This window comes from Gobius niger (genome assembly GCF_951799975.1).
Source record: "Gobius niger genome assembly, chromosome: 1".
NCBI lineage: Eukaryota > Metazoa > Chordata > Actinopteri > Gobiiformes > Gobiidae > Gobius > Gobius niger.
In genome coordinates, this window is record NC_136852.1 from 15095477 (window position 1) to 15672192 (window position 576716).

Sequence of the window (576716 nt, forward strand, 5' to 3'; positions counted from 1 at the left end):
CTAGAGCTGGAAAATGAGTGAGGAAGAGGAGAGTGACAGGAGCTAATAAAAGTGTGGCAGAGATACGGCGTCGGCGCCTGAGCTGTGTTGATTTCTGGTGGCCTAGTTCCACGCGAGAGTTATTGACAGAACCTGTTGGGCACACCGAACACGACTGACGCAGAGGAGATAAGCAGAATCCGTGAAAATAGGCGGCGACGCATCATAAAATTACACCTTTAAAATCAAAGGCCTGGGTTTATTTCACTGTCAATGCAAAAATCCCATTAATTAATAACTTCTCATTTGCAAAAGGCGACACAATTGTAATAAATGGAGATAAATAAACAATTTTAGCAAGTATGTTTGTTTCTATTGAGAATTACTCACTTCTCATGATACGATACAGAGGGTATGCAGGTGATGTCACAGCATAATCAACAGAAGCCAATAGGTTCAGGTTATAGAATGTTATGATCCTATTAACTGCGTTACACGTTCACAAGTCATAGCTAAAAAGAAAATGTATGAATTACAAAAATGAAAACTTAATATCAGTCACTGGGTCCATGGTCTCTCTGTACAAGACCAAAAAATTCCTCAAAAACAAAATAATTCAACCTCTATATAACATTATAGCCCCTTAGGACGCTGTGATGTTACCTGAAACCCAGCAATAGGTTGCGTTCACGTTTTAGAAAGTGATATAATGTCAGGTGGAGGCCAGGGGCCAACACAACTCTATGGGACAGATACAGTTTTTGTAAGAAATCTCCAAAATGAAAATTTACAAATGATTTTCCTGACATATTATTTTTATGGCTGAAAGACCTTCCTATTGGCCAATATCACGCTCATGTTTTTGAATATTGTCTCCACTTTTGGACGCCTTTCTGAGAAAATAATTGTTCCCAGGTAACCGTGGAAACAACAGGACATTAGTTCATATGTGCGGACAGAAAAGATGATGAACTTTGAGACAGTTTTTGTTTCATGTGGACTCTTCCAGTAATGACTGAGATATTAACCAAAAACTAAGACAATCTGCAGTTTGTCAATTACCACAGTTACCATAGTTACCACCATGGCATTTTCAGTCGCTCCACCTCAATTTTAAACTGCAGGCTCTTTATTTTGTTGTGATGTCACGTGAACGCAATCTATTGAGTTATGAAATTAGTTGTTTGTTTGTTTTGACGCTTAGTCCAAAATGTTGAGAGTTCTTTTTAGAATGATATTCATGTGGACTTCCTCTTCTATTTTTACCAGTAACACAAAAATAAAATGACTGCTTTTATTTTATTCACTGGGAGAAATGGCCTTAATTAAAGCAATTCGAAAATAAGAGGCATGGTTTGAACCTTTTGTCTTACGTTATAACTCGAGCATAATATGAAAGAAAATATTAACGGTGAATATGAAAGTGTAAATTGGTGCGTAATGATTATGTTTTATACAAATAAATCCTGATTGCACATTCAAAACAAGGACAAAATGAAACACAACCGTTTAATAATAGGCATTTTGTGTGTTGTTTAAAACCATCAAATTAGTAATTCATCAACCAACCACTGAAACTCACCCGACAACATCGCTGTCTTTCAGAGATCCCACCCATTCGAACATCTGAATAGAATATCACTACTATAAAAGAAGTCTGTTTGTATGAGTCTAAGTTGAGTTGGTGTTGTCTCAAGGCTGTGGCACGACTTCAGCCACAAGACGATACTCGTTGTATTTGGCACTTTCAAAATAAAAAGATTTTAAAGGATAACTCTTCGTTTGTTCATCTTTGCCCCTCCACAGAGCATGTAAATATGTCCACAGAACAAACTGACAAATAAAAAATACACTAACAAAATTCAGTACCAGTATCCCGACAAATAATTTAAAACGGAAAAGAAAGGGCAAAATGATAAATGAGTGAAAATACTGCATAGTACAAATGCCTGGTAGCAGTTTTCGTCCGCCCTCTTTTTCACGGGACAGAGGGCCAACAGGGACAGACCACAAGACTCATCAGTTTTTAGGATGACCAAGGAAATTATTCATCCAAGGAGATTCCAAAAAGTGACTGTTGGCTGTTGCCCCAAGGACATTACACAGTCCACAGCGCAGGGCCGACCTTTAAGATCAAACTCTGAACAGAGGATGACATTAAATCCCATGTGATCTCGTATCCCTGGAAAGTAATGTAGAGCTGGCTTCTGGGAAAGTCACTCTGTTATTCAGGTTCACTGCTATTTGTAGTCTTATCCCACTCTATGCTCTCCTCGCTGTGTGTGGGGGAAGGAAGGGTCCCGGTAGCCCCTCCCGGACGCATCCTCAGCCCCTGGAAGCGCCGGCACTCGGGGCATATGCGGATGTGACTGCAGCCTCTGGCCGCCAGTGCTGCCTCTGCAGCCAGTCTGTGGGACAGGGGCTCTGGCAGACCCGTGCCCGTACACAGTTTGCCGTTACTGAGGCTGACAGCAGCTGCTCTGGCTCGCCGCTCCTCCAGGGCCAGAGGTCGCGGTCTCAACATGGCCGCCGCCCGCCGCCTCCGCACCTGTAGACTGTCCCGGCACAGCACTATCCCCTGGAGCTCCCTCAGCATCTCCTCACACACCGACTGCTGTGGCCACACACGAAAGAGAGAGAGAGAAACATGGGGAGAGGGGGATAAGAGGAAGAGAGGCCCGACAGCTCACTGACTGACTCATACAGCACATTAAAGCAGCCCACAAAGAGGTTACGCAGGTAACCGTGGAAACAACAGGACAATTAAACAATCTTAAGTGCACAGAACAACAAAGGCCATCTCTGGATGAAAAAGAAGTACACAGTGCTACGAATCAAGCACACAAAAGCAAACTGAATCAGAAGTCTGCACATGAGCAGAGCCACAGCTGCACAGGCTACAAGACAGTACACACAAACACACAGGTGAGTTCAAGTAATATTCTTCTACAATGAAAAAATCCATCAGATTTTGAATAAACTGCATTTTTATGTGAATTGCAGGTTTAATAATAATTAATATTCTTCTAATATATGTAAAGACATTCAACTATTTTTTTAAAATACATTTTATATTTGATGAAAAAAATATACCTGTATGTATCTACACTGTATGTGTGACGGTTCATATCTGAAAGAAAGGCACGAGGTTGTCCTTGATGTTGTGCAGATTACAATCTCACGAGTCTAGCAGATGGACGGGGGACACCGTGGCATGTGGGGGAGAGGGACACTAAGCAAATGCATGATATATAGCTCTCGCTCACCTCTGTTCCTGGAGTCTGTCGCAACATCCACACAAACTCCAGCACCGCCATGAAGATTGCCACAAGGAGGCCACACACCAGCACTACAAAGATTCCGCCTATGTTCTCCATTCCTAGTCCTGGGACAGTAGGAAGACAGAATGAGGATACTGTTGAAAAGCAAAGAAGTCTTTATGAGAGTGGGTGTGAAGCCTGACCGACCTTTGGCGCGGTGGTCCTCTTCTTTGGGACACTTCCCACCGTCCCACCACTTCCTCTTGAGTATCTCCAGACGATTGTCTTCCTGCAGTTTGAGGATGGCCAGGTCAAACTCGTCGCGGTACACTGACCCTGCAGGATGGAGAGGAGACGGGCTCGCCTTAGTCAGCTGACTCACATATGGCACAGATTATTTCACAGCCTCATTATTAGTAGCAGAGAAGAGAGATTAAAAAGCTTAAGATGTGTTTACAAGTCACAACACCAGTATGCTCGAAATGTATCTCCGCTTAAGGATCAAAGGAATTCAAATCAGTCTTGTTTTGTCTTTTCTTAAGCCGAGTGCTACAATCACAGTGTAAGTGAAGTCTGAGTTTATCCTCAGTGCTTCAGGACAGTTTTACACATCACAGTTGGTGCATCACTGCCGTTAAGTCTTCCTCCCTTTTCTGACTTTGTGCACCATTTCCTCCCATGATAGCAGCTAATGGTTGGGCTTTACTTTTCAATTTGATTTTTCAATGTGACATTTGAGGTGTTCAGTTAATACCCCTGCTTCCTATTCCCGCGTCTTAACTTCTTTATGAAATATAAAGTGATTTTAGGCTTTTGTCTGCATTCATTTTACTTTTCTGCCAAACTTTTCATTCTCCGTTTTACTGTCTTCACTTTCTTCATGAGCCTGTATTGAACGTTGAGTTTTTACCTCTCTTCAAACTTAACTTTATTTACTCCCAGTGGTACTTACCCAATGGCATGCCAATGCCATATCCCTTGGTATCCAGCAAACCTCCAATCTGTGTGAGGTTGCAGTTTCTCTGACGATAGTATTCATTCATGGTGCTCTCGAGGAGATAGGCGTAGTTAGAGTTGAGCACACGAGCAATGCCCTCCTCTGTGCTCTTCACAAAGACACCGGGCTGTTTGGAGTGCATGAAGTTCCACATGCGCTGGTATGTCTGGTAGCGGGAGTTCTGTGAGGACAAAGACAAATGGATCTCTCATGGAAAAGCAATTACACAAAGGCTAATGCAGTGCTACTTAGATTTTTATTGTTTGACATGTCTATTTCATATTCATTTATTTTGGTATGCCCTGAAGAAAGTCGAACGCGGCCGAAACGCGTCGACATGTCCATTCATTAAAGGACTTTTAACCAAGTATCGGAGTGCCTCGGATTTTTCCCTTTTTTTTGCCTATACTCATTTATTTTTCCTTTTATTGGCTTGCCTGTCTACTTTAGGATCCACTGCATGTAGAGACAGAACAACAGTGTTGGGGGTAACGTATTACAAAGGTAACGAGTTACACTACTTTTTTCAGTGAGGAATACAACATATTAAACAAAATACAGGAATACATTAGTCATTGCATTTCAAGTAACTCAAGTTACAAGAGCATTTAAATGCATTTAAATGCACTTTTGCTCCGTGGCCTTATTACTATATTCCAGGGGTCCCCAACTAAATCAACTCGAGGTCCGCAAACTTTTCTTTCGCAACTTTCGACATATGTCCAGGGTCCGGACATATGCAGTCAATTCAAATTGTTTAGATAATTTTCAATTCTACCTTCAAAATTAAGTATATTGAGAGGATGAAAAGGCTTTGGGGTCCGGACTAAAGCCTCTGGAGGTCCGGATTTGGACCCAGGAACAGTAATATGAAATCAAACATATGACATTTTTAGAGTTGTAATCACTAATATAGAATATATTACATTTTGTAAGTAATTTGCCCAACACTGCAGAACAATGCAAGATCTCTCTTTATCTTCAGCTCACTATTCAATAACTGTTACACACTTATTAAACACTTTCTCTGACTGCTGTTGCAACCTTTGAGCAGTCACATCTCCAGAGACAGACGGAGTGTGTGTCTCTCAGAGGCCTGAAAAGATCACATCCCCCTGAGGAAAGGGATATTGAATGGCCATGGCAAAGATCGGACAGAAAACAGATAAAACTGTGGTTAAAGGAAGACCAGAGGAAGGACAGAGGGGCGATGTGGAGGATAACATCGCTGATGGTCCATTGATCACAGGTCAGTGAGATGAGTGTGTGTGCGTGATTTCACAGCATTTACTATTCCATCTATCATACGCAAAGAGGGCTGTGGCCTCTGACCTGAAAGAAGGTCATGGTGGATCCTCCGTGCATGGTGCCATACTCAATAGCAGTTTGGTCAGCTAAGTCATCCACAGACTCGATGGGCACTTCCATTCTCTGCACCGTCAGGAAGGCCGCCAAGTTGGCCGTGTACGATGAGATTATGATTAATGTGAAAGCCCACCTGTGGAGCAGAGGTACATATGTATTCATTGAGAAAATAACATGCAAATGGGACAGCGGATTAATGAAGAGTAATGCCGAGGCGAAGGGAGGATGATTTAAATGCAAGAGGGCTGTGCACCTGTGAGCCACAGAACCTCAGTCAATGAAGAGATGGATTGGATGAATGGAAGGAGATGATATGACAATGTCTTTGATGAAATAGATGTGGCCAAGGTTAATGCTGTTAAGAAAAAAGGTACACACTTTATTACGTACACATAAAAATAGAAGCCCTAAATGTGCATTAGACTAATAAATATTCAGTCCATATAAGAAAAATACTCAAAGTCTTCAAGCTATCAAACTAATTTCACTTGACAGAATTAAGCATAGAATCACTTCATTAACTTCTATAACCTGAAAGGAAAAAAGCACAACTACAACACCTTGCAACTCCTTCTAGACATAATCAATTCAAGGCACATTTCTGGAGTAAATACTGACCACACTCCACTGACGCAGCGTGTGGATAGAGCTCGGGGGGCGATTGTGGACCCCTGCTGCATGAAGCCTCCGACGGGAAACCAGAAGCTGTTCCCGAGAGAGTACTGGTTTATGAGCAGGCTGCAGCGGCCCTTCAGACACGGGTGCGGGTTGTACCACTCGTAAGGTGTAAGCCTGCAGATAAGCAGATGGACCACAAAGAAAGACTTAAGTGAGGCACGAGGGGGAACGGGAATCGGAGCTGAATGAAGTATTCTGACGGGAGTGAATTGAACAGAACGGTGAAGAAAAATAGGCAGTAAAACAAGTCAAAACACAAGCTTTCTGCAAGAGGGAGCTGGTTTAAACCTTCTCTCTATTCCCCTCACACTGTCTATTACTAAGACTAATTAGGACATTAATATTCACACTTCCGTTTGTTTGACAACTAAAGACATGTTGGACTGGAATCAGCTGTCATTAAAGATGCAGAGTTTCTTTCTAAATACTCATGTAATTAAATAAGGGTGTTTGCTTGTGCACTTGCTGTTCACCATGAAGCCAGCAGGTGGCAATGTGACGCTGAGACACACCTCTGGGAGTAGACTATGAAAGGGAAACATGAATGGGGGGGGTGGAAAGAAGCAACACCTGAATTTGCTTTCATGTGTTTTCACCAAAGAGCTCCACCTTTTTTTGTTTGTCACATTCTTTCCACCTCTTTTTGTTTTCACCCACACACACACACACACACAAAAACGACATACCTGGCCACAAGAAAGAGGACGCAGCTGACAGCCAAGTAGGCCAAAAGCATGAAGAGCCAGACACCGGGGGAAAACGGATCCAAGAAGGAGAAGTATCCCGGCCTTCGCCCCTGGAAAACACACAGAGCCAGAGACATTAGACACCAGAGACGCCCAAATACTTTGATAGTGATGAAACTTGTGGCTCTTTACGGAGACAGAATGTTTGAAACCCATTCATTTCAAAGAGTGGCTTATTATTTTTTTTATAGGAGCCAGCCTGATAAGTCATTCTCCGAGGACTATTAAGGCAGGGGCGTATTTAGACGGTTATCAGACGGGCACAGGCCACAGATGATGATCATAATGCTGAACGGTAAGTGCTCAAATCTTAATCAAACTTTAGATTAACCTGTAAACAAGGGTTTGCCACATTAAATAAACTGGTGATGGGATTTTTTTGAGGGAGTTTTCGGAATCTGTTCCTCTGTTCAAAGGACTGACGCCAGACAAATAACTCTAAATCTGGGACGTGATCGCTCTCAGACACACTGTTTGATTTAAATCACCCAAAATTACAATGGGACTGATTCTTACGCTTTGACAAATGTGTGTGAATAAAAGTGTCACGATTAATAAGAAGAGGCTATCTGACAAATCAGTCTTAGTGCAAAAAGCTTTCACTTGTGCTGCCTGCTCTGTTGCGGGGCTGATTCTTGTGTTTGTTCAGGGGAGTTTGGGGATAAAGTTGGCAGAAAGAAAAAGATTCAGCTCTTTACACAATTGAGAACAGTTCTAAGCTCAAAAGAGCCAGTTCCATAACTTCACTAAAATAATCAGTGAAAATAAGTCTAGGCACACCCCGATCACTGCGAGGCTGAGCTTTGTAATCATTCAAACTTATACCAGGGCAAGTTGTTGAAATAGCACGTAAATTAAACTTTGTGCCATAAATAGAAGTAATTAAAAAGCTTTCACTCATGTTGGCCTGGGTTCACACTGTTGCTCGTTATATTACACTGTACATTTGTTTAATAATTGCTCAAAAACAAAGAAAAAGGTCATTTTCACAAATGAGATTCCACTTTGGTCAAAATCCGCTTTGGTCATTGTGCACCACTTTTTTAATCTCTGGGTCAAAGCAAACAAGCAGTAGCGTAGGAGTCCGTAGGTTAAGTATTTTAATTTGAAAGGTGAAGATGGGCTTATTAGCATTTTTATAACATTTTTTTCAACATCTGCACAATGAAGATTAATTACAGAGAAAATGTTGCTGAATCTTCGACTTGATGCCTTTGCCCACGGAGCTGCATCAAGAAGTGTGTTAAGCAATATTTACTGCTGCTTGTGTAAATTGGGAGGAGATAAAAAGGTGACTGGGACAGCAAATAAAGGATTTTTAATATCATTGGGAACGGCTCTGTCCTAAATGATAACGCATAATTATCGGAATCTCATTTGCATGTAAACAGTGGGATCAACACTGCGCTGCATGAAAACCACTCTCCCGTGAACTGTAAACAGACTGTCTACAATTAGATTGCCCCGTCAATGATAAAGACGATATTTCCAAGTAAGGCATCACAATTAAGTGTCAGTATTAGAAGGACAGTATAAACTCATTTGGAAACAACAGAAAAATGTGTCTCAACAGATAAAATAAATAAATCCAATGTTTCCTGCTACCAATACTGCTGTAACCCATTTTTCTATGGACAGACACAGGCGGTCCTTCTAGATTCAGACTAGTCATACTCACTGTCTGCTCCAATTCCAATTCCACATCCAGAACATAAACCTTGACCCAGTCGATGTTCCCTGCGTCAAGTCCCCGTTGCCAACACAAAACCTAACCTGAATAACTCTGACCCTAAGGAGAAAATGACCATGACACACCGAGCTACATAGCCTCCCCGATGAACAGCGGTACAGGGGAACAGAACCTCTACAATCATGTTCTGAAAAATATGTATTCTTGTATAAGTTTAGCCGTTCGCAACGTTGTTAATGCACCTGGATGTTGTTAAAACAGAGGGCCTGGCCTGGTGACCCCTTTAGCTTTTTAATCTGGCCTAAAAAGGGTGACCAACACCACTGTTCTCTCTGACATAATTAAAAGAAGGCTAATAAAACTGCTTGTATTTCCTTTTTCTTTAAATGCATAATTGTGTATAGGCTTTCAGTCCTCCAGTAATTATCCACTGTTGTAAATATTTTCAAATATCGTCGACAATATCGTCGGGGGGAGTGAGGGGGGGACTGGTGTGGGGGTGGACTGCCGGGGGTGGGGCATGTGCTAGAGGAAGTCCGTATGGTGGGGGCTGGAGACGTGGGTGCAGGGGGGCTGGAGGCACGTGAAGGTGGTCGGGGGAGGGGGGCAGTGTCCACTGGGCTGGAGACATGTGAAGAGGAGGGAGTGGGGGGGGAATCAAACCGGTTGAAATGTTCGTTGAATTCATCCGCCCCGCGCTGGTCTCCATCAGCTGTCCCTCTGGCACTCTGTCCAAAACCGGAGATGTTCTTCAGTCCCCTCCACACGTCCCGTGCGTTGCCCTGCGCCAGCTTCTGCTCCAGCTTCTCGCCATAGTCCTTCTTGGCCTTCCTGATCCTCCACTGGAGTTCATGCTGGACTTTCCTCTGCTCCTCTCGGTCCCCTGAGTTGAAAGCCCTTTTCTTTTGGTTCAGGAGGGCTTTAAGTTCAGGGGTCACCCAGGGGTGGTTGTTGGAGAAACACCGTACCTTCCGGGTTGGTACAGAGTTTTCCACACAGAAATTGATGTAGTCTGTGATGCAGTGGGTCAGGCCGTCGATGTCATCTCCATGAGAGCTGCAGATCATGTTCCAGTCTGTGGTCCGGAAACAGTCCCTAAGTCTCTCTTCAGCCTCTTCACTCCACACCTTCACAGACCTCTTCTGTGCTGGCTCCTTTCGCACCTTGGGTGTGTAATCCGGCCGCAGTAGGACGAGATTGTGGTCTGAGCGTCCGAGCGGGGGGAGGGGGGCAGAGGTGTAAGCGCCCTTCACGTTAGCATACAGAAGGTCCAGGGTCTTATGTTCCTTGTGTGGCACTTAACATACTGCGTGAGTGTGGGGATAGTGGTGGAAAGAGAGGCGTGATTAAAGTCACCGGTGATGAGCAGCAGGGCGCGGGGATGACGCATATGTATATCCATGTTCATCCATGTATATCCACGTATATCCAGTGTCTGCGTACATTGGTGTGTGAATGAGAGATGAGACCAATAGGCCAGGAAAGCGCTTCTCTTTGGTCCTCATGGTGAGGAGCTGACTTTGCTGTAATACCACCCCCTGGTGGCCAGGGGCAACTCCAAAAGACACTTGGTAAACAGCGTTTCTATGAAGACACTGCACTGCTTAAAAGCCCGGCTCCAAAGAGTTTTTCTTTTTCTAAAAATTGCCATGACCCATGTCACAACGCTGAGCTAGGTGTCATATTTTTAACCACACTGTTTTTGTGTATCATAAATAAAAATGTTAAGCCTGAAGCTATGATTCACAGGCTCTGGAGCACCGTAGAGGCTTGTAGCCAGTCCCGTCCTTTTGCCTTTTTAAAGGGACTATACGTAGTTTAAAAATGTTAAAATTATTTAACATGTTCCAGCAATGTCCTAAGATGTATAATGTGCCCAGACCTATTCACCATAAATCCTGAACTGTCACTCATAAAGCTGTTACTTCGGGTCTGAAGTGCCGTCATGCACGAGCTTGATATAGAAGCGGCAGTTACCGATATGGCCAGAGGTGGCAGTAGTGAGTATAAAATGACCAGCTTGCATCCAGTCCCTTTAGGGAACATTTGTAGGAGGAGATTCAACAGCCACATGGGATCATTTCTATGAATTGGGCTAAATGGTTGACCAGCTATCTATATATTATATTTACTGTATATACACTGCTCACAAAAACTTAGGGCACACTCAAAAAACACATCCTAGATGTCAATCAATTCGATTTTTCGGATGAAAATCTTTATTCATAGTGTAGGGCAATGTGTTGAGAACAAAATAACATAAGAATGATACATGGAAATCAAATTCTCAGCCCCTGGAGGTGACAACTCAGATCACTGGTTGATCCAAATTCTGTAGAAATTCCTCCAAACGAGTCTATATCATCCTCAGTAGTGTGTGTGGCCTCCACGTGCCTGAATGCACTCCCTACAACGCCTGGGCATGCTCCTGATGAGACCACGGATGTCCTCCTGAGGGATCTCCTCCCAGACCTGGATTAGAGCATCAGTCAGCTCCTGGACAGTCTGTGGTGCGACGTGGCGTTGATGGATGGACCGAGACATGATGTCCCAGATGTGCTCTATTGGATTTAAGTCTGGGGAACGGGCAGGCCAGTCCATAACATCAACACCTTCATCATGCAGGAACTGCTGACACACTCTTGCCACATGTGGCCTAGCATTATCAGGCATCAGAAGGAACCCAGGGCCCACAGCACCAGCATATGGTCTTACAATAGGTCTGAGGATCTCATCCCGGTCCCCAATGCCCGTCAGGGAACCTCTGGCTCGCACATGGAGGGCTGTGCGGCCCTCCAATGAAATGCCTCCCCAGACCATCACTGACCCACCACCAAACCGGTCATGCTGGATGATGTTGCAGCAGCAGAACGTTCTCCAGGGCGTCTCCAGACTCTGTCACGTCTGTCACAGGTGCTCAGGGTGAACCTGCTCTCATCCGTGAAGAGCACAGGGCACCATTGGCCAATCTGCCAATCGCTGTGTTCTCGGGCAAATGCCAATCGGGCTGCCCGGTGTTGGGCAGTAAGCACCGGCCCAACTTGTGGACGTCGGGCCCTCATAACACCCTCATGGAGTCGGTTTCTGACCGTTTGAGTACCAACATGCACATTTGGGGCCCTCTGGAGGTCATTTTGTAGGGCTCGGGCAGTGCTTCTCCTGTTTCTCCGTGCACAAATGAGCAGATAGCGGTCCTGCTGCTGGGTTGTTGACCTCGGTCGCCCCCCCCCCCAGGTCTCCTGGTGTACTGGCCTGTCTCCTGGTATCTCCTCCATGCTCTGGACACTGCGCTGGGAGACACAGCAAACCTTCTTGCCACAGCACGACTGGATGCGCCATTTTGGATGAGCATCACTCCCTGAGCCACTTCTGTGGGTTGTAGATACCTCCTCATGATACCTCTAGTGGTGAGAACACTGGACAAATGCAAAAGTGTTCCAAAAATACGGTACAAAGGATGAAGACAGGGAAATGGTCTGTGGCCACCACCTGCAAAACCATTCCTCTTTTGGAGTGATCTTGCTAATTGCCTCTCATTTCCACCTGTTGTCTGTTTAATTTCCACAACACCAAGTGAAACTGATTCACAATAAGCGTGGCTTCCTAACTGGACAGTCTGATATCCCAGAAATTTGATTGACTTGGAGTTACATTGTGTTTTTTGAGTGTGCCCTAAGTTTTTGTGAGCAGTGTATATTATATCTATGGTAGATATGATATCTTATATCTTATATATATATATATATAAAAAAAAAAAAAAAAAATTTCCTCACCCTCCGCGGGCGGTCTCTCTTTTTTCCTCCAAGCTCGGGTCCTCTACCAGAGGCCTGGGAGCTTGAGAGTTCTGCACAGTATCTTTGCTGTTCCTAGAACTGCACTTTTCTGGACCGAGATGTCTGATGTATTTCCTGGGATCTGCTGGAGCCACTCCTCCAGTTTGGGGGTCACTGCCCCGAGTGCCCCAACGACCACGGGCACCACTGATGCCTTCACCCTCCAGGTTTTCTCCAGCTCTTCTCTGAGCCCCTGGTATTTCTCTAGTTTCTCGTGTTCCTTTTTCCTGATGTTGAAGTCGCTTGGTATTGCTATGTCGACCCTAATATATATATATATATATATTATATCTATGGTAAGACCATTTAGTAAATTATTATTATTTCTAGACAAGAGCTGGGGCTTTCTTTCAATCAATTCCGATGAATTAATTCCAGAAGGTGTCATGCGAATCAAAATATTAATAAAAGTTAACCGCACTTTTCCAGTTTCCTTGTTCCTTCAGGACGTTGCTTAGGGATGAAAAGCCAAAATGTTTTTGGCTTTTTGTCTGTTTTACTGTTCACACATTCACATAAACTTTCATCATTTTCCAAATTAATTCAAGCTGCTATTGTCTTTGTTTGTCTCTGTTTGAAATGAACACAGAGGCCTCACATCTCCACTTCGAATTTTGTTAAAATGTGGGATAATACAAAGAAGCATCTAAAATATACCTCTCAAAATAAATACAACCTCTACATAAATTATACTTAATTGCATTTAATTCATTACAAAGGCCATAATTAAGTCGATTAAACAAGTATTCGAGTCCCACCACTGTTTTAGACATAATCACAACAATTATTAAAAGAAAAACAAACCATTTCAATATTTTTTCCAGAATCACGCAGTCCCCATTTTCCGGGATAATGGTTTCAAATGAGGTTTGTTATTGTATTACGGCTCTTTGCTGTCGCAGTGGGAGGCCAAAGCAGTCAGTGAGTGCTCTCAATGAACAGCTCGTAACACAAATCAAAAGGTCAAGTAATCAGCTAAACCGCAACAGCAACGATAAAGCTAATTTCATCTCAGTGACCTATACTTGACTTGCTGTTTGACCAGGAGCACATTGTTTCCTCATCCAGAGAGGAGAGAGAACAAAAAAAAAAAAGAGAGAGATTAATAGCTTTGGCTCAGACCAAAAGGCTGGCTGTAGGCTGCTGGTATGTTTGGATCTGTGACCAGTCGTGTGGAAGATAAAGTGGCTGAAATAGAGCTGGCAGCATCAAGACCAACGGGAATATATAGAAGCTAATTCATAGCGTTTCATTATCCGGCCGCAACAGCTATTGTCCTCCAAATGAAACCAATTACTAGTGAAGCCATGCCAACTTAGAACCTTCTGCCTATTTTTTTCTATATGTTGTATTTGTTGTAGAGTGGCTGCAATAGGCAACAGGAGAGCCAAGCTACAGCGTGTGGGCCATCTGCTAATGACCATGAAATAGAAGCAGTTGTCAGGGGCAGAAGGGCACTTAAATTGAAGGGGGATCAAACAACGAACTTTTTGCATGCAGTAATGAGAGAGTGGATTTCAATAGAGTTGAAATTCTTTATCGCCCATTCTGAGCTCACCTGAACGTAGCCAAATCACTTTTATGCAAAACACTCAATTAGAGACTCATAGGGGACTCTGTGCATGCCAAAACACTGTTGTAATACATTTCCGAGGTCCTTGAAATTAAATTTGTTTCGAGAGGGTGAATTTTTTGGGTGGGCATTTGTTATGATAAGGAGGTCCTTTTGCTCTCGGTGCTGGGGAAATTTCATTAACTGAGCAGAAGTCGCCTGCATTTGCTGCAGAGAAGGGGAATAGATGGAGCATAAGGAAAGAGTGGGTCAATGTCAATATGTCAATATCAGTCAATGTCGTTTTTGAGTGTATGAAGCTGGTTAGCTGGAAATGCCAGTGAGCAATCGTGCAGTGAGAACACCGAATGGTCATTACAGCACCACGTCACAGCTAGGTTCATTCTCCCCAGGTTCCTCTAGGTACCACGGTATCCCCAAACTAACACTAAAAACATGTGCAATAGGCCAGAATGAATGAGAGCATATGAGTGAGTGGTTGGTGGTGGATGGAGTGGCTGATGGCGCAGATTGGCAGCCTCGCTTCCGTCAGTCTACCCCAGAGGTGGCTGTGGCTGCAACAGTATCTCACCACCACTGAGTATGAATAACGACTACAGTGTGGCGCTTTGGTAAATGGACTCAACGTATATAGCGCTTATCAGGCCCAAAGCGCTTTACAGTAAGGAACCCATTCACACTCTCATTCATACACCAATGTATGCAGGGGGCAAGGTGGGTGAAGTTTCTAGCCCAGGACACAACGACACTGTGCATTTGCAGGACCTGGGATTCGAACCCCCGACATTCCGATCACGAGGCTCTCTACCAACTGTGCTACCGTCAGGTTAGACAGGCTAGAAAGTGTAAGCCATTGTTATTGTTACTAAAGTGTCCTAGTAATGCTAAATGCTGTTGGCGTTGGGGTTACTGGGGCAATACTGATGTGCTGACATGAGCCTGCCTGTTTGCTGGTCCAGTTTGGTGCATGCTGAACCAGCTATTTGTTAACAACTACCTCAATTGTCCACACTTTCAGTTCCCACCAAGGTGCTATTATAAAGATTAAGAGGGCTGCAGCCTTCTGGGACTCCCATAGCAGATGGCTTAAGGGTGAACACCAATAGAGTGTAAGAATAAAGCCAAAATTAAGTGAAGAAATTTAAAGCATACCCACTGTGAGGTGAGACGCAGTAATATTTAAGCTTTAAGACTAAACTTTGTTTCTAGAGTTGGAGCTGAAATGATCCGTGGTGGGTCTGCAGCGGGGAAACTAATGAGCACATTGAGATTCAGGAAGTCAGACTGGAAACAGTACATACACGTACAAAATGGAGCATAGGACTGTGCATTTTTTTATTCAACAAATAGTTTACATTGGGAAATAGAAGACTGGCTTTAATAATGCACAAAACAAAAAATTACATCTAGGTGTTTTATGACTCTGTTCTTTCAAGATCTGCTTTTTTCATTTCATTTCCAAACAGACTCCGCTGTAGTAAAGAATAGCACAAAGTTCTGGTGCCGAGAGATTACCCCTGCATTGGCAGAGTGACTCCAATTTACCGCAGAGAGCAGAAGTTAAGGAGGACTGAGGTGAGCAGTTACCATGGCGCACTCGGGATTCATCGCTGTAATTAAAAGTTCAGTGTCACGCAGACATTAATAACACCAGCTCAAATATTAACAACATGGCACTTATCGATGACAAATAGATGTCAGAGCGAAACTAATGACACTACAGGTGCTGTCAAGTCAAATGTTGTTTAAGCAGCCAGTTCCAATGGTTCACTTCTCTCCGTATCCTTCCGTGGACGTGTGTTTGCGCGCAGCTGTCAGTGCTGTCAGTCATCTAAATGGGGGCACAAACAGAACGTGCCCGGGCAAACAGGCGTAACCCAGTGCCCCTCAATGGTAAACAGCCAGTGGTTCATTATATAACAGCACAGGCTCACTGCAGGCGTAGCTAATGTGCCAATTTACCACATAGAAGGGGGAGACGCTTCGTGAAGTGAAGACTGCACTAACGATCAAGTCAACAAATGCAAAATAGTCGGTCATTTGAGACTAGTGTTGGGCGAGAGCTGTAGTAGTGAAGGCAGGAGTAGAGACAGGCCTTTTAATTACTTCTCTCATATCTACATTTTCTTCTTCATTTGCTGAAGTTTGTAATGCGCTGCCAGCATTTCAGAAATATTTTTAGCAAATCAACAACATGTAATGATCCAGCCAAAAAAAAACACCTCTTCCTACGTCTCATGTGGGGCGTGAATAGAGCTCGACTGATGTTTGTTTCTTGGCGATACAGACACTAATGTTTGATGCCCAGAGCAGCCAACAAGCGATTGGCTCTGTCAATGTTTTGGGGCAAATTTTAATCATTTTTCACTTGCGTTGCTTGTCATACAGGAGTTTGCCATTGTAGAAAAGGTTTTCATTCTGTCATCTGTACTCTGATGTTTTGTAATTGAAGAGAGAGAATTTGTCAGCAACTAAATATCTGGCAGCAGGCTAGATTCTAGTAGTTGGGGATTTCTGTGAATGAAATTAGACAGGGAGGTTTCTGTTACAGCTAGCCCTCCATGTACAGTATAGTTGTCCGTGAGTCTGAGCTACAGCCCCAGTCAGAACAATTAACAACCCAACAGTCAAGTAGGAACCAAGTCAGTGTAAACAAAAGGCTCAGCGCAAAAGTTCAGGGTTTTGTTTTCTTTTTTAGAGCTAATGACAAAGTAAAGCCCTCCCTAAAAGAAAAGAATAAGAGTCGACCCTGCTGCTAGTAGAAGTACTCGGTTGCTGACGAAGCCTCATGTGGTGAGAAGTGAAAAACAAAAACAACCTTGATTAAAATCACAATTAACTCAGTTGCTGTAAATAAAGAGCACTGTCACACCTCCAACAATATAAGTGAAAATACATCCACAGCAACGAGCCTAACAAAACATTATGTATCTAATAAAAGAATATGTTTGCCATTGGTCTTCAGGTCGCTGAGACAAATGAACATAAACTATTCAGCCACTAGAGTCCTCCATCATAGAACAAATCTGGCTCAGAATAAGAGCGCTGCATGGTCACAGGTTTAATAGAAGATCTTCACACACTTACATTAGCTGCCTTGAATATATTTTATGGCTTATTGTTGTCGTTATTAGGCTGATATGAAAGCATTTGCAAGTGAAAAGACAGCACAGCCCCAGTACATGGCTGAAACACCCATAATGATCTCATTTACAAGGACATTTATGAAAGTACCAGAATAGTGGGCAATTGACGGCCATTACAGCTTGTACTAAGCACATATACATGGCTTCACTCTCGTAACTCGTGCCTTCGCTCCACCTTGTCCTTGTCTTGTCTTGTCTCCTTCGATGGCGGGTCTTGGGGGAGTGCTACTTGGATTCTGCGGCTACGGCTGGGAGAGCTGGTAAGGTTATCCAGTCAAGGATTTTACCTAGTCATGGTGATTCTTTGTATTCATAGCACACCCCTGACCCCCCTCGAGGCTGCCTGTCTGTATACTGAGCTGACTCAAGGAGACTTTCCATTGTCATTTCCACTCTGCTACTTGCACATCGCCTCACGTTTCTCGGCCTTTCCCCGAGTTTTCCTGGGTCCAGCTCATCAATTTTTTGACTCACCTCACCCGATCTTCTCCTAGGTCCTGGCCCTTTTCTCACTCTTTAGTAGTGTGAGTATTTCTAATTGTGTCCGAGTGGATGCTTTCAGGCGCCGCGGTTGTTGCGATAGCTGCAGGGGCAATCTTCAGATGGCATCGGATTTGGCTGAGGTCACGGGGTCATCGGCGGCGGCACTGTTGGCAGTTAAAGTGCGTCCACACACAGGGCGGCGCGTGCATGTGTTCTTTAGACTGGGGTTGCTCGTGTGAGGAGTCAATAAAGATCCGTATGCCGTGCCGTGCCCCGCAGGCAGCTGCTGCATCTGACACGGCTACAACACTAATTAACTCCCATGTCTAATTAAGCACCCCTCCATCCACAATGGTGTAGCGCACACTGCATTGGATTTACATAAGCAATATGTTCAAATTATGGACATGGACAAATATAAATGATCCCACAGCTCGGGGAACTTGGTTTTACTGCGCACCGTGGTATAAATACAGAGGGAGTGGCACTAAAGGCAAGAGCAAATAGAGCTGCTTTGTTGTGCATTGTTTGATTTCAAATCCAATTTATTTATATGACCCTGAACTCCTGCTTGTCCCAGTGGGCTTTACATACCCTTCTCAAAATACTATTTCTACCAAAAATGTGCCTGAAACAAGTTCCTCTACAGAGAAACAGCGAGGCAGGCACACTGCACGACTGACACAGTTAGGGCTGGTCTTTTGCTGACAAGCTGCTACCTCAATGTGATTTGTTCCCATATTTTTTCATTTCAGTCATATGCCCTAGAAAGTCACAGTCGAGAAAGAGTAAACAAGGCAGCACTGATTCCTCCAGAGAATCACAGCGCACTGTTTCTGGAAAAACTGTCACACGTCTCGCAGTATCTATAATGGAGAGCTGAAAATATTCATCTTTACATCATGATTTGCATGTGATAGAGGAAACGTTCATATTTTCCCCTTTTAGATACGTTAAATCATTGGAGAGGGCTTTAGAAAAATGTAAACTTTCTATACAGAGTGTGGTTTTATGGTTGGTTAGTTAAACAACAAACATACAGCAACAGAGAGGATAAATATAGATAAACTTTCAACAGTGTGAACGTAATTAATACCCACCAGGCTCCTTTACTTGATGGCAATCTCCGCTCCTATTGATCAGACTGAAATTTTCATTTAAAGTTTGAAATAAGCTGCAAAGCCCCTTGTAGTCTTGCAATCAATGATCAGTGGATTAGAACTAAGTGCAGTCACACAAATACAAATATTGAATAGTGGTACCACTGAGTCATATCTTTGAAACTGCCAAAAGGCAATCTGAACATACACAAACTAAATGGGACTAAGCGCAGTAAAAAAAAAAAAGAAAAAAAAAAGTGTCCTTCGCTCCTTTCCTATCTTCTGCATCTTATCAAACTCTTCACAGCTTAGCGCGTTATCTTAATAATAAATGCATTTCTGTCAACATGGAGGCCGGAGTTTGACGGTCCGTGTGGCAGCCGTAGAGGACGTGAACCCTGTTACACTTCCCCAAACTGCCAACGTGCTGCCCACAACTTGAGCTGCGACGGGCCACCCAGCATCCCATTTAACATCGCACCTGCTGCACATATCGATCCAATCTCCCCAACTGCTGGTGCTAGATTGAGTACCTTTCTGCCCCCCCCCACCATTAGCACTAGGAACAGCTACTAGCGCTGCACAATACAGTACATTTCCAAAATATTGTAAACAACGGACTCAATATCCATATCTTAAGAAGCTATATATGCATTTCCAATGCATGTATAGCGAATACCGAAGAATTAGAATTATGCAGTACTACAACATGTAACATCATCTCTACTTAGGATGAAAATGAAAGACATCTGATTGACAGTGGAATTTTTATGTACTCGGAATCATAGCTAAAGAAGATAACAGTTAAAACACGGCCCCAGAGAGCGCACGTTTATGTGAAGAAACCAGCAAATGTGGCACAAACGTAGCAGCGCTGTCTGACGAGCTACATTCGGATTTACTTAAGTTCTGGTTCACTCCTCAGACTAAATAAAGACATCAAAGAGGACACAGAAAACCTTTCTCTGTGATTCTCAGTCTGAGTCAGTGTTTAAGCTGCTCAAGATACTAGCATGCTACCGGTTAGCAACTGTCAACAAACTGTCAATGGCTTCAACACGATAAACACATGTGTGGCTCACATCTATAAACACTGAGGAGCACTGATGAGCTCTGACCCCTGCCACATGTTGTATCCAAGGCTAGATGTTTGGAGTGTGGTTCAGGGCTTTCTCTTGGAGAGGCTTATCGTGCTGAAGCTAAATGCTAACCGGTAGAATGCTAACGTCTTGAGTAGCTTAAACACTGACTCACTGGTTTCTTCACATAAACGTGCGTCTCTGGGGCCGCGTTGTTACTGTTATTTTCTTGAGCAATGATTACAAGGACAGTACATAAAAATGCCACTGTCAATCAGTTACCTTTCATTTAAAGTAGTAAAGATATTGTTACATGTTGTAGTGCTGCATAATTCTACTTCAACATTAAAAATGTCACAAAAGTCACATGACTGAAAGGCATGTAATTCCAACTCACTGTGGTCTTAAGTTGTTTTGGTCTTAAGTTGTATTTTCAAGCCTTGTTTTACAATGGGTTGAAAAAATGGAACGTACTGTGCTGAAATGGTTTGGTAAAAAATCGCAACAATGCCGTTATCACATTGTCTGAGAGAGTAATTGTGCAGTCCTAGCAGCTACCATAGAGATATTTGATCGAGGGGAGTTCACGCACTGCAAAATGTAAGTAAACGCAGCGTTGCGAGACAATATTAATGTTGGCTCAGACATAATGCCAAGATACCTGGGATATGGCCAGTGCTATAGTGAACCCAAGTGTCACCTTGGCTTTTGAAAGGGGGGACTTGATGATTAATGGGGTTGCAGCATTCCAAATAGTTGCTCATTTCCCCCCACTGTACTGCACTGCGTTACACAGCGCTGGGGCACAAGAGGAGGGGATAAAGTGACCAAAATAGAGGGCAAAAGAGGAGCGTCTCTGAAAGTGCCACATTCATCAGGGAGTGCACCGAGTAAAACGCCATCTGTCGCTGACCAAGTGGGGGTCCAAAAACGCGGGGAGGAAAGAAGTGAAAAGTGCTGGATGCAATTAAAAAGTTAACACTGCGGGGACAGAGGGAAATAAATAAAGTTGAACAAAATATTGACAAATTATCGAAAGATCAGAAGATGCAATATCCATATCACAAAAAGCCTCCGTCTATTGCAAAATCACATGAGATTTACACATGTTTTTGCTTGACTAACAGCCAAGCAAACAAACTTGGTAAGATGAACTCTAGCCAGTTTTAGCCCTGACACAATATGAATATATGAACAAAGAAATAATGAAAAAAGACCAACTAGTGAGAGAAGATTGAATGGTATATTCTACAAGCATTGAGGGGAAATGAATGTACTCTGCGCTAAAGCAGCGGTAAGGTTCAGGGGACGTGCGGTTTGTGGATGGATTTCGACAGGCTTGACAGAAAGACTGCGTGGGGCCAAATGCGAAAGTGGGCCTTTTCCAGCTATTAGACACGGCAAAACAGCGGGCTCCGAGGTGAGTGCTTGTGCAGAGCGGGAGGGTGGGGGTGGGCACAGTGCGAGGTGGGTAACTCACCAGGTGGACTCGGTACATTATGCTGATGCCCAGGGTCATGAAGGGCTTGGAGAAGTCGATGACCTTCTCGCGCTCGGCTGTGATGGTGAGGCCCGCCAGCGCCAAATCGGCTTTCTGCAACACATCGAAAGCAAACATTGCATCAGCTGTGGAGATACTTAAAATTAATTACTCAAAAGAACCCCAGAAAAAGATAAGGGTGGCAGAGGAAGAGGGCCATTGTCTCGCATGCTTAGGAAATAATCACTGCTATATCCAACAGCGCCTCTTGTCTGCCAATAGCTCCATCTATCAGGGCCGAGGATAATCCAGCACGGACACTTAGAGCAAGTGTGTAGGGCATGAGAGGCTATAGCCACTGTAGGCAGCCAAGGGAACAGTGTCATGACAAATCACTTGACAAAGCAGAGGCGGGAATAACACACACTGGTCACTATGCTGAATATGGGGTGGATTCTCACTAATAACACAGGCCAGTAAAGTGCAACTGCAAGGGATTTTTCCACTCCCCGAGGAGCACGGTGTTAAAGCAGCTATGCATTGGTTTTTGTCCAGTGCGGGAGGAGCTAAGAGGATTGGGAGAAAGTGAGAGGAAAAAGCAGTGTGTGTGTGTGTGCCTTTCAAAATTCACAACCGCCCCAAGGTTTTAATGTCAAGGAAATGGAGAGGGACGTGTGGCATTCATGAAAGCTCATCTGACTTGGTGATACGCGAGTCGCCACTGATCTCTGTTTTTGACAATTATCTCAACCTTCAGAATACATCACGCACTGTCTGTCCCCAAAGCCTCATTACTGACTGGTCCCCTGTTTCAATTAGCAGATACCCATGTGTCTGTAGCCCGCTCTGGTGCGGGGTTCTGTCCTGAGGCCCAGGGCTTTGACTCTTCATCATCTGTCGTCTCCAGCCAATTCTGCATCTTTTATTCCTCTCCGTGTCCTTTGAAAGTCTGATCGCCCGCTCCCGCCGCCCCAAAGCAAACCGCGCATAGGGAGCGACCGTTCAGACGCTTCTCACAGAAAATGTCAGTGAATCATTGAAAAATGAAATTTGAGCTGTAGGAGCCAATAAAATATTTATATGACAAAAGAATATTAATATTGATCACTGGTGTCTCAATGCTATAACGCCTTGAGCAAATTGAGCAAACATGCAGTACAATATCGGCAGGTCAGTGAGGCATTGAGACTGTTTACTCGTGACACAAAACAACACAAAGAAAACAACACAGAATCAACGCTGCAGGATTTTAGCATTTTAGCTCGACAGTAACAGGTTATACAATGACAAACTAAACTGTTGATTTGTCTCTATTCCAAACACCTTTCTGACATCAACATTCATAGTATGTTGGCATAAAGTTATCTTTTATCGAGATAACGAAGTATTGAGATGCGGTACTAATTGGCACATCCAAAAAAGATAGAATAATTGTTGGCTATAAACTTGTAGCAATAAACAGAATAAATAAAGTATGTTATTGAAGAGGGAACACTATTCTAACACGGTTAAAAGTTGTCCCATTTTATAACAGATGATGGAAAAAAAATTATACTGAGTCGATTTTGTTGACACATTAGACCAACCTTTTTTGTCCCACATACCCCTGGAGTTCATTTACACGAGTACCTTTTACCTCGAGGGTCCAGTCAATAGTTTTACAAAGCGATCATCAAAACTCAGATTATTCAGTGTTGTGTTCAAAATGAAGCTAAAATGCTCAGAAATTCAAACATGTTACTCAAAAACATCATTAAAATGAACTTTCCAGTGAAGTGAAAATGTCACCTTCATTTTTTAAGTAGGGGATAAAATATATAGTATGCTGGTCATTATCGGGAAAATAAGTTCCGACAGGGCGAACCAGAGGTCTTGTTTTGCCCTGAAGGAACTTATTTTCCCAATAATGACCAGCCTTCTATATATTATCCCGCTTATTATACGGCTATTTGCCAACTGAACACACACAAAATAAACTTCTTACACTTTTATGAAGGCCGAAAGGTTTATTTAATGATTTCCGCTTGTTGTGATTCTAGACAGTGTGGCTAGGCTAGTAGCAGCAAGGCTAGCTACTTATTGCTAGCCTGGCTACTTAGCTGAAGGTGCAGTTGGAGAGGAGGAATAGGGGTGAATCTCTGGGTAAGCTGAAAGTCAGACTCACGTTAACTTCACGATCGATTCCCCCAAATTCTCTCGCAGGGACGGGGACAGAGATAGTGTCCTCTACTACTACGTGCGGAGTGATACGAAAGACCTGTATTACAAGCATGAACTCCATTGCCATTGGCAGCGGCCATTATTTTGCCGATAGAAGGTTGGTAAATCCCTTTCAAGTCAATGGAGCATTCTACTTGCATTGTGAAGAGCCGTATCATAATTTTGAATCATTCCAAGTGCCCCCTGCTAGGTGCTCAAATACCCCCAGGAGTCCCCGCAGCACTGGTTGGGAAACACTGCATTAGACTGACATGTTACAGATAATTGTAGATGTTTAGTTTAAAATTGGAAAGAGCCTTGAAATGTAGCACTCATTTACAAGGCAGTCAATCTTGAAGGTTTGTCTTCGTATCTAGGAACAGAAAACTACAAAAAAAAACTGTAGATAGTCAATTAGCCCAGAAACAAAACCAACAACAAACAAACAACAAACTCAACAAATCCAGCTTTTGTCAGTCACTAATTGGAAATCGGGCGCATATGCTATTTATAGACCCTTTAATTGCTTTTATTATACGGCTCTTCACAACGTAAGTAGAAGCTCCGTTGATTTGAATGGGATTTCCCAACGTTCTACCGGTCATTATTTTCTGATAAAGGACCTCTGAAAAAAATAATGACCGCTGCCCATGGCAACGGAGTTCGTGCTTTCATATCACTCCGCGCGTACGTAGTAGCGACACTATCTCTGTCCCCGTCACTGAGAGAGAAGTTGGGGGAATTGCTCGTGAAGTTAGCGTGAGTCTGACTTTCAATTTACCCAAAGATTCACCACCATTCCTCCAACTGCGCCTTCAACTAAGCAGGCTAGCTGCTAGCCTTGCTGCTTCTAGCCTAGCCAAACGCTGCAGCGCAACGCGCAAACTTTTGGGAACTAAGATAAGATAAGATAAGATAAGATAAACCTTTATTCATCTCACAAAGGAGAAATTCACTTGTTACAGTCGGCGTTACTTCACAGTCTTATTGTACAGTCTGACAGCAGTGGGGATGAAGGCTTTGCGGTAGCGCTCCGTCCTGCACTGAGGGTGTCTCAGTCTGCCACTGAGAGAGCTGCACAGCTCTTCTACAGTCCCGTGCAGTGGGTGGGAGGTGTTGTCCATGATGGAGGTGAGCTTGGCTAACACCCTCCTGTCCCTCACCTCCTCCACAGAGTCCAGGGGGCAGCCCAGGACGGAGCTGGCCCTCCTGACCAGCTTGTTCAGTCTGTTCTTGTCCCGCTCTGTGCTGCCCGGGGCCCAGCACATTGCAGCGTAGTGGAGAGCAGAGGCCACCACAGAGTCATAAAAAGTCCTGAGCAGAGGCCTGCTCACTCCGAACGACCTCAGTCTCCTCAGAAGGTGAAGGCGACTTTGGCCCTTCTTGTACAGGGCGTTGGTGTTGTGGGACCAGTCCAGTTTATTGTTGAGGTGAACACCCAGGTACTTGAAACTGTCCACCTCCTCAATGTCCTCCCCCTGGATGTTCAGCGGTGTGTACGGCAGTGGCTTCCTCGTGAAGTCGATCACCATCTCCTTCGTCTTACTGATGTTCAAGCACAGGTGGTTGCGCTCACACCAGTCCACAAAGTCTATGATGACTGACCGGTACTCCAGGTCGTTCCCCTTAGACACACAGCCCACGATGGCGGAGTCGTCGGAGAACTTCTGGAGATGACAACTGTCCGTGTTGTATGTGAAGTCCGATGTATAGATGGTGAAGAGAAACGGTGAGAGGACGGTGCCCTGAGGGGCCCCGGTGCTGCAGACGACCACCTCAGACTCACAGCTGCGCAGCCGCACATACTGTGGTCGGTCCGTGAGGTAGTCGATGGTCCAAGCAGTGAGATGTTCATCCACTCCCGCGTCCTCCAGCTTCCCCCGCAGCAGCGCCGGCCTGATGGTGTTGAAGGCACTGGAGAAGTCAAAGAACATGACCCTCACAGCGTTCCCGGTGTGCTCCAGGTGCGTGAGCGCCCGCTCCGACAGGTAGATGACAGCATCCTCCACTCCGATGTTGGGTCTGTAAGCAAACTGCAGCGGGTCAAGGGTGGGGCTTACCACAGAGCGGAGGTGGGTGAGGATGAGCCGCTCCATCGTCTTCATCAGGTGGGAGGTCAGGGCGACTGGTCTGTAGTGGGCCGGTTCCCTGGCGTGCGCTGTTTTAGGAACTGGAATCAGACAGGAGGTCTTCCACAGGACGGGGACCTTCTCCAGGCTGAGGCTCAGGTTGTAGATGTGGCAGAGGACCTCGGAGAGCTGGTCTGCGCAGGTCCTCAGCAGCCTGGGACTGATGCCATCTGGTCCTGCAGCTTTCCCCCGCTTCAGTCGCCTCAGCTCCCTCCTCACCTGGTCCGGTGTGATGGAGAGGGGGGAGTGAGGGGGGGACCGGTGTGGGGGTGGACTGCCGGGGGTGGGGCAGGTGCTAGAGGAAGTCCGTATGATGGGGGCTGGAGACGTGGGTGCAGGGGGGCTGGAGGCAGGTGAAGGTGGTCGGGGGAGGGGGGCAGTGTCCACTGTGCTGGAGACGCGTGAAGAGGAGGGAGTGGGGGGAGAATCAAACCGGTTGAAATGTTGGTTGAATTCATCCGCCCCGCGCTGGTCTCCATCAGCTGTCCCTCTGGCACTCTGTCCAAAACCGGAGATGTTCTTCAGTCCCCTCCACACGTCCCGTGCGTTGCCCTGCGCCAGCTTCTGCTCCAGCTTCTCGCCATAGTCCTTCTTGGCCTTCCTGATCCTCCACTGGAGTTCGTGCTGGACTCTCCTCTGCTCCTCTCTGTCCCCTGAGTTGAAAGCCCTTTTCTTTTGGTTCAGGAGGGCTTTAAGTTCAGGGGTCACCCAGGGGTGGTTGTTGGAGAAACACCGTACCTTCCGGGTTGGTACAGTATTTTCCACACAGAAGTTGATGTAGTCTGTGATGCAGTGGGTCAGGCTGTCGATGTCATCTCCATGAGAGCTGCAGATCATGTTCCAGTCTGTGGTCTGGAAACAGTCCCTAAGTCTGTCTTCAGCCTCTTCACTCCACACTTTCACAGACCTCTTCTGTGCTGGCTCTCTTCGCACCTTGGGTGTGTAATCCGGCCGCAGTAGGACGAGATTGTGGTCTGAGCGTCCGAGCGGGGGGAGGGGGGCAGAGGTGTAAGCGCCCTTCACGTTAGCATACAGCAGGTCCAGGGTCTTATTGTTCCTTGTGTGGCACTTAACATACTGCGTGAGTGTGGGGATAGTGGCAGAAAGAGAGGCGTGATTAAAGTCACCGGTGATGAGCAGCAGGGCGCGGGGGTGACGCATCTGGGTCTGGGTCACGGTACTGTGGATGCGCTCACAGGCTGCGGCGGCGTCGGCCGAGGGGGGGATATACAAGCACAACACCACCATGTGTGAAAACTCCCTCGGTAGATACCTAGGCCTCATGCTGACGACGATCATCTCCAGGTCCCGGGTGCATATCTGTTCTTTCACGTGCACGTGTCCGGGGTGGCACCATCTCTCATTCACAAACACAGCTACTCCCCCGCCTTTCTTCTTCCCGCTCCCCTCCACACACCGGTCTGCGCGCGCCAGTTTAAATCCGTCCAGGGAAACCACAGAGTCCGGTATATTCCCGTTCAGCCACGTCTCCGTAAAGCACATCAGTCCGCACTCCCGATAAGCCCTCTGATGTCGGGTCAGTGCGGCCAGCTCCTCGGTCTTGTTCACGATGGAGCGCACATTACCCAGGATGACGGAGGGTAGCCATCTTCTCCTCTTGCGTCCACCTCTGCAGCCTCTGCGTTTTCTGCGTATCTCGGCGGGGATCACCGGCCTCTCCACATGCATGAGAGGTGAGTCCTTGAGTCCGAGAAGCTGCTCCCGTGAATAAACAAGAGGACTGTGTGTGTCACCGTGGCAACGAGAACAACAAAAAGATGCAGATCCCAAAAATGCTGAAGACATTGCAAATAAAAGGGAAAGTGCGACAAAAAAACAGCTTCCCCTGTGCACAAATGCACAATGTCTAGTCTACTTGATGCAATTTTAAAAAAAAATGTCATTAAATAAACCTTTCGGCCTTCATAAAAGCGTACGAAGTTTATGTTGTGTGTGTTCAGTTGGCAAATGGCCGTATAATAAGCGGGAAAACTTCAGGGCGAAACAAGACCCCTCCGCTTCGCGTCGGGGTCCGGTTCGCCCTGTCGGTACTTATTTTCCCGATAATGACCAGCGTTCTATACATTATCCCTTACGTAAACATTCCAGGCTTAGCTGGAGGTGGGAAGCTAGATTCCTATTTCCATTGTAGCTGTTGTCATAGTAACGATAAACAAATGTCTAACTGCTGTTGGAAATATCAGATAAACCATACTTTATCGTCTCAAATGTCATCCCTCTTGTTCTTGCACCTTAAGCCACAATAGGACCACATTTTTTAGTTGTAGTTTTACACTTATAATCGCTAGTTTTAGTTTAATCATATTTCTCGTCATCACTTCCTGCCTCCAGCAGATGTCACTGATGATGTAAGCAGCAAAAGGGTATGAATGAACAAACAAATAAACAAACAAACAGGAGGCATCCAGGTAGATGAAACTGAAGTCCAGCTGTTTCGATTGATAAGACTTAATAACTGACTCCATTTGAAGATATTTTGAATACATGTAACACTTTTGGAAATGGGAATAGTCCCTAGAAACAAGGTGACGGATCTAAATGTACAGTGTGAAGCTTTGTGTTCAGGGAGTAAACTGGGTCTGGCATTGCCCTGACTCATTGTTAAGAGGAGTTGTCTGACAGGCATCACGCTAATCCGGTCGCACAGTGAGATCGTGTTCCGCCTGAGCGGTCCTGGCAGGGACACAGGTATCTGTTGTGGAGCGAACCTCTCAGTGAATACTTTATGCCGCTTCTATGAGTTCATATTTATGTCTACTTGGCGAGTGCTGGAGGACGCTTTTCCTCTGCTTTCCAAAATTCAGCGAGTAGAAAAAGGACTTTGGTTGTGACAATTTGTGGGCAAAGAGCAGGAGCATCACTGTCTCATGATAATACTTACTTTATGACTGGTCACTCACGATGTGTCTCTCCCACACAACCTTCTTGACAACCCAATTAAACCTCGCAGAAAACTATGGCAGATTTAAAAAGGACAAGTCTGACTTTCTGAATATATTACTATTTAAGCTGGAGGGAATCTTTACTTATGATTGAGTAGGCAATAGCTGAAGAAACATTGGTTATCTATTTATAATTCATTTAAAAGCTAAATTACTTGCACACTTTGGCCATTGCATTCATCGATTTTGTGTAAAATTAGTATGCAATGGTGTGCACTTTGCCTTTCCAGTGCTGCAGCCTTAGAATCATTTGCAAATCAAACTAGGTGTTTTGTTAATACAGTATATTAGATTAGAATTAAAATAGCTGAACTGCCCAATGCCTGATTTGATATAGTGATAGAGAGTTAATTTTGTCCTTCAGTATTTTGTAAAACAGACATTTGTGGAAAAAACACATCGTGTGCAGAACATGTAATTCTAAAGCTTTAAAAAACAAAAAACTAAAATCAACCCTGAACTATCTGTAGCAGCATCGACTTCTTGTTGTTTATATCAGTGTTTTTCAACCTTTTTTGAGCCAAGGCACATTTCTATCATCAAAAAAATCATGAGGCACACCGCCAGCAGAAAATGTTAAAAAATGTAATTCTGTAGCCTGTATTCACAATATAAAATCGTTCTCTTCCAAGTGTCTTGAATAGGAACACTGTAGAGTCTCGCTAACCACACCTGTCGCATCCATGCATCACTTTTCTCTTGTCTCAAAGAAATGAGCTACCTGCGTTCACTTACTGATACGTGATTACTTTGCCCATCAATAGACAGCACAGAGACTCAACAACAGCACATTATTTGCGGATAATAATTAATTTGTTTTCAAAAAATATATTTTAGACCAACTAAGTGAAATTGGATAATTTCCCAAGGCACACCAGACAATATCTCACGTGCCGCGGCACAGTGGTTGAAAAACACTGGTTTATATTACAGTGACAGTAAGCAAGTTGTGTAACATGCTTGAAAATCCATATAGATACAGACGCCACTTGTCATAGAAGAGGGCGTGGTTTCGCCGAGGGGAAAATATAATATTTTGGGAAACACAATTTTTCAATTTTTTTTGCCATTTTCTGCATGGTGGAATATGAACTTATTTACCACACATAAATAAAGTCAAGTGTAAATCGGGTCCATATGGATATTTTCTCACAACAGATTGTTGTTCTGTAGAAGTGAAAAAACGGCAGTCGTAGCAAGTGCTAGCTAGCATTAGCATTAGCACAATGCTAACATGATGCTACATGTTAGCATCATGTTAGCATGTCCGTTTTTTATGTATATTTGGGCAGTTGAACCACTTTGCTCCTCTCCATGTCTTTGTATCTTTATTTAGTAGAAACTATATTCATAATTCAGCGTTTGTTAAAGTAGTTTTTGAATAATTAGATAAAGTTTAGATTTTTCTCCAAATTGTTTTCCCCCTTAACTGTTTTCAAACATAACCATATATGGGCGATTCCAGAGATGCCGTCTGTATAAGAATTGGCACGTCAGAAATGCCTAAGGAAAGTTTGGACTGAGTTTGAACCACACTTAACAATTTCCAATGTTTGGACTCCTTTGATTTGTTTTGATTAGGCTACTTGTAAACAATAAAACCACAATCTACAATCAAAAACAATCAAAAACAGGGATAGGGCCTTTAAAAAATTCATAACGCACTCCAGTGAAATTCTGACAAACGGGGCTTTACATTGACAATCCTTGTTATATCCTGTTCTTCGTGTAATCCTTAACCCAAATAGACTCTAGCCTGTCTATCCATGCTGTACATGCTTCCATAGGCTCTCATCCCATGGCAAATCTCTTTGAAGCATGTCTTGACTCTTGCTCTGCCCCCATCCGCATCCTGCCAGTCCACATCTCAAGTAGCCGTCATGAATATGTGCTCGCTCCAGCCCGGACGCCCTGAAGGTCAGATCGGTAAAGCTACTTACTGTGGATATTCCAGGGACTGCACCTGTTCAGTACTAACACATTGGTTTAGCCCTTTTAAAACCTTTTCTGTCTGTGACTAAAGAAGCCATTTCTAGTCTCCCCTCCTTACAGTGTTGACAGATGCACAACATTGAAAGGATTTCTTAATAAACAAGCAAATCCGCCGTTTCTGAAGTAAAAGCTGTTGAGGTCATTTTTGGAGAACCTGTAAAATGGCTAAGCGTGCTGCTTGACAAATACAAGGCTTAAGCTGAGAAGGCCATCTGCCAAATGAAAACTGTTTGGCATACATAAGAGCCGCCTGCTGTTGAAGTGTGAGGGAAATACCTAATCTATATTTTCAATGACTGGTTAGAAACTGTTAAGTATCACCGTTAATGCTTGTACACACCTCATGCAGCCATTCAGAGCCCTCGAAAAGTTAACAGTTAAGAGTTATTCTGGCACATTCCACTCTATATTTTTGCTTTACCCTCGAGATCAGCTCTCCGACCATGCCAGTCCAGGTGCCGTTGGCCCCGGGGACCCCATACAGCCCGTCTCCCACCAAACGGATACGGTATTTGAACTTGAGGGTGTCTGCCAGCTCCTTCAGCATATCCACACAGAAGCCTTCGTATCGGTCATTCCCCTCCAGCTCCTGGTGATTCGGCCGCAACATCACATACGGATTCTCCTGCAAAACAGGAACAAAACATTAGCAGATTCATTCTCAAAGTGTGGTACGGACATCGCTGGTAACACATGTTTGGGCTATTCGAATTTCAATTATTGTGCTCGTGGTACTAAACCTTTTAAGCCCCGCCTTAAAGCAGAACCAAGTAACTCATGCCCCCTAGAGGCCATTTTATTTATTACTCAATTACACAATGGAAAAAAAAAAATTCACTCAAACTTGGCTGTAAATATTGTTTAAGTGGCGCTAGCCCGCAGTTAGCTTTGCCCGTTAGCCTGTTAGCTTCTTCTTCGTGATTCCATTAGTGTGTATTGCGCCTCAGACCCAGAGGCAGGGAAGTTGCAACTGTGGTTTTCTGGCCAGAGACACAAGATGGAGATGAAAGACCCCACCAATCATCCCATTAACACTTGTATTACCCCCAGAGGGAAAACAAAAAAGATTTACTAAGGTACAAGTTACGTAGCTCTGTTTTAACCAAGTTGTACTTTTCTGTTGCTATTTTGTTGCTTTTCCGTTGTTTTTGTCCCTTTTCTATTGCTCTAGTGTGGCTCTTTTGTCACTTTTTCATAACGTTTTTGGTCATGTTTTTCTTGCATTTTCATCCGTGTTTTCGTCTCATTTTTGTTGCTATTTTGACCCTTTTGTTCAAGAAGCTTTTAGATTTGGGCAAAGGCAAACTGGAGAAAATGCGTTCTGTTCAAGTGGGGGTTAAGAGGTTAAAGGTACATTATGCAACTTTTTATGTGAAAAAAAAAAAAAGTTGATATTTGTGCGTATTTGAACCAGTGGCTGTGTGAGTGGTCAACATGGCGCTTTTACTTTCCATCACAACGGCTCCAGGATCAATTGTTTTGTAGGTTTTCTGATGAGGGTCCATCTGCAGTGCAAACCTTCCAAACAATTGATCCTGGAGCGTCCTAGAGACCACTCTGACGGAAAGTAAAGGTGCCATATTGACCACTCATATAGCCACTGGGTCACTACATGGATACACAAATATCCACTTTTCCTTTGCATAAAAGTTGCATGAAGAACCTTTAAGTCCTAATTTGATTTAAAGCTCATTTCTGTATGTGTACATTCTGGCCTTAGTTGTGGTTTAGTTCTTGTTTTATCCTGGTTTAGATTATGTATGATAATTTTCTCTTCTATTACAGCAATATTTTAGTTAATGTATTTCTTCTTTAGTCATAAATCTGAGCACATTTTAAGGCACTTGAAAAGTCAATCATAAATTCTAAGGAGGTTCTTGCTGTGAAAACATAGACAATCCTTGTTTTTGATGATATTGCCAGAACAGCCAGTACAATCCTTCAAAGTCATAGTTCACCCCAGGTTTATAGCTTTGAGACAGATGGCGATTTGTGGCAGTAAAAACAGAAAAGTGCATCTTGCAAAAACAAACCAGAAAAAAAGAAAAGAAAAAAGTGAGCTGAAATAGAAGCTATTTGGCCTCGCCATTTACGACCAGCATTCCCACAAACCACTTCCCTTTGAATTGTTTTATTTATGCCTTACTGTGTCATTTGGTTGATATTGTGGGAAGATTTAAAGAAGCCTGCTGCGATGTATTTTGGAGACTTCCTTTATTGTGCCATTTTTCAAATAATGCTGCTGTCAAAATAGTCTGTCTGGGCTTCACTACATCATATAAAACAGCATCGTGTGAAGGGTAGCAATGACTCTGTTGTTGAGCTTGTGAAGCACATAAATGATAGGTGAAGCTATTCAAGCCGCCTGACGTGAAGATAGAAGTGGCTCTGCACGGCTGACATTATTACAAACAAAACAAAACGCTCAAAAAGGTACAGATTTGTCTATTAGGCCACAAGAAAGTGCGCCCACATTTGTCAAAGTGCTGGTTGTAAGCTGCAGACACTGAAAAACAGGTGTGCGATTTTACCAGTGAAAGTCAAGAGAGAACACAAAAACATGTGTAAAAGCTGCTATTTTGGGCGGTTTTGTTGCCTAATTCAAGAAGTGAAACGAAACCTGAATTGTTTTACAGGCAGGTTGGCTGGTGATTGATTTGCCTCAGAGTGACGGCAAAAATAGTAGTCACACTAAATCTGGAAACTTTCATAAAGTTAGGGCATGTCAAGCAGCACGGCCGAGGCAAGTTGTTGTCATGGCAACTGTTTAAGACCAACAGGGGTGTTACAAGCGCTGCGCCCGCATACCTAGCAGCGGGTTTTGTGACATATACAATTGTGCTGAGGACTTTATTGATCCAAAGAATGCATGTTTATTGACACCAGCCTGAGGCAACGCACAACAGAGCAATCACTGGAGCGGCAGGAAGCCTCTGCATTACAGTGCAGGTTAATAAGTTCATAATGTTGCTAAATATATAGACCAGGGACCAGGAGCTTTCCAGCCTTTTCCAAGTAGCTTCCCAACAGCCCATACACGGTGGTGTTAGGTCCTGGGTTCAATTCCCACCTGGACTGGGCTTTCTGTGTGGATGTTCTCCCCGTGTCTGCATAGGTTTCCTCCGGGTACTCTGATTATCCCTACCACTAAAAACATGTGCAATAGGCCAGAATTAATGTAGTGTGTGAGTGGTTGGTGGTGGTCGGAGGGGGCGATGGCGCGAACTGGTCGCCTCGCTTCTGTCAGTCTACCCTTACCACCACTGAGAATGGAGTGAATGAATAATGACAACAGTGTAGCACTTTGAGAAACTTGGTAACACAGGCTTGTAAAGCGCAATACATCATCATCATCATCCATAATAATAATCACCATCCATTATCATCATCATCATCCTCCATCATCATCATCATCATCATCATCATCATCCATCATCATCATCATCCATTATTATCTTTAAACAGCCTGTAGGTAAATATAGTCACATTTTAAGCAGAAAACAAAATTCATTTTGCTTTCTGCCATTTTCATTTTATAAAAATAGCTCACAAGGAGAACCCTGATGTAGAAGCTCTTACATCATAATGATTCTAAACAGAAACAACCCTCAACATTCTGGACTCTATCAAAACTAATAATAATACTGTAGAGCTGACACTCATTTGGCTTCTGTTGTTATTGTTATGCTGGGACATCACTGGCATTCCCTCTTTAGTTCATGACGACCTTAAGAAACACTGACCTTCATTGAAATCTAGCTCTAGCTCTCAGCAGATGAATAAGCTTGAATAAGTCTTGGCTGAAGAGAAGGACATTCACATCAATATCATGGATTTCGAGTCAACAACCATCATTTGGGTTTTTGGGTTAAAAAACTAGAAACAGTTGCTGTCTTGTACTGTACAGATCTCAGTTATTGGTAAAAACTAGACCTGTCACATCCAAGTACTTTATAAAATAAACATGGCATTGAGTTCATTGGCTTGTTCTTCATCACCTACAGCTTTACTATGACATCTTCTCTGAGCTTATGTTGCAGTGTGCATAAGCCACAATATAAATGCTAATTTCACAGCTCACAGGTCGCTAGCTCTTCTCTGAACTCACCTCCAGTCAAGCCAGACCGGGCCAGACGTTTACGCTTGTCTATTTCCGCTGCATTATTACAGTGGTTCAGTGGCACAGGGATTCTGTACCAATGGCTGTTGACAGGTTGACAAATCTGCCGGCGTCATGCCTTTCCAATATAACATGGCTCAACGTTTGCCCTCAGACAAGATACAACCAGTTTACACAATTTTGTTTTTCGTAAACATAAATATTTTAAGAGATGAAAAATGTCCTCGCCTTTTAGTCTGCTAGTATATTTGTTTCACCTGGCACACACAGAGTAATACAATCAGACCTGGAAAGCATCCATCTATCAGGATGGTAAAAGCCGACGGCAATCAATAAACCAGCAAAATCACCTTTAATAAAGACAAAATGAGTTCCCTCTCAACCAATGCCGTTTTATTTTGTTTTGTCATTTCACTTTGTTCCATCTTTTCCTTTCCACCTCCCTTCCTAACCCTCCCCCAAACCGCCGCCTTTCTAACTATGTCTGTGCTGCTGAAATGAAAAGGCAATTGCTATGAAGGTGCTATAGCTGTAGTTGCTCATCCGAAATAACCGCACCAAACAGCGAAATAACAGAAAATAACCCACTTGTGCCTTCTGTGGAGCTCACAACAGAATCGTATAAAAATAACTACAGAAAAGTATGGAAAGTGCTGTGTCTCATAAGGGTAAAATTCTCCCACTCTTCTTCTTCTGCACACCACAGCAAAACAGCAATAAAGGTATGAGTTTGAAGGATAAGAGACACTCTCTCTTATTCCCATGCCACAAGGCGCCTGCTCATGGACTGATAAGTTTGACTTATGAAGCTCCTTCTTAAATATGCAGCAGCACGCACCCACACACGCACAGGTTGGAGAAACGCAGTCGCCCGACTCCTTTGGGTGTTTCCATCATCAGAATATAACGTTTTAAAGTAACTTTAGATAGGCATACACGGAGAGAGCTGGTACAAGGAGAATTCTCACATAATGTCCCATGGTGCATTGAGATTTATATGACAAATTCAATATATGACACATTAAAACAAAAGCTAATTGGAGAATAAAATATGACCAATTACTTCAAGCCTAGGTTACAATTTTGCACTGACATTCTTGTACACAAGAATTTCATTGCATTGGTTACAGTTGGTTATATGTCCTACATTTGATGTTTTTTTTTTAACTCAATGTCGCCACATGGTGCTGGACACACCCTTTTCAGATTGCCACCTTTACCTTTTTACCTGATGGCCTTCTAGCGCTGAAACTTTGTTGATACCTAAATACTGTTTTTTCAAGTGTGCTGGTGTGCTTCAATAGCTCTCGCTGACTCCCTCGTCCTGTAAGCACTAAAGGGCCGATATTTATAAATACATAAATAACGGAAAATGCTAACAGGAAGCTTCATGGTAGGATCGTGCTAATGCTAACGGCTAGCTAGTGCTAGCTACAACTGCCGTTTTTTCACTTCTACTGAACAATCTGCTGAGAGAAAATATCCATATGGACCCAATTTAGACTTGACTTTATTTGTATGTGATAAATACGTTTATATTTTGCCAGAAAATTGCTAAAAAGAGTGAAAAATTGTGTTTCCCAAAAGATTGTATTTTCCCCCTTGGTGAGGCCACGCCCCCTTCTATGACAAGATGCCGTCTGTATCTATATGGACATGCTGCACCTAATTTTCAAACCCAGAAACTGGAGAATTCAATCGCTGAGTTCGTCTCAACCTATTCAAATGTATTTTTGATCACCGCGCAAAATGCCACGGCTAGCAACAGAATGCTAATGCTAACAGTAGCATGCTAATGCTAACGGCAACTAATCAAATCTGGGACAGAAACTATGATTGGATCAACTAAAGTTTTTGCTGGAATGGCCAAGTATTTATGTTTTTACAGGATTATGGACCAGACATTTAGAAAAATATGCCAAAAATATCGGCCGAGCATATCCGCATCTGCCAATAAAAATCCCCAAAAATTGGCAGCAGCATAGGCCTGAGCAAAACCCATATCGGTTGACCTCTAAGAATCCAGCCCTAATCAATATCTTTCATCTATTTCCTCAGAATTTGACCCTTCAATGTCACTGCAGTGCTAGCTGGTGGATTAAACTATTGTGCACACTTTTGGTTGAAACCCGAACACCCAAGCAGTTTTGGGAAGAAGCAGCTTTACATTGCCTTTAAGAGCCTTTTCGGAGAGTTCACTCACACTCCACTTCAGTTCACTTTTTGTGCATAGAGCTGCAGTTACATGAATAAATGAAAATCTTCAACATTCAAGTACAGTCTTAAAGCTGTATAAACAGATAGATTTTTAGGTCTTAAAACATGCAGCCAACACTTTTTCTTATTTGGAGAATATTTGAACAAAACATCAGTTGCACAGCTGGAATCCACAAGGTTTTTGCCTGAAGGTTCATCACAGCTTTGCATAGTCCCTTTAAAATTAAACAGGGCCAGTGGAGTTCTGCTTTGCCAAGGCCGTGTGTAGCTTTTAAGATCCTAATTAAATAAATGATATACTATGGCCCAATGCTGTTAAATTATTTGCTTGTGGCGCTAAAACCAACATTAAAACCGAGTTTTCCATTCTGATAATTATTGCGCTGTGATTTCACTTCAATGTTAGTCCCAAATTGTGGTCTATGTTGTGCTAAATATTTCATCAAGAAATATTTAGCAGATTAAAGGCTCAGTAGGAGTTTAGAAGGAGGTCATATCTTCGTTTTAAGTGAGAATACAGATACAAAGCATGGCTCTTTTTACAACAAAGAATGAGGCATCTTCAACCAGGAGGAGCATAAAATAGACCTGGACTTTTCCATTAGTATGAGTAGTGAGGGTGTAATGGTCTTATTTCAGTGGGGCTGGGGCAGAGCCTGTTACAAACTCAATCAATGATTACAAACACATGGCTCGTGGCTCTGCAGTAAAGTCATAATCAATTCTTCTCTTTTTTTTTTTTTTTTTACCCCCTCCCCAGAGCTGTTTGTGAAGCTGGTGCTGCGGGGGACAGGCACATGCACTGTAATGAAACCGCAGTGTGGAGGAGAGGTGAAGAAGTCACACACGCGCACACGAACACGCATGCCTGGAAAGGACTGTCTCTAAACACCAGGGTTATAGAAGTACCCCTCTCCAGCTCCGTGCTACAGGTAAGAATTTCTCCGAGCACTTTTCTGCCACGTCGCCGTCCGCCGCCCCCACAAGTGAGATAACGGCGACACAGCAATCACACCATGATGAATGAGCTGTGATAGGCACCGAAAATTGCTCCTTGGTGGCTTCCGAGGCTGGGCCCTGGGACTCTATATCTCCAAAGTGAAATCAAAGCTCTGTGTTCAGCCAATTCTTTCTTTCACGGCCTCTTCGTGTTGTGAAAACATTGCCTCATTTGTCCCAGCCCCCCCTCCTTCCTCCCTCTGCTCTCCCCTCCTTCTGTGAAATGAAGCGTTGCGTCTGAATCCAAATAAGTTTCAATGAGGCCAGTCAGTAGCCCTCGTGGCAGTGCGCGTTTTCTCCAGCAGCTGATAAGCCAGGCCTTCTCCAAAGTGGCGCACCGGACCAATCGGCTGCGCTCACTGGCCGCTTTATCGGATCCATCGGAGGAAGGGGGGGCGTTGACAGTTTTGTGTGTGTCCGCGTGTTTATCGTGCGGGGGGAGAAAGACATAAAATGCATGTAAGTGCCGTGAAATCAGTTTGTTTCTCAACTGTTGCGACGTGCAGCCATTTATCACCTTTGATGCACATCGGCTTCAAAGCTACAGTAAAAAAAAAAAAGCGCTCGCAGGATCTCGGCGGCGTCGCGGAATAGCTCACGCCAGGTTTACACAAGACCTCTGATCAAACACAGGCCTAATTGATTCAGTTGGAAATGTTAATATACTCCGCGCAGTCAGGGGATGTGTCAAAGTTACCGTTTCTCTCTTTTGTGTTTTTTTGAACTATCTCTGATGTAAAACTGCTATTTAGTCAGCATGCAGTAGTCCGACTGCGGGGGCTCTAATAGTGTGTGCTGCACAATACATCGCCAAATACATCGCAATATCACACTGTCAATATCACAAGATGACACACAATAGCACAAAATCACTACGCAGCATGAAGTCGCATGGTAAATCTAAAATGTGGGAAAAGTTCAGTTTTAGACAGGATTTAATGGTTTAGTTTCTCATATTGCACAGCTTTAGTACATGTTTTTAGTGATGGGTAAACCTGAGCACATGGAGGAAACCTATACAGCTGGGGTAGGCAACGTCAGGCCCTTCAGCACAGAGCCTCTCGCCCCCAAGGTGATCTTGAGAAATATTATTATACAAGAAAGAGATCAAATACCTGTTAAAGTACTCTGAAATGCGTGAAATTCTGTCAGTATTTCTTAAGTTTCCTAGCCGAACATCCCAATATGTCGCATATATAATGTATAACAATAGCATTTGCAGGAAATGGTTCTTTACTTTGAGCTACAATGATGAGGTTCGGCCCTTGGTGTTTTGGCAATGATAAAAATCGGCCCTTCTCGAAGCAAACTTGCCTACCCTGCTATACAGACACAGGGAGAACATCAAACTCTAAACACAGGCCCCTCCCATAACAAGGACCTTCTTACTGTGAGCTCTCATGCCCTCCTTGTTATATTGTGAATTGTGCTTGTTATGGTTTCGTGGAGCTACCGAAGCTGTTCGCATTCAGCCCCATCCTTGGCATCCATGTTCTCTCTCACTGCATCCATAAATCTCTTTGGTCTTTTCTCTGCCTCCTGCTTGGCAGCTTTAACATCACCCACTTTATCCGTATGGTCCCTATCACCTCTCAGTCCAAACCCAGTCCGTCTGGCTCCGAGCCTAGTCTGTCTGGCACAATTCACACACATTGGAAACAGGAATGGATCAAAAGTAGGCTACGCGACTTAACAAGCTGTAAAACATAATCTTCATCAAAACGGTGCCCAATGCAGATGACATACTTTCATTTGTCATATGCGCTGCTAAATAGAACTGTTTTCAGTCTGGAGTTGAACATAATCAAATAAGAGTCTGTCTCTGTCTCCAGGAAGACGTTTTCCGATTTCTGCAGGAGACCATTCCCTGAGGTGGTTCATATGGCTCTAACATGCCAGAGATGTACTTTAGCACTAAACCATGAAGAGACAAGCAAAGCTGCTTTTTCCACGGCTAAACAGAACATCTCCTTTATGCATCATTCCTAATCCTCACACAGAGAACCTCAACATCTTCAGCTCAGACTTTCTCCAGTCTCTTGTCTCAGTGCCGCTGTCTCTAATCATTGTTAATATTACCTCCTGTTTTGTACTTGTACAAAAGACAACAATACAATTAACACTTTTTCCACTGCCAAACACACTATTCTTATGTTGTTTTCTCTTCTTTAGGCATAATAAAAGCCAGTTCTTTTCTATAGACCGTTAAAAAAAACTGTTATTTTGCTTTAACTGAAACAACAAAACAAGCACATTCCAAGGTCATGTTTGTGAGGGGGTGGCATTACATTTTTGATGAGTTTTTAATTTTGTTTCAATAAAAATTGTGTTTGTATTCACGGCAGAATACCAAGCTGTGTCGACTTTACAGGTTGTTTCTTCAAAGTGGAAGGACATCCAAAGACATCCTTAAGTTAATTTAATAAGAAGCTCCGCTATTCAGCCCCAGAAAAGTCGACCTACACGGCCTGTAAGTGACTGCGTATAATTTCCTTTCTGCAATTCAAAATCTTTGTTGTTGGCAAGCCAAGAAGCGAAAACAAGAACAAAGGATAGTGGTGATAGTTTGGTGCGTTTTAAGCAAATTAGGGCACAGTTTGTTCTGAAAACGCTTAAGAGAACAAGAGCGGTGCCAACGTGGGAAAAAAGAAAAAAAAAGCAGGGGTGAAAAGGTGCAGAGATGCTAACAGGTTGTTCGCGGTGACAGTAGTGAGTTGCAGTTGCTCTCCCAGGATCTATATTTACAACGTAGGCAAAGGAAGGCTGACACGCTGAATTATTATGCAGCCTCGTCTGAAGCAAACACTCAAGGCAAAAAAAAAAAAAAACAATCGCACAGCATCACTTCCTCTGATCCCCAAGAGGAAGTCAGTTTGGATCTGAAAATACCAAGTGGGTTTTTGATATGGTAATTGTCTTGTCAAATGGAGGGCGCCCGGCGCATGTGAACGGGTTGAGGAGCGCCTTGCGTCTGCCTATGGTGATGCCCTTACCAATATGGTGGTGATGGTCAGGGTGGTGTTGAAGAGGGTGTCTGTCACGTTGATTGATGGAAGCTTTCTCTCCATGGACAGTCCATCTTCAGAGTGCCACAGGCCAATCTGCAAAGAGCACACACACACAGATACAGCTGGATAACCAACAACTTTTATCACTGGGAAAAGGTCAGTAAAAACAATTAATTCCCTTCATTTCTCTATAAGGAATGTGACCTTGAGAAGAGATGGCCGGATCACAGAAGTTGGGAGGGAAGAGACAAAAAGGCGAGGTCCCCTTCTAAGAGCTGGCCCCAGGCGCGTGTTCAATCAGAGGCAACAGAATGCATTCATTAAACCAATTACCAGTAAATCCCATGGTGCCCCAACCCTTGTTCTCCTCCTCATTAGACCCGGAGAGGGGATTGTCACCTTCACATCACCCCACATCTACAGTACTCCTTCTTCAAGCACCGCAACAAAACCTGCACGCACTCGACTCTGTTCCGACCATACTCAATTGCGAAAATGCAGGTGCAGGGAGAAAATATCTTGACTTATGCAGATTCTAGCTGGCTTACAAACAAAGAACAGGCAAAACCTGGCACAGCGCGGCATTGGAAGTTTTACATGCTTTCCATTATAAACAAAAACAATAGTTTGCGGCTCATTAAAATGCCAAATACTGGAAGATGTCAGCAATACCTGAATATTTGTACTAAAAGCAAGGCTGTGTTTTATATTTCACAAAACACTTTCTTTTCCCTTGAGCCTTGAAGTGTGTTGTACAGCAGTGTTTCTTTCAAAAATCCATATTTATAGTATATTCAGCATTCAGAGAAATAGTGACCACGATTCTTAAAGCATTTTTTGTTGTTGTTTAAAGAAATGTTTTGAATGTGCATGAATGAAACTGCAGCCATGGTATTGGATTCACAAAGATTAAAGCTGTGATTATCAAAACATTTTAGAAAAGTTTTTTGGCATCATAGATTTACATTGTAAACATAAAAAAAACTTCAGTTGTTAATGTGTCTAATAGAGTGTGTTTTTCATCAGCGCAAATGTGGAAGTCAGAGGCTAAATTATTGCAGTGTTAGCTTGGCGGCCCCGTTCATGTCTCAGCTCTGAACTTCAGCTGAGACGTGCTTCTAATTAATGTAAGTGAACAATCATGATGTGTGGCAGGGTCTGTGAGAGACTTTCACTGTCAGATAACTGAGTCATTCAGGTAGTGCAGCTTTAAGACGATCCACATTTGCCGCTTAACTAGCAGCAATGAGAACAAAGCCTATAAGATTCAATGAAAGCAGGTATTAGTCATACAGTGGTAAGAACTGACATTTATACTAATCTGCCAAATGTTGTCAACATGAGCAGAAATATAGTCAATATTACCACATCATTGCCATGTTCAGAGCATAATTTGTGAGAGAAGAGTTATCTAATGTTTTACCGGTGTGATTCACCATATGCCATAACCATGTGCTGTGACTGTTCGCAGAAAACCAATCTGTTAGTGATCAGTGATTGAAGCTGCACACAAACACAAAACACAGCTTCACAAAAGAAACTCAAGTGATGAGGTGCGCTTTTAGTTCATTTCAAGGCTAAATTGTACAAAAATACACTTGAGAATAACTTTCCATTCATGCTGATAAGGACATTTGGAGACCATTTTGCTACACGTCAAACTGATAATGAATTCTGATGCGAGCTGTTAGAAACATGAAGAAAGAGCTCCCGGAATCAAAGATATCCTTTGAGAGTCTGTGATCAAAAAGATCTCGCCTTTCATTTTCTCTGGTGTAAACAGCACCTAGCAAGCACAAATAGGCCAGCTCATACTCAGAGCACGCTACAGCGCAGTGTACAGCCGCTGCCAGTGATGGCCTACAGAAAACAGCAGACAGAATATGCTCATATTATACGAGACCAGGAAAATAGACCGGGTGTTCTGCAATCAGTGTCCACAATCAGCTGTCAGGCTGCAGAGGTGTGGGTGCTGGCTCTTTGACTCAGCACTGAGGGAGACAAAGAGGCTAATAAGATCGGGTGGCATGGAGAACAGTGCAGGGATTAACAAGTGTCTAGGAAGGAAGTCATTCCAAGAAGCAGCCCGGGAGGAAGTGGCCTTTTAGTGGCTTCTGAGCTGAAAAAGCCACTCCCACTCAGAGGAAGAGCCATATATTTACTTAATGTACGCAGTAATTGCTGTGACATTTATCAAACTGACTGAAAGCCCTTAATACTGCAATTACTCACCCTAGCATTTTATAATTCATTTAGGTGCTCACACAGACGGGCTTTCTGTTTTTGCAAGAACACACAACTGCTTTAGTAGATTCATTGATCAAACCTAACAGAGTTAATGTGAACCAGGTAAGAAAGGGACTCATTATGTCATTCTCTCTGCAGTGTCTTTAATATTTGGGCAGACTACAAAAACTCAAGCGGAGAACCTTAACTACATCATTAATCCTGAGCAGCACAGTATTGCATAAGCTCTTATTATACCAGCTGCAAAGCATTGGATCTATTGGGTTTTCATGATGGAGAGAGGAGGCTAAATATTGCTTCTTCCTACACTCGTAGTTGTGTACAGCTAAATAAAAAATGGAGACTGTATGTTGTACATTAATTCTGTCTTCTACCGGAAAAGAGACTTAACTATTATGTTAAAGGGTGCAGAGTCAGACTGCTCCCTAAGAGTGTGCCGTTTGTTTTGGAGAGGAGCATCGTGGCGGGAGATTGAGTGGGCTGCAATAGGAGCGAGGGGAATAGTCAAAAAGCAGATGCAATAAATGGAAAGGGAAGGTAGAAAGAGGAACGCCAATCATTTACAGGGGAGGTGCACTGGGCTACTGGTGAATGGCAAGAAAATCAATGACAAAGAATGAAGAGGAGCCAGCGAGGGGAGCAGAACACAAGACAGGCAGAACAAGAGGAATAGCGGCACGGAAAGACACTTGCAGTTTACGAGAGCGCAAAATAAGAAAAGGGAGAAGAGGTAGAGAGGTATGGGCGGAGGAAGGCGCAGAGTGGAGGGAAATGCCTGCGAAGGATTACCGAGGGCACCGCCTGAACCGCAGATTACAGAAGCAGAAAGGGTTTGGCTGGATGCTCACTGAAGCGACAGGATTGGCTGATATTTCTGTCAGAAAAGTGCCGTGTCCAATAGCGTGTGGCGAGATGGGGGCCACTGACAGATGCATCTATCACATACGAGAGAACCATTATCAGACTAATGTCACACGGCCCGCTTGTAGCCAGGCCAAAGCACTCGGGTGTCGCGCTGCTCTAATGGGCCGCAGTTTACAGGTGTGCTGACATTGTGTGAGTCGCAAAGCAAAAATACCTGAAGGGGTTGAAAGAGATGGAGGTTTATAACTTTTATAGAAACATTTTACCATCTCAGCAGTCAGGGATGAGCCGAGAAACAGACAGTTTGTACCCATCAGTGGACATTACAGCCGGTTGTGTCAGCACTATATAGATGCTCCAAACCACATTTAACAACACTCACACTGAAGCACAAAGCTCACATTATTGGAACGACGCGCACTGCTGATAAAAGCGTCGCCGAAACACTGGGAAGCTAGTACGCCTGTGTCTGCCTGGGACCATCTTCAACACTTTGTCTTTACACATCATCAGGTGAAACGAGGCTAATTCAAAACACGCCGTGGGCAAAGAGCTCCATCGAGACACAAACTGGTAGATGCCACATGGTGAGGCAGAAGTTGGAGAAAGCTCCACATTTTGTCTCCAAAGCTGCACTTACAAGCAGAGCATTGACAGCTCATTGACAGCCTGGGCATGTTTGAAATTCCATTGTTTTGTTCTTAATTCATTTGTGTTACGTAAAAAGTGTATCTGAAATAAATGATTCTATTTTAGCACTTCAGAGGTTCAACATGGACCTACTTGAATGTATAGAAAACTAGATGTAGAGTTGGTTATAAATCATAACTATGCAGTATGGAGATCTACGTAATTAATTTGATTATTAATAATTCAATTACAATTATCGATCAGAATAGGTCACTCATTTCATTTTGATGTTGTTTGCAGTTCCAGTGTGTAATGCAGTATCACAAAGGCTTGCCTTGGGCTTTGGTCTTTGGTGTAACTTCAAAGGCCCTGATGTCCGACTGCGCCCACAGGGCAGAGAAACGATGCCCTCACACGCGCACACGGTCTCTTTAAAACAGCATGAACCAGACTCTCCGTCTGTCCAAATGTCTTTGTCTCGTCTGCTGGAACCAAACTGCCGACTGAGCTCTTCTCTCTCTCTCCTACGTGAGATCCCAGTAGCTCAACAGAAAAAAGGAATTTTTGTTTAATTTGGTTTTGAACTGTGTAGAAACCCTTGGATCAAAAGAGGACGATGTGCCTAATTACAAAATCATTTTGAAATTGAAAGTGTTAAGTGGATTTACCATTTTCTTTTATTTTCTTTATTATTATGATATAATGATTATGGTTATAACTGGTAGAATCATCATATTAATTGCTTCATTATAATTATTAATTAAATAAATGCGCCAACACAGCTGGAGCCTAAAATAAAAGAGCCTGTAGAATTAGTGGTTCTGATGCTTCATTATTGGAGTGAATGGAGGGGGCACTGTACACTGATATAAAGTAAGTTGCTGCCTTACAGGCACAAAGGCACTCTAAATCGCATTCACATAAATTTGCATGTACATGCATATTACACACATCTGCACTGACACACACAGAAGCAGGAAAGCAGCGCACACACAGCCTCAGCCAGCCTTGAAATCCGTTAAGACTGAGGGATCTTGCAAAACAGCTCATCCATTCTGCGTTTGATCTATTCCCCATCTCCAGCCTGTAAAGTGCAAACTGAGAAAAACAAAAGAGGAAGGGGGACTGCTGCACGTCTCTGAGAGACCAAACAAAAGGGATGCTTTCAGGATACTGAGGCTGAGGCCGCTTCCATTTCTATGCAATTTCAAATGGAGCTAAATTTAAAGATGAGATACTCTGAAGAGTTATTCATCATATTCATTTCGGCTTTGAGAGAACAAATATGATCAAACTTCAGCAGGCATTGAAGTAGGTGCCTCTTTATACTTAAAGCTCTGTTTGCTGAAGTCGATATTTTGTTTTCCTCAGTGATAGGTTTTAACTACATTAGAACGATGGTGCCATGTAGAGAACAGTATGTCAACACGTCTAAAATGATCTGCTCAAAATGGAGCTCTGCTTCTCCCCAAGCACTGAATGAGCCATTTCAGTTTTCATAAATGCTAATTTCATGAAAAAAAATGAAAAAAATCTCTGTGACTGTGCGCATGTGGGAGTAAGTGGCAAGAAGACCCAGTAAGATAGAATTACTACGAAATGCTGAATGGAGCCATATGCCAAGCCCTTGCAGTCAGGTAATTATACTTCAAAAGCAATGCGTTCAATCATGTTTAATGCTTAGCACACATGCTTATTACAGGAAACAGGCGGGAAATGAAACAGTCAAAACTAAAAAAAATGAATGAGTGGAGAAACAAGCCAAGTTTCTGAAATCAATATTCACAAACTGCCTGACCTCCAGGACCGTCTGCTGCACACTGGATTTTATTTATAAGACAAAGCTCTGGGTGTCATAAATGGCCAAAGTCAAAGTTGTTTTTCAACATCACTTTCCCAACTGTTAGACATAGCACTCGAGCCGCAGCAAATGTAGCTTTTAGTGAGTTTAAACCTAGCCATAAACAAACTGAAAATACTGGAATGAGGATCAGTGCAGAACAAAGAGCATCCCTAACACCGGAAGATTAAAGCAAAGGGAAGAACATGAGCAGGGCAGAGCCAACATAATGAATGAAGCAAGAAAGCAAAAGACTGTTTGATAGGAAAGCTGATAGAGAATTCACACCATTAATTTGAGCTTCCTGGCTGATTATTTCGCAGATAAATCCCCTGCTGCTGAGGCCCTTTACTGTCAGCCTGCTGTGAAATAAACAAGAGCGGATCAGGTATAGAGAGGCAGGAGAAGAACTCTATACAGAATACATTAAAGGCTGCATCACCTGGCACAGTAACAACAGCGTTCTGCCTAAAACACGTCTGCAACAAAACGAGAGGCCAAATGCAGCGATGGAAAGTGCTCTTGAACACTCTCATTAAGCTCTGACTGTAACTGATGCTGACTGACGCTTCATGTGGCCGACTCTGTTGATTCTTTTAAAACGCAGCTGAAGACTCGGCTGTTCAGGCGAGCTTTTACTTGACAATGGCTTACGACTGTTTCTAATTTAATTTGTGTAATACTTAGTTGCTTTTGATTCACTTGGTCATTGTGAAGCACTTTGTGATTTTATCTGCGAAAGGTGCTATATAAATAAAGATAAAATAAAACAAATCAACTGGACTTTACATTCAGAAAGACACCCATATTTTGCTCAACATTTAGGGAGCTTCCTTGGATAAACATACAGTTGTGCTCAAAGTTTTACATACCCTGGCAGACATTTTCACTATTATTCAATGAATAGGAAAGATTTTCACTCATAGCTGTGTGAAGCCATTTATGGTGAAAAAACTGATTTTGCTATTTTTAAATCAAAATGAAAAAAGAAAGTACCAAAATGACCCTGATCAAAAGTTCATATACTCCAGTTTTTAATACTATGTTTAAAGGAACCGGCCACCGTTTTTACATACTGAAATATGTTCTTGCCTGAGCTTAGACGAGTTGACGCACACAAACCAGACAAGTACGTATCAACTCGTCGAAGCTCAGGTAAGAACTGATCTCAGTATGGAGAAAACCGTTGCCCTGTTCCTTTAACAACAGTGACAGCGTGGAGTCTTTTGTGGTAGATGTGGATGAAGTTCTTTATTTTTTCTGATGGTAAAGCGGCCCATTCTTCTTGGCAAAAAGCCTCCAGTTCCAATAAGTTCCTGGGCTGTCTTGCATGAACTGCACGTTTGAGCTCTCCCCACAGTGGTTGAGAGAGATGGCACTAATGGGACGTTCACTTTATTCTACTGGTATCAGCGAACCGCCTGGCCTATGATGACATTCTGCCAGGGTTAGTTAACCTTTGAGCACAACTGTAGATGTGAGAGTGAAATTCCAGTTATTTCTGACATTATTGGAGGGAGCCTCAGATGCAACCTGGAATCATGGAATCTGCTCACACAAGTGTGGTGCACCCAAACACGTCCACCCACATTTTGTGCTATTTCTGTGTAAAAGACTGTAACCTTACATTATCAGCATTTAGTGATGCAAATATGCTTTGAATAATTATTATTTTACTTTTTTGAGCTGTAGTCCTGTGTATTTATGAGTAAAGGAGTGAAATGATTAGTTAAACCTTTGTCATTGTGGTCGTCGCCACTTGCCACTCTCGAGCTTTCTACCTTTATTTTACAGATATGTGATTTCTTTCTGTTTTTGTGGTTGCTGCACCCGGGACCCATAACATAAGCTCAGTTGTTTTAAATTTTTACAAGATTGTATTTTCCACTCAGTTTCCAAGGGCTCCTCCGCAACTCTACGGAAAAATAATCGTACAACTGCATGGACTGTGGCCAAGTTAATAGTAAATTAGTATTTCCTACACTGAGGGGAAATATTTTTTGTGTTCTGCACCACTAAAAGTCAATATGTATTTACTTTTATTGGTGTTATCCTGAAGAAATTAAAACTCACAGGCAATAAATAAATGTTTCATAGCTATTTGGCCTCAAGCCACTATTGTCTGAGTCGGTTTAGATAAAAAGTAATTTATTGCTAAAATCAATCAGCAATCACATTTGGGGTAAAACATAACAGTAAATCATCAGAGGCACCACTGGGATATGAAAGGCTGTAAAACTTGCATCAGATACTGAAGCTACAGACAGTCGACACCAGTGTTTTGCAGCAAACATGTGAATTCTTTATTGTTCAATGCTATGCTAATTTTAACTGGATGTCACGCATTCCCCGCCTAAAACTTCAATCAGTGAAAATGTGAGATAAAGCTGTGAACAGTTCATACTTTTTAACTGTGCACAACTCAAATGATTATTCCATGCTTTGCGTTTTCTCTCACTAAACCATCAGCTCCCTAAGAAATGTTCATTAACCTACATTTGTTAAAGAGAAACGCAGCCTAATGAGCGCTTCAGCACCAGGAACTGTCCGTGGTGCTGAAGCGCTCAGTAGGAACTGCTGAATTCAACACCACACATACTAATACAGTCAAGACATGGCAACATCTGCTCTTACATCACATTCTGCATATTGACAAACAAGTGATCGACAGTGAAGAGGCGAACATCTGTCAGTTACACGGTTTCTGTCTGATATTGGTAAACCTGGCGGGACGCAAAGATGAGACAAACAAACCAAAACATTGCCACAGAAATGTAAGTTGTTGCGCCAAGGTGTAACATAATCTGACAAAAGTACAAGATCATGGTCAAGTTGTGGGAGCGCTGACGCACCGCACAAAGAGAAAACGTCCTTGAAAGATGGTGGTAGTCCGTCAAGTGGTGCAGCCTATTCTCTTAACTGCATCTACCTGTGCCTCCCTTCATGCAGCAGAGTGGAGAAATTGAATTGGGTGCATCTGCATTCGCGGCGGCGGAAGGGGAGTAATGGGGTTCTCACAGGCAGGAGGGGAGGGGGGGGGAGGAGGCAAAAAACAGATTACTGTAATAAACACACGGGCAGCGCTGATGGGGGAACAAATAAATGTAACCAAAAATGAGAGCAAACGAGTCACCCTTTAACGGTGGGGGGGAATGGTGTGTAAATAACAGCTCAAATCATTTCATGCTAATTCAGAGAAAAGCCTGTGCTGAGGGGCTTATAGCGCGCGCATACAGTGGGTCCCATTCAGACGCAATTACGGGGCAGATGACTATCACTAATATCAATCTAGGCCGTATACCTCTGAGCACTCCGACATGATAACATCTGCTAAACCATATTGTTAACATAAGCCAAGTAGGCGGCTAACGCTGGGATGGAAATTCATAATATCCGGCAGCGGCGCTCAGGCAGGTTTCATATATTGACGCTGAAGACGTGTGAAAGTGGAACAGGGGGTTGTACGTGGGAGGAAGACACCATTAAAAAATCAATACCCAAGGTTAAAGAACGCCTCGTCCTCGCCAGGATCCTGTTTTCTCACCTCACTGAGCGAACGCTTTGACGTATGAGCGAGCAGGAAGATTTAAGATCAGCGACAAAATTAAGAGACGATAAACAACGTCGAGCGTTAATGACAGCGGCTTGGTTTTCTACAGTGTGCATTAAAAGCCCCTCATCTCTAAATTGCTAGTCGGCTTATAAATAAATGGTTAGTATTTGCATTTGACTTAAGTCCACAAAAGTAACTTAATAAGATTCCTGAGAACTTGGTTCTGACTCCGCTGCACCACGGCACCAAATCAGTTCTTTGTATTCAGCCGTCGTCGCCTTAATGCGGCCGCAAATGTAATCTGGGCTGATAAAAAGGAATGCGTCGGGACACTCTCTTTCTATTTCAGTAAATCTGCCCAGGGCGCCTTGTGAATTTGCCTAGGGAGGGATTTCTATTACTCGGAGCAGACAAAAACACACTTTCACTGCGAAGAAGTCGAATCTTGAGATCCTCGGAAGACAAACGGTACCTGGAGGAAAGAAAAAATGTGTTGCACCGCCGCGCACTTTTTCACCCTTTTGCCTCAAAAAACGTAACAACCGTCATGAAGCTGAATGGGCCTCGCGGGCTGGGCTTAGCGCGGCCACATGTGAACTCCATAATGGGAACAATTTGCGGGGAGTCATGCCACGAGGCGCCTTTGGCCTCTTTCGCTCCTCAGCGCCGTGTCTCTCCATAAGATCTACCTAACCTTTCCTGCGCTTTAGCCTCTTCCCGCCTCCTCTAAACCACATCGACAGGCATTTCAATAGATCCTTGTTGGTTTCGCTACACAGGTACAATCCACCTCACCACAATGATTAAGTACCCCCATTAGAGGACTTAATTAGTGATTCTCCTCTCACCAGGAAGTGGCCAGAGCTGTTTACGGCGGCCTGGTCCCCCTGCAAAGCCCTGACATAAGAACGTGCATATGGATCACAACAGCTTGCCTACTCCAAACTGCAATAACTACTCATTTTACAGCTTCCTTCCAATTAACAGGCATGCCGCTGTCAGGGGAGTCTCGGAGCACCAGATATGGCCAAGGGATTGAGAGGGGCGGGGGGGCGGTTGAACGGCTGTCAGCGTGATCGCTTTGGCACTTCTTTTGTATTTACCATGGAAAAAGACTTGTGCTAAACATGCATGGATGGCAGCAGGCAGCAGCATGGTGTGTGACTGTGAGAGGAGCCAAGAAGCAGACAGTGGATTCTGGCATAAGCCCCTCCAGTGGTCAAACACAGCCAGCCAAACACTCACTTGGACAGAGATGTAAAACTGTGAAAGCTGCAGACACACAGGGAGATCTGCTGCTTAACACTTGCAAGACATGTCATAAAGACCTACAAGATGTGGCGCACAAGGAATACGCTTTTGTGTTGTCTTAACGGCAGCCGAGAAATGAGGCTGCATCTGTGCCTTTTTTTTTTTTTATTACAAAGAGGGCAAGCTGACATACACCAGACATTTTTTATGAAATCATAACGACACACTTTTACAGCGTACCCCTGATGTTTAAACCATCTGGAGAATATCCCCTAAAATCCCATCTCCATATGCACACAGAGCTGAAGCTGGTTGATATTAGACTTTATCTCGCTCATTACCCTAACTGGTAAAAGGACATAGCAGGAAGGATAGAGAGAGGATTACAGGCAATTTTCTTCCAATAATTGAATAAGAAACAGGCGTTCATGAATTCATTGTTTCTTTTAGCTCAAGGTGCGATGACGGCTTAAAATAGCGGCAAAGAAAAGAAATGGAGAACTCCTGCTGCCATTTGACACGCTCAAATATTCAGCCTCAGTTTGTAGTTGGGATATGTTTCGACTCGACTTGCTCTGTGTCCTACTTTTTTCTTCATGCACGCCCTTTCTGGCTCATTTAGCGTCTGCCTGTCACACCCCGGTCCCCCCCCCTCTGGTCTCCACCTGCCGCTCTGCTCATCTGTGGCCCGTTGTCAGTTACAGATGCCAGTGGTGAAGTGGCCAGAGCAAAGAGTTAGGGATGCCAGCGTCTTACACCATCATGATTGGCCTACCTGACTGCCAGCTCAGGAGCAGCTGGCGGAAAACACGGTGCCTGCCAAAACTCGGCAAATAAAGATGATTGCGTAATTCAGAGGCATCACACCCTGCGTTATGGTAGGCTAACAAAAGCACCATCTGTAGATATTTATAAGCCTTCAAAAACAGTTGGTTTAGCTAACTTTGTCATCATTACCTAAAGAGCGTTCCAACTCAAAATCTATTAAACAATATTATACAACTTGCAGAACTAATCAAAAAGTAAATTAACACATTTCCAATGGGCCTCTTTCTGACCCCATTGGCCTTATGGGTTAAGAAATATGAAGAGTATCTATAAGGTAATTTGAAGATGGAACATTTGTGGGTTGAGCGTGTTGTAAAAATGCAGTGTTTAGAAAAATAACAAATATGCATGGTAGATAGTCAGATAAGACACAGTTGTAATGTGTGACTATGACTGTCAGAGGAATTCAATTTGTGATGGTGATTGGCCACAGAGTGTTAGTGCCCCAGGGAGCTGATGGTCACACATTTGGGGCAATCTCCAGCTCCACTGCAGGCTGCACCTCAGGAGGCGATGGGTGCTACCAAGACAGAAAAATGAGAGAGCCCGGGAGAGGGGAGGCAATGGGTGGCTGCACACATCATGCCTCATTGCTCGCTGTCTCCACAGTGTTTGGAAATGAGATGATAGAATATGATCTTTTCATTTTGCAGGTTGCATTCTAAAGTACTGGTCACATCAGCGTGGGTGTTGATACTATCCCGCATAAGTCATATGGATATGAATGTACCTCAGCTCGCTTGAGTAGCCTGAGTGACTGTGTGGGCGGAGAGCCACCTTTCCTATCCCTGCCAAGACATTGGCACATTCAATGTCTGCCAGGCTAAAGTTGCCCCACCCGCCAGCGAGTGGGAGGTGTTAGTCAACAAAACAAACAACCGCTCACCCCACACCCCTGTCTCACACCTTGCCTCTCACCATTACCATAACTGGCAGGGCTTCTTTGTAATACTTCTGCTTGAAATCATCACATTAGACCATGATAGCATTATCCTTCTGCTGGACTGGCCCAGTGCCAGGAGAAACGGGGGACATGGACACACACAGACAAGGTTAATAAAGGCAGATGGGCCGCTGTCTGACTCCTGTACGCCTGGCTTCACTAGAGATTTCTCTCTTCACCAACAAGAACGTGTTCACCTCAGCACTGTCACTAACACGGTCAAATGTCTCTGGAACAGGTGTGAAAAGCTCAAACGTCTTGCTCGTGGTGTCACAGAAAAACAGTAAACATTGCAAGCACCTGCCGCTGAATGACTGCAGACTGTGGCGTTTGGACAGGTTAATACAAGCACACAAACAGTAATGCAAGACTGAGCAGCGACGCAGGCCTTAGGTTCTGAACTGTTAAATGGCACAAGCTCTGAGGGAAAAATAACACAAACAACAACCAAGCCAGGATCTTGAATTAAAAATGACTGTGAAAACCTGCTACAATAGGAAAAGCCGCACACGTGTGGGAACCGATTAAGGATTTTGAAAGACGACAATAAAGTCATAATTGAAGATTCAACCAGATGTTTCCCCATACTGAGTTAATGTAGTCACCTGGATTGACTGCAACACCAATCTTACCACCAGGGCTGAGTTAGAAAAGCGAACAGAGGCCATCATTTAAACACACAGGAAACATCTAACACATTATCAACTGCTCATAAGCTATTGTCAGTCAATACAAATTAGTCTTCCCCCCACGGCTCCAAAGCCCTTACGATGAATCACTGACAACTAGTTCCTTCTAATCCACTTAATATACTTAATCTATGAGTAAGTGTGCTGGCCTGCAGAAAACCCTCAAATTTAAATGCTTCTCACTCTCCTCACACGCAGAGGGAGCTTTAGACATGAGCAAAATGGCCGACGGCGCATCCCGGCACAATCCACTGAAGCGCTTCACAATAGTAGCGTGTGCATGAAGCCGAAAACCCCAGCATCAGAAGGTTGAGCCAGCAACACTGGAGTGATTGGTGGCGATCAATACGAGTCGCAAATCCCCCCATGCTTTGAATGCGGCTATATTTCACCATCAGGTACACTCTAACCATCTGTAAAGCACTTAAATGAGAACAAATGTAACATCGTGGTGCACCATAAACTAATGAGAGATAACTGCATGCAGCGTAATCACTAAGGGTCTTATAAAACACTTAGGTGCACGTCCACGCCTTATCTAATATTTAATTTAGCCTGTAGCGCTGAGCCTCTTGTGTAATAGAGATATAATAGGGGACCTACTGAAAGGCAGTCAGCGTGGCTCCCTGCTGCATGATCACCGCTATATAACAGCCATAAAAGCAACTACAACATGGCCATTGCTGACGAGGGTAATGGCCACTTACAACAGTTTGGGAACAGGGAAAACTGAACTGACCAATGTGCCGGCCAGCTCAGGAAAGCCTAAATAGAGACATCTTCTTTAAGCCGAATATTGGAACATTTTTTAACGAAGGAGCATAAATCTGGGAGTTGGAAGTTGGCGCCTTAACTCTCTGGTTATTAAAGATGCATTGATCTAAAAGTGGGGCTTTCCTAAAACTGAAAAGCTGTAATAACTCACAATAGTAAAAAAGTACATCTATTCCGAACTTCACGATTATTGGGCTACGTTCACACTGCATCTTAATGCTCAATTCCAATAAAAAAAAAGAAAAGTGATCCCCTGTCTGAACGGGATGCAGCATGAATGTGTCGCGCAGTAGACGGCACGCCGCGGATCTGGCAAAGTAAAAGTTTTAGGAAGTTAGAAGAGTGAGTACATCAAGAACCAAATCATTTTAAGAAGGAAGAGAGACAGTTTTTTGGACTATGGATTTTTGTGGAGCAGTGGCAGCCATGTCTTTAATGGGAAACAGGGGGAGGTGGGAGAGGTGAGCAGCTTCACTCGCACTAACTTCATTCACAACAAGTCCACGTGTTTTTCTATCCGCTCCCGTTGACTTTACTGCAGAATGAATGGCATCTATACAGTAGTCCATCGATGAGGTGTAGATGGGATAAATGCGACCTGGCCATTCAGATTGAAGTCGCATTGTAAAAGATCAAATACGTATCTGATTAGGGCCACATATCCCAGTGGCCTGGCTGAGTCGCATTTGAAAAGATCGGATCTGTGTCGTTAAGACTGTCATGAAAAGATCAGATACAGGTCTCATAGGGGCAAAAAAGCCTGCAATCTGAACGTTGCCTTAGTTACATTATCCTCCACGACTCTCCATCAATATACAGTCTGGTAGCCCGGGCTTGTGGTGATCACAGTGGCTTCAACAACCAGTAAGAGAAAAAAGGGGCTTTCCTAAAAGTAAAAAAGTACAGTCTTTTCCGTACTATAAGTCGCTCTGGAGTATAAGTCGCACCAGCCTTGGCAACTACCTGGGCATGGAGGCGTAACTGCACCGTTTACTGCACCTCTCCCAGCGAACTCGTTCCTCTAGCTGAGGCCATTAGCTTTTAGCCCGTGATTAGCTTTTTTTGTTTTCTTCATTGCAGTAAGAGTAACCTCCGCTTTCCACCAGTGCCTCACAAGTTTCTCGTTCGATTACCGTTTTTTATCTTCAGTGGTACAGGAGCAGCAGATACTGGCACACTAGCTTAGAGTGGCCCCTAGCGGCTGTAAGTGTGAAAATAACAAACATTGTGGGATTATATATTTTGATATATAAGTCGCACCCCAAGGCAAACTATGAAAAAAAGTGCAACTTATAGTCCTGAAAATACAGTACCTCTATTCCAGACTTTACAATCATTAGCTACATTATCCTCCATGATTCACGACTCTCCATAGTAATAAATCGAGTATTGTTTGTGTCTTGAATATACAGTTTGGTAGCCCGGGCTTCAACAACCAGTAAGACACACATGCTGCACACTGTCCCCCATAATGTGAACGGACTTTACCTGCTTTAGGCCATCCTTGCTGTTCTGCATGATCCTCAGGGCGTAATTGGACCTGTGGCCTTTACTGTTGAATTCAATGTGTCCCGTCAGACCCTCCAGCTCTACCTATTCAACACACACACACACAAAAAGACTCAAAAATGCCATTTTAACATTCAGATATACCGCTGCCGCCTTCATGTGTCATTTTCAGGATTATACTTTTGAAGATCCGTGTGTAACGTCTTTATTTCGTGGCGGAGGTAGCTGGCGCGTTATGTATATGGAACTGTATGACAAAGGGAGACAAACTGGCTTATTTCAAAAGACGTGTCACGTTCAAATACCCGGATACACCAATCACTTACAGCTGCTTCTCGCCTTAATAGGAAAACACTTTACGCACTGACAGCTCATCTTTATCTCCCGCCTCTGCTGTTTTGAAGTAATGAAGAGAATAAGACACGCTGACCGATTGGATAAGGACTGTGCATTTGTCAAAACCTCAGGCATTGTCATCGTAAACTACCTTGGTTATTAGCCCCCTGACGTGTCCAATGTGTTATGATCATAGGCATCGATAATGTTATAAAAACACGATCATTCAACAGACTTGCAGTAATTCTAGGTAGGCGAACGGTCGTATAGATGTATAAATCTTTCGTTGATGTCCCACCGAGATGACCTTACCATCCTCAGGTAATTCATGAGGCTGGTCCCGTGCTCCCAGATCTTGGAGGATTTGCAGGAGAGCTGAGTGGCGCCCACGTTTTGGCTCCGGTTCAACTCCTGGACCGCAGCCACCACCGCGTACACTGCATCAAAGAGCAGCGCCGAGGAGAGCTACGGAAGGGAGGGGAGAGAATACGTTATGCATATGCCCAAATATGAAAGTGTCACATGCCAGTGGTCTGTGGTCGGCAAGGGGTTAACCTGTCTCTGAGGAGGACGGGGATTATTCGATTAGATCATTAGGAAGATTGTGATCTGCTGACGGCATAAAAATCCATCTCTCCTCCTCTTTGGGGCAGTGCTCAGAGTCTTGTCCTTTCCACTCTTATCCCCAATAAAGCTGGCACACCCTGACCATTCCAATTACTGGCTGCCTCCCTTGGCAAGGGCCAGATATCAGCGGGAGAGACAGCTATTCCCTCTCATCTTTCTTGTACAAACAGCTGCAGCGTCCGTACCACTGCATCCTGCTATGTACATTTGATTAAAATGTATGATGCCCACATTAGAACAGTTAGTCGTCTCATCACTGTTCTGTGGTGGTCTAGAAGTACAGAAGAAGCAGCTGATGTTTAGAGGAGGTGCATGCAGGGCTCGGCGTGATGTTGTGAGTCTGTTTTGGAAGGCGGCACAATAGGCCATTACGGTGCATCGCTTTGATGTATTACAGCTTAGCTTTAAACAGATAGAACATTAGGAGTGATGCTTTGTACACAAACAGCCTGTGAAGTAATTTGTGATGGATGAACTTCAGGTGCAGCATAAAGAGATAAGGGATAAAGAGAGAGCTCTGTGTCGTGAAAGAAAAGTCTGATTATTATGCTCCATTAAAAAGTAACGGACAAAATCAGACTAATTATTTCCAATTACCTGTCCTTAAGAGGAGACAAGGGTTTGACACAAGAAGATTAAAAAGTAAACAAGCTAGTAGTCTCCTGCTGAGGTTTTGTTTAGGGGCGGCACAGTGGAGCGGTCATGTCTCACAGCAAGAATGCTGTGGGTTTGATCCTGGACATGTCACATGTGGTGCCTTTTTACTCAAAGCTTTCCTTCATGTGTGGAGTTTGCATGTTCTTCCCGTGTCCAAATCCTTTTCTTCTTCCTCTTCTTCTTCCTCTTCTTCCTTTCCTTCTTTTCCTCTTCTTCCTTTCCTTCTTTTCTTCCTCTTCCTCTTCTTCTTCCAAATCCTTTTCTTCTTTTTCCTCTTCTTCCTTTCCTTCTTTTTCTCTTCTTCCTCTTCTTCCTTTCCTTCTTTTCTTCCTCTTCTTCTTCTTCTTCTTCTTCTTCTTCTTCTTCTTCTTCTTCTTCTTCTTCTTCCAAATCCTTTTCTTCTTCTTCCTCTTCTTCTTCCTTTCTTCTTTTCCTCTTCTCCTTTTCCTTCTTTTCCTTTTCCTTCTTTTCCTTCTTCGTCGTCTTCTTCTTCATGCTGCGGTTTTCTCTGTCACTAAAAATCCTGCATATGAGGATGAATGTGATGACGTGTGTTTGTTGATGCGAGTGCAGTTTGTTGTGTGTCTGCATGCAAGTCTCATGTGTGTTCATTAACATGCACTGCCCCGGCCAAATACAAAATACACAGATCTGTAACAATTCCGCTTTCACAATGTGACTTGCAGAAAAAGACTGATAAAGAAATACAAACAGGGATAAACACTTTAGATGGAAGGGCCACTGGTTTTATCTCTTTGTTCAATATTGATAAAACATGAACAGCTTGAGGAAAACTCAGAGCATAAATAATGCAGAGAACATGACAGATCTGAACCAAGTGTTGTTGCTGTGAGTCTGAAGTAAATGTTTAAATACACGTGCTGTGATGAGGCGACACTGTGAATTAGGCTCCACTTGATGTCCCTATTTCAGGCCTGTTTAAAAATAAGACCAGTATGAGAGCCCTTGAAGGTTTGATCTCTTCCAGACCCGCCTTGAGCACATATCCTATTGATTTTTGAGTTGGGGATATCAATGAGGACTTTCTTTGTCTTTTTACGGCCTGAGCATAATGTGACTGGTCTTGATGACTTGTAGGAAGTTATTTAAAGGTAGCTTTTCAACACCAATCGTGATTAAAACCTTAGACCTTATACGGGACATTTAGTGACGTGGTGCGAGCCCAGAAGAATGTGAGATGGCAGAACATGCAGAAGGTCACTTGTGCATGCAGATCCTGTATACGTTCAAGCCCCGTAGCCACTTCCTCCAGACCTAATTACTGTAGATGAAACGACAGCATATTATCTATGTGCATGTCTAAATGAGTTCATCACATTCTTGCTCTGCCATCATCAGCCTTTATTCTTCCAACGTATTAGCTAATTAGGCAGAAGACTTAATTGCCACAGGCTCAGAAGAAGCAGAGTGACCTGCTGCGTGCACACTTTCCTGTTGTATTCAACTGTTCTCGACCTCTCAGAAGCCTAAATTATTCAAATGTCACACTGTGGTACATAAAACATCGCAAATTATGACTGATCAAGATGTTCTTGGCTGTTGTGAACCCATCTGCCACATTCAGATGAGGTCAAAACCTGGTTAAATATCATTAATGAATGTATAGACCTTTGAAACTCTAATAATTAGTGTGTTAAAGTGGCATCTGAGCTGACAAGTATTCAGGTTTTTGTTGTTGGATAATCTAGTGGACAATAAATCATCCTCTTTTGATATTTTGATGATAGAAAAACTACATATACTACTTGCTTCACTGTTAAGTTAGAATCTAGATCATAGAACATCATATGTAATGACAACTCCTTGAACACAAGTGTCCGCATTTGTTGTAAAAGAGGCATGATCGCTTCTTTCTATTGCTATGGCTGAAACAATAAGCCTAATTTAATGGAATACGCCACTGTTTTTCCATACTGAGATATGTTTGTACCTGAGCTTAGATGAGTTGATGCGTACCTGTCTGGTCTGTGTGCGTGCGCTCAGTCCAAAAGACCAAAGACGTTGTTAGCATTTGGCCTCTCCCAGCATATTCCTACAGCTCCAAACTGGGGTGAAGTTAGAAGCTACCAAGCTCTTCCATGTTTTCTCTATTTAAAGAGACTAGATGCAAGTTGGTCATTTTATGCTCACTACTGCCATCAAAGGGGCACTATTTTTCTAAGGCGTAATAATATTAGGAGCAATTCGACTTTACTGCGCGGATGTCGAAGTGCTCCTAAGATGATGATGATAAGATGATTACGCCTTGGTAGCTTCTAACTTCACCCCAGTTTGGAGGTTCATTGCTGGATCAATTAGGGGATGTTAAAGGGGCTAGATGCAAGTTAGCCATTTCATACTCACTACTGCCACCTCAGGTCATACATGTAACTGCAGCTTCTATATTAAGCTTGTGCATGACGGCACTGTAGGGTGTTTTCAGTGGTCCTCGTATGGTATCCATAATATCCATAAACCAACATATAAAAGACTTGAATCAATACATTTCAGTATTCCAAACCGATATTGATCCATTTTGCTTTACTGAGGAAACATGTAATTTGAATGTAATCGCACAATCCCCACCTTTATGGATACACTCATCCAGTGGCATGGCCAGTGTGTGGATCTACAATTATGCAAGCTTTTACTGACCTGTTTTATGAGTAACATTTCCGGACAGAAGTGTCAGGGTGCTCAACCTTGAGAGCATTTATTGCCCTGTGAAATCAGAGTTATAAATCTTAATTCCTATAAAACAGCAATGGGGCGTAACTCTGTGGCACACACAGTGTTTTCAACAGGACAGTTACAATATCAAACTGAATGTGGTATCTAGCGAGATCAGTCATAATATTATTACAAATCCGAGTCTTTTGATTTCAAATTCTTTCAAAGCGGAAACCTCCCGGATTAGAAGCGGTCTGATGTCAGTCATTCATCTGAACACGCTGAGCAGAGAGCTCCGGCAGTGAGGAACGATACATGATTTAAAGCCAAAGTCGGGAAGGTAACTTGTTTTTTTGCTCAGTGTTTCCCTCTGAAGCTGCTTTAACAAGGAAGGTGGCATTATAAATGTAATAAGGAGGCCGCCAAACACCGCTAATGAGCCATCTTGCCAAACAACAACTGCCTCCAGCAACACCTGCATCTCGCGCTGGATAAATGTCATTGCTGCGTATCTCACAGGCATTGGTGTTTTTCCGACGCCGTTCCACGGTTTTGCCTCAAAAATGCACAAAATAAATGAGCCTGGGTTTATTGTGCCACATGAATAACTCAGCGTCGTGTGACAGTGTGGGGGCGTGCGTGTTGGGAAACTAACTGGTGTGCCGGCGAAGGGAGCATGGTCACAGTTCTCTTGCCAGGAGCGATTCAGGCTTAGCGCGAAATCCTGAAAGAAGGGGTGGGTTTTGTTGAAGACCGAAAAGCCCAGGATGTTGACTCGCTGGTCCGCCACATCATCGAGTCTCAGCAGAGAGAATTCCTGCAAGCACACACAGAAGCCAGAGCAAAGATGGGTCAATTAAACATGGCTGACTTTGATACACCCGCCAATTCGACAAATAGCACAGGGCAACTTATTGAATGATTTGTCAGACCAAAGAAGGTCATGTGTTAATCTCACGCGTTTACATCCGATGTAATCTGCCTCGCTTTGTTTTCATTAGCTTTCATTATTCCACGTGATTGACATGAGAAGCGAGCTGCAGCAATTTGTTCCTTTCCACTATTTAGCTATGCACCAGTGCTCGATATCTTGTATTATGCATCGGCCATATGACTTTCCTGGCAGGAGAGGCGTCGCAGGAATTTGAAGCTTGTAATGTTCATGAGCTAAAATCACCAGGAGACACGCGCTGAAAAAGAAAACAAGGACACCGAGGCAAACAGATAACACGAAGATGAAAAATCCGTGGCATATTGAAATGTTTGGGAGGAAGAAAGTGCTTGTTATTTGGCTGCGCTTACTCTAGGGATAGCTTTGAGTTGCCTCGGGGACAGCAGAGAACGGGATAAGGGGTAAGGGAGGGGGGGTGACGACCGATGGACATATCCTGAAGGTTAATAGAGGTGTCACCAGCCGTTCCCCTCCCTTAGGTGTCCGCAGTGGTGCCATCCAGCTTATGACAGCCAGACCCGGCCCAGTCGCTCCCTGCTATCTGTCTGTCTGTCAGTGCGGCCTGTCGACGGCGTGCAAGATAAGCAGGTGCGCGGGGCAGAGGAGTGGAGAGCGGAGGAGCGAGCCAGGCGGGGCGGGGCAAGACGTGACACAGGGGTTTTCTGAGGCAAAGTGCACCAAAGCAATATTCGCAAATAAGCAATTATTCCTACGGGAAATGTTATATTAGCAGACAAATGATAATGAGCGTGTGTCATACAAACAAATTACCGAAATGCCCTTTAGAAATGCGGATCTTGGCGCTTCTCATCAAAATACGCAAAGGCGAAGGCGGCGGCAGCAGAGACAGAAAAACAACCCTTTCAACTGTGAGGGGAAAATGGATGAGAGAGGCATTAAATAGATCAGATAATGGACACAGAGGCAAAATAGTTCAGAAGAGTGAAGAGGTCAGTGAATGAAAAAGCCGATAAGCAGGTTGGTGGGAAAAGCTCTTTGTAAAGTCACTGCTATGGGAATGCGCTCAACTTGAATAAGGGAGCGACGCAGAATGACCTACAGTGGGAGGACCGTTATCCCCTGTGCACCGGTAAATGAAATCCATTTACGGAAATTCTTTACAACGTCATAAATATGCAAAAGGTTTCGCCCCAGACCAGGACAAACACTGTTCTGATGAGGGAAACTGTAAACAAGTCATTATTAGGTTTGGTTTCATCAGACCTGTTCAGTTTAACCAGTTCAAAATGGCCGTCCAGCCTGTGTTTTTGTTTGATTTTTATACTCCGGGAGCGAGAAGAAGATAGAAGCGAAATGTCCTCAACCGACACAGTTTAGTCGACAACATTTGGAAATCACTTCTTTGGCGCAAAAGGAGAGAAACTGCAAGCACTTTATTTCAGTTTTCAATTTTCAGCTTTTGGACCAGATTGGTCTCCAAACATGAAAGCTTTCACCCGTAAAAAAGAAAAGAAATTGTCCAATCTTCACAATCATTATTTCACTGAATCAACTTTCCCCCGTGGATTTATGACGGGAATTCAAACTGCGTTTCCACCTCACGGTTTAGGACGCTGAAATGTTCTTGTAATTAACAAAACTTTGAAGTTTTTTAAGTGAAGGATTTCTTGCTTTCTATTTCCTTTAGTAAATAACTTTCAAAGTTTCCACTAAAATAAATTGTATATCAATTACAATACTGGTCAAATGTTTGTGGTCACTTAAAGCAGGACTAAGTAACTTGTTTACCTTAATAAATCCTTTTCGGTCAGAAAACCACAATTGCAACTTGACTGCCAGCGGACCGGAGCAACAAATACACACTAATAGAATCACGAAGAAGCTGACAGGCAAACGGGCAAAGCTAACTGCGGGATAGCACCACTTAAAACAGTATTTAAAGCCAAGTTTGAGTGAAAAAAAATATTTCCACTGTGTAATTGGATGTGCAATATGCCTCTCTCCCTTCGCCTTTTCTGTCAGCGAAGTATTTACTCTTACGGACAATTAAGATAAAAAATCGCAACATGCTACGACACCTGTAGTTGTGCTTATGGCCTCTAGGGGCAAGAGTTACTCAGTACTGCTTTAAAATGTCCTTATTTTGAAAGAAAAGCACTGATTTATCAGAAGTACAGACATTGTTAATGTTGTGAATGCCTGTTCTAGCTGGGGACGGGTGATTTTTAATGGAACACCTCCAGTGTTCTAATGGCACAATGTGTTGGCTAATCGTGCTAAAGAGTAATGATGATTGGAAAACCCATGTGCAATTATTTAAACCTGTCCCTGCCCAAATCAAAAATGGTCCCTCATGTATATATTTTTGCATTTTAGGCCTTTTTTTTTTTTTTTCTTTTACATATATCTTGATTTTAAATGAAAATCTAAAATAACGGAAAACCCACGATGCATTTTGTTGGTACATTCTGTAAACTGCAGCAGATATTTAAAATGTATTTTTCTCGTTCACCTGCAGTGTGTCGCCTTGATGATGATGCACATTGTGAAAGAGGCATTTTGCAGGTCTTTGATTGACGACACATTACGACTGATTAGAGGATGCAATCAAGGACGCTTCTGGCTGTTCTTGAACTTTAGGAGACAATTCTGTTAATGACAGACATAATGATATAATGGTGCTGCTGTTGGCGTAGAGAAAGTTTTAGAACTGCTCTGAAGATGACGATGAAAATTACATTTTAGAAAATGCAGATCTTAGCATTCAAGCATTGACATTTAAAATAGTGAATAAACAAAGTATCTTAGGTGTGTAAGCCAGTGGGGTAGAAGATAACATGCTGAGCCGCAGAGATCCAATTAGAGGAGCTTGAGGAACATATGATCCTCTCCACTGCAAAGACAAATGGTCATTTTATTAGAATCATCATAAACTTAGAGAGAAGTTTACTTCGCAGTCGTCATATGAATTGCTTTGGCAGATTTTTAGACCTCAGTATCTTTGGCTATCCCCAGTGGACCTCGTAAGCCTTTCGGGACAGGCCATATAATTACTGGCTAAGTGTACTTTAATAGATCATTAGAGGCAGAGCTGTGCAAACGAGCCTATCATTAAGCAGGGCCCTCAAGGGTGCTTGTATATATGCACATGCACAGGAGCACAGGCGCACCCACGCACAAATCAAACACTTGTAATTGAGCAACATATTCACATGCACCGCGCAGCACAAGGTCACCCAAATATCCTTGGGCCTGGTCTGACCCGGTGTATGTGAGGCCACGCACGCTGACACCAGTGAAACTTCTAACCGCGAGATATTCCCAGGTAAACACACGGAGGCTCAGACGTGAGCACAAAATAAATATCACCATGCAAGCAATAACCACTGCTCGCATATAAAGCAGGCAGCGGCAAAACCAAGAGGACAGCCAATAAATATGAGCAGTCATGTAATTCAAACACATTGTTTTTTTAGTTTGATTTATTCTTTCAACAGTAATACAGAGACTTTCCGCATCCTGAAAGTTAAGTCAACTTGACTTGACATTGTGTTCATAGACACAGTAAAAGTGTTTTCAATTTTAACATGTAAACTTAGACAACTATAGGCAACGACACAGCCCAATCTGCACCAGAAGGTGTTTTAATATTACACATATTCTGTATACTCATAATAATCTAGATTGGAAATAGTAACATCAAAGGCCAATTCTTAAAAATGCATTTTTTCACTCTCTAGCAACATCTCCACTTAAAATTTGTTTGTTTGTCCTCTGCATTTAATCCATCCTTCTACACCGCTGGGGCAACCCATAAGGAGCAGTGGTCGACGGCAGTGCCACGCCCGGGGACCCATCTCCATGATGTGGAGCAAGGCTGATGGTCAGAATCCCCTGGCTGGAGGATTCACCTATTGCACATAATAATGCATCGGTTTTATATAGCGCTTTTCTGGACACTCAAAGACGCTTTACATTGCACTATTCATTCACTCCATACTGGGTTGTGGTAAGCTACTATTGTAGCCACAGCTGCCCTGGGGTAGACTGACAGAAGCTAGGCAACCAGTCTGCACCATCGGCCCTTCCGACGACCACCAACCGCTAACTCACTCACTCCGTTCGCTAGGCTTCCTGGTGTTACCAAACGGTCTCCCATCCAAGTACCGACCAGGCCCTTCCCTGCTTAGCTTCCAAGGTCTGACGGGATTGGGCATAGCAAAGGCGGTATGACCACACCTGGAGGAAACCTATGCAGACACGGGGAGAACATGCAAACTCCACACAGAAAGGCCCCGTCCTGGTGAGAATCGAACCCAGGATCTTTTTTAAAAAGTCTGATTTCTTGTAAAAACTATTTTTCCTAATATCAAAATAAAAAAAATGAGCTCTGAGAAAATATTTGCATCTACTGAAACAATAATTCAGATGCTATTATGCCTTATTTCAATAAAACATATCAAATCTAACGTTCTTCTATTTACCTGGAGTGTCTTGCCTTAAAAGAAAAACAGGAAATCAAAATATGCACACATTTTTTTCCTCCAAACTAACGTTATTCTTTAAAATAAAACTACTTAAGTTTCCCGAACAGGAGCAAGTCCTTCCAATTAACCACAGTTGAAGCTCGTGCACTTGTATGGTGCCAAATGGACAGCACTCTACAAAGCACTTTTGGTCTCACAGAAACACAACACCACAAACACCCAGCTGGCTGCGCAGAAGGGGTGAGGAGGGTGAAGAGGCAGAGTAATGAAAATGAGGATGGAGAGAACAGGACGAGGATGAGGCTGAATGGTATGGGGAGAGAGCGAGAGACAGCGACAGAGAGCGAAAGAGAGCGACAGAGCGGAAATGAGCCGAGGAGCACCCGACTGACAGGGCGGCCAAAAGCCCCCGCCATAAGCCCCTGACACCCGCTGTCACCTGAAGATCAATCAGCGCTATGACCCAAGCCAACCAACCAAAAACAAATGCTTCACCGACTCCTGCTCTTCCTCTTTCAAAAGACAATCTCACATTAGCTTATCGGCCTTTACTTTAACTAATACGTCTTTGTAGGACATTCAGACAACACAAATAACATTACCACATTTGCCTACTTTGCTTACTCACAGCTCGGGCAGAACGCTCACCTGCTGTTGTTATTACATCCCACCCACAAGCTTGTGCCAGCTATAAAGATAAATGCTCAGTTTTACTCACTTCACCTGTCACTGGCCATTACGGTTATGTGTGAGCGGTGCGTGTAGCGGCAACATTATTGCTGTATTTCTCATCGCACACAGACAGCTTGTTGTTACGTATCCACAAACATTAGCAGGATATCCGAAATGGAGCACAAACCCCCTCGATCAACCTCTATTCTCTTTGTCCACTGATCCCATCTCCATAAATAGGATGAGATTATAGTGATTCTCCGGGCTCCAAGGACGGCCATTGAAAGGGGGTGCAGTTCTGCTCGATGCATTATGGACTCTCTGAGCCCAACACAACAACCATCTGACTGCTTACTGAATTTCTGTCTGCAGATAATGCTTTGAAATGTGAGCCTGGCTGTAGACTGAGTTCTGCATAATGCACTGTACTGCCAGGGCTGTTTCAGACGGAAAGTCTAATCCGCGCAGGTTGGATGAATCAACACCATTTGCATGTTTTCTGTTCTGTAAAACTTGATCTGGGCCATTGCAGAAGGAGAGTCAGCTGTTGTCCGATATCAAGTTTTTATTGAGCTTTTGGGCCCCATATAATATTAATATTATGTATTGAAAGGCCAAATCTTTTGCTGTTTCACACTGAATGCAGAGTTAATGGCAGTGCACACTTCTGTTGCCATACTGTTGCATCATTATTTAGATTACCTCTACATTGACCAGAGATTTACACTTTGCAAAAACTGTCCAAGATAAAGATGTTATTGACGATAATCATCCCTGACATTAATCACAAAGGACTCATTTTGCGAAAGCCGAATGAGAGTCTGCAAACTTTGATTGAGTAACATTTCCGCAAATTGCATATTGATTTTTCTCATAATACTGCTAATTAATGACCTCCTGTAATAGCAGGGCGAGCATACACAATGTTAATTTCTGTCGGCCCCATCTTCCCTTCTGGAATGAAATCCATTTTTAGTGGTGAAGTGATTACTCTGGTAAGCACTTGCAATTTTTCTGGTAATAATTCATTACATGCTTGTATCAGCGCCCACATGAATCCAGAGTGAGCCTAAAGCCACCCACCATCTCCATTTGGTAACACTGTGCTCATCTACGCTGAGTATTGCTGAATGTGATGTTACCAATGAATAGAAACGTGAGCTTTGCTTTGCCCACACTGACCCTTGTGACTTTACAGAACAGGGTGATGTATTCTCTTCACAGGTCACTCGTGTCATCTCCATCATTCTTATATGGTGAGCCTCTTTCACGGAGCACAACATGGACATGACATGTTCGCAGCATGCATTTCCGCTGAGTGTGCAGCTTTGATGCATGAGCTCTGCCTTAAGTATTTAATCGCTGCATACATCACTTCGACAGCCTTCCTGACCACTCTTCAAAACCTATTACCAATTTTATTTCATTATTCACAGAATTAGAAGTGACCTGCGACAGTAACCAGCGATTTGTGAGGCGTCGACCTCCTGCCCAGAATAATTCTGTGGCAGAGGAGGCCAAAACATCATGAATATTGCACACACAAGCATATGTTTAGGATCTGAAACTCTTTTCTTCTAAGGCCCCGAAGACTCTTACGATGGAGGACAGCAGCTCAAAGCACAAAAAAGTCAATGAAATTCTGAAGTCAAACGTGACATGGATTTATTTTTTTTAATAGGTTCAAAAGAAGTGTGTCCTGACAAACCTTACAGTGGGCCTTTAAACAACTCAAACACAGCCTGAACTGTCATGCCATTATTAAACACTCTCAATCCGCAAATGAAGTGGCTTGGCAGCACTTTCCTGGAGCTATATACGCGCTCGATAAGTTCATTGTTAGCAAGAGCAATTTCAGCCTGTTTTCCTTGACAAGGCCAAGCAGATCCAAACAACAGCGAAAACCTCCCATCCTTGACAAATATATGAAACTCTATAAGCTTCACGTGCTTCTTTTGATTGCGTTTGGAGTTGCGTAAAGCTCACATCACATGCCTCAAAAATGACAACGCCACTGATTTGTAAAAACATCAAAACACAACAGATCATACAGACAATCTAGGCATTGATCCTGTGTGAGGTGACGTCCCATCCCACAATCTTCAAACTTTTGTGGATCAGTGGTTCAACCTAAACCTATTATCAATAAAAATGCGGTTTAACATAGAGTTATGTATGAGTCTCTGTGATTTCCTGAGGAGCGGTGGACTAAAGCATTCTTCCGGAGCCAGTGTAATTGCATCAGCGGGTTCCTGTGCTGAGTGAAAGCCATAACACCTCCGTGAAATGGCATGAAGTGAGAGTCATATGGCGTTTAATGCAGATGGTAGAGATGATAGAGAATGCAGAAATTGCCCCAAGCTGTAAAACTCAGACACGTGTGAGCTCGACAGAGGTTAATTAGTGCCTTAGTGTCGAGCGTTTTGAAGACAAAAGACCATTTGCTGAAATCATTGCTCTATTATAAGCATCTATACCTGGCCAGATGAACTTGTGAACATTAAAGAGAGTCCCGGGGAGAGACTGTGCCGGTCCTCCAGACTCCTATTGATTCTGAATGCATCCCCGGCTGCAATCAGTTCATCCTGATCGTCTATTGAACGTGTGTCTGCGTTTCTTTGTCTCACTGGGCGATTATCACAATACAATAACCGGCCCCGTTCATCAGAGAGAAAGCTCCATCAGGAAGATTAAAACTGCACAGACACGGACACTGTATTTGCTCCAAAAACCACTAATGACTTTTTGGTTGATGCTAAATGTGTTAAGACAGAGGCAGCGCTAGACTAATGGGGATTTAATGCTCATAAAAGCTATTGCACTCAAATTAAGCCAATTGGAGTGTTACTTACAGGGTTATAGCATCAAAGAGAGATAGGCCAAAGAGGAACAGGCATATACGTGTTTGCAGCAACTAATTGTATTGTTTAACACTTGTTTAATTATACTTAATTAGCATTTTGAAAGAAAATGCTAATTATGTGACCTAAGTTGACTAATACATACACTGCATTAATAAATTACATGAATGTTTCTAAAAGATATAACAGTAACGCTGGTTTAGTAAGTAACACTTTAACCTCTTAACCCCACCTTAACAGAGCACATTTTCTCCAGTTTGGTTTTACCTAAATATAAAAGCTTCTTACAGCCCATTGATTTAATAATTAGAGATAGATGATTACCTATTCAACCCCATTCATAGTAATGGTCCCGAGTCGTCTATGAAACTTACATGGCTGCTCAATCTCCTCCTACGAAGCATGTTCCTTAAAAGGGCAAAAAGGATTCCACTTTTTCGTACTGATATACAAAAACCAGTGGGTTTAAAAATATTTCATAACCTGCCCAGCGTTGTCACATGGGTCATGGCAATGGAAGACCATAGAGAAGCATATTTCTCACCCGTTGTTACAGCCTAATAGGCCAGTGTAACGCCTCATTTGAAAGCCAAGACCTACACAACTTTTTGGTCAAATGGTCTCCGTGTTTGTGTCACATTTTTGAAGCGTTTTTGTTGTGTTTCCATAGTTTTTTGTTGTTGTTGATTGTTGTTTTTTTAAGTTTTTTTGTCACTTTTTTGTCAGGTTTTTGTCACTTTCCTTGTTGCGTTTTCTGCAGGTTTTTTTTGCTCCTTTGTGGCATTTTTGTTACTTTTTCATCACTCTTCAGTCGAATTTTTGTTGCTTTGCCAGCCTGTTTTCGTTGCTATTTTGACGCTTTTTTCAAGAAGCTTTTAGATTTAGGTGATGCCAAACTGGTGAAAATGTGCTTGGTTCAGGTAGTGGAAGCACTCGCTCTTAGAAGCATCTTTGGTCCATTTACGCAAAGACCTTGATATAATTTTTGAAGAATATATACCTTAACCAATTGGCGAAAACATTTGAAAATGACTCTAGCCACTGTGGCCAGTGAGGAAAATGTCTATCCCAAGGGCACAACCACGCTCATTCGACAACGCTATGGTTGGCGCAGGCATTGAACCTCCGACCTTTCAGATCCGTGAAAGAACTTTCTCATCACCGAGCCACTGCCATCATTTTAAGGAAAGACGTGAGCAGCCAGTATGATGGCAGCGGAAAAAAAGACTTGAATTCCCTGTGATAATGGAACCAGGTCTTAGCGCGCGGAGAGGAAGGTACGAAGCTTGCAAGCAATTTAAACTTTCCCGAGCGGCGCCTACAGAAAGCTTTGACTGGAGCCCTGGGATTTGGGAGATAATGGCGTGTAATACAACTGTCAACAGTGAGCCAGGACGCTGAGCCAACAGCAGAAGGTGAGGACGGGGAACGGGGTCCAACGGTCAACACATCACTGCAGCCTTTGTAGTCTACAGAACTCAGAGTGACTCCATACAGAGCAAATCTGATGTGGAACAGTATTAAAATGCTTACCCTCACCTCCACACATACCCCGCCAATGTCGCTCTAATCGGCTCAGATAGAAAGAGGCTGTGAAAGTTGTATAATCCTATGGTAAACAAGCTTCCTCTAATATTATTGGAAATTCATTTTTGAGTAGATAAGACAGTGGGGAATCTGACACATACTAATCAGACAAGAATGGATCAAGTTTTTCTCAGATGTAAAAGTCTTCAGCTGTATATGGCAAGGTATAGAAAAAAATAGCTATTCAATCATTTTCTACACCATGATTTGAGTACGGTCGGTGGGATGCAGGCTGTTGGATTTCACTTTACAGCACACTGTAATAACATGGTTATCAGATGGAAATAGCATAGTAGCAATGATGCGCTCTGTCGCCCCGTTTCCATATAATTTCCAAGTAAATGTTTTCAGGTAATTTCTGGTCTTTACACTGAGTTTGCTGCTGTGCTTTAATGTAAAGTGCTACCAGCTGTGGTTCACATGCAGTTGTGCCCCAAAGTTTACATACCCTGGTAGAATTGTAGATTTTTTGACTATTTTTCAAAGAATGTGAAAGATGACACTCACAGTTAGCGGTTGTGTGAAACCATTTATGGTGAAACAACTGAGTTTGCTATTTTTAAACCATAATGAAAAAAAGAAGTGCCAAAATGACCCTGGATATTGAGGTCAGGAGACTGAGACGGCCACTAACGGGACCTTCACTTTATTCTGCTGGAGCCACTGGTATGACTGATGCACTTTTCATCATAGGCCATCATTGGCCTTGTTGACACCATACCTACTGTGAAATATGGAGCTGTTTCGCTGATACCACTGGCTCCAGCAGAAAAAACTGAAGGTCCTGTCAGTGACCATCTCAGTCTTCTGAATATCACTGAACCGCTGTGGGGAGAGCTCAAACGTGCAGTTCATGCAAGACAATCCAGGAATTTACAGAAACTGGAGGCTTTTTTCCAAGAAAAATGGACCACTTACCATCAGAAAAAAGAAAGAACCTTGTCCACAACTACCACGAAAGACTCCGAGCTGGTAGGGGGAAATACACAGTATTAAGAACTGGGGTATGTAAACTTTTGATCAGGGTCATTTTGGTACTTTCATTTTTCATTATGATTTAATAGCAAACTCAGTTCTTTGACCATAAATGGCTTCACAGAACCACTAACTATGAATGAAAAAATAATAATAATAATTCTGCCAGGGTATGCAAACTTTTGAGCACAACTGTACATCAGGTCTTCAGTCCTGGTTTAGGCCATGTTTTCTATTGGTTAAAGCTTAATTTAGTTTGAGGTCAATGCGTTATTGTCCAAGCACCACGGACAGCTTTCAGTATTTGGTCTTTAACATTCTAATCCATAGTCTTGTCAAATGCTGTTTTAGAAATGACTCACTTCTTATTTCATCACATTTATTTTTTTAACACATGGGTTAATTTGTTGCATTTTCTGCAAGGCTAAATCCCAAAAACGACGGAGGACTCCTCCATTCTATTAATTCAGGCTTTCTTCCTTGTGACAAAAAGTTCTTCATGCAATTTGTCATCTGTAAAACGTACAGTGTTGACCTGTTGAACTCTTAAATTATAGGCATAAATAATGAATGAGGCGCCCTTTATGAAAAATGGCATGTGCGTCATTGGACTTGTCACTCTTCTCTTTGTGTTAGAAAATAGACTGGAGGACGCGGATATACAGGCCTCACGAAATGATCTAGAAATCTTGCATGGTAACGATTAGGTATTAGAAATTACTACCTGAGGTTAATTAGTCTATGGTGATTTATGTTTTCAACCTCACCGTCCCACACCCCATGTCTGATGAGATATTTTATTGCTTTACTGCAATAACATCCCATGAAACATTAATCATTTACATTTGCCCTCAGTTAATGTATCAACTTTATTTTACGCCCATGCACGCTAAATATTCACTGCATTAAAGTCAAGGCGCGTAGGCATTTTGCATGCAGATTAAGCATATTCATTCATTAGGTCAAAAAGTCAAGGTCAAGATCCATTGTATCACCATTTTCCCATATTACTCATGCATCCACATAGGTAATAAAACCAAACGCACACCACAAATCATCCTTTAGCGCGACAGCTACCATACCCACAGTGATCCTGCCCACGTCTTTAAACTGCAGAGCGAATCCTACATATCACACGCTTAATAGAAGCAGGAATAGATCGATGCCAGAAATATGAGACTGAGGCCTTGGTACATTTATTGATGATTTTTATTGGATCATTAATAGAAGTGCGAGACGGGGATGGATGAGACTAAGACCCAAAAGGTGGGCGGTAGTGACTGGACACACAATTAAAAAGTCTTCATCAAACAAGAGCTAAATCACACCCAAGGACAGAAGGATTAGTTTAACAAAGTTGTTCTGGGAAAAATCTACGGGACCTATTCCCACATTGTGATTATACAACAGGCTTATTCATTTGGCGGCCCCCAAAACTATCTGGTCTGGCATGTGGACAGTTTCCCCATATTTTTGCAACGCGATACATGTGCAGTGCAAACAAATAAGTACGTTTGGTGGTACAGAAAACAAAAGTGGTGCCAAATGACCGTCCCGAAGCCAATGCTCATTTTCCACCATTTAATGAATTCTGCTAAAAACAAACCATATTTCCCTGCCTCGCTGACTGCTGAATTATTATTACCTTGTATTTCATATTTAACACATGCACAGTTGTTATGGGAAACCTACTCAAGTGTGTTTAGTTTAAAATTAAATCTTGTTACCATGAGCATCAATCAAGCTGTTATTACTATACTTTTTATGAATAAATATGGATTATGCTATGTATCATTTGAACATTTTTATACAATATAATACTATATGGGTTGTGCTGATGATGATGAATAACAGTAATATGGTACATGGTAATATATTAGGTATAGGATATATATACGCATGTACTATTGCAAGAGCCGAACTTTTTAACCTTGATCCTGTGAAGAGCCACACATGCACCGACTATTCTTGAGATCCAGTGACTGTTTATTGAGATTAAATATAATGTGACCGATATATTTAATCACAATAAACTATAACTTTATGCCTGGCCTTTTTCTTTTCTTTTCAATAATTGTATTAGATGTAATGGTTTTACTCCTCACCAAGATTGAAATAAATGTATATGAAATATTTTGTGCTGTTATGCTATGTATGTATGTTTGTATGTATGTGGCCTGCCCACTGAGCCCCCTCCTCTGATTCGCCCCTGGCCTGTGTGCTTTGTGCCTGCAGCTTGGTCCTGACTGGACTGTGCAGAGAACGCACTCTAGGCTGCACAAAGTTCATAAACTTTAATCAGGAACCTCTGGAGGACGTCTGAGATTCTGTTTTATGTTGCCTTTGTTACAGTTACAGTCACATGTGAAAGAAAAGTCAATGACTTTGCGTATTTCTGTGTTACGATTTTGCGCTTCGCATCAAACGTTACATAAGACCTCCACTTTTTTCCTAATTTTGATCTTTTTCTGTAAATATGAGGCGAATTTTCATCAAATAAAGAGTAGGCTAATCAGAAACCTGAAAAGCACAGAAGCGGACCCCACTTTAACCTACATCCCGCTGTGAGCTCCTTTTACACGCCGCCTCGAAAAGGAGGGAGATACAGACTCTCATTCATGTGTGTAGACATGGGAATCAAGACTATGGTTGAATTATTGGTCAAGATTCTTAAAGACTGTTACAGTTTATGGGAAATATGTACCAATTCTTTTGCAAAGAGCCGCATTGTATTAAACATATCCAATCATGCAAAGAGCCGCACTCTGATTGGCCAAGAGCCCTTGTGTTCACCACCCCTGTACTACTGTAAAGGACTGTGGCCAAATAAATAACAACGGCTTACACTTATTGTGCTTTATCAGCCTGTGTCACATGTTTCTCAAAGTGCTACATAAAGTCATTATTCATTCACTCCACACTTGATGGCGATAAGTTACTATTATAGCCACAGCCACCCTGGGGCAGACTGACCATTTACCACATGGCTCTAATATGCTGTTTATATCCCTATCTCTTATTATGTCAGTGCCCTCTGCTGGACACGTGTGGAATTCTTTACTTTTTTAAATTTAAGCTGCCCCCTAGTGGCTGGAGTGAGCATTCTGGTTATTTCTTTAAAAAAAATCATAACTCAGCACAGGAATGAGCTAGAGACTAAGACAACAAGGACTAAGCTATGTTATTGGAGCAACAACATTATTATTTAAATATATGAATAAGGGTTGGGAGTAAATAAGCATGTCTTATTCCTACTCCTTTTTGAGCTAAAACGTAATTAATTATTATTATTATTATTATTATTTTTTTCAATTACCTGTATAGGGGCAAGGGACATTGATGAAATTTAAAGCTTATTGGCCAAATCCTGCATGTGCCTTGTTTCTGTACTTGTTTTACACTGTCTGTACAATGGCTGTTTCAATAGTAAAAACAGCCATTAATCTCTTGTTCCCTGTCTGCATTTTCTCCAGTTCAGCTTTACCCAAATTAAAAAAAAAAAAACTCTCGATGCCTATAGGCCAGTGTAACGCCTCATTTAAAAGCTAGCACCTGCATAACTGTTTGAAACTTTTTGTCATGCGGTCGCTGCGTTTTTATTGCTTTTTAATGTGTTTTTGTCTTTTTTGTTGTGTTTTCGTAAAGTTTTCCTCACGTTTTTGACATAGTCGCTCTTTTGTGGCTTTTATGTTTCTTTCTCATCACTCTTTAGGCAGAATTATTTTCTGGAGAAAATGCGCTCGGTTCAGGCCATGTTAAATGACGTGTTGGATGAAAGTAGAGCTTAATGCCTCTATAGGTTCTTTCAGCCATTTTCCGCCAGTCAATAAAAACATGAAGTTAGGCCTAGGGGGAACAAATATAAAATGCAGGAAGTGGAGAAAAGGCAACATTCCATTCCACTCGATGCAAATGCTTGAGAAAAGAGAGATGAGGATATCGATTTTTATACTTGACGACCAAACTAGTCCAGACAGGCATGGACTATTACAGTGCATTTTTTTTCCTGTGGTGCAGTATATTTTGTGTATTGACCTATTTACATGTTTTGAGCTGAGGTTTACATCTTCATTTAGTTGTTTTTGTTTGTAAACTGCAGCAAATCATGCAGCTTATTAAGGACTAAGTTTACTGGCTCAGTCATTTCGAACACGTGCTTAAATAGGATTCTGAGTGAGAGCTGGTATTAACAAATGATCCTGAGCCGCCAGTATTTAGAAAACTCACTCTTTGACATATTAATGACATAGTTTATATTCTGGATGGATAGATGCAGCCCTCTGTTGTCAGGGGCCACGCAGCCTATTACCTTTCCCATTACTCAGTTGATTGGTTCTCAAACTCTCTGTCTAAACAAGAAAAAATATGAACTTTACATAAGCCGTGGAGAGGCATTAATTAAATCGCAGCCATTTTCGCAGTCACAGTGGTTGGCCCCTAAAGCAGTTTGACTGAAATGAGTGGGGTAGATAAGTCTCCTGTACCAAGTCACAGGTAAGGGTTGTCGAGCTTTCTGAGCACATAATCTCTCAATCCATTCACAATAACATCAATTCTGCCAGATCAATAAACGTAAATTGCTGTGAGGCACGGTGAATAAGTGGTTAGCCTGTCCTTACTCTCAAAAAAAGATTAATCGTAGTCCTTTGTTTTGAATATTCATCACAGTTATTCGCCTGAGTAAAGATTTTTGAAGAATTACTTGACCACTGTTGTTTTTAATGGATAATATAACATAAAAGCACTCGAGAATGCAGCACAATCTATAGCATGTGGAAGGTTACCAACTAAGCACTTGGTAAATGTGAGACTGGTCAGGGGAATATTAGCAAAAGCAATTTCAGATGGACTGCAGTAATTAGTTTTTCAAACAGAACTGCAGCTGGACTCCACTCAGCATGGAGCTATTGAGAATTTAGAGGCAAATAATGACATAGTGAATTAAAAATCAGGTTGAGTTTCAATACCCCACCTGCATCATAATCAGGCTGAGGTTAGCAAAAGGTTCCACAGTGGAGAGCAAAGTTTAGGGACATAGTAGTGCTAGTCGAGGTAAACGGGTTAAGAAAACCATTGTAAATAAAATACTCTCTATGTTATTATTGGAAATGTGCCAAGGGAGGGCCATCGTAGGGCATTTTCACACCTGAAAGTCTGCAGCAAGGTGTCAGAATCAGAATTGTTTTAATTGGTCATTGCTAGTGAACAGGTTCACAACTATATTTTAAACTATAAAAACTATATGGCTATAAGGGCATGCATAAAGAAGAATAAAATAAAATATGAGAAAGAAGACAACAAGAGACAACAATTTGACATAGAACAACAGAGTGAGTGTATCTCCAGATGTGCCGGTGCATTAAGTGTTAGCAGCAGATATGAGTGTGGACAGACCACATGGTGCAATAGAGCAGTGTTACAAATTATTACATTCATGAGTTACTGGGTCTTGTTATCATTCATGAGTCTGATGGCGGAGGGGATGTCATGGTCTGCTTTCTGTTGCCCTGCCTGCCCCGCCCTAATGTGTCTCACCTGTGCCCCATTTCCTCATGTATTTCTACCCCTGTGTTTCCATTGTTCTTTGTCAGTTCATTGTCTTCATGTCCCTGTCTGGGTTTGGTTTTCAGTTGCTCCTGCTTTATTTTTGTTTTTTGTCAGTTTCCTATTTTCTTGATTTTGCACGCATTAAATCAGTTTCCGTGGCAGTCTGCATTTTGGGTCGTTTCATTTTTACTTTTACTTTAAAACCGTGACAGGGGACTGCTCAAGTGACGGGAGGTATGGGTCCGTGTCCAGGGTGAGAAGGGTCAGCTGTGATATCTGATCCGATCCACACGCCTCCGGGTCCTGCAGGTGAACAAGTCCTGGAGAGGTGGGAGCTTCTCAGCAGCACGCACAATGCGCTGCAGTCGATGCTTGTCCCGGTCTGTAGCGGCAGAGTACCACACAGTGATGGAGGAGGTGAGGATGGAGTCGATGATTGTCGTGTAGAACTGCACCAGCATCTTGGGCGGCAGCTTAAGCTTCCTCAGCTGCCGCAGGAAGAACATCCTCTACTGGGCCTTCTTGATGAGGCAGCTGATGGTTGGCTCCCATTTACAAGTGGTTTTGAACATTTTGGTTTCAAACCATGTCTCTATTGCAGGGGTCTCCAACCTTTTTTACCCGGCGAGCTACTTTTACACAACAAGAATGACGGAGAGCTACTTATGCTTCAAAAACACGTGTGCAAAATGCGACTTAGGTGGACTTCACCCTGGAGAATTAGTATTTCAAAGAAAATGACTCTAGTTTAGTCCTAATACTTTACAAAATTGACCACTGAACTGTTTGCAAATTGTGTTCAGCAAGTTCAGAACAAACAGAAAATGCATCTAAAATTTGAGTTATCACGGGTGTAGAGATGTAGAAAGTCTTTGACGAGCTACCTAGAAAGGCCTGGCGAGCTACCTGTTGGAGATCCCTGCTCTAATGTCTCTAATTTCCCCAGTTGGAAAATGCACATGAACGCTCGCTCAACTGGGCAAAACGAGCTTCTCAACCTCTGCACCTGATACGGAAATCAGCGAAACCAATAAGCTCACATTAAATGATAAATGGAGAAATCTTCATTTATCATCTATTGAGAGCTTTTTAGTTAAACTGCTACTGTCCTTAGTTTACTGTGAGCTCGGAGTAGCATGATTTTCTATTCTACAAAACCAACAAACCAAAGTTACATTTTATGCTAACGGCAAATTTAAATGAATAGATGGACATCAGAGACATTAAAATGATCAATATAATATCACAGCAACATGAACATGCAATATGTCGCTAAGGGCTCATTTTAAATCACTAATGTCACCCACTGAGGTAAGTAGTGACATCGACGGTCATAGAGGTCATGCGGCACAATCCAGGAGTTTTATTAATTCTCTCTTGGCTTGGTCTTTCCACTGGTTTTTATGTTAAAATCGATTTCACTCCCTGGATTTGATTCAAAAGTTTGAACTTCTGTTTTAATATTACACAGACCCAGACCAAAGAGCGCCTTATTTGGTCCAAACCATGGTCCGCAAGAGCGCTCACATCTTGATCTTTAGACAAAACCAAACGGAAAATCTAAAAGTCTGGACCAAACAGTGCAAGTGAAAAACGCTCTAAAAACGAAAGCTTCACATTTTCGTGTCTCCATGTGAGCAAATCCTGGTGAATCCCCTCATGTGGTACGCAGACGCATTTGCACATATTGAGCTCTACATTCCAGTGGCTGCGCGGGACATTATGCATGTCATTTGACTCCTCTAATTCTTGTGTCGGTGCTTATGTGTGTGTGACAGTCAGGGAATGTCGGCAGCGTGTGACAATGCGATGACACGAGGGATCACGGCTGTGTGGAGAGGAAATGGGACATGAAGAAAAACACAAACAGGCGGAGGATAATATGTCAGGCATCACTGTGTGTCGGGACGTGGCTTCTGACTGTTGCGCGGGAAAATATAAGAGCCTTTCATCAAGATCCGAGACAAGGCTGAGGTGTTCCAGCGCTCAGTTACCCTTCAAATGACATTAGGCGTCCCGTCACCGTACTATGGATGAGTCACTGTCGACCGGAGGTGATTTATTCAATCGGACCGAGTAGCTGGGATCGCGGGATACAAATCACTTAGATGGAGCCGTGGAGTGACGACTGGGAGGATGTGAGCGCACTGGTTATTGGGAAAGCTTGCAGGTGTTTTGAGGGCAGGCAAAGAAACGCTTCAAAGAGGGAGACTGATGCGAGGTGGGGATGCTTTTGGACACAATATCGGCATTCATTATTGTGGCCAGCGATATGCAGATCAGTTAAATAGGAAGATTTTGTCACATCTTTGAGTGACAAATCAAAGCAAAGTCTCATCTAGATCAAATAGGGCAGAGTCGAGGCCACACTTAATCGTACAAAGAGAACCGTCTAGTCTCACATTCCGTTAATGGGCAATTAAAAGTCTCCAGTTCACCTTTGGATGGAAGAAGAAAGCCGGACATATACAGGGTGAACACTAAGTAAAGCTAATGAATCCACATAATACTGCATAATACTGGCAAGCCAATATACCGGCTTGTTTGGAGGTCAAGCAGGCACTTAAAGTTTTACATTCAATAATTGACGTCGAGTATATACTTTGGCGGGAGGGAAGAAGAAAACCAAAAGGGTTATATAAAAGGGTGATCGGCTGCTATGTCTTTTTACTCCCAAACCACTACCTCATAATGATCAGCAACATTAACTCAAGTAAATGCTTGTTCTTAGATTAGTTCTTATTATCCGAGTCTACTAGAGCAGAGATAATACAGATGGAGGACTGAACATAGTGTAACCTTCTCTTTGAGTGCACTATAAGCTCTTAATAAAGGGTCACAAAGGCAAAAAGCTAAGCAGCATTCTCAGGCGGGACAGCCATAATGACACTTGATGAATTAGCCCTTTTGCACATGCATCCGTCTTCGGCGCGGCGCCTGCTATTGACTAAAGCGCGGACTTTGCATGCAGATGGTTCACACTTATGAGGCTGTCATCCGAGAACGCGTTTCGTGCCAGGTTGAGAACAGATCATTCAGACGTTAAAAAACAAAGCCGAAACGTATATATCGTCAACATCTCTGTCCATAAGTGGGGATGACAAACTTTGAGGTGTTGCGTTGATGAGCGTCGTGAGATGATTCAGGGGAAACAGATTAGGCAGGGGAGCGGTCTGGCACGTCGTTAGTCAGCGGTGTCAGGAGTGCAGATAAATGGACTGTCAGCAAAGCGCCCGGGCAACGGAGGAGAGAGAAAAAGATGGAAAAAAATAATGATATAAAAAGGGAAAGAAGAGAGGGAGAACTTCGGCGTTTACGTTGAAAACCTGGTAATGATGTTGTGGGAAACGCACAAGTGATGATAATGTTATGAATGTGAAAAGTTCGGTTTAATTTTATTCTTTATGTAAGTTATGAAGTGGTAAAGTTAAGTTGTTAATGAGTTGTTAAAGAGCGTGCGTTCATTTCTACAGTTCAGATAAATCACACATTAACATCCTCATTCATAATTACACCTACCTTCCATATAACACAATCAATTAATCACAGTGTTCAACATGGCTCTTGTGTGCTCAAATTTAACACCTTGCAAAGTTAGTATTTCATCTTGTTTTCTTTACTATGTTATTTTTGTCACGTGAAATAAGCGTGAATGTACTTGATTGCAAAGCCCTACACTAAACACATGTGAACTTCAGTAATTAAGTTGCTTGTACATGATGATCTACAGTATTTTATTGATATGGGGCTTTATATTGCAGATAAACTGTATTAGAGCTTGAATATGTTTAAAAGAAGTTACTCACACCATGACTATATCACCATGTTTTTGAGAGTTACTTCCAATATTGTAGCATGCATCGCCTAATGAGCCGCTTTAACATTTTTGACAGGAATTTTTACAGATCACACTGACGTTTGATCAAAAGGAAGGTTCTAAGGACACTTCCTTTCATATGAGGCCTTCAGAAAATGCCTTAAACTTTGCCTGATTTGAAAAAAAAAGAAAAAGAATTTGCAAACGCATTCAAGAAAGTTAAAAAACCTGCGCCGACAAAGAGAATCAGAAGATCCGTGTGTCACTAATTGTGCCCCACTGGTGTCACAGCACCTGCAGTGATCTTACAGTCAATCCTCTACAACACCACACTAACAAAACGCATCAGGCAATTACTCTAATTATAGCTCTCTTTTCCAGTCCAACATAAGCCGTCTACACTTTGACACTTGTTTGATTTTCTATTTCAAACACTGAAAGCAATGGATTAAATATGTGGGGCAAAAGGAGCATACTACATACATACTGGTAATTAGCCAAATCTGTTAATTAAAAATCCTGAATGAATTACTATCAAAATGCGGCTTGTTTCTTTTGAATTGTTATCAAAGGCCCATTTTTTTTATTACAAACCAAAACATACTTGTCACATAGTCTTCACAGGAATGGGTTTAGAAGCACATTTCACAACTTTCAGGGTCACTTTTAAAGGTACATAATGCAACTTTTTTATGTGAGGGAAAAAAAAGTTGATATTTGTGAGTATTTAATCTTGTAGTGACCCAGCGGCTGTATGAGTGGTCAGCATGGCGCCTTTACTTTCCATCACATGGCCTCCAGGATGCTCCAGGATCAATTGTTTGGAAGGTTTTCACTGCTGTCAGACCCTCTCACCAGAAAACCTACAAAACAATTGGTCCAGGAGCGTTGTAGAGACCACCGTGATAGAAAGTAAAGGCGCCATGTTAACCACTCATACAGCCATTGGGTCACTTCAAGGTCAAAAACACAAGATTAAACTTTTTTCTTTTCACATAAAAGTTGCATAATGCACCTTTAAGGGTCTCTTTCACAGAAATGCTCAAAAAGTGGCCTTCAAGTCCATGAAATTGATACAAATGCTTTATGATTAGATTCATAGGGTTTTCCACCACAAACGTCTGAGTTTTCAATATACTTAAGGAGGTCATCACCATACAAAAAACTAGAAAAATTGCATGTATTTACTCCATTATAGTGATAGACTGAGGTAAAACAGGACCAGGATGACTCTCCACTGCTGCCGCACACAGACACGGCATGAGCTGCAGGAAAGGGAGTCACGGGGGCTGCAGCAGGTGCAGAGTAAGGACCCCGACACACAGCGGTCTGTGCTAGGAGCCGTGAAGCACAACATGAAATCGGCTGCAGCCTGATCTTAATGACTCATAAATCAGATTGATATGAATCCTCCCCACAGCACTATTAGAGCAAAGTGTTTCCAACCTCATTAATTTCCATTAGGGAGCAGCTATCTGCTAACTTTACTATAGTGTCAGATTTTCTCCCAGGCTCCATCTTTACGATCTTATGATAACTCTCACATCTCTGTGGCCTGATGTGCCTAAATCTCATCGCTCATAAAGGTCAGAACTTTTAATCTTCCCCTGGGACACATTCTGAAGGCTTTTTAGGTCGTAAACACTCCAATGAGCTATAAAAAGAACCTCCTCTGCGCACCGCATGACTTAAGACAGAATGCCCCCACACATACAGTAATGCACAGTTTAATGAAGTGTAATTACATATAATGCGAGGTTAGCAAACAATCATTTGGAATTCATCCTGTTTGTGCCCCTGCAAGGGAGCATTAACTAAGCACCAAACCAACAAGTTATTAAAATAGCATAATGTACAAATGAAGGAGCGAAGTCCAGCCGTTATCATCCGCATTGAAATGAGAACTCTTTGGTAATTGTCCACTCTGAGGTGCACTAACACAAACAACCATCTAACTTTGAATTCCTAAAGCAGAGTTTATACTTGGCAAAAGGTACTGTGCATGAAATTTAACGTGGCATAAAACTGCAGACTCAAAAACAGCATGCATTTCCTTACCAGAGAGGTGAAGATGTAAGTGTAGTAGATTGACAGCATCCCCAGCTCAGACGCCTGTAGAGAGAACACAAACTGGGGTCACAATACAATAACGATTTAAGAGAGAAATGAAAATGGAGGGGTGGATTTTGCACCGATTGATGTTCAGTTGGAGGTCAGGGCATGAAAAGAGCTGCATGAAAGCGCCGGATAACAGAAGGTGCGGAGGAAAGGTGGGAGGCCAGTGATTCAAGGGAAGACCATCACCCGTGCGCCGCTGCTGACAGATCAAAATCCACATCTTGATAAAACCAGACACGTTCTTATCTGACGATGCCTCTCAATGGAGCAATTAATTTCTTGAGAGCATTAGTATGCCGCGCGACGCCCCTGTCTCACAATTTGAGTAAATCAAAGTCACAGGGAGAAGCAGTTGTGAAGGACAGGGTGAACTTTCATCGTTCCATTTCATTAATAGCAGCGGAGAAGATGCTGCGGTTTAGACTCAGTGGCCCCGAGCGTGTGTGATGAGAGTGATACCACAACAAAGTAAACATCTGAAACTTTTAAACTTCTTTAAAAGACAACACAAGCTTTCAATTTTGACATAAAACATCAGCTGTTCAAAGGAATGCAAATCCTACAAGATATGGACAAGGTCAACTCCAGTGATCAGCCAATCGTTCTGTTCTGGCACTTTTGAAGTCCGTTTTTGGCTTAGTCCAATATTATAACTACTTTCTTTACCTTAGAATTCCCATCTTATGCTCAAATACTTCAAAGAATGTGTATTTTTTCGCCAGGATTTGAGAGTAACGCTTCATTGATTCTCTGAATGTGCTTTGCATGTAGTAGAAAACAACAAAGCAGGGATCTCCAACCAGCTCAGGAGCTATACCGGTATCTCTCTAGCCCAGGGGTAGGAACCACTATCTCAGGAGCCACAGGCGCCTTAAAGCCTCTTGTGTGGCTCTTGATGGTCACTGTTACTCAGAAGAGCCTTTGAGTGAGTTGTTGTAAATATTAAAAAAAAACAAATTTTAACTATATTTTATGAAATCAGTGCTTTAAATCCGTTTTTTTTAAAAGTAAAATTCTATCGTTTAGGATTTTAGTTTGGTTTGAAACAAGACACAGAGGCTCTTTTGACGTTGAAGGACATACTGTGCCAGCCCTAAGTAGCCCTAATATGTTTTCTACGAAACATATTCTGCAAACATCTGGGTAAATATCGCAAGACATAAAGATGAAAGAAGTCATTTTCTATAATTGTGTAAAAGGGACTAGATACAAGTTGGTCATTTTCTGCTCACTACTGCCACCTGAGGACTTGCGTAATTGCAGTTTCTATTTTAAGCTCGTGCACAATGGTTTGGACCCAGAGCCGGTTCTTCCTATACGCAAACTACGCAAGGTGCATAGGGCCCTTGCGCATCTCAGTCAAACTACGGTGTTGTTTCACTGATTAATCAACGCGTTGTTACGGGGACAGGCTCTTCCAGCGCGCACTCACTCTCCGCCTACTTCGCCACATATAACTCCAAAACGGAGCAGTCTGCAAGTGGATGAGCAGGAGAGACCGACCGTCTTCCCCCTGTCTCTTCCAAAGCGCGAGTGCTTGTCCGCTCGTGTCCCCGCTCGGCCGTCTGTCTCCCGGTGCTCGCTTCGCCTCATGCGCGGCTCCTCCGCGGCTGCATCATGTCACCCGTGTCCCGAGCGCTGCTCTCATGTTTTCTCTGCGCGGACTCGGGGCTGCAACTCTGGGCCTCACTCTCATTTAAACTCTCTTCTTATTGTGTCTGGTGAGTCTAGAGCATCAGGACAGTAGTTTGACGTGTAGACGAGAGTAAAAAGCCGTTCTCCGTGGCCTTTTTGTTGAGTTGAATCCAAATGGTTCTCATGAGCACAGTAACTTACAGTAACTATGGTTCTCTGAATGTGCACAGTCTAAAACGGGTTGGGCTATTCACAGGCAAATTCTCAGTGGTAAGACAGGAACAACCGCCAGGAGCAGGTTTCAGTTAGTTTTAAATCAGCGGTTCCCAATCTGTGGGTCAGGGACCAGAGGTGAGAGAATGGGACCATTTGCCATTTACTATTTTAAAAAGGGAAATAGACTAGTAGTCGTCCTAAATACCAGTCTCACAGTGGCTTAGTGGTTAGTGGTCCTCACACAGGGGGCAGGGCCTGAATTGAGGTCTGTATGTTCTGCTTCTGCCCTGGAACAGTGGAACTGTTTTGACCATAAATGGATTCGCTCTTCGTCAAATAGCCATGGGACACTACTGTAGGGCCCCCGTGTAGATTTTTGCTTAGGGCCCCAGAAGGGCCAGCACTCTGTTTGGACCTGAATTAACACCTTTTTGAGTGACAGTGCAGGATTTTAGAGGCAGTTGGGGTGAAAAGGTCTGAGCTAATTCTACTTATTAGGACGTGGCTGGAACATGTAGGGGGAGGAAAATACATCATTTTAAAATGTTTAAACTCTGTATAGACCCTTAGAACTATCATTTGTGCTACAACTCTCCAGGGTGAACTTCACTTAACCTCTTAACCCCCACCTGAACCGGGCACATTTTCTCCCTTTTGGCTCTACCCAAATCTAAAAGCTTAAAAAAAAAAATAGCGACAAAAACAAGGATGAAAACATGGTGAAAACATGACAAAAAAGTGACAAAAAAGTGACAAAAAAGTGACAAAAACGTGCGAAAACCTGACAAAAATGAAATGTTAAAAGCGACAAAACCTCAACCAAAATGTGACAAAAAGAGGCAATAACGTCACGAAAAACCGAAACAAAAAAGTGATTAAAAACATGACAAAAATGCGATGAAGGTCAAAGTACAGGGCACATGGACTGGAGGGAAGAGTTTAAATTGTCTAAATTTATAGCTGCTAGCGATTAGAAAGAGGATAAGTAGTGAAGCCAATTTGAGCGCTGAAATGATAAGTGAAGATGTCAAGGTCTTTTGAATGTAGGATTACTCAAACATGCATGAATGAAACAAAACAGAATTCCCAAGTATTTTTTTTTTTTCATGATAGAACAACATCACGACATTGCTAAGAAGTAAAAAAGTCACACAATATAAACCCTTTAAAGGCTGTGGTCTTAAGTTTATGAGCGGCTGTGGAAAAGCCTCTTTCAGTTTAAATCAAACCAAAAAAATATTTCCTGCTTCAAATGTGTCTTGCTCCAGTTTCTTCTTTTGGCATTTTGAAGTTATACTTAAAATGAGTTTTGATCCACACGAGCCGTTAAGTTAAAAATTCGATTTTTCCATGGTCTGAGATCTGAGTGGAGCTGTGTATTTGGGAGAAGTAAGAACAAGAAGCAGACTCTGATGTTTCCTTGAGCTTTCAACTATACAGTAACAGACCAGTCTATATTAAATCATTTTCATCTAATACTTTCCTTAAGCCATTGTCCATCAAATTTGCAATATAATTAAAGATAATGCATATGGTTTTGATGAGGAAATAACATTATAGCATATTCTTTATGGTGATCCTGTTGTAATCTTGTACATTTACCCTCTTTGTTCTTTCATTAGACAAAAAGGTATGCTACTGTCTGTTATCTTGAGATTCTTGTTTCATAATTGTAGAGCTCCACATAATAATGATAAACCCAAACTTTAACAACCAGTAGCAGATATACATCACAATTAATCACTGATTTTCTTCGCCTGTCGCTGCGCTGCAATCTACACAGTTTAGGTATTATTAGAGGGCAATAATATGTGTGTTTTCTTTTGCAAAAAAACAATTACCAGTGAGGAAGACAGAATGTCATTGTTGAGCTGTTGAATATTTAATTGGAACAAGCATTAATAATATAACGTAAGTGAAGTAGAAATGCATCAGTTGCTTCAAACAAAAGCAACTTGCATTATTAAACTCGGTATATTTAAAGCCTCTACAGAGACATATGAGGTGGATTCATCCTCCAGGGAAGATGTAGCTGCTTTGTGTCTGCTCAATAGAACAGAACATAAACAAATTAAAAGCGTTTTTCAAGGCAACGTGGCACACATTCATTCATCTTCCTCTACTTAGGGCTATAGGGCTGCATAATGGATAGCAGTCGAGTCTAAATCACGGCACTATTCATGAGGTCTTAGTTATAAAACCTGACAAACCTGTAGTTTTAGACGACAAACGTATTCTGAAATGCATGATTCTTGCATTAGAATTAGCACTTCATTAATTCCTCTCTCAAAGGTTAAAGTAGTGTTAAGTAACTTGTTCACCTTAATAAATCCTTTTCATAGTCCCTCTGTGTGTAATACAAGTGTTGATGGGATGATTGGGGGGTCTTTCATATACCCCGGTGTCTCTGGCCAGAAAACCACAATTGCAACTTTGCCTACACCAGGTCGGAGGTGCAATACACACTATTGGAGTCACAAAGAAGAAGCTAACAGGCTAACGAGTGAAGCCAAGCTTGAGTGAAAAAAAAAATCTCCATTGTGTAATTGGATGTACAATATCCCTCTCTCCCTTTGTCTTTTCTGTCAGCGTGGTATTTACTCTCACAGACAATTAATGAGTAAAAAAAACGCAACATGCTACGACACCTGCAGTGGAGCTTATGGCTTCTAGGGGCATGAGTTACTTAGTTCTGCTTTAATGCTCCTGGACACCTTGAACTCAATCTTTATCTGAAAACTTAAATTGCAAATCTAGTTGCAAATGCAATAGTTGGTAGGAAAAAAAAAATGCAATGAGGAAATAAAATACAGCTTGTAGTAAACTGGTTCCTGTTGCATCATCTAAGGGCTGTAGGTGGGGTAAACCTGGCTCAATAATAGACATACTTGACTGACGGACTACCATCTGTTCAGTCATTCATCAGTGAAAGTTTCCCCATCTTCTAAGAAGTACAAGTCTGTGGATGGTGGAAGAAAACCCATGGAAACACGAATAGACATGCAAAATCCTGGAACTGGAAGTGAGCAACACTGAAGAATAAACTTTTGACCTCTTTACTTGGAGCACTGACTACTGCACCGTTGTACAACCCAAATATGGCATTACAGCAACAATCAAATTGATATATCATGTTGTTTCCCAAAACAATTAACTGAATAAATTCCTTTGATTCGGTTTTCAGCGCAGACCTTTGAGAGTAAACTTTCTCCTCTGAAATGCCAGACTTATTATCACTATTTTGTTTGGTCCAGTCATGCACAACAGTGGTGGTCTGACTGAGTGTGATTACATTCACAATGCTGGGCAGCAGGCTGGAACTCAGAGAGAGACACGAGGGTTTGATGTAACACGAGAGAAGTGGGAAATCCTTTGCAAAACAAAAGACAGACGTTTCCATTTACACAAATTAATCATCATACCAGACTGGATACTGCACTGAGAATGAATGGACAGAACAAAAGAGCGACAGCCCTGCCAACTTCCCGCCGCAAATGCTGAAAACTTCACACAGCGGTACCCAAGGTAGAAGATGAGAAAACCTAAATCAAACCGCATTTGCAAGAAGCGGCAGAGAGGGGACTACAATACATATTCAAACACAAGAAGCAAAGTGAACAAGTGCAACAGAGACATCCCACTGCGGCACCAGACAGGCTCCAGACCCAGGGTGGCCAACGTTGCCATGACGACCCCATGACCGCTGATGGGAGTGTGAACCATAGAAAAAAAACAGAGGAGTCCTAACATACTGTATGCAGTTAGTGAGTCGGCTACTATCGGAAACTTTTCAGAATTCTTTTGCTGGTTCAATGTAAGCTTTAGTCATTAATCAACCCACTATGAAGGATCAACATGGGTTCCTCAATGTTTTCGGAGATATCAAAGCCTGGTTATCTAATAGTATTATCATTACTGAATGGCATCTTTTGGGATTGTTCTTACTAAATAATCATTATCTTTTAAAAGTGGCATCTGAGCTAATCATAAGGTTACCTTTTTTGTGGAGTTCGATTGTGTTATGGAGAAAACTCATAATATATCGGCCTTGAAAAGAACTGATTCTGAAATCCGAGAAGCCAAACATATGCATTTGCAGCAACAGGCGCAGATAATCTATAGACGACCGCTTCTACGATTGGTGGTTTCAGACGCGGGGTGGCCGACGTTGCCATGACGACCTGTCGACCACTAATGAGAGTGTGAAGTATAGAAATAAAAAGGAGAATCGGGGTCTGATCCTATCGAATACAAACAGTTTGGAAGTTGACCGCTCCGGGAAACCTTGCATTACCAGTCAAACGTTGCATTATGCATTAACATGATGTCCAAGCCTGATTAAAAATGTGTGGAATCTGTGGAATGCTTGTGTCACTTGTGTTTACTGTGAAATGCCTTTGCCTGAAATACAAAAAAATTCAATAATGAAAAAATAAATAAACTCTAGCTTGAGTGTGCTTAAAGGGACTATACGGTGTTTAAAAATGTTAAAATTATGTATTTTTCTCCCTATTATTATGCAAATAAGGGATCAATTACCTGTTCAAGTACTCTTAAAATGCGAGAAATAGTGTTTTTTAATGTCCTTGCAGAATATCCCAATTGGTCATATATAATGTAACACAGTGATTCTCAACTGGTGGGTTGGGACTCAAAAGTGGGCCAAAAGCCTGGAGGGAACTTTTTTGGGGGAATATTTTCCATCTGAAACTACACTGAAGCACACTGGAGTCTGTTAAAATTAATATTATTGGGTTGTTTTGATCATAATTTCAGTCTTAAAAGCAAATCTACGACTTGTTCAATAAAAACGTGCGGTAAATACAATATTTTATACGATATATGACAAATTATAGTTTTATTTGGGTCGCAGCTTGTCTTTAAGGTAATGGCGGGTCTCAGAGCCGGACCACCTTAGAACCACTGATGTAAAACATTGGCATTTGAAAATGTTTTTTTAACTTTAGGCTATAATGGTGAAGTTCGGCCCTTGGTGTTTTGGCAATGATGAAAATCTGCCCTCCTTGACGCAAACTTGCCTATCCCTGCCCTACATGTTCCAGCAATGTCCTAATGTGTAGAATGAGCCCAGATTTACTCACCACAACTGCACTGTCACTCAAAGTTTTTACTTTGGGTCCGAATTGCTGTCATGCAATATACACTGCTCACAAAAACTTAGGGCACACTCAAAAAACACATCCTAGATGTCAATCAATTCGATTTTTCAGATGAAAATCTTCATTCATAGTGTAGAGCAATGTGTTGAGAACAAAATAACATAAGAATGATAAATGGAAATCAAATTCTGGAGGTCTGGATCCAAAATTATAGTCAAAATCAAAGTGACAAATCAGGTCACTGGTTGATCCAAATTCTGTAGAAATTCCTCCAAACGAGTCTGTATCATCCTCAGTAGTGTGTGTGGCCTCCACGTGCCTGAATGCACTCCCTACAACGCCTGGGCATGCTCCTGATGAGACCACGGATGTCCTCCTGAGGGATCTCCTCCCAGACCTGGATTAGAGCATCAGTCAGCTCCTGGACAGTCTGTGGTGTGACGTGGCGTTGATGGATGGACCGAGACATGATGTCCCAGATGTGCTCTATTGGATTTAAGTCTGGGGAACGGGCAGGCCAGTCCAGAACATCAATACCTTCATCATGCAGGACCTGCTGACACACTCTTGCCACATGTGGCCTGGCATTATCAGGCATCAGAAGGAACCCAGGGCCCACGGCACCAGCATATGGTCTTACAATAGGTCTGAGGATCTCATCCCGGTCCCCAATGCCAGTCAGGGAACCTCTGGCTAGCACATGGAGGGCTGTGCGGCCCTCCAATGAAATGCCTCCCCAGACCATCACTGACCCACCACCAAACCGGTCATGCTGGATGATGTTGCAGCAGCAGAACCTTCTCCAGAGCGTCTCCAGACTCTGTCACGTCTGTCACATGTGCTCAGGGTGAACCTGCTCTCATCCGTGAAGAGCACAGGGCACCATTGGCCAATCTGCCAATCGCTGTGTTCTCGGGCAAATGCCAATCGGGCTGCACGGTGTTGGGCAGTAAGCACCGGCCCAACTTGTGGACATCGGGCCCTCATATACCACCCTCATGGAGTCGGTTTCTGACCGTTTGAGGACCAACATGCACATTTGTGGCCCTCTGGAGGTCATTTTGTAGGGCTCGGGCAGTGCTTCTCCTGTTTCTCCGCACACAAATGAGCAGATAGCGGTCCTGCTGCTGGGTTGTTGAACTTGGTCGCCCCTCCCAGGTCTCCTGGTGTACTGGCCTGTCTCCTGGTATCTCCTCCATGCTCTGGACACTGCGCTGGGAGACACAGCAAACCTTCTTGCCACAGCACGAATAGACGTGCCATTTTGGATGAGCATCACTCCCTGAGCGACTTCTGTGGGTTGTAGATGCCTCCTCATGATACCTCTAGTGGTGAGAACACTGGACAAATGCAAAAGTGTTCCAAAAATACGGTACAAAGGATGAAGACAGCGAAATGGTCTGTGGTCATCACCTGCAAAACCATTCCTCTTTTGGAGTGATCTTGCTAATTGCCTCTCATTTGCACCTCTTGTCTGTTTAATTTCCACAACACCAAGTGAAATTGATTCACAATAAGCGTGGCTTCCTAACTGGACAGTCTGATATCCCAGAAATTTGACTGACTTGGAGTTACATTGTGTTTTTTGAGTGTGCCCTAAGTTTTTGTGAGCAGTGTATATAGACGGTGCAGTTACATGTATGACCTGAGAGGGCAGTAGTGCGTATATAATGGCCAACTTGCATCTAGCCCCTTTAAACGGTTTAACAAGAGCGAGAAGAAGCTTACGAAAATTGAAGCGAAATGTCCTCAACTAAATCAACCCAGTCCAGTCAACGATGTTAGAAAAATCCCTACTACTATCTAACACACATAAGGTTGTGTTCTGGTTTTGCAGCTCCTTGAAGCCACAAAACGATGGAAACCCACATAATAAATCTCCTAAACCATCGTGCTCTACATTTATACATTGATTGGCGTCATCATTTTCGTTTGCCTGTGGAGGGAATTGTTTGAAAACCAAATAACTGGCAGCTCCGGGAACACTGGTGTAGACGCATTTGTAGCAACAGGCGAAGATAGCCAAGGCTGTTTCTCTGATTTCAATGGTGAGAACAGTTGATTGAGGTGAGAGGTTCCATGAGAGGACAGAATCGTGTTTGAAGAATGAAGGTGACGTTTGAGAGAAACATTTTATCTCTTGGCCCTCAGTTACTGTCAGCTCCACTCGCGCAGCACATCCATCGCCTTCAGCACATAATGAGGGGTGTATTAATTACTCTCCGGCCATATGCTGCGGCTGAACACTCTCCTCGCTTCTCTGTCGTGCACCTTTATAAGCTCGTAGTCGTAGCAAACAACCGGACCCCGGCCAGTAGAGGGCCCAACATGCTCAAGACTATGGGAGGTACATGAGTGCTCTGAGATGTTAATTAATGGCCCAGCTATGAGCCAAGAAAGGAACTGTGGCTATGTTAGTGACAGAATTAAAGCAGATAAACAATTGATTAGACTATGGGAGCTGGCGTGATGAACAGGTGATCAGCAATAAAGCACATTTATTTAAGTACTCTCTCTAGCCTACTAAGAAACAGTTTTTGTGGATCTATGCATTACTTTAGTATTTTTGTTGAGGAAATTATTACTTTATTTCTATATATTTGAAAGATAAATATAGAACTTCCTACGCCGTAGTTTTTTGCATATTTTGTCCGATTCAAAAGCCGTATGCTGCCCATACAAATCTGACTCCCATGTCACAACAAGGAGAAAGGTTTGTCCTCATCATTGGCACAAAGGTGGTGAATTCAGGTGCACTCTTCATGTTTTTGAAGCTTGTTAAGTTATGATTCAGAACACTTGTTCAAGGGCGTTTTCACACATGCTGGCATGCCTTATGGGTCGACCTGAGATTGCAGACGCGCCTGTATAAACGCACCAGACACACTATTAGCCAGGCAACAACGATCAGCTGTTCGTTGAACTTATTCCCATGATAACGGGCATCAACCTGATGTTACGCTGTGATCTCTCTTCTCTCTCGTGGTGAAATACAATGACGCTTACTGTATATGGGAAACGAGGAAAGTTTTACTGCACAGCAGGAAGTGGAAAGGGGTAGAAGAAAGACATTGATGATATAAAGTTGATCCGTTTAGCCTTGTCAGAGTATAATCCAAACGTCCTCATGCGGTGTGTATTCATTCCTTCTTCGCACAAAAAGTAGATTGGCCAGAGGTTGGCCGCCTTCATACCACACCCGCTCCACCCAAGGGTGTGGCACAGGCCCCTCCGAGATCACATGTATCAGCCGGACACAGAGTAGCTGTTTAGTCCGTCCCAAACTGCTGCGGTTGGATTCATATTGACTCAAAAGTGCCGCCCTTGGGTCAATAGCCACTTTAGGTCGACCTAACAAGAGTCTGGGTGAAAACGCTTTTTCGTGATCTACAATACTTTCACGTACAAAAGTATTTTCTACAGCTATTTTCTGTACTTTAACTTGACAAATTACTTGACTGGGTAACTTTTTCTGTACCTGCAGTATCTGTACTTTTTCTTAAAGGGGCTAGATGCAAGCTATTTTATACTCACTACTGCCACCTCAGGTCATACGTGTAACTGCACCTTCTTATGAAGGCACTTTGGACAGAAGTAACAAGTTTTGAGTGACAGTCCAGGATTTTAGAGGCAGTTGTGGTGAACAGGTCTGAGCTTATTCTACACATTAGGACATTGCTGGAACATGTAGGGGAAGGAAAATACATAATTTAAACATTTTTAAACTCCGTATAGTCCCTTTAAGTACCAAAATAAGGTACTTTGACCACCACTGGCTATGAACAAGCGTGGGAGATGCCGAGGAGTAAAAAAGAAGCAAAAAACTCATGTACTATATTTAAAAGTAGCCCAAAAAAAGCTTCTTACATTATGAGCCAGTAATCACAGTAATCCTCTTAACCCTGCTAAACAGTCGCTAAACAAGATGAGTCATGGATTACAACTTGATTTAACGCTTTCACCCATATAATTTGAATGTGTTTGCTTGACAAGATGCCGTCAATGTTTTCCTCTTGGACCACATTACTTACAAGAGGCGAATGCCCACTGCCAAATGTTCATCAATTCATAAACTGCCAAATGGTTTAGGGCTTGTTTTGCTTTGTTTATCGACCATTATCTTTGGATTACAGTGCGAAAAAGCGCATATCTTGCAAAGTGCTTCTGCAAATTGAAATCATTCTCCAAGTACATTTGTGTCTTACCCTTGAACATTTTTGCCATCAGCTCTTCTTAGTGGCATTTCAAGTGGATTATACGAACATATACAATGGCATTGCTCTAAGAATTTCGCACACTGAAAAAGGACCACGTTTTCTTTTTTTCTTTCATCTGTACGAACTGCCCTGACCCGCTCTAATGTAATGTGTGATATGGTGGCATTGGGGTCTGCGATAATGGAGGCTGTCTTGGTGTGCCATGGGGCAAACTGTTATCTGCAGTGTATCAGTCTGTTATGACATTTTTGAGCCTCCAATTTTGTGCATTTGTGGCAGTATCTCTTTGAGACGGCCTTGCAAGATCAGCAGGTGGCGCAAACCCCTTGTAAAAATCATATAAACGCCCTTCTCTTTCCTTCATTCGCCCTCTGTCTTTCTCCATACTTCTGTCTTCTGGTTGGCTGGGCTGCGAGTGCCCAGGACGGACCATGGTAGATATTTGCCAATTCATCAATCATAGCGTTTCGATGGCTGCTAATACAAGCTTCCTTTTAGAGTTGAGGGCTTCACCGTGCACCTTTCCATGGCGCCCAAGGCTCTTTGCTTGTGGGATGGCGGTCTGGGGTTTGCTGGGGTCCTCGTGTGGAGTAGCCGGCACCGGGCCGTGTGACGGTGTGAGCTTGCTCTTGTTACGATCACTTTCCTATCCTTATGTGCATAGGCTAACTTTTCTTTCATTTATAGGTCAAGGGGTTTTGGTCACATCCTGCTTTAACCTGTGTCTCCTGCTGCCTTGTTTTTAACTGTGACCCATTTGGTTTGGAGGATGGATTTTGTTTCATTTGGAACCAAAACAAACTATGAGGCAAATGCTACAATATAATAAATGTACTATATTTTTGGAACATCTTATGTCTTCTTTCAATGAAGGAACCTATGTGCCTTTAGAGGTCCGGAGCCTTCTCTGCAGTGTCGTTGTACTTTTTGTTGATTTATTATATTTCATTTAAATCGTGCTAATTTTAAAAAACTTTAAAAACTAAGCCTGTTAGCTTTTTCTTCATGATTCCATTAGTGTGTATTGGTGGCTCCAACCCAGAGGCAGGGGAGTTGCAAGTGTGGCTTTCTGGCCAGAGACAGCAGGGGGAGATAAAAGACCACCCAATCGTCCCATTAACACTTGTATTACCCCCAGAGGGACTACGAAAATGATTCATTAAGGTAAACACGTTACTTAGTTCTGCTTTAAAGACCATCACTGCTCGCCTTGCCACTCATTATTAACACATTTGAAAATTCCACCAGACAATTTGCTTTGAAAGAGGAAATAATACTGTATAGTATTTGCAAAAGAGAATATCCATAAAAGGGCTCTATCCTGCTGCCATAATCTCAGCACTTTTCCCCAATAAATCCTAATAAGTGCTAGTGCAGGCTTCAGTAGTTAAAGCTCAATGAAACTTGTGCTACTGTTTTTATATGAAGCTTAAGAAGGTCCACGTCTTTTTAGAATCGTGCATCCTACACACATTCCCTTAAAAAAACTCAATAAGTAGAATATGGACTAAGGCTAGGATCTTAAAATATAAACACATTTTCTTTCATATTTTTAGATCCCTTCCTGGGACCCATTATACTGACCCGCTCCAGGATGACATGTGACATAGTGGCATTGGCGTCTACGATGATGGTGGCTGTCTTGTCGTCGCGTATCTCTTTGAGCAGTGGCGTTGGATCTTGACTGTCGTCGAGCATGCGCACCGACAGCGTCTCCTTGGAGATGAGGAACTGCCTGAGGAGCTGCTCCAGGTTCAGTAAGCCTGCAAGAGAAAGAAGCATTAGGAGATTAGCACTAATGAAATAATAATAACTTGCTAAGTAGACCAGAAGGGAATTTCAACTTTTTGACACAGCTTTGCTTTGACAATAACTTTCATAAACATTTCTTGTTTTGCTTCCTGCTACAGTTGACAATAATGAGCTTGAGATACTTTAATGTAGAGTAAGAGGCCAGATAATCCTTAATTACAATTATTGTAAAACCATCAACTACAAAGGGACATTTGAGCAGCTTTGCCTGTAGTCTTTCTTGCGGTAATAGTCTTGCGTGACTCCAGTGAGGTAAGTAGGATCTCCCCTAATTAAAGCATAGTGAGTCTCATCAAATGTGCTCCTGGCAGCAGTTTACCAGACACTCTGCATCCATATTAGCACAGCCTGAGAGGTTAGTGGGGGTAATTTCCCATACCGTAAATGCATTTACTGAAACAATACGGAGGTCAGTCAGACCTAATAGAAAGAAACAATATCTATTTCACTTAAACTGGGGCCACTGTGGTGCTCTGGCAGATCGAACAACCCTCATAAAAGATTTCTTAGTAGGACTACAAGGAGCCACATGAGAAGGACATAACTTTGTTAAAGGATTTACTTCAGCATGGTACCATTATTGAACTCTATTGAAAAAGAAAAAAAAATGTCAAGGGAGCTTTAAGAGAGAGTGTGGTAGCTATCCATCATGACCATTTTGGTGGATAACTCTGTACCTATATTGAGCTGACTGATGCTTGTGGCTCAGAAGCATTACGGATTTTAGTACATCGCCCTTTGGGGCAGCAGGTGCATTCTTATGGCTACAGCTCCCTGTTACAGCTTGTGCACTCGGATGTTATGTGACTTTACATTTTGAAAAGGCCTGCAATATAAAAGTACTGAAATGAAGTACAAGCAACAATAAAATACCTTTTGTCTGTTGGTGTTTACACAAGTTGGAACGGTTTGTGGGACGACCCGTAAGCACATCAGTCTCAGTTGTATTTATTTGTTAGTTCAGTTCAGTTCACATTCACAATCACTGTCTACTTATCGCTCCAAAAGCTGCACCATCAGTCACATGCAAACACACTTTTCGCCAAACTTATTCCCATGACAACAGGCGTGAGGCAAACAGAGCCCGGTCAATGTGGCACTTTCCTGATGTCATATGGTGGTCATTTCTCTCTCTCGTGCATAAATACTGTGAGGTTGATGCGCGTGACCACAGAGAAATGCACATAAAATGGCATAGAGTCAAATGGATCACATTTTCCTCATCAGACGAATATTCTAAACACTCTGTCCTGCCAAGAAATGCATGCTCCAAGTCCTTAAGAAAAAGAGGACTGAAACAGTAACTAGGTCGGCCTGCGATTGGCAGCCTTCACATTACGCATGCTCTGCTCCAAAGTGCGACAGAAGAGACCACCTGTTTCACCTTTCACCTGGGTGCGCCTTAGCCATTTCTATGAGGATTATAAAGCATTTTTCCCTTGATAACCTGACTTAAGACAATTATGCTAGAGACATTTGACCAAATGTATTTTGTAAGACCGAGTGGTCAGCGCTCTCTCTTCACAGCAAGACGGTCCTAAGACAGGTAGGGCCTATCTCATTTCCTCATGTCTGTGGAGCAGTAGCAGCACTGGTGAATTACAAATTTACATGTTAAACTGTAAAAACAATATATGAACATACACAGAATAATGCACAGCTAAATTACACTTGCACTCACTTTATACTGAACTGCCATTGATCTGATGTCTTTGACTTTGGCTCTTACATAGAGGTAGATTGACATTTTCAAACCTTAATTTAACAAGAACACACTGTCACCACGGGGGTCTGTGAGATTAAAGCTACACAACAAGACGGAAAGAGAAGGGCATATACCTATTGTGGAGAGGGAGGAGGTGACTGATAGAGAACAAAGCCACAGTCAAACTGGAGCTTTAAATGTTATGACTGTCTTTTAGCCTGAAAAAGTCAATTTTATGAGTCTGCAATAACAGCCCTCATAGCTTTTAGATGTTGTAATGTCAAAACACTTACACTTTGTCAAAGGGTGGGCTCCTCTATATTAAGCCCAATCACCATAAAAGTGAGTGCCGTCTATAAAATTCAGCCGTCTGACAATGCAATACGCGGCTGTCAATCAACCGTGTCTCTGCTTTACTATTCACTCTTTTACTATATCACCTGTGAATGATTTATCCACCCGGAGGGCTCATTCTCCCACTTCTCCATCTGTGCACGGCATTGCATATGATAAATAAATCAAAAAAAGACAAAAAATGATACAGGAATAATAACTCTGTGGGCCTTGAGAAGTACTTTATAAAGAAAAGAAAAGTAAGGTACAGAGGCTGACAGGGCGCTCCCATTTCTTTGGCTTTTCTGTGTAGCATGTTCTAACACAGAACATAGACTTCACCATCAATTAAAAATAATAGGATAATCCTCCTGTTAGGAATCCAGGACCCTGGTATTTACATACACAAAAAGTTATAATTGACCACCTAAATGCAGTGGGTGTGTGCAACAAATTTACCGTAATTCAGTGAAAGCAGCAAAAAGGAGACTTCCAACTAGAGAGCGAGCTAAATGTTGTCTTTGTGTTTTATGAAAGTAAAAAGTTGCCAGAAACCTCTGAAACTTACTGTGATTTTGTGCAAGAACCAGTTATTATTTTCCCGAAAGATAAATAGGAGTTAAGAGATAGTTCACCATCCATCAAAGCTGCCCTGACAGCCTGTAAGTGAGCAAGCATGAAAGATCCATCCCCAGATCTTAAGCTACGGATGACGAAGACTACTAAGATGGAGGAGTCAGGCCCCAAAATATCTGAGGACGAAGGACTCAACCTTCAAGTTTCCATGTGGATGGTTTAATATATGTGACCAGCAGGCCGCTGCTGCTAATGCTGGAATACTACTGCAGAGGTTTGTTTTACAGCGTGAAACCAGTGAACTTTTCCAGGCTAACTTTTCCAGTGCGACTGAGCCTTCAGAGCGTGTTTTAAGTTGAGTGTTGGGATAATGTTGCTAGTTGACATTGTGTGGCTAGTTGCTGTAGAGGTAGGCTCTATGGGAAGTGAATTTATACAAGATACATTTATTTATATATTTGTATACATGTTTGCAAACCTATTTTCTTTCTTTTCCTTTTCTCCCCCGGCGCTTTACAGCATTACAGGGGGGAGCGGGCATGGCTTATCTAAATGAGATGTAAATGAGCCCTATTGTCAATCTGTGCAGCAGAGAGTTGCTGCTGGGAGCAAAACTTTAGAAGCCGTTTTCTCTGCTTAGAAATATCCTGGGTGCCTAGCTTCAACTGTTCACAGGTTCTCCAAATATGATCAGATTCCATGTGTTGGAAAGCTTGGAAACTACACTTTCATATTCTATGTCCAACTTAAAATGCCCCAAAAACAACTTGTGTCCTCCATTTCTGTGATGGGTCACATATTTGGTTTCACCTGCATATATCGGAACATCGTGGACTGTACAAATGTGTCTACTCAACAGCTGTACAAGTGTCCCATCAATACAGCGGGTCGGTCACAGAGCAGGAGCTGCCACTGATAGTAGGTTAGTGAGATTAATGCATGTCCTGGTGTGCACCATGTCTTTGGGCAGTGCTCCAGCCCCTACGCGCTCTCCGCCTCCCCAGTCATGCCTGCGAAATATTCATGAATTGGTTACGCTCTATTAGGCTGTCACCGGTTCGTGTGATTAATGAGGGCGACACACGTGGACCGGCTAGTTACCCAACCGACTGTCAGGAAGTGCGCAGTGCTGGGTGTGGCCAAAGGGGCGCAGAGTCCAGTGACGGTATTTGCTGAACACAGGCTTTCCCCATGTGAAGATGCACGACGCGGTTCAGGCACGCAGCCATTTGGGTCTGGTCTGTTCAATGAATCAGGCTTGCATGTGGGCGATCAATACATTCATGTCACTTCCTGGACTCTCTCTCTCAAATGCTTCGTCTGAATGTAGTGTTTCCCGTGCATCAGAGTAGTCACTACAGCCCACTATAGAAACAGACAGCAACAGGGGGCGTGGCCTATTGTGGGGCAAAATACCTGTTTTGATCCAATGGAAATCAGTATTTTTTCAACCTTTGTAGATGTTATAGACCAGTGGTACATGTGCAGTAGCATTGGCAGCTTTACAAGAGATCAGAAGAAGCAAGCACTCTCTGGTTACGTAGGTTTGCGGGAGGGTCTTACGGTAAATTGGAGGAGCATTGTATGAGCTGCTGCTGTGGCAGTAAAGATGGTGACCGGGAAAGATAAAAAGATCACTCAAGCATGCACGAGTGGCTCCAAAACAAAACTCCAATACGTTTTTGATGAGGGAACCACACAGCAACCTGTTAAAAATGTGTAAATATCATAATATCCCTCTTTAAAGAAGGAAATAAGGGGCATTATGCTTTCTTTTGCAGGTAATTGGTAATAATATCATAATAACACATCTTTATAACTATCTTATATTTTGCTGGTTTGCTGCTATATTGATCTAAAACAACACAATCTAAGTATCCCCATTATCCTCAGGGCCTGGACAACGTGTTTTCATCAATGGAAAAAATTAATTCTCAAGTTTTACCAAGATATTTTACAAAAAAACTTGAGGCAGTTGAATCTCAAAAGAGGATGGGTGTTACAACAAGACAATGACCCAAAGCACAAAAGCAAATCAACTTCAAAATGGTTTGAGAAGAATAAAATACGCATTCTGGAAAGGCCCGGCCAAAATCCTGACCTAAACCCGATTGAGATGCTGTGGAATGACCTCAAGAAAGACATTTACACCAGACATCCCAGGAATCTCGCTGAACTGCAACAGTTTTGTAAAGTGGAATGGTCAAAGATTCATCCTGCTTGTTGTGCATGTCTAACAACTACAGGAAACGTCTGGATGAAGTTATTGCTGCCAAAGGAGGATCAACCAGCTATTAAATTAGAGGGTGCACTTACTTATTCCTCCCTGTCCTGTGAATGTTTACATGTTATGGCCATTAAAAATATGATAACATGTACTTGTTTGGGTGGTATTAGTTTAAGCAGACACTGTTTACTCATTCATGTGATTTTAATAAAGATCAGACCACATTTTATGACACATGTAAGAAATGCCAAAGGGTGTATTCACTTTTTTCTCTGTATATATATTTTAGCATTAACATATTGGATGTTTAAAAATCTTTGTTACACACTGCACACTGTACAGTGACTTTTCAGGTTTTATCTCAGTATATATATTAACAGTCAGCAATTACTTGATTTTAATGTATGAATTGTTTCCCCCACGGACTCTCCGAACGTGACTTTTTGTAGCCGTACCTAAAGATGCTGTCTACAGTACATTTGCTGCATGGCCCACCCAAAATTTTGCTGTGATTTAGCTTCTATCCATTCACCACATTTAATCCGGACTATCTCACTCGCTCTCAGCATCGCTCCTCATATTCAATTCTTTTCATCTCATGTAATTTCCTTTGCAGTGCGGTCTTAGCCTACTGACACAGATAGGGGGTGAAAAAAAAAAAAAAATTCCAACAACCTGCAGGGGAACAAAAGTCACAGTTAAAATGAGTTTCTTTGCCCAAAACCTGCCGATATTACAGCCCGGAGGCGCCTAAAAAGGTCCACTTCTTATCGGGACTTTTGGCAGCCTAGTGGTAATCAGCTCACTGCAGAATAAGGCGCAGTTTACACGGCGACAAAGCGGCGGTACGTTGGTATTGGACGCACGTATCTTTTACACAACAACGCACATCGCATCGCCTGACACCTGGCTTCACTGAAAACTCTGGAGGAGGTAGTTCCATGTCACAGCCCTATCTGAACACTGATTGGCTAAACTCACGTCAGGGGAACAGGATCTGCGTTTAATAAGAAAGCGCATGTAACGTCACAAGAACAGAAAACACAATGGCTTTTAATTAGGTGAGGATAAAAGAACAATTCACACACACATTTTGTGACATAACAACTTCTAAAGGTTATGAATAAATAGCAGTAGACAGTGTGGAGGCGGATGAAGAAAGATGAAAAAAATCAGGGGGTGGATCGGAGTGACTCATGCTTTCTCTGGCCAGTTTGATGCTGATCAGTGCCCCTCAATCATTTGCAGGTAACATAGACCACTCGGGGTGATGGTCAAGGGAGAAGTGGTTATGGCACTGGGAACTTGAAAACAGTGCAAATGTTATTAGCCCGGATGTCAATCTGTCTCATGCCTTTGGCCTCACTATTTAGAACCTGTCTTAAAAAATTAGTCTGCACATACGTTTTTGCTCATGCTAATCGTTTTGTACATGAGTAAATGCTAGGGAAATTACTCTTTACCCATCTTTCATTCAACCAGTAAAGTCCTAGTCAGATTCAGAATCTCTTCCTGTCCTGGCCCCAGAGGAGACCCTCTTGTCAATCAATCAATCAATGGTTTTGTATAGCCCAATATCACAACAGGAGTTGCCTCACAGGGCTGCACCGAACACTAGGGCAATAAAACAGAGCAACAAATATAAAAATATAAAGTTCAGGCGAAAGAAGTATCCAGGCAAACATAATGTCCTAGGACTCTCCAGCACGGCGAGGAAAAACGGGAAAAACGGAGAAACCTCGGGAAGAACCACAGAAGGAGAGATCCACTCCCATGGACGGACAGGCTATAGACCCAGGGCCGATGGGAGTCCCTGAGCAGACGGGCCAAGATCGTAGACCGTCCAGTCCTCAGTGTCCGATTCCAGTATGCAGGGTTGCTCCGTTCATCTTGCATTAGTAAAAACCAGGGAACATGCAAAATTCACACAGAAAAGCCACACCTTGCCCAATATCAAACCCAGGACCTTCGAGCTGTGAGGCAAGAGCACAGCAACACCAAGCCTTAAGTCCTGTGTCCAACAGAAGTGTTCATGGAGTCTTTCAATTGAGTTTACTTGATTGAATTTAGTGTTAAATATACTCTTTATTGCTGTCGGTGCCAAAGTGTGAGTGTATAAAATAGTGGCAGGTTAGTCGCTGTGAATAATTGCAGAACTGTGGAGACTGCCACCGCTCCGCAGAGCGAGGTGTTGTCAGAAAACAGTTGGTGTGCAGCTTATGTGCGATTTTATGTGTTGACAATAAACAAAAGTGTTTACCCTGTATTGTCAGATGTGCGCAGAGCTTCTGAGTGCAGTGTTGTGTGTGGTGGCGGTGTGATACTCACACTCGGCCTGTGCACAGATGAGGCAGGATGTGGTGCTGTTGAAGAAGGTGAGGAGGTCGGCCACTGCCATGCTGATGTCTGAGTTTGTTGGCCGCAGATCTAACGTTGTGAACCGAGGGAACTGGACTTTCAAAATGTCTTCTGGAGCCACTTTCACATAAGGCACCTGCATAAAATAACAAATAGATATATAAACATTTATCACCCCAATCACGTAAGCTGGAACAAACAACCTTGTGTTTATGCATGACATATCTGCATACACAGAGAACCCTGAAACTGATACACCACTGGAACAGTTGTAGGTAATTGCAGCGTAAAAATAGCAGACAGCCAGCAGACAGCTAGAAGAAGCAAATCGGTTTACTCTGTTTTGATAAATAGCAAGCGATGATAACCCAGGGGTCTGATGTAATGTGCATATTCACTCTACACATTGTTCATTGTTAGCAGGTCGCAGCAGCTCATGCAAAGCACAAGTATGGATCTGAGACTTATTTTTGTTACACCCACACAAACAGGCCTTGTTAGAGAGTTCTTGGTGCGACTCCCCCGCACCTACTGTTGCAAAACAGTTGTTTACATTATTGAAGGAGAACCACAGCATTTGAGGTGAGCATTGGTCATGTCCTACCTAGTTCACAGATGTAACCTTTATCAAGCATTATGTTTTGAATATACATCAATATAACAAAAGACTATGTTCTCTTCCCATTGAGGAACAGCATTATGGCACAATGGTCACAAGCTCAAAAAATCAGTTTCATAGAATATGGCCACTTCAGTCATTGTTGGTCACAGTGACAAAAACACGTTTGGAAAGAAAAGTCAACATACTATATTATTTTATAGCTTAAATGCATTTTGATGGCTTCATTATTTCAAAATGTATATTCATGGATGTTACGTATTTATTACTTTGCAGCATTTGTTTGGTATCTGTTTGTGTCAGCTCTCAGTCATACAGATGTTTTCACCTCTCATCCAAGAAGCTTGGTGTTTATTATTTATGTTGCTAACAATGACTCTAGGATTAGAGGCGAAGCATCCAACCCTTAAAACTACAGTTGAAGACTCAAAAACCCTTGACTATGATTTTACACTTATACATTTACACCTATATTTGGTTGGAAAAAGACTGCTGGCGGAATTATAAAAATATGTTTGTTTTATTGTTGAAATATTGACACTGCGAAGCACTTTGGAAATGCTGTGGTTTTGTGTTTTTTTTTTAAATATTTAATAATCATTTTAGCACTGGAGAGTCTTTATTCAACCTATTCAGATGTAACCTATGCATATTTCCTGTTTAGATGATGGTACGAGCAGCCAGTGCTGTAATAAAGATGACAGAAATTCATATTCATGAACTGGTGGTTTTATGCATAACATCTCCTCAGCGTTCATTCTGTAAATTGCCTTGATAAAGATATGTACAGAAGCATCTGGTTAATTAGTGCATGTGTGAAGTCATCTCTAAACAGGCCTGGGCCCAGACTTCCCTCAAGCGTCACATGAAACGTAACAATGAGGTTAAGAGTGCTATTCCTCCAAGCCACTGCATTAAGAAGATCAAAAGTAATTGGACATTGTTTTTTTTTTCCCATCTAATTTTGTCTTAATAACCACACATTAGCCTTTTCTGCTCTTGCCTAGCAGGCTGGTAATCCACCTCTTCAAGTCTACATTCTCAATGGACTAGATGCAGCAATTAGCATAAATCCACTTTTATTGGTCTTTAACTACGAACACAAGTCAAATACATCTTTATCCTTTCAATCAGGAAGTACTGCAGCCGGCCGGAAAACTTTGATATTGTTGAACAGAAGAAAACTACAACAATCAGGTCTTTGTGATCTAATATATATCCATTCATAAGAGTAAAACACATAGAGGTTCAGTTAGTTTTGTTGGGCAGGCCCTGTCATTACAGAGATATTAAAGCGAAACCAGATCAAAACAACTTGACTGGTAAAGCTTGAATATTAACAATGAGCTCCAGAGAATCCTTTTTATGTCATGTGAATATAATATTTTGAGAACATCTGAACTACATCGCCCCCGCTCCGCAAAGTCTCTGAAATAAGTCAAACGAAAGAGCAGGGCGAGCTAATTTTGTAGTGCCAGTGCCCCTGTGGTGCTGCCTGGTGGGAATATATGGTAGAAGCGGCGGGTTTGGAGGGATATGCGGCAGTGTGGCAGGTGTCTTGCTGGTCAGACAGCCATTGCGACGGAGCGCAGTGGGGCTTGAAGGGGAAACAGGAGCACGTGCTGGGTCCGAGAGCGGCAGCCAAAAGGGAAGCCTCTTCATCATGCCAGATTGCCTGTCTGCGTGCTCTCCACTGCTCATACGTTGCCCGCCCCATCATCCCCACATTCCCTGGATTGGTTTTCCACTACTGCCCATCAGGGTGTAATTGAATCCCAGGTGTGTGTGGATGGATGGAGGCACTGTCGCCGCTGACAGCCCTATACTGCAGGGCCCTAAAACCTGGGAATGAACACATGCTACACTCCGGCGACAAACTGTTGCTTTAACATCTATACCGGCTCCTTGTGCTTTACATCTCCATTTGTTCTTTCCCTATTTGTGTTTTATTACCCCCTGAGCATGGCGGGGTGGTTTGTCCCGGCCCTATTCACTAAACCTAGCATGGTTCAATAAGCTGTACCTGAGACATGAATGGGGGTGTGGAAAGGAGCTCGCAAAAACACGGCGTACTTATGCAGCCGGCACATGCGGTACACTGTGTCCTTTTCCATCATGTTCAACCGCTGGGCCTTAGAGTCGGATTCTCTTCTATCTCTAGGGAAGTGCTGGGCTCACAGTCCTCATTCATCATCAGCAGGACAATGGAAAGCTCAGCTAAAAGTAGATACAAGAACGGTCTTCAAAGTCTCACTATTGGAAACACCACAATTGTCAAGCAAAATCCTATTTGGTCCCCTAAATGACTGAACACAAAGATTATGTGCGACTGAAATAGATCATTTGAGTGCTCATTACTGGGCATAAGAGAATATACCAGTACATTGGCCACGTTTTGTATGCACACCTTTTTCTTCTTGACATTCCTCAAAGACTTTCCATAGTAGCTTCAAGTTCTTACTTTATATCATGCTTTTTGAACCTCTTTGAATTCTATCTACAAAAACTAACTAAAACAAACCGGTGGAAGCTGCCAGACTCTGTATTTACCACCTAGAGCATGCATCATTCAACTCTGACCAAATAATCCCACCAGCTGTAAAGTCTCTGAACCAAACATATTCGTCCTACAACAACTGTGCCATGGGTCTAATACAGACTCTCCAAATATCTCTAAAAATGCTTCCTCTGTGATGTTCAAGGCCTTTTAAAAGATGCCGTCAGAAAGGAAGGCACACTCCTCTAAAAGGAATCAAATGGCATGAATAATGTGGAGTGGATTATAGAGGTTTGAAGAGCTCTTTATTCTAATTGTTGACTGTCGTGGCACTTAACTGTCAGGACCAACCAACAATTTCTAAATCAATTTGAAGCATTCATTTGCATGTGCGAGTGCAAACTGTGAGAAACAACAACAAAAAAAGGCTGGGTTTGCCAAAGTAAGTTTATCGTCATGAACAACGTGGAGAAAGACACATGACAAGGGAAACAAAACTGGGCAAGGACACAGAGAGCAAGGACGTTTAACAACAGAGGTAACAAAGGGAAAATGTGTCGCAAAACTAATGACGCAACGCTCTGACTGTAGAAACGATGTCACAGAGTTTAACAATATCACTGTGTTGTCAAAGTCAATTTGTCTCATGTTCTGTCTTTATTGTTTAATTTCTCAAGACGCCGAGTCAATCCAATAACATAAGTATTCAGCTTTCTCATTGTCTGGCTTCTCTGGGCGCTATAAATGTGTAACCCAATCTCATTCCAACATATCTAAACACATTTCAAATTTACACTGACAATTTGAAGTCACTGGTTAATAAACTCCATGACAGACAATCTGTCTGAAAGCTAGTGCTTCATGGCACTTAGGAAGAAGCCTCTGGAAAGGTGCAGTGTCTGCTTTAAGATTCCTCACCAGTGTTGACACAGCTGCACAGAATGGAATTTTACAGTCTGGCAATTTAATGAGTTTGACAAACAAACATTCAAAGCATATAAGCGGAAATAGAAGAAAGTTGGATTGAAGCACAAAATACATCTGAATTATACTTTGTTTTATCTCTTAAAGGAACAGGTCACCGTTTATACATACTGAGATATGCTCTTACCTGAGCTTAGACGAGTTGATGTGCACCTGTCTGTTGTTTGTGCGTGCCCGTGGTAGAGCTGGGTCGCTTCTAACTTCACCCCGTTTGGAGCCATAGGAATATACTGGAAGAGACCAAATGCTAACAACATCTTTGGTCGTTTTGCGTGACCAGACAGGTATGTATCACCTCGTCTAAGCTCAGGCAAGAACATATCTCAGCATGGAAAAACAGCAGACTGTTCCTTTAACCAAGGACATTTTCTCCAATTTAGCTTTACCCAAATCTAAAAGCTTCTTGAAAGAAGAGTCATTATAGCAACGAAAATGAAAATTGAAACGCAACAAAAATGTGAAGAAAACGCATCAAAAAAAGCCACAAAAGAGCGACCAAAATGCAACAAATAAGTGACAAAAAAAGAAACAATGATACAACAAAAAAATGACTAAAGAGCGACCAAAAGGTGACAAACACGTGATGAAACCATGGCAACAAAGCAAAACGAGGTTAAAACAAGTTAGTTATGGTCAGAACACTTAACGTCCCCAATGCATTTCTGTTTTCCCAGTTCTTCACAGGGATGAGTTCTGCACATTTCATTCTTGCAGAGAACAACCCTGTCACAGGAATGTACACAACAAAAAGTAGCCTGCTTGTTCTATAATGCAAGGCACAGCGCACAAAGGTCTTTTATCCACAAATGCCAGCTTTTACTACGTACAGAAGGACAAACCAATTTTATTCCTATATGGCCTTTAAAACCGCAGTGACTCTCCTTCCTTCTAAAGCATCAGAACTTGCTGTTAGTTTCTAAATCTTGCACATCTTTAATGATCACTCAAGGTCTGATTTACAAAGCGTTTACACACAGTAAATACATAGTGCGCGCTTAAGTGGTGCAAAAAGCTGGTGCTAAAAGGCCACGGCGCAAACTGATTTACATAGTACTTGCAATTGGGACCCACCGGGGGTATTGTAAGAGCTGGAAATGATTTGGGGCAGCAGTTTTATGGTCAATTTCAGACATTCACGGTTTGGAAAGAAGAGGAAATGGATAGTGATGGCGAGGGCCTTCCAGGTATTAGTTTGCTCCTTATCTTATTGAATTTTACATTGACATTTACTTTGATAAATGCTGTTCATTACTTTTCAAATTCCGTCACATGGAAACTAATTAGCCGAGTTTTGTTCTGTTCGGCCAAGGAAGTTTGTCCGTAAGCACAGAGGACTTCCACTCTTACGCCAGCTACAAAGAGCTGCAGTGCATAACAGTGAAAGTGCAGTATGGGGGCTGGCCGAGTGGAAAGTGGTGTTTGTGTGTGTGAGTGTGACAGAGAACCTGGCAGATCTGCAGACAGAGGTTTGACAGGCATTTAATGAGGAAGCTCTCCCAGGACATTGGCCCAATACACGCACTGCAGCACATTCACTCCAATATCCACATGAAACAGCCAATGTATGGCAGGGGAAATACCTCAAACCAATTACAGAGCGCTTACACTCGCCTTCATTACATTAAGATTGCACTGTGATTAACTCAGATTAGAACGGGAAATAAAAGGCACATTTCCCAGACTAATGCTCGCTTTTATGTTTAGCTTAACAATAACTTGCAATTCAAGCTTAGAATTAAGGCAAGACTCATTATTCTCGATCTTGGGGTTTTGGGCTTTAATAAAATAAACTTCTACGTTATAAATTTAAAAGGACATTTTTTTCACACCGGTGAGAGAACATATCTACTTTAAGTTTTCCTAGTCTTGTTTTCAGAGGGATTATATACAGTGCATTGTCTAATGTGTTTTTTTTCAGCTTTGACCTACAAAAACAAAGCAAATGTTTTATTTATACACATGTGTAAAATAAAAAAAACAGTAGTAGTAGTTTACAGTGGAATCTCCACTCCACTGAAAACATCCTGGTACAGTATGTTTAAGCCAACACAATAAAGTCAACATTTTAAACCTGGCTCATCATTCAGATCACAAGTATAGGTCATTTTGGCCTTTACTGAAAATAAAATGCCTTCACATATTAAATGAAAAAGACAAGCTCTTTAATTTGCCTTAAAGGAATATGAACTGTTTTTACATACTGAGATATGTTCTTACTTTAGCTAAGACGAGTTCATTTGTACCTGTCTGGACTCTATAGCTCTTCTACAAGCTCTTCCACGTTTTCCCAATTTAAATATGGTTACATGAAGTGTTGCCCGATCCAAGTATAGCTACATGAAATTAAACTAATGTGGATTTTCTAAGCGGATAAAAAGGGGAACTATTGTAAGGCGTACTTTGACATCCGCGCGTTGATATCTTCACTTTACTGTGTAACTATGTAAAAACGGTGGCCTATTCCTTTAAGGGAGATGAACAGATTCAAATGTGAGCTGGTTTTGTTTTGGGGGAGCATATTTCTGAGTGAAGGTGAAACAAAGTTTCCTCTTCCGTCCGTGCCAACCACCAAGCCACAGTTGCCCTGGCTGTTGAGCTGACAGGTACCCTCACCATGCTGTTACCTGTCTGCTGTGAAGCTAACTGGTGTGCACGGGGAGGGGGTCCAATGACAACAAGGCGACGTGGGTTTGCAGCACTGCCATATGGAGCACAGACACGTAATGAGCAACCGCATCTGTTAGCTTGTACTCAAGGGCCAGCAGAACAAAATGGTTTAACATAGCATCACTGCAATTTTGTGTTGCTAAAAATACACGTCAGGTATACGTGCTAGACTGCTTTTAGCTCTATTCAAGATCCTCTATTATGTCAGTTTGGTTATTATTAATTATACCTTTTGATGTGTAATAGCATAGACTTCATCAGTCATTTTAGCCAGTTAGGATGGACAACATAGTTATTGCAAGAACAGACGTGTCTCGGGGGTGTCCAAGTGAAGCACAGAGGGGCTAAAATAGTATGGGGGGTCAGTGACAAGTTTAATTACACTTACTAATAATCTTCAAACAGTTGCACTAAAAGCACAATATGGAAGAAAAGGCATGGGAATCAGGAACAATGCAAGCAATTTTCTGCTTCATATTAACCATATTTCTAGCATTTTAGTCTTTATACTGGGTTAGGGTTGTGACTATATTACTATACAATTAGTCATGTGTGTGTCCCGTACGTACAATAATAATAAAAAGTATGTACAATATTATTCCCTATGCTCTAATTGTGCTGTGAAGTAAAGCGCTACCAAATTATACCAAATGTGGCGGAAAATAATGTAGAATTTCCAATGTTAAATTTGCTATCAAAATTGCCTCCAAAGATAGGACTCCCACCCCCCAGCGCAACGAAGTGCCACCCCAGCGGAAAAGTCCGGATACGCCCCGGTTGTAAGCCAAATCAGAAGCCCAGGCCTGGAAAATTGAATCTGCGCTCAGAGAAAACAGTGAATCAATTCTGAGCTAATCAAACCAAGTGACAGTAGAACAGAGGGTATAGAGCCTGGCGTCTAATGCGGTCCAGAGAATTATGTTGGCCACTATGCATTAGAGAACAGATGCTGCTGCAGACACTGTCAATCAGTCAGCAGACCCAATGCCAAGGCGTGAATGGCAGAGTGCTCTTCTTGGCAGGGATGCGGTCAGAGATAGAACAGGGCAGGTGCTGGTCTATTATGTACCTGATCCCCCTTCAAACCAAAAGGTTGCAGGGGATTTGGTGAGGCCAGCTGTTGGCATTCGGAAAAGGCACACAACAAAAACTCCAAAAGGCTCAGGGGGGGGAAAAGATGAAACAACAAAGATGGAATGGAATGGGATGGGATCGCTCCATCCCACCTTGGGGCTTGGCTGCGCCCATGTAGCCAGATCTCTATTTGTGCTGGTAATGAGACTGTGGCCGGTCCCCGCGGTCAGCACCGAGGCAGGCCAGTGATAAAGATGAAGTGCCCGGCAGATCCCACGGTGCCTTTTAGGGGAGTGGAACATTGACCACCAGATCTCTACCGCATTGATCAGCCGGAGCACACAGCAGAAAAAGTTCATTTTCTCCAGAGACTCTTCCAGCCTGCACCGGTATTTCGGAGCAAATGTAAAAATGAATAACGGCTTGTGAAGTCTCAACAGTTATTATGCAGGAAAAAAGAAAGGCAGCAAAACTGAACAATATCTCAGGTTGATACATTAAGACAATATGCAGTGTATACCCAGTGTGAGTGCTTGTTTTTAAGATGCATGAAAACACTTGTCTGTAGAGTTAGCTGTGAGAACTCAGGAGGGACAAGACCTGTTTTAATCTAACATTGTTCTTAATCTGGCGCCGGGACGCTTGCCAAATGTTCGAATTACTCCCCACAAACAAAGCATTGCTCAACTTTACACAGTGAAAATGGCAACAGTTGGTCCTCAAATGCTCCAAATCTGGCCTTTGTGTTGCATAAAAGGCTGGAGCTGAAGGAAACCTAATGGCTGCTGATGAGTTTCTGCCCACAGTCAAATGAACCGGAGGCATTAAGTTAATGCGCAGCTGGCTGAGCAACATTAGAGGGAATATGTATGCGGTCTCCCTGGCGACAACATTATCAAATGTCACACACAGATGACTAAGACAGGACAAAAGCATGGCTGTCATACAGAGCGCGGGCATTTTGCATACCCTCGATGACAACAATCAGCTAAATTGAAATCCATTTTGTGCCGCTGCTCACCTGAGTCACTGCAGCGGCGCACTTTCATCTCAGTGATCAAATCAAGAACGTTTCCTGGAGACAAGATTTGGATGTGTACATGGGTGTTGAGCTTCTGCAGCCTGACAAGAGCCATCCATAGTGTAGCGTGCCCAGGGTCAGTGAAGGTGCCACAACAGCTGTGTGCCTCTAATTATGACCAGACATAAACAGTCCGACACCTGGGCTCTGTTTGCTCACAGTCTGAGAAGATTTGTCCACACAACAACAGCCAAACAGCCTTAACAATACTGCTTAAAAAACCTTTAATCAATATGCGTATGTACATTTTGATTTGCATTGAAGGTTTTATGAAGTAAATGAGATGTTAAAGTGTCAGCCACAGCCGCTGTCCTTTATTGTTTTCCATCATGTTTCCTCAGTTGGAATGGCAGTTCAGTGTATTCCTTTCTTTCAGGCTGTCATCAAACAGCCGTGCATATCCCCGCCTACACCGAGGTGCCTGAATAACAATTTATATTCATATTTTTCATTTGTTGACTTTACAATGATTTCTAAAGCTCCAGCATTAGTCAATATCACTATTGAAAAGTCAGACAGTGTCATTTTGCTACAGGGCAAACATTTTACTATTTGTTTCAATATGAGAGTTTATAGCCCACATCTTTATGTGCCTACAACACTGAAGAGCATTATAGGGAATAAAAAGACAAAGTGCAGCAACAGCGTTGTCGACAGAGCATTTGAGATAAGAAACAGAACATTGCAAAGATGTGTTAATCAAAGATAATGAGAGGGAGAAAAGGCATAGGTGCAATTAGGGTTGGGACTTTGGCCAAAGAAGAGAGACGTTCCCGCAAAATCTTGAATAAAGGCTACAAAATAATGGAGCCATTTGGGAAAAAACAAAAACGGATAGAACGACGAAGCAAGATTGTTGTTTGTGCAGCGACAGTAGACGGCTCATTTTTATTTTATGGAAAATATCAAAAATGTAAACTCTTGTCTCTACAGAAAGTAATGCCTCCTATTATGTCTGTAATTATTTTCCTTTTCTGTAGCAAATCTTTACACAAGACATTTATGTAAATCACGATAATTACAACCATTTCTTAAGTGTTTGATTCAAAGTGCGGCAAGACTGAAAATAATCATAACAATAGCTCACACTTGTATTACATTACGCTTCACAAGCCTCTGTTGACAAATTTCTCAAAGCGCAACACTTTGGGCTGTTAAGCTACTATTGGAATCACAGCTGCCCTGGGGTAGACTGACAAAGCGAGGCTGCCAAACTGCGCCATCTACATATACAGAAACTCTTGCATTTATTGTTTAACATGTGCAGAGCATGAGGAAAAGCAGACTACAAAACCCTCAGCCAATGCTTTAAAACAGTACAAATGCATACATGAAATATTTCTTTATTGCTGGTGAAATAAAGTAATAGTATATATTGGAGCATTTTTGAAGATTTTCCAACCAATGCAAACCTATTACATTCCACAAGTCTGGTCCAACAGGCTCCTTATCTGTGACATTTGTAGTGCGCAGTGTATTTGGCTCAGTGTTGACCTACCTGCCGTGTTGGGCAGAACTCTGTCTGAAGTGACTACTGTATTAATACTCTGTGTGGTCAGAGTGGATTTGCAGGGTTAGCTGCCTTATCAAGGCACAAAAAGCAATTCCACTCTGGGTATCGCACTGAGCTGCTGGACAAGCTGCCCATTTAAATCCGTCTCTACATGCAGGATAAAAAAGAAAAAGAAACGTGACCTCACACAGGGATAAGTGGAAATATGAAGCGTGCTGGCCAACTCCGATCAATAGACCCAAAAATCAATGGGTTAATTTCTTATGAATGTGCTGCAATAATGACATAAATGAAGCAATAGAGGCGTGAAATCTGTTTCGGCAAAAGCACAAGGAGAGGTTTTCAGATTTGTTCAGCCTCTTATTCATGAGCAATCAGCTGTGCATGGGCTTTGTCTGATGGCCCTGCTTAACAACCACTGGTGTGTATGTGTGTGGCCCCGGTGCAGAACACTGCTGCACTTCATTTGCCTCCTAATAAACTCATCTCCAAAGACACAATACTCTGCTGGGCTGTCTTGACTTTTTTTTTTTGTGTGTCACATTGTTGTCGCCAGGCACATTGTGAAGAGACCTTTTGTTAGAACTGCAGTCTGCAATGTCTCCGTAAAACTATATAAATGTGCAATTTCTCATTATCGACCATCTCCAGGGCTCGAGCTGCACTGCCGACCCCCACCTATAGATACTATATACCTGCATTTGGCCAGCAGACCTCGAGCTCACCCCATAGTCCCACTTTACACTTTCTGAAACGCGCTGTGTAATCTCTGCACTTCTTAAACCAGATGGCTGTGCAAGCCCAAAGCAAGCCCTGAACATCAGAGCTAGCATTAATATTCATTGGCCTTCATGTTTGAATCATACCGGGGTGTGTTTACCTGCTTTTGCCGACACAAGTAATACCACACATTTTATACTTTATGGTAGTGAAAGAGGAGCTTTGGGGTAATAACTTGAGCGTGTATCTCGCATGTAAATGAAGCTAATGCCAGCTTAATGCGCAAGAATGCAAACGGAATCCCGAATCTCCTATAAAGCTTTAATTGCTGACATTTAATGAAATTAGCTGTGGTCTATTAGCTTGAATTTTTACATTGAACTCAAACAAGCGCTATTAACAACAGTCCGACTGGCCACAAAACGATTTTTATCTGCTTTACTGATGGAGTCCTGAAGATTAGAACAACGTACAACTTCTGACAATATTGAAAACACATTAATTGAACCCAGTCAAGCTAGAAGAAAGACTGTCTGTGATAAAAGGCAACAGAGTGCACCCAAATGTGACCACAACTTGTATCATAACATTTTATACAAAAACAAAAAATCAACATACAAACATTGCACTTTGCTGTCATAGTAGAACATCAAAGTACCCATACTCTAAAGTTCACATATCTCATTACGCGATAAAAAGGATCTTATCTCACCGTAAAATTCTCACAACCCCTCAAACTGCAAATACATGCATACAAAGTATTGGCATGCACGTTGCACTCAAAGCCTTTTCCACTAGTTGCAGCTCAGAGGGGATGTGTTGCCTCCTCTGTCACCCGTGTAAGCAGGCTCAGAGCAGCGCCGGGGCCTGGGGAGTGATTGATTGGGAGGGCTCGATGATGTGCCGATCGCCTAGTGAGCTCCGTCAGCCGCAATATTGCTGCCAGTGTCCCAGGCACTCAGGCACCTGCGGCATCTCCACACTAAAGTAACGGCTCATACTCACACGACAGTCACGTTCCAGTCTACATGCATCAAGAGAGAGAGAGAGAGAGAGAAGAGAGAGAGAGAAAAAGAGAAGGGGAGAGAGAGAGCAAGAGGGAGAGAGAAGGAGAAGAGAGAGGGAAGAAATAGAGAGAAAGAGAGGGGGGAAAGAGAGAAGAGAGAGAAAGAAAAAGAGAGGAGGAGAGAGAGAGTAAGAGGGAGAGAGAAGGAGAAGAGAGAGGGAAGAAAGAGAGAGAAGAGAAAGAGGGGGAAGAGAGAGAGAAGGGGGAGGGAGAGAGAGAGGGAGAGAGAAGAGAGAGAAGAGAGAGAGAAGCAAGAGGGGGAGAAGAGAGAGAGGGAGAGAGAGGGATAAGCGAGAGAGGGGGGAGAAGAGAGAGGGAGCGAGAGAGAGAGAGAGAGAGAGAAGAGAGAAAAAGGGTGAGAGGGAAAGAAAGAAAGAAAGAGAGCGAGTGAGGGGGAGAGAAAAGAGAGAGCGCGAGAGAGAAAGAGCGGGAGTGACTGACTCCTTGTTTCACATGTAGTGTCACACGGTGGATATATAAAAAGTGAAATTCCCTATGAATATAAAGCCAGGCCTCAACATACATTTTCACCTGGTGCTTTATTCACGACACAAGGATGTTCTATTTTCTATCACTGAGTATGATTCTCCTTGAAAACTCTCCGTGGACACATGAAGGATGTCCTAGCCAACAGTTTCAGCCTGCAGTGAACCCAAGGGTAGCAGGTAACAATATGGTTTGAACATACTTATTTATTTACTTAGCTAAGATATAATTAACATGAGTCCTTAAAGTCCACATGTACATATGTCAGAGTTAACCACAATGGGTCATTTTAGGCCATCACTTATAAGGTTAAGTTGTCGTCGTTTTTTTTTTTTACTGCGGCTGTAGATTTTTTTTTCTCTGCATTTGCTTCAATGATCCGTATTGAAAACATGAGCAGAATGTAATGGTTAAGTCTTCCCTTATTGAGAACTTAATCTGTTGACTTTTCATGCGTCATTATAACACTCTCAACAGAGATGTGACAGTATTTCATTACCAGATCTCTATCTTCTCAGACAATAGTGGATTTGATCTAATCTGAGGGGTATAAATGTTAGACGGCCACCTGCTCGCAACCAGCAGCCAGTACTTGTCCTCCTGCTGAGCACTCTCGGAGACACACACTGCTTTTCCTCACACTGAGCAGAAAGTGTGTGATTTACAGGTGCAAAAGGGCTGTTTGTGCTCACATGTTGTATTTGAAATCTCATATGACCTCAACAGTCTAACTCTCTCTGGGACTACTTGACATTGATCATTTCTTTAGAGAATTACAAACAGAGTGACACTAAGGTGAAGTAATTATTGTTTGAGGATAATGCATGTGCCAGCTGGAACTGAAGCAATAAACATGTCGAGCCATTATTAAACAGTTGTCAACGCTGTGTTCTAAGCAACATTTATTTCTGGGAAAGAGAAACTAGTTTTTATAGAGGTTTTGTTTTGACTCTAATCTATTTAAGTAGTTCTCAACTTTTAGTACCACCTCATGAAATATTTGACTTTCCTCCAAGCCTGGATTGATCAAGATAAAATAAGGACTAAACTGGGCCTAAATTGAGACACATTGCATGTAGATTAAAGAGACTAGATGCTCACTACTGCCGCCTCAGGTCTTAAGTGTAACTGCAGGTTATATATTAAGCTCGTGCATGACGGCACTTTGGACACCTTTTTGAGTGACAGTGCAGGATTTTAGAGGCAGTTGTGGTGAATAGGTCTGAGCTCATTCTACACATTAGGACATGGCCGGAACATGTGGTGGGAGGAAAACACTTAATTTTAACATTATTAAACTCCTCATGGTCCCTTTGAGTGTAAACCATAGAACACCTTCATACACACTAAATGGCATTACAATAGCATAAATGAAATTACTTCACAATCACAATGGGATACACCTGCCACATTGTTGGAGAACCAATGATCTCTGAAAAGGCTAGACCAAAACAAATGCTGTAAATTTACACTTAAGATCATTTTACAATCTTCTAACCCAGACTGTTACTTAAACGTGTTTGTAAATCTTGGTGCAATGAGGCAGTACATTTTCTGTGGGGGTTTGTACAGAGCATTGTAAAGCAGAGCCACATAAAAGAAGGGAGTGGGCAACAGACCAGAAACTTGAGTTCAAAACAGGTCAGAAACAGTCTCTTTCTTCATATCTAATGTGGCTGTGCTTCAAAACAGCACCAGACAAAAGAAAATCACACGTGGAAGAGACAAGTCTTATGCTGATACAGGGTTATTTCAGCAAACGTTGGCAGCGTTCACGAATTCATGTACCGATCTTTTCTCGTTATGTGGTCCAATAGACTTTAATGCACTGCTCCTATATTGTTAACGTAAAGCAGTCGGAGCTGATGCTCAGTTTCTTAACAGCCCATGTCCCTAAAGGCGAGCACAGCACCACCTCATTAGAGCAATGGGTTGGGTAAAGCGAGAGACCTGGACTATAAATGGCATGTTTTTTAATGCTGATCAAACCAACGCCACCTTCTGTGGTTGTGTCAAGAACGTTAAGAAATCAATGTATCCAAAAACTGAGGTGTCATTTTTTCCCCCTACATTTTCTGAAAGAACATTGTATTCATTGTCAATCTACACATGGACAGCCTTCCAGCATTATTGTCCATTGACTACGCTCTCAACCTTTGGCTTATTACAACCAAAACAACAGATTCAGTGTGTTCCTGCACTGTCTATATTGTAGACCATGCCTATTTTCTAAAGTTCTTTTGCATTTACAGAAAACTTTGCAGGGTCTCATCTCAGCACCTGTCTGGGTGAATGTGCTCTCCAAGCAGGAATGGGTCATGACGCACAACCCTCAGATGACTATATCTTAAAGAGAACTGAGTTTTAATAGGCAAAACAAACAAACATATTCTCATTGCGTTATTATCTACTGCCATTCTGGTCCCAAAGTAGCTTGCATACTGCACCGGCTAATGAGGGAGAAGTTGAAATTTAAAGTCTAGTAACAGTGTGATTTGAGGGAGTTCAAACAGTTGTGACACGGCCTGGGGTTTTTCATCATCTCTAAAAATGGATTTTAAACCATCTTCTATCAGCAAGAAATGTCACAGAGCTGCTAATGAGCTACATTGTTCCTCGCTTTATTTGAGCAACATTTTTTGCTGGTGAAGGGACGCGCGGAGCCACTCACCTCCTTCTCTCCGCAGATGTTGCTGATGATGGAGTTAGAGGCTGGGCTGGCAGAGGGACCCAGGACCGCCACCACACCTTTGGACATGATCTGGCACACTGCGGAGACACAGGGGGGACACAGAGGTTAAATGAGCTACAGTCATTGTTACATTCACACTTTTCTGACTTAAATACGAGAAAAAATGTATTGCAGGTTTTATGTCATTTTTTGTTTTCATGTAAAAAGGCATTTTGTGCATAAAAACAAAATATAAATAATAGATAGAGCCAGGTTTAATTGTAGGATTTTATTTTCTTCGATTTTCCTGAGGGGATTTTAGTTTTTGATGAGCTATTTATAAGTAAAAAAAAAAAAAAAGAAGAAGAAAAATAAAATCACATTTCACCTTGTTTTTGTGTTTCAAAGCAAGGAATTGATATTAGAATTCCCTTTGACAAAAATATCAAAACATTGTTCAGTACAAGACTGGAAAGTTTTGAGTTTGTAGGATTAAAGTGGCGATATTGTTGCAAGATTGTAAAAAAAAAAAAAAACTTGAGAAATGCCTGTATATTTACGGCCATAGTCGGAAAAGTCCAAATATGGTAATTTCCATCATCTCATTTGCCTTTTGCGCTACATGTGAATACCACATATATTTCTGAAAGAAATGTTGTTTTAGCTCTTTCCAGGAAATCTGCACCTTGCTAGCAGATAAAAGTCATAAAATGAGCATTGCATTACTCTGACATTAAAACGTTGTGAGGCAGAAATCAAAACACTGACTACGTAATATTGTAAAATGAGGAGAAAGACAATGAAGAGCCCTCCCCTCCACTTCTGACAGGCCGGTTCAAAGCTCCTCTCATTGGTCAAAGCGACAGCACGGGGGATTCTGATTAGTTGCTGAGTAAAAAATTATTATCTAATATTGCTTATGTTATGTCAAATTGCAGGCCAATGTAGGCAATTCTAAGCATTCTATTAAATGTGTAGAACGTTAAAACTTATCACTTTAAATCAACATTTTTATTCCTCATCAACTTTGTCTATTTATGCAACAGAAATGGAATCTTTAAACCATTGGCTTGGACACTCTTTCCACCTCTGGCGAGGGTCCGTACATGTCCAAGGGCTTTGGTGAGGCAGAAGGTAATGAATGCTGAGAGCTAAGGACTGATAGCTGCCTGAGCCAGCGAGTCATGCGTCTCCAGGGGAAACTGAACCAGCATTTAGTGGTCAATCACACAAGGCAAAAGGCATGTGTTTCTCTCTAATATGCCTAATATACTGCACATGAAAGTTGTATGGCCCGTAATGATGAGAGATGGAAATAGCTCGAGGGAAGGCACTGATGTTAATACGAGAGACCTGAGCGGGCAGCGACAGGAGCCTCTAACTGAATGACAAACACAGGCAATGGCGCGGAGACCAGAACATCCAGAGACAATATCTTGAGGCCTAAAATATGAAAGACATTCGACCATGTGCACACAGATGCCACAATATACCCAGAAGAGACACACACTTCTACTCTCATTTTTCATACTCTTACAAGGGCAGAATTTAAGCATTTTCCTTGAGAAGTAGAATCCGTTTTAGTCTGAGAAATTCCAGGAAACGTTTTTTTTTCCTATAGCAGCTGTGTACAGGCCATAAACTTTAATCTGGCGTCTAATTAAACTTCTTCACTCGATGACGTGAGGGTTCCTTGTGTATTTGTACAAAGTGTGTGCTCGCGGCGTGCTAATTCACTGTTTGATTATTGGAGCAAATCCAGTGTATTAACCCTCCACTTGTGTGAAAAAAACAGAGGGGATCCATTTTGCAGTCCGTGTGGTGAATCCAGAGGCAGTGAATCGAATGATTAATAAGTAATCCCTGAGTTTCCCATGAGGCCTGTCAGACACAGCCACACCGACATCAAACACAGGCACATTTACAGTACATGTGCTCTCTATTTACTAAATTACAAACTTGAATGGTTTGCTCGCGCCTCCAGATGCACTTTCTTCTCTGTGTGCAGTGCATGACTGCCCCAATCCTTCTCAGCACTGTTTACATGGACCTGTTCAATAAATCATCAGGGAGGGACTGCACCACACGGTCAGTAGGTCAGTCAAGTTTTCTCCATTTTCCTTTCTTACTTACCATGGATTTTTACTCATCAATAACATGTTTTGATGCCTTGGAAATAAGTATGGATGTAATTACTTAGACCTGAGAAAGACCTCGAGTACAGTCTGATGTGTGACGAACACAATGCGATTCCACATGTTAACGTCAATATGAAGCCCCTCTCTGAGTCGAAGCTTTAGTGAATATACGGAACATATTGACATTGTGAATTAACATTAACAATTGGTAAAGACGGTATCTGTTCATATGACACTAAGGGCCAGATCTTGCGCAATTTTTTCCGAGTGACGCTGCTGTTGCGCTATGTGCCTACGCCACTTGCAAGAAAAAAGGACTGAGGCGTGGTTTATTACAAGCAGCACTGAGAGCGGTGCTCGGATGTCAGCCTCACTCATTTCCTTGTTAAAATCGCGCTGCCTTGTGTTCTTCCTTAAAGAAACCAGATGCATGTTGTCATTTTATGCTCACTACTGCCACCTCAGGTCTTACACATAAGTGCAGTCTCTATATTAAGCTTGTGCATGAAGTAACAACCTTTTGAGAGACAGTGCAGGATTTTAGAGGCAGAATAGGTCTTAGCTTAAACATTTTTAAACTCCGTATAGTCCCTTTAAGCATTACAGGCTCTCACAGGTCAAACTAAAAAACTTTATTAACTCCATTGTGAGCTAAACCGTGTCCGTGTCCCGAGAGTGATGGTTCCGCTGTGGTGCAAGTCGGCACTCGCTCGGCCGCAATTGCAGGAACGCGCCCAAAACAAAAGAAAATGTTCACCCCCCCAACCCTCCAGCACCCCTCTCCCTTGGCCCTTCCCGGAAAGGAAAAACGCTGTTCTACATAACCATGGGTGTTTCTCCACCTCACATACTTCCCACTTAAAAGCACTAAGTCTCAGAGCTGCAAGATCTCAAAGTGCGCTCCTACTAAGCACAAAATGTTACGCTCTAGTCTGCGTTTAGAAACACAAGATTAGGCCCGAAATGTCTCACACAAGTCCACAGTAAAATAACAAGCACTAGTTTCTGTATTTAATAAAGAATCTAGCGCTTGCTATTTCACTCACAGACAATGTTATTTTAGCACAACATGCAGAGGTTTATGTAAAACTGTCCTAAGGTCGTGATCTACAATACGCTTAACTTTTGATATGCCTAGCTTCGTCATCTTTACACGCCGACAATAAAACATTGAAAAAAAAAGTGCCACAGACTCACAAAAACAACCCTGCAACACTGAAACGAGTTTTCAATTTCCGTTCAGATCCTGTGGACTATCAGACAGACAGGATATTAAGAAATGGAAATATGCATCACAGATAATAGTGGCAAACACATAACGTCAAATACTGTGTGCAAGTGGGGCCATGAGTGCTTTGAGAGAGCGGACGAGAAGCATCTGAGGCTCAGTCAGGTGTGGATGTTTGCTGAAGAAGCCCACCAACCTTTCTGCAGGTGGCTCAGTGTGATGGTTCCATAACAACGGGCACTGGTCTATGCCTAATCCAATTCCTGGCCCCGTAATTGCACACAACAAACCTTTACATAGCGGCCACTCCCAGCATGCTCCTGGCAGCCAACAAAGAGCCCACGAGTGAACTGCGTTTTGAAATAAATCCAGCAGAGTCAGCCCACTGTTTGTGTTTTTGTAGCAAATCTGTCTTTTCAGTGAGTTCATGAAATTTCAAATCAATTCAGTCCCTGGGTAAATGATATCTACAAGCTGTAGCACAACTTTATTGGAAAATGTGTTTTCTTTCTTTTACATGTGCATGTGTTTACACTACCAGAAAGTCAATATACCGTGTGATGTTCTTGAGCAAAGGTTACAAGCGTGCAATATGTGGAGTGCAGCTAATGGGTTCAGTCATCTTGTCAAAGCGCGGCGAGGAATGCATGCATATTTAAAGATTCATAAGCATTTCCTGTCACTTTTGACAAGTATTCACTCATTTTGAACATGACGCCGTAGATTGCCTTAAACACACAGACTGTTTTACTGCATCCACCTGACACTAAATTGAACAGTGCCAATATCCGAGAACAAAATACTTGACAACACATCCTCCAACTCCTGCAGCTATCAGAATATGACAGCTCAATTTACAAGCCTGCACCAAGCCTTTCTGTCATCCTTTCTAATAATTTCCCAGACAGGCTTTTCTCTTGGAAGGGAATGTGTGAGATATGGCGAGGAAAGGGAGAGAAGATAGTAGCATGCCAAGACTGAATAGACAGACACCTGATTTAAAAAATCAGGCATTTTGCTGTAGCTCTAATCTACACATACCGGATAATTAGAACAGACACTAGTGCTAATAAACCATGTATGTTAGCACAACAAAGAATCCTCTGTGAAATTACAGTAAATTATAAAGAAGCCTTTAATTCTGTTACATGAAACAAACAAACTGCTGGTGACAGCGTTTTCTGTAAAAGGCACAGAGTGTTTGGATGTATGCCCACAGCAAAGTATTTCCTCCATTCAATTTTCCAAGCACAATAACAATTTTTCATTATATGTATTGTGTCGCACTTCTCTCACCTCTGATTAACAAAGTTTGAGTTGGCTGTTGAAGACGCTGTTACAAAGTCCTTTATGCAACTTGTATTATTTCTTTTTTTCACTCGCAAGCAAGGTTTATGATTCAGACTGACTATGTGCATCTCTGATTGGCTAATCTGCCGGTTAATAACAGCCATCTGAACTCGGGTAGATAAGACAAATTCCCATTCTAGTTTTTGTATAGCATTAATCATACTCCATTTTAGCAGCAAGTCAAATGTATACCAGACCAGGAGAATGGATTTGACATGTAATTGGCACCACTCCTTTGGATTTCAACAAGCTACTCTCAACTTGTTCAAAAACTCTTGTTTAGTGAGTGTAAGTGTTGCTGACTCTATTTACCTTATCCTGGAATCTGCTCGTTAATTGTCCATTGATCTGACCAGGGCTGTGTCTGACTCATTAGCATGACAGTGCCCTTGAAATTTCTGCCTACAGTTGGGGCGGAAAAGATTGCTGTACACAGAGGACAATCTGAACCAAAGGCTCAAAGCAGGGTTTTGTTCCTGCGCTCACCATTCACCTCATCTCTCAAACCATCACTTTTAACCTCACTATCTAAACTGTAGACTGAAGGCTGTTAGAGCTTTATCTGCAGTGGTGGTACAACCTCACAATCAGTTGCTGTTTAATTAATCTAATACGATGCTCTTCACCTACTTTCAATGGCTCAAACATGCACGAATGAAACAAAACAATGTAGTCTTTCATGAGGGAGTGATGTCATACCACTTTAGCATGGCCTGTTTTCAATGGCTTTAACTAAACTAGTGAGAATAATAAGCATGTATCTTTGGGTAACTCACTGGTCTCTCCCATCTCGTATTCGCTGTCTCTGAGAAGCTCAAAGATGTCCACTTCCAGTTTGCCAGTAGTGGAGCGGTTGCTGCTCCTGTTGATGCTGTCTTTGGCCAGAGTGATGGCCAGACGTTCGCCCCTGCTGCACTCCATCGGATCGTCTAGGATAGCAGCTGGAATGACACAAGCACACAGGCGGTTATCAACTTCAATCAAAGACCATTAAAACAATGTTCTTTAATTAGTTTGTCAATGCCAGAATGAACGCTTTCCAGGCGGTGCAACAAACTCTGATGTTTATGTGTAGACTATGTCTGATAATAAAGTAATCGTGTCCGTCTCACAAATATGACATGAAGTGCGACACGTTATCAGTCGGACTTGTGGAGACAAGGGCATGATTGTCTTTTAAAGGAATAGGCCACGTTTTTACATACTGAGATATGTTCTTACCTAAGCTTACAGAAGTTCATTTGTACCTGTCTGGTCGTCATGCGTGCCTTCAGTCACGTAAACACAGCACTGACGGCGTTAGCATTTACTCCTCTCCTCTATAGCTCCAAACAAGGTGAAGATAGAAGCTACCAGGAGTAGTTCGACATCCGCACAGTAAAGTGAAGATATTGCTACGCGGATGTCGAAGTACTCCTGGTATTATTACACCTTACAATATAGTCCCCCTTTTTATCCGCTTAGAAAATCCACATTGTTTGATTTTGTGTAACTCTACGTTATCATGTAACACTTCACGTAACCATATTTAAATGGGGAAAACGTGGAAGAGCTTGGTAACTTCTATCTTCACCCTGCTTGGAGCTATAGAGGAGAGGAGGAGAGGCTAAATGCTAACACTGTGTGTGCTGTGTTTACATGACTGAGGGCACGCGTGAAGACCAGACAGGTACAAATGAACTCTTCTAAGCTAAGGTAAGAATATATCTCAGTATGTAAAAACGGTGGCCTATTTCTATAAAAAAAAAAGCCTTTTTAACCTCTTCACCCCACCTGAACCGAGCACATTTTCTCCAGTCTGGGTAAACCCAAATCTATAAGCTTTAAAAAAAAGTGTCAAAACAACGACAAAAAAGCAACAAAAATACAACAAAAACATGGTGAAAACTTGACAAAAAAGCAACAAAGCACTTCAAAAATGTGACAAAAACGCAGCGACAACATTATAAAAAAGTTATGTAGGTCTTTTGTAGGTCTTAGCTTTCAAATGAGGCATTACACTGTTGCTCTCCAGTCGAGGAGGGTGAAGGCGAACTGTAGACAATGCCCTCGGTTCAGGTGGGGGTAAGAGGTTCATTGCTTGTCCAGTCCTTATCTTTAAATGAACGATGAATCCTGAATCAAGTTGAATTTCTTGAGAAAAACAAAATTTAAACAGAAAATCCCAACATATTCACATTTTCTCATAGATGAGTTTACACCTTTAAGGTCGAGCAGCTGGTTATTGTTTTTTTTTTTTTTTTCATCATTACATTATCCACTAAAAGTAGTTGTATGTGCTTGATGCTGCACCACTCTTTCTTTTTCCATAAATGTATGTGAATAGCATATACTGCAAAGGGATCAAATGAATTTCACTACTGCGACTTAGTACTGTACTGTACTGTAAGTACTGCACCTTTAAGAAATAATATTTTATTTCAGTTCCACAAAACCCCAGACACTAAGATGCGCATATTTCCACATAATTACATTGAAGAAATGATGAGACATTATGTTAGACACATGTTTCCAAGCAATATGCAGTTTTGCTGCATCATTGGCAAATGGTAACTGATATGGATTGGCCAAAAACAATTACCATTGACCGGACAAAACAAAGGATGCTTAAATTTAAATGCAGCCATAATATTCCCGCACAGTAAGAATGCTACAGCTATTAGGTTACACAGCGATTTTACACAGTGATAAATTAAAGGGTCTGTGCTGCATAATTTGGCTATTAATAATGTCAAGCAATGGTACAACACATTTATCAATCCCTGATGTTTATTGGCCTTAATACTAGAGAAAATGCAACCTGCTGTTGTGTTTTAAAGGGAACCATTTAATCATTTGAATAACATTATATTTCTGACCTTTTAAACGTACACGATCATATGTTTAGAGTGAACACAATTCCTCAATGTGACTCTGATGTCAAACTGATGATTATGGATTCACATTCATTATATATGCAGCTGGTATTGTGCACAGACAATAAAAAACATGTTGACTGTCCAATAAATAATGTCAGCGGGGGTCAAACGCGGTAACTCACAGTCTAATCATATCAGAGTTTGGGGAGGGGAGTCACGGACAGAAGCGGAGCGTGTTAGAGCTGACCTTTTCCCTGCCGATCACACAGCTGGATAAACACGCGGCACATGCTCAGTCATCGGAAAATCGCAACGCCTTAACGCAGCAGGCTCCGGCCTGCCACAAATTAAACAGGACGCTATTGTCGGAGGCACTGTGTGGAAATGACGGGGGGGGGGCACGTTTAACCCCAGCTCAGTTGAGTGACAGTTGCTGAGGACATGTTACGAGAGGAAGCTGCTGTGGCAAAGAAATACATATCTGAAATATTGTGACATTGTACAATATTGTTAATTTTACTTTCACAGAGAAGAGTCATTAGCGAAAGTGGATCCAGAACCTCAGATCACAAACCTGAAATGACATGAATTGGTAGAAAGCAAGCTTCTAATGTATAAAGCTCATCAGAAAAAACTTGTAAAACAGATTTACAAAGAAAAAAAAAAAATTAAACTAATACAAAAGACAGACTTTAATCAAGGGCGATTGTCGAAGGTCCCGGGTTTGATTCCTACCATTAAAAACGTGTACAACAGAGGACTCCCCTGAAAAATAGATTCTCAATCTCAATAGGACTTTCCTAGTTAAATAAAAGAGTAGCAGATTAACTTTGGTTTAACCCCAGGCTCTCACTCAACCCTGAACGGTTACAGTGCAGCCGCCGCCAGAAATCCAAACTCCATAAAATCAAGGTTGATGGTTCATATTAACCCCGCTATGGAAAGAATCTGAAAAGAGTCTGCTGTATTTTTGTCAGAAGCCGCAGAGGGCCACTGCACTCTCCAATCAAACCCAGAGAATTACACGAATCAAACAGGAAGTCAAGCACCAGGGAAGGAAACTGACTAAAATCAGCTACAAACTCGTGCTAACTCGGCTAATGTAAACAAAATGGAATCGCTGTTTTTGGATCACGTGGATTTCTGAGGGTAACAGCAAAAAGTAGCAGGCATGGAGTGGATTAGCTGGAGTCCTGACAGTGAATTGTAAGTGCAATCTGACTTTTTAACATATTTGTTTAAATAGTATTTGTAACCCAGGTAATTTGGCGCTGGCTCGGCTGGTTCATTATGGCTATCCACAATGTTTGCGTATTTTGTAATGAATTGATATGTGCGTATTAAAGAGTACTCAAGCTTTATTGATGTCTCTATTGTGGTTGTGCTATATAGTTGTTGACATCTACATGAATTTATGACTTTGCTATTTTTACGTAAAGATTGGGTTTGGTTGTTTCTGATTGCGTGGTCCTGTTTTGTACAGGCCAGGTTTCCATGCTGGATGGCGAGCTAAGGCCTCGACCCTGAGGAAAAAGCCCAAAAGACTCAAGTATCTGTCGGTAGGAGGCGGTAGGAGGCGACACACACACAGCTACATTCACTCAATCATGAAACAACTAAGAACTACTGCAATACTGTGTCTTCTGATTAATCTAGCCCATCATCACTACACAACTACCATTATCTAGCTGCAGCATCATACATTTATGCGCATAGTTGTTTTGGCGGGAAACCCTGTGAACTCGTGGTTTTGTGAAGGATCCACACTGTACACAAAACTGTACTTAATGTGAGTCACAGTTTACAAGAAAACCATATGGAATCTGTGCAGAATCCGCTCAGTGCTCAGCATGAGCCTGGTGTTATTATGGTGTATTGATGTCTTGTAATTGATAAGATGGCTGCATTAGACCGCTCAAATGAACTGGAACTGTAAATGATTTTGTTGTTCAGGAAGGTTATTGTTCCTTTCTGCTCTCACTCATTCATATTTGAAATGCTGTAGATGCATTTGCCTTTAAATTGATTAAAAACAACTGTCAAGTCATTGTAAAGAAACATTATCAACTGTCACATTTCCTGATCAAATTAGATTTTCTATGACTGTGAATCATACATGAGAGGAACTGGCACCTTTGTAACAGATGAACTTATTTTTAGTAGCATCTGTTATTTGCAGGTTTAAATATAAGAGACAGGCTGTGCAGGCGTATTAAATGGCTGAGGCCATTTTATTCTGGGCAACAAATTACCTATCCTTGTTGTTTATGACTGTCACTAGATTTAGTGTCTTGGCCGACAAACGAGTCCCAACGTCAGAATGTCAAATGAAACAAAACCTCTACCTCTGTGCCTACTCAAAACCAGGGCTGTGCTATGAATTGAAATTTAAACTAACTATGGGCAATCTAAATGAACATCATGAGGCCTTTTGTTTATCAGGTCTACACCCTCCTGAGGCAGTAACAGCACCCGGAGTTTACAAGAGTATTGTTTTTGTGTGTGTGTCACTTCGTGCAGTCGAACTGGAATGAAAAGCATCCATAGTTTGTATAAGCTGATACTGTATTAAAAAACAAACAAACCCTGACCTAGTTTAAAGGAATAGGCCACCGTTTTTACATACTAAGATAAGTTCTTAGCTCACTTTAGACGTGTTAATATATCCCCGTCTGGTCTTTGTCCGCGCGCTCTGTCACGCAAACGGAGCACATACGCAGCCTCTCCCACATGTCACATAGCTCCAAAAAAGCTCACGATAGAAGCTACCAAGCTCTTCCACGTGTTCCCTATTTAAATAAAGTTACGTGAAGTGTTTTCATGCGAAGTATATTTACCCAGAAATGTAGCATGTCGATTTTATAAGCAAATAAAAAGGGGGACTATATTGTGAGGCGTAATGATACGAGGAGCACAGCGTCCGCGTAGTAACTCCTAAAGACTTCCCCCGCTCACTTCCGTCAATAACCTTTAGGAGTTACTGCGCGGACGTTTTACTCCTCGTATCATTACGCCTCACAATATAGTCCCCCTTTTTATTTGCTTATAAAATCGACATGCTACATTTCTGGGTAAATATACTTCGCATGAAAACACTTCACGTAACTTTATTTAAATAGGGAACACGTGGATGAGCTTGGTAGCTTCTATCGTGAGCTTTTTTGGAGCTATATGACATGTGGGAGAGGCTGCGTATGTGCTCCGTTTGCCTGGCAGAGCGCACGGACAAAGACCAGACGGGGATATATTAACACGTCTAAAGTGAGGTAAGAACATATCTTAGTATGTAAAAACGGTGGCCTATTCCTTTAAGACATGAACTTCCAACTTGAGTAGAACTAGGACTGGGCACCATTAAATTATTATTCCTTTTTTGATACCAGTACTTTAAAGGCATGCTGTGCAACATTTTGCACCATACTGTTACCATCAGTACGAAATATGCTCCCAATGACCAGCACGACACAGAAAATGCTATTACTGCAGTGGGTAATCAAATAATTGAAATCTTAAATTCTTCTGACTTTAGTCACATCTCCATGGAGACGAGCTTGAAATGTACCTACTCCCGGTAAAGCTACAGTCATGTCTCAGGAGAGCTGAGCCGCTCACAGCAAAAGCACAGATATTTATGAATTATGAAAATATCTGTCCTAAAATAAATGTGGTGTGGCTTTAAAGCAGTGCTAAGTAACTTGTTTACCTTAATAAATCCTTTTTGTAGTCCCTCTAGGGGTAATACAACTGGGGGGTCTTTCATCTCCCCTGGTGTCTCTGGCCAGAAAACCACAATTGCAGATTTCCTGCCACGGGTAGGTGTCACCTATACACACTAATAGAATGACGAAGAAGAAGCTAACAGGCTAATGTGTAATTGAATGTACAATATGCCTCTCCCCCTTTGTCTTTTCTGTCAGCGAAGTATTTACTCGCACGGACAATTAATGAGTAAAAAAACGCAACATGCTACAACACCTGCAGTGGTGCTTATGGCCTGTAGGGGCACGAGTTACTTAGTACTGCTTTTACGATACTTGGTTTACGATACATATACGAAAATATTTCTCATATAGAACCATTAAACAGAACAGTAATGTTAATTTTTTCCCATAAAATACTATTTCTTTTAAAGTTGTACCATTTATTTGAGGTGAAACAACATTAACTTTCTTTGATGCTGTCCCTGGACCAACAGGCACCAAAACTTGGTCTCTAAAGATATAATATTTTTTCGGAACCTGCTTTCGATACTTATTCATTACTTATTTTTTTTAAACCAGTAGTACATAAACATTTTTTCCCCCCGATATCTTACTGGCATTGTTAAACAGTACCTCACCCTAAGTATAATCAACCCACTGTTCTCTTATCTTATCTGATCTTATCTTCCTTCTGAGCCATATGTTTGTATAGCAAGGTAAACATAGTCAGCAGTTCATTTGCATCTGAAAAGACCATGTTAGTGTCTCTACCAAAGTGAGCAAATGCAGAATGATGTTTTTTGTAACCCACTCCTAGTGCTGGCTTTTGTTTTGTCTGTCAGCTAAAAGCGTACACTTTTGTTGTTTACTTCACAGCCGAGCACAAAGCGCTTCCACACATCAAAACAAGAGGGGAAAAAATATGTGTGTGAATTTCTAGCAATAAATGCCATAACAGTCGTGCTATTTGTGCTGATGCTATTTCAATAATTGTGATTCTGGCTTGTGTTTCTCTCTCGGGCTTTGACATTTGTGAGTGGTCAGTACACGACAGTTGGCAAAAAGGGACTGGTTGTTTTCACAAAAGGGAAAAACATAAGCTGGCTTTTTGATCCATCAAAGCAATCAATGTAGCCCCGAGGTACGCCGAGGCATGTAAGACGCTGCGGACTGTGAACAGCCGGAGAAGGAGGAGATCGAACAACAAATTCTTTGGAGATTCACAGATGACGATGTGACATTGTGGGATCTGGAGCCTTTCACTTGTGCGATCTTTGAGCAAAATAATTAAAGAATAAATAAACACCTTCCTAAGAGCTGGGATCAATAAAGGCTTGCATATATGTAACCTTTACCTGCAGTTAAAGTCGATGTTGCAAAGATAGGCCCACAAAGTGAAATGAAAGTTTATATTGCAGCCTTATACTTTCTTTACCGTTTCCACCTTTTCATTTCATCTTAAGAGACAGGCCTCAGGAGAATGTGCTGTTCCAGGTGTGATTTGTGAAGACCCAGTGGTTAAAGTGTGTGTCAGAATCAAGGTATTTGGGCCAAATCCCACATCAAGGCTCCCGCTCCTGGAAAAATGGCAAATAGAGCCCTATTGTATTATACCTGAAAACAAAGGCTTGCATTTGCCCAGAGATGTGTTGTCTGTGATGTGAGTGAAATACAAACTTAAAGTTCAAGAGTCTTGAAAGTGACTGTAAAGGTTAAATTTTGTATGTCCTACTTTTGAAGGATCTCTGTAAATGAGAATTAATGGATATGTGATAGGCATGAATCATTTTGGAGAGAGGAAAGCGGACAATTGTAATAGGGTATTGATGACTCATTCATTGATGTACATTTTATTGTTATTCTGTGATGTATAGTTATCCCTGTGTCCTTGCCCATGGGATTAGCTGGAAATTACCCTTTGACCACAAGCCTGCATATATTTACATTGTGTGTTTTATCATGTCTGTTCAATAACATGCACTGTCCCAATCAAAATGCACTCTCATGCGTTTTTCCATTATGGATGAAACACTTTTTCTTGGTTAATTCTGACTTTTAAAAATGCTTGGTTTATTGAAGCACACGTTTTTTACTAAATACAATCTAATAGCAATTGTGCAACCGTCACACCTGGGCAAATACTTACTACATGATTCAGAGCGATTGGTTGAACAAAGAAAAAGGTGAATTTGGAAGAATGTTACACGTCATTTATTCTTTCAACAAGAATTTCGATGTTTCAATACGAATGTGGGTGTTCAGCTGTACTACAAAGCACAATGCATGCGTGAAGAAAACCTTTCCAATTTGAACAGATCGATCTATATTTGAGAAATGTTTAACTTGTTGCTTCTGTATCTGGGCTGGCACCGACTCCCCCTTTAGCGGCTTCATTAGAGGTTTGCTTGTTTTGATGTAGCCAGCTTGTTAGTCCAGCGTGTTCAGGAGGGATTGGATTTGTTTTTGCTGAAAACATGCCAACACACAGCAGCAGCAGTGAGAAAACTGTGCAGCGATGCAGGTAGAAGAAAGCTTAATGAAAGATAGCGACCATGAACTTGGACGGCCTTTAAAAAACACAATATTGTAAAGCCGCTAATCAACAAATTAAATCGACCCATAGCACTTTCCTTTATGCAGCCTCAATATGTGCCTAAAATACTGATCATCTGGAAAAAACGGCGAAGGCGATGTATCAATCCCATTCAGACAAAGACTTAGATTTACGTACATGGAGCATGGCGAGCGCTAAACACAAGAGGTCAAGACCCATACCATTGAAAAAGAACTAAGTGCTGCTTCTCAGAACCTATATTCAGCTGCCTTCTACACTAATGGGTTTGTGCGTTCTGACCTTCTTCTACCCTGTGAGTCTAACAGCATGATTAAACGAGTGTTCTTTATATATTTGATTCCAGCAACGACACACCATAAAGTCAAGGCCACAGTCGAGATTTGAGGCACGTATTTATGACAAATGGCGGTGGCTATAGGTAACGTGGGGTAAGGCTACACCGGAGCGATTAATGGGAGAAAAATGCGGGGGAGCCGGACATAACCATAAAGCACGGGTTCGCCGGACCGAACCCAAGGGGGGGGGGGCTAAAGCGCAGTGGCCTGTGCCTGTCCACTCGGTGTGTGTGTGTCAGTGCGGGGATTACTCAACGTGAGAACCAACAAGCAACACGAGCTGCCAACAAAATTACAACTTGGCGACCACGAAATGACGGCTTGACGACATAAGTTTCAACCTTACACGTGTAATTCCTTACTTTACACAGACAGATAAATATGAAGATGAAACCTGAGACGAGTGAGACGTCACTAGTTACAAAGATGAGGAATGTACTGTATTGGAGAATACAGAATATAGATGTGAAATATGCATGAGTAATTGAGCATCTGATAAAATGGCGCTCTAGCCTATTGTGTAAGATGCGATGTCCATACAGCTGTATTTTCCTTTGTGTCTTATAGCCATTAACCTCAAATGGCTAAATCAAAGTGGAAACTAACAGAGCGTAGACCTCTGCCCTGTTTTGAAAATATTCTTTTTATTCCTGTGGTAAGTTTTAGCATTTCATCATTTATGTCAATAGATATAAAAAAAAAACTAATTTGGAGTTTTCATCCTCTTATAAACAGAAGTCCCGCTTTGACTGACAGTTATTTTGGCTGTAATTAGCACTGATATATTCAGCATTTAATCCTCACATGTTCGGTTGCCAGTAGAAACAGATCTGAACATCAAAACATGGCTGTATTATTCATTTGTGGCAGCGAGGCCACAGAATCATAGTCTGTTTGCTCGACTGAAAAATTGAATCGCGAGTTCCACCTGTTAATCAGTCTCTACCATCAACCCAATGCAAAAGCAGTGGTGAGAGCGAAGTTTAATTGGAAGGAGCGCGGCATGTGAATGAAGGACTGTTGTGCCAAACCTTGTTACTCATTAAACCAGTAAAACCAGGTGGCCGGAATCGACACCACTTGGAAAAAAAACTTTATTTGCACTCAGTGTGTAGAAAAGAAATGGAACAGTGAAGTATAGTGTGGAGAGCGGTACTGTTTTTCTAAGCTCTTGGTCCAACAAACACTATCACTCATATAAAATGCGTCACCTTGTTGTATTTAAAGATGTAATCAGGATAATACTACAGCGACTGGTTGGTTCATGAATTCTCTTCATTCACATTCACTAGTAAAGTATGCAAAACTTTCAGAAAACTAATTAAAATGTACTGCATCATCAAAACGGTCATAGGTGTTGCCCTTGTGTTTCGGTCAGTGCTCTCATTTGCACCACAAAGCATTACAACCTAATAAGGTGCACAGATCTGATGCATACTGATTGACATTTTGTTTTTGTGGCCTGACTAATGGGCATGAAGTTCTGAGCCAGTTTGCAAAGACTCAGGCTGATGGCTTGACAGCAACAGAGCATTTGGAAAATTGCGGGGGTTTTTTGGGCTCTTTCCATTCTGCGGTGTTCAGTCCCAGTGACAGGTACATAGATGACCAGGGCTCACCAAGCCAAGTATGAACTGAGAGATGGCCTGTGCCCAGTCATCCATTAAGAGCGACCGCAACAGTTTAGAAGGTTTTAGCAGCATGTTCCTGTAGTGTTGCTGTTATATCATGGTCAGACAATATAAAGAACAGACAATCAGTGTAAAACTGCATGAATTAAAAAGAGAATTGAAAAGAGTTCTGTTGTTTGACATACAGACTCGAGCCTTCACAGTAAACGAAATGGAAAATGATCTTTTGTTTTTGTTTGTTTGTTTGTTTCAATTCCCAACATAAAAGAGCAGAGGATCCTGGCAGTAAAGACGGTGCTGCAAACAAAGCACTGATTAAAAAATGTTAATAAGAACGCTCTCCTGGTCCAGAACCACCTGCCTCAAGCGGAGGAGTTCAAGTATCCTTGGGTCTTGTTTAGAAGTCTGGGGGCAGATGTACTATGAGATTGACAGGCAGAATCACTGTATCAGACTATTCTGGTGTATAAGGAGCCAAGTTGAAAGTCAAAAAGCTGTTCAGTCCATTGGGAGGAGACTCCGGGAACGAAGACCAATTACGCGCTGGCGGGATTACGTCAGGTGGGCTTGGAACGCCTCAGGAAGCACTGGAAGAAGTGAGTGTAGATCGGAAAGCCCATCCCAGATAGTGGAGGAATGCCAGAAGATGTGAAAGATGGATCTAAAAATAAAAATGTAATCTTCCAGTTTTTAATGACATCTGATATATTCAAAATGAACCTTCTCCTCATGTGTGCAAGAAGGGAAATAACTCCTTGTGTCACTCATACCATTCTTGTTTTTGCACCAAACTAAGAATATTTTGCTTTGAAAAACTAAAGACAAGCCCCGTACTCAGTAATGAAATTGTTAATCTGAAAACTCTGAAGTGCCAACATTAACACTAGCAGAACTGTGAAAACATCAGGCAGAGGTTGAGCTCTTTCTGTTTTTTAGTTCTCTCAATATTTGTCTTCTTTCTTTCAAATATTGGACTGCTTTATACACGTTTTTTTCACTTTGGTTGTATGTTTAGTCAGGAGAAAATGAGTTTGAGCAGATATGTAACTTGTTACTATACTGTTCTCTTAATGCTGATGTGTGCGTCATGCATTCGCACTATAGCGCAGTGTTTAGTATACTGACATAGCACACAGTGTATTTAAGGCAGTGGAAATGACTAGCGGCACATGTGGCTCATGGGAATAATAAACAGAGGTCTGATCCTGCATGTTTGTGACAGTAGACCCCTGGGATGCTGCTGAGTGTATATGTGCTTTTGTTTAAGGAGGGAATGGCTTTGTGTCAGGGGGGAAATTGTTTATATAACAGCACTCCATATTTAATTTCAGCTTCAATAGAACTTTAAGTGGACATATCATGCAAAATTGAGTTTTTCGAGCTTATATCCAAATCCTATAAATAGTGTTCCCTTGTCAAGGACTTGATACATCCATCCGGGCACAGCTGTTAAATTTAGCTGTTTCTTCTTCTATGGTGTCAGCACTTTGTTCTGTACTTCCTGGATACAAGTGTGTCATTGTTAAAACCTAAAACTGTCCTCCACATTAATAAAGCCCATAATCCAACATTATATCGGTCCGCAAGTGTTTTCACCACGCCATGCTGAGGCTGCTCGCTACAACACAAAATCAAAATGTATCCTACAGCTTGTAGAGACGTCATTTAACATTTTTTAGTCACAAGGATTTTAAACAAGCGCCTGTAAGTCTAGCTTTGTGAGTTACACCAGAAAGATTCAGAAACAGCAGAAACGTACAGATTACAAAACAGAAATGTAGAAACTTAAAATATTGTCAAGACGTGTTACAAATGAGCCACTGAAACAAGCAGGCCCCTCTTGGGGCCTGAACAAAGACAGCACCTAATTTGGCTTGTTTTCTTAAACAGAAAATGTTCTCTGATTGTTCTTGTGGTCCTGGACACATGAGAACTCTACCTTCACACAAGAAGCTTTGTCAGTCAGAGCCGCTTCTTCAACTGACAAGATGACAGCCTATCACACACTAGGGACGACTAAAGTAAATTGTGCATTAAGTATAACGCTCACCAGATGGTGAGGTGAGAAGAAAGTCACATTGGGGATACTGAAGACATCAAGAAGCTAATTTGAATGACCATTGGGTTAATGACAAAAGCAAACAGGCAAGGCGTTAACCTCTGCTGCCCCTGGCCTGCAATACCTGTCCAGAATTGACTGAGAGCTGTGGAAGCACAGCCTTCATAAGCTGCTGACAGCTTTGTCACTGCCACTGCCAGAAGCGTGACGCTTCAATTTTATTTAGGAATCAGGATTTAGGAAAAGTGAAAGCGGTGGAATAGAAAAGAAGCCATGAAACAGGAAAAGAGCATTCACAGGTTCACAGAAGGACGAACCTCCCTCAGTCAAACATGACGACACAAATGGAAATATGCAGCTCCTGTCAAAACTGCCCAAGATGAAAAGATCCATCCTTCCACTGTTTGTGAAGGTTTACATGAACTGATGATTCAACCCAACAGAAGCATGTACCACAAAGAAATAGTAACTCAAAGCCAAAACCAAGTGGCACTTTTTTAGCCACTATCAATTAGGTCAATCCTAAACTCAGTTTGAGTTTACATCAAAACATAGAGTACATACTTCTTGAACAGAAGAGCAGGTGTTAACCAGAAGAGCTGTAAAATATTTGACACCTGAACTTGTGTTGCCCCCTCTCGTTGCAGCCATGTGTCTGATGATCCCCTGATGATTGCAGAGAGAAAAACTCCCATGGCTGGAGAATAATGGTAGCACATGGTGCACCGGCTGTGTTTCAACTTTTCATCAATTCACAGAACAACTTCAATGAATTACAGCACCTTTTCTGTCTCTACACACTCACTTATTCACAGACATATACTCCCTCCTTGTTCAGAGACAATGGAAGTCAAAGGAAGTACAACAAAGGCATAGAAAGTCAGAAATCAATGGCTAAAGAAAAGTCGACCTAGACTTTCCATCTAAATCAGCGGAGGAATCTACACTGATAGTTCCAATTGATGAGGAGAGAGTGAGACTGACAGCAGGGGAGACGAGCAAATATCGAGGAAAGTGACTAAAGGAAGACAGGGGAGTGACAGCCAGGGGAGCGCAGAGGAAAACCCTGGGCAACCTGTAGTGACGCACTGCAGACAGTCAGGCTGCCACAGGGAGAGAGGGAGGGGAGAACTACGACAATTACCTCAACAGCACTGATGAAGACGAGTGGGAGGATGATGGTTATTGTGATGAAAACAGCATTACAACGAGGCTTCAGCTGCACCCATGAGATGGGGCACACAGACAGGCGGGCTGGAGCTGGCAACTACTCCTCAGGGAGAAGCACCTCTCCAAGGGTGTCATTACCTGTCACTCACTCACTCTCACTTCCACATACTGCCCAACATTTAGCGCCACTAGCAGGTAACTATCTAAAAGTATAGAGGAAATCAGCTCATACTTCACATCAGAAACTACCAAAAGATACCAAAAAAGGAAAAACAACTCATAGCCCAGAAGTAATCAAATATATGGGAAATTTTCTATATTTCCAAGTGCGACTGATAATTGCTTTCTTACAACAGCAATAATGAAAAAGCTGTTTTATAAATGAAAATCAGGCCGTAGGGCATTACATTACAGATGTTGAGCTCTTCCTGTTTGACACTATGACGTAAAAAACGTCAGAGTGTCACAAGTCAGTCCTTTTCCAGGAGAGGGCGGAGCAGCTGCTCAGAGGGCAGGATTCCGAAGGATTGCTTAGAACTGTGTGAATGAAGCCAAAAAACACTCTGGGGGTGTTTTTGATAAGGAATTAGCATTACAACATGGCTAATAGCTCCAATAAGTCGATTTTGCATGATATAGGCCCTTTTAGGGGACCTTTTGGGACAAGATAAGTTTTATTTGTAGATCAATCAATCAGTCAAAATGTGCGGACCTCTATGGTGAAATCTACCTTCAAAAAATGGCTTACAAGTGATGACCATTGTTTGTGGTGAGCAGGTAATTGCTGCTCTCGTAACACTCTATATACACACTGCATGACATACAGTAGATGCATGATGGCGCTGATGGTGCAGCTGAGCCACACAAGCTTTATATCCCTATTGTTCTGACTGATGTACGTTCACTGGAGAATGAGACAGATTATATTTGTCTACTTCTTCCCGGAAGATAGTGAAAGACTGTTGTGGAGCGGAGAGAGCTGCGCAAGAGGAAGAGGAAGGAGGAGATGGAGGAGTGGGAGACATGCACACTCTGAAACTGGGACAAACCCAGAAGGCGGCACACCGTTTCAGAGAAGCACTGAAGGCACTCAGCCGAGTTTCCTCTGGGTGCTACGATTACCCCTACCTCCAAAAACATGCTGGTGAGGTTGGCCCACTATAGCCGTGCTCAGTCGCAGCCGCTCAGGACTAACCCAACACCTGAACGCAATTTCATTGTGCAACGGTACAATGACAAATAAAGCACTTACTTACTTAAAGCAGTATTAAGTAACTCTTCCCCCTAGAGGCCATAAGCGCAACTGCAGGTGTAGTAGCAAGTTACGATTTTTTAACTTATTAATTGTCTTGGAGAGTACACTGCGTTCCAAATTATTATGCAAATTACATTTTTCTAAGATTTTCTAAATTGTCAACTCAAATGAGAGTCAGCATAATTTTTAAGTCTTTAACTGGTAGAGGATCATTTAAATGTGGTGGAAAAAATTTCCTAGTGATAACAGTATTTTTTTCAAAAATAAATATAGTAAAAACCTCAAAATCCACTGTTCCAAGTTATTATGCAACTCATCGTTTCAATACATTTTAAAGCTTGTAATTGACTGAAAATGATAATTTGTTGTATTTGTAGCATTAGGAGGTCATACTTACTGAAATCAAAAGCTATTTCAATCAAAAAAATATTAACAGGTCAAGTTATATTTTAACATAGGAGCCCTTGTGTGATAGCAGCTTCAAAATTCTTAAATCCATTAAAATTGTAAGTTTTTGGACAGTTTCTGCTTGGATTTCTTTGCAGGATGTCAGAATAGCCTCCCAGAGCTGCTGTTTGGATGAAAACTGCCTCCCACCCTCATAGAAGTTTTTTTTTGTTGAGGCTCCAAAGGTTCTCAATAGGGTTAAAGTCAGGGGAGGAGGGGGTCCACATCATGAGTTTCTCTCCTTTTATGCCCATAGCAGCCAGTGATGCAGAGGTTTTCTTTACAGCAGGACATGGTGCGTTGTCATGATGAAGAGGATCTTGTTATGCACAACTGCAGCCTCTGGAGGGTCCTACACCTTGATGTTTGGGGGACTCCAGAGGCACCAGCAGCTTCAAATACCTGTCTGCTGCTTTGTGGCATCTGTTCTCCTAATCTGATGTGTTTGTCTGGCTGAAACCGTCCATATTGTGCCATTATCTGCACAAAATGGAGTGTGCTCTGAATCATCCACAAATCTCTTATCAGTATGATGATTACACTTAATCTTTCATGAAATATCGAAGGTTTTCATACCTAGACCAAGGCATTCAACTATTTCACGCTTTTCATCAGCAGAAAGTCCCTTTTTCTTTCCCATATTGCTTAAAAATGATGATCTGCATAATAAAGTGGAACACCCTTTTTCAGTAGTTTTTCCCTTAACTGGGCTTTACCCGACAACTACTCATCCCAGGCCTCTGAGATTAATATCAGTGATTCATAGAGCCCCGAGACACGATACCATCCATGAGTTTCATTATTATTGTTTTTTTTTTTACCTTTTTGACACAAAAATCCAATTTGCATAATAATTTGGAACGCAGTGTAAATACTACGCTGACAGGAAAGGCGAAGGGAGAGAGGGTACTGTGCATCCAATTATACAATGGAAATATTTTTTTTCACTCAAACTTGGCTGTAAATACTGTTTAAAGTGACGTTAGCCCGCAGTTAGCTTTGCCCGTTAGCATGTTAGCTTCTTCTTCGTTATTCCATTAGTGTGTATTGCTTTCTCCGCACCGGTGGCAGTCAAGTTGCAAACATGGTTTTCTGGCCAGAGACACCAGGGGGAGATGAAAGACCCTCCAATCATCCCATAAACACTTGTATTACCCCCACAGGGACTACGAAACTGATTTATTAAGGTAAACACGTTACTTAGTACTGCTTTAAGACTGATTGTTTAAGCTAAAATTGTGTCAATTTGGCCTGTAAACTGCAGCGCGTATACCTATTGTACAGGGCGGGCCGTTGATGAGCGGTGGATGGGAGCTTTGTGTCCACATCTGTTTCTGTTGCAAATATGCTGTAGTGGAGGGATCAGAGATCTGTTCCAGATTGGATATCGATTCTATTGTGGGAGTATGTCTTCAGAAAAACAGGGAACGTCTCCAAAAGAAAGAAAGGACCAGCGAGGACTGTGACAACACCGGAAAATGTCGAACAAGTTCATCTGTCTGTGCTGCGCTTGGGAGAGCCCCAAGCGTTGTGCTCGTACACATGCAGTTGCCCTTGGCATGTCGGGGAACTCCATCTTCACCCATACAAAATGATTTCAATGGATTTTTTGAGAGAAGCCTTCCCCAGGAGGTGACGTAAACTGGCCTGCGTGCTTGCCTGATTTAGCGCCCAGTCATTATTTCCTGTGTGGTTATCTCAAACCTGGTTTATAGCAATCATCCACAGAACCTAGAAGAACTACAAAACAACAGCCAAACTGAAATTGCCAAGTCAACATGCGTGAAAGAGTGAACCAAAACTTTCAAAATCGTCTGAATCAGTGACATTGGAGGCTGACAATTAAAAGATACTCTTTTCAAAACTTTATAAAATGAAATTTTCAATGTTGTGTGACAGGCAGAGTTTTGAAATGTGCAGGTTTTTTTTATTTCTTTTCATAAGAGGAAGTTCCCACGCCTCATCTAATCTGCTTCCTCTTTTGCCATCTTAGAAAAAATAAACAACTTGTTAAAAGATAAATTAGGGGTCTGTGATGTATTTGGGTCTGTGATGTATTTGAAGACTATGTGGCTTATCTTTCGAACAAGGACATAGGGAGAGACCGAAGATTTGATTAATCTGAAATCATTAGTAATAAAAGTCAACGCATGTACTCTGAAGATCTTTGAAGCAGTACAAAGGACGCTTTCAACGCTCCAATCCCACTCTTTTTATCAAACAGAGTTAAAATTGAATTATGACACGTCTTAAGATTTCAACTTCAGTTTTATGTGCCAAAGAGAATCATATCCAGGCACTTGAGCTGGTGGAGAGGACTTGAGGGGGGGGGACCACTTTACAGCACTCCAAAGAATCACGGGATATTCTGGCACGTGAAATGGACATTTAGACCCTCAGTCTTGTATTTTATAGCATTCACGCTTTCTTCCTTCTCGCTTCTTTTCACTCCCACACACTGGAAGGTAGTCAAAGCCTCGCAGTGAGTGACGGGTTACACAAGTGTTGACTTTTTATCACAATTTTGAACGGGGCAGACAGGGGCAGAGGGGAAATGGTGTGGATTTTGTAAGCATCCACCGCCTGAGAAGACAAGAAACAAAGCTCTAGAGGTCCTCGTGTTTTCCGGTGTTTTTCCTGATATGTGCTGGAGATCCACTTCCATTGTATTGTTCATAGTACAACAGGCTAAATACAAGGAAATACTCCACTGCAGTTCATTGTTTCTGCCCTTTATCGGCACACTCCATACATGCACTGGATTGGGGGCAAATTGCCACTCTATAGGCTTACTGACTGAATAATTATGAAACACGGTAACAAGCTAGTTCTGTTGCAGATAATGCTAGTTGGATTAGTGAGGAGGAATTGTAATGGAAGATAAGGCAAGATTCCAATAAGAAAAAAATAGGGTAAGCCTTTATCTTCAAGTGGAAAGAGAAATTCAAATTGGCCGTCAAAGCGTTTCAGCACTCCACATGAGTCCGACACGACATCTATGAGGAGATAAGGACTTTCTACAGTTACATGGTGAGGAATAGAGGCAGCCAGATTAAAACATTTGAGACTAGTGTTTGGTTTTTGAGCACGGGTCAGATGTTCCCACTCCAACATCTCATTGTTTAATAAAGATCCAGGGATAGTTCCTGTCTGTGGGTGACTACACGTGTGCGGTGAGCCATTTCCTCACAAGTGCGTCTTCTGGGACCTCTGCCTCGGATCTCACTGCTACTTCCATCGTGTACTTCAACCAGGAGCCGCTTCTGCCTCATTATACCAGCCTATACCTAACGGTGTGGACGCAGATGGCTAGTTGAGGCCCCTGAGGCTCGCTTACGTTACAGCAGAACCTCTGGGCTTTGCGCAAAGACACAGTGCTCCTTAAACATGGCCTGAATGTTGACTAGGTGTGGGATAGCATCATTCAGCCATGAGCCACAATAGAAGGGGAAGGTTAACAATGTAACCGGGGAGTCCTCCAGGGATCTGCCGGGATAAACACTGCGCTGCCTGTGTGCGGGTAAGTGCGAATACTGTGAGCTACAATGCAACAATTGGCTTTTGTGACTGGGATTGTTGTAACCCCAGTGGATACAAAATCCTCGTGGGAGTGCCAATGAGAGTGTGTACATGTCTGATAAGGCGCGAGGACACGGGAGGACACAAGACCGGTGAATGGAGTGGACATTTATAAACGAGTCCCATCTGGACCATCCTTTCAGTGTAATCTGAAGAGGGTACAAAGGGCAAAGACAAGAGAACCCAAGAGGAGCACAAGAAAGGAGACAGAAGTCTGCACATTGATGGACCTGTCAATGGATTCAGTGCACAGAATATTGCATACAAGATACAGTATGTCTAATCTAAATAAAGAGCTGAACATTACTGCAATGTTATTATATTTTAGCAAACAATGATTTAGGCTTATTTTGTTTTAATTCAAACAATTAAATATGGCTTTACAATAGCCCTTTAACCTCTTAAAGCAGTACTAAGTAACTTGTTTACCTTAATAAAGCCTTTTCGTAGTCCCTCTGGAGGTAATACAAGTGTTAATGGGATGATTGGGGGGTCTTTCTTCTCTCCCTGGTGTCTCTGTCCAGAAAACCTCCCTTGCAACTTCCCTGCCTCGGGGTCAGAGGCGCAATACACACTAAAAGAATCACAAAGAAGAAGCTAACAGCCTAACGGGCAAAGCTAACTGCGGACTAGCACCACTTTAGCAGTGTTTACAGCCAAGTTTGAGTGAGTAACTGATCTCGATTGTGCAATTGAGTTGTGGCACAAGGTACAATATCCCTCTCTTCCTTTCTCTTTTCTGTCAGTGTAGTATTTACTCTCACCGACAATTAATGAGTAAAAATAAAGCAGCATGCTGTCACACCTGCAGTGGCGCTTATGGCCTTTAGGGCAGGGGTGTCAAACCTACGGCCCGCGGGCCGGATGATTTAATCCGGCCCCTGCCCTGTAGAGCATAAATTCCAGAGTATGTCAAAAAAAAAAGTAAGTCTCTAAGTAAGCCCATTCCTGTGCGGAGTTATGAATTTTTAAAGAATAACCAGAATGCTCATTCTAGCCACTAGGGGGCATTAAATAAAGAAAAAAGGATAGAGTTCCACACGTGTCCAGCAGAGGGCACTGACATAATAAGAGCTCAGGATATGAACAACACATTATATAGCCATGTGGTAAATGGACAGTCTGCCCCAGGGCGGCTGTGGCTTCAAAAAAAGTTTACCACCACCAAGTGAATGAATAATGATTACTGCACTTTCAGGAACTTGTGACACAGGCTTGTAAAGTGCAATACAAGTGTAAGCCGTTGTCATTGATGAAGCTACAGTCAAGTTGGGGCTTTGATCAAAGAACAGCTTATTATTATTCATTTATTGGAAACATTTTCTCTATTATATGTGGCCCGCGACCCGCCATGGGAGCTGAATTTCGGCCCGCGACCCAAAATGAGTTTGACACCCCTGCTCTAGGGGCATGAGTTAGTTAGTAACTCCTGCCTTAACCGAGTGCATTTTCTCCGGTTCGGCTTTACCCAAATCCAGAAGATTATCGAATGGAGTTTACATATAGGCCAGAGTATATGAAAGCTAAGACCCACAAAACTAACCTAAGCTTCTTGTTCATTATGATTGTCACGTTTTTGTCGCTCTGGTCACATAGTTGTGGTTTGATCACAGTTACATTATACTAAAAACAAAAACCTGACAAAAAAGAATTAAAAACTTGACAAAAATGTGGCAAACAGTGAGTCAAAAAAAAAAGCAACGAAAACATGACAAAAACACAACAAAACGACTAAAACGTGATAACAAAAAACACGAAGAAACTTAGATAAGTTCTGTAGGTCTTAGCTTTCAGATGAGGCTTTACACTGGCTTAAAGGCTGTAACCTCTCCTGTCGAAAAGCTTTTAGACTCGGTTAAGGTGGGGGTAAAGAGCCTAAAATTGTGCCAATCCTTTTTATCATATAAAGCCGGCATTGCTTTTCTCTGATTGTTAATTAGTTGAATCTTACATGGCTGTAGGCACGATTTAGCGCAAGAGTTGAGTCACTTCCACAAAACATTCTTGAAAGGACAATGCAAATATGCACAGATTTCTATTTAGCTATACTTTGTGTCTATGTTTCCTGAAGAGTAAAGTTAATTAATTCAGCACATAATTATTAGAAAGCAGCATGAAGGCACCGTGCTCAGATGGGCGGGGCTGGCGCACAACAGCCATTTGCGCGTCCAGAGGTGGTGCTGGCGACGGGAGCTGCTCAGGCCTGTCTCGTGGACTTTGATGGCAGAGGGCCTGGCAGCATCTGGAGGGCGTGGAGGTGGGGGCGGGAGATGGCCGGGGGGCAGTGAGTGCTTGCCAAACTCCTCACATCGAGCCCCGATCAAAGACTGCAGTAATTGAGGAGGACTGGCACAGAGGTGTGTCAGGGGAGGGACTGTGATCTGCCTTTGGAGAGAGGGGGCTCATCTGAACAAGCGACTGTGAGAGTGTAACTTTATACAAAAAATACAATATAAACAACTGGCAGCACAGTACTATGGGTTGGCAAATCTCTTAAGGATAAAGATGTACAGTGCTGCCCAGACTTTAAGGTATCTGCTTCAGGGCTAAACGCTCCGAGGCACGATGTTATCTCATACATCGAAGATCCTTTGCTGGTATGTTGGGACTGCAGTCTATCTCTGGTTCTTTGGGTTACAATTCCAGCTTTAGATAAGCAAAAAAAAAAGTATTCTTATTTAGTTCATCACTGTTTGAACTCATTCAAACCCTTGTAGATAAAGATACAGATGTCTTTAATGCTTTAAACACAACAAAAACAAATTGAACTTGAACTAACTGAATAAAATCACCGAACACGCTCCACTGGCTCACATAGGCAGCAGCTCGGACAGGTTCTCCTGATGTACCGCACATCACGGCTCTAATCTCAAGACATTACTGGGCTGTTCTAGAGTAATAAGGCAAAACCCGCACAAACTGACTGGGATGGACCAAAAGCGTGGTCATTAGATTCAGTCCAGCAGCTTAAGTGGTACAATGGTGCTTAGTGTTTAAAACGCCAAAGAAAATGGTGCGCTTTTAGCAGTTTTAAAATGCTCACATCTACAATACAGGTCTCAGGCCCCGTGACAGATTCCACTCATTGTCATAATCCAAGGACACTGTGGACATGTGCTGGGAGTCAGTGTGCGCATATCTGTACAGTGTTCTGTGCAGAGACGGCTGCTAATGGCTGCTATTTGTTATTCCAACCCTTTCCAAGAAGTTCACGAAGAAGGAAATTAAATGTTATTGTAATTTGTTTAATCACAGAACGTGTTAAGGTCTGGACAATGTAGGCCTCTGTGTATGGACACTGTACTTCAAGCTAGCTCATTCAAACCTTGGTTTGTTTGTTGACTAAGTTAGACCGCCCACATGTATACCTCGTCACTATAAATCAGTGCTGTGGATGATGAATGAATGCTCGAAAACCAATGAAATGAAATTAACGTATAAAGACACGTACAACAGATCAGTGCGACTTCAACTTTTTATCACTGAAGATAAATAATGGTGCTTTAATCTTATATAACGCTTTTCAAAGTCACTTTACAGTTTTATGTATTATTCATTTACTCCCCATTCTCAAGAAAGATAAGACTGTGCCAAAATGATTGCAATATCTGACTGACACACCTGTCAATGGCTGTCGTCCTGTTAATATTTAAGCATCTACATCGGGGAAATCTTTCACAAGTAACATAAACATTTTATATTACAACTTGTAGGTAGGTAAACAACAGTAAAAGGGGCTAAAACAACAGGGCTAATGCTGATGTAAAACGCATTACAAGAGGAATCATAAAACACAATAAAGTCAATCTGTTGGCATCAATCATGACTAATCAAATCATCTCGTCTGACTCCCACTAAAAGCAGCGCTGCCTCATCCTTTTATAGTAATGGATGAGCAAAGTCAAGATGCTGCACACGCAAACAGAAGCTCCATGTACGTTTAAAGACTTCCTTCCTGTATTCCCACTGAAAAAGGCAACCAACTGGATATCAGCTGCCCAATTTTACTGTAATTTGAACGCTTGCGTGGATTACCCTATCTGTCTGAGCTATTGCAGCCCACACTCTCGGCAGAGCCCTGAGGTCTGCTGGCCAACTGCTGCTCTCGGTTCCGCACTCCGGGCTGTACCAGAGGAGACAGGCCTCTTCTGTGGTTCACACTTTGGAATAAAGCTTTAGAGCTGCACAGACTCTGGAGCATTTTAAAACTATGCTAAAAACTCACAATTTTCACCACTGATTTTCTTTCTTCTTGAACTGTTGTGGTACTTCTTTTCGAAAACATGCTATTCCTTTAGAGCAGTGTTTTTCAACCTTTGTTGAGCCAAGGCACATTTTTTTCATTGAAATAATCACCGGGCACACCACCAGCAGAAAATGTTCTCATCAAAGTGTCTTGACTAGGAACACCGTATAGTCTCGCGAGCCACAATGCCTCAATACATCACTAATTCTCTTGTCTCAAAGAAATTAACTAACTGATATGGAAGAGTATAATATGGTTACTCTGCCGATCACTAGACAGCATAGACACTCGAAAACGGTACATTATTTGTGGATAATAACGCATTTGTTTAAAAAAAAACAACTAGGTGAGATTGGATAATTTCCCAAGGCACACCAGACAATATCTCACGGCACACTAGTGTGCCACGGCACAGTGGTTGAAAAACACTGCTTTAGAGACAATTTTAAATGTGAATGAATTATGACTTGTTCAAATCTTTGGTCTCCTGTATTTGTTAAAATGTGCCATAGAAATGAAAGCCCATGGCAGAAAGAAGGCAATGTTCAGTGCTCTCATAAGTCAAGTGCATTAATAAGTGGTAGGGCTGAACGATATGGACAAAATTTCATATCTCGATATTTATGCTAGGTATCTCGATATTGATACGATATAACTACAGGATCGGTGAAAACCAAGCATTTTCAGAAAAATAAAAACATCATAATACAAAAGAGTGCAGTCTTGAATGTTCATATCGCAAAATCGATATCACAACACAATATATCTTTCAGCCCTAATTTTTTTTATATCAATATCTTGTTCTTCTCGATAGCAATACGATAACTTACATCAATATCTTGAATGCTCATATCTTGATATCGATACTGTAACGATATATCTTTCAGCCCTAAGTGTTATGCGATGGTGGGCAATGAGTGAGTGTGGTCCCATTTGTGTGAACTCGCAGCTAAATGTGACAGCTGCTGTTTGTATTTTAGTCAATGTAATGTTAGGAAATGAGCATGTGCAGTATCTAATCATTATAATCTGCGCTGTATTGGACTATGACTCCACGCCCTCGCTTGTAAACACTACTGTTCAGTCTGATAGACGCATCACTGCTTCTGACCTAAAAGGACTTGTACGTTTTTTTTTCACACAATCAATGGAAGAGGGAACGTTTTAACCGTTGTTGTCCAAACTCATTCCTAACCTGCCTAACGGCTTTCTAACCAGGGATGCAACGATCTGATACTGGTATCGGATATCCGAGCCGATGCTGAAAAAATAAGATATCGGGTATCAGCTACAAATATCCGATACCAAACCGATACCAGTTTTGGCTCTCAACGCCTTAAAAACACAACTTTTACCACCTAAATCTAAGTGAGTCATTGGAAAGAACCAGGAGAATTCAATCACTGAGTTAGTTACGTTAGTTGCAAAATATGTTTGCGAAGGTTAACTACGCAAATATATTTTTGATCACAGTGCAAAATGCCGTGGTTAGCATTAGTATACTAAAGCTAGTGTTAGCATGCTAATGCAAACGGGGAAAAACAATCAAGGCTGGATCAGAAACTACCTAAAAAAATACCTAAAGTAGCCTAATAAAATAAAATTGACCACTGCTGAAGTCAAGTATTAGAAATAACTGATCTAACACATTTGTAAAGATCAGATCACTTCATGTGAGTCGTTTATAATAATGTAACCTATAAAGCCTTTCATACCCGAGAACATGTAGAAAAGTCCAGTGATCCTTGTTATATGTTTAACCAAGGGTTTATCAGTTGATAAAATTGAAAATGTATCCGTAATATCATGACAATGTAATATGACTTTGTTGATCTTAAAATGGGGAAAAGAGTCAATTACATTTTTCACTCAGAGAAAGCCACATTTAAGAAATAGGTATCAGTAAATATTTGGTATTGGTAGCAAAAAAGCATCAGTGCATCTCTATTTCTAGCATCCCAATTCTTCACATAATGAGTTTATAAACACCTTTCACAGCTTTCAGGGAGCTGTGCAGTCATCAAAATGCTAACGACATTTACTCTGCAAGTCCAATATCAAGAAAAGTGCACGATTTAGCACATTCAACAGGTGTTTGCTTTTACAATATACTGATGGGAAACAAAACAAATGTTGTTCCTCTACAAAAATAGGCACAGGACCTTTAATGTAATTGTCCTGATACATTAATGATTAAAATCAAAGACATAATGGCAAAAATACGGGCATTTTCAAATCAATAAAGGCAATTGGATGCTTGGACAGATAAATGGTATGTGAGTGGTATATATGGTTACTCTTGTTGCTAGTCTGTAATGTGTAACTATTGATTTGACATAACGCAGACTATGGCAGGGTCTAATGGTGCTAACTTTGACCTTCTCCATGACCGCTGGATTGCAGAGCTTCTAATAGTGTTTACATCCGCACCGCGTTTTCCCAGCGTGTGGTTCCAACGTGAACAAATATCGCACAGCATCATGCAATTGCTGTTAAATCGTTTATGCCACAGTCAGTGTTTGCATGATTAGGGGGTGACTGTATGGAGAATTTGCACTGGAAAATGCGCAAACAGCTATTAGAATGTGTCCCTTTATCACAGGCGGAACATGCAGAGGAACGGGAGTGTTTCTGTGTGAGAGAGAGAGAGGAACACACTATGTATAGCTGCACATGCCTGTGGACTTTATCAGATCTGGTGAATTATTTATGAGGCAAACTCTGTGGAAAAATGCTGCCTATAATTGTGTAACATCCATCCTACTGCCAATTGCTGCCATTAAGAATCCGATGGTGCTCACCACGTCGCCTTGTAATTAAAACCTCAGATATGAATCACCTCTCCTGTCATCATCAGCCCGCCCACCATAAAAAAAAGTCTCCACTTTAAGATACATCTTCAAATTACCGGTCTTATTTTGAGGACGTAATTAATTACTCGTTTTACTCTTTTTGAGCAATTTGTCATTTTTAGAACATTTTCGGACACACATTTCACCTTCACAACCAATCAAACTGCGGTACTCGACTCTATTTCAGTCTTTCATTAAACAGTTTGTTAAGATACAGTTTTGAAGACGTCAAGGCTTTGGATCTGAACAAGAATTGAAAGCAACTCTATAAGTGGAATTCCATTACATGAAAAAACATCAAGGGCAAAAGAGTGCTTTTTAGTATTACTCATGTTTGACAGTAAAAATGACTTATTTATACTTTACAATATCAGAAGTTCATTGCACACTCTTCATAGCAGGCACAGCTGCTATTGTAGTTTTTCATGGTATTTTTATTATTATCATCAATATCTTGCCTATAAATCTACAGCTTTTCCAAGGTGGTGCGGAAGTTCACTCTCCCTTCACAGCAACAAGGTCAGTTTTGACTCATGCGAGGCCTTTAGAGCTGACGGTCTAAAGGTCTTTGAATGGTATTTGAGAACAAATCCACTGTATTTTTTTTCTTAGAAAACACTGAAGAAGCACCAAGAGCCCACCACACCTGCAGCATAGTGAAGGTGTCATAAGAGGCGCTACAGGAAACCAAAAAGGAGCAAACAAGGAGGTATCCGGGCAAGATTTGCGTGGTGGTGGGAAGACTCCAGTCTTTTAAGCTGGTAGTTTCACCATGAAACATCGAGAAGGATGTCAAGCTGAGATCTGAATGGAACTTGTAGTTTGCATGTTCTCCCCGTGGCTTCCTCCGGATGCTCCGGTTTCCCTGACCTCAAAAAACATGCTGGTCAGGTTGACCCACAGTGGTGGCGCGCGAGTCGCAGCGGACTATCCCCAATTTTGCTCATGACAATAAAGCTCTTCATTCATTCATTCATTCATTCATTGTAACTAGCTTGAGTGCCTCAGATTTGTTTGTATGTTTTAAAAAATACCGGGGATAGTTTAGTGTAGAGGTTAAAAAGTGGCATTTCGCATACTGAACGTCTATCCCACAGGCCGTAACCTTCTGAAAATCTTGTTGATTATTCCTGCTCTAAGACTCTGGCTTGTTATTGTATTCGGTCTGCGAGTACACATGCCGGCTCATTATTACACGTGCCTCACATGGCGCACGGCTAATTAAAGCTCAGAGATTATTCACAAAGTCCCCTAACATGGCACTGTCAGCTGTACCCCAGGAATTACCCAGTGCAGCGGCACCGAGAATAGACGCCACCCTGCAACTTTTCTCTCTCACCGCGCTGCCTGCTTTGCACTTCTAGCAACAGCGAGTTAAATGAGTTCATAGATGCCACCCAAAGTCAAAGAGTGGAAGGACAAAATAAACCTGACTAGAGGCAAGGGCACCGTGACTCACCACAGTGGTTCCAGCAGCAGCAGCCAGTCCTAATAAGTCACTGTGAACGGTCAGGGGCTAAAGCAAAGGGGTATGTGCCAGGCTGGTGGGTATTCGCACAGTTGGACCAATTACGGTATTAGACCAGACCTGGGGCGGCGGAGTTTACATGATCAACATCTTGGAGGCTGATTTTATATAGTCTGGTTTTGTATGGTGACAAACTGTGTGAGGTGGGCCAGTACACTCCACACTAAAGTAATTCTGACTCACTCCAAAGGGCATCCACCTAATCATGAGAGCTGTGAGTATGACGATAAAAATAGTTAGAGGTGCCATAACCAGGACACTTCAATAGATTCATTCATTATAAAGTACCACCTCATACATTACTTCACCTTCCAAGCACCACCAGGCCAGGCCTTGTTCCAGGTCAAAGCAGGGTAAAGTGAGTCAAAAATTGGTTTCAAAATGGACAAAATGGGAGTACATTATCTCTCTAATATCAAAGTCAAAATTAAAAAAAATTAAAAAGTCTCTACAACTACTGCTGTGTTTCATTGTTCAGTATGTTCATTTTACCCCCCACATTTTTCTGACATTTCAAGAGACCAGTGCAGGGAGGTTGAATCCGGAAGGTGCAATCTAAGGCTAAGCCGCTGCTGACAAAGTGGAGCTAATTGAATTTAGCCCACCAAGAATCCTATAACGCATTCCTTCCCCCGACCGTGGAAGAGAACGAACAGGCAGATTTGTCCGACTTTTCCTGTGGAGCCAACATGGCGGCTGATCCTTCACTCTGTAGTGTTTCGAGGTAATCAATTTAACTGAGGTATGGGCTGACTGCAGTGGGCTTTATGAAGAGGCTCCTGAGTCATATTGGGGGAAAACGATAGACGCACTCCCCAGCCAAGGCCTCTGTAGGCTCCATTTTAGGACCACGGAGTAAATGATCACGATTTTTAGAGACAACCTGATGCAACAATATTGAATGTGCGAAAATATGACCAAACTCTGACTGAAGTCTTTCTACTGATGATGTTACAGCTAAATGGCCCCAGTTACATCAGAGATTCATTTATAACAAACTAAAGCGGCCCAGTGGAAGTAAAAGCTTAGTTGATATTCAGAATAACTTATCACATAGGTGTACACTCAGCCCGGTGGTTGAATCAAAGCTCTACACGACGGCTTTTGTTCTTTCCACTGAACTTCGTAATTAACACAATTCTGGGACATGGATTATTCCTCATGTGGTGCTGGAACTAAGCAGGAAACCAAAAGGAAGTATTTTTAGCTGGTGCCCTGAGCTTGAAGTGGAGTCTCTGAACAGATGGGACAGGACCATCTGCAGACAACATGAATCTAAGAGTTTAAATCAAACAGCAGACTGTCAGACACTGTGGCACCCTCGGCTGCTCCCGTTTGAGGAGAGGAGGCGGTTCATGACAGGGCTCCACAACACCACCCTCTGGGGAATATTACGTGACTTTTCCACACCTACTGTACGAGGAAAAGCTAATAAAGTCATTAAATATATATTCATATGTAGCGTACTCTGTGCTACTGGGCAAGACACTTCGCTCATCTTGCCTCAGGTGTGAATGTGATGATGTGGGTGGAGAAGCCCTTGGCACAGACTGGCAGCCACAAGTCTATCAGTCAACATCAGGGCAGCGACAAAAGTGGCTAATCATCACTGTTCATAGAGAGAATGAATGTGCCCCGTCGTGGAATCCAAGGACACAAGTTGGCTGACTGAGTTTCCCACAAATCAAGAAAGTTTTTTTTGTGTGCAATTGTTCAGTTGAGATCACGAAGAAGCCTCACCATGTTTTAGAAAACAGTCAGCTGGAATACCAGCATTCACAGGTTCTCCGCTGGAGTACTGCTGCAGAAGTACATTTTTCAGGGTGAAACCAGTGAACTTTTCCAGGCTAACTTTTCTAGTACGGCTGATGATGCCCTGGCTGTAAGCACGCACAGAGCCCAGTTGACCATTACGCTTATCTAAATGAGATGTAAATGAGCCTTATTGAGGTGAGAACAGCCCAAAAGTTTAGAGGCCGTTTTCTCTGCTTAGAAAAAAAGGTTATATTCAAATGTTCACAGGTTCTCCAAATATTATCAGATTTCCATGTGTTGCACATCTTTGGGAAGCTTGGAGACTGCACTTTCATAATCTGTGATTAGCTCAAAATGCCCCAGAACCGACTTGTGTCCTTACTTTCTTTTCATTAATACTATGACAATGTATAAAGAAATACACCCTTCTTGAAAAAATGTATTTCTATTTATTTGAGCTTGGGACAAACAATAAGATAATTCTTTGAGGTTTAAGCTGGCATTGTATATCTCGGAGAAGGTACATTGATTTAAATTTAATTTAATTTAAAAGTATCTTTACATATTATACTGCGTAATATTATGTTTGATGTAAAACCTTTCATGCCTTTCTAGTTTTTAATTGACTTATTTCATTCACATATTGATGAAAAGCTTACAGAAAAGCAAAGTAATGCGTCTCTTTAAGCTGGTTGCCAACTGCAATAAATACATAGAAAAAGCTCACAGAAAGTGTTTTCTAGGTTTGACTGTTATGATTATAAACTTTGGCTAATATTTAGAATGGTTTAAATGCTCGCATCCATCACGGCTGCTCAGTTTGCCCCAAAGAGATGGCAGGATGTTGCTGCCCTGGCGGCCTGCTCCTGGTGGGAATGTGTTTAGGGCGGGCCGTGTTTTTGGCCGTGTGCTGCTCTCAGAGAAGGCCAGACAGTGACATTATGCCAGCCAGGCAGGACTCCAGGGAGAGCCATGTTAAATACCATCTCCTGGAGCGCAAATGACAGCAACTTTGAGCTGTTGTCGTGTTTGGGGGGAATGCGGCTTTGTGTCTGGTTTATGTGCGTCCTAGCATTCCTGCATAAATTTACCGTTGTATACAGAAGAAAGCAACTTGTGTGGAATCAACAAAACGCATACTATTATTCTGCAGCTAAACTCTTGCAGACCGAATCCTAATGTTAATGCACATATACGATAGTTGTCTTTACACCAATTCGAACAATGGAGGATAATGGAATAACAATACACAAAGAAGGGCATTCATCTATGGCCTATCACTAAATGAATAAACACACACGGTCTAATGCCTAATAATGCCTCAAAAGTATTAATTTGATTCACGTCTCACAGCTTGAAACAAATGTGAAGAATGTGTGGAACTGTCTGCTTCGAAAAACGTCAAGTCTGTGTTTTCCTGTAATTGAAAGTGCACTGCAGCCTGGAGCCTGGAGACATTCACAGTTTGACCGCAATACTTGAATTACTTGATATTTTTATGGCTCAACAATCAATTCAGTGGCACTTATATATAGCTCTTGTGTTAGCGCCTTCTCGCCTCTTTTCCTTGACAAACATTTAACAAGACAACTGCATGAGCAAAGTATTTGTTACATAATTATACGTCTAGGCGTGCGTATATACGGGCACAGTCTGTATGGAGAAAGAGCCTGTCAGTCAAAGCTTTGCGAGACTGGGGCTGGTGACAATGTCAGAAACTTGTGGACTGTAAGAGAATAACAATAAAACAGAACAAGTCCCAGAGTCGGCCTCTGACAGGTTATAGGACTGAGAAGGAAGTCTAGTCAGGTTCAAACCCGGTCCACTGATCTGCCACTTTAACACCACTACAGTGACTGCAGCTCACACAGCGCTCCATGCTGTGAATTACAATCGTAACTCACAGCAAGTCAAAAACACCTAGTCCCCTTCACTTGACGACATTGTGAAGCATGATGTAATCCAATAAAGAAAAATCAGAACCTATTCAAGTTAGACAATCATCTACACAAAAAATATGAGTCACAGCATCCACAGACGTTTTCAGTGTTTATGCTGCACTTACCAATTCTGAAGGAAAGCGGGCCAGCAGCGGTGCTTCTCACCCACATGGCTAAGAAGAGCAGAAGCGCCCAGGCTGTGAGCATCTTCTATGACTCCTCATGGGTCCTGCCCCGGGGATGCCCCTGTCACAGCCACCTGAAACAAACAGAGTCAAGGTTCAACCATCAGCCGCACAACAAGGGGGGAGCAGAGGAGAGGCGCAGCATTCTGAAGAACATGACTTTTATGCAAAATCTACTGTCCCTTGTGGTTTGCTTTTGCTGCGATCCATGAAACAAGGTTGAAGACTTGCCTTTTTATTATAACTGTTTAAGATTTACCCTACATGATATAATACCCTGTCACTTTTCCAAAATAGTGAGCAACATTTGGGGTCAGATTGAATTTTGACAAACAATGGCATTAAAAAGCTTTCTGATACTGAAACTTTGGTTACTTTATTTTTACAGTTACAGTTGAGGTTTGCCTCGAGAAACAAATATGTGCACCACAATCACCGAAAAAATATGCAAACAGCAGCTGTCAAAACTTGCCCCCCACAAGGATTCAAGTAGAGCTTAAAGCATTAAATAAGAGGCCCGTCCAAAACTAATTGAGTGCTGAAAATGCCTTGCAGTCTATGGGAAGATAGACGCTTATTCAAAATAACTGAGCCCTGGTGTACACTGTATCGTGAATTGTGTAACTACTCTTGTTTTCACAGTGCAAAACAGTCACGGTTCTTTCATTCACTGCTGAATCTCTGCCCTTGAATGGCAAGAAAATATGAAAAATCCTTCACAATCCAACAGACACGAATAATCAGTCAGTGCAACATGTGCGAATGATAACTCTTCGATGAGGTCAAGTCCCCTCTGGTTTCCTTACAACGCTCAATATGCAGTACAATCGCGAAATGAAAATTGAGCGCAACGATTCGCCACATTTTACAATTAGCATTGATCTGAGAACATCAACGAACATTGATCAGAAATGCTTCCACACGCACACCCACATCAACCCACGCACACACATTTCTATCTACGCAGCTGACAAATGAGTGTCACGTCTATATTTGTATTACTTGTTTTGACACATTTACAGATGCACTAATCCAGCGTTTTTACTACCGATACCGATACCAGGTTCTGAGTATCGGCCGATATCTGATATTTACCGATAACAAGAGACTTTCTTAAAAGTGTCTTTCTCTGAGTGAAAAATCTTCTTGACTCTTTTCTTCAATTTAAGATCAATAAAGTCATATTTTATTGTCATGATTTTACAGATCAATTATCAATTATATCTATTGATTTAATAATGGATAAACATTTAACAAGAACACAACTTTTCTACTTAAACTAAAATACAAACACTTGGCTTCAGAAGTGGTTATTTTATTGTATTAGGCTTCTTTAGGTATTTCTATCAACGTTTCTGACCCAGCCTTGATTACTTTTCATTAGCATTAGCATGCACCCGCTAGCTTTAGCATACAATTGCTAGTGCGGCATTTTGCGCGGCGAGGTTAAAACTAAATCAGCAGTTGAATTCTCCTGGTTCTTAGTTTTAAAATGATATACAGCGTGTCTATTCACTTAGATTTAGGTGGTAAAAGTTGTGTTTTTAAGGCACTGAGAGCCAAAACTCAGTGCAGTTCAGTGCTGTTCAGTATCGGATATTTGTAGCCAATACCCGATATCGTATTTTTTCCAGTTTTGGCTCGGACACCAGTATTGGATCGTTGCATCCCTGCTCACGTTCCAGTTTAGGGTTCTATGTAGAATGAGAATGGTAATTGGTCTGAACTAAAAAAATATGCAAGTGCATATCCTTTATTGGTAAAATTACACTGAAAACCACGTGCTAGTGTATGGATCACATTTCTGTGATGCTCTTCAATACCAGAGCCAGTGGTATGTTTTCTTTCTTTCTCACGACACGCCCCAATGTTTAATTAATTAATTAATCATTTTCGCCGGATGTTTTGGTGAATGGTGGGCAACAGCTGATGTGTCCAGGCCTCTAACACGGTTTTATAAAATGTTTGATCTGTTACAGCGCAAGAGAAGCAATGCCCTGTTTATGAACATTGCTTTTGCCGATCATAGGATTTTTATCATGTTTAAAACGTAAAATGTCTACCAAGGATTTGACAACATTGCGATCGCTCGTATAAAGACCCCTTCTTTCTAAGCCACGCCACGTTTGTTTGCGCGCAAGATGTCACACAAAGGCTGTTGTCACGGCAGATTGGGCCCTAAAATTACAGACCTATTATTGTTGGACATTCATGAAAATTTGCATCTGTGGTGCATTTGACCTATTGCCCATGACACAGAAAATACAGCCTCAGTATAAGCTTGAGAATGGAAATTTAAAGAATAAAAAAAACAGAATAACAGGACTAAAGGGACAGTTATGAATACATCCTGCGCTGACTGTGACCTATGCACTCCAGATTCCAGGGGAGAGTCCGTTGCACAGTAAAGCTATTGTGACATTTGAAGTATTTTTAAGTGCCTCTCTGACACCTTTTTCACTGCGAGCTGGCATGCCACAATCACTCTATAGACATGTACCAGAGCATTTTTCTGGGGCCACATCTGAAAGCTGAATAGAATGAGGAAGGATAAAATGAAAACAGCCGTGGTCTTTTGTTTCTTTACTCTGCGAAAGGAAGACAAGAGTTGAGATGGAAAGATCCGCTCACAAAAGAGGACTGAAGTCTGTGAGATGGGCGAAGATGGGTTTTGGAAGACATAAAAAACATGTTTGCATTAAATCAGCAAGATTATGTTTTGTAGAAAGGGTAAATAGTGATTATATTTTCAAATTTATTGGATTTGTGTCAACAGTTTGATGCACATGGAGACCGGAGCGTTCCCCACAACCGTTTGTGTCATACCAGTAGTTGCGATGCTGGATAATAGCTTGTGGATGAAAGCCATTATGACCGCCTTTCTGTAATATTCCTCATCATTGTCTGACAACTGCAACTAGCTGCACATTCAAATGGCATCTGAATGAGGACGCTGCTGGTTCTGCTCTTTAAATGTGTGTGTTTACAAGCCTTGATTTCCAAAACACATGCATACAGTCTGTGTTGTACATGTTGCAACTGTAATACATTCATTTTGCGGTAAAATAAACAACTATTCCAAGTCACACCATTACATGACCATACATTTACAGAACAGCCATACAGTTTACAGAACCATAAAACCAAGAACATGCACAATGCACACAGGTTTATCCTCCAGCCAGGCAATTCTCACCATTAGCCTGGCTCTAGATCTGGAGGTAGGTCCCTGTTTACCGCTCTTTAAAGGTTGTGCCAGCGACATCAAAGGATGAGTCAGATACAGAGGACAATTTCCCTACGAGGAAGAGTAAAGTTCACCTAACCTTTTTCTAAGGCCGATGCCGATACCAATCAATCAATGTCTTGTCTATAATCCTGTGTATGATGTCTCTAAAATGTGTCAATGTTGATCTGTGACAGCAGGGGGCGCTTTATTAGAGGTATAGGGCTGATTTATTCATGTTCATGTTTAGCAGGCACTTCAGAGGGAGCTTGTTTAAAAGAACCAGCAGATTCCAAAACAAAAAATGGGAAGTCTCTATCTCTCAATGCATAAATGCCCATATATTGGCACGATATATCGACCATAGGCTCCAATCGCGTGGGTGCTGCAGGGCTGGAGCACCCACTCAAATCGTTGGGCACCCAGACGAATATGGCCTATAACAAAATGATTCACTAAATATAGCCTACTCTGTAAAGCCGCTGCTCCATTTTCTGCGAACAAACGTGCATGGGTCGGTCCATAATGTACGTGACCTCGTCTTGCTTTTTTGATTCGACATATCGACCTCTACTTAGCTTGCATATATGACTGGGATGTGACTGGGTGGTGGAACCATGGAAAACATTTAGTGCCTGATTTACTAAGCGTTTGCATACGTGCAAATATGATAGTGTGTACTTAAAGGGGCTAGATGCAAGTTTGTCATTTTATACTCACTACTGCCATCTCAGGTCATATGCGTAACTGCAGCTTCTATATTAAGCTCGTGCATAACGGCACTTCGGACCCGAATTAACACCTTTTTGAGTGCAGGATTTTAGAGGCAGTTGTGGTGAACAGGTCTGGGCTCATTCTACACATTAGGACATGGCTGGAACATGTTGGGGGAGGAAAATACATTATTTTAACATTTTTAAACTCTGTATAGTCCCTTTAAGGAATCGAAAAAGCCAGCGCATTTGATGCACCACGAGGCTGCTGTGCAAAGTTAGTGCAAGCGGCCACATAAATATGCAAAACAAGGCGATTGTACCACAATGCTCAAAATTTGAGGCGGAGACAATGCAAATGATATTGTTTGTGAGTGCTGTCGTATTTATCACATCTGCGAAGCTGGTGTAAACTTTTGCGCAGGATAGAAAAATGCTGTTATGTTATGTTATGCTGCTATGTGTTGCTTTGATGGTGTAGAGTAAAGAAAGTAGGCTGCACATCTCCCTTCTAGCCTTTTTTTTTATGGTATTAATGACATTGAAGGTGACACAACTCGTGTTCCACTGCTCACCTCTTCTCTAATGCACCAGCGCGAGCCATGCATCCTGTCGTCCCGTTTCCTTTCGCTATCGTCTATGATCAAAACCCCATAATCTTCAGTCACACATTCACATTCAGCAGCAAAGCTCACTGTTTGCTGTAGGTTTTCCCAACACTCCCCTATGGCTGTGGCCCGTGGCCCCTGCGTAGTGAAGCACACAGCACTATGAGATGCCCCTAGGTCCACATTTACAGCTGGATACGCAGAGGGCATATAGGAAGTCTTTTATCCATGAGGACTTTTATACGTGGCTCTTTCCTCAAAGGCGCTCATGCGTGTAAAGAGAAGCAGCAGTTTTGCGATTCCTCTGCGCACAGTGTCTAATGGTAAATCAGGTCCAGCAAAATAGCAATGGCTAATTTGAAAGTTTTTCAGTAGACATTATACAAATAAGTAACAAACGCTGATGATAACCTTGCTTGCTCATATTTTTTAATGGCACCGAAATGACACCAAGACCTCAGGGTGAATGACAGGTCAATGTTGAACCAGAGTGATGAGGGAGATGAGCCACTGACAGACCACGCCTGACAGCTGTTTGGCTTTCCCACCAGCGCTAAAGTTTACAAAATGCAAATATTAAACTGTCAATCATACATCAAAGTCTCTGTAATTCAATTGCCAATGGTCAATTAAATCTGACAGTTGGGATGAGATCAAGTCAGATGCATAATAAGCCTCACACATTTGCATATGCGTACAGCTGCAAGTGCAACCTAAGCTCGATTCGCTATCGGCACAAAACCGACTAGACTGAGGCAAAACTCACAGGTGGCGTCCAATAACAAATGTATGTTTAGTTTGACAAATGTATTCTTTTAAAATGTGTATTGTAACTAATAGCTCTTTGAAGTGCCCACAGATCCCGTGATGTGTTTTCTCTGGACTGAACTGTCAGCCGCAGCATGGCGCTGGCCAACATGTCACAGCTGTAAAAACACATTTTAAAAACACCCCAGTGTCAGCAGCCTCCCTGTCAGAGCCAATACCACGCAGAACAAGAAACGGTGCTGATCTTGCCTCTGCTCACAAAATATAGTCACGATATCCGGGAGCCACAGTGTGCTTCTCTTTATACGTGAATGGGTCTCAAACATAGTCCCCTATTGTTCTGCTGCACACTTGGAGCCCTCTCATTTACAGGAGCTGAATCAGCCTGTCTTTACACAGCCAAGTCAGCACGACCAACGTCCAACAGCGAGCACTGAGCACCAACACTCCTCCTCACACTCCAGGAAGGCCAAAAATATGCTTAGAAAGATCAAAACGAATACAGTTTTGTACAGTAATTACAACATAACCCAACTGAGCGAACAACAAAATCCTCTATGTGTCGCATCACTCCATCTTTAATATGACATGAATCAGTGCAGCAAAGTTTTAACCCAAGAAAATGCTGTAATAAACATTTATCCTTCCAGCCATTTGAATAAGTTATTAACGGACTAAAAAAAAAAGTCAATCAATGAGTAAAGGTTATAGTGCCTAGTAATATTCAGCATTTCATACAATGGCCAGTTTCCGCTGATTATTTTGGAAATTAGGGGGTCAGATCTTGGACGCAGTAATGTAAAGTGGAATTACCCCTGAAGGAATGTCTTTTGAATTTTTAATTAAATGATGATCTTCCAAATTGAGCAGACCCGTCTTCAATAATCGTTTTGCATAAATAAATTCGGCAGCAGTGCCCTCAGGCCACAGCATATAAGCCTTCGCTACAACACCTGCCTGTACCCTGTTTGTTTCTCCTGAAAAGGCAAAGCATTAGTAGCTTTTCAGTCTCTCATAATTATATGTCTAACATGAGGCAAGACAACAGAAATCACTTTGCTTTGCTCCTGTCTGGTCATTATGTGTCAAACCCTCGATCACAGTTTAATACCATCAATTTGACAAAACAACTAAAGAAAAAACAACACTTAATGCATGTCCATCCAATTAATTTGGTCATGTCTTGGTCTAATGCCTTATCTGTTGTCTGTATTTGACAAGTTGAGTTTTTGGAACACTTTTTGCGGGCTAATCGCTTTCTCTTCCATGTCAGAGGTAAACACAGCTCTGGAAGAGTGCTTCATGAGGATTCTTGAACTCAAGCACAGACTCACAACTTCAATTCAGATAATTTGACAAATTGATTGCAACAATCTGTGGAGAAGTAGTTAAAGCATTCAACAACTAGGTTACACTCTGTCAATACTGAGAATAAAATAGCATCTCAAGTAGAATAATATCTGCTCAGTGCATCACAAGAGCTCTATGGGCAATCAGCCACAGCACGCCATGTTCATGCACCCACAATTGAAAGTGATTGGCACTGTGTTTGGAGTCCCTCAAAGGTTCCCTGTGGAATTACACAGGCAGACGAAGCCCAGGAGTGGCCCGCAAAGTCTGCAAAATCAGGGGTATTTCATGAGGCGTGAGAGCAGAGAGAGGAGGAAGAGGAAAAGTGCAGGCCAGAATCAAAGATGAACAAATGCGGAACAAATGCTCATCTGATCGAGCTCATCTCAGGGGCCATCCCTCTTCAACCACTCTCTGTCGTATCACTGTTGGAGTCTCCAGGACACAGGTCAAGACTGTGATACCTTTCGGAGGCTACCTACCACTATCAGGTATGGAAGGAATTCAGTAAACAGTCTTTATATCCCCCACAACAGGTGGACTGACAGAGAAAGGCAGCCAATCTGTGTTATTATTGACCCCTCTGACCACCACCAACCACTCTCAAATCACTACAATATCACACACGCAGGGTCTGCAGCTGCGGGAGCCAGGATTCAAACCTCCGGTTAAGATGACCTGCTGTATCTTCTCAACCACTGTCATGTAAAAAAAATAGCTATAGATTTTCTTTATTAGGTTCCGACAGGACAACAATGACAAATAATAGCTACATATTCAACAGATGCAAGAATGCAACCATAGACGCCGATGCCGTGGGTGTTGCAGGCTCAAGCACAATTCACCCCGAACACAAAATGGTGCAATAGATACAACCTGAAAATCACAAGGGCCGTTTCTCCCTTCTTTTCTCACATCTGAGCACAGGTCTGTCCAAATCAGTGTGGCGGCACTGAACAGGTACCACTTGTTCAGCTCAATAAGGAGCGCACCCGACTTGTGTAGACGAGTCTTTGGGTCTGGGGAGTCAGTCATTTGGGCACCCAACTGAGAAAAACATAAATCGGTGCCTACGAATATACAGCAATATGTGGGAAAACTTTCACACTTTCCCTGGAGTTGGGAATTACATGCCATGTGTTCAAGGACACAAATCATAAAACACAATAGGACAAAAGCTTTTAGAGATAATTGAAGGAGAGCACTCCCAATTCTAAGAAGCCAAACTGTTGTGCTAGCAGTAGGTTTTACTCGTACGGAAAAAAAATAGACATATTATAGAAAGTGTTTTTTACCCATAAGTGCGTCTGACTCCTCAAATTGTGCACAAATTAAAAGTGAAAGTAATGTACAGAGCAGGATAGAGTTTCACAGTGTCTTTTGCCAGTACCATACTTACTGAAAGCCTATTCAATAGAATACTGCTGTTATGCTAATGCAGACATTAAAAATGCCAATGTTGTTTATTAACTCCCAGACAGCCCTTTTTAATCTATTTCATAAATTGCGGCTGTAATCTGGAAACATATCTGCATAGTAATGACGCGATCGTTAAAATGCCCTACAGTTCCTAATCCTTATGTATGTCACAAAAAATCATCACATCGACAAATAAAGACCAGCTATTGTAAACATAAACATTAAAATACATGTAATGAAAGCGATAATCACGCAACAAACCAACAAAACATTATTACCACTGACTGATGAAGTTAATTACATTATATTTCCTCTTTATGGCTGAAACTATAAAACAGCAAACACCAAGGGTTTATTTGTTTGTTAAATACAGCTTTGCTTGGGAAAGAGTATAGGTTAATCTTTTGCTGTTGAGGGGTTTTTATATGTCCTACAGTGTATATTTTATCAAGAGTCATTACAGTAATAACTATGTAATGTCACTCAGAAATGGCTCACGGCAGCAGAGACAGCTCTCAGGAACTGCCATGAGCTCATTTGTGAATCTAGTTCTACTGTTCGTGGCAGCAAACCATTAAATGACAGTTCCGAGATGTAGACACACTTTTGTAACTATATACCTTCAGTTACATGTCGGATGAAATATCCTTCCGTTTAATGCCCAACATAAAATTGAAGTCACTCAGTACACTACCCATCATTGCACTTAATGGAAGATGGAAGCCAGGCAGAGCGATGAGTGCAGTGCACCACACACACATAGCTCTTGGAGGCATCTATGGTGTAGATATCATATTAGGAAACCTTGCTAGTCATCCATCATGGAGGCCTAGCTGGAAAACAATCACAGCGTTAACCTGCCTGCGTGGCAGTGCACAGCGGTCACAGTAATGCTGGTACCTGCTGCGGGTGCAGCAGTATGGATGTGAGCCTGCCGACAGAAAACAATTCTTCAGCAATCTTCAGTATCTGTCCTAAAGCCAACCATGTCTGAAATGATTCATCTTCTCACCACACCTCAATGAGAGCTCATCAAAGACAGTGTTTTCATTCAGTCAAAACAGCTCAACTCTCTCTACGACACCACTGCAACATATAAAGAGTATTGGATCAAGTTTTGGAAGAAGTATCTATTGCACTTATTCATGAAACTTGTCTCTGCCTCTGCCCCTGGAGGGAAATAACTTTGTCAAAGTGAAAGAGCTTCAAAGCGATCTCCCCTGTGACAGGAGTTTACTGCTCATCTGCCAAATAGTAATTCGTTACAAGGAGTTTTATTATACAAACTCTTTGCCTTTGCGCATGCTCACTCTAAGCTCCTCATGGACCTGCAGCCTGGTGGAGAGGACCGGGGCGGACCAAAGTGGAGGTCGTGGGCGTTGATGTTGCTGTCAGTCGGAGGCGGCCTGGAGCGGAGTGGAGCTGAGCGAACAGTAAGAAGCTGTGGAATCTGGGGGTTAAGCTCTGGCATCTAAAGAGGACGGGCCATGGCAGTCCTGATCTTAGTTTATTCGACGATATGAGAAAATCTGTGCAACGAAGGAGAATTCCTGAAAGACTGAGAGCAATCACAAACGTAACAGTGAATATTCAATGGTACTGCAAAAACCGGCTGTTTACATTTGTATTCAGAGGCTTAGACTGTTGTGCCAAGGCATGACAGCAGTTTCTGAATTGTTTCTATATTGTGATTAAATATTACACTACAAGCCATGATACTTTCACTATTGATCATACTTAGAGATCCCCGCCCTTCCTCGTCAGCTAAAGCGTGACCTGATCTTAATACTGATGCTTCCCTGTAGTAAAGCCACTCACTCTTAAAGCACAACATAACTAATAGTTTTCTACTCTTTATCTCACGAGTAAGATTGTAAGATTAATTGTTTGATTAATGAGGGATTTGCTTGATCTGCCTGTTTCGGGGCTGTGTACATAATCTTTGTTTCTACTGCGTCTGCTGCCACTGTGCGCAGCCTTTGGGAATTCAACAATCATTTTACACTCATTCACTTCATGAGGAAATGTGATCCACGCCTGCAGTCGTTTATTGTCACGGCAACAGGATTACTGTGCTTAATTACTGCTCAGTGCGACTGGAAGGAGTGGCGCTCAGGGGGAAGTAACACTGGTGAAGCTCCAAAGAGGAAGAAACAAAATTAAAAAAAAGATTCAAGGTTGTTTCTCTAGTTTAGCTTGACAAAAGTGAGAGATATTTGGGGAACAAATGAAGAGAATGTGTGCAGCGACAAAACACTGCAGCAGAAACAATCAGAGGCACATTCAAGGGCGATTCAATATGCTAATCTGACCTTGGCAGATATGTACACATTGCTGTCTAAGTGAAAAAACACATTACGAATACATGTATGCATTGTGTGCAACGTAAAGGCCTTCAAAACATGGGAAAGCTTTGCAAATAACTTATTACCATGCCTGCTGTGGCAATCAACGCTGAACATTCAAATAAGGCAGTTTTATCAATTAATTATTCTGAAACACTAACAGGAATAGACAGCGTTCTTTAAATTCAGAGTTAGGTTGGACACAGTTGTTGTTTTTTTGGCGCGTAACATGGCAATCTTGAATAAAGGCTAAATCACTTTACTACTATATTTGTGCGTCAATTATGCAAACAGCAAATCCTTGTTTTGTTAAAAAATGTATCCAACCAATACAGTAGCCCCTTGATGATGAAGTCGCTCGCTGATAGTTGAAGCCATCCTGAAGAAGTGAGTAAAGGTTGTAAAGACACGGGACAAAGCAAAGGTGAGGGGCACACAGGTTTGGCAAACGTGAGAGTGGTGTGAAATAAGGCTGCGGAGCCAACAAGACAAAGAATCTATGGCCATGAATCACCAACAGACAGGTAAGAGGAGGAGATAAAGTGGGAAGAGACAAACGGGGGAGAGGAAAAGGGAGGAAAAGTACTGAAGAGTGAGATTATTCCTGAGGCCGCGCTGGCACGGAGGTGACCAGGTGATCAGAAAAAAACTTTTCCAATCTGTTCTCCCACACACAGGCTCACACAGCCTGAATGAGTCGTGCACATCCTGTCCAGACATTGGACTGTAATGAGAATCTCGGAGGTCCATTTCACACTCTTCATCCCTTTATCACCGAAAAGTTCAGCCATGTCTCTGACGTTCAAACAATGAGTCTGTGCTCTATATGATATTATCCACTTCCCATTGGCACACTGCTTACTGCAACCACTATTTCCTCATTTGTTTCAAGAACAAAGGACATTACTGTGACTGTGGATGCTGCAATCACTTACTGTAAAACTGTAAAAGAATCTGCAATGTTGTATGTGGTTCTTTCTTGGTCAATCCCTCGCCTTGTGAATCTCGTCTTGTTTATGTTATGGGTCGTTCGTTCCCTGCCAGGGACTGCAGAGATGAATTAGACTCAGGCTAACTCTGGTACTGTCATGACCGGCCTTCTGTTTCCCTGTTTTGGTTTCTTTCGTATATGTATCTGTTCATGTCCTTGGTGTTTTATTATGACGTGTCTTTTTGGTCTTTGTGATTTTCTGTTTGACTTCCCTCGTGTTATTTGCCTGCCCCGCCCTGTGCCACGTTCCCTCATGTATTTCTACCCCTATGGCAGGGGCAGGCAAGTTTGTGTCATGGAGGGCCGATTTTCTTCATTACCAAGGGCCGAAACACACAATTGCAACCCAAAGTAAAGTACTTTTTTCTACAAATATAATTTTTGCACATAATATATGACCTAGTGGGGTGTATTGCTGGGAAATGTGAATATATTGACAGTGTTTTCCACATTGTAGATCCTATTCACATACTTGGTCTCTAATTTATGAATAAATGTTTCTCCAAAATTCTCTTGGGGGCCAAAGGTTTTATGCTGGAGGGCCAAATTTGGCCCCCGGGCCTGACGTTGCCTACCCATGCCTTATGGTTTCCCTTGTTCTTTGTCAGTTCATTGTCTTCATGTCCGAGCGCTGTCTGTGAGTTTTTGTTATTTCAGTTGCGCCTGCTTTATTTGGGATTTTTTGTCAACCTCTTGTTTGGATTTTTTCACTTCCCTTCATTAAATCAGTTTTGTTGCAGACCACATTTTGGGCCGTTCTTTCCTTGTTTAACATCATATCATGACAGGTACAATGCATTTATGTTATAATTGTACATGCTCCATAAATAAAACAAAATACAACTAAAATAAAATTCATATTTCTTTGACTGTGAGTTTTCCGCTGTAGAAGCCAGTTAGATCGATGACATGAGTGATTTTGCGATACATTGTGGCTTTGGTGCTGTAGATACCACAGACATTAGTAACATACTCCTTTAGATAAGAGGGCAAAGGCTCTACTATTCGAGCTACTTCCACTGTTGCGTGACACTGCTTGATTTCCTTTATGTGGCCTCAAGTATGCTGATTTAAAGTTTAGCAGTCTGCTAGTTCTGAGTGAATGAACCCTCCGTGTGCGACCATGGCAACAGAGGAAAAGTATTCTACATTTCATCAACGACATCTTACAGGAAGCAATATTCAAAGACAACTCGACATGAGCCAATTAGCTGCATGTTAGTAGTATTTGTTATGAAAGAAATATGACATTCTATCAAAGCACACTGAAATGAATGCAGCACTAAGTGTCGAGTGAGTAGCACGGAAAATAGTGTCTGACCGTATATAGAGTATAGATTTATAACTGCGTTTGACGATCATGACAGGTGCTTTAGGGCAATATCTACAGTAACATACATGCATGTGACTGGGGATTCCAGTTCAAACTTTGAGCTCTACTCCTCCTGCGTGTGAAGAGGAGGCGCAGCCCATAGTAATGCTGCATCCAGAACACATTTTTTAAAAGGCATCCATTCCGCGGTGCAGAGCAGATGACAGAATGGCGCAAACTGCTGTGAGGCCGCCAGCGTTTGTTTAGAGATGCGCGGGAAACATCAGCGTGCAGCATAATCGTACAGTATGCTCTCGAGGCGAATGGGATCATTAACATGGAAAGTACAATCCCTCTTTACAACCTAATCCGGGCCCTTTTTGTCCAAATATGATGATGGGGCACTTATATGCACCCTTCGCTCTCTCATACACACACGCTTTCCCAGCACTAACAGCATATTTATGTAAATGGTGTCATGGGTTTCATTAATGCAGCGCCAACAAATTCTCCTCGAGAGCGGCAATAAATCCAGGGACAGTGGTCTCCTCCAAATGTTGGGAAAAGACGGAAGGAAAAGTGCAGTTTGATGATGCTATGTATATCAAAGCCACACTGTTCAATCTTGGAGAGTGCAAAACAATAGCTACTAAAAGAGAAACAAGATGAAATAACTCTTTGATGATAAGGACGCATTTTACAGCTGCTTTCAACGTAATTATTATCATTTTTATTAGGTTATGATAATGGTGTATACTTAAGAATGGCCAGGGAAAGTAGCCAATTAAGTCTAGGGAACCTTAACTGGCATTTATCAGACCGTGAGCCCTGTATCTAGATTTAAGATTGATAATGCAAAGAAGGATTAGGAGGTTTAATCCTGAAAGGCAGGCTGAAGCGCTTTAATCCGGCCCAGATTTATCAGGGCTCGACTGTTTCAGGAGTGTGCGGAATTCCAAAATGCCACACAACTTCCAGGAACACATTTAATTGGATCTTTTCACTAAGCTGAAGCATCATCTCAACCAGGAAGTTGTGAGTTCCTTCCTCTCGTCACCTTCATGCTGCCGTCAGCCAGTCGCAGGATGCGGCCATAGCCTCTTCACTAATCACCTCTGAAGCTATTTACGCACATTTTCCCCTTCATCCGGGAACACTCTTCCGCTTCGAAACACAGGTCACCATATCCTTTCCATGCGCTTCCTTTCACCACCAACAGTGCCAAGGCTGTGGAGAAAGATATTTTTGCCAAACCAAATTATCACATTCACTGTTCCTTCAAACTGCGGATATTTTGTTTGTGTTGCAGGGTTTTTAGGCAATAAAGCTGACAATTTCAGTAAGCTTTCCTACACACAACAGGGGCCAGATCTAGCAAGCAAAAAGGGTAAGACCTGCAAACAAAACAATATATGGGGGGCAAAGCCGCAAATCTTGCTACTGTGACTTAATGAATACAAACTAAAGCTGAGTGATATGATGACATTGTAATGTGTTCACTCCTAAAACCACCCAAAAATCAGCAATCAGCACAAAATTTGGATCAGAGTGAATGCAAATAATGTGCCGTCTTATTTTTCACATAGCTTTAAACTGCATGACGCTTTGAGGAACTGATGAAAATATCCATCAAGACTAGCTTGTGTAAACAGGGCATCGGCATTAACATATAAAAGTTAACATTATATGTATATCAACCTTGTAGATAATGTGACTTGTTGATTTGGAGACAGACTGGCAGGCTAATAAAAGAGCGTAGCCAGTGTTTCTAATTATTTTTTAGTTGTGACCCCCAGTCACCAGAGGAGACCACGATGCGACTGTGTTGTTTCCACCGAGATGACCTGGAGACTCGCCTTATCTGCCTAAGCTGGTGAGATACGCCCTGACCATTTGGCAACCCTCTGAAATTACCTTGCAATCCCCTGGTTGAGAATATAGAATGTACCACTGGTATAGCTCTTCAAAAAGGACAATTGTTCATTCATTCCATACTCAGTGGTGGTAAGCTATGTTTGTAGCCATCTCTGCCCTTGGGCTAACTGACGCGTCTGCACACAATTGCGCCACCGGCCTTTCCAACTAACAACCTCTTGCACACCGCTTATGTTAGGTTGGATAAGAACTGCTTTGAACAAGAACAAGCTGATGTTTTGTGCCAAAACAGCACATTGAATTATTTGCATCGCTTTTATGGCATTTTCATGTAATGTCTGCATTTATGATGCTCTTCAGAAAGTTGTTGAGTGTCATATGAAGCGCTTCTGTCGAAATGAATACACAACCACGAGACATCTTTACAGCAGGCATATCTAGGAAAATGTTCTGCAGTGAGTGAAAAAGTGAGCTGTCCTTGCAAACTAAGATGTTACATCTCAAGGGTTTTTCAATAATTTACACAAAGATGATATGAGGTTGCTGAAAAATGCATGTTGCACTTCGATCTAAAGAGTGGAGTGTAAAACTAGCTCCGCCAAAACACATACTGGTTCAGTATTGGATATTTGGTCATGGTTTGACAAATAAAAAATCTTGAATACCTGATCCAGTATTTTTTTTCCTGGATCAAAATCAAACTGATGGCATGACAAACAGGCAAACAAAGGTAATTGATTTGATGGATGAGACACCTCACTGAGACAAGTGTGTAAAACAGGTAGAAGGGCATGTGTCAAGCGTTCATAATGTCTGATACATAAACCTCTTTGCTGCAGGTGACAATTTCCTCTGTGTTAAATTAAACCTGTCAAATGTCTGACTAACAGTGTTTTTTCACACTGTTCCATAAGGTTGTGAGAAACAGGCCAACACATTTGGAAAGGGGTTGAGATTGTTTTCATTAGTGCGTCTTAACCCTGAAGCTGTAAGGCCTCATCTACTGCGTATTATTATTGCTCAAGTCCCAGATTAAATCATTTTTCAGCAGGTATTAACACACACAGACACGCGGCAACACATACGCAGACGTGCCGGCTTATTATGGGCTTTCACACCTCGTTGTTGCGAATTCAGTGTCCTTTAGCGCAACAGGAGTTTCGTCAGCCAATGTCCAGTCTCATACACAGCAGGGCAGCCACACAAATATGCACCTTTTCAACCGCTTTATTCAATACTTACATTTCCCTCGCACACTGCTTGACCTCTTCTGAATCCTCTGAAAGTGGATTCTCCCTCGGCCACCCTGTTCACACTTTTTACAGGCGTCACTCATATCGCAGCAAGATATGAGATCCAGTGTTACTTTGCAATGACATGTACAACACCTGCTGGGCAGCGGTTCCCAAGTTTGAATCCCCAGCAGGGTGGTCTTTCAGTGTGGAGCTTGTATGTACTACCTATGTCTGTGCTGTTTCGCTCTCAGTAAAAACTCTACAATACTGTCCCACTGGGGCCAGGACCCCCCTGTGAAAGAGATTCAGAAATCTCAGCGGGACTTTCCTGGTCAAATATGGTCGACCAAAAAAACAAACAGTATAACAATCTGCCCTGTCTAAAGTTACTACCCACCACACTGGAAAAGCATCAAATGGAAACGAGGAGGTGTCCTTTTCATAATCAGATGTGGTCTTTCTGGATTCTAGGCCCAAACTGCTTTTGTTATTTTACTACACATCAAGGAATTAAAACATTCAAGCTGCTGTCACTGCCACTTTCAATCACGCAAAGCTAATCCTTGTTTTAACATTTACAAATGTAAATTTGTGACAAAATAGCACCGTGAATTATTTGCATTGCTTTTACAGGCATCTTCATGTAATGTCTGCATTCATTATCTGAAACAGTGCATTAGCGCTTCTGTACAAGTTAATGCAGAACAAGTTTCCACAGCGACTTTTAGAGATACATTGATCCTGCCTTTTTTTTTTTTTTAACCTCCAATGCCAAAAAATTGGGTTGGAGTACCAATAACTGATAACCAACCATGACACTTCTTCAAAAGTAGGCTTGTAAATTATCATTATCGAGGAAACAGTTTTGCAGTGAGTGAAAAAGTGAGCTGTCCTTGCAAATGAGGTGCTATATCTCAAGGGGTTTTCCAATAAACAGAGACGATATGAGGTATATGAAGACGAAGGCAGTTTGCACGCCGATCTAAAGTGTTTTGTGTTAAACTAACTCAAAACAGATGATGGTTCAGCAAGTCTTGACATTAAGCATTTTGAGGTAGTTGCCCACCGGGCGAGTGGCAGGTATTTTTTACTTGCCCGACAACAAAATCTACTTGTCCGGTAAAAAAGTGTTAATTTTGAATTACAATTAAATCAACTTGCTATAATGTTCATATATATGTATTTTTTCATATTGAATGTCTATGTTATTCACATGAGGATTGTTTTTAGCATTGTTCCATTTATAATTTTGTTTATTCAATCACATTTTTATTAATCTTCCTTGATAATTGTTTGTCACTTTATCTGCAAATCTGCAGTGTCTCAGCCACTTGTTGTTTATTCTCTTAAATGTTTTAGTGCCAAGCAAAATCGTATTAATTATACTCATCCACTGACAAGAAACAAACACAAACAAAAGTTGCCAATTTTCTGATATCATTTCTGTCCCCAGTGCACTGTGCATTTTTATATTTTCTCTTTTATATTTTATTCATTTTGTGCTGCACACTTCTGAATGTATATTTGAATTAACCATAACAGTGGCTATATAACAGATTTAGGCTAAAACAGACAGGCCTAAATCAATACAGTAGCTGCTCCTGCGGCTGAGGGCGGGTCTAACTCCAACACTTTACGTTAGCTCTCTGCTACAAACAAACAAGCCATTTTCTGACTGTGAGGAAATCAGCGCGAACTCAGGAAGGTGCCGACCAGTCTCCGCCTCGTGCACACGGCGCTCCCTGACCAGCGCTCGTTGGTGTAGATGAGATGCTGCAGCACTCAAGAGTGGTGCAGCTGCAAAAGGCGAATATAATAGTGAAAAATATAGACTTCTGCGGGGGATAAACTATCGGCAAGCGTATTGGTGGAAAATAATAGCAGATTAATAAATGACGGCACGTGGCTTCTGTATTTTTCCCTTGCCCGATCAGAACACTCAGGAGAACAGGGCACTTGCCCCGGGCAATCAGACAATCGTTAATGTCGAGCCCTGTTCAGTATCAGATATTTGGAATCAATACCTGATCTAGTATTTTTTTGCTGGATAGAAATCTATGTATGATATGTTATAGAAATCTGAACCATTAACTGTTTATTCCTCTCATCAAGTCACATATGGTTTATGGACATTTGACCATTACATACAGTGACCTATATTCAGTGAGCATTACTGAGTCATCTAATCTATAGAGATGCCCTTGTCCATGGCTCCTTATGTATCCGCAGTATCTGTGCATTTCATCTTTGCATCTCAAAAAGTAAAGCCTTGGACATGACTGAAACAGCTGAAAGTAGCAGATAATCAAGATGTTAAAGGAATAGGCCACCGTTTTTCCATACTTAGATATGCTCTTACCTCACTTTAGACGTGTTAATATATCCCCGTCTGGTCTGGTCTTTTTGGAACAAGTGGAAGAGCTTGGTAGCTTCTATCGTGAGCTTTTTTGGAGCTATGTGACATGTGGGAGAGGCTGCGTATGTGCTCCGTTTGCGTGACAGAGCGCACGGACAAAGACCAGACGGGGATATATTAACTCGACTAAAGTGAGGTAAGAGCATATCTCAGTATGTAAAAACGGTGGCCTATTCCTTTAAGGTTCTTTTGGGGGTCTCGTGAGGACAGACCAGAATAGATCATAAAATGAAGATCGCTTGAGATAGAAACTGTTGCTACACCGAAAAGGAACAGCCGAACAATCCTAAAATGTAACAAATATGAATACAAACGTTTATAGAATAAAATATGTTCAGGATTCTAACATAAGAGGTGAATATTTATACCATACAGTACACGTGTATTCAATAAGGACAAAACTGTTTTCCTTTCAAAGCCAATGCCATTTTGACCTTTGTAAATAATCAAATGTATAAACTGTGGAGTGGTTTGCAGACAGCACTAAAAACAACACACACTGAGATGACACGGGACAGTTTTACTGCTGCCCAAATAGACAGTGAGAAAAACGGCTGAATGATGTGAATCACATGATTTGACATGTTTTATGACCACCTGTCACCCTAATGCTCGTCAGCATGTGGAGATGACCACAGGATCGGTCACTGCGGATACAAGCTGTAAGTCATATTTTCCCCTTGTACCACCATACGCATGATCACAATTAAAGCATCACATTAACGGACTGTACATGTCATTGCTGAACATATCTCATGTTCTGGCCCTGCACAAATAGACACACTCCACAGAATATTCAAGTCATGTGCACAGTCTGTATAAATTAATCCCCCTGAGACAAAGACCCATACAAGGAGCATAATAATTCCCCCAGAGCCATTGTTCCCTGTCAATGCTCCATTCTTCTTAACCCTGTGACACAGTTGTCAGGCAGTGACATTTAGAATACAGCCACTAAAAAAGCTGAAATTAAGCATGAAAAGGTCCGTATGTGTTAAAAGATGCTGTCTGCTCACGTAGATAAATGGTTGCTTTCCAAACAATCTGTAACGGCAGTGCTCAGATTCTCCAGAGGTATAGTCTGAGATCGAGAAGGTTAACACTGAGGTTTCATATTTTCATTATTACATTGCTAATTCTTTTACTTTTGTCACAAGAATATCCTCGTGTTTGAAGCTTGGCTGTTGACAGGATAGTTGACTTTTCCAGCTGCTAAATGGGTTGTCGGTAAACACAAGCCTTTGTAGTAGGGAGTGGATAAGAGCGGAGTAGCTATAGAAACAATCAATAGTAACCAGGGTAGCAGCTGCATGTGCCCCTTTGTGCTTCTGAACATGAATGTGCGTGCATGTTGAGTCAGAAGAGTGGAAGCAGTACTGTGGCCCTCTGCCCTGTCTTTGATCTGTCCCTTCCTCAGAGATCTCAGACAAACAGGCCTTAGCCTTGGAGCTAATGCGGGCCAGCTTAGCCAGGCATAGCTCTGTGTGGGAGCCACCTACACACAGCAGCTCTCGCTCTTCAGTTCTTCAGCCGCGCTGCAAATCTCCACAGCCTCCAATAAAAATAAAAAAACCCTCAAATGTGGGACTATCCAGCCTTGCCTTGCATTCTTACAGACATAACTTTACAACTGAGTTTGGGGACAGGAAACTGAAGTATTCACGACAGTCTTCAATGTGTAGTTATTACACGGTTGAACATTCAACAATCATCGACTGAAAATTAACCGAGATTCATAAAACTCTATCAGTCAATGAGCAAAAATGCTACAAAGAGAAACATTCAACAGAACGTTGCGGGTATGCATTTTATATTTTCATATATCTTTAAACACATTTATGGCCATGGCATTATATTGCCCAGTGCTAAATAATGACTTTAAAGTATAAGTGTTTATTATACAGTTAATTCAAGCATAAATTACTTTACAGCGCCAGTGAAAGCTGCAGCGATGCCCTCACTTTTTAACACTGTTGTGAGTGAAAAAGAAGTCGTTACTTTGGGCCAATTGGCTGAGGCCCATGAGCTCAAATGTGATCTAATCCGCTTGATTAAATGCTTGACCGATGCATTCACTATCATGTTACCTTTAATTTGTATTAGATTTTGATCAGATCTGACTAACTGTTGCTTCATGGCCCCACACAAACAACACATGGTGATTTTTACAGACAGTGTTTTCTTTGTTGTCACTAATTTTCCTTGTTTCCACCTCACTCTTATATCATAGCGCGTCCAGATGTCATGCCTCCACAGGGGCAGAGTCCACAGAGATTGCATTAATTGCTTGTGGTTGTTAACCTGCATGCTGCTCTTTAATCTCCTTGTCCCCTGTCTCCGCTAAAAGGAAGCCAAGTGTAAACAGCCTGTACCTCCACCATTACGCAGCAGTACTGTAGATAGTGCTGGCCTGTGCAGGTCCCTCCATCAGTGAACCTGTTTGTTCACTATGTGATTTCACTTCTTAAACTCTCCCGGGGAAAACTCTTTGTCTAGCACAGCTGTCCTATGGAGTCTATACTGCACACTACACTCTGCTGAAAGAGTGCATAGCTGGTCTCTTTTCTAAAAGAACACTCTCACAAAGCTGCTGTCTTCAATATTGTCTGAAAATTGTAAATGACGCAAAGCTGACAAATCAATCAATTTAATTAATGCGGTAATCATTGTAGTTTTTGTTTATTTAGTCATTTCCTGGCCAATCTGGCAAAGTAATGATAGTCATTAAAAAAATGTACTTTTGGCAGCATGGGATGAATAGTTGTTTGTTAAGCAGCATCTTCATTAATTTTGTCAGCTGTAGGAAGTGTATAACTCTAACGTTCCCTTCTAGATTTCCAAATCCAATGCCAAATGTGCCCAATAGCTTGTCCTCACACGGAATATACTACTATGAATGAACAGCACGACTGTGTAACAAAACAAGCTAATTGAATTTCAACACAACTAGACTAATAATTCAATATCAATAGTCAAAATGTAGAATTAATTACATTTGGGTTTTTTCATTACTTGCAATAATCATCGGAAAAAGGTGGTTTCCCCACTCCCGGATGGTGTCCTCGCCTCAAGTGGAGGAGTTCAAGTATCCCGGGGTTCACAAGTGAGGGACAAATGGAGCGTGAGATGGACAGATCGGTGCGGTGTCGGCAGTGATGCGGTCGCTGTATCAGACTGTTGTGGCAAAGAGGGAGCCGAGTCAGGGGCAAAGCTCTGATTTTACCAGTCGATCTACATTCCAACCCTCACCGATGGTTATGAGACCTGAGTAATGACCAAAAGGACAAGATTACAGATACAGGCGGCTGAAATGAGTTTCCTTTGCAGGGTGGTTGGGCACACCCTTAGAGATTTTCTGGCCTGCCAGACTACATGCTTTTTCAAAGATATGTAGTCTGGGACTGTGCATGATCTCAGCGATTTCCAGGTGGGCATGATTGATAGACATGATCAACCGAAACGCAGGATATGACGCAGGAACAAGCATCAGTAAGCCTTTTCAAAAATGTCCTTTTTCACAAGGCTTCCAATGCTGTTTCTCGCTTGTTTTTTAGGGACAGACAAAAGAGCAGAAGAAAACAGTGTATCAGTCCCCGTGCCGCCATCTTTAATGTTTTGGATGAGTGCAGTGAAAATTTCCATCTCTTGGTGCGATGAACCCTCGCCTCTCGGTCTGTGAGTGCTAAAATCGGAAAAGGCCCAGAAAAGAAAGGAGGAGCATCTGGCTGGCCAGGCAACCTTAGAGATTCTGTAGGTTGAGGAGCTCAGTCGCCGGGGAGGAGCATGGAGTAGAGATGGATGCTTGGTGAACCTTCGCAAGATTTTTATAACCAACGCGAGTCCCATAATGAAAACACCTGATGGAGCGGCCAGGACAGAGCGGTGGTGAGTCCATCAAAACGCGTGTTAGCTTGTGTGTTACTATTATAAATAATTCATAATATAATTATAAATCATTCTTATTATATTATTTATGAAGCTGTGTTGCAGATGTCAACTCCTTATAACTGCAAAGCAACTTCACTTATTGCTCTGATATTTACATTTATTTTGCTGCTAATAATGCATTATTAGCTCGGAGAGAGGGGGCGGAGTTAACTGAATCAAAGCGTCGTGTCTTCCAGGTTTGCAAAATGCCTCCATATTTCTCACAAAAATAGTACTCCATAGTGGTAGAGGTACCATATGTCATATAAATACCTATAGTTCACTTTGGGATGGCTAAAATAGCATGATACAGATCCTTTAATAAATCCTTTCCATTGTCCCTCTGCGGGTAATACAAGTGTTAATGGGCTGATTGGGGGTCTTTCATCTCCCCCGGTGTCTCTGGCCAGAAAACCACATTTGCAACTTTCCCTGCACCGGGTCAATACATACGGAAACTCATTGCTGCCAATGTGAGTGAAACATTTTTGACTGCGCTTTCTCGTTCGAACGTAATACCATCTCGTTCGAACGTAATACCATCTCGTTCGAACGTAATACCATCTCGTTCTAACGAGTTGCCAATGTCGTTCTAACGTAATACCATCTCGTTCTAACGAGTTGCCAATGTCGTTCTAACGTAATACCATCTCGTTCTAACGAGTTGCCAATGTCGTTCGAACGAGTTGCCAATGTCGTTCGAACGAGTTGCCAAAAGCCCAACGCGCACCAGAGAGCAGCGGCACATCATCTGACGCGCGTCCATTTCGGCACAGGCGGCGCGTCAGGGCACTTCAGTTCAGAGGCTTTTCCTCAAACCATGTGGTGCTTTAAACGCGTAGTTCATACATTTATCATTAATAAAATAAGACACGTATGTCCGTGTTGCGAGAGAGAGAGAGAAAGAGAAAACGTGTCTCTCTTTTGCAGGTTAATGGGGGCTGGTGAGTTTAACATGCTCCACCTGAGCCCTGATGATGGTTCTGTCTCCGCTGCTTCTATCATCCCCTTAAACAGTGTACGGCGGTCTCCCTGTTTGTCACAGCCGAGACCCGTCTGTGCCTCTGCAGCAGGTCAAAAACGTAGGCCTAGGTGTTTACCCCGCGGCACCGCGTCTGAGGAAAAGCCTCTGAACTGAAGTGCCCTGACGCGCCGCCTGTGCCGAAATGGACGCGCGTCAGATGATGTGCCGCTGCTCTCTGGTGCGCGTTGGGCTTTTGGCAACTCGTTCGAACGACATTGGCAACTCGTTCGAACGACATTGGCAACTCGTTAGAACGACATTGGCAACTCGTTAGAACGAGATGGCATTACGTTAGAACGAGTTGGTATTACGTTCGAACGAGAAAGCGCAGTCAAAAAAGTTTCACTCACTTTGGCAGCAATGAGTTTCCGTAAATACACACTAATGGAATCATGAAGAACAGGCTAACGGGCAAAGCTAACTGTGGGCTCAATATATGATTGACTCATTACATGCAAAGTGAGATATGTATAGCCTTTATTTATTATAATTTTGATAATTATGGCTCAGCTTGCAAAAACTCTGATAAAATTTAAAAAATGTCATAAAATTAGAATGGACTGGAAGCCATAATCATCAAAATTACAACAGAGAAAGACTTGACATATGCCTCTTTGCATGCAATGAGTCGATATCATAAATCAGTTTCACATTTTAAGTTGAATTACAGAAATAAATGAACTTCTGAACGATTTTCCGAATTTCACCTGTATGTCTCTGAGCTGGCCTGATTTTGCCTTGGGATCCCCCCAGAACAGCTGGAGGAGGTGTGCGTGAATAGGGAAGTCTGGACATCTGTGCTCAGACTGCTGCCTCCACTGCGACCCGGCCACGGATAAAGCGGAAGAAAATAAATGGATGGATGAATAATCAAATTCAAAGTCTACTTTATTCCTAGTCCATTTCACCACATGCAGCAGATACATATAGGGAACCTAAATGATGTAATCCTTCAGTGCAAACACTAAAGAGCAGAATCTAAAGTCTAAAAATGTACACAATGTACACACACTCACATAGTACACACACAGTACAGACTCCTTGAGGGGCTGGATTGGACCACAGCTTGTCAATGCACAAAGGGCAAAGGGAGGGAGTGCAGGGAAGGGTGAGAGTTCAGCTACCCAGTGGATCAAGCTGTTGTTCAGTTGCCGAGACCTGGCCCGGAGACTCCGTGGGCTTTTCCCTGAAGGCAACGCGCTGATGAGATAGTGTGATGGGTAAGAGGGGTAGCGTAAACGCCTTAAATGGAGGGGGGGTAGAGGCTTCCATCATTTTCTGCTGTGTGCTTTCATGTGTGTACTGAATATACTAGTTTATTTTTTTCAAATTCAGCTACTGGAAAAAGAAAGTGACAAAGTTTGCGTACTGTCCTTGCAGCCAATTAAGAGCACATTTATGTTAGTATATGGCCAAGATTGGCTATGATAATGAGGTTTCAGAGTCCAAGTCGAGTGGAAATAGCAACTAAAGTTTTAGGTCAATGAAGTGTGTGAGAGAGGAGCCCCACAGCTGAGTCTGAAAGTGAGAAATACAGCTTGTGCCACTGCCTTCTCCAGACTAGGAAAATGATCAATTTAGGATGAGGATTGCACAGAGGGAGAAGCTGCACATATTCTGGGCTCAGTTACAGATTGAGTCAATATGAAAATCAGTGAGCTGCTGGAAACAGGCAATATCTCATAAATAGTTTTTCATCAAACTGGGGGAAAATGGCATCAATTTCAGGCTGTCCGTGGCATTCATTTTAGTGGGACATTATGCTTATAGAACTTTAATCAGGGATGATGTTGGTGATAGCAAATGCCTGACCACTTTTTTTTTTGTGAACAATGAAGTCTGTCAGCAGGGATTCAGAGCATGCCCATCAATCAGCAGCATGGCACTGTTTGAATACCAAGAAGAGCCTCAACTCCAACATTAGGTTCCAACAGAGTACTGAATATCTCACTGGATATCAGCACACAACACAGAGGTGAGAGAAGCTTGAACCTTATTAATCATTCCATCTGCTCACCTTCAGCATCTGGTTTTTATCAGCATCTGCTTTTTTTCCTCTTTGACTCCATGAGGGCAACAGCCTATAGAGGTTTGCATAGTTTCCATTCTAAACACGTCTACTAACATTTGGATTTGTGTGGGAAAATATAACGCCTTTCTCTTCACTCATTTGGCTTCTTTTTTATTCCTTAAAATCCAAACTTCAGACCCAGAAATGAGCTAATTAAAAGCGCTGATTTTGAGATTGATCATAGATTTAATCATGGTTCAAATTTGTTTAATTGCCCAATAAGGAGTTCTATCTGGGTCAATAATGCACAAGAAAAGTATATTGTCTGTGGCGAAATTGATGGTCTCCTGCACTGACATGGACCCAAGTGGAAAAACAAATGTGATAAACAATTGTTTCCTCCCCACTCATTTCTAAAGATCTTTAAATACTATTTATTGATTCACATAAGTAGCACATAGCTAGTTCCTTTGCTTCGATTTATTTCAATCCATATAAACCTTCAATAGACTACCAGCATGTGTGCAATTTTCTCTCCACTGGGAATTTGGGAGCATTGGATTGAATCGCTAGCAAGTAAAACATAAACTGTACATTTTGCCACAGGAGCAAATGCAATATTGTCTGTTTCCAGTGTAATTTTGGGTGTAAAACTCCATGGCTGGCGTGGTTTGATAAATGGGAGCAATAATGTTGTGTAACAATCAGAGGAATGTTGTTTTTACACATTGCGAGCTAAAAATATTTGTAGGTTGCTGAAATATCAAGGGATAAATCATATCTTACCGACATGAAAGCAAGCTAAAGGTTAGCTTAGCCCCTTTCTGCATAGATGCATCATGGAGCTACTGCTCTCCAAACCGAGGCCACAGGGGAGACAGTGAGCTCGGATCTAAGGGAATGGGATGTGTGGGATACAGCGCCAATGCACACTGTTCAGAAGAGTCCAGCTGAAGTCCTGCTCTAAACACCGTGTAACCGCAGTCTGTGGGAGTGATGAAGACTCGGCAGAGAGGAGCCTTCACTCGTCTGTTACCAGAGAAATGCCTTGAAGTAATGAACTGATTAAGCATTCTGTTCAAAACTAGCCTTGAAATGCCATTTAACACTGTGTTTTATAACGTTTTCAAAATATTGTTAAGAAAACACTGATGATTGCAGTAATTAGTCCATTGAGTCCATTAAAGCTGAAGACGGCATGTATCTGGAGCATCGTTTTACCAACATGCTGAAAAGAATCATTTGTGTTCAATTTGACTGTAAAAAGCACAAATTTTCTTTGCATGATTTACAATGTTTACCAGAGAACTATAGCAGTGGTTCTCAGCCATCAGGACCCACCAAAATCCTAGGACATCAAGCTGTAACCTAAAGAAATAATTTAATTTCTTAAGGTTAAACTTAAAGGGACTATACAGAGTTTAAAAATGTTAAAATTGAGTATTTTCCTGCCCCGACATGTTCCAATGTGTAGAATGAGCCCAGACCTATTCACCACAACTGCCAGTAAAATCCTGCACTGTCACACATAAAGGTGTTAATTCGGGTCCGAAGTGCCGTCATACACGAGCTGAGGTTCTTTATTTGTCAAAATTCGTCCGCTGCATTTGACCCATCCTTCGACACCGATGGGGCAGCCCGGGCATGGTTTGAGACAAACATTTCTTACCATCTTAATATCCACTTCACTATGAAAACCACTGCACTATAGCAACTTATGACCATTACAGAAAGAGCTTTAGACTTTTATTTTTAATTTCTGTGTAGAGCCACTGTGAATCCCTCTGTAAACATATTTATTTTGACAGTTAAGCCAACAATTTATGAGATTGCTATTTTAGAGAACTTGCAGCAAAGAAAACATATCAGCATCAACAACATAATTTTCTGTGATTTGCATTAAAATAGCTCTTTGAGGTTCCAATATTTTCACTATGTGATTTAATTGTTGATCTTTGAGAGTGTGGCAGCTCCAGATTTCCAATTAAATCCATCTTAAAGGTCACCAAAGGTGTGCTCTGTAATTGTGCTAACTATAGACAGATCCTGTCTTTGTCTTGGTCTTTAAAGGGAACAGAGTAGTGAATATGGAAATCAAAACTTGAGGCCTTCAGTGGGTCAAAATGCTGTTGGACCAACAACACTAAAGCTTTACTGTTGGGAGAGGCAGTCTGCCAGGTAGGCAGGCCGGCTCATTAAAAGTGTGCGCCTGTTATGATGCACACCAGCGCTTTGTTTCAGTGGGCTCCAGAAATGGGCTCTTTGCTACTGCGCCAAAAGGAAACTTCATTCTTTGACATATGCATTAAAATGCAGTGGTGCGCCACAGCTAATAAAAGGAGACAGAGGACAACAGCATGACCAGCTAACGGCATCATAAAGTTAGTGAGGGGAGCATAAATAATGGAACACTCATTTTCTTCAAGCGCCACAGTCTGGCTGCTTGTGCTTTCTGCGCGCTACAGCCTTCTGTCGGGCAGCATGGAAATCAGCTCAGGTTATTGGTGTAGGCTTGGATAAAATATATGAATGCTGTGTCACTCACTATAAATGAGGTGCATTGGACCTGTAAAATAGTTCTGTCAGGAGAAAGTTCTGGCAAGTACCAAAAAGTAAAGAAATATGAGTATTTTGCCTCCAACATGTACATTTAAGAGCCAGAGACGGCATTAGGTCGACACATTTGCCATGTTTTACAAGTAATAAAAGACCAGGCAGACTGAAATGAGTCTCTAAACATGGCCAAACATGTGTGAAGTCATTTTCTTTCTCTCACGAGACATTAGTCAAATCACTGTTCCAGTAAATGCACTTGCGAGGGCACAGACAACAACTGTGAACAGTCATCATTAGTAAAGACACCAATCTGAGCCTTGCATTAAAATAACATGTTCTTTTAATGACTTACTTCTGTATATGGGCCCAGGGCAAAAGACATGTAGACTTAATGCAAATTCCACCTTAAACGTAGCCTGGGCTTAACCATCCATAAACTCCGGTCAATTATCACTTCCCTACATGTTACGGGGAAGCCGGTGTTGTAGGTGACGTCAAGCATATGCGCCGGATTTACTAGTTGTAGTTTGGCAAATGCGGTGGATACAAAAGTAAAGGAAGCACTTCAGTCCATTCTGGCTCGGCTCCCAAATATTCAGAAATTTAAATTGAAGCTATGATGCCTTGCTTCACTCCCTCGGGCGCATTGCATGCGTCATGACCAAACGGGAGATCCAATCGTTTCAAACTTTAAAAGGAGTTCACCCCTCCCACCTGAAAACGGAGCTCAACTGTGAAGATCCAGACCTTCTGTACTAAATGAGTACGAGGGTGTGTTAAGACCAGGCTACCTTAAAACCCAAAACGCAGCACCAAAATCAATGGGTCTCGGGGCCCTAAGACATTCTACTCATTTGTCTGTGAGAAAAGTACATTTTGCTTTTAGATGTTAAGAGAAAGCAGGAGCCGTGCATTAGACGGTTAAAATGCACGACGCGGAGTGCATTATAACCATTTAATGCACGGCTCCGAGTTGTTAAATCCGCTTATAAAAAGGTCCCACAAACTTAACATTTTATTTAAAAAAAATTCATTTACTAAACTGGCTAAATATGGCAAACTACCGGGACTATTTTATGTGTTTTTTTTAGCTGGTCTTACACTGTCTGAATGCTCATCTCAGAGCGAGCCATTCTCTGCTGCTGTGAGGATCTCCGTCAGGCTCAACAAAACAACATAAGCACACGATGCTTCGTCAGAATCACAACACAACAGGACTAACACCGCACTTTTCCGTGGAAGTAAACACTGCTAGTATGCAGCACTCCTGGGCAGCAGTTATTTCACTTTTACGCTGTTTACCCTGAATCTAGCTAGCTTCCTGAAGCTTAATTGTTTATCAAAGCAGCTGTGGTGGAGTCCGTTTAGACGTTGATCCCACAAACTGAAACTTTTATGTTTGACTTTACTTATCCAGCCAAATAAGTGCAGGGATCATTTAATGTAGATCTGGAAATAATGAATAGTGCCATAACCGTTTTCAATAGAAATGGAAAGCTCATATTTTAGTAGTCTGCAGCCTGTACTATCTCTCCCCTCACTATTCTCCCTTCGCACGCTCTTTTTTTTTTGCTCCTGACACACGTACGCAGCCGCGGCTCCGGCTCTCTCAGCCCTGGGGGAAGTAATGGTGAAGTTTCTACGATGATACCGTTACCTTATGAACCTTCATGGCCCCTTCGCTCCTCCGGCAGGGGTCTCCTAATTATTCATAAAGTCAACAAAAAGACCCACGATGAGGCGTCTTTCCAATATTACCACCCTCGCCTCTGGAACGACCTGAGGAGGAGCTCAGGGCTGCAGAGAACGTTCATGTTTTTAAGAGCAGGCTCAAGACCCACCATTTTAGTTTTGCTTTTAACTGACATCTATTTATTTAGTCCTAATATACAATATATATGGGAGGGTGTGCAGGCGTAGTGATGTCAGTGTTACTTTTGTTTTTTCGGCAATACATATCTAAGCTTAAACCAGTCTCTTTTATGCGATTCAAATAGGATTACAGACAGGAAGTACATCATCTGTGTATTATGTTATTCTTGGGAAACAGTATTTCAAGGAGATAAAACGTCAAAATGCTCTTTCACAACATCTCCCTCTAATCGTGACCAAGCAGAGCAGCAGGGTGTCAACATAGAATTCCTGCAGTGCCTTTAGAGTTGGACTAGTTTACGATTAACTTACACCATCGCAGATATGGAACACCTCTGCTTAGTCTGAAGAACTGCTACAACTTTTTGGAGACACGTACTGCGTATAAATAGCAGCGGGGGTTGGAGAACACTGTGTATGTGTGTGTTTATGTGGGTGATATAAAAAGAAAATATGGCAAAGGGAGTCAGCGAGAGCGCGGAGAGGGGACACAAAGGGTAATGTATCAGAAAGATCTCTCTCCCCTTTCTTCAGCGGAGAAACTTCGGAGCTCAAGGACGCCGTGTTTTGTGTTGTTTGGCAAAGAACGGAGTGAATAGAAGAGATGACACGAATCAGGCAGAAAATATTCACATCACCAGAAAAAAAGAAGCTGCAAAACAGGTTCTCAGACTAATCTCGGTAGTCAGGGCTGAGCAAATTGGCACTACAAATTTGAAAGGTGAAGAAAAGGATTCAGACATATCTTTGTGGAAGTAGTAAATATATACATTTAAGAAAACAGGAGGCATTTAACAGAATTGAGACATGGTTGTTGTTGGTGTTCTTGTTTGTAAAGGTAAAACTAATAAAGGTGAGTAAAACACCAGCCTCAGTCTCATCTCAAAGGACCCCCTTCAGACTGCAACAAAATAGAAATTCAGCCAAATAATAAAAATGGGGAAACTGGAGTAACTAAAGGAAAGAACATGCAAACTCCACAAAGAAAGGTCCCGTCCCATAATCGACCCAGAGACCTAACTGTGAAGCACGAGCACCAACTGCTTCACAGGCGTCCCATGGCACGATGGCGTCGCTTATTCACACATGATCCGCACGGCTCATCATGTCTTTTTCAGAAGCATCATCAAACACCCTTATAGGCCAATAAAAGAGCCTATTTAAATGGTGGCGGACGATTGTAGGGTGCGGGCACATGGGGAGGAAACACTGCTTTGGTGCATGGACAGAAGGGCAGAAGGGAGGATGAGGTGAAGCCAGTGCTCGTTATTTTTAATAATGTTCTGAGTTCTCATTATCAAATGATCTGACACTACATGAAATGTGGATGTGAAACACACTCCAGCCTCTGCCTCCTCTCTCGTGCTAATCACGGGATCAATAGTGAAATTCACTCCCGCCCTGTGGGAATACCATGGGAATCCTGTGACCTGTGGGAATCCTGACAAATTGTCAGCCTCTAATAAGCAACCCTACTAATAAGCAACAATTCCGCTACGACTGTAAGATAAGATGATACTTTATTGATCTCAACATACGACTGAGAGCTTACACACAAGAGCAACCCCATCCTCATACACAACTCAAACAAACGGACAGAGTTTAATAAGCAGTGGCGGTTTTTGATATGGGCGACATGGGCGGTCGCCTAGGGCACCATTGCATTTCTTCCAGCAGAATCACTGTGCATCGCTGCAGCCTCTTTAAACCGCAGCAATTATAAAGCTGCAAAGCGGAGCAGCTGCAGATCCACAACAGCGGATACACGCCCCTCTCATTACAAAGGCTCCATGTTTGCAAAGTTATGGCCCGCACTGCATATGCGGCAAGTTGGCAACACATGCGCCAATACGCCAAATAACCATAAAAACGCTCACGTGCTGCTACGCATGCTTCTGTTCAAGCCCACCATGGATATCAGCACAGAAACTATAGGAGCATAGCTGAGGCGCTCCCTCATAACAGCGGTCCCGCTGTTGACGAAGGAAAGACAGGTAGGAATAACAAAATCACTAACAGTAACAGCACGTCCGTCTGTCGCTGTCCCTCCTTTACGCCTTTTGTCTGGTACAGACTTGGAGAACAGCACTATGAGCACAGCCTACTGCTGTGTTATGATCCAGCCTTTTGAGCCTTTTATTCAATTAAATCTGTATCTCCTGCTTCTCTGAAATAAACACTTGAGCATAAAATCCTATTGATTCACACAGCATTTTTGCAACAGTATTTTTTTTAAAAGTCAAATTTGACCAGAATTTAGTTTACACAATCAAAAGTGCAGTACATGCCTAATATGATGCCAGAGATTTGACCTGATAAAGGCCCTATGCCTGTTTTTTTTTTTTTGTCAAACAATAAAAGAGGAATCTACCTTTCACTGCAATGGTATAAAACTTAAAACACTCACAAATTCTTTATAACTAGGTACACAGTGTTTTTTACCCCCACAAAGTCTGCCACATACTAAAGGAGGACAAGACAAATTTGGGTGCATTACAATAACAATAATATATAGTGCCTTTAAGTAGGCTTCATGTGGACAGGGAAGTAAATATGACAATTGAAAAAGACAGGAGTCAAAATTGTTGTACTTTTGCAGTTTAAGTAGGGGGCGCCGGAAAGATTGTTCGCCCAGGGCACCAAACAGGCCAGAACCGCCACTGTTATTTAGAAAGTCGTCTAAATCAAGAAAGCAGAACATGCCTTGGCTCAAACTGTTTTTTTGCCATATGTGCTGCAGTCTGAACCAAGAATAGTCTATTGGCAGCCCGTCGCATGTGTTAAACCAAACAATTGACAACAAGCGAGAAGAAGCTTCAGAACGTAGAAGCAAAACGTCCTCAACTCATTCAAAAAGTCCAGTTAACAATATTTAAATCTCTACAATAATTTAACCAAATCACTTCTTCAGAGCCAAAGATGAGGACTGAGCTTCCCACAAGATGTCAAAGGAAGACTAATCTTACAGTGAGTATTTCACAGGGAAGCTCAGACAACTTCTTTGGTCCTGATGAAGTTATTGGCTCAGTTTATTGGACTTTGCTAATCATTGTTCCTGAACGTCTGAAAATTCCTCTATGATTGAGCTACAATGTGGTGCAGTTTGTATCCCGACCGTGAGAAATGCTAACTATGAAATCACGCTGATAAAACATAATACTGCAATTCATAACTTTAAACTCAGTGCAGCTTTTCAGCAGGAGAAATGCTTGGTGTGGCGTTTTGGTTTATCTGACTTGCTTATTTAACTCAAACTGAATTACATGTCATCTTTCCCTGACATACGGCAATAGCTACTCAACTGTGAGGTGGACATGGGTGCATTTCTTTCAGAGCTACAAATAGACATGAAGCTACATTTTCGCTTCCGTTTATAGAACAGCTGATGAGCTGAATGACTCCTACCCTTCCGTCGTTCCACTTTGATCACATCTATGTCGTTCTCTTCCCTCCTCCTCATTAGGCAGAGCCGTATATCACTTGTTGATGCAGTAAGGATGACAGTATATAGTCTCTCTTTAGTGGAGCATAGCCAAAGTTCAATCGCTACTTCATTGGACGTCCTTCGCACCTTCATTACAACCGCTCGCCACTCCTCATGGCTCCGGTCCATGCATATTATCTGCCATTTAGATTTCGGGGCTTCGCTAGCCTGGCCTGTCAGACTAGACGGTTTTCAGAGAAGCGCCGCTATTTCCTTGAGTTCTTGACAGGCAAATTAACCAATCAGAGAAACGTATGAGCCGCTCAATACGAAGAAATTAAGAATTGAAATCATGGCATCAGCGCCATCTTGCGTATGACAATATATCGATTTTCGATATATCGCGATATTTTGCAGGACAATACAATACTGATGCTTTTTATTGCGATATCGATACGTTTGACAATGTCATGCATATTAATGAGCGAATACATGCATATTAATGAGGTAGCAGGGCTCTGCTGATTTCACAGTCAATAGAGGACAATAATGATCAAGAATTCAGTCAGAACAGTAGAGGGCAGCACTACAATTTCAAGCACTTTGACCAAACACTGTCACACAAATAGATTATTTTTAATGATTTAATGACAGTTTATATAATTTTAAATAACATTAATTTCAAGTTGATTTATTCCTTTAAAAATAGGACTGTGATTTCTTCGATGTTTAAATGCAAATGAAGTGATGTCACTGACAGATCAATGGACCCAGTAAGTAAGTTAGGGATCAGTTATTTATTTATTCATTTAAAGGAGTACAAAGCACATGGAAACAAATATATGATGTATATGATGAATAATATGTAGTACATTGAAATAAAGGTTAAAAATCGCATGTTTCCAAAAATCGGGATATGGTATATTATTTTTGAGCAATATATTGATTATCGTAAGGTTATCATTATCGTGAGCCATGTATCGCGTATCGAATCATGAGGTACCCAGAGGTTCCCACCCCCATTAAACCTTTTTCCATTACAGGTTGTAAATTTCGATGAAAGATATGGGATATAAGATTTGGCCTCTGCTTTTGAACAGAAGGTTGGAATGGATGGTTTTTCAAATGCCAAAACAGTAAGGATACACATTGACTTGAGTTTTTGAGAAACTATCAATTGACTGCATTACACACTTTGCGTAGTAGTCCCCGAAAAAAAAGCTTCACCATCCCTTTCCTTTCTTCACGGCTTGTTCTCTAAAACCTATTAAAGTGCAAGTGCAGCATTCACCTCCCGGAGCTTCTTCCGCACATCGCTGCTGACCTGGGAAGCAACTGGAGCAGTGATTTATGGCCTCCCAAACCTCCTAGCGGCCAATTGTGCTAAGAAGGCAGGACTGAGAAGTAACAAATGAGATGTTTAGCAGAACTTGAACCGTGCGCTGAACATAAATCACACCAGTTATCGATCAGCATTTGAACATGACCAAATCTATGCAGTATAACACGTGATTATTTGAAATTCGTTGGCGAGAGAAAATAATAGTTAGATCCATATGTTGTCTGTATCCAGGATGGTGTACCACAGGGGAGATTATAGATGACACTCACTTCTAACTCCAGTTACAAGAGGTCAGTAAAGAAGGAGCTGTGACCTGACAAACGGTCCTCTGAACTAAATCTCCAGTGTCCGTCCAGGACTAGGAACTATATTGTTACCGAAGTCAGAAACCCATCGTGCTAACTTCTACAATCGGCCTTCGTGACTATGTAATTGATGACAGTGGTGATAAAAGGTAGTAAGATGGGGGAAACGAAGAAATGATTCGAGAGATACGAGTCCAGTAATTTCATTGACAGATGGGGGAATCCCTTTGAAGTCTAGAAGGAAGTATCATGGGTCATTTGGGCTGAGAGCCAGAGACTTATTTCTGCCTGGGTGAGGAGCGCGGTGTGAGCAGTGGTGCTTCTCGGGGACAGAGGCGGAGATCGGTATCATCAATCTAAAGCCTCTCCTCCCGCGGTGCTCATTTCCACAGAGAAGACTTTGCATCTCATTAGGCTGATTCGCTCTCGGTGTCAGCCGGTCCTACACACCTTTGCTCCACAACGTCGCAACTCCACGAACTGGACCAAAGCCATGTCTATATAGTCATGATTATTTTGTGTGTGTGTGTAGAGACCAGAAGTACAGAAATACCCATGGATACAGGATTTTTAGTGCTCAGTGTTAATTAGTATTGCGCTTTTGTGATTTGTTATTTGCAATTAGAGATGCACCGATCCAGCTTGTTTTTTGCTACCGATACCCATACCGATACCAGGGTTTGCCGATATCCGATATTTACCAATACCAAGAGACTTTCGTCAAAGGCTTTCTCTGAGTGAACATTTTAATTGACTCTTTTCTCCATTTTAAGATCAATAAAGTCATATTTTATTGTCATGATGTTACAGATCAGTTATAAATTATATCTATTGATAAACTAATGGATGAACATCAAACAAAGATCACTGGACTTTTCTACACTAATTATCCTTGGGTATATTACATTAATATAAACAACTCACATGAAGTGATCGGATCAATACAAATATGTTAGATCAGCTATTTATTAAACTAAAATACAAACACTTGGCTTCAGCAGTGGTTATTTTATTGTATTTGGCTACTTCATATATTTCTATCACAGTTTCTGACCCAGCTTTAATTAGTTTTCGTTAGCATTAGCATGCTCCCGCTTGCTTTAGCATACTGATGCTAACCACGATCAAAAAAACATTTCTGGAGGTTAAAACTAAATAAGCAATTGAATTCTCCAGGTTCTAAGCTTTAAAACAATGCATTCCCATTCCCTTAGATTAAAGTGGTTAACGTTGTGTTTTTAAAGGAATAGGCCACCGTTACATACTGAGATATGTTCTTACCTTAGCTTAGAGGAGTAGCTCGACATCCACGCAGTAATATCTTCACTTTACTGTGCAGATGTCGAACTACTCCTGGTATTATTCCGCCTTACAATATAGTTCCCATTTTCATCCGCCTAGAAAATCCACATTGTTTAATTTTGTTATAGTGTAACACTTCACGTAACCATATTTAAATAAGGAAAATGTGGAAGCGCTTGGTAGCTTCTATCTTCACCTTGTTTAGAGCTATAGAAGAGAGGCTAAATGCTAACGCCGTCTGTGTTATGTTTACGTGACTGAAGACACCCGTGAAGACCAGACAGGTACAAATGAACTTGTCTAAGCTAAGGTAAGAACATAGCGGTGGCCTATTCCTTTAAGGCATTGAGAGCCAAAATTCATTCATCATTCATTCATCGATTCATTATCAGATATTTGTAGCCGATATGCGATAGTGCATTTATTCCCATATCGGCTCCAATATTGGATACCAGTATCGGATCGGTGCATCCCTAATTGCAATCATTCCATTTGCAACTAATCTACAAGCAAAAGGTAAATAGTACATTACATCAACGTGCATAGCATATTCATCTCCTGACTAGTTGTGAAAAGCCAGAGCCTTTTCCAGTGACTGCTGATCTTTGGTGGGATAAACCTGAACAAAGAGGCCTATTAAGGGGAACGCAGAGAGATACACCGACAGAACCATCATTCTTACATTTATTTACTTGGGGCAGGTTAAAGTGACCAATTAACCTCAAAGATCCTGTAACCGATATCTCCTATTCTCTAAGGATAGCGGGAGGACGTTGAATTTAAACCGAGTGGCCCTGAACTCTTTTCTACTTTACACAAAACCTCGAGCACATCACGTTTCTTCACGCATAAAAGTTCATAAGCACCTTTTCAAGCTCGAGTTTAATGTCATATAGCAACATTAACAACTCCCGGTGCAGCATTCCTCTGGATTCACAGATGATTAAAATGTTCTAATATACGGTGCTCACAGCATGCACTGCAGCGGTATCTGTTTTTTAGCTTTACAATATACGCTCTGTGAGGAAAGTGTACAGAAGCTTTCACACAGAAATCAGCATAGCAAAATATCCAGGGATACGTCGAAGAATCATATTATTCACAACATCACAGGGAAAATCCTCGAAGTCTGTTCTCATGGCTCAGGTATTTCGGGTTAGACTATACTTTTAGATAGATTCGATCAATCTGAATCAAATCTATCTAAAATCAGCCCACTGTCATGCAGACATTCCTACTCCTTCAGCAGTGGTAAGTGACTGGTCCATTATGGGCGGTAGGGCGCGGCCCCCTGTCTATCTATCCAATTTGTGTGTGAAAAGGAAAAGATATTGATGAGTTAAATCAGTAATATTAATGTGTAATCAATGCATGAATGCTGGTTATAAGTTGTATAAACGTTGGCTATAAGCTGTATAAAATGTGATATAATAGTTTACTTTGTCTGTCTGTGTACAATCTGCGTTTCCTGTGTTGGCGTTTTGCTGGTCCGGGTGGTGGGGAGAAGCGCCCTTCGAAAATGCGCGATATAAAAAATCCACCCAATCAAAACTTGATAAAACATTACAACATCAGCACCTATAATGAATCAGCCAACAAACGGTGTACGTTTGTCCGGCAGTGTTGAGGGTAATGAATTACAAAAGTAATGAGTTACAAAAATATATTATAAATATATAGATACTTTGTTCAGTAACAAAGGAATATAACATATTACTTACACAAAATACGGCAATAAATTAGTAATTACAATTCAACTAACTCGAGTTACAAGAGCAGTTAAATGTCAAACTCCCCCCAAAATAATGTAGCACCAAATCAAGTTGTACACGTTAGTGTATACGATCTGCAGTTAATGTAGTTAATGTCCTCAAAACAAAATACAAGACAATGGGGGAAAGCGAAGAAAAATTAAATCACACTTTTGCTTGGTGGCATTATTACTATATTCCGTTTGTATTTTGCCAAAAGTAACTCAGAAGTAACTCAAAGTAGTGTAACTCAGCTACATTTTTGAAACCGTAGTATGTAAAGAAACATATTACATTTTTATAGCTGCAATCAGTAATATAGAATATATTGGAGCCGATTACACTGGACTCTACTGTGAACGATATACGAGTAGCTTGCTGTGGGGAGCAGCGCTGAGCTCATGTACAATCCCAGAAGAGGAAAAAGTTCTCATTTGAGAGATGCCAGAAGCTTCGTGTTGTTGTCTAAGAGGAGGTGAAAGGATTTTGTCAAACTAATAGACTTTTGACAACGTTCTTCAGTCAGAAGTCATGTCTAAACGGACTTTGCTGGAGGTAACATCACGGTGCTAACTAGCTTGTCTGCTTTAGCTACTGCTTTTTTATTTCATTGTTTGTTTAGTTGTGTCTTTTGATCATTTTCTCCGTAAAATAATGACGTAAAATGCCCCAAAGATAACCCACTTTCTTTTTGAGGTTAAAAATAATATTTATAAGTATCAATCTTTTAATATCTAATTGAAAGTAGGTATAGGCAACAGCCTCCCTGGTTTTCACATCCCCAGCCGCCACGACCCTTCAGTACTGTACGTTGTTTCAGGTTTTCGTTTGAAGATAAGTGACCGCTAACCCACCTCCTCCTATGACAATCCGGATTATTCTCGATACTACAAGGCATGTCTGACTGTTAGCAAATGCGAGGAGACACAGTGTAATAAGTGCCCTTTACTATCAGATCAAGTTCAGCTCACGGGATAACGTACATTTAGCCCTTGCGTCACACGTTGCCTGCTCTCTGCACAACTGCACTCGAGGAGATAACTTAAATAAGGGTTGGCATGTTCCCTGGACGTTTTAATTAGCAAGTCTTTAATTCAGCCTGACCCCCTTTCAACTTGGATCATCCGGCGGGGGCAGTGATAAGGGCCTGTCAGTCACGTGCTAACTGTGGCTTTATTCAACAGCAAATTGTCTCCTCGCTATTTGCAGATGCACTGTGCTGCTGTGGGAGACCTATTCAGTGTGATCAGAGGGCCCCAAAGCAGAGCAGAAATAAAGACGAGCCGGAAGATGGTGCGTGCAAAGGGGTTCATCATTCCCCACTCACTGCTGTTCACACTGTGATGGGAATTAGGATGCACTGGTTTAGTTCAAATTGGGTCAAGAATGTAACACAGACACATTTCAGTATATGAAGAGTTGGATCTATTTTAGATGAGACCAGTGTTAAAAGACAATTTCCTGAATGTTTCTTCCCACTCTTCACCCTGTGCTGTCCTGTCCAATGAAGCCTATGGGTCAAAGAACTTTTAAAAACTCGTATTATCATGAAAATACAGCAGAATAACACTTTTTGGAACCATAGGTCTTAGGTCAGGAACTCTAACAGATCTGTAACTTGGTCAATTATGAACAGAACCAAGTAGAACACATTGGTTTCACCCAGCCGCCTCTGCACTGTCAGTGCCCGCAGACAGTCCTAATCCAAATCTGACCTTTCAGCCCCATTATCATTGCCTCCAACCAGTAAAGTGCTCTCATCCATCAGACAGCTCGCCCTGAGACAGCCGCCAGTTACTGTCCAAGTGTGACTGCAGCTCCTTCCAATTTGTAAATGGGATTAGAGAGCATCTACAAATGATGGAACAATATCACTTCTCGCCACACATCACGAGAGACAGCTGTCGCCACGGGCCGCTCAGGCCACATGCAAACGCACACATACGCACGCCCGGACGCAAAAGCAAATACAGGGCTATGACTTTTCCTTTTATGGGTGATCATTAATAGTGGCTCAAATTAATAAATGGCTCAGAACATATATATTAAATGCTGTGGAATAACATGTTCCTCATGTTAAATCAAACTAAATACCTGTCTTACCACCATTTTACCATTTCCATTTTTTATACCACATTGCAAAATGATTTGAAACGTCCTTAACAAATTAACAAAGTATTGCATCTTTTCTCTACCTTCAGAACATAATTTTGTTTAAACTGCAAGGCTATGTACATGAAAAATGGAGAAAAAAAGATCACTGCACTCTGAAAATGTCAAACTGAAAATGCTTTTTGCGGAGGATGTCTCTTAGTTATACTCCAGCACATGTTTCAAGAACGCGGCAGTATATTGACGTACCTGATGGCATCTTTCACATACTCAGTTGGTGGACCTTGGTCAGCCCTGTCTTCACTGGTACTTGTGCAGCGACCCTCAGTCTACAGTAGCTGCTGCCAGAGCCCATGTACCTGTCTGCCGCAGTAATCTGCGCTGAGCAGACAAACATCACCGCCTTATCTCCTCTGCTCAGGAGCAGCCACGCAAGAAGGAAGAGCAGCCGCGGTGAGCCCAGCAGCAACAGACAGGAGCGCACATAAATTCAGTCAACACTAAAATACCCACAGTTCATTAACCAGAAATACACAACTGCATCCCAGGAGCAGACACACTCCAAAGCACATAAAACTTGCTCTGAAAGAAGGGACCCAGTTTATCTGATAGGCACTATGTTGCGCTAAACAGGGAAGTTCGATGGGAAACGGCAAATGCATAAACAATGCAGTAAACAATGTGGGACCGAGATAAATTTAACATCTGCAACAGAGCAGGTCCAGCTTTACATATCAAGTGGCTCCACACATGAGTTTACCACAGGAAGTAAAGACTGTGAGGCCATAACAGCACATCTACTCTCGATATATTCACAAGTGGATCTTACATGTAGCAACTGATGTCAAGTCACTTTGAGTCAGACGCAGACTTAGTAAAAAGAACAGAAAAAAGAGGTGTAGAGTTGAAGCATGGTTTGTCATTTGTATTCACAGCAGAATGGGCAAGTCCTGTGCCTGGAAGCATGAACAGAACTTAACCTGCATGTAGATGAGAGAAGTACATGAGGTTATTACACTGACATTGAAGAATCATTACACGAACCCCACATTTCTATAATTTATTATACTGCATTAGTGACAAACCAACAAAAACAGCCTGTGCAGCATTTGCAGAGCACAGATTCAGATGCACATTGTTGCTGTGACCTTGATGATACAAATGTGAAAGAGTGCACTGCCACTCAAACGAACAACACTGGAGGCTCTACTTCGATTAGGTCGGTGTGTTCCATTGTCCATCACCTTAAATCAACAATGGATATGATTAAGCTTTGATCAAAAAGAAAATCTAGCAGAATACGTCCAACTGCAGCTAAAGATAAAGGCATCAAACCCCAGTACTTCTTCACCTCATTAATGCAAATGTGTAGAATCACATCTCCTGGTAAAATGATCTCTGCTTTTATGTTAATGACTTAACTTGCCATTGCAGCTGCTATGCCACTCAAATCTTGCACTTGCTAAAATTCAAGTCAACCATCATTAGGTCTGACACGTTTCATCCATAATCACCATTTAAACAATGTGTCAAATCAGCGCAATTTTCCACATCAGAATTAGGTCTCACTTTTTGCTGATTACAAGCCGAGTTTCCAAATGCAATCTATATTCTACAGTGCGTGCAGATACACACACCAACAAACCATTGTCTCATAAGCCTCTTATATTGACTACTGGACAACAGAAAAAGACCTTTCACTTTTTTTCTTAGACTAGGAAAATGATCGCGTTAACGCATGCATTAAAAGCGGTTCACCACAAGTGGCATTACTGGTTATATCCAGCCCACTGGGCAACGCCATACTGGAAGGCAAACACGCCACACTGTGTCAATAATCACATGCCTGCAGAAAACAGATTACAAAATCATCGCATAAAAAAAAAAATTGAAAACAGGAATTTCTCTGCTTCACAACATCTGTTTCTTTAAAATGACAGGGCTGTAGTGACATGGCAAAGTAAACCACGATGTATACACCGGGGTTAATATATGTGTCTTCCACTTATACGTGTAATCAATGTCCGTGTCTTTCCATGTGGTTTACACTAAGATGTGCTTCAATGTCAGTGAGTGCCGAGTGCTGACAGAGGAAGAAAGCGCCACATTCGCCGCTGAAATCCACCACAGTTACAGGGATATGAATGAAAAGCGTCACTCCAAGGCATCGCAGATGGAAATCTCTGTAAACTTCACAGCAGCAGGGCCTGGTCACGGTCAACTAAAGGGAGACTTAGATTCAGGCGAGAACCATTCACATTAAGGAAAAGCTGCATAGACGGTGCTTGTTATATCTGAGATTCTGTCTAAATGACTTCACAATATACAATCCAATAATGTAATAATGTATATGCATTATGTCAATTAAAACAAATAAAGTCCCTAAAAAAAACGTTGTATCTATGTAATTAACAGGAGGTGTAGCCAATGGGCCCAGGGGCCGAAAGGGGCCAAGACATGCATCAAGATGCCACTTCAGTACTTTTCACCATTATTGTGTAAGATAATATCTTTATTAGTTATGGCACATGGCAAACTGAGGCAACACAAAAAAATGCAGGGATAATCAAACAAGTCATGTAATACAAACCTTCATTGATGTTTAATTTGAATTAGACAAGCTTATAATGCATATATGATAATCAGATATAGCACCTGTTTTTTCTTGTTTAGTTGCAATTCGGTCCAAACAACTCAATTCTTTGCGAGAATGTGTTAATAAGCATGTTTCACACCTTTCAGGAAGCAGAGCGGCAGAGTAATGATTAAACTATTCTGTAATTAGGCAAATGTTTCAGCATAAGTGTATCTTACGAGTTTGTGCTAAAACATATTGTGTAACTTACATTCCCACAAACATTACATACACTTTCACTTGATTAAGAAGGAAAATTGGTTTGAAAACCAATAAACTTGGTAACTTTTAAGTCAGATGCACATAAATGCTGTCATGGTTAAGTTTCGTAAAGTATATTTTGTGTGTAGTGTTTATTACCATGTGATCGGCAGCACAAGTCATGGTTTAGGCAACACACAAGCTAGCATAGCTATTCATTTCCCCTCGTCTTCAGAGCATGCTTGGCGGGCTGACCATGTGTTCATTAAACAGGGCACGTGAGTGGCAGCTGATTACCAAACATCTCTACCTACCTTTGATCTCCTGAGGTGTGGGGCTCTAATCCATCTTGCAGCACAGAGGAGCCTGTCTGATGTGGATAGTTGCAGTAGCCACTTAGCCTGTCCTCATCTCACACACACAAGCAGTGGTTTAGGCACAGCTGTCTCTGCCGCAGGAGCCTATGAAGACACATGTGGAGTTTGGGCTTCTACCTCACGACACTGTAAGACAAGAAAAAAAAGATTGTGCGGCGTGTTAAGTTATTCTACTGATGCCACATTTTCTATAGCTTATTCATGAACACAATTTATCGTGGGATATGCCATCGCTGTGGGTCTTTCAAGGGATTTTAAAACAGTTGTGAAGATATAACATTTTATCTCCTTAGCAATTAAAAGCATGCTGCAGTGGGTCATCCTCTGGGCTTAAATACTGAGCATAAGCACTACAGAGAGAATAAAGGAGGACACAGAGAAGTTTGGAGAGTGAAGTTCTCAGTGGCTACAAACTAATACTATTGAAATAAAAGAGAATAAGCTTGAGATCCAATCATCATAGTAAACATATCCTTCTGGCCACAGCAGTAGTAGATTAAAACTTTTCATTTCGAGCTGCGTTTCCCTAAACGTCCATCACCTTGAGATGGTCTGAATGCCTGAAAGAAATGTCAGAGCAATTTTTCTGAAGAGGATGAATGTGTGGTGTTAGTATGTAAAAAGACTATTGGTTGTGTGGAAGCCCTGCTTGGACTCTTATTTGTCTAATAGTTCTTTTCAAGTTGTGTGTGTTGACTATTTGTCGATTTTAAAGATGTGTTATTGTATGTACCACTGTTTTAATTAAAGGGACTATACAGAGTTTAAAAATGTCAAAACTAAGTATTTTCATCCCCCATACATTTTGTGTACATGTGTAGAATGAGCCCAGACCTATTCACCACAACTGCCTCTAAAATCCTGCACTGTAGTTACGCATAAGACCTGAGGTGGCAGAAGTGGGCATAAAATGACCAAATGCATCTAGTCTCATTAATGTAAAAAGTAAACAATGGGACATTCCTTGGACAGTTCAGAGACTTGACTTGGAGACGTATGTGCATCTCTGTTCTCGACTTCAGTTTGCTGTTCCTGCTTATTCTCAGATAATGCTCCAGTGCACTGCATCTCTTTATAGATTAATCGCATTGTTCAATATACGTTTATAGTAACAATAACTCTTTATCTTTATTGTCTATGTTTTGTTGCTTTCAGAAAACCATAATTTCCGCACCTACCGTGTTTTCCCGTGCGTCCCCAGATACCCTTCCTCTCCACTTATTTATTCCACTACTTCTCCTAAACTCATCAGTATTAACGACGAGGACGCGCACAATATTGCCAGCCATTTTCCACAGCAAATGAGAATGTAAATGTCACTTACAGGATGAGCATTAATCTTATGTCATTGCTTTAATGGAACACTTCCTCAAGAGAATTTAATTTCTCACCGGAGATCAACGAAAACACTTTACACTGCAACAACAGCCTGTACTTAACCAAGACAGTCCCTCTAAGATTTCAAAACGTTTTAGAGGAGTCCCGGCCCAAGAGAGGGGCTTTAGTGTTTGTAGTGGTAAGGGAAACCAGAACGCCCAAACACTAACCACTGTGCCACCTTGCAAACAGGAAGTATTTGATTCACTTGTTATTCTGGTGACACATTGACGATTGCGTTGTTTACCATCTGGACCGGCGATGATTGCTTTATTTCTGTGTTTTTTTGATGGATTTGTCAGATGCTTCTATCAACAGATGTTCCGATAGATTAATGCTTCCACTTGGTAATTCATCCACAACTTTCGGGAAACTGCCGTGTGCAGCTCCTAACTTTTGTCCTCAAAGTCCTTCCATACTCACTACGATTAATCAATTTTGTGTTCAAAGCACAGTTTTAGTCAGCCGGGAATCCACTTCCCAGCAATTACTGGGAAGAAAAAAAACTTCTTCTTCTTTTTTTTTTTTTTTTAAAGAATGTATATTTCTTGCTTTGAACAATTTCCAGTGAAGGCCCAGAATGAAAGGTTAGATCAAATGAATTCTTGAAGCACTTGAAGAGGATGTGGGATAAATAATAATGGGGAAACTTGTGAAGTGCTGACATATGTAAAGTTTCAGCAGAAAGGATATTGTTGCTGAATGTTGCTCCATCGCACTCTCTTTCTTTCTCCTTTCTTTTCATTATTCTTGGGGCCTTAAAGCTTCGGGCTGTTGTATACAAGCCAAAGGTACAGATTCTATTTCCTGTCAACATTGCCCCAAGGACCACAGAGCTTATTGTACAGCCTGCTCTCCCCATTAAGATGGCTTGTAAGTCTTAAATCTTTAGAGTTGTGACAGAGTGGAGCCTTGGGTAACCGATCGCGGATCAAATAAAGTGCGTTGCCGAGCGTGTCGTCATGCAGAGCTATGCCACACTATGATATCTCTGATTGACGCTTTTAAGAAGGTAAATAAATCGTGATGGTCTATTTCCCCAGCTTTGCTCGCCTCAAAACAACGCTGCCACGGCTACAGTAAATTTAGCGAACATGTACCAAGTGTGCAACAAAAAAAAAAAAACATGTCCACATCGTGTGCAGGGGACTAGCAATAAGCTTTGAGTTGGAGAGCTTGGAGGCACATTTTAAATTGCACACCACCACTGCAGTATAAGAAAGCCCAGGGTTTTTTATTGTGTACATTTGGTCAAACTGCCTTTAGCCTCGGGGTTCAGACAAGCATCACCATAAATTTGGTTTGCAGATTACAAAACAAGAGGACGGGCCTGAATTTCATGTTTCGCAAATGTAGATATAATACAACACACCGCAATATATTCTGATTACCATTGTCACATTTTTTGATCAACATTATTTTAAGATTTATTCAGCTCCTTGTGTGAGGGAAATTAAAATAAAGTTTGTGCAATGGAAATGCAACACTCGCCGGACTATTGTGTTCATTGCCAGACTATACTTGACATGCAGATTGATATTTCACCATCAAATCGATGCAATACGGAAAGGGCAGGAGAGCTGTATGGATTTTCTCAGCTTTTTTCTTTTGCTTTGGTGCGGTCATCAATTCCTATAGGTAATCTGGGAGAAGGGACCAACAGGAGGATGAGTCCGACAGCCGCAAAGTGCATCTGGAATGCGCTTGATTTATTTCCTCTTTAAACGGCAGCAAAACAAGCGTGCACTAAAACACGCTGCTATGATCGCACCTTCAAGAGACATAGTAAAAAAGGCTTTCATCCTTCAGAAGCTCGAGGTGACCACAGTGGAGGTCGCTCATTTCTTATTGAACACGCGGGATGTGGGTACCGTTTCCTATTTGAATTCATTTAATGTGGCACTGGCCAATTTGAATTTACATTTCCAGAAGCGCTACGAGAAAACTAAAAACGGATTTTCTCCAGCCACATTCCAATTATAAAACAGGAAGAAAATATGATAAATAAATAAATAAAAGAAACGGTTATTTACAAGGCCCTTACAACCCACTAGCGCTATGGCCATACAGTGTAACATTTCACTCAGACATTTACATTATGCTAGGAAAAATGTGAGATTGCAGGATAAATGGATCTAAACTAAACATGAACCGAACAGACATGGAACACGAATTTTACAAGAGAAATGTGTTCAAACTCTTGCGTAAAAGTCTCAGAGGAGGCTCATGTTGCACTTACACATATGTAAACCGGAGCTTATAATTAGCATTTTCCCAGTTTTAACGTAATGTTTAAGAAACTGTGGGTAAACGGGACAATATTTAGCAGTTTGTGCGTCAGCCTTGAGAAGTTGCCCCCCCACTAAATGTAAATTTAAATAAAAAAAATATGTCAATCTTTTGTGCTACATTTGTGCTGTTTTGTGCTGTAAACATTTTAGTTTGTGAGGTGTGCGCTTCAGAAGAGGACGAGGGTGAATGCCTGCAGGCTCGAAAAACTTTGTCATAGTTTAAAAACCGAACCAGCACAAGCAGAAATCTTTACAGCACAAAACAGCACAGAGGAAAAGGAAGCGGTTGACATTCTTACCCGTTTTATAAGGGGCAAGGTGACCTCAGATCTGACCAATAAAACAATCATTAGTATCCCAAAAACTAAGTGTTAATGGCATGATTGGGGGGGATTTCATCTCCCCCTGGTATCTCTGGTCAGAAAACCACAATTGCAACGTCGCTGCACCGAGTCGGCGCCACCAATACACACTAATGGAATCACGAAGAAGAAGCTACGGGCAAAGCTAACTGCGGGTTAGCGCCACTTAAACAGTATTTACAGCCAAGATTGAGTGAAAAACATTATCTCCATTGTGTAATTGGATGTACAAAATCCCTCTTTTCTGTCAGCGTAAGAAAAAGTAAAGTAGTCCGTGTGGTTAATAATGTGATAATAATGCTGGATGGAAAATAGTACAATATTTTGTATCTGTTGATGTATTAACTGAAACATTGCATCAAACACGCAAACAACAATTTGTGTATCATCACATTCATTTTCACCTTACATCTTCTACACTAAGTGATCGCAAAGAAACAACTAATAGGCAGAAAAATTATGAAATATATATATATATATATATATATATAAATATATACATACATATATATATATATATATATATATATGATAATAAACAATAAACAATAATTATTGCATTAAAGACACCTGTTTTGACATTATACAACTATTTATTCAGATTGTTATTTGTTGCTCACAATGGGCATCTGGAAATGAGTTAAGTAGGCACGACATATAACGTGAACAACAAAATGAACCGTCACAATGCTTGGATTTTTCCCTAAAAGCCTAGAAGGCCCATGTTGTGCTGTCTCGTTTAAGACCGGGACGAGGTACGCAACAATTGTGAGCTGCCCTATTGTGACGTTGCTCATCCATCACGATGATCGGAACAACCCTGTGACACTGTAGCATATCCTGTGTCCTGCATGTTCCAAAATGTGGAAAACCTATGAAAATGAAAGGAAAAGGGTAAATTGACTAGGTTCATATACTGACAATGTACCTCCATCAATCGTGATGACTACATTTTCAACTCTAAAGTGGGGATGTAAGTTCAAACATAATCTTATTTAAACTGCAAGGATTGCTACTAATAAATATATATAACTAGAAATCCAGCAGATTAGACCATATGAAGTAAACATTTGACTACTGCAAAGTATCCATGTGATTCTGATATTAGTTTGTCACTTAATATATCAGTCAGCCCCATTTCCAAGTTCTCAAAAGATGATAAGCCTGAATGGTAAATGTAGTAAGTGGCCAACTGTATGAACCACATAGGCCAAACTGAAAATATGACAGGCCCATGAATGTTTTTAAGTCGATCATACGGCTATAACTTTATGCTCTAGTATTCTTTTAATGTTGAACTGTGCATCATTGCCTCTCAATATGAAGGAATATAGCTTCCCTATCAGTCTGTGCCGTGACCCCAATTGGAGAGCCATATTCAGTGCAAAACACTGGAGAGATGAGACGCAACAGTGAGCTGGCCAGGCAGGCTGCGGGGGACCGATAAAGCTTTCAGAATTCAAGCTGTCACCGTCCGGCTGGCCCAGAAACTCACCACTCTCACCAACAGACCACCGTGGGCAAACAGACATCACCTGTAAACTTGTACTGTGGCAACAGTCCTAAAAAGACAAATCACCTCTGTTTTCAGCACAAGTACCGAGATGTTTGGCATTGCACTCAGGCAGGTAAGGAGATTCAATCAAAACAAAGCACTAATCCGTCTATTGTTAATTAATCTTTCCCCACAAAAACCTAAATAGATTTGTGAAAACCAAAACACACAGCTGCTGCACACAGAATATCTCAGACAAGATTTTCCCTGCTAAGTACAAGGAACACCAAAGAGGATCAGAGAAAGGTAGGGAAAGAAAATAATTCAGTAAAATAAGCTGACAGAGGAAATGGACCAGAAATGACAGAGAAAATCTAAAATCTAAATAGGAAACATTTAAATGGGCAGCCTGCTCATCAGCTTATTGAGTTCATTTCAGCTTGGCACACTTAGCTGAGCTGCCTCATTTTGCACGTCATGTGTTGAGGAAACATGACCAGTTAGCTCCAGACATTATGACTGACGTTTTATGACTTTACTGGCGAGCCAAATGACCTGGAGAATATGCAGTGAAGACTCTAATTGGGCAAAATCTCTGCAAGTCCACCAGAGTAGATGGACTTTAGCCTAATGAACACACTAAGACCACCAGAGACTCAGCAATGATCCAACTATGTAACTAAAGAAAGAACTTCCAAGAGTTCGACTGTAATCAACGAGTGACTGGAGGACACAAGGATGGGCGCACAACAAAATTAAAGATGGACATTTTCAAACTGATGGCTATGGAGAGAAAGATGAACTGGAAGAGAATAGAGCACGGGGGAGGGCATATTAGGAGCGAGGGAGAGAGTTAGTGGCAGACTGCCACTCTGGCCACTGCAGGACAGAACCCGCTCATTTAGGCGTGTGCAGTGGTCGCTGTTGAATGGCAGTAGTGCTTCCTCTGCTGCTGGTCTGAGGGACGTGCCTGGAGTGTAGAGCAGCCTCCTTCCTGTGGCCTGGGGCCTTAAATCAGTTCTGCTCTAGACACACAACCAGCAGCTGCACTCACTCCAGCCCACGGAGGCCCTGCTCCTCTCCACAGAGACGCCCCATTTGCTCACTGTGACCTCAGGGTGGACTTCACAGGACATTGTTGACCTTGAACATTCAGGGAAATGAGAAAAGCCAAAAATCTGCTTGTTTTGAACTGCAAGCAAAAGGACACGACAGTGTTTTAATGTTAGACAGTGAAACTTAGGAGATAGGGCTGTGGGCTGTCACAATTTCAAAACTTCAGTCTGACCAACTTGTTAGATAGTGCATGCAGAGACTTTGAACAATGGCTAAAGCCTACTTCAGATGCAGCAGCATTACAAAGCTGCATGACTTTCATTGCCATTGGCAGTAACCTTACCTCGGCACACCAGGAGATCATACATTCTCCTGTTGTTCATGTTCATTTATAACACAAGACCGAGTACCACTGTCCTCCCGAGGGGACACACCATTATGCATAATTTAGCAGCAGTTCTATGAAAGCAAAGGTCACTGGACCCCACTAATGACATGTTTGGGAAAGACATTTGGATAAACTCACAATCGCGCTGTTTAAAAGCTTGAGCTATGGATGTTAACGGTATAAGCTGCAGCTCCACATAAATGGCAATGGTAAATGGTTCCCTCATTTTATACAGTGTATAAACACACAACCACACACTTGGACACACAAAGCGCTTTATATCGAGAAGCCACTCACCCACTCCCACTCTCACACTTATACACCAATGAACACTGGAGGCAAAGTGGCTGGAATGTCTTGGTCAAGGACACCATGACACTGCACACCTGTGTGAGCATAACTCTATATAACAAACCAATCAACCATTATACTGAATGTGTATTTCTCATTTCTGTTATTGTAATGTTATGATATAAAGGTTTCTCAACACTTTTCTTACTTTGGCATCTTTAAACCATTGATGGTCAAGTTATGTTTTATCAATCTTGGTTCAGAACACAGGCTTTTGGTTCTCCATTCAACATATTCGTTCAAAGGGATTTAACATTAGCTGGAGCAGAGAGGAGAGTAATTATCTTTAATAACATACGCGCAGTGTGAAAACAGGTCTAATTTAAGAGTAGCATCACTAGAATTAGCGAGTGGATAATCATTTTTAAGGACAAAGTACATTTAAATGATTTGTACAGTACACTGCGTTCCAAATTATTATGCAAATGACATTTTTCTAAGATTGTCTAAATTGTCAAGTCAAATGAGAGTCAGCATGATTTTCATGTCTTTAACTGGTAGATGATCATTTAAATGTGGTTGAAAAAATGTCCCAATAAATAAATATAGTAAAAACCTTAAAATCTACTGTTCCAAATTATTATGCAACTCATCGGTTCAATACATTTTAAAGCTTGTAATTAACTGAAAATGGCCATTTGTTGAATTTGTTGCATTAGGTCATACTTACTTAATCTTAACAGGTCAAGTTATATTTTACCATAGGAGCCCTTGTGTGATAGCAGCTTAAAAATTGAACGAGACTGTTTGAAAATGAGTCTTCATGTATTTTTGAGCCCGTTGCAGCCGTTTCTGTTCATCAGCTTCAATTAACAGTTTAGGGGAGGCCCGGATAGAAGGTTTATGCACAACTGCAGCCTCTGGAGGGTCCTACACCTTGATGTTCGGGAGACTCCAGAGGCACCAGCAGCTTCAAATACCTGTATGCTGCTTTGTAGCATCTGTTCTCTTAATCTGATGTGTTTGTCTGGCTGAAACCGTCCTTATTGTGCCTTTATCTGCACAAACCCGATTGTGCTCTGAATCATCCACAAATCTCTTATCAGTATGATGACTACGCTTAATCTTTCATGAAACATCGAAGGTGTTCATACCTAGACCAAGGCATTCAACTATTTCATACTTTTATCAGCAGAAAGACCCTTTTTCTTTCCCATATTGCTTGAAAATGATAAATAAAGTGGAACACCCTTTTTCAGCAGTTTTTCCGTTAACTGGGCTTAACCTGACAACTCATCCCAGGTCTCTGAGATTAATGTCAGTGATTCAAAGAGCCCCGAGACACAATACTATCCATGAGCTTCATTTAAAAAAAAAAATGTTTTAACCTTTTTGACACAAAAATACAATTTGCATAATAATTTGGAACGCAGTGTATGCCATTTTGAAATTGAAGTCACTCCCCAGATCTAGATAAATGATACCTCACACACTGGCATGTCCAAGCTACAAGTTTGCAAAAAGCCTAAAAATAAATTCAAAAGGAGGGTCATTTGAGGCAATTACATTTTCACTACATCTTTCCAAATTACTACTGGAAAATAATCAGAACAAAGTAGAATAGCGCGAGCTGAAGGCTGTAATATATCAACAATCTATTTCATCAAACTTTCCGGAGCCTTATCGTCTTTGGTAAAATTGTCTCTTTACGACCAAACCATCATCCTAATTATGAGTTGAACCTGCAGGCCTGGTTTTACAGCCTAATCTTGGCTTAATCAATACTGCACATGAAGTGTTATTGTGCATCTGTTGTTTTGTTCCACTAATGTTCTATATGCATGGCTTTCATCTTTATCATTAGGCTACGTGTTCATAATTATAAGCCTAAATGAGGCTTTAGGCGTTTGAGTCACCTTGAATAGTGAATAGCTGAGAAATAGGTCTCTGCTTGCAATGAATGTACTAGAAAAATAAGCTAAAAAGCGTTCAGAGCCAATAAGGTCTCAATCTGTTTTTCATTAGAAATCCATTTTATTCATGAAAACGCTTCAGCCAGCCTCTTCAAAGAGCATTTAGACGGGGCTTATCCACATTTACAGGTACGTGTTTGACAACCACTGCCACAATGACTAGCCTGACCAGCCAGAAAATTATTCCTTACAAAGACGTGTAAGTCTGAGATCAGGGGTGTTTTCTTTGAATTCCCCATGGGCGTGATCGACAAGCATATTAACCAATCGAAGAAAATCTGGATATGGCACGTATTTTGTTTAAAAAAGAAGTTAGTGGTTTAACGATGGCCAAAAGAGCAGAGACTAATGTTTGAGTTCTATGTCGTTTTTGGCACAAAAACTAAACGATACAAGGAGTCATAAGCAACTCGGTTCAGATCTTTAAGGAACAGGCCACCGTTTTTCCATACTGAGATATGTTCTCACCTGAGCTTAGACGAGTTAATGCGTTCCTGTCTCAGTCACACAAAAATACCTAAGATGTTGTTAGCATTTAGCCTCTCCTCCTTTATGGGGACAAACAGGGGTGAAGTTAGAATCGATAAAGCTCTTCCACCTTTTCCCTATTTAAATACGTTTACGGTGAGTAGTTACACGATCCAAATACAGTTACACAAAATTATGTAACCGTATTTAAATAGGGAAAACGTGCAAGAGCTTGGTCGCTTCTAACTTCATCCCCGTTTGGGTCCATAGAGGAGAGGAGGAGAGGCTAAATGCTAATAAGGTCTTTGGCCTTTGTGCGTGTCTGAGCACACGCACAAAGGCCAGACAGGTACGCATCAGCTCGTCTAAGCTCAGGTAAGAACATATCTCAGTATGGAAAAACGGTGGCGTTGTTCTGTAAATGTAGGAGAATTCAACACAAATGCTGTTTACAATCAATGTACGTTTGGAACAGGAGAAAAAGATTTTAAATAGACGGCAACAAGAAGAAAATCCTCTTAGAAAAGATGAAGCATCAACATTCAGGACGGTACATTCTTGTTCATTTAAGAAAACATTTTACTTGTGATTAATTCGGTCTTCCCATCGTGACAACGCGTGATTGGATCGATATAAAACCTTTCGAGATTTGATTGGCTGTTCCAGATGGTCCTGCTTTAGAACTAGCCTGATAAACCACACTCACCTTCTTTCTGCACGAAAGAAAGTGGGTCTGGCCGCGCACGGTAAACAAGTTGTTGATTGGCGGCTAAGGCCTAGCCGAACCAATCACGACCATCACAGAGAAATGAGAAGGTTACGTCACTCGCTGCACCACTATGTTTTTAGTTCAATTAACGTTAACATTAGCCAAAACTAATCATGGATGAAGTAGTCAAGGATTTTGCCTCGCGTTCTCCGCGTGAGTTTATATTCACTTCATATTTGTTTAATTGGACACAGCTGTCGTCACGTCCGCTAATCGCTAATTGGTTTATTTCACTGACAATCTGTGCGCGTTAGGCCCGCCCGTTCAAACTGCTCCAATTACCCCATGACCAGACTAATTCCCTGTGTGGAATGGACAGGGAAGAGTATGGCAGAGCCAGGCAACTTTAGAACAGATACAAAAAGCAGGAGTGGACGGCTACTGAATTACAAGAACATCTGGTTTTATGCTACTATCATGCTCCATGGAGATGGATATTTAACTATCTGTATTGGTATTGATGGTTTATTAATCCCTTACATTATAGCGGTTCACTATAAGAGAGTCTCCATATGCTCGTGTTTATTCCGTTTTCATTAATCATTCAGCTCTACATGAAGAAAACTGTAAAAGTCAAAGCCATGTTACGTCAATGCAAACATCATAAATGATTATCAGGCAGTCTACAGACTGTACCAGACAACATCGCTTAAGACGCCAAGAAATTACTGTATTGCTGATTTGTATCCATCCATTAATCACTGTGATTCAACTGGCAAGTAAAGCAATGGCAAAAGCTGCAATTTTTCTTTGTACCACATTTGGATCTTTCTTGATGGTCCACTTGAATCCAGGGTTCTTCAGTCTCTAAAACTCAAACAACCCCCTTTGCCTTTGAAGCACTCTCCCAAAATGAGTGCTGATAAAATAAAGACATGAAGCACTTAATGGTTCTTTCATTTTAGGTCAAAAACATCTCTTAAAGCCTGCCCACTACAGATGCAATCAGTGTTTCAGTATTCTGTCAGCCTAGTCAACCGCACAGTCAAAGGCTGACAGTGCGGATCAATAACATGATACCAAGCCGCTGTGATGAATGTATGTGCCATTTTTACATGATGCATATTGAGCCCATGTCACAACCTGTGGATATAGATCTGAACCCAGCAGTGTTGGTGGATTTACACATTTACATAGAGTATGGTCACGTCACAGACCAGACTGATTCTTTTTGAAGCTAGAATATGTCTGATGCCAATGCAGCATTTGTGCTATTTTATATGATACCGAAATGTTAGACGGTCAATGGCCATGTTGCATCATTTATCTAAAATGAAGAAGAGCAAAGGATGAAAAGCCAGAAAAAAAAACTCTTCCATATTATAGTGTCCGATGTCAGCACACAACCATGAGGTTCAAGAAGAAGCACAGTCCTCGTTCATTGTTTATTTATTGACTTTGTGCACGTTTGTGCCCGCAAGGTGTCAGCCAAGGTGTCAGTATTATTTGTTCATTTGGTTGGGGCTGGGGCAGTGCATGTGAAGTAGTGCGTAAGTAAGGTCTGTAAATAGCCTGGACAACTGTCCACAGCTAAACCCCCCTTCACTCTCCCATCACACATGAATCCAAGCACCAGTGAACACAGACACTGCAGGCAAGTGAAATGTCTTGTCCTAAGACACAGCAACATTATGCACTGGTTGGTTGAAGAACCTTTGGATAAACCTGGCATCACTGAGCCACTGCTGCCCCATATCACTCACTGCCACACCTGCGGAAGTCTGACCAGAGCAGCTACATGAGTGATGGAGAAGATTCTCTCCCCAATGCTCAGTTGGCGTCACAGCGAGATTTAGGTAGTGATATTCCATACCCTCATATTTCCAATGCTGTGTAAATGTCTGTCTTTATTCTTTCAAAGGAAACGATGTGAGCAGTCAGCACATTAACGTGCCTGCGGTGTAGCCTGACAGTGACGGCAGCAGTTACAGACTCTGACATGTTCGGTGTGACCTCCGTACAGCAGGCCAGAGCAAACACCTGCTCCCATCCCAACACAGACACTGGGACATATGTCCAGCTCACAGCCTCGGGCCATCACATAGCATGTCTCCTCACACAGATCATTTCCCTGTTGTAAACAGCGTCAAATCCAATCGGCTCAACATGAAGGCATTCGTCCTGGGTCTGAAAGCGCGCACTTGTTTGGTGATTAAAGAGGATCACAATGAGAACGCAGCAGCCGCCATCCTCTGCTACAACACGCCCCTCTCGTCTGCTCTCTCCCTCTGCTGCAGCCGCTGCCACTAGTCAGTGACTGGAATTTAATCAGCTTTCATCCTCACACAGAGGTGGCCTCGAGCAACAGCACTCAACTGGGAATGTGAGGAGGAGCATGCTCTGTTTCCTAATTATGAATATGGGGCCGGATAGACAGTGCTAACATTTTTGTAATAGGCTAATATTTCAGAGTCAAGTAGGGGTGTTTGTGTAAGACATTAGGGGTAAATCTGAGTGCATAACTTAACAGTCGCAATAGATGGTTTGGTAAAAGAAGCCAAATGAATGTCAGTGTTGAGCTATGAAATTGAATTTGTTTTGAATTTTGTTTTTTGCTTTACTACCTATAAACATGTTCTGAAATACATGAAATTCATGAAACTTTAGTCTTTTGTTAACGCCCTTCTCAAATTGTGCAGGCTTAATTAGGGCTATGAGGGGTGGCGTCTAATTCAAAACAGAGGTGAGTGAGTCTTAAACCATGCAACGGGATCACCTCCTCCTATTTAACAGACAATAATCTAGTTACAAGACACACAACAGGCAACTCGGCTTTCACAGACCAATCGATGCAAGACTCCATCATATTCATTACATCAAGCGGCTACAAAAATGTGAAGCGTTTCAGTCGCACAGATACAATTGGCATCGACCTGTTTATAATCTAATTTAGATAAAACCAATAGCACTTAAAGGCTGCTGCTTCTGCAAATAATCTGGAGATATGTATCGTAGAAAAGTTGTACGTGAAATCTGGGGACAATTCCTTCATCAACATAAAGTACATTCCAAATGGACTTCCTTTTCCACTAAATCACTTGGAGAACTTTTTCTAAAGCTGTTTCACCTGTCTCAATCAATTTTTTGAAAACAATGAAACAATAAAATCTCCACATCAAAGTGTTGCCATTTCGCACGCGTCACACAAATGAAATTCATTGGAATCTCCACCTCTACACGTCTTTCACAGGGAGCACATAAACCAATATGTGATAAATGGCCCTGCTCTCCAGAACAAATCATTATTTTCTGTGAAATGTTCAGTAACTCATTTTCTTGCATTTTCATAAGCTCAACTCGACGGATGCCATTATCTAAATGGGTCCATCATGGCCCTGTCTCTTATCAAAGAAGCCCAGGATTGCACTGGAACTGTCGTGTTGCTGCACCATAAGCCACTACAAAGCACGTTATTCTGTAAAGCCACAACAACTGCAGGGTTTGTGTCGGGGATATCAATGCATTTTCAACGCTACTTTTATAACATACTGTATATGTAGAGGAAGATTCACAAAGTGTCAATTATTTGCAATACGGCAACCTTTTAACCTTGCACATGCTTTACGTAAAGTTAATTAACAGTGGGCGCTGGTTTCATGCTAGCAGCCATTAGTGGAAAGTGCATAGAACAAAGTGATTCTGATATAATTACATGTAAAGGCCTCTCTTCTTTACTTACATGATGTGAGAGCATTAATAGCTTCATTCTTCACTGGAGAAAGTACTGCATAGGCCATGCAGTATTACATTTGGAGCAGTCATTTTCCTGTTCCTTCTTGGCTTTTACAGTGTCTGTCCAAAAAGGATTCTGGATAAAGGAAAAACACTCTTGTGATTATTCGCTTCAGTGTCGCAAATGTAATTAGATTTGCAATCAATGTTTAGTTCCCAGTGCACATTTTAAACATCCTCAGGAGAAATAACATGTGAGAAAAAATAATATATATATATATATTTAATATATATGTTAAATATAAACTAGGGCTTTAACAGACTAGTCGTCTACTGTGGCACTAGTCGAAATCATTTTAGCCGAGTCAACTAGTCGTGTGTTAATCTCTCCCTCTCTCTCTCTCTCTATGCCCTTTTGTGTTGATGCTTGAGGCTTGCAAGTTACAGTGAACTTTAATATAAGTTGTTTACTTTTAAATGGCTGTGTGTGTTGAAAAACACGGGATAATTTCCTAGTTTCAACATATGTGAAGGCAGAACCCTTTTTCGGTGCCGATATGAGCGAGCTAAAGCTGGGACTGTCTCCACTGTCACCTCACACTGCGACCTCTCACACTTCTCTCTCACACGGATGGACTCATTTGACTCGACTTTGACTATATTGACTGATAGTAAGCAAGTAAGTGCTTTACTTGTCACTGTACAAGCGTACAACGAAATTGAGTTCAGGTGTTAGTCCTGAGCCGCTACGACTGAGCTGCACCGCCACTGTGGGCCAACTTGACCAGCATGTTTTTGGAGGTCGGAGAAATCGTAGCACCCGGAGGAATCCTGGCTGGCCTTCAGTCTTCTCTGATCCTCTGAAATGGGGCACCGCCTCCTGGGTTTGTCTTTGTTTCAGAACGTGGTGTCCTGCACTGGTCAGCTCCACCTCCTCCTTCTTTCTCTTCCTTCTGTGCAGCTCCCTCCTCTCCACAACGGACTTTCACCCTCTTCTGGGAAGAGCTTAGCAGTTAATTTGTTTTATTCTCCAGTGAACATCCATTAGCCAGAACAATAGAAGGCATGTGTGGCTTAGCTGTGAGTCTCGCCCTGATACCTCCTTGTTTGTTCCTTCCTTATTTCCTGTAGCGCCTCCTGTGACACCTCCTCTGTGCTGCATGTGTAGGGAGCTCTTGGTGCCTCTTCAGTGTCTCAGAAGAAGCTAAGTTGACCTTTAAAAATCTGTAGTTGTCAAGCCCTTATATGAACTTAGAATGTCACAACATTTTTGTTACGGTCTTTAAGCCATACTCTAACAACTCTTAACAGGTTTTTAATACAACAAAATCCTATGAAGACATTTGTGGTAGAAATGTAAACTATATTTTCATACGTACAAGACACTGTTATTGGACGAGCGCCATTACAGGTCACACTTCTTGAAAAGCACATACACAGCTTTAGACTGAACAATGGCTGGACTTAGACTGTGACGATAACGACAATGGCTCAGAGCTAAAGGCCGTCATTACCGTCGAGCACCGGAAACATTGCTTATTGAGAGCAGGATGACCTTGGTGTACAAATTGCCTCTCTATTGAGCTGCGCTTTGACACCGCTCCATTCCAGAGTCGTCCTCTGCAGATGACGCATCCTTGAGCATATCGTGCTTGTCTCGTTATGATTGTCACAAAAGCAAGCATTTGACAAAAGAAGAAGGAGCTTGAGAAGGAGGGACAAAAGTTGGCGGTGCTGAAGACTTCGCAGACACAACTTCAACTTGCCTCATGATGAGATCAGCAAATGGACCACGATTCAATGGTGCCATAGATGAAGTAGGATAAAAGCAGTGCAATGTCCAAGGACCAACGTGATGATATTCAACTCATCGACACAAGTTGTATATCACTTCATTCTGTAGGACATCCAATAGAACCAAAAGAAAGAAATTCAGAAAGAAATTATCAGATCAGTTTGTGGATGCAAAACAACTTTCTCCAGCTAAATGCAGACAAAACTGAGATCATTGTTTATGGCCCACAGGCACAAAGACAAAGTGTTGTCAGTCACCTTGAGTCTCTCTCTCTAAAACCAAAAAATCAGGTTAGAAATCTAGGAGTAATCATGGACTTAGACCTGAACTTAAAGAGCCACATCAAAGCAATAACATCAGCAGCTTTTTACCATCTGAAAAACATTGCTAAAATCAGAGGAATAGTGTCAAAACCAGACTTAGAGAGACTTATCCATGCATTTGTCTCCAGCAGGTTAGACTACTGTAACGGCCTGCTCACTGGCCTCTCTAAACAAGCTATCAGACAGCTACAGTACATCCAGAACGCTGCTGCTCGAGTTCTGACAAGAACCAGGAAATACGACCATATTAGTCCAGTGCTCCGGTCTCTGCACTGGCTTCCCGTCACTCTGAGAATAGACTTTAAAACAGCTCTGCTTGTGTACAAGTCTTTTCATGGTTTAGCTCCAAAGTACATCTCTGACATGTTAGAGCCGTATGAACCATCTCGGGCCCTGAGAACTTCAGGGAGGGGCCTCCTGGTGGTTCCCAGAGTCAATAATAAACACGGTGAGGCTGCGTTTCAGTTTCATGCAGCTAAAATCTGGAACAGTCTTCATGAGGACGTGAGACAGGCCTCAACTCTGACAATGTTCAAATCCAGGCTGAAAACAGTTCTTTTTACCGATGCATATGACTGAAAGTACTTTATCTGCAGTCTCGCCTTTTACTGTAATTGATTAATTTTATGTTGATGTTTTTATTGATTCTATTTGTTTTCTTGTATTTATGCAATTGTGAAGCACTTTGAATTGCCTTGTGTATGAATTGTGCTCTACAAATAAACTTGCCTTGCCTACTTTAAAGGGACTATATGTTTTAAAAATGTTAAAACCAAGTATTTTCATCCCCCTAAATGTTCCAGCAATGTCCTAATGTGTAGAATGAGCCCAGACTTATCCACCACAACTGCCTCTAAAATCCTGCACTGTCATTCAAAAAGGTGTTAATTCGGGTCCGAAGCGCCGTCATGCACGAGCTTAATATAGAAGTTGCAGTTACGCATAAGACCTGAGGTGGCAGTAGTGAGCATAAAATGACTAACTTGTATCTAGCCCCTTTAAGAAACAAGCTCGGTTTTTAGATCAACACAGACACAGGAACAGGGGAAGTGCAACGATGATGGTGCAAAGATGAGAACGTTTTAAGAACAAAGGTAAGAAGATCAAAAAAATAATCGTTTATAGACAATGTTCTTCCTTTCATTATTTCATGAGCAGACAATTATACACAACAACAAAAATTTGCATACGCTTTGTTTGAACAAAAGTGCCACAAAATGTTTCCTGCCAAGCTGTAATTACTCATAATTACATACATTATTGAAATTTAACCAATCTTCTCCAAAAGCTGAACATACTTGGTGTCAAATTCAACCAAGCTACCTAAGAATAAGATATGGTTCAATATCAGAGACAGTGGGCGGCATTTACAGTTTGTGCAGAGCAATTCTAAATCAATAAACAGCACACCCACACTCTCTACAAGCGGGACTATGTTGTAACTAAAAAGTGTGACAAAGGGCAATAAACCCGGGTTGTGCAGGGCCCTGTCCTGCACAAATGAGCTCATGGGTATACGCTCCATACCTGCATGTCCACGTCCCTCCCCGGAGTCTCAATGTGGTAACGCGCCATCTGTCACTGTCATCGTAATTAATCTGCGGCTATTTAGTAGATAATGAGAAGCTGTCATGGGTTTTGTGCCGATTCACTTTCCAGAGGCTTGTGAGTGTCTGTGATCGCATGAGAAGAAAAAACAGAAGCGCAGACATAGAGGGTGTCGCCACGCAAATGCGGAAGTGTTTACCAGCCTCCTCAAGGCCGCTCATCGTTGGAAAAACCAAGCGCATATGACACAACTCGAAGAAGCAATCAACAAAAGTGGCCTTTTGTCTCATGAGAAGCGGAGCAGCTAATCTCCGCCCCCGTCATTTATGTCACGGGCTAAAGAGGAGATTTTAAATTACAACAGAGGAGGCTCAGGCTAGGTATGATTATGTCAAGTGTGCCATATTTACCTTGTTATTTACAGGGAAGGTCCCAGTGCCAATGAAGACGGCTTCAATGTGCAGGGTTGCAGCATCACCCAGGCAGCTCTAGGAAAAAGAGAGAGAAAAAAAATTCCAATCACATGTGAAAATTAAAAGCAGGAGAGAAACCTGTTCCTGCTCACAATGGAAATTGGCTTGTCACATACAATATCTCATACCTCAGCACTAATATTCACACAAGACACTGTTGGAAAAAAAAATTAAATTATGGCTATATAAGACAGAGTCGCATAACCTTTTAATGTAGCGACATGTTAAGTTCATCTTCCTCCACAATGACGTAAACCAACTGCCAACAAGGAATATTTTACAGCAGGCGAGAGGATTGATTGCACAGCGCCAGAAAATATATGGAACAGAGCAGAGCAGCCAAAGTAGCGAGACATATAGCAAGTAATTTTGCACACGCAAAAATGGGTCTATTATCTTACAGATATTTTATAAATATAACATAAAATCGATCAGAGCTGTCAGAGAAATGAAGTGTGGCTGGCAGCTGAGCAGCGAGAGCTCAATAATGAAATGGACTCGTGAAGGCTGACAGTCAGAAGAGTAAGAGAATAGTTTTTAAACCCAATTCACCCCCGACACAGAGAATAATGAACTGCAAACTTGAGCAACTAATCTGCAAAAAGAGGTGACCACTGGGCCTGCCATATTTAATACGATAGCAAATCATCAGTTATGTCAAACGTCCTGTATCTGTATTGTATCTGTATGGAATTTCCCCCAAAAAACAAAACAATGAATCTAGTTCAAATTGTGATCGAAACTTACTTTACTTTCCAAAATGTACTCAATCACCCTGAATCTTCTCAAGGATGGTGCCATGTTTACAACATTCACTTAAACCAGGCTACATTATTTTTATGCTACTGTTTGAACACGTTGAGCAGAGTGAAGAAAATGTTTAAACATTAGCTCCCACATGGCTAATTGTTTTTTTTAGCATTAGTGATACTTTTGGGTTTAAAACAAAAAGAAAAAAGAATGCTTTGCAGATTAATCAAGTCAACATTTAATAGCTTTCTACCACATTGCATCTAAAGGTACGAGGAGAATGCTTAAATGGATACTTTTTAAGGTCTTGACAACTTAAACTCCTCCTAGCTTAAACTCCTGCTAGCTTCCTGGCCCAAGCTAGCACAGCTCACCCCTCTTCAGCAGAGCAGCAAGGGGCGAAAACATCCACCACAACACAAAACCCACTGCAGCTTCTTCTGACATCAGTGCGGGGATTTCACAGCAAACACAGCAAAACTACATTCACGAGCCAGAGGCAGCCTGGGGGAGTTTGTTTTGATAGAGGAAGAGGAGGAGTGTCTTAAAGGGACAGGGGGAATTTGCAACGCAGATCAGACAGATGTGGAGCCAACTTTGAATAAGCCAATTTTAGATCAATTTCTGACAAAAACAAAAAGTGAAATAATTATGTGTTTGAAATGATCACCAAATATAAAAAAGCATAGGGTAGCACCCCCACTGTAACAATTTTGGGTTCAATGACTGTTTGTAGGGGAGACCTGGTATGATTGTAACATGGGGAGAGTTGTAACCAATCAGGGATAAGATAGGAGTCAAATGATCATATCAGTGTTTACCCACTTCCTCCTTGATCCCACATGGTGGTTGTCAAGGCTGGAGACATGCAGATTCTATAGCAAAACAAATGATTTTGAGGTAAGAAAGTACATTGTTTGACCAAGACTATATTTAGTTTAGTGCTTATACTATCACACATAAACCATATGACACATTAGACACTCTTACATTAGATTAAATTGTAGTTTCTCAGGCAAAATGTGATGCACATTTCCTCTGCTAATTTCAAAGCATTATGCTAATACAGCTAGCTAAACAATGGCTGACAGGGGTGGGTTGTATCACATCTTTAAACAGTGTTACATCCCCCTACATACAACCAAGAAAATAACGTTTGTTAAAATATTGGGTGGGTCAAGAGTCAATCCAAAGTCTAACCTTTTAGATTTGGGTAAAGCTAAACTGGAGAAAACACACCTGAAGGCGGGGGTTAAGAGGTTAACAAGCACATTATTGAGGTGTAAGTACTACCAAACTATTTCAAAAAGTATTTATCATCCGTTTATGAACTACTGCATGTGTGTTACATTTAAGATATGACCATTTTAAAAAGCTCTTACTGGGTCAAGTAGCCATGGTAACACTATTAGTATAATGGTCTTCAATATTATCGTTTACATACTGTTATTTTCCGCAGCAACTTTTCACACTTCAGATGTGTTATCCTGACAAGCCTATTGTGACCACATGAATAAGTGGACTGTGGGCAGAATGATGAGGTGATTAAAAAGTACGGGGTCTTTGTGGCCACTCTTCATTTGCACTTGTTTATTGCCACAAGCTTACGCTATCAGCATTTGTTAACAAACTCATTTGGGTGATGGATCTTCACCACACTTTCACAGAGAGGAGTGCAGCGGCTTGGTTTGTGGACTGTGGCTTATGCTGAAAGGCCTCCACAAATTTATCTCGACAGAAGATCAGTGTTTGGTTTATAATTTTGCTTTACTTTAGCATATGCCGATCAATTACTGTGTGGCTCTACTTTTAACACATAATCAGGTTAGAAACAAATAATTTACAAATGTGTGAAATAATCCAAACTACTCTACAATCTACTACAATCTGTCCGAATCTGTCTGAGACTCTGACTTTGAAAGTGCGTAGGAAAGTAACAAAAAAATTCATACGCAAAGTTTATTTCCGATCTATAAAACCCTGCGTATGCGCCGAAACGCACACCTGACCGCAATCTTTCCTTCGCTGATTCCACCTGGAGCAGAAAGCTGCGGACCTCACGCCACGCCCTCTGCCCGCCTCCATTTGACCATAAAAGGCAATGCAAAGTGACTTATGAATGAGATTTCCCTAAACATGAGGCGATAATGAGTGGGTTTTACCGAAGGCGAGGTGCAGAGAAGGAGGGGCTGATGCTGCCGCAGCTCGGGCAGAGACGACACGGGCTCGAGGAGATTTATTGAAGAGTGAACTCTGCTTCTCTGATCACATGTATTGGCATCTTTCTACATATAAATATCAATAAAACTTTTCAAAACACATGTTTACAACGTAAAGAAGAGCCTTAAGTGTCGGCTAGATTTGCCAATAGCAAGATTTGGATATGCCAATAAAACACGATAAACTGTGGAGCATTTCAGTCAAACTCCAAACTCCAAGCAGCACGCGCTGTACATTAGGTCATGTTCTGTGTAGGATGAAGCAGCGGTTCAGTCCGGGTGGTGTGAGTGAGGAGAGGTCAGTGTCCGGGTGGTGTGAGTGAGGAGAGGTCAGTGTCCGGGTGGTGTGAGTGAGGAGAGGTCAGTGTCCGGGTGGAGTGAGTGAGGAGAGGTCAGTGTCCGGTGGTGTCTCAGGACGGCGCGCGCAGTGGAGCCGCGGTGCCGGTGCGCACTGCGTAAAGACGGCCTCGTCTGAAGGTCATGTGACCCGAGCTTTGGACATAAACCCAGTTGGTCAGACTTATGTCCAGAGATGACTCAATGCACAGGACAGCGGGGTCATTCCTGCTTCCCGTTAAAGGCTTTAGCGCCAGTGCGCATACGTGCACGGGTACGAGCGTGCACGTATGTGCGCACCAATATTCACAAACATCCTGATAAGTTGCTTATTTCATTCTAATCTTTGTCATTGCTGAAGAAAGTAAATTCAAACCATTTCAAACCAAACCAAACCAAACCTGACTTCCTCAAACAAGTCATGTCTCTGCTCTCCCGTCTCTCAGCAGTGTTTCTGAAAAGTGCGTACCTCGTACGGCAGCTATTTAGTTTGCATGGAGGAGCGCAATGTTTCACGTTCAGTTTGTTTTCTATAAATACCAACTTTGGCGCAGAGGAGCGGCTACGCAAAGTTTTGGCCTCATTTTGTGCGCAGCAAGCTTGATAAATGAGGCCCCTGATCTGGGGTTGCTGTCCAGGTCCAGGTTCAGCAACACTATGAGCCCAAAGAATGAGATCAGCTGACGATCTGAACATCCTGAATGACCAGGTTATTACATCAATGGATTTCTTCTTCCCTGACGGTATATTCCAAGATGACAATGCCAGGTTCAGGGAGCCTGAGACATCATTTTCACATATGTATTGGCCGCCACAGTGTCCGGATCTTAACCCCATAGAGAATCTTTGGGATGTGCCAGAGAAGGTTTTGCACAGTGGTCACATTCTCCCATCAACAATGCGAGATCTTGGTAGAAAATGAATGCAACACTGGATGGAAATAAATCTTTTGGCTTTGCAGAAGCTTAGTGAAACAATGCCACAATTAAACATTAAAGCATGTAACCTTGCACCCAGTGCACCTTGAAGCCATGATCACAAGTCCAGACATTATAGACCACAGTGCGTTACTAGAGTCGCAGGAGAACAGCGAGTCTTTGAACTGGGTAGAGCAGTGACAGCACATTTGAATGAAACAGGCCCAGATCTATAGGGGTGCAAAAGGGTGCATAGCAACCTCATTTCAAAATGTTTGTTAAAACTCTGATGCCCCGTAAGTCAGCTTGTTCTGGAGCCGGCACTGGAATGAAGCCAGTCTGAGACTAAGATGAATGATAGCTTCCCCTTTGAAGAAAAGAGTTGCAATAACCCAGCCTGCTTATGGAGAGAACTATATTTACAGAGGCAGTTGTTAGTGATTTAGAGGTTATGGTGGACATTCAAAGTTCAGCAAATGACTCTAACAATAACATAGAGCCGGAACATTTCTGTAATAAACAGTTAAAGCTATATGTTCGCACCACGCCACAGATTTATTACTAAGAAATCATATTTTGCTTTCAGTTCAGCCCTACTCTAAACAGCCCAGTGCACTGCTGCAATCATTGAGCAGATTGATGGTTGACACTGGAAGGTAGTCAGTGGGAGCCAGAGTCAAGCATCATTACTGTGGCCAAGCACCCCAGGTATGTGGTTAATGAGAGTAAAAAGAGAAGTGTGCATGTGGGCCCCTCACTCAATGAGTCTGAGTAATGTCAAATAGTGAAAATAACAAGAACTGATTACCGCGCTCAACATCATCAAGGAGTCACACTGTGTCTTTTAAACCATACAAATGTGCTATTGAAGCATTTAAATTAAGCAAGTTGGCTTCAAAAGGGCATGTGCTTGTGTTAAGTTAACAGTGTACAGTGTTCAAAGTACAGAGAAAGTGACTGTGTTTGAAAAATGACTTTAGGAGAGTTTGGAATGATGATTAAGGGCTTGGAAAAACCTCTGAGATCGAGACTCAAAATGTGCACCACAGTTTCAGTGTGCTTTCATTAAACTTGCATGTAGCTTTATGCCTGGAGGAGATGAAACTGAGAACTAACCGCTCCTAATAACTGCAAAGTATTCCTGTGAAACAGGAGTGCAGCTCTGTAAAACTGTAGTTGGTGTAGTGTCTGGTACAGTGGCACAGACAGCTGTGTGACAGGCTGTTTGTTAAATATACTCTTTTCACAGGCCGCTGCTGACACCACTGTACATTAATCTCGCTGTCACAGGGCCCATGAATGAGGCTCATACACTCACAAAGTTGAAGAACAAGAATATTGGACAGGCTACATTTCAAGAGATCTTCAGCTCAAACTTATGACTTTGTTCTTTATTAATTAGAAAAAAAAATAATCTGAGTATAAAACCATGGCCTGTTGCAAATCATTAAGCTCAACTAAAATATTTAATTGGTGTCATTTTGATCTTGGCGGTCGAGAATACATTAACAAAAATATTATTGACTACTATTATTGACCTTTGCTTCTGTTCAAACAGAACTCATGAGGCACATTCTGGGCAGAGTTTTCAGGCCTCTCTGGAGAGGAGTCCAAGTGTCCAGAGCTTAAGATGCAGGGACTGATATGTCAGTGCAACTATCAATAAGAACAGACCGAAATACTTTTGACCGATCGTTATGGAGTCAATACTAATAATATGAACATCATGTCTATAGCTCACCCTGCCCTGTGTGAATGCACTGTCAAACTTTGTACTTTACAACATTTCAATCACCATCTCTTTCCTTTTCATTAATATTATCAACTAAGGACACAGTCACAGCCATTTCTCTGAGAGCACATAGGTCAAAACTAAGATTTATTAAACAGCACTTACACTGATGTCTATAAAAGAAAACCCACCTGTACAGCTCAACAACAAAGGGCAGCTTATGTAACACTGATCAAAGAACACTCTCCTCCACAATTCATTGCAAAAAATAGCTGTTTGGATCAAGTACCATTTCTAAGTTTATTTCCATTCATGGTGTAGCAGAAATAGAGTTTTTGTTTTGAGCACCAGGACCTTGCTTACCAACAGGTGATATTTGAAAAGATTATAAAATAGTCAAGTAGCTTCACTGCACCAAATAATTTTAATTGCAGCTCAGGGGAATTACAGAACAATGTGAGCACCAAAAGGCTTAAACTAATAGGTTGACTGGAGAGCTAAGTGGAAAGATATGTTCTTATTGTGATTTACTTATCTTCTTTTTATTTTATGAAAATCTCTAAATTGTCTCTAAAAGGATGGGGCAGAGAGTTAGCCTTAAGTAAATTATATCTGTTATCTATTTGGTTGCAATGTTTTCTTGAACTGTCTGTCGTTGTGAAAACCTGGATTTAAATCTTGCAACATGGCCGAGATAGAGGTGATTTACGCGCACAGTGGTGAAAGAGGACAATAAGTAAGTTGACGTTTGTGTCTGAAGGGCAGGCTGTGTAAAAACCTGCCAAAACTCGCGGTTACAGGTTTGCCCCGGTGACCCGTAAAGAAATTATATCTTCATAACATTTGCATAAAACCTGTGTCACTTTGCGGTTTTACATATCATAAAACAATATTCTTGTCCTTGGCCAGAGTCCAGAGTCCATACGCGACATAAAAACCAGGGTCAGGCAAAATTATCATTGTTATAAACCGTCTCTGGGAGCGACTGGAATTTTGAAATGGAATTAAGTTTAATAAGGAAAAAGGCTGACAACCATTTTTCTCATGAATACATTTACTTCGCAAGGCATTTTAGCTCTGCTGTTGCATCCTATCACAAAGGCCCAGTGGGATTTTTCTTGTAATTCTTGTAAATATATTTAATGCCAGTGGAATGGGATGAGCACATTGAAAGGGGTGAAAACAGCGCTCGGAACACAGCAAACACACATCAAATGACACTGTGATGGGTTTCCTTATGTAAATCCTCAGCTTTTCATTCAGATCAACATGCCTTTGTCACCATCCTCCAGGTAGCTGCTCCACCGTGCACACGGCAGTCACGGGCCGGAATCCCTTGGTGAAAATAAGTCCATGTTCAGTGCAAAGAGGGATTTAGGAGAAAATGTCAGCTGGACTCATTTCGGTGATAGAGGAACGTTGAAGTGGCTATTAAAAAGTGAAACAGGCTCGTTTATCTTGCGCCTGATAGATAGAGAAGTCGTTTTTTTATTCACAGCAATTCTTGTCAAATCAAACCAATCTCGGCGTATAGCACTTCTTTTCAGCAATTTTATGTCCTTCGTGACGGGTTGTGTTCGTGGCAGGCGTTAATCTGTTGTCATGGCTACATATGAGTTCCCAAACTATCCAAAATGAGCACTCGAATCCCCCATGTGTAAAATGTTGTTGGTGCTTGTGATAGCTTCAAGCAGCGTTGGCGCCAGAGCAAACTGACTGAGGGTATGTCAGAGTTTCAAAGGGTGCAGAATCGAGATCCTCGTCCTCATATACATCGGGATGCAACTAAAACTGAGGGTGCAAACATTTCAGAATGAGGTTGCTATCCACGTCTTGGCGCCCCTGTAAATCCGGGCCTTATTTCATATTTGTTCAAACTTATTTGACTTGTTGAAGTTGATGTGTTACCCAGGAACACGAAAATGTACTGTTGACATTCCATCTTTCAACCTCCATTAGAGAGCCCATGGCCAAAGGGTCACGGTTTTAGAAAGAAATCTACAAATGTTGAACCTTATTGTTGTGAGACAATGGGTCCACGAACCGGCCATTTTGAGGCATATTGCCGATTCAACTGACGGTAGTTAATTTGTGTAGAGTTTTTGCCTGTTGTCTGGTTATATAGTCCCTGTAATTCCAAAGATTTACAGAAGATTTACAGAGAACAACCGAGATATTAGACATAAGCCAAAACAGAATTTTGGCAGTGAAGGAAAGACAAAAAGTACATAGTGCATTATGTACATGGACAAAGACAAAGAACATAACACTGATCTTTAAACTAAGGCAGCACGATGCAAAAAGAAAGTTGAATGTTTGATAAGAATAATATTATTCTACTGTATGTTACTAAACCATTTCGAAACGATTCAGTATGTTCCCTTGAATTCAAGCTAAAACTGTAAAAACAAGGCTAAAATGGAGCTAAATTAGGACCATGACAATTAAAACATTTGCATATTTCAAAGTTGCCATGCCTTTGTTCTGTAGGCTGTTCTTAAACGGTCAGGTGGACGATGTTGGTGGTTTTGCGATGCATTTCCTTGCTAAGTGGATCTAGCATAGCCTAATATTACAATAACGATCATTTGGCGAGCCCTGTAGAACTTCTCTTAATGAGCTTGGAGGGAGAGCCATTGGAGAGGCTAAAGGTGGAAGTGCAGTCAGTGTGGTTTCTGATGGAGACTGTGGGTGCTGCTGGCAGCGTGTCTGCCTCAGTGGTGGGAAGTTTAAATGACTCAATCAGCCGCAGCAAAGAAGGTCAGGCCACTGTGAATGTGGCCGGATCATGTCCCAGTCAAACTAGTGCAATAGTCGCATCCGATGACTCAGCCGCTGTGAGCTGGCAGTCGAGCAACAAATGGGAAGTGGAAGTATTAAAGCAAGCAGTGATTAGCAACAAGTATAAGTATGGATAGATCTAAGTTACATTACATACTGTAGTTAGCCTACATATTTAACCTCTTACCACCCGCCTAAAGTCTCCTCTTTGGCTATAGGCCAGTGTAACACCTCATTAGAAATATAATTGTCGCTGCATTTTTGTTACTTTTTTGTTGAGTTTTTGTCACTTTGTTACTTTTTTACGCTTCTTTGTTGGGTCTACATCATTGTTTTTTTCCGAGAAGCTTTTAGATATGGGTAAAGCCAAACTGGAGAAAATGTGATCGGTTCAGGTGGGGGTTAAGAGGTTAACAACATCGGAGGCCAAAATCGGCTCTCCATCCAATGATGGAGAGCCTCAATCATCTTGAGGGAACCTCTGTACCTCAAGATGATTTTGAGGTATATCCATCCATCCATCCATCCATCCATTTTCTTCCACTTTCCCGCTGTTGGACCTGCCCACATCACATTGCACCAGCCTATATGGCTCCTCCTGCAGGTGGTGGGCCCACGGAAGGACGACCTCACGATTCAAACCGGGTCTGTTGGTCTGTCAGAAGAGGCTTCTGAAGCGCTCTTTGTCTGACCCATCAACTAGGACCTGGGAGACACTTCCAGGGGCACGAAGCCCCCGACAACAGTGCTCACAGGATCATTCGGGCGCTCAAACCCTTCCACCATGTGGCGGTTCCAGGAGGGGGATTTTGAGGAATATTATTACACAGGTCAGAGATCAAATGCCTAAGTACTCTGGAAATGTGAAAAATACTGTCAATTCCTATAAAATTTCTTAGCAGAACACACATTTAAGTGGTGCTTGAGTTTGGAGGGTCCGGCCCCTGGTCTTTTGATTAAGAAAATCAGCCCTCCAGTAAACTTGCCTACCCCTGTTGCATAGTCACAGCTCAACAGGTCATGATGGAAGGATACTGTTTTCTTGGTTCTTAATGCAACTTCTTCTATAAATTACTGACACTGAGGATGGTTTTGCGCGTGCAACATTATTGACCATCGCAGCACGGTAAAACGACCATGTTGCTCCATCAGCCATCTTTTATTTCTGAAGTCAAGTCAAAGAACAACAACTTCTCCATGGGCAATAAGGAACTGCGCCCTCTGTGACTAAATTACGTGTATTCTTATTTCCATTGTAAATAGTCAAATTCCCAAATGTAGTTTTGAATCAAATTATTTCATATGAAGTGAATGTGGTATAAACATGAATTACTATAAGCGTTCAGGTTCAGGTTGCGCTTGACATACAGGTTTGACACATGTCAGAAAATTGTTATATACCATAGAGCCTTTACACAGCAGCGTGACTGAAGGAGATGCATTCATATGGCAGACATCTCACACGTGAATGACCCTATCAATGCAAAGCAGGGCTCAAAGAGCATATGTCCAACAGGAAGGCGCCACATTTGTGACAGAGTGGAGAGGAGATGGATTTGATCATGTGACAGCTCTGAAAACTCAGACGCTCAGAACATGACACTTACCCTTGAGAGCATTCATCTTGATAAGGCTCATGTCATCTGATGTGAGGGCCGCCTTCACATGCTCCAGTCTATATCCACCAATACAATGCAGTGTGGGTCAATAAGAGCTCTGAGAAACGTGTGTAATGGAGTGATGCAATGATGGACAGTGGCGCATTTCCTAATCTGCAATTATGAATTAACGCACCTCTTGCCATTACAATTTCCTACAGTGTCATTATAAACTGCAGCGATTTGTTTTAGCTGTTAGAGAAAGCAAGCCGTAGCATCTGAGAGCTGAATAAATGCAATGGAGTCTTCAAAAAAGTTATGAGATTTATTCAACCTAAGAAAAGACAGTCCGACGCCTCCACACACACTGTAGACATCACCCAGGAGTCTGAACCACTGAGCCACAACTAGAGTTTGTGGCTCTTAATAATTATTTACAATTACAAAAAAAATGTGTACTGTACGAATCTATGTTATCACGATATGATGTGATATCATGATTCACCCTTTAATTAACACTACACACTACGCCGCCATGACAATGCCTCAATCATAGACTGTATATATAAATAGACAGGTCCTCCTCACTCCTCCCCGTTTACCACAATGACCACGTTTGAGGCGGAAATCGCGGCGGATTTACAGACTCCTCCTCTCCAGCTCTGATGAAGCATGTTCCTAAAAGGGCATAAGAGCGGGATCTTCACTGTAGACTCTGCCTTTGTGTGATGTGTAGTTCGCGCAGCTCCAATGCTAACAGTCCTAACCCAGTGTTATCACAGGAGGAATATCTAGCTGTATCAAGTTCCCAAAAATTAGGCACCAGGCTCTAAAGTTGTTTTTAACGTGTCTAAAGATCAATGCTTTCCAATGGGGGACTATGGAGGTACAACAGCAATGGCGGAGCAATGGCGGAGCAATGGCGGCCTCTAGTATCCTCGTCACAAAGCAGAGAGAAAGGAGAAACTGGTCAGTGAGGGATGGTGGACAGCTCCCACATGGTGACACTTACAAAAACACAAGCTCACGAGAAGCACAATTATCAAAGCAATAATTATCAAAGCAACAATTATCAAACCTGCGAGGAAGAAAATGACAAAACCAGCAGTGTTATACTACAACATGGCGCTTTTACTTTCTGTCACGGGGGTCTCTCAGACGCTCCAGGATCAATTGTTTGGAAGGTTCTCACTGCTGACCACCTGAAAACCTACAAAACAATTCATCTGGAGTGTTCTAGAGACCACCGTGATCAAATGTGAGATCAATAAAGTATTATCTTATTTTCTTTCTGTATACAATATCAATAGCAGAGATCTTATAATTGCATTTTCAATTATAGTTGTTGACAAAAGAAAAAATCCTCAATGGTGGGGGATATTACACACCGTTAGAGCGCGGATGTGTTCATAACGTCATGACAGGTCCTAAATGCCAGGTAAATGTGAGTCAGTCAAAGATCATTAAGTTTTATCGATCCCCTTGTTCTAATGTAGCTCGGTGCACGTCTTACTCTCATTGCCACCACTCTCTGGTAAATGACTTCACATGACTCTCCAGATCATCACAAGCGTTTTTTTCTCTAATCATCATGACAGCCAGTGGTTGTGTATGGACAAGAGAGCTCCTTAATGAATCACGTTAGCAGGACACACTGATTCACCGACGGGAGCCATTACACACCGACTGAGCGCCAAAGCTCATCAGGAGCCTGTGCCACTGTCCACACTGCACCATATTGGAAGAACGTTGCAAATATTTTTGATCGCAATTAGATTAGCCACTCCTGTATAAGATGAAGACAGTGCACATTTTGAACAACTTCAGAAGCATAAACATTTGTGAGAAGAATGCAATATGAACCTTCATTTCTTTTCCTGAAACACTGAAGAGGCACCAAGAGCCCCCACATTCTGGCTAATGGACGTTCACTGGAGACTAAAAGAGATGAACTGCTACTTCCCAGAAGATGGCGAAAGACTATTTTGGAGCGGATATATATATATATATATCAAATTAGATCCCTGTGATGATGTCCCAGTTTGGAGAAATTGTCATATTGTGATTTTTTTTACATTTGATGAATGTTTTAAGATTTAAAAAAAAAGAAAGATCATAATTGGTCTCAGCTTTTATAGCGCTTTTCTAGGCCCAAAGCGCTTTACAACAAGGAACCAGTCACCCATTCACTCTCTCATTCATACACCTGAAACTGGAGACAAGGTGGGTGAAGTGTCTTGCCCAAGAACAGTGGGCACCTTCAGGAGCTGGGATTCGTACCCCCAGACCTCCAATCATGAAACGACCCACTCTACCAACTGCACCACCGTCGCCCACAATTCAGTTCACAGTGCATATTTTGGAAATGACCTGAAAACATTAACATTTGAGAGATGCCTGAAAGATGTATAATTATTAAGTCTATTAATTCATATCAGGGAAAGTGCAAATTAATGACTATTTCTGTAAATAATGCATTACTTCATTCAGACCCACAGACACATTTAACCTCGTTCAGACCTTGAACAGAGACAGAGGCACTCACAGGGCAAGAGGCCAGCAGGGGGCAGTCTGAGTGTGCTCAGCACTCACAGCTCTGACTGTTAATGAGCCATTAATGTATTGCAAATGTGTGGTATGAGGTCAGAGCTTTTCCTGAGGGGGATGGCACCGTCCCCTCTGGTCGCCCCTGTGGTTCTGCCATGGGATGGTTGAGGGGATGTTGATGAACCGTTTGAGATGATAGTCCATTGATAACTTTATAGATCCTGCATAGAATATCTAACAGTTTTTTCCCCCCAGCTGAGTAATTTGTGTCTTTTTCTAAAATTTAATTAGAGTTATTGCAGTGGTTTTAATGACGGAGCTGAGGCCAGTGACCACATGGGTTGACGTTATGTGAATCAGAACAGAATACTTGAACATTTTAGCCACTAGAAATGTAAGGATGAACATGTCTGACGTTACTGAGGTTGCATTTTATCCAATTATTGATGTGAAATATGAATGATAGTTTTGAATCAAGGGACACCAAAGTATTTGTATTTGTGAGGGGGGTGTTGGATTCAGTGAAAAAATGGACTACTGTTTTAGAGGTATCTACAGTGGGAGGAAAAAGTGAGTACACCATTTGGAATTCCTCACATTGCTGCCTAAAGGGGTCATAAAGAATGAGTAAACAGTGTCTGCTTAAACTAATACAACTCAAACATCTACATTTCATCATATTTTTATTGGCCATAACATTCACAGGAGAGGGAGGAATAAGTAAGTGAACCCGGGAATCTGGCTGAACTGCAGCAGAGGTATGGTCCAAGATTCATCCTGATCGTTGTGCACGTCCATTCTGCGACTACAGGAAACGTTATTGCTGCCAAAAAACATCTATTTAATACAATGGCTCACTTACTTATTCCACGCTGTTCTGAATGTCTATCATCAACGTAAAAATGAATTCACAAGTTTATCAAGATATTTTGCAGGAAAAACCAGACAGATCAAAAGTGCAGCAGTTCAGCGAGATTCAGGGGGTGTCCTCACTTATTCCACGGTCTCCTGTGAATGTTTACATGTTATGGCCAGTAAAAATATGATTGATAAAATGTAAATGTTTGGGTGGTATTAGTTTAAGCAGACTCATTCTTGTGATTTTTCAATGAAAAGATACATGCAGTTCAGAACATGTTTTACACAAGATAAATCTTTATGGAGGGAGATGTTTACTCTAACTGTCATGTATGATGCTGTATCGGGTTCACGAGGGCTTTAGCGCTGAAGAGAGCATCCTTTCACGCTCCCATGAACATAATGTCATGCTTTGACAGTGAGTGAGCTGTATGTTTCTCGTCACTGTTTCATACGCCGCTTGTGTAACAATGCGCCACAACAGAATGTGTCACCACAGGCTCCCGATCTACATTCTGCTCTATATACGCAAAGACAGCTGGCTCATGCTTAAATACTCTGATGCACGGCGTCACAGTCTTCTTTTCAGTTTGAGCTCGACATGAGAAAAACAAATTAATTGCCTTTCTTTAAAAAAAAAAAAAATCCATCCCTGTGTTTAGCACGAGGCACCCTGCGATCAGACATCAATATCGGAGCAGCGGGGGGTCGGCAGCTAAACTCTCGCCCGCGGCAACACATAGGCTACCCATGAAGCATTGCACATCAAAACAAATATTTGGCTGGAAAATGTGCACTCACGTCAATATGAGAATTAGCCTTTTTAATGCGCCCCCTGGGGATAACTCAGGCGGTGTCACAGAGAAGCAGAAAGGTAGGGAGCGTTCAATCTCCTCCCCCCTCCCTCACTGATAGTTGGCTTCATCATGTGTGGTTACATCTCCCAGGGTTCTGCACTAATTTGCAAATAAATAAAAGATTATTGGCTCGAGTGTGAGGATTAATGAAGGCTGCTGCTGCTGCCTGTCTGTGGGGAGGTGCGGTCACTCCCACCCCATTCTCTAACCAGCAAAAGGAGCTGATGGACAGAATACAGCAGCTGGACTGGAAAACTTCACATCACGCACTACGGACACCAAGCTGTTCTTACCTGTCCACCCCTTCAAGAGAGCGAGACCTTGCTTTGAGTAACAAAAGAATGATCTAATCTCACTTGGCATTTGTATCGATACTTTTTGCCACGACTCAATATCCGCCTGGAAAGTGCAGAATAAAGAGAAGAAGAAGAAAAAAGAAGATCTCAATGATTTTGCGATACACAGTACTATATTGTGTCTTCTTGAGAAAGGAATATTGCTTCATCTAATGCTACAGTAACAATAGTTTGGAGATAACTGTGAAGCACTAGTGCATGGTATAAATAAAGCATTTTTGGCAATCATGCAAACAGACTCCTTCTGTTTCAGATTTGCTTTGTAAATACAGTTGTTCTATCAAAGCTTATTCTATCAAAGCTGCAAAAGGAGACAGATTTTAAATTTACTCCAAACCCCTTGAGCCATCTTGAGCCATAAGCTGTGCTTTAGTTGTGTGTTTGCCAAACGTGATCCAGCAACACTTAAAGATTAAAATTCTTGTGGCGTGGAAAAGCTTGAAGTTGTTCTCAGCCCTTGTTGACGAGAAAAGACACTGACAAGGACATGCCACGCACATCGGGCCGTATTTGATCAGGGAATCAAGGATTTGTGGCAGCTATATGTACATACACATGCCCATGTCACATCAAGAGGACTCATAGGTTAAAGGGGAGCTGTATATCCATTGTATTCAAGGCCTGACTTCTTGTTGTCTAACCTTTTAAATCATTTATTGCACCCGCAACAAAAACAAACATCATGCCTTTACATTCCATTATATTTCTGCGCTTCTGTTTGTACCATTCACTCCCTCGGTGTCCAGACAAACAACAAATGAAAAAGCAAGAAGCTGCGTCGTGGATGAAGTTGACACTAGGAGAATAGTGTTTTATCTTAAAGTGTTGATTAACGCTTTGGTTAATGGTGTGAACGATGTCACAGCAACATCTGCACCAGCGAGGGTTGAATCAAGCTAAAATTGTAGGTAGTGAGTAGCTTAGCCAAACCTTTCCAACCCAGTAATGCATCACGTTGGTCAGAATTGTGCACAGTTATCAAATGTTCCAATTTTCTTGACTTTCCAAGCATAATGCATTGGAAATGTTATACCCCTTTGCGTGCCTACACACAGCATGGATGAACATCGTCTAATGGGATGTCAGTTGAGCACTGCAGTTAACATATCTTTTTAATTAACTATCCCTTTGACGATTGAGAAAATGATTTGAGTCGTGTGTTAAATAGCCCTCAGGCAGTTGAACTGGTATTACTCCTCTCCCACACACGCTGGCATGATTCACTCCTCATAGTAACCATTAACTGACTGTGGTTCACTATCACATTGAGCCGCAGTGGTTCAGCTATTCCACTTTTTTTTATGCCTCATCCCACTGCTTTGAAAATCTCATGTATTGAGCATGATCTGGGTGTATTTAGCTGTATTTAGTGTATGTAGCTTCTCAACCTAAAAAGTCTCTATTTATTTAAAAAAGAATCATCACAAACCATCCTGCATTTCTTTAATAATATACAGTAACTACATTTTCTCAGACGTTAAACCAAGAGTTTCATTTAATTTATTTTATGCAAGCAATAATTTGTGTAAATCTCAATTCTCACTCTACTGTATATACTGTATCAGTCAGATTGTCAAGAAGCACAAATACAACTCCTACTTTGTTTATAAGAAGAGGAAACGTGCTGCTTAAAGGGACTATAAGGAGTTTAAAAGTGTTAAAATTATGTATTTTCCTCCCCCTACATGTTCCAGAAATGTCCTACGGTGTAGAATGAACCCAGACCTGTTCACCACAACTGCCTCTAAAATCCTGCACTGTCATTCAAAAAGGTCCTAATTCGGGTCCGAAGTGCCGTCATGCACGAGCTTAATATAGAAGGTGCAGTTATGCATATGACCTGAGGTGGCAGTAGTGAGTATAAAATGGCCAACTTGCCTCTAGTCCCTTTAACAGTAAAACAGCCTAAATGACAAACACTGTAATGAGTAGGTCATCAGTCACTAATATCCGCCAAACAGATGAGATGTGCCTGCTTTAATTAAAACAATAATCTACAGCAAGGTGCTGCATCGGCCACAGATCAGAGGTGGTCACTGTGCTGCCAGTGACCTGATGAAAACATGAATCTGTCCCTGAGGATCCATGGGCATTTGAGTGGACGACCACCCTATTACAGGTGTGTGATGGGGATAAATGGAGAAAAATGATGTCCAGTCAGGCGGACAGGACCCTGTCCCCAAGCAGTTGTTCAACAGTTTGATCTACAGCACAGGTCACCTTGTCCGCCCACTTACAACAAAAGCCCAGCATACTACGCCCAAATCAAAGAACATCGGCGACGGGAAGATGAATCATTGGGTCAATATGGCCAGGCAGCCTTCTCCCACCTCTGTGTGCCGTCTATACAACACTTAACCTTCATTGCACAAAATGACCAGACGCCTCAAGAAAACCCCAAAACATAAGTACATTATTGTGTTCACCCCTGGAAAGTGTGGCAGCATTTCTAACAATTACCTTTGAATGCAGAGACGCAGAAGTATTTAATAGCACTGTGAAGTACTGTGTTGCATTTAGATGGGTAACCTCCAGAGGTGGAACAAGTCAAGAGCACCTCTGAAACCCCCTATCTAATACACTGTTGGACAGTGATGATGAAACTATGCAACATGAGATGAAGAGGAGCAGCGGCACATTCATTATCAACAGACTCTGTTCTTAGTGCTGTCTTTGCACCATAAGTGAGAGAACACTGAGCAGCTGCTCTGTGCACAAGAGTCAGGCTGCGATTATTAAAACTAGTTCAGAATGAAAGTCTGATTTAGCACAGGGAACTACTTTTAAATAAGTACACCTCATTTAAAGATGATGACAAACAATTGAGAAAACCTTCACCTCACCACAGCAAGCCACATATTTTAGAGACAGTTACCCTGTGATTATTCTTGCGCTCCTCATAATGACAGCCATGCATGTATCCATCATGAAAAGCCATGAAATCCCCAAAGTTAAACTAAAAGCACAGCAAATTGACATGTTTCTAATTAAATTTCAGCAAAAATAGCAAAGCTGATGGACTCCTGACACCAATTTGAGATCCTCCTCAATTTGCATAAAAAAAATCCCACTGATGTGGTGCAGTAAACACATACAGACACAAACTACAAATAATATGCTTTCAATCATTTTTTCCCTAATGAATAAATTAATGTAATATATTAAACTGACTTGATAAAAGAAAACTGGGTGTATTGAGTAGCACCGTCATGCCTTAACCAAGTTTAACCGAACATCAGAAAAGTCAACGATTATTACATATAACACCGCACAGAAATGCAGTGTTTGCTGAAAACGTGGACCATCTACCCTGCAAAGCCTTAAAGGTATGTGTACTTTTGGGAGCAATAGTTCAATGTCCCTGACCTATAATGCAGTGAGTTTGCAATACAGGCACTTTCTGTTTAAGCACTGCTTGGCCCAATGCCCTTTAAACAAGACTTCCCCAAAAGGACCAAAGGCAATCTCAAGTGATTCATTATGGTACCACTAATAAAGTGCTTTACTGAGATGAAAAGCCCAAATAAAAAATAGATGCACGCTCCCCTCAGCACTGTTATTAACAGATCTAATCACAAAAATATGAGGAGGGTGTTTTAAAGTTCCTGCAGCAGAACGAAATAGCAATAAAAAGGTCTGACAAAAACATTACAGTCATCAGTTTGAGAAAATGGAAGTGCAGACTAAACATATAGTCTCACTGTGCAAGTCTTATAGGCTACAATACGGTATTTACTGCAAAGCAAGTCACATTTTAAAGTCCAGCACTCACCCTGCATCCCTATAGTGCACTTTCTGCAATGAGCCCTTGGTTTGCTGCCGAAGATTAAATAAATTCTGATTCTTATTGGAGATTGCTGCCATCATTGCGCGCATGTGGGCGTGTGTTCAAACAATCATACAATCACAGTATTGTAATTAGCTCTGTTGTGCACGAGGCTCCACAGAAAGAACTAATATTCAACTGCTTTACACAGCCAAACATCAGACAGCAAGGAGTCGTCTGCACAATGTGATCCTGGGGGCAAACGCTGTACAATCCACATTCGTTCACAACTCCATGTACGGAAAGTCTCTCAAGATGAAAATATACAGAGAGTGGCTTGTGGTAAACAAAACTTTCATTTAAAAAAAAACGGGGGGAAAAAAACATTGAATGAAGCTAGAATTGCCTGTTTGCTTCCACTGCTGAGTGAATCAATAGCAAAAAGCACAGTGTAGTGAGGCAGGTTGCAGAAGGCACCAGCCCACTGATCCCAATCGCCACCTTTCAGCAGATAACTCCACTACAGAGAGGACAGTGCGGTAATTGGCTGCAACAAACATGTCAGCCTTCAACACTCCCCCCTCGCTCTGGCTCCCTCTCCCCCCTCGAAGCCCGCTCATTAGGCTAATTAAGAAAAGGACACTAGCGGAAACCTGTTGTATGTGCTAACCGAGCCTCGATATATAAGCTTTGCACAAACGCAGTAGATCAACTTTAGCTAGCAGTCCATAAGTCAAATAGCAAAGTGCTCGGGAAGTTTGTTGCTCAATTATACACTGGCTGGGAGACTATAATAGGTCAGAGTGCGAGAAATGGAGATAAATGATTAAGTGTAAACACGTGACTATTTTACAACCAGCTAATTCCTCCACCTGCAGCCTACAATGTCAGGCAAACCTTCTGTGAAATGAGACCAGTTGATGGATTTAAAACATATGACTTTACCACTCAAAAGGGAACGGCACAAACATATTTAAGCCAAGGAAACAATAATGGGTTTAAATTATATCGCATGAACGAACACATACTGCAGTAATTATATTTCAGCTGTGATGTTTATGTAACTTTACAAATTGCTTTCAAAAGACAATGGGGACAATTAACTGTAGAAGTGATAAGCACAGAATTAATTTGACAGCTATTTCGGTGACAACTCATGTGGATTATACATTTATATATAGAAGAAAGCACTTTTACATTTTGGGTTAAGATGTCACATGAGATAAGTTGGTATAATAAGATAAAAGTTGGAATAAAATAAGATTTATTTAATGCATAAGAGCTTTTTACTTAAGATTGCCAAGGCCCGCAATGTATTTTGCTGATGCTTAAAGGTGAGATTTGAAGATGCAGTTCAATTGAATTGACACAAAAAGAGCATCTGTTGAAATCTGATCAATCTCAAGGTGCAGTAGGTTTATGCTTATAACTTAAAGATAAGAAGTCCTAAAACTGCCATATGTTTTTGCTTGGGCTGTTCAATTTTGGGCTGTTCTAAGTATTGCAATTGAGACATGACAATAATATGACCTGCTAAGCAAATACAAATATGTGTGTTTCACTAATTACAGCATTTTTACCAAAGCTTGAAGCAGTACAAAGTAACTCATGCCCCTAGAGGCCATAAGCGGCACTGCAGATGTCACAGCATGTTACGTTTTTTTACTCATTAATTGTCCGTGAGAGTAAATACTACGCTGACACAAAAAACAAAGGGAGAGAAGGATATTGTACATCCAATTACACAATAGAGATCTTTTTTTTTGTCACTCAAACTTGGCTGTAAATGCTGTTTAAGTGGTGCTAGCCCACAGTTAGCTGTGCCCATTAGCCTGTTAGCTTCTTCTTTGTGATTCCATTAGTGTGTATTGGTGACTTCGACCCGGTGGAAGAAAGCTGTAAGTGCGGTTTTCTGGCTGGAGACACCAGGGGGAGATGAAAGACCCCCAATCATCCCATCAATCCTTGTATTACGCCCAGAGGAACTATGAGAAGGATTTATTAAGGTCAATAAGTCACTTAGCTTTAAGTTCACCTTACATCATCTACATTGGTACATTTTTCACATTGTTACATTATGTTGCAAGCAGGATCTTTATAAGTCAACACAACCTATTTATTTTTGTCTTAAAATCACACATAAAAAACAACAGCATATGTATTTTTTTTTATCACTTCTCACAAATGGAAAAAAACATTTTGAACTCGCTTGTGAAGTCTGCGGAGCTTGTCACATCCAAGATGCCATTAACACCGGTGCAGTCATCAGGAAAGAATGAGTTCACAGATTACACTCGATCCTGGACCATTTGATTCAAGTTCCCCGACGGCGGAGGAGGCAGTGTGTCAGAGCCTTACCGAATCTCTCCAGTGGCTCTGTAACTCCGGCCGAGGCGGTCATCTGAATACTGATGTCCCGTTAGAACAGAGAGGAGCCGTAATCCCAGGGCACTGCACAAGGACGTCCTCCTGCACCTATAATCACCCTTACATGTCTTATCGCCAATGGTCCGCAGAACATGATTAAAATATGGCCAGGACATACTGCCGCCTCCGCACCTGGGATATGACCACCACCTTGTGTCGCATGTCAATCAAGCTAAGAGGGCCACACAGTCACTGGTGCACGACCTCCAGCTGCCAATTAGAATGAACCGGAAACCTTATGTGTAGCCTAGGTTGTAACTGTTTATTACACCATAGGTTTCTTTAATCCTGTTTCAGTTTAAAGGGGACATACCATGGATAATTGTTTGGTATGAACTGCTTTTAGGCACCTCAGCACTTATAGAAAATACTCTTGATGAGTAAACCTGCTTCTTTCGTTATCTCGTCTGTTGCTTGGAGCGCCCTCCATTGGCAGCAGGGGGAATTACATATGATAAAAAATGATTTTGTACGGACAACATGCTAACGAATTGATGGTGCGGCGTCTAGCACAGTTTGAGTGCAGAATAGCTCAGAACAGGTCTGGTGATGGTCTATGAGCTTTGAAAATGGAGAGAACCCTTCCATATTTAAATCAGTACTAAGTAACTCGTGCCCCTAGAGGCCATGAGTGCCACTGCAGGTGTCGTATCATGTTGCGATGTTTTACTCATTAATTGTTCGTGAGAGAAAATGCTACGCTGACAGAAAAGACAAAGAAAGAGAGGGATATTGTACATCCAATCACACAATGGAGATCTTTTTTTTTTTTTTTTCTCAAACTTGGCTGTAAATACTGTTTAAGTGGCGCTAGCCCGTAGTTAGCTTTACCCGTTAGCCTGTTACCTACTTCATCCTGATTCTATCAGTGTGTATTAGTGGCTCCGACCCGGAGGCAGAGAAGTTGCAATTGTGGTTTTCTGGCCAGAGACACCAGGGGGAGATGAAAGACCCCCAATCATCCCATTGACACTTGTATTACCCTCAGAGGAACCACACAAAGGATTTGTTAAGGTTAACATGTTACTTAGTACTGCTTTAATCTGTTAAGCATCAAACAATACAATTAACAGGATTACTCAAAACTAAGTGCATAACATTAACCAACTGCATTTTTTCTAGTTTGGCTTTACCCAAATCCAAAAGCTTCTTGACCAGTGTAACGCCTTGTTTTCAAAGCTAAAACCTGCAAAACTGATTTTTTTTTTTTAGGTTTTTTTTGGTCGTGTCTTTTTAAAATCTCTTTCCTTGTTGTGTTTTCGTACTTTTCTTGTCGCGTTATAATCGTGTTTTTGTTGCTTTTTCAACACTTTTTTTTCATTCCTTTCTTTTGTCTTTGGTTCATCAGCTTTTCATTGCATTTCCATTCATTGCTTTTAGACTTGGGTAAAGCCAAACTGGAGAAAATGTGCTTGGTTCAGGCGGGGGTTAAGAGGTTTTTAAAGCAGGTTCGTTTTTAGCGAGGGAGCAACATTGCAACATGGTCCAGAAACAGTCGATTTTGCATGATCTAACCCCCTAAATGAAACAATAATCTTTTATGTTTTTTTGTTTTCTTAAATATTCTATGCAGGACAGATGGGAACTCACAACTTTGAACTGCATGTCTGAGTTTTACGCTAGGATGCCTTATTTCTACATGACAAACAGAGAAGAGAAGACAAAAGGCAGAATGCATCAATTATAGCCATCAGTTTAATCTTAATGTGGAAAATCAAATCAAATACTTGTCCTGAAATTCACATCTTCCCTCTTTATCCTAAAAAAAAAGCCCACCCCATTTCCTTTCTGTAATACTAAATCAGCATGTCTGTAACTACCTGAGTGTTTAATTGGAAGTCTCTTTGACTAACACTTGTCCTTGCATTACCCCTCCACATGAGACTAATGAAAACCCACCAGGCGCCTACCATTCTCATTATAACTTTGCCAGGTCTGGAGATCTTGAATTGAGTGCTTAGAAAAATAGCCAATAGTGATTAATGCTAATAATAATAATAATAATAATAATCATGAGAAAGGATAAGTGTGTTTTTATGTTGAAAGAGCGTGTGAGATGCAATCGATCATCACGCAAGGGCTAAATGCCAAGTCCTCAGAAGGAGTTAATAAATCGAAATGAGTGATTTATTACAGCTCCCTAATTCAGTACTAAAATAAACCAAGTTGCTGGGCTTTTAGGAGGCCGTATTAACGTTACGTCTGCTACAAAGACCGTCGTGCCAAGTGCAAGGGAGCGCTGATCTAATTTTCATAATAAGGAGGAGGGAGCACTGAGAGCGGTCAGGCATCGCTAGTGAAAACAATACAGACTGCAGAACTGCTTTCAGCGTTCAGTACTATGAAATACCCATTTGGATGAGGTTCAAGAGAATATTGATGTTTGATAAAATTCACATTCGCAAATCACTGTGAAATGCCAAGCTGCCAGACAGACATGCCGGCTGACACGCAGGCCAGCCAGAGGGTAAAGGCTAGGTTTTTATCTCAGAAAGCACAAGCAAAGTCCTTTTTCTGTATGCAACCAATGCACTGATGGGGACACTCATTATGGACACTTCATTATAAAAGCCAAATTAGTCACAGTAAGGCGGACACATTATTGCAATATTTTGATACACTATGTTCCATTCAATTCATTCAATTAAAAAAGCGACAGCAATGTATTACCTCATCAAACTGTGTCAAAAAGTACTAAAATAAGGTTTAATTGGGGCTCAATGACTAAAATCCCACAAAAAGTAGACGTACTAAGCATTAGCCACTATTTCCATAACATTAACTTAACAATATATTGTGCTCTCATTACATCAGGTTTAGGCTCACAATCTTCACTAAAACGGCACCTAAGAAGTAGTGGCCGACCGATGTAGGTTTTTCTAAGGCCGATGCCGATATTTTGGGATGTAAATTGACCAATGCCGATATGCTCAGCCGATATTTTTGACTGATATTTTTTGCCGATTTTTTCAAATGTTTGGTCTGTAATCCTGTAAAAACAAATCCTTCGCCTTTCCAGCACAATGTTATTACTTTAGGTCAGGAGTAGGCAACGTCAGGCCTGGGAGCCAAATCCGGTCCTCCAGCACAGAACCTCTGGCCCCCAATATGATTTTGAGAAATACTATTATGCAAATAAGGGATCAAATACCTGTTAAAGTACACAAAAAATGCGAGAAATAGTGTCTTTTTATGGTGTATTTTTTAAATGTCCTTACAGAACATCCCACTTGGTCATATATAATGTAAAACAGTGATTCTCAACTGGTGGGTCGGGACTCAAAAGTGGGTCACGAGCCTATAGGGAACTTTTTTCAGTATTTTCCATCTGAAACTACACGGAAATCTGTTAAAATTTGTATTATTGGGTTGTTTTGATCATAATTTCAGTCTTAAAAGCAAATCTACGGCCTGTTCAATAAAACCGTGTGGTAAATACAATATTTTATATGATATATGACAAATTACAGTTTTATTTGGGTCACAGCATGTCTCCGAGCCAGACCACTTTAGAACCACTGATGTAAAACTTTGGCATTTACAGAAAATGGTTCTTAACTTTAGGCGACAATAGTGAGGCTCGGCTCTCGGTTATTTGGCAATGATGAAAATCGGCCCTCCGTGACGCAAACTTGCCTACCCCTGCTTTAGGTGATCCAATCATAGTTTCTGTCCCAGCCTTGATTAGTTGTCGATAGCATTAGCATTCTGTTGCTAACCACTGCATTTTGCGTGGCGATAAAAAAATACAACAGTGGAGGTTAAAACTAACTCAGCAATTGAATTCTCCAGATTCTGCATTTCAAAATGACATGCAGCATGTCCATATTTTCCAATGCAAGAACGGGAAGTCTCAGTCATTTTCGGGTCCCGGAAATATAGGCTTTTTTCGGTGCTAGATCGGCCGATAGTCGATAAAATCTCCAAATATCGGTCCGATATATCGGTCAGCCTCTGTTAAGCCAACAATTTGACTTTTTAATTACCGATCTCAATATTTGCCCGTGTAATTTAGCCTTATTTCCCTGTATCGCTCTCATCATTCAGGAGATGTAACAGGAAGTGCAGGTGAAAAGAATGGAGTAATAATGGTGAATTTGCCACATCCAGATGTTAGCACATTTTTGGTCATAGCTCAATAATGTGATGACGTGACAGTCCCTTAATTGTTTTGTCTTGTGCCGTTGGCAGCCGTTGACGTACATTAACTTCAACATTAACATCTATGACTCATCTCCAAAACGACACAAAGTATTAGGTGGAGGTTGGCTGCTATGGAAACAAGTATGGCGCAGCTGGGTTAGCGCTATATAATGGGAAGATAAAATTGTGCGATGAAAATTGCAATCGGTGGGATAAAACACTACGAGCGCGCACAGCCATGATTTACCTCCCTCATGTCAACTATGTGTTAGAAAGGACGGTAGTTAGTAAAATAATCTGAACGTTACTGATGTGGTGAATACATAAGGGATTTTTAGGCAACTGTGACATATATATGACATTTGAGTGTGTGGACATTAAAATAGAATAAGAAAACAGGAACTCAAGACCATTCAATTTACTGAGCACCTTCAACTGCAGACGTGTTGCAGACAGAAGAAAGTTGAAGTTAAATTTGACTTTAAGTTAGGTGCATGTGCCAAGAGAGCATGTGGTAGGGCACAGGTAGGTCAGGTCCCTGCAGATACTTTATCGCTGGCAGCCTGCCTCACAAATATTCTCCACGTCATTTATCACTGTCCAAACATTTGACAACTAGTGCAGTGGATATGGATCATTTTAGACAGTTTAGTCAGTTTCACCACTCCCAAAGGCACAATGTGCAGACACACAAGCAAACTGTCATGAAAAATGGAGAAGCAAATAAGCCCAGGAGGATGTGCTCTGTCCACACACTGTAGATCAGTGAATCCAGAAGGTTCTTGGAGCAGCCACAATGGTAGTGTGCAAAATGTGTTAGCTTTCATCCACGTAAAATCTTAACTAGAAGCTCCAACAAACCAAGACAAAACAAAAACATTGACTTGTTTTTGAATCATTTGTTTATCTGCCCGCTGTTGGTGTAGCATTGGAGGCTGAACCTGAAATAAGCAAACTTGTTCTCATTGTTACTCACAGTCACAAGGCAGTCTTTGCCAAAATTTGATTCAACAAATGGTCTCGTACAGAGGGCTGCGTACAGAGGATGCATTGGGGAGACATTACAGATATCTGAGAAGCGCCTCTCCCAACATCGCCATCAAACATCTTCTGGACTCTTCAGTGTATTTGCATATGAATGTGAAGGCCGTGGTTTTCCCGCAGAATTGGGTGTTTTTGTTAAGTCTTTCCGTGGGTGAAAAAGTGTCCACTTGGAGGGGGTTGTTTACAGTTCAAGCAAGAGTTACGTCATATTGAATAAATACAAGGTGAATGGCAGCATTATTCTCGACTGCAGGCATGATATCAGGGCAAATAAAGACATACAGGGTGAATGGAAACAGCCTATTATGTTCTGGGGCTAAAAAACAGGGGTACTGCGCACCACCAGATCTCGTCATATATTCCATGGTTTTTGTCTGTTTTTTGAGATACTCTTGGGTGGGTTTGGCTGCTGTAAACTAGTTAAATGGAAATTAGTGATGATTAGAAAAAGAAAATAATCCACCCACATACAATGTTCAAACTTAAACTCGTCCACAAATCTGGACGGTTGCCTCCATGATTTGGCATAAGAGCCATAGGTGTGGGGCGTAGCCTTCAATAAATTCAGATACAACACAATAGCCTGCCTAACCCTGAATCTTCCACGCAGTCCTCTAAAGCTCAACCTTGAGGGCTGCCTGCTAATGTCTCCCGTGTGTGGAGAGGAAAACCTGCGCACATTAGGATATGTGTTCATCTTGTGGAGGACGTTGTTACCATAACCTTGATCAAAAACAGCAGATGCAGCTGCTCAATGGATGGGCTAACTGTGACCTACAGGAGAGCACGGCTAAAACAGCAAGGTAGTTCAAAGCACTGTCAGACTCAGAACAACCTTGAAAAATAATCTATTTACAGCAATGATACATTTGAATGACTTTTCAGCAGTAATGGTTAATGGCGGTCTTACTGAGCGAGACATCATGACTTGTTGTTGTTCCTTTGCCTCCTCTGCCGCCTGCACACCACGGACAATGACCTCTGCTCGGAAGAGAAATAATCCACATTTTTAAATGCAGTCAGACGAAAAGAAAACACTTCTAAGAAAATAAACTGTTAACCGAAGGCCAATGTTTAAAATTCATAAAAATAGATGATTAAAGATACATTTTACTCAGTCATATTTTGCGTGGGTGCAAGTATTATCTTTTTATTATCTGTTATATCTGTTAGCTGCTTCTGACTTAGGCCTGTACTGGCCTTATCATGAACCCAATTTAACACTTTGATTGAAGTTATTGTAAACCCAGTACTTAGCAAACAGATCTACAGTAGTGCAGTAAGGATCAAGTTAAAAAAAATTATGTGACCAAGTCCACACACCAGTGGTTCCCATCCATAATTGGCCCACATGTACCAAAAAATGTCATATTCAAGCCCAACAAGTAGGCAAGTGAGTTGTATTTGTTTTTTTGTTTTGTTTTTTGCACGTAGACATTTACAATCATATGGAAAGATATTTGATTTGGACAGAGAGACAATCAAATACTTTTGATGTCCTTTGCCCCTTTTCAGCATGTCCAGGGAAGACAGGTGGAAATTAGCAGTGCTACAACCTGATACAACACATCTCTCCGTTCCGAGGTTAACACTGTCCCTGTTCAACTAAATAAATAAATAAAATAAAATAAACTAATAGAAGCTCTTGGGACTCTCTTGCAATCTCTAGCCCACGTATGTTGGCCTAATCTGCACCATGTGCACACCGCCCCGACCACTACAGCAGTAATCTGTCTTATCCTGGGTTAATGCGGTAGGACTACGCTCTTTTGGACACACAGAGGTCTATAAGTTACTTAAAACCTTTATCAAAACGTTTTTGAGGTATATCAATCAATCAATCAATCAATCAATCAATCAATCAATCAATCAATCAATTGTTTTGTATCGCCCAAAATCACAGCAGGAGTTGCCTCACAGGGCCGTTGCATATACTGTATGTACATGAACCTATAGGCACAGAAGGCACGATCTCATAAATATAATGCAGTTATGTTTGCATTGCATGAAGCTAATCAACACTGTCACCAAACCCTGTTGTGCTGTATTTGTGCAACATTTAACACATAGGATGATGTGTAAATCAAACAAAACAATGGTAAAAGTCATGAAGGTACATAGTTTAAGGTCTATCAATGGATCTATCTGTTTGTGAGGGCTGCAGCATGCAGAGCAGAAAGAGGAGGAGCTGTGATTAATGCTGAGATCAAAGTTATATTTAGTCTAATGAACCAGACCTAACGGGTACAATCGATTGCATTTAAATGATAATTATGCGTTACATTCCGGACAGTCAAAGACAATAAAAATAACCACAAGGTGGTGCCAAAGCTGAGTTTCACACCTTCTTAAAACCTCCACGACCACAAGTCTACAGCTGCATTAATAACTATAACTGTGACTCGTAATCTTGAAATGCTCTTTCACTAAAAAAACAACAACAAAAAACACCTTATTACTGCGCACAAGAAGCTTTGTTGCGTTTGGGCATGTTTTTAATTGTGGTGACTGTGGCAAATAAGCGTTCCAACATTAACACAGATGCAGGCTATCCTCTTTATGCAGGGATTGATATTCAGTGTAACACATGAGTCAAATCTAGGCTGTAGCAAACATGCACCATGAGTGTGAGAGAGCTGACATTATAGGCGCAACAGCCGCCACAGCCTGTGCCACAGTAAAACAAACAGGTGGCATTGCCAATGATACACACGTCGATTCGGGGAATGAAGCACCAACCTACGTCAATGAAGCAGTGGCGACTGTGACTAACAGAATCTGCTTTAATATATCTTAATCACTTAATCAGAAACTTCAGAGCTTACCTTGTCGTTTCCCACGGATCCGAGTTTGGATAATTCACTCGGCTTTAGGATACGCTGCCAAACAGATGCCCAAAAAGCTCAATAACTCAATTTCCCGGTTGCGCGTTGTTATCCTTCGGCGTTTACGTATAGCGAACCCTCTACTCTGGTAGATGAGCACGAGGTACCGACCAGGTCAGCATCTATAGTCAACTTGTTGTCTTGCTGACCCAATCACTTCTCCTTTAATGTGGCCAAGACCGACTGTCAACAGAGCAATCCGTATTTAGTTCCAACAAAATCCACCCCAGTCTGTGTTCTGAAAAAGCGATGTTCATTTCCCAGTCATGCAAAAATACTTTCTTTTTGATTACAGCCTCAAGTATTTAAATTCTGAAGATGCGACGCTGCGTATCCTGCATCTCCGAGGCAAGAGCGCACAGAGGGATGGCTTGCCACTAATTTTACTTCGTGCTGAGGTCATCCAAGAAAGGAACTCCTTCGTAAGCTCGTTTAGATCGTGTGTCGAAGTCGATGCGCCCTGCTGTATTGCCTATACACTGCCGTGCCCGCTGCGGACCGGTGTGAAGAGAGAGGAGAGGACAGACACACAGGCGTTCAGAGCGAGCGAAATCCGGTCTCTGAATCTCGTGCGCGCAGAGAGTGGAGCTTCATACACAGAAAGAAAGAGAGAGAGAGGGAGAGAGAGAGAGAGAGAGAGAGAGAGAGAAGGGAGGGAAACATCGAGCCTACGTGACAAGGAATAGTCGCTGATAGTAAAAACTCCGAGGTCTGTCAGAGTAGCGCGCGCTTCTTCGGCCTGCAGGCAATGAGCGGCGTGGCAAAAAAAAAAAAATTGGACACATTGCGGACAGATTGTCTATTTGGAGAATAGCGATGTGTGCTGGAGGGAAGGAGTGTCAAGAAATTAGGGGTGGGACAGGAGTGAGACCCTGCATGAAGCCTAAACAATTAACAACATTCCCGCTCTCAGCCGCGAGCAATGTGAGTGAGTGAGTGAGTGAGTGAGTGAGTGAGTGAGTGAGTGAGTGAGTGAGTGAGTGAGTGAGTGAGTGAGTTGAAGGGGCCGATGGCGCAGATTGGCAGCCTCGCCTCCGTCAGTCTACCCCAGGGCAGCTGTGGCTACAGTGTCAACAGCTTAACACTACTGGTGTGAATGAATAATGCATGAAATTGTAAAGCGACTTTGAGCATTTGAAAAAGGGTGAAGGTTAACTGTAACCGACTGCACTGTGTCACTGAATTCACCACGTATGTGTAGTGTGTAGCTGAGCGTCCTGTGTGGTTTTATTACGTTATTATCTTAAATCCACACGTTAGGGATTCCTGGTTCAATTCCAAAATTCTGTCATCCAAAGGCGCACACACAACTTCCCAGACTTTCCACTGACCTTTTCATCCAATACAGCTGCACTTTAGTATCTGTCAAAGCCTAATGGTGAAACAATAAGGTCGTATCCACTCTCATGCCTTTTTGACTGCTCTTGTTTTCCTCCATTACGCCAAACTTCATGGTGGCCAATGGCACGTGCCAATGTCATGTCAATGGAAACCAAAATAAATAATAATAATAATAATAATAATAATAATAATAATAATAATAATAATAATAATGCATCAGTTTTATATAGCGCTTTTCTGGACACTCAAAGACGCTTTACATTGCATTATTCATTCACTCCATATGGTGGTGGTAAGCTACTATTGTAGCCACAGCTGCCCTGGGGTAGACTGACAGAAGCGAGGCAACCAGTCTGCGCCATCGGCCCTTCCGACCACCACCAACCACTCACTCACTCACTCCATTCGCTAGGCTTCCTGGTGTTCCCAAACGGTCTCCCATCCAAGTACCGACCAGGCCCTTCCCTGCTTAGCTTCCAAGGTCTGACGGGATTGGGCATAGCATAGGCGGTATGACACGTAAATAACACGTTTTCTGCACTGAACCATTCAAGAATCATGTTATTAAAGCAACGCGTTGTACAATTTGATGATGCCATAATTTCAGATGGAGGGCAGGTATGGGAGAAGTGTGAACATTGATGAATGTGGTGATTCACAGACCTGCCACGTTCATCTTATGAAAGTCTGAAAGTCCTCTTTACTGACCAACATCAACATTGGCACCACTTTTGGACGCCTTTATGAGAAAATAATTACACCTACGTTTATATGTGCTGGCAGAGAAGATACTGAACATTGTGACCATTGTTGGTTCATAATGAGGATAAAAATAATAATCCATTTGTCTGATATAGCGCTTTTCCAGAAACTCAAAGTTGCTTTATAATTTCATGCATTATTCATTCAGTCCATACTTGTAGCCACAGCTGCCCTGGGGTAGACTGGCGGAAGTGAGGCTGCTAAAATGCGCCATCGGCCTCTCCAACCACCACCACCCACTCACTCACTCACTCACAACAACATTCACCCACGGTTTGGGAATGGCCCATGTAGGTGGATTGTCCCAGTAATGACGGAGATATTAGCCATCATGGAATTCTTACGTGCACCGCTTCAATGCTGGGCTGTTTAGTATGCTGTGAAGTCATGTAAACAAAACCTATTGGGAAAAGTAAATATTGGGAAACAGTTTCTTAATATATTAGAAAGGGCTGAGATGCCGAGCTGATATATTATTTACGATTGCACACATGATGATACGCTTTCCTGAAACACCATCCATACATCTCAAAAACACCAGCAAAACATAAATAAATAATCCGCAGTGCATGCATAAATTGGTGACTCAAATTACATAGCAAATTCTTGTCGCTGTCCAATTTGCATAGCAGCGGTGTCCGGAGTAATCTGTAACGTATTATTGACAAAAAATGAAATTGGCGCGCTTCAAGTGGGACTCGGTGAATTGGTTGCCTGCTTCTATTATATCAGTGTCAGAATGGAAATGTAATGGGATATTTGTGTGCAGTAATGCAGGCTGAGGGTTGATATCAATGTTTTATAAGCCCCACAGGACCAGCGTCAGGCGGCTCTGAATGTGTTTTGGGTATGATTGGGACTAAATGCATGGAGTAGATGATGATAATGTCGGTGTGAAGTGTTTGGGAACAGGTGTGAAAGCAGGGAGCGGGGTAATTAAATTGTGGAGGATGTAAACAAAGATAAGACGTGTGGGGGTTCTATGTAAGCTCAGTTATTTGTGATTTAATATTCAGGCTTTAACCTCTTAACTCCCACCTGAACGGATCCCATTTTCTCCAGTTTGGCCTTACCCTAATCAAAAAGCTTCTTGGGGAAAAAAGCACCAAAACAGCCACAAAAAATGAGGGAAAAAACAAGGATGTAAACGCAACAAAAAAGTGATCAAAACTCAACAAAAATGTGACAAAAATTAAACAAAAATGTGACAAAAATTCAACAAAGATGTGACAAAAATTCAACAAAAATGTGACAAAAACGCAACCAAAAAGTGACAAAAATTCAACAAAAAGTGACAAAAATTCAACAAAAATGTGACACAAATTCAACAAAAAAATGACAAAAATTCAACAAAAAATGACAAAAATTCAACAAAAATGTGACAAAAATTCAACAAAAATGTGACACAAATTCAACAAAAATGTGACACAAATGCAACAAAAATATGACAAAAATTCAACAAAAAAACGACAAAAATTCAACAAAAAATGACAAAAATTCAACAAAAATGTGACAAAAAATCAACAAAAATGTGACAAAAACTCAACCAAAAAGTGACAAAAATTCAACAAAAATGTGACACAAATTCAACAAAAAAATGACAAAAATTCAACAAAAAATGACAAAAATTCAACAAAAATGTGACAAAAATTCAACAAAAATGTGACAAAAATTCAACAAAAATGTGACACAAATTCAACAAAAATGTGACCACAAAAAAAAAAACATAAAAAAGGTGACACAACACAGCAACAACGCGAGGAAAAAGATCAGTTTTGTGGGTCTTAGCTTTCAAATGAGGTGTTACACAGACCTATATAATGGCCAAAGAGGACAGAATGCATTTGGTTCAGGCGGGTGGTAAGAGGTTAATTTCTAACCGGTCAATGGGTGTTTTCATAACAAAAGTGACAACCTTTTTCCTATAAAGGCTCATTTTGACCGGAGTATGGTTGGAAGGGGAACCATTTCTAAAAGACTGACCAAAACCAGAAATGTTCAACAAAAGCATTTACTGTGGTTCAGGGCGAACCAATAATCGTGGACTTTAACAATGAAATGTCAGTATAACCTTGCAAGTTATTGTAATCAAAACAACTAGACAAAGAGAGAACGTTTATTTTTAGGCAAACACCTGTCGTGGTGGCAACTGTGTGAAGGCTAAGAAGCAAAATGAATGAAAACAGATTAGGCTTCAAAGTAGGAAAGTGACTTGCCACTTTTTATCAAAGTTCATTCGTCAATTTATTATAGAAGTCAATTTGCTTTGTCAAAATTACCGGTACGTTTCGTCTTGTCTATGTTTTATCTAAAGCAGTGGGAGTCAGACGTGGGCTGCAGTAGCCATATCACCTTGAGAATGCTCGACCTGGTCTGATTTCAGAAAGATATGGTGCTGTGAGCTGGGCTTGGGGGGGTTGGCAGTCATCTCAGTGGTGGAGAGTGGCACTTCCCTCCACTGTCTGCATATACACAGGCGAATAAGTGCATGCAGGACAATGGATGCAAATGAATCCATCCGAGGGGTTTGTTTACCGGCATTTCAGAAATTAACAATAGTCGTACTGCTTATCACTTGTGTCCAGTTGTGATTTTATCTATTAATAACAGGACCCTTGCAGTGTGCAGGGTTCAAACGGCTAAAAAAAAAAAGCCTTTTGCCGTCCCAAGCCCTCGCTGAGTCAGAAGCGTAAGTATGTGCACGGTCTGATGTGAAATGGGTCATTATTGGGCTGTAGATGAAAATCATTTCTGTGGATAGAAATATGACTTGCGGAACGGCTCCAGTGAGAGTTTCTGTCAGATGTTGAGAAACAGTACAGTAGGCTACAGCTATATATGCCGAGGGTTGCCTTGTGTGCCATAAGTCAGTGAAGCGCGATCATAAATATAAAGCCCTGTCAAGTACGAGAGCGTCCCGATCTGTCAGCCGTCCTGTCTTTTTTTTTCTTCTTCTCGCGTTTACATAACCTCATCTGACTCCAAATGAACCATATTTGTGCCGAGGGCGTTTGGTAATTAGGCAGAACCCTGACGCTGCATTGGGCATTATTGACAGAGCCTTGGTCCACTGTGAGCTGCAGTGTGTGGGCGGGACGGGCGCGAATGAGGCTGCTCCTGCTGAGGTGGCAGGACAAGGGTACAGTCACCTCCCTGTGATGCATCCTCTGTTTCTGTTGTTCACCCTGAATGACACCCTTATAGAGTCCAGGGGGGGAGGCCCAGGCCCCACTGGGTTATTGATTGAGAACGCTGGCAAAGGTACACTAACAGGGAATAAAATGCTCTGACAAATCGGAGCATGGATAGTCAGCAGTTTGGCTCATTAGCATTCAAAGGTTTGTCGAGCTGACAGTTGTTTTGGCAAGGGCTCTGATAATATTCCTTTGATGAACTGCGCTGACCTCTGGGCTTTAGAAGACTTGGTCTGTGACAGATCAAAGACACTGTGTGAAGGCAGAGCTATTAATGAAGTGGAAGGTGACACAACCAAAAAGACACTCCAAGGCTATTTTTAGCTATTATATTTTTGGGATCACAATTTTATTTTCCTTTTGGCTGTTGCTTTCCCCGAGATTGTTGAAGTGAAGGATCTGCGTTAATTTAGTCAAATCCAGCAGGCTCTGACTCAGTGGTTCTCAATCTGTGGTACTCAGGGTCAACTGCACTTTACCCCCATTTTAATTAGAGATCATTTCATTCATGATTTAATAGTCGATGTTTTATTATTTCAGATCTGGCTGATTTGGAGACTATTACTATTACTATTACTATTGTGACTTGTACACTAAAGAACATTTGGCCATGCGTCATGAATGGATACTGGGATAAGATGACATACATTTTACACCAGTGTCTGCGTACATTGGTGTATGAATGAGAGAATGAATGGGTGAGTGGATCCTTGCTGTAAAGCGCTTTGAGTGCCTAATGTAGGTGGAAAAGCGCTATATAAGCTGAGACCATTTACCATACATGCATAACGCTTTGTGTAATTCTTATATATTTACCAAGGACAGATTCTCTAGTGGTGCCAGAAATACAGACATCACATATTGCATATTCATTGAACACACCATGTATCATAAAATAACAATCTGTGGACTTTGTCAAAGATGAGGACATGGGACATTTCAATGCTTCTTTTCGGAGTGGCCTGTTTGCTTCTGTTTGTTGCTGTTGCCCAATAAATCTGGCTCCAGACCAGTGACTGCTGCCTCTCTTGGTTTGATCTTAAAACTTCAACATGATTCAGCCCTGATTTGGTCTTAACGAACCCCCTGGTGGTGCTCGGAAAGTCAAATCTTTTATGAGGTGGTACTTGACGTGAAAAGTTTGAAAACCGCTGCTCCGACGTTAACCTCATCTTTGACAACATCCATAGCTCTCTCCCCGACCTGACTGCTCTTATAGCTGCTCTTGCTATACTGTTACACCCACGCTCTTTCCTCTGCACATGTCCAAGTCTTCACTATCTGCCCTTTTTGACTCTATCTCAAAAAAACATCTCTAATATGACCTGTCCCTGGGATACTCTTTCCTAATCTCTCTTTCCCCAAGCTACAGCAACAACATAATCTCTGGCTCTGCTACCCACAGCTTCGCCAAACAATCCCATATGTCTGTTCCTGCCAGCGTTTTGTTCTCTTTGATATCTTCCTTTCTTTATTTTTACATTCATTTGATATAGGTCAGGATATTCTGTTTTGTCATTGAAATCAAGTTGCAATTTTAATGGCCACAATACCCAAATGCCAAAGACTGTTTAATCATTCAAAATGTGGATTCTTGTTAAGGAGCGATTTTACATGGGAAACAGCATGGCCCAAACCCGCGGACAGTTTGTTTTACCCAGGGAAAAGCGTAAAAGCTGCACAATTCTCTTTCACTGCTCTGTTCTATCTGTGCCAGTGCAAAGCCTGCATAATTTCAGTGGTTTGTCAGAAATGGAATGTGTAGCAAGAGTTATTTTTAGTTTGTGACAGTTACTGCTGATCAGCCTTAATCTTCAGGGGTGACATTCAATGAAAAATTGCCTCGCTAATCAGATTATTTTGGAAGTTGCTTATCATTTACACACAGGCGTGTCATTATGGATTACAATAAAGCCATTATTAAAATATACATAGATTACCCAATTAAAGGCTCATGTTACAAAACACTTTCATGATATAATTTACCAGAGGAGCAGATAACGCGGAGAGATCTGTTTAATACAAAGTTGATGTGTTTTGATCAATCAACACAGCAAGATCCAGCCGAGCACCCTCATGGAGCACAGATGTCTAAGTTGATTTTGTGGTCCTTTGGGAGAAAGATCTGCTTTCATTAACTGTCAGCGCAGCCTGTGACCCCACTGTATGCCTTAACTATAAAGTCAGCCAAATTTATGGATATACATGTAAAAGCCTTTATCACATCTGCCCTCCTGCCCTTCACCTTGACATCTGTTCGTGTTTCAAGATTGATTTACAACTCCGGTCGCCACTTGGTGCTTCCAACACCTCAGCATCCCCAGCGAGTGCACATGCTCCCCTGTAGGCAGCACTTCCACCCGCACCTGCTAAATATTCATTAGCTGTGAAACGGTCCACTGCATGCTGCCTGCAACCGCTGTGCCCAAGCGACTTTGCTTGTGCCTCAACCTCCACATGCTTGGGACCCCTTCTCTGTAGCGTTGTTGCGTTTCGGGAGTCTGAAGTTGTTCATTTTGCATCAGCTAACAGGATAGATGCCCATCCTCCTTCAAACCGACAGCAGGCTAATAGCTTTGGCTTAAATCCAGTGGCTGGAGAGAGATGGGTAACGTAAAGGGGGACTGGGGGGAAAGCTGTAAAGAAGAGCTGAATTATTTTGTTGCGAACTAAGGGAATTGGCTAACACAAACACTAACTACATGTGACAGTTTGAAAAACAATCATATAATTAAATACTGCCGCAGTTAATTGCATATGCTGGATGAGCTCTTTGCACCAGGCTGCTGATGAGAGCGGGATAAAGGGAAACTCAGAGGGTTTTGGATGGATCTTTCCCACCAAAATGACCCACTAGCTGGTTCACTCACAAGTCAGTGGCAAGGTATACATGGCCAGAAAAATCAGAGACCTCAATAATCACCCAATAATCCAATAATGCATATAGACTTCAGAAATCTGATTACCCAAAATAGAGAAAGAAATATTTTTGTGTGTCTTTTTCCCATTTTCATTTGTCTTCCTTGGATCCCTCTCGTCTTTTGACTGATTTGAACATGCTGACATGGTCATGTTAATGAAATATTTCGCCTCCCAGCATTTCATTTTGCAGAATCTCTCTCTCTGGTCTTGAACCTTTTTCACACTGACCTGTGCCGTCATAAAAGACAAGAAAGTTTTGACAGTGAATGACATTCTGAATAAAAAAGAAAGATTTTCAATATTTTCTCAAAATAGACGCAACAAAATGAAAATGACACAGCATGTTCGTCCTTTGACTTGAATGAAAATCCATTGCCAGTAAGAATGAAGGAGACAATGCTTTTTATGTTTTGTCAGAACGTGCAAAAAGAAGGTTTTGAGAACTACTGAATGGCCTAAATAGTTTGTATAGGTTGTATTTAGGTTATAGATTTACAAGCTGACTCTGGAACATGATGATTTGCTATTCAGTGTGTGGCTGAACATTTCATCACATCTAGATCTGTCCAGTTTATTCTGTTAACTGGGGATTAATACCTTGGTACATCACTGTATGATATTTGAGATACTGTGGGAAAGATCTGACATATTGAAGAAAAGCAACCTTTGTTTTTGTTTTTTAGCACTTTGAGATTTCCTGGAAAAGTAAAGTGCAATAAAAGTGAAATGTTTGCAATTATATTGTGTTATAAACCCTAGGCGTAAATTCAACCTGAGAGACCACATTCAGCATCACCTACCTCCAGCCAATGATGTGTCTGTGAGGATCACACCTCCACCTCAGCCTATCAGACTCCAGCATTCATGGTTCGTTCGCTTCCCAGCTGTGCTGCGACCCACCTCCACCCTGTTTCCGCCTCTTCCGTCTACAGTCTATCCTTCTCAGGCCTCCCACCACCACCACCAGTGTCCAGGCTCCGGGAAGACATCTCCAACTCTAACCTGCCCATCCATACTAGCTTTAATTCATATATCCAATGTCTACTGCCGGTTTCTGATCTAGGGCCACCAGTTTGGCCTCTCAATTTTCTCCTAAACCTCTTACTTCCCACCTTAACAGAGCTTTACTTTACAAAAATGTGACAAATGTGACAAAGTTACATATGAGGATGTTGCTTAGTCGAAAAGCTTATAGGTTTGGGTGAAGCCAAACAGGAGAAAATGCAGAAAGGCGTGTGGTAAGAGGCTAAAACATGTCTTTGTGGAAGTGCGCATTTACGCTAATTTGGGCCGGGCTGGTCAGAGTCCAGGGCCGTTTTTCAGTCCCAGTCCGCCCCTGTGTGCAGCCCTATACTTAACAAATGCTTAGCAGTGTGTGTTGTCACATTATTGTTTCATCCTCAGTAGCTACATCATATAACGTGTGCGCTGCAAGGGCCAAAGGAGGCGTCACATTAAACGATAGCCACTCCGCCACAGACCTGACATTACAGCGCATTGCCCACTCACCACGCACATCCATTCAGTGCCCATTTTGCCCTGACCTAGAAATCCAACTAAATCTTTTTTACCGTGATTTTTTACATGACTCATACAAGCCTTTTATTCTCTTATCAAGCATCGTCCTCGTTGGGTATTTTCATTGTCAATGTAAAAGATGAAAGTCTGGATTTTAAATATAAGTGAAGCCATGTAGGAGGTGAATAAAGCTTTTTCGTAATCAAATTTGCTCTAACCTGTTCTTTATCCGTTTATTAAGGCTGCTTTGTTGTGTAGTAATAATAATAGTAATAATAAGCTACATGAAAGGGATACAGAGGTGTTTTGATTGTAGTTTAAAATCTAGTGAGAAAGAAAGGGGATTAGAGAGGACTGTTTGCGATACCATGACGTTGTTCGTGAGGAGGTCAGCCCACTTTGAAGCACATCGATTATTACGACATTGCCTTTCCACATTTCTCAGACCCTCCAGCGTGTGTATTTTTGACCCTAAATGAAAGCAGTCAGTTCGAATTTGGGAAGATTTTCCTGGAGGCTACACTCCCGTCTCACGCGCGCACTCCCTCACATCTTTAGTATCTCCTCTCCCCAGCGCTGCGCGGTAATGTGCTCCACGCGTCAATCACGGTATACCTGGCATTATTACAGGTTAAAGAGAAACCAGATGAAGACTTCTCCCTTTGTGCTTGATGTTGAGAGGGCGCCTATTTTTACTTCAAAGTCTCATTCGAGCGGGGACTGTCAATGCTGTGACCTCTATAAACATGTGGGGAATGAAGAAAAATGCACACACACACAAGAGATCAGCCATTACTGAAATCTACTGTCTCTCAAAACAGAGCAAAAGAACAATACAATGAAAGCTATTATTTCAGCGGTTGCTTAAGAGGCTGCTTGACGGTAAGCAATTTTCTACCTTGGGAGCCAGTGCTATTGTCAAGTCCAAGGTGATGGTGTTATGTTAAGATAAGTTGAAAATGGCTTCCTTCTCCTCCTGGCTCTTGTGAGAGGTTTAGCGGGATTAGCCGAGCCCTTGACTGGAGTCGCTCTCAGAAAAAATAGCCTTGACTAAAACTGCTCTGTTAGGTCCAGAGTCGTCTCACCTCCAGGCCGCAGTGTTATTAGCTTTCTCCTATTTTGTGCCCTTTTCAAACATACAACAAGAATCTGTCCAAAGAGCTAAGGGCATTTGTCACAGCACTATCTTCCAAACGGCAATTTATCGGCGTTAAACTCCAACCTACAAAGCAAACAAAAATGCAATTCCACTTCACAGTCAGCTTTCGGAGAAACGTGTCTCAGTGCCATAATAAACAACTAATCGGGAAAAATAGGCAATCATTAGTCAAGGTTTATGTGTTAAGAGAACATTTTGATAAACTGTTTTGCCTGCAGTGTCTCTTTCTGAGCCTATGATTTTAAGTTTAGTTGTTCTTGTGACATTGCAACGTATAACCAGGAATGGTTATGATGAATTAATGTAAAATATATTCTTGTCACAGTCTAAGTTCTCATTATTGACAAATGTTACTCATTTGTTAAGCAACATCTGGCGCTAAGTTTGATTCATGTGGTTTGGTTTGTTGAAGAAGCAATGGGCCTATTTTGGACTGTGGCAAGATAAATACTGTGTGTTCAGGAGATATTCACATTCCTGCCGAAGTTTTGGTATGAAGCTTCATGGCAAATTCAACCTGGACGACTTCAGTCATCGCCTCATCACCCACAGCTCGCCACCAATCGACCAATCACAGTCCCATCTCATGCCGCACCTTCGCGACAGCCAATCACTGCAGCTGCTCGTTCCTGCTTGAGCCATTCATTGCCCAGGATCCCCTTCTGAAGCTTCCTCGTCTATCGCTCGGCCGTTTCCCAGTTGTGCAGCGACCCTCCTCTGCCCCTCCTCTGCCTGGCCTCTCCTCGGCTCTGCTCATCGTTGTCAACTGACCCCCCCTAACTCTCATCCTCTACCACCACCAGACTCCGGGGAAGATTCTGTCAATCATTCATCATCCCAATTATGATTTATGTACAATAAAACTTGGATGCCACTCTGTTTCTGTGCGTCTTTCCAGGTTGAATTAGTACTTGCTGTCTTGTTGATAAATTCACATTGGTATGATCATCATCCGCCTGCTCAAGATGAAGTTGGAATCTTGTGTACAAACAGCAGTGCGCACAGTGCTTTTGGCTGTAGCCTGAGAGTGTCGCATAGGGAAAAAAGGGTCGGCTGAGGCCTGCTGCTTCCTCTCTGCTCTCCTCTTCTTTATTTTATTAAAACAGTACTAAGTAACTTGTTTACCTTCATAAATCCTTTTCGTAGTCCCTCTGGTATCTCTGGCCAGAAAACCACAGTTGCAACTTTCCTGCCTCCGGGTCGGAGCCACCAATACACACTAATGGAATCACGAAGAAGAAGCTAACAGACTAACGGGCAATGCTAACTGCGGGCTAGCACCTCTTAAACAGTATTTAGAGCAAAGTTTGGCCAATTGTGTAGTTGAATGTACAATATTTCTCTCTCCCTTTGTCTTTTCTGTCAGTGTAGTATTTACTCTCACGGACAATGAGTAAAAAAAACGCAACATGCTACGACACCTGCAGTAGCGCTTATGATTATTAGGGGAATGAGTTACTTGGTTCTGCTTGAAGCGCTCAAAGGACAAACTACAATACAAACTATTGCTACCAATGTGAGTTACACACTATGCATCTTCTGAATATATCGATAGTATAATATAACTCCGCGCTGCAGAAACGTGATCGAAGTGAGTGGCGAAACATCATCCGCACTAGAAGATAAATCGAGAACATGTCAAATGATTTTCTCGGCGAATCCATGAAAACTCCCCGGTTCACATGAGTTCCCCCGTCCTGCATTGGACGAGAAAAAGTCAATTCCTTATTCCAGTCAGGTTCAGCTTGTTTTGTTGTTTATATATACTTATCCAACAAGTAGAACGGTGCTTTCCTGATGCGGACATTAGCATTGCAGTCTTATCGATCAGTGCTGGAGCATGTCAGGTAGATTAGATCATCTGACCCTAGTTTGTTCTCTCAGAATACATGGAGGGCATGCAAACAACAGCTGTGCATCATCCCATCCTACGTACACAGGCGCACCTGGCACTTGAATGCATCAACACAGTGGAACACGACAGCTGAAAAGGTCCTTAGAAGATGCACCCTGATGTTTTGTATTTTTTATTTTATTTACAAGAATTTAAGAAAAAGAAAGGTTGCAGGTTGCGCCACATAAAGCTGTGAAGTTTAAAGTTTGATCTCTGAACAAGCTGCACCTGCACAAAGAGAGATACAAGTTACAGCTTTATTTCTAATTCTCTGTTTACAAACACTGTCAATGTAAAGCAAACCTGTCCGGCTTCAAAGCTCATGTAACATTCATGCTCATGCCTTAAACATAAAGACAGACAGCGACGGGGCATCAGCATCTCATGAGGGGACAGCGTGTTGTAATTACAGATTCTAGCGGGTGTGATGCTGCAGAGGATGTTTCAAACCATACGTGTTGGCCCACAATGATGGCACAATTAAAGCAGCTATGGGCTGGGAGAGGGAGTCGGCTGTGCAGTGACTCACACTTTGTGATTCACGACTGCACTTGGACAGGCAGGAATTAAAAAGAGCAGAATGCCACACAGAGCTTATAATAGCGCCGCAATTACACAACAAAAACATGCTGGACCTTCACCATGAGATGCATATGTCTGACTATTAAAATGGTATCTATTTGTCCACGGTGATGTAAATGAGTTTCTCTGGAATTAAGGGTTCAAAACAATAGTAATCATAAGAGATGTCATGGGTCAAATAAAGGTAGAGGTCGGCATAGAATTTGGGGATATTAAGCAGTAAAATACTAGAGTTATCGTTCATATAAAAGCATTTACTCTGCAATATGTGAGGCATATTTACCTGTAGACGCGACAGCCTGTTATGTTTGTTTTTAGCTGACACGACAATGTTTGTTTGTACCCTGTAAAATGGCAGGTTTCAATAATTACATTCTGTTACAATAAAGAATGTCATTTGTGTAAGCCAGGGGTTTAGGGGTTTGCAATTCATTTTTAATAAGGGGCCACATGAGAAAAGTTAATAGAGTCAGAGAGCCGTACTCTTCTCAATTTACCCCCAAATTGTGAATTTGCAAATGAGAAACTTGCACTAAAATATAGGTTTTGAAACTCACTAATAAACTGTTTCTTTGTTTAGCTCTTATACAATTTGACTGAACCAGTGTTACTTTTGTCGCCTAAAACATTTCATCATAATTTTAGTCAAAGTAATACTAAAACTATGGTGTTTATGTATCGACTAAAATAAGACAAAAATAAAAAGAAGAGACGGAAATCATCCAGACTTCCAATGACAGTTTGATAGAGACTCATATAATTTAAATTCACTGCCAAAGGAACAGGTCTGTGCTTTGTTCATGTGGAGAACAGGACTCTGATTGAATATGATCATAATAAATATTATGAATGTAAAGTTGTCTAAATTAATCTTAAATTTAGGATTAGGATTAATCTAGATTAAAACTGAATGACATTATCATCTAAGACTAAGGCCTAAAAGTAAATTAAAATAAATTGTCAAAATTAACACTGGACTGAACCATGTTTTCACTTGAGCTCTGGCCGTGACGGTCACAGCAACATGATGTGGAAGGGCACGATTAAATGATTTTTTTATTTGTATTTTTTAATTGGGGCCCACCTCCAGGTTAGGCTCTCGGTCATAAAAGATTTCCATCATAGCAGAGATTTTTTTCAGAGTCAAATGAACTGGGTCGTGATATTTCCCTGCATGACTGTCTGTTGTTAAATTTCTTGATAACCACTTACTTAATGATGTTGTTGGTGTCTAATGCATGTCAATAACTAACAGGTTTACATGATTGGTGGGTGTGGGAGCCTCCAGTGGCCTCCGAGCACCACGTGTCGGATTGACCTCTGGTTTCAGTCAGGAGAGCTTCATCCCAGATCATTTACAAGACTTTGTGCAGATAATGAAGCTTTGAGGAAGGGTGCTGAAACCTCCTCAACTCAAACAACCTCATCCAACTTTGACGACTTTGGGAATTTCACAAATTTATCAACATGCCTTTTATTGAAGGTTTTCAAAGTACAGCACTGACATACAAATATCAATAATAACTAGAAATGCAATGGCTGCGCCATTGCGATTGACTGCGGAAATGCGGGAAGCGAATGCAGAAATTGCATAAACTCTTCAAATTGCATAATCAAATTTGCATAAACTGGTAAAATGCATAAAATGTCATGTTGCATAAACTGTATAAACTGCATAAAGTGGTAAAATGCATGAATGGGTTAATTTGCATAAATCCTAAATGGCATAAACTCTTAAGTTGCATAAACGCTTTAAAATGCATTAACTGGTTAAATCCCATAAAGCGGTTACTTTGCATAAATTATTAATATTGCATAAACTTTTTAAATTCCATAAACTGGTCAAACTGTTGAAACGGCCTCAGTGCTTGATTGGCAGAAGCTGCACAAATGGCTGAAAGGCGTGGAGTCGCCCCATTGGCTGGATTCGCACATACACACCAATGCAAAAATTTCAAACTCCCGTATAAAAAAACTGGAAAACTGCAGAAGGCCAATTTTTTCGCAAAACCCACAAGTTGCATAAGCTGAACATGCACAAAGTGCAGAAATTGCAGAAAATGCAGAAAAAAGTGCAGAAAAGCATGGATTTGCGGCAGCCCCATTATAAGTCAATGGGAAAAATCTCCGACATTTTGGCCGATTGCGGAAAAACCGTAAATTGCAGAAGTCCCAAAAGTAATAGCACCCTTCTCCTCAACATGCGGAACGTTTTGATGCATAACTTGCATAAATTGCACAAAGCATGAAGGTGCTGAAAGCTGGAGAAAATCGGGAAAAAGATGGAAGAGGAATAATAATAAAGAACATGAAAACCAATAATTGACTGCGGAAGAATTCCGCAGTCAATCAATTATAAACCATATATATGAAAGACAATCAAACGAAGAATATTAAACCCTCTTGACATGGACTCATCGAGTGACTTATGGTCAGACTAGCACAATGTCTTAATGTCATTTCATTCATATCATCCATCATTAAAATCAAGTCCATTTACACAAACACTGTGTAAATATATATACAACTTAAGTTCGGATGTGTAGACAAACAGTTGGGTATCACTCGTGCTTTTGAACCCCCTCCAGAGGACCCAGAATCGTTATTGCAGGCAAGTTGCTGTGTACGATGAAGGAGTCTGAAAACCCCATGCTGCACTTTCTTTTGAATCTGGTCAACTCCAAAAAAATAAGCCAAATTAAAATGTCACAAGTCTGAGTTGTAGAGAACAATCTCTTCCTGGCCCAGTGTTCTTTACTGCTAAGCACAACTTCACTTTCATGAAAATATCTGAAGAATGTAGCTTACTTCTAATGAATCCAGCAGCAACAATGGACTAAAGTGCAAATCTTTAAACATTTTCCCGTCAACTAAGGATCAATGCCACGTTATTATCGGGTGCAAACACAGATGTCGTATGGGTCCTCTTTGAAAGCCATGTTTCCTGTACACGCCTTAAAAGAGGCAGCCTTTTATTAGAGGTGATAAATAACTAATCAGTTTTTCTTCGGAAGCAAATCCAGCGAGTGTGGATGGGAGAGAAAGTCACTATTCATCGTCCCTCGGAGGAGCATAAAAGCCATCATATGTGCAAACTGCATAACATTCCGGGCTTTATGTTGCACAAGAGCAACTATAATAATTACATTTATCCTCAGAATGCAAGATATATTATCCGTTTAAGTGGATTTTATTTTTTTATTTTTTTGTTACAATGATGTCTGAAGAGTGTGCATTAACTGTAATTACAGATCCAATTTGGATTTGGTTTACTCAGAAAAGTAGCTCCACCGAAATCAACTTCTCATTAGAAACATGTTGTATTTTAAAGAACCACAACCAAAAACGATGGGAAAATCGACTTTTGCCTTATTGCACACCATAGAAGAGACTATACTCAATTTGGCACTTCTTGACTCGATTGGAATTGACTTTTTTGTCCTTTTTTGTTTTTGCATGGACAGAGCGGTTTGGTGCCCTGGTGGCCCTGGGGCGGTTTGCAGCCGAGTGCGAAGCGGCTGGGATGGGGATCAGCACCTCCAAATTGGAAAAAGGTGCTTCCCCTCTTCAGGTCGATGGAGATTCCTTGCCTCAAGTGGAGGAGTTCAAGTATCCTGGATGAGTGCGGCGTCAGCAGATGTGGTCGCTGTATCGGTCTGTTGTGGTGAAAAGGGAGCTGATTCGGGGGGCAAAGCTCTCAATTTACCGATCGATCTACGTTCCCACCCTCACCTATGGTCATGAGATCTGGGTAATGACTGAAAGGACAAGATGGCGAGTACATAATAAGCGGCCAAAATGAGTTTCCTTCGCGGGGTGGCTGGGCGCACCATTCGATATCAGGTGAGAAGCTCAGTTACCCGGGAGGAGCTCGGAGTAGAGTCGCTGCTTCTTTCACGTCTAAAGTAGCCAGCTGAGGTGGCTCGGGCATCTGTTTCGGACGCCTCCTGGCCGCCTCTCTCGAGAGGTGTTCCAGACATGTCCCATTGGGAGGAGGCCTCGTGGAAGACCCAGGACACGCTTGAGGGACTATGTCTCTGAGCTGGCCTGGTGTCGCCTCGGGGTCCCCCCAGAACAGCTGGAGGAGGTGTGCGTGGATCGGGAAGTCTGGGAATCTCTGCTCAGACTGCTGCCTCTGCGACCCGGCCCCGGATAAAGCAGAAGAAGATGTATGGATGGTTATGTAAGTTCTCTCTACAGACCATTCTAGATTATATGTTGGTATGTCACAAAAGAAACTAAACTGTCATTAAAAAATAACCTCAAATAACATTATCAGCTAGACTTTGACAATGTTATTTTTGGATTCGGAATAGGACATAATCTATTTAAAATCAGCGGGAACATGTCCACCAGCAATGTTGGGAGTCAGGTCTGAGGAGAGGAGAGCGGTATTTTTTTTTTACCAGTAAAATTAAACTTATAATTTATTCTATTTATTGGGTCAAATGTAAACCATTTCTGAGAACAAAGAAATCTATGTATCGAAAGCTTCAGGCTGCATAAGAACAGCAGCAACATACAGTAGACTTCAGCAATTCAAGGGTGGCAATTGCCTCACATGCACCCTCTCGGAACATACAGCGATGTGTTCACCAAAACAGAGAAGCTTGTCTGTTTCGATCAGATCAGCCCGAGTCGTTTGATCTTTGGGCCGTGCATCATCTTTTAGATCTCACTCACCTTAGCTGAGACTAAGAACAGGCCACAGGCTGTATTTTTGGGAATGTTCGGACTCATGGCTGGATCCCATGACTGTGGTTGAGTCCTTGGGCAAGGCACTTTGGCATGTGCAGTGTGCAAATGAGTGATAAGTGGTGGCAGAGAGAGGCAGCAGTAATTTAGCACTCAGCGATTGCACGCTCACATCCAAGCCACGATATAACACACTTCAGTGGAAAAAACATAGTAAAACAGAAAAAAATAAGGAAGGGAAAAAACAATATGTATAAGTTAGAAGAGTAAGGTTTCTCCAATTAACAGTGGGATGAAACTTGAGTAAAATGTAATCATCAGTACAAGGTTTAGGTTGATTTAAAGTCACAATATTAAGCTATTATTCTCATGTATCCTTGCTAGGTTCATGAAAGGTCTCAATCACTCGCTTTGTCGTCAGAGGCCATAACGTGCCCATTGTTACTGCTCCTGAATTAGCACTCATTAGCTGTGTACTATTGATCAACCGTGGAGGCGTGTTTAGCTTATAGGTCATAGCTCCGTGTTTGTGTGTGTCAACTCATACTCTCTCCCCTCACAACACTCTGAACCGGGCAGCCCTGTGCCAGCTGGCCCGCCTCGAGCCGTCTACCCCTATGCTCTGTCAAAGTGCACTGCAGTAATTAGTGAGGGTTAATGCCAAGCCACGCGTGCATAGTATAGGGATTCAGGAGAAGCCTTTTGTTTATTGATACCAGAGGGAAAATAAGTCATCTGCATTTGACCCACCCTCCAAAGCCGCAGGGCGCATGGTCAAGGGCAGCAGCTGACCCATCCCCTGATCTTGAGCTATGGGTTTGGTCCATGGACAATGGAGGTAACAGTTGCAAATTAGCTGTAAGTAATTGAGTGACATCATTCTGAAGCCACAGTTTATGCTTAGATTTTCAGTCCACTTTCCGCCTCTGCACCTTTTCTAATCACATTCTCCAAGGCTTTTGTCCTTTCTGTGTCCTGAGCCAGACTGAATGTTCTTATTGCACATTTCTGCCACACAAAGAGGGAAAGGTCTGCTCATCTTTGGCCGTCAGCCCAGCACTTCCTTTCCTCTCGCTCCTCACACCTGGGCTATTGTGGAGCTTGCAGGGACAGTGATTACTCCAGAGAGGCGATGGATTAATCAGCAGCTGGAGGGTGCATTGATCTTCAGTCCAATCCATCTGATATTGGCTGCGGCTCGATGGGAAGGGGGCGCGCTGCAGCAGGGGAATCAATGGTGTAAGGTCAGGGGTGTTCATTTGGGAAACAGGTTGTAACTGAGGGGCCAGTGTAACGGACAGCGCTCATGTCCTGTCTGTTCACGCGAGTGTGGACAGAAAACATGATTTACACAGGCCTAATGCGTTCAGTTACACAGCGCCAGAGATGGGACAATGACTTAGAACACATTACCTCAAAAAGAGTTAACATTAAGTTCTTTATGTTTTCTTTATTCCTGTAGATATTATATTTTTATATTTTTAAATAAAACAGTCTGTTGTCCACTGTCGATCTGATCATGAAAGAGTTTTACTGATTGTGATCAATAGACAAGCCTTATGAGCTTGTTCAGCTTGTAAAATGCAATATAAAACACAATGGTCAACTGAAGCGCAATGTAAAGCATTGACCAACGTTTATTTGCTGTTCACACATGTCAACACAGCCATGGCTTCTTCTGCTTCTACAGCTACTGTTCTTTTGACCCTTAAAGAAGTTTTTATTCCTAGCCACTTATATTGCCACACTATGTGCATTATGAGAGTATTAACTGAATTGAAAGGTTCTGTTGAGTTAAAAATACTCTACACAACATTTAGCAACATTTATGTCGCAAGACCTAAAGACAACCTAAAACAAAACCGTGAAAATGTGCAACAGCTCAGTTTTAGTCATGATTTTTCTTGTAAGGTTAAGGTTAAGGTATACTTTATCAATCCCCGCCGTAGGGAAATTCATTCTCTGCATTTGACCCATCCTCAATGCCGCTGGGGCGACTGATAGGAGCAGTGAGCTGCAGCGTGGGCCGGCGCTCGGGGACCCATCTCCATGATGTGGAGCCAGGCTGGTAGTCAGAAACACCTGGCTGGAGGATTCACCTATTGTACATGTCTTTAGTGGTAGGGGAAACAGGAGTACCTGGAGGAAACCTATGCAGACACGGGAACATGCAAAGTCCACACAGAAAGGCCCCGTCCCTAGTGGGAATCGTTGTACTACCGTGCCGCCCCTTGACACAATTGGAAGAAAAATGTGTGCGTACATTTCTAATTCCCATGCAATGGAACATAGAGTGTGGAAACGGTTTAGTGCAATATTGCAATGACACTGTTTTTCCAATATGCAAAAGAGTTATGCAACACTTTTTCTCTTGTTCTGCAGCCCTAGTAACAAAACACTCCAGAACCTGTTAATACCTTTTACCGACTTAATGGTTTGTCAACCTCAAATTTAGAGATGGTCTTGTGTTTTATTCATTTTTCTTCCTGCAACAGTTTCACAGAATCGACGATGAGGCACAATATAGATCAGTCTGAAGCAGGAATTAATTTAACATTCTGCCTTCACCACAGCAAAGCCAAATAAATGATATTTTTCACAGCTTCACACCCGTGCTACTATATACAAATAAACTAGCAATAAAAACTTGAAAGAAATGTTTGTACAAACACAGAAATACCCATGAAGGCTGGCTTTGCAAACACTGACGACACGATGTAGCAGTGAGAAGCCTGTCATCCAAAGCATGAGCTAACACTCCTTACAGTGAGCTACTATATGGAATCATAAGTCTGCAAATATGGCCCGGTATCAAAATGGTAATACTATACTTGGAGATGCATTAACATACTGATGAGAAACTTATTGGGAGCAGAATAATGCTGCTGTCACATGAAATGAAAGAAAAATATACCTTTTGAAATTCAACCCGGTTTTACACTCTGTGAGGTGAATTATTTAGTCGTGCCTTGATGATTTAGATATGGTCTTTACAAAGGACAGGCGCACTAAATATTATGCAACGTCTCCAAATGAACAAAATGCAGTGTGGCCCAAGTTGTAATAAGTTACTTGCAGGTTGGATGAAAGTAGTTGTGCAAGGGACATTTTCAGACCACCTAGTATGTTGAAATGTTTAGAAATATTGCAACTGAGATGGGAGGAAGAAGAAACAGGGGCAGCTCATGCTTTTGAAGATAAAGTTAGACAGGGCACACTGGTGTGGAGATACTGTGGGGGGGCTGCTGATGGGTTTGCCAACAGATGCCCCTGAAGATATGCCAACATTACAAAGCATAAGTGTCCAAATAAGCCCTGCAGTCAGTCGTGTCAATTGAGCTTCTACTGGCGCTTTAAATAGGAGTTACTTTTCAGCTAATTGAAAGAAAAATACCATTAGCTTCTGATTTGCTTTCCCGGTGAGCCGCACTCTCAAACTGTTGATTCAGGTGCACCGTCTCAACGACTGCAGGACTTTCCTTTCCCTTTTTTTTTTTTTTTTTTTCATCGCCATTGGATTCCACAAGCCTCATCTCTGACTGACTTTGCTATTTCATGTCAGAGTCTGAAAATGTTGAGAGGAAAAGGGTTGGATGGGAAGAAGCCTGACATGAAGTGACCCCCTGAAAGCCTCTAACGTGACTGGCACCTCTCTCCGCTCCAACTCTCCAATTAGCGCGCGCTGGCGGCCGCGCGCGGAGAGACGCGACAATCAATTACCGTCATGTCCTCTCCTTATCCTCTCCGTGTCTTCATCACGGTGTCCTCTTCCCCACTCACCTCCCTTCCTACTCTTTTCCCTATAATTTAACTTTCCTTTAACTGCTTTCCACGCGCATTATTCCTCAGCCTTTATCTGGAACTCGCCTCGCCCTTCTTCATATAAGGTTTTACGCAGAGAGAGAGAGAGAAAGCAATGACAATAAATGCAAAGTCAATAGACAGTGACTAATAATAAAAGGCAATCCACAAAGTCCAAATCAATTCGGGACATGATCCACCTGACCACATTCGTCTCATTCAAAGGGTAAACATTTCACACTACATTATTTTTGTCCGACTCCGGAGACAGATATGCCCCAAATCAATAGATCCCTCTTCTGTGGGTTTACTTAAAAACACTGATGTCACTGCGGGTTTCAGGGTGTGGATGGGTCTCATCGGCTCGGTCTTGAGAAGTAAAAGTGTGCCTCCTGGTGGTCAAAATGATACACTTTTTTTCAGTGTCCCAGTAAAACCCCTAAGATGCTGGTTATTAAAAAATATACGACTCCCTTGACATTTGGAGAAAGCCTGTCTCCAAAAAAGCAGCTCCTTCTGCTAAGGTCAAAGGCAAAAATTTTGACTAAAGGAGCGTATCATGGCCACATTTTGTAGAGAATTCAGAAAGGCTCCAGGCGAATAAGCCTACATTTTTACGTGTCAGTAACTTTGCAGCAAACACAAGGAGTTTTAAGTGTCCAGGGTGACTGCAGTTCTCAAAAAAAAAAAAACACTGAATAGAATATTGGCAAATCGCTAAGTACCACAACATTGCTGATTTATGATGTACTTCTCTAAAACCTGATGAGGAAACATTTGCAGTTTTATGGCCAAATAAATCACTTGTAGTCACAACTACTGAGTGCAATTAAAACACTGCATTACAAGGAACACTGGGGGATAAATCTCAGATGTCAGCTCACAAGTCAAATGTGGTACAAAGTGGACGGTGGTGGCGCCTCAGTCAGGGGCGTTTCTACAGGGGGTCACCTGGAGATCAAACCCAGGCATCACCCCCCTCCTGAACCGAGCACATTTTCTCCAGTTTGGCTTTACCCAAATCTAAAAGCTTCTGGGAAAAGGTGTCAAATTAGCAACGAAATCACAATGGGGGAAAAAAAGCTATTGAAAAAGCAACGAAAAGTGACAAAAACGTGGTGAAAACATGACAAAAAAAGCGTAAAAAATGACAAAACAGCTTAAAGGAAAAGGCCGTTTTTACTGAGATTACGTTCTTACCTACGCTTAGACGAGTTGATGCATAACTGTCTGGTCTTTGTGCGTGCGCTCAGTCACGCAAATACGTATAGCTCCAAACTGGGGCGAAGTTAACTGTTCCACGTTTTCCCTATTTAAATACAGTTATGTGAGCCTTTACACGATCCAAGTCTAGTTACACAAAATCAAACATGTTGATTTTCTAAGCCGATTAAAAGGGGTACTATATATGTAAGGCGTAGTAATCCGCGCAGATGTCGAAGTGCTCCTATGTTACTATGCCTTACAATAGTACCCGCTTAGAAAATCGACATGTTTGATTTTGTGTACCTTGACTTGGATTGTGTAAAGGCTTAGGCTACATCTGTATTTAAATAGGGAAAATGTGGAACAGCTTGGTACCTTCTAACTTTACCCCAGTTTGGGGCTATGTACGCACAAAGACCAGACAGTTATGCACCAACTCGTCTAAACAAATCTCAGTATGTAAAAACGGTGGCCCATTACTTAAAAAGAAATGTGACAAAAACTCAGTGACAACGAGGCAAAAAAAAAGTTAGAATCAGTGTAGTAGGTCTTAGCTTTCAAATAAAGCGTTACACTGGTGTTCTCCAGTCGAGACGCTTTTAGATTTGGGTAACGGCAAACTGGAAAAAATGTACTCGGTTAAGGCAGGGGGTTAAGACAGTACAAAAACATAACAATTACACCAAGAGTGAAAATTTGGGTTTCACTCACACCTCATCTCAGTGAATAAACCAATGTATGGAGAGAATAAGACCATAAGTCTATCCTACAGTTACATTTACTGATATAATATATACTGATATAATAAAAATGACAGACTTCGTGTGAATTCAAAAAGAGACCATGAGAAATTCTTCATTTGAAAAGCGGAGCATTGGACAGCTCCATCATTGTTCAGGCATTTAGGCACCCTTGAAGATTCTCACACGAAGTTACAATAACTGCCCTTCAATCATTTTTTCATTAACAGCGAGCCATTCAATAAGTGCAGAGCACATCAGTGTTTTAATTGGTCTTCTTCACCACAGACATGGCTATAAATCTTGTGTCATGGTGCTTGTGAAGGAAAAAAAAAGACACGACTTACATTTTCCAACGTGTCATGGCACCATTTATTTATTAAAGTTTATGCATAACCTTCCAACTTGATCATTGTACAGTATATGTTGAACTTCATGACATTATTAGGATATCAGGCTGTCGGATCGACGCCGCAGACAGAAGCAGAAAGCAGCAGCGGTTCTGTCAGGAGCCGATGTGCTTGGTTGTAGCGAGAGGCGGGGGAGAAGACGGGGCACGAGTCTGAGGACGCATGACATACAGAGTGAAGGGAGGGTGGATAAATACGCGTGGAAGCCACTGGGCTGTGCAGGCGAGGAGGGAGGGCGACACCCAGATATGTCCTCACAGGGAAAAGAAAAGGACAATTACATGCAAAGGATGACAGGAGGAGGAGAAGAGGCAGCACGGAAACGAAAACAGGACCAGATCAGAGCCCGCAGACTCTTCATTCTAGTGAACACCACACCTAGAATTTATTACAGATCCAAGACTTTAAAGCACAATTTATGAGTTTCAACACATTAAAGGTATGTCACTAGTGCGTTTCTGGCCTCTATCAGTCTCTATATACTCCTGCTGTTTTTATAAGCAAGGCTAGCGTGCACTGAATTCTCACACTATCCCATGTGACTGTAGCAGGAACGGCAGCCAAAAATGATAACACCATGGCCAAAGCATGCAAGCAATGTGGGGAAACACTTAAAAAAAAAGAAGAAAAAATAAATACATCTTGGGATTAAAAAAAAAAAGTCTTAATACATTATCTTAAAATTTCCTTTTCTTGTCTCGTGTTTCATATATATATATATATATATATATATGTATATATATTCTTAAACACACATATTTGTACATTTTGGTATAAGTTCTCTTTTCTTCAAGGGAGTTCGAAGGGTAAGGTTTGGGACAGTCCCACTTCCCTGATTGCCTTGTGCTAAGGAGCAAGCGACAGCATCAAAAACGACGGTCTTGCTCCTCAATAGTTTCTGCTCACACTTTTGTCTCTCATTCTCTGTGGCGACCGCGGGCGACTGCGATGGAAACAAGGGGCTCAGCAGTGAGAGGACAAGCTCAAATGATGTCCAAAAAGTCTAGGACTCATGAAGCAGGAACAGACTGCAAGTCAGTACATCCTCCTGGGGACCAACTGGAACTTCCACTATCTTTTATCTGAAAGACCAAAGAGCCTCGTCAGCATTGTGTATAAAATATATTTTGTCTAATGGCATTTCTGAGTTACCTTTGTTTCCATCTGTTTCAGCTGTAGACTGTTGCTGTATTAAATTATTATACTTTAATTCAACCTCCTGAAACAGAAAGAGCATATAGATCAGGCTCTTCACACTTCTTTGCTAATGTTGAGTCCAAAGGAGACTGAAAATAAGCCTGGCTGTTACCTTTAGGTAGTTGAGGTTAGTCTGGAGATTTCTGAGGTGAGACAGGACTTGTCTGCTAAAAGAAGACAAGCTGCCAGCCTGGGACGCGGAGGAAAACCTTAAATTGATGCCAGAATCTGCAGTACAGCCCCGTGAAGTGCTGAGCGGCTTCCCTGAACTTGATGCCAAGATGTCATCGTCTGTGCTGCTCTCCCCTGGGCCTCCGTAGCCTTCTAGGACTAAATATCCTGCTATGAGAATCACAAAAGACACTTGGGTGCTAAATCTGCAAGAAGTCGCTCCAGATCAGCAGGAGGCAGCGACAAAGCTCAGTAGGAGATAAAACTTCACTGAGCTGACAGACACTCACCATAATCTTCAGGAGTGTCGAAGAAACCAGTGTCTCCAGAGACCATGTCCTGAGCGGGGTCTTCAGTCGGTGGAGTCTTCCTCTCAGAGCCGTTGTGCACCAGGCCCCGGGCACGGCTGTCCACGGGGGTCCTTAGAGAGGTCGTCCTGAGGATGCGAGCTCCCGACGGGCGCTTTGTTCTCTCACAAGCTTCCTGCGACATTAGCTGAGTCACCAGCACCTGCTTTAGTGACGCCACTGAAACCAACGACATGACAATAGTAATTACAGAGGTCATTATAAACATATTGTTAATAGTCATGTATGAATCTTACGTGTTTTTAGTGCTTCGTCTGCTCTTGAAGGAAAGGGACAAAACGAGTCTGCGTCTCTACTTTCCTCAGGCACTTGGAAAGGAAGGTCAGGATCCATAAAACCTTCTCCCTCTTCTTCCCCAACCTTAACTACTTCAAATGGATTATTCCCTGAAAATGAACTCTGAACGCCGCTCCTAGTCGACGAGCTGCTCTCTTTTTCTGAAGAAGTAATTGCAGAGATGTAGCAAGGAATAATGACCAAAATTGTTGCTAAATGTGCACCCAGAGTCTTTCTAAGCATAATTTAACTTGTAATTATATGTAGTTACCTGTGGATTGAGTGCTTCCTGTAGATGTGCGGTCGGCGTTTCGGCTTAGTCTGGAAACACCTGCTGTAATGACTTCTACGGCGTCTCGCTCCCCACTGACACAAAGCAAAGAGCATGTCAGAATTGCATCGACGTTTCCGTGCACGCTCTATATTAGACATAAAGAAAGCATACTCTGGCTGAGGTAAAGGTATGACATTATGAGGTTTGACTTTCATGGCCTCTGCTCTTTGGCTGATCAACCGTTGCCACCTAGAAAGACAAACAACGAAATAGTAGGTCAATACTGAATTATACGGTGAGATAGAGTATCAAAACATATAATAAAAAAAGTGTCAAATTACGTTCTCTGATCTGAGACTGTGGGTGCCATGAGCTCATAAATCTGCGCTCCATTGTCCGACATTGACAGGACAAAAAAAGACTTGTTGTCTGGAAGAAAGAAGATCTTTTGTTATCCAACATACATCTTTCTTTTTTAATGTTATGTAAAAAAAAAAAGTACTAAAAAGGCTGAGCGGTGATACTTTAAAAGTTGGGAACTGACCTGTCGCCACTGAGCGCACCAGCACCGTGTTGAGCTTGATAATGGGGCTGAAGATATGTTTGGTGTCCGCTGTACCGGCCAGGTTTTTACTGTGACACTTCAGGATGAGACGCTCATCTTGTTTTTGGAGCAAAACAAGGATATCCTCCAGAAGAAGGGTGTACAGCTCTATAAAAGCAACAGAAATGTTACAAGACTGGGAAAGTTTGTTTGTGTCGAATGAAACATTGACAACAAACCTATTGTTTTGTCCTTGTTCACTTTCCAAGACAATGGTCCCTCATGTACCAACATTTTCTTTGTAAGATCCAAGTTCTGAAAGAAAAAGAATGTCTGGTAAACAACAGCCTATACAAATGCTTGCCTTTTGTGTTTTTTGTACATTTACTTCAAAGCGTGGGCGTTCAGTTGCAGCATATTGCAAACACAACATGACTCACCTTTAGCTCCAAGATCATGGGGTTGTCCGTTTGCTTCAGAGAGGATAGATCTAATCTTCTTTGGTAGTCCTCCAATCTCTGTGGGCCAAAAACAGAATAATAGATGAAAAGGTCATTCATAAATTGAATTGTAGTGTTCGTATGAGTAAAATAAAGTTATACCTGCTTGTCCTCTGATTCCTTCACAGCCTGGTTGACGTGATTGAGGATCTTTCGACAGCAATCGGCCGCCTGCTTCACTTTGTCCTTTTCCCCGACATTATCTGTAAGACAATAAGGTATTATTAAACAAGAAGTGCAAGCTACTTGAATCAGTGGGAGACTGTCAGACAAATTCAAGTTTCTCTCCTCTCCATTAGCACACCCTCATTTACAAAAATGATGATAAAGCAAGGGGCATTATGATTCTTATAATAGCTGGTTATTCTTCATCCGTCCTCTCAGTGTGAGGCAAAAGCCCGGCCGAGACCAAAATGACAGATCAAGTAATGGCTGGGACATTTCTCAGACTGTGCATTACCACTCGCGGGTCATTAAAGTGATTACACATCCTCAAATAAGTCAGGAGTGGCTGGAAAACAGCTTTATCCTTCTTGCGAAACAGTTGTTCGGGACTCAAGTTTGAATGATTTTTCTAACACAACTAAAACAAAAACATATGGCAACGCAAAAATGTGCAAAAGTTAATGTTTTAGTTAATCAGTTTTATTTTGATTTGGTCTTGTGTTGATACAATTTGATTGATTTATGTTTGATGTACACATACTATCACGCAGCCTTGAATATTGTGGTGGTATTCTGTGATTAAGATGAATGGATTACTCTGAATGATGCCTACAGGAGTGTGGGCTGGCATTTTGAGTGTGAAAGAGAGAGTAAAGAGACTAAATGTGCAGGATTACTAGAACATAAATGAAACAATATTTTACTCCCAATCTCTGCCCAATCCCGTCAAACCTCGGAAGCTAAGCAGGGAAGGGCCTGGCAGTACTTGGATGGGAGACCGTTTGGGAGCACCCGACGGTCTGGGGTGAATGGAGTGAGTGTGTAAGTGGTTGGTGGTGGTCCAAAGGGCCGATGGGCAGGACAGGTTGCCTCGCTTCCGTCAGTCTACCCTTGGGCAGCTGTGGCTACAGTTGTCCTGACTAGGAGTGCTGTCCTTTCTTTCATTTATACAATAGTATCTTACCACCACCGAATGAATAATGCAATCTAAAGCGTATTTGAGTGTCCAGAAAAGCGCTATATAAAACCGATGCATTATCATTATTAATGTTCCAGGTATGTTTCTGACAAGGATCTACCTGACACGGTTAAAAGTAAAAAAGACAAAAATGCACAAGATTAGCCCTTTAAAGCACCAGCCTGCTGAGAAAGTGCACTTTGAAAAAGCGTAGAAAGAAGCAGGTCATGCACCTGTGTACTTGGCGATGTTGTCCAGCAGCAGGGGGTACTTGGTGAGCCTCAGCATCTCTACAGGAATGATGTCTTTGAGCTGAAGCCTCCGACACTGCCTGTTGCTCTCTGCCTCCTGCAACCAAATGAAGAGCAGACATTAACATTCACTTTACTACAGCTTCAAGGTTTCTATAAGATAAAGATAAGGCATGTCGTACTATTTTGTAACTATAGGATGTAAATCTGATCAAAACTCCTACTCAGTGCTAATGCAGCCTCCAGTAGTTAAAGTTCAATAAGACTTTTTATCTTAGCGTTTAAATCTGGAATGGCATGTTTATATATAGTGAGACTTATCTTGTGTCCTTGTGCGCAGCTTAATGCAACCCAGGTTCAGTTGTAGCTCTAAGGCCTTTTTTTCCCCAACCACTAGAGCGCATCCTCCAAACATTACCTTTAAAATGACCTACAGCTTCATCTCCATAAATCACGGCCGTACCTGGATGAAGGAGGTGAAGCGCGAGTCCTTCTTCTGTCGGGTTTTGATGATTTCTAGAGCAAATGGCTGGTTACTGCAGAAGGTCCCCACGGCCTGCTTGATCTTCTCCTCTTCACCACCGCTGAACTGTACAACCCAAAACCATCTCGATCAACAAGGGATTGTGTTACTGTATCATTTAAGTAGAGCAACTTTGACTCAAACACTAGAGCTATATTTTTTGTAAACAACAGTTAAATTGAAAAGGCCAACATCCAATTATTGATTTAAGTATAGTGCACATAGTGTGACTTTGGGCATATTTGCAGTCAAAGAAAGTAGAAGCAGGGCTGAAAACTATCTGACGTTATTATTTTTCAGCAAGGCGAAGCATATTTGGGTAAAGTTCAATAACTTGGAGCACAATATATTTTTCTGCCCCATCAGTCATCTTGAAATCCATTCAATACAAGAAAATGCATGAGGGAGGAAATACAATTTTGGCCCTGCAAATTGTACTCACCCAAGAGAGCAAGTCATCTCCGATCTGATCAATTACAGAGGACTCATTTCTTTTCCGAACGGCTGTCATTTGCTCCAGAATTGAAACTGAAATGTAAAGATTCAGATTACAGCACAGTAAACAGCTAAACCATGCATAACATTTAGGTAAGTAGATTGTGTTAATTGATTTCTGGTTGTGTCTGTGTTTAAGGTTACCATGCAGCTGTAGGATCTCGTCTAAATTGGTGAAGATGTTCTTGATGTCCGCTGCAGGCAAAATGGCCTCCTTGGTGAGTTTTTGGTAGAAAACATGGTCCAAAACTTTCAGCATCCTCACATGTGCCCGCTCCGTGTGGAACAATTCTAAAGGACAAACACAATACACTTTAGGAAATCCTCCCATAATAAGGAAAATAAGGTTTTTGACATCACGCTCTCAGTTCCCACCATTGATAACCTCTTGTCTCTTGATTTCATGCGGCCGGAGCCCGGCGAGCACCTCCCGTCCCACCAGCTGCTGCCAGTTGAGAGGGTCGTGTTCCGAGTCTGTTCCTTGATCGTCTTCACTCTGGACATCACCCAGACCCTCCAGCCTGAAGCAGAAAACAGCCACGTGGTTTAGCTGTGGCACTTTGCTCCCCTGTCTTTATCTAGTCTCAAACATGAGCTCTTCTTCTTACCTCCTTAGTGCTTTTGGTGTGCCCTCGTGGAATCTATACATGTTTGAAAGAAATGAATGAAACTTTAAAAAACGCAATCACAATTGAGAAGAAAGGCACTTTATGATAAAAGAAAAATCACCTGTCGCTCTCCCTGTCATCTTCCTGCAGTTGATCCAGATTGTAAAGGTCAAATTGCGAGGCAGGATACGTCAGCCCATCCAGTGGATCCGGCTGGAGCCCATCACTCAGCCTGGAGGGGCCTGAGGTCGGAGTGCCGCCTGATAAAGACACTGGTCATTTACAAACCAAAATGAAGCTGTGATGAAGAGACTCGAGGAAGAGTGAATATACCTATGTCAGTGTCTTTGCTCGTGTCAGATGCCGCGCTGCCCGGAGACGAGGTCGTGACGGAGTGAACGAGCTCAGAGCCTTCGCTCGACTGGCTCACTCGAAGACGGCCTCCTTCTGGGTGTTCACTCGCACCCAGAGTCGGCTGAGACAACTGCTTCTGAGGCTTGGGCCGGCCGTCCAGGGCTTTACCCACTGAAATACAGAATTCAATCAACAATAATAATAAAATCACAACAGGACATTACAAAAGCACATCAAAGTGAGTGGCTAAGTTTGAATAAGTGGGTTTTGAGGTGCGATTTGAAAAGGGGCAGCGAGGTAATTTGACGGAGTTCAGTGGCGAGGGAATTCCAGAGGTTTGGAGCTGAATGGCTAAAAGCTCGAGCACCCATGGTGGCGAAGTGGGCAGAAGGTACAGACAGCTGAGGGGCAGAGGAGGACCGGAGGGTGCGGGAGGGAGTAGGCACATGAAGGAGCTCAGTAAAATATGGAGGGGCCAGGTTATTGAGAGCTTTGAAGGTTAGAAGAAGGATCTTGTATTGAATGCGATGTTTGATGGAGAGCCAGTGGAGCTGCTGGAGAACTGGGGTGATGTGATGAATGGATGGAGTTCTGGTGGTTATTCGGGGAGCAGAGTTTTGGATGAGCTGAAGTCTGTGGAGTGATTTTTGGGGGAGACCGAAGAGGAGTGAGTTACAGTAATCTAACTTGGATGTGACAAGACTGCGTACCAGAGTGGCAGCTATATTGGGGGTGAGGGAGGGGCGGAGGCGGGCGATGTTACGGAGATGGAAATATGCAGATCGGGTGATGTTGCTGATGTGGGCATGGAAGGAGAGTGTGCTGTCCAGGATGACACCCAAACTCCCAGAAACAAGCGGTCACTTTTGGTAATAGTGCTGCACAATATCCCCAAATCACTGTTATTGCAGTCTTACTGCCTGAATCGAGCACATTTTCACCAGTTCCACTTTAACCAAATCTAAAAGCTTCTTGGAAAAAAGTGATGAAAAAGTGATAAAAAAATTACGAAAAACTGACAAAACGGGCGAAAAATGTGAGAAAATGTGGAAAAAATGCGGGGGAAAAGGACCCTTCTAGATTAGTTTTGTAGGTCTTAGCTTTCGAATGAGGCGTTACTCTGGCCTATAGGCTGTGAGCTTTAAGATCGGGGAGTGAACTGAAGAAAATGTACTTGGTTAAGAGGTTAATTGATGCAACATCTATACGTCAAGGAGCGAGAAAATACTGCTTAATCATTGAGGTTTTCCCATCTAACTTTTTTTGCAAAGACACTAAAACAAAAACCTAATTTAGTTCCATTTTAGCCTTTTTACTGATGGGAAACACAAATTGCTTATGATTTTAGTAAAGTAAATGATCACTCAAATAATACTCTTGCGTCTCTCTGCACTGACCCGAGGCGGCTTCAATGCGACTCGGCCGACGCTGTGGACCGAGGATACTGGGAAACCTTTTCTTCACCTTCTCCTTCTCCTCTCCTTCTTTTTCAGTCTTAATACTTCTCTATTAAAAACAAACAAAACAAAAAAACAGTGTTAGACGTGGGATGAAAATACAATAGCAATATCTATATTTGTTCAAAATATACCTTTATTTTGGGGAGAAAATTAATCCGGACCCATTTCGACTCCAGACTGCGAGGCTCTTTGACCCTCACTCCAAGGTGCTTCATGTATGTGTAAATAACATACTGCATTGTAGTGCTAAATGCAAACACACACACTTATGTTGGGAGAAAACGGAACAAGTGCCCATATTGAGACGAGTGCCATATGTCATATTAGTTTCCCGACAAACCATCTGCACAGCACTGTGGCTATATGGCATTTCAAACAGCGCCATCTCACTTTTAAATAATTGAGCACAAACACAATGCATAAATTAACACGATTTGTGGGGGCTCTTGTGCGTTCCAAAAGTTAATCAAAAGCCACTGTGGCAATATTTCCTTAATATATTATTATGTAATTGACTGATAAACACACAATATTCTAATGAATCATAGTCTAACTGCAAATATGTGGAGATTACAAAAGGCGGGCAAAGACTCCCCCCGAGAGAAACCCTTGTTTGATTGTCAAAGATTACGTTAAATGCCTACCATTTCTCTTCCTCTGTGTTCTGAGTACTTAAACTGCAATCAAAAAAGAATGAAACATGTGAGCGTTAAAGCATACGTGTAATGCGAGAAGAGTTTATTATGGGAAATTACTTACAGGATATCATCAATCTTGGTGATGATGTTTTCAGCATACGAGCGCTCTCGCTCCAGAGTCACGCGGTCTCTGGTTCGCTCTTGGTCCAATCTCGACAATTCACTTTCAGCCACCGTCAAGCCCATGCTGCGCTTCTGCCTGCAAACGCCAAGGAGATACGCATTAGATTCAGGAAGTATTCATTCCCTCGACTTAGTTATCCCTGTGTTATCATGAAGAAATCTGATACTGATAATGGTTTTTGTAACTTTTTGAATTTACAGACTTAGATTTACATGAATGTTCAAAAACAGCTATGATGTTTCAAAGGGATGGATCTATAGTTGTCTGGGTAGGCCTGTCACAATAACAAAATCTTAAGTTCAATAAGTTAAGTTCTTTTCACTGAGGGCCACATACAGAAAGATATACAACATATAAGATATAACAACTATATCTGCACTCAGTAGAGGTCAGATATACAACTTCACCTCTATTGTAGCAAATTCAATAAAATGTTAACTATGCTTTTCAATTGAATATGCTATAAAAAATAACAGCTTTCTATTCATGGACTTTCATTTATTTTATATATGTTCAATTAAACCAAGTCCAAAGTAGTTTGGACAGCTTTGCAATATCTGCAAATCTTATTAAAGGCCTTATTCCACAGAAACTCAAACGCTTAAAAATGGCTTAAAATATCCCACAATGAACCTGAAGTACAATGAGACACAACTTACTTTGGGGAAAAAATAAAGTGTTATGTTACAAAAATGGGGGAAAAAATGCAAATAAATGTACAGACGATAAATATTGAGCTGAAACATGTATTGTTTATTGGTCATTTATTTATGACTTATTAATATACGAATGTAGGGTAATCCTTGTAGGTTTTTCAAAAGTTAAGAAGGAGTTATAAAACCTTATAAAGACAAGTTGCAATTAGGCAAATACATCTTATCTTGTTTTACATTACCTGAAATCTTCCAGGTTTCTCTGGATGTCCGGAAGTAAGGAGTCCTGCAGTGTTTGAACATGTTGCCTGTTTATTTCCTCGGGGATAAGTTCTGTCCGCCTTCGGTCTACAGGAGCACAAACAGTCACTTACAGATTGCCCAAAGTATTTAAAGGATTATGGAAAGTGCTCGCTAAACGTGCGCCACTTTTCCAAACCGCCAGAGCGTGTGATTTCTAAAACCATACAGTGCACGGCTGATCGAGTTATTGACCTGAGGGGAGTGTGTGTGAAACTGAAGTGAAGGAGATGATAAGAGTAGAACACATAAAAAAAAAAAAACACTCACCAAGATCAGAAGATATAGACTCTGGAACTGCAACTTTAAGATTCTGTAAGAAATGCACGATACACGTTACATTTCTGCAAAACCAAACCGCAAAAACAGAGGCGGGTAGAATCAAATGCAGTAACTTTATACAGTTATTAACACGAGTCTCTTGTGAGTCGGTGGTTACTCTCTCCACCATGAGGACATTACCCAAATCTCAAAGGTTCTCGACTGAGGCTTGCAGATAATGGGCCAGAATGATGCCTCATTTGAAAGACCTACAAAACTTTGTTGCTTTTTTGCTGTGTTTTTTACGGTATTTTTGTTTTTGCCGCTTTTTAAATAGTGTTATTGAAGCTTTTCCGGCACATTTTTGTCGCTCTTTTGTCACTTTCTTGTTGGGTTTTCATTCTAATTTTTGTCGCCATTTTGATGCCCTTTTTTTGCTTTTAACCCCCACCTGAACCTAGCAGATTTTTTTCCAGTTCGGCTTTACCCAAATTTAAAAGCTCCTTGGAAATAGCGACTTTAGAAAGCCACAAAAAGGGAGAAAATTTTGATGAAAAAAAAAACAAAAAAAGACAAGAAAGACAACAAAACGCCTCCAAAATGTAACAAAAACACAGCAAAAAAAGACAAAAACGTGCAGGAAAAGCAACAACAAAGAGCGGCGAAAAGGATGAAAAAAATGCGATGAAAAAGTGACTAAAACACAAAAAAACCCAACAAAAACAGGCCAGAAATGCTTCAAAATGAGACAACACAACAAAAAAAGTTACAATGAGTTTTGTAGGTCGTATCTTTATAATGAGGCGTTACATTGGCCTGTAGGCTTTACACCTTTAGATTTGTGTAAAGCTGAACTGGAGAAAATGCGCTCGGTTAAGTGACAAAAGCTTCAGGTTGACTTACAAAAATTAATCTATTCTACCTCTGATCATTTACTTTACAAAATGTCATCTTTTGTCCTTCTATAGTGTATCAAGAGTAACATATTGCTTGAGAAATTTAGGTCACTACTTTCTACTTCCACTTTAGAATATTTCAAAGTAACATTATATTCTACCAGCCTCTTTTATATGTATAACAATTAAACCAGTCTTACTGCTCCTCGGTCAATGAAAAAGCTGTGGAGGTCCATGAACACTCGTCTGGTCTCTTTGGAGTTGGTTTGCTTGTAAAGGTCAGCGTAGAGGTAGCACAGCTAGAGTATGAGGTTAAAATTATGAGTCATACACGGTTTACTATGTTACTGAACGTGTCATGTGAATTATTAATAAAAGAATAAACTCTTACAACGGGAGCAGGGTCAAACTGAGAAATTACATGGTGCAAAAAAGCTGCGAGGTGAGCAGGGCGAGACTTGAGCTGCTCGATGCTGTTAAAGCTGTTACACTGGCCATTAGTCTGTGAACAAAAAGGTTTATTCATTATTTCAATTGAAAAAAAAAAAACATATACTAATACTGAAAAGAAACATTACCTGCTCTTGGTCTGAATCAAAATAGTCATCCTCGGCTCCGATGATCTGAGAGACAAGTCGAGCGGAGGAGGGACTGCTGACTGCCGTTGGAGACAGACAATCCTGCAAGACAACAGCACAATGCAATTTCCTCTTCAAGTCATAATACAAACAGTGTAAAAAAAAAAAAATTACCAAATCAGTAGCATCTTCTGCCTCGGGGGAGTGGAAGGAGTTGAAGCTGTTGCGTGATGTGCTCTTTGGACTGGGACAAGAGGGCTCTCTGGGACGATGGGCGTCGGGAGATCCAGGCCCACCCGCTCGAGATGTCTGGAGGCCACCAACAAGAGGGCACACGCATTTATAAAACTACATTAGTCGACAGATCACGTAGAGATTATAAATGAGACGATCAAACGTAACAGTCTGAAATGTAAAGCTTACGGGAGTGCTGCTCCAGGACACATCTGTGCTATTGTCTCCTTTAGAGGTGAACGTGGGCTCCGTCTCAAATGTGCTGCCGTCTTCTGCTTCTGCACTCGGAACAGCCTCCTGTAAATCATAAAGATGTGACGCATAAATAAAGTGCTTTCAAATTTACGGAAAAGCTATACACATGAATTGCATCATCCACACATTTATAAGCAGTGTCACAGACACAATGAGAGGTTTCCTACAGCATTAGCCTAATCCTCTGATAAAGATTAATGTTTGTCTGGGTCAATGCCTTTGTTCAGACAGTGCAGATATCAGTGATTGACCAGTGTTTCTCATATAGTCTACTCTACACACTCACAGTCAGGTCAATTACCTGTGTCGAGGCCTTGAAGAGCTGACCCTGCAGCTGAGGAATGTGTTTTTTAGCTTCCTGGATATCTTTCAGTAGTTTAGGGGAGGGGTTCCTGCTGTACTCGTCCTTCATAGCCTGGAGTGCAGAAAAATATTTAAAAAACATATGTTTTAGACAGATTGTTTTTCTCGGTTTAAGATTAAAATACATATATTTGACTGTATTTCATTGGTGATGTGATGCTAACCTGCAGATCCTGCTGTTCTTTTGAGAGCATTCTTGGAAAGATGTCTGACCTTTGGTTCAAAGGGCTGCTACTTTCATCCTGTGGGAAAAACATGAGTGAAATAATTTGGGATAAAATAGAGTAGATAGTAAATCAAAAACTCAGACAAAAGCAGTCAAAGAGATGACTGAGGCGATGTACCCATTGTGGCAGTGGAGAGGAGAAGCGATCCTGAGGACTGTAGGGTCGCTCTGTGGCTGGAGAGTTTGGAGAGGAAATACTAACACCCAACATCTCCGACTCTGTCTCAGACAGAGGGATCTGGGTGAGCCCTGGAGGGCGCCCCAATACTGTGAGGGCCACATATGAGCCCGCTGACCACATAAAGAGAATAGAATTACAGGTCAATTAATTTGTACAATTAATAAACCACCACCATCAGAAATGATTGGACGTTACTTACATTTGATAAGTTTTACAACTTCGATATGATTAGAATGTGTAACAAGGGTCCCATTGACCTAAAAACAAAAAGACAAACGCAGATTTAACGTGTGACAAATTGCAAAAGGGTTCAACCAAGCTCTATGATGCTTTTATCATTTACTGAGAAACCGAGTGTGAGAACGCTGAGTCGCCAGAAGGGGGCAGTCTACAGCCTTTGAAACACCAACAGATACACAGTGATATTAGCAGAACCAGGCATTACCTTGATGATTCTGTCTCCTGTCTGAACACCTGCCCGCATAGCAGCCCCATCTGCCAAAAAACACACAAGCAAAACCCTTAAGTTATGTAACAGGCAAGGGAAATAAAATGAATAAATAGGGCATCATGGTAGTAGCTTATGTTCGTTAAGTGTGATTTTCCACACTAAAATAAAGAACACAGCCAGGCACGTCAGATGTTGCAAAATGACTATTTGAGTACTATTTTGAAAGACCATAACAGTGGTTATATTACGAGAAGGACCTGTTTCACAGCTCCACCCCAAACAAAAGGATTTAGGTCGTAGACAGGTTATTATGGGATCCCAGTCTAGATGATGTCTGCAGTTACAAGCAGAAGAACACGAGGCCTGCTTTACTACACTGTCGGCTTCGCTGTGTGGATGTTCAGCCATATTAACTCTTGACTGATGTATTTGTTTTCATAATTGTTTTCATACTTGTATGTTTATAATAGTGTTCATTATTATAAGTGTTTGAGGCTGTGAACTTGCTAACGAGTCAGAAAGCCACAACTTAAATTATTATAATTAAGTTATTACTGTTTTAAGGCCCATTTTACCTTCTTTAACTAGTTGCACAAACACCGGGTTGTCTCCACTGACAGTGAGCCCGAAGCCATTTTCATCTTTCTGAATGATCACACATCGCTGCACCAAACCTGCGTGAAAGACAAAACAGAGACCGTGTTTTTACAGCATTTAAGACGATGAAACGTGAACTGTGACTGACCAAAAAGGTAAAGTGACTAATGCGCTGCATCTATGGTCTATTACTGTCTCATTGAATCATAAAGCAAAACAGGAAAACTCCTCTACTTGCAGCCTTTTGTTAACATTAAGCTCTACGGAGCGTAACCTGACTGGGTAAGGTGACTAATCTCTGGTTGTTTTTGTTGTCAGTGCAGTGTCAACCGGAGAGGCGAGTGGATCAATCAGCCAGGGCAGGAGGGGGTAGAGGGGTGCAAAGACTGGAAGCCAAAACATTATAGAGAAGGTTAGGGGGGAGGCAGAAGATCCTGGCTGGGGGAGGGAGTTTTTGAGCTGGTGGGACGGGGGAAGGGAGCCGGGGAGAGAATTAGGGGCGTCGGGGTGACAGATGAAGCCACATGGGTTCATAAACTGGTGTGAATTTGCCTCTACGGTGTTGGATGTTGGGCCCGTTTACAATCCTGGAGAGCGCAATCCCCGCAACATGAGGAGGGGCAGGAGCCCAGATTAATCCATCTCTAAGCTAATGCATAATTCATAGGTTTAAAGATCGATTAACAGCTACTTTCGAAAAATATCCGGACCATAATACTGGATAAGGAGTCTTAGTCCAGCAATCAACGTGGCGACTCACGAGGTTACCCAAAGGCCAGATTTATTTCTGCTATTGGTTGCGTTGATGGCTTCTTAATAAAATAACCTACTGTGATGCGATATGGTGCAGCTCCTTTGTCACATGAACCAATATAAACGTTTTTGAATGCCTAATAGCTCAGGAAATAATCTTGATAGACTTTGTCCCAGACTGTGGAGACAAGGTCAGATCTTGCCATCTGTGACGTTAAAGGAAGGATAGATTTGTTTGGTCAATTGTCAGCAGGTGAAACAAACGATCCGTCCCTGTGTCAGACGTCATCTCAGGTTGCGCCGCATTATTTTGGCTCCAGCAGTGGCTTTTGAGCTCAATATAAACAACAATCTATAAGGGGCACACAGTTACGCTGATATTGTGCAATGTGACCCACTGGGAATCAATTTCTGTCTGTGGCGGAATAATATTTGAAAGTAAAATAGCAACGTGACAAAATTATCTTTGATCACGCCCCGTGTAACTTTGAAACCTTGGGAGCACAATTACGCTTTTGAAACTTCGACATCGTGACTGAGAAATACATGGTGGGGCACAGTATGGTTCCTGAACACACCGTATGTTGCGAGTATTTAGCCAAAGGAAAGAGTTGGCCCGCATAGAGACAAGCTCACAGCAGCAGGGTTATGAAGAGCATGTAAAAAGGTGCAGTTGTCACAGCAGCCATCCTTACCACAGGACTCAGGCTTCCCCTCTGCTAGCACACTGCTGCTGCCACTCTTCTGCACCAACAGAGCTTCTGCTCACAGCCCCCAACCACGCAGAACCCGAGCGCAGACAGCACAGAAGCACGCGCACACAACGCAAACCAATGAAGGGAAACACACAGGACAGGAAAGAGAAAATCATAAGGAAAAAAAAAAACAATCATGGGAAAGAAAATTAAATAAACACATAGATTTAAAAACACAATAGTCTGGACAGGCAGGAGTGAAAGCCCTAGGAATCCAGTATAACCTTGAGGCTGAAATACTATCTATACTTTACTTTGGTTAAAATAACTGCATGCCCATCCTAGTACCCTTAACAGTAAATTATGATATGTTAATCAAGAACAATGAATTTAAAAGATTTCATGCAAGAGCAGCACAAACAAAGCATGCAAAAAGTGATGAAATGATGTTGCTCAGTGTGATAACACCAAACTCAAGCTGGGTGAAACTTTAAAATCTAGATACTATACAAAAAGCTTCAAATTCTCTTCAGCAACCAAACATTTTATACATATACGGCCTCATTCAGAACAAAATGTGACACGACTCTCTGCATTGTTTTGAAAACACAAGCTTAGATCTGTCTATGTGCAGTGTTTTCACTTCCCTGACTCTGAATTGCCATGCCAAACTGAAAAGCTGAAAGCTGTTCTTTGAATAATCAACAGAAGCAGTCTGCACATCAAAAGCAGACCATACACTACCTTGTTAACATTAAACAGGCAGCTAAAACATCAGGTTATTTGGGGCTAATAACCATAACCCTAATGAGGGTCAAGTATTTGCAAAGCGAAGGTCAGAAGATAGAAATGTTAAGTGTCCACCCAGTGCGCACAACAGATAAAAGAGAGAATGAGAGGACAAATGAGAGCCAAGTACCTGTAGGATCAAAGTCATTGCAGGACAGAGAGGATTTGTCACTTTTTGGTTTCTTGTCAGGAGGAGGGTCCTTCGAGAGAATACTGCTGGTTCTTGAGGAAAACAGTCACAGCACAAATGAGCATCATGACAAATGTAAAATTAAACACTCTTCTTTCATCACAACAGAAACATTTATTTTTATTTTTGGAAGAATAGGATAAGAAAGCGCCACTGAAAGTATGAATGAAGTGGGATGTGTATGTGTGTCAGTCAAGAGGAAGTGGAGGGGCTTCAGCTGCAGTGTCCCATGAGCAGAGGCAGTGAAAGGACACTCCTCAGAGGAGGCGCTACCAGGCCTCACAGCAGCCTGAACCTCCAGCTCTGCGTGGCTGCTACTGCCTAGACGGGCCCCAAGTGTGTGAGAGAGCTGTTCTGTTCACAGTGAAAGGCTGTGATGGGCTGCCCTCAGAAGAGGGAACCCTTTGTCCTGTGTGTGTTACGTGTGTGTTGTGCATGTGTTGTATTATGTATGTATCTGGTGCGTATACAGGAGCTGGGGGAGTTTGGTTCGAACTCTGAAGACGTCTGTGTGCACACTCACATCTGACTTCATGAGCAGTAAGTCATTACACACAAATACAAGCATAGAAAGAAGGCAGTGTCTTACCTGTTCGCTTTCTTGGGAAACCTGAAAAGAGCACAAAAGTTGGTAATTATACACTTTATGCAAGCAAAACAAACTTGAAATAAAACGGTGTGGTCATGATTTTAACAGTGTTAAATCAAGTTTCCAGCCGACAGTTTTTCCTGAGCCCCACAGAGTGGTAAACATGATAATCCTGATCAAACATCCGAGTACTTCGGCAGCAGATTAAAGCCTTTTGAGGTCAAATGTCCGCTGCCTCGAAGATCTCTGCTGTGTGTGCCTTGATCTGGTCTCTGAGACAGACATTGTGACTGGCCTGTGGAAATCATATCCAAACATAACCCATGCCTTTCAAGGTAATCTTCCTCACTCGGTCTAACAGATGCATTTTTACCTTAATAATCTATTTGTCTACAAAATACTAGCACAATTCTCCTTTTCCACAGCCTGCTCTGTATATACACCACATAAACGTAACTCAACACAAATTGAATCTTCCAGTGGACGGTCAAATAGTGCATATAATGTTTCACACAAATCGACTTAGATTTATTTCAGAGAGTATTTTCACAAGCATTTACTTTAGATGGATCTCTCCCTGACAAATACAGACATAATCCCTGTAGACCGAGTTTCTCACAGATTAGTTGAATAATACCAGTGTCAATGTTTACAGCAGATGATGTGATTAACCACCACCGACAACGCGAGAGGGACCAACCAACAACAGATCATTTCACTCCCTTTTTGGATTTAAACTTTAATAGCACAATACAACCAATTTAACCTACTACAAACTATCATTACTTTCCATTTTCACATTTGTGAACATGTTCCAAGGGCACATCGATGGTGGATCAACCAATCAGAGAAACACGTGACCCCTTGGATGCTTAGTGTATAACAACACTAACGGAGACAGGATATTGTATAGTGCAGATGCCATTATATCCCCTCATTTCTCCCCTTTGCGGTTTGTGAACTGCAACCATTCAAATAAGGACTTTGATTTGATAGAGACTCATCCTCTAATCTCATGTTTAACTGAACTGCACATTGGAGAACTCCACTCTTCTCTAATGGGCCAGTCTCACGACTAACTAGCCCACATCAACTCTCTTTCTCCTGGCGACAGTGTGTCCCATTGAGAGCTGAGCAGGGGCAGCTGAAAGGCCCGTTTATAAAAAACGCTTCTGACTGTAATAAGTTCCAGAGGCAAAAAGAGAGAGGGAGAGAGAGAGAGAGAGGGAAAAAAGTAGCCTCAAGTAGCTCGCTCCTTTGAAACTCCTGAATTGGAAAGAGGAAAAAATCTGCAGCAAACAAACCTCCAACACTAAACTAGAACATGAGCAGTGTTATAATAAGGACGGCAAAAGTGAGTGTGCGCGTGTTCTTGGTGAATGGTTTGGCCAGATGAAAGCATGACTGGCAGAATGACGCAAGAACTTAAAACAACAGGGCAACAGTAAGTCTAAAAACCTGGGGCAATAGCTGAATACTGGTACACTGTCAAAACTGAGGCTCAGGATGAAAATAGTCACCTATTCAGTCTGTTGTCTCAAACAACACGCCCAACAAACCAAAACATATTCTGTAATCACCACAAAGAGGCAGTCAGGTTTCAGAAAACAAATCATTCTGCTTACCCCAGTTCAGACAGTGACAGGACACCTATCTCATGAGAAGAGAAAGTAGTCTAATACGGGTGCAACAGCGCAGTTCAAGTTTCAGAGTGGTTTACAGATGAAATCTTTCTGCTTTTTTGGTGCAGTATTTACTTATGTGTTGTGTGCTCTCTTTATCAAACAGACCCCAGTGTCGTGGGGTGCACAGGCCCGAGAGCTTTGGACCATCCCACACTTATAGAAACACTCAGACCTATATAGCCTATAGCTGTAATTCTCTAATGGTGTAATATCATACACTATTTTCATCCAATGGTAATATATCAACTCCAAAAATATATCAGATGGAGGGAAAGTGATCAATACTGTACTATATTTACAAACTGACAGTGAAGGACATTGCTTCACTACACAGATTTAAAATACTAGTCCTATCATCCATGCTTTTTAGATGTAGTTCTGAAAGGGTGGACTTGAGACCACTTTCTTGGTGAAGTGATTCATTTGGAGGGAGAGAGTAGAGAGAAAAAGGCAGAGTCAGAAGGGTGGGATCGGAGCGGAGGGAAGGGCAGCACTCGAGCGAGCCTGGGCTTGAATGCTCCATTGAGGTTTGGTGTTTTGATGGAAAACTGTGGCAGAGCTGAGCCAACAGCAGCAGTGGCAGTAGGAGAGGCACAGTCTAAACCAGGATGAGGAGGGAAAGGTTTTGAACCAGAGGGGGCAAGTGACCATTAGGGAAAATGGCACAAAGAACAGACATTTTACATCACATGAAGAGAAAGGAGAGCAAAAATGAACGACGGCTTCAGCGCAGGACTCATAAGGAAGCACTTGAGACTGTTTTCAGTTCCTCCCCAAAGTAATTTTAGCCAAAAAGCAGAAGTAAAAGTCAAGTGAGTGAAAACATGACTAACACAACACAAATGGACAAACAGAGGAAAGACTGTATTCCTTGTATCTAATTACATAACAAGGACAGCTAATCTGCCGTGTTGTAGCACAGGCTAACTCTGCTCTGAGAGGCTGTTGATGCGGGCAGAGGTGGGGCCTGTCTGCAAATAAAAGAGGACTCAACTCTACTGAGCTGGGTGTTGCCTTGGGGCAGCAGTGCACACATCTCACTGAGGTGTGTTTCATTGCAGGGGTGAATGACCTTGCACAGGGCAGCAAATTCTCAGATGGAAAGTTGAAAATCACACAAGAAAAAAAAAATAAAGAGAGGGAAAACAGTCTGTCAACAAATAAATCAAAATGAAGAAACAGCAAACCGCGCTCACTGTGTCCTGGGCTCACGCTGAGTCATGACAGCGAGCATTCTCCATAAAATTTAACGCAACAGGCATCATTTTCTTTTCAGAGTCGCACAAACACGGCTGGATCATGTAAACAAATGAACATATCTTTGCTAACCATCAAAATGTTGGAGGGAAATGCATGTGACTGTCATAATTGAGGATGAAGTGTAGGTTGTGTTTGTGCAATAAACTACAAAAGTGCATTTACCACTTACTGAAAGATGACAGTCTTTTTTCTGTCTTTTCCCACTGGTGTTTTTGAGCTTTAATTCCTGCCATTGCCATTTTGATATCATCTTAAAGACTATAATTTATCTCTGTGCACAAAAGGTCATCCATGCAAGCTTTTTGAAAATTGGGTCAGGCGATGTGCATCATCAGTGTTCTACTGGAGGATAGGGTTAGGGTTGAGGGGAAGCAGTAAGAACTGGACCAGACCCAGGTAAACACGGGGGAAAATCAGGCGAGTTAAGGTTAGGTTGTTGGAAACAGAGCCATCAGTGAGTGCGCCAGGGACAACAGCCGCTGGTACCATAGCTCAGTCCAGCAAGAGTATAGTGTCCTCAGGCTGCCTGCAACCAAATGGAGGCAAGATATTTTGTTGTTGGGACGTTATGGCGACTACACATTTGTAGTCTTTGCCATGTATAAATCGTGAGTGACCAGTGAACCATTATTTCAAATGCGTATATCATAGCTTATGCACTGATAAAATGATAAGGAGCATCTTTTTTTACTCATTTATTTAGGCTAACTACACTATATTTTCTTTCAGGGGGTGCAGTCCCTTGATTCCCCTCTCAGCTCTGCCCCTGCAGCTGTTAGGTTCATTCTATGAGCCTCAGTACGACTCCACTGTGCAGAGAGAAAACACTGACCAACATGACCAACTCGACTTTCCACCGCGTGTAGGGCGAGAGAGGGAGAGGAGTGATGAACAAAAGTTTAGTTCAGCGGCGACAGCCGTATTAACGGCGCAGCATCGTTGGAGTTTATGAAAATTAGCTATGTGGACTTCAGTTTCATTTAAGTGAAAGAAAACAAAACTACGCAAAGCTGCATTCATTTAATATTGTTAGAATATGCTAATATTTAAACAGAGACACTGTGCACTGGTACATGACTTCGCTCCTCCTGATCTGTCCAGTTAAACCTCTTGCTGCTGAAGAGCAGCGTGTTGGGTGTTGGCACAAAATAACACTGCGCAAATGAGTGACACGAATCTTTGCCCAATTTGTAGAGGGCATACGGCAATATACCTGCGTTATGTACACTACTCCACTGATAGGGGTTACTTAAGTACAAGTAAAAGAGTCAAGGGATACGCAGGGGCTAGGAACTACTTATATTATCTCGAAACCTAGTCATACAAAAAGACATCACACTTAACATTCCCGTTTACCAGGAAAAGTTTATTCACACACTAGAAACCCACTTGTCATGATTTGAACATCACCATCCATTATAGACGTACTACTGTACTCGTATACTGTAGTAGAGAGGGAGTAATAACATGCGCCAGAGTTCGGGATAAGAGACACTAACTACGGCAATGGCAGCAGCGCTCGAGCTACAGCCCCAGGGGAAAACGGTGCCCTTTCTGCCCCAATAAACCCCATCAGGATTCCTGACAGAGGGCCGGGGGATAGACATTTCTTCACGCTATGCTGCTGTCTGCTGTCTTCCACCGCTGGGAAAGCTAGAGACGAGGTGGTTCAGTCAGTGTGCACCCCAGCCGGCACGGCTCCTGGTCATGAGTCTGCAGGACTGAGACCAACACTAAAGCACATTCAACAAATAATACATATTCAGATATATTCTGTATTTAAATGCGAACAAAATGCATAAATGACCTGACCACAAGCTGAAGTTCAGTGTTTTTTGTAGTACTAGTCTTGTACTTTGTAGTAGCTTTATTAAATAAACCAATTTTCTCAAACTATAACATGGGTACCACAGGTGGGTCGCGAGCTTCAATGTCCTCTGTAGTTCAAGTTTTTTTAATTTCATTTTGAGACAATTTAATTCACATTTTTTGTTCTCCTTTTGGGCTCGTCTAGATTTATATAACAGTAGGTTTTAACCTGGTCCTGTTATAGACCAGCATGTATGATGTAGTCCTACTTCACACCTGATGGTAGTTCGATAGCTTGACACGCCCACTTTTTTCTAAACCTAATCATTTCAGAACCACAAAAGATACCAACTCCAAACTTCACACACACTCACTATTGGGTATATCAACACGCCAGGTTTACCAATAGAAGTAGAGAGCTCAAGTCTATTACATTAAACAATAGAGCATTGAATCACAAAACAAACCCTGTCCAAAAAGCAAATTGGACACAATTCGATTGTATCCTGTCATAAGCTCGCCCCTACACAAGTTCTGTTTGGTGTAGACCTCTTGTAAACTGATGCAATAAGCAAAACATTTGTTTTCCTCATTTTGCCACAGTTTAAGTTGCAGATACATTATCCACAGGGCTGAGCGATACGACAACAAAACTCTGATCGTGAGGCTGGGACATTCTGCTATAGTGGTGATATTTATATTGTGATTCAGTGGTGTTTCAACTCGATATCTTCCTCTAAACACTAATTAAGTTATTTGTTTTTCACAAAAACTGTTTCAAAACAAGACTTTAACAAAGTAAATTATTAAATTAAAATTATACCAATAACTACCGGTACCCCTTAGCCATTAATAAGTTCCATGCGCTTTTATGTTAGGCCGAGTTATCCTCCAAACCTATCACCCCCCCCGAGTTGGAACAGAAGCAGTCCTCCTCCTCACTCCTGCTCCTTGACATCGACCTCTGAATCAGCAGAAACAGACTGTTGGATTAATCAAAGTGTGGCAGCGTCTTTCTCACATGTTTATGTTGCACAAGTGTCTTCCAGCCTTCAGAAAGAGCATCTCCTGTGTACGAGTTACGCAATAATGAGATAAAGCACTGCATACATTTACATAAATAACTAGAGCAGTAAGTCAAGTTGCAATGTGTACATTTCAAATACAGCAGTCAGGCAGAGTCATTGTCTCACCGCAGCAAACGACACAAAAACACAAACAAGCTTGACACTAACTGCAACAATTTTTTATTCTAGGATTATCAAAGAGCTATCAAAGTGGACAGTATGGCTTATAAACCTGCCTTTGGGCACCTCAGCAGTGGTTTGTTTTTAAATAGTGTGAATGTGTGTATGGACAAGACGACTGATAGGTAAGAGCTGGTCTTTTAGGCATATTATTATGTAAGTGAATTTCTCCATTGTGAGATCAATAAAGTCCTATCTTATCTATTATCATAAGCTGCTAAGAGCGCACACCAGCAATAGGGGGAATTAACAAGAGCAAACACAAGATACAAGCCTAATTTTTTGTAGCCAACAACATGCTCAAATCGATGGGGCCATGATAAGACACAGTTTGAGTGCAGGGGGCTAAGAGTAGGTTCAGTGATGGTTTATGAACTTAGAAAGTGAGGAGGACACTTTCGCATTTTATCTATTATGCAAAAAAATCAGGAAATACAAATCTGAGAGCTTCAGCAAAAGAAGACATTTAAACCTATGGATAATCTAAATGCGAATGAGGTGAAATACTGCAGTCATTATGCTTTTGATGAGGGAACTAGGGATGCACCGATCAGAGCTGATACTGGCTACAAATATCCGATACTGAACCGATACTGTTTTGGCTCCCACCGTTTTAAAAACACAACTTCACCAACTAAATGTAAGTGAATATGGGCATACACCTCATTTTAAAGGGAAGAACCTTGAGAATGAAATTAAATTTAATGAGTTAGCAACAGAATGCTAATGCTAGCAACAGAATGCTAATGCTAGAGGCAACTAATCAAGGCTGGAACAAAAACTATGATTGGATCACTTAAAGTAGCTAAGCATAATAAAAAAGACACTGCTAGAGTGGCCAAGTGTTAGTATTTTAGCTTATGAAGCCCTGTTAGAGGATAATATATCATATTTTTAACCTCCAGTATCAGTATCGGAAGCAAGAAAGCTGGAACATTATGATGTCATGGCTAAAAGCTTTGTTATGTAGCTTTTCTTAAGTAGCTGTTATTAAAGAAATAAAATCCTATTTGAAATTAGACAATAAGTGGTGTTTCAACTCAAAAATTCATGGAATTTAAATATTATTCAAAAAGTATGATCTTGTAGATACCTGTGGGAAACACTGAGTCAGAAAAGATGAATACTTGAGTCTTGTATTGACTCCTCCATGGCTACAAAACCTCACTTGGACATGTGAGGACACGACACTTCAGGAGACTGCTCCCTGCGCCTCGTCCTATTTTTTAACCATTGTAGTGTTCATGTCTTTTGTGAAGTGAAAGTAATGTTTGGGCCCTGAAGCTCTCTGTGCACAGGAAAAGATAGTCGAGGTTGTCTTCCAGAATCAGCATCACAGGGAGGAGATGGAGACCACAGATCACCACAGCCTGGGGTCTTGCCACTGCTTTCTCTACTGCCTTCCTACAATTTCATTCCCTGCAGTGTTATCCACTTGAAATGGAAATTCATTTATTGCTACACAAAAACTTCATCAATCTTTAATTTACCCAACACACACACACATCAATAGGCATAATGAGAACAACATGCAGGACTGAGTCCAAGGATTGAGTGGAAATTACAGTGCATGCCCTGGACGTCAGTGTTAGTGGAGCTGACCAGAGCGAGCCTGGTCAGAGTTGGTGTGTGCCTGACAAAGTTACATGTTGGTGTGAGCTTCCCTCAGCTCTTCATTTATAATCCCCAAATAAACAACCAAATATACGGAAAAACTTTACGACCATTCAGACATAGACTGGTGGTGCACTCATTGGTTAAATCTTAAAATGCTGCCTTTATCTACTTGAACACAACTAAATCTATACTGAAAAGAGCAATGTGTGACCTAAAAACTCATCAGACAAAGATGTTAATAGGAGAAGAAAGCCTGTGGGCAACTGAGGAAGTTGTTGGTTAGAAATAATTTAGCATATTTAGTCACTGAGTGACTTCCTGTGCTGCATGTGCCTGTGGGAAATCCTACATGATTTCTATATAAGTAGGATCAGGCAGATTACACAGCATTAAGATCGCCAAGGCGCAGAACATTATATCATCAGAAAGACTGAGTGACACAATGTCTACCCTGGGGTCATCGCTTACTCAGCAAATGGATCTGTCTGTTTTCTACAGCATGAATCCAGCTGCCTAATGTCTCATGCACTCCTAAAATGTGCTCAGATTTGGACAGAGTATTTTACACAAGCCACATAGGAAGGTACGACAAATAACAATTTCTGATGATAACGTGAAACCTAATTGATCGGCATTTATAATAGCTAAATCTAATCTAATAGCAAGATCATCCACAATGAATACATATGTTTACAATGTCATGGTTAAACTTTTGCCATTAGAGAATAGAGGGAATAAGAAGACAACATGGAAAAGCATTTACAATAGACCACCATCAGAGGATGCGAGTTGTACTGCATATCCACTACATCCCAACCACTGAGCCACACAGTAGAGCCATAAACAGTTATCAGTCTACCATCATCATCCTCACAATATTCTCCAAGGCTTCTTTCTGATGTGGCATTATTTTAATCTTTTACAGCTACAAGCGTCAGCAGTATGTTCAGCAGAAATTAAATTTTAGCTTAAAACTTAATTGAGTTTTACCATCAGGACACTAATGACTTCTGGACATATGTTTTAACGGCACATTTGACAGCAGCTGATGCAGCACTCTTCCTATCAATGCTGAGTACATGGTAAGGAGGGGTATAGTCTCAGGATAGGATACAAATTGCCAAAGATGCACAGTGGGCGTGCAAGCTGTCAAAGGCACTCATGGATACATTTATCACCGCAAGAATGAAAACAAAAATCTGCAGGCCAAAACACATGATGGGTCTCAAAATGAGATGAAGATAGATTGAGCTGAATTATATTGTCGATAAAATTACAGTATTTAGGAAGAATCCAAGTTAAAAAATGTAAATGACAACGTTAGGAGGCCGGTTTTAACTTAAAAACAATACAGGGGCAACAAATGGCACACTCACACATGGACATAGCTGCAGTTTTGATGGGATGATACGGGGGAGAGTTTGCTCCCACTGAAAGCTATTGTTTACTATTAGTGATGTCACAAGCCCCACTTCCCGGGAGGCCTCCGGGGGGCTGGGGGTGAGGGCCAGTGGGGTTAAGAGGAAAAAACGTGGAGATCAGCAGAACTCAGTGACAAAGCGATAACAGCACTAAACTGACCCAGCGGCTGGCAACCCAACCCCATGACTGCTGGACGATCACATACTCCTGAAAACAAAACACACCGCAAACTCAGAAAGGAAAAGCAGCTAATGGCACTGGAGCGCACACACGCAGAGCGATGAAAGGCACTACTTCAATCTATTAAGTCATTATGTTGAACCTCACACAGTAGAAATAAAACCCGCTGCAACTTACAGGTCATATGGAAGGTAGATACATGATTGATCTAGCTTATATGATTGATATCCCTGATCGAACCCCATAATACCATTTAATTATATTTTCATCAAGTATGAAACAAAAAGTATGAATGGAAATTAATCAGCTCCTCTACCTAAATGCAAAGTATGAGCCAAGTGCAGTCTCTATTCTCCTCAATGACCAGAGAGGTGGACTATTCAAGGCTGGGGCTTATACATTTGTAGTGCTAATAGCAACCTAAATTAAACATAATATAAAACACCACTATGGCAGCTGGTGCCAGTCACTGCTGCCATGGGGGAGGGGGGCTCAAGCCTCCAGCTTAAATCCTGGCCAAAAGGATAGTTTATATTCCAACTGCCCCATAATGGCTCACACATGATTAGTACTTTTTGTGGATTTGTGAGATCCAGGTGTAAAGGTCTGACTAATGCTGCTGTCACGAGATCACTTTTGACAGCCAGACATCTGAAGCAACCATCACAAACCACACGATTTATGAGCACTGACGCTACAGATCTAAATACTCTTAAATAACTACACAATGACAGCAGTTTGACTGTGCTATAAACATTATGTAGACAAGCTACTCATGAGTGTGATGCCCAGATAAGGTGATTACTTGACTGACTTTGGCTTTAGTCTAAATCCAGCGATTGGTTTAATAGGTGTTGCGGCAGGTTAGAGTTAAAGGATTAGGAGTAATAGTGATGCTGCAGTAATACTCAGAGATGACTGTTGCCTGCCACACACAGAAACAGGCCTCCTCAATCCCTGGACAATTACTAGTTTACTGTCTGCTCTCACTGACATCAGGGCTGTTTCCATGCAGATCTGATGGTCCTACCGGGTAATTACATTGTATAACTGTTATTACCAAGCAGCGCTACATGGCATACGGCTGCCTGCGTAAAATATGCTCTCATTGGACAGTGTTTGACGCTGTCATCATACCCAGATCAAGGCACACGCAAAATGCTGTGTATTCCACAGACATGATCAGGCAAAGTGGGGGAGTATGTTTGTTTTGAGTGTGAAAGAAGGCTGCTGGTTTACATTACCTGTCAGTGAAGCTGGACTGTGTGTCACTCATTGGGCTTCCGGTTCTAGCTTTGCAGCAAATTACATCCGATTAACATTTTCCAAGAGTGCTTAGGCGATTTTTCGGTGCGCCCTTCTGTTGCATCCGTTTGGTGGTGGCGAGGATGTTTGGTAGCTATGTCGAGCATATATTGTCTGCAGAATACTGCTGGGCTGTGACAAGGCACGTCCAAATACCTGAAGTAGAAATACTGACTATATAATCCGTCACACGATGTGTTCAATGAAACCCAAACAAGGAAGGTTCTTACATCAATGTGGGCCCGGGTGGCACTCGCCGTACAGTCACCAAAGATTGCGATTGTCAGGGTTTGAACACAAAAGCCAAACGCATGTGACATAAGTTGTGGAGCATCTATGGACTCCTTGTGTGAATCCGCGGTGTACACGTCCCAGTTCTCGCCGACGTAGTGTAAACAATCAATATTCCCATGTAACACACACCTTTGCCAGACGGCGAACTCCGTCGGCCACTAGCACAGCTCGGCTATGTGGCCTCGAAGCCTAAACGATGTCTCAAGATGCTGAAAATTCCGATTGGTATTCCCTGTTCCCTGTTCCCAGAAATGTGTGTCTGTGGCCGCGGGGACGACTCTCCCGTGACCGCGGGCATACAGCTTCAAATTGTATTCAAGCCGTGTAACAGAACAAATCCATCTACAAAAAAAAAATGGATATGCGGGTGGTGTTAAAATACGAAAAATACCAGTCCAACAAAATGAAACTATGTCTTTTAGCAACTATTTTCGTTACCGCAGGCTGGCCGGCGGAGAATCTCGCCAGCAGCAGCTAACAAAACAGATGAGCTCTTTCAGCAAAAACTTTGCTTCGTGTGCTCTGTTTCGAGTGCAAACTAAGCAAACTCGCATTCACAACAAAGCGCCAGCCAACGACCAAAAATATAAACCACACCACATCGATGTGATTCGGTTGGTGATAAACCTCTGTTATGTCCCTCGTGAAGTCTCCTTGAAGAAGCAGATCCAGCGGAGAGTGTTAGCACAGCGCTGAGCTTCTTGACTCCATGTTTCCATCAGAATTGGTCGTTTCTCGATACAATTCCCGTGGATGGAAAGCAGCTAGCGGTGGCCAGCTAACGGGTCAAAAAGTAGTAAACAGTCTTCCATCAACAAAAAGAAAAACTCAAATGTGATAAAAAGCAAACAGCAAACACTGACTAGCGTTTTGTATGTAAATCGGTACACAATTTGATGAAGTAGAAAACTTGCGGAGACGCATCAAACCCCGCTTTCTACCGCTAGCAACGCCCTAGCCAGAGCTAGCACTGGATCCAACTGCGCTTCCCACTGACTGACCACTTCCGCCGGGAGAGGGGATAAAACTATGTAAAAGTATTAAAAAAAACAAGAAACAAATTCACACACCCTTAACAGCGGAGGCTTTAAACTGAACAGCTCTCGTGTCATCATTTTACAAATATATAGACCTATTTTATAACCGTATTTGATCAGTCTGATTTTTTCTTTGACAAAAGGCAATGACGCTTTAACATTTCAAAGGTAAATTCCATTAATAATTGCCAGTATGAAGAAATTAATAGAATATTTTAGGTGCATTTACATCTGTCACATTATGCAGTAATAGTACAAACGGTACAAATGCAGTTTAATAGGTTGCCTTAATAAAAGTTACACTGACACCATCGTGTGGACGATGAGAGTTACTGCAAGTAAAAAAACAACTTAAAACAACGTTAAATTACACAATTGTTCAGTAGCAGATTTAAACACATTCAAATAATCAAAAGCAAGGAACACATATTAAAATTCATTGTTACAATCGACAACTGTTAGACATTCATATTTTCCAAGCCAAACAATATTCCCTGAATATTCCATCCACATCAAAAAGTTATGGAGAATATGGTTAAACCATGTCAAAATAAGACCCACAAGTACTAAACGTATGAGTTTTTAGTTACATGTATTAGATCTATGAGACGGTGCCAAGTGCACAATAAATAAATAATAAGCTAAATAAAAAGGAAAGCTGCAATATACCCTTCATCGAGCTGTTATAAAAAATATTGAAAAGTTACAAACTGGTGTCAATACAAAGGTTTTTTTTAATCCAATAACAAACATCTTTAGTTTTCAACTAGTCATATTTTTCATTAATGCCATTTACTGCTAATTTCTGTTCTGTTTGCTGTCTCTGCCAGTTCTTGCTCTTTCTTTTGGCAAATCGAACAATGTCCACCATGAATATCCAGGACAGTGCATACATGGCTACGCCCCCACACTTAATAAAGAATCTTGGCCTGGGAGAGATCAGTTCACAGTACAGCATTGTGCCTCCTACAAAGATGCGCATCAACACAAACAGCAGGACAAACAGTAAGTCAACAAAGTCTCCGAGTGTGGTCTCGTACTGTCCAGTTTGTTTCAGGAACCAGCGCATCTGCAGAAGGGGGTTTGTGATTTCGCTGCCAAAGAGTACTGCACAGGATTCAATGCCAGACTCCCCCAACCACAAGGTCAACAGGATTCCCAGGATGCTCATAGTGTGATGGGCGAGCATAACAGGTCCTTCTGTGCGAAAGTAGACACACCAGGCCATGTCAAACATAAAGTAGCCCAGGCTACACACCAAGACGCTTATCTGTAAAGGTGTATTCAGGGTACCTGTAACAGATAAAGGACACACTTTGTAAATGACCCAATTTTATGAAAATGACAGTTGTCTGTTAAAGCAATAAAGAAATACTTTACCAGGATGATCAAAAGGCCACGGTCCATCCACATAGCCTATGTAAGTGGTGAGGCATATTGCTAAGATGCCATGCAATAGGGTTACAAGACGGCAGTTCCATTCATAACTTCGAGACATATTAACCCTACATAGGGCAACATAAAGAGCAGTCCAGCCACACAGGCAGAGAAATGCAGATGCCACAATAACTTCCATTGTCTCTCCTAAAAGCGAAAGCAAACAACTGAGCAAATGCAATCAATTTGTTAAAAACAACATGTGTTGTTTAATATCACTTACATTGGGAAAAACGACGGGAGTGTGGTCCAAAGACATGGGCAGCACAGTCCTTTGCAGGAGAACAATATAGTCTTTGCCTCAGCAATAATAGAACTACAGTTATCCAGCTGAGGAGCTGGTGGGGTGAGGAGGACGTCTCTTCTGCTGACGTACAGAAGCCTACTTCACCAAAACAAACAGTGTATGTATGGAGCCATATTCACCACAGTTACCAACCTGAAAGACAGAACAAAAACAGAAAGAAGCGCACACAACTATAACTGCAAACACAGTCACGGTTCACGATGTTATTGCAGTTTAACACACTTAAAGATTGTTATTAACAATCTTTGAGTGTGGTTTGGGACTCGTTAAAACATGAACAACAGGTCCCCCTTCCCCAGTTGCAATATGTACAGCTAACTAAACAGTTAGCTAGCCTGATCAGATAGCGAGCCAAAAACAAGCGGCAGTCGCTTACAAGCTCTATAAGCCTAAACAGCAACGCCATGACTGCACAATAGTTACCTCAATGGAGAACATTTATAAGGGTGCTTCATTTATGTAAAGAGAAAAGCAATTCTCTACAACAGAGACCTAGCCGACGCACAGGGCATCCTCACCAGCAGCATCCCTGCTCCTTTTCCTGTCACCTTCTTCGGCTTCCTGGGATGGCAATAACAAATAACAGACTTATCCACGCAATCGAACAACCCGGAAATTAAATTAAAAATAAATTAAATAAAAAAGACAGCAACACAACACACGCTATCACCTTAAGCTCAAGCGCACTCTCCCTCTTCACTTCGCCAGTGGCCAATAATGAACCACAGAGGTGCACCCCCGTGTGGTCAAATATATGACAGTTCGGCATGTTTATCAGAGGAAGCTTGACAAATTTATTTTTAGTGGAATGTTACTGAAAACAACAAAATCCAATGTGCAGTGCATTCTAATGAGCCAAACGTTGGACAGCCATAAGTTTAAGCTTGAATAATTAAATTATGGTGAAACAACTTAGTAGGCAATCTGTTGGAACTGTTCACTAAGAGAGAGAGAGGGAGAGAGGGAATGTCTTATAGAATAGAGGGTAGGTTATGCAGATCATGTTATGAGTCATGCTGAGTTATAAAAGGTGTTATGTTTGGTGAAAATTATGCAAGTGCACCTTCTATATGCTTGATGAAATAATGCATTTATATTGTCCTAAGGTCTATTGAGCCTGTTAGAAATAGACAAGCAATGTTTCGTAGTGCAAAGAAAGCCTTTATTGAGGGATTTGCATCAAAAAAGTCAGGTACATTACCTATAGCCTTATTTCCCCTTCATGGCTTTCAAATAGTTATAAAAAATAGCCTATGTTAAAGTATTCTATATTACATAGTACAGACCAAGGATATGAATGGAAATGTTAAGGCACTTGCATTACAAATCAAACGTTTCATTTGGTTTAAGTTAAGAGGACCCATTACAACACAGATCAAAAGTACCATGGAGGTAAGGTAAACTGGCTCTGAACATGGATTGTGGAAATATATTGCAGTAGACAGGTTTGGTCCCACACATTCTAATGACATGCACACTGATAAATAAACAGAATTAGAGCTTGAAATTCAAGCACCACTGACTCATGCACCAGCCACATGATGGCAGCAGAGGTAATTAAAGAGGTGAATTGCTGAGAAAAGCAGATCCATCTTTAAACCCTTTTTTATAAATCATACCTTTGGTTGAGTTGACATTGTTTATGGACTGTAAAGGAAAATAGAACAATGTTCTTGAACTAAAGGTATAGTTAGACCTAGCATCTCTCAAACTGTCCATGCAGGTTTAAAGATTTAGTGTTGCCATTAATTATTTTAACCAATAGGTTGAGTGCTATAAGCACTTTTGTCTAAAGGTCACATGAAAAAGATAGAAATGAAAAAACGCAGCCCCCAATAATTTCATTTTGCAAACAAAATAAATAAAAACAGGAAATGTTTTTTGCATCTGTTAAAAGCCACCCCATAAACATATACATCATCACTAAAACTAATCCACATTTCCTTCATTGGGATAGACAGTGTTTCAGTAAGTCCTTTAACAGAGTTGTGTCCTGTTTCTCACTTGAACTGAATCAATGTTCAGGGTTGTTGTGCATTATGTAATCAGTTTGGACAGTCCATCAGCTGATCACATACACTCTCCCAAGAAAATCCCACCAGTCACAGTGATGTGGCCCTTTTACTAGGTTGCTCCTGAGGCATAGTTTCCAGCACATGTTCATAAACATTTTAATCTGGTTTGGACCACCTCACTTTTACACTAAAGCTAATGAATTTCACCTCATCCAACCAGAGTCAGGGCTGAGTCTATTTTATAGACACATTTCTAGCTGGGAAAACATAATAGTTTGTTTCTGGTTGCAATGTTAGGTCTCCTCATCCCAGAGGCAGAGCTGTTTTTGAGGAACAAAGTAAGTGAAAAGGTAGCCCTTGCTGCAGCTCTTGATGCCACACTTGTAGGAGGAGCCTCTTCCTGCTGAATCCCGACTCCGGCAATACTTCAGTAAACAGGGATACCACTCCAGACTCAGGTTGTACGTGCACAGACACGGCTGCCACAAGTCTTTAGCAGAGTGGCAAGGCTGCAAGCTGGGCAGTCCTGTGGTCTGGGGTAGTCCTTCAAACATTGAGCTATCCATTCCTAAATGCAGGCAGAAAACAAAAAAAGCAAAAAAGCTTTATATAACAACAAATGCAGTATCCTAAGTAATGTAAACACTTTTCACCAACCTTCCAAAAATCTACACAGAACTAGAGTAGTTACACAAAAGCGCTTAAAGGAGGACGATTGTGCAGCAAAGGGGAATCTTTGTTATGCAAAGGAGAGGCTTGTGTGATTCCCTGCACTGATAACGGTCAGGGGGGCTCACTGAACCGTGACCATCAACATTGTTTCCTCTAAAACAGTGCTGTCAATGGACAAAAGTGTTGCTATATAGTTATTCCCAGACTGGATCATTTGGGCATCAATGGTAAGATACTGGGTACAGCACGAATTATCAACACTGAGCCTTTTGCAGACCATTAAAGGTCCTACATCAGACTTTTTTTTCCTCCCAGTGCATTTCTGACATCCCAGTTCTACACAAAGATGAGGCATGTTTCACAACTTTCAGGAAGGTAGATCACGATAAATAAATCAAAAGCTTTATAATACAAGCAGAAAGCCACAACATGCATTTTTACTTTATTTTGGGGGGAAAAGAGTTGGTTTTGAGAAGGGAATGTTAATAAAATGACCCACTAACCTTTTTCCAGCCAGTATTTGACATCTGCCTCCCTTGTATAAATGGCTTCCCGGGCCTCGCTGCACATGTTGTGTATGTGTGAGCTGAGCTGAGAGGCTCGACTCAGATTCACTGCCACGCTCATTGTGAGTTGGTCCATTCCCCTCCGCTCCTCTGCCAAACGGATCGCCTGAGGATTTTTCTATGAGGAAAAAGTATCCCAAATGAGCATACATACAATTATAGATTTTCAGAAATACAGTTGGGTTCAGAAAGTATTCACGAGCCTACATTCATTCTATTTTATGCTGGAACAATAATAGTTCAAAGGGGGTCTGACAGCTTTCCGAACACACTGTGCACTTAGCTATAACTCTGTACCTGTCTGAGGCGGGCCATGGAATCACTGGGGATGATCTCATTGCGGTTGAGGCGGGTAACAAAGCATAGGGCCTGGTACTGATTCTGTCCTCTCTCGAGTTCACCGAGGATCAGCGCTCGGAAAATCTTCACATTCTGCAATACAAAAAAAGGGTAAATTACAGGTCTGAACAGAAGTCAGAGAGGACAGGGGAGTAAACCTGAGTTATACACTGATTTATAGAAGTACTCCTCACTGTGAAGAAATCTGATGCAACCTTCAGCAGACTCATTTAAGTGATTCAGCAAATGTCAAAGATGCCTAAACAGCAGTTTGTTAAAACGCTAAATGGGACTCCTCAGCTGACAGTTTGTTGACATTTCTTCTATTGTCTGCACAGTGTTCTCTTTTAATCTTGGCCAATTAAACCTGTCATTTTTTTCCCCCACACAAAACTCTTAAAGTTCACATGCTGTCAAGATGAAATACAGCTCACCACACTCAGATATGTGGAAATGTGGTTGTTGGAAAGTATGATAGTCATGAATTCATAAAAAAAGACACTTGTTGGATTTGGCACAAGTGTGAGAGAGCGAGCAGCAAAGCCAAAAGCTGTAAACGATGAGGGTGTTATTGTGCACGGAGCAAAGCATGATGGGAAGCTTCAAGCAGCTGTGTGGAGTAAGTGGTCGAGACCTGTCTTTTTATTCATCAAACACCCACCCCCCACTTTTGGATGGAGTTTGAGGACACACAAACACCCCTCCTCCGCTTTTCACAGAGACGTCTGAAGCAAACAGGCGGCGGAGGGGCGCCCACTCTGCAAAGGCCTGCAGCATAAACACTATGGAGATAACCCCACTGAGCCCCCAGTTCCTCCACACAAAAGCGGAAAGAGAGCCATATGACCTGCGTCAGTGTTTACGCCATGCACATCTTTATGGAGTACTTTGAGCGACCACTGCGCCCCATCCTGAATGCCACTTTTGTCTGTGAAAAGGGTTTCTGGCAGGCATACAGTACAAGCACGGCTATTACACAAGACAAACGCACAATAGGGCTTGACCTTTGCAAAGCAATTTACTGAGTAAATATTGATATTACTTGTACAAAATCAGCTGCTCTGATGTTATAGATCTTAACAAAGTCTGCATAAATATGGAAAGTGAAAAGGCAATAAAGTAACAACATTCCTCTAACTGACAAAATTAAAGCCATAAAACAAGATATTAAACACAATTTTGTTCTCAGATGAAAATTCATGTGATTCAAAACGCTTGAGTTACATCATCATTATGAAGCGCAATTACATTATTATTATTATTATTATTATTATTATTATTATTATTATTATTATTATTATTATTATTATTATTATTATGTCAATCCTATTGAAGAACCTTTGTAAACAAATATGTTAGAGTATCAAAACATTTGCAATCCCATTGTACTTGTCAGAGGGGGTGAGTGGACTTATGAGCTGTACACGAGACTCAATGCTGCGACTCCAGGACCTCCCATACTGCAGACACATGCGTCTTTGCTGAGACACTATGTATACTTTAGTGTGTATGCAAAGAAAGAAAAAAGTAAGAAGGCATTTGTGTGGGCCACATGGGTTTGCCCCAAGGCTTTCTGGGTAATTATAGAGACGTTGGACAGCCAGCTCCACCAACTTTCAACCATTTTGGTCCAAAGGTTCTGCTTTTGCAGCAGCGTAGTTATGTTCCCAAATGAATAATAGTCCATTCTGCTCTTTTAACCCCAAAGGGCAAAGGTAGACCCACTGAACTTGCTGTTTCCTGATGATTTCTAATGCAAGATGACAATCTGATATGCAGTGTTACTTTTGCATAAAGCACAGTACAATTATGTTTCTAAATCAGTAACACATGGTGAATGTTTATGTTCAGTGCCTCAGGTGTGAACAAGATAACAATCAGAGCCTTCCTCTAAAAGCAGAGTATGGATTACTTCATCTTGGCATCAAATATAGATGCTGTTAGATTCATCTGTTTCTTAAAAGATTACATTCTCACCTTCCTGCTCTTGAAAAAAAGAGTGAAATATTTTTATTCAATAACCAAATCTGGATTGTGAACTAAAGTGTTTCTTCCCATGTTCTATGAGCAAAAGCTGGATTTACAGTAAAACTTAAAGTAGCCTAAATCAAGCAAAGTCTAAAAGTGCATTACCACAAATATGCATAAGATTAACGGTTTTGAAAACCACAGTCACAGAAAATAACAGGTATGGACATTAAGAATTGAGGGGTGATATTTTCGTGACATGAAAATGGCTTGTAATGCCATAATCAAAGGAGAGCGCAGCCTTGAGTTTTTCCACACCAGTCCAGTGTAAATGTCAGCATGGCTATAAATAATCCTCACAAGTACAGATTCCTCAGCATTGCTCCGCAACACCCGGACCAGGTCCATTTACACACAAACTACACAAACTAGCACTGGTCAAAGGCCAAACAGAGGCCTGCATTCATCCAGGCTAACTAGTAGGTCATACTCAGGCCTGTGTAAAAGCGTAGCGCTCAGGAAGTATTTCACTGGTTACCTTTGGAGGGCACATTATTTAGGAGGTACACAAAAGCTCTTTCAACTGCTCAAAGAGCACCATTTACAGTGAGCGTTCAGGAGATTGCGGTCCAAATCCATTTAATCAGGCTGTCTAATACAGCCACAGCTAAATGTCAAATAGACTAATTCTTATCACACTTGAATACTGTATGTAACGGTGCCTGCTTACACAACCCGGTGTATGGCCGAGTACTCTGCAGAAAGAAGCCACTAGTGGCTAGTGGCTGGGTGCTGGACGCTCTTCCTGTTTCCCAATCCCACCTAAGACCCTGTGTGCTGATAAGGCTAATGACTGCTATTTAAACAGTCAGGACTCTTTCCTGACCATCACTTAGCAGAGTCGCCTACTTGTTGCACAGAGAGAAAATGTGTAAAACATGCACACATAGCATTACAAATTTCTTAAATGCAAAGTTTGTTTCCATGGTCACTTTCTAAACTACACCCAGTGCTTTGGAAATGAGGTTATTTGCTTGGCTGCACGAGTCAAAAGCACAGGTGTAGGCTGGGATTAAAGATCAGGGGAGACAGAGAGAAAGAGGGTTCGACAGCTAAAGAAAAACACACAAAAGGAGTGGAAGCAAAGCCTGTGTGCTGAGAAATGCTTGAGTTGTAGCTAATTACAGGGGCTCCGGAGGCAGGAATGCGGAGTCACATTCGGGGCAATCACACCTGGCTGTCCAAAGAGCATCCAATTAGTAAACAATGACAATGAACGACCACGTAGAGGAATGATGCCCCTGAATACAAAACCCTGTAGGTTAGGCGCTTCACTTTTCCAACTATAGCGAAACTATTTATTATTCAGGTATAGAAATAAACAAGTCTGGCTATTTCTAATGTTTTGAGAGAATACAGCGAGGATATGAGCAGAATGCAGACAGTGCTAACAGGAAAGGAAATGAGGCTGACAGATAACAAGGGGGGGAAGAAAGCAAGTGAGCGACCACCACATCCTTATTTAGCCCCCAACCACCGCGCCACGGTTTTAATATCCGTTTTCCCTGGACAAACAAACTCATGTTGCTGGATTAAACAGACAGAGGTTCCTTTCAACACGTACTTCGAGGGATGCGTGGTGCTATGTGATACACTGACATAGTTCAGATGTGGTCACCTCCTCAAAACTATCTTTAGCCCGTGCACCTTGAACAGGACAGGAGCAGCTAGGAGTCAATCAATTAACCTCTTTAAATACAAGACTTAGTTTGACAGAACCTTACCGCACTACACTAAATTCATATTTCGAGGGGAGGGCATTTTGTTAAGAGTTAACCTGGTGTGAAACGATGAAGACTAGACGACGTAATTATATGGAGAACAAAAGCACCCTCCTATTGTGCAGCCTCAATGCAATCTTCAAATCGCAAAATGATAAGAGCCACATGCAGAAAAGCCACAATAACAGTCCTCCTGTCGCTGATGCTACGTTGGGACGGTTGGGACTGTGGGAAATGGTAGCTTTCCCTCTATCAGGCATGTTAAGAGACGGACATCTGGCCTGCTGGGGAGAGGAGAAGGGCGGATAAAGACATCAACAGGGGCTGGGGGGGGGAATGAAAGGGCAAAGGGGCCCACTACAAGGCCACCGAAGATGACTCTAGAGTCTTTGGAAGCTCTGGGGACAAAGGTGGCTTTAGGAGAGACTTCAAAGTGATCTTAAACAGGTTGCAGAAAAAGTCAAAAACAGAATATTGTTCACTTTAGTATCCAAAAAAAAAAAGCAGAAGCATTTAAACCACTCACTGAGCTGTATTCACCAAAGAAATGGGCACAGATTTGTTCCGTTTTTGACAATTATCTGTTACTCTTTTGTGGCTTTTCTGTTCTGTTGCATTTTCATCCTCATTTTTGTCGCTTTTTTCAAGAAGCGCATAGATTTGTGTAAAGTTGAACTGGAAAAAATGTGCTTGGTTCAGGCGGGGGTTAAGAGGTTAAAAAGCAAAGACTAGCCAGTGTCCAGTAACATTTAAACAAAAATCTAGCCACACAATGGTCACATTTGGACCCAAATCTTTAATACATTTTACATACGTTCAGAGGCACAAAACCCTGACATGTCCCAAAACAGTTCATGTTGTTCATGTTATTCATAATTAGTCCTTGCCATAAGACAAACGCTAATAATAATTCTTATCAAAGAACTCTTCCAAGTCAACAACCTCTTTCTGAATGCGACTTTTGCTTTTATGTGAATATAAATTGTGGGAAAATGTACCGGTAAAACCTTTTCACAAGTTTGTGCTTGTGACCAAAGTAACATGATGGTTTATGGCTCACTGAATGTTAGTCTGGCAACAGTAAGAACATGACAAAACAGTAGTAGTTACTTCTCTTGACACATTGGTTCCCTTATAAAGTAAATTAGGCAGCTTCACCAGCAGTAAAAGCACTTAACGATCACAATACAAAATTTCCTCTTATGGAGAATCTTAAAAAAATCTCCAAAATTCAGAAGACAAGGACAGATAGTGTGCTTTCCAACTTTAACTTTCACATTGCACATGAGGGTGTGTGTGTGTGTGTGTGTTTGTGCAGTCACTCAGTCCCAGAGCAGGTTTACGGTTGGGCGTATCCATAAACCTACTGTGCTTTGAAGACAATTGGGATATACACCAGAGTCAATTATCCTCAAGGCAAAATGGCCTCTGCCTGAAACCCAATCTGCTTTGAAACTAAACAAAATTATGAGAATTTATATAATACTGGAGACATCTATTCATACGGTGTTCACAATTCCCCAGTCACTTAATGCGATAGGGTTGTGCTCTTGACCAATGCAAATTTGATACGGCCCTTTTCTCATTCCCGCTGACATGAAACACACAAAAAAAAGCAATTCTTATAAGGTTGAACCACAAATTTACACAAAGGCTTCATGCTAATCAATGCAACATGGCGTTTGTTTGTTTTTACTCCAAAGTGCATCATCTTTGCGAATGCAGAGATTTAAGATGTGGAAGTTTGATGTGAACAACAAAGGGACAGCGAACATCTGACTTCAACAAGAAGCACATGTCCCCCTTTATCGCACGTGTAATCAGTCAGATTAGACTTATGTGGCAGAACAGCCATTCCCAAAGACATTGTGGCCCCTTTACCAATCCGAAAATCTCTCGGGGGCCCTGAAATCACAATAATTCACTCTCTTTAAATGGATTTGTTATAATTTTACAGCTAAAATGACATAAAAAGCAGAATCTAGCAATGACTGTGGGCTAAATACTGGTTTAAACTGGTAGATTTGTCCAAATAGATGCAATTTTCAATGTACTTGTTTTGTAGACAAGCCTTGGGGGGCCCCTGTGCCTCTGAGACCACAGACCCCACTTTGGGAACCACTGTAGTAGAAAACGGGATCATCAAGGTCAGCAGTAATCGTTTAGTCTCCCTCAATACTGTAAAAATGTTAGCTTAAATTGCGTTCTCTTTCAATATTTATCTAAAATAAAAAATAATAAGAAAGGGATGATGTATAGAACACTGGTCATTATCAGGAAAATAAGTACCGACAGGGTGAAGGGGTCTTGCTTATTTTCCTGATAATGACCAGCCTGCTATACATTATCCCGCTTATTATACGACCATTTGCCAACTGAACACACACAAAATAAACTTCATACACTTTTATGAAGTTTATTTAATGATTTCTGCGGCTAATATTTCCTAAAGGTTTGTGCGTTCCTTGGCAACGTTTGTTGTGATTCTAGGCAGTGTGGCTAGGCTAGTAGCAGCAAGGCTGGTTACTTATTGCTAGCCTGGCTACTTAGTTGAAGGTGCAGTTGGAGAGGAGGAATGGTGGTGAATCTCTGGGTAAGCTGAAAGTCGGACTCACGTTAAAGGGACTATACAGAGTTTAAACATGTTATAATTGTGTATTTTCCTTCCCCTACATGTTCCAGCCATGTCCTAATGTGTAGAATGAACCCAGACCAATTCACCACAACTGCCTCTAAAATCCTGCACTGTCACTCGAAAAGGTGTTACTTCGGGTCCGAATTGCCGCCATGCACAAGCTGACCTGAGGTGGCAGTTGTGAGTACAAACATGGCCAACTTGCATCTAGCCCCTTTAACTTCACGAGTGATTCCCCCAAGTTCTCTCGCAGGGTGCGAGAACTCCTCTACTACTACGTGTGGAGTGATATGAAAGACCTGTATTACAAGCACAAACTCCGTTGCCATTGGCAGCAGTCATTATTATTTTCAGAGGTCCTGTATCAGAAAATAATGATTGGTAGAACGTTGGAAAATCCCATTCAAGTCAATGGAGCATTCTATATGCATAGTGAAGAGCCGTATAACAAAATGAATTAGGTATAAGGATTTCAACCCAGAACTATACAAGGGTTGCACAAGGGCTAAAGATGATTACAGACAAGGCCTCAAAGACTGCACCAAGTCTGAACCAAATATTGACCAGGAATAAAGTAGAACCAAAGGGGAAAAGAGTCATTCCTGTCAGATAGACAATAAGTTATTTTCTCCTTTTGCAATAAATTACAGCTGATTAAACCTCCTGCTCACATCCTGCCATTTGTCACAACAACTCGGAGCCAAAGTCCTGTAAAACACATCATGCGTCTCGTACTGTATCAATCACAGCTGCCTCCAATACCCCCAGACAGTTCAAAAGCAGCCTGCATTGCGCGCCTCATCATCGCCGCGTCTCCAGTGAGTTGCCCTGTTAAAACGTTTTGCCTCTCCTCGCGCAACTCGTCTGGACTGTACATTCGTGGCGGCTGACGCGACAGCTCATCCAACTTTCCAGAAATCCCTGTGATACTGCAACAAGAGCCGAATAAGAACCACATGGAGGAAGAAAGCGGCGAGGGAAGGTGGAGAGGGAGTGCACGGGGTGGGGGTGGGGGGGCGGGGAGGGCAGACCTATGAGTGGAACAGATAAATCAGCCAGCGGAAAACTTAAGTGATCTGAGAGCTTCACTTGCTTGTGTTCACATAAACTTTACCACATGTGCATTTGGCTGTTATTGGTAGAGGAGGTACTGTATACTCCAAAGTGATATGCAGTAATACGCGAGTAGAAATTAAAAAAAAGACAGCCCACCAGAAGTCACTGCACCCCATTTGCACTTGCACTGTGTGTTCCTTTATTATGCGGCGTCATCGGTGATTGGGGGTGACGGTCGACTCTCTTTCAACTCCAAATTAGCTGTTTTGGTTAGTGAAGCAGACGTGTGGATCAAAAAGGTCAGACATGCCCACTTAATCCTGCTAAATCTCCCCCCGCCGCGTCCCGTCAGCCTGTCAGCTTCTGTGTGACAGCAACCATCACAGCCACATGCCTTTGCAGTGTGCACCGCTGGGTCCCACCCCTCGCCTCTCCCTCAGATCTATACAGTTGCGTACAGGCCTCAACGAGCCATGTCATAGCATTTAAAAAGTGTCATATTTCAGATGAAAAGCATTAAAAATAACACAGGTGGCCCTCCGGGGATAGTCCACGTTGAGATAAAAGCTAAAAATGGCAGCCTAAATGAAGTGTCCGGTTGAACCACAAGCAGCAGTGGGTTCTGTGGACTGAGATATGTGCAGCTGTCTTGACCTCTGTGACACTGATACACGCACGCAGTCATAGGTCTACGTGTTGTTACGCTACGTCAACTTCTTGCTGAGAAAGCCTAGTTCCTCAATCTGACTTCCTACAAAATGAAATTAATTAGAATGTATGTGGTCATGAACTGCCTTTTTTTTTCTGCAGAAAGACTTTACTGACAAAATTGAAAGTGTTGTCTGACCCATTTCTTCCCAGCTGTTCCCATGTAAAGAAGCCACAGCGAATTGCAGCTTCCTCCCCTTCATTACCTCATTACCATTTGTATTTTTTGTTTCGTTTACACCAAACCCCTTTTGACAATGGTTTGTACCCCTTTCACAGGGCAGAGGTTTTAACAATGTAAGCCTCCCCAGGTTGTATTTATACAGCAGTTCTATACATGTTCTTCAGATGGCACGTCATGCTCTAATAATTAATTGATAATTAGACATGGTTTACTCCCAGTTTAGGCGCTTATTCAATTTAGGTGTATTATAACCTAATACCATCCGTCTCGTTGCCTATAGGCCAGTGTTACGCTTCATTTGAAAGCTAAGACTCACAAAACAGATCTTTTCCCTTGCGTTGTTGCTATATTGCCGTCACTACATCATTGTTTTTTTCATCGCTTTTTTGTCACTTTTTCGTCCTTTTTGGTGCGTTTTTGTTGAGTTTTTGTCAGTTCTTTGACTTCTTTTTGTCCTGGTTTTCTTCTCATTATTCATCACTGTTTTGACGCTTTCTTCCCAAGAAGCTCTTAGATTTGGGTAAAGCCAAACTGGAGAATATGTGATCTGTTCAGGTGGGAGTTAAAGGTACACTGCGTAGCATTTTGAACTATACCGTTGCAGCAAAACAAAACATTCTCCCAATGACCAGATCAACACAGAAAATACTGTTACTGCAGTGTGTCATTAAAGAATGGATTTGGATGAAAAACTAACCTGTTTAAATCTCAAATTCTACTGCCTTTCGTCACATCTCCATGGAGACGAGCTGGAGACGTACCCACTCCCGGTAAAGTTTACAGTCACACCTCAGGAGGGGTGAGACTCATAAATGTTTATTTGTACATTTATGAGGTATTTTTCAATGATGAAAATATCTGTCATAAAATAAATGCTTGTATTTCAATTTTATTTAGTGGGTAAAATTCTACACGGTGTGGCTTTAAGGTTAAAGCCGTTTAAGTCCTGATGCGATCTTGGAATCAACTTTATGAGGTTGAAGCCTAGAGTTGGTGTAAAAAGGTTTGAGTAGGGCCTATCACTGCACTTGGATAACTTGTGTCACGTGAGCATAACCTACAGCCTTTCAATCAATTGACCATTGTCTCATACCATCAGTGAGCTTACACCTATGGGCCTCACTCTTCTTCAAAGGATATGGTTCTTGCGCAACACCTGCACTTATAATGGCTCGTTACATTTTGTACTTTCCCCGTGCCTCCACATGTGCGTCAGAATAAACTTTCCCCCCGTCCTGGGACCTCACCTGCTTGAAGTCAACCAGGAACGTCACGAGCGTCCCGTCGCCCAGCTTGAACTCCAGCGATATGGAGTCCCTCTCGTTGTCCGCCTCCAGGACCTCCTCGGTGACCACCCCGTCTGCCAGCCGGACGCGGACCCTCAACTCCGAGCCGGGGACCGGGACCACCACCAGCACCGCCGAGGAGAGCAGCAGCAGCACCACGGCAAAGAGTCGCGTCAGTCCCGCAGAGTCTCCTCCGAACATCCCCGATTCCGATTCAACACGGGACACCACAGCGGAAAAACACGAGCCCAAGTGACCAGATGAGCGCTCATATCCCCTAACTGCCCTCCGAGGTAAACCATAAAGTCTTTCCTCTCATAGTTCATACCAAAAAAGTCCCCGGGTCCCCTCCGATTTCAGAGAGCGCTCGCCCGTGCGCCTTTCACTGTCCGCGCTCTGCCTGTGGAGAGCACGCTGCCGCTTCTCATTCTGCTTTTGTGTGTCCCGTGAGTGTCGATATCCCCGTCTTAAACTTTACCACTTCTTTCGGTTCGTGCTGTCCCGTCACTTCCGATCCGTTGGTTGCTATCTCACAGCTCGCCAAGCCTCCAAAAAACTTTCTGCCGTGCGTGTGTGGAGTGAGTGCGCTGATTGTAGTAAACTCTTAAAGCCACAGCAGCCTCTGAAAGCGGTGCCCATCCCCCTAGGCCTCATGTGATCCTCCTCCCACTCCGCTCCGGCTCCCAGGAATGGCTAATAATAAGCCAGCAATCTTTACCAAGGTGTTATTAAGGCTGTGTAAATCACGTTCATTTTGAGATATGATCAACAGGTAGGCTACTGAGTGCTGCTGCCAACATATCATTTTGTTTGTCCCACTTAAGGAGCCCATTGCTCAATTATACTGCCAGGGTGGAAGATTCAAAAGTTTTAAGCCATCTTGTAGTGTAGGTCAAGGTTGGCAATTCTACTCCATTGTATAATTACTAGTATAACGTAGATTGTCATAGGTCTAGTATGATGTAGATTGCCCCCGCCTGGAACCGCCACCTTAACGTGGTGGAGGGATTTGAGTGCCCGAATGATGCTGGGAGCTCTGTTGTCGCATTGTGCCCCTGGTAGGGTCTCCCATGGCAAACAGGTCCTAGTTGATGGATGGATGGATGGATGGATGGATGGATGGATGGATGGATGGATGGATGGCGTAGATTGTAGTAGTTATAGCTTATTATTAATTAGTTGTGCATTACTGAAAAAGTCTATTGCAGTTTCAACTACTGCTTTTTTTACAGGCTCACTAAAGCAGGCCAATAATGCAGCCATAGGCACTTAACTAGAAACAAAATAAGGATCATTTTTTGTTTTGAATGGAAATGAAATTATAACCTGCTCTGTTGCCCTGTAACCAGTTCCTCCTTTGTTTATTAGTTCAGAGATGAATCACTACGAGCTGGAATTCACCCTCTGGTAATAAATCAGGAAATGATTGGCTTTGAGGACAGCCTGGTTGATCCAGAAGTATCAAAAACAGTCACACCTATTTCTGGTGCTGTGTGATTTAATTTTACAATGTGCTTGAGGGAAACATTGACAAATCCCGAGCCTCAAAGTATCACGTGCTTGTGTCTCTCAAAGGGTTTGGCAGGGCCTCATCCCCGCACACCTGAGCTGTTATGTGTTTTCGGGTGCACAGTGGGCGGGCTGCTCAAACCAGAGGCTCACAGCGTGACCCGAAATGTAGCGGCACTTGAGTGGTGCAGGGCCCAAGACCTGCTCTGCTCCAGTGAAGGGGAAAGCAAACAGAGAGCCATAAAGCAGTGCAAACACTGCCAGCCAGGACCAGGAGCAAGATGGGCTTTAAACTTTTGAGTCCGGGCAAACAGCAGGCTACTTTGAGGAGAATAGACTCATAATGTCAAGACACAACTTATTTAGGTACGTGTTACAGAGAAACCTGTAAAACGTTTTTTATCCTGAGCATCTTTTTTGAATAAAATGCAGGAAACCCATTGCCAAACAAACATTAAAAAAATCCCCCAAACATCTTCCACACCCTGTGAAATGTTTTTATTTTCAGGGTGTGCTGGTCTATTATTTCCATCACTAATTATAACCAGCAAAGAACATGTAACTACAAAGTTTGAAAACCATTATTGCATTCATTTTTTTCCTTCTCTGCTGCTCAAACAGTATATTTGAACCTAAAAAGGGATTTGTATACTTTTATGTCATCTTTATTTTCACAGAATTGTTACTTTTCTATGTTGAAACCTTAAACAAACAGCAGAGATCAAAGTACACAGGATCTACATAGAGCATGAAGCAGAAGGCACAAGGCTGCAGTGTACATAGTGTTTAATATTAACCACTGACCATCCGTCATGTGGTAATTATTTCAACGAACTGACCAAAGCACGTCAAAGCCAGACATCTGTTACATCATTTCAAAAAGATGGGATATTTCCATTTATTAATGATATTGAGTTTGAGGGAAGCTTCTTTGCCTACATACTGTAGCGCTTTTCACATAATACATTGTTGGCATGTTGCATTTAATTGACCATTTATTGTCATCTGTATTACAATATCAGGGCCCCAAATCTGATATGTGAATAAAACATTGCTGTGTGAGTAAAAAATGCATTTAAAGGAATAGGCCACAGTTTTTCCATACTGAGATATGTTCTTACCTGAGCTTAGACGAGTTGATGCGTACCTGTCTGGTCTTTGTGCATGTGCTCAGTCACGCAAATGTTGTTAGCATTTAGCCTCTCCCAGCAAAGGTATAGCTCCAAACTGGGGTGAATGTAGAAGCTACCAAGCTGTTCCACATGTTCCCTATTTAAATACAGTTACATGAAAATCTTGTTACATAAAATTAAACATGTTGATTTTCTAAGCTGATTAAAAGGGGTACTATAAGGTGTAATAATATTAGGAGCACTTCAACTTTACTGAGCGGATGTTGTAGGTGTTATTACGCCTCACAATATAGTGCCTCTTTTTATCCGCTTAGAAAATCGACATGTTTAATTTTGTGTAACTAGACTTGGAGGGTGTAAAAGGGAATGTGGAACAGCTTGGTAGCTTCTAATTCACCCCAGTTTGGAGCTATACCAATACTGGGAGAGGCTAAATGCTAACAACATTTGCGTGAAAGACCAGACAGTTACACATCAACTCGTCTAAGCTCAGGTAAGAACAAATCTCAGTATGGAAAAACGGTGGCCTGTTCCTTTAAATGACTCTTTTGCCTGTGCTACTCGCTTTGCATATGAGCAAAAGCTTGGTAAATGACCCCCAAAGTGTTTTTACTCTTGGGGTTGGCAGACAGAAACACATGTCTGTGCCAACAAACCCTCAGACCATCACCACCACTCACCTGGTGTTTCCTCACAATCTCTCCCATCTCCCATCCAGGTAACCAGGCTTCCCAAATCTAGCCAGATCAACATTCACCATAGCATGGCCACATATGGGATTCTAACCACTTCGTGTGAAAATGCAGATGCTAACTTTTTGCTGAATGCACGTCAGATGCAAATACCACATTCATTTGTATTTGTGTGCGGACTCATGCAAAACCACAACAGCTGAATGCAAATCTGATTCATCAAAGTTGTAAATATCCTCTTGAAAATACCGACCTATCCAAAACCCATTCTTCTGATATTTTGCCTCTTCTATCAGGCTTTTGCGGTTGTTCTTTCAGACACATGCCAGAATGCTAGTGGTCAGAATGTGTGTTTATGTTACATGAGAAGATCAAGTCAAGCTGTTCCGCAGCCTCTGGTCAACTTAATTTGACTCCTCTTTTCATTGTTGAGGCTTTTTGCAGTGAGTGTGTTGGGTCCTCACTGTAGGCTGAGTGAGGGGGGGATCCTCTTACACATGTGCACGGGTTGAGGGGCCAGACGAACCCTTCTGGAGCACAGGCTCAAACGGAGGAAATGATATAGCGGTGGAAGTGGGACGCACAAGCGGTACATTGTATGCCAAAAATAATGGAATGTATAAACAAACAGCTAACTATGATTTAATGTGGCATATGGAGTCACATTAAGCAGACATTTTGAGCTTATTGCAATGTTATTATAAGCTCAAAGTAATCTTCATTGTAGTAGTTGAGTTGTGTAGAGTTGTCAACTGGATTACCTTGTTTAACTGAGGACATTTCGCACCTCTTCTCAGAGGCTTCATCAGGCTCAGCACCCGATCTGAGGTACGCGAAGAAGCTTAAGAAGACAGGCAAAACAACCTCAGCACCAACAAAAAAACAGTCCTACTGACAACTTTGAAAAATCTCGACAAACTATTCACAGTGTTCGAAAATTTCCCCACATTTTCTTTCCTTAATATTTGACACTCCGGTTAAGGTTAGGGTTAAGGATTGAGCCCTGTCCTTCTGCTTCTCTGCCATCCTGTAAACAAAGCAATTTGTGCCCAGGCCTGCTGAGAACTGGGTGATTTACATGTACATTACTTCAAGGTTATAAAATGTAAAGTCGTTCAAGTCTTTTCAAAAGCCTGAATGATGTACAAGTGGACCTGACCTTTTCTTTTATTAGTGAGAGCATGACCCAGCAGTCTTATGACCATTTGAAAGTACCAGTCAATAAACATGTCATTGGGAAATATTAACGGTGAAATACTTAACTAGTCATTGCTCGGGAAGTCACAAAAACATGTTTGGACATGTACACAACTTCAGAGGGACAACCAGTTGAACTCACTCAGCTGCCAATGGATTACACAAGTCTTGATGTTCAAACCAGCATTTTGCCCCACATGTCACTCTACTGAAAACGCCACAATCAAGAGTCAATGATTTATGTTGTGAATACTATGTGTACGTCTGTTATAACACATTGTCCACTGTGTAATATGTGTTTGACCCCATGATCCCTGACAGCACTGAATGAATCATGGTCTCTCTGCTTTCCAATGGCAGTGGTTCTCAACTGGTCACCAATTTCAATGGGTTTACTGATTCACACCCATATTTTATTTTATCTGAAGTCGGTTCATTACTCTTCACATGGTGTCCCCTGTCCCACTCCCCGTTGGGAGTGGCCCTGCTTCAGCTAGTGGGTCGTTGGTGTTGCGGTCTTCAGCCCCGTCCACAGAGGAACCCCGCCTACCGGTACTGGACAAGAAGAACTGAAGCTCCAACAAGGGCTGGACATTGTGCGATCTTGGCCCCTCAGCTGAGGGACTCCCACTGGCCCTGGGACTAATAGCCCCAGAGCCTTTGTGATATTGGGCTTTACAAAACCATTGATTGATTGATCCTGTTTAGACATAATTTAGTCGATTTAGATCTATTTTGACCTTCATGACGCAGTTTTGAAGACCCAGTTTAGTTCTGATTTGATCTTGATCTGGGGTCAAAGGCCAAATATTTTATGAGTGCTTGTTTGAGAACCACAGCTTTGAATGTATGCTTAAAACAATTAGCAGACTCTGTTGTGTAAAATACTGTGCTTTTTTAAGTACCTCAAGAGAGTCAGTAAAATAAAGTACTGACAAATAAAATAGATGACTTTCAAATCAATATTTTTATTTGGATTGCAGCCAGTCAAATACATTTAATATGTTTAAAGTGGGTCCCGATGCTGTACATTAACAATTATGAAAGTGAGTTTCACCTTGTTTATTAAATACTGTATTGAAAATACGAGTTGCTGTTACAATTCCTTCAGTCCTAATCACTTATTGTAATCCAGATGTTTTTTATGTCCCTGTTTTCTGAGGAATGGTTGTGCTTTCTAAGTAAAAGCGCCCACAAACCTTTCCCTATCCCACCACAAAATCACCTACATTACGAAAGAATTCCACGGAAATTCCCATAAAGTTAATAACAGACCTGAGCGTGATATGGGGAGAATAGGTGGGGGAAAACCTCTTTTGAATTGTAAAAATAAATAAACATGTTTGGGCCTATAGCTTGCAGCATTAGTGAGAAACTTTTCCTGGCAAAGGCCCAACAGCAGATGAAAGACGATCCTGCTTTAAACACAAGGCGTAGGAACGTATTATTTATGCTATCTCTGTCGGGAGGTCACACTGTTATGATCCAGGAGCTGAGGCGGGGCAAGAGCACTGAAAAGCCATATGCTAAATTGCTAATGCTTTGTGTATGCATCATGGGTAATTACAGGGCTTCCTGGGCACATCTGGTAAATCTCCTCTTTATAATAATGCATTCAGGTCTGTCTTAAAAGCCTTATAGAAACAGACAGTGTGTATGTATGTGTGTGTGCAAACGCTCTGAGTCAAGGGGAAGGACGGACCAGAGCATCAGTCTTTTGAGAAGATTACACAACATCTGTTTAAGATAGACGCAAAATCTCTCCTTTATTTAATTATTCAAATCCTCTTTGAGCTGGAGTTTTTCAGCGTGCTGTGTTATGAAGTCACTCTGAGTCATCCAGAATTTTATAGATGTAACTCTGAAACAATTATTCACTCTCTGTGAGAAGTCCTTAAAAGTCTGGCACATTTGCTGTTACTAACATCCTTTTAATTATAGAATTAGAGCATTCACACTATGAAATCACAACATCATGCTTTAATTTCATCATTTGCTCTGAATATTATGTTAATGTCACAAATGAAAACCACACAAGCAACTCATTGTACCACTCACATGATATGATAAATGTTGAGGTTTGTTTTAAAGCCAAATATGCTTTTGTATAAAATATTTGAGGACTTTCCTTTGATGGTGTTAAGTCTAACCAAGTCAAGCTTATTTATTTAGATTTATAAAGAGAAATAAATGAACACAAAATAATGCTAAAACGCTACAGAGCAACCCTTTATTCTGCACAATAGCAAATGGAATTCAAGAATTAAAGAACTAAAACTTGAGACATTTCAAATGCTTTATTTGAAAACAGTCACGAGGGTTTAACCTCTTTATCCCCACCTGAACCAAGCACGTTTTCTCCAGTTTGGCTTTGTCCTTCTTGAACAAAGCGTCAAAACAAGCGACAAAGACAAGGATGAAAATACAGCAAAGAGTGAAGAAGAAAAAGCAACAAAAGAGCGACAAAAAACTTGCCGGAAAAGCAGCAATAACACAATTCAAAAGTGACTAAAACAACAAAAACGAGTAAAAATAACAATTTTGTAGGTCGTAGCTTTCAAATGAGACATTACTCTGGCCTTAAAGTGATATTTCAGGATTTTTGACATAGGGCCTCATTTCCTAGTTATCCAGTGTTGTTGATTTTGTTTTAAATTCATGCAGTCCTTATATTTGAAGAGTTTAGTGGTGCTAGGCTAGCGGTAGGCTAGTGCATGTCTATGGTATCTAGTAGCCTGCATTAAAAACGGTCTGACCCAAGCACAGTGCACCTGTGGCAAATCACTTAGCACCAGACTGCCGACATATGTATTTACCAGCGGCCGCCATTACTACACGTGGAATTCACAAAGGAGCTTTCTACAAATCAGATAAGGCAATGTTTGGAGGACTACCCCATGATTTTGAAGAGGTTTTTAATGCAGGCTACTAGTTACCATAGACATGAGCTAGCTTAGCACTAGCCTAGCACCACTAAACTCTTCAAATATAAGGACTGCATGAATAAAACATAAAATAAAAAAAAATCAACAACACTCTGGATAACTGGGAAATGAGGCCCTATTTTAAAAAATCCTGAAATATCACTTTAAGGCTGTGAGCTTCAGTTGAGAAGCATTTAGATTTGGGTAAAGCTGAACTGGAGAAAATGCTCTCAGGTGAGGTTGCGAGTTACAGAATTGTAGATGTTCATCATTTATAATATTTTTAAACCCTTCATTTAACGTTATTTATCAGTATTACCCATGAGATTACACGCTGAACCATCCAATCCCGCTGTGTTATGAGTGATTAGCACAAACCAGCAGCTTTAAAAAAAACAACCCATAACCCAGTTTCACCTCTGCAAAGTAGATTAGCGCGAGCTTGTGTATCTGGCGCTGGCCTCTCAGTGACCATACCAACCATACATCCATCTGTCGTTGGGACTCCTGGCTGCTCTAACAGGCCTGCTATTCACACTGATAAGAGACCAATGTAATTGTAGTGTGCCTCACAGTCACGGCACAGCTCCTGGATCCGTGCCAGCGCACAATCAAGATGCCTGCTTCAGATTAACATGCTCTGTAAACAAACTGGTGAGGCTCTCCACCCCGTCAAGGAGAGAAATACTGTGGGGTTTTTGTGCTGTTTTAATTTCAAGCTTGAAGGCTATTAATCTAACTTGTAAATGACTGTTTGGGAGTGTTGTAGATGGAAACAGTAAACTGGGCTTTTATGAGCGGTGATATAACTTTAAATGGCACAGCAGAGAGCACATGCAGTAAACGTTTGTTAAAAATTGGATAAGAAGTGTCAAACATATGTGCAGGATGCTGGGAGTAATCAGTGTTTTCCAGCCATTACATTTCCAAGTAGAAGTCGACTAAAATTGCATGTCAATTTAGTTGACTAAATTTAAGACTAATTTAGTCGACTTTGCATTTATAATATTCATTATAATCATATTTAAGCAAGGTCCTCGACTTCATGGAGCTGCTCCACATGAACAAAGCTCAGAGCTGATCCTTTTGCAGTGAATTTAGATGATTTGAGGCTCTTTCAGACTATAAATAGAAGTTTGGATGATTTTAGTCTCTTTTAGTCTTTAGTATCTGGACATTCTAGTCATAGTTTTAGTCTCATGAGAAACTTTTAGTCGTCAAAAATATCACTTTGACTAAAATTAAGACTGAATATTTTAGTCGACAAAATTAACACTGGTTTAAAGGCACACTGCGTAACATTTTGGACTATACTGTTGTTATCAGTAAAAAATGCTCCTAATGACCAGCTCAGAAAATGCTCTTACTGCAGTGGGAAATCAAAAAATGGATTTGGATGAGAACCTGTTTAAATCTACATCTCCATGGAAACGAGCTGAAGACGTACCCACTCCCGGGAAAGTTACAGTCATTTCTGAGGAGAGCTGAGCCGCTCACAGCAAAAGCAAATGTTTGTTTGTAAATTTAGGAGTTTTTTTTCAATGATGAAAATATCTGTCATAAAATTAAAGCTTGTATTTCAAATTTTTTATTGGGTAAAATTCTACGCGGTGTAGCTTTAAGTGTCATGCCAAGATACTTGATGAAGCTAATCCCTATCGCGCTTTTGCCTCACAGAGAGAGAAATTCCCAGGTCAGATGGGGGGGCCTTGGAGTTTGCATGTTCTCCCCAGGTTTCAGTGGGTTTCCTCTAGGCAATATTTCCCCGACCACTTAAATGCAGAGTCCCTTCCAGAACGAACCCTGAAAATAATCCTGAAATCTCATTGGATTATTAATATTCTTTTACAGCAAATACATGAAAGAATCGAGTTTAGGACAGGTGTGTGTTGATGCCCCAGGGCGACGTGTGTGAGGTCGCTTGTAAACAAGTGTTAACACAAGTCATGACTGCAGGTATTCGATTTTTATTGTACGACTTTCCATCAAAATATTTTGGAAAAGGAGAAGACAGGAAGAGAAATGTATTTGCGTGGTCCGCGTGTCATTAGCTGTGATTTACTGCTCTGCTTTTTGTTTTCTCTGTCGGTGGCTCTTTAGTGTCTGATTCCAAAGCGCAAGGTAAGAATTTAGGGCTGTGAACTTTGACCTTGCGGCTTTCTCTGCGGGGATGGAAGTGTTTTCTGTTGATCCGTTCCGTGTCTACTCGATCCCGTGGTCAAACAAGGAGCTAATGCATTCCTGTGGGCGATAGGGGGTAACAGAGAAACAGGATGTCCCGCGTGGGCTCTCACACAACTATGTCAATGTGTGCGTACGGGAAGGTGACACTCAGGCTGATGTCTGGTCAGTGGTGAGTCACTGTCGGCACCTATACAGCTGTGTCTGACTGAAGACATTAGTCCATGATGAAACATATGTTTAACACTTTATAGGGCACTCATCTCAATACTTTGAAGTAAATCAACTTGTGTTATTGGGGGACATAACACAAGTAGAAAATCAATGTGAGTGAAGTTACCATATTTGGTTCCTTGCCCTAATCTGGTCAAACAATTACTGTAAACAAAGTTACTATGTTTAGTTCATTGTCCTTTAAAGGGACTATAGGGAGTTTAAAAATGTTAAAATTAAAGGAATAGGCCACCGTTTTTACATACTGAGATATGTTCTTACCTTAGCTTTGACGAGTTCTTTAGGACCTGTCTGGTCTTCCCCCGTGCCTTCAATCACGTAAACACAGTGCAGACGGCGTTAGCATTTAGCCTCTCCCCCTCTCCTCTATAGCTCCAAAACAGGTCAAGATAGAAGCTACCAAGGTCTTCCACGTTTTCCCTATTTAAATATGGTTACGTGAATTGTTACACTACAAAGTATAATTACACAAAATTAAACAATGTGTATTTTCTAAGCAGATAAAAGGGGGAACTATATTGTAAGGCGTAATAATACCAGGAGTAATTCGAAATCCGTGCAGTAATCTTCACTTTACTGCGCAGTAATCTTCACTTTACTGTGCGGATGCCAAACTACTCCTGGTATTATTACACCTTACAATATAGTTCCCCCTTTTATCCGCTTAGAAAATCCACATTGTTTAATTTCGTGTAATTATACTTTGTAGTGTAACACTTCACGTAACCATATTTGAATAGGGGAAACGTGGAAGAGCTTGGTAGCTTCTATCTTGACCTGCTTTGGAGCTATAGTGGAGAGGGGGAGAGGCTAAATGCTAACGCCGTCTGCGCTGTGTTTACGTGATTGAAGGCACGGGGGAAGACCAGACAGGTCCTAAAGAACTCGTCAAAGCTAAGGTAAGAACATATCTCAGTATGTAAATACGGTGGCCTATTCCTTTAAGGGGTAAAAAACAACAACAAAGGTTTAAAATATGCAAAAAGTACTTCAGGAGACGTGTCTTGTGATATTGATGTTTGAATGATCACACCATAGACAAGAGCTTTTGTAATGTGATTGTGCTTTACGTGAAGTGGGCGGGGTCAGTCACCTCCATTATTGTTTGTCTAAAAATGTTACTAAAGATAACCTTTGGCAACATAAAAACATAGTCCTAGGATTTATTGGTTCCTTTGTCAAGAACATACTGTAAGTATGAATAATAGGTGCAACGGAAAATAAATAAATAATTAACTTTAGGTTTAAGTGAACCGGGCGTATGATCAAATATGGTGTCTGCCTTTTTCATGCTGTAATTTCACTTATGACACCATGTCCTCCAAAACCAACACATACATCATCACTGTGTGAATTTCATCAATTTACCATGGTTAGTTTTCAAGTTATGTATAGAAATGTAGCATGGATTTAGCCAGACTTGGGTCTTTTTCAGACTTCAGAGAAAACAGGAAGTTTGGAGCACGACCGGTCAAATGTCAAATGTGGGATCTGTGATGTAGGGTGATCTCTTCTGATTGGCTGAGTGAGGACTACATGCTTCTTTACTTTACTGATGTGCAGCAGGGGGGCCATATGTAAAGTGGAAGCGGAAATTACTAAAAATAGTCACTTGCCCTATAAAGGGTTAAATGTATTTGAAGTTTCATATACTGTTTCATTCACTGTGTCAAATTAAAACAAGCCGGACTTGGGAGCCGCATTTTGGCTCTCCCGTTTCTACATACACTGCAGCTCCAGGTCACACACTGAACACTGAATGTAAATTATAAGGGGCAGATTAACGGATAGTGCGGCTTTATAGTACTGAGGTAGTTAAACAGGATGGATTTGTATCATGACACATGTTTTACATTTTCTCCAGGTTCCCATGAAAGTAGGTCATGGATCATCCACGGCCTCCTGCTGGAAGACTTCACACACACGCACACACACTGGCTTTGTACCTTAAGTCCGGGATGAGAGCATGCGGGGAGGAATTCTCCACGGTGCACGCTGAACCCAAGAGGTAGTCGGCGCATGAGAAAAAGAAGGAGTGGTGAAGAGGAGAGACAGGTGTTTGACATTTCTTTGGCCCAACAGTGGCTAACTAACTACATCTGTACATTTCAGCCTTCTAATGAGCACAGATGAGGAGGAGCGGCAGACAAGACTCCAAAGTGTACTTCAAATATCAAGCTGAGCAAGGACTTTGGACGGATTCATCATGTTTATCCTTTATAAGAATATGGGGAGGGTAACATGTGCTTTGCTTCACTGATAAAGATGTCAGCCCAAATATCCACCTTATCTGATGAGCTGGGATTGAGAGCATCTTATTATCTGGCTCCTTAAGACAAGCTAAGGGGAGTTATTTTAAACACTTGAAAATATGTTATGAAACTTTTCTCCCTTGCAAAATATGAGAATTAGGAGGAAAATGTATATATTTCGATCAAGGCTTACTATATCTTAATGGTAAGTCCTGAAGCTAACCAAGTGTTTATGGGTCAACTATGAATGAAAAGTGGAAGAAACAACATCCTCCGTGTTTGTATTGAAAAATAATCTCAACAGCAGCGTTTATATTATTGGTAGCCATGGCCACTATGAATTAAAAAAAAAACGAAAACACTGAGATAACGCATTGCCTTTGAATGAGGTGGGCATCTCCATAACAACAGCACAAAGTCATCTCTGGTGTCCTCACTGGAGTGGATTACAGGCCAAGCCCTCGAATGAATGACACTATTCAGGCGCCACTCCTTCCTTTTACGACCTATTATCATCACGCTCTATTGGAAACAAACATTAAACATTTATTTTTACTATCCCGCTGACACATAAAGTGAGTCAACTCGCCAAATGAAACGGGCAATACTTACCAAAAATGTGTTGCGCCAAATTTTTTTATTTTTTTAATTCAAGATGAGTTCATAGAATACATTATTGCAGTGCAAACAAATACAAACATATTTGTAACATTACTTCTGTGTTACGGTGATCCATCTATCATTTAAAAGTGAGGTTTTCCAAAACAAGGCCCGTCACCCCATAATGCCACTTGTCTGTGAGTCATACGCTGTGTTATTCGATTTAATCTTTGTTGGTGATACAGGTGAGATCTGGCCCACAGGTGAGGCAATAATCACTCTGCAACATGCTGCCAAAAACAGTGATAAAAAACAGTGCAGAATCGCTGTAGGAAAACCACCCAGCGCTTAGATTGCTCCAAGGCTTTCAGTCGTTAGAGGGGCGTGCAGCAAAAACCCAAATAATGGCACCTTTGGGTGGTACACCACTAGATGACTGTGGGTTCATTTATTTCAACACGCTAGAGGTATTTAAGCCCTGGAGAATAAAAAGAGGCAATAAAAAGTATTCCAATCTAGACAAGAGTCGAAAATAACATATTGTTAAGACCACCAACCCGCTGGGGCCGACGGGGATTTCAAAACAACAACATAGAAACAGCATTGCTCGGTTTAGTTGCTTCCTTGCCATTATCTTTTGCACAACTCCGGCAGAAAAGAACTGTTCAGGCTTCGTGCTTGAGAGTAAAAAGCATTGTTTTGTATAAACTTGACCTTGTTTATGCTCTTGTTATCTGTTGGCAATGGACACGTGCCAGTCTGTGTATCAGTACCGTTTACAGCGGCACTTTGGATATTGTGTTTATTGTGCGGAAATCAAACGATGACCGTTTTAAACCTGCATTTACCTTTGGAAGCAACCTCACAGTGACGTATTACTTGTTGCTACAGAGGAGAGAGAGCACCCCCCCCCCCCCCCCCCTCCCCCACTTTGGTCTAACAATTTTGTGTCTAATCGGTTGCTGCATTCATCTACAGTACATGTATGACCGTCCAAGTCAAATGTTTTTTTTTAAGAACCTTTCCAACTTTTTCTGTGCTATACAACAAACAGAGAGAACAACATGAACACCATAAATATACAGAGAGAGGTCAGTAGGTCCCTCTGTGTTACATTCAGTGCAAAAGTCTAAGTCAAAGATCAAGACCTGCCACCTTGACACCTAACTTTAGTTCAGTATGTAGCCAAGCAGTCTCTCGTTGCGCGCCCCGGCTCCGCTAATCACCTTCACCACGCAGAGCACCAAGCCGCTGACACTGACATCTCTCTCACTTCTCCTTCAGGGCTTTGACAAAAGATCCCTGGAACAGAAGAATGTGGGAGACAAGCTGGTTATGTCCTCATGGGTGGGACGGAGGAGCGAGAAATACTTTGGCGAAACTAACACATGTGCGCTGTAGGTTAAAATCGTTTGTAGAGTAAGGAAATAGAGTAAAATACTGTAATTTGTCACTGTGGAGAGAAAAGGGCACGCTAAAAAACAACAACACGTTTCACCACTTTTGGACCGGCAAATTTGGAAGTACAGAGCTGAATATTAAATGAATATGTTTTGGTCGTCATTGAATCCAAAGTGATGAAAGTGGCTTGGGCATAGGAGCATAGGTAGATAGAGAGGCAGAGCAAGCACTCATGACAGTGGCTACGTTTACATGGTCCGAAAAATCAGATCAACTGGAGAAATCAGATAACCCAATGATCAGATCTGATGTGTTTACATTCTCTTCAGGAATCAGAGAATCCAAAGTTCCGGGTTCTACATGTGCCAGTGCAGATTTGGATTTTTAGAGCTATCTCCCCAACCCTTCCTTCAATCCGGCCCAAGTGCAGAACCAGGAGGAGGATCGTTGCGCCTCCATATTTGGATTTGGAGTCAAAGTGCTGTTCATGTGACATTGTGCTTGGTAGCTGAGTGGATACAGCACAGATTTAGTAACCCAAAGGTCTGGGCTTCAAACTCAGTCAGCTATGTCTTATTTTCTGAGGGCAGTGGATGTAGTAATATTCTGTGATCTGAACATCAGCCTAAACCACTCGACTGTTGGAAACACACTGTACTTGCTTTACAAATTACAGGTCTATTTCATGGATAACTTTTGTGTTTTTTATTTCATTGATAAAAATGTGGCCTCTTTGCTGTGAAGATCAGAAAGAAATCAGATTATCAGAATATTATATTATGCATATCAGATTACGCCACGCCAAAAATCGGACAACTCCAGAATCAGATCATGATCAGATTTCTGGTCTCCATGTAAATGTAGCCAGTGAAGCACAACCAAGCATACTGACGCTGTTACTTACACATGTACCACTGCACTCACTCACTGCAGTTACTTCTTCTTTCCGCCTAATGACATATTTTCTGTTTTTTTCTTCTGTGCCTCATTGAACAAAAGACACACCTTTATGTTAGCAAGTGCTCTACTGAACATATTCAGGTTACATCAATAAATGTGTGGGTGTTTTAGAAACAGTGATGCTTTTTGATTTCAATACTTTTCTTTTTAAAATACTGAATATTGATAATTAAGAGCCATTGCATTCATGACAAATAAATACTACAAATATTTATTTTTATGTGATAATTAACTTGATTAACTTATCAGTTCACTGTAACACATTTATAATGCATGTATTCCCACATTCAAATTCATAGATGTGCACCTTTGAATAAGTGTGTACGTGAGAATTGGTTAAAATTAGACACTAAGGATAAGCTGAACAGCACATATTCAGTGGAAAAATCATGTTGCATGTTGTAATACATTTCAATATACTGTATTTTATGTAAACAAAGCTGGGTTGGAGCAGGGCAGCTCCCTCTCCTTAGACCCCTCCTCCACAAGCACAAACTTCATGCACTTTATTAGCCTGGCAAGCAGCCCAACTTACTACATGTATTCTGTACAGAATAAAACGGTCTGGTAAGGCCCAAAATATCTGTGTATCTACAGTAGTGTTCATTTGCACAGAAGAAAACGAAGTTGCACTTTGAAATCCAATCTCCATGGAGCATTACCAGACAGTTTTCTCTGTATTGAATACATGGAGTAAGTCAGGAGGCGAGCCAGGCCATAGCTTAACATGAACTCCAAAGCCTGAGAAATTACAGCATGTCACAGTGGTTTTGTCCATTATCAAATCAACGCCTATTTGCTCCATTAGAACCATCTTTACAATGTGTTCAGAGATGGATTCATGTTTTTCAGTGATTACACTCAATAGTTTTGTTTTGACCTCACAGAAATGTGCAAACAAAGAAATGTAAGAAAGAGAACAGAGGAATATCTGTGTTTATGCTCTACCTCTGTCATGGCATCATCAATTTGCTTCAGCTCTTCATAATGATCACGAGAGTCTCTCAAAGGCTGAACCATGATCTCTTCAATCTGTGGGAAAAGCTAACAGAGAAAAAAATATATATTAAAAAAATGATAATCTGTGCTGCACAGTGTTCTCTGTACAGTCCATGATACCTTCATGACAGTCTCAAACATTGGGATGAGAACAAATTTGATAAATCCGATTTGAGCTGTGGGTTTGGTAACTTTGTCTCTGTCCATAAAAGGCGCCACAGGAAGGCCTTCACACTTCTCCCGGTCACTCTGTAACAAATGAAGAATGCTGCCTTCACTTTTTAGTTCTTTCTGGCAAAAACGACCATTCTGTTTTACCTGCATAAAATACTCCTCCAAAAGGCAATCAACCCAGGGCTCAGCAACTTCTGTGGGCCTCACCTCATTGGAGATATCACAGCACTTGATCAAAACCATCTTCAGCTGAAACAAAAGCAGACACAACCAATGCTGTGCAATTATACAGTATAGTGACTAAATCTATGTCTGATCTGTTTTTGGCTGTAATCGACCGCTCTACAGCTTCCTGTTGCAGTAATAGCTCGTAGTTTGGAGTGGAGTTTGGACTTTGAAGAATAAAATGGAAACTATTTGTGTAGCATGGAACGGAACCCTAAAAGCCATTTTAGTTTTATTTAATTTAAGTCCACATGTACTGTCAGTCTACTGCACTTTTCCAATTACGTTAACCCAGTGCGTATGGCCCTTGTACAGAGTGCTTGTGTGCTGAGTGTGCTGTACAGTCCATAGCACTCACACATGTCACATGCTCTTCATTGGTGAAGTCAAAGTTATCCACTTTCTGCTTGAAGGAGTCTAGTATCTCGCCATGTCGGGCCATATCAGTTGCTAGGATCAGTGTTATAATTGCCTGTGAAAATCCATTACACACATTTTAGTGGAGTTTGCTAAGATTCGAAGCACCACATGCTGCGCTGACTTCACCTGCCGAATCTGTTTGAAGGCCTCAGGATCCACATTTGCAAAAATGTTGCATTCAGGCAGAGAGATAATCTGGAAGGCTACAGCACAGTGATGGTTCTCCAGAGGCGAGATGTCATTGTAGCGCACGGCCAGCTCTGTGCGGGCATTGATCTGGTACCTAACAGACGGAGACATGCTCAAGGGCTAGATTCATGGATAATACAAAGTCATTGAAACACTGCCAATATGAGAAGTCTTAACCTGCCCAAATGTCCATTCACGGCCTCCTGATCTGAATGTTTGCATACCTGAGCTAGTTTTACAGTTCATTGACAACAGTGTTGTGCAGAGGATGTCAAAACACACTGGGTCAGTGGGCATCAGCGTGTGCAAACGCTGAGACAAAGGAGGAAGTCTTACGTGTTGTTGTAGCCGGGGTGGTCCAGGTCGTGACAAACAGCAGCTGTCATGAGAATGCCCATGTCTGTAAGAGTCATTTTCTCCTGCACATTAACATTGCAGAAAGTGGCAAGTCAAGTCAAAAGTAAAGTTCAGTGTCATAGATATGTAGAAATATAGGTTACCTGAAGGTTACAAAGGTGTATCATGCCATACATCATCTGACTGACACAGAAGCAATGACGGAAGTTGTGAAAGGGATTGCTGCGGTAGTTCTCCTGAATAGCCAGCTGCAAACATGTAATAATGAATTAAGTTTTAAGCTCCTAAATAATTTGAACTGCAGGTGTCAGATTTACCAGCCAACGCTTCAGAGTAATGGGATTCATGTTGAACTCCTTCACAAGCCCCAGGTCATGATACATGTACTCCAGACAGCTCAGCATCTGCAGGAAACACAAGCTTTTAGCTTCACAGAAATGTTTGGTAAAGGTAAAAATAAAGATGTGTTTTGTATTAGCAACCTCATTGTGCTCCCAGTGCCACACGTCAAATGTTGGCTTCTTCAGAGCCTCCACTGTTTCTTGAGAGAGAGTGTACTGCAAATACACACAATATAATTTTAGATACTACACAAAAATACACAATCTGAAGACTACTACCTTTGGATAATTAGGGACATCTCGTCGAGGAGTGACCTTTTTACCATCATCAAAGTTGTATTTGCATGGACAGTTCACTCTGAAATTAGAAATATGAATAAAATAAAAATGTTTCATTTTTGTCTGATTTAATTACTTTTCATCTCACCTTCCACCACCTCTGGAAGCCATCTCGTCTCGTAACTTCTTCAAATCATTTTTACACTTCTCAATCTCCACGACTTTAAGGCCTTCCACTGAAACAAAGAGTCAGAATAATTTTATCAATCCTGAAGAGGAAATGCTTTTTGTTGCAAACCTTGCAACACAGACTATCCTGATCCAGAAAGATACTTTGAATCAGAATTTAAAAAATTTAGCAATTTAAGAACAATAAAAATCTAAGCAAAAATGCAATAACTCCAGACTTACTGAACTACAACAATGTACAACAAAAGAGAAAAATATAAACATGCAATTTGAATGTAGGATGAAGAAATACCCTTCTCTCAGATATAATAATAAAAACAGTTATTTAAATCCACACTCCATATAATTTTAGCCAATCAAAACATTGAAATTACAGGCATCTATTTAATCACGGGTGTAATTATTGGCAAAAACTACCACTAAAATCATGTGTCTTTAACTGAGAGGAAACTTCTCCTCAGACTGGGAGCAGGACATCACCAGGTCATCTTCATAGAGCTTTGCTTTGACTACATGTAGCCAAACATTAGATTTGAATATGTTTCTCCAAAACGCTTTGATAACCCACTGCAACAATAACAGTGTGGGTGTCTCAGTGACCATTAGGAGACTGTTTTACACATAGTTTTGGGACAGTTCTTGTTTGGGACAGTGTCTTGTGACACGGCAGCGTATGACCTGGAATGTGCCGCTGTGGCTTTAACAAAGCATGAAGTACATTTAGTATACAAGTCAGCACATACGCTCCACTCTCTTCTCCAGCATGGCCAGCCTGTTGGTGACCTCGGTTTTCAGCTCGTTAATGCGGAAGGCCCTGCGAGAGAAAGGCAGCTGATTGCGTGGAGCGACAAGAGCGTGACACTTGAGGTGAAATAGCGTGTGGGAAACGGAGCTGAATGGATTATAAGTGGATGCTTGGAGAAGTCGGCCGGTGTCAGGTATGTGTGTGTGAGGTATGTGAGTGAGAAGGCGGCAGCAAAGTCAGGCATCAACCATGACACAACAAACAATGGTGAGGTCTTACCTGCTAAACTGATCGGCCACCTGGGACAACACGTTCTGAAACATATCCTCCTTCTCTGTATGAAAACATAAAAATATGCACACACTGTTACACAAAAAACAACTGAGTTAGAAGAAAACATATAACAGATTTGATACCTCCAAGTTGACCCGTGGACAGTGGGACCACTTTGTATAATGAGCTGGGAAACAGGGGAAAGCAAATATATTTAAGTTTGCGTGAGCTCTCGGTCATCCAGTAATTGTGCACTTTATAGAGAGCTTCAAAGTTGTCAGCTGGACAGGGTTGTTTGAGCTGAGGGTTCCAGCTGTCAAATCTGATCGGGCGGCACGGTGGTACAGTGGTTAGCACTGGTGCCTCACAGCTACAAGGTCCTGTGTTCAATCAAAGGGGGCTGCTCTGTGTGAGGTTTTTTCCCGTGTCTGTGTAGGTTTTCTCCAGGTACTCCGGTTTCCCCTACCACTAAAAACATGTACAATAGGCCAGAATGAACGCATTGTGTGAGTGGTTGGTGGTGGTTGGAGCCTTGTTTCTATCAGTCTACCCCAAGGTCAGCTGTGGCTACAATAGTAGCTAACCACCACCGAGTAAGGCGTGAATGAATAATGACAGTGTAGCGCTTTGAGAAACTTGGTAATACAGGCTTGTAAAGCGCAATACAAGTGTAAGCCATTATTATTATAAGATATCCTCAAGTCAAAAAAACTTGTCCGGTTGACAACTTTGGAAATCTCATTTAAACATTTAAATTCAAACGGCAAATGGTAGCTTTTTCACATTACGTTACAATTAAACAGGACCAGGCAGTCATTTGTGCCACAAGCTATTTGACAACTAAACAAACCAACAATACGAAGTAACCAACAGTGATTTTTTTTTTTTTTTTTCATTATTCTGCACAGCTGGTCTGTCAGAGAAGGTTTTTAAGGAGGAATGTAGATAACGATTTTGTATTTGTGTATTTCCACTCACTGCAAATGAATTTCCCCACGGGGACAATAAATTTCTACTACTACTAAACATACTTGAACATGAACCCTTTGTATTGTATTTTGAAAATAAAAGTACTTTACTTTGGCGAGTTGGTGGGCATCATTGGATCTATAGACACCAAGGCTCCCTCATGGTCCACCATCATGATGGCTGTGTTCCTACAATCAGAGAGAAGAGTTAGATATTATGTAATATGATCACATTCACAACCTTTAAGCGACAACTGAAAGAACGGCTTTTTTGCCAACAAAGGTGTAACCATTAGACAGGAACATATTTTTAAATATTTGCAGGTATAGGTGTGAGTGGGAGGGACGAGGGGAGTGGCGTATGAAAGAGATGCACTTTATGTATTGTGTAGTGGTTGTCCTTGCCTGTTTTGTCTGTAATGCACTGCTGTGTGTTTTGGCCTATGTGTTTTATATTTTGTATGTTCTTGTCTTGTTTTTTTTTTATCTCATGGGACTACGGATGGAAATTAGCCTTGTGCTAAATCCGGCATATTCACAGCACTAGTTGTCTGTTCATTAATATGCACTGTCCCATTCAAATAAATTAACAAATGAAATGAAATGAGACCTGGGGATGTTGGACGATGAACACAGCAGCTCTTTGATGTCAAACGGGCCGCAGTGTCGGCTGAACACCACCTGCAAAATGATGACAAGTATCAGAACTCAGGAAAGATGAGAATAAAAATGACTCACAAAATAATAAATGTTTGTCGTCCTTGATTTTCAAACATGATGCACGTCTATGTATAAACCTACTCACACTTTTTATTCCCTGCAGATGAAAATATGAGAAAACATTTAAGTCCCTGTTTGTAAAGAGACAGATCAGGTCCTTTAGGAGGTAAAACCAGTAGCAAAAATATAGATCTTTAAACCCTTACATAAAAACAGTGTAATTTCACCTTGTCTATAGAATATCGACGCCATTGATGGTCATTGTCCAGAAACATATTGCATCTTGAAGGAGGCAGGTGGAGAAGACAAACACACAGCCTCTTGAGTTAGACATGTGTCACGACCAGCTCACACACTCAAAGCACTTTAGATTTGATACAGTACATGCACCCATTGAGAACGTATCCGATATGCATTTGTTTTGTTTTTTTGGATTACGCCTCGTCATTGCTTGTTTATATCCATGTTGAATCCAAGCCTTCACGTTGAGCAGCGGTTGTGAGTGTGTGACACTGCTGTGAAAAGGTGTGAGCCCACTTCATTATCACCCGCAGAACACTGACGCCGCCACATCGTCTTATTTCTAGTCTGGGCCACTAGCTTTGTCTTTTGGGAATTCACGCTTTAATTGATTTAATTGCCACGACCTCCTCCCCGACTCGTCCTAACGCGCTGTCACTGGCATAACCGTGAAACTGTCAAGTTGCAGTGCTGACCTCTCTGCAGATCTTGACCTAGAATCATGCAAACAGTTGTATTAGTGGCTGTTCTTCCCTTGAAACAGCAGCCTTGGGGTAAAGTGACACTCACATATGGACATGGTGGGGAATTGACTGACACAGCAGGATGCACGGCTTTTGTAAGAGTTAGAATTGGTCAGTGTCTCTATGAGCTGCAGGTGCCCAATGTTCAATGAGTGTTTCAATGCAATAAGATATATTTTAAGATATAAAATAAATGACAGACACAGAGTGCCCCCCAACTCTCGCGGTGTTGCTGAGGTTAGTGTGTGGGATTACTCCATGTTTTCAAACTAAGGGGTTACTCACCTTCTGCACTTTCCCATCCACGTCCAGGTAGATCGTCTTAGGGGCATAGGACGACGAGCTGGAGCCCATGTTGACCTCCCACTGCTCTCTGGTACAGGCTCGCCGATGTAGTGCAGCGTACTGTCCAACCCGGAGTGCGCTTTCGTTTTGCTGCTTTCCTGTTATTGGATGTGATTAGAATTTTACAAGTTTGAACACATTTAATCAAACCATTGCAATACAACAGCACATATGTTATTCTGTTTATGCAAAAATACTGTAAAACCTGAATGAACTTACTGTGTCTGTCAGTGATGCGGCTTCCTGTTGGGATTGCAGGTACTGTCCCAGGTGCTGATGATGCAGATGACACTAAACATGCATCTACGGGTGAGACAGGGCAGGAGAGAGAAAGAGAGAGAGAGCGATGGAGGAGGAGATACAGATCAGGATGGCTGGCACTCTAGAGGTTGCCGAGGGACAGTTTCTATGGCGAATGAAAAAGACAAGCTTATTTTAAGTGGGGCAGGGTTTTTTACAATTCGCAGACCCGCAATTTACAGTCTACTTCAGTCTGTTAAAGGACACCAAAGGTTAAATTTGAGTCGAACTAATTAACGTCTAAACCAATGAAAAAATTCGGTCTATTTTTGTTCCTACGCATAACACACTGATTAGGACGTTCAAAAATAATCCCACGGAGGAAGTCCACTCCAGTTAAAAGAAGGGCCGTTGTGATGGATTGGCCTCTGGTTCAGTTGATTATCAGAGTGTCTACTTAAAAATATCTGCAAATGATTGTTACCACTTTATTAGGTGATGCAAAATCGCTGAGGTCTTCCATCTAACTGAGATTTGAACATTTTCTTTCTAACATGGCCTGAAGCAGTAACGCATGGTATCTGTGGGTTGAGCTCCAGTTTTAGTCATTGTCTTTCAAATTTAGCCTTGTTTTGGTTCTGTTTCTAGTTTTTCCCAAGTCTTGCTTAGTGGGATGTACTGTGCAAAAGTTATATCGCAAATATCGCAATTTGTGCTTATATCATGCAGCCCTGGTTGCTTCGTGTGCAAAATATTCCATGTGTTCATGTCACACCTTCATTCATGTTCCCTGTTGTCCGGAGCCGAGCAGATGGTTTGGTCAGATGACTTAAGCAGAACAACTCTGCTGAAGACAATTTCAAGTACAGTGTATTTTTGTCAGCAGGACTCAAAACGCAGAGGCAATGATGAAATAAACATATGTTGTGACACTGATGATTTGCAGAAGGTGCTTGGTGGTTTAGGGCAAATCTATGTGACCCTAAATGGAGATAATTAACTGCTTGTGTCCATCTATTGATATTACGCAGCTTTCTTAAAAGGAAAACGTGTTTCCTTTTTTGTGCATTTGTTTAACCAGTTGCCTTTGAATAAAAACAACCAGCAAAAGAGCTTTAACCTTTCAATCCCTGCCTTAACTGAATACATTTTCTCCATTTCTTTACCCAAATCGAAAATGTTGCAGCCTATAGCTCAGTGTAACGCCTCATTTGAAAACTAAGACCTACAATACTATCTGAATGGATCTTTTCCCCTTTTTGTTGCCGTGTTGGAGTCACATTTTTGTCATTTTTTCATCACTTTATTGTCACTTTTATGTTGCTCTATTTTCTCACTTTTTCGTCACTTTTCAGCACTTTCTTTCCCCATGTTTGTGTCGCTCTTTCATTGCATTTTCATCCTTTCATTCATCTAATTTTTGTTGCTATTTCGCCCCTTTTTAGATTCGGGTTAAGCCAAGAGAAAACGTGCCCGGTTCAGGTGCGGGTTGAGAGGTTAAACAATAAACGATCATTGTCTGTTGGGATCATGACCCACATGGCGGTGTGAACAGGGTATGAGTAAGACATGACAAATAGCAGGATGGGGTTATTAATTAGAAGCCAGGAGCGTCATACATCATGTGGACTCTCACTTTGCACCCACTATCCTCACACAGACGCACACATCGTCCCAGTCCCTTGAGCTTAATTATTGCCAGGTCCAATCAGCTTCTCTCTGCATAGTCAGGTTTATTCTGCTCTACATAGGGCACAAAACAATAGAAAAAAAAGAAAAGAAAAAAAAGCTCTCAAACTTGATGATCCGAAGTTTCCGGAAAGATTTACAGGCTGATTTTCAATTCAAATGTTAGTTGTGGTCCAAACTCATTCATAACTTTCCTAACATATTTGTAGCATCCAAGGGACAAGTTTATAGGTAGGGTAACTTTTCAAGGTCACCGTCACAAAAAATGCAAGAAAACTGGCCTGCAAGTTCATGAAATCGACACAAATGTTTTAGATGCACAGTGTTTGACTCACAAATCTTGGGGTTTACAATGCACTAAAGGAGGACAAAATCAGGTATAGTGGCTTTAAATATGTACTCTTGACGTCACGTATATTCCTACTCATGTATCATTGTATCATCACCCGCGTAGATCAAAACCTCTTTTCATTGGGAGATGTCTGCCACACAGCCGTGTTTGAGGATTAAAGCAATAAATAAAACACGCATATTTTAATGACAAAGGGGGTTCTTCTGCGTGTCTGAAAGGACCCCATTATCCTGGTAATGATGGTGGGACGCGTAAATTACGGTCTGCGAGAGCATCACAGACAGAGAACTCCCCCTTTCATCTCCCTTTCTACTCCACCATCAAACAATGTGATCAAAACGAGTGTGAAAAATAGACGGCATTCAGTGAGCGTTATTACTGTAATGAAATAGTGAGATGTGGTTCCCTCTAGTGGAGAGGTTTGTAACTTTTTTTTTTTTTTTTTTTTTTTTTAAATATCTTTATTTGAATTGAGACAGTGCACATTAATCAACATGTGTTTCTTCAACATGTAAATGTGCCGGAGTTAGCCATGTAGGCTAATTTTCATCCGTAGTCCCATGGCAGGTTGATGTCATGACAGGACAAACACAGGCACAAACATACAGCAAAAACACCATCACAGAGACATAAAAAGACAGTGAACGATGAATGACAACATTAGATATGTAAAAAATAGGTAAATTCACAGATAAAAGATCAGAAAGGGACAAAACACAAAACACCACAATCTTCCACACAGCAAGACATGTATCAGTGGTTGGTGACTCTAGACCATGTTGTGTTCACATGTCTGACTGTCCAAGAGCCACTTCTTCACAGAGTTTTTAAAAGTGTGGAGTGAGGTCAGGTTTCAACTTCAATTAACATAAGAGGAGGTCCCGTTTTGCCAACCTTGTGCTCGGGTAAGGATAGACAACTTATTTATCTGAAATGATCAAATACAGAATAGGGTAGCACTTTATACATTAAAAAAAGAGACCCGTTTCAGTTTATCATACTTTCTCTTCTTCTCTTCCTCGTCTTACTTGTGGCGCTCACTGATATCAATGCAGATGTTCTTGCTATTATGTCTTAAACTGTACACAGCCAAAAGAAAGACTACCATACTTACCTTGCCAAAGGCCTTTACGGGAAGAGGCCTAATGTTTAGCAAAGGATAAAGTTTTTAGCTGCTAACTTTTTAGGAGAGATGTTGACATCTAGTGGACAGTATCAGAAGTGCACCCGTTATTTTTATGCCAATAATCCCGAACTGCCCCATTACTTCCATTCAGTGTAACGATTTATGTTTATACTTCTGCAGAGTAATGTTTATGATGCAAGATTTTGTCAGGAATGTAATTAAAACAATAAATAGTTTTTAAAAAAAGTGTCAGCAAATATATCAAATCAACCACATTATTTTGTACCTCTGCTGTACCTACCCCCATGTGTTGCAGAGCCCTGATGTACACAGTGAAATAGCTTGACAAAAACGGAATATTACAACATTGTAATGTATTTTATTCAAACACTACAAATGTTCGGTGCATAGAGAAAAGATGAAAATAAACAGTACACGTGGATAGAACCAAGGACATTTCTAAATTGTGCATATTTTCTAATAACCTATATAAAACTTTTGTGTACAGTTATGGTCATTGCTGTAGAGGACTGTGAGCCTCACTAGGGTCCGGGCCCTCGGACTCCACAGGAAGGGTGCTGGTGGGGATGCCCACAGGAGGCCGGACTTTCCTGATTGGAGTGAAGCTGCGCTGAGGCGAGCCCGGTGAGTGAGGGCTGGGCAGGGGCAGTGGGAGTGGCTGGGTTAAGGGTGAGGGGCTGCGGGGGTACCGGCGTGGAGGGGTCCAAATGGGCCCACTTCTGTTGGAAGAAGGGAGGACTGGGACATATGTGGGATGTATAACTTCTGATTGGCTCATATTGACAGAACGCTCCTCTAAATGCTCCAGAGGCTCCTGCAACAACAGTTCACAAAGAAAGACTTCAAAACATTCAAAAGGAATCCGTAGCATTGTAAAATTTACAAAAATACTTACATCTTCATTTAAAACACACAAAGGCATTGGACTCCTTCGTCCAAGTGTGCTTGGTTTAGTCACAACTTCCTATAAATGCAATCAATGTTTGAAGGTAAAGCACATTAAATTGGAGAATTACTCAAGGTTTACTAAACTACACACTTACATCTTCATTGAGGACATATAAAGGCATGGGACTTCTTCGACCGAGGGTGCTGGGCTTCGGTACAACATCAACTGCAAACATACACAAGTGCAGCTTTAGTAAACTCGTATTTTCTACTTACAAACAATACATACTTACCATCATGACCATTTTCACTCTGCTCCACGTAGATGGGAGCTCTTTGGGGAACAGGTCGATGCTTCTTTCTGCAAAACAATAAATATCCCTATTTCGTTATGTAATGATAGGGTGGAAAAGTACACAGAACTGAAGTAGTGGAGGGAACTACTTGAGATGCTATTCCTATCGTCAGACTCTACCTCAAACAGAACCAGAAAGAGGGTGAATAAGAAGGGGGAAGGACAGAATAGAGTAGCTCTTACTTGGACGGCTTCCAGCAGGCGCACACAGTCACCAGGGTGATTAGGAGGAATATACCTCCTGTAGACAGGATGATGTACAGCGAGCTCCGTCCTTCACCAGAGGGAGAAGAGTGGAAGAAAGACAAAAAGGAAAGAGACAACCGGAGGGACTGTGTGTTAAAAACAGGTGGGACTTTACTGCAGCTTTTGTGTTCACAAATCACTTTGCTTAACCTCACTTAACTTTCAGAATTCACAATTGAACACCATTTCAACTCTTTACCAAATCTTTGAAGTGTGCCGACTCACACAGAGCTTTGTAAATGGAAATGAAAGTTTGAGTGGCTGTTTCTGTTCTCTGCAGTAAAGCAATAATGAATTCAGGATTACAAAGGTCCACTGAGACAGCTTTTCCATTTCTCCATTTGTGCTCTCATTGATAATTGTCAAGGTGCACATTCAGTCTTCAACAAGTGCCTCTTCTACAGAGCCCAGTAACAAAAGCTTGAAGCGTTCTTTAATACAGCCTCTATTCAATCTTAGTGGACAGACATTTTCCCCAGAGAAATAACACCTCTTTCAGAACTAACATTGGACTGTGTGTCAAATGGTTTTGACCATTGATTTGGCCCACTATTTCGATGGGTTTCCCAAACGTTTCATGCTGGGAGCCCAAAATATTGATGCAAACAACCATGGACCCTGACAGTAAAATGTAATGATCATTTCAGGAGTAAAATATTTAAAACATCTCTTGTTTTGCAACCAGTAAAGAAACACTGGTGTTACAAGTAAAACAGTGTGCATGAGATTTTTTCCTTTTCTAAGAGTAAAATATTTAACATCTGATTTTACACTACATATTTTAGTGTTTACATTGGTTCTTTAACGGCGCATTACTCAATTTACTATATAGTTTTAAATGACAGCATACATTTTCATCTCACCACCCTCCAATACCTACTTTGGGAACCCATGATTTGAAGTTGACGCCGGCCTTTACTTTGTGTGATCCAAAAAATGTAAAGCATCCTTTCAGACTTCTTCATTTGCAGAGCCATTAGCTGTATTAATAACTTAAAACTGGCTTTAAAATATGCTCAGTTCACCCCTTGATGCAATTCTCTCACTGATGTGTGAAATGTTGTGTCTCTGAAATGTGTGAAATGTTGTGTCTCTGAAATCCAGCCTTGAAACCAAAGTTGGATGAATTATTCTGGAAATATTCTGGTTTACATGTGAAAACTCAGTCGTACACCAAGGCTGTCTGTAGTCCTGTGAGAAGAAAGCCTTAGTGTTGCTGATGAAGCCTTTTGGATTAGAGGTGAAACATTACAGAGTACAGACAATGCCTCAAGAACCATCTATTCTGGGTTACTGAACGTGTTGTATGCCACTTACTATAGACAGTGAGCCTGACGGGAGGGCTCTTCATGCTGCTGATGAGGTTCTCCACGGTGCAGATGTAGATGTCGTCATCGGACATGAGGACACGTGAGATGGTCAGCACCTTCTGGTCATGTGACAGTAGCAGTCGCGAGTCGTTAGCCAGCCCTTTGCCTCCTTTGACCCAGCCATAGACGGGCTTTGTGCCGTTATCGTGAGAGCAGCGAAGGTTAAAGTGCTCGCTGTACTCCAGCACAGAGGAAGCGATCATCTGAATGTAAGGCCTTGACATAGGAACTAATGACACAGACAGGGAGGTGAAAAAACATGGTTACATCATTAAGGCCCTGTATCTGATTTTTGTTTTTGTTTTATTAAACATTTTTAGTCCTTCAGTGATTTGTAAAAGCAGACAGTTGTGAAAAAAGGCCCTGTGTGCGCTATGCATCTAATGGGGATGGGATTCTCAATTGCCCATTCATTACAAACAGAAAATAATTGTAATATTCTGTGTGGGGTGGCATTACATTCTCTGTTAAGAACTGGGATGATATGGGGAAATTAGCAAAGACTTTGGATCATAGCTGAGAATTTAAATTTCAACTTTCAAACAAGACTGCAATAATAGGACCTTTAATACAGTGGGAACACACTATATAAAAAGACACATATGCATTTTTCTCCCCTCACTGTCTGACATGAAACCAGAATTAACTTTTACTTTTTTAGGTCAATTAGAATAAAAAAAAAAATCAAAAGTATTTGCTGAAATGCCAGAAGAATGAGAGATAGAATATAGTTGGCAGGAGTTTTGGACCATTCCTCCAAACAGAACTTGTGTAACTGAGTGAAATTTGTAGGCCACCTTGGTGCACATGCCTTTGCAGCTCTACCCACACATTTTCAACTGGATTGTGGATGTTATCCCACTGTAACCAGTTTGGCAGTTTGCTTTGAGAATTGTCCATTTGGAAGACACATTTGCACCCAAGCTTTAACTTCCTGCTGATGTTGCTCCAATATTTCCCCATAGTGCTCTTTCTTCATGATGTCATCTATTTTAAGTTGGGATTGTGTTCTCAGGCTTGCAAGATTCCCCCTTTTTTCTCCAAACGTGACGATGGTCATTTTTTTTTTTTCAGACCACAGGAAATATCTTTAAAAATTAAAATCTTCATGCTGTTTTTATTTGAAAACTCCAATCTGTCTTTTTCATGTTTCTTTTGTAGTAAGAGCTTCTTCCTGGCAGAGTTCCCTCTCAGCTCACTCTGGATAATGACAAACTCTTGCCAGTTTTAGCATCTTCACCAGGTCTTTTGCTTTTGTTCTTGGGTTGATATTCACATTACAGACACAGCACGTTCATCTCTGGGACACAGAACCCGCTTTCTTTCGGATCTGTATGGACATTAGTACTGGACATTTCCATCTTCTTTATACTTGCATATAATTGTTTGAACCAATGTACCTGGCACCTTCAAACCAGACTTGTGTTTCCAAAGACATGACATTGTCTTCTGGGCTTTCTCAAATTGTTTAAAGGCATAGTAATGTTAGTGTATGTAAACTTTTGATATAAAACAAAAAATGTATTAAAAAAAAAATACATATCTCTCATTCTTCTGGCATTTAGCAAATAGAAATAATTTAGAAAATTCTTATTAAATAAAAAAATAAAAGTTAATTCTGGTTTCATGTCAGACACTGATTCCCAGTGTGACTAAATAACTATTGAATTACATTTGTTATCATGTCTAATAAGCCATGAACAAAATATATCTTGATGTGGAGTCAGATCCTATGTACGATTATGTGCATTGTCAGGAGAATTACTATGTGTACAATTTCGACCATCATTGAAAGATAAAAAGGTTTGTCGCAGTTGTGAGCAAATTAAGAGCTTGTCGGTCAATTTGCTAGACGGTTTCTTATATAAGCAAAATAATTATAGATTTTCCTGAAGGTAATGCTAATGACTCACTCTGAATAATTTCCTAAACTAAACGGCTTCACTTGAACCAGAGGACAGTCATTCTGCTGATGGCCCACACTCCCCCTCAGTGTCTGATTAGTCATAGGCTTAGAAATGCTGTACCGTCCACAGTGAGCTCAATGTAGTGCTCCCCAGTGAAGGTGTCGTCTGTGATGGAGATCTCCACTTCGTAGGTGCCTTCGTCAGACAGCTGCAGGTTGTGGAGCAGCAACGATCCATTCTCATACACCAGAATGCGATTTCTGTACTCCGGCCTCAGGTTTCCAATGATATCAGTGCCGATAGACTGCACCACTGTGATGGGCTTCTCCTTGTCCCTTTTAAGCTGCCACTTGATGACGGGTTTGTCCGTGCTGCTGCTGGAGTAGCTGACTGACAGCAGGGCCTCTCTGCCCACTGTGCCCCTCACTACCTGGGACTGGCTGGTCACATTCACACTGGACACCTCGCCTGCAAATTACGTCAAAGCAAGAGAGACATTTTAGAAAAAACTTAAAATTAGATATTGTTTAGCTTATTTGTGCTGACCATTGGAAGACAACTTTATATGCAGTTTAAAATATGTGAGATTTGCACATTTTCCAAACATTTCAGGCCACGACCCCCGATATTTAGTTGTTTTTAATTGTTGTGTTTAATAACTTCAAGGTGGAATTATATTTATTTTCATAATTAAGTTTATTATTTCACCTCAATTAACAAATGATAGTGTCTTGCAGCCCCTAGTGGCTCCTGACTCTCACCTTGGGAACTCTGCACAAAAAACACTGGCTATTAATGCAACCAATGCATTGCACATCTAGACGCCAAATACTCAAACTTGGATTGCAAAACTGTGAGGACTTTCTCTTTGCATAAACATAACTTCATAGCTTTAAACTGTAGTGATAATAACATAATAATTGGGTGCACTAGTAAAAAGTTATTATCGCTTGTCATTCACTTTTATCCTTCCTTTGCGACAGAATGCTTTGAATCCTGGGCCCGGAGTGAACTATTGTTTGCTTTCCCAACTGTGATTTGTAGTTCCTCATCTCCTACTGTTAGCCTATAGCTAAAATGCTGACCTGACCCCATGTCACTCCTTTTACACACCTCCTGTCTTGGAAACCAAACTCAGCAAAGCCATTACATTCACAGTGGCGTTCCTATAACTCAGTGCGGCGGGACACATGGAGGCCTAAGTCTGGGCCTGAGAGGGACATCCTACTGTTAGCAGGAATGCGATAGAAAGAACAACACGGGACGGAGGGAGAGACTCCGCTCACTATTCTCTGCAGAGGGGCAGTTTAGCATGGCATCGCCTCGTCACCACGGCAACCATTCGGTCCGCCTGACCAGCGTTGCCACGGCAATGAGACAAAGGGCACGATTGTTGGAACTACTTTCCACTGCTGAAAAGAGGGAGAGAGCGGGTGAGAGAGAAAAACTCTTTGTCAGTGGTGAAGTTGGGGATAGACACAGAACCCAGTGATTCCACAAAAGCAACCAACTGTTTTCCTACAGATCTCACTGTAACTAAAACATTTGTTTAAATTATGTGGATTTATTTATAGCAACTTCTCCTCACGACTCTTGTCTTTGCCTCTTCGTAATTATCACTCTTGACCCTCAGGTCCTCCTTCTCTTGATCTCCAATGAGCTCTCCAAGCTCAAATTGGCTTGTCGGGGAGTGTCATTGTGAAGCAGTGCCCCTTAAAATAATCCTTTATGTTACTTCTTTTGAAAACACAATGTAGGAAATCATCTTTCAATAGGTAAATTGCAAGGTCTCACTTACATAAATGCCACAAGACAAAACTGTTACGTGAATACACTTGTTTTTGCCCTTGTTTTGAGAAAGCTGAATTCAGATGAGAATAACTGCATTTGTTCTTACCTGACAGTAGAAACAGGAGCAGGCCCAGCAGTGTCAGAAGTGCAGATAAGTCCGTGTAAGTCTTGGTGGCTGTAGAGGTAGAGGTGGTCTTCCTCTCCACCTTCATCTTGTGTCCGGGGCAGATTCTTTTCCCCTCTTAGTGAACATGGTTTATCCACTCCGGGCACGTTCCCCCACACTGACTGCCTGCTCTGGCCTCTGACTAGCCACACTGAGCCCCACTCTTCAGCTCACTCCCCAGCGCAGCACCCCAGTCACCGCAACAACAGTGACTGTGTGTGTCACTGTGTGTGGACTCCTGTCAGGCTGTGAGTGCCGTCTTTGCCCCCAAAAGGCTACTTTTCATGCCTCATCAGTCGTGTAGTAGTGCATGTACAACTTTTCCAAAAGACAAACATTGCTTATCTGTATCAAGTCTTCAGATAAAACAACCATCAATTTCACCAATGACTATAAAAATGTAAAATAATTTTGTAATTGTTTTGACTTTGGTTCTCAAGCTGATAATCCAATCAAGGAGCAAAGTAACTGTCCTATATAATATACAGCTTTAAAAAAAAGTCTCTATTAGGTTCTGAGCTTTCAAATGAGGAATGGCAAGTGCACATATTTGTATTTGTGTAGTAAATACATGTTTAAGCTCGTTATGATAAACTCACATTCATTTGTTGTCCTAAATCAGTTATCTCTCAATTAGTTGGGACCCAAAAGTGGGTCGCGGGACCCTTTTCAGAGAGTCGCAAGTCTTTCCCAGAAAACATGCGTTGAATCACAGCATGAGTCTGTTATTTGATTGCTTTTATTATGATTAAAACAACCTCCAAGAAATAACTCAAAACCCACTTAATTAAAATGGCTTATAATGTCTAATAATGCTTAAAAAGGCTTAAAAAATGTACATTATATAAAACAAAGAACGTTCTGTTTTGGGTTAGGGTTAGTTATTCTATGGTGAACATCAATTGAGGATCACTGTCCTAAATAACATCACAGCTTCATTGTTCACGCTCTAGTAATTGTTATGAAAACAGATTGAGCTTCACATGGAGCTTTGTGTTATTACCTGTGCATCCAGCAGGTGGCATAGAAGTATATGATTACTAGTCTAGTTTCTGTAACCAAAAAAGGGCTGTGAAAGTGCAATTAATAACATTTTAATCTAATCCAAGGTACTGGTAATAAATATGGTGCTTTTTTGGGACAGGTTTACAGCATCCTATGGCATTAAAGTCCGGAGAGGAATTTTAAGGAATAAAAAAAGCAATTCGTCTGTTGTTTAAGTTGAGGTTTGCACTGAGATGTGTATCTCATGATTAGTAAAAGTCATTATGATTCCATAAACTTTACCTAATGTCACCAGATTTTATTAATCCTCCCATTGTCCAAAACCCTTGTCCAAAACCTACATGTATTGGGTTTCCGTGTTGCTGAGTGTTTTTATATATATTTATTTCTGTCATGTCATTGTAAGTGTGCATTTTACCCTTTTTAATTAAGAGTTGTTTGAAATTACTTAGCAATTTCTTGTATTTCTTGCACAAATATCAAAGAATATGCATGATGTGCATGTTAGTAAAATATTTTCTGTTGTGCTTATGTTATAGTCTCTCAAGAAAATAATAATAATAAAAGTAAGTAGTTTTAAATACTTTATAATAACATTGTATATTAATATACATGCAATGCCTCAAGATGTAGATGTGGCTGTCCCTTTCAAAGTAGGCCCACATAGTTTTAGTATCTTGACACATGTTTTGAATATTGACGCTTCTCTGTTTTGACCATTGAGTCTTAATGTGTCATCCCGCCCACTTTGGTAAATCAGTCTTTTGTTTTGACTTTTATTTAGAACACTTTATTCTTCTACATCACAAAGAAAGTGTTTCTCTTGCAGAGGCGTAAAATACAGCGAGCCTTAACAAGGAGAGTAGGAGCAGCTGCTGTCTGTCACGGCTCTCTCCCTGTGGTCGCACATCTGTGGAGCTGCAGCTGACCATCAAAGCCTCGCCCCCTCACCTCTGCCCCGGGTAAAAGCGCTGGCACCCTCTCCCCTTCATCCCCGAGAGAACTCTTTTTTTCAAGGGGGACACTTTTCAGTCAATACAAGTGAGGGCGCAGAGGGGCCTCTTGGGTCTGTGTGAATCATGCAAACATGATGTGGAAAATATACCACATTTAGATGTTAGCAGACGAGAAAATCATTAGATCCCATGCCCTTATATCAAAGAATAACTTGTAAACTATTAATGCTCCTCCTGAGTTGTGCAGAATCAGTGGTAGATAATTGCGCCCCCTGTTGTTTTCTTCAGCAGAAATAAGTCTGATAATTATGACCCAGGAGAGGGCTATCATTCAGTATCTAATGCTGACAAAGAGTCCAGAGAAACCAGTCAAACTGACCAAGCGCACGGCCCTCATCGTGATGTCTCAACTCTAGGGGTGAGATGGATTTAGATGAAGTTTTACGTGCCCATACCGCTCTGAATTGTATTTGCAGCTCCAGGTGGGTGCGTGCTATGTTGGGAGGTGCGCAGGATATTATTGATTGCTCACCCACAGTCATTAAAGAGACAAGCAGTACGTGGCCATGTCTCCTTTGGGATTGAGTAGGAGAAAAGAGAATCTAAAAAACTCACGGGGGATGTTGAGGAGGAGGAATGTCAGCCAGCCCTGAGAAGAAACTACAGGGCGCTGTGGTGTGCAGAAACCACAGTGGCTCATATCTGTGCAGCTGGCAGGAGGCATCTGTAGAGAGGTGGGCGTGCATCTGTGTGTGTGTGCGACAATGAGTGACTTGAGAGGGAGCCGCACACACACACACACACACACACACACACACACACACACACACACACACACACACACACACACACACACACACACACAGGCGCTCAAATTCTTTTTCCTATGAATACATGTGCCCCGTCTGAGAGAGTGCAGTGTGCGCGGTGCACGCCTCAGATGTGTGTGGGTGGGCTGAGTGGGAGCACTGGAAGACTGAAGATGCTCGAGCCATGAAGCGAGCAAGGCTGGCTCACAAATGAAGAGAAAGGCAATTTTGGCAGTCCTATTTTGTAGTACACTAAGTGATGACTTTACAAAACTATATTAATTACAAGTGCTGTCACCATACTAATATTTCAAGCTTGATTTTAAAGCTAAGGACAAAACTTTTTTTTTCTTCTTTTGCACACTTTTAAACTGGACATTTTGTTTCGTCAATGTGGTGGTCGACTCCTGTCTCTGGGAATGTTACCGCAGTCATGGGGTTTTATCCTACTTGAGACAGTACTGATCCCGCTTTTACAATCATTAGTATAAGGTATCTCTATTGACACACTGAAGCCTGGCATATTTCTTGTCAAGTTGATGTGGTTACATTTGACTGAAACTCATGCAATCCTTTTTTGTTTTTAGCTGTTGCAGGTTGTCCTCGGGCACATTCGACAGTGATAGACATACACAAATAAATCATTGCACTTTCATTCAATAGGTAGGTGCAGATTCATTCATTCATGCTGAGAGCTGCGATCACAACATAAAACATGGAATAATACGCGAGGACAGTTAAAGAGGCGCTTCAAGTATATTTGAGGTGCATTTATTATAGTGTAATGCCATGATTCTACAGCCAACTTCAGCAGGGTATAATTCAGTTGAGTTCAGGCTCTGCAAACTCTAGCAATGCAATTAATACACCTGATTTAACATAAATCAAACAAGGCAAACCCATCAACACAGTATTAGCAGGATATAAACTAAGTCTTGAGAATTATATTATTATTGTTATAGGAATTGCTTCTGGGACAGACATTACTGCATGCTTACTGCTCTGGAAGATCCGATTTATAGAAAAATGCTTGAAGGAATTTTATGAAAGTAATCAAGGCATACAAACTATAATATAACTTTCATGAAAAGAACGTAGCTGTTTGTTACATATTGATTGTTGAGTAAGCAAGTCAAATAACAATATGACAGATCTAAATACAAGCAGTGCAGATAAAACAAAGCAAGAGAACGAATTATTAAAGCCACTACTTACACAAGGTTCAGTGTTGAAGCACAATAGGTCTACACACAGATGGTCTAATCCATCCAAAATAAGCCCTGTTTAGCATTTAGAGGACATTCATTTTCACATTCACAGATCAGCTAAAAACTAGCACACTACCAGAAGTTTCACAAGTACATGCAGTGAGTTGCGAATTCTGGGTCAAAGACATCCCTACTAACAAGTGCTGGAGAAGCAGAGGAGTGTTAAAGTTCACAAAATTCACCCTCGAAAACTGTTCATTTCCTACAGCTAATTTGTGTTGAAAACAAATGACTCCTTGGGGTGGGGGGGTATAAAGGGTGTGTCTGAAAGACAGCCCAGCCAGCTCCAGCCATCATTATCCCATCTTTCACTACCTTGCTCTCTTTCTTCTTCATTCAGGTCAGTACAGGAGGGTCACTGCTCTGGCACAGATGTGTCGCCGCCTCCTACTGGCCTCGATCGTCCTGCCTCTGAAAACAGAAAGACAGACAGTTAACCTGTGACATATTCACATCTGTACAAAAACACGCGGGCACATGTGGGTGACGTTTCCATCTTGCTTCTGGTGTAAAACCTGAAGCTAGGGAGAAAATATCTCAGTCTTATTGTTTGAAAAGGGGGTCTACTCCAGTGGGAGGTGCTTGAGATGTTCGGTTCTTTTCCGACAGCTCCATTAATTCTGCCTGGCCTCTTTGAGGCATATACAGTTCCTTTTGCACCTGGAGTTATAAATACCTCTCCTACATAGGAACTGTAACTGGGTTATGTAAAAGTCTATGATTTAGATTTCCTTTGTCACCCATACCCCCTTGTTTTAGAAATGCAAAATGCTTTTAAAGGCATTTGAAACACATGCATTGTTTTCCTTAATGATAGGGTAACATTCATATTTACCAAATGCTAGCTTACAACCAGCGTCAACTGAGTTTCCGTTACAACCAGAGAAATCTGTAATCTCTTAAACACAAGGATTAGAAAAAGATTCAATCATATGCTGCTTGTCTTTGGGGTAATTAAACGAGTCACCCAGTTATGCAATACATTAATTACATATAATAACTTACAAGAGCCTCTAATACATGCAATTAATCATATACAATTAGTACAGTTTGAGCATTTTAATACATTTCTGTCTCTACAAAAGCATACCACAGTCACGCTATACTAATGAAATATGAATGTCAAAAAAGGGCTGAAGCAAAAGCATTTGCCCTGTTTTTGCATCAACTTTTTTGTCATCCTTAAGAAGTTTTGGTGCAAAGTCTTCTTCTAAGGTGGAACATACTTTTCACTATACTTTTCTACACTATTCAGATTAGAGTCCCAATTACTTACCTCATGCCAGTCCGTAGTCACCACCCTGTTACCATCCTTATAGTCTATCCATTATCTTATCCCTTGGCTCTATACCACTGACCTGCGCCCCCCTGGCTGCCGCTGAGCACATCCCCAGTGCTGCTCACCTCCTCCCCCTCTGTTTTGTCCTCAGGCTTCATCTTCTTACGGGTCATGTGGCCACGGAAGCCGGCCTGGATCTTGGCAGCTGCCCTGTTGGCCTCAGGGTCATCTAGCGGGATGTCCATGATGTCCTCTTCCTCCTGGGGCCGGCTGCACTCCTCCTGCTGTGAGACCAAGCAGCAAAACAAGAGCAGATGTCGCCCGTCAAATGTCAATACTCAGCAAAGGTAATAGTTCTGTGGTAGATCACAAATTGGAGGAGTAATCATATCTAAAAATGAGAGAACTCACATGTATAAGTATTTAAAAGAGTGGCACAAATTTGTTAACAACTTTCTTTAATTTGGAGGGATATGTTGTTGCATTACACACAGCTTGTAACTAAAGCAGTCGGTCGAGACAAGAACCGGACAGCAGCCACTGTCCCAACGGTAACAAAGAGTAGGCGGAAAAGAAATGGCTTGCCATAAAGCAGGCAGCAAAATATCAGCGCAGCCATAGATGTGTTTTGAAAACTTTAAAACAGGTACTTATGTTGCAATAATCTGCTGTCCAAGTGTGCTTAAAATATTAAATACAAAAGCCGGATCACAAAAGCGCAGAATCTTAGTGAGGCAGCACAACAGGTCTCCAATGAAGCCCCTCCAGTGCTGGAGTGTGCCCACCCACCTGTTCAGTCTGACTGCTCACACGACCGCCTGCATTTATTAGTTAGCGCAACTTAACAGCACAACATAAATGTCCTTAAATGATCATGAGAGTAAATACAGAAAGCCCAACGTCTAGTGTGTTCTCGAATTAGTAAAAACAGCTGCCTCATTAACTTCGATGCCCCAAACCCACTTAATCTGATTTTGCATAGACGCAAACAAGCAATGACACATTAATATACCCAAACAAACTGCTAGAACACATTCGCTCACACAGTTCATCTGAAGCGGGTACTTACATTGTGACAGTCCATGCCTGACTTGATGGATGACTTCAGACTGCGCTCACCTTAGATGGCTGATCTGAGTTTAAGACTATTCTAGAGCAAATACCTTCTCAGCAGCTTTTTTTTGTATAATGAGGATGCCCGACTGGGTCTTACTAACAATCACTGTATGTTCAGTAACAGCCGCTCACGCACAAAGTGGAAGGGAGAGAGCGAGAGAGAGAAAGAGTGAGAAAGAGAGACATAGAGGAGAGAGAGAGTGGGACCTCCTACAAACATGACAGCATGTGTTCCATCTTTTCAGCCTCATTAAGGTTAGTGGCCTACTGTGATCCCATTACTGAAACAGACCTTTAGCATACCATAATATAAACAGAGTGTACCCAGTGTATAGAACAGGTGCAATGGGGGTACATTTGTGACTAGACAAATCTGAAGGAAGGGAGCAGAGCTAGCAGAACAAATGTAAAAAGTGTAAATGTTGGAATTGCACATGAGTTTTAAATTTCACAGGTTTCAGTAAAAAACATATATACATGGGAATAATACAGTATGTTAAACATATGGTCATTAAACAATCGCAGACTTTCAAATTTCACTACAGCGTGAAGATAAACCTGTGTAAGAGTCCTGGCATGTTTTACACTGAAGGTGTTAAAAATGTATTAGAAGCAGAGTGAGCTATCAGCGCTCTCCATCCCTCAGATCCCAGCTGGTACGGCCGCCCACACGCCTCTGCCAGCTTCACAGACAAGACACAGAGAGAGAGAGAGAGAGCAACAGCAAACATCCATTTATCTGAGTTATATCTCTGACATTAACACCCTCCTAATGGTTTTATCAGTCATGCAAATCATGCATTGAAAAATGGTTAGTGTCTTGGCTAATTTCACTAAGATGCACAGTATATTAAGGAGTTGGTTATTATCACTCGCTCTCTGCGTTCCTAATTTGCAGGGACGAATTTCAGAGTTAACATGAAATTAATCAGTTATCTGCAATTATAGTTGCAGATATACAATAATTGCAATATTAATAGTAATATTGCAGCAATGCTTTTCAACAATAGTATTACTGTTTTGTATTTTTAAGAATTTAATAACGTGTGCATGGAACCAAAAACACTGATGTGTCTGATACGGTGGCTGTAAAAACAGATGGCCTTTACAGTGCGCTTTTGTGGAATCTTTGTTTCCACAGATACCGTACAGGAAAGGCATCTGGGGCGACAGAAAGAACAGGTTTCTCGTGGTTTTGAAGCTTTAAAAACAAGAACATTAAAGACAAAGATGGTGCCTAGCAACTATCAGCATCACCGTCTCCTATTAATTCCATGACGACACAAAAAGAGAGCGGGATGGGGATGGGTTACCATAGTAACATTGTTGGTACTTCTTCCTACACTACCCTCCCTGCATGTTTCGGCTTTTGGTCCAGGCTCCAGACATATTGGGTCTACTAACTTTTGACAGTGAAAATGTTCAGGGTCTGTAAACCTCTTCATACACATCGACAGTAAAACATGGGACTTGATAAAAAGGATGTGCTATTAAGGAATAGAATAGGCACGGTCAACAGAGAATGACCAAGAGTATGCAAACAAATGTAAAACACATGTATGTGCATGTCTCGTGTATTTTACTGTCGTTCACTTTTAAGTGTAAACTCTCTTTGCAAACATGGTCAAATGGACGGCAAACTAGAAAGCTTTTATAGTGACCGAGTGCTTTGAAAAGAATGGAACACGACACATCCGTTTTGTCCTTGAATATATTTATAACATTAACGGGCAGAAATGGGAGCATGACAGCGGCCTAACCTGACACATCTTCCTGAAATACGTATGTGGACCTGGCCAGAACTTGAGGAAATGTAAATATATATTTGACATGACTTAAAACCACTGAAGAATAAAGAATGAGTGGGGAAGCTTTTAATAATTTAGATTTTACCTTGTCATTTATATCTTCTTTAGGATCTGAGGTGCCCTGTTGATCCTCTAGCAGATGAGTGACCTCTTTGTCTGCCCTGGTCTCATTAAGATCTGGATTAATGCTGTCCTCTTCACATAACGGAAAGCCTTCTTTGACTTGATCTGATCTCCCTTCTTCTTCTTCTTCTTCTTCCTCTTCTTCGACTACTTCTTCTTCCTCTTCAAGTTCCTCCTCATCAAAGTGCAGCTCTTTTGGTAAATATTTGTCCAAACTTTGCTCGAGCTGTAACTCTTCTTCATCCTCTTCTGACAAATCATCTCTACTTTTCTCCATGATTTCTACATTAGAATCAACAAGTTGCGTTACGTCACTTTTAACATAATTTTCGACTGATTTTTGGTGCTCTATTTCTGGTTGGCCATCTGTGTCGGTGACGGTGACATTTTTATCCTCTGCGGTTAGGGTAGTCTCATGGGTAAAGTCCAAATTACTTTCAAAACTGTCCTCCTGAGGTGAATTATTGTCTAAATAATCTGTGTCTTTACCTTCCACATGATCCTCTTCTCCCTTAATTGAGAGCAAATCTCCTGTGACAATGCCAATACTTTCCTCCCTATGACAATTATGATTAGAATTAATTTCTTCTCTAGTATCATCTTCTTGCCTTTCACTTTCCAGTTCTATTTCATCTTGGATCAATGTTGTATCATCGGTAGTCATTTCCACTGTTCCCATATTTAGTTCATTGTGATCCTTAGTTTGCTGATTCTCAGGGACATCTTCAAAATTTACCTCCACTAAAGATTTGTTGTCGTCTAAAACAGCATCAACGGGGGCCACAGCATCATTGCCATCATTACTTGCTTCTTCTGGTCTCTGGTCTGTAATTTCTATTTGTGAAACCGGGGACTCTGGCCTGATTTCAGTAGACAGGAGTGCTTCTTCTTGCTCGGCATCTTCCTCCATTATCGAAACGGCGTCACCTCTTTCTTCTTCTAAATCTGCAGCACAAATATTTACACTTTCTGACTGAGCTTCCTCCTGCTTTGTTAGCTGGCAATCACCATCTTCACGTCTACTTCCTGACCTTTGTGCCTCGATTGCGCTCTCTTCCAGTAATTGTAGGTCATGTCTTTCTGAGTAAGAGTTGTTCAGGCTTGATGCTGTGCTGTTATTGATTTCATTAGATAATTCGTCAGATAGACTATGTGTGGAGGCTTTTGGGTCTGCACTTGCAGCTGGAGGCTCATCGGCTGACTCAGCTTGAGTTATAATGGGAGATGATTCCTCTTCTTTACACTCAGTTAAAGGAGTGTCATCAGCATGGCCGGTTTTGTTAGTGGCCATAGACACCTCCTCTTCTGACTGACCGGAATAATCCTCTGCTGTTGAGTTCTTTGAGGTTTTGCTGAAAATGAACACAGACAAAATTGATAAAACACAATTTCGATTTGTATTTTACATCTGAAACTGTGGATTTCCATTGTGCATCTTGAATGACTGGTTTAGCATACAATTATAATAACTAGTTGCCAATATGCTTATAAAAAAGAGCTTTATTTTTCCTGTTCTTTTCTCCTCTCTGTCCCTGCTCTGTGACATGGGCCATGTCGCCTGCACAGTTCAAAACTCACTTGAAAACAGTCAGCTTCGAGGCAAGGTCTGAGGGCTGGTGAGGAAAAACAAAATTAATATTGTTTCACGAAATGAATTCATACAGTGTAAGTTTAAATTGTTAACCTTATACGCCTGATTGCTGTCATATCGGTCTTCAAGTTTGGCAGCCCACTCACTAGGTTCAGTGCCACTTTCTATAAAACAAACCAAGCTCATTTGATTAGCTAATCTTTTTTTGTGTGTGTCAGATCATATGGTTAACCCACCGTCTCTCTTTTTCAGCAAAGTCTTAAAATACTCTGTTGCATATTCAGGGATGTCTTTGGGCTGGTCTCGAAGAATTTCTCTTGTCAGTCCCTCCAGTAGAGCACCAAAACCGCGAGGGACTCTCAGATGAGTGTTGGAAATGGGCATTGCCATTTTCTAACAACTTGAGTAGCTTTTAGTTACGGTGATAATTTTCTGTCAAGAGTCAAACGGTTGTAGTATCTTTCAGTATTCCAGACGCAAAACTTCACTAGTTTTATTGCAACTCGGTAACGCTGTTTTGTTTAGCTAAGTTAAAGTAACGTTAACAGAGACGGTCCGACCGCTGATGTTGTTGATAACCGTTACCAGGCAACAGCTCTCGGTCTACGGCTACTGACGAGGGGAAAATTGGGTAAAATGTAAACAAACATGTTTCATTTTATTAGACAGTAAAATATGAAACACCAACACATTTTATTTAGGCACCGGTAAGTTATATTCTTTAATTCTCTAAAAAAATCATGTTAGCAACATATGTAATGAAAAATTAAAAATCGTACGTCTGCGTGCTGTCTGTGCCTTATGTTACATATTTTAGTTGAGTTAACGACACAATACAGGCTTGACAACAAAATATCTAATAATGCATATATACAATTAAACTTCTGTACAGTACACCAATAAAAGGGAACATTTAACAACGCAACATAACCATGTTTAAGCGTACATTATGACAGCGTATTCGGAGTTGGTGCTCATCTTCCTGCTGACTTCCCTCGGCTGAGGCACGTGCAGCATGTCAGCAGAGCGCGCGGCCTGCAGCTGGTGAGTTCCAGAAGTAGCGCCCCACCACTGCAAACATTTCAAAAAAATACTTACATTTTGATTTTAAACATAGATTATTATATTTATCGTGCTTTCACCTCGTTGCGATCGGCAGAGTTTAAGTAAAGAGCTTGCGAGAGGTCTGGCGTACTGGCTCCTCGAACGCTGATGACGATGTCAGCGTATGGCACTTCAGGGTCACCTTCCATTTCTGGGGAAATGGAAGATATCATATTTGTTCAACTTCACTACAATAGTCTATAGAAACTTACCCGGAGTTGGAATTCTCAGGGTCACTCTTTCACTTTGCTTAGGAGTTGGGCCTGGAAACAAATAAAAATTAAATGATTGTACTGATTGACTGCGACAAATTAGCTTTTGTAATGCTTACCTTTGCTCTTTGGCAGGGGTGCACTAGAAGCCTGAGTTGACCTGTTGATATAATTGTGAAATATTTAATTTGTGGAAAGATTTAAATGATTGATTATATGTGTTATTTCTTTCATATACACTCACTTGAGCATATTCACAGGAGGTTGGTGGTCTACAGTGTTTGAAGGAAAACATAAATACGTAAGTGATTGCTGCAGCTGATAACAAACATTGACAAATATTTAAGCAACATGTAATGTATTGTTAATAGTCACCTTTACCATTACAGCCCTGCCTGCTTCGAGTGAGGCACAAGTAGAGAGCCAACGCTGCAAGGACCAAAGCCACTGTGATGGTCACTGCTGCTAAAACCTTCATTCCATCATTCATCCCATGTTTTCCTTTTTATAGAAACAACAAGAGTAGCATTGTACATTACAAATGGTTTCTGATAGATTTTTGATCATCCTGACTCACCTGTCTCACTCAAATCTTTGGGCTCAGCTGGGAGAGAGACAAATTGAACTAACCATAAATTAATACATACAGCACTCTTTCAAATTCGGATGTGGTCTTTACTTACGATTTGCAGTTTCTGTTTTGGGTGTAACAGCATGGCTTTCACAACAAAACAATGTTGGATCTGTAAATATATATATATATATTTAAATCAGATTGCCTTTATACTTGTTAGTACAATGCGGCAATGAAAAAATACCAACAAATACCTTTGAGTTTTAACAGCACAACACGCTCTGTCTTTGGTGTGGTCTGAATTGTCGTGGCATCACTTTCTTCAGAGCGACAATAGTACTTTTTCAGGTCTTTGTTGGAGATGTTTCGCAGGGAAAGTGAGACGGTGCATAAATTTTCTCTGTTGCGTACGTTTGGCACATGTTCCCCGTCTTGAGTAATCCAAAAACCACGAACAAACCCAGCTGAACAATTGTAGGTGCAATTTAATATTAGTGAATCTCCCAACTCGACCAAAACTGTGTCCATCATCTCTTGGATTTCACACTCTACAAAATCTGCAAAAAGAAGAATTTTGGATCTTTGTTTTACCTGATGAAAACGTTTAAATCTGCTTGTTCAATCGTTAAGATAACAAACATAACTTACCTTGCTGTACACAAACACACACAAACAGTATTAGTGATATGAATTGCATTCTTCTTTCTCTGCAGTCAATCTTCAAGTGATGCACTAAGCTGTGAGGCACATGTGCACACTTTGTGCCCCATACAGGATGTGGTAATGATGTATTTTTGGGGATCTGCTTCTTTCTTTTTCCACGTAGCCTACATTAAATATTGTAGATAAGACAAATCTGTATAAAACACTGTAACCTTAACGCCAATTTGAATTTTTGCTTTACATTTGTGTAAAACTTAAATTTACTTATTTGCTGCATAAGAGACAATGTAGATGATGTAAAAGTATTCTTAGCTTTCAGTATTCTTAGCATAAGAGACAACGTAGATGATGTAAAAGTATTCTTAGCTTTCACATGTTTGCATGCATTATAAATGTGTTGATCAGGGTCAGAATGCAGTTAGGTATCCTGTTGCTTGCTCTTGTTTCACTTGCTGCGACACATTCACTTTCAAGTTTCCAGTCATTGAGCACTACAATAATGTTTCCGAAAAACATTTTTGAGGCATTGTGTTTTCTACTGCTATCACATTTTGGCAACACAGCAGGTAAGAACTATTCAATTCTATTAATACATGCCACTGAAACCAATGCAAACTGGAAAAAAAAAAAAAAAATGCTCTGTTTGTAGAACTAATTGAAGCAAGTGCAGACCGTGCTGTAGATGAAGTGCTGTATCGGTGCCCAGAAGGAACATACTTCTTTCACCACACATGTTTAGAGTGTCCATCTGGTCATTTGTAAGTCTACATTTTCAGGAATAGAAAGTTTCACGGTAGATTTCATAAATGTCCTTTTTTAGTTGTCAGGGGGATGTTACGGCCCCCCAGAAGTGTCCAGTGGGCACATTCAATCTCTACACAAGGAAGAGCCACAGTGATGACTGCAAAGTATAAAACGTCATTATACAGTATACTATTAACCATTTGTTTGTTGATAATCTTGTGTAACATGTGTTGCAGCCTTGCTTCCCAGGTCTGATCAGCTCAGAAGATCGAGTAGATTGTAGACTGTGTCCTTCAGGATTCTCCTGTGATGTTGGCCGTGGGATTTTGTCCCCGTGTCCCCCAGGTCTGCACTCTCCTGAGGGCGTACTTTACTGTCTGTCCTGTCCCGTTGATTCAGTCTGCATTTCTGGATTTCCTTTCAAGGTAACACTTGGACTTCTGCAGTTATATACATCTTTCTGCACAATAATGCGTGCTTGTTGTGTCCCTGTTCTGCGGCACTTGTTTTATTATCTGTAGTGGCCGGTTGGAACAGAATGAGTGTCCAATGTTAAATCTGCCATTTACCCATGTAACAATGTTTAGTTGTGGTAACCATGAAAAAAGTGAAATATAGAATTGGGAAATGCATTTCCCAATCCCATTGTGTTTGAATTGCTGTTTTCCAGTGTGACCCTGGGTCAGAGCCAAACATAAATCATACTGAATGCAATGAGTGTCCACCAGGCTTCTTCTCATCACTGTGCACATTCAAGTGTATTCAGTGTCCAGCAGGTATAACACAGTGAAATGTGATAATAAAAAATAATAATAACTATTATAAAAAACACTTAATGCAACATCCCTTTTTTGTACTTCAGGAAGTTACTGTCCAGAGGGAGGAATGTCTCAGCCTCTCGCCTGTTCCCCGGGATGGTCTTCCACAGCAGGTCAAATAATATGCCAAATGTGTAATGACTCCTCTCCAATCTGTGGGGCAACAGTTGCTTCCCGTTGGAGCCAGTCTGTCCCCAGATCCAGTCAAACCACCACCTGTAGACCAGGAACTTACAAGGATCCACAGGAGGGCTCAGACTGTGTTATGTGTCTAAATGGTACTCATAATTTCAGCCAACTTCTCTTTGCCTATGCCACAGAAGGCCAGTCAAATGTCTAATGCATGACTGTCCTCTCAGGATTTTACTGTGTGGGAGGTGTGGCTCTACCCTGTCCTGCAGGCACATATGGTGCTAAAGAAGGCCTACACAGACTCAAAGACTGTACAATCTGTCCAGCAGGTTCAGTACTACAGTACAGTACACAGTTTAACTCATCATAATATGCCATTTCCTCTCTATCCTTTTGTGACATCTAAATATAAATTTCTCCAGGGTTTTACTGTCTGGAGGGCAGTTCACAGAGACCCACCTCCCAATTTCTGTGTCCACAAGGCTATTATTGTGAAGAGGGCACAGCCACCCCACATGGGTCACCTTGTCCGGCTGGTACAGCAGGAGAACAACTGGGACAAACAAGTAGGGCAGCCTGCAAAAGATGCAAAGAAGGACGCTTCTGTCCTGCAGGTAAGTCTAAGCATAGGTATGTACAGGGAAACTAAAATAGATTTTTATAATTATTATTTCTTTATCATGTCCAGTGTGTTTTAGCATAAATGTATCATTAAAAACACTTTTCAAAGTGAGATTCACTTGATTCTGTATTGTTTTTTGTCACAGGCTCCTCAGGTCCAGGATTGCCGTGTGCACGAGGAAGATACTGTCCGGCCGGCACTCTAGAGGAAGTCATTTGTCCTCATGGAACATTTACCCCTCATCAAGGAGCAATAAGTGAGGCATTTGTTTTCTAAGATAGTAGTTTTAACTAATAAAATAAAAATGCATTTATTTAAACTTTCCTTCTAGGTGTGAAAGACTGTCTCAAATGCCCTGCTGGTTTTTACTGTCCCGCGGGTTCCAGTGACCCTGTTCCATGCCCATCAGGCACTTTTAACCCCCTGGAGGGTCAGGATGAGCTGGCCGACTGCAGGGAGTGTTTTGCTGGGAAAGCATGTACACAAGTAGCTCTAAGAGCTCCTGATGTAGAATGCATGCAAGGGTAAATTATTCATATTCATACAACATATCAACATATTTTATTATACATTTCTGCCCCTCCTTTTTTTTGCAAACTTACAGATATGTCTGCCCTCCTGGTTCCTCTAAACCCAATTCTCAAACAAATGCATGTCCTCCGGGAACACTAAGCAATCGCACTGACATGACTGATCGGTCACAGTGTCAGAAATGTCCTGCCAGATATGCCTGTCTTCGAGGTACAACACTGAAGCCTTGCACAAAAATTAAGCATCATTATTTATATTTACATTTACATGTTTAGAATTATTACGGCCCAATAAAAGAAAAACTTCAAATCAGCAAATCTGATCATCTTTTTTAGAGTTTTACAATGATTCTGTTTCCTGCCAGGCACTGGTGGTATCCAGAGACCTCCTCTCTCATGCTTTGCTGGCCATTACTGCCCCCCAGGCACAATGTTCCCCACACAGTACAAGTGCCCAGTCGGGACATGGAGTGGACAGAGTGGATTAGAGTATGAGAGCGAGTGTCAGCCTTGCCCACAGGGCTGGTACTGTCTGGCTGGATCTGGAGCTCCAACCGGCAGATGTAGCTCTGGACATTACTGCCCTGAGGGTATGCATAAGCAATAAAAACTATTCTTTGTGTTTGATATAGAAAACTCAGACTCTATAATAACTGTTCCTGTCTAAAGTAACTGTTACTTTCTAGCTGAAAGGTTTCTTGTTATTTGGTAATTAATGGTGAACAAAAATCTGGTATACCTCCAGGGACTGCATATGGTACTCAGTTTTCATGCCCAGCTGGAACTTACAGCATTCAAATGGGCAATACACACAGAGACAACTGCCTGTTCTGTCCTGAAGGATTTTTCTGTCCAGAGGGCACCTCCAAGCCTTCTCCCTGCCCTCGGTATGAAACTAAAGACAGTCAAGATAGTGCTTCTTTAGGAAACACCATAAGTGTAATACTAAAAGTAAAAAAAATAAAGACAATATAATTATAATTTGTGTCCCCAGTGCTACCTTTCGTCCTCATAAAGGGGGTCAGAAACTGGACGACTGCTTGATCTGTCCTGCTGGATATTTTTGTCCTCACTCAGCCACTGTCAGCCCCAGAGTGTGTGGAGTTGGCAGTTACTCTGTAAGTGCATAGACCTTCCTCCTCTTACACTAATCCACATTCAAGCTAATAAACAGTTTCTCAGTCGTAATTTCGTATTCTCAGTTGTATCTTCACGTTGTGTTTCATGTCTAATCTGTAATTTAATCCCTGATATCTCCAACTTCAACTCATCAGTCGTGTATGTTTTCTGTTGTGTAGGATGAGGGCTCTGTGGAGTGCTCTGCCTGTCTTCGGGGCCATTACTGCAGTAATGAAACCACAAGTGAGGAAGCCATGTTGAAAGTCATGATTTGCCCCGCAGGCTTCCTCTGCTCTCAAGGTTTGACCAGAGACCCTCAGCGCTCCGCTACTCTATGTCCTCGAGGTTTCTACTGCCCAGGAGGAGGCGTTGTGAGTAACAGTGTAAAAATTATATAGGAAAGATTGTCATTCAACACCAGTCTTTATGTAGTAATCTTTTATTACATTTCAGGACCCCTACCCCATACCTTGTCCAAATGGCACATACAGTCCTTTTCCTGGTTTACGTGATGTCAGGGATTGTCTGCAATGTCCTGAAGGGAAATACTGCTTTTCCTTGCATCCACAAGAACAGCCAATAACTTCGCCAGTAAGTCAGCATATTAATCAGCACATTAATAAACCAGCAACACAACACAGTGTGGTTTGGTTTTATAGCAGTTACTTGTATCATTTCAGATTGGTCCCTGTCCAGATGGGCATTTTTGCCCGCCAGGAACAGGACACCCCTACACCTTCCCCTGTCTATCTGGTCAATACAGAAACAATACACTTGGCCACAGTGGACAGGCATGTATGCTATGCCCCACCAAATATTATTGTGAAAGACAAGGCACTCACACACCCTCAGTTTGTCCTCAGGTAACCATTTTTCATACATGAGCTGTGAAATACAAATTTTACTGTGTTTATTGATAACAAAAAGTGTACTGTACTGTATGTTGAAATAATACTTATTTTTTGATATATTTTAGGGCTTTTACTGCCCTGTGGGCACTTCCTTTCCAGAGACATGTCCTGAGGGAACCTTCAGCTCGCGCTCAGCACTCAGTGATAGGTCTGAGTGCTCCCCCTGTGGTGGAGGAGAGTTTTGCAATGGTGTGGGACTTAAAGAACCCACAGGGCACTGTAAAGAGCGCTACTATTGTCGAGAAGGAGCCAAGTCTGCTGTATGAAAAATGAAAAAGGTTTTGTGAAATATAAGTGATAAAATCACATTTGTATGTATTTTTCATAGACTCCTGTGGACGGGATGACAGGAGGTTTGTGCCCTGCTGGAAGTTACTGCCCTTTTGCCTCCTCTGCTCCCCTGCCCTGCCCCCCTGGCACCTACAGCAACAGCACAGCCCTTAGCAAACTTGAAGAATGTGCTCCCTGTCCACCAGGGTAATATTAAGTTAATGGAATTCACAAAGCATGTGTATTGATATGGACCTGACCGATGTATTTCCTTTGCAGCTTTTATTGTTTGGGCTTTAATAACACCTCCCCATCGGGTATATGTTACCCAGGGTACTACTGCAGTGAGGGATCTACTTCACCTGTGCAGTATGAAGCAGACCAGGGACATTATACATTACAAGGAGCTGTCAGGGCTGAACCATGTCCTATTGGCACTTTTCAGCCTGTATGAATAGAAAAGACACTTGATATATCTCATTGTTTATAATTCACAATACTCTTTTTTTTTTTTTTTAATTCCCTGCAGAATCGAGGTACAGGGTCCTGTGTGCAGTGTCCTGGAGGCAGAGTGTGTAATCAGACAGGTATGTCACAGCCACTACTGTGTCCCACTGGTCACTATTGTCCTAAAGGATCCACTGTTGCCCGCCCCTGTCCTACAGTGAGTCTTTTGTATATACAGTATTTTTTATTAAACTAATATCATGACTTGCTTTATACTATATTTACTGTTACATTATTGCGTAGGGGTTCTTCTCTGACCAGTCTGGGGGTGAGACGTTACAACATTGTAGACCATGTGAGGCAGGCAGGTTCTGTGGTCGAGCTGGTCTTTCCAAACCTCAGGGCCTCTGTGCTTCTGGACACTACTGCACCTCTGGAGCTGCCACTGCTTTTCCTGTAAGACAAATGCAGATTCATGTTCAGGATTGTTTTAGTGCAAGCTAGCACAGTTATACATTAACAAAAAATACATACTTCCCTTAGGTAGCTGCGGCTTCTGGTGGGGTCTGTCCCCCAGGCTACTTCTGCCCCAGAGGTACCCGGTTCCCTCAGCAGCACTCGTGTCCGTCTGGGACCTGGAGTGATACAGTAGGTGCTCTGAATGTGTCATTCTGCCATCTCTGCCCCCCTGGCCTTTACTGTAATGGGACAGGACTTCATCAACCTTCAGGAATGTGCAATGCAGGTACTTCAAAATAGCGTTACATAAAAAGAGACCAAAGAGTTGGTTTATTTTGGTGGTTGTCCAAAGATTATTTTTATTCTAGGGTACTACTGTTTGGGTGGGGCATTAAGTCCTAGGCCCACTGATGGTGTTACTGGAGACGTTTGTCCAGTTGGACACCATTGTCCCCGAGGTTCCTCCTCCCCACTTCTTTGCCCCGATGGCACTTTTTCCAACTCAACAGGTACAGCTATGTTCCTATAAAGTGAAACATTAATAACTGAAAACAGTCTGACGGATGTTTTTTATTTGTTCATTCATGGACTGATTAGGAGCTGCAGAGTGTGACGATTGCCCCATGGGGACCTATTGTCTCTCAGGCGATGGAGTGCAGCCCTGTCCAGCGGGACACTATTGTCTTGGTGGTGGCGTTGCAGGTATCCTGCCATGCCCTCCTGGTACATACAACCCTCAGTTTGGCCTCAGTCAAATGGAGCAGTGCCTCATTTGTCCAGCAGGTGATGGTATTGTTACATGGTTTTGATATTGGCATCTATCCAGATTCTAATAACTATAGCATTTCTTATTAAACAAGAATGTAGGCTGTTAACTATAGTATGAATTCATTTTATTTTATTTTTTCTTATAGGGTATTTTTGCGAAGACTGGGGTTTGTTTGAACCCACTGGACCCTGTCAGGCTGGTTTCTTTTGCACAGCAGGTACAAGTAAACTGACAGCTTTGCCTTTTTTCAAGCTCATTTAGAAAATGGCAAGAATAAAGGGGGGCAATTTTGAAGAATTGGAAATATTAAACATATTTTGAGATTTCACCCTTTTTTTGTTTCCTACCACCAAATGTAAATAGTGATGAAAATAAAGAAAAGCTTATAGCATACATAAAAAATGTTTCCAAACTTTTGACGGGTTCTGTATATCATGTGATATCCAGGTGTCAATTTTCCAAATCCAGATGGGAACTTCAGCACAGGTTTGGGAGGAGCTTGTCCACAGGGGAAATACTGTCCTGAAGGGACCAGTTATCCTCTGCCCTGTCCAGCAGGAACCTTCTCTCAGAGGTACAAGTGTCATAATGACAAGCTTAATATTTGACTTCTAAAATGTTTGTTTGTGTGTGGGTACCTGCAGTGTCCATCTCACAGACGCCTCAGGCTGCAGTCCATGTTCGGCAGGTCACTTCTGTGGTAGTATCGGCCTCACTCATCCATCAGGGCTATGTATTGCGGGATTCTACTGTCCTGGAGGTGACACCACATCCACAGGTCTCTTTGGTTTATTACATTCTTTATTGTCAGTCCTCATGTTGCCAAGAGCCAGGAAATATTGGCCAAAAAAATTGTCAGATAAAGTTTGTAAATAGTGATGATAATAATAAAAACAGATATAATAATAATAATAATTTCACAAAGCGCCACACTGCAGTCACTTTTCATTCATGCCATACTTGGTGGTGGTCAGCTACTAATGTAGCTACAGCCGCCCCTAGGGCAGACTGATGGAAGCAAGGTTGCCAATCAGCACCATCGGCCCCTCCGACCACCAACCACTCACTCACACTGGCAAACTGTACATGTTTTTAGTAGAAGGGAAAACCGGGGTTCTGATGATCAAAGCTGGAACTTTGTCGCTGTGAAGCACAAGCGCTAACCACTGTACCACCGTGCCGCCCAAGTCATTGGTGATCACCAGGAACCTCTCAGCTGCTGATTCATAATTCTAGACAAGTTTATTAAACGCTTTGAATGCTAAAGAACGAAATGGAGATTTGAATAAATAAATAAATTATTGTGGAACAAAGTGAAGATTATCACAAGACTGAGGATTTACTAGACATAATCTCATACATGCGTGTATAATTGTTTTGAAGGTTCTCAAGGAGGGCCTTGTCCCACGGCTCATTTCTGTCCTGAGGGAAGTGCAAGCCCTGAACCCTGCCCCGCTGGAAGCTACAGCAACCTCACAGGCCGGTCTGTGTGTACCCGCTGCCCAGCTGGATACTACTGTCCAGAGAAAACTGCCAACTACACTGAGCTTCCCTGTCTCCCAGGATTTTACTGTCCGGATGGTAAAAATGTGTTAAATAGATTCAGCAAATGGCAAATTACTTGCCATCACTTGCAATCATACGATAGCTGTTAATTTGTATTTAAGCCTTAATCTTGTGTAAAGTCAGACCTCTATGTCTCCAAAGGCACCAAGCATGCGACTCAGTTTCCCTGTCCACGCGGATACTACAACCCTGAGCCGATGACACAGAGTCTAGACAGCTGTTTGCCGTGCCCCCCAGGACACTACTGTGAGAAGGAAAGACTCACCCAAGTGTCTGGAAGATGCAAGGCGGGTCCGTGACATTGCCTTGTTTATTTTATCCAAACAGCCTTACTGACTGAGGCTGGAACACTGCCTTCTGTGCTGGGCAATTTCTCTTGAAAGGACTAACAAGCCGCACACTGTCAAGAACAAAGTGTGCACCTTAAGGGTGAAATGACACAAGCTATTATTTTAAAACTGTTGTAATTTCCAAAAGAAAATTACAAGCTTTTTTCTTTTACACCAGTGGTTTTCAACTGATGTGGCGTCACCTTAACCATCACCTTATGACCGCAATGTGTAGAAAATGTGTAGCCTATTTATGAAATAGATCAGTGGTTCTCAAATTGTGCAACCAAGTATATTGATTTTTAAGGCATCTTTTGTGCAAAAAGTGATACAGAGAGAATGTAAACAGCATTTAACATTGATTTAGTTTAAACGCAACATTAGCATATTAATGGTAGTATATTTAACACTGATGATACTTGGGCTTCTTTGGGTGATACTCAGGGTCATCTGCAAATTTAAACGATACTAATTTCATTTAGATGTAGTGATTGATTTATGCTTAAGTATTGCATTTAAGTGTTTGTTCTGGTATAGACATGGTTTCAATTTAGATCTATTTTAGACCATGTTTAAATCTGATTTGATCTTGGTTGAATATTTTATGAGGTGGTACTTGGTGTGAAAAGTTTGGGAACCACTGAAGTAGACATTGCTTTGCCCATTATCAGTTTCTAAAAACATCATTCATTTTCCTCACATCTTCTCCACAGGATGGTTCTGTGTGTCCGCTGCATGGACCTCACAGCCCTTTGATCTGGACAACTACACAAATGCCAACTGTCTTTGCCCGGCCACTGCAACAGGAGGCCGCTGCCAGCCAGGCTTCTACTGCCCATTGGGAAGCTCTGAGCCCCTGCCTTGTCCGCCTGGAGCTTTCTGTAATATCTCAGGTGTTTCTTACAACCACATTTATCGATACAGTGGGTAGTGTCATATGTGAATGTATCCCAGCCTTGAAATGGTTAAACTGGTGTGTTTATTTATTTGCATACACGTATTTATGTGTGTTTTGCTTGCACTAGGCTTGCCTTTACCCACAGGTCCATGTTCCTCGGGGTATTACTGTGTGGGAGGAGCATCTGAAGCAAAACCATTAGATGGAGAAACAGGCGATATTTGTCCACCTGGGACATACTGTGGTAGGTTCTGCTGCCTTCGGGTTGTGGTAATGCAATAAATGTTATTATTAATACTACTACCATTATTTAATATAGGATAGTGACTTACCTTGGACAGTGAGCCTCTTTATCCTATAGTCTCATACTGTATGTTTATACTTTTAATTATATAATTAGTATTTTTGTTGTTCCACGCTAGTTCTACAGACACTCTCAGCTTGGCATTAAAGTGCTACTCATTCATTACTTACATTTGTATTGTATGTTGACAGTTGAGGGTTCCGGGGAGCCGCAGTTATGCCCAAGTGGGACCTTCTCTCCGGTCTCAGGCATGAATGATATAGACGACTGTCTGCCTTGTTCTTCCGGCTCTTACTGCTCTGGGATGGGGCTAACTGCTCCAACAGGGCCCTGCCCTCAAGGTAAGCAAATAGTTATGCATACTTTGTTATTTATTTGTTATATGAAAGGTACATTAGTTTACATTTACTAACTAATGTGCCTTCATGTATGTACTGTGAGCCACTGCTTTGTCTTTGTCCATCGTTATAGGTTACTGGTGCCCCCCTGGTCAGGTTTTGGGAACTGCTCAGCCATGTCCTCTCGGTCACTTTTGTCCTCTGGGTAGTTCAATGCCTGTCCCCTGCTCTTCAGGGACCTACCAGGACCAAGAGAAACAAGCCGCTTGTGTGGTCTGTAAGCCAGGTATGATCTGTCAGCTCATGTAGCTTGTGTCGTCTGTAACATACAAAATATGGGTTGTGCTTTAAGTTTGGATTGGAAATTGGAAAAATAAAAAAATGAAATCTATGTACTTTGTTCAGGGTACTACTGTGTCCAGAGCCACGATTTTCTAAATATGTCGCTGCTGCACCCTTGTCTAAAAGGGCATTATTGCCCTGAAGGCACTTCCTTGCCCAAGCAGCATCCATGTCCTGTGGGCTCTTTTAACCCAAGAACTCATGCAGACAGTCTGGAGGGCTGTGTGCCATGTCCTCCAGGCAGCTATTGTTCTGCTTTGGGACTCACTGAGCCAGCAGGTTTGAGAGAGAAATTCTAAGAGCAAATTCTTATATTCGGGGATAATAAAATACAAAATGTGTTTCTTATAACAGGACCGTGTGAAGCTGGTTACTGGTGTCGAGGAGGTGCGTCCTCACCAACCCCTCTGGACATTCTCACAGGCTCCTTGTGTCCTCCTGGTCAATTCTGTCCCTCAGGTATTGATTCTACATCTTTTAGTGTTAGTTATGATCTCATTCTTTACTTAAAGGTATACAGGAGGATTATCCCGAATTTTAGGAAAGAACCGCCCTCTCCACTTTAAAAAAAAAATGCGCATGCGCAACGCTCTACCTGCCTCCGAGGAGGAAGAATCTCCCAAAAACACTCTGGTCTTGTTTCTCTCTTCTGAAGCCTTTCTCTTCTTCTCATACACTTCGAAGACACTTTTTCTCTTGCAACCCTCTGCCATTTTCAAACGACTCGGTGCGTTCTGCGAGCAGCACTGAATGGCTAACAGCGTAACTCACATAGGCTTGAAAGTGCACATGCGCAGAAATTAACAAGGGGCGAGCACGCACGATGGCCTTACGTAGGCATATCACCAGAATGATTGACAATTAGGAGGACCAATCGTCTTGATGATCCACCCGGAAATAGAACATCCTCCACTATACCTTTAACCATCACGTGGCTTAAACGCATACATATTATCAAACATCATGATGTCGTAGAGCAAAACTTGATAAACCATTTTGCAGGAACCACAGCCCCCGTCGCGTGCCCGAATGGAACCTTTTCCAACAGTTCTGGTTTGAGGAGCCAGGACGACTGTACACATTGTTTAGGAGGGCATTTCTGTGATGGTACTGCCCTGAATAAACCAACAGGACCATGTCGTGGGGGGTACAGCACTGATGAAAATTAGAGCAAGTATGTGTATAACATCTATGCATTGATATATTGTCTGCTTTGTCCAGTTATTATTGTGTAGAGGGAGCAGTCACGTCCGCCCCTACTGATGGAGTAACAGGGGGGCCATGTCCAGAGAGTTACTACTGTCCAGAAGGAAGCATTCAACCACTGCTCTGTCCTCCAGGAACATATGTATCTGTCACACAGGCCTCTCACTGCGAGCCCTGTCTGCCCGGCTGGTACTGTGTCTCGGGCTCCTTTCACCTTTGCCCTGCAGGTTTGTAGCTTGTAGCATCAGAATATAAATATTATGTGTCAGCGTAACTATGGATATCGAGGAAGGACATCAATTTCTGTTTCTTCACAACTGGCAGGTTTTTACTGTCCAGAGGGAACCGGGTTTGACTTGAAAGGATGTCCAGAGGGGACGTACGGTCCTGACCCGGGCTACTGGTCTGTATCTCAGTGCAAGCAGTGTGACGGCGGCCATTACTGCTCTTCTAGAAATGGCACTGCCGTCACCGGACCATGTGAGGAAGGATATTACTGTTCACACGGAAACACATCTCCAAAACCCCTCTCACACTCTTCCGGTAAATCAGAAGTAAAACAAATCAAAAGTAAAAGTGTTATGATTTATGAGCATCCATTCAGTCAGTTCTCAAAGAGAGATGTGTTCCCTTTGTCTTTCACCAGGAGAGGGCGGTCCTTGCCCTGCTGGACATTATTGTCCTAAATCCACTGTCCATCCTTTTCCCTGCCCACTCGGAACATTCTCAAACCTCACAAAATTACTCTCTCAGGTTGCCTGTTTTTTGATTGTTTAAAGGCCCTAGCTTTTGTCATATGTGTTTTTTAATTATCCAGCATTGTGCGTCATGATGTATAAATAAGATGGTTTTTTTTCTGTTCTCGCACCTAATTTTCACCCAATCTGACAATTAATTTTCATCTTCTCCTCTTCCTCTCTCAGGAGGATTGTCAGCTCTGTCTGCCTGGTCACTTCTGTAATGCTGTGGGGCTCTCTGCGCCTACTGGGAAATGCTTGGAAGGGTTCTTTTGCCTGGAGGGAGCAGATCGCCCTGACCCTATTCAGAGAGACAGTCGTGGAGGTCCCTGCCCAAAAGGTCAGCCCTCAACAAACTACAGTATTTATGCGTAAACGTGCTGGTTTGTTTATACTGACCTTGTAGTCATGTTGGAGCTTGTGGTACATAAGGCTAGTTCAAATACTCTCAAGTTAATTGTGTTCGTCATAAACGGCTGCTGTGTTGACTGTGAAAACCCAACAGTCCCTTGTGAATTCTTTGTGCACTACAAGTGTGTGTTTGTATGCGCATCAATGTCTTGAACCTTGTCTGCACATCACCAGGTTATTACTGTTCAGAGGGCTCAGTGGTTCCACAGCAGTGCCCCATGGGAACTATCAGTGCAGTGGATGGTTTGCCCAGCTGCAGCATCTGCCCCCAGGGGTAAGCCTGTTTACAAGACTTATATTGTGAACTGTCCAATAAGCCAAGGTATGGTCTCTGCTGCTTACTTAACACGTAGAATAAGTCGCCTCAAATTTAATGTTTATCAACCACAAACCTCTCAGTGGACTCACTTATTTATTGTTATTATCTGCAGATTTTATTGTCCTGTCAGCAGTAATGGTACTGCATATGGAAGTTATGAGTGTCCCAAGGGCCATTATTGCCCGTCTGGGACATGGTCCAAGCATCAATATCCATGTCCAGCTGGATCTATCAACCCTCACTTTCGAATGGCATCTGCCCAAGACTGCCTGCCATGCCCTCCAGGTATACAGTTATTTAAACGTCATTTGCTGTACAATTATCTTGTCTTATGTGTTAATTTAACTATGTGTTTCCCTCAATTCTGTCTTTTCTATTACACAAGGGTCATTTTGTGCCTTCCCTGGAGAGAGTAATGCATCAGGTCTGTGCAATGCTGGATACTACTGCCTTTCTGGAGCCTGGTCACCCACACCGACCGATGGAGGAAAGACTGGCGACCGATGTCCTGAGGGACATTACTGTCCCCAAGGCTCTTATGTACCAACCCCTTGTCCTTCTGGATATTATAGCAACACTACTGGAAATGCGGATGTCTCCAACTGCCTGGCTTGTCTTCCAGGCATGTTATTTCATGTTATTTTGAGTCTTGAGTTTATTTTCCAGAATGTTTATGTGCAGTTGGCCAGTTTTGATACTAATCATTCACCTCACACAGTTAATGAAAGCCCTTTTGATTCAAAATAATTTATCTTTAATTAATAAAAAGAAAAGATCTCTCTCACCGTTTCTTTTGTTTTTGTAGGATTTCTTTGTGCCATTAGAGGGCTCTCTTTCCCTACTCAAATCTGTCTGGCTGGGTCCTACTGTCCCGCTGTAGTAAACAGCAGCCTTCATGCTTCACTGCCCTGCTCACCAGGCAACATGTGCCCTCCTGGAACTGATTCACAGCTTCCCTGTTTACCAGGCACCTACCAGAGCTTACCGGGGCAGGTAAATGTATTATATTAAGATTTTGGTTTGAAAGATATATAAAAAGTTGCCTTTTCGTAGGCTGAGTGTGTGGAATGTCCAGCTGGATTTTACTGTGCTGGTTCAATCGACGGTGTCACCGCACATGTGTCTGGAACCCAAACCCCCCTGTTATGTCCAAGAGGATATTATTGTCCAGCAGGTATCAGAGGAATTCAATTGTCCATGCAGAAAAACATACATATATATATAGTCATATAAAATGCGTAAGCATGGTCCATCTGGGCGATGATATGCTTCTTTTTTTAAACACAGGAACAAAGTCTGGTACAGCGTCAGCATGTCCAGCTGGCACATTCAGCAGCCAGATGGGTTTGTCCAATGAGTTGGCTTGTGAGCTCTGCCTTCCAGGGAGATACTGTAGTTCTTCTGGACTGACAGAGCCTACAGGACTTTGCTCTCCTGGGTAAGGCCTGCATAACCTCTGCCCTGCATTCTGTAAATCAAGATGTGACAATTTCAGTTTGTTTTCCTATTTCCAATCAAACTTGCCCATTGTCATTTTCATCAATCACTCCCAGCATCTGTCTTCTCATCCCATGTTTTCATTATCTCTCCATGTAGTTACCTCTGTATACATGGCTCAGTTTCTGCCCAGCCAGAACAAGGTGCAACAGGAGGCCTTTGCTCTGCTGGGTCCTACTGCCCAGAGGGTACCACTTACATGGTTCCTTGTCCCGCTGGAACTTTCAGCTCCATAGAGGGTTAGATCATCACTCACAGTTCATTTAAAAAATGCTCCAAATGTATATTATTCTAATTATTATTACAGTGGAAATAGACATGGAAATAATTTCCTTTGTTTTAAGGAGGAACATCCTTGCATGCGTGCCAGCCATGTGAACCTGGTTATTATTGTGCTGACGTTGGACTGTCTGCTCCATCTGGACCATGCCACCCAGGCTTCTACTGTACAGAGGGATCCAGAACAGCAACACCTCAAGGTAATGCCACATGGACTGATTTTCTTTATATTTAGCAGTTTCTTTTAATGAGTAAACACTTTAATTGAGTTACTCTAAAGCAATTGTAACAGGCAGCGGTTGGTCCCCCCGACAAACGTTACTCATGGAATATGGAATCATTCTTATTGCTCATCTCTGTTTATACTAGTAATGCTATTGAATAAAGGTTTGTTGTGTTGCAGGAAACAGCTCCTCTCTATTATTGCATCCTGATGATCTAACACTAGAGCAGTTTCATGGAGATCTGTGTCCAGCAGGTCATTATTGTCGTGAAGGCAGTGAAAAGCCCACGCCATGCCCACCAGGTACTCCGAAGCATCTAAAGTGTTTTTAAGTTGTAGTTCTGACTGTCTCAATGACTCCCAGAGGTACTGTATAACCTCTTCTAACCAAAAACAACCGGCCATAAAGCTTATCATAGTAAATGCCAGCAAACTGTCTGTAAAAAGAAAAAAAAACACTGTTGTGAATTGGTATAGTACATCTGTATAGTGTATTAGAGAAAAAAATATGATGTTGAAGTGACTTAATTTGTCTTAATTTGTTAATTTGACTTAATTTGTCAATTAATCACATGCAGGTAGTTTCTCTGCGAGGTCTGGAGCAGAGTCTGAGGCAGACTGTGCGACTTGTAATGCGGGTCATTACTGCCCCTCCTGGGCACAGACTCAGACCGACCGTCTCTGTCCTGCAGGGTGGTTCTGTCCCACTGGATCAGTGTCTGGACATCAGCCAGGTACATCATTAGGGGCAGGGTCTGGAGTTTGCCAGGCCCTGCTTCCTTGCAGTTTATCATTTAAATGTTACTTTGTGCTTCACCCAAAGTAACTTATAATTTGAAATAAATACTGCCTGTTCTCTGAGTCTAGACAGGGGTAAATGTGTTTGTATAATTCTGAACACTGTCATATAACTGTGTTGCAGTACGGTGCAGTTTTTTTCAGCACAATATTTAGCATTTTTGTTTTGGGTCATAGATACCATAGGCACATTTAAAGAATCTTTGAAAATACCCTTGTCCCTCTGGTGTCTTTCTAGTGAATAGAGTTTTGCTAATTTGAGCATGAAATGGGCCAGAACCCCAAAATAGGCTTTTGCTCATGGCTGTCAAAGACAGGGCACCAGCTGCTGAGGCTGCCTTCTCTTCCTTTGCCTCATAGAATTTTTTATGACAAATAGTCTTCTTGGTTTGTCTCTTGAGCTTTTTACCTACTGTTACTCTGCTGGCTTTTGTGGGCAGTGTGCAATTAAAGATATTGAGGTCAAAGATTAACTAAAAGCAAAAGCATAAAGTAAGTACATCTTGAAAAATATGTAACTTTGACCTGTGCATGTCTTAGAGTTTCTGTGTCCAGCTGGCCATGCTTGCCCACTCGGTAGTGCCGCCCCCTCCATCTGTAGCCCTGGTCATTTTCAGTCTTCACCAGGACAGCCCATATGTGATACCTGCCCGCCAGGTAATCTCAAATGAGTCACCTTTCTTCAGTGTGTGCTTGCATCCTCAGTTTAGTGAACCGTGATATGATTCTGAACCCCCTGAACACCTTAGGTTCGTACTGCTTGGAAGGGTCAGTGATATCGTCCTCTTGTCCAGTGGGAACCTTCAGCCCATCAGCAGGAAGGAGGTTCCTTAATGAGTGCCTGCCATGTCCCCTGGGCTTCTTCTGTAACACCAGTGGTCTTTCAGAGCCTTCTGGACCCTGTTTCCCAGGTCTGATTAACCTCAACCGAAGACATAGTCACTTTATAGAAAAGTCTTTAATAATGAGGTTCATGCCATATAGATATTATTGTTTATAGTAAGTCAGATGTCTGTCACAGGACATTTCTGTTCCCGGGGATCCACTGAACCAGCTCCTTTCTCTCAACCTTATGGAGATGTGTGTCCCATTGGACATTTTTGTCCTGAAGGCAGTGGGTCACCAAAGCCCTGTCCAAGTGGAAGCTTTCTTTCAGAGCCTGGGGCTTCGTCCTCCTCTCAGTGTCGCCTCTGCCCTCCTGGGAAATACTGTCTCAGTCCTGGAGCCTCACAGCCCACGGGTGAGACACTAGACAATTAATCAGGGCGCTTGTACCTTTTTTCTTTCATTGTTATTTATCCTACCGTGTGTGGTATGTATCCAATGGTATCTAGAGTGGTGAGAAATAAATACTGCTCTGTGTCTTTAGGTCTATGCTCCCGTGGTTTCTTCTGTGTTGGTGGCTCTGATAATCCCTCACCAAGATCCAACACCTCCTTGTTTAACTGTCTTCACAAAATACTAAATCTTTATTCAGATGCAGATGACATCTCTGCCTTGCACAATCCGTCCTGTTACAGTAACACTAGTACTTCAGGTGAGCTACTGTTTATTTTCTTATTTTTCATGCTGTCATTAAAATGTGCTGTGCATTTCTTCACACATTGAATGTATTATGCAAAGCCCAGTGATGACTGACAACGCCAGCTCTAGCCTAAAAATGTGTTGTTCTCTTTCCTATCCTATTAAACTGTTGAATCACTGAAACTATTTAAAGAGTTCCCACTCTCTTTGCGCAATAAATCATTAACATGCTCTATGCGCACTGTTCTATTATAGGGAGAAATGAGAGTTGGGTCGAAGAGGTAACAGAGCCTGAGGCAGTTTCAGATAATATCGTGACTCACACTGGCCCATGTCTCAAGACATCGCATTATGCATGTGCCATCTACAAAGGAGACATATGTCCAGAGGGTAGGTAAATCTCCAACTCTGAACTCGTGCACTCGATGTGATACTTAGTTCATCCCCAAAGCCAAAGTGTTATCTCCTTCTTATTCATGACATGGCAGTCCCACTTACTGTAATTGCTGTGACATATATAACTGCCTTCATTTCATCTACTTCCACTGTCCATCATTAATGCCACTCTGTATTAATGAGTCATAAAAAATGTACTGTGCCACATTAAAGTCAAAAGGCAATGCTCCTTGCCACATGATTCTCATGAAAGTCAAGTATCTCAAGGTCATAATTTAGATGTTGTGACAGTGATATATGGTCACAATCTGCCTGCACGTCTCAGAGCTGTGTCCATTCAACAGGTTCCCTCTGTCCTCTTGGCTCGTCTTATCCTCTTCTGTGTCCGGCTGGATTTTACTGTAATCAAACAGGCCTAGACGCCACAGCTGGACCCTGCACGCCAGGCTTCTTCTGTCCCAGAGGTTCTATCGACCCTTACGCTGCCCTTTGCCCCAAAGGACACTACTGCCCACAAGCCACCCCCATCCCTTTGCCATGTCCAGTCGGAACAATAAAAGGTACATTTCAAGTTGTTTATCATTCATTTCTACATGTATTTATTTATAGAATTTAACAATATTTTAACATTCATATGAACCAGGCAGAAAAAAAAAAACTGCGGGACCTCGGCTGTAAATTTATGATTGTCTTGGCCAGACTTGTGACATTTTCAAATTTTGAAATGATATATAGCAATGATATTTTGTTATTGTTGTACATTGGAGCAAACAATCTGAAGTAAAGATTGTGATGGGAAATTTATTTGACCTTTATTTAACCCGGAACGTTACAGATAAACATATCTGCTGTAGAATGCCCCTGGAGCAATAACAAACAATGTATCACCTGGTATTGCGACAGTGCGTTTCTCTTCCAGACTCCAATGGCGGCGTTACAGTTGAGGCTTGTCAGCCATGTCCACCAGGGCATTACTGTTACACCAGAGGCCTTTCTGAGCCAAGCGGCCAGTGTGCAGAGGGCTTCTATTGTCCTGGAGGGCAAACTTCTCCCAGGCCACCACAGCACGTCTGTTCAGTGGGACATTATTGTACAAAGGTCTGTATTATGATCATTTTTCCCCTATGTCTACATTTTGTTAAACACTGATTTTGCTTAAAAGTACATAACAGGCCCATGTATTTTAAATTTAACTGCAGGGGAGTTTTATTGAGTCGCCATGCCCTCTAGGAAGCTATCAGTTCAGACAAGCACAAGGCGGCTGTGAACCATGCCCTGCCGGTTTCTATTGTCAAGATCAAGGTAACGCTGAAGAATGGATAAAAAGCTGGACAAAAAAACATTTAGTGGCTCAAAGCACAACCTTTGGTGTATTGTCAGCCTCCCTGAATCAATAACTTCCTCCTCTTTCCCTTATTTCAGGGGTGATTGTCCCACGCCAATGTGAAAGAGGTTTTTATTGTCCTAATGGGTCAGTAAATCCAAATCCCTGCCCTTCAGGGACCTATGGAAACAAATCGGGACTCACAGAGGAAATACAGTGCTTACTTTGTGATCCTGGAATGTACTGTAAAGGAACAGGTAAAACGAAATTCATTGGCATTTATAGCATTTTTAGAATATGTTGTGTGTGGTAAATATAAATACAATTTTCTTAAATCATGACCTAATGCATGATGAATGTGATTAAAATTCTCAACATTCTCTTATTGAACAAAACTAGGAAGGACTGATCCCAATGGCCCTTGCGCTGAAGGATTTGTTTGTATTCAGGGAGCCTCTGAGTCGTCACCGACCGATGGCCTGACGGGACATCCATGTCCCCCTGGATTTTACTGCACAGTCAGGACATCAGCCCCCCAACCCTGCCCCAAAGGAACATACAGGTTCACATAAAGTATATTGTCATCTGAAAAAAAAAAAAAAAAACTCCCATGTTAAAGGTTGTTGTTATTGATAGTGACAAAGATGGACTTGTGGAGGTCTCTCAGTGTAAACGCTGCACACCAGGATTTTACTGTTCAGAGTCTGGCCTCTTCGCTGTGTCTGGCCCCTGTTTGCCTGGTAAAGTTTCATTCATTTATTATCAGTTACATGGGATGGAGGTTTGTATTTTACGCTTCATGCCGTTGGTGCCAGGTTTCTACTGTTTAGAAGGATCTCCGACTGCAACACCAAAGACAGGAGTATCTGGGGATGTATGTCCAGAAGGCCATTATTGCCCCGAAGGAAGCAATGTGCCCACTCCATGTCCAGCTGGCTCCTACCTGAATATTACTGCTGGAGTAAGCAAAGATGATTGCAAGCCTTGTCCTTTAGGTAAGTGTAACCTTTTCCTTTCTTACATTTGCATAATTATAGCTTCTCGGTGCTAACTCAGTGTTGTTTTCCCAGGACAGTTTCAAGACCAATCTGGACAAAAAGAGTGTAATCCATGCCCCCCTGGGTTCCACTGTCAAACCATAGGTCTCAGTCCTTCTAGAGGGAGCTCTAATGGAGTCTCTAGCCCTGAGCCTTGCCCTGCTGGATACACCTGTCCGAGAGAAAGTCCTGACAGGCAGCCTGTCCCCTGTCCCAAGGGCACCTACAGCCGAAATATGGGTTTATCCATGACAGGTGATAGGTGCCTTAAATAATTGGACTTTTTAAATAGGGGCTTAGGTTAATGTTGGTTTTTTTATGTCAAAGGTGAATGCTTAGTGTGCCCTGCTGGTCAGTTCTGTGGATCCGATGGTTTGATTGGTCCATCAGGTCCTTGTGATTCAGGTTTTCTTTGTATAATGGGAGCCACAGTTCCAAATCCCATGGACAACAGAACTGGATCGCTGTGTCCTCCCGGATACTATTGCAAACAAGGACTACGAGCAGGTGGGCAGATTGCAAATGAAAACGTTTTTTACATGTGGAACTATAATTGACGTATAATTGTTTTTCAGGCGATTGCTTAGCGGGATATTTTTGTGACTGGGGGTCAGGCAAAGCAGATCCGGTTCTTTGTCCAGCAGGTTTTTTCTGTCCCAGGGGCACACCAGCCCCCCTGCCATGTCCTGCTGGAACTTTCAGCTCAGTTAATGGCAACACACATCAAGAAAACTGCACCACCTGTTTACCTGGATTTTACTGTCAAGGTTAAACAAAGAAAAGATAATGGAATACATTTTTCCATGTGGCAATAAATTCTTCATATTGCAATTCTTTGTATACACGTTATCAAAGAAGTAAGGAAGTAAGTTATTTTAGTCATAAACCTGATTGTGACCAATGTTTTCACAGGCGAAGGCACTGTCCATCCCAGTCCTTGCCCAGCTGGACACTACTGTCCTCCTGGGCTCATTCTGGGTAAAGAGTTCCCATGTCCTCCAGGTACTTTTCAGATAATTTTTGGGGCATCCAATTCTGAGGATTGTGAACCATGTCCTCCCGGTATGAACCAGTAACAGTACAGTACAGTGAACTACCACCATTATACTGTACTAATGTTAACTGTCTGACGCAGGGATGTTTTGCTCCGACTACGGTTTGACAGAGCCGTCAGGACTCTGTGACCCTGGATACTTCTGTCCATCTGGATCAACCAGCTCCAACTCTAGTAATCATCAGGTTAGCCTCACAATAGCTGTAGTATATGTTTGTCTCTGTGGTTTAACATATTCACAGATGAGCAGTTTGTTATCTTTGCAATTTCATGCTTCAGAGTATTTTCCTGTTAACAGAAAGTGTATTTTGATTGGCATTTCTGACAGGCCAATTCTATCGAAAGCCGTATTTGCCCTCCTGGCCATTATTGCCCCATTGGCACTGGCCATCCTCGTCCTTGCCCTGTAGGCTCTCTCTCTGTCTCTGTTGGAGTCAGAGGAGTTGATGGATGTCAGCCTTGCCCCCCTGGGCTGTTCTGTGACAGGCCTGCATTAGCAGACATCCTTGATGCTCTGCCATGTCATGCCGGGTAAGTAAACATGTTTGTTTGTCTGCCACTGTCATTTTAAATCCAGCCTCAAGATAAGACACCAGACGGCTAAAATAGAGAATGTTCTATGCTAAAACAAAGTCATTAGTAACCATAATTTTTCGTCCCTAATGCATGCATTGCACATAGAAACACTGTGTATTATTGCATATAGGTATGTTTGTCTTGGGGGTAGTTACAGCCCAATGCCATCTGATGGCAAACATGGCTACTTATGTCCTACTGGACATAGATGCCCTCTTGGCTCAGCAATTGAACTGCCCTGTGAGCCTGGCACATACAGTTCAGCCCCAGGATCTGCACTGTGTTTAGTATGCCCTAATGGGACAGCATGTTCCCCCTTTGCCACTACAAAACCCACTGTCTGCCCAGCAGGTAATCTTGATTGTTCTTGTAGATTATGCTGCTTTACTTGTCATGAACTAATAAAAGCATCTGGGATCGTAGGGCATTTCTGTCCTGCTGGGACAGCTCTGCCTCAGCCTTGTCCTTCAGGGACCATAAGCAACCAGACAGGAGCACTCTCCCTCTTTATCTGCACTGCATGTCCCTCTGGATTCTACTGCAGCTCTTATGGAGCTTCCACGCCTACAGGTGAGTCAAAAGGAGTCAAATATAGAACTGAATGAGTCTATAAATTAAATGCCCTCTGCATTTCTCTGTCTTACCCTGTGCTTATTGCCAATTAAATGTTTCTTTTTTTCCCTTTTACTCTTTTTTCAGGATTTTGTTTAGAAGGTTACTTTTGTCAAAGTGGGGCCACAGAACCAGCTCCACAAAGCACAGATACTTTAAATGGACCATGCCCTGTTGGCCACTATTGTCCTGCTGGGTGCCCTTCTCCCATCCCCTGCCCCCTTGGCAGCATTCGTAACTCCACTGGTACACACAGTCCTCAAACACTAAATATCTTAATCACAACAAAGGTATGATTTGTATTATTGGTGCTATTACAGAAGGTGTGTCCATGGAGAGCTGCACTGCTTGTCCTGCAGGGTACTATTGTTCCAATGAGGGTTTATCAAACCCCAGTGGCCCCTGTGCTGCAGGCTTTTACTGCCCCTTTGACTTCTCATCAACTACTCCATATGCCTTCCTCTGTCCAAAGGTATGGTTCATTCAAGCCAGATTGATCTTGAGTGCTTCTCTCAGATAATTCGTGGTGGTGTGTAAACTGACATTCATATTTAACATGGACACTAGGGACACTATTGTCCTGAGGGCTCTCCTTTGGCTCTGCCGTGTCCCACAGGAGAGTACCAGCCAAACCCAGGCTCAGACACCTGTATACCCTGTCGCCCCGGCTTCTATTGTGAAGAGGCTGTTGTTGGCGACCCATGGCCCTGTCCACCACACTCATTCTGTCCTGCAGGTACTTTGTTTCTGTAAGAATGTCACAATCAGAACAGTACAAAACTAAAATGTGTCTCATACATGTGTGTCTACTTACAGGCACTATGGTTCCTCAACCCTGCCCTAATGGGACTTATACTTATGTAAACCAAACTGGGCTACATGAAGAGCAGGAGTGTTTACCCTGCCCTCCAGGAAAGTTTTGCAGGCAAGAAATACAATACATGAGCAGAGTGAGGAGACGCATTGGTGTGAACAGGCCCCACCGGCAGATAAAAGCTCTAATTTCTCGTGTATTCTCCTGACAAACGCCCAAATTTCAAAAAATAGATAGGTACAACACGCTCTGAGAGTATGCTTCACTGAACAACTAAATGAGCACATTAAGTCTCTGACATGTGTGAACTGAAATGAAAATGTCATCACAAAGGCATTTTTCTAAGCTACCATCCATGTATTATTTTTGAGGTTCTTGAGTGTGCTTTTGTAGTTTTGCTATAATTGTCTTTCTATTGTTTCTCAGAGCTGGTAGAATCCAAGGTGTGTGCGCGGCTGGCTTTCTTTGTCTTTCTGGAAGTGCAGAATATGCCCCTCAGGAGTCTAACCTAACCCAGTGTCAGTGGGGTATTCAATGTGCAGGGCCCTGTCCACCTGGTATGTACATAAAATACTTTAGGGACTGTTTTCTGTCTTTGCTACATACCTTGCTTTTGTTATGGTGCAAATGTAGCTTTTGTCCATTTCGTCTCAGTGTTATGTCTGTTTTGGCCTTATCTTGTTGCTGATGCGCTGTTCTTTTAGTGATGTTTTCCTTTGTAAATCGACGGTTTAGAAATGATACAAATCAAATGTATTATACTTTTTGCCAGGCTATTACTGTCCTGAAGGCACTGATGAAGCGAAACCCTGTCCTGTGAACACCATCCGGCGCTCTGCAGGGGGTGTCAGTGCACAGGACTGCTCAACATGTCCTCCTCAGTATTGGTGTAAATCTGGTAGGGTCTGATAATGGTGTTTGTGTTAAAACTGTTCTGAAGATAATGTAACTAGGTTTTTACATTTCACAAAACTGCGAGCCCATAGTAAAATGTGCTCATCTCATTTTAGGAGACCCAGTCCTTCACCCCTGTCCCTCCGGTCATTACTGTGATGGTTTACCTGGGAGTGACTATGACGGAGGAACAGGGCCCAGGCCATGCCCTCGCTTCACCTATCGGAGCTCTCCTGGAGCAGGCAGCAAGGGTGACTGCCTCGTCTGCCCTGCAGGTTCCCACTGCAACAGCACAGGTTCACTTCTGTGTTCTGGAAATATGGATATATCCTTGATTATTATTTTGGTTACTTTTTAATAAAAAACAAAAACAAATTGATGAAATTCTGTTTTCCAGGGCTTACTGATTACTCGACAAAGCTCTGCCCGCCTGGTTACTGGTGCAGTGGGCATGGGCCCCCCATATTGTGTCCAGCAGGAACTAAAAGATCCACTCCTGGAGCAGCTGCACTTGGCCAATGCGATCCTTGTGCCGGGGGTACTTTCTGCCCAGATCCTCGCACTACGGGAAGCCCCAATGTGGAAGGCATTCCCTGCAGGGCTGGTTTCCAGTGCCCCTTGGGTAGGAACAGTTCCTGACGTCACAGGATTTTACCTTTGTGTGGCTTTGGAAAATGAGCTGAATGGAGTCTATAAATTTCCCAAATTAATCCAGGTGCTGCAGCAGAAAAGCTGTGCCGAGCCGGATCATACTGTGGACCTCAAACTGCTGAGCCTCAGATCTGCCCCTTTGGTTATTTTTGTCCTGTTGGATCTCATTCGTATAATACCCCCAAACAACTGTGAGTGTAGTGTCCTCTCCAGTTCATCTAAATGTGGATTGTATCTGTAACCATATAAAATAATGTCAGAGTAATTTTAGCAATACTGCTTGGACTTGTCTTATGGGAATTTGTTAAATGTTTTATTAATAACCTTGTCGCCATGCCCCACAGCTGTTTATTTCCTTACTACTGCCCTGCCAACAGCACGGCTCTTACGACATGTGAAGGGGGTTCCATGCCTGTCAACACCACTGGGCTGAGGGGATCTCAAAGCAGCTGCTGTACTTTGTGTGAAGGGGGAACCTACCGTCTGCACCTCTCCACTAAACTGCGGTGCCTGACTTGCCCACCAGGTTACTTCTGCCCGCAAGGTACTTGGCATTCCGCACAAGGACAAAACTAATCACACTTAGCAGTTCGAAAGTCGTGAAGCTCTCGTAAACGTTGATTGATTAATGCCAGGTACAGACAGCTACAAGAATCATCCTTGCCCCCGAGGGTATGTCTGCCCCGTGGGATCATCTGAGCCAAAGGCGTGCCCTCCCGGCTCTTTTGGCAAACTCACGCACGTTGTGAAAGATGGCGAGTGTCATCCATGTCCAGCTGGAACTTTCAACCACCTGCCTGGACAGAAGGCCTGCTTTCCCTGCGGCAGTTCCTCCACCTCATCACCAGGTTAAACACTGCCACACTGAAACTTTTATTTGCACCTATTGATCTTGTTAATTGACCTCCACTGTCTCAGGGTCTTCATCATGTACGTGTATTGGCAAGAACAGGGCCTTCCAGCCTTCTGATGGCTCCTGTCTCTGCAGAACAGGTTTTGTGTACTATGATGAGCAGGATTTTCGGAGCTCGTCATTGGACAGTGTTCATGACTGTCAGCCTGAGGTTTGTATCATTAAACCGTTTCCCCCCCCCCTGCTTCTTCTGTTTTATGTTTAAAGGTCTTGTACCATATTTTCTTTTGTTTCCAACTGATGAAAAAAGGAGTATAGTAGATGTCCTCTGAACTCATTCCGAGCTATTCATATTTATTTTCTAACAAATTCTATTCTGTTACTACAAAACAATAGTACAGAGGCTTTAAAGTGTATTCTTGTTTGAGAGATTTTTTATTTGATATAGATGTATTAGATTATAGATATTTGCGTGATGTCTAGGTTAACAGGCGGTGTGTGAAAGGAGAAGTACGTTTAGCAGCATCAAGAGCGTGCGCATCCGCTGCTCTTCACTCCTGTAATGTCCCCTGTGGACCACACGGAGGGACTCTTGACACTGAGATGGGCATGTAAGTGTTTAACACATTCTTACAATCCTTTGTCACTGCTGTATAGCTAAGCTATCACAACTGTAAGATGTAAGGAAGCAATGGATTGCGATCCTTCAATGACATGCTATCCTTGTGCTTTGTCTGATGGTGGTGCGTCAGCTGTCAGTGTGAGAGATACGTATCTGCTGAAGAGCTGTGCAACACGTCCTGTCTCTCAAGTCTGCCTCATCTTTCCGCTCAGCTCTCATCAGACGGACAGCTCCTGCTCAGCCTCAAAGAGAGAAAAGGCTTGACCTGGGCCAGGGTGAGGGGAAGCCAGCAATTATTAGCATCATCAAAAACTGCATCTGCATCAGTTACTGAAATTCAACACTTAGTTCCTACATTTTTGATGGGTTATAATGTTAAAGTGTAGGGCTTTCCAAACTTTTCAGATTGTGACCCCCAAATATTCAGACAAACGATTAAGGACCCCCACAGTAAAATCTAATTAGCGTTTGTCCTCATTTCAAGGGTCAAAATATTTTAAATCTGGTGATGATGATAGATTTACTCAGATATCTTGTTTTAGATTTCAAAGTGCATTCATACTATTTCAATATACCAAATTTATAGATTCTTGAAATAATCCTGTGGCCCTAAGGTCAGTGCCTCCTGATCCCCACTTTGGGGATAAAGTTTATACCAAACTGCCTCTAACTCCTGAAAGATTAGCAATCACCAGTTATTAATGTGTTTAGCCAAGGGCTTGTGCTGAAGTGTTTTAAATTTGCCTAAAGCTTGCATTTGTTGATCATGATAGTACAGTGCTGGGCTAAGCACATTTCACAGGATTTGTGTTCGCCAGTCTGTTACAGATATTTTAGGACCCGATATCCATGCGAAGAGTATTGGAAAAATTAATTTAGTGGAGTTTGGCTCTGAAGGAGTTTTTGGATGGATTCCCACGCGCAACGAGCTTATTCAGCATTTTCTCACAGGTGATTATCTATTTATCTGATATTACCCGACAGTAGACAAGAAGCCTTTCAAACTTTTTCTTACCAGAACCCGTAGAAGTTTTCCACTCTCACCCAAGAGAAAGAAGAGACACTGGAGGTGAAGGGGTTTTGACTGTACTTCCACGTATCCCTAACCCCATCGCCTGCATTTCCTCTGGTGACATGCTGTTTTTTCAACTCACCATCAACCACACCGGTATTGTATTTATGTTTTAGTACCAAAACGATACTGTAACATTTAACATGGTTTTCTCCTAAAAACATGAACGCTCCTTAGATCGCCATCGCAGCCATTTCCCAGTCTATCAGAAAGACCACCTCTTTAACAGCAACCCCAGCTGGGACTTTGGTGCCTTCAGGCAACTGCAGATACTCATGAAACAGACAAACTTTAACTCCACACGGTTGGGAACAATTACTCCACATACTACACTGGTAAAGAATGTGAAATGACTAGTGTTACTCACATTTTCAGGTTTGTGCATATGTTTTCTGAACCTGGGAAGTACGTGTTTGTGGACAGTGCTGTCCCAGAGTGGACATTGGTCGTGGTGGTCAGTGAGAAAGGAACAGAGTGTAACCCACGAGCTGCAGTTTTTCAACCAATGACTCCAGCTCAGTTGGTCAAATTTGGAATTGTCAAACAACATCAACTTAATCTTTTGCCCGACTGGGGTCTTATCGCTGGTGAGCATCATGAAAACCATTCACCTATATTTAGTTGTTATAAGCTGTGCTATTCGAACTGATTTTAGGTTTCCTGAGTTTGCTCCTGGCACTGGTTGTGGTACTGACCTCTACAGTGCTAATTTTGCGACCAGAGAAGTCAAAGCTCATTGCACATTGGAAGAACAGGCCAAAGTGGAGGAATGTGGGGGAACCATTTTGTCCTGTGGAGTGCACCTGCTCAAAAGACAGGTGAACATGAATGTTTAGTAGTAATGCTACATTGAATATTTGTGACCTGTGTTTTTTTATTTTTGCTTCCAGTGCAGCCCCTCCAAGCCTGGCATTAATTTTAGGGAGTCGTGGAGAGGGAGAGGGGGCTGAGGCTGAGGAGCCTGCTATTTCCAAAGGAGGTATGAAAAACACTTTCCCAGTAAAACCATACAATAAAATTATATTGAGCCTTGTCTATTTATCATTAACACTAGCTGAGACCCGGCCTTCGGCCGGGCCTCGCTAGTTTGCACATTTGATAGTCTGAGATTATGAGTTATTACAAAGAAATGTCCAACCCGTCACACAGTTCAGCTGTAGACCAGTGGTTCCCAACCCATTCCAAAAACTATGGCCAATACAAATGTTTAAAATAATTAATGCTAAAAATAATTTCAAACAAACTGCAATTTGAGTGTTTGATGCACCCGTACTCCTCTCTTATAAAGTACAACGACAATATGTTCGCTAAAAGGGAATAGAATTCAAGAGACAGTGGAATAAGTATGGATAAATATGAGGGGTTCAGCTCTAACGGGTCGGTTGACGGTGCAGGACCCGTGGTTTGGTGCATCACGGTAGTGTACAATGTAAAAAAAAATAAGTAGGTTTGGAACTGAAATAGCCTAATGATCGTTGTTAGACAGTATTTATAACCTGACAATAAAATTGGCAATGCTTTCAAAGCTGCTTTAGAATAAAATGTACCTCTGGGCTCACAATACGTGAAAGCAAATGACACACATCGCCCGGTTTTGATGCGCGCGCGCACACATACGCGCGCGCACACGCACGCACACACCGCCCTGTTTTGATGCACGCGCGCGCACATACACGCACCGACGCACACACAAACGCGCGCACACGCGCACACACACACATCGCCCTGTTTGAATGCGCGCACACGCACGGCAGTCAGATCTCGCGCACTCGCGTTGTTGTGACGGCGGGTTGTCCGAGGACAGCAGCACCGCGGTCCATATGGACCCGTGGTCAATGGCCGCGGGCGGCGGGACCGCAACGTGGGGGCCGGCACCACGCACAAACTCACTACTGTCGCCAGGCTTCCTGATGTTCCCAAACGGTCTCCCATCCCAGTCCTAACCAGGCCCTTCCCTGCTTAGCCTCGGAGGAACGGTCTCCCATCCCAGTTCTAACCAGGCCCGTCCCTGCTTAGCCTCGGAGGAACGGTCTCCCATCCCAGTTCTAACCAGGCCCGTCCCTGCTTAGCTTCAAAGTCGGTATGGGAAATAAACATGGCGGCGCCCAGGCGGCGGCCATTGAGATAGCGTTTTCTATAATAGATGTGTAATATAACTGGGTCACTCATGAACCCTGTAGTCGTTTCACTGTAGGCCATAGTTGTGGTTCATAATCATATACCGTATAACCATGATACCATGATCAGTAAGCAGGCTACTAAAAGGTGAAGTTGTTTTAACTCCTGACCTGCCTTTTGCATTGTTCATGCAGCTTGATAGAGTGTTTAAAACATCTATTGGACTAGTCATTATGATGCCATCACGCATGAGCAGGTATCATTTAACAGCCTATTTCTCAGTTGATTGATGATAGAGAAAATAATGGCTCATACCACACTCTGGTGGCTTGAGCTGCTGCTTTGTGAAGCATTCCAGTAAGCCTCTACATTTTGATTTGTAGCTGCCTATCAGCCCGTTCAACCCAAAAAGGGAAAGAGCAGTGTAGAACTGTGTCACAAAGATGTTTTAAAACTTCTTAATAAAATACAATGTTTTAGTTTAATGTCATAAATAACTCATGTCCGGTCTGCATAGGGAGGGTTTCAAGCTGCTGTGATCTGGAGGAGTTCAATGTAAAAACATTGTACGACAAACTTGAGGACCAGAACCTGCATATCGCCTCACAGCTGGTCCGGCATCGCAAAGACACACAGGAGTTCTACAGGAACATGTGCCAACAAACCGAAATGCTAATTGTACGAGTCTCCATTTCACCTACAACCTTTTACCAGCTTGATGAGTGATGTTAATGTGCCTGTTTCAGAACATTTTTGAGAACATGGACAATAAAAAGCTGCTGCTCCTAAATGATTTGCTAATGCATAGTAACGAAAGAGATAACACACATCATAGCAGAGCGGAGGAAAGATACCCCCAAGGTAAAATATTAAATTGTCAGCAGAATGTGTCCGTGAAAACTCGATTACAGCTTCATTCATTTGTTATCCTCGTTGCCTTACGACAGACGAGGCTTTCGCAGCATTACTGGGAGCTGTTATTCGGTCCGTTGAAGCTCTCCTATGCAGAATGACCGTCGGGGAGACATGGCACCATCAATACTTGGTCCATCATGACGGCAGAGAGAGCGAGCCTCAGCACGGTGACGCCAACTTGTGCTATACCCAGGTTCTGACTGCTTTATAACAAAATATCACTCAACATTATTATGTAATGAACAAATCATTTTGGACTGTGCCTAGTTTTCATCTGCACATCTGTCCAAGGAAGAAGCTATGAGTGAGCCAGGTAACAAGTACACGCTAATAAGCATTCACATATACAAAATTACCTAAAAGCATAAAAAGTTATTACATGAATTGTGTCAAAATTAAGTGTCATTAACCTCTTAACCCCCACCTGAACTGAGCACATTTTCTCCCGTTGGGCAGTAAATCGAAAAGCTTCTTGTATAAAGTGTCAAATGGTGACCAAAATGAGATGTAAACAATGATGAAAAAGCAACACAAACGTGACAAAATAGTCACAAAAATGCAACAAAAATGAAAGAAAAAAAAAATCCAACATATAAAGTCACAAAAATGCACAAAAAAGGGATACAAATACAACAAAAAAGTCACAACAATGCAACAAAGAGTCTCAAATATACAACAAAAAAGTCACAATAACGTTATTTTTTTATTTTTACAAAAAATGCAACAGAAAAGTTGATAAAATACGATGAAACAGTGACGACAACACGAGAGAAAAATCTCAGATCAGTTTTGTAGGTCTTAGCTTTCAAATCGGGCATTACACTGGGGCTGCTATAGGCTGTCAGCTCTCCAGTCAAGAAGCTTTTAGATTAGGTGTGGGTTAAAGAGGTTAGAATTCTTCATAATTTCAAATCATTTATCAGAAAAAAATAATTGTGACTAACAAAATATACACGTGTCCTGTTTCCGTGTACCATAAATACCACTTTCAGGTTATTTTCTTCACATTATCATGCTATTACTGCACGGTAAAGTAAATGCTGAATGTTTTATCAGTGATGAATCAAGGAAATACCTATGCTTTAATAATGTAATGTCATAGTGTGTCACTTGTTATGGTTGCAAAACATGATTGATTGTTGCTCGTCTGAGGTCGTCCATCTCTCCACAGCGCCCTGTTTGAGTGACCATGACCTGTCCAAGCTGGTCAGCATTACTCCGTTATTCAAAACCCTGCAAGACATCCAGCATTCCTTACAGAACCTCGCGGGGGGCGAGCGCAGTCTCCCCGACAGCAGCACAGAGATCGACCAAAGTACTGTGGCTTCAGAACAATTTCAGACCTTGACTTACTGCTTTTATTATCAATTTACTATGTTTCCTTTTTGGATGGTAAAAAATTTAACAATACAACATTTTTTTATTTGAGAAAAGTTATGAAAAAAGTACATTTCAAGTATTCAGAACCTAGACAACTGCAGGCACACTTCATTGCTCTCATGTATAGTTGTTTTTAAACATTGATAAAGCTTCAGGCTGTGGTGAATGGGCTGCATGAACAGAAGTGACATGTGACTTCTGCTCTTCCACTTATTTTCCTCAGAGGGAATAGCACTGTCTCACATAACTAAATACACAACAAGATTACACGTCGTTTTTCTCATGAACCTAGAGGCGAACATTAAACAGAAATCCAATTACCAATTAATGTATGAAACATTATCTTTAGTTTACATTTTATTAAGTCGCTTCGTTTTTAATTCATTTTTCTTTAACACTAGCCATCAGCTCTGAGATTTAAAAACTCCTACCTCAGTGAACACAGACATTTAATCATTTAATTTATTATGGGAAAAAGCTAGTTCTTCATAGGAACAGGAAGACTGATAGGAAGTCACATGTTGCTCATCGCCCAATTCCATTCATTGACCACAATACAATGATCAAATGATCTTCTATTCACAGTGGAAACACATACAGATTCAGAAAACTGTGAGCTCGTCCCCACCGCACTGGACAGCCTCTCCCCTCAGCACTCAGCCATCTACCTGTTTGGATGCCAGGTGATGCAACTGCTCTCCGCCTGCCCCCGCTTCCCGCCTGTGCTTCTTCTGCTGGCCAAGTCGGTCCCCACACCTTTAACTCCGGCCAGTGAGAAATTCCTGACACACTGCTCCGGACATTTTTATTATGATGCGACCAATCAAATCCTTTTTCTGTCAGAGGAAAGGCTCGTTCATGCGGGGCAATTTGTCTCCACTCTTCTCCAGTCCATGGCACACATCGCCGCAGGTAATTGGCGGGCTTGTTAGAGGGGCATTTGCACAGCTGCATAACCCACATTTCATCAAATTAGAAAATGGCCGATAAAGACAATACCACGCAATCAGTGTAGGCTTTTGGTCGATTACATCCATTTATTGCAACACTTGTTAATGAAAAATGAAAAACCTGGTCATCAAAGTGAGCATATAGGCTTTTCATTATCAGCTGAGACCTGATGGGACCGCGAGGCAGATCCACCAGATGAGAGTATAATCAAGAGATCCAGAGATGAACAAAGGATCGGTCGATAAGAAAGTGACCGGTATCCGCAGTTTCGGGTAGCGGCTCCACAGCTGGAGGCTTTCCCACTAACCTAGGCTCAGACTGGATATGTTTGTTGAGGAGAGAGGTGGAAGTAGAAATGAAGAAAACGGTTGCACTAACTGTCAACAAAGTGTAGATCAGCGGTGCCCGCGGGCCAAATTTGGCTCACCGGAACAATTCCGTTGGCCCGCCAGAGAGTGACCTACTTTTGCGCCACATCTGGTTAATTCTCCCATCTTCAATGGTAATTATGGATGCAGTACACTTTTTGGCCACCAGAGTCAAATTATAGGCGCTGGTTCCCGCAAAGTTAAAGGGACTAGATGCAAGTTGGTAATTTTATACTCACTACTGCCACCTCAGGTCTTGCGCGTAACTGCAGCTTCTATGTTAAGCTGTTAACTGTTACATTGGGCACTATAGTGCTAAAACTATTTTGCCATAGTAAACATTTGTTTTAATGTAGCATGTTCTTTGCATAGATAGAATCAAATGCAAATATATACCGAAAAATAAAATAAAGTAACTTATTATTTTCAGTTATATGTGTTTCACCGTTAGCATCGCTGCATTTGGCCCGTGATCCACAGGCACTTTTTCATTTTAGAGAAAAAAAGTTTGGGCACCCCATGTCTAGATTTACGATAATAGCATTTAATGAGAGTGCTCAACTTTTTTCCCTGTTCCCCCAAAACATCACACAAATGCAAACGTTTTCCTGTCACTACTGACTTGCAAATAAAGTATTAGCTCTGTGTATATGTTTGCACAGGGTCCAAACCAGAGATGTTTTTGAAAGCTCTCCACGAGGCCATTTCTGTTCTAGGCCTTCAGCTGTTCAAGCTCTCATTCAAGTGGAACTCAAGGGTTTGCAATTGTGTCTAAGCTTTACATCAGTACTTGTTCCGTTTGCTTAACTACAGCTGACTTTTATGCTTGTTTTTCTTAGTCAAAACCGGAAATGTCAGGGGTGCAACAGGGCTCATTATTTTCGGAGTTCCTCAATATCAGAGTTCCGGCTGAAGCGCACTTCGCTGAACATCTATTAGCAAGCAGGTGGGAGGAAATAAGTAACCTTCATCAAAGGAGCTACTTAAAAGTACTCAGAATAAAGCTGTGGAATAACACCCTCTCTGTACTCCGATTTAGACTTGAAAAATACAAATATCTGAAGGTAGAACAGCTCATCTCAAAGCTCAAACAAAGATCAATAGAAGACGAGGACAGAGGTAATTTCAGTGACTTTTAATATCATCAGTTATCCTTTATGTAGTCATACCGTGTACTATATACTTTCAGTGGGGTTTTTGTCTTATATGTTTGTCTTTGTGTTTTGTTTTAGCAATCAGACTATTCATGCACTTATTCATAAAACTTTTTACTGTTTCCACTTTCATTGATCTAGACTTCATTATAATCAATACGATGTGTCACTTTTTGTCTTTGAGCCAAATCTATGCCAGCACAAGGGAGTCCAGTTCAGGTAAATTACTGCAAACATTGTCTAATTAATGCTAATGAATACAACAGGATATATAGTACTGGTATATATATATATATAGGGAGAGCTATACTATGTATAACTTTATTGATCTCACAATGGAGAAATTCACTTGTTGTATCTTCAGAGCACTCAAGGGGTGCAAATAGACAGGAAAATGTGCAATCAAAGAAGAACATGATCAAGTAATAGTACATAGAGGTCTCTTATGTACAATGAATAATAAAAGCTGTAAAAGGGGTTTAAAAGGGGAAAGTCAACGCAGTGCAAAGTGTACAGTCATAGTACAGGGTTTTGCATAGTTAGTTATTAAGTTACTATACAATAGGGTTGTACAGTGTCAGCAGTGGGGATTGAGGACCTGCAGTCGCGCTCCTTTTTGCACTGAGCCTCCGTCTGCCACTAAAAGAGCTCCTGTGAGAGGTATTGTCCATGATGGATGTGAGCTTGGCAAACATCCTCCTCCACAGAGTTCAGGGGGCACCCCAGGACAGAGCTGGTCCCTCCTGACCAGCTCGTTCACTATTGAGTAACATGTTTCCCTACCTATCATGTTACAATCCAAACTGGTAATAATTTGCTATTTGACTCCACCACTTCATTCTTTCCATTCCTGTTTTTAGATGTCCTGTGTCGAGGAAGAAATTGACCGACTGAACGAGTCCTTTTTGCAACTGAGCACGCAGTTACAAAACAGAGTGCAACTTGCAGGAGACACCGGGGAGATGAGTACTGGAAATCGGCCTGTGGTAATTAGCTCACTAATGTGTAACTGTGTTATCCGTGAGAGCATAGAGCTAGAGCTTTTAAATGATCACGGGACATTGTTCTTTGTCATAAACAGCTCATCTTCACCCTTCATTACTTTTTTTATTCTATGTGTATAATTTCTTTAATTTCTTTAATTTCTTTTCACTAATTTAGCCTTGATTTAAAGGGAATTTGAATGTCATTAAAATACATGAGTGGGATGCATTCGGCATTTGCATTGGAATTTTCCCATGCCTTAATTTATCATGTTTATCCCGGATCATATGCAATCATTAACCTATCACATTGCGTTTCAGAGTGCGTCACCCTCATCCACACCAAGCCTCAGTCGTAATGGAACAATCCTGCTGGAACTAAAGAGACGCTGTGTATCGCAGCGCCTCAATGAGCTCCAAATCACATTAGAGCACATCAGACGTTGCCAGCAGCATGACAGCAATTCACAAGACAGAACGAGAAGCCTTACACAAACAGACAGCAGCAGCACTCAGCCGGGGCCGAGCAAGCACTATCCTGGCACGGGCACTCACAGTGCTCCTGATGACCAGAGGCAGGACAGCTCTAGCTACAGTCACGAGGCAGAGGAGAGGGCTGGTTCTGGTAACTACAAATATGAGGGTCAGATTACTGAGCAGGCACTGGTTAATCAGACCTCATACCCACATACTTTACTGGAGACTCAGCGGTCTCAGAGTCAGCTTCAGGCAACGTAAAACAGCCTGGTCCACTAACCTCAGGGCAGATAATTATGGGGGAAATGGTGTTTTGTGTGGGTCCAAAAAAGCATCATACTGTGCTCTCCAAATAACACAGATTGCAAGTATTTATTTAGTATTTTATGATTTTTTTCATTTATTTTATCTGTTGGCTCCCAGTTCAGTTTTCTCAAGGTCCAAAATGTTCTGTTTCTGCATGAACACAATGTGGAACATATGCCTGGTTGTTATTTTCACAGTCACAACACTGTCTCTGTGACCTGCTTGTCTTCATGAATTATTCAGTTTATTATTTTTGAGTGTATTTTTGTCTCTCCTAGCTGTGTGGTATATGCAAAGTATTACTGCGTGTATCTGCAAACACGAAAACACGTAAAATTAAAGCGTTTTTAAGGCAACCTCGTTAGTGTTTCTTTTGCTCGGATGGTTTATGTGATACACAGGCTTCCGTGTCTTAGAATAGAAAGTGAGTATTCCTACAGGTGGCGTAAAGCCAAATCAGAAGGTCAGATGGAACAAGTCTTCACTTACTATCAGTGTTTGCGCCCAGCTCTGTGCCAAGTCCCTGAGCTGCATCTGCCATGCCCCAGGTCTGTGTGCAGTGTATTTGTGATGAGTGAAGGTGTAGTTCAGTGGCTGTGAAGATTATGAGCCTTATCAATTAGATTAGCTGCTTTCCAACACTGACCTGGCATGTGTCTCATCATGCCTCTGGGTTCGGCAGCTCCACAATATGAATGCAGTCCTGCTGTTTGTAGATCAACAAAAACAGTTGGATTTGCATTTACAAACAAACTTTTTTTTAAATATTCTTTTGGGGCTTGTTTTCTGTCTTCAGTTTGTATCACTCCCACTTTGACATGTAGACTATGTGTGCTGCAGTATTCTACGTGCTTAGTGCGATGTATACAGCTTACATAGTTCCTGATAAGAGGTTTTCAAGCATGCTGCTTGTGAGATAGTGAGTTTATCCATTGCATTCAGTCATCAGTAATCATGTTATAATCTTGAAATCCTTCCAAATCCCTTGATATCTGCCCTACACAATACAGCGCTTGGAGGCATAGTGTAGAAAACACATTTGTTCTCTATACTACAGTATATGTTGACGCTGTTTATAACCTGGTTTTAAAGCTTTTTTTATTGCTTTGTCAAGACATGCTGATCCTTCAAATCCACTCTGCAGCGTACAGTAAACCACATGAACGTTTTCAATCAGTCTTTTGTGAAAGGATTATGAATTCTCCTCCCTGCACAGGTTCATGCTGTGCACCTCAGACAGTAGGGCTTGAAGCGTCCCGGTGTCTTGCAGCCTGTGGACTGTCACTGAGTAGGCCTCCTGTGGTCGCCATGGCAGTGCATCTCTGTTGCTATGGTTTTCTTATCTGCAGGAAGTGGTTGGATCAGGTCTGCCATATTTAGTTTGCTTGTGACGGACGGTTAATGTGGATGCAGAGAGCAAAACAAAGAGTTTTATGTTTTTCCTTCTTAGGCAAATATCGAGATATATCTCTCGCTACGTGTGGTCGACACCGTTGATTCTTTTAAAAAGAAGCTGAAGACATGGCTGTTCAGACGAGCTTTTAGTTGACAAGGCTGTGATTGTTTCTATGTTAATTTTTCTGTAATATTGTTGTTTTTTGGGTCTCTGTGAAACGCTTATGATTTAATCTGTGGAAGTTCCCATACAAATAAAGTTTCTTTTTCTTCTTCTTCTTCTTAAATGTATGCATTAGATGGAAAGCCTCAAAGTGCTCTAGCCTCAAACCCTTTATTCAGTGACGCTCCTGAGATTTTTTTTTTGCCTTATTATTCAGATTCCGTACCGCTGCTCTGGGCATCAAGAACATCTATTGGAAAATAAACATCGGGATGAGGTCACAGCATATGACAGTCTTTGCAGCAACAGTCAAATGAGGGTCAATTCTTCATTATTTTTAGTTTTTCACTCTTGTTTCACTTGTGTTTTGAAGTGACCTCATTAGGGCGTTGCTGCTTGAGGATAATAATATAAATATGATGTGACTGATAACAGTATCTGTCTATCCCCCTTTTACATTCAGCTGCGATTATGAACTGCATGACAGCGCTTTGGGGCTTTGCAGAAGTACTTTTCCAGTGGAGTAGCAGGCGCCACATGGAAAGGAGTGACTCGCGCATGCGTATCAGAGCCTCGTTTATTTTTGCCTGGGCTAAGTGAAAGCTGAAAAACAAAGGCAGTGAAGCGCGGCCGGGAAATGTCATCAGTCATTGTTAATGGAGAGAAACAGACGTCTGACAATCGATAGTCGTATTTTCTAAGGAGGCGGAAGCTGCGCGCTGCTGTGAGTGGACAACACTTGAGATCTGGCAGCAGTTTGAATTGGCGTTTGTGAATCCACAGGTCGCTCATCTTTTTATAGTTTTCATGTATACTTAAAGTGAACGTGTCAGTTTTAACAACGGAGTTTGAAGAGGAGAAGCGCTGCTAAGGAAAGTGCATTAGGCTTCCTCGCGGACTGTAAGCGATTTTCTACTCTTTTGAGCAGATAGTGGGAGAATGGCGACTGGGGGCTTTCCGGAAGTCTGGGAAGCGTAGATGACCTCATACTATTGCTGAAGCTGCATAGGAGGTTTTATTCACAAAGTTTCAGCGCCGAATTTGTCCGCCGAGATTGTTTTCGCGAAGTTAGCTGCGCACGTGTCACCCGAGGAGCGGCGCTGTCCGTGGTCCTGATCTCCGAAATCCTCCATCTGGATTTGCGTTAAAAGAGGCAACTGGAATATTTAGCTTTTAAGCAGCTAAGAAAAACAACGACAGCTCCACACAGAGCTTAATATGGTAACCCATCTGCTCATCATCACACCCTTGCTTTGTATTGGTAAGTACAATAATGAATGAACAGTATGCCTGCCTCGAGTGTCTGACCCACGTTGTTTGTTCAGACTTCTTTACAATTACTCAATGTGTTTATGCAGACAGGTCTAAAAACAACACATAAACACTGGAATCTACAATGTTTGTTTGCACATACTTCTTTGCTCCATGCATGCTCCCTCTGCTCCCTTATGTGTGTCTGTGCATGAGTTGAAATCTGTGTCACTGTCTGCCCTGCAGGGGCCTCTGTGCCGGGGTTATATAAGAGTACTGGACCCAACTATGCAACAGTCACATACAAAATACAAATACATCAACACAGCTTTACATTGCTGCTCTATTTTTACAAACTACTTTCTCGTATCATGTTAAATAGACATCAGTATTTTTATGTGGTCTTCTCAGCTTTGCAAAATGCTTTGCTCTCTGCCTCCCACATCCCACTAATGCTATCCCACACCCATTTAGTCCTCTGCGGTTTAATGGGCTCGTGGGCATCAATAGAGAGCAGGTTGAGGCTTTTAGTGAATCCATTGCTTAATTGTAGGCCATTTGCATCCTTACTAACATACTGTACTGTGCACTAAAACTAACACTAATATAAATCACTCCATTTACTTTTGTAAAGTCCACATTCAAACTACAGGCACCACTTCCGATGGCCTTCCGATGATCAAACAGAGAACCAGTTTGTAAATCAACAATTAGGCATACACATAATACAGTGGCTCTCAACTTGCGGAATGGGACCATAGATTTGAAACCCAAAAGTGGGTCACACAAGTTATTTTTTCACCTTTTGATAATCAGCCTTTTAGCCAATGGTTCGATCAACGGCGCTCAGTGAGACATTTGCAATGTCTAAAAAATGTCAAACGTTGAAGGTGTATTTGGGTTGTGGCTCGTATTGATAGGTTGAGAATCACTGCTCTAATGTTGATGTATTTATAATAGTTTACTATCTCAACCTGTTTTCATCTGCAGTCCATCTGAGCCATCAAGTGTGCGTGGATGTCCCGTCAGAGACAGAGGCGGTCCTGGGCAAGTCCATGAAATTGACCTGCATCGACTGTAGGAAGAGAGAAGAGGTCAAAGCCAAAACCCTCGTTGAATGGTCCTTTATGCCCGATGGATCCCGGAACACAACTCATGTAGGATTACTTTTTATCAAAGCATTACTACTTAAATCATAAAAAATCCAAATAGCACTGTTTTGTTTTTGTTTTTTTGTCTCTCACAGATTTTCAAGTATGAGTATGACACCCCCATTAGGTTGGACAGTGCCTTTGAGAGACGCATATGTTGGAATGGCAGTCAGGACTTGCAGGATCTGTCCATTTGGATCGAAAATGTCACGTACTCTGACAGTGGATTCTACCAGTGCACAGTAAAACGAGATTTTCAGTTTGGCTATTTCAGGCACAACATCACCAATATCAAAAACATCACTCTCACCGTGATAGAGAAAGGTAAATTCTTTTTAATTCATCTGCCCTATTAGTAGTGCTGTGGTATATATGTACACTGTATCTGTATTCCTTCTTTGAGTTTCACCAAATGATGTAATTATACTGGTTTTGTTTATTTTTTTCCCCACAATATTTTCAGTACCAGATGTTGGCCTGGGTACCTTAAAATTTTTAGCGCATGAACTTAAAATTGAGCAAATGTTTTAGTCATGATTTTCTGATTTAGTGGCATTTTATTTTAGATTTGGCCTTGATTTTGAATTTTTCCTGTCTTTATTTTACAAAACTTACTATTCCAGTGGCAGCCTCAGTATCCATCATTAACAGTAGCAGCAGCAGCAGGAGTGCTACACATTCAGGACAGCATAACGTATCACACAGTTTTAGTATGCAGCATAAGCATGTATCATGTACTTGACAGATTGGCCCAGATGTGATGCTAAATATGACCAGATCCAGCTGCTCATAGTGTGTAGACTGAGAGGAGAGGCTTTACTCTGGCATGGTCATTTACAATCTCTACATCTCAAAGCGTGTATACAATGTCCAATGTCCTCCCTATTTCTCTCCTTACTGTCCTATTAAACCGCAATTCCCTGCTATTTTAATGTGTTCCTTACTGGCTGCTTTCACCAAACGAGTGGGCAGGCGCCGTTGCTCTAATAACACGTCTCTCCTTCCCCCCGTATTGTCTGTGCTGAACAAGAATAATGTTGTTTTTGTTTGTGTGCCTCTTATTGTCCAGCTATGCTTCCCTCTGTTGTCAGTGAGGGCTTAATTCAAAAGCTTCCACTTTGCTATCTATTATAATGGGGTAATGTATTCTGCTTCCTGTATGCTTGCCTTGTTGAATGCCTTTAATTCCACTTGGATCGAATATACCGTCAAGTGTATATTTGGAGATAGCGATTCCACGACTAAAGCCTGCGTGCATGTGCTAGAACTCATTATGGGCACTGTGAGGAGTAGGCCTCTTGTATTATAATTGGATTCTGCATTACGCTACAAGGTGTGTCAAGATTTTTATTTCATGAGGAGAAAAAAAACCAAAAGCGTCCCAATGCAACAGCGGTGTCACATTTCAAAAAGCCTTCCGTGCACTGTCGCTTGCAGTTCAGAGTATCATGTAACAATAATGACCTCCATAGAAAGCAAACTGGTTTCTTCGTTGTACATGTACATGCTTTCCCGCTTACACAATTAGATTACACACATGGGTTATTGCAGAGGCTACAGAATCATGTTCGTGGAAGGCTTTCTGGGATTTGGCACCTGCGTAAAGTCACACACAGTGGTTTACAGCGGCTCATAATGTCTGTTCAAATTTATAATACTTCATGATTACATGCAGAGATTTGCTCACATTGATGCTTTTATGCGCCGAATGCCCTGGCAACCACTTTGCATATTCATTTATATATATATATGACCTCAGTCCTTTTTTACTACCACCATTATAGCCGTAATTGCTTAGAATTATCCATCTATTCTGCATTTTCAGCTTCACTCGCTATCATAACATGACCTGGTTGGGTAAATGCCATTGCATACTGAAGTGGGATTTTCAATAGTTGGTAATAGTTCTCCATTTATTATACAGCAGAGACACCTTGGCAAAATCTCATTGTTTATGAAAGTCTTGGCCTGCATGACGACAGATTGTCCTTGAAAGAGAAGGGAAAGTTTTCAAACCGCGTTGTCTTATCTAACAATTTCAAGAAAAGTTGTGAACTCTACGCTGTCTTCAGGATATTCAGAACAAATAAAGTGTGGATTCTCTTTCATGTTTATGATTCTGCAGCTTTTTGCCTCTATAAAGGAGCACATTTCCCAAAAAAACCTTTCTCATAGCAAAAGTCACTGAAGTATTTATGAAGGAGTATAATATTTACTGGGCTCTGGGCTCTGAACAGTGTGTTTATAATACGGTGATGATTTAGTTGTCCGGCTTTAGTGACTAATGAAATGTTGAGAAGAGGAATTATGTGGATTTGAGTTCAAATGCCACAGACCTATAGCAGAAACACAGATGGGTTTTAAGCCTTTAGAAATGGCCAACAAATCGCTAATGGTTGTGAGTGGTGCAATTCCTTGTCAATCTGCCCTACTGTAAACCGCCATTGTAATTTGACACATGTAAAAATAGTCAAACTGCACATATTCTCACTGTAAACACAACACAGTAAAATTGTGTTGCCAAGGTGTATCTCAACTTTTGACGGACACATTGGTTGACGCCAATTTGCCAGAATGACAGCCATGAGTCAGCACATGCCTGGGCTTAGTAAACATCCTAAACTTGTGAATAAGAAATTTCCCTCAGTTTTCTATTCAATAAAAGCCTATAGAGGGGAGGATGTGCAGTAAATAATAAATGTTTCCTGCTGTTGTGTTGTGTTTGCGCCCGGCAGCGAGCGGGGACCCCACGGCCCTGTATTCAGAGATCATGATGTACGTGCTGCTGGTGTTTCTGACCTTCTGGCTGCTGGTGGAGATGGTCTACTGCTACCGGAAGATCTCCAAGTCCGATGAGCAGGCGCAGGACACAGCGTGAGTGTTTGCACCCTGATAAATGCATTGATTCGCCGACAGACGCACTGCTGATAAGCCACAGTCAAAGTTATTGCTTTCCGACTTGTTGCGATACGCATCTTTCATTGGTACCTTTAGCAAGATTTATGACCGGGGTGACCTTTGAGTCAACACAACCCAATTTAATACTGAATATGGATAATAAGACAATATAAATCTACGCATATATATACACATGAATATCCACTGTGTCCTAGTTCAGGGGTAAGTTCTTTATCCTGTCTGAGAGCTACTAAAAACTAATCATTGGTGAAGCTGTTATTATCAACTTCCCTTATCTCCCTTCCCTTATTCTCTCTCTTCCCGTATCTCAAAATGGTTGAACACTTTTTGATGGGGTTAAAGCAGCTCATATGATAAACTGGTTATCTTATAAATGGTTCAATCGCAGCACTGACTCGTGCCTCTGGTTGTGAATGTCTTCGTTCGTACGTGCGTGGGTGCGTGGGTGATTGATGTGGTTCTCAGGAACTGGGGAAACATTATTTCCCCGAGTCGCTTGCACAACTGGCAAAAAGAACTTGCAAACTCTAGTCAAAAACAAACTGCGGAAACCTGCTGATTTCTTCATTTATCATTCAGAAATAGAAATGTTTTCCGGTTAAACCTTGCTGCTTTCATGAGCTTACAGTGAGGCGATGTTCTCCTCTTGGCAATATACAGTAATTGCAAGGGAAACACTTAGCATTGAAAAGCAACAGGCCTATGTTTAGCTTATGAAAAGGCTCAAACTTACTCAGTTGAAAACATACACACGGTACAAAAACAGAATCACATGAACTTAGAGCTGCCAGCACCAAGTGCTGAGGGGTGAATGATTAACGCGATGTAAAGAACTTTTGTGTGCATCTTCAAAGGCACTGTCACGGCGAGTCTCCTTAGCACAAGTAGCTTTCTCACTTTGCAGCATGTTCCCCCAGCTCGCACTGGAGCAGAACTGTGTCATTTTAAAGCAGCAGAGTTAGAAATAAATGCAGCAGTCAGACAGAGAGTGACAGAAATAAAAGAAGTCCAACAGCGAAGTAGACGAGCTGACACGGAGGTAATTGAGTCTACACTTGTGGTTTGGTAACTCTCCTGCAACAGTAATCTGTCTTTTCGCTCAGACGGGGTGACAGCGCTGACTAACTCGGAGCACTGCTGACTGCTGTCGTTTTTAAGACCCTTTGTACATCTGTGCTGGACAGACCGACCCAGTTTATGAGGCCTTGTCTGCTCATGAAAGACCCAAACAGACACAGAGTATATACACTGTATAGTCGGCTCCCACATGATTCACTGTTCTGGTCAATCCAATTTGACACATTGTAGCTCAGCATTATATCTCCAGCAATTACAGAAAATGTGCTACAGCTGTTTTCTGTAAGAGCCATTTTCAATCATTTCTCAGTACAATGAAGCTGCCAATGGTTGTGCCCATTGTGAATGCCTGTCACTCGGGCTTTGTACTGTATATTGCCGTTTTAGAAAATGCAGTGCTGCAAAAGATTGTCATTGAGCCTCGCAAATGAAGCCAGTTAAAAAATGTAGCAGATTCCCTGTTGCTGGAGCATTCCCATTATGCAAAATTAAAGTAACTAGGTGAAAGTTTTAATGTAAATGCACGAACAGCAAGTGATCATTAGTAAGTCACTGGCAATAGCAGAAAATAAACAGCTACATTTGGTGGATAATTAAACCAGTAAATCAAGCTAGCACAAAGACTATTATGTAGCGTATTCTTGACTAGTGCAACCAATTCTATGGACGGTAATGTTTATTGACTGATTCAAGAGTGCACATTACATTAAGCATCAGGTCACCCATTGCGGACCGGAGACAATTCAACTCGTTGTGTTTTTCCCTGAAAGAGGAATTGGCTTGTAGAAACCACAAGGCCCATTATTAACCAAATCCATTATTAAAATGCATTTACATAGGCAGCACTGTGGTAGGATTCCTAATGGATATGGAATTGTAGCTCATCATGTTAGTCGTGTTGTTCAGTTTGCTCAGTTGTTGTTGTATTTTTTTCCCAATCTTTGGCTTGTCCCATTCGTTTAGTGTTTCCAGAGAGACCCAATCACGTAATGATTTTGTCGACGCTCTTTCTGCCGCAATCAGCCACATGCTGCGACTGAAGTGGTCGACGTGGGTGAAAGTTCATGCCTTGGCAACCGACAGTGCTGTGTGTACAGGCTGGGTTTTGTAGGGCTGTGATTGCAATAAGCATTGCTCTTTTAATCACGGTGCAGTCCACTGTGTAGGCTTTCATTCATGCAGACGTTTTCCGAAGGAGAGAAGGTTTTTCAAGTCGTCATCTGTGCTGGGTTTCCAAAGCAGTGAACTCAGGTTGAATTAACTACGGAGGTGAACTTTAAAAACCCTTCACTGTGACATTTTAATCCTGTCCACAGGCATTAGCATTTGAGATTTTATGATGAACTTCTATACTCATTAATTAAGAATCAGATGCATTTCAGAACACATCTGTCGAGATTAGCAGGATTCATGGATAAAGACGGCATCTCTGGATTCGCCCATATATGGTCATGTTTGAAAACAGTTAAGGGGAAAACAATTTGGAGAAAAATCTGAACTTATTATTCAAATTATTCAAAAACTACTTTAACAAATGCTGAATTATGAATATATTTTTCTACTAAATAAAGATACAAAGACATGGGGAGGAGCAAAATGGTTCAACATCCCATAAATAACGGAGAATGCTAACGTGATGCTACATATTAGCAGCGTGCTAATGCTAGCGTGAGCTACGACTGCCGTTTTTTCGCTTCTACTGAACAATCTGCTGTGAATAAACATCCATATGGACCCAATTTAGACTTTACTTTATCTGTATGTGATAAATAAGTTAATATTTCACCAGAAAATGGCTGACGCAATGCCGTCTGTATTTGTCGTGGAATTATACAGTACATTATAAACAAAAAAAAAGAGTTATACATTATAACCATTTCTAAATATACAGTCAATGACTATAGCCTTGATAGTTGCATTCTTCATTATTTTCTGCAACCAATTATTATTATTAATAATTATTTTGCAACCAATAAAATGCTATGATTTCGATTTGATTGCTGTAACTCTGCATTTCCCTCTGTACCCAGTGACAACATGCGCTCGGGCAGAGTTTGTAGAATAAAGTGCTTGTTTCAGATCTGTCAAAGTTACAAAATGAGCTTATTCTTAAATATTGCTGACAGAGACACAATGTCAGGCATATAGAAGATCAATAGGGTTGCGAGATATAATTCAGGTAGGGTGACTTTTAAAAATATGACATTTGCTATTAAACACGGTATAAAGCTGTCAGTTTGATGTGTGGCTTGTCACTCCCCCTCAGTCACATTAGTCTGGCGCTTTTACATCCATCCTCTTTGGAGCTGTACATAGGGACGCCGTAAATCACATAAATCAAATAGTTTCCCGCAAAGGTCACACGCAGCCGTTCATTAAAAAAGTCAACCGCGGTGGGTTAGTGGTAGGGGGCACCTCCCATTGGCTCTTAGCCGTTACTCTGTTTCTTCTCAGGACAAACTACCTTGCCGTCCCGTCTGAGCAGAAAGACACAACAGCCGCTCCTGTGACTGAATAACATGGTATTTGCTTTCGGCCTCTCCCATGACAATCCATGAAGTGAAGTCGAACCACTCCCTGTTTGTCCCTCTGATCGTTGTGTAGATATTTGTGCCAGTGTCGCTACATCCCTCTGCCCACGCCATTCTCCTGCACAAGCTTTTCATGCCTTACATTTCCGGAAAGCACCTCAGGCAAACCTCCATAAACACTCTTCATTCTTTGTAATAGGATGTGCTTTTTGTGGTTGGCGGTGTTGCAGAATTAGAAGACAACAATACATATTCGAGATGAAAGGAGCAGCCAACCTTTCCATAGTTTTTCGGTGGCGTTCTTAGAGGTCAAAACACGAGCGAGCGCCAGGTAAACTTTCATGTGCAAGCGATGAAGGTTAACCGTTCCTGCGCTGTCTGAACAAAAGTCTGGGCTTCTAGAATAATTTAAAATTCTGCAGTTATCGTCTGACGTTTAGTCACTCTAACCTTCTATGTTGAGGGAAAGCACTGAGCCTTGTCAGACAACAGACGTTTACAGTGTGTCACCATGGTTACTGACCTCCAAGCAACGACGCTGAAAACTATCAAAACTATGATTATTATTAACAATAAGAAAAGCAAAAAGGATGAATGATCATTTGTTTTTGGTTTTCTATCATGTACATAAAAATCATAACAACTCATGTCATTTTAGCTTTTCACGCATAGCTAAACAAGGCTTTTATTTTATTCGGCCTATTACAGTATTTCAACTTTTCAGGATAATAGGAGTATCAATAATAATGCCTCAAAACATTGGATTTCTGGATTTTAGATTTGTGAAAATGGGATTTAGGAATCATAAGGTTTGTGAATCTATTAATAGGCTGCGTTCATGATTTAGAATGTGATGATGTCATAATGTCAGGTGGAGGGCATAGGGCCAATACAACTCTATGGGAGAGGTACAGGTTTTGTAAGAAATCTCCAAAACGAAAAAAAAAAAAAAAAAGTTTTTCGTCATCAGTGTGATGGTGATTGGATTCACAAACCTGGCATTTTGTTTTTATGTCTGAAAGCCCTTCCTATTGGCCAGCATCACGCTCATGTTTCCGAGTTTGTCTCCACTTTTGGACGCCATTCAGAGAAAAATAATTGGACATTAGTTCATACGTGCTGATAGAGACACTTTTTGTTTCATGTGGATTCTTCCAGTGATGACTAAGCTATTAACCAAAAACAAAGACGGAAAAATCTGCAGTTCGCCGGTTACCATAGTTACCGCCATGGAATTTTCAGGTGCTCCACCTCTGTGCATGACTTCAAATCATAACAACACCGCCCAAGACGTGACTTCCTGTTTCACCCCAGCACACCAAAATTAAAGCACACAGCTCGTCTCATTGATTAGTTCAGCAGGTACTTGCAACATTACAACAATATAATTAAATACACACATTTTAACTGTTTTGTCTCTTAATAGTTAGGCAAAAAAGAAAGTTGAACCAATCAATGAGACGAGCTGTGTGCTTTTATTTTGGCGTGCTGAAATGAAACAGGAAGTCACTTCTTGGGCGGCGTTGTTATGATAAGTTATGCACAGAGTCAATTTTAAACTTTTATCTTTAGAATGTTGTGATGTCACGTGAACGCAACCTATTAGATTAGAATTATAATCTGAATCAGTTATCATAGTTTTACATTCAATCTAAAGTTTTATGACTACTGTAAATAAAAATGGTTATAATTCATATTTTGATATTTTGTAATTAAATGGATATATATTATGAAGTCTTTAACATGTAAGTCTTTGATATTGACTATACAGAATATATTAATAAGAGTTATAAAGCATTATAGCAGCATTAAAGCAGTGTTTTTTTAATGTAGCGGATGCAGTCAATAAAGATAATTGATTCCTCTAAATTGCCTCATTCAGATACTGCTTTATACATTTGCTTTGAGCTACACAACTAAATCACTTCCAAAATAGTACAAAATATATTGGATGCTCTTGCTCATTTAAAAAAAAAAAAAAAAGCAGCCACTCAGAATTCACCCACCGTGCAGTTTTACTTTGATACCTAAATAAATGCTACTATAATTTTCTTCTTTCCTTCTTGCTCCTTTAGGTACTGATGAATCGGAACGTTCATGTGGCGTAAAAAGTCAAAGCTCACATGGCCTCGTCTTCACCGCGGCGAGGCTTTCACTTCGACGCTGAGTGGTTTGAGCCCTGCCAGCCGCGCTCCCCTGTGTGTGCACCGTCTTGTGAAGCGCCAGTCAGACATGTCCAAGTACTCCATTTCTCTCCTTCTCATCCTTTAACTTTATACCTTCATGCCAGGAATTTGAGATCAAGTGCTTTTTCCAACACAGCCAGCTTAGGATGGAGAACTGTGGATGTAATGCATTTTAATGCGAGAAATAGCCCCAGCCAAGTAACTTTTCCCAGCTCTGCCAGTGCTTAGTATATTTCCTCAGTGTGCCTCAAATAATCTGCTGAATATCATACTGAAAATGATCCCAGTTCAGTCTTGTAATGCAGTCAAGGTTGTTCAGCTTGACTGTTGCTCCTCTTCAGACTAGTGTATTACTATATTTTTTACGTCATTTTTGTACCTTTTTTTCTTTTTATACGTATTTGTAAGAATATCAGATTATATAGCTTTCATGGATGTGCATTTCTCAGCTAATTCAAGTCTTACATTAATGTAAAACTGAAATCCAAGTTGATGACAATCAGTATATGTATCTTATAACTTTCCTAAAGCTTTTGCTAATAATAAATATGTGCCTACAACTTTCAGTGGTGCCACTGTAGAAAAGGATCCAGTATCTCGCTATTGTTTATATTTGTCCCCTGTGCGAGCTGTGAGCTTGTATCGACCTATTAAACAAAGTGCATTCCTCGTTATGTCTCCTGTCTTCTGTGAAAACACGCTCCTCCTCGGATAACGCCAGAGCTCGGCATTACCCCCAGACCACTTTTCGGATGTTTGCCGGGATGTTGTGAGAAAAACACACTATCGATCACCGGCCTGATTGATATCAATACCTTTTCTGTGCAGTGTTATTATCTCCAATACAAGGAATCAGCGGCAGCAGCAAAGTACAAATGGAGGTGCCTGTTCAGTTCAAACCACTTCCTGAAAACTTGTTCTCGGGTTGCACGATTTTGGAATAAAAAGTGATTTCTAACTAATGACTAATCACGTGCATTTCACTTGTAGTGGTCTGAATCTAGTTAAGCCTTTGTTGCAAACATTCATTTTATAGTTCATTATTAGTTTTCGATGATAAACTTGTGTCCGTTAAAGGGATATTGCCGGGTTTCAGGTGACATCACAGCGTTCTAAAGGCCTACAACATTATATAGAGGTAAAATTATTTTGTTTTTGAGGAAATCTTTGGTGTTGTACAAAGAGATTATGGACCCAGTGACTGATATTAGTGATCATTTTTGTAATTCATACATTTTCTTTTTTTCGATACGACTTGTGAAAGTGTAATGCAGTTAATAGGAAAAAATAGCTCCTGCCCCCACTGGGTCCTGTGACATCATCACATTTGAGAACCTGTATATGCCTGCAACCCAGCAATTTCAGGATTTTTCAAGTTCAAGTTTCAAGTTTAATGGTTTTGTATAGCCCAATATCACAACAGAAGTCGCCTCAAAGGGCTGCAACAAACATCAAGGCAATAAAACAGAGCAATAAATATGGCAATTAAAAGTTCAGGTGAATCCAGGCAAATATAAATGTAAATATTTTTGACATAGGGCCTCATTCATCAGTGTTGATGATTTCTGGATTTTTTTTTATTTTATTTTTTTTATATGCAGTCCTTATATTTGAAGAGTTTAGTGGTGCTAGGCTAGTGCTAGGCTAGCGCATGTCTATGGTAACTAGTAGCCTGCATTAAAAACCTCTTCGAAATCATGGGCTAGTCCTCCAAACATTACCATATCTGATTTGTAGAAAGCTCCTTTGTGAATTGCACATGTAGTAATGCCGCCGCAAGTAACCAAACTACTGTAGATCCGGTAACCTAGCAGATCACTCCGCCGCTGCGTGTCTTACAACCAGGAAGCTGATGCTGCTCAAATATAAATTATTTTAAATGCAAAATAGTTATATTAAAAAAATTATTCAGTCAACACAGACATTTATATCAGTAGTCTGGTGTTATAAGTAATTTGCCTCAGGTGCACTGTGCTTGGGTCAGACTGTATTTAATGGAGGCTACTAGTTACCATAGAAATGCGCTAGCACTAGCCTGGCACCACTAAACTCTTCAAATATGAGGACTGCATCAATGATAATAAAGAAACTATCTCCAGAAATCAACAACACTCTGGATAACTAGGAAATGAGGCCATATCTCAAAAATCTTGAACTATCCCTTTAATGTGTTATTTGTATGCCATATTAAAAAGTGTTACCCATTATATTGGAGCATTAAAATGTCACACAGAGGCATTCAATTTGACTTGCTCTTACCGGCACAAACCCTGAATCGTTTTCGCATGAAGACCTCCCCGCATATTTATTGCATATTGCATGTATTTTCTAATGCTGTGCAGTCCTGATCATGAAGTCGGATTGTGGGTGGAGAGATGGAGGCTGATGAGGCTGCAAGATACAGTGGCTGGTGCTGATGGGGTGTGGGGAGAAAAGGGGGGGCAGGGGTGAGGGAGAGGGAGAGGGGGGAGAGTGGCAGTTAGAGGGATGTGATGTACATTGCTCTTTTAGCTAGCCGTGACCCACAGCAGTGACAGATATAGCAGCTGCTGTTGTTATAGCAACTGAGGCATGCCTGTTGTAGCACAGCCTGGCACTATTACAGTCACGTTTAATTTGATCAGACTTAACAACATGAAGGCCTAACAAAACCAAGGTCAGCTTTGGTATGAAAAGGGCACTGGGGGTCATGTAACCACAAACCCTTTTTTTTCCCCCTCCTGCGATCCATCACCTTGTATAAATTGGTTATTGATTCACGACACATCCTATAAACTTCGTGACAATGTGGCATCATGTGTTTTGTGATTCATGGCAAGAGACCCTATCCACACACTTCACTTCTCCTTACCCCCCATATCTCTCTCTTTCTAGTTTTACAACGCGCTTCCCTGCGGAGACAACCTAGTAATTTGTCCCACATTCGGCTAAAATAGATTTCAATAACACCAGCGTGAGGCCCCCACTATAGGTGCTAAGCATTCACATCACAGTCTCCTTTCGCACGGTCTGGGAATTTTAACAAAAGCTGGGGTAATTTGGCCCGCAGTGCAATCTTTATGTATCAGGCTGCATCTGACAGAAGTGGATCTAGGTGCTCAGGACCATATAAAGTAGTCACAGCACCGACAGTATAGTCTCGCTTTTCTGGAGCGTCCATACAGCCACCACTCACACTCCGCGCCGCTATTTTTCATCCTGACAGCCTCTATATGACCTTAAATCATTAATCATGCCCTCCCTCGTAGCTTTCATATTATCCTGCTTACTTATTAAGGGTCTCTGTCTCCCTCTAGTGTAAAGCACCTTATGTCATCACCACTGACAAGCAATCAAAAGTTTAGACTTTCATCTCGCACAACTTTAATACACTTTAGCACAGTGGGTTGCGTTCATGACAATTTGGTGTCAGGATTTCAAATGGAGGGAAGGTGCCTTCAATTCTACGGGCAATTTCATGTTTTTGAAGGAAATAGCCAAACAGAGGATCCACAAATGCTGTATCTTATCATTTTGGTGGGTTGGATCGACAAACTGGATATTTTAATCTTATTTAATCTGGCTTAAAGTCCTTTTAACATTAATGTTTGTAGAATGTGCAATTTTTTTTTTAAAGTCATCTACAACTCTGCCTGCCTTAAGATGTATATTAACCCAATTTAGAGAGTTTACCAAGCTTTATGTTGTTGGCCTGCTCTAGCACTAATAAGGACCTAGTTGGGGACAGATGCTCAAATTGGGGAAGTCATTTCCAAACTGTTTTAGCAATAGGATTTGGCAACCCTAAGTGTGGGACTTATGAAGCCTAGGCGTTAATTCGACCTGGGAGACTACTTTCAGCATCACATACCTCCAGCCAATGATCACTTCCGAGAGGGCCACACCTCCACCTCAGCCATCAGTGTAAGAGCCGCACCTCCGTAGCCGCCAATCATCACCCTCGGTCCCGCTTTTAAGCATGGTTTGTTCGCTTCCCAGCTGCGCTGCGACCCGCCTCCACCCCATCTCCGCCTCTTCCGTCCACGGCTTCTACCTGCTGCATCTTCATGGGTCTTCCATACCACCACCAGTGTCCAGGCTCCGGGGGAAGACATCCCTAACTACAAGCAGTTCATCCATACTGACTTTCATACATCGATGTCTACCGCCGGGTCTGATCGCCAAAACTAATATACATGTCAATAAATCTTCCTAATCGCTGCTTTTGTTTGTTTGAGTCTATCCAGGTTGAAATTCCAGTTTCTGACTGACAATTTCCTTGAGAAACAGAAACAGCCAACATTAACATCAGTCAACCTATACACATACACTACCGTTCCAAAGTTTGGGGTCACCCAGGCCAGTTCTACAGCCTCTCTCAGCAGTGCTAGCATAATTGCACAAGGGTTTTCTAATCATCAATTACCCTCTAACACGATTAGCCAACACAATGTGCCATTAGAACACTGGAGTGATGGTTGCTAGAAATACCTATGTGGGTATTCCATTAAAAATCACTCGTTTCCCGCTAGAATAGGTATTCACAGTATTAACAGCAGTGCTTTTCTTTCAAATATAAATTAAAAAATACATTTTGAGTGACCCCAAACTTTTGAATGGTATATGTATATATATAAAAAAAACTTATTCTACACTTAACAGACAAGAAAAGCACTCGATTAACTTTTGAATGTTTGTGAAGGCTCTCAGTCATCCAGAGATTATCCATTGTATTAGAAATGTTCCAATATCGTCAACTGGACTGGGTTGGTTAAGTCACAGACGTTATGTTTCTATCTTCAGAAGGGGGTCAGCTCTATGTTCCCCGATACCCATGTTCCCCCACATCTATTGATTAAGATTAGGCACCAGCCCACTATCCTTAAAGGAACACTGCGTAACATTTCAGACTATTCTGTTGCCATCAGCACAAAACATGCTCCTAATGACCAGCTCAACACAGAACATGCTATTTCTGCAGTGGGTAATCAAAGAATAGATCTGGATGAGGACCTAACCTTTGGTCAGAGCTGAGCCACTCCCAGCAAAAGCACATGTTTGTTTGTACACTTATGAGCTAGTTTTCCATTATGAAAATATCTGTCATAAAATAAATGCTTGTATTTCAATTGTATTTATTGGGTGAAATTCTACGCGGTGTGGCTTTAAGGTTCGTGGTTTCACTCTCATGACTTGTGATTGGTTGATGTGCCAACTCACCTACGAAAAAAATAATCAGACCCTAGGAACAGAGGTACGCACCCCTTCAGAAGCTCATCAAAATGTTATACTAGTAAAACATGAAATAAGCCTTTAGCATGGCCTTTAACTGAATGATAAGTTCACAGGTAAATGCACATTCGTATCATATTCTGGCCACACAACCTTTTGGAAACAAACAAAATCAGTCTATTCTATGGTGTACCACTGACTTGGCAATTGATATTTTGTGTGTTTTCATGATTAGATGTGATCACACATTTATTCCTATCGTGTTTTTGAGCCAGGGCTGATTATAAACTCAAAGCATGCCGAAAGCTGCCGACCAAAGCATTTACGAAGAAAGATTATTGACCGAAGATCAATACTCACTTTGCCAAATCTGTTTTCGCGTGAAATACTTATGATAGACAGGAACATATTGATATGGCACAAAGTGAATAATTATTATGTTTTTCCATTCCGGCTGATTGGTTTCCTCCCCTTTATTTCGCCCTTCTTATCTCCACCTCTCGGCTCTTCACTGTAGCGCTGTGTTCGAGATGCTTTTACTGACAATACGTCAAGCCAGAGCTGAGAGGGAATTTCTCGCCAGTTCTTCTCCTGATTTCCATTTCAGCGGCCCAAGATGAATGCACCTTTTTCAAGTGGTGCTTTGAGGATCCAGGACGTTTTTTCTTATCCTTCTCTAAAGCCACACTGTTAATGCATCTCCACTCGTTTCAAGGTCTACAGTATGCTTTTCAGACTTAACAAGACTGAAAATGCCACGGAGTGAAAACAGTCCACTACTCCTTTGTAAAAGTAAAGCTGATTCAATATTGAAATAATGGCAGGTCATTGACATTTAAGTGTCAAGTGCTGTTATTTTCAAGGTCTGTCATAAAGATATGGGGACACAATAAAAGAAAGCATATAATTCGGTAAGTGTGTCTCAGACACGGCCGGAGGAATCTGAGTGGCCATCCCACTCAAATTCCCCGGCTCTCATTTTGACAGGTCAAGGCAGCCTCTTGGTTATGAATAACTTTTTAAATCAGTTCCATTTAACTTTAAAGGTGGGGTATGATGTTTTTTCCAGGCACATAGTACCATTCTATAGTTACTCTACCCAAACTTGTTTGCAAAATGCAGCAAATATCAAAAGCAATTTAAAAAGAATATTCCCTCATAGCAACACTGTTCCTGACACTGCGATTTGGCCTCTGTCTCTTTAAGAAACTCTGTGCCTGGCACGACCATGAGCACTCCAATGTCAGTATGTTGTTTTTTAGATTTCTTCTTCTCTTCATGCATATATAAATGCACAGAATGTAATGTACAGAAAACATAAAACAGAGGTTTCTTACAAAGTTTTTAAAATAGGTAAATGAAAAGCTAAGACTGCAGGGGCGGGTGCTGTGGGCTGAATTGGGGAACAGAACCTGGGAGGGGCCCTCATTCCAAGGCGGAGCCTCGTCCCCTCCAGCAAAACAGCAGGAAAATGGCTGCTTGCAAGAGATTCAAAGATTACTCAAAAATACATGAATAAATCTGAGCAACACTGGAGGTATGTTTTTCAGGAGGTCACACTAATATGCTATAAGGCTTTAAAAAAAAGTGATTTTTACATAATAAGTTAAGTTATAAGTTATACTTAATTAATCTCTGTAGAGAAATCTCTGTAGAGAAATTAGTTCTCTGCATTTGACCCCCCTTTAATATACACTGTCTGATAAAAAAATAAAAAATAAATTTTAAATCACCGGCATTGTTTCAAGAAGCTTCTGAAATGTCAAAGGATCCAGTGTTGAATTATTTTTTCACTAAGATCTTGTATTGATGATGAGAGAGTGTGATCACTACTGCGCAAACCATTCTCGAGCACATCCCAAAGATTCCCAATGGAGTTAAGATCTGGACTCTGTGGTAATAACCTGGTCATTCGGCATGTTCGGGTCCAGATTGCCAGACCGCAGTGTATGTAAAAATTAACAAAAGGCAGACATTGTCATAGATCATAACAAATCACCAGAAAGCTTTTGTTCAATTCACAATTTGAATGTTGACCCTGGTGCAACCCTATCCTCAATTTCTTTTTTCCTTACAAACTCTCTTTTCCACTCTCTCCTCCCTCCTCCATGAAGCACTGTGTCAGCAAGCCAGGCGCACGTATGAGACAAGAGTTCATATATATCATCAAACTTTTCCCGGGTCAATATGCGATTAGGGATTTACTCTGGCCCTTTCCCTCCTCCACGGCACCCCCACAAAGTTAAGAGTTATTACCGAAAGCTGCTGGCGCAAACATATCCCTCATTAGAGCGGCTATACTTGTCTGGCAGCACCCCACATTTCAACTTAAGTTTCCAATTGTCTGACTTCTGACAATATATACACAGTCTCCCCATGAATAATTCCACACGGCCAGTATAATTATATCAACCTTGGTGTTATACAGAGCTGTTATAGTCGCCCCTGTGGAGTCATTGGCATAAGGATGAGCAAAAGGGGTGAGTTGTTCTACAAATACAAAGCAGTCGCTGGCGGCTCTGCGAGGACACTATCTTCTCGGGCATATTCATCATTCAATATCATGTCATCCATCAAAGCTAGTTTTAAACTAGAGGTGTCTGTCGGGGAACTTTGTATCCTCATTTGGTCTCTCTGATTTTCTCGTTTGCATATTTTTGACTTGGTTCTGACAACTAGTGTGTGTGATTTGAATTCACATTTACAAAGAGCAGCGCTATGACACATTGAAATGCAGAAAATGTTTTCCTTGCTTGGGGCGAAGAGCAAGAAGAGACACACTGCAAACTTTTGGAGCCGCGACTTGAACCGAGCATTGTATGTGCCACTTGTCACTTTTTTTGTTGCTCTTTTGCTCTTTCTTGTAGCGTTTTCGTCACACATTCTTGTCACTTTATGGCCATTTTTTTGTTGCTCTTTTGTCCCTTTTTGTTGCATTTTCGTCACACATTTTTGTCACTTTTGCCATCACTTTTCTGCTGCTCTTTTGTGGCATTGTTGTCGATCTTTGGATACATTTTCTTATTTTGTTGCTATTTTGACACTTTTTTCCTGTAGCTTTTAGATTTGGGTAAAGCCAAACTGGAGAAAATGTGCTGGGTTCAGGTGAAGGTTAAGAGGTGAGGTAAACGCTTACGTTGATGTCTTAAAGGAACAGGCCACCGTTTTTACCTTTAAGTACTTGCCTGAGTTTAGAGAAGTTGATACGTACCTGTCTGGTCTTTATGTGCGCCCGTGGAAGAGCGTGGTCGCTTCTAACTTCACCCCGTTTGGAGCTATAGGAACATATTGGGAGAGGCCAAATGCTAACAACATCTTTGGTCGTTTTGCGTGACTGAGGGCATGCACAAAGACCAGACAGGTACACATCAACTCGTCTAAGCTCTGGCAAGAACATATCTCAGTCTGGAAAAACGGTGGCCTGTTCCTTTAAGCTGAGGTTTTTATTGTCAACAACAGGACAGTGTTGTTGCTTGAGATGAGAACGCGTTGCCACCAGTCCAGTTGAAAACTTTGAAAACCTCTTATAAGGATGGAAAACTCTGGAAAACCTAGCGCTCACACAGATAACACAGAAGGAAAAATGAGACAGCTAAATAATTGAGCTGACCTGGGATTTTAAACCCTAGTCTGATCTTCTTTCACACCTTTGTTTTTCTCTAAGGTCACTTGTATAAATCTGAGTATTTTATCTGTGTAACTTGTTCCCGAATAAATCACTGTGCACAGCGTCTGCATCGTCTTTGTAACATCGCGCAGCATTAAAGTGGAAAAACATTACCCTATCTTTTGTTTTTCCACGATGTAGCCTCTTCTATCTTTTAAAAACTGCTGATCACAATCTGAATTCATGAATAAACAACAACCCTCTTGTGGACTACCTTTACCTTCTCCCAGCTCGTATCCATCATCCCATCCTCCATTTCCCGAACAAAAGACGCCCGTGATTAGCCTGACAAAGAGGATCCCTTAAATAAAAAGAGTATTTACAAGTCCATGCAGTGTTTTTTTTTGGGGTCTAATTTGTGTTGAGAGCGCGACACTGGCCACTGGAGCCATGACGTAGCTGCTCTATTGTTAGTGAAATGAACACCTGGCTGCCAAAGAAGTGTTAAATCACCGGTGTGTGCTTAGGTGCACCTGAGGCTTGTCAAAGCATTACAACGCACCCAGCGCATCAATTCAGCTGAAACTCTGCTCTATCCATCACCAACAAGCAAGACTGGCACCCACCGCTTTTTAACTGCTCATTACCACAATAATATAAAACTAGACAGGCAAATGAGGATGATTTGCACTTAAATTGTCAAAGTTCTCTCATTATGCTTTGCAGTCCAATGGCAAAGGAATATTATTAGATGCCCTCTGACAAGTGCCTTATTACTTTTAAATGCAGCCACGGCCCGGCTGTGAAGCACTTTTTAGTCTAAACTCTTCCAAAGACGCTCACAAACCATATGCCTCAATCAGCCACCATTTCTCCGGATAATAGGCTGTGCTTCCGAGAATCAAACGAACATTAATGAGGCTCTGGGTGGCTTTGGCTTCGAATCTGTGGAAGATAAATTTAAGAGTGGTCGGTGACAATAACTAGCAGCTACTTTCTGTGTCATGCTGGGTGCAAGGAACTAATCATAAGCCAGCACACCAATTCCAAAGTCTGAACTCCCTTCCACAGTCCCCTGGGATCAATTAACTTGGGAAGTGCTGTGAGAATGCAGAGCTCCATACACATCTTAAATGGTTTCCCAAGCGTTCAGCCCCTCTCTGAGTGTTAACATACCTCTCCCTGCGCTTTGATTTAGCCTGGATACTTCCAGGATACTTCCACAGGCCGTGCCTGATGAACCCATAGAGGCGATAGTAAAGGCACATAGCGAAGTCACTTACTGGAGGAGAGCACTCACATGCGTGCGGTTGCTGAGCCACCGGTGGGAACAACTAACCTTATCTGCCAGGCTCAGGTCAAAGGCCTGGAAGCAGAAGAAACCAAGATACAGGAAGTTATTGCGGAAGAGCCAAGGCAAAATCAAAATAAAACAATGATCTAAAGATATGCATGTGCAGTATGCAATCATCATTTAAGACAATTATTCATGTATATATAGCAATTCAGGATGTTAAAAAACAAAAACAAAGTAGCACATTTCTCCTCCCACACCTAGAATAGTTCCCTTAGCTGCACTTTCGGGCTGCCCCTGCCAAGAGTGTGGCTCAGATTTACTTTCCCTGGTAAATTTGATCTATGCTGTGCACAAATCACTTCACCAGGTGAATTTGATCCGGCTAATTTCGATGAGCTTACATGTGCAACAATGAGTACACAACAAAAGAGAAAAGGCAGTGACAGGAAACCAGAATAGAGCTTGATGGATGCACGGCTTTGGCCATAATAGGCTGGACAAATTGCTTCTTGGCAGGTGTCCTGAACCAATTAACCTTTGGATGCTTTCGAACTACAAAATTGCACTTTAGTTCAAAACAGAGGCGGACGTAAAAGCAACTGTGTAATGACTTACCACAGGATACACATTAGCATACACAATGTAATGTGTCCAGAAGCCATATCTTATTACACAGCTGGGCACATGAAAATACTGACTCCACTGTTTGTGTGTGAGCAGGTGATTTGTAACAAAGAAAGACTTTCACAGTCAGCATCGTCTCAGGCCTCAATCAGTGCGAAAATTAACTGTTTTTGTTTTGAGTTTTGTTTCCTAAAGGGCCCCTAGTGGCACAGTTAAGTCTGTCTGCTTACTGACTGTGACTGATCTACACACGCAGAGATTAGCCACAAATAATAAGGAGCTCTGGTGTGCTTTCAGGTCGACCCTGGTAATTTCGTTTCATTTTCCTCAAAACAGACCCTCTCCATGCTGGTGCCTCCCTTAATTGAGCCTGATGTAAATATGGACACACACATTCTGCATGACACATACTCACTCCCCATTAAATTAATTTCCTGAGGAAAGACGTTGCGTGCGGAAGATTTCCTTGTTTCAATCTGCCTGCTTGGAGACGGCAGACAGAAAATGCCGGTGGCCCAGCCTAATAATGAAGAACACTGTAATAAAAACAAACACGTTTTAGAATATGCTTGTTTGTCAGGAAGCCACTAATAATACTCTTGTAAATTAATTATAGCCCCACGAGTTGAGACGTACAAGATACAAATGACAAATTGTTGCAATTGTTACAAATGGGTAAAATATGCAGGACACCAACCACTCAGCCAATGCTCTACCCAACATGATCAATTTCAAATACATTGTGAACTGCATTTGTAGTTTCTGTGTTTCACATTGTTTTATTGGATATTTTTGTGCATCTTTGCTGTGTTTCTGTCAGGTTCACTGGATTATTTTTACTGCAAAGAGTTCGTACTAGCCATTAATGTTTTTTTTTTTTTTAAGTAAACAAACAGCTAGCCTCTGAACCTATAAAGACATTTAATATCGACAAACTTCAAGAGATTTCTTCATCAAGCTGCAGGCTTCACAAGAGGAGCTACAGAAAACAAAAAAAGGACAAACGAGGAGGTATCCTGCCAAGACTCACAGCTAATCCACACAAATCTTCTTTAGGAAGAGGACGGAGGAGGTGGAGGGGCTGACCACTGCAGGACACCATGCTCTGAAACAGGGACAAACCCAGGAGGCGTGCACCGTTTTAGAGGGGCACTGAAGGTTGGCCCACAATGACGACGTAATTGTACTGAACGCAATTGTACAATGACAAATAAAGCACGTACTTACTTACACTTGACATAATCTATAGCCTACATGTCTTTCATTCATGTGACCTTTGTTGTTATGGCGGCCATTTTGAATACCGAAGTAGCATTATGTAGCAGTACCACATGTAACAATATCTCTACTTAGTATGAAAATGAAAGACAACCGATTGACAGTGGCATTTTTATGTGCTCATAATCATTGCTCAAGATAACAGTAAAAATACGGCCACAGAGACGCACGTTTATGTGAAGAAACCAGTGAGTCAGTGTTTAAGATGTTAGCATCCTACCGGTTAACATTTAGCTTCAAAAGCTCAGCTTCAACCTCTCCAAGAGAAAGCCCTGAACCACACTCCAAAACTTTGCTACAACTTGCGACAGAGGTCAGAGCTGAGCTGTTGCTGTAGTATTTCCTCAGTGTTCATAGTATGAGCCACACACGTGTTTATCATGTTGAAGCCATTGGCTGTTGATTGAATAAACTGTCAATGGTTGACAGTTGCTAACGACTAGCATGCTAAACACTGACTCAGACTGAGACTCTGTTGACATGACAAACTGTAAAAATCACAGAGAAAGGTTTCTGTTTCCTCTTCGATTATTTAGTTTAGCCTGCATAATGCTACTGCTATTCAAAATGGCTGCCAGAACTATGCGTGATGTCATTGGAAACGCAAATGGTTGATCGCCACATATGCTCAAAGGACATATATAGATTGTACTCCTTTGCATTGCTTTTCTGAGTTTGTCATTCCTGTGCCTTCCATCTCTAATTAGGTAGTAAATTGCCCATCCATCTCTCAGCGTTCACGTCCATATGGTTTCAGGCGGGCTATACTCTTGCTTCTTAGTGTAGAATTCTTGCTCTACTGTGACACCCTTGAAAAACTATTACTTTTATGTGCCGTTTTCAGTTCTATCAGTATGCAAAGTGATATCCTCCTCGAGCACTTGTCTTATCACTTCCACTTATGTACGAATAAATAGCACTGTCAACTTGAAAAATGAACGTAAGGATGAAAAGGGGAGGGGAAGCAAGGGCGAAAAACAGCTGGGGCTTTTCCAGCGCTGGTCAATTTGCACTGTACAGGCGCTACAGGAGGGTGGGGTGGGGGCTGATTTCCGCTGTAACCAAGCAACACACATCTAACTGACTCGGGTATCAAAAACATGCAACTTGAGGGGCGTAAATTGGGCCATTGAGTGCCTGTTAAATTGCCGAGCTTCACCAAAACGAGCAGTCAGTTTCGATGGCGTGCCCTTTTCCTTTTCTCAGTGAGTGTTAACATTCCGGTCCAGCTGTCACAGTACGGTCGTGTGTCAGGACGGCACTGTGTCACACCTAATAGAGCAGCTGACAAGGCCCCGCTTTGCACCACCATTTAGCAGCTCGCAAATACAGCAGGGGGGCTTGTTAAATGTAGTTAGAAGTATTTACGGACATTTACAGAACTAAGACTACGTGTGTCAAACAAATCCTGCACTGTAAACTGGAAATCGCTGAATGGAGAATGCACACCGGTTGTACGAAAAGATCAATTAACTGTGATCTTTGGCGACTTGTTTGTCTATTCAATAAAGATAGAAGATAGATGGCCTTGTAACAACCATTTCTAAAGCATTTTCATGAGAGTGGGAGTTTTTGTCTGGTGTGTCAAAGAGCAGTAGTATACATTTTTCTTCTGCTGTTTTTTATTATGACACATTATCAGCAGCAAACAATGTAGAAAATTAAATACATTGTGCAATATAGGGAGAAAATGATTACCATATTACCATTAACAGGTTCCTAAAGCTTCTTCTTAGAATTAATATTTCCCTACGATTGGTTAAATGTACCCGTAACTCATTCAGAGCATGGCAGAGGAGTGTGTAAAGACACATCTGTGTTTAAGCAAAGATATGTATCCCATTATCACTCCAAAATAGGAAAACTGTCACAAGGTCAATTCACAAGTTAATTTCACAAGTCAATCATCACCCTGCCCACAAACACAGAGTTATAAATGATTACAATAAAGTGATAAGTGGTTAAACTGTGAGCCCTCACCAGCTGGATTGGATCTATATTTCAAGAGTGTGAAATTTTCAAACAAAATGTATGAAAAATTCTTGTCACCCCTGACATTGTTCAATATAGATAATAAAAGGCATGTTCAGTCTCAGAGGACAGGCAAAATTTAACGGTCAACAAAGGGCTGCACAATATTAAGACCACCATGTTCTATTTAGTTCATTTTCTTCAAAACATGACTTAAACGTTTAAAGAGGGAGTACTATCAGCATCTAATGGAGGTAGAAAAGCGCCACATAATTTGAGACCAGCTCCCATCTTCATCACCCGCTCCCTTTCGCTGCACAGCTGTTTCAATAAAAAAAAAGAAAAAAGTGTGGTTGTAGTGAAGCTATCTTAAGTGTTTTCAGGATTAAGCTTAACAAGAGATCAAGCGGTGAGGACCTCCTCCACCTCAGGAGGAGCTGTTTCAGAACAGGAGGAGCACTTTGGAGCACCTCCCTAACCCTATTAGCCTGGGAAAGATTCAAAGATTTCTCAAAGATGGGCTAGCGACTCAAAAAACAACTCTAAAAAAGTCGATTCTGCATACCCCCCTCTCCCTAAATGTATGTTATTGTGCCCGTAGGGAAATCTGTCCATGTGTCCCATCCTTCGACCATAAGGAGCAGTGGGCAAAATTTCTGATCTGATAATTTTTGTGTTGAATCAGCAATGCGTAAATCTTACTGTGAGGGAAGTTCTCCGAGATATTCAGATATATACCTTGCAATATGGTATTGCGCCAAATAATTTGCGCTAATATTAAGCTAAATATCATGCAGCCTTAATTGAAATCCATAAAAAGTAGCGAAAATGAAAGAAAAAAACAATGGTATTGCTTATGATAAATTATTATGCAGCGATAATCGGAGCGTCTTCATCTTCAAACTTTTTTGACGTGCTCGCTCTACCATATATGCCTCTACAGCAGTTTATATGCAATTTAATTAAACATGCATCAAATTGTTACAGTCGAGCAGTCTCATTCTGGTCATAATTTCCTAGATGAGGATGCTGCATTATGCTCAAAATGCCAATGTTAATTGTATTTTGTAACGATAAAAGAAATGGCGTTTGTTAGTGTTTTCATCAGGTACCAACATAATTAAAGCACATCTGATAATTGGCTGACAAGTGGCTCTTTTGCAATATTGATAATGTTAATTGTCCTATTTTATTGAAAATGCGCTTCTCTTTAAAATATATATATATATATATATATATATACATTCAGGAAGATGAGTCAACTTTTCTCTCATATTGAATAAACTCTTATTTCAAGACACTTCTTTTTAACCAATGCCATTTTCTTTGACAGGATGTTATAGCCCTAATGTCAAGTACACCTACTCTTCAAACATCAATGAGTCACAAAGTAAAGTTCGCAATCGAGCACCTCCAAGTCCTCCTGCTTTCAAACAGAATTGTAAAGCTCTTTCTGTTTTTTAACTTTGCTACACCTTCACAACATCCGGACCCATTGTGTTCACCGCCAGTAACGGCTGGGGCCTGCGTGTGTTTCAGAAGAGACGAGAATCCTATTAATGAGAAGTAATTATGGGCCGGCAATAGTTCTGCAATGTCTCTCAGCAGAGCTCTTTGTGCTGTCCTATATAGATGCAAGTTGCGCTTTATTTGACTGTTTCCATGGAGTAATTGTCTTCTTTTCAAGCGTTTACAGGAAGTCTTTTGAGCTTGTAACATTGTAAAGTCTATATGGTGTCATTGAACGTATCTGCTCTCCCTTAAGCTTCTTCTTGGCCATATGATGAGACATTAATTGATAGTGATGGCTGTGCAGGTCCCGCAGTGATAGTCAATAATGCGAGGAGTATAGTGTGCTCTCTGCTGCAGCAAAGTTCTCTCATTCTATCAATGGGAGAAAGAGTGAAAAGCCAATACAGCAGCGAGTTCAAGTCCATTTGCGCTCTGCAGACCGTTCGCTTTCTTCAATTGGTTATAGAAAGCATAACACACAATGGGCTGAGAAAGTTTAGGCACAAAGTAAAAAACAAAACAAAACAAAGGGCGTAGTAACTGCATCGTGTCCAAACTTTTGCTGCGGCCTTTTCCCTTTATTTTGAAAACACAAAAGATGAAAATAAGTTATTGGAATGTGTCATCTGTAACCACACGCCTTTTGGAGATCATTTCATCTTCCCCTTGCTTCATTCTTTAGATTAATAGAAACTTTGATTCAAGGTTCCTAAACTTTCCCATCCCACTGTATAAGTATGCAGTATAAAAAATACATACATTACATAACATTTCCCAGTTGCTCAAGTTGAAGTTTCATGATTCCCTCTTTGTACCTTGGTGTTGCCACAGCCGCTGTGGAGTCGACTGACTGAAAAGTGGCTGCCCATGTGCGCCCCCACCCCCCAGCCAATCACTTACACACAACGTTAGAACAAGGTCACTGAGTGGTCTTGCCCAAAGAGATAACAACACTAGGAAAAGGCCGAGAAGCGATCAAAATAGCCATCTGTAGCCTCGCTCTTGAGACGGCTCGATTGCATGACTAAACCAGCTAACTATAAACAAACGCTATGGGGCAGTCAAGCGAAAGCACTCTTCATAATTTCCAAGCTTTTATTTGCATATGTGAGCTTATATATTCCCTGTGTGTGTATGACAGCATTCAAGTCACAGTGCTTGCAAAACATGCCTCAAAAAACATGTTCAAACCATGAATTTTACACCAATTTTCCCTTTAGGGATATAGTCAGCGGGGTACTTTAGATCCTTTTTCTTGTGCGTCAGCTCTAATCATTCTCAATCCTGTGACCATAGTACTTTCTCTTTTGGTCCTCAAGGCACATCAAGGCTTTCTTATCTTTCCATTTCTTCCATCTCTGTCAATGGACTATTTTTTTGCACCAAGCCTCCTTTTGGCATTCACACAGCATCTGCACAGATCCTTTCAATACTAGTGCTTTCTCGTCCCACAAAGCTCGGTAAAGACTCATTAATTCGCAGGCCGTAGGCGCACACGCATATGCAAAAAGAATTTTCTCACACAAGCAAACGGTGCCCGCCGTGCAATACTAGATGGGCCCCTGTACCGATCTGTCTCAATGGAATTCACCTGACCGGAGTGCACAACATTAAACTTCCTTTGCAAAATGCTGATGTGAACATGGCAAAGAATGAAATGCAGCGCTATATAGCGAAAGGTGAAAGCAGGACACGGTTGGATGGTGGCATTGAGTCAATCAGAGCAAAGGGAGAAATGAACAGAAAGACTGAGAAAGAGGCTGAAGGAAGCGCTTTGACAGTTTTGAAGTTGAATGAATACAAGAAGAAGACAGCAACAAACCCGGGGCAAGGAGAGCTCTCGCCCGGACCCAGGCGCCTTATGCTAATGCAGATCAGCCGACGTAAGGTTTTTGTGGCTCATGAAAAACACCAGAAATACAGCTATAGCAGGAGGTAAGCAGGGAGTTAGGAGATTATGAATCTGCAGCGTATTTACTGTAAAACCAAGGTAATCTAAGGCAGAGCCACAGGCAACTCTGGGGAGCAGTAGGCAAGGCAAATAGGAACAAGTAAATTACAGGCCTGAAGATGTCTGTGGTGGAATAATAAAAGTATTTCTTGCCTAACTGAGATGTATGTTTTATTCCACTCTGACGCATCTTTTGCTTCAATAAGTATATTAAAAAAAATAATCCTTAAAAGGATTTTGTATTCTTTTGCTTGTTTTTTTTTACTTCAATTCCTCTGAAAACCTTCAAATCATGACTCTCTTTCTCTTTGAATAGGTCTTAAGCAATTACTGTAGAAGGCTAACAAATTATTGCTTCATAATGTATGCTGCTGTTGAAAGAAATCTGCCTTTTATACATTTCAATTTGCGCATCAACTCATAAATAGGATTTTTCTCTTAATTCTAGCTGTGACTGGTAATCCACAGTAAATTTTCTTGATAGAAGTAATAAAAACGTTTGGTGAATTATGCATCCCAATGTTCACTGCCATCAAAAGGGACTACACAAATACATTCACTTTAAGATACAGATGGCCTCTTGTCATAGAAGGGGGTGTGGCTTCGTCGAGAGGGAAAATAGAATCTTTAGAGAAACACAATTTTCCACTCTTTTTAGCCATTTCCTGGTGGAAAATGAACTTATTTATCACGCATAAATAAAGTCAAGTGTAAATCGGGCCCATATGGATATTTTCTCACTGCAGATTGTTCAGTAGAAGCGAAAAAACATCAGTTGTAGCTAGCACTAGCTAACCGTTAGCATTAGCCCAATGCTAACATGAAGCATCAAGTTAGCATTCTCTGTTATTTATGTATTTATGGGCTGTTGCATCACTTTGCTCCTCTCCATGTCTTTGTACCTATCTTTATTTAGTAGAAAACTATATTCATAATTCAACATTTGCTAAAGTAGGCTAATTAAAGAAAGTTTGGATTTTTCTCCAAATTGTTTTCCCCTTAACTGTTTTCAAACATGCCCATATATGGGCGATTCTAGAGATGCCGTCTGTATACTTGTGTGTCTATAATGTGGCATGATTGACTGATTAAGTGCTACATTATTACACTCACCCTTTGCCGTTAATTAAATGGGGCTGATAATTACAATTTCTTTGGGCCGGGAAATAAATCCTATGATAAACTACATAAAGAGTGATTGATCGTCTCCTCATAGTGAAACACAGCTGAGATCATGGGGAGCGGTCAACGGCCCTTGAAGTAAGTCTAAACCGGCACATATGTAGCCGTTACGCCATTATAAAAATCAATGTGTGGCCCCTGACTCCTCCTGAGCATGCTTCAGTTACACTGTAGCTGGGCTGCGCTGTCTCCATGGGCCCGCGCTTTAGACATGGTCCATTTCTCTGTCTTTCATGCGTTTTGTTGTTTGCTGACATATCCCTCCGAGGTCCATGGCCCTGTCTCCCTCTTCATTATTTTGTCCTGCCGTAATGGCGAATTAGACGCGTTTTCTGGTCACACAAGCCTGCCTCTGATAATTGCGGGCATAAATTAAAACGTTTTCTTAAATAACGTGCCGTGCACCCGGGCCAGGGCTTTGACCTTCAAGTGGGGAATGAAATATTTAAGCGAAGCGGTGGATCTGGTTGTAACTAATTACAGGAGGGCAGAGCGGGCAGGGCAGGGGCATGTGGATAAATAGCACCGAATCAAGCAGAGAAATTGAGACTTTTGGGAATGCTTTGTCTCTGTGTTCAATTTTTACAAAGGACAAAGCACAGTTAAAGCAGTACTAAGTAACCCATGCCCCTAGAGGACGCTGCAGGTGTCATAGTTGCGTTTTGTTTTTTTACTTATTAATTGTCCATGAGAATAAATACTAAGCTCATTGTTTGTTTATTGTTTATTTATTTAGATCCCCATTAGCTACTAAATAAAGCAGCTATTCTTCCTGGGGTCTTAACAATTTTAAACAAATATTAACATTAACATTATTAACATAATTGTACATCCAATTACATAATAGAGATTAGCAGTTAGCTTTGCCCGTTAGCCTGTTAGCTTCTTCTTCGTGAGTTCGGGAAATTAAACAGTTACAATGGAGATCCAACATCTTTTCAGCTGTTAGCATTTCCATTGACTAACATTAGCTAAAATCAGTAGAAAAAGTGTAGAAAAAAAGCTGCTGAGTGACTGCTGGTACATACATTTAACTCACTGCGGTGTCCAAGTGTTTCAATGTGAACAATAACTCCAGTATTTTAACTTTTAAAATCTCCATTAGTTTACAATTGCTGCTAATCCCATAATGCTTAACGATATGACATCACATTCCTGAACTCTATTAGTGTGCATTGGTGGCCCCGACCTGGTGCAAGCAAAGCTGCAAGTGTGGTTTTCTGGCCAGAGACACCATTAACACTTGTATTACCCCCAGAGGGACTACGGTAAGGATTTATTAAGGTAAACAAGTTACTTCTTTAAGTCTGAACAAATAGAGTACACCACACACTTTGTCTTCTCGTTCATTCATCAACTGTTGCAGAGTTCAGGACATAAACGGTAACTAATTGTTGAGTTTCTCTTGCGCTAATTTGTTTCTATATTATCAAAGATTAGTTTATGGTTACGGTCTTTACTGTTGCAGAAGGAGCAGTAGAATATCCATCTTGCATATAGATTCTGATTTGTGGGCAGGTTTTATATTTTATTGATACTTGTAAACAAATCAGCGGCAGCCATTTAACACATTTGCTAATACACATTTGCGAAACACAAAAAGTTGATGGGAGGAACCAGAGCAGAAAGACGAGACCCACCCAGATGCGGAGAAAGAAGTCCAGCTGGGAGCACAGAGGTGAAAATGCTCGAAACAATAGAAAAGCATGTTGAAAGCAAGGCTGTCAGTGACTATAGTTCAAAGTATATCTATTGCACTAACACCATCTCTGCATTAGACCACAGAAAGGAGCAGCACAGGCCCATTCTTCATGTGGAGCTCAGCGGGAGCCATGTGAGCCCCACAGCTCCTCGTGACAGAGATGAATCGTCTGCTCTGCGAACCCATCACCAGCGCTGTGTGGATGAAGATTGGGTGTCCCGGACGGATGGGATTATCTACAATGTCCAACCCATGTCATCTTCAGTCACTTTTCCAATATTTATAACATGTAAGTCAATATGTTCTCAGTATTTGATCCATCCTTAACGTCTCAACCCCCACCTGAACCGAGTACATTTTCTCCAGTTTGTCATTACCCAAATAAAAACGTCTTCAAGATGAAAACAACTATGAAAAAATGCAACAAGAAATCAACAAAAACATGACAACAAAAGCGATGAAAAATTGACGAAAAGGTCACAAAAGAGCAACAAAAAAGCAACAAAAATGAGGATGAAAATGTAACAAAAAGTGATGAAAACAAGGATGAAAATGTACCAAAAAAGTTGCGGAAGTGAGATGAAAAACAAGGATGAAAACATGCAACAAAAAGTGGCAACAACACAAGGAAAAATATCCGTTCAGATACGTTGTAGCTTTCAAATGAGGCACTGGCCTATAGACTGAAAGAAACTTTATGATTCAGGTAAAGCCGAACTGGAGAAAATGTGCTTGGTTAAGGCGGGTGGTTAAGAGGTTAAGAGGTTAGTTGCCTTTGAATCCCCACTGGTCCTATTTCTCATTGTGAGATAAGACCAGTTCCTTGAGGTCCAGTCTGCGTCCTCAATGGTGAGCTGCCAAAGGCAGAAGATAGTTTTTTAAAAGAATGTATTTATTTTCTTAAAATATTCTCTATTCTTTCTTTCTAGGCTCAGCATCTGTACTCCCTGTTCTGACTCCCACGCCTCCCTTGGCTCATTTGACACCCAGGAGGGACCCTCCACACTCGGGCTAATGATCACATCATAAACTCACTTCGCGCTCTCACTAGGTCCCAATTACAGTCAAGAGTTTCCTTTTTAAAATAAAGATCCTCGTCCTCGTGCTCTGAGGGCATTTCAGCTCCAGCGCCTTCATTACCAGTAGGTCCTATTCTTTGCCTGGATTGCCCTTCAGCTATATACCTCTGTCTCTCTACTTCCTTTCTCCACTTCTGTACAAAGACAAACTTCTATTGTTCTTCTGTCACACTTGAATTACACTCAAAGTGTATATCATGCAATACAACAGAGCAACTTTTGTTTAATCTGACAGCTACAGTAGAAGCCTTTTCTCCATCAAAACACAAGTATAACCTCTTTTCAACTTTAAAGACGGTGCATCAATGGAGCCAGATTTACTAACACGCTGTGCCATAATAGTTTTCTCGACAGGACGCCTATAAGCTCGCTCGAGCCTTGGAATGAGCAGCGCACACAATTACAAAGATGTTTTAGTTGGAACAGCACTTTGCAGGAAATATATTTCATACTGTTAGACAGATTTCCTTTGGCTACTGGAGCTACAAAGGAAAAAAGGGCCATTTGAGGTTCTGCTTGAAAATAATGAATCTGTTACAAGATAAAGGTCAGCCACATGCACCATAATAGAGATATGTCTTATTTGTTCTTAATTTCAAGGAATCAACTACACAATCAGGCCTTTATTTGACTACCATGACAAACACATTAGCTTGATAAGGACAATAAAACATGTCAAGCCATATTTATTATTATTATTATTGTGATTTAACTTTTGTTCATTAAAATTGTTTTCAGTAAATCCACTGATTGGTTTAAGAATGTTTCCTGGGGAGAAGAGCTCCGTCACTCTGGCGGAGCTCGATTTAGAGCCGCTGTTCCTCCTCGTCGAGAGGAGTCAGCTAATGTGGCTCAGGTATCTGTTCCAAATGCCTCCTGCTTGCTCTACCAAGCATTTGCTCATGTGCAAAACGATTAGCACGTGTAAAAGTGAATGAGCAGCAGAGGAATTTACACATTTTTTAAATCCTGCAGTATTTTCTCATTTACATATCAGATTTGGGGGCCTGAATCTGTAATATGGGCAATTTCAAATGTTAAATTTGGTGCAACATGCCCAGAAATAGCTATATGCTATTTTCCAGCTTGCTCTCGCTATTTAGCTCCCGTCTTGATAAATGAGCCCCCTGTCTCTCGGCTCGCCTGGGACTGCTACGGGAGGAGCTGGAGGAAGTGTGTGGCAAGTCAGGTTGATGCTTCAGTGAACTGGCAAGAGGATGGATGGATGAATGGATGTGTATCTGGAGACACACACAACAAAAATATTTACCAAAAAATGCTACAAATGCCGAACTTGGAAATTAAAATTGAAAGTATAAGAAGTTTTTAATGTGTACGATGAATAAATAAAAGCATCATGAAAATTCAATTGTTGATTAAGTATCAAACTGGACAAAGCATATTGTAAGTCTTGACTATGGCACTCAACACACGTCAGAATGAGCAACACATTCGCCTTAAAATGCATGTCTCTATTGAAAAGCACAATGCACGCCATGGGCTGCGTTCAATACTAAATGCCATAACAGCATTGACCTGCTCTGAGAGCAGCCTCATTTGAGTGACGTTTCGACTGTGCATTCCTGTCACATATCTTTTCCTATTACACTGTGTCTATTTTATTGTCACTGCTGAAAGCTTTCCTTCTAAAATGGGAACAAAAAAGATAATGCTTAACAAAAAAGAAGCATTTATGCAACATCGTACTATCCGAAGTAAACGCAAACAACAAAAGCTCAAATATAAATTGATTTTGGATCAAATCAGTGTAAACATTTCATCCTGCCAATGGTGGCTAATCTCTGCATTTTCAGATGTAATAAAAAAACAACAATTTGAAGTCAGGCTGCAATCAGTCCAGGCAGAAATATTGAGATGCAGAAAGTTTGAGAAATATTCAAAGTCAACTTCACTGACTAATAAAGGTAGCACAATGTGACAAGCAATATAGACTACTTAGACTTCTTCTATTTTATTTCAGAGCTGGATCTTTGCCAGTGCAAGACTGCAATAAAAAAGATTTATAAAGTCTACTGAGTTTCAGCAAAGGATGGACAAAAATGAATAACTCACTTTTTGACTTTATCAGTAAATTGTGCGTTTAAATCAAATATCATATTTCCAAAAGACCATTGGTGTTACAGCAATGCTGCAGAAATGCAACTTATCACACATTTTTCTAAAGATTACACAGAAACCAGCGCCATTTTCTTATTTTTTTAGTCATTGATGCTGTAGCCGATATTATCAATGACAAATAGCAGTTTAGATGTATTCTTGTGAATTGCCCACCACTGCTCTAAATGAAGGATGTGTTGTTCTGTCAACTACAATGGCTCATACAGAATCTGGTTACAAACAAGACACCTGCATTTTTGGGTGGGAGGGTGAAGGGAATGCGGGTAATCTGTTCAAGTCAACCATGTGGGAATTTCTTCCTTTTTTGTTTCTAATCTTGTACAGGCAAGGCACAATCTTGGTACTAATTTGCGACGCGATGCTCTGCCCTCGCAGTCGCCACATTGAGCGACCTTGAGCTCTGCACTTACCCCTCTGTCCTTGTCATCTTCAAACACCCTCTTTTCTCTAGTCCGACAAAGAAAACCATTTGCATCTCCACTTCTTTGTGCACACCGGCGTAGTGCTACTAAGTGGATGCGATTTCTGAAATCTCAGCATTAATTATTTACCTAACAGATCCCTTTTCCCACGTCAGGACACCGTTCCCATCTTCTGTAGCATCTGATCTAAAAGTGAAAGTAGATGGAGGTTTGCCATATCTGCCGTGCGCTCCGGCTGTTATGAGCGGAGTTCAATCACAGGTCTCTGAGGAAATGCTACAATTAAACAGGCTTATGAAATAAACATAAATCCATTCTTCTGAAAGTGTTTTGTTCCGTCCATGTGTTGACACTGGATACAATGCTTTTCCGTGTCCTCTGAAATGCATAATTATGGCAGGGAAGTGGAAATGTTTTTTTCAGTTTATAAGCCTTTAAAAATAAACGCTGAGTGAAGTCTTTATTAATTAGCACAGTCGTCATTTATTTATTATTACAGGAGCAATTGTCAATATACTGTACATTATCATAAACATAAGATAATATAAAGTTCTGAAATTAGTGCTAAGGATATGATCCATAGCACTAATTTCAGTCATTTTCTCATTAAGGCAGAGGTGATCCATGTGTCTTGTTTAATTTATAAGCAATCAGTGTTTTTAGTTGTCCAAGCAGTTCAAACCTAAGAGATAAGATAATCTTTTATTGATCTCACGGTGGAGAAATTCCCTTGTTATATCAGTGCTCAAGAAACACTCAGGGTGTGTAGTATCTTATATAGTATCTTATATACAATGAGTAAAAAACTTTAAGGGGCAAAAAGTATAAAAAAATAAATAAATTGAATATTAAAGTCAGCATTAGTAGTGCAAAGTGTACAGTCATAGTGCAGGTGGTTGATAAAGTGACACTGATACAGAGATGATTGCATAGTAGTTATTGCTCCTGGGTTACTTTACAGTAGTGTTGTACAGTCTGACAGCAGTGGAGATGAAGACCCTGTGGTAGCGCCCCGTTTTGCACTGAGGGTGTCTCAGTCTTCCACTGAAAGAGCTGCTCAGCTCCTCTACAGTCCCGTGTAGTGGGTGGGAGGTGTTGTCCATGATGGAGGTGAGCTTGGCTAACACCCTCCCTCACCTCCTCCACAGAGTCCAGGAGGCAGCCCAGGATGGAGCTGGCCCTCCTGACCAGCTTGTTCAGTCTGTTCTTGTCCCGCTCTGTGCTGCCCGGGCGGGGCCCAGCACACGGCAGCATAGTGGAGAGCAGAGGCTACCACAGAGTCATAAAAAGTCCTGAGCAGAGGCCTGCTCACTCGATGGTGCAAGTTATCAGCCTCATGAATACAGTGTAGCGCATTGAGAAACTTGTCAACTGATGCTTGTGAAGCGAAATATAGATGAATATAAACTAAATAGCATTCTACCGTATTTTCCCGACTATAAGTCGCTCCGGAGAGTAAGTCACACCACCAGCCTTAGCAACCACCCGGGCATGGAGGCGTAATCACGTTGTTCAAGCACCCATTTGCGAACTCATTCCTCTAGCTGCGATTAGCTTCTTTTTTTTTTCACAACAAACTTTCTTTCTGCTGCTCAATTACAGTTTAATTTACTGTTTGTTTTCAGTAAGTAAATAAATAAGTGCTTTATTTGTCATTATAGTACAATCGTACAGGAGTAGCAGATACTGGTACACAAGCCTAGAGTTCCCTCTAGCGGCTGTCAGTGTGAAAATAAAAAATGTCATGTATAAGTCGCACTCCCAGCCAATCTATGAAAAAAGTGCAACTTATAGTCCGTAAAATATGGTACTCTTCCGACAAGAACTAGATAAATACAGTTTGTTTGTTTTTTGCAATAGAACATATGGTACTTGCACAACTGGGAGTTTACACAGACAAATTTATATACAATTGGTTGAAAGAAATTATGTGAAATAAATAAACTAAATAAATATGTGACGGTTTACAAGTTTTGCTGGAGTTCCCTTTGCACGTCTGACCTGAATCTGCGCTGCGCTTGTTGTGCATGGAGCGGATATTAAGCCTCACAATCATTTGGTGTGCTAGTTACAGGGATTGAGTGAATAATCTGTGCTGCAGATGTCCACGCCATAAACAGAACTAATCAGGGCCCACATGTTCGCATTGGCACTTTTAATTGCATTTGGAAACAAGAGTGACACTGGAAATGTTCTGAGGTGTTTTTACTCCTAAAAGTGTGACCTGTAGGTTAAAGCTGCATCGAAAACAATGAAAAACCAACACAATTTGTAATCCATCATTAATTGGACGTAAAGCTCTTTATGCCCTCATTATTTGCTTAGCTTTCTGAGGTCAAACAGCAAGTCAACCAGCGCAGAAGTGTGCCTCAGTCACGGAAATGCAGGATATCAGTCCGATGCCTCATGAGTTTGTGAGCTTCTATTTCCATCACCCGAGATTCACCTCAGATATTTTTGATGTGTGACTTTGTAGAGATTATTTCTTGTTTGAAGGTCTGCTCAAATGAAGAAATACCATTAACCACTGCATTTTTTAAAGTTAGTTAAGACGCAAACTCTGTTAATGAATAGTCTAAGTGACCTGAAGGCACATTACCTTTGGATGCAGCCATGATTTCCATCCTCTTGATATTTCATCGTTTTGTTTGAGCACTTGGAGTTCATTCATTTGGTTTTGTTGACTGACTGGCACATCCTATCTCTTCCAACAGCTGTCCCATTTGATCTCCAGATATTTGGCTTGTGGTCTTCACCTCTCTCATCTTTATCTGCCTCTCCATCCTTCACTCCACATTATCTCTCCGAAACTGCCAGCTGGACTCAAACCTCCTGCCTTTTTGTAGCCATGTCACTCTGGCTATTCTCTCCTCTAAATCTGTCACCACATGAGGACACTGCCGAGTTATAATGCCATGAGTCCTTAAAAGAAACAAGGTGAATGACTGCCAGCGCATAAAACGTAGCTCTCCTCCATTGGCAAACTGTAAGTAACTTTCACGTCAAAGTGTACTGTGCCAAGTTTGAATTCATCGAGATCAAGAGATGTTCGAGATCTAGAGATGTTGTTTCAACTCTCCCCAAAACCAGGGATACAGCTCTGAAGAAGATGGATGGCTGATGGCGGCGTCATCGTACCTCGGGGAGTGAAGCCGAACGATTACGGTATTTTGATGCTACTACAATCAGGAAACCAAACAAACCTAAATGGATTACAAAGTGGTGAATATGGTTTCAGGAAAAGCCCCCAAAAACTATGTCCCCATAACAAGAGAATGAAAAGCACCCAGCATTGTTGTATCAAATAATCTAAACATCTGTCTGCCTGAGTAGGAAGCAGCAGTGGCAGCTCCTCGTGCGAAGTGCCCCCTATCTTGTTTACAGCGGTATCTTAGCCGGGACGGAACTCTAGGATTACACCATATTTCACCGCACTGACAGGGAGAGGCCGGGATGTGCCGTATAAAACAGAGCAATATCAACAAAGTTTCCGTTATTTATCTTGCCGTCCTCCCAAACATTTGACGATCAAGGAAAGTTAATAGAGGCCGTATCAGGCTGCACCAGTGCGTTCCCTTACAGCAGTCAGCAAGATGATGTGTCAGTGCTGGCAACAAGACGGGGACAAGCCTGTGTGAGGGAGGGAAAGTCCACACTGGATATCTACTATAGGCCAGATGTCTGCACTAAAGAATGTAATTGAGAATAAGCTTCAAAGTTTTTATTTGCAAAGAAAAATGTCCCAGGCTTAGAATCAGTGTTGAGTTATTTTATGCATTGAAGTTTCATAAGGATTTCGACTGGAATTTCCCCCTTCTTGTCCTTTCCATCCCAAGAGGTTAAAAAGGCAGTTTGAAAGGCGGTGTGGCAGACGAACATTAACGTCATACATTCGTTGACCTGGTTTAACTCATTTTACAAACTCTGCACAATGAATCTAAATTGTAATGGTTGCAATTAGCAAATCGCAAAGACAGCGATTATAATCATCCTCTTAATAAGGATCTATTTTGTGTGAAACTTGCAAACTCTGAAACTTAGATCTCTGCAAACAGTTAAGTGGTTCATTTTTCAGCCCCCTTTAAAATGCTAGTGTTTGTGGAGTAATTAAAAATGTGCACTGTAAATTGAATATTTTAAAAAACATTAATCGTGAATCCAATCTCGAAGCTTTTCCATTAAAAAGTGCTTTTACTTCTTCTAAACTTGTATAGCTACAAAGAGTAAATTGCATTCATATATTTTTTTTTAATCTGTCCTCAATTTGCAACGGTTGGTCATTTTGATAAATATCTTGAACAGACGCAGAGGAAGTTTGTGATGACTAAAGTGACACCTGCGCCGGATGATGTGCCAGGAAAGAAAAAAGGAGAAAAAAGTGATGTGTTGCTAATATCATGCCAGCTTGGATAATGTGACAGGTCCAAAATAGTCTAGAGTCTAGCCTAAAGGCACATCTAAAATAAGGGAGACAAAATATCTACCAATTTGACTTTCAAGCAATGGGTGTACAAGCAGAGAATGCAACCAGTTCTTGTTCTGATCCAAAAACCTTGCTAAACTGCAGGGAGGGCATCTGAAGAGCAGATTAACACTGAAACGGTTAGATGATTGTGAATTACCCAAAGTATGAGCATATCTATCTAATGTATATATTTGCTTGTTTGTATGTACGTGTGTATCAGACATATTCATAACAATATTGAGAGAGTATGCATATTGACGTGTATAATCATTTGTCACTGTTTGGAACGTGTTTGGTTTGAAGTGCGTCACACGGCATCCAGTGACTTTGAGACAAGCCTCAAAACAGCTCCACAAACCATCGCTTTAACAAGTCTCATTTCGAGCACAAACACGAAAACAGCACTCTCTGTAGAGACCCACTCTGCCCTAATCGTTACCAGCAAAAGAGACCATTTTCATCCAATTCTGCCTATAGATAGACGACTTTGACATCATCACCCTCTTCATGAACGCAAATGGACAACACTTCAATAACAACATGGAGACACCAAAAATAATCTGTTACGAATTTAACCCCTTAACCTCCAACTGAACCAAGTGCATTTTCTCCAGTTCGGCTTTACCCAAATCTAAAATTCTCGACTGGAGAGCCATTTGAAAGCTACGACTTACAAAACTGATCGTATAACTTTGTTGTCACGTTGTTGCCGCGTCTTGAGTCACATTTTTTTGTCATGTTTCTATTGCTTTTTTTTTTTTTTTTTTTTGCTGCATTTTGTCACGTTTTCGTCTCGCTTCTGTCACTTTTTGTGGCCTTTTTTTGTTTTGCTTTTTCATTGCTTTTCTGGTCGTCGCTTTTTTCGTCACGTTCTGGTCGCACTTTTGTTGCTTTTTCCCCGCACGTTTTTGTTGCTCTTTTTGCCACGTTTTTGTTGCGTTTTAATCCTTGTTTTCGACGCTATTTTGATGCTTTTTTGTTGTTGTTGTCGAAGCTTTTAGATTTGGGTGAAGCCAAACTGGAGAAAATGTGCTCGGTTAAGGTGGCGGTTTAGAGGTTAAGAAAGCGAGGGAAATTAATCTTCTATTCTGCGCAGCCTAATCCCTATAGCTACTATCCATGACTTGCCCACAATGTAAAAAATCTCCGAGTGCACCATTTCGCGCCTTTCATCACCTACAAAAGACTTGAAAGTGGATCCCTTGGGCTAAAGTGCACAGGTCTGCGCGCGAGCATGGCGAGGGGGATTTGCGTCTTTTGCCTGTACTTTAAAGAAAACGCTCGCCTGTGGTGTCTCAGAAACAGATGTAACCCCGCCTCGATTGCGCTCACTTCTTTTTTTTTTCTCTCTTTTTTTTTCAGTGGCCTCGCTCTCCTGCCTCCGTCATTAGGCAAGGTAACTCTGCGCGTAACGCTCCAGAGGAACTACACGCGCAGCAGCCACTCAGCCAACCAGCGCCCGCGTCTCTCTGCGATGCTCAGCTGAAGGCTTTTTCACACGGACAGTGAGAGCGCTGAAGGAGGCTTTGGTCCGGCATTGTTTTTTTTTTTTTTAATTCTTTTGACACCTGAATAAATGTCTCGCCTCCGAACAGTTGTTGCAAAACCTGAAAGGACTGAATGATGGACCGAGCTCATGACGGATACAGTGGAAGATAAGCTTTGGTGGATACTTTGGGATTTAACAGTGCTTGACTGTAAAAACAAGAAATTGCTCAAACTTATGGCGTGAAGGTAAGACGCATTTTATTTTTATTCTAACCAACAAACTTGCGGCTATAATCATTCAAGTCAAGAAGAGTGTAAGAACCGCGCGTCCCTTCCCCATGAGGTTAGATTAAAAGCACAACACAGACGTCCCCAGCTGTTTTCCAGCCAAGGGAAAGCCATAATCCAAGGTGTGCAGAAATCCAATTGCCTCTTAACTTTCAAGGTTAATCCGCCTGCGTTGTTTTGTGGTGCTTTCGTTTATTATTATAAAAAATAAAAAATATAAAAAAAACATCTGTCAGGTTAAGCAATCACATATACTGTAGACGTGACTTATTATTTCTCATCCAGGATAGGGTCTCAAGTAACACGAGGGAAAACAATGACGAACACACTGGGGGGAAAGCCACGACAGTGCGTTTCTCCCACGAGCTGACTTCGGTTCTGTTTGTGCGTAATTAGTGCCACAAGGTTCCCCAGAGGTGCGGCTTCCACGACACAGCGTTTTGTGCAGGGCAGGTGACTGCTGCTGCTGCTGCTGCTGCTGTGCCATGCACTTACACTGCCCCGCGTCTTATCAAAGCCCAGCGAGCATCTGAGAACAAGTTAGGCCGAGCTGTGGAGAGGATGCCCAGAAGTCTCCGCCTCACCTTTTAGACTTTAGATCAGATTTTATTTGAGCTTAATGCCTTGAAGCAGCAGTCATTTATTAATGAGATAGACCGTTATAGGCGCGGTTTTACCGTACGCGCACTGTATGATATAGCCTATATTATAAGGCAATTATTCTTCTGCTGTTGTGGCACTGGTGAGGACTAAGTGGCTTTCTCATACATATTTTGCTTATCAGAAAGCATACCATTGATGGGATTGAATACTAGGCTCTAACCTGCCTAATTAATCGTAGATGGATTAAAACAATATAGTGCATACTACTTTCCAGTCTTAGAAACATAATGATTTAACATGTTTGTTCTAAGTTGGCTATAGGCTCCATGCATGTGTAAAATGTGTACCTTGGTCCCAACATGTCTTAACATTCCTATACATTTCTATGGCCTGTCAGTCAAAAAAAAAAAAAAAAAAAAAAGACAAATGAACGTAGATATGAATCAGGTCTGTGTGCACGTTAAATATGTCAGCATCCATTGAAATTGGATGCTGGTGCCCTTTACTGCCTGTGTCCAGTCTGCTCCATGTGGATGATACATCTTCATGATTGAGGTGTTGCGGCTCATTTGTGAAGCCTGCTCCTGATGCAGTGCTTGTCAGTACCAGCTGTTTGACGCAGATAGCTCCGGTGGACCAAACCCCTGGAGTGAATTCACTGTATGGGGTTTTTAATGACACAAAGTATTATCTCATCATGATCAGCATCAATAAAAAGCTTGCAGAGCCAGCATGATTCCACAGGATGGTGTCTGGTGTCAGAGACACGAGCTCCGTACTAGCAGGCGTTAAAGAGTTCCTAACTATAATCAGTTGATGCAGTTGTGGCTCTGTTATTATGAGTACTTAAATTCAGCACACCCTTTTTTTGATAACTGACACACCTCTCTTAGATCTTTGAACAATTGTTTATATGCTGTATTTGATTATCAGTGACAGTTCTAGTGCTCTTTTGTAGGTTCTCTCTGAATCCTTCTCAAGGCATGCAGTAGATGTGAGCTGACTCAAATGACCCCTCTGAGGAAATGGCTGAATACTAAACCCTCAAGCTGGACAGGAGCCCTTTGGGTTCAAAGTTCCTTCCTGGAATAGGCTCCAGGCAACTGGGACACCAAGACAATAGGGAAGGAGGTCAATACAGCCTATTGTTGCCTTTCTTGATGACTAATTACATTATAAACTTCCATAACTTTCAGAGGTTACAGGTCAAATTCTGTTAAAAAGAATTTCATGTTGAATCAAACTCGCTGCCTTTGATCATATTTGCAAGTCCATGGCCAATGTTCTTTATGATTTGTATCATGATTTCATTTTGAGGGTTATTGTTGCCCAAACAAAAATAAGTAAATGAGACAATTATTGCCATGTTAAACCTAGTAAAAGATAGTGTCAAATTGTTTGACCTATGTATCTAAAGTCACACCACACAAAGTCTAAAAACAAGTCCTTGACAGCTACAATGTACAAAAAGATTATCAGGTGGCATTTACCAATAATATTTCACAATTATAGCTTAAAGCCCCATTCGTGACAGTCCATTACAGTGCGCTCCCTAACAGGGCGTGCGTTACTCAAACTCTGTGGCGCGGATGTGGTCCCATCACTGCTCCATTGTGTTTTGACAAGTAAATCATTTAATAGTATTGGATAATCTGCGCATGCATCTGACTGGCCCAGATTCTCGCACTTCTGAAACCCATTCTGCGGCATGTCAAATACATAAACACTCCGGGGACCAGCGCCATCACATGAACAAGATGGAGGAGCCAATTAGGGCCAAAAGCCAATACAGTAGATCCAGATCAGAATATGCACTATGGGTTACAGTTACAGTCTGTGCTTTGACTCCGGTTGGCTTCTTGGTCTGTCTATGCACATTAAAGCTATGTGCCCAGGCTATATATCGATTGGTAACGGTAAGATTCAATAGTGCATAATTCAAGCGAAGTAATTATGCTCCATAATGCAGATGTAAGGGCCAGCAGTTTCACTGTTTTTCATTTCTCATTATATGCAACCAAACAATCGCCACTGCTGGACACTGTACCGGGGGAATTGAGGTTTAAAGCTTTGCCATTTAATGAAAGCCATAATGAGGTCTGCCATCTTTGGTCCCATTGGATTTGATTATCTGAGACACTTTGATACATGTTGGAAAAGACAGGAAGCCAGATACCTTAGTGTGATTGATTGTCATTCAGAAGCACTGGGCAAAGCAATGCCTGCACACATGTTCTGTTTCCATGTTGCAATGTCTAAGCATGCTAGTATCAGAAGTAATTTAATAATAAGTTAATAATTAGATACAAGGCATGGCTACACACACAGACACATAAACAGTGCACTATTCCCAAGTGTGTTGTAAGTACAGTGTTGTAAGTACAGTGCTTCAGTTATGCCTTCCGCATGCATTAAACGAAAGTGAATGGACATGACACATGGGAAGTGGACAGGAAGGAGCTTAATTGGAGCTATGGCTTTGGCAGTGTTTGATAAAAGATCAAACAAAGCTGAGGAATGTGGTGTACAGCAAAGAACAGTGGAGAAACGGCGAGTGACAGGCCGCTTAAAAAAGAGAGAAAAGAAGGATTAATGACAAATGCTGAGTCTTGAAAAGAAAGGACATTTCTTTCCAATTACATCAGTGTGCACCCCTTGATTAGAATACATCGAAAAGGTAAAAGCACGTCTATTGTGAAGTGGTCCCTGCAGACTTGTGCAGCTGCTGGTGATTGCGGCTCAGGCAGATGGTGGCTGACACTCAGACCCTCAGGTGCAAACAGAGGCATTATTTACATGACTCTTTGTAAGCTCCATATGGAACTTTCCAGACACGCCTTTCAAGTCTTAAAACAAAGATTTGGGGGGGCTGATGCGCACCAGTTAAGGTTTGGCATGACATGACATCCCTTTCACAATAAACATTTTCTTTTTGAGCAGCAGTGTCAAGTGCCGAGCAGAGTCAGGCGTTACTCGAGCATCATTTCGTTCAGCGGCGTCTTCCCTGACACGTTCTTTAAAAGCCATGCTTTTCAGAGAAGAAAGCGTGCGTGAGACTGCTTGTTTGTGTGACCTTTTAAGGCCAAGCTGTGATCATTTGTATGGATTCAAATGGTTTTCAAGTGACTCTGTAGTGTAAGATGCAAGCATCAAAATCTGGCGGCAAGATATTTTAGGTTACATTTACGTTCATATATTATTCATTACGTACTCACTGCATCTGTTTTTGTTTGTTCCTCAGTAGTATGTGGGAAACCAGGATTATAGAGAGTAAATGAGCATCTTCTGTCGGCTGGAGGGTTATACCTCAGCATTCTGTAGCACTGAGAGGTACTAGGTGATGGAACATGTTGTGACACTTTAAGTGCAAACCTTATTTCCACTAGCGTTGAAGCAGGACATGTGTGTTGTATCGTGCAGCGTTGTATGTAGTAACATGTACAGCCCACTCATCACCACACCAACACCTACAGCTGAAGAACAGAGCAGCCAAGCATGAGCTACCTGCCCTGTGCACAGCAGGTCAGTGGAGGGAATGTCATGTCATCTCCTGCTTAAAAAAAACAATTTAGAGTGGGTGACTCAAACTGAGGTTATAAGCAGAGAGAAAGAGTAAGATAACGCTTTTTGTAAATGTCATTTTTCTGCCGATGTTAATGCATTGTCAGAATCATTTAGTCACATCATTCTTAAACAGTATAATTTATTCATCCTGTATATATATATATATTTAATTTAATCTCAATGTGTTCGGTTTAATCCATAAATGGCGCGTTTTGCTATCGAGCGGTGAATGTGCCGTTAACAATGCCAGACAACGCGTTGGAGGTTTTGTTGTCATCACTGATCCATCTTGTTGTGACCTTTTACCAGAGTTACCATTTTCTCCTAAGATGCGCTGGCTTCTTTGAGTATTAGTCCAAGGGTGCACATTCAAACCGTCAAAATGTGAAATTAGAAACATGTTACTCTATTTCAATGCATGATATAAAGAAGATAATGCAGCATGAACCTTTATTAGTAAAAAAAAAAAAAAAACACACACCAAAAAACACTCGAACAGTAATTAGACTTGATTAGGACAGTGGCATTGTTGTTGGCAGTGAGTGTTTCGATCAGAGAGCATCCTTTTCTGCTCGTCTTTGCCATTGGATTTAGCAACTCAAAGAGTGCGTCTCATTCTGGTTTGGATAATTGGCTGAAGAACCAAAATAAAAACATTACAATTGTTATTGTCAATATAGAGACATGTTTATGCTTCACATCGGGGGTGATATAGCTAGACAGATGTTTATAATGTTTATAAAATATTGTGCTGTGAAGTGATACTATAGCAGCATGGTAACTATGGCATTTAAATACAGAAAACACATCTGATGAATAAGATTAATCTCATATCCTATAGCTCTAACACAGTATAAAGACTTTAAATGACCTTTAACCTGGCTTGTGTTATCTTGGTAAGATCACGGAAACAGAGCTGCAAAATGCCTCCTCCTCCGTTATCTCTGTTTTTTGCGCTATTTTCATCCTACCAGAATATCACCACACTGTGAAGAAAAGTGCAACCAAATATAGGATACAAACATTGCACAAACCGTGTACCATGACGTGCAAAAGCTAAGGGTCATCCTCGGCACAGAAAAGGCAACAGTGTGTGCGGGTGTCAAACATGAATGATCCTGTGGGTCTGCTCTGTGTCAAATAGAAGGAGGAATCATGACCACTTCGATCAATGTTATGTGGGGGAGGAAGCCGAGCTTTACGGTACAACGGTGTGATGTGATGCACCTGGGAGTAATGGTCAGAGCCTGCACACAGTGGCCTTGCCTTAGTCTTTTCAACAATATACTCCATACCATGAGCTGGAGGGATGGCACTGATGCATGTTGTAAAAGTACACAAGTTTATGTATTAGTGAAGTGCAATGGAGACTGGGGTATCTAGTGCAGAATCATGATAAAAAATACATAACCGCATAGTAGCTCATACAACCCTGTACTTGTTCTTCACAAACGCCTCCGATATTGTGCATGGCAGCACATGTGATTACTGGGGGCGATAAGAGTGAGGGAGAACGTGGATACCTTTCGTTGGTGTTTGGGTCCACACATGTGATGGGTGTTTTACACAGACATCACTAGAGACACAGGCCTCGTTGTTAGGCCAGAGCATTCTTACACCCTAATGAGGACGATGGAGGTTTGTTAGCAGCCTCCGAGCTTTCCCCTCTCTCAAGGTAGATGCCAGACAAAGTTATGGCCAGAAAAGGGTAGCAATCAGATACTTAACTTTTTGACTTACTTAAGAGATTTTACATTTAAAAGTATAGTGTGTACTATTTGCAATTCTTCTGACAAACCTGATCCAGTCTTTGAAGAGCACCTGTATTCCTGCATTGTTATCTACGGACCCCAGTCTGGAAGCACTCACTTTTTCGTACTCTTGCATTAGATTTTGTATACTGTATGTTTGTAAATTAAGATTTGTGTGCACATTCTGAAAATGCCCGGGAGCAATAACATTTGGGAGAAGGTCTTGCTAAACTAGTACAAGAAGCCCATGCATTTCAGAATATGAAATTAGAAGGATGAAGTTTGGAATACTTTATGAGGGTTTATTTATTTACAATTTGTCTACAAACTTAAAAAATAAAATAACATCTCCTGCACTACTCCTCTCGTGGGAGCTTTTCTTTATTTCTCATTTTTATTTAAGTATTTTCCAACAAAACAAACATAAATCTGATTTCCACTTCCAGTAGTATGTACTTCCAGTACATTTATCTGGTTGCATGTTACAGCACAGTAAGAACATTGCAATTGGAAGAAAATAGCAAGGTAACTATGGGCAACAAGCAATAAAGCATTTTACAGACTTGTTATAACCAAAAATATACATGTTTTCTGGTTATTTACAGCATTTAAGCTGGATTGAGTTGAGGGTCAGGGTTAAGACGAATCCCGTTAGCATGTAATTGATTGGTTGTGTGTCCTGTTTCCTTGTAATTACCACAATTACCACTTTAATACATGTTTAGGTACCAATGCCATTTCCACATGAGTACCATGCTATCACAATAAAGCCACCTCTCGTTCTGCCACAGATGAAATGCGTAATAGTCTGATTTGGCCCTTCATATCACACTCTATCAATAACATGGATTTATGGCTGTAGATCGCGGCCAGGAGCCTTTTGTTTTCAAGGATGATGCATCGGTGTCTTTTAGTTGGCCTTTAATGTCCCTGTCTTCCTTCCTCTCAGCGTGACTTGTTTTGTGGCTGCCTGGATTCTGTCCAGTAATTCATTTGTTTTCACCTCCACCTGACAGTGAAAAGCCTCTTGAAGATGTACCGCTGTTGCACTGATACGGGTTATTGCATGTGTCAGTCAATTAAATGGCCCTCCCATGTAGAACAGTGCCAATATAAGCTATAAGCAATATAATATACTCCCTTAGCACTGGAGATAGATTATCTTTTCATAGAGTTTGCATTTTTATTTAACAGAAAGCTCCGAATCAGTACATGCTTCTCTTTTCCACGCTAATAACCCAGTGGTCCTCATTTAGTGGAGACATAATGGTGGCCACGTTACAAGAATATTTGTCGTGATGATAAGAACGGAGAAAAGCAGCGATAATTGCAACACCTAGATAATGACACCATAATTGCTACTCTGAGCCGGCAGGTTTATTTTGAGCACAGTAAAAGTCAACGCTGCTACCACCTCCACACAAAGCGTACAGAAATTAACTGCACAATGGTGACAAGGGGGCCTCTGCCTTCCCTTCAAAAGAAAAGTTTTTTTGGGGCAGAAAGGGGAATACACAAGATAGTCATTGACTTTGCCCGCTTGAATGATTTTGACCCTCAAACTAAAAGGGATTTAGCAAATAGAAAACTAATTAGGGTGAAGGCTATCGTGCAGTCGAGTCAAACCCTTTGACGGTGTTGATGGACTGGTAACCGCTGCTTCTTCAGTCAGTGAAGCTTTAACCTTAACCGAGCTCATTCTTCTCCAGTTCAGTTTTACCCAAATACAGCCTACAGGCAGTATTAGAAAGCCAACAAAACTGATCTGAACAAACTTTTTTTTGTTGTTGCGTTGTCGCCGTGTTTTTGTCACATTTTTGAAGTGTTTTGTCGTGTTTTCGTCTCTCTTTTATCTTGTTTTCATTGGGGTTTTTTTTGTCTTGTTTTTGTTGTTTTTCAAGATTCAAGATTTTTTATTTGTTTCTCTCATCCTTGATTGTGAAGTGGGAGGAGGGGGAAGAGGGGTGGGAGGGAGGTTAGGGAGTTCAGCTTCCCGATGTGCGAAACTGTTCCTCAGTCGACTGGAACTGACCCGTAGATTCCGCAGTCTCCTCCCTGACGGCATAACCTTGAAGAGACTGTGTGATGGGTGCGAGGGGTCCCTGGCGATTTTGATGGCTTTGCGGGTGAGACGGGTGGAGTACATCTCCTTAATAGAGGGGAGAGAGGCGCTGCAGATCTTCTCCGCTGCTCTCACGATTCGCTGGAGGCTCCTTGGGCAGGAGGCAGTGCTGGTGCCGTGCCACACAGTGATGGAGCTGGTCAGGATGCTCTCTATCGGCCCTCTATAGACATTGCACATAATGAAGGCTGGGACTCTGGCTCTTCTCAACTTGCGGTAGAGTAGAGACGTTGATTACTTTTCTTGACCATTGATATAGTGTGCATGGTCCAGGAGAGCTTCTCTCTGATGTGCACACCCAGGAACTTAGTGCTGGTCACCCTCTCCACAGCAGCACCGTTGATTGTTAGAGGAGCATGCTGGACCCGCGCTCTTCGAAAGTCCATCACAATTGCTGTCTTTTGTTGTTGTTTTGATGTTGCTTTTTCCCCTTGTTTCTTGACGCTTCTTTGTTGTGTTTCCATCACATTTTTGTTCACGGTTTACAGTTTACATGTTTCACCCCAAGGTTCTGTTTTCTCACCCTTGTTGTTTATGTTGTACACTAGCATGTGTCAGAGTGACCCTGAAAACAGAATCATCTTAAAATACGCAGATGACTCAGTTATTGTAAGTCTACTTCACAAAAATGAAAGACAGCACGGCCCAGTTGTTGAGGGTTTTGTCAAATGGTGAGTGGCAAGTGATGAGTCGCATCTTCTCTTAAACGTTGCAAAAACAAAACATATGATCATCGACTTTAGGAAGAGCGCTCTCCCACATGTTGCAACTTATATAAAGGGACAACCAGTGGAGTGTGTGGAGTCCTACAGGTATCTTGGAACAATTATAGATTGTAAACTGAATTGAAAACTGTGCTGTTGTTTGTAAAAAGGATCACCAACGACTGTATTGTCTTCGGAAAACTGTCCTTCTTTCATGTAGATAAAACTGTGATGACACGTTTTATCGGGCATTCATTGAAGCGACCCTAACTTTCTGCCTGGTCACATGGTATGGGAGCTCCTCTGTTAGAAACAAAAACGCCCTGAATCAGCTGGTCAAGTGGTCAAGCAAAGTCATTGGCCAGCCTCAGACCAGTTTGGACTTTCTGCACGATAAACAGTTAGAGAGGATGGCACAAAGCATCATAAAAGACACTGAGCATCCTTTGCATTCAGAGTTTCGATTGCTTCCATCTGGGCATAAGCCACACGAACCGTTTTAAGAAAAGTTTTGTTCCCGCTGCCCTTTCCTTGATGAACAAGTAGGGATCAAATTTCCCCTGACACGGCTTTTTATCTTTGTTACTGGCTAAAAATGTCAGTGGTATCTGTACCAAAGGCACATCCTCTTTGTATTTGGAGCACTTACAAGCTTTATATTTAAATATGTGTGATGTTTTATCTTTGTATAATGTGTTTTAATGTTTTGACTAGTTCTCAGAATTGCAAGACGAATTTACCCACGGCATGAATAAAGTAACCTAACCTAACCTAACCTATTTGAGCAGTTAACACTCTGCTCAAAAGGAGTGGGCCGAGCCAAGAGCTTATAAGCACCCACCCCCAAAATACATACAATAAAATAATACAAAGGAACACAAAAAAACAAGGAAACAATAGCAAAAAAATGGCTTATATACCATTGCAGTATACGATCATGATAGAAAAGACCATTTACAAAAGGCATTATATGACTGATGTTTAAAAATGCTAAAATTATGTATTTTCCTCCCCCTTTTCCTCCTTCTAGCCATGTCCTAATGTGTAGAATGAGCCCAGACCTGTTCGCCACAACTGCCTCTAAAATCCTGCACTGTCACACAAAAAGTTTTACTTCGGTCCTAATTGCCGACATGCATGAGCTTAATATAGAAGGTGCAGTTACACGTATGACCTGAGATGGCAGTAGTGAGCATAAAATGGCCAACTTGCATCTAGCTTTTTTAATATACATATTGTACTATACATATGATACTCTGTGATCTTGCTACTTCCCAGTTGTCATTGCCATCCTCAGTATAATATTAATTTGTGTACAATTTTTTATATATATATTTAAATATATGCAATGTATTATGTAAGCCCTAGTATAGCGTGTTAGTGTAGAGTGGGCCAGTTGAAGAAGGCAGTAGCTCCTCATCAACAAACCCCCACCCAGCCGCCCTAACAGCAGATTTTGTAGTTGATGTTCCTATGCTGTGTGGTACATTAAAAGACGAGGTTTGTGAGCCCCATGGGACGGTCCCTCTCACCAGATTCATAGCTCGCTTTGTCACTTTTTAGCTTTCAAGTTGCTCTTTTGTTGCTTTTTTGTCACTTTTTTTGTTGCGATTTGATCCTTGTTTTCGTTGCTATATTGATGCTTTGTTCAGGAAGGTTTTAGATTCGGGTAATGCCAAAATGGAGTGCTTGATTTAGGTGGGAGTTAAGTAAATGAATAACACCTCATTTAAAAAATAAATAAATGAAACCCTTTTCTCATTGTTGACAATTTAGCACAAATTTTCCAATAGATTTGATCATCGTTTGAAGCTGTCAACAAGATTATCAAAAAGAAATAATAATTGGGAAGTGAGAATTCTTTAAGAAATTTATTTTCTCAGGACAACTGATTCCTACCATCGCTGTTTGATCACTCGCGCTTTGTAAAATAAACCGTGTGGTTAGTTGCATCATTTATTGAACTGATGACTGCATTGTGGCAGCACAATGAAAAAACAGTTCTAACAGCAGCAATGAGGAGACGGATGCCAAATACCCACGCTTAGTCTTCTGAATGAAAAGTCTGCTGCAATTTTAAACACAAATTAAACACAAAGGAGCAGCCACGATTCAAGAGAGCAAGTCATTTGTGCTGAAACAAGGATATTTTGGCGAGGCTTGGCAAACATGATGATCAAATGAATGGAGTGAAAACAAGAGACATTCAAAATTCATTTCAGGACTGATTTGGTAATAATATGTAGTAGATGAAATTACAAAGCAGAACGGTCTATAATCTCTATAGCAGCGTAATTACTTTAAGTGCCTCACAATTAAAGCTTTTCCATTTCAACAGGACGCTTTTGCCAAAAACCCTTCTGAGTAATCATTGTTTGTGATATCAAACAGGAATCCAGACATCCAGGATAATGCTGATCATAAACAAAGTCCATTGAATCAGCTGGACCTTTCTGGTTTTAAACAATCTCGAGAATGACCAATGCAGGGCCAGGGACAAGGTGTTGCTGCCCACTTTTGCAATCTCCTATCACCTTATTCCGCCCCGCCCACTTTTGCCACTTTTGCGTTATCTCGGCACTTCCGCTGTACAGACACTTCCGGTCGAGCGCGAAGCCCGTTCATTTCAACGGAGAACGAGGGAAAATATTCTCCGCTCAAATCTGATGTTGATTGATTTGTGTAAAATGGCCAATGTTCATTTGCAACAACAAGTCAACACTGCACCGTTTCTCTGTGCGGCCTAAAATCGGCTTTGTTTTCGTGTAGTAACGGATTTTATGTGGACTTCTCCAGTCCAATGTTAACAAATAGGAGAAAAGGGGGGGGGGGCACAATTAATAGCGGCGCCCACGCGAGCCTCGGGAATAAGGTGAATACATTTTTTTTATTTAATGCCCCCTAGTGGCTAGAATGAGCCTTCTGGTTATTCTTTAAAAATTCATAACTCCGCACAGGAATGGGCTACAGACTTACTTTATTTTTTTTTACATACTCTGGAATTTATGCTCTACAGGGCCAGATTAAATCATCTATGTTTGACACCCTGGGTTTAGCTGGAGGCTGGAAGCTGGATTCCAATCTATTTCCATTGTAGCTGTTGTCATATTAACGATAAACAAATGTCTAACTGTTGTTGGAAATATCAGATAAACCTTATTTTATCGTCTCAAATGTCATTCCTCTTGTTCTAGCATCTTAACCACAACAGGACCACATTTTTTAGTTGTAGTTTTACACTTATAATCGCTAGTTTTAGTTAACCCTTATTTCTCTTGATCACTTCCTGCCTTCAGCTGATGACACTGATGATGTAGCCTAAGCAGCGAAAGGGACACCCCTGGCCCTGAGAAGAGGAGAAATGATGACTCTCGAAACTATCGGCCATCGAAATCAAGAAATGTCCAGCTGTATCGATTCAAAGGACTATATTGTTCTTTATTATGTTTTTCTAATGTGGAAATGTAAGTACTACTAGTGGCAAAAGGCATAGATAGAAAATAAATCAATTCGCAAAATGTTACAATTGGGCTATTTAAAATGATTTTTGCTTAATTGACATAGACAGGTTAGCATTGCCTCCACGCAGCAGCCATGACAAAGCCGTAATCTTCTAAATGTTTTGAACATTTCCCCAAGTGAGACAAAGACAGTTTCTTATTTCTTACCCTTGTTATCCCGAAGTATAATTGTCGATAAGGCTTGAAAACCACAGATTTGCTCTTTTTTGCTTGGTCGGTGAGGGCGTAAGGTTCACCACAGGTTCAGAGAAAAGTCAGGGAGAGTACCTCGATGCAACAATACAAATAAAGTCAGGCGAGATAACGCTTCCTGCTTTAGATTGGGGCCGATGTCACCTGGGAATAAGATGATGTGGAAAGATGTGGGAGCAAGGGATTGTGGGTAGAAAGAGGGGTCACGCTGTTAAAGGAATACAGGCGGAACGGGTCAGCAGCTCACAGTGCAGGGGGTTAACATGCAGGGATATACACAGTAAATCAGTCTGATATGTGAAATTAAGATATAAATCTAATACTTTCAATCAGCATTTTTCTTAAAGTGTTGCTTTATTATGCACAAACGCTGTAATGAGAGACGTAGAAATTACCATAATTATACTCCTGCAGCATTTTTTTAAATAAAATTAAAACTCATGACATATGGCACCTGATCTCTATGGTAACGTAGTCTGCCTCATACAACAGACAGCTTTCAATGGACTTAAAGTTGGCAGAAACTGATCAATATGTCTAAGAGTTTGAAATTACATAATTAAACCAAACCAGCAGTACTTCCCTACACACTGAATGTTTCAAATATATATACACACCATCTTTCAGTCACCAGAAGACTGTTTATGTTGCATTATGTTTGACCTGTAAGCCAGTCACACTTGCTAAATATTTGTTTGTATTTGTTGACAAACCTATATTTGATTTTTTTCTAGAACCACATCTTTACCATTTTGTGTTTATGATTGTTTAAAAAAGATAAAATAAACATGAATCTCCTAAACGTTCATAACATTTAAATTCATTATTGGTAGCTGCATACTGACTGTATGCATTATGACATTATGACAACGACAAAGGCTAAATATGTCATGTAATATGTGCCACAGGCTTCTCACCGGCTTCTTCTAGTGCTCTTCAAGATCCACTGCAGTTCTTGTCTCATCTATTTTAATAATACAATTATATGTATAAATAAACATAATACATAATGCATTAGTCATAAGTTTATGTCCAAGGTCTCTTTACAATTTCATACATTATTCATTCTAGTCATTCTAGATGCGATGTAGTCACAGTAGCCCTGGGTTAGACTGACGGAAGCCACTGCCAATCGACCCCTTGTCCTGTCTGTGTTGGCAAAAAAACAAAAAAATAACAGATACTAATCGATACTAAATCTCGTTTCTAAATGACTCATTATCAATACTGTCACGAATAAAATCAAACCTTAACCGCCTTTGCTCTGCCCGATCCTGTCAGATCTCAGAAGCTAAGCAGGTAGGGACTGGTTGGTGCTTGGATGGACGACTGTTTGGGTGAATGTAGTGTGTTTGTGGTTGGTGGTGGTCAGAGGGACCAATGGCACAGTCTGGCAGCCTCGATTCCATCAGTACAATAGTCGCTTATCACCACCAAGTATGGAGTGAATGAATAAAGCGTAAATGTAAAGCGTGTCCAAAAAAGCGCTATATAAAACCAATGGATCATTATTATGATCATGATAACATTAAAATCTCATTCTATTGTACAGCACAGTGGTGCACCCTTCCTCCACCCAGGTGATTATGATCAGCCTGGCTCCAAATCTGGAGATGGGTCCCAGGGCGCCTGCCCATCGCAGCTGTCCACTGCTCCTACAGGTTGCCCCAGCGGCACTGAAGGATGGGTCCGATACAGAGGATAAACGTCCCTACAGGGATCAATAAAGTACATCTAAACCTTGACCTTAAAAGTCCTATCATTGTGTCTTGAAAAACATTGCATTAGCAAAGCGTCAACAACTCTGATAAGATCATGGTAGGAGACAGGAGTTCACTCTTTAGGATTACAGCAGTGTACCAAGTTAATCTTAAAAGTGGAATTTGGTATCGAAAGTCAAGTTTAAAATTGAATTATCATGGTAACACTACCTCTGAATCATCATGAAGGCAAGGAAAGTTTATTTGTAGAGCAATAAGGTAATTGTGCTTCACAGTCACATAAAAGAACTCTCGAACACAACATTCATAAGCGAGTTGTGTGAAGTGTCGTACCCAAGGGGACTATAACAGTTTACCTGTTACACTTTAATACATTCATAAGTTTAGGGCTATTTTCTTACTGTATGGTGTAGCTCTGGTGATACTCAAAAAAATAATTTTCATATAAAAGAAAAATAAATTTAAAAATTGTTTTTGCAAATAGCAGATAACTAAGGCAACTGACAACCATGTGATTATGAATAAACAATTACCAACAGAGTTGGAACAGAATGGAAGAATAATGCAGAACACGTACTATGCACTTGTAGTTTGTTCAAGCTTCATTTAATGAGCAAACTTTAGGAAATGGATATGACAGTCAAATCTGAAAGCTATTAATTCCACTTTGATTTGAGCAAATGGGCCTTTATCAACAAAAAACTTTAATTTTGTAACTTTTGTAAAGATAAATTGAATAATGGAGCTCTTCTTTCTGAAGGGTGGGTAAAACGTCATGGATTACATTCGGATAAGTTTAGGAACAAATGGATGTGAGACTGACTCAGGGATTCAAGTGTTAAAAATTATGTACACAGTCTGTGTAGTTATAAACACTAATACAAATAACAATCAGGCTGCCTGATGGATTTAAAAACCATGCAAAGAACAAAGGAGGCGCAAACTAAAGATAAAATGTGTTCCTTTCGGATTAGGGATTTCTTTAATGCAAATTATGAATTGGAAGCCTCTGATTGGGAGGACAAAAGGTATTCCATTTCTAGCCTTACAAGCAAATTCACAAGTTCTGTGTGAGAAAGACCATATGTCCTGCTGCTGTAGACGGTGATAACAAAATGTAAAAGAAACAAGACCCTATTAGGACATCCTATTTTCATAATCCTGAATGAACTGACAATATCATTCTTTACAGTCGAGTAAGTAGAGCAGCCGGTTGGGCGTTGGATTGTGACGAGACTGCTATTTTAAGGGAGCTTTTGTAAAGGGGAAAGCTGTAGGACACATTGTAATCTATTGAAACGCCTGCAGGACTGAATATATTTGGGGAGAACCTTGAGTGTCCTGATGATTAGTGTTAACTTTCTATTTAGGTGTAGCAGGCTGACAGATGGGATTGGTACAGAGTAGGCACCAGACTGGGGTAACTTCAGTGAGCACTGAGCAGAAAGACCCCAGGTGGAAAACTAAAATTAGGAAAGGTTCAATCATGTTAATTAGGAGGGGTTGTGAGGACAAGTTGTTATTCAAGAATTAAAACAGCGGAATGAACCATACCAGAATCCAAGGACAATGTCAGATCTCAGGATGCTTTTGAAGCCAATCGGAAAGCTGCATAAATCGTAATAATGTTGTCAAGGTCGGGTTTAGTTATAAAGCACATTTGAAGAAAGTCCAGTCTGTACAGATTCAACGTAGAACAAAATTGCCAATAAAGTTCGGGATGTAATGTTATGAAACATTACCATGGAAATATGCCATGTTTCTGGCATAAGACTACGCTGTCCACACACAGTTTCCAAATGCTTTTTTTCAAATGATAACTCCAGTATTTGTCATTTTAAGGTCTGCATTAGTTAATTTGTTTACTATAGTAAATAGTGTCGTAACCTTGGTAGCCAAAGGCACTACTTTTGCCATTGGGTAAAATACAGAAGAAGAGTGTTTTATTCCATTTTAGACCAAATATAAAAAGCATAATATCACTTGTGTTGCAGCAGATAAGCAGAAATGTGCTATTTCAATCAAAGTAATGTTCTGATTATAAGCTTGATCAGACCATTGTGCCAGACGTCATGTCAAAAACCTCTCGATTGTCCAAGAGGGCAGTACAAACATGAAATTGGCATCAGATCTATATTTGTATTCTGGCAATCCATGAATGTATGTATTTTTTTCATGACAAGTTGCAGACATTTCCTAGTTGAAATTGAAAATAAGAATGAACTGTGTAAGTGGTGCACAGGTAAGGAAGGAGTGTTAAGAATTACGCAGATGGAAAAACCTTCAATGCTCTTTCAGTCAAACACATGAATATAGGTCAGTGGCACACATTTGATATAGGATGTCCTTTTTTCACTTCTATTTTCTTAAAACCTCTGGGTTTGCAAAAGCAAATTGTTTGCCATTCGCAGTGATTTCCATATTACTTGTCCTTGGTTTTATATCAGATGCCCTACCAGGATTGACTCAGGACATTGCTTAGTGACACAAAGACAACATCTTTCCAGTCAATTGGTTTATAATTGAATGCTTTTGGCAGGGATGTATAATGCATTCAAAGCGGTTTTGTTTTGGGTCATCGAGCACGGACAAAGTCAATGTAAAATCATTATCAAGTCGAGTTCGCCACAGTAATCACTGTATGCTGCAGGCAAATACAGACAAGATTATGTCCTTTGTAAGCATCACCGGCTAGTGTTGAGACCACTGTACATATAAGGAAGCAGAGTGGACACATAAATGAGAGTGGATATGGCAGGGCATGTGCAGGGTACACACACAGACTGGTGCCCCGGAGCAGTGCTTACACATCCCAACAGCCTCACCTACTCCCTGCCTCAACACTAAATTCTCCATCCTTCCTCTTTGCAGCAAAGGCTACGCTGTGACTTTGAATGAAACTTCTTAATATTATCCCCGCAGACAGTGGCTCAGAAATGCTAATATGGCTTTCATGACCCCGAGTTGTTTACTGCGTAATACTGTTTGAAATTCACCTCTAGTGTTTCCAAGACTGTGGCGTGATCATGCTAGGAATGGACCAGTCCAATAATAACACGTACTGTATGTGAAGTACATTTATTATGCACTAGGCTTCAAAACTCGACATATGCCAGCTTAGCATCTCAACTCTTCAGGGACAAAACATTTACAAGTGATTAAGGAGGGGCATAGTATTATAGAAAACACTTTTTTTTTTCTTGCATTATGAAAAAAAAAAAAACTTGATGCCTGTTATTGACCCAATGGCTGTATGAGTGGTTAGCATAGCGCCTGTACTTTCCATCACAGCCTAAAGGTGATTTCATGATCAGTGATGAGCAGATTTTAAAAATGATCCAACGACTGATAACTCCTTCTAATAATTTAGTTACGTCATTGATTACTTGGTTACGACTTAAGTTTTCTTTATCATTATTAGTTGTAAAGAGGATCAAGCTAGTTTGTTTGCCGTGAAAAATCCAGTTTTTGTTGTTTTCGCTGGAGAACCCCGACTGGGCTCACCCAGCTTTCTTCTCAAGTTTGAGTCTAATAAGTTCGATGTTGAGTTTTTCCACATTTGAGCACGTCTTGTTTCCTGCACATCACTGACAATGGACGTTAAAATAATGCTCATATTTTCAGCCAGAAACGGTGACTGTTCTCTCTCTCGCCTTCATGCTATATTTGTTTTACGGCTTTCCTTTTTAGCGGCCACTTACGTAACAGATGAATGATGTTAATATCTTGTTGCCCTACAAGACAACTTTTTAAGCTACATTTGGAATTAGAGATGCACCGATCCAGCTTTTTTGCTACCGATACTGGGTTTTGAGTATCTGCTGATATCCGATCATATATATATATATATCATATCGACTTTCTTAAAAGTGTCTTTCTCTGAGCGAAAATTTGAATTTACTCTTTTCTCCATTTCAAGATCAACAAAGTGTTGATCAATTATCAATTATACCTACTGATAAACTCTTGGATAAACATTCAACAAAGACAGGACTTTTCTACACTAAATCCATCCTTGGGTATATGACAGGCTTTAGGTTATATTAACATAAACAACTTACATGAAGTGATCTGATCAATACAACTGTTAGACAGTTGTATTGATGTATTGTATTGTATTGTCTTAATCTAAAACACAAACACTTGGCTTCAGCAGTGGATGATTTTATTGTATTAGGCTACTTTAGGTATTTGTACCATAGTTTCCGTCCCAGCCTTGATTAGTTGACGTTAACATTAGCATGCTTCTGCTAGCTTTAGCATGCTGATGCTAACCGCGGCATTTTGCGAGACCATCCAAAAATACATATGCTTAGATTAAAATCTCAGCGATTGAATTCTCCAGGTTCTTAACTTTAAAATTATATACAGCATATTCACTTAGATTTAGGTGGTTAAAGTCGTGTTTTTGAGGTGCTGAGAGCCATAACTGGTATAGGTTCAGTATCGGATATTTGTAGCCGATACCCGATATCGTATTTTTTTCAGTATCAGCTCCGATATCTGATACCAGTATCGGATTGGTGCATCCCTAGTTTGAATTACATTGAAATTAAATAATATTTGGTTTAGTTTTGTTCATGCAGATAACATTAGCCAGATTTCTTTCATCTTTACATCCCATGACTGCCCTATACATCCCACTCTATTCAGACAGGCACACAGAGTAGTTATGCCCCTTTCCTTCACCCTTTTAAAGTATCACTGTGACTTTGCGTTCAACTTATTATAAACTCTGCTGACGGTGGCCTACAAAATCCGATTACTTTTCATGACCCAGGGTTGTTTCCTGCATTAATCCTGTTTGAAAATCACCTTTGGTTTGGCCCCCACAATCATGTTAGGCATATTTATTTATTTTTTGACGATTGTCTCATTCACAGTCAAGGCCACCAACGAGCATGGTAAGCAGATACTAAAATCTAATTACCTAGGTGACATTCAAGTGTACTGGAGAATGGGCCATATTGTCTTGTTAGATATGCACAAATTCCAAATAACAAAGTGTTCCCATAAGTGAAACCAACTTGCACTGAACGTTTCCCAAATTTCAACAAGGCCTTTTCAGTAATTAGGCTGTATGTATTATAAACAGATGGGGGAATGCTTTGTATTAAGTGAAGCACCCCTCGCAGCCCAAACGGATTAAAAAAAGCCAGTAATCTCAGTCTCCTATTAAAGTTGGTTTTCTGGGACTCCAGTGTAAAAGTGCTGAGTGGATTTGCTCTGTTTTTTCCCCTCATCGCGCTCAGCCTACAAAGACCAACACTTTTATGCACAAGTAGAAAAACAAGGTGTCCCTGAGCAGCACTTGGCTCAATGTTAATTTGCTTTGATACTGTGCATCTAGATTTAAGAGTTGAATTAAGCTAATATATTACAAAACGGTTGGTGGTGCAATACTGTTGAAACACGGCAATTACAAAATTCCAAGTTCTTGCACATTTTAGCCATGTTTTATCAAAAAAATCTTTAAATAGATTTTCGAAGTTTTAAGATGTTTTATGCCTGTATATTAACCTTGAAATGAAATTTGTGTGCGCTTCACTTAACTTGTTGTTGTATTATACAATAGAGAACAGCTGATCTGTAGGAGACAGCATGACATTAATAGCAACTAATAGTGATACAGTGATTTTTATTTTGATCCAATATGAGGTAATAATGGGGCTATGAGTATTGATACAATACCGATAGAACTGTATTTGACCTTTATTTAACCAGGAAAGTCCCACTGAGATTAAGAATCTCTTTTTCAAGGGACTCCTAAAAAATGCAAGGAAATAAAACCAAGTCTATAAATTCTCACACTCCTCAACTGCTTGAACTACACAACAAGTAAGGGAAAGGAGATCCTAGGTCTAAACACTCATTTAGCCATTTAAAAATAGGCAGAAGAAAAGATCAACCAATCAATTGAATGAACTTGATTTAAAAATCAATAACTGAAAGAAAGGTCTTAATATTTGGACGTAGAGATTGATTGCTAAAGTAAATGCAGTATTAAAGCAGGTCATAATGCTATGCTGGATTGTTATCAGGGGTGGCCAGTAACAAGTGAATAAGTGATGGCATGGTAGTAAAGTGGTTTATGCTTGTGCTTCACAGCTTGAAGGTCTGAGTTCGATTCCCACCAGGTATGGGACATTTCTGTGTGGAGTTTACTTTCTCCCCGTGTCTGCGTAGGCTTCTCCTATCACTAAAAATATGTACAATGGGCCAGTAAATGGTTTTAATGAAGCAGTTTGTGCTTTAGCTTTCATTTAGTAGAAACTTTAGCCACATGGCTAATATACATACTGTAGCTTTATGAAACAGCTGTTGAGATAAAATAAAGGCTAAAGGGAAATGTGATGGCTCATCTGGATTCTTCATTTTTTCTCCTTTGTCATTATTTGGACACTATGTTGTTGCAACTGCAATACAGTAGGTGGCGACATGCGCTTTTGTTTGCCTGCCAATGACCTTAAAGAAGAAAAACAGCTGTTGGTGTTGTCACTTCCCATTCCCCTGGGTAAGGCAGGTCGAATTGTGAAAATGCTGCTGAAGCTCTACTTCACCAACTGCATAGAGATCTAACAGTCGACCACTTAGAGGCTATAATTTGATGGTTTCAGACGCAGCCAAACACATGCAAGGATCGCAAAATTAGTGGAAATGTTTGAAGCAGCAGAGGCAGCAACAGTTGGCCCGCTAACACAGTCAGAGTTTAGCATTATGATGGTGAACTGAAAAAAATCTGTTCTGATGCAGCTCAAATTCCTCCACATGTTTGTCCTATTTTTTGTTTTGTTTTTTCCTTTTGCTATTTTCATTTTCACTCTATTCTAAATAATTGAGTTGGCTCCAAAAACCCAGCCAGACAGCTAGCATGAACGAGCTTCAGTCCTGCGTTGAACCACGCACACTCAGTCCATTGATATACAATCTATGTTGTACAGGTGGTGAATTTGGGTGTTATCACTATGTTTTTGAATTGGCAAAGGTATTACTCTCATCACTTACTGATTTAAACCTTTTACTTTAAATATTTTCTACAGCAAATACTTCACTTTAACAAATTAACTTTTATTGGAGTAATCCTTGTCATTGTGGCTTCAGACAATATTATATTCGGGTCATGTTTCACCCCCTAAACATTTAAACATCAAACAGCAAAGCCAGTAAACCCTGTTGGCATCTGGCCGTTTGTCTTCAGTGGCAGTACATTACACAAGTGTCGGAGTCCTACACCTCCAAGTTGGCTCTCTTCTAGTCAAGCGTCTCATTGAGCTGCACAAAATGCCAGTTTGGGCCGAAGGCAAAATAACAGCTGAATAATACAAGGCCAAAAGGCAAAGAACGAGGTGGCTGTGACGACTGCTCAGATAACCCCTTTTCCATGACAAGCAGAAATTCCCTGTGTTTGGCGCGACACAGCACTGCTTTGTCAGGCCCTTCTGGGTAATTTTGGAAAGAACTGCAACAAAGAAAACATACAAATGAGTTGCAAGAACATTCAGTCAAATACGAGCTCCACACAGTTAACATAGACACTAATTCTATCACAAAAGTATATATTGCTTCATTGTGAGTTCAATGCTTTTACTCTGAAATGTCCTGTGAAATGTGGGAGCTAGAAATTCTACTGGCTGTGTGTTCAGATCCTGCTTCTCACCTGGCCCTTGTGTAACTTATATTACTTTTACGTGGTTAATAACATAAACAATTTCATAATGAGTAATACAATAAAGAGTAAAGCACCCTCTGGACCAGTCCGCCTGCAATGCTTGAGTTTAATCGTATTAATAACAATGGTATCTAGACCTGGACTCAAAAACATCTTCGTTTGAGGGTTTCAGCAAGCCTGTAAATGTGAAAATAATACAATTTATACATTCTTTTAGTGAGTATCATAGGTGATCTTTATATAATTCAGGGATCTATGGAGAAGATGAATGAAGTAAAAAACTCTTACACTTCTACTTTGTACTCAATATGAAACTTCAGCTTTAAAGTCTCTTGTTATCAAGTCAAAGCCAAATTCTGGTGTTTAACTGAGTAGAAAACCAAACAACACTGGGCAGAATAAACACCAAATATTTTCTCAGACACGCACCGCAGCACCAGCACTCACTATTACCATATGCTAATGAGTATACAGAGTGCGTTTGGATTTTATTAAAAGCATGCTTTGGTAGATGGCCCTGCACTTCCAACTGAAAGCAGAGTTGGCCTGTGTTGTTTTGCATCTTCACATTTAGCAGCATGAAAACTCATTAATGCTTCGCTCGGACCGGTCAGCTCTTCTTCTTCTTTACAAGCATTTTAAGCCTGTGGGAGAGAATTCACTTTTGATAATAAAATAAAAGCCTGTTTTTATATTAGTTTTTCAATTGCATTTTTTCGGGGGGAATTTGTGGGCTAAGTAAAGGGTTTCAATTCTAAATGTTTATATTTTCCATTTCTTATTTGTCCTTTATATTGCTGATTATATACTGCAAGAGCATGTGGTGATTCTTATATGTTCCAAACAGCAGAATTGAATCATCCATCCCTCTAACAAATGGTCTGCAGTGGACAAGGGATAGTTCTAATTGCTAAAGAAGTCATGTTGTCCCTCCTGGCAGTGAGAAAGGAAGTGTCCTTGTGAGTTTCACATTTGTTTACATTAGAAATAACTTTCAGTTTGGCATCAGTAGGTGGTAAATAAAGAAAATAAAGGCAAAAATGCAATACCTCACAATGCTTGAAACAATGAAAGCGAAGGCGGACCTTTTTCTATGATTGATAGACCCTTCGAGGGGCTTAAACAAGGCTTATATTAGATTCAATTCTATCTGCAAACAGCATTATTCAAAACAACCAGCCCACACGTGACACGTGTTTTCCTGACCTTTTGCAGGGCCCTTCCCCGGCCTTCTGTCACTCACAGCTAATGGATGTCATTACCCAGTATGCCTACAACGACAGCTTCTTTGAGAACGGGACATGGGGCCTCAACGGGACGGAGCACGGGCAGAAGGACCCTTACAACTACTACGCCATGCTGCTCACCCTGCTCATCTTCGTCATTGTGTTTGGAAATGTGCTGGTGTGCATGGCTGTGTCCCGGGAGAAGGCGCTGCAGACCACCACCAACTATCTGATCGTGAGCCTGGCGGTAGCTGACCTCCTGGTGGCCACACTCGTCATGCCCTGGGTCGTCTACTTGGAGGTAGGATGTGCATGTTGTACACACACAAATGGCCGTTATACATAATGCAAGAGGTGAAAATAGGCAGACACAACCCGCACACTTGACATGCTGTGCCTCCCAGGATGTCTCTAAAACAATAGGCAGAGCAAGAGACAGTGAAATGAATAAAACATTACTGTGTTGTCAACAAAAATGATTTTTGATGCTACAAAAGATCTGCAATTTGTTTGTGTTTATGAAGTTAATGGAGCTCAACAGTCTCGCCCACCTCAAAAATGTTCCCTAAATAAAATGTCCATTAAAATTTCCCATACGCATTGTGAAAAATTAAAATCTTGGGAGGCACAATGTTAACTCCTAACTCCTAAATGACTGGCAATATAGCAAGATGAGTCAATAACCTTTCATTAAAATCATGTGTTTATGGCACATATTTTCCTATTTTGATAGGACACAGCTCGCTCTGAACTGTTGCCAGTTTCATTAGTGGTCACTCTCTGGTACTGCAGAAGATATTTTCAGGCTATTTTTGTATATAAATAATTGAGTAGAAACATACCACCATTAAATCCATCATAAATCAGTAATTTATTGCTATAGGGCCCGATCTTCTACCTGGTGCAACAGACCGGTAGCCTGAGGGCATCGCTTAGGAAAAAAACAGGTTTGGCTGAGGTCTGGGCTACAAGCAGTGCTGACTATGAGCCTCTTAACATTGTGTGCAGCCTAGCACATGCCTCCATACTGCAGAAACGTGATCAAAACACCAGCACGTGTGAACCCTCCACCCCCGGTGCATAATTTCGCCATGGGTTTCTGACAAGCCTCTTACTGCGCCAGGTATGAAGCTGAAGCTCAGCCTGCTTTTAGAAACACAAGATCAGGCCAATTATGTCAATACACAAAGAGCTCAGTATCAGACAAGTTGTGAAGCAACTTTGTAAAGCAGAAAAAAATCTGTCAGCACGGTAGTGCAGTGGTTAGCACTCGTGCTTCACAGCTAGAAGGTCCCAGGTTTGATTCCCACCTGGACGGGGCCTTTCTGTGTGGAGTTTGCATGTTCTCCCTGTGTCTGCGTAGGTTTCCTCCGGGTACAGTTTCCCCTACCACAAAAAACATGTAAAATAGATGAATCCTCCAGCCAGGTGATTCTGACCATCAGCCGAGCTCCACATCTGAAGATGGGTACACAGGCGCAGCACTGTTCCTTATGGGTCGTCCCAGCACTCTTGCAGGATGGGTCAAATGTGCTCTCGCTTCACAGCTAGAAGGTCCGGGTTCGATTCCCACCAGGGACGGGGCCTTTCTGTGTGGAGTTTGCATGTTCTCCCCGTGTCTGCGTAGGTTTCCTCCGGGTACTCCGGTTTCCCCTACCACTAAAAACATGTACAATAGGCCAGGATGAATGATGTGTGAGTGAATGTATGGTGGTGGTCAGAGGGTCTGTTGGCGCAGACGTGTGTAGTCGCGAAAGCGCCTCTGACAGTCTCCCCCAGGGGAAACAGAAGCTACAAACGTAGCTTTCCACCACCGAGTATGGAGTGAATGTACAATTGTCTCATGTAAAGCGCTTTGTGACTATATGTCTGTGAAAGGTGCTATATAAATAAAGATCTTCTTCTTCTTCTTCTTTTTCAAATGCAGAGAACAAATTTTATTGTACAGATGTTGTATAAAGACAAACCTTAACGATAATAGAAATCCATTGTCAATGTGAATCTATTTCCAAACCTGACTGGGAGACTGTTTCGGCTATTTGAAATTTTTGTATTGCCTAAAAAAATATTTTTCAAGGCCTAGCCTACTGCTGACAGGTCAGAGGCCTGATTGGTGTGGTCTATGGGGCACAAGCTTCATCTCTTACATAGAAGTACAGTCTGGGCCCACAGCGTCGCCCATTACAGCATCCACAGGAAGAAGAAGAGTTCTTAATTAATTTGGGTTTTTTATACCTTCTACTTATTTATTTATTTATTTATTTATTTATTTATTTATTTATTTATTTATTTATTTATTTATTTATTTATTTATTTATTTATTTATTTATTTATTTATTTATTTATTTATTTATTTATTTATTTATTTATATTTATTCCCCCAAAAAGTCAATGAATTGAATGGAAAATTGCTTCTGGAACAGAGTGGGTTACAGACTCTTCAGTTCCATTTCAACTTGGTCAAAGGAGCTGAGTGTATTGTTTTTGCACTTAAGCAAAAAGCAGCTGGACTTTTTTTCTTTTATCCAGGAGCTTAAAGGAGCCTAAATGCTGTCTCTGCTGAGAGAGTCAGAAAGGACGGTCTGATGCTCAACTCTAGGCCTGCAACCAACGCAGGGCAAGGAAAGAGCACTTTGCACTGACGCTGTAAAGCACTTAATCAATCACAGTCTTGAAACACAGAGCATTCAAAGCCAGAAAAGTTAGAGTTTTACCTGCTTTTGGAGCAGAGCAGGGAACTTGCAGCACAAAGGAGCAAAGGCAAGGAAAGCAATGGGAAAGCGGCAGGCAGATAACAGAACATGCGCAGTAGACAAAAGCTTCAAAGATAAGACATTTGATAGGAATCATCCTCCCATGAATGATGTCCTAGTTATCTTGTACAAGCAGGCAGTTTTATGACAGTAACAAGCTCCTGAAACGTGACAAATTCTCATGAGATATTTGTCATATTTGGATTGCTCTAGAGTAAATATGTGAAAACAATTGTTGTCTTTCTCTGTATGAAGGACTGCAGTCCATGGAGGCTGTGAAATTATTTTACCACATTAATGATTGTCATCCACATTGCACACACGACGCACTGAGGTCTTCCATCTGACTGAGATTCAAACCATTTTTCTAACATGATCTAAAACTACACACACACAACAAACATATGGTAATGTTCATTTGAGCTAAAGATCAAGAAAACTGAATAATCAAGTAAATCCACCTTAATCACATAGTTACACAAGTGTCTTCAAAGCACATTCGTTTCTAAATTAGTCGCACACTAGAGTGACATAATGTAATAAAAAAAATTAAAAAATTGCTTAAGAGTTGTTGGTAAATGTGTAAGATCATTCTAGACATTATAGAATATAGCAACTTCTCTCATATTGCGCAGCCCTGATTTTTTGCCTCGAGGCTAGAGTTACTGGAATATGACTTGAGTATCGTAACGTTATAAGGAACAAGACAGAGAAGCACGAATGGTTTACAAGTGAAAGATTTCTTTTAAAGGAACAGGCCACTGTTTTTCCATACTGAGATTTGTTCTTACCTAAGCTTAGACGAGTTGATGCGTACCTGTCTGGTCTTTGTGTGTGCGCTCAGTCATGCAAATGTTGTTAGCATCTCCCAGCAAAAGGTATAGCTCCAAACTGGTAATAATAATAATATCACCTGGAGTACTTCGACAATATTACTGCGCAGACGTCGAAGTACTCCAGGTGTTATTACGCCTCACAATATTGTGCCCCTTTGTATCCGCCTAGAAAATCCACATGTTTCATTTTGTGTAACTAGACTTGGAACGTGCAACTTCACCCCAGTTTGGAGCTATACCTTTGCTGGGAGAGGCTAAATGCTAACAACAATTGCGTGACTGAGCGCACGCACAAAGACAAGACAGGTACGAATCAACTCGTCTAAGCTCAGGTAAGAACATATCTCAGTATGGGAAAATGGTGACCTATTCCTTTAAGTATAACATTTTGATGACGTACCTATATTGGCATAAAGAGCTTATGTCCAAGTTTTAAATATTCCTATCTGCTCAATAACATTTCAAGACGATTGCCCGTGAACTAAACATCGCATCTCCTAACGCAGGTATCAGCAGTGCTCCACAGTGGGAAAGCCTGCTCTTGACCTCTCCACAGACCAGAGAAAGGCAGTGACACCGTTGTGTCCGCACAATAGAGGACAATTATAGTGCGTGGAAAAAAATTGGGGCTGAATTGCTCTCATGAATACATAGGAGCAGGAACAAGGAGAAGGTTACACACTGTGAGGAGACTAGCTGTGGAGAGTGTTAAATTATTATTACAATCACCTTGAAGAAACATGTTGCTCTAGGGCGGTCAATGACGTTTGGGTTACATTGACGCTACCACAAATAAAGGCTAATCAAATAATTGCATTGTTTATGAAAATCTATAGGGGAAAAAATCCTTCAACAATGGCTCCTGACCTGTACAGCGTCGCCTCCCACAGGACGAACACCCACCACATATTTCAAGCACGGTGACAGTTCTCTATGAACAAAAGCCTGTTATTTACCGTCCCCCCGTTGTGACGACGCTCTACAGAGAAGTGGGAAGCAGGGCACTGCGGTAGCTCAAAGTAACAATGACGGTTCAAAGATCAATGGATGTCACATCAAAGCATCAACATAACCGGGGAAGGAGAGGCGAGATAACCCTAAAGGATACACGGGCAGTTGAAGACCATTACAAAAAGTATAAAACTTCAAGTTCAAAGTTAAAAGGGACCAAGCAAGCGCATGGCTCAACACGTGATGTTCAACTTTCTGTGTATCAAGAATGAAGGTCAAGGACGAGGACAATCGGGCAGATGGTATAGTGAACATGAAAGTAGAGCAGAATTCCCTATTGAGACTATAGGCAGTAGACCTAATTACAAGCTTTAGATACAAAGTACGTCGAAGGGTATTATACATTTTTCTTGCGACTTCATAGTACTGCACGAGAAGGATCAAACGCCAGAGCTTTACACCTTTTCTCAAACTTGCATAGAATTTTTATTAGTGTTTGCAGTGAAAACAAAACAGTGGTGAAAGGAAAACAACCAGCTGCTTTAGGGGAGTTAATCCATGTTATAAAGCTGTTCACTCATACATAACATAGTTCATGTTTCCTTTCATTCATGGACGCTTCAGTGATTGTGCCTACTGAATATCGCTTTCCTCCACCTGCTAATGTTATGAGGTTCCTCTTACTAAAAATCCAGGCTCATTTTGAGCATTTCAGTTCTTCAGTTATGAAACATAAAAGATGTCTAAAAGAGAGTCTAAAAAACACATGATGTCCTCACTAGAGCTGCACAGACACACATTATTGTTATCGCAGTGTGATGCAATGCTCACATCGCAAGAAGCCATAACATATTTTCACTGAGGTCTTCCCTATGACGGAGATTGCAAAGCGAGAATTTTTTCCTGTCACATGGAAGGTTAAGAATGTGCAAAGGTTCAGTTTCACTCAGTATTTCTCCTAAGGTTGTAGATGAGGCATTCCCACAACATTTCCCCCCAAATTTTACATTTTCAAAATAACATTGTTTGAAAATATGGCCCAAAACGTCACAATTTGAGTAAAAAAAATCCTACTGCTGTGCTGTTGTACTGTTGTTTGACTTTTGGATCCAGCACGCTGCGTCACCTTTGGGTATGCATGATTATATCTATTCAGCATTCACATTAATAGAAATGTTGCTCTGTGGTGTCAAAACCTTTGTACCCCACTGGATATAACTGCCTAGTTGTACAATGAACCAGATACATTAGTCCTTGTTACTGCCCACATTTGACCAGTGAGCCCTGAGGCGTTCACCATCTCCACAGGTTAAATACATGCAGTTTCAGCTGATCAGCGGGGAGCTCTTACATTAAATATTAAATGAATTCTGATTCTCTTCCACCTATATCCTGATATCTACATTCTCTCAGCTGACGCCTCTTTTACTCTTTTGGCCTTTAATAGAGTGGTTTGTGCATAAAAATGTCAAAATGTCATGTCGTCCCTTTCAGTCAGCCTTGTGTATATGAATAATTCTACCTAATTGTGGTGTAAATTTATGTCTCTCCGTTGGTGCTCTGTGGCAGAATGTAGGGATGAATTTCAATGGTAGCAGCTAACAGCCACGCTGTGAATTAGGTCCGGCATACAATGATCTCCAATAGCGACCGATCAATTGCAGGCAGGCTGAGGCCGAAGATCTTTCTATCTGCTTGTTTTTTGCTCTTTTTTTCACGAGGTTATTCTTTGGGTCACGCTGTGTGATGTACAAAAAGGCAATCTAAGAAGACTGCAGTGGCTCTAATCCTCCCCTGTCTCTGTTGGTCTGCGATGATTATCACAGCGATCAGATTACACTGTAAAAATCCATAGCCCCATTTCTGAGACTGTTTCGAAGGCACAATGATGGCTGGACATGTGACCTTTAAGTGCAATGCTTTGTAATAAAATAGTAACGAGAAGTGGCAAAAAAAAGAAAATGAATTGAGGGGAAAATGTTTGTACTGATTGTCAGTTGTTTATTACAGACTATTGCTGGGAGCCATTAATAGCAGGACAATGTACCATTTGAATGCAGTTTAGCTCAATGATTAAGTCAGAGCCTTTCCTAAAACTGTCGCTCTCTTGAGATGCTCCATGTCTGCGGTGAGATGAAATTTAAGTTGACGGGATGCAAAAAAATTGACAAATATTAGTCAAACCGTTGGGGGGAAAAAATGACACGAAAAATGTCCTAATGTATTGCGTCTTAAGAAAAGAAGTTGCAGAATGATCCAGAACACAGCATGAATTCACACAATAGACAGAGAGCTCTGCCTGCAGCTCAAACCAAAAACAAACTTCACACCCTGTTCCCCGACAGTGCTCTGCTTACCATAAACTCAGTCCAACGTAGGCTTCCCTTCTTGGAGCTTGCTTATTGAAAGCTTCAGGAGCTTATATAATTTATGGTCCCTGGTTTTCTTTGGCAGCTTGCACTTGCGCTGGGATTAAGGGTTTATGCAATTATGGTCGGCACAGTTGTGATCATTAAATAAGGCCATAATAATAAACTAAATATAGGTGCTCGCAGAAGGAGGTTTCCCTTGAGGGTTTGGTGTAAAGCGACTTACAATTACATTAATGTTCACTGCATTTATTCTAAGAACCGACTTTAAAGAGACCCCATACGAAATAGGTTTCCTCCACATTGCAGCATCTGTTTTCTACACACAGAGTTGGCACATGACTCCTTTAAAAGCTTTTATCTTGTTAAAACAATCAAAGGAATGATTAGATTACATGTTCAGTAAAGGTAAAGGATGTTTTTGAGCTGTGTTGCTGTTAGCGTGGACTTCACTTTGCCCTTTATTATCAAATGCTAAATTAGCGTTAACTGCCGGCTTGTGGTCCTTTGAGTCAAGCGTGACTGATATTAGGAGCGCAGGGATGGGAACATTATGCACGCTTTTAGTGAGCGCTAAAACATTCATGTGGGTGGTGGTGGTGGAAGCGGAGCCTTAGCACAGTATGGCTACACAGTATGCAAAAACACTGAATCAACATCATGTAATTACATTGCCATTCATGACATGACAGCGCTTATGAATATGGAATCTCAATGATAAAGGCGTGTGGTAAATAAGGCGCTCCTGGCTGTGCAGGTGTCGGGCTGTCCCATCAGTGGATTTTATACCGTATTTAATATGCAAAACTAACTGCCGTCTTAGAGGAGCCAATTACAGCCAACATCCAATAAAACTGCTCAACAAATTAATATTTTCGTTAGGGGTGACTAACTAGAGGCGGAAACCAGACTGAACGAGTGAGAAAAAAAAGTGTAATTGGAGTAGCATTTTTGTAAATCTGGACAGTGACTTTTCATTAAAATGATTTCAATTCAAGTGCGCTGTAGGACTTTCAGGACACGTTCAAGGGAAATGTAAAATACCTCCACTGCGCAGGAACCACTGTGTTTCTCTCACTTTGAATTTAATCTCTCAGTTCCCTCGACCGCAGACATAATTTTTCAATTTCCAACCTCATACCTTTCCTAATTCAATCCCCATTCAATCTGAAGGAGAATGAAGTCGGAATCAGGCCAAACTCTGCGCACAAATGAAGATGAGACGAGGGATTTGGCAACACAGAAAAGGCCAAATCTAACTATGCAAACTATCTATAACTACTTTGCTGATTACTTTTTGTTGTTGAACGCATCTGACGAAACCTAAATGTAGAGATTCTTGTCTTCAGTAATATTTATCCTCCCATATTTAGGATTATATTGTCTTCTGGCCACCACAACAGAGGGAATAATTATGCATGATCCGTACTAATGCGTAAATCGGCGTTTTGAAGGAAGTAATAACACCATTCGATGTGGGGAAAAGAGAAGAAGCCCCTCATTAAGTTCCCACATCGTCAAACTATCACAGCTCTTAATTATACACACACGGCCCATGGACATAAATGGCTCACAATCAAAATAAAGGAACTGCGTCGATGTGTCCTGAATGAAGTGTGGAGGCAGAACTGGGGAGGAAAGAAAGAGCCAGGTTAGACCCTTAAAAAAAAATGAAGTTGCATCTGACACACTATCCCGCACAGCCACACTGATGAGGCTCAAGCTTTCCTGGGATTTGACCAAGTAATAAGAGGCGGGATGAATATAAATAGGTTTCGATCACATCTCTACACTGCGAACCACCTGGGGCTGTCACCCAGGATGCATGTTACACGATAATTATCTCACCGGGTTGCCTGTAGTTTTTTGTCATAATTGAATGTTTAATTCATAAAAATAAAAAAATAGGGAAAGGCTCAGACTCGTGATTAAGCAATTAACGCAAGGAATTACACCTTCAGTCATTTGAGCCCATGTCGAAGAAAGAATCTCGGATGCATTTCTTTTTTTGGCATCTGCGTCTCAGTTACACATCATCTGTAGAGAACCGGAAGAGACAAGCCCAGCCCGTTCAATCTCTTTTCTGTCAAACGGCACATAAAGTGCAATTGTTCTGTATGTCTTTTTTATGACTGCTCATTTCCATACAGTCTGCGCTCATGGCTGACTTTTGCTTTTTATTCCCTCTGCCTCCCTCTCGAGCCTCTTGTTATTGATGTGGAAAAAATGAGAAAGAATAGGGGGCTTGACTGTCATGGCAGCTTTTTGTTGCTAAGAGGAAAAACCGTGAAAAAGGTCCTTCTGGCTTTGTTCTGTTGACTCTGCCTGTGAACTACTATGTGCTTTTCTCTTTTAGGTGGTGGGAGAGTGGCGCTTCAGCAAGATCCACTGCGACATCTTTGTCACTCTGGATGTCATGATGTGTACGGCCAGCATCCTCAATCTCTGTGCGATCAGCATTGATCGGTGAGTCGAGCCACTGCTCAGCGTGCTTAGCCCTGGTGCCTATCAAGCTTCCTAGTTTGTGAAATACACAGGGAGAAGTGCTTCCTTGTGTACACGGCGACAGAGCTCGTGTCTGTTTTACTCTCTAAATGCTCTGTGCAGACGTGGATTTTACAACATGTGCAACATCTTCTCATAATGTCAGCTGGGGCTCAGCAGCAGCTGTAATTACAGGCCAACAGCTGTTCCAAGGTTACAGTAAACACTCTCCATTATGACAAATGGACCTCATTATGTAAAAACACCTGTACAGTCGTCACTGAACTGAAGAATTCATATCAAGAGTAGGAGATGGTTTGACATTTCAGTGTGAACCATAACTGACCTTTTAAAAACTGACAAAATAAAAAAGTTTTTTTTTTTTAATTATAAAAAGTCTAGTCAGTGTGTACTCAGAGATGTATGTAACAAAACAGGTTCACATTCTGTAACGTCACAAAATGATAAACATGTTTTTTTTCTCTCTCTCGATCAACTCCTGTCATGTTTAATTTGACTTGATTTTCCGCTTGGCTGCTTTCCCATTTCAAATCCATAGAAAACAAATCAGCTCTGTGGACACACAATTTTCACTTGAAATGACTGAATTAATCTTCCTCCAGCACAGTGATGTTGTTTTTATATATATATGTATCTATATATATATATATATAGATACATTTTGTATTTATTTACTTATATCACTGATATCGAGTGCAGAGAGATGTTTGTAAGTGAAGTTTGTAAGTTTTTTTCACTTACAAACCACTTAAAAATGTGGGTCCAATATTACAAGAACCTTTTTTTGTAATGAATTTGAGCGTTTGCTCATGTCATTCTGACATCTGATTTCATGGACTGCAGGGATTTTTTTTTTTCCATTTGCATCATTCATCACATTCCTCTTGACTGCTGCAACAGCATCCTCCACGGCTCACCATCCAAAACCCTCAATAAACTCCAGTACATCCAGAACTCCGCTGCCCGCCTCCTCACACACACTCGCTCCCGTGAACACATCACCCCTGTCCTTCAGAACCTCCACTGGCTCCCAGTCCCTCAACGCATCCAGCGTCCTCCTCATCACTTTCAAAACCCTCCATTATTTGGCACCTCCATACCTCACCGACCTCCTCCACCACCACACTCCGTCTCGATCCCTCAGCTCCTCCAAAGCTAACCTCCTGCCCCTCCCCTGTAAGACCAAGCGGCGAAACCTTGGAGACAGAGCCTTCTCCATCGCCGCCCCCACACTCTGGAACTCACTGCCCCAACCGCTCCGTGCCTGTTCTGACCTCCCCACCATCAAGAAAGAACTCAAAACCCACCTCTTTAAAAAGGCTTTTAATGTCCAGTAATTGCCCTCTATTTTTAATGTGCTCATTTTTATGTGTGACTTTATTATTGTTTTTCTATGAAGCGTCTTTGATTGTCTTGAAAAGCGTTATACAAATAAAATTTATCATTATCATTATTATTATACTTATGTGCAAAATGAGAAGCACGTTGTTTATGATTATACTCACGTAGCCTTTACTTATTTACATATCACATTTGGGGCCCTAAAACTGTAACTCATATGGTAACAACAAACAGCTATATGCTAATTTCCATCTCGCACTCACTATTTTGCACTTGATAAATAAGCCTCTCTGTGTACAGTAAGAAGCACCACAAGTCAAAATCAGCCAAGTATAATTTTCTTTTCACCTCACACAGCAGAAAGCCCATAGCAATGATTCATAGTGTTAAACATCTCCACAATTGGAAGTATTCAAATCACAGTTACAAAAGCAGTGACGACCCAAGTAACAAGGACGCCAACTATTCAGTCTCACATTCACATTTTTGAATCTTATCATTTTTTTCTCTCCAAGACTTGGACAGGCACACACCGGAATAATGACTCCTTCCATGACTATTTCATTCTTTTTTTAAATATAGTGTAATCTATGCAGACGTGGGTGCTATAAACAAACATGGATGGACAGCTGAAAAGACCCAATATTAATCATTTATGAAACCGTCATCCAGACAGTGAGTCAGTTTTGCTAAATATCAGTGACTCATTGGAAGCCCTGCAATTGAACAGGAAAAAAGAAAAGAAAAAGAAAAGTCAGTATGCAGTGCAACAACTTTAATTAATATTTACTGAACTGTTTCCTGGGGATCCATAATAATGCATACAGAATATATTATAGAAAAAATTAGTAAATACATGATTTCATGGACTGTGGGGGATTTTTTTTTCTCCATTTGCATCATTCATCACGTTCCCTGCATTATATTCAACATTTAGCGAATCTTAAGCATCTTACATTACGAGTTGTACCTTTCATTTTCTCTCTTTCAAGCCCAAACAACATCCTGAACAGCCATTTGAAATTCCTATTAGTTTGTACAGCGCAGTCAGCTCTTTTAACCACGTGGCCACAAAAGTGAGTGACCTGTACTTCCTCGCTGCACTAAAAGGGTCTCCCGGTGTTTATCGTTCACTTATGTAGCGCCCCTACACGAACTGGGCCGGATCCCTTAAATAAGTAATGCGTTGCGAAGGAACTGTTCTTGTATTATGCTACACACTTTCTGTGACATCTTACCTTGTTGCCGTTGCAGGTACACGGCGGTTGCTATGCCGATGCTGTACAACACTCGGTACAGCTCGAGGCGGCGGGTCACGGTCATGATCTCCGTGGTGTGGGTGCTGTCTTTTGCCATATCGTGTCCCCTGTTGTTTGGCCTAAATAATACAGGTAAGAAGAATAGTTCTATATAAAATCAATCGCACAGCTCATGAACAACACTGTCACATATATAGCTGTGTGTTGATTGATATGGGGCATATTAGAGCAGGTTATTGAAAACTGAAAAACAATGGTACACCTCTAGTATGTCTGCTGTGTAATAATAGCAATAACAATAATTGCCCCATTTGACTGAATGGATAGGGCTGCTTAATATGAGAAATATTGCAATATTGTTGATAAACCATTCAACATAGTACATTCTGTTGAATTTAAACAAGAATTATAATGTGTCAAAAGTTAAGACCAAAACAAGGGTAAAATGGGAACAAAATTCGGAGATTTGCATATTTTACACGTTTTAGAACAAGTCTCTGTCAATTGGAAGACCTCAGTGATGTTGGGATATATTGTGAAAGTTGATATTGCCTGACCTAATATTGCTGTAAAAATAATGTTGTGATCTGCTCAGCCCTCCTGGATAGTATCATTATGCAGGTCACTTCTGCCTCATTACCTAATAACTAAGTAGAACAGAGGGCAAACTAATGGCAAGGGGCGCGGCCACATGCAACACATTTGGCAAGGTGCACAGATGAACAGAATAATTAACATTGTAGAGCACATGTGTCAAGGTCAAGGAAATAACCAGTATGCTCATTCCAGCCACTAGGGGGCAGCTTGAATTTGAAAAAAGTAAAGAATTCCACACGTGTACAGCAGAGGGCACTGACATAATAAGAGATCAGGATATAAACAGCATGTTATAGCCACGTGTTAAATAGTCAGTCTGCCCCAGGGCGGCTGTGGCAACAATTGTAACTTGCTGCCATCAAGTGTGGAGTGAATGAATGATGACTTCATAGCACTTTGAGAAACATGTGACACAGTCTGATGAAGTGCAATAAGTGTGTAAGATATTATTTGAGGCCACAGTCCTTTACAATATATGCAGCCCACGACCCTCCGCGGGGGCTGAATATCGGCCCTCGACCCAAACGAATTCGACACCCCTGCTGTAGAGTGTCATGTCACAATTTGACTTAGAACTCACAACTCAACTGAGACACAGACCCAGAAAGAAATCTCCAAACAGAAAACCCACAATTTTCAAGAGCGACAGCATGCGCACATATAAAGAGGGTGAAGGCGTTGAACATTGAGTCTGATTAATGTCTCCTTTCTCCAACACAACCAACACAAAACTGACCTCAATTATTAATGCAATGGCTAAAAAGTGTGACTCTTTTACCCATAAAGAATGTGCTTATCTTTTGAACTAAACAAACTCAAATATCCTACTTTCAGTGTTTATCTGCAAGCTCTTTCTTCTTTATTTAAAACCAAACTGTTTCTTTTGCTGACACTCTCTCTGTTGGACGTCCGGATTTAGCTGTGTTATCTTTATATCTTGATCATGAACAAAATAAGGCCTTAAAGTGAAATTTACACTCAGATGTAATGGTGTTTCGATCTTGATGCGTACTTTTTATGGGTAGAGTGAAAACCACGTTAGGGCGAGAGACTTCATTTCCCCTAAATCTCACAGCAGATCAAGGCTAATTTGCTAAAATCAAGCATCGAGCCCCAGCACTATATCACTGAAGTGCATTAGAGTGATCTATAAGTAAAGTGAATATTTGAGTGGCGTGATGCTGAGGCGGTGGTCGCATTTTGAGTTTTTTTTTTTTTTTTCAAAGTGTATGCATATTGCAAAAGTGCTAGTTTTAATTAGCAGCTTGAACAAAATCTAGAACCCACTCATGAATTATCAGTGAACGGGACAGGGACATAGCCCTTTCTATGTGGCATGTTCTCCCTGTATCTGCCTATAGGTTTCCTCCTGGTACTCCTGGTTTTCCCTGACAAAACAGGTACAATAGGCCAGTATGAGTCCATGGCTGCATCCGAAACCATCAAATTATAGCGTCTAAGTACTAACACTAGCAACTAATCCTTAACCTTTCATGGGGTCAACTGTTAGATCTCTATGCAGTTAGTGATGTAGAGCTTCAGAGCTATTTGCACAATTCGACCTCTCTTACCCAGGGGAATGGGAAGTGACATCACCAACAGCTGTTTTTCTTCTTCTTTAAAGGAATAGGCCACCGTTTTTACATACTGAGATATGTTCTTAGCTTTGACGAGTTCTTTAGGACCTGTCTGGTCTTCACCCGTGCCTTCAGTCACGTAAACACAGCGCAGACGACGTTAGCATTTAGCCTCTCCCCCTCTCCTCTATAGCTCCAAAACAGGTCAAGATAGAAGCTACCAAGCTCTTCCACGTTTTCCCTATTTAAATATGGTTACGTGAAGTGTTACACTACAAAGTATAATTACACAAAATTAAACAATGTGGATTTTCTAAGCGGATAAAAGTGGGAACTATATTGTAAGGCGTAATAATACCAGGAGTAGTTCGAAATCCGCGCAGTAATCTTCACTTTACTGTGCGGATGCCAAATTAGCACAAACTGCCTTCATTTAAGCCATTAACTGAGGCGTCTCTTTAACACACTGACATGTGACTGAGCTGTGATGATGACAAAATGTATTTTGTCACTTTTATAAAGTTTGGCTTGTGCAGAATCTTTTTTTTATCATTATTTTTATTATTAAATGTGCACCTGTCAATCAACAGTGGTTGCGCATGAATCACTCGAGGGTGGGGCCGAGGGGATGGCGGGATTGGTGCAGTGGCTTATGGGATGGCACATGGCTCCTACTCACCGGTTAGTTAGCACCAGAGGTCCCTATGCTAAAGTGGCTATGATAGTTAGCATTGAGGCTCCTTTCCCTAACTCCTTCCTAACTGACAGCCCAATTCGGACACTTCTTATAATGGCGGACGCTGACACACATCCGGTTTGGCGTAAGACCTCTTACTATTTTACTGGTTTCGGACGCAGCATGTGAGAGTGTGTGTGAGTGTGTTCTTGTACTTACGACATTGTGAGGACCAGTTTGAGTTTTCAACCAACAGAGTGAGGACATTTTTGTAAAGTGAGGACATTTTGGGTGGTCCTCACTTATTTGAAGGACTCTTTTAGGGCCAAGATGTGGTTTTATTGTTAGGGTTAGAATCGGGTTTAGATTAGGGCTAGGGTTAAGATTAAGGTTCGGGTTAGGAGTGGTATAGGTTCCGTTAGCGCGCGTCTGTCAGTCTAAAAGCTCTATACAAACAAGCTTCCATTCCTTTTTTTTGGGGCAGAGAAAAGAAAGAAGAGTAATGGCGGTTAATCCAAGTTTAAATTTCTGGTTCCGATGGTCCCAATATTCAATTTTTATGTCAGTAAGTGCGTGTGTTGTAAGTAAGTGGTCTTTGCACAATTGCACAACATAATTGTGTAGATCAGATATTGGGTTAGTCGTGAGCTGCTGCGACTCGGCGTGTCGCCATTGTGTGGGAAACCGGAGAACCTGGAGGAAACCTGGCTGGCTGCCTTCTTCTCCTCTAAAAAGGTGCCACTCCTCCTGGGTTTGTCCCTGTTTCACAGTGTGGCGCCCCGCACTGATCAGCCCCTTCACCTCCTCCAGACCCCCTTCATCTTCCTTCAGCACAGCTCACATTGCTCCCGCCGCATCACCTCCTCTCGCTCCTTCTCATCTTTGTCCTCCTCCTTCTCCCCTCGCTCTGACGCCATTCTTCACCTGAGGGTCACCTGTGAAACTGCTCCTCAGTGAATATAAAAACAGTCTTTCACCATCTTCTGGGAAGAGCCTAGCAGACGAATATAATCCATCCAACTTATTATTTTTGGGGAAAAAATAAACATTATAAGCTCAATAAATCAGACAAAATATCAACAAATATACTTTTGGAGGAAGCGACTGGAAAATGTGGTGTTACCTGGGCTAGGTTTAGCTGAGATATTGTTACCAGAATGTGAGAAAAACATTTGAAGAAAGCTGCTTAAAATCTTTGGAGGAAAATAATGTGGTTGAATGAATGCCTTATGAAATGGTGTATATGTTTTTGTAGGTTTATCAAATTAATAAAATCTAAAATCAAAAAATATGACTTTCTAGGTTCAGAGAGCAAACTCACTTGTTTTGCCTGCCGCACCAAACTAAAAATGAAGTTTAATGCAGTAGTATTGGGGTGAAATGAATGAATAACTGCTGAAAATATGATTAAATCTGTGGATCGCCTTCATTCTTTTTGTCTCTATTCCACAGCCACACGTGACGAGTCCCTTTGTGTGATCGCCAACCCGGCCTTCGTGGTCTACTCGTCCATCGTGTCCTTTTATGTGCCCTTTATCATCACCTTGCTGGTTTATGTGCAAATTTATGTGGTTCTACGGAAGCGCAGGAAACGTGTCAACACCAAACCAAAGCACCGAATGCGTCAGCCCACGGAGCCTGATGGGGCCACCTCGCTCAAGGTAACCTCACCTCACAAATAATATCAATGCAAGTACTCCCTGTCAGGGACAATCGTCAATATGTCGAAAGTATTTATGACATGAATTTAACTTAAAGCCACGCTGTGTAACATTCATCCCAATAAATACAGTAGATCATGGTAACACTTTATTTTACATTGCCCGTGACACATTTTACCTTGCAAATTGAGTGCAATTTAACACTGTGTAACAAGTTGTAACTATGTGTATTAGTAGTTTGAAGGCACACAACTCTAACCGTAAATGGTCTTACATCATGTACCTCCAAACTACGAAGACACATTATTCCATTGTGTATGTATCAAGGGTAGTATATGATAAAGTATAAATTACTAGCAGATCATTAGAAACATGTCTGGGTTGGCCCATGTTTTAAAGATTGTTGCACATACAGTAGCTTCCTGTACATCAAATATCAGATTTTAAAATTCTTCTGATGGTCCCGTAGTGTCTCAAGGGTCACGATCAAAAGTGTCTGTGTGGCCTGCTCTGCTGAGCCAGTATGAGCTTTGTAGACCCCTGAGGTCAGCTGACTCTGTTTTGCTGGTAAGTAGTCCCAGAGATCAGACTAAATATGGAGAAGCCTCATTTGCTTTCTATGCTTCTATGCAATCAGGGAAGTCACTACCTAAAAGTCTTTGCCTTGAGACCTTATTAATAATAAAATAAAAACTCAAATTTTGAATAAAGCTGATAAAGCTTTAAAGAAGAACTTAGTAACTTGTTTACCTTAGTAACTCCTTTTTGTAGTTCCTCTGAGGGTAATAAGTGTTAATGGGATGATTGGGGGTCTTTAAGCCCCCCCTGGTGTCTCTGGCCAGAAAACCACAATTGCAACTTCCCTACCTCCTGGTCGGAGGCGCTATAAACACTAATTGAATCATGAAGAAGAAGCTAACAGGACAACAGTCAAAGCTAACTGCGGGCTAGCGCCACTTTAGCAGTGTTTACTGCCAAGTTTGACTTTACAAAAATTATCTCCATTGTGTAATTGGATGTACAACATCCCTCTCTCACTTTGTCTTTTCTGTCAGTGTAGTATTTACTCTCACAGACAATAAACGAGGAAAAAAAACACAACATGCTACAACACCTGCAGTGGTGCTTATGGCCTCTAGGGGCACGAGTAACTTAGTTCTGCATTAAAGGAATAGGCCACCGCTTTTACATACTGAGATATGCTCTTACCTCACTTTAGCCGAATATATCCCCGTCTGGTCTTTGTCCGCGCGCTCTGCCAGGCAAACGGAGCACATACGCAGCCTCTCCCACATGTCACATAGCTCCGAAAAAGCTCACGATAGAAGCTACCAAGCTCTTCCACGTGTTCCCTATTTAAATAAAGTTACGTGAAGTGTTTTCATGCGAAGTATATTTACACAGAAATGTAGCATGTCGATTTTATAAGCAAATAAAAAGGGGGACTATATTGTGAGGCGTAATGATACGAGGAGACTTCCCCCGCTCACTTCCGTCAATAACCTTTAGGAGTTACTGCGTGGACGTTTTGCTCCTCGTATCATTACGCCTCACAATATAGTCCCCCTTTTTATTTGCTTATAAAATCGACATGCTACATTTCTGTGTAAATATACTTCGCATGAAAACACTTCACGTAACTTTATTTAAATAGGGAACACGTGGAAGAGCTTGGTAGCTTCTATCGTGAGCTTTTTTGGAGCTATGTGACATGTGGGAGAGGCTGCGTATGTGCTCCGTTTGCCTGGCAGAGTGCACGGACAAAGACCCGACGGGGATATATTAACACGTCTAAAGTGAGGTAAGAACATATCTCAGTATGTAAAAACGGTGGCCTATTCCTTTAAATATGTTATACTGAAATGTGAGTAATGAGTAAAAGTTAGATTCATAGTTGAATGACGACTTCATATTTTTTCTGTGTTTTTTATTAAAAATGTATGTATGACTTAAAAAAAAAACACACACACATTTATTTGAATTTTATTCACCAAATTTAATTTGTGAAAATTACCATTTCAGAAAAGGCACCATCATTAAAACCCTGTGAAGCGAGCACGCTCCATGAAGCTAATTAGCTCGACACTGGTCCACAGCAGGGGTTTGAGGCCAATGAACTAGTTTCAATCTTCTCTGTGACGGTTATGTTAACATCATTTGTGGAGTTACTATCAACAATTGCTCCAATTGTTGGAAGCAATTGTATGAATGTTGTGTGAATACAAACAACACACTCTGCGATAGTAATTAAAGGACCAAAGACTAGGCTGTAGGGTCTTTGGTTTAAGGAATATATTACAAGATATTCCTTAAACCTACCAATGTGCCCGACCTACAAAGTTAACATACAGAAAGCAAATAATATTACTGATATTTGTTCTGCAGTTTTATTCCCGAGTTACATGACTAACTTCTTTCTATAAAATTTAAAAAAGAAACCTGTGTTGCTGATTGCTTCTGCACAACATAGAGCCAGTCCTTAACAAAAGCATGGACATATAATTAAATTGATTGTCTGTCTTCAATCTGTATTTCAGGGGCACACCACCTTCAGTTAATTTACTATTTTTATGAAACTGCAATCAATAATGTTCTCAAGCCAATTATTTGCAGCAGTTTTATAGAGAGCCATGGAACACTGTAAAGTGGAAATACCAGACAAGAAAAATATTGATTTTCTTTAGAAGACACAAGCTCGATGAATAGCATCCACTGCTAAGGATCAAAAGGCCAAGCTCCAGTTACACCTTAATAAGATCTTAAGGCTCTGAAACTTTAGTTTCTTTGTTCAAACAAAATACAGCTAGTGCATAAAATCTTGCAGTTCCTCATCAGTTTTGAACATGCTTCAGTGTCAAAAGCATCATGCAACACTAATTACACTGGTCCTAAATGACCTTTAACTTTCATACGTATTGATTTTACTGTCATTATGAAAACCAACAGGTTTAGCACAGGAAGACAAGTAATGCATTTGATCCAGTTGACTATAGTGAGCTTTTCAGGAGCGCCTGGAAACAATAAATTTGACAAACTGATGTTATGATACGCACTAAATAATGACTATGTTTTTTTTATGTTGTCATTGTTGTTTGTTGAATTTATATTTGGTAAACCAGGTCACCACATCTAAATATCATCTAAAAGTCAATAATTAAATGTGAAGGTATTCAATTCAATACTTTATTGCCAAATGACAAGTCATTAGGGATTTGTGTGGTACAGAAAGTGCAATATAAAGTATTTTGTATTTAGTTTTTAAAAAAGGGAGAATATCATGAGTTTTCTTAACAGTAACAGTGAACCGCTCCCTCTGACCTGAGCAGTGGATCCTGTGTTTTGACATATCTCGTCAATTCAGATTTAAGTCTGTGGCCCTTGACCTGACACAGATGTTTTGTTTCAGGATAAGTGCACTCATCCAGAGGATGTGAGGCTGTGCACCATGATTGTTAAATCTAACGGGAATTTTCCTGTCAGCAAGAAGAAAGTGGTGCGTACAGATTTTTTTTTTTTCTTCTTTGATGTCAGATCTTCCTACACTGTTGTTGTGTGAGTAAACTGTTAAACTGAAGGAAATCTTGAGTTTCCCATATTTCTGGAATAAACACACATTGTCCCAGGAATAGTCCTCCAATTTTGGTAACCCTATATTTTTGTAAATTCAATTCAGTTGTTGCTGTTGTCACTGTTGTCGCTGTTCTCTCATAGATATTTATCAAAGATGGCAACGAAGGGGAAGAGCTGGAGCTGGATGAGCTCAACAACAGTGGTGACAGTCAGAAACTAAAGCAGCAGCCCCAGTGCACTCTGGGAGATACTCCAGCCACAAGCCACCAGATGCTAATGCCCAACAAAGCCAACGCCAGCCCCACCTCCTGCCCACCGACGCCTCCGGAAGATGGGAGGACTGAGAAGAACGGGGAGCGCCCCAAAGAGCCACTGGCAGCTCCGGTTGTGGCTAAAGCCTACCAGACCCAGGCCTTACCCAACGGCAAAACGGAGACTTCTGTCAAGACTCTGAGCAAGCGGAAGATCTCCCAGCAGAAGGAGAAGAAGGCCACTCAGATGTTAGCAATTGTCCTTGGTCAGTGCACCTCAAATGTTACTATAAACTCTAGTGTTATGGTAGGCTCTCAGTAATCTGAACACTTTGGTTGTCTTCTAAATACAAAGCCTTGGACCGAGGGCAGGAAGTGATGCCATTCAATCAATGTATCTGTTTCACTGACACCTTTGACTTTATTATTCACGTGATCAACCAATAAATCAAATAATACTGATAAATAGAATAGAATAGAAATGTTGAAACCTGACCTAACATAAAAGTGCTTCATTATGAAATACCATTAGTTATCCTTGTAAGTTGCAGCACATTTTTGATCAAGCTACAGGGGTTTGTGGTGGAGATCCATGGCTAATGTTGCACTGTTGCTTTCTCCACAGGGGTGTTCATCATATGCTGGCTCCCATTCTTCATTACACATATCCTGAACACCCACTGCACCAAATGCAAAGTCCCTGCGGAGATGTACAACGCCTTCACCTGGCTGGGCTACGTGAACAGCGCTGTCAACCCCATCATCTACACAACCTTCAACGTGGAGTTCAGAAAGGCCTTCATTAAGATCCTTCACTGTTAAGCCGTGCACTCGCGACCCCATCAGACTTGGAGACAGAACTAAGGCATGTTTTCTTGCAAATACCTCATCTCGATATAGGAAGCACACAGGACACCAGCTTTGGACCAGGGGGACTGACGCTACAGTGTCGCACAGAAGGCGAGGGCTGCGTGCAGGGTTTGTGGACTCACACTGCAGGTCATTGAATGTAAAACAAGAAATGTCTGTAACAACCCTATTTTCATTGAGAGCCCAGAAAAAAGCATATTGTTATTCTCCAAACTCGTATTTGTTGCCGAATGAGCCATCTGTGTATATCACACATGTGCAATTTACAAAAGATATTTATTGTGTGTGTGTGTGTGCGTGCAATCTCTGTTTTTATAAAGAAAATTTATTGCAAATATATACAGTACAAAGTCAGTGTTCAATGCTGAAGCTCTTGATGTTGAACTCTTTTAATAATTGGAATGTGCGTTCAAAACATGGGACAATGGCTGAATACTGTGGCAATGCCAATATCCGCATTGTTGCAATTATTCTTATTATATTTATTATTCTTATTTTTATTTTCTGTACATAGTTTCCTTGACACATTCTTAACTGTGATTATATGCCTGCAATGGAAATGTGATGCATGCAACACTGCTCCTCTACTTGACTTCTCATGAGACATAACAGAAAAACAGAGGATATCAAATAACCTGCTGAAGTGCCACATGCATAAATATCAGTGTTCGCCGTGTTTAAAATAGAAGACACACATCCATATATGACTCAAGCTCATCAAACCAGTGTCTCTGCGACTCCCAGACTTCTGCAGTTGGAGTAATGCTGTTTACTGGGGGCAACAGTGAGCGTACTGCAACCGTCTTGTTTCGCAGGCAAACTAATGGCCTGTGAGTGGACTTTGCAGCCTCCAGGTACAATCATTTGGATGTGTGCAGCCAATCGAGCTGCCCCCTAGGGCTTCTGCTGACTAAAAATGAGGATAACTTTGCAAAAAAAAAAAAAGAAATACAGTCACAGCAATACATCTGAGCGTGTTGTTTTCAGAAAAGACTTGGATCATACATTGTGTTTAAATGAGCTGTAACAGAGTAGTGTGGCACCACTGTAATGTACCCCAGAAAAAGTGGGATTTGTTTAAAATGATATGAAACATTTGCTTTTGTCACATACAGATATTAACATCTGAATAAAACTTAAAATAAATATTTGAAATTAACCTATGTTGTATTTATGTACACAAGTCCGGTGAGTCAAAACATGCCTGAACACAAATACAGTACTGGCGTTTTAGGATTCATCCAAATCCGTTCCTCCGAGCCCAATGTTTGTGACAGGAAGGCTTCCAAATAAAGTGGGCCAGGATTCGAATCGAGAGGGTGTTGCGAATACTCCCTAACACTCCCTTGTCATACTTCTCGAGCAAACCAGTCAGTAGATGTATGTCTTTTGAACTTCATGTACTGTATGTTACTCTCCATATTTCCCCTGTTGCCGGCAGTGTGATTGTTGGGCACATACAGGAAATCATTTTGTCTGTTTCAGACCGTTCCTTCAGGCTGCGGCACTGCACTGATGTGATGTTTTCGGTGACAGGGCTTAATGGACTCGCGATGTCTCCGAGGACATTTGGGATCTATTTGACCCTGAATCACTATCAGAGTCGTGTTTTATGGAGGAGGCGGCGTGAATGGAGAAGGCTCTTTTTTCCAGAAACAACAACTAAAAGAGGGGGAGAAAAGAAATCCATCAGCGCTGCGAGAAAGAAAAAAGTTTGTCCAATATTTCACAATGGGTAATAAAAGAAACATCACAAGATCGAACAGTGCTTCTTTGCAAGGACCCATTTGCAGTGGATGTGTGAATAGAGAGACATGCATGTACAATACATCCTCTGGGGAAATTTCTTCAAGCAACAATTCTGACCAAGATAAATCATGCCTGACGTGCACTGGCTGTTGGCACCATTCCTGTCATAATGAGAGCTAGTGAATCATTTTAATTAGCCTATCCACTGCATAACATTTAACATATGCTTTTATTTATAGATAAACCTCACCGCATATTAAGGATTGGCAGTGCAAATGTCCCTCTCACCGAGCTTCCGTAAACAAAACACTATAGCAGTGGTTTTCACACCAAGAACCCTCTTGGTGAAAAATGCTTTCTTATACCACCAGACACAGATCAAGTCAACAACTAGAATGAGATCAGGGAAAAACAAGGGCTAAACCATGAGAAATATTTTGGCTGTAAAAAAAAAAAATTGGATTGAGTGAGAAAGTTGTGAGGCAAGGCAAGTTTATCTGTAGAGCACAATTCATACACAAGGCAATTCAAAGTGCTTCACAGTTGCATAAAATGACAAGAAAATAGATAAAATCAACAAAAACATCAACATAAAATTAATCAATTACAGTCAAAGGCAAGAGTGCAGATGAAATACTTTCAATTGCCATATGCATTGGCAAAAATAACTGTTTTCCATCCGGATTTGAACATTGTCAGAGTGACAGGAAGCCAGTGCAGAGACCGGAGCACTGGACTAATATGGTCGTATTTCCTGATTCTTGTCAGGACTTGAGCAGCAGCGTTCTGGATGTGCTGCAGCTGTCTGACAGTGAGCAGCCGTTACAGTAGTCTAACCTACTGGAGACAAATGCATGGATAATCGGTGCAGTTACGCCTCCATGGTAGTTGCTAAGGCTAGTGCGACTATATATGTTTTTTTCTTCCTCATTTTGCATTTTTTGGCTGGTGCGACTTATAGTCCGGAAAATACAGTAAATAAAATAAGTCTAGACTTGCAGAGGAGCCTGAAAAATGTTTGATAAACACTGCACAAAATAATTTCAATCATGAGGAGAAAAAAGGGCTTTTTTCCCCCTGCCAATCAACATTCTCAACATGTAATGGTCAGTGGCATGTATCTCCATAGTGCCAGGGGGAATACACAAAGGAACCAATGCAAGAATCCTAGCTGAATTTATGAATGCTCTAAAGCTGCTTATCAGGCCTGCACTGCAATGCTTACCCAAACAGAGCAAACCTTGAGGCACTCAAAGACCTCGACCAAGAGACTCATATTACTGGATGAAAGGGCTTTTGACTTGGATTTGAAACTGGGATTTCAGGGTTTATAGATAAATGCTTTATCTACTGACCACAAAATAGAAAATGAAACATACACATACACTAACACACAACTACGACACAGATAAACAATCCTGCTGGTCTCATCCGACTTGCCTCCCTCTCACTGAGCAGTGGAATAGTCTACCATTATCACTAAGCACACTTGCCACTCCTTTAAATTGCACCTATAACAGCGGCTGAAGGAAAACTAGTCCTTTTAGAAATTCACTTTTTGCTTTTGCTGTTGCCTAATATTGTTGAATCTACAATCTGAGGTTAAATATCTATCCATATCTAATCGCAATTGCAATTCTTGTAAGAAAAAACACAATTAGGCATTGTTCCAAAATTGTGCATCTGTTCCCGATTGTCAGACAACATCCTGGAAGGACAAATCCATATGATACTCTGAAGACAGACGGCTCCTTTCACAAAACGAGCACAAAACTCTCACTTTCTCCAGGCACTGTCCACACCAAATCAGTCTACAATACCTCCACTGCAGAGTTTACACATCCAGACTCTTGCTGACATTTCAAAGCCCGAAGCAAAAAAGTTGGAGCGATAAAATGCAAATAAAAGAATTACATGTCACTGCTGTCTTCTCTGTTTGCTTTTCACATTTTGATGTAACTGACGCAACTATTATCTATTCGTTTTATGACAACAGCCTCTTTATGTGATTTATTTTAAATGAACAATGCTAAAAACAACAACAACAAGACATGGACAGTGTCTCTAATCATTGCTGAAGTGCTGAACTGTACTGTGCTGATTGTTGAACTGAGGGAAGAAGGGAATTGAAGGTTAGGCATCCAGCATATAGGGGTTTACTCTGCAGCAAAGTCCCAGTCGGTATTGAACTGTGGTTGTTTATGAATACTTGGCCTTGTTTCATTTCATGCAGTGTACACTATATATACCGTACAATATGACTACAGGTCAATTATATATGTGTATCAAGGTCATGCATAGGGTTTCAACATCAGTTGTGTTGCACTGTGCACAAAGACGATGTCCCTGAAGACTGTGTTGCTAGTGTCTGTCTTTTACCTTTGCTTTCCTATGTGTCTCCTGTGGGTGTTTTTCCACGTCACTCCACTCCACTGTGGACTACTGCGACACACTTGTCCAAATATAGCCGGGGAGGCTGGAGAAGGAGAGTTCAAGCTGAGGTGTACTGCACGTGCAAGCAATAAGGAGACTCTTAATTACCTACGTCATCCTAACTTTGGTGGATTTTCTACAATAACCTAAAGGGTGCAGAGCCTCAAATGCAATTACACTGCTCCATTTCAAGTACTTGCTCTTTAGAACTAGGCCTTTTCAGTTGGCTATGTATACCCATTCCCCTGATTAGGGAGATGTGCTATAGGGGAAATGGCGGGTTATTTGTGTTTATTATGCAGAGCATATCGCACTGTCTGATAAAACAGTAGAATGTAAATGTATTCAGGTCTTCAAGTCAAAGAACAAAGGACACATGAAAATCCTGCACTGAAGAAACAACGTAACCCAGCAGCAACTATGAGCCTTAAGCAGGTACAATTAGTATTCTGGTGCTCATGCGGCTGACTGGGAGAAAAGGTATCAATGCCGACCTGTTGCTCAGTTAGACTTATGTCAAGGGTATGTTAATGTATTATTAAGGAGGTAAAAAAGTTAAGGATCCAACACCATAAGCTCTGTCTCTGCTAAAAGGCAAAAGTGATAAACCTTTATAACCAATGTGGAAGAATGTTTTAAAAAGCTCAGGACTTTCAAATAACAAAAAACAGAGAACTTGTCAATGACATTATCAGGCTATAAATAATTAACGGTTCACCGTGTAGTGGCTGTGGCAACATTAATATTCAAGATTAGATGCTGTGTTTAAAGCAGAGTAGCAACTGTGTTCCACTTATTCAAAACGGTGAAACGCTCAAAACCGCTCACGCATAATGGTCTCTCTGATGTGATGGGATTAGCTACTCACGAGCAGCACTTCGCAGGAAAGCCCTCATTGATTAACATAAATGAGAATATTAAACTAGGGAAATTAGACAGTAATATTTGATAACTGTCTCTGGAATAATGTAACAACAAAATGATTCCAAAAAAAAAAAAAAAAAAAAAAGCCAAAAGAGAAAGTTCCATAAAATTTGAGCAAAAAACAAAGCAATTTGTCTCTTCATCAAACTCCATCATGGTTATAACTGGACGCTGTGCAGTCCTTTTAAGTTACCATGCATTCTAGTCAAGAAATATGTAAATCTCAGACAGAGCTCATACATATTGCTATATCGCAGCTTCTTTTGATGTGAAAATTGCATCAGCTTTTATAGTGATAATTTTGCGGTGTATTGTTCAGCTATATACGACAAGTAAACAAGTATATAGATTCTGAGAATATGTTTGTCGGCTCATTAAAACGGAAAATCCAGGCCATATACTTGATGCCTTCATGCAATCTGGTCAAATTCTCATGTCGGCTTGACTCATATTGGTCAAGGTCACCTTCCTACTAGCTCTATTCCATTTTATCATTGAAACCTAAATCATTAGCTAATTTTAATTGTTTATAAACTAGTGGTAGTGCAAACACCAGATAACAAAGTAACTAGAAATGCAATTCTAAAATAAAATCCCCATTGTTGCCCTGCTCATTGCTCCACAGTTGACGTCACGCGCGGTGAGTTATGTGCTGGTGTGAAGGTCAAAGGAGGTGGACAGAGGTACAAATGTGTGCATGAGTTCACCTGCTCATTTGTTGTTCCACAGGCTGTCAGCTTTGGACCCACCAAGGCCGTCACGGACACGCTGAGATGCTTCGCCAAACACGATTATTGGAGGATTATTTCTGAGTTAGAGAGAAAACAGACTTGAGTAACATAATAAATATACAACATTACATAAAATCACCATTACCTAGAAACCTCCACTGCTGTGTGAACCCAGAAGCTTCAGCCCGTAAGCCTGTACCCTGGAGGTCAACAGAAATATGTCAATTGTTAGAATTGACTGAAATCACTACACATACCAGACGTATTAGGTCTGTGTAAAGAGAGGAGAGGAACATAGTCTACAGGGACAGTATTCGAGTGGAAGTTCACTTTCACCTTTTCACATACAAGTCATGGCTGAGTTGAATGGCTTCAGACGTTAAGACTGGTCTGATGGGAGCTGTCAGAGAGATGTTCACAGCCACAGACCTATGACCCAATACCACAGCCTCTTCTAAAGAGTTGTTGTTTTCCTATTATCCAATTATGTCTTGGCCTATAGCCGTTATGGGATGAATGGCTTGCAGAGAGTGTGCGCATCCCTGAGGGGCGGAGCAGAGGTCAACAATGTGTACTTGAGGAGAAGCTAAAACAGAGTGTCCAGTTGTGTATGGTGTGAAGAAGCACGAGAGCTCAAGACAACCGAGAAAACAAATTGAATTAGCAACCCCTAAGTTCACCTAGTTGAGTTGAGTTGAGTTTAGTTTATTTGAGCAACATACAGTATAATTTACAGATATATTCTTTAGTGCAGCTTTAGTGCAGTGCTGCTCAAAGGGAGTAGGAAAAACGTAATAATTTATAAGGCCCTACCCCCCCATTCAATAGACTTACAACACTTACACTACTTTACCTTTCTGGTCTTCCCAAAAAGAGTAGCTCAGGTTTACAACAGCAGGTGGAACCACATTCCACCGGTTTCAAAATGGCTGCATTGGCTCCCCGTGTGTTTCAGGATCGATTTTAAGGTTCTTTTAATAGTTTTTAAATGCCTTAATGGTCTTGGTCTTATCTTTCAGAACTGCTTTACCTTATGAATCTTCACGGCCCCTGCACTCCTCCGGCATGGGTCTCCTGGTCATTCCTAAAGTCAGGACACATATTATGTGCGTATTTTACCTCTTAGTCTTATTTTAGTGAACCTATTATTTGATTTTAATGCTTACTTTTTCATTTAACAATTTTGAATGTGGTGTGTCTCTGGGGACGCTGATGGAGTAAAAGTTGATAATGTGTATTTGTGTACGAAGAGACGGGTGTGAGGGAATGTTTTTAAACCTGCTTTACCATGAAGATAAAGGAGGAAGCATCTCAGTGCTGATTTTGGTGTCTTCTCCCAAAAGACTTCACAGACAAGTTAAACAAAGTTACACTGAGTTACTGTATAAAGATTGTTGCAAACGTCATCTGTTCATGTATGCAACTATGCACACTTTGATTACATTTATCATTTTAGTTTTCTCTATGTTGACTGTGCTATTCCTATAGATAGCGGACACACTCTTTGTAGTGGGTTAAACATAATCATGGCAAAGATGTTTTAATCCAACCATGATAAAGGCATACTGATTTTAAAAAAACTTTGCCTATAGCCTATGAAATACTGCATGACTGGAGAGATATGCTCTGATGCGCTTCGTGTTTCATTTTTCCTATGATTTGAACTAACTTGACTCCAATGTGATGGTAAAAGTCAGTCACTACAGTTAAGTTCAATGAAGTGGGTAATAAGCTGGCTCTGTCCTCATATGCCCACACCTCTATACTCCACTGAGCTCCTTCTGCTTTTAGTGCAAGGAGTTAGACTCAAATCATTTATAATCATATAAGCCCCAGGCGGCATATCAATCGAAATCTTTGTGCTATCTATGAAATCATGCCACACTATAGCAGCATGGGATAAGTTGAGATAATTGTGCTCTGGGAAGGGGGAGATGGAGAGCTCTCGTGGTTGAAATAATCGCCTGTTGGAGAGCTCTACATAATCTCCACCTATCCAACTCCATGTCCTGCAATCTCCTCCCAGTTAGTGTACACACTTATTAATCACTTGACCCCAAAACCAGGACCACGGTAAACAAACTAGGCTTCTGTGATGGCGTGGGGTCTTTTGCAGTCATGCAAGTAAAAAAAATATAGCCTATGATTAAAAACATTTAAAAGCCTGTATTTTTATAGGCTACACAATCTTCGTCATCCAGTTTATTTATCATGATGAATGCTACTCGACATCATTAGGCATCTTACCTTGAAAAAAACGAATTGCAAAACAGGATATTTAATGCAATATAAGTCCTATCAACTGAACCCAAAATGCACATTATAGTGTCGGTGACGTTCTCGTGATGGAGGATGAATATGTGTTACAATTTTACTAAGTAGTCTATAACTACAATATTGTTACGTTGCGTTACGTTACATTACGTTAGGTTACGTTACTTTACTTTACGTTACGTACCCAGCACAGTGACAGCACTGGAGACGCACAGTGGCTGCCGCGCAGATTCATTCAGGTGATTGTCATGATGCTAAAAACAATAGCCTGTCTTGTTTTCCCACATTTACCGCCTTACAAAGTCATCTGGGTAACAAAGCCCTAAACTGAAGAAGCTAGCCGCTCGCGCCGAACAACCACAGCAACATAAAACTCCTTCCAAATTGCACGTGCGGTGAAGTTGAGAGATGCCCGCACCCATTTAGTGAAACTAAAAGGGAGTGGTCTTTTACCTTTAGTTTTTTGTTTATGTGTTGTTTTGTTTATCAGGCCTTGTTTTTACATTTCGACTATATGATAAAATAGTCATTTATTCATATTCATATTTTTACCCTAAATATGTCGTTTGCAGACACGTGCAGCGGCAGCTACTTACAGAATAACCATGGCCATGTCACAGCTGAGTTGATTATTGGCATCCATCCACATACCAGATTTTAATATCATTATTTTATTTAATGTGTCAAATTTGGTCCAGAATATGATCGCTACAATTACTCTGGTCACATTTTGGCATCATGTAGGATCTGATGAGAGCCAGTTAATTGGTGAAATCATCATATCTTTTTTTTTCAAATCAACAATGAAGAGACCTTCTATATTTCGAGGGTCATTTTGATTGATCTACTGAAGTATTTTCCTCGACTGACCAATGCCAGGCCAGAGGAAAATACGTTGATGAATCAATTTGACGTTATTAATTCTTCTTAATGTTATTATTATGTTTTACTTGTTTGTAATACATAATAATAATCTGTTCAAAATGTATTAGACCTACTCTGTTTTTGACTGTGCCCTCTCAGGGTATTATTTACCCTAAATTACGGCCATTACCACTTACAACCCAGGAGAATATTAGTATCCTCCTCTACCTATCTAAAGAACAACAACATGCTCTAAATATCTTTTGAACATATCCATGGAGCCAATCAGAGGACATCAATCCTTATTAATGCGTTCTGTCCTTACCAAGTAATAACACTGTGCTTGATTAACGTTAGTCCAGTGCCCTGATCCAAGATAGTGGGCTCACCTTAATCTGCGCGCCTATATTGACTGAATTGATTGATTAATTTTCTCGGCTGGATCCTGGCTGCTGTAGCTGATTGTGAAGGGGTTAGGGCCGATAACCTATTCCCAGTTCATATTTCCCAACTTCATGCAAAGAATATCAAGGGGGACACAGTAATTTGCAGGTGGATCTGGCTCCAGTGTGTTGAGGTTGGCAGAAGGTGGAGTCACATTCAAAAACAACAAAAAGCCAAATGGGTGCTGCGTGCATTTCATCAGTAATACAAACTACCAGGGTAAGCTAGTTTTATTGTTAGTTAACCACTTGACCAGGTTTTTTGGTAAATTATCCCGAGTCATCACTTACCAAATGATTTTCAGGTCATAAGCACAAAATAGTGACTGTGTCTGCTGTTTTTGACATGCATTAGTGTAATCCATCATGAGGCTGACTGATGGCTGCTACACAGGCACTTAGTGTGTGTTGTTTGCTGCAGGCTTCTGCAGAGCTCAGGACGAGAATGAAAACAATTCAGGTTCACACCAGATTGGATGTAATCTTTACTGTGGCCTGAAGGACAAGAGGTGAAGGTAAGAGAAAATGAAACAGATGCATATCTGAGTGCTCTTACTTGAGGGGTCAGCTCCCCTGTGTTAGTTACAAACAACATTATACATAATAGATACTAGTTTGTCGTTCTCGTTCTGTAACATTTATTTGAGCACATAGAGGGACTATATACTATGATACAGTGCAGTGTGGTGATTCCTAAGTATGCAAACTGATCTGTACGGGGAATTCAAAAAGTGTCACGTTACAGAGGATGGGGGGCTTTGTTCGGTGCTGGGGAGATAGTGCAGAGATCCACCATTAATCATTTCACTAGAACATGACAACAGCAAAGAAAGGAGCTGGACGAATAATAAGAATGCACTGGAGAAAACAGGCCCATTCAGCCACTATAGTTCAATAGCTCAGAGAATACACTCCGCCATAGGGACATGAATAGATTATCATTTTAGAAATCCACATGGAAGTAATTATGTGTAAATCTTTGTGGAACTTTTTGGCAGACATATTTTTAATTAGAATTTCACAAAAGACACTGTTAGGCTGCAGATGAAAAAGCCAGGCACAGGTCTCAATAACAAGAAAACAGCCTTTACAATGTTGTAAGACTGACCCATGATGTTGTCATAACAGAGAGCGGGAGGCTGCCCAAAGAATGTGATCTTTTATTTTTTTTAATTTTTTTTCCAGATCATCAGTCCAGAGCAAGCCTTCCCCTGAGGAACCGGGGTACAGTGGATCTCTCCATCACCTCCAATGGGGCCCTGCTGAGGGACCACTCCTGGGTCAGGGGCACAGCTGTGTCAGTCATGATTGCGGCTGCTTAACACCGCAGGGCACACAGCTCTTTGGTGAGTTTAACCCCGACACTTGAGGGGAAGAGTGGAGCGGCCCTCCTCATGAGAAGCTAAATATACAACTGAGGAGCCACATTATCATCCTGTCATTAAGGTAAGAACAGTCACACTGAGAGCAGCCACGGCACTCTGCAATCATTATGCAAATGTCAAGCCCGGGCACAATTTATAGATTGTTGTACTTGAGTTATTTACTTCCTTTATGAAGTAGTGACAGAAAGTTCTTCGCAAAGAGGAGAGTTTTTTGTTATTTGAAGTCCAGACCAAAAACATAAGGCCCACAGATTTTGTTACAATGGCTGTTGCAATTTTAAGATGTTTTATTTTTATTTTAATGGTTATTCTCACTGTCTCTTGTTAAATTAACAGCTGTAGTAACTGAGTAGCATCAGGGGCATTTTTAATTATGGTGTTATTCGTAGCATTTTTGAGAGTTGCATTAATTTTTAAGGATGTATATATATATTTATTCTCCTTTTTTCAATCCAAAGGCAATAGGCATACATTATATCTTGTCTTTATTTACAGTGTCATCATGTATATGAACTGGGAGTGTTCACTGTATAAATTTTGCTTTGCACAGTACCCTCACTGTAGATTAATCATATAATGAAAACATCTCCACTGACGCTCTCTCTATTTTGTTCTGATATATTATTAAAAGTTAGCAAGATCTAATCATGGCTCTCAGCAGCATTTCAATTAACCCTTCCGTACTCCCCCGTGGGCCACATGACTTAATTAAATTGTCTTATTATGCTAAAAATGTTACAGTAAAGCAACAATTTGGCTCTGGAGACACACTGTCACTGTATCGCATGTGCCTGTTGTTATTTGCGCTCTGGAAGCTCACGTGACATTCTCTTTGCCTGCTTGTCTTCCTGTTAGAAAACAAAATTAGTTTAGATGCAGACAAACCCAATTACGGGCTGTTAGGACACGTCCGATCTGCCAGTGTATGTGTAAAAAGGCCGGAGCGCAGCTATTGATTTTACCTGATTAAATGCAGTTTGAAAAGCAGCTTTGCATTAGCTTCACATTTAAGACCCTTTTGCTTTGACATTACAAGGATACAGATCTTAGAAAAATTGAACAGCACACAATAGATTTGACTTTCTGTCAGCATGCAGTTTGACACATTAAAAGTCGTACAAAAGTATAAATGATAAGATTTTTTTTTTAAGCTGAATCATTGAATCAAATAGCATTGACCTGAAATGTGTAAGATTCCTGAAGAGCGGTTTTTTATACTGTGGCATCTTTTTTATTCTTCTTCTTTTCAGTTTGGTCGAGTCATAAGAAAAGCAATGGAACTTTTTTCAAATGAATGCATTGTTATGAGAAAAAAGGTTGAGGAGGCGCTCACCAGGATCTCAATTAGTAGCATAGACCAGATTCATCAGGGCACGTCATGCCCTGAAGAATGCATTGTTATATTCAGTATAAAGGTTGCTGTCCCGTAGATATTTTAAAGCAGCTGTAATAAGGAGCTACTGGTATCGATGAGATAAATGGAAGAGACTGGTATTGATACCCAAAAAGATAAGGCCCAGGCACTGGTAGTTTGCAAAAAAAAATGTTCCATTGGCAATTTGTCTATTTTCAGACTTGTCCTGAGCTTAGAGAAGTTGATGTGTAACTGTCGTAAATGTTGGTAGCATTTAGCCTCTCCCAGCATAGGTATAGCTCCAAACTGTGAGGGTGAAGTTAGCAGTGACCAAGCTGGCCAGGTACCGTATTCCCTATTTTTATACAGTTACGTGGAAAGTTACATGATCCAAGTATAGTTACAAGTATAGTTACTGTATCTGTACTGGTTGTTAGCACAACCAGTACAGATGACTTGAAATGCTACATTTCTATAAAAAGAAGTAACAAGGTTTGCAAATGACAGTGGCTCAGGTGTGCACTGCTGTATGAATGTGAGTGTAAATGGGAGGCTCCTTGATGCAAAGAGCTTCTTGCGCCCAACGGAGACGAGAAGCTCTTTACTGGTGAAGCATTTACCTGTTCATTCACCCATCTTTGTGTCAAATCACAATCACAGTAACATAGCAGGCACAGGGAGGTCTTGAAAAGGAAACAAAAACAGTATCCTTTGCTGGTAGCGCAGATAAATGTGCCAATCTTCAGGCGTTCACTTTTCCACTTTTAGAGCTTAATAAGCCTGTATATTGATATATTTGTCAATTTGTTCAAATATGTCCATTACTGTCTTACATACAGCTGCCAGTGAATATATTGGTCTATAACTTACCTACACAAAATAGAGGCGTGCTAAATAATGTTGTATTTTTCCTCCAAACTCACTTCACTCTTATTTATTCTTAGCCTTCAGTATTGTTATAAAGTGCACACATTGATGGTTGAGATTAAGATGTTTAAAAGTGATTCTGCTTCTCTCCAATGATTTGTCAAATGATAGCCCCACAGAAGTCTGCCAGGTCTCATTATACAGCTTCCTCTATCAGTCATTACCAGCGCATCAGCCACTCTGTAAAGCACATTTGCAACTCTTTTATGCCCGCCACAAGCACAGGGCTATTTAAAGACGAGGAAGCAAAATGAGTTCATCACAGAGAGCCTCACCGCAGTCCGACCCCAATGTTTTACCCAACAAATGTACAGTAGAGGGCTGTAAAAGCTGTAAATACATTATTCAATGGGGAAGCTAAAATACTTTGGAAATACTAGCAAGACCAATGGCTCGCGGCAAGGTCAGAAAAATAAACAAATCCAAATTTTAATGTCATTTAATTCATTTTGAAATAACAAGGCCGGTGTGAAAAGTCAAAATGTTTCAAAGATTTCAAGTGGTGCGCAAATTGTATGAGTGAAGCCGGCGGCAAAATGAGGAAAATGAAGGAAAGATCCATGTAAAGGCAATGTACGTGTGTGGAGACAAGATGCACTTTGGTAGTAGTAAATAAAGCTCCCACTATACTATATTATATATATATATATATATACATATATATATATATATATATATATATATATATATATATATATATATATATATATATATATATATATATATATATATATATATATATATTTCAGAACTACAATGCCCTACAATGCCCTACCAACCTTCTAACCTTCTATCTATTTCACCAGAATTTCTGATACAGTATATTATTACTCACTGTACAGTATATTATTACTCACTGTATGCAGGTCTAATGGTCCTCCAGCACAAATACTGCTTAATGTAAGAGAATAGCTAACGTGTTATGGCCATAGTGTTTATGTGTAACAGTTCAATATGTGATGTCAATTCTAGTTTAAATCAGAAATACTGGAGTCAGGCTAAAGCCTGTTTTCAATGCAGCGCGGCAACCTGTGGTGTAGAACATTGCTGTCCTATTCAGGAACTCTTTCTCCCCCATCTGTATATGGACATATATGTTTTTGTAATGCGTCGTTGTTTCAAGACACTATTCGTTTTTCCAAGGCGGGGCATTGCGTAACCTTTTCAACAAGTATACAGCGATATATTATTGCGTTGGAAACTTTTGATGTTGCCACTTGAACTTAACTGTGGTGCTCTTTTGGTTTGGAGCAAATGTGTGATTAGCATGTCTTCTCCAGTAATTGCACTATTTCCCACATCTTGTTCCCCTGTGCCACAGTTAAAGCAGAGGTCCCTGAGGAGTCTAGCAGAGTGGTGTTGGCTCCGTTCAGTAGCAGAGCTTTCACTATGGACACACAGCCGTGTTTAGCTGCCAGGTGCAGCGGTGTGACTCTTCCCCTGCTCTGCGCATTCACATTCGCGTCATGTGAGATCAGGTGCAGGACACAGGGAAAGCTGACGCTGGTACAGGCCACGTGGAGGGGTGTCCAGCGCTCACTATCCTCAGCCACATTAGGGTCGGCTTTAGCTGCTAAGAGTTTCGCCACTACTTGTGGCTCGCTCTGGTGACAGGCTAGATGTAGAGGGGTCCAATCTTTGTCCCCTCGTGCATCCACTGTCCCGCCCTGGCATTGCAGCTCAGCCACAGTGGCCTCATGTCCTTTGAGTGCAGCCAGGTGCATGGGAGTCCAGCCCTGTACAGTCCTAGAGTCTGGGCAGGCCTTGTTTGACAGGAGCTGCCTGCATATGCCCGTGTGTCCCCGTAGAGCAGCCAGGTGAAGTGGAGTGTAGCCCCTGCTGTCCGCGCTGTCAATGCGGGCTCCGCTCCTCACCAAGTGCCGGACCACTCTGTTGTGTCCTTCGTCCGCTGCCAGGTGCAGCGCTGTGGAGAGCAAGTCGTCAGTGGCGTTGGGGTCCACTCCCTTGGCGAAGAGCAGTTTGATGATGTTCAGATGCCCATAGACAGAGGCCAAGTGGAGAGGTGTCCGTCCCCTCGCTTCTCGCTCCCCCACCGCCTTGTCTGACAGGCGGGATAGCAGCAGGCGCACCACGGTCTCGTGTCCGTTTTGACAAGCTAAGTGGAGGGGGGTCCAGCCTGCCTTCTCCCTGACACCTGCCCCTGCCCCTTTGTCCAGGAGGAGGCGCACCGTCCTGTCATCACCGTTCTGAGCAGCGAAATGGAGAGCAGTCCACCGGTCCTCATCTGCAGAGGTGGGGACAGCACCATGGTCCAGTAACAAAGACGTGATGTCATGATACCTGTAACAGATATTCACAATGGTCTCCTTGAGATGCGATCACAAGGAAAACAGAATTATATTAACAAACCTTTTGATGACAGCAATACTAAGAGGTGTAGCGCCTTTAGACGTCTCACAGTTGACCTCAGCGCCCAGATTCAAGACATGTTTGACACTTTCAGCGTCCCCACTGGCCACAGTGTAGTGCAGGAGTCGCTTCTTCTCAGAAAACTGTCGTCCCACGTGCTCTTTCCGGACTGATTTTCGGAAAGTGCCAAAATCCTTTTTCGATAGAAGTGAAATTATGGTCTCCTTGCCATAGGGATTATCTGTGGAAATATTGTTGTTGTTTTAGTCTGCACTGCTATAAAGGGGGTTAACTGGGCTGGTGTCTTAATAGTACTGAATTTACTTCAAGGTGAATACTTCTAATGCATATAAATTGTTCAGTTTAATGAAGCTAATGTAATGTATTTATATAAAATGAGACAAGGATCGTGCTGCTCTTTATTAGATGATTCCGGGGCTTCAGCGCTAAAGGTAACATTGAAATGGGGCAGCCTTGTAAATAGCACTTTCAAATGTCAGCCCTTCAGGCTTTATACTGCATTGAGCATGATATTACACTGTGCTCTAGCTCCATGTCTACCTGATGGAAGGTCAGGCATCTTAATCTGAAAAGAAGAAAAGAATGAGGTGAACGCTATTAGCCGTGACATTAATCATTTCAAGTTTTAAAGAACATACTGTATGCCAAATATCTAAACGCTCTTGTCTAGGATTTAAGGAATTATTTGATACAGTGTTGTGCTCTAAACTTTGTTACTTCAAAATTATATAACTTTTGCAAATAATACAGTCAATTAAAAAAAAACAGACCAACCTCAGGGACAGGTGAAATCCATCGATTCATGTCTCCATTATTTAAAGGGCCTGGAATCATCAGGACTTCACTTAGAGCCTCCGTTTTCACTACAATATCTGAAAACAAAGCATTGTATGAACGCATATACAGTATTTACCTCTTTTGGGTTTGCCTGTTGGATACACCTTTTCTTTCAAGCTAAATTTAAACAGTTTTGTTTAGTCATTTATTTGTTGGCATATGTTACACCAGGTGCCATACCTAAAACCTCTTTGAATTTGGTCTTCAAAACACAATCTGTCCCAGTTTATAGACTTGTGGCTGGATTTTAGGATTAATGTGGGCCTTTTTGTTAACACATTTAAAAATCAATTTGCTTATCAATTAAGTCACCCCTCAGTATAATCGGCACAATCAACACTATCATTTAATAGCTTCCTTCCGCCTCGCTTCCTTCCTGTGGTTATTAAAAGAAGAACACTTGCGTAAACAACATCGTAGGGCATGACTGTTGCTGGTGATTTTATTGCAGGAAACGTGGCTTGTATCCGTATTCATTTGCATAACTTTTTCAGTCAATAAATGGCCGTCGAAGCAAAGGTGATGTGTAAAGGGCTTAATCTCATTTACATGAACAGCTTCACTCAGGCGCTACATGCAGACCTCTCCCCGAACAATACTCCACCCAAGTCAATATGTTAAAGCAAATACGTTCCGTGTTCAATTAGTGACCTGATATTCCCTCCACTTGTGTATTCATGTTTCGTGCACTGATCCTAATGACCTGGCAAACGAGACATCACTGTGAAGATCGAGCAGGATTATTGAGATGCTTATTGCTCATCCCCCACCTGTGGCCTATTGTCAATGTATAAAAATACCAAACTCCCGCAACTGCTTGTAATTCACGCCCATGCTTGTTTATCCATTCACGACCAGTTTGTAGACGCGCATGTGTGTGTGCATTGTATTTATACATTCAAATCATGTCACAAAGTTATAATGTGTTTTATCTGTTACATTAACATTTACATGTGGCACATTCATTAAACGGTCAGACTCATCATGGTCTCTGTGTGAGTGCATTTTAGTTATTACAGCGGAGTGTGGAATTTCAGAAGCAGCAGATGGTTTTATTTATCTATTTTTATTTATTGTGGTTGAGCGTGGATTATAGAGCAATCTGATGCTGATATTTTAGCCAACGCTAGTTTGCAACACCAATTACTTTTAACCAGCCAAAATATACAATTAATAAAATATTAAATTGACAATAAAAAGCTACACTCACACACATACTCAGATACTCAGGAAATTGCTCATGTGAAGAAATCCTGTTTAAGGCTCTACTTTTTAGCTTATTGCCCACCCCTTCGCAAGAGAGTAATCGAAATCCGAAATCCTCAAATACGTAGCTCCTATGTTCTGATCCTTGCTCCTAACCCTTATGACGCGGTAAGGTCAACTCTTAGATCCCTATGCAGTTCGTGAACTACAGCAGTGGTTCCCAATGTTTTTTGTCTTTCGTACCCCTTTGGCCATTCGTGGTCAACCGTGCACCACCTACCTCAAGGGTGTTACAGTTTATTTAGAAAGCAATTACTTGAAAGTAGTATTTGTAAGAAAAAGGACAATGTTGCATTCAAAATAGACCTAAAATTCTCCCAAAGCAACACATTTTACTGAAAAATGTAGCTTTTCCCATAAAAAATGTTACATTTTCCCCTTTTTCAATCTGAAATAGTTCCAAGTACCCCCTGCTAGGTCCTCGGGTCCCCGTACCCCTGGTTGGGAAACACTGAACTAGAGCTTCAGCAGCATTTGCCCAACCCGACTGTCCTTACCCAGGGCGGAAAACACAGGGGGAGTGACATCACCAACAGCTATGTCAAAAACTACATCACCCATGTAGTATTGCACTACAAAAAACACTCCTCCTGGAGCCACTGACTTTTATAACTCAAACATGAACCACAATAATGATATGAAGCCACACAGAAAACAGACAATGATAAAAAGCTACCACAGCTACGGCTTTATCACAGAAATAAAAAATGCTCTGGTCAAATATTCCACCAAATCCTGTCCATTGGTTCATCCTCAGAAAAAGATGCAGTATTAACACGCAGTGAGGTCTGCTCCTTCTCTGTGCAGTGTCTGCAAATTAGCCATGTGGCTTTAAGTTTCCTCTAAATGAAAGCAAAAGCACTAACTGCCTTCATTTAGGCCGTTTATTGAGACGGCTCTTTAAAACAGTGAGATGTGACTGTGCTGTGGTGACTCCAACATGTATTTTGTCCCTATTATAAAGTTTGGCGTAAATGTGTGTCTCTCGATCAACAGTGGCCACGCATGTAGATTCACTCAAGTAGGGGGATCGGGGAGCGGTGGCTTATGGGATGGCACATAGCTCCTTATCGCCGGTGAGGAACTACCAGAGGTCCCTATGCTAAAGTAGATATGATAGGAAACATACAGGCTCCTTTTCCCAACTCCTTCATAACTTCCAGCACAATTGGGAGGCTTCTGATCATGGTGGACGCTGATGCACATCTGGTTTGGCGTTAGACCTCTTACCAATTCAGCTCCAGCCTTAGTTAATATCAGAGTGATAGCGTAACGTCAACAAATCTACAGCCTGCTTTGTGCAACATATATTGATGTTAATGAGATTGATAATAATGATCAACCCTATCACTAGAACCAAACATATGCAAACAACCGCGGACCCTTACACTAAATTGGCTTATGTGTTTCAATTGTTATATTTGGTCACCTGATTCCAGTTCACAAGACTATGCTATTTTAAACACACCCAAAACAATATTAAATATGACGTCAAATTGATTTAAATGTTTGTTTTTTTACTCACAAAGGCTTGACTGGAGTGAGAGGTGTGAAGAGATAATGCTCGTATTTTTCTAAATGAGCCGCTTATGGTGATGGGATGACTTAAAAAGTTTCGGTTTGCACTCGGCATATTTAATCCTCCATAGTGCTCATTATCTTAAGAAGGTTGTCGCTTCTGCCAATCAATCCCTAATCCTGGAAGATGATTGATGCTGCCTCATTATACCTTGAATTTATAAAATGACCGTTCATTAACTGATTTATCATCCTCCAGTTAATCCTCTTTGCAGATAATCGTCCCCACTATGTGCCTTAGCTGAATTTACTGTCATATCTTTCAGTAGCAGCTCATTGGTCATGTTTTTACACTATTTCCCACTTCACTCTTGGCGCCATTGCATTGCACAACATGGGGTTTGACAGAGTGGCGCTCACCTGAAAATGGCGGTCTCTTGTGGTCGTCTGGGTCCCAGCACAGTTTCATGATGCTGATTAGGGGCACGCACTCCTGAGGCTTGCGTTCAGGCAGGATCTCCAAACTGGGCCTTTTACCTTGTGCCACCTGCACCAGCACTGTGGTCATGCTGCTCCCTGCAAAACAAGGCTGAACAGTTTTGGGAAAATATCTTATCTAACAGTGAGAGAGAGAGAGACGTGGACGGCTGGATTACATACGAATAACATGGAATACAGGGGTAGGGGTCAGATTTTTGTCACATTTGATACGAATCCCAAACTGTTTTACTATCTAAAATCTATAATCGCAATGTTTTTTTAATTCACATTTTTTACCTCTTTACCCCCACGTGGACCAAGCACATTTTCTCCTTTTTGGCTTTACCCAAATCTAAAAGCTTCCTGGAAAAGAAGCATTAACGTAACAAGGATGAAAATGTGACAAAAAAGAGATGAAAAATGTGATGAAAAAGTGATGAAAAAGTGACAAAAATGTGATGAAAAAGTGATGACAAAATGACAAAAATGTGATGAAAAAGTGACAAAAATGTGACAAAAAATGTGACAGAAAAGTAACATAAATTTGATGAAAATGTGATTTAAAAAATGACAAAAGTGTGATGAAAAAGTGAGAAAAAATTGATGAAAAAGTGACAAATGTGTGATGAAAATGCAACAAAAAAGCTGAATTGTTTTTTTTAAAAGTGATAACAACAAAGCAACAACATAAGGAAAAAGATCTGTTCAGATGAATTTTAAGGTGTTAAACTGGCCTTAATAGCTGGACTGCACTTGGTTAAAGCGGGGGTTAAGAGGTTAAATGATCATAAATTATCCAAACGTAACCAAACGTATCTAAAAATATTTTAAAAGTTGTCTAAAACCCGCTGACATACAGTGCCAGTACCAGTTAACAGAGCCACTGCTCTCGTCCGATGACGCAGACCCACCGCTTCTCTTTCTCTCACAGAAAATGTAGCTCGGATTGCCTTGGATTTTCACAATTATTTTTTTACCAAGAAATTATTTTACATGTAAAACAGTAGTGCCCGACCCGTATACATTGCTTTTTTCATCCGTGGAAAGGCTTTAAAACGCAGCCCAATATCCGTGGGGGAATCCATGGGGATTACCAGGCTTCTATCCTCAAATGAAGCCTGTTATCTTGCCTAAATAAGTTATATGAATATGTGCGATTTGCTAATTGTTGCCATTAAAAAACGCATCAAAAAAGTGACAAAAGCAAAACAAAAAAGTGACAAAAACAAAAAAGTGACAAAAGCAAAACAAAAAAGTGACAAAAACAAAACAAAAAAGTGACAAAAACGTGGCAAAAACAAAACAAAAACGTGGCAAAACATGACAAAAACACAATGAAGAAAAGCAATGAAAAAGTAACAAAAACATGACAAAAAAGTAACACAAAAAGAGACGAAAACACAACAAAAACACTGAAAAAATGTGACAAAAACACAGCGACAATTGCACTACTTTTGTAGGTCCTAGCTTTCAAATGAGGCATTGCACTGTTGCTCCCGAACAGGAGGAAATGAGCTAAAGTGGGGGATCTTGTAACTTTGATATGGCTGAATCTTGAAGCCCAACAGCAAACACCTGCATGCTCCTCCTTCAGGGCTGCTGGAGCACATTCCTACAAACTCCACTGTTGTACATTGGATTTTCAACCCGTCAAGGCCAGGCCATTGTTTTTCCACTGAGTAAAATAAACTTCTCGGTTGTTTCACAGTATGTGGATGGAATGTGAAAGTATGAAATTAATGAATACTAACCCGCATATGGCTTTTGCTGAGTGAGTATTTCCCATGTCACAACTCCAAAGCTGGAAGAGCAAGAAGACACAAGCACAACATTTATCTACCTCTAATTCTCAAAATGTTATCTTATTAAGTCTAAGAAAGCAAGTTGAGGATAGATTACAGTGTCTCTCGAGATATCTCCAGGGGATTTAATGGTTTTAAATGGAAAAATATGCCGTTAAAGTGTGCAGAAAGTTTGTAAAAGTAGTGTACTTTGATGGCAGGCCTGTCAGGAGTGTCCTTGGTATGTCACCTGTACACGTCGAAGGCAGTTCCCGGAGGCTCAGGGTTCGAAGTAAACGTCTCAGGGGGGATGTAGTTTATGTTCCCTCTCGCCGTCAGGTGCTCCATAAACGACTTCTTGCTCATGCCCTTCTCCCAGCGGATTAAGCTGAAATCTGAAATCTGTTTTTGTGTGACAGCGTGGATCAGAATTTACATAAATCAGTTTGGAGCAGAGGATATGTGAAGACACTTATGCAGACGTGGGTAGAATATTTGGGAGCTTGGCCATTTGTCACTACCTTTCAGTTGCTTTACAATATTAGCCCAAGTTTTTTTCAGCAACAAACTGAATTTTAGCCTTAGTTCAGGAAGTTCAAGGAGCTCTCCTAAAGATTTCTATATAAGCTGTATTTATAGACAGAGTACTCCTTCACATAGTTACTCAAGTATCCTCATGCAGCTCTTTGCCGTTTTTATTCCTTAAAGCAGTGCTAAGTAACTCATGCCCCTAGAGGCCATAAGCGCCACTGCAGGTGTCGTAGCAAGTTAGGTTTTTTTACTCATTAATTGTCCGTGGGAGTAAATACTAGAAAAGACAAAGGGAGAAAGGCATATTGTACATCCAATAACACAATGGAGATCATTTTTTTCACTCAAACTCGGCTGTAAATACTGTTTAAAGGAATAGGCCACCGTTTTTACATACTGTGATATGCTCTTACCTCACTTTAGACGTGTTAATATATCCCCGTCTGGTCTTTGTCCGTGCGCTCTGTCAGGCAAACGGAGCACATACGCAGCCTCTCCCACATGTCACATAGCTCCAAAAAAGCTCACGATAGAAGTTACCAAGCTCTTCCACGTGTTCCCTGTTTAAATAAAGTTACATGAAGTGTTTTCATGCGAAGTATATTTACACAGAAATGTAACGTGTCGATTTTATAAGCAGATAAAAAGGGGGACTATATTGTGAGGCGTAATGATACGAGGAGTAAAACGTCCGCGCAGTAACTCCTAAAGGTTATTGACGGAAGTGAGCGGGGGAAGTCTTTAGGAGTTACTGCGCGGACGCTGTGCTCCTTGTATCATTACGCCTCACAATATAGTCCCCCTTTTTATTTGCTTATAAAATCGACATGCTACATTTCTGTGTAAATATACTTCGCATGAAAACACTTCACGTAACTTTATTTAAATAGGGAACACGTGGAAGAGCTTGGTAGCTTCTATCGTGAGCTTTTTTGGAGCTATGTGACATGTGGGAGAGGCTGCGTATGTGCTCCGTCTGCCTGACAGAGCGCACGGACAAAGACCAGACGGGGATATATTAACACGTCTAAAGTGAGGTAAGAGCATATCACAGTATGTAAAAACGGTGGCCTATTCCTTTAAGTGTTGTTAACCCGCAGTTAGCTTTTCCCGTTAGCCTCTTAGCTTTTTCTTCATGATTCCATTAGTGTGTATTGGGGCCTCCGACCCAGTGCAGGAAAGCTGCAAGTGTTGTTTTCTGGCCAGAGACACCAGGGGAGATGAAAGACCCCCCCCATCATTCCATTAACACTTGTATTACCCCCAGAGGGACTACAAAAAGGATGTATTAAGACAAACAAGTTACTTAGTACTGCTTTAACAAAGCTCACTGGTGAAAAGGTTTGAGACCCCTTTTCTTAAAGCTGAGATACCTGATTTTCCTGTTTCATGTTTTTGCCCAAACTCATTTATAGCTGTCACAATCCTTCCTGCACACCCGAATTGAATTCAAGCAGATTAATTAGCATGCATGTTCCATGCCCATGTACAGCTTTGAGCAGTGGCAAAGTGACAAATGGTGGACCATAACAATTTGGGTGAAGACAATGCAACAAGGTCTGTTTTTTGCTGTGTTTACAACTGCAAAAATACATTTTTCTTTACAACAACAAAAAGTCAGGTACCCCAGCTTTAAGACATCTGAGTTGAAAATGAATTGTTGTCTGTTTGAAAATACAGTACATAACCATGCGGTCATTCTTTTCTTAAAACATGTTTAAAATGTGAGCCTACTGTCTGATAAAACATATCAATGACAAAATACTGTATAAAGAACCACAGAAGTGTACTAAGCTCTGTGCAATAACTTCTGTGGTATAAAGAACCACAGAAGTGTACTAAGCTCTGTGCAATAACGTCCCATATTTGTAGGGAGCAGTGCAATGATTCTGTACATCCCTCTTGCAAGCTTAAAAAAACAAAAACAATAATAAATAAATAAATGAAAATAGTAGAGTGAAATGGCCGTTGGGAAACACAATTCTAGATATGGCCCTGACCCTGTTTCTGCACAGAGGGTGATAGCCGAGAGCAAATATAGAAATGGCCTTGTGAGATTTGTATCGCTGGATAGAGCCTTGTGCTCGGTGGAGGTCAAGCATTGATGCAATCGCTATGTTAGAATGGAAATAGAATGATACAGGCCAACATATTGATACAAGATGAAATGGAGACATAGCCCATAGTCGGATAAACTGTTCTGAACATTATGTAGAGCCGCATATAATATCAATTTAGGCGAAACAATATCCATCACAATAGCCACAACAGGCTCAACATATCACCGAGGTCTTCCATCGACTTAAATTTATACTTGTTTTGACTTAATTTGCTGAAAATGATTGCTGTTATTGTGTTAGAAAGGTTTGGTAAAATATCGTCAAGACATTTCTCAATTATCATCATATCTCAGATCATGCAATATGGATAATCTTTTGGAAATGCTTGTTCACATCCAGGAAATACACTCAGTTACTGCCCGGTTACTTCCACATCTTAATCCCATACAGGCCTGTCCCTCTGTCCCACTGACCTTGACATGGAGATGATCGTCCAGCAGCAGGTTTGACGTCTTCAGGTTGAGGTGGAGTAATGGCGGTTTCATGCTATGGAGGAAATTCATCCCCATGGAGCACTCATGAATCATCTGGAACTTCTTGGGCCACGTCAGAGTGTGGCTGGCCAGCAGACTGTTGAGGGCGCCGTTGCTCATGTACTCCATCACCACGCCATTCGCCTCGCCGCACATGCCATACACGGACACCAGGTACTTGAATTTCACTGTTGTGACGGCCAACACTTCATTGATTATTTGTCTATCATGGGAAAATATTGAATGAAAATTAGTTTGAGGAATTTATTTATCCATCTGTCTCCTTCAAATGTCAGGCTGTTCACGAGGGGCAAATCCAATTTTCTAATTTGTGTTTTTAAACAAAGAGGAATATTTTTCGTAATTCCTGTCTTTTATTTTTAACATTTTAAAACAACTCATTGTGGCCTCTATGGGCTTCAGCAGGCCTCTTAACCACTGTCAGTGCCTCATTTGAAAGCTAAGACCTGCAAAGCTGATGTTTTCATCTGTTTTTCTTCACATTTTCATTGCTTTTTTTTCGTCATGTTTTTGTTGCGTTTTCATCTCATTTTTGTCATGTTTTTTGCTACTCTTTGGTGTCTTTTTTGTTGCGTTTTCAACATCTAGTTTTTGTCGCTATTTTGACGCTTTTTTTCAAGAAGCTTTAATTTGGGTAATGCCAAACTGGAGAAAATCAGCTCGATTAAGGCCGGTGTTAAAGGAACAGGCCATTTTAACTTTTAACCTCTTAAAGGAACAGGCCAGCGTTTTTCCATACTGAGATATGTTCTTACCTGAGCTTAGACGAGTTGATGTGTACGTGTCTGGTCTTTGTGCGTGCCCTCAGTCATGCAAAACAACCAAAGATGTTGTTAGCATTTGGCCTCTCCCAGTGTATTCCTATGGCTCCAAACGGGGTGAAGTTGGAAGTGACCAAGCTCTTCCACGGGCACGCACAAAGACCAGACAGGTACGCATCAACTACGTCTAAGCTCAGGTAAGAACATATCTCAGTATGGAAACATGGTGGCCTGTTCCTTTAAGAGATTAAAAGTTAAAATGGCAGATCTGCTTAATATAGCGTGACATCGAATAATAATTACATTTCAACCGCATTCCCAATCTGTACAATATACAGAGGGAGCCTAAAAGATCATCAACAGATGGTATCTTAATACAAGCAGTCACACAAAGTAATGAAATCATCTAATCATTTAGCCCTGGATACCGTCTGGGCTTCAATAATATTCCCTTTGGAATAATTTCTTCATTCTGTCTCTTCCACTTAATCTGTTTAATACCACTTATTTGGAGGCTTTCACAACTCCCGTGACCTGCTTCTTCTTTTTTTTATGTACTGCCTTACAATATCGGAGGTAAACAGACAGCAGTTTGTATCGCATGTTTATGCTAAGAGACTCACTTTTCTTTGGTGCTTACATTATAGAGGCATAATCTGTAAAGCATAAACATTGTATTGCCGTGAATGAGTGATTTTGTCTCATGTTTTCAGTTTGTTCAAGTAAGTTGTGATGACTGAATGATGACAGTGGTTACATTTGTCACGCTTAAAATTCCCTGTTTTGGTTGCAGATTCACCAAGAGTTCTAAAAAGAAAATCTATGACAACGTACGTTCAAAATAACATTCAAGTTTATGTGTAAAATAGTATGTAAATGTCATATAACATAGAAGGCTATTACAAAGAGCTGACATTGCTTTCGTTCATGACCAAACCCTTCTCACTGCTCCTGCTACTTCAGCCTCACCTGTAAGTCTCTGTGTCAAAGGTCTTCACGGCACACTTTTCCCGCCACATTTTCAGCTTGGCCTGGTACACCTGACCGAACCTACAATCTGACACTTTAATCCAATCGGCCTCGAAGTCGTCTTTCCTGAAGTCTCTAGGCTGCCCGGGGGACTGGTCTAAGCGATCCATCAGTACACAGCGCTGCTTCTGCCTTTTACAAGCCCACAAGCCAATACCGCCACACGCTCAGCCGCTAATCCTATACATGTGAAGAGGCATTACTCTTCTGCCCGGCATCAATCAAACGCAGAGGCCTCCAACAACACTATTATGGCCGTAGTGTGTGTGCACAGAGGCGTTTGTACTTGCTGATAGAGACTTGAAAACTGTGCGGATCTCGGGGAGGAGTTAAGCTCACCCTGAAAAACAAGTCTCAGCAATGCGACCAAGCCGGTTTTTGCACTGAGACTGTTGACATAACTTTTAACTTTCATCATTCTTATCTTACTCTACAATGGATGACTTTCTTAAACAAATACTATGATAACGCGTGTGAGTTGTTGTTGGTTTAATAGATATGGCATACTAGATGTAACTCTTCATACTCATCAGCCACTTTGACTAATTTACTTTATTTATACTAATGAAATTGTGGCTTGTACAACACGAAGTGGCTTGTAACATTTCAAAGAGAAGCCACACTTGCCAGTAAGCAATAAAAAGTAAATGTCAAGCCTTGGATGTGGCCACTGTAAATAGAGCTTGTGTGCGTAATGATGAATGAAAAGCATAATTAACCTTTTTGGGGCTATTTTGCACTGCGCCTCACCCCACAGACACACCAGCATCATGCCTCACCAGACACCAGTGGTATGTGTTTGTGTGTGACAGAGAGAGTGACACAGATTCTCCACAGAGTTTGTTTTTACTGGCAGGAGCGCACACACACACACACACACACACACACATACTGTAGTCTGTAATCAATGGGCATGAGCCAAATTCTTTTGCAGCAAGTCACGTAGGCCACTGAATTCCACAAATGCCTGAATACTTAAACACATAATAATTCATAGTATATAATGATTAAATGAATGTAATATTTTGTGTATTCATAAATGGGCTGTATGCCGGTGATTTATATGGCCTGTTTTAGAGTTTGATGGTTAAGCAAAGAAAAAGAATCAGTCTGATAAATAAGTATGGCTTGTTTAGACCAATCATCAAAACCGGTATGAAAACTGATACCTACACCATCCTTTATTGTAATTATTGTATCTGCACATGTGACATAAAATAACTTAAAGGCCATTTCAACCAGAATAGACTCAAACAGACAAAAGCAGTCATTTGAAGGGTTTATTGATTGAAGTATATTTTTAGCGACATTGGATATATGAATTAAAATTAGTGTGGATGGGCAGGTTAGAGTTGGAGATGTCTTCCCCGGACACTGGTGGTGGTATGGAAGGCCTAAGAAGGATGCAGCAGGGAGAGCCGTATGGAAGAGGCGGATACAGGGTGGAGGTGGGTCGCAGCACAGCTGGGAAGCGGACAAACCCTGAATACCGAGGGCGATGATTGGCTGCTACAAAGGTGTGGCTCTGTGCTGATAGGCTGAGGTGGAGGTGTGACCCTCACAGACACGATCATTGGCTACAGGTCGGTGATGCAGAAATTAGTCTCCTTGGTTGAATTGACACCTCGGCTTCATTGTAGAAATATTTCATTGTGTCTTAAGTGCTATTGTGCTGCTCTCTCTTGTCATGGAAGACAAAATATGGCAATTCTGGTTTCCAATACATAATGCGAATACAATGAAAAAGATAAATTGTCCCAGCCCTAATTGTGACTGTGCAACAAATGTCATAAATAATCACAAATTCATTACCAATCTGGCCCCTCTTTTGTGCATGACACAAATGCTCTACTCTGGAGTCTCTTCAGCCATCACGGGCTATACAGCAAATCATCTCTCCTGCTGCTCCGACATTGCTAACGTTTTTATTGACCTTTTCATATTATTTATTGCTTTGCTTGTTGTGCTTGTGCCTGGACTTCCTTTGCAGTTTCCCCTGATCCAAATCCACAACCCTTAATTAACAAAGTCATGGTTTAAGAAGTCTTCCCTGACACTTTATTGGACGTCTCTAAGCCTACATATCCTTTCTCTCAGCATGAGGATTCTTCTTTCACTTAAAAGTCAAGGATTTTCGTCGCTACACGTCATTAAAGAGGAGGTTTATTGAACTCGGAGATCCATGCGTCATGTGTTATGCGGGAGGGATTAGGGTAATAGGGATCTCATTACCAACAATGAAGGAACAACAATGAAAAATGTCCTCAGCCACCTTCGCTTTTCCTTCCCACCTGCTGCTCGTTTTTATGACCCTATCTGTTATACTTTACTGCCACTCAACCCCTTTATAGCCGCTAAATTTATCCGGGGGATACAAGGACTATTTTCTCGCAATGTTAGCAAAGGGGTATGAACTTGCACGTTAATAGACCGCCACACATAAATATTCACTGCTAAAATGACTTCTTCCTATGGGTTTCTTTGTTTCTAGCCTATTTAGCATTTAGGATTCAATATGGCTCCCACAAATCTCACAGGGCGCCCTCTATTCCTCATTGTCTCCTTGTATCTCCTCCAAACTGTACGTTCGATTCATTAGGATTATGGCTTTCAATTTAAGTCTTATGGGGAACAGAGCAAGAAGAGGTCAGGATACAGGAGGAATTTCTTCACTCAGGCTGTGCAAAGTGGTCATCCTTTGTTCAGTATATTGCGTTTTAGAACACGAGCTGAAGTTTTTCATTAAGTTGTGTTCAGTCGGATTTGGCGAGGCACTACAGGTGAATGGGGGGCTAAAATTTAATTTAGAAATATCAATTTGGAATTTGATTAGATATTGAGAAATCCTTCTGGAAAAAATACTTTTGGTGTCTTGGGCCACGATTAAGTGCAGATGATGCATCAATGTGAGAAAACACGACTTTAATTATAAGACATTTTCCATTGAGATCTATACGACAATTATAAGACATCTTCTATTGAGATCTGAAGATTGAAACAAAAACAAAAAAAGAGTGGCATTCTCATTCACTCAGGTGCATTTGCTAAATAGCCTATAAGATTCTGCACCCTTTTTTTTTCATAAAAACTTATTCTTGCAAACTAGATTTGTTTATAATAGAATGGCGCTCTCAAAAGGCAGAGTCCCATTAACCTTGTGTTAGTAAGTGATACTATATGATATATAAGAATATGAAAGATAACACAAAAAAGTTTTTTTTTCCACTCATATTTAGTGGTTGTTTATGGTGAAACAACTGAGTTTGCTATTTTTAAACCAGAATGAATAAATAAAGTACCAAAATGACTAGAAGATATGGTGCACTTTTCATCATAGGCCAACATAGACCTTGCTGACAACAAAAAGGTCCCGTTAGTGCCATCTCAGTGTCCTGACCTCAATATCATTGAACCACTGTGTGGAGAGCTCAAACGTGCTGTTCAAGCAAGACAGCCCAGGAACTTACAGGAACTGGAGGCTTTGTGCCAAGAAGAATGGGCTACTTTACCATTAGAAAAAATAAAGCACCTCAACAACCACAAAAGACTCTAAGCTTGATGTCCTTGATGTTAAAGCGGGGAAATACATAGTATTAAAAACTGTGGTTTGTAACTTTTGATCAGGGTCATTTTGGTGCTTTCTTTTTTCAATATGATTTAAAACAAGTGTTTTCCTTCATATTATTTGTAGAATAATGCAAAATTCTGCCAGGTAATGTAAACTTTTGAGCACAACTGTACATACAATAAAAAAAATGTATACAGCACAATACACTGTGAAAATGATTTGCCAGCAGAGTTTCTCTCCTCTTCACAGCTCGCCCGACTCATTCTCACTCTCCATCATTACTCATCTTGTTCTTCCTCCAACTTTCTCGAGTGTATCCCGGTCCAGGCGCCTCCAGGCTCAAAACTGTACAGATTCTGATCAAGCTCTTTATACATGGTTGGCAGCATTCATGCGTGGCACCAGTCAAGCGGCTAAACATAATGTTTGGTTGGTCATCTGAGATCTGTGACCTACCCCTTCACCAGCTCTGCTTTCAGCTGACAGTCAATTGCAGCAATCGTTTCAGGCAGGGAGATTCTAGTTATTTACAGTGATGTGCTGTTATTTATTGTATGGTCTTCTGGACATATGTTAACAGCTGACTTAAAGATTAATATGATGCTGGCATGTTTTGGGGATGCAACCATTTGACTGAGAAGCTTAGATCAGCCAGACATTCACTCGATGACTGTGTGCAAACTGTAGGATATTGTGATTATCTGCAGAGGTGTGATATATGAACTATTTGCATAAGAGAATGCAATAAATCTTTCAAGTAATGAGTTAAGGCAGTTGAGAAATGAATAGATGAACTGTAATTCTACACCTTGAAGGCATTCACAAATGAGAAATAACAACATTCCCATGTGCAAAACCACCATGGTAATCCCAGAAAACGAAAGGTTAAAATGAGAGACAAAGATGCCTATATTTATATTCTATTTTCAATGAATGAAAAAGACTAGCTCATTTTTAGATAACCCTATACTATATCAGTCGCTTGCTTAGTCACTGAAAGGTAAAGTTTGGGAATTAAAATGTATGAAACAACTAAGCAGCACCGGTTTTTGAACGTACAAAGAGCAAGGTCACACTGAATATTTTGTCTGATTTTCCATTTTACTACTTGTATTAAAATGATTATTTTCAAAGGAAAGTTAACTTTAATAATGTTTTGCAGTAAAAGGTTTCAGCAATGAATCGAGTGATTGGCAGCACCCCTAAGGTAGGTGTTGCTCACACAAAGTTTGTTTCTCTTCAAATGTACTATTGATGAGATCCATTAGAATTGATGAGAAAGCTGTTCAAAAGATATAATTAAATCTGAGTCATGAGCCGTCAGTAATGACTAATAGTATAGTCTTTTAAAACACAAGAACTCTGTGTTGCTGTATGACCTTTTTCAAACTTTGTGCATTCCTTCTCCCCCTCTTTCCCCGACTGCCAGCACGCGGACACCAGATAACAGAAGAATTTAACATTCGGTGACAGCAGTGGTTTCATGCTCCACTAACCTCCACTATTATTTAAGACAGACTGTGGGATTGATGTTCCACTGAAGACTGGTTGGGCCCCGTGATCAGATTCCTGAGAAGCTACCTGAGGGTGGGTGGGGGGTGGGTGGAGAAGAAGTCTGTCTTTATTGAGAAAACTAGAAGCAGGCCTTAACGGCATTAGCAGGCTTCTCCACTCTGGGTTAGCTGGACTTACTGCATCCCACAGCTTTTTTCAATGAGCCTTCTGCCCCCCCTGCAGCTCACGTTAGCATTCTGAGCCATATTCCTGTGTTATGCTGCAAGTCATGGGAGTTGGTAAATACATGCCTGTGCAGATGTGTTTGATTACCATGTTTCACCCAAGAGCACAGCATGCTTTTCAATCAAATCTTATGCAAATATTTTAACTACTGGCTGAGTTATAAATATGGAAAGGATGGGAGAGTAGGAGCTTTCTGAAATTGGCTGAAATAGGTTACAAGAAAATTAGATGCACTCAAAAATGGATGAAGGCTTTTTCAATAAATACTACCCCGTTTTTTTCTGACTCTTTGTTGAAATGGATTTATTCATCCCGTCAATGATTGAAACAATATTCAAAGCACGATCTCAACTCAATACTGATCCAGGGGAGATGATCGAAACTGGAAAGTGTGCTGTGGAGAGCAATCAATCATTTATGGCATACTGAGTAACTGCTAAGAATTAGGGAATGTATAGCTCATGAACTGCATTTGTGTTTAAACAAAGTGACAGTTCAGTGCTGACAATTACTGTATTGTGCATAAAAATATATATATTTTAATTTGAAAGAGTTGTATTAGTGTAGCCCATCTATTTTATCTATTCATAAGACAAATGTAATGTCACTGTTATTTATTATTGGTAAAAAGTGTAAACTTATTCACTATACGATCACGTGGACCGCAATGGGTGGAGTCCAGGAGTGGGGCTCATTCAAAGAAGTGGGTTGCCCACGCCCACGGGGAGTAGTGAGTGAAGCCGGTGTGTGCGCTATGGTGACGCTGGTCCTAGCGTGCCTCAACATGTTACCTGAACTGGACTAAATAAAGTTGCAAAACATCCACGTTTATGCCTGTTCTGTTGGAGAGTGCAACATTAGCAGTCGTAGTCGTAGTCGTAGTCGTAGTCGTAGTCGTAGTCGTAGTCGTAGTTGTAGTTGTAGTTGTAGTTGTAGTACTCATCTTGCCTTTAAAAATCAAATCAGGATCAAGCCTGGTCTAAAAAAAAGACTTAAATTGGACTAGATTTGGTCTAAACTTGGTGTGTCAACCAGCAATTGAAACATACATGAAATGAATAAAGTCTAAAATTGCCTGTGACCCTGAGTCCCACCTGAAGTACAAAAGAAGAAGAAGAATATCTCGGTTTAAATGCTGTTGGCAGAAAAGACTAGTATACTCCTTTCCTTTTGTGTGTAATCCTGCCGCTCTCTTCATGCAGCACCTCCTTTAGAATTAACTTTTCCGTGGTATTACAGATGCATTGCAAAACATCCAGCGTCAATGAGCAATCAATCTCACTTGAACACAAAGCGCATTGATTTGTTGCAACAGAAACAAACTAAGGTTCACTTTTCCCATCCCGGGCCTTTGTTTATTTCCAGTGATAATAGACCGCTCATGGTTAAGTGTGAAATTTGCCTGCCACAGCTGTGGCACCTATAAGACGAGGTGTGAATTGGATTGCGCTCCGGCCTGTGCTTCTCTCACTTTATACTTAATATGATTGACTGCTCTACTGTCTGTTGACTAATATAATTGTCTGCAGCTATTTCGGTGGGGAGGATGTGATCAGCGTAATTGGCGGCAGGCCCTCCTCGGTCACGGTTGGATCGAGTAATCTTTATCTGGGCGCGGTGGACACACACAGCGAGCCTGAAGTGAAGGAGGTGTGGCGTGCGTCCAAATGAGGGCCAAGACTGACCAGCGGCAGAAGGCCAGCGGGACAGTGCAGAGGGGAGCCCACCACCAGGCTGTACTCTGTCCAAAACCACATCCAGTTCTGCAGGTCTGGAAGCAAACAGTGACTTAGTACAAAAATGTGAATCTGCCCTTCAAATGTCCAATTATGAAATGCCATTTTACAAAAGAAGGCAACAGGCAAATTTGAAGACGAGGCCGCAGGGTAAAACAGAAGGTGAAGTGTTTACCTGTTCATTTTCTTCTCTGACAGTTGGGAGATTGCATTTTTTTCCAAAATACCAAATATGTCTTTTAAAAGAATAGATTTTACAGCTGACACGTGCCGTTCTTTTAAAGTCATGTTCAGGTCAGTCGTGCTGCACACCTGGACACCTGCAAAAATTCTGATACTGGATGAATTTGACAAAATGATTTTAATCAGTACGACATATGGAACACTTGGGATCCTTGAGGGATTATCAGAACAGTCTCAACAAAGCTCTTCAGCTATTTCAATTAATAATTTGCCATTGATCGGAGCACCGATCAAATATCTTCACAAAATCCGTTGAGCCAGACGCAGCGGCACAGACATTAGTAGCACCATATTTTTCAAAAGGTTGATAAACACAACACTAGACGGCTCCTGTGCCCTTCCTGTCGCAGCCACAAGGACGCAGCGATAGCATCAGCTCTGACTGGGCTCAAAGCAGCGACCTTCGGATTCCCATGCGAATTTTCACATCATTGCACGACGTTAAGTAGTTTAGTGTATTGTTGCAGATTCATGTCTTTTCCCCATCACGGTTTTCCCAATCTCTGCCGTTTTGTGGTGTGCCAGATACCAGTACACCTGTGTATCAAAGGTCAGAAGTTGGGTTCAGGTATCTCGGCAAATGAAAGTCTTTGCCTTTTGTTACATCCCAGGGTGAATAAGAAGTAACAGAACCAAGATTTAAAATGGTAAAACTAAAGTTATAATTTATTTTAAAAGGAATACAAACGTAAATTGAACAAAGGTTGCAAAAAAGTTTCAAAACAAAGCTCAACAGAATGAAACACAAAACCAGAGTTCACTAAATACAAAACAAGACCAGTCTCTAACAAAGTCCCAGAGGACTACAAGTGTCTCTACATGTCACTACAGGACAAAGTGACAAAACACACAGAAGGAGACACAGAGCAAAGTGACATGCTGTTCACTTCAAATCCCAGCAGCCCCAAATGGCAGGGTGGCAGGTCCTAAGAGTGTGGCAGCTCAGGTCGAGTCCCAGGGTTGGCCAGAGTCTGGGGCGGCACACCGCTCATGGGAGAGGGAAGCAGTAAGACCATTAGCCAGTCCAGCAATGGCTGAAGTGACTTCCACAGCCATGTCTAAATACAAACAAACAAATAAGGGTTCAGCAAGATGACACCACACAGGGATATGGCTAAAATGGGGGAGCCATAACACCTTTGTTCTGACCATTGTATTGGTTAAAACACTCCTTTGTATGACCCCTCTCTGTTGTTGTTGTAGTAGTAGTAGTAGTAGTAGTAGTAGTAGTAGTAGTAGTAGTAGTAGTAGTAGTAGTAGTAGATTAACATTATTATGACTCTAGTTTTCCATAAGTACTGTACAAGGGACAGCCAAGTATCCATGATCAAACTTCAACAACAGCACACACACTGTAAAGTTTATCTTCAAGAATAAATCATTACTATATATTAAATAGACCAAAACCATACATCACACTGCACCTCACATCATTATTGTCATCTTTCCTGGTCTAGAAATATCATTAAGTATTTTTATTCTCAAAGGAAAAAGTGCTAGATCACAGCATATACACAAGATAAAAGGTAAAAGCCTTTTTATCTTGCATACCATTCATGCTATAGAGCTCGTGCTCATACCAGAGTTCCCCCGGCGGCCGCTACAATCTCTGATCCCCCCCCTCCAAGTTGGGAACCACAGCTATAGATAAATGACATGGTTTCATCTCTTTTCCTGCCTCGTGGCTTCTCTTGCACACACAGTATTATCTCAGATTGACCGCTTATGTTTTAAGGCACAGTTAATAATTACCTGTTTCCTAAGGGAAGGCAATGCTTCACTTCCTTCGCCAAGGGACCAACATGGATGTGGTTTCTGAGATTAGTGACAACAACATCTGGACCCTCCAAGGTAAATGAATTCCTCTGCTCTGAGGTACTGCAACAAAAAGACAGTATGTACCGTGTGACTGTGAAAAATGACAGTGTACGTTTTGTTAATTAACTTTTTTCCCAGAAAAGGTTTAGCAGGTTTGTTTACCATCGAGAGAAAGCGAACTCCTGCAGGTGTGCCACTGTGATAAATACCCCACAGACCCATTTGCTTTTTCTTATTTTTCAGCTGGACAAAGGGCATTAACAGAAACAAAAAAGCACTGAGGAGGAATTTCCTTTAATCTAAGAAGAACACATGAGCAGCAGAGCAAAGAATCCATGCTAGTGGAAAGTCAAAGGCTAAAACAGAAAGATATACTGATCAAATTAAGACCACAATATGAGGAAATAGTTGCACAAGTTTCTCCTCTCAGTTTGAAAGCTCATTTCAAGTGGAAACTGTAAAAGAGAAAAATATTTGGCTGCAGTAAGAGTAATATTTTGTATTCATATAAAATCAAAGACCAAACTTCAAAGTGTCAAAACACAACTGATTGGTCGGCTCCACTGTCCTTGTCCAAGAAGAAAATCTTCTCCTGAAGAAATCAAGCTAGAAAACAATTACCAGGACATCCCAGGTGTTTTTTTCACAAAATTTCTATTTCAGAAACCGATAAAAGACAATTCTGTTACCAACATGTTCTACACAGTGTTGTTTTTGGCAGTCCTTTTAGTTTTAGTCCTAGTCTTTTGGACGAAAGTGTTTTTAGTTTTAGTCACATTTAGTAATTTCTAAATGTAATAGTTTTAGTAACGTTTTTAGACAAGAACTAAAAAGTGTAGTAAAAAGTTAGACAAACTATCCTGAGAAAAGATAAAGTCCCTGTGACATGTCAAAGGCGCTCCATGAAGGACGTACGCTGATAGTAGCGAGGAGAGAGGCGGCCTGTGAGGCCATGTGATCTGACTGCTCCGTGTCACATGTAGTGAGTGTGTTCTCCCGCTCCGCGCACCAGCTCTGTTTGCGAACGGTCTGACAAACCACTTTATCCTATTTTAGTGTTTTAGTCCCCAGAGTCATCATTACGTTATTGTAAAAGGTGCGTCAACAAAATTATACTGTTATCGTTTTCCTCGACAAAAACAACACTGGTTCTTCAGCAGAAAGTGTTTGTGCCTGCCCTATTTGGAGGCGTTGACTGTGTGAAAATCGCGCAAGTCACAGCACATGGTCATATTATTTTTGTTCTAATGGAGCAGAATTGGCATACTTAAAAGTCACTGCAACCATACAGTCTCAAAACATGAGGATGTTCTTCAAACCAGTGGTACAATGTGTTCAAGATAAACAAACAGATGCAGTTCAAGTACTTCATGCCCCCTCATGTATTTATAGTCCCTTTTTCTCCATCTTGAAGAAATGACTATTGCCCCACTTGAATAACATGAAATGGATGGAACGACAGCATGAAGCACCTGACATCCCCGTAAGCCCCTCCAGTTAATCCTCATTTCACCTACACCCTCTAACACACACTTGTCAGATGGCTCAGTTTTCCCATTTAAAACTCATTCACGGTCCCAAACCTCCGGGACACAGGAGCGAGGCCAGTTTTCTACTTGTCCTCTTCCTGCGACTCTTGCACTAACACGTCTTGTTTGCATGTTACGGGCAGGCGTAAATTAGTCAGAGCACGTCTTATGGCACTGAAAAGGCCATTTCTATACCGCCCGCCCGTCTCAATGACACTTATCACTCACTCGTGTCGACTTCGCTTGCATCAAGTGTAATTCATACATCATCTTGTTTTTGCTATTGCATTTACCCTCGCCTTAACCTCCGCGCATCTTCCCAGCCCATTCACACCCGGCTTTTGGCTGCCTTGTCTGCCAGCTTTCACAGCGTCGCGTCACTAAATTTAAACCTCCCTTCAACTGCTCATCCTGTCATCCCCGGCGCATTTATCAAACGGTGCTCGGCTTGCTGCAGTCGTCTTCTTCTTGCCCTTTCACAAGCGAGAGTGGATCCTTTAGGCAGACACTCGGATCGCAGGGTAGGTACACTGTCGAGTAATTAATCATGAGAAAAAGACGGATGGTGAGGCTGGCAGCAGTTGGCAGGGCACTGGGCAACAGCATAGTCCCCAGTGGATCTGCGGGAAACATGAAGCGCCATAAGAAAAACAGGCTTACCGAAGAAAGGCAGTCTTTCGCAAAGTAACATAATAGGGCATGAAAATGAAAGGTGTTCAGATTGAAGAAATAAAAGAGTGGTTGGGGCAACTGGGGACATGCAAGTTTACAAAAAAACGCTTTTACACAACAAATCAGATGTATAGAGAGGGAAAATGTCAACTTGGTCCTGCTTTCCAACTGGCTCAACTTTATTCTCCAAAGCTGAAAATGATCATACCAATTTGAATGGGTGGGAAATAACAGAAAAGAATCGGAGATGCTTTAATGGTGATATACCAATAACACTGTGCACAAGGTCATGCTGTGGTGAAAAGAACAAATGGCCAAAATAACCTTGCTACTTCCTGCAGCTGTTCCCCAGTTTCAAAAGGCTTTTAGCCAGAAAAAAAACAGGCATTGAAAGGAGGTGTATTCATGGTGTTTTTAGTTTGCACTACAAAAAGCCTTTGGCTGAGACCCAACAATCATGTGTCACAACAACAGAAACAGTGCTGGATTTAATTAAGGGTTCTTACAATGCAAACCCTAACCCTGGCAAATATTTAAAGGCAAGGTGTACTTTATTGTCCCGTAAGAAGTTTCTTGTTTGCTCCCACCTTTCACCGTTCTGGGGAAAACAGTCAGGAGCAGTGGGTGACTGACCCATGTCCAGATCTTGAGCTCGGCTTGGTCAGGACCAGAGAAATGAAAAAGAGAAGCTTGGTTGGCACACAGTAACATATGTGCGCGGTAAGCCGGCCAGCTACTCTGTTAACTACTTAACTGCCACCTTAGGGTTAGGGTTAGGGTTAGGGTTAGGGTTAGGGTAAACAATCATTTACATCCAAATCTCAAAGCGTATTAACTGGAGAGCTTACAACCTATATGCCAGTGTGACACCTAATTTGAAAGCCAAGACCTTCTAGTTTCTAAAAATATGTGTGAGATCTGTGTGAGGGAAACACAACTTGCGTTACATTTGCCGTTCTTAACCCCAATCATATCCATACCCCCTGATCAGGGGGGACAGCAGGTAACAGGTTAAACATGTCAGAATGATGTGGCCTGTTCCATGTATTTGTCATGCTTGGTTTTGGCTGGTGGATGCGAGAACAGGAACTCCTCACAGAAAGGCCCACAGGGACCAGATATCAAACCCATACCTTCTTGTTGTGAGGCAAGAGCAGCACTTACCACTCAAACACCGTGTGACCATTTAAAAAATTGTCACGACTCCATTTTAAAGGACCCATAACTCAGGTGTAAGTACAACAGCCTTTATGCAAATAGAACATTCATGAACAAAAAAGAGGCAGCCCTGGCCAGAGACTCACGTACGCTCATTCATTCTGCTGCCTCTTGAGGTGTTCAGGAGTACTTTGAATTTCCATCCATCTAAGTGACGCTGGTTTACGGAGATAACGCTGTCAACCTACAGCAGCCTTGTGTACTAAGTGCACTGAATACATCTCCTTTTAGGGTAAAATATGTACCTGCTACACCGGCTGAGTTGAAATGAGTAACAGCAAAGACAGATGTGCCCCTCGTAAACCTGTTTGTGAGCATGTCCGTTTGGCAAGGTTGTTTTAAGGTTGAGCTACGCATTACGTGTGCTGCTATTTTTGTGTGATTTAACAGAGAAGACAACGGCGTGGTAGTGGTGTGAGGAAATGGGGATTTCTGGACATAAAAACAAGCAATGACTCCTGGCAAAATGTTCCTGAATAACTCAGAAATGCAATTTACCGTTTACAAAATAGTAGCTTTGCATGCACACTCACAGACATGGCAAACCGTCAGGACCACTTGCCTGTTTTGACATCAGATTGTCTGTTTTGCAAGAGACTGGGATGAGTATTCTTATATTCAAGCTCAATTTTTCTTATATAGAACCAGCATGAGCCTTTTCATTAATTAGTTTAAGGCATCTGTCGCTTCCTTTGAACCACTACGCTGGTAAACACAACTGCTGCCCAAGCTCATTAAAGTGTTGCTCAAATATTCAACATTTGTAACATGTATGAAGAAATTTAATTCCTTCTCTGGCTGCCAGGGATCATGCATGTACAAAAACAATCTAAAAAAAAAAACTTTAACTCCATATAGTTTCAGATTAACCATGGTAGGTTTAATACAAATGAAAATGTGACAGAAACAATAGATGAGGAAACGAGAAACAGATGTTTGTGGGCACAAGTTTCTCAATTCATCTTAATTGTCACATTTCCAATTCAATTTTTTTTTTCAGGTGAATGGGAATGTACAACTAAGAAAAGGGGACATTGGCTTAGCTAAGTACTGTACTGTAGGAAGTGAGCAAGAAAAGTTTTTTAAAAAGTCAGTCTGTTGAACATTTAAGTTTGCTCGTCTACAATAGAGTCTAGTCTAAACTGTTTTGCCTAGTCATCGAAGAGCACCTGTTTACTAAGCTTAATACAAAGAGACCCTCTGAAGCGCTCTCCATTATCCTTTTCTGAGAATGTACAACTGTTTGGATTCACAGCACAGACCTTCCTATTCCAAAATAACAGGATAAACTACAATACCAACAGGAACATTATAGTAGAGTACATTTGAAATTCATACATATCAACTTTGTCTCCTGTCTAACGCATGTTATGTCCACCATCTACAATAGAGATCCTGCACATCAGCGTTCACTGTGATTTGTCGAGTGCAAGAAGAAGAAAGATCGACTCAAAACCAGAAGGTTTGTTGTTCAAATTCAGCTTTTACCAATTCATGCTATTGACGTGTCCTTGTGCAAGATGCTTCAACAACCTTGCCTTTATGAATGTGCAAATTCTGTGACCATCCAGTGATAAAACTAATTGGGAGGGAAGGAACTCTTCCCTCCCTCTGCTGCAGCCTATTGTGTACATGTATTATTAATAGACCAATTGTTCCGTATGCAGTGTTATCTTTTTTCTGTCACTTTTGAGAGTGACGCACATTCTCTGTATGTGCATTACCTTAAAGAATTGACAATATAGCAACTGAAAGGTTTTACAAATGGTGTCCCTATAGGAGAGAGTCACAGAAAACACACAGAATAGCACTTGTATTCTGTTTTCTACTCTGAGTTGTGCAAGTGGATCAACATCGAGTACTGAGACTATAGCCTCTGTTTGTATTTGTGTTATTGTTTGAGTAATGTTGCGCCTCATCACTGTGCGCTCCATTTCCACAGGGGTTGCGTGAAGACGGCGCAGATGGCCTTGCTGAAGTTTGCCTGGACATTGCAGGACAAAACACGAGGTGACCTGCAGATATTGCCCACAGTTGTTTGTCTTCTGGTTGATGACCACCCTGAGGTTGCCCAAGGCAGGAATAGCATCACCTGGCCCGAGTACATTTACCGCTGCCACACATATTCTCTGAAACATTGGAAACACTGCCAACGCATGAGGACAGTCACAGGGCAACAATGTGCAACTTTTAACTGCTCCTCCTTTGGTTATTGCTGTGGCACTTGAGCAAAATGTCCGTCAAAATATGTGTTCTGTGTTTGTAAACAGTATTGCCGTGTAACTGGAATAATTAGATAATCACCGCAATTTCCAAAGGTGGGAAAAGGGAGCCCCATTAGTGTATTATATCAACAATCTGTCTTCAGTTTACTCAGTCTGTTCAGCTGCTTTAGAGTTAATTCTATCGTCTCCCTCTGAGATTATTTCTGTTGAGCACACAACACGACAGTCTGAGACAGTTACTGAGAGAGGCAAAGTCCATCTTGATACCCAAAGAGCGTGTAATGGCCACTTCAAGTAGAGGATAGAGGGCTACGCTGTTGGAGAATATTACATCCTCATCCCTCATCCAACATAAAAAAAATAAATACAAAAAAAACAGAGCTCTACAGTCCACAAAGACACCACGAAACCAAACAAATATATGCCATCAATGCCATGATATCACCATGCATTTTATATTAACAATTCTGATGCATGTAGTACTGTAAATGTGGAATGGGAAATGCAAATGTATTACACTGTATGTGGGAATGTTGTGGGATAAGGACATTTTGGAACGAGATAATACAGTTTGTCCATGATAGGCATTAAATATATATATATATACCACTGTAAATAAATGACTAATTTGGGGTATTTACCCTTCCCGCCCGACATTTAAGAGCAATGAAAAGACAATAATTAACATGTGTCTGCTGTATGCCAAACGCCTCATCTCACAACACAGAAACCCTATTTAGGAAACTGGACCAGAGAGATGTCCTCCTGTTAAGCCATGGAGAAAATAACATTTATATTGATATACATAGTGAAATAATATATTGATGTTGAAAAATAAAAAAGAACCCTTTCATGACCTTCATTAAAAAGATGGACGTATTACAGTTTTTAAATCTGGGAGAATTCAACCTAAAGTTAATCATCTTTCAATATGTATGGATATTCATATGTGTATGTACGTGTGTGTATACTGTATGTATATATTTATATGTCTGTGTATGTGTATATATATCAATATGTATATATATATATATATATATATATATATATATATATATATATATATATAGTGTTAATTTTGACAACATATTTTAATTTAGTTTTAGTCTTAGTCTTTTGACGAAAATGTAATTCAATTTTAGTCTAGTTTTAGTCAAAAAAATATCTTCAATTTTAGTCTAGTTTTAGTCGACTAAATTTAAGACGAATTTAGTCGACTTTGCATTGATAATATTCATTATAATCATATTTAATCTTGTTCCTCTGCTTCATGGAGCTGCTCCACATGAACAAAGCTCAGAGCTGATCCTTTAGATTGTAAATGATCTGAGGCTCTTTCAGACGGTCAATAGAAGTTTGGATGATTTTAGTCTCTCCCTTTCATTTTTATTTAGTCTAATTTTAGTCGACTAAAATATCTGGACATTTTAGTCATAGTTTTAGTCTCATGAAAAACTTTTAATTTAGTTTTAGTCCAATTTTAGTCGTCAAAAATAACACTTTGACTAAAATTAAGACTAAATATTTTAGTCGACGAAATTAACACTGATATACACATGTCCCAATCCCGTCAGACCTTGGAAGCTAAGCAGGGAAGGGCCTGGCAGGACTTGGATGGGAGACCGTTTGGGAACGCCAGGAAGCTGGAATAATGTAGTGTGTGAGTGGCGGTGGTCGGAGGGGCCGATGGCGCAGACTGGTCGCCTCGCTTCCGTCAGTCTACCCCATGGCGGCTGTGGCTACAATTGTAGCTTGCCACCACTGAGTATGGAGTGAACAAATAGTGCAATGTAAAGCGTCTGGGAGTGTCCAGGAAAGTGCTATATAAAACTAATGCATTATTATTATGTACATGTACAGTGGGGCAAAAAAGTATTTGAATGAAATCCAATAGGAAGTCTATGGGGAACTGACCAAATACTTTTTTGACCTACTGTATATCACAAATTAACTGACTGCAATATAGTATTCATGTGCTTCCTGTCACTGTTGTTTGGTGGTGGTTGTTGTTATTGTTTTGTCTTTTTTTGCGTGTGTTTTTTTCTTTTTGTGTGTGTTTTGTTTTTGCCTTTGTCTTGGAACTGTGTTTGAATAGTACATTGTGATTTTGGCTTGAAAAATAATACACATCTGCAAAAAGAAAAAAATCAACGCCATTATTCCCCGTAGCCAAGGATCGTCTTTAAAAAAGAAAACGCTGAAGGACTGACTGCAAATTTGTCAGTTCAGCACCCAGCAGCATTCACTTGGAAATACTTTTAATGAGGCAGTAAATTAGAGAAAAGTAAGACTTAGGGCAGTGAACCAAGTGAGAAGAATTCATGTACTCTTAGTGGGAACAGCTTTGTTATGATCATCGTGGGGGTAAGTTAATAAGAGTATATTAATAATAAGAATATAAGGGAAAGTGAACTATCGCTGCCACTGTACGCAAACCGAGGTGGAAATCCTCAATAATTGACAAATAATGAGAAAGGAGCAGTGAACCAGACATGACGGTTTATGCTGATTCTGGAGCAGAGCTCCATGATTTCAGTGGGGAAAAAGCAATTCCTCTGATAATCATGTGATTGCATTTAGAGTTGTAATTTATGCCTTGACATCAAGACATCTTTGTGCACGTGAGTTTGAAAGGGCAAAAGATTGAAACACCAACCTCTGAGTCGAAGCTGATTAAAGAATTACATGCATTTGAGAACATGTTTGTTTGCCTCTAAACTGGAGACTTTTTTAGCTGTTTTCCGTGCACAGGATTTTTTATTTTTATTTATTCATTTATTGAGGTTTGCTAATTACAACTAGTAGCTTGTGCAAGTTCCATTGCAGTCATCCGTGCAGCCTGTTTTCTTCCCCTCATTGTGGTTTGTTTTTGCTTACACGATGTGAATTAGGCAAGCTGTCAACGTACTTTCTTTTACTCTTGCTTGTCACTTGTAGATTTCTGTCCCTGTGGAGTTTTACAAAGCTTTAACACATGTATTCCCCAAACACCAACAGAAGGTGCTTTCTTAAACCTAAACAACAGCTGCTATGTATTCGAAAATTGGGCAGGTGGTTATGGAGAGGAAGTCAAAAAATCGTGTTTAACATCACAACCTTTATTTTTTTTATTGAATGCATACATATTCAGTGATAATTATGCAGGCAGATGCACAGTTTCCCATTGCATTCAGCTCTGGTTTCTGCTTTATTAATTTTGGCTGTAACGCTGAGTGTGTTTTCTCTTCCTCTCTCTGACCTTATGTTGGCATGTCCAGAGAGCGTCTGGCCTTTGGCTGCTTTTTTCTTTTTTGCATTTTTTATTGCGCTGCTGCTGTGTGCTGGTTTGAATACATTCATCTCAGGTGCTCCTTTTTTGAAGTGTGTCTTGGTCTAGGGCTCCAGGCCGAGGTGTCCTACAACGTCCTAAGTCCCTTTTCCTCATCATTGCCACTGTAGGCCTCTGAGGAACTTAAACCTGTGCAGTTCAGTTTCAGTCATGATTTTTCCCAATTTAGTTCCATAAAAGATTTTTTTTGTGTCATCAAAATATGAATTTGAATTGTCAGTGAAATGTATGCTTTGAATCTTTTTAACATTGAAATAACATTCACTGAATAACCTCTTTATCACGTTTGCAGACGACACAACAGTGGTGGGTCTCATCACAACAGAGACGAGTCAGACTACAGGAGTGAGGTGAGCAGTCTGGCCATGTGGTGCTCACAGAACAATCTCTCTCTAAATGTGGAGAAGACAAAAGAGAGTGTGGTGGACTTTCGAAGAGCGCGGGTCCAGCATGCTCCTCTAACAATCAACGGTGCTGCAGTGGAGAGGGTGACCAGCACTAAGTTGGTGGGTGTGCACATCACAGAGAAGCTCTCCTGGACCTTGCACACTACATCAACAAAGTAATCAGCGTCTCTACTTTCTCCACAAGTTAAGAAGAGCCAGAGTCCCAGCCTCCGTTATGATCACCTTCTACAGAGGGACTATAGAGAGCATCATGACCAGCTCCATTACTGTGTGGCACGGCGCCAGCACTGCCTCCTGCCGAAGGAGCCTCCAGCGCATCATGTGGAGCCCCTCTCCCCTCTATTAAGGAGATGTACTCGACCCGTCTCACCCGCAAAGCCATCAATCTACGGGTCGACTTCATTTAATTTCATTTTTTTTCATTTATTTATTCATTTGAGCAGAAAAAGTATGCCAACATTTACAGAAAGAAAAAATACAAAACAAGACTTTGTGCTCAAAAGGAGTAGGAAGAAGTTCAAAGAACTTATAGTAAACCTACCCCTTATCTCTCATTCAAGTAATCATCACATTAATTTTCCGCTAGACTCATGCAGGAAACCGATGCATGAGTCTGGGCTTACATGTTGATATACATTGTTTATGATCGTACAAAATGTCAAAGAATTTCATCATTTACAGTCTACCAAAAAATAAAAATAAAGGATTCATCATTTACAGTCGTAAATAAATAAATACACCATATGGTACATAAGAGTTATGCCAAGGCACATCTCTCTTTCGTTCTGATCACACAAAAATATAAATAATATCGCTCAGCCCTGCTATACCGACTATACCCAAATGTACAATCTCCGTATAACCATGTAGAAATAGAAACTATCTGTCCATAGTCATTCACTTAAGATTGACAGGGAAAGAAAAAGACATGTAAACATCCTTGAAGTATACATACGTATATGTAATCTATGAACATATTGGAAACATGTGTTTTGTCCATTGTCATGTAAACTTGAACAAACAAGCTGACCTCACTTTGAGTTCACACAAAATGATTTCCAAACAAACAAAAACGTACTGTAGTCGATGCAAAATAATGCTTTAGGGTCTTAACTTTCTTTATATTTTGATATTCATATCCAGGCAAATACACACAAAAACGCAAGTGTCTGCCTGTCTAAGAATGTAATAGTAATTATGATACTTCGCTAGCATACTTTTTAAAGATAATGTCTTTACATGTTCTTTTAAAGTGTCCGAGTGTTTTGCTCCGTTTAGCCTCTTTGTCTAACTCATTCCACAGTGTTATTCCTGCTTGGGAGATACACATACTTTTAAAGGTGGTGTGAACACAACGTTTTCTCATCACAAATTCTCCTCTTAAATTATAATGCCCTTCTCTACTGTTGAACAATTTTTGGATGTTTCTAGGGAGAAGATTTCTGCTTGCTTTATACATTACAATAAGACTTAAGAACATTTTCATACACAAGGCCATTGGGAAGCTCAACAGTCTAAATTCAGATTGTCAAATTTGCAGTAGAAAAAAATTAAAATGGATAATTTCCAAAAATATAACTTAAAATATTCAATATTTGAAATCAACAGTAGAAATTCAGAGTGTGAAATTCGCATTGAAAAAATCCATACAGAACATCCTGGACACCAAGGCATGAGCAATCGATCCTGGATTACTGAGAACTGAGATGCAGGATGTTTCCTATTGGTTTGTGTCTTTAGTGGGCAGGACTTACAGATGAGAAAACAGGAGTTGATGAGATAAATATAAGAATTTGTGAATTTTTGCTGCCAATTTCACTCACTGAATTTGTAAAGGTTTGATTTTTTAAACATTGAATAATATTATTATATTATAGTATTATAATATAATAGATGGACAAAATTATTATATTATAATATTATATAATATATAATTAAAAAAAAAAAATCCATTTGAATTTTTTTCTACTGCTAATTTTTACTGTTGAATTTGAAATATTTAAAAACAATGCAGTATATATTTTAAATGTGATTTTGAAACACTTGAATTTGTGCTGAATATTCAGTGTCTGAAATTCGAGGACAAAAAAAATTGAAATATGCTATGTCAGTGTTAAAAAAAAAAATTCAAAGCAGAATCTTCACAGACAATTAAAATTCACATTCTGATGACACAAAACATCTTCCATACATTTTAGCCTTGTTTTTCCCCCGATTTAGCATTTTTACTTGTGTTTTGCAGGCAATTTTGTTTAATGGAACGTGTTGAAATGGTTTTAAAAAAATATCACGATTGGTATTGGTAAAGGTTTGATTTTTTTTCCCTCATACTGTGCAGCTCCAGTGGGGAAGAATTTCAGATGTAGAACTGGAGTTTTCATACTTTTCGTCAGTGTCAAGAGTTGCGTTTCCACTCTTCCTCACTGGGATCCTCCGCTCTGTGTTTCGAACATTTCCTCCTTTTGCCAAACCATCAATCCCACCACTGTCCCAATTACTGTTTTACTACCCTGGACTGACACAGCATCGCCAACTGCCTCACAGATGCTCTCCTTTATCATCTCAGTGGGCGAGTGCTCCGTAGGTGGCGGGCGATCGGTTGCAGTTACAAGTTGATTTGGCATATGCGCAGGTAACGCGGTCATCCTGGGTCACTTTGCCTCTGCTGTCAATGATGTTGTGTCATATCATCCCAGAGCTTTTCCAAAGCTATTCTTTAACAAAGCAGTCGGGCCACCACAGTCAGGGTTATCGACTGGCCATGTAATTGCGATCATATGATGCACAGCGGGTCGGCCACACTCAATAGCCTTGGTTGACGTTTCATCTGGGAGCTGCTTTACATTCTCTGTTTTCGTTCCCCCTGAGTTGTTCCTCGGCACAGCAGGAGGGTTGTATTTGCAAGGACGGAAAAGAGGCAGGAGTCACCACCTCCATATGATTACTACATTGCAAAATATGCTGCCCGTGCTTTTACCCCAGATGACTCTACTGCAAAAAATATATATATAATTGGATGCTGCTGATTCATCCGTAGATACAATATGAGCTGCTTTGCAAGTAGCACTCACAGTCGGAGACACATAATCTATCAGAGGGATGGTGATTTGAAATCCAGAAGAAATACTGCTGCAGAGAAGTGCATGTTGCAAAACCCGCCAGAGGTCAACCGAGAGGAGGGAACCAAGCCATGAGGCATTCGTGTTCAAACTCTTCCTGCTAGAAATGTCATTATCAGGACTTGTGGGCTCAGTGTTTCCTGCAAATGCACTGGTGCCTGGTTGATTGGTTTTGGCCAACATCGATAACACAAAACCATTCATTACTGACACAAAACTCTCATTTCCTGACAGCTCGTGGGGCGCTAATGAAGCAAAGACAGATATAGAGTTCATATCTACTTAATTGTCTGACTGGAAAACGGAGCTGCTTTGATCATTTGTCACGCCATATTTGTTTTAATAAGACTATTTCTTGCATCACCATGGTTACTTTCATTGGCGCTTTTTACCTCTTTATTTGGTAGGAGTAAAGTCTGTGGTGTTGTTTGCTCTTTATATTTCATGGTCTTAATTGTCACCTCATTGTGCGCGTGGTTGGATCTTTGCTGAGACTTATTTGAAAAAGGAAAAATTTACAAAAGTTAGAAAAACAAATGTCACCAATCAAATATTTTAAGTTTGTCATACCATATGGCAGTGCAAGTACAGTAGATAAAAGTACAGACACAGGTAGTCCTGGTAAAAATCTTCTCCACTATTGAACATAAAGGGTTTCTTGTAAATGGGATCAGTTTGTGGAACTCTTTGGACATTGTTCAAAAATCATGTAACACGATCAATCAATTCAATAAAATGTATTTTTAAAAATGTGGCAGCGAAGCATAAGAACCAATGTTTGACAAATTTGAAACGTAATTTATTTAGATGTAAAGTATTATTGTACGTTGATATAGGCTAAAACAAAACAAAAACTGGTAAGCCATCTCAGATTTTTGAAAAAGAGGGGCATGAAATTTATAAGACTATGTCTTGCTCATGCTCCTATTCAGCATTGAATATTTTGTTGTTATTCTTGTTGTTATTATTGCGCCATGGCTGAATAAAGAACTTGAACTGAACTGAACTGAACTGAACTGACCAATTGTCTGAGAACGCGGGAGAACACTGCAGCCTCATTATATTCATGATGTCATTAAGGAACAGGCCACCGTTTTTACATACTGAGATATGTTCTTACCTGAGCTTAGAAGAGCTGATTTTCATATCTGTCAGGTCTTTGTGCAAATGTTGTTAGCGCTTCGCCGCTCCCAGCAAAGGTATAGCTCCAAACTGGGGTGATGTTAGAAGCTACCAAGCTGATCAACGTTTCTCCTATTTAAATACATCTACATGATAGGACGAAATAACACCTGGAGTACTTCGAAGTCCGTGCAGACTGTGCAGTAATATCGTCGAAGTACTCCAGGTGTTATTACGCCTCAAGATATAGTGCCCCTTTTTATCCACTTAGAAAACCGATATGTGTTATGTGTGACATAATTTTGTGTAACGTTAACTGTATATTTAAATAGGGGAAACGTGGAACAGCTTTGTAGCTTCTAACTTCACCCCAGTTTGGAGCTATACCTTTGCTGGGAGAGGCCAAATGCTAACAATATTTGCATGACTAAGCGCATGCACAAAGACCAGACGGGTACGCATCAACTCGTCTAAGCTAAGGTAAGAACATAATATCTCAGTATGGAAAAACGGTAGCCTATTTCTTTAAAGCACACGAGACATGTGGAATTGCCATTCATTGCAAAACGATTGTCTCAGCCCTGTATATTACACAACTTGCCTCATTCTTTCAACTAGGTAAAAATGCTAAAAAAAAACACATTGTCACAACCCACTACTGTGAGATTTAGTTAGCTGTCACGAGTTGTCATTCCAATCACATTGAGTTTTCTGGCTTTTATAAATAGTGCCTTTGAGCTTTTGCGTATCTCTCGGCTTTTGTTTATGAACCTGCTCTGTTTAAGATTGAGGTAGCATATGCGATGACTTATGTTAAAGGTCACCTGATTCGTTGAGGAGTAACATTTCCTTTGTCCTTCTGTATATTGTAAAAGCAGACTTTTGTGGAAAAAAAAAACTTTAAAAAGAAAAGTCCCGCCGGATAGTTGTTGTTTACATTACAGCGACGGCATTGCTCCCTGAACAATGTGAAACATGCTAAAATAAAATCATCCCTGTAAGGAATTGAGATGTTGGAAATGTGTTTGAAAATCTTGGAATGAGTTTGAACCATAATTAAAGTCAAAATGATGCGCTTGTAATCAAAAAATCAAGTGTAGGATCTTTAACTATCTTTGCTTGGAGTCACTTTTACAGTCACATACGTAGTTTTAGTTTAGTTGAGCAATTCCAAGTTCCAAGTTGTTAGAAGAAAAAGAAAAGAAACACAATAATGCCCAAAAGGGAGTAGGCTGAAGCAAACAATGCTTATTTATGCCTACCCCTTTAAACGTTTTTACAAACTTTACAACTGCCGTTCTTTTACATTCCGGTTTGTTCTCTGACACCAGCTCATTATGGTACAATTAAGATATACATAACCATAATCAACACATGGTTTAGGATACATAACCGTGATCAAACATAGGAAAAAAGTTTAGTCTTTTGATTTATAGAATCAGGTTTAGAATACTGTCTGACAGCACATTCTTAAGTATGGAATGGTAACAGGTTATTGCTGCCATCTGATACTGCCCAATATAGAACCATCATTGCTATATTTATATTTATATACACCTGTACCTGGACAGTATGTGCATATATAAACATATAGTTTCCTTCTTGTGTGTCTTAAACATTTTGTCATCTGTGAGTACATTTCAGCGCGTCCTGGTCTATGCGTTAAAAGAAGCAGGATTTGGGAAGCTGTTGCCAAAAGGGGGCGCCCTTCGAGCACCAGCCCACCTCCTGCTCAACCTATTCTTCATTGTACATTTGGAGGAGTGCCTTTGAGTGTCCTGATTTGTACATTAAAAAGAGCACGGTTTTTGGCGACCCGGCACCAGGGTGGTCCCACTCGAGCACCGGTTACCTCTTGCTTGCCCTAGTATTTTGCTGTATGTATTTGATATATTTATTTAAGTAGGAGTGTGGAAGGTAACAAGGATGGTCACATGGAAAAGCAGACAAGAGGCGATAACAGCTGCAGCCCTGACACTTTCAATTCTTATTGTATTCTTGAACAAGCAGGTTTTTGTACATTTAAAGTGCTTAATAATCGCACATTCGTTTAGCTTTTCATCCAGTTTATTCCATAATTTTACACCACGGACTGTTATACACATAATCTTTTTTGTTGAATCTACTTTTGGGTATTTAAATTTCCATTTCCCTCTTAAATAATATGCACCATCTCTGTCTTTGAACCTATATGCATGGTTAAAAAGCCATTGTCATTGGATTGGAAAAGTGCTTTGCGCGTTTGGTTGCATCAGGCAGAGAAGTTGCAGCCATATCAGATTTATTCCCATGATCTGAGGCCTGATGAATAATTGATGCATGGAGAGCACAAGTATTTACTGTAAACTGGGGCTGATAGCTTGACAAGCCAGCTGTCATAGTTCTGGGTGGGCTTGTAACAGACACTGAACTGTCAACTGTTTGTTTTGGGGGGTTTGATCTTAAGTCTCACAGTTGTTAACAGCGTGGAAGTCACTTGAGATATAAATTTTGGGGTCTCTGAGCGGGTAGCCTTGTCATCAGATCCTGCAGTCATTTATTTATTATTTCTGCAGTTGGTGCAGAATCCCTTACCCAGTCGAATGCCCTTATTACGTTGTGGTGCAGCTAACTTTTTAATCAAACTGCGGAGGGAAGACAGGTTTGCAGTGCACTGCCCTTTGTCTCTGTTAAGCTCTCTCAACTCAGTGGTAGGTCCAGGGGGAACATTTGTCATGTCCTCTTTTCCAATTTCCACTTTATTTTTAATGCTGTCCTCGCTCTTCCCCGGCCTGTGTCCTCTGCTGCACCTTCTGTTGCAAGAGGTTTCTTTTCAACGCTGCTCTCATTATACCCAAAAATGTGTTTAGTTTATGTCTTCTATTTCCTCTCTTGGACTCCTGCCCTGTTTAATCGTCAGCTTCCTTATGTGATTTCTCTACTTTGCTATTTTCCGCTGAATGATTTTATCTCAGTTCTTTTCTTCCTGAAGCCACCTTGAATAATTCTTTACCCAACAGAATAAAAGACATAATTTCATCACACTGGATGAGGTTTAGTTTGATATAAGTCCGGGGTTATCAAAGTGTTACCTTTTTATGTGTGCGTACCTTGTTTTTGTAGCACTTTGGTCAATTGTGTTGTTTTTAAAGTGCTTTACACAAAAAGTTAGATAGGATCGTTCTTTTCACACAGATGTTAAAGCGTTTCAGATGGAGCACTGTGCTACTGGCTTGTGCACTGTTCACTGCTCTCTCACAGTATAAAGTGGCGTTGATAAAAGATAAATCTGTGGAGTAGGTGTGGGGCAACGTCTGTCTGTAGCAAATGTTTCAATAATACAGTATAGCGGTGTCTTTCTGCGGCTGGCTGGTGCCGCCGCTGACATCTCAGCAAGAGACAGTGAGTCAGATTCCACTGTGAGCGTTTCTGTAGGGGAGGCAAAAAAAAAAGAAAAAAAGAAAAAATTGATTTGGACCAAAATGTGAGCCATGATTCTGTCTTTGACTGGTGTATGGAGAAGCTGACAGGCATTCACAGCAGTGTGCTTTGAAGCGCTTCGGCCAATTTGGGTTGTTTGTGTCTCTTCTTGGTCTAATGAGGTTGTGAATTGATTGAACTCTAAAAGAAGCCAATGTCCACCCATGGCATCTGAAGTGCCTTATGTGACAGCAGCACAGCCGGAAACACAGAGTTCTCAGTGGACATCTCAGTTCGATTTCCAAGGCAGGTCAAAGCCTCGTTTGTCAGTGCGTTTCCCCTCGCCAAATACTCCGCTGTGTTGCTGTAGAAAATGGACAGCCCATTTTCAAAAATTTCAACGAACGCACCCATTTTTCAATTTTATTGTATTTTAGCTTAAAAAGCCAGTTTAACAAAACTAAACCAAAAAAGCAAAGAACAGAGACGAGATTTTGCAGGGAACCAAAAAACAAACAAACCATGGGACGACAAAGGATAAACTGCAGAGTCCCAGCACAAGCTCATTCAGTCACTGCCAGATCATTTAACCTCTGAACCCCCACCTGAACAGAGCTCAGTTATTCCTAGTTTGGCTTTGCCCAAACCTAAACGCTTCTTGGAAAAAAATGTGACATAAATGTGTCAAAAAAAATTATGAAGTGACAAAAATGTGATGAAAAAGTGATGAAAAAAATATGAAAAAATGACAAAAATGTGAAAAAATAGCAACGGAAATGTGATGAATAAATTACAAAAATGTAACAAAAAATTGACATAAATGTGTTGAAACTATGAACTGTAATGAAAAAATTAAAAATTAAATAGTAAAATAGTAACGAAAAGTAAGAAAAAAATTGCGACAAAATAACAAAAATGTGAAGAGTGACAAAGAAGTGACAAAAAGTGACATAAACAACAAATGTGTGACAAAAATGCAAGCAAACAAAGCAATGACACGAAATGTCCAAAACGACAATGACGACAATGCTGCAACAATGCGTGGAAAAAGATCCTTCTCGATCAGCTTTGTGGGTCTTTCAAGGCTTTCAAATGAGCAGTTACTCAGGCCTAGTGTGTAACCTTTTAGATTTGGGTAAAGCTGAACTGGAGAAAATGCACTTTATTCTGAGTGTGGTTTACACTTCCCTTGAGGTCTTTTGTCGTCACTGTCATCAACAATGCCAACTCCTCATTCACACAGGGGCCTGATGCAGATAGGGCTGATCTAGATGTGTGAGAGCAGTCACTGTTCGCCTGATTGCAATTATCACGCTGCGTGTGAAGCCAAACAGAGGCTTTTGTTGCACCTGCTGCTGAAAGAATCTCTGGCTCAGAGCATTCATCTCCAATTCGAGTGGTTCGCGAGAGTGAAAGATCTTGCCATAATCAGTTGCTTTTGTAAATCAAGGGATATCCTCCCCTATGATGGATTGTCTGTTACTGATGTTGGAGGCCGAGCTGCCTGGCGTCGCAAGGGCCTATATTGTAATCGCAACGCAGGCCAGTGCGCAAAGCGCACGTACCAAGGTGCGCGGAGCACACGAAAACAGCGCGATGCGCTGTCCCCATGTCGAACGTAAACTAACCGTGTGGGCCCTCACCTTTATACTTATTATTGCAAGAAAATGAATGGGGGTATATGGTCAACTGTCATACGGAGGTGGATGATGTATAATATGTATATGTATAATAATAAATGTATAATATGTTGTTGTCGCGAAAGTGACAATATTGTTTTTGCAGAAAATCTTTCTTTCTTTCTTTCTTTCTTTCTTTCTTTCTTTCTTTCTTTCTTTCTTTCTTTCTTCTGCTGCTCTTTGAGCAGGAATTTGACCCCCTGAACATTGTCGAAAACTCACCAAACTTTGCCCAAAATTCACGTCCGGTGACAAATTAATTTAAATCTCCAGATGTGGGGCATCAAAAGTTATTCAAATTTTTTGTCTATGTTTTACGGTTTGTTTGCGGCGAAGCCGCAATCTTTACGAAGAATTTTGCAATTCATCAAAAACTAAAAATTGCTCCCATTCGCACAAACAAACTCCGATAAAAAATCGGAAATATACATTTTATTGACCTTTCAACCCTGGACACAACAAATGTGAAAAAGTGACATTGGGCGCAATAGCGCCCCCTCCAGGTGCAGAAGAAAAAATGCATTATGGGAAAAAAATTAGTTTCTCAGAAATGAATGAAATTCGGCACAAAAATAGTTGATGGCGTCCCGATCCAAAAAGCCAATGGGACCCATATCGTATTTTGTACGGTGTTGCTATGGTGACGCCCGGGGCCCCCCATGTGATTCTAATAGGGCTGACACATGAATCTCACATTATACACAATTACAGCGCATTAGCGCCCCCTGTCAGGAGCTTGTGGACAGTGGTCATGGAAGTACGGCCCGTTAGGGCCGTCTGATGCTACTTGTGAAATTAAAAAGATTATGGGCGCGCTAGCGCCCTCTGCAGGTTGGAGCCATTATTCACATGGAGAGGCTAAAAATGTAGTTTTGATGTTTACTGACAAAGATTAATGGCACATCAGGGCAATAAAATGCAGTCTGACGCCCTTGGTACGGTTACATAGACGCGGCAATAGAGGCGCTAAAGGAGGCACAGCCCGCGAGGGCCGTTCGATGCCGCTTGCGGCTTTAATTTGCTTTGTTTGTCCAACACTGAAACTGGAAGCCCCGTATTGGTGCCTTGTGTCGATGAGTCTTTTTTTGTGTTTTCTGGTTCAAAAGCCACTGTGCTGAGTCTGTAAAAGCCCTCATTTTAACATGCGCTACACAAAAAGGACAACACAAAGAAATCCTTCCTCAAGTAAGTATAATGAAGACCACGGTAATTAGCATGTATGATGAAAACCCATTCATTTCAGCAATTAAAAACTAAGCAGTGTGTGCAGGCTGGAGTAGGATAGTATAGCCATAATATTCTCAGAAATTATTCCAAGAGATGAAAGTGCACTCAGAGCTGTTCCTCTTTTTAATTGCCTGTTATTATAGTTTTATTCCTACAGTGAGAATGGCCAGCTTTAAAGAGAAAACAAATAGTAAACAGCACAGTACATTCATTAATATTCAATGTAGTATTTTATGTTTTGTAATGTATAGTTTTCTATATCATTTATTAATTAGCATGAAATCAGAAGATAGTGAAAATAATATATTGTGGTGGTGGAAGGGGGTGAAGAGTGGGAGAGACATCCAGCAAAATCTTAAAGCCAGGAATCAAACCCACGACAACATATGTGCAGCAGCCTTCTTCAAAACTTGCAGTTAGAGGAGCTCTACTCCGAGCTCCTCCCGGGTCACTGAGCTCCTCACCCGATCTCGAATGGTGCACCCAGCCACCCTGCGAAGGAAGCTAGTTTCGGCCGCTTGTATTCACGATCTTGTCCTTTCGGTCATTACCCAAATCTCATGACCATAGGTGAGGGTGGGAACTTAGATCGATCGGTTAATCGAGAGCTTTGCCCCCCGACTCAGCTCCCTCTTCACCACAACAGACCAATACAGCGACCGCATCACTGCTGACACCGCACCGATCCGTCTATCGATCTCTTTGGATCCCTTTTAGTTTTTCACATTTGCTTTATTCAGACAAAGTTTTGTCTGAATAAACAAAGCTTCTTCCTCAAAGGTTTTATCAGGTGTTCTTCTGAGCAGCCGAACGTGCCTGACCTTATGGACCTGACCTGTTTGTCTCTGTCCCAGATGTGTGTTGTCTCTGTTCACTCCTTCATCCGTGGCTTGTATTTCTTGGTCCCTGTATTTGTTGGTTAATGAGTCAGAATGACAGTGCTGACTAAGACATATTTATTTTCTAATTTGAACCCAATCCAGATGCAGGGAAAAGCAGAACTTATTTCATTTAATATGATTAGACTCATTGTGTTGTACAAAGACAAAGAGGACTTTAACTTTCAGTGAGAGAAACAAAATGATAATGAAAATAATGAATCCTTATTTACCCTGCTATGTATTAGTGAAATAAAGAATGATTACTGAATCATTGCCTTTAATGAGCTGTAATTTGGTGTCTACTCATCCATTTATCCAGCTATAAAGGTTGACACACCGGAGAGCAGGTGGACTGCAGTGCCTCATTTCAGTGGAGCCGTGTGTGGAATCTGGAATCTCCTCAGTGGCAGTGTTGTTATTAAGGTTTAATCCGGCGAGCGGCAGGTATCAGTTGTTTGCACACGTCCAGCAGATGGTATCAGCTCTTACAGAGGGCTTATGGCTCGTCCCAGTCCAGCAACCCTTCCTTTAACAGCCTCACCATCATCATCATCATCATCCAGCACACCCAGTGCTCAAATGCACTCAACCACTTCATGGAACCATCACATTTTTTATTTATTTATTGTATTTAATAAAATTGTGTCAAAACTTAGACGAGACTTAAAATACTAAATATGGTTCAAAATGAGGCTTAAGTGGAACTATATTCAAAATGTAACATTTGCTCTTTTTATTTCAGTGTATTGACAAAAATGTATAAAATTCAGTCTCAGATGGAAGACCTCTGTGATATTGCCATATATTGTGGCTTCTGGATATTGTGTTGACTAATTTTGCAAGAATGATAAATTATACTGTCTTAATTCCAAGTTGAGAATGAAACAGCAACTGGGACTATACGGAGTTGAAAAATGAAAAAGAAAAAAAGGATTTTCCTCCCCCTACATGTTCCAGCGATGTCCTAATGTGTAGAATGAGCTCAGACCTATTCACCACAACTGCCTCTAAAATCCTGCACTGTCACTCAAAACATTGTTACTTCGGGTCCTAAAGAACTCGTCAAAGCTAAGGTAAGAACATATCTCAGTATGTAAAAACGGTGGCCTATTCCTTTAATATAGAAGGTGCAGTTACACAAATGACCTTAGGTGGCAGTAGTGAGTAAAATGACCTGAGGTGGCAGTAGTGAGTATAAAATGGCCAACTTAATCTAGCCCCTATAATTTATATATCTATATTTTAGACCTTACATCCAAATAGCCAGAAGGTCGTCAAGTAATGTGTGAAATCGAGCACTGTCATGTCCAAATAAACTAAGAAGTACGTTGTAAGTAATAATTTTGCTTGTATCAACTTGAATGATAAGCCACAGAACCTGTTGATCTCGGACTGTGCACATGTACAAGTTTATCTATGTTCCAGAACAATCCAGCACAGTTCTTTAAGCTCTGTTTTCTTTGAACTTTATGAGTTTGGATTGCTCTGGGGCCTCATGTTGACCATGCCCAACATTTTTGCTTGAGCTGCAGTGGCAAAGCAAACAGCGAGAGATTAAATGCAACACACACAGACTCCAGACATAAGGAATATTTGAACGAAAAATATGTATTGTGTTTTTCTCTAAAGCACAGGATGCGGAATGAAGTTTACATCTTATCTGATTGCAACAGAAACTCATTTTATTTAGAAGACTAAAGACCTTTCGCCAGGGGTGTTTTTTGCGTAATTGAATATTGTATATAAAATAAATGAAAATCCTAATAGAAAGCTGCAATGTTTTTTTTTTTAAACTTTGGCTTGTGAAAGAGCACTTAGATGCTCCACAGCACTACTGCCAAAATATTGAGTGGACTGTTGGACCCAAAGTTGAACAGTTTTGGAGGAACACACAACGTCATGTGTGGTATAAAAGGAACAGCACATCAGTCTGTTGCTTTGTATAAAATCACATTTAAATATATGTTGTTGCAAAAATATAACAAGAAAGCTCGGGACTCAATGTCATCAGTATTCATTCGAGGGTCTTCGCACAGGAAAGCAAAATCTCAAGGCCGTGCAGTTCTCGAAGTTTCTCCATATGTCTGGAGGTGAAGAAAGAGAGAATTAGCTGAAATCACAGTGACAGGGTCTTGAGTGGGTTGCCGGGTAATTGAACTATTGCCATGGCAATTGGAGCAGGAGAAGTGAAGCTCAACACACTTTAAGCGCCATCACAGAGGAGCACAAGCCTGGAGCGACTGAGGAACAAAGAAGACACTCTTACATCTGCTATTGTTTGGGACATTCACCAATTATATTCACATAAAAGGAGTGCAAACCGCCGGGAGAGGCAAAACACAAGTGCTTGATTTGTTTGTGATCGCGCATTCTGTTTTTAACATGCTTTGTGTTGAGACGCAGATGATGAATAAAACAAAGTACTTAAAAAACTCTGAAATGCAGTAACTATTTTTAACCTCTTGACCCCCACCTGAGGCGACCACATTTTCTCTGGTTTGGTACTACCCAAATCTAAAAGACGAAAAAAAGAATCAAAACAGTGACGAAATGAGGATGAAAACGCAACAAAAAAGCGTCAAAATGAACTGATGAAAGTCAAACAAAAAATGTGATGAGGACTCAAGAAAAATGTGATAAAAATGTGACAAAAAAGTGATGACAAAAGCGATGAAAGTGCAAAAAAAATTAGCCAAAAATGAGATGTAAAAAGAACGTGAAAAAAGTGACGAAGCAAGGAAAAGGATCAGTTTAGATCGGTTTTGTAGGTCTTAGCTTTTAAAAGAGGCATTACCCTGGTCTATAGGCTGTTAGCTTTTAGATTTGGGTAAAGCCGAACTGAAGAAAAATCTTCTACAGACAGGATTAGTGTATGTAAAAGCTTGGCAAACAAGAGTTTTCCGACAATGTGACACTATTGCGCCAGTCTCCCCCGAATAACACAAGGTGTGTGTGTCGGAATATTATGTTTGTGTGGCTCATAATAAAAAAAGCACAAATTGGTTTCATGCAGACTGACAGTTCGCAACAAACATCCTTGGGCTGTTTTGGTGTTTTGGACGTGTCTGGTATGCGAGTAAATACAACTAATAGTAGCACTGAGCATTGACAATCCAAAGGTTGAAAGATGAGCTCAAGCAAACAAAACACAAAGGATGACTGAGCTGCGAGGTATTTCCAAGTCAGTCATCCTTGCAGCTTTGAACAGGCTTTTTAGTTGACCTAATTCTTCAACATATGAGTGTTACTGCTGCTGTAAAGTACTTGTCAGAGCAAAGGTGCCAGAACTTTTCTGTGAATAATAAATTTAGGACCACATCTGAATACTAAAGAAATAAATACACTACTGCTAATCCCAGAGTCAGGAGTGTTGCTGCCTCCTTAAAGAACAGGAAATCCCTAAAGCCATTGAAAAGACTATGTGCTACTTTTCTTCATTCATTTCTATAAGTATATATAACTTATACTGGACAAAAATATTGATTCAAAGAAATACTGTATGTTAATCAAAGACATGGCGTTCATATCAAGCTTTGGGCAGTGTGCTTGATGTATGGACCGCCACTGAGGCCCCATGTGGTACCAGGGTCCAGACACCAGAAGCCACTTTTGCACCAATAGGATAGCCCGGCCAGCCAGACTACACGCGATTCCAATCCTATACAAAGACGTTTAGTCTGGTACTTGGCAATAATAGGGGTTATGCGCTAACCACTTCCGCATTCCGATAAGTGAGTAAATCACTTCCGGTTACCACGTTATTTAATAGGAGCAAGAACTTTTTAGCAGCTGAAAACACTGTCACTTGTTTTACACATTGGAAAACGGGTCAAAATAGCTCCACTACGCAGAGCTACACATTCTTAGCTGCTCAAACGAGAGATTCCAGGAGTAAAAGTCGCGTATTTATTGAATGCTAACGCTTGTGGAGCCGTAGCTATCATTAAGCCAGCTTTAGCCGCCTCACCCGACGCACTTTATTTAAATTCATGTACTGCCCACGGACGTGTATTTGCATCGTCTATGATCACAAACAATACACAAGAGCCAGTTTTAATAAAGTATATTCAACAGAAGACTTCAAACTGACGCGTTATTGATGTAACCGGACTTTTACGATGCTGTGGCTGTTCTTCTGTAGATGCATTAAGCCTGTTCTGAAGCCTTTTCACACACGCACACACACACACACACACGCACACCTCTGGATACGATTTCCACATGTTGTATGTATATTTTACTGAAGGCTAAGCTGAATTTATGAAACAAAACTGGTTTAAACTATGCAGCCTCCGTGGTGGGGCTGCCTGTGCGTCAGGACGCATCTCTCCCCATAAACTGACTACGAAAGACACGGGCACACGCCTCTAACCAGAGAGAAAAGATACGCGCATATGGGTCAGCAATGGGTGTAATTTGTCAGGCCATGGTCATGTGCATATCTTTTCACTGTGAAATCTTCCACAAAGGTTTTACTTTAGGATCGTAAGGAGGAGGCGAGCAGCGCCTTTACGAAACACTTTTGGTTTCGTATTGATCGGTCAAATATTTGCGGAGGTTTTCAAAATTTCGGATTGCAACTGAGCAGCATCCGTGTAATGGAGTTTATTTACGTGCGCCTTTACCAGTTCAGGGGAAACACGCGATGTCTGGCACTTTATAGATCATGGCACAAAATTAAGACGCAGAAGATTTCTTACCGGGCGGTCTCCATGAGCGCGGAGCTCTTTTACGCACCACGACATGTGAAGCTTCGCGTAGCAAGTCCCGAAGAGCAGCTCCAACCAGGTAAAAGACACCAGCCTCTGACTGTCCACACAGGCGTGTTAAAGTCCAGAGCACCTGCTCCTCCCGGTGCAGCTCGGTCTTTATGAGAGAGACGTGAGCTTTTGTCCTCAACTCGGACCTGCACCGACCGCACACTTCCAGATGCGCGTCTGTACTGTATTATCTTTGTTCAACATTTAGCACATTATGTAATAATTTAAATGCATTCATAACTATCATAAAAATATGAAGATTATTTTAACATTCAGAAACTTCAAGTTTTTTCTTTCAAATTTTAGAAACTTAAAAAGTTTCAATGTCACGTCTGCAAAATTAAAGCATATGCTGCACATGACGCACACACAGGTGGAAGAATATATTATGCAATCTTGTTGAACAGTTCAGCAGAGAGCGTTTATAACAAAATACAGGCTTTATTTTCCTCTTGTTTGGAAACAGGCATTACGCACAGGCTATAGTAAATTAAACTAGCCTAGGCCCTACATGAAAAATGATTTCGGAAATGATATAATTGCCTAAATGTAACGTTGTCAGTCGAACCCCAACGGACTTGTCCTAAAGTCATCAAGTCTCGACGCTGATCACTTTCATCAGAGGCAGGCGGTAGTTTGGCTTTTGCAGCTCACACCTGCAGCTTGCCCTGACTGATGCAGATGTGGAGCGGCTGCAGCCGCGCGTCCTGACGCACAGGCAGCTCCACCGGGGAGGCTGCATCGATTAAACCAGTTTTGTTTCATAAATTCAGCTTAGCCTTCAGTAAAATATACATACAACATGTGGAAATCTTACCCAGAGGTGTGCGTGTGTGTGTGTGTGTGTGTGTGTGTGAACAGGCTTAATGCATCTACAGAAGAACAGCCACAGCATCGTAACAGTCCGGTTACATCAATAACGCGTCAGTTCGAAGTCTTCTGTTGAATATATTTTATTAAAACTGGCTCTTGTGTATTGTTTGTGATCATAGACGATGCAAATACACGTCCGTGGGCAGTACATGAATTTAAATAAAGTGCGTCGGGTGAGGCGGCTAAAGCTAGCTTAATGATAGCTACGGCTCAACAAGCGTTAGCATTCAATAAATACGCGACTTTTACTCCTGGAATCTCTCGTTTGAGCAGCTAAGAATGTGTAGCTCTGCGTAGTGGAGCTATTTTGACCCGTTTTCCAATGTATAAAACAAGTGACAGTGTTTTCAGCTGCTAAAAAGTTCTTGCTCCTATTAAATAACATGGTAACCGGAAGTGATTTACTCACTTATCGGAATGCGGAAGTGGTTAGCGCATAACCCCTATTCCCTGAGTTCTGAAGGGCGTGACAGGTGGATTAACCAATCAGAACAAAGCATGGTCCGGCCAACATGGCGGCTTGCTGTGTGCAAAAATACTAAAATGATAAGAAATATTTCACTGAAAATTGCTATCTTCTGCCAAACTACTATCTTAATTACAGGGGAGAGAAATTATAGAGTTTGTTCTGACGAGATGTCATATGATTCACATTTGAGTGCTGCGTTTAAAATCTGTGAATGGAGCGATACAGAGTTTAATGTTTTGGAACTGGCTGTGGGCAAACTGCCAGCCTCTCGAGAGCCAGGCTGACCAGGCTACCAATCAGATGCGTTGTGAGCCTGTTTACAAGTGCTCATAGCATCAACCATTAGCAAGCGACTGCTACACACTTCAGATTCTTCAATAGTAATTTGTCCTATTGGGTTGGGCACATGTAAAATGCTTTGTTTAATTTTTTAATTTAGCCATCTTGTTTTTCCCCTCATTCTTGTGCTTAAGCTCTAAAACTAGGTAAATGTTATGTTTACATCTTCCAGACTGTATTGTCTGCTGTATACCACACGCTTGCGCTTAGTTCACTGGGGTTTATCATGTAAGTGCTCCCTTTGGCTGCCTTTTCCATTGAAATCAACAACATTTCCTCTACTGAATGGGGTTAGAGGTTACCTGGGTTCGAGTCGGCAGAGTTTCCCCAGAGCGATGGCTGCGTTTTGCTGTACAGCTGTTCTCTTGGAGTCGGCTGCAGCGTGGCACAGCAGCAGGGGCACAGTGTCAGTGTCCAGTAACTTACTAGCAACTCCATCCAACTCAAGGCAATGGGCCATGCACAGGGCTGCATTTCCATGAACAATCTCATCAAAGCCAGACTGCAGTAAAGCACGCAAAATGGACAGCTCTTTGAAAAGAAACATGAAGTGCATAAGGACTGGGCTATGTTGACAGTACTATTCCTAGTATAAACACAAACTCAAGCATATTAAGTGAACTTTTGGCTAATTAATGAACTGGAAAAAAATGATTTGAAAGTCAAGCACATCTTACTTTTATCAGCCTTTACCAACTCCTCCCGGGCAAAATGACTGGCAGCAGTGCACACAGTCAAAGTTCTAATGGCATACTTAGTGGCAGACTTCCCTGTTCCCTGTGTGGCCAAACACAAATATCAAAAAGGAGTAAACAAGCAGACATTATGGACTAAGCAATCTCTAAACTTTATAGTGCACATCAAAGAAGTATAATTTAAAGGGACCTTTAAGAGCCGCAGCATGCTCCTGACCACTTTTCTCTGGACAGCGCAGGCCACAGCCTCAGACGACTGTGAGAGAACATGGCTCAGGACACCTGCAGCTCTCTGGAAGGAGGACATCAAATATTGCAAGTTACAGTTTATGTACTTTGTTTTATCGTTTGCTTTCTGTGTGCGGTTTGAACTCTATTGAAATTATCGGTGACTGGAGCTGATATGAGTAAAAGAACGATTTACATCCTGGACGGTGGCCAGTTACAACTACTGGCCTTCTCATACATTGCCAAGACTCTCTTCTTTTTGGAAAGTACATGTAGTGTTTTAACTTGGTACAACAAATCTACACAATAAAGGATCATAGCGTGATTTTATACTAACTTCATTGAAAATATTCTGAGGAATAAACACCTATTAAAAAACAGAATGGCAATATGAGCATGTTAGTCATGAATCATTTAAAAGCACTGTGACGGTAAAAGAATTATAGTGAGCCAGTATAAAAAGAAAGGCACACTGTTTTCTGACAATGCAATTGTTAAGACTACAAGCAGCAGGTGAGATGTTCAAAGGAGAACTAGAATAGTCTCCTCAGAAAATTTCATAAATCAAAATATCCCACAGAAATTGAGCTAAATATTGAATAAATGAACTGGGACAGTGCGGGGGGTGACGCATAAATGATGGAATAATGAATATTTAAATTTTTAAAAAGTGGCAGATGGGGGATAGTGAAGGGCTCTGAGGGCATTGCACTCAGAGTAAAACCGTTAAACAGGCCTGCACCAAACCCTAGACCTACTGCAGTTAGGGCTATGGTTTACTTACTGTCACAACTCCACCGTCACCATCCTTCAGCATGTCCAGACAGCACCCACAGACAGACACTGCATGCTCCTACAATGAACAATACCAACAGACTTATCCAATTTTCACATGCATTTCACAGTAGACAAGGTGCCGCTTCACACATGTCTACACAGTGATTTTTCCATCTTTTATTATCTTTAAACACTGGAATATTACTCTTATTCTAAAAGTAAACAATGTTAAAAAGCAACATTAAAATGTAACATCATTACAATATAACAAAACCAAGCTACATTATATTAACCTTAACAGCTGCTGAAGGAGAGATGGAAAGGTTGATCATCAGTCCAAGCAAAGGGTAAAGAATACCTTTGCACTGAAATGCTGCACACCACTTCTACAGAAACACAGAGGTGACACGCATGCATATTAAATTACTTTGGTAATATTTGACCTTGTGAGGAAAATACATGTTTTTTTTTTAAAGGAAATGACTCCACTAACAATGGCAGCCAGAAAGGCTTTCCAGCAATCTGAATCATGGGATAGTTTGTGTCGGATGATGTCATCCTGAGCCAAACTGCCGATGACTGAGAGCATCGCCGGAAGAACAGGCTGATGAGACTCGATATTGTCCTGAAATAACAAGAATATTTCAAATCCAACTGGGTGAACACATACAGTCTAAACATTGTGTAACAGAGATGATCTGAAAAAGTTATTACAGTCTCACCAGTATGTCTATCAAAGGTGCAGTGACTGTTTCTGTCAAGCCAGTTCTCAAATTACGACAAAACCTGAAATAAAATGTAATCAATCGTGGTATTTCATCTATTTAAAAGTGCTTGATCATTGAACAGCCCCTCCTGCTGCGTCTACATCAGGAGAGATTTAGAAGAAAAAATCTCTGATCAAAGGCTCACATTGACCTGAGGAAAGGACTGAACGCCCTTTTGAGTTTTTAGACAGTAAGAATTGATCTTTCACAATCCGACATCTCGACTCATAGCCCGCTGAGCTACGGCCCCTGGGATGTCCTTTTCATGTGTTATCTCATGGAGTTAGTTACGAGGTGGTGGTGTCTTTAAGATTCAAATACAAAAGTAAAATCCTCTATGAAGGTTCTCGCTTTATTTCTCACCATGTGTAAAATGATTTTTATTTGCTTTCATAAGCCGCACCTATTTTCTGATGCAAAGATCTCCAAAATCTTGACTGCTGTGTCCTCCTGCTGCTGCTGCCTGGGCTTTGAGATGCATGCCATGAGGTTTTTGGCTAACCTTTAGATCCACAGGAAACAGAGTTATACAGAGTACGATCGCAGTAAGAAAGAGCACATGAAGTGTAAAGGTTAAAGAAGAGATAAAATGCAACGCTCCTAATAAACTGCCATCTGTGTTTCCATAAATTTGAACAGAGATAATGGTTGTGTGCCCCTTTGCACCGATTAAAGATTGTTTTAATTACTCCATTATGGGGTAATACTATCACTAATTTGATCAGTTTTGACTCAAATAAATCAGCAGTTAATTAGATTCTATCGTATGTGCAGCACAGATAATATTGTATCATTTAGGCCTTTATGACCTTTACAGCTCAGGGTCTGGAATAAGATATAAAGCCAATTTGACAACTACACACACTGACTGTCCACTCTCACTATATCTTGTTTTTGTAGTAGAGCATCCAAGGTCTTACATCTGCACATCAAGGTTGTCCGCAGCCAGTTGTCTCCCAAAAGTTGTTTGTGAGAACAAATGAAGTAGCATCAGAGATTCTTTGTGTACTGCCATATCACCAGAGAGCACAAACTCAACAATGCACTTTCTGAATACTGGACATGCCATCAAGTTCTTCTGGTTTTCATCTGAAAAATACATTTTTTACAAAGAATGACTCACAACAACTCAACAAGTATCTCTACCAAATGAGATGCTGCCACCACCCCCATAATAAATGAAATTAAAAATATACAGCAAATGGATAGAAGAACAAAGCATTTACCATTTTCACAGCAGATCTTTTGCCATAGCTTCAGAACTGACAAACAAAGCTCCTGACTGAATGGATCTGATGGTACATTCAAAAGACAACTGCGAAGCAATACAATAAAGACACTTCAATACAACTATAATGGCAGCTGTTAAGTTACATGAGGCAGTTTCAAAAAACAGATTCTGATGAACATGAAAATATGGATTATTGATATGGATTATTGATCAAGTTGAAGACGTTTCGTTCAATCAACCCAGTTCATTTCACGATATTTACGCTTCAATACCATCGATAATTCCTGGACATCTGAGAACCTTCAGTAACATAACAAACTAACTTAACTCACTAAAATGGTCCGAACAGGCCACAGTTTTTCCATACTGAGATATGTTCTTGCCTGAGCTTTGACGAGTTGATACGTACCTGTCTGGTCTTTGTGCGTGTCCGTGGAAGAGCGTGGTATAGCTTCCAACTTCACCCCCGTTTGGAGCTATAGGAATATATTGGGAGAGGCCAAATGCTAACAACCTCTTTGGTCGTTTGGCGTGACTGAGGGCACACACAAAGACCAGACAGGTACACATCAACTCGTCTAAGCTCAGACAAGAACATATCGAAAAACAGTGGCCTGTTCCTTTAAGAATTATATACACCTCTGCTGTAGCTACAAGGACAACATGCTTTGAGGACAGAGATTCTTTGTGTAAATCGAGCCTTAACCGCTTGCAAAAAACATCCACGGTAACGAAAAAATGACAAGATAACTATGTGTCTCACTCGTAACAATGGAGGTCATCATTTCTATCTTACAAAAGAGCCTTACACTGCGTTCCAAATTATTATGCAAATTGGATTTTTGTGTCAAAAAGGTAAAAATAATAATAATAATAATGCAACTCATTGATGGTGTCGTGTCTTGGGGCTCTATGAATCACTGACATTAATCTCAGAGACCTGGGGTGATTCGTTTTCAGGTTAAGCCCAGTTAAGGGAAAAACTACTGAAAAAGGGTGTTCCACTTTATTAAGCAGATCATCATTTTCAAGCAATATGGTAAAGAAGAAGGGTCTTTCTGCTGATGAAAAGCGTGAAATATTGAATGCCTTGGTCTAGGTATGAAAACCTTTGATATTTCATGAAAGATGAAGCGTAGTCATCGTACAGATAAGAGATTTGTGGATGATTCAGAGCACACTCCGGTTTGTGCAGATAAAGGCACAATATGGACGGTTTCAGCCAGACAAACACATCAGATTATGAGAACAGATGCAGCATACAGGTATTTGAAGATGCTGGTGCCTCTGGAGTCCCCCGAACATCAAGGTGTAGGACCTTCCAGAGGCTGCAGTTGTGCATAAACCTTCTATCCGGGCCTCTCCTAAACGGTTAATTGAAGCTGATGAACAGAAACGGCTGCAACGGGCATGAGGATACATGAGGACTCATTTTCAAACAGTCTTGTTCACTGATGAGTGCCGTGTAGCCCTGGATGGTCAAATCAATGGAGTAGTGGATGGTTGGTGAATGGCCACAATGTCCCAACAAGGCTGTGACGTCAGTAAGGAGGTGGCGGAGTCATGTTTTGGGCCAGAATCATGGTGAGAGAGCTGGTCGGTCCCTTTAGGCCCTTTTAGGCTCCCTGAAGGTGTGAAAATGACCTTTGAAAAATATGTGGAGTTTCTGACTGACAACTGTCTTTTATGCTACAAAGAGAAGAGCCGTGCTTTCCCGAACAAGATCCTCTTCATGCATGACAACGCACCATGTCCTGCTGTAAAGAATACCTCTGCATCACTGCTATGGGCAGAAAAGGAGAGAAACTCATGATGTGGACCCCCACCTCCCCTGACTTCAACCCTATTGAGAACCTTTGGAGCCTCAACAAAAAAAACCTCTATGAGGGTGGGAGGCAGTTTTCATCCAAACGGCAGCTCTGGGAGGCTATTGTAACATCCTGCAAAGAAATCCAAGCAGAAACTGTCCAAAAACTCACAAGTTTAATGGATTTAAGAATTTTGAAGCTGCTATCACACAAGGGCTCCAATGTTAAAATATAACTTGACCTGTTAATATTTTTTTGATTGAAATAGCTTTTGATTTCAGTAAATATGACCTCCTAATGCTACAAATTCAACAAATGACCATTTTCAGTTAATTACAAGCTTTAAAATGTATTGAAACGATGAGTTGCATAATAATTTGGAACAGTAGATTTTGAGGTTTTTACTATATTTATTTTTGAAAAAAATTTCCACCACATTTAAATTATCCTCTACCAGTTAAAGACTTGAAAATTATGCTGACTCTCATTTGAGTTGACAATTTAGAAAATCTTACAAAAATGTCATTTGCATAATAATTTGGAACGCAGTGTACATTGTGAGATATTTCTCTGTTCATTTCTTCTTTTAATTTAATAATCTTTGTCTCTTAGGTCTATTGCACAAAAACACCGCAGAGGAGGAGTGAGTGAGTGAGAGACAGAGCGAAGACAAGGGATGGTCTCCTAGTTTAGGTCATCATTGTCTCAGTATGTGCCTGTCTCTGGGTCTATCTGTCAAAGCTCCTGTGAGGCAGACAGCTACCTCTCCCTCTGGACTGCTTACCTCTTCACAGTGTCATTGGCGTTAATGATGCTAAAGCCATTATTCAGCCTGAAAAGGGTCTGGCCAGTACCTATTACAAAAAGGAACAGTGCAAAGTGAAAAAAGAGCAAAGACCATAAATCACCTAAATAGAGCACTAGCACCATCTGCTTTGGGTATGGCTGGTTTATTTGTACAGAAAACAACAACAGCAACAGCTTTATAACATATAAAAGAAGAATCAGAACAAAAGCTAGAAAACTGTTGTAATATATGGTAATGCAAAGGAATAGTTCAATATATGAAGCTTGAGTTTACTATTGACGCCCGATGGAAACGTGTACTTTAAGGCAACGGGATTCAAAAGCGTCAGGCACCAAATTAACATATTGTTCCCTTAAAAGGATACAAGGTTTTAAGGCAATAACATCTCAGAAACATAGATCAACTCAGTAACAACACACCATATCTTCTTTTTCATTAGAAGGCAATGTAATGATGGATGGAAGGAGATTAACTCTGACCTTGATGATTTTTTTAGGAACTTGTACACACTGTGATTTGTTGCTGTTGGCCATAGCTGAGGTAAGTTTCAAAGTCATTTGTTGGGTCGAAAACGAACAAAAATATCAGCAGAGTATAGGGGTGAACTACAGGAGATTAGGGAGCGCGCAACAGAAACCTGTGGGTGTCACATTGGCCCATTTTATAGCGAACATGAACTTTCAATACACAATCTTAAAATAAAAGCCACTATAGTTGGTGACCATTATTTTCCACGTTAGCTTTAAAAACTTGCTCAAGCAAAGCCAAGCCTAACTGAACTTAACAGATCCTGCAGCTTCAAACACATTCATTTTAATATGAACACACCGAAAGACCTGTCCAAGAATGATAATTGCTCATTAACCCTGAGTATTTAAATGTTCTTTGTAGTTTTGGTTATACTTGTAAGATCAAGCGTTCCTGAATTCTCCAGTAACAGTAGGAGCAGCTCTAACACTTCTATGTGAGCACAGTTTTAAGACAGACTTGAAGACTTGGATAGACCGTGAAGGTTTACTTGTGTCTGATGTCATTCCACAGTCATAACTGCTCTCTCGGTGTGTTTCAGGACACTGTACCTGATCCCTTTACTCCCCCTAATTCTCATTACTAGTCATTGAAACAAAATTACATGACATAATTGCTGACATCAGAGGTTTTGAGGTCTCTCAGTCAGCAGTTTCAAAACTAAATTGCATTATTATAATGCCTGTGCATTATGCACCCAGGAGTAAATGCAACATGTTTCAATCAAATCATCTCAGCACTCAGTCACCCAGTCAGACCACTCGAGACAGTTTCATCAAAGAAAACAAGTGCAGCGTAAAGTAAATTGTGCTTTTACTGTGCAGTCGTATTCTCCCTTTTTGTTTGTTTTTGTCAATTATGAAGATTCTACAACCCTCTTTAATATAAGAGCCAACATTAAGCAATTGCTCAGCCACTTCATTAATCCATGTTCTTAAACAACACACTGACCATTACAATAAAGAACTGAGTGTGGAGTAGAGATCCCGATACCACAGGCAAGACTACTATCTTATACACTCTTTGCACGAGTCGACTTCTTTTCTCCTTGACTCTGCCATTACAGCCTCATTGCCCAGCTTTGGCGTTCATGAACCCATAGCAGTAGAAAATTGTTGAATCAGTGAAGCAGGTTATTAAAGGAAAAGCATGAACAAAAATGTTCTGGTGAAGGGTCAAGGATCACTTAAGAAGAACACTTACTGTTGGTTACAGCCTGTGTCAAACACTTCAGAGCAGCACAGTAGAACAGGGGCACATAGCCAGGACTTGACAGCTCTTTCAGCAAATGGGTCACGGCTATGGCCTTTTCCTCTCCCATGTCAAAATCCTGTTTTGCTTTCTTCTCCTGAATATCTCTCTTTTCATCCAAATCCAGCTGTTGCAGGTAGTCTGGATGCAGAATACACACAGGGGTTTTTGAAAACAAAAATTTAACCTCAAAGCATAAATTACCCATGTCACTTTTTGAGGTTTCTAGAAAAGGTAAGTTTGACCCGACTGGATGAACTCCCAGATGAATTAGACTGAGGTTTTCTTTAGTTTTAACAAACCCTCTGATTGGTTGAGGACATAGTCAGACCTGATGCCTATAGATGCAGCAGTTTTTGGAGAGCAGAATGAAACAAAAATCTCAATTTTTCCAAAAAATGACAGGCCATTATGCTAGGGAGGCCAAGGAAAGGTGTGTGATAACTTTAACAATGACTTTGCGAATTAGACTTACTTTTCAAAATAGCTTCTGCAATACAAAAGGCAACAATAAGCCAGCAGAGAACCTACCTTTCATCATATTCTTCCTTCCAGGTTCAATTTCCGCTATCTTTTCAAAACACTTCTTGGACTGAAAAGAGAATTTTTTGCCTTTTACTTTGCACACAATACAGAGTCACCCCGAGCTTTCAAAACTAGACATTAAATAAATTCTAATAGCTTTTTGAGATGCTGTGTTGAAAAACCTTTGTAGAAAGCATATAATGACAACTGCACTCACCTCCCTGTAGTTTTTCAGAGCCAAGTACGCTTTGCCCATGTGTAGGTAAGCCTTTGTGCACTTCTCATTACACTGCAGGGATAATGATCATGGATGTTACAGACAGTACAGCAAAAAGGGTTGGAATGTGCATACTGATTTTACTTAGACTTAGAAATGTGCTTAGCTTTATTTTGAGACATCATACGAAAACAAAAAAATACCTTTAAGGCCCATTCACAATCAGCAATAGCCTCTCTGTATTTGCCAAGCTTCATATAAGCCTACGATATGAAGGGGAAAATAGTCTCAAATTGTATAAAATATGAAATCGGTGAATATGAATAAGAAAGGTTTATACTAGATTTCTTAATCATGATGAAGGAAATGAGAAGACTTCATAAGTGGAGTAGACAATAACGACAACTTACTTGAGCTCGGTTTGTGTACAACTGCTGCATGCCCTTTAACACAGCCAAGCCTTCACTGTAATATTTCACCGCCATCTCATAATCTTCTTGAGCAAAAGCTTTATTGCCCTTGTCTTTGAGAGCTGCATGTGGCATAAATACAGTGTGCGATTCTTTTGAACCGGCTTAAGCTCTTAATACCTCATGGTAATTACAAACCTGCGGCTCTTTTCTCCTTTTCCATCCTCTTTTTTCTTCTGTCTTCAGCATCTTTCTCCAATGTATTTATAAACATAGCTGCTAATAATAATTTTAAAAAAACAAATAAACATGAAAATCCACTGCATTGTATTTTTATTTCTAATTTTGTAGGACTACATTATATTGAATAAGGCTAATCCAATTGTGCTGTTATGAGGAAATATTGCAACATAAAATTAACCATGTAATACTTCTTCTATGCATCACACGTTACATTACTGTCATTTTTCTAACCTTGTCAATTGCCAAATAAATAGTTGAGTTGATTGAGGGAATTTGTTTTCTCACCTGGCCCTTGATCTGGCATGTATATCTGTCATGGGGAAAGAGAAATGTGCGTATCAATAAAAGGTGTTGCAATGATTCTGTGATGTCCCATTGAAGCGACTGACAACGTCAAAAACATGTATTTATTGACGCTGTCATGACGTAAATGTTTACCGTGGGTTCAGGGAGGGATGGCGTTGTGTTGATTCTTGTTTGGCTGAAACTAGTTTTACATGGTTCTTCCGAAGCAGCGATGAAGCGGTCAGCATCCTCGATGGCCTTAAACTGGACGCCAGTGTCAGTGGACTTTAGATTCTGCACAAGCTCACCTAAAATGTAACGTCATTTGTCATTTTCACACAGGCTACTTCCTACAGTTGTACATTCTAGGCTCACTCACTCGTAACGCGGCTAAGCAAAAATAAAGAATGAAAAGGATTTTGAAGACTGGCCTTACTTACTTATTTTATCGACATTGTGTACAAAACTTTCGATGTCCTGGAAGTTCTCCATTCAGAAGAGTAAACAGCAAAAAAGAAGTCAACGTTAGCAGGTAACAGCAAGCTAGCATACGAAACTTTTCTCTGTTGACAGTTTCCATGGGGACGTGCTGTGTTTAGGGTCGGCTCGTTTTCTCCCAGGTTTTGTAGACTTCACTTGGTCAATTTTTTTGTATTATTATTACCAAATAAATATATATGTTCTTATCCTGAAATAGGCATTGAAATTGAAATTATTATTATTATTTTTTTATTATTCATAATCATCATCATCATTTGATTATATCCACCGACATAATAGGGCAGCAGCATACATACACTGGAACATCTGTAAAGAACACTCTGTCAATGTGAAGGAGCACGAACCTAAGACTGTTGCTTAAAACGATCACATCTATGTTCTGTGGGACATGCCAATCCACACAGAGTGAAGACTGCGGAAAAAGAAAAACCCTGCCTTCTCATAGACATGGCTGTGCCTCTTGACATCAACACCTCTGTCAAAACTCCAGGGGAGATCAGCAAATATAAATCTTGCCATATGTTCTTGATATGGCAAGAACACATGGCAATCTTGAAATCGAGGTTGAGAGAACGTGGTGACTTAAAACATCAGCTATTCCGGTGATTGTGGGAGCCCTTGGAACCATCAAAAAGGGAATGTATAAATATTTTTGAACAGATACCAGGCAACATCAACATTCATGAACTCCAAAAAACAACCATACTTGGCACAGCGCAAATCCTCAGGAGGGCTCTGTCTATGAAATGAACTCTAGCGTTAGAAAAACAAAAAAAAACACGCACATCCAGTCTGAGTTAGTGTGCAGGATCAAAGTAGAACACACGCCCGAAACGTTACATATGGTGTAAGCAATAATAACAATCACAACAATAAAAATGTCCTTGCCGTGAGACCTGGCTAACGCTAAAGGGGCTCTAGTACTAAAACAAATCTGAAAACGATAACAACGTCTAAGGAACTTCTTCGTCCGGTAGGGATGTTCATGAGTCACAGGTGAACCTCGACTGTCATCCAGTTACTGATGGCAACTCATCCCAAGCAGTGCAGGAACCCTTCGCTGAGAAAAGCTCTCACAGGAGCCCTACACAAGCACCCAACGACCAGGGTAAACCCAAACATCACAAATGGATTCGGGAAGAGTATATTGAGTCATGCACTGCCCACATAGAACAAATACCGGGCAACATCAACAATCATAAACTCCTAAAAACAACCCTCCTTGGTACAGTGCACATTCTCATGAGGGCTGTCTAAATTAATTAAGGTCCACGGAGAGGACTTGGATGCTGGGAGATTAGAAGACTGGAATACTAGTTTGGCATGATAGTAATAATATAACCATCATCATCATTAGTATAATCATAAAAATTATAATGATAGGCTATAAATTCTTCTCTCCCAGCTCTATTGTAGGTGTCTATTCTCTATTTTTGATGAGTTGGTCTTGTAGTTGGGGTGGGTGAGACACCTCTAGAACAAGGATAGACAATTTCCTCAGCCCAGAGAACCGACGTCACCACTGCTTGGAAGGTCTGGGAAAACATGGGAAATCAAAGCAGCCGTGTGCACTCGAGCAGCCCTGGTTCTGTGTCATTTCACTGATTTCAGTATCCTGCATAAGCCAGAATCTAATTTATTTATTCGTTGGTTTATTTGGTCGGGACAGTGCATGTTGATTAACACACATCGTGGGTATCATGCATGTAAACACGCCGCATCGAATTGTTGCCTTGGGTTAATTTCCATCCATTGCCCCAGACTCTCAAACACACTCTCATTCATCCTGGCCTATTTAATTAATTGTACATGTTTTTAATGGTAGGGGAAACAGACACGTGGATAAAAGCTAGACTGTTTCTGATACTATCTATGCTCAATCTACAGAGGCGCTGCAACCTCATTTCAAAATGCTTTCCCCCCTAGTTTCAGTTGCATCACGTTTTTTACATTGATTTTCTTTTGCACCCCTCTGACACTCTGTGTGTGTTTACATTTGCACATTTATTAATAGAAATGTCAATACAGTTGTGCACTTTATAAAGCCTCTGATTGATAGAAGCGATTGTAGGGATTGTCGATGTCGATAAAAATAGTTTTGATTGAAATGTATAGATCCTCTGATGCATATTAAGCATTTCTCACACAGGGCTCTAATCTCTCCTGGAGCTAAAATTGTCAGAGAAGATTGGAATTAAATGGTGATCATGGCTCCTTGAAACAGAATTCTTCTCCACTGCTCATAATTTTATACAATGGGATAGTCATTCACATAAACCTCTGTAGCAACATGCAATCTATTCTTGCAATAAGAGCTTGAGGCCGGATTGTCAGATTAAAACTACAATGGGCTTTGACCACTATGGGCCGTGATCCTGAATGTATGTTTTGATCATTGGGGAAATTGGGGCATCCAGTGGAAACCTACACACAGACAGAAGGGGTGAACATGCAAATTCCCCACCCATGATCCTTCACAGCATTGTAGAGGAGGAGCTGACAGGTAAGTAAAATAAAGGAATAGACTTAAATGTATAAAAGAACCAAAAGTGGTGCATTTACCCAAATGTTGGCCATACAAGAAGGTGTTCAGACTGTTGCCCTGACCCTGGGGTAAAAAGCCCAATTTATTTGCAATAAGCCCTACTTGTAGTGTGTGCTTCTTTGAAATCTGTTGTGTTTTCGACATACTATTATTTGGCCAACATTATTAAAAGTCAGACCATTTCAGAAGGGCATGTGAAGAGCAAAATACATTTTTTACAAAGAGTAGAATGTTGTTTTGTTGTTGTTTTTTTTATGTTGCCTTTAAGGTTTGTCTCTAGTTTCAAAGGTGCTACATACTTTTCAAATAATTATATAAGAACATTCCAGGTACATTTTTGGAGCAAAAATGTTTTTAGCATACTTAAGTGAACTGTGAAGTCAAGTAGTGAGGTTTAGCACATTAATGCACGACGTACAGAGGGAACAATTATATTAATAAAACTATTGGACAGGGTGATTCCAGAGATGCCTGTAATGCTTGTTTGATATTGTCAATGCTGGAAACAGATCCCAGGTAGATAAAGTCCCTGCCTCAGAATGCTAGAAATATATCTTTGTTTGGGAGAAGGCGAGTCAGGCATTCTGTGAGGCAAAAACAACAACAAAAAACACTATTAAAGGACAATAACATTTGTTTTACGTTCATTTATAGGCTCAAAAGGTTCTTTCAAAAGCCTACATAATTACATCACACCCACTCACTCAATAGTTAACCTTGTCGTCCACATACAACATACTGGTCTGGTGTAACGTTGCACTATACTCTAGTCTATGACCATGGGATTCGAGACTTGTTTCATTGTATTCTGATTGTACTATGGACCCACACTGCCTCCTAGTGGCGATGGTGAACAAGAAAAGGGTATTTGTCACTTTAGATTAGATTAGCTCTGAATTTGAACCACTCACCATTATATAATGCTATTGTATGCCCTAAAAGAATTGTGCATAAGCTACTGGCCAAAGCAAATGATTTTATATCGATGCCTGCAGAAATCCAGCGCACAGACAGTGACAATGTGATGCTGACCAGACCAAAAGTGGAAATGATGACCAATTCTGACCAGAATGTTCAAAGAATGCAGATAACATGCATACAATGGGTTGCTTGTGTCATTTTGCTTTGGCTTTCATCAAATTTAACGGGCTATTGTAGGTCTATTAAAAGAAATGAACAGAGTTTATAGCAAAATATGTTAATTCAACATTGATTTTTGGTCAGATTGGTTATTTTTGGTTGAGATTGAAATGTCATTGTTTATTCAACGTTTAATCACCACCGCAATATCAATGGTTGAAAAAAAGCTGTTGAATCAACGTTGAATGAACGCGGGTATTTTAAGGTTGAAGTGCCAACATTAACTCAACATTGTTTCAATGTACATGGCCCTGATGGTTTTGCAGGTGCAAAAAGAGCAGGAATTTGAAGTTGTCATGTGACCTAAAGCCTTCAAATTTCAACTGCTCTGGAGCACTTAGTGCAGTTTTCTCTTGGAGAAGTTAGGAGCAGACCGTCTTAAGGTAAGTTTACTGAGATTTTTATTAGGATAAGATGATTAATAACATTTATAATGGAACACACAACATGTAACATAATGGTAACTTTCTTTTAACTTGTTAGTTATCTTTTTAGCCTACTCGAATACTGTATATTACTTACAATCTAATATAAAATAGTAGATTCATTATTCTAATTTGAACTTGTTTTGTGCCATGTCAATGCAATCAAACTATTTTAATTTTAGTTGTTGTAATGTTGGTCTTCTTGTCTTTTTAGACCTTAAGGATAAGGAGCTTAACGCACTGATAAAATCTTGTTATATTATTTTTTCAACTAATTCGTTTCTCAAACCCACATATTTTGATTTGTTCAAGTCTGTCTTTTCCACTAACTGTTACAGCAGCATATATTGTTCCTGGATACGGTTACATGTTTTTGTTTTATGTTTCTACATACATTTACAGACATTTTAATGTATTTGTTTTCTTGTTTGATTTTAGACTCTACAATGGCCTGCAGCACACCTGCATTTGATCTCGTATTTATTGTCTTGTTATGTAAGAGACCGTGTGCGTCTATGGCTGATTGTGGTTGTTCGTCAACTGAGTCTTCCTCGGTCATGTTACATTGACATTGTTGTTTCCTTTAAAGGGGGGGTATTATGCAAAATCGACTTTTTCAAGCTTAACATCATGTTATTATGTCACCCCCTCATTAAAAACATGCCTGAACTGTTGCCTTGGCACATTCACGTATTTTTGAGTAATCTGTAAAAACTCTGATGGCAGCCATTTTAGGGATAGGTTTGCCTGAGTCCTCCTAGGAACGCCCCCACCTCCTGGAGACGCCTCCGAGCTTTCGTCACCAGCCGAGTAACCAACCACTGCTCCTCAGCAGAACCCCCTCCCCACTGATGCCACAGACAGCGTGTGGAGGGGGCGTGTCTGAAAGGGTCAGAGGTTCTTAAAGAGACAGAGGCCTATTTCAAGCCATTTGCTACAGCCATTTTGAGAGAGCAATTTTATACAAGGCAGTTATTCTAATTTACTGCATTTACAGACCAACAGAAGGTTTCGTCATCATTGTAGTGTGCTATAGACTGGTGTTATGGGATTGAAAAAAGCATAATGCCCCCTATTTAAAAAGTGATGGTTTACTAAAACTTGACTTTATTATTTCTGTTGTAGCTGTTAAGGTTGAGCTCCAGAAGAACCGCCCTCTAGAACCCAATGTGTGAAGAGGTGAGTTCAGTTCTGTGCAGTTCCTGGTTTAGTCTCAGTTGTATCAGGCCCAGTGCAGCCTGGTTTAGGTCTATTCTAGTACATTGTGTCAAGCCTTAGCGGCTTCTTGCCAGTTTTCTTCACCTAAACTCACCTACAGTGATGTGCAGAAGAAGTGGCCACTGCGATATATGGACTAGACAGAAAAGATGGCACGAAAAGCAAGGTAGCACATTTCTTATGTGTCCAGGAGCATTTCACCCATAGTATGAGAGAGGAATGAAATATGAACTCATAAACTAATATAAGAATCACATGCATTTCTAAAAGTGTACTCTAAACCAGGGGTTCTCAACCTGGGGGTCGCGAGACAAATTTGGGGGGTCGCCAAAGCATATAGATAAAAATGTTTATTTTAATATTATTATGATGGTGTTGCTATTACACTAGGGTGCCATTATTTGTTCTAAATTTGATTCATTTTATTTTAGCCATTTTGAATTATATAGGTTAACCCCTTAACTCCCACCTGAACCGAGCACATTTTCTCCAGTTTGGCTTTACCCCAATCCAAAAGCTTCTGGAAAAAAAGCTGTGAAAATAGAAAAGTTAGACGAAAACAATGATGGAAATGTGACAAAAAAGTGAGAAAACATTGGCAAAAAAGTGACGAAAAATTGATGAAAAAATGACAAAAATATGACAAAAATATGACAAAAATTTGATTAAAAAAAAAACGAAAAAAAAAAAAATGTGACGAAAAAAATTACAAAAATGTGACAAAAAGTGACAAAAAAAATTACAAAAATGTGTTAAAAATTTGATGAAAAAATTACAAAAATGTGATAAAAATTGACCAAAAAATTACTAAAATGTGAAAAAAAAATGTGACAAAAAATAGACGAAAGAATGAAAAAAAGTTACAAAAATTAGTTGAATACCCAACAAAAAAATGATGGAAAAAAATCTGATGACGTGAGGTAAAATATCCTCTCGGTTCAGGCGGGAGTTAAGAGGTTAGGTCAGACCATTGAGAACCACTGCTCTAAACTACAAACTCTATGTACCATATGAATATATATTTTCTTTCAAATTATGACATAATGCCATTTCAATTGGACTGTGCTTTATCATACAGCCTGTAATTATCTGTATTGAGCTCAACAGTCCCGCCTACTTCCCCGTCCTTTAGTGGGAGCCTTAGGTATAAATCCTATTTAATCCATTGACTGAGAAATATCAAGAGTTTAAAAGCTCGACACAGACTCATCAGCTATGTGCTAAAATTGTGTGCTAAAACACCCAATTTTAAAGTGAATATGTATTTAAAGCTTCATAACTGAAAAAAATGTCACCTTATTTTCAAGTATTTAGTGGGGCTCTTTGTATAAAATATCCAGTTAGCACAGAGCTGATAACCACGTGTTGTGCTTTTTAACTTTTTTTCTTTCTTAAGTCAATAGATGAAATCAATGGGATTTTTAATAGCGACACACTCCCAATGACTGGAAGTGGGCGGGACTTTGTTCTACAGGGCTTGGTGTCATTAAACACTACTATGTGACACATATCCATATATTAAGATCTGTAATGTCTAGTGCTGCAGTTGAGACAACAGGACACACATCCAGCAGTGATGAAGCCTATGTGTATGTGGTTAATACAGCTGAAACGGAAAAACTCCCACAAACCAATGTCAACATGATGGGCACCCAGACACTTGTGCTAATTGACTCTGGTGCCACTGCCAACTGTATACGTGAAGCCACTTATGACAAACTAACGCCACGTCCCACACTGAGTCCTACGGACACTGGTATCTAACGGTACCACCCATACCGCTCAACCAAGTCTCTGCCAGTGTGTGGTGCGTTCGAGTGCAGTGTGGAAAAACACAACAAGAAGGCAACATGCACAGACATTACAAGATCAGTAGAGTTTTTTCGAAGCGAGCTAGAACATTATCATAGGCGCACCTCCTGCAGCATACATTTTGTCCTGCTCGCGCTCACCTCTTCTGTAGCCCTTTTGCAACTAAATTGTGTGCGTCACTTCCATTACCGCTGCGGCCTGACCTTGAATCTGCCTCCACTGGCTTTTGCGCTCACGGCTGAACGTCCTGCCACCTCCGCGCCCACATTGTAAACAAAGCAAAGCCCTCCACTGCCATTTGCACAGCGCATCATGCTTGATTTAATAGCAGCACTAGGCTATATGGACCTGACATCTGTGAGGTCACTTAAGGACGCGCACGTAGGCTATAGGAGGCCTGCACCGGTGCTATTCGGACTAGTTTTCCAGGGTACTTTTCTTCTAAATCATTTAGATGAATGTAGTTTCTTCAAAAATAGCCTATGACTTTATTAGCTTTGGTGACAAAACTTTTATGATGAAAAAAAACAACTCTTGTATTAACGCGTCTGAATCTTCATCATGAGGTGCACTAGGCACTAACAGCCCCAAATTGTTTGCAGGCGCTCGAACCAGCGATGGCAACGCCCCTTAGACATAAAGGCATGACCATCCTCCACACAAGCTTTTCTCTCAAGTTGCCCAACTTTGCAACGGTGGAGAAAAGCCTGTCACGAGAGGAATAATGGAATCAGGGCAAACTCGCTCCGTTGTCCCATCCTACCTGGGATGGTCGATTTTCAACACGCTGTGTTGCTGTTTGCCTTTAGGGATTGCAGCGATTGTTTGCTCCTGCAAGGTAAGCCCAAACAAGCTTTTCGGACTATTTTTCATATGTAGCCATAGATTGCTTAAAATACTGCTTACATGTTATACTGACTTTTAGAAGAGGAAAAAGTGTCAATCAGTGTCAATCAGTGCGTAAAAAGACTATTTAATTTACTTTGAGAACTTACAAGTAAATGCAGCTGATTTCTGTTAATAGGCACAGAATGCAAGTGCCGTGGGAGACCAGGCTAACGCTGCAGACGCATCCAGGACGGCTAAGATCCTGAACGTGATTGGCCTTGTGTGTGGAATCATCATCCTGGTCATCTTCATTGCGCTCAAAGCCAGCGGCGCATCGAAACACTGAGGGGCCCTTCACTGGGGGCTAAGCCGTATGGCCAAAGGAATGTGGCCATGTGTTTTTATAGCCCACCATAGGCCTCCGCTCCACCACCAGACAATGAGGCCACCGAACATATGGCACATCCAGAGCACCCCTTTTTATCTCAGTATTTCTTAGCAAAATAACCTGTGTATTTTTTTTAGCTAAATATATATCTACGTGTTTGTGATATTTTATACACAGATGTAATGTCATATCATGATTTGTTAAATAAAGGTTGAAAAGCAATTAAAATGTTTCATGGAGATTTTCTTCTTTTTTTTTCTTTTTTAAGTACATGAACACATGAATACACAAAGATGTCATGTAAGTGAAGCTTGCTGTTTTAACTGCTCTTCGAGATGCGTAAACACTGAGGTCTCTTGGTGTCTCCTCTGAAGCTCTCTCACTTCCTGTGAAAGACCAAAACAAATACCATCGATAGTAACTGCGCAACAGGAGAATTTGTGGGACACACATAAGAAAGAAGAATTTCTGGCTTACATCTTGTGACATCAGGCCTCTGTGGAGTTTGGAGTTAGCATGAGAGTCCCACAGTGTTTCATTGATATCTTCTGAATGGGCCTCTTTGTACATCTCTAAGGGGCGCGCACTCAGACGAGCCTGAAACAGCTCCCCAAGAGCCGCCTGAAGGACCTGCACAGGGCACCAGTGGTATTACGCTAAACGCTGAAGCAGACTCTAAATAATGAATATCTAGATTAGTTTAAAAATCTTAAATTGAGCATAATAATTTCAATTTCAGTTGTTTTGTCTTGACTTTAGTTCAGCATTTGGCCCATATTATTTCACTTGTTTTGAGATGTTTCTGTTTCATTCGGCAATTAAAGCAAGCTTAATGTGCCTATACATTTTGTCTTTATTTCAGATACATTTCTGGATTAATTGGGGTAAGAAAATTGTTTCATTGGTAGTTTTGCTTTCTTATTTCAAACGAGATGACCTTAGAACCAGTCTGACATGGCATCAAGCAAGCAGATTGCTCTTGGTCTGATCAGGAGAAAAGTCTACTTTAGCGAAAACCACTCAAAACAAGATATTCCTAATTCAAGTAATTTAAACACATGCTTAGTTTTTGTAGTGAGAAGTTGAAATGTACTGTGGTTTATGTGGGAACTTCAGCAAACCTTAAAGAAAAGCCTTTGGAAGGCTGGCCTGGAGTCAGAGCTCATGTCCTTCAGTCTGATATGACATAAACAGTGCAGCAGCAGAAGTGAGAAGCCACCAACTGACTGCAACCTCTGGCGACGGACAAACAGTGTCTCCTCGGCTTCCTGTTCACAAAAAGACCTCAAATATCCTGAGCTGAACACGGCAGCTTTGGAGCATTGAAATCATTGAAAGCTGACATTTGAACTTGTTTGTAAAGATATTTCAAACAATGAGCTCAACATCTGCACAGCACCAGGAGAACATTAACACAAGTCATTCTGTGATCTGTGATCAAAACAGAGCCAAGTTACACAATGAATACTTCTCTGAGAGAAGCTTTTTATCGACTCACTTCCCACTTTTTCAAATACCTCTTAAGTATTTTGATCTTGGGGTAAATACCTGGTAAAAGAAGGAGTTTCTGAAGGCATTGCTGACGTAGTTGTTTGTAGGAAGGCTGGTTGTGACTTGCAGAGTAACCGCTGGTGTCTGTGAAAACCAAGGGGTGATTTTATTTATTTATTTATGTATTGGTTTATTTGGTTGGGACAGTGCATGTTAATGAACATACATGGGTCTCATGCATGTAAACATGCCACACCGGATTGTAGCCATGGGCAAATTTCCATCCGTCGTCCCCCATGTGCACTCTCTAACACACTCTCATTCATCCTGGCCTATTGTTTTTTGTTGTTTTGCTTTATGCTCTTAAGCTACAGCAAAAACAAGAAGGAGCAGTTAGAAAGAGGACATTGAAATGTTAACGGCTGCTGTGACAGGAGCACATTTATTTTTGTGTATTTTACAACCAGAAGTGGCTGTAGTAAAATGTTGCTATCCATGTTTTATGTGACAGTTAACTTCCCAAAGCGTTGCTATGGCAATAGGCACAATGCCAGCTCTCATTTTGGTGGAAAACCAAGGCAGTACAAGTCATTACAGCACCAGCCCAGAACCAGCTCCGAACCAACGTCTAACAGAAAGGCCATGTCCAGGTGGGAATCAAACCCGGGACCTTTTAGCAAAACAAGTAGCACGTGAAAAAGTGATAGGTCGCAGAGTCATTGCGCATTTTTAGTCACCCTGTGTTGTCTCATTTACATATCCGATTTATTTGGGGCACTAAAACTGTAATACAGGAAATGCCAAATGGTAAATTTGATGCAACATGCCCAGAAATAGCCGCATGCTGTTTTTAGCTTGCACTTGTTTTGATGACTGACACACACACACAGGGTCTCTTAGGGCCATTCCTGGTCAAGTTAATTGCCCCCACACATATGGTGCCCTTAGTTGTAAAGCTATTTATAACTGTGTTTGGACATGGTAAGAGTGTCTTTGGTCATAAGCAAGTTCTAAAAGTCTTGAAACTTCATACATAGAAAATAGCACTAACCAATTGTAGATTGTGTAAAGTTTGCATGAGATAGAGTCCGTGCTGAAGGACCAAGTATTCTCTGGGATTAAGGCTTGAGGAACATAAAGGGATCAGCTCGCCCTCACATTCCCACTGGGCATCCAGGACGTCCACAAATGTTGTAGTCTTTTCTGTAAAAAAAAATAAAATGCATGTATATGAACACTGATGAATATTTCCAAGTGAGTAGGTGTACATAATTGTTTCAGTGAGTTTTGACAGATGAAAGTAATTTAACTCAACCCTGAGGCACCGAAGGAAAAAATAATAACAGCCAGAACACACAGGGAAATGTCTACCATCTGGACTTTGTTAAAACTCTACAGTGTTTAGAAATGTAAAGCAGGCTGAAACTAAATGAACACTAAAAGCTTGTGGTGTGTTCGTTTTGCAGTAATGTTAAAAGATGGATTCTAGTACTTTTCAGTGTGACTGTAACATTGGCCCAACTATGCTCCACAGTTTGTTTATGTTAGTGGGTGTGGCTTGATTGAGCGGGAATGCAGCTGATTAGATCTATATAACTAGACAAAAATGTCCAACCCACCATGATGGTCTCCTCTTACATGGCCAGTCCCACGAGCCCAAGACTTCATCTGGAGCTCTACCCCCTTCAGCTTGTGAAACAGGGGTGACTGCTCCAACAGCTTGTTCCACTCCTCCTCTTGGGCACCGGGGAGTGAAAGATGAAAAATAAAAGTCAACATGTGCCCTTCCTACAAATAGCATGGGCAAATTTGGTTTCGAATTACCAGGCAAGAATGGAATAGTGATATTTTTGGCTGGCTCCTCCTTAATTGTTTGACTTTCTGCAAAGAAATAACAACAGTTTAGTGATTCTGCGCTAGCATCTTTTTTGTTACATATGGTCATCAGTTACCGTATCCATTGTGCCTTTTAGACTCTTGAAATAAAAATGTTTCGGAAAAGTCTTTGGAGATTTTGAAAGGGATTTTTACTTCCTGAATCAGATCGGGAACAAAGGAGGGCGAGACCGTTGACCTCGATACTTGCTAGAAAAATCCCAATTAAGCATAATTCCAACATTGTGCTGCCTCAAATACCACATATACACTAATGACTCATCTTTTCTGAGTCGAGACAATGAGAGTAAGGCAACTGTTTGTCAGTACAGGGTCAAGGCAAGGGTTGAACCGGTGAGCCTCTTGGATAAAAGAACTAATGCTTAAAATATACTATATATATATATATATATATATATATATATATATATATATATATATATATATATATATATATATATATATATATATATATATATATATATATATATATATATAACAAAAGAAACTTTATTCCGTCCATAAAAAAACACTTCTAAGTGACTTGTGAATTGTATGTTTATTGTTATTGACTTACCCTGCGACTGAAGCCCTGAAGAGAAAGTTTGTCTCTGTGAGTGGTGGGTCGGAGCCGAACTCATCTCCAGCCCCGTGTCCTGGGATTGAGTTTTGACTCTCAGAGATTGTGTGGAATTCGCTATTGAAACACATGTAGAGATATTTGTAGAGATGTTGCAGTTATTTAACCTTTATAATATAGTACTACATTGGTTGTACTGATGATGATGAATAACCGTAATACTAACAAGGTAATATATTGGTTGTAGAAAAAAACAAAAAATTATACACTTGTAAAGTGTAACATATTGTAAATGTTGACTGAATGGATTGTTGCATTTGTACATAATTGTTTTATTAAGACACCAAGGACTAAACTATGTTAGTTTAGAAACCACAGTATTATTTAAATATATGAATGGGGGTGGGATTAGCTTGTCTTCTTCCCACTCCTAAAATGTTATTTATTTATTTATTTTCAATTATAGAGGCAATGGAATGTTGTATGAAATTTAAAGGTCAAATTCAGCATGTGCCTAGTCTCTGTGTTTTGTACACTGTACTTTATATGGCTCAAAATAAAATATTCAATTCAGCCTTGTTATGTTTAAGAATGCTGGTGTATTTGACCCAGACACTGTACAATTAGATATGAGCTGAAGGAATGGAGCAGACAATGATAACTATGAATTGTTTTGTCCACATGCAAGACCTGTAACAACTATATAATGCTCTGTGAATTACTAGAGATATGGGTAAGAGCTCTGAAAGCAGAATGTCGCCTCTCTGAATTTGTGAACTTCTGGTTGTTGCTGTTCTGGCGCTGGGCACGATCCGCTCCTCTCTGGGTGTTTTTGTTATTATTAAACTTGGTGGAGGATGCAGGCAACTGTCTAACCAGAGAAATGCCGAGACGTCGAACCAGACTGAATTTGTGAGGTTGTTGCTGTTGTCAATTAATTTGGCTCGGGACATGATCCACTCCTCCCCGGGAGTTTTTGTTATTTTTTAAAGCTTCCCCAGATTGGTGGAGGATGTGGGCCTGTGAATTTCTTGTGTGAGGAAGAGAGATACGGAAAAAAATCTCTGAAATCAGCATGTTACCTCTGAATTTGCGAATTTCTGGTTGCTGTTGTCAATAAATCAGGCTCTGGAAACAATCCCATCCTCTCCGGGAGGTTTTGTTATTATTAAACTTCCACACACACTTTCATTAAAGATTACCCACCCATGGAAACATTGTGCAAAGTCGTGGCTAAACTACACAATGTATAAGACCACACTCCCGTGTTTATAAAAAGCTATGTTGTTGTAGAGCACGTACCTTGCACTGCAACAGGCACCGATTCTGTCCACACTCTTGATGCCACCTCCATATCATAGCCCTGTTTTGTTGTCAAATCTATCAAATGTTAAAAAAGAGAAGGAGAAAAAAAATGCACCCTCAAATACATGTCTTTTGAATTGATAGTGGAAACAGCTGATGTACTATACCAGAGAGTTTGTGATGGCAAGGGTTAACAGATAAGCCAGCGTAATGTTTATCTTGCAGAAGATGGTTAAGCCTCTCCAGCAAAGGCAGAGCTTTCTCTCGGAGCAAACCCATGGTATTTACTGTGGCACCGTGACCACAAAACTGACCAAGACCATACTCCTTATACCAAAAATGTCCAGTAAGCACGGACTAGAGACAAACAAAAAAGCATTATTGTTTTTACCATTATTATTCAAATATGAGTGATAAAAAGAAAATAATACTGGTTAATGAAATGTAGAAACAGCTTAGGTGCACAACATTTTCATGGGAGTTGTATCTTATGGAAAAGAGGAAGAGGAAGGGAGTCGTGCTTCCTGGACTTCCTCGGTGTGTGATTTATCATAGCCAAGGCCATGGCAGTTATATCATGCTGCCTTAAAGTGCATATGACAGGTTTTAATGCTTTTGAAAATATACCTTATTTAGAAGGATAACAAATAAAATAATGGCCAAAAAAAAAAGTTGTAAGTTCATCAGTTGCATAATTATCATTTTATTTCAGTGAAGCAGCAATTTTAATGAAGAAATGTTGGGCAGAAAAAGTTATTTGTATTCAAATGTTTAAGCTGCTGACAGGAAGTAACATAGAGGAAGTTATTATGCAAATTTTTATTCAATGTCATAAAGGGGGGAAAAAAACGTTTTTCAATGAAACTCATGGATGGTATTGTGTCTCAGGGCTCTTAGAATCACTGACATCAATCTCTGCTCTAATGATTAGTTGTCAGGTTAAGCCCAGTTAAGGGAAAAACTACTGAAAAAGGACGTGCCACATTATTAAGCAGACCACCATTTTCAAGCAATAAGGGAAAGAAAGGGATCTCTCTGCTGATGAAAAGCGTGAAATAACTGAATGCCTTGGTCTCGGTATGAAAACCGTTGATATTTCATGAAATATTAAGCGTAATCATCGTACTATTAAGAGATTTATGGCTGATTCAGGTTTGTGCAGATAACGGCACAAAGAGGACAGCTTATGCCAGACATATACGTCAGTTTAATAGCTGCTACAAAGCAACCTCTGTCACCCGAACATCAAGGTGTGGACCCCATCCCGCCCTGACCTCAACCCTATTGAGAACCTATGGAGCATCAACAAGCAAAACATCGATGAGGGTGGGAGGAGTTCACACTATGACATCCCGCAAAGAAATCCAAGCAGAAACGCTCCAAAAAGTCACAAGTTTAATGGAATTAAGAATTTTGAAGCCGCTATCAAATAAGGGTCCTATGTTAAAATATAAATATGACCTCCTAATGCTGCAAATTCAACAAATTAATGACTATTTTCAGTTCTGTACAACCTATAAATTGTATTGAAATGCTGCTGTGCATAATCATTTGGAACATTGTTAAAATGTTATTTTTAAAACAAAAAAACAAAAAAAATTATCATTGGGTGTTTTTTTCAATCACATTCAAATGATCCTCTAACAGTTAAAGACTTGAAAATTATGCTGACATGAATGTTGATAATTTAGGTAATCTGAGAACAATGTCATTGTCACACATAATCACTTCCTGTTGGTGTCCAATAAGGAAGTGAAACTATAAACTATCACAACTGCCATCACAACAAATTTCCAAATTGCCAATCTTTAACAACATTTAATTATAACTGTGTCAACTATGTTTTAGCAAAAATGTGTCTAATGTCATATGCACTTTAAAGAATGTCCTCCTTTATTAACCCATATCCTTTTTATTTTTTTTAGTTGTCTTGTGTTACTTCTTATGTTGTTTGGTATGAATTGTGATTTCTGTGGAGCAAACCTGAGCAGTATCGGCACTCAGCTGAGAAAGAAGCCTGGCAGCATGCAACGAATTAACAACAGCATCCAACTCTGCTTGTTTGGCACAGCACTGCTCCCACACCTCCCGCAGCCTCTGCTCTACATCCTAAAGGAAATAGCAGGTAACACATTGTGGTAAAACACAAGTGGGCATTGTCATGTTTACCTCTGTACACCGCACATCTGCGGGTGAATTATAAAAAGTCGAGTTTCCAGAAATTTACGGTTGCATGCAATGATGCATTGAGAATTTTTATTTAAAAAGCCCCGATGGACAAATGCCAGTGAACTCTTTGTGTCAAATCAAGTGAACACTTTGCGAGCTGTCTTGAGAAAGTTTATGTGTCACCTGAATGATTCCAAGAATATTGTGATTGTTTTTTTGTCCAGTGTTGTGTGCAGTGCTGTACGTTACACGTTGCAGCTGTGGAAACACTGGTATGACTGCCTCTTAAAAGTTTAGAGGTTTTTATTGTATGTCTGTCTGTCTATCTATCTATCTATCTATCTATCTATCTATCTATCTATCTATCTATCTATCTATCTATCTATCTATCTATCTATCTATCTATCTATCTATCTATCTATCTATCTATCTATCTATCTATCTATCTAATGCACTCAGATGACAAAGGCATAAAATAATAATAATAAGGATTGCAATTACAGTGGGTCCTATTTCGTTGTGCAATAAAGCACCTTTGGATGAACGTTGTCTCTTATGAAGAGGAGCAGCATGCTTTCATCAGTTGTGGAAAGTTTCAGTTTTGTATGTGGCTCTATTTCCCGGACTAAATGCAGCTGTGGGTTCTGAGCCAACCGCAGCAAACCACACAAAAGAAGCAGAACAGCCTCATAGTTCTTGTTGCACCCTGCGATGTTGCTCTGTTTGACTGTATTGTCAGTTTAAGTGTACACATCAAAGTTAACACCTGTATAGATTTAGGCCAAGTCCGGAAACATGTTCAAAAGGTTAGCCTCTCAACTCCCACTTGAACCGAGCACATTTATTCCAGCATTTGCTAAATCTAAAAGCTTTAAAAAAAAAACATCAAAATAGCGACGAAAACGAGGATGAAAATGCAACAATAATTTGACAAAAAAAAGGACACGAAAATGTAACAAAAAAAGCAACAAAAATGTGCCGGAAAAGCAACAAAAACATGGCAAAAACGTGATGAAAACATGTTGCGACAATGAGACAAAAAAGTTACTATGTAACTTTTTTCTACTGTTTAGTTTTTCTCCAAGCAACTAAGTATTGTATCTAATTTATTTATTTATTTATTTTTATTTTTATTTTTTTTATTGAGTTTTTACACGAATACAAATTTATCTAATTTATTTTAAAGGGAGTAATCAGTAATCAGATTACTTTTCCAAAGTAATTTGCTCAACACAACACTGAATGTGACCCAGCCCTGTAGCCACCCCCTCTCTGTTCCCATCCAGGAGACAGTACAGATGTCTCGCGTGAAGAACAGTTTTGTGCTTAGAGCCATCATTGAAGCCTCGCAAAAATCATGAAATGTGCAAACTGCCATTCGGGGTGCATGGTGAGAGCATAATGAGGGTAATGTTTTATCACTGAACTCAACTGAACAAATCATAGCTTAATATAAAGCAATAATCTGACCAAAGATGTGTGAGACGACGTCCATTCATCTTCATGTGCCGTGAATCTTTCTTGCTCTTGCTGGAGTTGCTCAAGACACACTTCGAGCTTTTCCAGGCCGGAGACAAGGTCGGATTGCCAAACACACTGCTGATGCCACTCTTCCTCGTCTCCTGTGCACGCAAGAGTAATTAAAGTATGCACAAGAAAGGCAGGAATCTCGGATAAAGGGCTCATCGGAAGCAAACATGTTTCGGCGTGTTTTATTTAGCTCTTCTCACCTAGTGTCAGGATGTGTGGGACATGCGGGGGGAGGATCAGAGCCAGCTGACTGCACTGGGCCGCTCTCCTCTGGGCTTCTCCCTGTGACAACTCCTGCATCTCCACAGCAGCTTCTCTCAGCGGCCTCACGGACCACTGCGACATACAAACATTCTGTTGTTAAAATGAGCCGACAGGACTACATTTCATTTACCTGCTTTGCTCCATTCATATGTATAATTAAGCCAACTCCCTCTAATCGCTGTGAACTTTGAAAACACGTTATCACTTGTCATGTTTCACCCCGCTAGCGGCTTGGGAATATTTGATCCCTTGGTAAACTTTCTTTTGTGCTTCTATCAGTTCAGCTCCTTAATTGTTATTATCTGTGTTCTGTATGCAATGAAAGCCCTAGATATATGAAACCGGGATGTGGAAAGGTGCCAAGTATGAGGCATCATTCAGTTCAACTTTTTCATGTTGGTTTTGAAACGTTTACGCATCTTCTCAGAAAAAAAAAAACAGAAACATCTATAGCATTTTCATAATAATTTTCTTTGTGTTATTTTGAGTTTCATTCTCATTAAATTCAGAGACCAGGCCGTACAAGAAGAGCCGTGCGTCACAGCGCTGTGTCACTGACCTGATAACAATTAGTATCTGAGACCTCGAAGACACACTGGGAAAGTGAGGAGTCGATGTCGGAAAGAATGTCCTCCTCCTTGAGCCTTTGCTGCTGCCAGTAAGTGTTACGAGCACACACCTCCCTCTGCAGCCCCTCTATCTGCATCAGTGGATACCGGGGAACAGGGGAGACATGTTTTAGCAGTGTTTCGCACAGATTTCTGACGAAACTACGATGACACATGCAATAATTTGTATAATTGGATAGATCTTTTTATCAATGTTGCATAGTTTTATATGATTTTGATAACAACAAGTATCATTGCTATAATTACTGGACTTATTTCAGATTGCTACAGGCTGGCAGTTCTCAACACATGTAGCTTCGGGATCCACTCACTACCTTAATAAAAAATTGACCCATTTTTGAAAGCAGCATTTTTCCACAAATTTCTGTTTGTTATTGAAGCATTGAATCAGAAACTGCATTATCTATGAACAGTCATTTTGGAAAAGCCCTGCGATGATCTGAGACTGGTCTTTTCAGACTATTAGGTCCCAATCCACCAGGTGAGAACCACTGTTTTACACTTGTGGAGCCACAAATCCACTCTGTTTATGGAAAATACTGCTTTTATATCTGCCTACTTGAACGCTGTCTGAGTGCTCCGTCATTGTGAGCCAGTAGGAGGCAGTTAGAGGCACTACAGTTTTCCTGGATAAGTCTAATCTGGCTCCGACGACTGGTGCCACAGTCCCTAAGACAGGATCCATCGCCTGGCAGCCGTAACGGATCACTTCGAGACCTGTCAAGATAGCCAGCAGAAGCCGTTTAGCTATAAGGCTGTGTCTGGTTATCTGGTCATATTGCATCAGGCTACATTATCTGAATTTGAACATTAAAATTGTTTTTACCCTTTCCATCAGCGTCTTCCATGGTTCCAGCTAATGGGAGTCTAGTACCAGAGACAGGCTCAGTTTGACAGCCCAGGACAGGCACACTGAGGCCCGAGCCGCCCGGGTCCGGATACTCCATTCCCACAAGAGCCGGCACACGCACACTTGTACCAGCCAGAGGCATCTCTCCTGCAGAGAAGAGCAGGGAAGGTGAAAGTCTTACTCAGTGATTAAAAATACAACACATCCAGGCTGCTGCTTTCAGTTAGACTAGGGCACATTTTGGGGCATCTTAGTTTGTTGTAATAAAAAGGTCAGGTACAAAATAGGGACATATCTTTCTATTCAGGCAAATGAAACCTTTCCCATGGCCTTTTAGCCTCACAAAGTACATATTACATAAGTCATTGTAAGCTAACTGTGTCCAGTGTATACAGTTGGACACTTCAGGTCAACACTGTCCCATTTAGATAAAAAGGGCAGAAAGTTTGCCAAAGACTATGAACGATTTAAACAAATGATATGCCCTTTTCTCAAAATGACCTTTAATGTTTTTATGTTCAAATATCAAAAGGAAAAAGATACGTAAAGCAGAAAGTAATGGGTCTCTGCTGCACATTTGTATGAATAGATTTATGTGAGGCAGGGGACATTCAGGCGAAGTAGGAAGTGATAAGGTAAACAGAGAAAATAATGGACTTTTTCGCTTTTGGGATAATGTTTGCATCAGTGCAGAATATAGATGACTGTAAACTGCACTGCTGGAAGCTCATTTACACCACTAATAGAAGCAGGGGAGTTTATTAGTACTCAACGGGAGTAGGAAAAATGCACCCCATGATCTATTAGCTGCATAAAAGATAAATACATCCATTGTGTGTATGATGATTTCCCAACTCCTCCAGCTGTTTGTTCTCTCACCGCAAGCTCCTCCATCTCTCTCAACAGCCACAGCCCAGTCCAACAACATCTCGAGTCGGGTTTGGAGCTGGAGTTGGCAGTGCAGGCTCCGGGCCCACGCCTGTTGCAGCTCTTTGACTACAGCTGGAAGATGTTCCAGACGGCCACTCCCTCTCTCACTTCCTCCCCTGGATGGCCTCAAGTGTAGGGGGGCTGGGTCTGGCGCCCACTCATCAGTAAGAGCCTTGAGCAACTCCAGCGCTTTGAACATTTCGGCCAAAACCTGAGCAAAAGGCTTTAGTTGTTATATTTGTTATATTCCACAGTTGTAAAAATGATAATGAAGTGATGGTGAATTACAACTATTAATGTTCATTTAGCAGTATTTGCCATTTGTTACTGTTGATGCTAGTTACAACACTATCTTCACGTACAATCATGGCTGTGACTTCCTGTAGAGTTTGAATGAAGTGAGTTGAATAAAATAAAAACAAATGAAACTGGACGGACTGATTTGTGTAATTCAACACCTTACTGTCGAGAAGGGTCTGGTAACCTCCACCATGTGGGACCAGTTGTCCTGCTCTTATACTGGCCCCTCCCACCCTGAGCATCCTCCCACTTAGAGGCTCCATCAAGAAATCTGAGAGCAGAACACCCCCTACTGGAAGCACTGCACCTACACAGGTGAAGTGATGTTTCAGCATATATATTTTTTTTTTTAATATGCAAATTCCTCAACAACACAAACCTGTTACAGAGTCCAAGCTCACTCCAACAGTGAGAGCCAAATTCCCTGTACGGGAATCCAGCATTGGAGAGCCGATCTGTATGGGCTGTCGCAGCCGTGTCAGTGGGCACATATACAGGCCTCCCAGAGGGTACACTAGTCCAGTGTCTGGGTGTATGGTTACCCCAAGAATGGGCACTGGTACTCCGGTGTCCGGGTCTGCCATGGGGACGCCCAGCCCCAGCCTCTGGCCTGGTCTGAGGCCTCGGAGGTGGATTTGGGGCAGAGGCTGCCCTGAGTGCTGATAAGTGGGGTACGGGATGAAGGGGAGGAGAGGACTGTCCCACTTTCCCCCGTCTCTCATTCAGAACAAATGAAGAAAAATAATTCATCATTGAATTAAACATATTTCTCGTGTGCTGTAGCTCTCATGCCGTTACCTGCACACGAGTCAATGGTGCAAACTAAAGAAGAACTGGCAGGATCGTAGGCCATGTTCCCAGCTATGGGCATCACTCTGCCAGTGTGTGGGTGCACAAAGAAATGAGGTGGCAATGCCATGGTCTGCCCGCTGCTCAGCAGCATATGACAGTGACCTTGTGGCCTTATGAGGCCAGTGACTGAATCATAACGCAGGGCTTGATTGACAAGTAAAGAGC

The 576716-nt window shown here is 41.4% G+C and overlaps 15 protein-coding genes across 27 annotated transcripts; 4 read left to right on the forward strand and 11 right to left on the reverse strand.

Annotated features, from left to right (window-relative positions):
* Nucleotides 1-1214: 1214 nt before the first annotated feature.
* Nucleotides 1215-247069, reverse strand: grik4 (glutamate receptor, ionotropic, kainate 4). 3 transcript variants are annotated; one of them, XM_079580067.1, is made up of 22 exons: nucleotides 246375-247069; nucleotides 217156-217233; nucleotides 198875-199063; nucleotides 155781-155914; nucleotides 124501-124665; nucleotides 119009-119106; nucleotides 103601-103766; nucleotides 96204-96382; nucleotides 83372-83425; nucleotides 61110-61271; nucleotides 56813-56965; nucleotides 56144-56248; nucleotides 41022-41129; nucleotides 31114-31317; nucleotides 21410-21523; nucleotides 6966-7075; nucleotides 6220-6393; nucleotides 5569-5734; nucleotides 4192-4417; nucleotides 3447-3575; nucleotides 3246-3364; nucleotides 1215-2590 (listed from the first exon to the last, which is right to left on the reverse strand). In XM_079580067.1, the coding sequence occupies exons 4-22, from the start codon at nucleotides 155860-155862 to the stop codon at nucleotides 2204-2206; spliced, it is 2901 nt and encodes a 966-aa protein (XP_079436193.1). In that variant the 5' UTR covers nucleotides 155863-155914; nucleotides 198875-199063; nucleotides 217156-217233; nucleotides 246375-247069; the 3' UTR covers nucleotides 1215-2203. The 3 variants fall into 3 exon arrangements, with proteins under 3 accessions (XP_079436193.1, XP_079436191.1, XP_079436192.1); XM_079580065.1 differs by having other exon boundaries at nucleotides 1216-2593; nucleotides 246375-247067; XM_079580066.1 differs by lacking the exon at nucleotides 217156-217233 and having other exon boundaries at nucleotides 1216-2593; nucleotides 246375-247067.
* Nucleotides 247070-270606: 23537 nt separating this feature from the next.
* arhgef12a (Rho guanine nucleotide exchange factor (GEF) 12a) lies at nucleotides 270607-299512 on the reverse strand. Of its 5 annotated transcripts, XM_079562976.1 has the most exons (42): nucleotides 298391-299509; nucleotides 298100-298316; nucleotides 287636-287656; nucleotides 286987-287078; nucleotides 286068-286133; nucleotides 284598-284696; nucleotides 284017-284066; nucleotides 283771-283828; nucleotides 283509-283681; nucleotides 283329-283406; nucleotides 283103-283216; nucleotides 282736-282843; nucleotides 282487-282621; nucleotides 282313-282414; nucleotides 282126-282236; nucleotides 281935-282033; nucleotides 280848-280890; nucleotides 280520-280625; nucleotides 279562-279699; nucleotides 279447-279479; nucleotides 278934-279048; nucleotides 278740-278848; nucleotides 277322-277513; nucleotides 277110-277248; nucleotides 276989-277021; nucleotides 276756-276901; nucleotides 276525-276671; nucleotides 276328-276413; nucleotides 275826-275951; nucleotides 275345-275459; nucleotides 274091-274191; nucleotides 273929-274006; nucleotides 273728-273803; nucleotides 273489-273656; nucleotides 273286-273373; nucleotides 273116-273193; nucleotides 272942-273036; nucleotides 272631-272831; nucleotides 272317-272553; nucleotides 271968-272197; nucleotides 271811-271877; nucleotides 270607-271740 (listed from the first exon to the last, which is right to left on the reverse strand). In XM_079562976.1, the coding sequence occupies exons 2-42, from the start codon at nucleotides 298129-298131 to the stop codon at nucleotides 271730-271732; spliced, it is 4296 nt and encodes a 1431-aa protein (XP_079419102.1). In that variant the 5' UTR covers nucleotides 298132-298316; nucleotides 298391-299509; the 3' UTR covers nucleotides 270607-271729. The 5 variants fall into 5 exon arrangements, with proteins under 5 accessions (XP_079419102.1, XP_079419104.1, XP_079419103.1 ...); XM_079562978.1 differs by having other exon boundaries at nucleotides 271968-272185; nucleotides 298100-299512; XM_079562977.1 differs by having other exon boundaries at nucleotides 271968-272194; nucleotides 298100-299512.
* A 193-nt stretch (nucleotides 299513-299705) lies between these two features.
* On the reverse strand, nucleotides 299706-301948 carry tlcd5a (TLC domain containing 5a). Its single transcript, XM_079560988.1, has 4 exons — nucleotides 301894-301948; nucleotides 301152-301367; nucleotides 300872-301075; nucleotides 299706-300784 (listed from the first exon to the last, which is right to left on the reverse strand). The coding sequence occupies exons 3-4, from the start codon at nucleotides 301065-301067 to the stop codon at nucleotides 300258-300260; spliced, it is 723 nt and encodes a 240-aa protein (XP_079417114.1). The 5' UTR covers nucleotides 301068-301075; nucleotides 301152-301367; nucleotides 301894-301948; the 3' UTR covers nucleotides 299706-300257.
* A 547-nt stretch (nucleotides 301949-302495) lies between these two features.
* oafa (OAF homolog a) lies at nucleotides 302496-315169 on the reverse strand. Its single transcript, XM_079580127.1, has 4 exons — nucleotides 314407-315169; nucleotides 304786-304920; nucleotides 304426-304606; nucleotides 302496-303818 (listed from the first exon to the last, which is right to left on the reverse strand). The coding sequence occupies exons 1-4, from the start codon at nucleotides 314644-314646 to the stop codon at nucleotides 303544-303546; spliced, it is 831 nt and encodes a 276-aa protein (XP_079436253.1). The 5' UTR covers nucleotides 314647-315169; the 3' UTR covers nucleotides 302496-303543.
* A 12036-nt stretch (nucleotides 315170-327205) lies between these two features.
* pde9ac (phosphodiesterase 9ac) lies at nucleotides 327206-336866 on the reverse strand. Of its 4 annotated transcripts, XM_079557842.1 has the most exons (20): nucleotides 336732-336866; nucleotides 336457-336606; nucleotides 335298-335368; nucleotides 334799-334876; nucleotides 333863-333906; nucleotides 333726-333780; nucleotides 333445-333515; nucleotides 332661-332748; nucleotides 332513-332591; nucleotides 332375-332449; nucleotides 332210-332296; nucleotides 332036-332140; nucleotides 331872-331954; nucleotides 331473-331629; nucleotides 331285-331398; nucleotides 330846-330950; nucleotides 330648-330776; nucleotides 330477-330572; nucleotides 329473-329552; nucleotides 327206-328469 (listed from the first exon to the last, which is right to left on the reverse strand). In XM_079557842.1, the coding sequence occupies exons 2-19, from the start codon at nucleotides 336523-336525 to the stop codon at nucleotides 329502-329504; spliced, it is 1557 nt and encodes a 518-aa protein (XP_079413968.1). In that variant the 5' UTR covers nucleotides 336526-336606; nucleotides 336732-336866; the 3' UTR covers nucleotides 327206-328469; nucleotides 329473-329501. The 4 variants fall into 4 exon arrangements, with proteins under 4 accessions (XP_079413968.1, XP_079413966.1, XP_079413965.1 ...); XM_079557840.1 differs by having other exon boundaries at nucleotides 329473-329546; nucleotides 332210-332449; XM_079557839.1 differs by having other exon boundaries at nucleotides 332210-332449.
* Nucleotides 336867-340282: 3416 nt separating this feature from the next.
* Nucleotides 340283-346902, reverse strand: hepacama (hepatic and glial cell adhesion molecule a). The gene is made up of 8 exons (XM_079560782.1): nucleotides 346608-346902; nucleotides 344831-345178; nucleotides 342751-343032; nucleotides 341371-341461; nucleotides 341126-341193; nucleotides 340988-341058; nucleotides 340840-340908; nucleotides 340283-340758 (listed from the first exon to the last, which is right to left on the reverse strand). The coding sequence occupies exons 1-8, from the start codon at nucleotides 346711-346713 to the stop codon at nucleotides 340438-340440; spliced, it is 1356 nt and encodes a 451-aa protein (XP_079416908.1). The 5' UTR covers nucleotides 346714-346902; the 3' UTR covers nucleotides 340283-340437.
* A 3290-nt stretch (nucleotides 346903-350192) lies between these two features.
* Nucleotides 350193-353248, reverse strand: LOC306977543 (neurogranin-like). The gene is made up of 3 exons (XM_079575913.1): nucleotides 353054-353248; nucleotides 352064-352268; nucleotides 350193-351116 (listed from the first exon to the last, which is right to left on the reverse strand). Exons 1-3 carry the CDS (start codon nucleotides 353066-353068, stop codon nucleotides 351061-351063), a joined length of 276 nt encoding a protein of 91 aa, XP_079432039.1. The 5' UTR covers nucleotides 353069-353248; the 3' UTR covers nucleotides 350193-351060.
* A 477-nt stretch (nucleotides 353249-353725) lies between these two features.
* LOC306960528 (uncharacterized protein) lies at nucleotides 353726-357122 on the reverse strand (the record flags this gene model as incomplete). Its single annotated transcript, XM_079552957.1, has 6 exons — nucleotides 356859-357122; nucleotides 356716-356786; nucleotides 356610-356644; nucleotides 354994-356383; nucleotides 354246-354301; nucleotides 353726-353783 (listed from the first exon to the last, which is right to left on the reverse strand). Exons 1-6 carry the CDS (start codon nucleotides 357010-357012, stop codon nucleotides 353726-353728), a joined length of 1764 nt encoding a protein of 587 aa, XP_079409083.1. The 5' UTR covers nucleotides 357013-357122.
* A 1096-nt stretch (nucleotides 357123-358218) lies between these two features.
* LOC306960617 (uncharacterized protein) lies at nucleotides 358219-373193 on the forward strand (the record flags this gene model as incomplete). The annotated part of the gene is made up of 46 exons (XM_079553073.1): nucleotides 358219-358239; nucleotides 358328-358393; nucleotides 359699-359741; nucleotides 359825-359933; nucleotides 359996-360083; nucleotides 360156-360344; nucleotides 360590-360695; nucleotides 360782-361015; nucleotides 361097-361198; nucleotides 361292-361483; nucleotides 361637-361747; nucleotides 361823-362015; nucleotides 362096-362232; nucleotides 362387-362611; nucleotides 362767-362908; nucleotides 363016-363139; nucleotides 363320-363511; nucleotides 363594-363731; nucleotides 363821-364003; nucleotides 364117-364311; nucleotides 364380-364528; nucleotides 364601-364769; nucleotides 364851-364985; nucleotides 365072-365224; nucleotides 365312-365513; nucleotides 365596-365736; nucleotides 365825-366010; nucleotides 366142-366213; nucleotides 366444-366570; nucleotides 366641-366774; nucleotides 367380-367577; nucleotides 367704-367853; nucleotides 368605-368784; nucleotides 368917-369033; nucleotides 369285-369434; nucleotides 369565-369717; nucleotides 369837-370052; nucleotides 370128-370232; nucleotides 370776-370920; nucleotides 370995-371206; nucleotides 371304-371522; nucleotides 371626-371732; nucleotides 371903-372056; nucleotides 372302-372401; nucleotides 372559-372731; nucleotides 372832-373193. Exons 2-46 carry the CDS (start codon nucleotides 358391-358393, stop codon nucleotides 373191-373193), a joined length of 6915 nt encoding a protein of 2304 aa, XP_079409199.1. The 5' UTR covers nucleotides 358219-358239; nucleotides 358328-358390.
* A 115-nt stretch (nucleotides 373194-373308) lies between these two features.
* On the forward strand, nucleotides 373309-396093 carry LOC306960709 (uncharacterized protein). Its single transcript, XM_079553187.1, has 59 exons — nucleotides 373309-373439; nucleotides 373500-373620; nucleotides 373734-373884; nucleotides 374043-374182; nucleotides 374288-374422; nucleotides 374626-374748; nucleotides 375024-375179; nucleotides 375784-375900; nucleotides 375993-376154; nucleotides 376265-376483; nucleotides 376613-376780; nucleotides 377023-377157; nucleotides 377508-377723; nucleotides 378083-378261; nucleotides 378363-378465; nucleotides 378586-378744; nucleotides 378887-379049; nucleotides 379124-379227; nucleotides 379303-379482; nucleotides 379558-379779; nucleotides 379852-380031; nucleotides 380100-380291; nucleotides 380437-380586; nucleotides 380660-380763; nucleotides 380907-381109; nucleotides 381285-381505; nucleotides 381578-381724; nucleotides 381854-382012; nucleotides 382087-382238; nucleotides 382334-382502; nucleotides 382583-382691; nucleotides 382974-383137; nucleotides 383353-383478; nucleotides 383591-383770; nucleotides 383872-384096; nucleotides 384190-384316; nucleotides 384470-384669; nucleotides 384761-384973; nucleotides 385044-385189; nucleotides 385462-385589; nucleotides 385731-385875; nucleotides 386419-386551; nucleotides 386619-386768; nucleotides 386850-386976; nucleotides 387048-387259; nucleotides 387328-387490; nucleotides 387563-387651; nucleotides 389308-389468; nucleotides 389537-389651; nucleotides 389738-389898; nucleotides 389973-390018; nucleotides 390877-391020; nucleotides 391671-391997; nucleotides 393067-393161; nucleotides 393244-393350; nucleotides 393444-393523; nucleotides 393743-393777; nucleotides 394419-394544; nucleotides 394863-396093. Exons 1-59 carry the CDS (start codon nucleotides 373371-373373, stop codon nucleotides 395277-395279), a joined length of 9150 nt encoding a protein of 3049 aa, XP_079409313.1. The 5' UTR covers nucleotides 373309-373370; the 3' UTR covers nucleotides 395280-396093.
* A 1326-nt stretch (nucleotides 396094-397419) lies between these two features.
* On the forward strand, nucleotides 397420-408663 carry scn3b (sodium channel, voltage-gated, type III, beta). Of its 4 annotated transcripts, XM_079560806.1 has the most exons (7): nucleotides 397429-397665; nucleotides 397811-398143; nucleotides 399124-399290; nucleotides 399380-399608; nucleotides 402020-402158; nucleotides 405735-405802; nucleotides 407887-408663. In XM_079560806.1, the coding sequence occupies exons 2-6, from the start codon at nucleotides 398101-398103 to the stop codon at nucleotides 405796-405798; spliced, it is 642 nt and encodes a 213-aa protein (XP_079416932.1). In that variant the 5' UTR covers nucleotides 397429-397665; nucleotides 397811-398100; the 3' UTR covers nucleotides 405799-405802; nucleotides 407887-408663. The 4 variants fall into 4 exon arrangements, with proteins under 4 accessions (XP_079416934.1, XP_079416933.1, XP_079416932.1 ...); XM_079560805.1 differs by having other exon boundaries at nucleotides 397429-398143; XM_079560808.1 differs by lacking the exons at nucleotides 405735-405802; nucleotides 407887-408663 and adding an exon at nucleotides 400354-400422 and having other exon boundaries at nucleotides 397420-398143; nucleotides 402020-402151.
* A 29086-nt stretch (nucleotides 408664-437749) lies between these two features.
* drd2a (dopamine receptor D2a) lies at nucleotides 437750-483451 on the forward strand. Its single transcript, XM_079577771.1, has 8 exons — nucleotides 437750-438171; nucleotides 461276-461587; nucleotides 470552-470661; nucleotides 473296-473432; nucleotides 477603-477811; nucleotides 481218-481304; nucleotides 481523-481898; nucleotides 482258-483451. Exons 2-8 carry the CDS (start codon nucleotides 461309-461311, stop codon nucleotides 482452-482454), a joined length of 1395 nt encoding a protein of 464 aa, XP_079433897.1. The 5' UTR covers nucleotides 437750-438171; nucleotides 461276-461308; the 3' UTR covers nucleotides 482455-483451.
* Nucleotides 483452-496848: 13397 nt separating this feature from the next.
* ankk1 (ankyrin repeat and kinase domain containing 1) lies at nucleotides 496849-508904 on the reverse strand (the record flags this gene model as incomplete). The annotated part of the gene is made up of 9 exons (XM_079556202.1): nucleotides 496849-497887; nucleotides 497957-498197; nucleotides 498518-498542; nucleotides 498752-498849; nucleotides 502019-502170; nucleotides 503826-503879; nucleotides 504110-504261; nucleotides 506924-507206; nucleotides 508735-508904. The coding sequence occupies 9 exons, from the start codon at nucleotides 508902-508904 to the stop codon at nucleotides 496849-496851; spliced, it is 2214 nt and encodes a 737-aa protein (XP_079412328.1).
* Nucleotides 508905-540641: 31737 nt separating this feature from the next.
* Nucleotides 540642-554666, reverse strand: ttc12 (tetratricopeptide repeat domain 12). Its single transcript, XM_079556220.1, has 18 exons — nucleotides 554590-554666; nucleotides 554392-554513; nucleotides 554185-554244; nucleotides 553982-554053; nucleotides 553771-553831; nucleotides 553192-553380; nucleotides 551437-551506; nucleotides 548840-548928; nucleotides 548534-548702; nucleotides 548017-548115; nucleotides 547569-547632; nucleotides 547340-547471; nucleotides 547140-547232; nucleotides 546854-546922; nucleotides 546032-546133; nucleotides 545824-545923; nucleotides 545449-545677; nucleotides 540642-540789 (listed from the first exon to the last, which is right to left on the reverse strand). Exons 1-18 carry the CDS (start codon nucleotides 554663-554665, stop codon nucleotides 540720-540722), a joined length of 1866 nt encoding a protein of 621 aa, XP_079412346.1. The 5' UTR covers nucleotide 554666; the 3' UTR covers nucleotides 540642-540719.
* Nucleotides 554667-564072: 9406 nt separating this feature from the next.
* Nucleotides 564073-574566, reverse strand: LOC306960776 (uncharacterized protein; the record flags this gene model as incomplete). Its single annotated transcript, XM_079553312.1, has 16 exons — nucleotides 564073-564162; nucleotides 564254-564406; nucleotides 564898-565044; nucleotides 565325-565411; nucleotides 566319-566470; nucleotides 566887-567003; nucleotides 567092-567148; nucleotides 567720-567839; nucleotides 569025-569102; nucleotides 569195-569384; nucleotides 571011-571136; nucleotides 572667-572818; nucleotides 572927-573062; nucleotides 573550-573690; nucleotides 574179-574336; nucleotides 574446-574566. 16 exons carry the CDS (start codon nucleotides 574564-574566, stop codon nucleotides 564073-564075), a joined length of 2025 nt encoding a protein of 674 aa, XP_079409438.1.
* Between the last annotated feature and the right edge of the window lie 2150 nt (nucleotides 574567-576716).

What these genes read in the sequence shown, in the direction of transcription:
- grik4 (XM_079580066.1), bottom strand. Translation starts at nt 155,862, where the DNA reads ATGCTCACAGCCTGGGCGCTTCTGCTCTTCTTAGCCATGTGGGTGAGA. An exon ending in CACATGTCATCCTGGAGCGG is followed by an intron (nt 83,426 to 96,203) that starts GTCAGTATAATG and finishes TTCTCTCTACAG; the next exon opens with GCGTCTGAGCTGGGGATGCT. An exon ending in TGACCATCACCACCATATTG is followed by an intron (nt 31,318 to 41,021) that starts GTAAGGGCATCA and finishes CCTGTTTTGCAG; the next exon opens with GAGAATCCGTATGTGATGTT.
- arhgef12a (XM_079562976.1), bottom strand. Translation starts at nt 298,131, where the DNA reads ATGAGTGACACACAGTCCAGCTTCACTGACAG. An exon ending in CCATGATCTTGGAGCTAAAG is followed by an intron (nt 273,804 to 273,928) that starts GTGAGTCATGTT and finishes TTTTTCTTTCAG; the next exon opens with AACTTGGATCTTACAAAGAA. An exon ending in AGACGAAGCACTAAAAACAC is followed by an intron (nt 272,554 to 272,630) that starts GTAAGATTCATA and finishes CGTTGGTTTCAG; the next exon opens with TGGCGTCACTAAAGCAGGTG.
- tlcd5a (XM_079560988.1), bottom strand. Translation starts at nt 301,067, where the DNA reads ATGGAAGTTATTGTGGCATCTGCATTTCTCTGCCTGTGTGGCTGGACT. An exon ending in GTGGCCTTTTGATCATCCTG is followed by an intron (nt 300,785 to 300,871) that starts GTAAAGTATTTC and finishes TATCTGTTACAG; the next exon opens with GTACCCTGAATACACCTTTA.
- oafa (XM_079580127.1), bottom strand. Translation starts at nt 314,646, where the DNA reads ATGTTCGGAGGAGACTCTGCGGGACTGACGCGACTCTTTGCCGTGGTG. An exon ending in CCATGGCCCGCCTCAGACAG is followed by an intron (nt 304,607 to 304,785) that starts GTACAGAGTTAT and finishes TTTTCCTCATAG; the next exon opens with AAAAATCCTCAGGCGATCCG. An exon ending in CAAATACTGGCTGGAAAAAG is followed by an intron (nt 303,819 to 304,425) that starts GTTAGTGGGTCA and finishes GCCTGCATTTAG; the next exon opens with GAATGGATAGCTCAATGTTT.
- pde9ac (XM_079557839.1), bottom strand. Translation starts at nt 336,525, where the DNA reads ATGGGCTCCAGCTCGTCGTCCTATGCCCCTAAGACGATCTACCTGGAC. An exon ending in ATGTCCCTAATTATCCAAAG is followed by an intron (nt 332,450 to 332,512) that starts GTAGTAGTCTTC and finishes GTGTATTTGCAG; the next exon opens with TACACTCTCTCTCAAGAAAC. An exon ending in TGGAGGAGTATTTTATGCAG is followed by an intron (nt 330,777 to 330,845) that starts GTAAAACAGAAT and finishes CATTTGTTACAG; the next exon opens with AGTGACCGGGAGAAGTGTGA.
- hepacama (XM_079560782.1), bottom strand. Translation starts at nt 346,713, where the DNA reads ATGAAGGTGGAGAGGAAGACCACCTCTACCTCTACAGCCACCAAGACT. An exon ending in CGTCAGGCTCACTGTCTATA is followed by an intron (nt 341,462 to 342,750) that starts GTAAGTGGCATA and finishes CCTCTGGTGAAG; the next exon opens with GACGGAGCTCGCTGTACATC. An exon ending in TGTGTGTTTTAAATGAAGAT is followed by an intron (nt 340,759 to 340,839) that starts GTAAGTATTTTT and finishes CTGTTGTTGCAG; the next exon opens with GAGCCTCTGGAGCATTTAGA.
- LOC306977543 (XM_079575913.1), bottom strand. An exon ending in CGGCAGCCAGGGGGGCGCAG is followed by an intron (nt 351,117 to 352,063) that starts GTCAGTGGTATA and finishes TTCTGTTTTCAG; the next exon opens with AGGCAGGACGATCGAGGCCA.
- LOC306960709 (XM_079553187.1), top strand. Translation starts at nt 373,371, where the DNA reads ATGTGCCCTCCTGGAACTGATTCACAGCTTCCCTGTTTACCAGGCACC. An exon ending in TATAATACCCCCAAACAACT is followed by an intron (nt 384,317 to 384,469) that starts GTGAGTGTAGTG and finishes CATGCCCCACAG; the next exon opens with CTGTTTATTTCCTTACTACT. An exon ending in TATTCAGCATTTTCTCACAG is followed by an intron (nt 386,552 to 386,618) that starts GTGATTATCTAT and finishes TTTTCTTACCAG; the next exon opens with AACCCGTAGAAGTTTTCCAC.
- scn3b (XM_079560805.1), top strand. Translation starts at nt 398,101, where the DNA reads ATGGTAACCCATCTGCTCATCATCACACCCTTGCTTTGTATTG. An exon ending in CACACCCTTGCTTTGTATTG is followed by an intron (nt 398,144 to 399,123) that starts GTAAGTACAATA and finishes TTTCATCTGCAG; the next exon opens with TCCATCTGAGCCATCAAGTG. An exon ending in GATCCCGGAACACAACTCAT is followed by an intron (nt 399,291 to 399,379) that starts GTAGGATTACTT and finishes TGTCTCTCACAG; the next exon opens with ATTTTCAAGTATGAGTATGA.
- drd2a (XM_079577771.1), top strand. Translation starts at nt 461,309, where the DNA reads ATGGATGTCATTACCCAGTATGCCTACAACGACAGCTTCTTTGAGAAC. An exon ending in CCTGGGTCGTCTACTTGGAG is followed by an intron (nt 461,588 to 470,551) that starts GTAGGATGTGCA and finishes TTTCTCTTTTAG; the next exon opens with GTGGTGGGAGAGTGGCGCTT. An exon ending in GATGTTAGCAATTGTCCTTG is followed by an intron (nt 481,899 to 482,257) that starts GTCAGTGCACCT and finishes CTTTCTCCACAG; the next exon opens with GGGTGTTCATCATATGCTGG.
- ttc12 (XM_079556220.1), bottom strand. Translation starts at nt 554,665, where the DNA reads ATGTTTATAAATACATTGGAGAAAGATGCTGAAGACAGAAGAAAAAAG. An exon ending in ATTGTGAATGGGCCTTAAAG is followed by an intron (nt 554,054 to 554,184) that starts GTATTTTTTTGT and finishes TTATCCCTGCAG; the next exon opens with TGTAATGAGAAGTGCACAAA. An exon ending in CTCTGCCGACTCGAACCCAG is followed by an intron (nt 540,790 to 545,448) that starts GTAACCTCTAAC and finishes CTTCACCTCCAG; the next exon opens with ACATATGGAGAAACTTCGAG.